Source organism: Echiichthys vipera (assembly GCF_963691815.1).
Source record: "Echiichthys vipera genome assembly, chromosome: 5".
Lineage (NCBI taxonomy): Eukaryota > Metazoa > Chordata > Actinopteri > Perciformes > Trachinidae > Echiichthys > Echiichthys vipera.
The window spans coordinates 20205223-20781938 of record NC_139830.1 but is presented as its reverse complement, the minus strand read 5'-3'; the positions used below and the strand labels follow the sequence as shown (position 1 = coordinate 20781938).

General features: G+C 40.1%; 15 protein-coding genes and 2 long non-coding RNA genes across 24 annotated transcripts in view; 9 read left to right on the top strand and 8 right to left on the bottom strand.

Annotated features, from left to right (window-relative positions):
* Positions 1-93801: 93801 nt before the first annotated feature.
* Positions 93802-109470, bottom strand: hic1 (hypermethylated in cancer 1). 3 transcript variants are annotated; one of them, XM_083913757.1, is made up of 2 exons: positions 109349-109470; positions 93802-102989 (listed from the first exon to the last, which is right to left on the bottom strand). In XM_083913757.1, the coding sequence occupies exon 2, from the start codon at positions 102970-102972 to the stop codon at positions 100762-100764; it is 2211 nt and encodes a 736-aa protein (XP_083769883.1). In that variant the 5' UTR covers positions 102973-102989; positions 109349-109470; the 3' UTR covers positions 93802-100761. The 3 variants fall into 3 exon arrangements, with proteins under 3 accessions (XP_083769883.1, XP_083769881.1, XP_083769882.1); XM_083913755.1 differs by lacking the exon at positions 109349-109470 and adding an exon at positions 107578-107718; XM_083913756.1 differs by lacking the exon at positions 109349-109470 and adding an exon at positions 107578-107624 and having other exon boundaries at positions 93802-103005.
* Positions 109471-120296: 10826 nt separating this feature from the next.
* tsr1 (TSR1 ribosome maturation factor) lies at positions 120297-130119 on the bottom strand (the record flags this gene model as incomplete). Its single annotated transcript, XM_083913376.1, has 15 exons — positions 120297-120765; positions 120861-120935; positions 121042-121182; positions 121332-121448; positions 121614-121746; positions 121885-121995; positions 122078-122237; positions 122373-122608; positions 124326-124513; positions 125828-125972; positions 126431-126882; positions 127024-127158; positions 127504-127732; positions 127822-127925; positions 129993-130119. The coding sequence occupies 15 exons, from the start codon at positions 130117-130119 to the stop codon at positions 120587-120589; spliced, it is 2532 nt and encodes an 843-aa protein (XP_083769502.1). The 3' UTR covers positions 120297-120586.
* A 5826-nt stretch (positions 130120-135945) lies between these two features.
* Positions 135946-148076, top strand: taok1a (TAO kinase 1a). Its single transcript, XM_083913668.1, has 20 exons — positions 135946-136409; positions 139517-139764; positions 140776-140847; positions 140964-141065; positions 141183-141228; positions 141335-141431; positions 141539-141652; positions 141763-141854; positions 142068-142161; positions 142261-142342; positions 142452-142619; positions 142754-142954; positions 143174-143302; positions 143687-143923; positions 144019-144147; positions 144278-144481; positions 144623-144862; positions 145864-146076; positions 146249-146431; positions 146627-148076. Exons 2-20 carry the CDS (start codon positions 139633-139635, stop codon positions 147164-147166), a joined length of 3075 nt encoding a protein of 1024 aa, XP_083769794.1. The 5' UTR covers positions 135946-136409; positions 139517-139632; the 3' UTR covers positions 147167-148076.
* A 3286-nt stretch (positions 148077-151362) lies between these two features.
* LOC310947458 lies at positions 151363-155293 on the top strand. The gene is made up of 4 exons (XR_014593213.1): positions 151363-151468; positions 152750-152884; positions 153796-153840; positions 153941-155293. It is a non-coding gene; the product is annotated as an uncharacterized lncRNA (long non-coding RNA).
* A 448-nt stretch (positions 155294-155741) lies between these two features.
* Positions 155742-160378, top strand: paf1 (PAF1 homolog, Paf1/RNA polymerase II complex component). The gene is made up of 14 exons (XM_083914302.1): positions 155742-155955; positions 156446-156478; positions 156577-156669; positions 156758-156879; positions 156982-157048; positions 157136-157237; positions 157335-157440; positions 157690-157758; positions 158031-158134; positions 158225-158341; positions 158439-158567; positions 158768-158873; positions 159370-159448; positions 159602-160378. Exons 1-14 carry the CDS (start codon positions 155909-155911, stop codon positions 160024-160026), a joined length of 1599 nt encoding a protein of 532 aa, XP_083770428.1. The 5' UTR covers positions 155742-155908; the 3' UTR covers positions 160027-160378.
* Positions 160379-160534: 156 nt separating this feature from the next.
* Positions 160535-162944, bottom strand: gmfg (glia maturation factor, gamma). The gene is made up of 7 exons (XM_083914372.1): positions 162884-162944; positions 162338-162434; positions 162211-162260; positions 162086-162135; positions 161910-161992; positions 161646-161719; positions 160535-161374 (listed from the first exon to the last, which is right to left on the bottom strand). Exons 1-7 carry the CDS (start codon positions 162884-162886, stop codon positions 161303-161305), a joined length of 429 nt encoding a protein of 142 aa, XP_083770498.1. The 5' UTR covers positions 162887-162944; the 3' UTR covers positions 160535-161302.
* Positions 162945-165676: 2732 nt separating this feature from the next.
* samd4b (sterile alpha motif domain containing 4B) lies at positions 165677-181689 on the top strand. The gene is made up of 13 exons (XM_083913537.1): positions 165677-165972; positions 169757-170276; positions 170418-170888; positions 171121-171363; positions 171504-171613; positions 171935-172021; positions 172248-172539; positions 172764-172849; positions 174045-174160; positions 174377-174575; positions 175057-175183; positions 177576-177659; positions 178801-181689. Exons 2-13 carry the CDS (start codon positions 170081-170083, stop codon positions 178827-178829), a joined length of 2040 nt encoding a protein of 679 aa, XP_083769663.1. The 5' UTR covers positions 165677-165972; positions 169757-170080; the 3' UTR covers positions 178830-181689.
* A 186-nt stretch (positions 181690-181875) lies between these two features.
* socs9 (suppressor of cytokine signaling 9) lies at positions 181876-186401 on the top strand. 2 transcript variants are annotated; one of them, XM_083913562.1, is made up of 3 exons: positions 181920-181967; positions 182903-182952; positions 184420-186401. In XM_083913562.1, the coding sequence occupies exon 3, from the start codon at positions 184595-184597 to the stop codon at positions 186233-186235; it is 1641 nt and encodes a 546-aa protein (XP_083769688.1). In that variant the 5' UTR covers positions 181920-181967; positions 182903-182952; positions 184420-184594; the 3' UTR covers positions 186236-186401. The 2 variants fall into 2 exon arrangements, with proteins under 2 accessions (XP_083769689.1, XP_083769688.1); XM_083913563.1 differs by lacking the exon at positions 182903-182952 and having other exon boundaries at positions 181876-181967.
* An 81993-nt stretch (positions 186402-268394) lies between these two features.
* On the top strand, positions 268395-380268 carry lrfn1 (leucine rich repeat and fibronectin type III domain containing 1). Its single transcript, XM_083913588.1, has 5 exons — positions 268395-269188; positions 328906-328958; positions 353949-354064; positions 375526-376921; positions 379065-380268. Exons 4-5 carry the CDS (start codon positions 375546-375548, stop codon positions 379963-379965), a joined length of 2277 nt encoding a protein of 758 aa, XP_083769714.1. The 5' UTR covers positions 268395-269188; positions 328906-328958; positions 353949-354064; positions 375526-375545; the 3' UTR covers positions 379966-380268.
* Positions 380269-386089: 5821 nt separating this feature from the next.
* nkapd1 (NKAP domain containing 1) lies at positions 386090-389193 on the bottom strand. The gene is made up of 6 exons (XM_083914524.1): positions 389121-389193; positions 388802-388878; positions 388045-388133; positions 387751-387891; positions 387481-387534; positions 386090-386942 (listed from the first exon to the last, which is right to left on the bottom strand). The coding sequence occupies exons 2-6, from the start codon at positions 388868-388870 to the stop codon at positions 386492-386494; spliced, it is 804 nt and encodes a 267-aa protein (XP_083770650.1). The 5' UTR covers positions 388871-388878; positions 389121-389193; the 3' UTR covers positions 386090-386491.
* Positions 389194-398857: 9664 nt separating this feature from the next.
* Positions 398858-412476, top strand: dixdc1a (DIX domain containing 1a). The gene is made up of 16 exons (XM_083913444.1): positions 398858-398988; positions 399102-399280; positions 404209-404366; positions 404475-404620; positions 408196-408285; positions 408520-408573; positions 408673-408723; positions 408979-409083; positions 409211-409264; positions 409359-409451; positions 410158-410229; positions 410844-411005; positions 411139-411205; positions 411397-411505; positions 411748-411856; positions 412084-412476. The coding sequence occupies exons 2-16, from the start codon at positions 399258-399260 to the stop codon at positions 412165-412167; spliced, it is 1377 nt and encodes a 458-aa protein (XP_083769570.1). The 5' UTR covers positions 398858-398988; positions 399102-399257; the 3' UTR covers positions 412168-412476.
* Positions 412477-413101: 625 nt separating this feature from the next.
* pih1d2 (PIH1 domain containing 2) lies at positions 413102-415903 on the bottom strand (the record flags this gene model as incomplete). The annotated part of the gene is made up of 5 exons (XM_083914400.1): positions 413102-413236; positions 413381-413655; positions 413776-414006; positions 414101-414227; positions 415721-415903. 5 exons carry the CDS (start codon positions 415901-415903, stop codon positions 413102-413104), a joined length of 951 nt encoding a protein of 316 aa, XP_083770526.1.
* Positions 415904-416420: 517 nt separating this feature from the next.
* tmprss5 (transmembrane serine protease 5) lies at positions 416421-429548 on the bottom strand (the record flags this gene model as incomplete). Its single annotated transcript, XM_083913290.1, has 14 exons — positions 416421-416429; positions 417325-417477; positions 417622-417764; positions 417903-418001; positions 419479-419663; positions 419812-419974; positions 420153-420196; positions 420283-420396; positions 420626-420767; positions 421140-421256; positions 421787-421867; positions 422149-422287; positions 423129-423271; positions 429395-429548. 14 exons carry the CDS (start codon positions 429546-429548, stop codon positions 416421-416423), a joined length of 1686 nt encoding a protein of 561 aa, XP_083769416.1.
* Positions 429549-436112: 6564 nt separating this feature from the next.
* zbtb16b (zinc finger and BTB domain containing 16b) lies at positions 436113-455472 on the bottom strand. Of its 2 annotated transcripts, none has more exons than XM_083914077.1 (7): positions 455420-455472; positions 452998-454271; positions 450329-450426; positions 447947-448033; positions 440690-440860; positions 439437-439604; positions 436113-438626 (listed from the first exon to the last, which is right to left on the bottom strand). In XM_083914077.1, exons 2-7 carry the CDS (start codon positions 454173-454175, stop codon positions 438397-438399), a joined length of 1932 nt encoding a protein of 643 aa, XP_083770203.1. In that variant the 5' UTR covers positions 454176-454271; positions 455420-455472; the 3' UTR covers positions 436113-438396. The 2 variants fall into 2 exon arrangements, with proteins under 2 accessions (XP_083770203.1, XP_083770202.1); XM_083914076.1 differs by having other exon boundaries at positions 455367-455438.
* Positions 455473-458232: 2760 nt separating this feature from the next.
* On the top strand, positions 458233-491789 carry LOC310947760. Its single transcript, XR_014593227.1, has 3 exons — positions 458233-458557; positions 477011-477149; positions 491676-491789. It is a non-coding gene; the product is annotated as an uncharacterized lncRNA (long non-coding RNA).
* ncam1b (neural cell adhesion molecule 1b) lies at positions 460953-543382 on the bottom strand (the record flags this gene model as incomplete). 3 transcript variants are annotated; one of them, XM_083914678.1, is made up of 21 exons in its annotated part: positions 543154-543382; positions 503848-503922; positions 502906-503115; positions 501303-501446; positions 498603-498740; positions 498133-498250; positions 495265-495425; positions 491693-491835; positions 489887-489910; positions 483508-483537; positions 479258-479408; positions 478895-479082; positions 478375-478471; positions 476938-477108; positions 476234-476362; positions 470939-471063; positions 470061-470241; positions 467633-467831; positions 465266-465382; positions 463387-464481; positions 460953-461073 (listed from the first exon to the last, which is right to left on the bottom strand). In XM_083914678.1, the coding sequence occupies exons 1-21, from the start codon at positions 543203-543205 to the stop codon at positions 460953-460955; spliced, it is 3669 nt and encodes a 1222-aa protein (XP_083770804.1). In that variant the 5' UTR covers positions 543206-543382. The 3 variants fall into 3 exon arrangements, with proteins under 3 accessions (XP_083770804.1, XP_083770805.1, XP_083770806.1); XM_083914679.1 differs by lacking the exon at positions 463387-464481; XM_083914680.1 differs by lacking the exons at positions 463387-464481; positions 489887-489910.
* A 25211-nt stretch (positions 543383-568593) lies between these two features.
* The window catches only part of cadm1b (cell adhesion molecule 1b), a 146092-nt gene continuing 137969 nt past the window's right edge, over positions 568594-576716 (top strand). For both annotated transcript variants that reach the window (XM_083913278.1, XM_083913277.1), the window contains exon 1: positions 568594-568677. In XM_083913278.1, coding sequence (XP_083769404.1) covers positions 568602-568677 — 76 coding nt within the window. In that variant the 5' untranslated portion in view covers positions 568594-568601. The remainder of the gene's footprint in view (positions 568678-576716) is intronic.

Genomic DNA, 576716 nt, shown 5'->3' with positions numbered 1-576716 from the left:
GCAATAGCATGGCACTGAACTAAATCAGACCAAGTAAGGAAGCATAAAAGCTGGTAACAACATGCAGAGGGAGAGGTGGGGTGTGCGGAGAGAGAGAGAGAGACACCATTATGCTGCCCTTTGTATAACAATTAAATGTCATCTATTATTGCATTCCATAAACAAATCAAGGTGTTAAGTGCGATGGAAAATGAGCTCTTTGGTGCTCTTTACAATCACCTGGCATATCTCTGAGGTGCATTACACTGTCATAATATATAATCTGATTTGGCTAATGGCTCAGTGCTCACATCATAGCTTTTGCTTCCAGAGGCCTTAGGCTATGTGTGCCCAGACTGGTGGTTACATAGCCCTCTTGTTGTGTTTGTAGTATTGATTTCCATGCCGGTTATCTATGAGTCAGCCACAGGATATGGAAGGACGGGAGGACGGGGTGGATTGGTGGCTTATGCAAGCTCAACTGAATAACCCTGGGACTGGACGTCAACAGTCCAGAAATTTGAGTACTCAGAAGCACTCATCTGATGTTTATATACTGGCTGTTTGACGCTGTGTTAAGTTTCAACGGCAGTGATTTGTGTATTTTCATGTGAATAATGTTTCTTCTAAAGGCATCTAGATAGACGAGGAAGAAAGGGGAAGAGGCAGTGTGAGTGGGCAAATGAAAAAGTTCCCACTAAAGTGTCACTGCATGTTAACACTGACTTGGACTTCCTGTGTCATATCACAGTTATTACAGTACAGTTATCCCAGTATATCGCTGACCCACATGTGAAAATATATGTTGGGAAAAAAACGTAATATATATATATATAAAAGTATATAATTTTGTAATGTGGCAAAGTAACCGGACTCTGTCGCTGTCCATGGTTCTGAAGAACAGCCACTGACCGATCAACGCTGCTGCTACGTGAGCCGTAAACACCTCTAGAGATGCGCCACTCTATTTGTAAGAGACACATGTTCGATAGAGGTCAAAAAGTTTAAGATATTCCTATAAGCGAACTGAAACGAAACTTAGATTGAGGATAAGGTAAACGATCTATAAGGCCATGACAACAAAATTGTCTTTGTCCGAATTAATTCATCTCGGATATTTCACGGACTGTACGAACAAAATCAGCTGGTACAGAAACCTGCATTTCCGTGCAGGTCAGCCCATACTGTAGAACACGTTCAGCACTATGGACAGCGCCACCCAGCTCTAAGACGCCGCTGGTTATTTCGGCTCTTTAAAAGATCTCCATTCCTCATCATTTAATGCCTCATGTTGTTTCATTGCTCTGTACAGTCGTTATAAGCCATCGTGGATATGCCGTGCGCAGCCGGACACTGTGGCTATAAACAATGGCAGAGGAACATTGAACCATGCTCATTGGAATTCTGGTCATACCCCCTCCAGGAGTTACACTGGGGAGATTTCATCAGACCCCCAGGCCTTCCCACCCCCTCACCTCCCTCATCTTGTCCACCGAGTATAGAGACACATCGCAATGCAGGTTGTAGATGCATATAGGCGACGCGCACTGTGTCTTTAAAGCTCTCTCATGGGTGACTGCTACTCGTCTGCATGTGCGCAGGAATGACGCAAAATTGACTTAATCTCAGAAACGCGTCACGATGTCATTTCAACATGAAAAAAAGTCAAAGGAAAAACTACCGAACTATCGAGAGGAGCTCTGCCTGCCAAAGCGAGGATCATATAATAGATCATTTTATTCAAAGTAGCTCTCTCAACCGGGGTAGCATAAGTCGATCTACGAATGGATGTACACCTTACGTGTTTTGGTTTGGGTTAACCTAAAACAAGCAACACATGAGTACATGTTTTGTACTATACCACCCGGTCTACACACATCAATCTTGGATGTGGTAGGTATGAAAAAGTCCAAGAAGCAGCCCGTGTAGGACACGTCCCACTAAGGCATGTCGTGATTCGCTCACTATCTGCGGGGATGCAACCTGGTTAACATGCAGTCGGCGCAGCCTACACCCTCCAAGACATTCCCTCCTTTTTCACAGTTGTCACTGCCCATGTGCGCCAAAGTGACTCACACTGCAGTAACTTCCAGCCGCTGTAATCTACCGTAGATTCACGAAATGGCACGCAGAGGAAAATTCGGCCACAGGAAGAAAAAAAATAGTTTTTTACACCGCTTTAACAAGCTCCTCGTCATTGTTGTATTTTATTGCTACACGTGGATAAAGACAGCTATTGTAATGAAAATGTGTAGAAGACAAAAACGGACACAATGAAAAGGAAAACTTACCTCTTGGTCTTCGGTTCAGTGTAGCTTTCTTCTACTACTTGATCAAAACTATAAAGAAAGCACTCAATTTCCCACCTCGTCAAATAAGCCTATAACTTGATGATAAAGATAATGTTTTCATACTGTATATCATAGGCTTATCCTACCTAACCTCATTGCCAGCACTGGTGCGTAATTTTCAGCAAAAGTAGCCCGATTTGTTTATTTTTTGTTCAATCTGCTCGCTCTTGCACCTCGGTATCTCATGAAATTCAGCGGGCTGTCCCGGCGATCTGCTCTTATAGACATCCCGTAGTACTAGTAATGGAGATGGGAGGGGACACTCATTCATTCAGAAGCATCACCTTCGTGAACGATGTACGTGGACTCTTACGTCATCGAGGAAATTTAGTCAACAGGAGGACGCGCAGGGTTCCGTGAGGGGAGGAAGGAAGAGAGAAGGAAGCGTGACAGGGGTTGGAGGGGGGGGTGTGTGGTGATGGGGACCGGCTTTTCATTGGTAACGCTTCCCCGTGGTCCTGCTTGTATTTGTCAAGCGTTCAGACAAGTGGATCAATCGTCCCCCAGGAAGTTTCTTTATAATAGTACAAGCCTAGTGTGCCAAAGTGAGGCATTAACAAGAAATGTCACAAGAGGAAGGAACAGGAAAAGTTAACTGGAATGTTAGTCTCCTGGACCATTTTGTTGTTGTTGTCTGTCTACTTGATTTTGGCATATAAGCGTGTGTGTGTGTGTGTGTGTGTGTGTGTGTGTGTGTGTGTGTGTGTGTGTGTGTGTGTGTGTGTGTGTGTGTGTGTGTGTGTGTGTGTGTGTGTGTGTGTGTGTGTGTGTGTGTGTGTGTGTGTGTGTGTGTGTGTGTCAAGTATGATCAGCAAAACTTTAAACCTGCCAAGTGCCCTCCTCTCCACAGCAGAGAATCCGATCAAGTTGTCTCTGGGAGGCATCATGGAGCTGTGGGATTCCACTGTATCCGCTCCACCTGGGCTTTAAAGGTCCGGTAACTTAGTACTGCACCTTCAGAAAGTTTGGATGGTTGTGAAAAAAACAGATTTTAAGAATGCAACAGAGGCAACAGCAACAGAGGCTGAGATAACCTGACTTAATAAAATCTTAATTTTTAAGCTTAAATTACATTCAGCTTTGGCAACTTGATAGCTTCTGGATAGCTTATTTCATCAGCCCCTTCTTTTACACCTCACACACCCAATTTGTAACACAAGCTCTGACCTGACTACATGACCGTCATTACTTTCTTAGACTCAGAAACCGCTTTTCACACAAAGGAAATTACAATGCTGTTTCTCTAAGCTGACTACATGACACATGACGATTGAACTAATATCAAAATGCATAATCAATGCAGTGCTCCTGTAAAATTCTAATGTATGTGAGAAGCAGCGGAGAACAAATACAAAATCAAATTTGCGGTGATTTCACCTTAAGGCATACAGTTGACCAGTATCATCTGTCAAAAACTTGTTCTTGCGCTCTTTGGACACATGTTGGTAAAATATTAAGGGGATAGAGAAGAACAAACTTAAAGTCTAGAATGAGTGGAGTAAGTAGGCCTTGAGTGGAAATTGTTAGGTCAACTTATGAATGAACTGTCAAGTTTAACTTTGTAGCCAACGTGGAAGAGAGGTCCCTAAAGTGCTCAGGACAATGAAGAGCAAACTCCACACATTGATGAAGGCCGTGTGATATGGTTGAAAACTCTGCATGAAGCAAGTGGGCCTTGAGTGGAGATTATTTTGTAAGCAGATTTTTCTAAGGTTGTTTGACTCAAGCAGGTGACACACCGTTGGAACAGTTAAGGGTAGGCACAAAAACTATGGTTAGGTTTAGTAAAAGATCGCGGTTTGATTTATAATAAGAAAATGAATACAGGAAGTCATGTGTTGTGTAGTGATGTGTGTGTGTCATTCAGCCTGAGAGACTGCACTTAGACCCTTCTTGTTTCACTTTATATATTTTTTTTATTCTTCTCAATGTAGATATTTATGTTTGTGATAGTAGGAAAGACACAGCTGTAACTGATAAGATTTATGATGGCTCTGTTCTATCTATAACATTATCCAACAACATGGTCAGTTACATCTGTGTTTAAGGAGTCTTTAAGAAAGGTCTGTGGTCTCCTACATAGCCTAAAATGTGTCTCTCTTTTGGATATGGAAGACATTCATTGTTCAGGTAAACTCATAATTAAGTCAGAAGCCAGAAGTCCCAAGAAGCATTGAGTTTAGTAGTTTATGTATTAAAGAACAATATGACCGGCATAAGTTTGTCATGGACTGCCAGAAGCAGAGACTTTGGGATAGTGAGTCAGCAAATCAAAATGCATGAACCAAAACTCTGTGGGAACTCTCTCCCTCACCTCCATCTGTCTGCGGTCACTGTCACCACCTCAAACAAATCAACTTGGCTTTTGGTGCTTCATTCACCTGCAGTTTATTTTGTCTGCCACAAAGTGTGTATTACAGAGAATACAGAAATGTTTTAAATCTCTGTGACCTGTCACTGTTCCATTTTGTTATTCATTTAAATCAGTAGTTCTTGAAAAAAAAGATAAGGGTCACCAGATTACTCTTCCTCCATTACACAAAATAGTATCTTATTCTGATTTTGCCTATTTTCCCTTTCCCCTATGAAGGCCCCTTTAAAATCATTAAAAACAAAACAATCGAAAAAGGTAATTATGTTTGATTGCTTGCAATGATCACCCTGTGGCCATAACCTAAAGGCATCACAAGTAGACATTTAATAACAAAAAAAAGTCTCAAACCAAAAGGAGTAGGAAGCTCTGATTTAAATTATTCACACCATTATATTCCTCTTGAGCTAAATATTTGTTTGAAAATAGTTACAATATTACTAAACAGACATTTAATCACACATAACTTCCTGAAACTTGTTTTACTGTAGATGTATGGAGGATTTGTATGGGAATTAATGACTGCTACAAGGTAAGCATCCATCATACTTAAAATGACTTGTAAGTGAAAAAAAGGTGTGGAGTAAATCATTATATAATGGTCAATGGTAATACATGTTTCTACCTTTGTGATATCTTTTCTTTTTTCTTTTCCTGCTTCTCTCACGTACTTCTCTCCTTCTCATAGGTGGTGTTCTTTCATTGGCTGCTGATGGCTTATTTTCCATGTGTGAGTGTACAAGCAAGAAAGCTGCAGTTAACGGAAGAGGGAAAGAGCTCAGCGATGATCCACTTGTTTAGTGTTAGCCGGAGAGCATCAAGGAGAAGGTAAATATCTACAGGATAAAACAAGAGGAACACAGGATGGGCTGATGAACAAACTATATACACTGGAGATCAAAATTAGAGAACAAGTTTTTAATACTTGATTTATTCTGAAATATTGTGATTTTTTTACTGTTCAAAAACTGATAGAATATCTGCTGTGGCTGTACCACTGCTGTACTAGCATGTTTTTTTTTAAATAACCAAGGCACTTCAACAAAAAACTTTTATTTAGTGAAAAGACAGTGAGCAAAATTAGAGAACGGTTACCATAGTGTCAGAAGAGAAGATTTAAACAATGTTTTCTTCGGGCTATAGGATTCAAAAATGAATAGGAAGTGTAGATGCCTTTGCTTTGAATGACTTCAGCACATCTGCGCCCACAGGACATCCCTAGCTTCTGACACTTCTCTGGTTTGATCTTGGTCCATTCTTCTTCAGTCCCTTCCACAGTTCAGTAACTGTAGTAGGTTTCTTAGCCATTACTTTGTTGCCAAGGATTTTCCAGAAATTTTCTATGGGCTTTAGATCTGGACTCTGGGCTCTTTTCATTGTTCCAATATTTATAACGAAGGAGCTCGTAGTGGATCTGAGGAGGGTGAAAACACCAGTGACCCCTGTCTCCACAGAGCGCAACAGGAAAACATCTTTCCTGTCTGTGGTCATTAAACTATACAACGCATCCCTTGGAGAGTCTGTCACCCCCTCTCTGTAATACAGACTCAACCAACTTTTGAACATGTATATATCCAATTCATCTTGTACATATTCAATATTGTAAATCTGATATTATCATATATATATATATATATATGTATAAAAAAGTCTTAGCCTTAAGGAACTGCTTAACCCGATTTGCAGTGTGACAGGGGGCATTGTCTTGTATGAAAATGGCAGGCTGATTGAGAGACAATAGAAGTGGAGGTATTGCATGTTGCCGAAGTATGTTCACTTAAACATTTGCACTCACCCTGCCATGTAGCTGTACAAGAGGCTGCTACAGAAATCCCCAAACCATGACACTTCCTCCTCAAAATTTAACTGACTTCTTTACACACTTTGGGTTCAGTCTTTCCCCAGTCCTACGCCCAACAAAATGTTTCCCATCAGACACAAATACATTGAATTTGCTCTTATCACTGAAGTGAGCTCAAGACCAGTTCTCCTGTCCACACAACATGCTCCTCAGCAAAGGCAAGTCTCATCTTTTTTATTCTTTCTGTTGATGAGAGGTTTGGTCACTGCAGAGTGGGCTTTCAGTCCAAAAAGGTCTCAAACGGCAAGACACTGTGTGCCGAGATATTTCCATGCCGTGTTCAGTACTGAACTGGCAACCAACAGTTGTGAACCAATTCCCCATTGAGTCTTTGTATAATCCTGTCTTCTCATGCACTTGTTTTACGTGGACGACCGGCCTTTTTGAGGGATTTAAATTGATCGGTGCCCTTATGGTTCAATATTTTGAAATCACAGACTTGGAACGCCCAACCTCTCTTGCAATGTCTGAGGGTCATCCCTTTGACCTTCATCTGGACAACCTGCTGTTGCAGGGTTTCAGTCACCTTAGAGCAGCTTGCCATCTTGCAAAGTAACTAGGAGAGCTGCCAGATAATTAGGACGTGTCCAACAATTAAGTAAATTGTCACTAGATGACAGATAAACACCAATAACTGGGAGGTATCTGAAAGTGTTTTTTTTTTTCATAAAATAAAGGTTTTTGTTGAAGTGCCTTGGTTATTTAAAAAACATTCTAGGACAGCAGTGGTATAGCCACAAGAGATATTATATCAAATTCTGAACAATAAAAGATAACAGTATTTCAGAATAAATAAACTATTAATAACTTGTTCTCTAATTTTGATCTACAGTGTATATACTTATAATAAAGAGGACCATCACATGTGGGGTTGACAAAAAATTGCTGGCCATGGCATACTTCTACTACTAACTTGAGGGGCAGGATTGCTGTGCCATTAAATACAGAGTTAGCAACTCTCCATAACTGACCTTTTCATTTTCTTTATTTTTCTTGCACACAGAATGCCCAACGCTCGTGTTAACAAGATATTAAAAGTACAGTTGCAGTGGTCAAACATTTGATTTCATCAAAAAACGGCAGGTTACTTTACAGCTAAAATCTGCCACAAAAAAAGTTTCACTTTCTGAAGCACGACTCAGGTTTTTCATAGTCCTCCAACCAAAAGAAGTCAACACAATAAAAAAGTACATCCCTTTCGTCTTCATAGATAGGACTGTCAAACCTTAGAGGAAATGTGATCACCAGCCAAAACCGTGACGCTAATATTGTCTTTAGTTTTTAAGTCTGTGTGTATGTGGTCCTGGAGACATCTACTGTAGTGGGAATTACCACAGAGGAGGTTTTGAGTACTTTGCCAGGTGCCAGCCATCTGTCTGTCTGTCTGTCTGCGGTCAGATTTCATCACCGTGACAGCGTCTGAATCACACAAGATAGTCACAAAACGTTACAGGTGTGTAGTTGAGATCAAGGCAGAGTTCAAAATGGGTGTGGTCTGACCAGGGGTGCCAGAGGAGAGAGGGTAAAAAGAAAGGGGACATTACACACACACACACACACACACTCTCTTTACACCCCTGGCCCAATTTGACATTATGTGATCCCATTGCAAGATGGCCTCTAGTTTTTATGACACCGGTAAAGAAACTGTTCTTGATGTTGTTAAGTCACGCCCAATACCCAATTTGCTTAAGCAGGTCAGTAATGGCACTAATACTGATCAATTTACCATCTGAGTTTTTACTCTGAAAGTTGCTAAATCAATTTTCCAGGAATTGCTGTATAACCGTAACATTATGGTTAGCAGTTAACAAAAACTTGCTTCCTCATTTAATGAATGTTGATTGAGGTCCCCACTAATGATTTAATAATATCAATAATTTAGATTGGCTACTACTTCACCTTCAAATCTCCCTCCACAAACTCATTAAACCCTGAGGCACAAATCTCCAGTAGGCCCAGGAATGTATCTCAAGAAGGGAGACCTGACGAAGTGATGAGTTATACAAACTAATGAGCCGAACATTAATAAGTCATACAGAATCAAAGGTAGCGTTGATCAAAATTCTTACTCACACAAATGCCAGAACTAGCCATCAATGCTCTCACAGTGGTGTCATGAATTAAGTATGAAAAAGTAATACGTCACTGGGAGTAAGAAATCTCAGTGCACCTCATGTTCTTATGTTCATTTCACCCCCCTCACGCCCCAACAATTTCACCCTAAGGCTGTATTTCACAACTCCTTGGTTCAGATTCCTCTCTTTTCTTACATTGTACAGGAGTATCATCTGCAGCTCCCCCTCTGCTTTTACTTAAAAACAAATCTGCTCTCCAGTGCAGCAGTTGCATGTGTCAGAGAGAGAAAAAGACAAAGAGACAGATAGCGAGAGATAAAGCAGGAGGGAGGGACTGTGGGGATGCCACTTTGATGTCCAGGGGAATGTCTCTGTACACACTCTCTGATCCCTTGTGTCATTTTTATTCTGCAAGTGATGCTCCCCACTACAACCATCTTTTAATTCTCTTGCTGTCATCCATGCTCTTTCCACTCTTTCTACAGCACCATCTCTTCCCATCCAACCCGAATCTGGTAATTTTTCTGTGTATCGGTTACACAAACATCCTTTTGCAGATGGAAAGAAAGGGAGGGAAAGCCCCCCACAGAGCTCAGCATTCACCTGAAGAGTGTTGCTCCTGCCCAACCCCCCCCCCCCACACACACACACACACACACATACACACACACACACACACACACACACACACACACACACACACACACACACACACACACACACACACACACACACACACACACACACACACACACACACACTCAGTATTCTGCTTTACCACTCTTCCTCTTCCTGCTCATTTTTTCTTCTTCTTTCCTTCCCACTCTGTCACTCGCTCTCCTTCTTTCCTCCTCTCTGTCCCTCATTCCACCACAGCTGCATAGTTTTACATGCACTGAGGTGAAACATTGACAATGATTCAGCCTGGTTTCCAATCCGCAGCTTGTTAGCACTGAGGGCCAAGAGCCATGTCAACAGTGGTGCTACAGTATGCTGTCAAAATAGGGAGTTACCCCTTTCTCAGTGCAACAATAAAGCAAAGGAACAAGGGTGTTCTCCCCATTATCTACTGTTTCACATCCTCATTCCTCTAAATAATGGTATATTTATTTTGATGCATGTATATGTGGTTCTCATGCATATTTATCTGGGAGCTCATTCTGTTAGAGCACCCCTTTCACTAACATTGACATAAACCCCCTATCTTCATTCTAACATCACCACTACTCATGAATCTTTCATCACACTCCCCCTCCGCCTCAGCTCTCCCTCACACCCTACCCATTGGAAAGCCAGTGTCAGTGTTAGTGTTAGTGGGTGAGAATTAATTAAACAGGATAACCCGAAGGCAGTTTGATTCCACAAGACGTGACTTAATTCACCGATACAGGTGTGGGCTCTGTAGAAGAGAGAGAAAAAAAGTCTTTGTAGCTCCAAATGTGTCGTCCTACCAGCCGCTGCATCATAATGTCTTATGTTCCCCCCTTTTCTTTTAAGTCAGATGTAGTGTGTTAAGTTGATGCTGCCCTGCTTTGTGCGCATGTATACAGTATGTTCGTCACCGATCGTTTTAAAGCAGGGGGGCTGTTCGATTGAGCTATAGACCTAGAGTCTCTTTCTGACTCACTGAAGATAAATCGGATAAATTTGGGCAAAGTCGTCAGTCTGACTCAGCTGATCACGACTCTTCCAACAAAACAGTAACTACCAGGGCTTGGAAATAAGTTCAGTACAGCTGCTGTCCTCATACCTGCCAATTATCGGAAACCCTAATCTTTCATTAATGATAATATTACAGCTTGTGTGTATGTTGTGTGAATGAGTGACATACAGTACCATATCGTAGATTAAAAGGATGCACTGGGACGCGAGAAGCTTAGCATTAAGGAAATACAGCAGTCTTTGATGTGAACCTATTCTCTAAGGGCCAGAGAAGGAAGGGGAACTGGAGACTGAGAGGATGAGCTCTGAATGAAAGCCTGTATCAATTAAATACTGCCATAGTACTCAAATTCTCTTTAGCAGCTTGTCTTGAAAGCCAACATCTTAGTACTCTTATCTGGCTGCCTTTTTCTTGTGAAACTTTCTCACAGTCCCCAGACTCTTACTGTTCCTCTTCTGCATTGCTCCCTTTGAGATGTTGCCTTGTATCTGCATATTCAGGGGCCCCCTGCTGGCTATAAACACACACTGCAACCCAGAGCTCATGTGAATGATACTGGACTGTATTCGTCATTCTGTCTCTCAGGAATACATTATAAATGTATTAAAACAAGCATCCAGTAGCAGCAGGATTTACACGTACAGTACGCCGATTTATCCGACGACACATCTGTTTTCTTTAACTGTAGTACGATTCAGTCACATGGAGCACCGTGACACCTTAGCTATTCCACTCTGGCCTCCACACACCCCAGTCTTCCTCTCCCTATCCATCCTTCCCTGAGCTGTCCCCACACACTGCATATGACTCATCCAGATGACTCACAACCCACCCCCCCCTCCCACACGCACAGACACAGACACACACACACACACACACTCACACACTCACACATCTTTATATTATCTCCCCTAGCTAACCTTGACAGAGGAACACAGGTGCTGGTACTGTAAGACACAGCTGGAGATCTGCTGCTTTTTGCCACCTCCGTATTTTACATAAGTGCCCCATAGACCAGGCGCAAAAATATTAGTTGTTTTTTATAAATGAATCGCAAAAATCATCCTCTTAAAAATAGCTAATGTTGTCAAATATACTTTTTTAACCAAGGGCTGACATGATACAGTGTGAATCGTTTCGTTACACCGATATGTTTAGCTCATAAGCGGGTTTTTTTCTCAACTGACGCATGACCAGGCTTCCATTGCAATGTCCCATAGATAAAAAGGGTCAAATGCCAAATGTTCCCCAATTTCAGCAACACTGACCATTCTTTCCTCAGAAATTTAATTTGTTTCTAAGATGTTTCAGACCTTTAATAGCCATGCAGAAACCAGCAATCATTCTAGCGGACTATAACTGTGTGCTATAAAGTGTCATTACCAGCTGTCAAGTGGTCCAAATGGTGACTGTTTCATTCACTGTTTTATTCAAGCTTAGTCTCTTTGAACATTAGTAACCAATATTCCACGTTCAACTAAAGTTAAATTTTAATTTGGCTACTTTTGAACTGCATGTATTTAAAAATGATATATTATATAAAATTAAAATTATATATATTTCCCATGTGGTGAATGTTACCCTGACCCTTGATCTCTTGTCATTTATGATGTCTCTATTATTGCACATATTGTACATGACATATTGTATATTAAATATTCATTTTCATTTTCATTTTCAGAAATCAATAAAACAACAAGTACATTGAGTGACCTCCTTGTATCTCCAGTTTACTGTGAAATGTATACTGAATTCATTAGATGAGGTATTTTCTTGTCATAATGACTTCAACCCAAGTTTATATTTGACTGGATGTTTGCGTGGAGACATTAATGTAACCTCTTTCTTTTTACATGTTTAGAGATCGGGCCACCAATAGATGTCAGTGTTGGTCTGACAAAATTTTACTGACAGCTCCAGTATAATATGTATGTTTTAATACATCCCTGTCAAACAAAATTTCCAAATATGCACAAAGGAAACCCATAAGCCTATTTCAATTAATTATTCAGCTTCAGTCCTCTCCTCAGGAGGCCCAGGCTTCTACTCCATGACTTTGAAAGCTTCAGTCGCTCTTATTAGAGACATAGATTTAATAAATGGAGAGGCTATTGACTTGACCTGCTGTTTCAAACATCCTGGTTTCTGCTGGTTCACATCTATTATTCACTGATACTATGTTCCACTATGAACAACTGAAACATGATGTATGGATGTATCTTGCAAAGCCTCTGTCTCACAGCACCTGCAGTGGAAAGCATGTCACTTTCACGTTGATGTAGTTAATACCACACATTGCAGGTGTATATATTGCTACAGCATTTAATTTTGTCAACTGTTGACTTAGCTCCTATTTAAAGGACCCATATATTGTTATTTTTTAATGTGTGAAAATTTGCTTTTTAAAGTTGCTGAAAACCGAGTAAGTTTCATTGCACATTCCTGTAGTGACTGTGTGGGTTAAGATTGCGGCTCCTAACTGCCATGGGAAGAGCAGATATGGGTGTGATATGAAATGATTTAGAGTTACAATCTAAACCACTGCTGGTTGGCTGCAGCACAAGTCACCACACACTCTGGGTGTGTAATCTATCTCTGGTCAACCTCACACAGGATATGCCAACACACACTCAAAACCCACTGAATGCCTTCCTTTTCAAAATCAGCTTCATACTTTGCAATCTGAGTCAAGGAGGGATTATGGTCAACCCTGTCAAGAACTGTATGTATAGCATTGTTTGAGTACCATGCTGGAGCAGAACATTGAAACCTTCTTTATATTAGGCTGCAGTATATGGCACTTGACTGTGACAGTTAGTTTGACACATCCATCCTTCGTAGATTTGTAGATGAGTTTATGCCAGTAGGGACTTTCAGCTAAAGTTATAGTACGAAGGATTCTCACACGATGACATGACCAACATTTACACCTAATAGCAGGTTGTCCTTTCAAACAGAGAGTAGAGGCCTGGAGCTCAAAGTTTAGCTAGCGACAGAAGGTCAAAGATACAAGAGAAATACAAAGTAAACAACTATTTGGACTGGGTACAGTTTAAAAAATGACCAGTACCCCTAAATTCATACCAATACCAATAGAGTACTTCATTCAATACCTTTTTCTACTTAATTCGATACCCATTATGTGAATGGAAGCTTCTCGGCAGGCTGTAGTGCCAATTCCACCGAATACACTGCGCTCGACTTCACCACACCATAGACTGTATAGATTGTAGCTCCTGCGGTCATGGCCCAAAACATGTCACGATAAATCGGAGAACGCTTGTAGCTGCGAGCAAAACCGAATGGGGTACAGAACGGATCAAATACAGGTATTATCTGGGAGATTTTGATACTACATCGTACTGGGTTATTTCGGTCTGTACCATTAAGGGATCAAGTGCCAATACACATCCCTAACAAGCATTACACTTTAGTTAGATTTTTACTTTAATTTTCCCTGTGGCACACAGATGCATGCATCCTTACTAGTGGTCATAGACTCCACAAAGTAACTCTAACTTGCTATCTAGGAAACTGATGTGGCAGAAGGAAGTCTACAGACTTAGGTGTGTATATGTATTTATACCTGGTCATTTGTTGTGGCTGATCTCAGGTTCAGGTCAACTTTCAGTTTAAAAATGAGTGGCTTTTGTTAAAATGGGGTTTAGGGTAAAGCCTGGGTTAGATTTATGCACTGCCCACAAAGATGCCCCACACAAATAACCAACACTTTGACTATTTTTTATCAACTGATAATTACCATATGATCATAGGAAACCACTTTTTCATGCAGACATAGAACCTATTCAAGAATTAATGTTTTCTAAAGAGGTTATTTCAAATGCAGATCAATCACTATCACTCTGGTTGCAGAGATAGTTCAGACATACAGTAGTCTAGGGGGATTTTACTGTTTTTTCTCACTTTCCCAGAGTCAGAAACTAATAAAAGCTTCAGGACAGACCTTTTTATGTGTTTGGTGTCATCTGAAGTTATATAAAACATATAGGGTAATATTAGGGTATCGTGGCTCAAGTATCTATGGGATCAAATAACCTAACCCTGAACCCATAGGCAGCAGAAACTAAGCAATTAAACTTAGAGGTTGACTGATACTCTGAAAACCTTTGATCTGTAGTGACCATTTTCTCATTTATCTATTAATGGTGCAAAAATGTGTCCGTACTTTCTTTAATTTTAAAAAATTGATTGAAGTAATCAACATTTTGACCATAACTTTCTTGATCAATAGTGAGTCAGATCACAGTCTAGGAAACAAAGTTGCATGTATGGGTTGACTCATAGGCTATGCCCCAAAGGAAAAAAAGAGAGAACAACAACAAATGAGGAGGTGTTGTTCTAATGATTCTGATGCAAATGTATATGATTTAGTACATGATACAAAGTGATGAGGCACAGGATTAGGATTATTCTTGACTTTAGGAACCTGTAGTTAAAAAAATTGTATGATTGTGTTATTTGATATTACCTGTGATAATACCTGAACAAGCTTCCATTGGCTGAAGAAGGCAGCGAGCTACAACTGAAAGCTCCAGAATAAGCTAGTTAGTGAATATTTGAGTTTATAGTACTTTGTCAAATAATACATTGGCTACACAGTTCAAAGAGTTCAAGGGCCTGGTGATTCATCAGTGCTCATTAATTAAACACAAGTTGTGCAGTTGTTTCGTGTGGGAAGTCTGGTGAGTCAACCTTTCTGCCCCAGTCTAAAATGTGCACGTATATATTTGTATGTGTTATGAATGCATGGTGCACGCTCCCTGTGGTCTGGCTGAAGCAGCTGCGTGGCCAGAGTCACGTCCTTCAGTGCAAAGCTTGTGGGAATGTGGTGAGTTTGGTAGAGACCAGCTCATAAAACATTGCACCCTGGCACTATCCTGCTTCCCCTACAGACAGGGAAGCGGCGACGGATGGGGAAGCCACACAGGCGGCCAATGTCAGGAGTTTCTCTCCACTGCCGCTTTTTCTCAGTACCACACATGCTGCAGCTCAGCTGACCCGGGGTCAGGACCTTTAGCTTTTAGCTGTTATGGTATTCTGTCTCTGTGACCAGTTTCACTTCACCTGAGTAGAGTAGAATGGAATTATTATGAAAGCTGCTTTTTCTCATGTCTCTGGAACAAGTCATTTTGAATGATACACAATTATTTTATGATAGTGGGGATTTTAATATGTACTTGTTGCAGCACTAAAGTGTCATTTTAAGTTTGTTTAAAAGGAAACTGAATTTGTTTCAACATGAAAGATATGAAGGCCGCTATCAGTGTCCTAAAGCAGCTACTAAATGAGTAGAAGAGACATGAAAGCATACCATGAAACCTCGGTAGTAAAATATTAATAAATGATGACCCAGTGGGACTCAAATATTCAACCAAAACCTAAAATTGAATTTACTGAAGTTACCAAATGAACCAGAATCACAAGCTGTATTAGCCTACTGTATGAATTCAGGTTGTTTTGTCAATGTGCATGCTACAGCAGCACAAGTAGCACAAATGAATCCGTCAAAAATATGACAAGAGCTTTAGTCAAAGGGAACTGGACTTGACTGAAAGTAGGTTCAGGCCTATATTTGACCTTTTGTTCTAGTAGAGGTAGCAGAAGTGACTTTGTGGTTGGCTGTGTTGTGATGTACAAGTGAGGGTGGAGCTACCTCTGCCCTGTCAGTGCACTCTGTGGGTCGCACTCACACACACACACACACACACACACACACACACACACACACACACACACACACACACACACACACAGACACACACGCACACACTGTATGGGCCAAGCACTAATTAAAAGCAAAAGTAAATCAGTGGTTGTTGGATGTTTTATGCATCATTACAGTCCATGGAACACTGCACCACAAGTGTAACTCATTGCTGACAGGTCTCATTTTCCATGAAGTCAAGAAGCTAAATCGAGACTTCACCGTACCCATCCATATATTCACATTTTAAATGCTGCAATGAGCCTGTGTATGTTTATGTGTGCATGTGTACTATGGTACATACTAGATTCATGTTTATTTCTTAGTTATTTGCTTTTATGCATGTAGAACAATGACTCCATAACTAAGGTTGTGTGTGTCTGTCTGTCTATCTGTCTGTCTGTCTTTTGTGAATGTGTCAGGGCCGAAACCTTAGCCACCACTGGCTCCACATGGCTTCACCAATTCCCAGAGGTCCCAAACCCAGTCCGCGCCAGCGTTGTCCTGGCCTCAGTTACAGTCTCCATCTCTGTGCTTCTGCCATGCCCTCAAACCCTTGGAAGGCCTTCTTCCTGCCATAAATGTCACAATCCTCTCTCACAAGATAAATGAACCTGTAGTCATGAGCCAAATGATATAATCTAAAATCACCAGCAGCAGCATCTTCTCGAACCTTCTATCTCTCTGTGATGTCTTTTTTTTTTTCTTCCACAGGATGTAATCAGGACCTTTGAATCTGTCTTAACATGTTTCAAACATGCCTCTTTCTCTGTGTTTGCACCATGCGTTTTGTAAATGAGGATCTTAAAAAAGGTTTGTTGAGTAAGGAATGATGATTTGCATTGCTAAGAGCAGATTTAAATTTCTGAAAAGATTCATTTCCATCGTATTTTGAGGAATGAGGGTTACAGGACATGTGTCTTGTTTGACACAGGAATGTATTTATATGTATTTTTCAGTTCCCTGGCAAAAATATAAAAATTGAGTACTCTGGTAGACAATCATGATATAATAATGTTGGTATTAAGTAGCTGTTTAACATATCATCCACGGACAAATATATAAATTGCACTCCGCCTACAGTAAGGTCTCCTCGTTTCTCCTACTCCAAGTGTAAGACATTCACACTCGTGGCCATGTGAAAGTTAGTGTATTTGTATATATGACCATCTCAAGTGCCTAATTTTTCTATTTTTTTACCACAATAAATCTATCTATCAAATGAGAGGTGTATAGAATGTGTAATTGCAGAATTAACCTTAACTTAAGTAAAAGTAGAAATACAATGATGTAAAAGTCTTGCATTCAAAATTTGACTAAAATAAATGTAGAAATGTATTATCAGTAAAATATATGTTAAGTATATCAGAAGTTCCCATTAAAATGGGCAAATGGCCCCTTTAAAATTTATCATATCATAGGATTATTGTTATTGATGGATTCAACTGTCAAAATCATTTTAATGTTGACTAGACAGGGCTTATTTGAACTACTTCAGTGATGGGTGGTTCTATCTATAAAACGCATGGAACTTTATTTGTTGATAAAATGTTTTTTTGGAAAAATCTAAACCCTCAAAGTAACTAAAGCTTTCAACATAGTATTATCACGAATGAGACAGTGCTTTCTTAACCACTAAGACAGGAAGTTTTCACAGGAGTTTAAATTAAAACAGACAGAGTTGAGAACATGCAAACCCTGTGTTAATTATTTGTGCACAGACATTTTTGTATTTTAATCAATACCCATTAAAGAGGACATGGTGTGAATTTTGAGTCACAAAGTAAGCAAAGGTGTTCTGTTATCTCTGGGTGTTTCTGAGCAAAGGGAAGCTGCTTTTTGGCATCGCTATCTGGTTCTGCGTTCCCTTATCTCTGCTAGCATTTGGTGACCTGTTTCATCCTCAATGTGGTTTCCTTTTATTTTTTACTGTGCTCACTTCATGGCAGTAGGCGATACACACGTGCTCAGACAGAGACGTATACCCATGATCTAGACTTTCATTGCATTTGTAAATGTATATGTGTATCGCGCCAATAAAAAGTACATTTTCCTCATTCAAAAGTCATTCAACGTCAATGAAACACATATGCTTCAACTAAGGTACATACTTCTCATTCACTCTTCTCTTTCTTCCAGAAACAGTGATTGAATCATGAATGGATGTGATTATGATCTGCTGTCAGTGTCTGGGGCCAGATCAGACAGATGATGAAGGTGTGTGTATGCCAAGCCAGCTGTTGTTGGCCATGAATGGGTCTTGGCTAACCTGAGCGGCTAGCCTTTCAAACAGACCTTATCTTCTCTCCATATCAGATTCCGGAAGCCTCTGGATCACAGTACTGGCTCGTAACAATGTAACCATCTTCCACCTGTTCACCTGTATCACAGAGACACATGGACAGCTGGACTCGAGGAAAAGCCCTGATAAAAAAAAGACAAAAAAGTTCCGGTAAGCAATGAGAGACTTAAAATTGCAAGTATTCATTGATACCTTTGTGTAGTTGTTATATGTGTTAAAGCTCACACATGGATTTATTGCAAGAGGCTGGTTCAGTTGTGATGTTTGAACCAGTGAGTTTGTTTTTTTCCATTGGTATCAACAGCTTCAATATTAAAATCAAGCTTTGACATGGTCTATTTTCATCATATAAGTCAGCCTGCGTGGGAGCGGAAACACAGAGAAACACTTCTAGACACGTACCACCTTTTTTAAAACACATTAAAAGAAGTGATGTCATAGAAGTCGTCTGAGGTCGACTCTTAACTAAACAAAAAACTTTTTGTGCCAGTTCAAATAAACCAAATTGTCTCATATAGGTTTTTGAGAAATCGTGAAAAAAAACAACACAGTCATATTTTATTTGAAACGTTTTTTGCAACAGTTTCATTGATGAGAAAGAGACAACTTCTTGTTAAAAACAGAAACATCAACAACAAAGGCTTAGAGTCACAATTATTGAATCTATAGCACATGTTCACACTCGTGTACAACACAAAACATCCTTGATGCTTTATGGGGGATCAGAGTGAGTTGTTCAACAGGAAGTTGATGAACACCATCATGACTCACTAGAAGAGAGAGAGAGAGAGAGAGAGAGAGAGAGAGAGAGGGATAGAGAGAGGGAGAGAGGGAGAGAGAAAAAAAACAGAGAGAGCGAGAGAGAGCAAGCGATGGGAATCAGTGGGCAGGGAGAAGAGAAAGCAGCACCTTAGCAGCTGTTGCCAGGGTTACCGCCTCTCGTCAGCACTGGCAAACACACACAGCAGCGGTGCACTTACAAAGGCAAGGCCAGCGTGTTTCTTAAAATGTACGGCTGATAAATCTACAGCTGTATGTACATTTTGTGTGTTAGTTTTTATTTTGTTCGCACAGTCGTGTGAAACCTCATTTGAGTTTTACATCTTTGTAATGAAGAGGACATTATAACAAATTGTGGATTACAATTATATAATATTAGGTTTATGGGTTAATGAGTAAGGTCAGGCATGCTTTTGATCTTTTCATGGAAGACAAGAAAACTAAGAATAACCTTGAACCTGTGTTAATCATAATAGACTTTTAAAGTGAATAATGAATTTTGAACAAGTGATTTTGTATGTCTCTACGCGAGTGTGCGTGCCTACATGTGTCGCGTGTGCCTCTCATACTTCTAAGGGTAGCGCTTAGCCTAACAGAGGGATTACCAGCTGACTCTGGGATAAACAACCTTGCCACTTGTGTTAACATTAAAGTGCCAGATCTGCTTGAGGTGGTCTGTATACACACCCACAAGTGAGTGTGTATAATCTATAGAAACACTCTTATGGTGTGTTGATACTGAAGTGGATTTATGGGCGGCTCAACAGAGACTACTGTATAAACTATTGTTTTAATCCTGCCTGCTAAGGGTCAGTACCTTGTTAGTGTCTGTCTTTATGACTCTGCATATTAAAGACAGCCATTAGCTTTTGACTAATGGTCGGTTCTCCGTGCCCGAGGTTCCTAAACAGACTACTGTCCCATGATGCAGCTGTGGCTCAGCAGTTTCTGACACATGAAGGTGCATTATTACTAGCAATGGCTGCCCTGCTTGTTGTTCATTCTGCTGAGAGACTTTCCTCTGAGGGTATTTGACACTTTGTAATGCATTACTTTGCTCAACTAGGAAAGACAAGTACCAAGGTAACCTTCAACTTTTCAAGAAAAACAAGAATATTCAATTTAAGATTATTTTTTCATCGATGACTAACACTTTTAAGGGCATCAGTAAATTAGTATATTCATTCTTGAAATAATTATAATCACAATGCCACATCGGCCCATTCAAAGTGATTATACAGTATATCCATTTCCTGAATTAAACCCCGGTATTTTTCAATGCAATTAATCTACTGTTTCAAACTTTTATATGACAATCATTCAAGTGTCAATGCTGTTACTTGAGTTGTATTTCATGTTTCCATGTGGCATTCTCAGGTTGTTGTCTTACCAAATTGGGTATTTCAACTAAATCCCTTTTTGATTCTGTGGCACTAAATTGTCTTAAAAATACTGTGGGCTGGCTGTCTAGTCTTATCAAACTTTTTGTGAGAGTTTGATATCAGAGATACAAAGTCCTTCCTGTGTTTGCTGCTTCTGCTTACTTCCCTTGTGAGAACAGGCCCTCTTGCCTCACAGTCAACATCAGGCTGCATATACGATTTTAAGTCTCATAAGTGTAGTTAAAAAATGCTGTCAGCAGAGGGCAGACTCTTCCTTTCCCAGAGAGAAAGGCCTCTCTGGTGATGTTTGCCGTGCTGGCTGCCTTGCTGTGACACCGATTGACACATTTGACATTCAGTGTCACGTTCATTTAAACCCACAGCTCATTCATTCTCTCTCTGTCATCTTGTATTTGTGTCAACCTGTCTAACTCTCTCTCTCTCTCTCTCTCTCTCTCTCTCTCTCTCTCTCTCTCTGAGATACGTGTGAGTGTGTATGCTGTGTTTGACTCAGTGACAGTGTCTGTGAGCGGACCAATCACAAAACAAGAGTTTGGTCCAGAGAGGGCTCGGAGGCCATGAGAAAGACTCGCCCCCCTCTCCAAAGCCTGCAACCTCTCCCCCCAACCAGCGCTGCTCTAACCTCTGCCGACGCTCAGACACACACATTTAGCCTGTCACATGCGCTGAACACATACAGAAGCAAACACACACACATACACACTCACATACACACTCACACACACACACACACACACACACACACACACACACACACACACACACACACACACACACACACACACACACACACACACACACACACAACTTTTAAGTGCATCAGACTGGTATAACATCTTTAACCTACAGCAGGAGGCACGTACTCTGCTAGTTTTTTGGGGTAAATTTATTTCCGTAGCCAAAGGTCACAAGTTTACAGATAAGCACCATGGGTTGATTGAGAAATAGTCTGACAGTGTGACCATGCAAATGAGGCATTCTGCTCATTTCCCAGGGTCAAGTTCCTCATCTCAGTATAACTGTATTGTCACCGCAAACACATTTTCTCATATGCTGATTTCCCCTGCAGCAACGTGGGCAAGTCTAAGCACTTTCACCAGCTTTGCTTCCAAGCTTGGAGTCTGACAGATTTGCTCTTTCTTGCCGAATAATGAGCGACATGCAGACACTGGCAAAGTGGCACACTTCTCTGTTGGTCTTTTTATGCGAGTGTCGGTGTGTTTGCCTCCCCACGGTGCCCTGCAGACCTCCTCACCTTCCTCTGTGTTAACTGTGTTTCCTCAACCATACTTTACAGATGAGGCACTTTAGTTGAATACTTGTAAAAATAAATTCAGAGTAGCAGGTACAATATTTGTACCCTACTTGTGTCTACTGTAATTACATTTTGCTACCTTGTATAACCTCTAACTCTATAATCACATTACATGGAGTATTTGTTTGTTTGTGTGTGTGTGTGTGTGTGTGTGTGTGTGTGTGTGTGTGTGTGTGTGTGTGTGTGTGTGTGTGTGTGTGTGTGTGTGTGTGTGTGTGTGTGTGTGTGTGTGTGTGTGTGTGTGTGTGTGTGTGTGTGTGCCCTGACCTACATATGAACCTTAACCTCAGTGCACTGGTGTTTCATGATTGCTGCCACACCAGGCAGAAGTGAAACCTGTGGGTGTGTGGCTTTGTGTTAGCCTGCTGTGTGTGTATTTCTAAACATGTGCCTATACGTGTGTGTCTTTTCATACCCACATTTGTACAGACGGCACTCTGCTGCACCTCTGACGCCTGCCTCTTTTTTTGTTCTCCAATTCTCTCTCATTTTCTTCCTTTGTGGTGGGCATGTTCACTTCAGTGTGGTTACACATACGAAAACTGTCGTTGTCACACTGGGGCTAAAAGTCATATGCACACACTTTCACATACGCACAGTGGCAGGTCGGCACGTACGCAACCTGATTTGCGCACGTATTGTTCTTTGCCCCTTTTGGTCATATACACATACTCATACACAGCCACCTTGTATGGGAAGGCACATGTGTACAGTTTCACATGCTCACAGACATATATCCAGAAGGATCAGCGTGATTTTTCGATTGAAAGATAACAGTTGTCATGCGTCTTTGTGGTGTCCATTGGCCTATCACTATGGGAGCAAAGTCAGTCAGAAGTAGAGGATGCTTGATGCATCTGTTTTGGCAGTTTTTCACACGTCACGTAGGCCGAAAGAGAAAACATTCTCATCACAAAACTGTAATACAAAGGTTATGTAAAATACAATTTGGCAGCTGATTGAAATCTTTTGCATGAATGTTTGTTGTCAGGGTGTCTTAGAAACAACTTGAAATGTGAGATGAGATGTTTTGATATCTAATCATTTGTCAAGTGTCAACCAAAGTTCAATTGATCTAATAACACATTCTGTAGGGCAGTCCGTGCAGACACTCAAAGGTTAAATTGAGACACTCTAAAAATTTAATTTGAAGGCCTTTTTTGACCCTACGCTTTTCTTCCTTTTTGCAGCTAATTGGTCAAATGTAGATGACAGGACATAAGAACCAATTGAGAAAGCAAATTACTGTTTTATTCCAGATCTTTAAACGTTTTAATTCTTGAAAACCAGTGCACGTTTTTTTTCTGAAATTTGTGTTGGGCGATTAGAAGATAAGATAATCCATTGTTATACCCCTTCACACCGAGGGCTCAACCAGGGTTAATTTTGTGTTTGAAAGGGTTAACCGCATTGACTGACTCTGACACTCTACTTTTGGACCCAGTGTGAGAGGTAGGTCAGACAGGGGTTGGACAAGGCTCGGTTTTAATGCGAGTGGTGCACTACCAGGGTCACTACTGAGCAATTATGCATACTGCTCCTGGGTTGTGACCCAGGTCATATCTGAATTGTCATGACCAGGGATTAGCCTGTGTTGATTGTCTCGGTTTGATGAGTCAAAAGAAGGACTGAACGAAGGTCAGATAACCTTGGCCTGACCCTGGTCATTTGTGTGAAAGAGGTATTAGTCCCACAGCTGGGAAATTGGCAGTGCATCGTGCGCGAGGCAGAGTACATCCTGGACAGGACACCAGTCTATCGCGGGGCACATAGAGACAAACAGAGACAGACAACCATCCACACTCACATTCACACTTACGGGCAATTTGAAGTCATCAATTAACCACATGCATGTCTTTGGACTGGGAGGAAGCCGGAGAACCCGGAGAAAACCCACGCAGAAGGGCCCCATTCGAACCAGGAAGCCTCTTGCTGTGAGGCGACAGTGCTAACCACCACATTACCGTGCCGCCCCAACAGAATAAGAGAACTGTAATTTCTACTGCTTTTATTAATTAATAAATGAAACCTTAAAGCGCAAGTATGTAAAGGATTAAAAAATATATTTTTTCGTCACTTTTGTGGGAGGTTGTTAATTCATTATGATATGTTCATAATTATATGTACTCCCATGAGAAGGACAATGCATTTTACCACAAAACACTATAATGCGTTACACATAATAGTCTTTTTAGAATTTACAACGTGAGAGCATCCCAAATGTTTTCATGCCTTAAATGGATCAAAATGATATCAAAATTGGACAGAAAGACAACTACTCAGGGGCTAGGAGTTCATGGCCAGTTTTTTACTTCTTCTCATGCAGCTGAGAGTGATTCAGCCACTGATGGAGTTTCCAGTGATGGTCCTCTCAGTTTTCTGCTGCCCTGCCAATAACCGCCAACCCCTCTCTCTTTCCTGGCTTTAGCCCCTATACCCGGGGGCAACCACAGTTAGGCCCAGGGGGGTGACAAGCGGGTCAGAGGGATCAACAGGAACTGCTGTGTGGGTGGCAGTGCCAAGGGATGGGGGTAGGGAGGGTGAGGAAGAAGAGGAAGGTGGGAGGGCACTCCGGAGGCCTGGGGTGAGAGAGGATTTACCAGCAAATCAAGTGAAACATTGTGTGATTCAGCCCCAGTCTAGGGGGCGGAGTGGCCAAGGGATGGTGAGGGGGAGAAGGTAAGGCCAGGCATGAGCTTTCATAAGGGAGTGAGCAAAAAGAGTAGGGGAGAGTTGGAGGGAGTGAAGGAGCAGGGAGGGGTGGAGGGCTGACAGATGCCACAGTCCAGGCCCACAGCACAGGAAGTCATTCATATTGGGAAGTACTTGTTGCCGACTCCCACTGTCCACTCCAGAGCAGAGTCAAAGTGAGCAGTTACCCAACTTTGGATGATCCTGTGACAAAACAGCCTCCCACTCAATGCATCAAACAGCTAAATGACACATGAATATGAGCTTATGCTATGACATACGTCATTAAATATACTTACTGTATTTCTGATTAGGTCATGTTATAAACATGTAGAGGCTTGAGTGCCTCTTCACACTTTAAATAAGTCATTCTATAGAACATGCAATGGCTTTTGGATTAAGTCTGACCAGAACTTGATTTGATTTTAACACCAATATCAATATTTGAAAGATTAAAAGACTCGATAATAATGTATCAGGCACTATGGATTCTTCAACTTAAACACCGAAAGCAAAAACATTTTTGATTATGAGTGAGATATTTCACTATGGTCTGTTTCTAAAGTGCTTTGGTCACATTGTATTTTAGTCATTTATATGGTACAATTCATCGTTACCTATCGGAAAAAATATATGTGTACACCATGGGTGCATGGTATGTTTTAAAATGGGGGGGTAAACTTTTATAGAGACATTATTGGTGGGGATGTGGAGGTCCTCCCCCAGACAAAAATAAATTGTTTAAAACCAATTTTAAGATTTCTACAACCTCTAGGATTAAGTCAAGAAACAGCCACCTGCACTAGTCAAGATGAAATCCCAAGTCAACAGGGCTAATTCAAAATTAGTAGTTATTAATAGTCATGTTACACAGTACTACCTACTGTAACGTGGCTGGTAAAGTTAGCTAACATTTACTCACAAATCAGTTCAGGCTTTCGGCCTTTACAAAACAGTACAATTTTAGCTCATTTAACATCAACTTGAGGGTGATAGAAAAATGGGTGTTTTTTTTATTACTTGATTTTGTCAGTTGTTGATCACGTGATTGCAATACCTGTAAGATGATATAATACTAAAACTTTGCTCCTCCTTACTGAATATTGAGAGTGCATTTGTTCCACTTGTTTCACTGCCCAGGCAGCTATGGTTGACATTCATTTATCCCCCATAAGCTTAAGCGTGTTTCTCCTTTATTCATTGTGCAGTGGTGTCCTGCCATGAAAGTGTCTAAGGTTAGTTTACATCAGAGCATGTGAGCAGTGGAGCAGAAGGATTTGGGAGGGGGCGTAGAGCAGATTTTTGGACCGTCACCATATATCCCACTCCAATCTCTCTCCAGTACCACTCACATCATGAATTTCAGCCAGATAACAACGGACATTTTGCCAGCGGGTAGGCAAAGAGCCCCATGCACTGGCAACATGGAAGGAGGGCAGACGCTGTTCATCTGATACAACCAAGCCCCAACAACAGCGACTTCCTGGTTGATTCAATACGGCAGTATTGAGGCAGTTTGCAGACTGGCCACTAGGGGCAAGTTTCATAATAAAGCAATTTCTTATTGACCCCCATGTTAAATAGGCCCGTTTTCACAGCATAATTATACCTATTTAAGGCCTGTTACAAAAAAACAGCTACAGCTAGTGACAGCTCACTTTGCCTCGGAGGTAAACATCAGCCAGATGGACTTATCTCCCTCCCCCCAACGTCACATCAATGCCCTTTTTTGGTAAGGGGAAATGAGGCAGAGTGAAAGTCAAGATGGCGACTCCCATGGGCAAGTACGATTGGATCAAGTTGAGAATACGGACCTTGACCTAGAGGCTACGGCCATTTTTTAATCAGTCTATGGATACAACACAGCTTTTTTTCTTTTTTTGGAGCAAGTGTTGAGCGATTTAGGTGTAGCGGGTTGAAATCTGGGCTGTGCGCAGAGCGTTATTGAACAAAGCGGTCAGGAGCGGCTTTGAGTGGGGGAGCTCATAGGCTGTGGTTCGCATGTCTGTTGTGCTGTTTTGCCCTTGTTATTCTCTGTAAAGTTTGCTGGAAGTAATGTACTTTGATGTGTGGTGTGTTTTATGAAAGTGAGCACTGAGCACTTAAATGGGTAAAAAAAAAAAGGTTAAAATACTTTTTTGTATTTTAATGCCTTTACAGAGAGAAATTAAACTGTGGCAAATGGCACATTAATGGGAAACCCTACATTTCAGAACACCCTCACTAAAAAGTCAAGCAACCCTTTAGCATCAGAAAATCTCTGCCGCCGCCACTGGTCGTAACTCCATACCTGCATGTGGATGAGATAGCTGTTGTTACTGTTAGCGGTGAAACATCAGGTCTAATGAGCTAAATGTAAAAGCCATGTGGGTGTGACAAGAGGACCCATCAGTGTGTGTGTGTGTGTGTGTGTGTGTGTGTGTGTGTGTGTGTGTGTGTCAGTCACAGAGTGATGAGGATGGATGGGGATGAACAGGGATTTTGGGGGGGCAGATTGCACTTTGGCAAAGAAACTCTGTTCTGTGCCAGAGAGGGGTCTGCTCATCTCATTGCCCGCTCACACACATACACACAAACATACATACACAGTACACACATGCTAACCCCCTCTCTTAAGCCCATTTCCTTTGCACAGGGCATGGGAACTCCCCTGATCTTTCTCCTCCCACTCTTCTCTCTTCCTCCAAATCATCTCTGTCCTCTTGCTCACCCTCTCTCCTCTTGTTCTCTCTCCATCTCCCTCTCTTCCCCCCTTTTTTACCGCTCTTCATCACACCCTGTCCTGCCCTCTCTCTGTCACTCTCTCTGGTACCCCCTTCTTTCCTCATGGTCCTCCTGTCCTCCCCTTGTACACTTTTCTCCCAGTGTCTTCTCTGCTCTCATTTTTATTTCCTGCCTCCATCTGTGCCCAATTTATCTTGAGCACGGCCTGTGTTTTTTCCCGATAATTTGTTTTTGATTCCCCAGAATTAGAAAAGCATTGTGTGCACTCTCACTAAGGCGAGCATACACACAAACACATGCACACACATGCTCTAGCACACACGTACGCACACATTTTTATTGTATTATTCTATAAAAGTTCCTATAAATCACTGGTTATTAATCGGCCCCAGACGGCCACCCCCTTTTGCTCCCCCTCTCCCTCTCCGCACAAACACAGACCAGATGCATAGGAAATGGGATGGCAAAAAGGGCACCCAAGAGACAGCCTGCACTTTTTTCTTTTTTTCCGATCTCCTCCTTATTCTTCCCCCTCTCCCTGTTTTCTGAGAATGTTCATTTATGTAGCAATGCCCAGACCCCAGACTCACAGAGGAAATAAAGTTTAAATTAAAGTTTAAAAGAAATAAATTAAATATTAAATACAAACGGTGATCTGCTGCCAAACAGCCTGATGTGTGGGATAGAGGTTAAACGTCCATCCTCTGTAGTCGAAGGCAAATTGATTCAATTCCAGCTGTTTGACTCAAGCCCAGTTCATCTCAAATGTGTTCAGTTAACCACGCATTCATCCTGCCTCTCTCTGTATTTCACTCAACTCTTGTCAGGTTACCCTCTTTTTTAGTGGTGGATACGCCACTTCCTAGATTGGACTTGTAACTTGCACCTGTGTAGCCGGACTAATCTGAGAATCAGTTCCTTAGCTGGCTTCGACATCTGTGTGCCCCCAAACTCACACTTGTCTGTGAGACGGTGCCTTCCAGACACACAGTTTCCTCCCTGTTAGCTCAGACACTTTCATATTAGCAGCTTTCCCTCATCAAACTACAGTAACACATACACCCACACACCTGCAATCATCTGGCTTGCTCAGAAAGAGCGAAAAGGGCAAGTAACCACCAGAGAGGGGGATTTGGATAGAGTGAAAGTGAATTATAGAGGGACTTTGGAGACAAAGAAAGAGAGACAGGGAGGATGTGGATGCATTGTAAGTGAGAGGACGTATCTGTCCCACCCTGTCCTGCAGTGCCTGGGAGCCTGGATGATGTGAGGAGGCTGAAGTGAACTGTTCACAGAGAGCAGGCAGAAAATGTGAGAAATGTGCACGTTGGCTGCAGGGACGAGGGGGAGAACGCTGGTTTTTCAGGCACGCAGGGACAGCGTGCAGAGTTCTGCCAAGAGAAACATGGTGCTGTGTTCCTTGCAAGAGCTATGGGGGTGAGAGAGAAGGGAAGGGGCAAATGAGAGAGAGGAAAGAAGGTGTGTGCGTGGAGAAGGGGAGACAAAGAAGAAGAAGACAAGGGCTTCCCTGGGGCACTTCCTGGAGGCGTCGCCAAAAAATGTATAACATATGACAATGCATGACATGACCTTGTGTGTTGATCATGAGGGAAAATCGTTGTTGTTGTAAATTTTGCTAAATTACAACCATTGAGATTACATGTAAATTATGCCCTCCATGGCTTCACAGTATGTTGAAAATAATATATTACTTCTGGTTCTACATATGAAAGTTCAGTCGAAGTTTCTATAAAAGATAAAATCTGATGTCAGATGTCAGATGAGCTGTACAAAGCTGTCAAATGTATCATGTTTCGTCTGTAAGAGATGATGATAATGGTAGATAAGGGTAAGGGAGTGAGCCGCAGCCAAGGCCCGGGCCCAGATGTCCACTTTCAGCTGTCCTGGCTGACCACTGCCTTGCCTGCCAACACTCGGCTGAATATCCCCACATCGCTGCAAATATGTAAATATGTTGACTTGGAAGGATGTCCTCTTCTCTTCTGACCTTGTAGCACTTTTGGAGAGAAGCAAGACAGCGGAGAGGAGAGAAAACAGCTCCACAGCTCCATATAAGGGCCTGCTTTGGGCCAGCTTCTCATCACTTTCTACTCCACTGGGCCATTACACAACCGGGGGAACACATACAGGAACCCTAACCTTCAACACTTAGTACACACACTCATACATAGACACACTACTTGGTGAGATGTGGAGTTCTGGGTGTAATATTCAAATGGACACCTTGGGTAGTGTACACTCTGTTCCACTCTAAAGTGAAATGATGCTTCTGCTGCAGGCGGGGTTCATGCTGCTCTGCTTATTATAAACACATTAAAACAAGAGGCAGAGGTGGAAAGTAACTAACCATGTTTACTCAAGTATAGTACTTAAGTATGATATTTTTCAGGGACTTGTAGTTTATTCTGCTCCACCCCATTTCAAAATCCAGCTACTATTTACTTTGCAGGTAAATATTTCACACATGGCATATATGACAAGCTCATGAAATATGATGAGTTGCGATAAGATCGACTATCCAAATAAGTATACAAAAATTGGACCAGTTTTCCACAAATTTATTTTCAAACTTAGGGTTAAGGCATATCAGTGAGACATTTTAATGCTACGGCCCTACTCTTCAGGGCGATAAGTTACCTGGAGGACAACAGACTAGGGGAGGGGACTAAAAATCATACACCAGAAATGATAGAAGGTTGGGCTGCTACTTGCTACAAAATTACTGTTGATGAAAACTAAAACATACCAAAGCCTTGGAAAGGAAACACCTTTGACAAACCAAAGAGAACAATAATGCACATGCTTGGATGCCATCCAAATACACTTGTACAGTTAAATCATCCGAACGCCTGAATTAATTATTTTCCCTCCCCCTCTAGGCCTCTAAGCTATACATTTTAGAATGATGTACTGTATGTACATAATGTAATACTGTAGTGTAAAACTCATAATGTAATGTGTGAGTGTTTTCTTTAACAATTCACTTTAATTATTAGGGAGGCAATTGTAAACTTTCCATGCAGGCAGTAATGCAACATATTCTCATGAACAGGTTCGTAGGATGTCGGACAAAAAGTTATACACACAAATTTGTAAAACAGTGAATAAAAGTTCGACGAAAGACTGTTACGTGACCGATTTTAGCCAAGGACATTCATTTAAATCCAGGACATGAACGGCACCGGTACATGAGGCCACCACCCGGGAAATGAACCCCACTCAGCTGGGTGAAAGACCTTTGTTTTGGGACCCAACCACCACCCCAACCGGCGATTCGCTGTCTATACTATGTGTCATGCTTTCAAAATGTGGAATACACACACAATACATATGTGAAAAAACAGTCTGCAGCCAATATCCTGGGACATTTAAGTAACCAAAAAAAAGTTAGTTACAAACTTGACAGAGGAAACATAACTGAATTTTTAGCTTCTGAAATAATCAGTTTCTGTTTCTCATGCATAAATGTGCACTGCAACGCAGCAGCTCTGCTTTGTTCTCTGCTATGTTCATATTTTTACCAATGTCATTCATATTTTCCTCATTAATGATGTATTATTTCAGATGACAGTTACTGCACTGTGTGCCACTTTACCCCTGGTGGAAGAGCTTGGTGTGTCTGAATCTTTTGACACCTAGGTGATCTTCCAACATTGCAACATTGAAGGTCAGGGCCATGTATGCAGGAGGAAAAACAGTAGTTATAGTGGAACAGATGAGGAGGAGCAACATTATATGTAGGATTTGGGTTGGGCTATGTTATTCACTCACATGACTTTTCCAACCAAATATATGCAGATGACACACAACGACCTTTCCATGGTCTGAAACCCGGGTAGCAGAACAGATTTCTGCATGTCTGCCTGACATCTCTCAGTGGATGTTGACACACCACCTGAAGCTCAATCTGGACAAGACACTGAGGTGCTCTTTTTCCAGTGAAAGTGTCTCCCATCCACAACCTCTCCATCAGCATTGAGAACTCTGTGGTGTCTGCAGCTCAGATCGCAAGGAATCTGGGGGTCAAACTGAATGACCAGCTCCTGCAGATTCACACTCCACAAAAAGAGGACACAACTGTTTCTTAAGTCAAGTCAGGTTTATTTATGAAACACAATTCATACAAATAGGCATTCAAAGTGCTTTGCAAGTGTGCAGACAAAAAAATCATAGAAAAACAATCAAACATGACAATAAAAGTTTAAGAGGGAAGAGTGTTTTCGATCAGTTAAAAAAATGCATCTGGGAAGTGTTTGTTCCAGAGCTGAGCAACATAGTAGCTACCTCACCCAGAAGGTGACCACTGCAACTCCCTCCAGGCTGGTCTACCTGCATGTGCCATCCGACTTCTGCAGCTCATCCGGATTGAATTCAAGTTTTCCCACACTACAGCTCACTTCTGATTCAAGTCACTGGTATTTGCCTACCGTGCTTTGAATGACTCTGACCTATCCAGGATATGGTCAAACCATCGTTAACTACACTCTGCTACTTCCAAACGGCTTTCTACTCCCTCACTACGAGGGGGCCCAGTTATCGCTCAACAAATCCTGTCTGATTAAAGTTTGCTGTCCTGGCTCCACAATGGTGGAACGACCTCTCCTACTTGTCTGCAGAAACCCTACACATCTTCCATAGCAGACTGAAAACTCACCTGTTCGGACAGCATCTTGGCCCATGAATTTCTCTATTTATCTTCCTCTGTCTTTTAAAAAAAATGTAGCACTCAAAGCAGTTTTGCTTGTTTTTACTTGTCGTAAATATATGTAATGCAATGTAATGTAATGCAATGTAAATTTGCCATTTCTGAATTTATCACTCCCTTGTGCTTGTATCAATAAAAGATGGGGAGTTCACAAGCAATGCACAGTTAACACACCAACTCTCCCCACGGAGAAGACACTGATTAGATGTGGGGACGCTGAGATGAATGAGCTGAAAGCAACACAGACTGTTTCTACTTCTAATGAAGTATTACTTTCAGTAGCATGCACACATGCACCCTCACCCTTGTGCCCTGTAAGATACAGATTTCAGACCAGTCATTATATGTGTTTCCCAGGCTAGGCAGTGTAGTGTAGTAAGGCTGTTGCTCATCTCTGTAGCGGCACCTCCCCTCCTACAAACCTCCTTGTCCCCGTTGAACTCTGTGTGCCCTTTCAGGCCTGGATGATTAAAAATGGGGGAGAAAGGCAGAGGAAGACAGAAACCTCACTCATTCTCATTTTCTAGGACTCTACCTCTTTACTTGGTATGTGTGGTCGGTTGAGTGTGTGTGTGTGTGTGTGTGTGTGTGTGTGTGTGTGTGTGTGTGTGTGTGTGTGTGTGTGTGTGTGTGTGTGTGTGTGTGTGTGTGTGTGTGTGTGTGTGTGTGTGTGTGTGTGTGTGTGTGTGTGTGTGTGTGTGTATTCGTGTGTGTGTGTGTGTGTGTGTGTGTGTGTGTGTGTGTGTGTGTGGCGGTGGGTATATTCATCCAGGCGTCTCTGGCTTGTGGGTATTGGCTTGTGGTTTGGGTCTTGGTGGAGAGCGAGGGTGAGGGTGGCGGAACACCATGGCTGCCACACTGCCACAGACATACTGGCACCACTGAGCCAGTACAAGTTCCCCTTTCCAAAATACGGAACCACCACTGTGTGTGTGTGTGTGTGTGTGTGTGTGTGTGTGTGTGTGTGTGTGTGTGTGTGTGTGTGTGTGTGTGTGTGTGTGTGTGTGTGTGTGTGTGTGTGTTAGCCATCTTGAGATTTCATTGATTGCCTGTGTGGCTTCCAGTATCTCTCCAACTGATGAGCTTTCTCACAGATATTATTTCATGCCTGTAGAATCTCAAGGACGTGCAGGAAAAAAAAAAAAACTCCTCTGTCTTAAGCAGCACATTCTGCATGTCATAGATAATGCGCCATAATTAAAAAGAAATGTTAGTTTCAATCATATTTACAAACACAGGCATGCATCAGTCCCAAGGGGGGTGGGGGGTGGGGTGATGACAGTGAGCTCAAATTTTCAGGTAAACAATAGTAGGTGAAGAGGTTAACTAGATTTAAGTTGCCCTCAAGTCATGTTATTTTACAGATGGTAGCACTCTTGGCAGGCTGCTCCTCCTGCCAACCCTTCTATTTCTCTTTTATTCTTCCTCTCTCTGTTTTTCTGTGTGTGAGTTTGTGTGTCTTCATTCTCCATCCCTCCCTGGGGCTGGCAGCGGTATCTGGGCACTCGTTTCACTGCTGGCCCTGAACCCAGCAGGATGTGGAGATCAGTGCTTAAGCGTGAGTGTGTGTGTGTGTGTGTGTGTGTGTGTGTGTGTGTGTGTGTGTGTGTGTGTGTGTGTGTGTGTGTGTGTGTGTGTGTGTGTGTGTGTGTGTGTGTGTGTGTGTGTGTGTGTATGCATGTGCGCAGGCATGTGCTTCTGTTCTTTTTTTTTATATACCTCCTTTTTCTGATTTTGCGTCTTGGCTGACTTTTTTACCTCTCGAAGAATTTGGAAAGGCTGTGAGATTTTTTCTCCTGCATGACTTTCAGCAGTGCTCTCTCTCTCTCTCCAGCTCTCTCTCTCTCTCTCTCTCCCACTCTCTGTTCCTCTGTTGCTCTCTCACTCCCTCTCACCCTATGTCTGCTGTGGCTCCTCGCTAATAGATTTCATATGTTGCTGCAGTTGACATCAGTCTTAAACTATTTTACATGTGATCTGTGATATTTCCTCAGGAAATCTGTCAGATATTTATTAAAGGCTAATAAAATAAACCTCACTTGTTGTCATTTTACCTTTCTATCTCTTCTCATTTTTTCCTTCCTTTTCTCCTTCTTGCCCCTGTATTGTTACCCATACACTGTTGTCCTGCTCTCAGAAGCTGGCTTGATTCTATTATTATTACTCATGCTTTTTAAATAGGCTTTTTTTTTCAGGAGACAATTTCCTTCCATTCATAAGAAATGCTGAGGGTCAGACAGCACACAGGTTGGGTCTGTGTGGGCTGCTGGGGGCCTTCCCCTTCCTCTGTCTCCTTATCCCGTGGACTTTTCATTCTTTTCTATCTTCCCTTCAACCCTTTTATCTCCAGTTATATCCTTTTCATTTCCCATTAAGTAGATTTAAGGTTGGAAAAATTATACTCCACTCTGTTTGACAGTATCATATATTCTGTAAGTCATTAGAGAAGGTAAGACCTAAAACCTTGTGCATATTTTTTTCAAGTTTTCCACAAATTCATCCTGTAATATTTTGTATCCTTGGAAACTTTTAAATCTCCAACTATAGTTTAACATAAAGTTGTGTGGGTTTGAACAATGTTTGGCTGCACAGCATCAGTTTGCAATCACTGGCCCAACCTGCAGGTCATTGGGTGTACAATGCCTTCACTTTCTTGTTTGTCTTCCTCTTTATCCTTGCTTTTCCCTTATCTCTCTCTCCTTTGCCTTCTTCCTCTCCTATATCCAGCTGCAAAGCTCATGTCTATTCGGCCACATGCTTGTCAGGGACTGACGTCTTCTCTCCCCGTCTCTATGGCTCTACTGTTTCTTCCACCTCTTCCTCCGCCCTCCAATCTGTCCCATACGTTACACCTTACAGGCTAGACAATCCAGCGTGCCTGAAGTTGTCTCTGCACGCAACAGGAGCAACACACTACCTTATAAAGACAGGTATTCACACTTAGCATAAAGCACAACTGCACAGTGTAGAAGTTGACAGACACCATTGAAATGATACAGTAAAAGTCACAGTTTTGAACAGACGCCATGCCTTGAATATGTGCGCTCTAGTCAAGTCACAGTGATGGCTAATGTAACCAACACCACCAGTCTGCTCATGTTCATCCCAGCAGCTGCGTGGTGAGTTTATGTGATGATGAGTCTGCTTTGAAGACACACCCACAGTTACAGGTTTAAACTTACATTGTTTAGATGTATTTATTTCTTGCTGTAAGCAAAACTATTGAACAGTCTTTTATCTGTTTCCACATGTGAAGATTTGATATGAAGAGATAACCGAGTTTAGGCGATAATCAAGACACTTTCATCGTAGAATTATTGCTTTGAGAATAGAGTTGAACGTCTGTATGTAATATATCAGTGTTGCCGTTTGTTTTCTCTCTCTGTCATTGCCCGGAACAGCAGTGATGGAAAACAAACACATCAGCACTTGGCATTCTGAACCCTTAAATTGCCCTCCCTTTATCCCTCCCTCCTTCTTTTTCTCTTTCATCCTTCTCCCAACAGTACACTCATTTGGTTCTTTCTGGGGTCCCCTGGCTGTAGTACCCATAACTCACCCTGAGACACCAACACCCACACCATGCTCTCACTAACCTTTATAGAGCAGCCAAGACACAGCCAGAGAGAGGGAGAGACAGGGCAAATACTTTCGCTGCCGCTCTCTCTGGGCCTCAGGCTGGAAAACAAGAGGAGGAAGATGGACTGGGGGAGTGGGACACAGTCTACCCTGGGCACTGGAGACAGAAATGGAAGACGGATGAGTTGGGGCACAAAGGGGAGAGAGAGAGAGAGAGAAAGAGAGAGAGAGAGAGAGAGAGAGAGAGAGAGAGAGAGAGAGAAAGAGAGAAATGCCAAGGAAGTGAGGATTAAGGTTGCAAGATGGTGTGATAGAGACATAGAAAGAAGGAGGAAAATGCCAGAAAGATAGCAATGGCAGAGGATGCCTGTCTGTCTGTCTCTGCAATGTGTCTGTCTCTGGCGGATTTATGTGTTTGTTTGTGTCTTTATCCCCAACTCACTTCCGTAATGCATACCATATTTTGTGCCATCACCAGCAAGAGTTCACCGGCTTGCTGCTTGTCAATGCACACACAGCCTACTGTAACCTCTAATTCTATTGACTTCTATAGAGATCACATAGTAATTACAGAAGTATGTGATGCTTTAACTGCACACCCAGATCTTTTGGTTTTGGGTTATGACTGCAGTTGAGGCTGTTGGGAGGATTTGGATTAGATATGTGGCCCTGTGTCATATTCAGGTAGAATGTACATTTATGTGGTTTTATTTGTTTTGGTGTAACATGAAGATAACATAATGTAATTGCTGTTGAATAGATGTCAGTAGCCAGTGTGATGGTAGAGGATTGACTTTTGACTAGCCAGGTTAGCAGTTTCTCCCTGTTTTATGCTATGGTAAGTTAATTGTCTCCTGGCTGCAACTTTATATTCAATGGACAGAAATGAGCATGGTATCAACCTTCTTATCTTACTCTCTGCAAGATGTTGGAGGGTCCCAACATCAAATGTTTGCCCTACTTCCCCACGAAAGCCTAGTCCAGCCATGGCTCTACATCAGGAAACACAATGTCAACTAATTTTACTTGTGAGGTCAAGCAGATTTCTTACATTGTGGCTTCAGACACAACATTACAAAATACTCGGAAACTGATCGATGAGAAACTTGTGTGAGTCTTTGTAAGGTCACTCACAGGAGGTACCAGTAATCGTTCTACATTAGGGAGGCTGACTGTGGTTAGAGGCCACTTACTGTAGGTTCCACCTAGGCTGAGTGATCGGTGTATATGGGCATGGCTTAATCAGAATCACTGAGTACTGCTTAACAAAGGGAGTGTTTGGAGAATGGGTATGTGCTGCATTGTTGTAAATGAGTGTGACTGAGAGGTTAGATACCATATGGCAATGAAGTCATCTGGCCAGGCCCTTCCCTGGAAGCCCCACCCGAGCCCCGGCGAGAGACACAGGGCGCTGAAACTGAAGGGAAAACACTTTTTAATCGATTATGATAACCACCATCTAAATCAAATCCCCTCCGCTCTCCAATGCTCCCCTTTTGCACTCCTCCTCCACTCCCTCACCTCTCCCACTCTCATTTATTCCACCTCACCCTAGGGTATTCTGCTTTCTTGGCAGAATACCGGTGCAAGCCACCTGCAAAACCTTCTCCCCCTTAATCACATATTCACACACACACACGGATGCAAAACATACACACACGAAAATGCAACTCCCTCAATCAGTCAGACACACAAGAACAAAACTCTCAGACATTGCGACATGCATTATGTGTGTGTGCACAGTGCGTGCTGTTTCCTCTTGAGATGTGGAGTTGTACACGTGTATAGTTTTTTATCAGCTCATCAGAGCCAGGCTACATGCTCCTTTTTTCCTTTTGCATAATTCCTTCCATTCAAGCAGCTAACCCATCTGACATATGCATTCAGACACACACTAACAAGTGCAACAGCTACCTCTAACACGAGAAATACATCTGAATATGCATTCCAACACATCAGAAAATCAGTCAACCTAGGTGACAAAACGGGATTTTCCATCATAAATTACCTCTTTTCTCTCAGCGACCCGCCTCTCAACATCCCTCTCCTCTCAATCCCATTAACTGTATTATCTTTTACTCTCCTTTACACATTTACTTTCTGCTTTGTCTACCTTTTGCCATTTTCAAAAGCACTGATGGATGCCTGGATATTTAAACTTGACCCTATGCTGTCAAGTATTGTCAGTTTTACCATTTACAGCCTGCAGAGAATGTAACCTGATCATACTAATATCTATGCCTGCAGGTGTCTGATGCGATCTACACAGTGAGAAGATGGCTGTTGATTTGATCCTCAACATCCAATCCAAGTTTTACATTACAAGCATCAAGAGGACTAAGATATGATCCAGAGTTTTGTGTCAGGATTCAATAATAATCCGAACAGTGATAAGCACCATGCCACAGCTGCACTAGCCCCTCTCTACTGTCCCTGTGATGAATGTGCCAAATCCCATATGGCCCAAGTTACGAGAAAAATGAATATTATACTTTCCATGGTTTGAAATGTTTAAATTCCACACTGTCATCTCTTGCAGGACCTGTATCTTTGCCTGATGTACCAGAGGGGCGGTGCTGACAAGAACGTCTGAGACAGCCTCGTAAATGGGTCACGTTGATTTGCCATGGGTCATGAGAATGAATTGACTCAATTTAGCAAAAAGCAAGGCAGAATGTCAGAGCCCAATGGGTCTTTGCTGGGCCGCTAGCTCTGTTTAGTGTGCATAGCACAGTGTCGCAGGGCGCAGGGCTGACACGCCTGTGTTTGATGGATTATAAACCAGCGGTCACTGGGTAGTCTCAATGCTCTCTTTACTGTTCGGGACAGACACATGGGCTGGTGGAGCGGAGTTATAGCTCAACCTGGCTGACTGCCCCGTCTGAATGGGCGCCCAGGTTAGAGAAGCTGTTTACAAAAGATAGAGGTGTACCTTTTATTATGTTTACTCTTGGTTCATCTGAAGTGTGCGTCCATGCGCACAAAGATACAGCAAAAAAAATCATCAAGTGAAATGTTTATAGATGGGTGTTTTGCTGTCAGGTGGTGCGTGTGTGTGTGTGTGTGTGTGTGTGTGTGTGTGTGTGTGTGTGTGTGTGTGTGTGTGTGTGTGTGTGTGTGTGTGTGTGTGTGTGTGTGTGTGTGTGTGTGTGTGTGTGTGTGTGTGTGTGTGTGTGTGTGTGTGTGTGTGTGTGTGTGTGTGTGTATGTGTATGTGTGCAGTAGCATCATTGTTTAGCCTGCCTCAAGAGGGGAGCTTTTCACTTTGTCCCACATTTGATTCTTACTGACTTTGTTTCAGCATATTAAGCCAAAGGGGGAAACAAACCTTGACAGACTACAAGTAATGTTTTTTTTGTCATTATTGATCAGTCAATGGTTTTGGATTCAACTGTAACAGCATTGATATTTGACTCAGTCTCACTTCTCAGCTCCGTCAGCATTGTTTCCAACTGTTTTCAGTGAAAAAGCTCTGAAAAACAAATGTTACAATTCTCTCCCAGCACAGCAGCCAAAAAAAGTTAGCAATCATAAAGATGACCTCTTCAAATTGCATATTTTGTCAGACCAACAGCCCAACATCAAAACATATTAATTTCTCAAATCCTCACACTTCAGAACCTGCAACCAGAAAATCTGAGAGGTTTTCCTTCACACGTGACTTATTGAAATTGTGACTAATCAATTTGTGGACAAATCATTTTAGCACTAGTTGAGAGAAGTTTAAAAATGTAAATTTTAAATTAAAAATTCATCAAAATACACTTTCAATTTCAATTAAAAAAACATGATTGATGATATGCCCATTTTATATCAGTTATTTAAATTTGACCATTTGGCTTTAGTGTGGTAAAAAAAAAATTAATACTATGGGTGTCCCTGACTAAAGATTTTCATAGTCGAATTTGATTCGTCACATTTTGCCTATAGTCGATTAAATGTCAAATCAGTTTTTGTTTTTTTTTGCTCATGAAAAACCCTCTGATCCAGGGTGGCAGCCATAGACATGAAGCAGACAGTGGTGGGTGCACTTGAGTCCATCGCTGCGCGGTCACACATATCAGGCAGAGGGTTACTGAGATTTGCTTTCTGATCGGGGCATCTCATTAAAAGTATTTGTTGTTGTAGTTGACGGTATATTTTGAACTGTAGTTTCACCTTCACTTTCACGGCGCTGTGTCAGATTGAACGTCTATAATGAAAAACAACAAATGGGCAAATATTCAAATGAAATGAGGCTGATGATTTAACAGTAGCAGACTGTTGTATTTCTGGCGCCCAGTTAGATTCAAAGCCCAGCCAAGATGCGCTCAGACAGTGTCGGATCCTGGATAGTACAACGTCGAAGAGAGGGAGGGGGTTAATCCTGAACACTAAGGAAATAGATTAAAAGCGAATGAGTTATTTTCACATTTTTAGCATAGTATTTATTTATAGGCTTATATTTATACCCAAATAGGCTATTTATCATGGTTTATTGAGAAACCAAGCATCTATATGTAAAATTTGACCTTCAGCGCCTCCGCCAGAATGGAATAATCCATTGTTTCACAACCGTAATTTGCGCATTTTGCGCATTTTGCGCATTTTGCGCATTTTGCGATTCGACTATGAGTTTGGTCGAGTCAGGCTACTCGGAGCAAATCGTTGAATAGTCGACTATTCGGGGTCACCCCTAGTCAATACCATGTAACTTTTTAAAGAAAAAAATGTAAAGGACAGTTTTCAGGACATAAAACCTATGATATGTTGATCTTTATGAATCATATGAATTCATGAATCATTCATGAATCAATGGCATAACCACAAGAGCTGAAAAAAAATTTAAGTGACTTTATAATCGAAAGTCTAATGGTATCGTGGATTTGGAGAATTATGATAGTTGAGAGTTCTGCGGAACAAAGCTGTAGCTGTACCTCCACTTCCGATACTGCTTCATTTCTCGATTGAAACATCTAGAAACAATTTCGCCATCTCTATCTGGACTTAAAAACACAGCAGGGAAACTTAAGATCCTGCAGATTTTTTGGATTTCCATTTCTCTTCTGTCTTGAACCACACAGCCAAAGGATTGTTTAATCACTGCCTGCTACAGTAACTGTCTTACCCTGTAGGTCTTGATCCATACACAGTATGGCCAAAGGGCAGGGACCCTGGGGAGAGAACAGGTTTCATCACTCAGTGCGCTCCTTAGGTGTGCATCCCACAGGGCAGGGGGGGAAGGTGATGAAATGGCTGCGACTCATAGCAGTATGGAGGAGCGTCAGAGCACAAGACAGTACCACAGTGACTCCAGCATTCCTACTGAAGCATCTGCTAAGGTCATTCAGACTGGGCCCAAGTCCGAAGTCAAGGCTTCCGAATGACTCTGGGCTTCATTCAAGGAAATCTGGAGGAGATTTCCCAGATGGGAATGCCGGGCCTGGAATCATCTCTCCCAGTTGTTTTTGTTCCGTACCAGAGCTGCTTTTCTAATGTGTTACAGCGAGTGAGTATGTGAGGATGGATCCGTGATCATGAGAGCTGTTTTGGAAGCTTAGTGCTCGCTCTGTGAACTGGAGCAATTGCAACCACAGAAAAACCACATGAGACCAGAAGTAGTGACGTAAGACGCACGCCGGAGCAAAGCCTGGGAAAACTGTGTCACTGAAAGTGCAGCAGTGCATATTACTTCCCCCTCAAGTCTGTTTGTGCATTGTAATGAAATATTTGGATATTTATGTTCCATAGTGTCAGCAAGTTACAGAATGTACATGGTTAGAGAGAGATCCCTGCATTTCAACAGGTCATGTCATCTATTTTTCCTGTAAATTGACCACATAATATGATATGTACATGATATTTTAAATGATTGTGCATTAAATATATATTATAGAAGCATTATAATGCCTGTCTGTAAGTCAGTGGTAATGTGTTTTTACCCTAACTTGACCACAGGATTATGCAATTCTGGATTTTTTATTAAAAGCAGGAGGATGTAACCACAGGAATATTGTAATTTAAGGTAGCTGAAAGATTTGTTAAATGATTCAACTATAAACCCAAGATTGGGAATGTTACTTTACAACTTTTAGAAGACGTTAGCGTGAAGATCTTTAGGGGAAACATTTGATTAAGCTATAAAAGTTCAGTTGATTCGTATGGTTGACCGACATCTATCCACGTTATTGTTAGCCCCCATGATACATCCTGTGGATGCTGATCTACCAATGACTCTATCGGTCAACTAGTTTTTGTTATCGTGTAACTTTGGTGTTTTAAAAAGTTAGGAACTAATCAAACTAACAAACTGAGGCAGCGGTAGATCACCAACTCCCATATTCTGTGAGGATAAATGTTTGTTTTTGTCAATGCAGTCTTGTGGCGCTGGCAAGAGGATAGATAGATATAATGGCTTCAGATCACCATCAGAAAGAGCTGTCTGACAAAAAGGTAAAGCGCTGAAAATATTCTAAATATGGATTATACTTACACGGATACTGATTTATTAGGTTGGCCTTTTTAAGATGGCTCAAATACATTTAATACACTGCTACTGTATTCACCCTATATTGAGTTATATTGAGTAATGAGGGAATATTTTGGTATATGTGATGTGAAAACTGTAAGAAGACATCACAGTTCACAGAGCAGAGCTATGAGGTGTTTTCTTTGGAAGACAAATCCCTGTGAGTCAACATTGACACTGGCAAGGTCTGGAAATACCACAAAATCTGGTTAATTCTGTATTATCATTGTTGTCAAGTATGTGCCAGAAACAGGGAGATTTAGGTGTTTACACAGTTCAGTGGGCACACTACTTCAATTCAGCTTTTTCTGTATAATGTCTGATCTTTCTCGCCTGTAATTCCGTGCATGAAATGTTCTTAGACAGTACGATGCAGATGCAGGGAGGCGTATGATGAGCCTACCTTAATTTGTAACAGGGTGTGTCTGCGTAATGCATTGTCTCTGTGTGTGTTTGTGTGTGTGTGTGTGTGTGTGTGTGTGTGTGTGTGTGTGTGTGTGTGTGTGTGTGTGTGTGTGTGTGTGTGTGTGTGTGTGTGTGTGTGTGTGAGAAATTGTAAGAAATTACGTACGTACGAAGTTTGATGTGGAGATTACATATTGTGCAAACAATGCAAGTCAGCATTAGTTTCATTGACCAAAAGCTGCATTATGCAACACTACCATGACTTGTAAGATGCTTGTCTGTTACCAAAGGGCCCCTTGAAGTAAAATCGCATCCCATTGATTAAGACATTTATAAAGGTTTAAGGGACGAATTTGGGTGCATTTAATTCAAAAATCTTTATGATTTATGACTTATAAGTTAATGTTAGACATGTATCCATCAAGAGTGAAGTGGGGAGAAAAGGTAGAGGGTATCGTAAACCATGCTGTTAATTACTATACAGCTACAGATTAGCTGCTGCTCAGGAGGTGAATGATACACCAGGGTTGAGATTACAGTTGTTGTGATACCAAAACCAGTATCATAAATAGACAGATAAAACCGTTTATTTTTAGAAATTATTTATAATTTAGGCCAGGGAAAAAAAGTACTATAAGGTAGTTTATTTATGTTCTTTTTCCACGGGACTGACATTCCAACTAGATAATAAAAGCAAGTTGTATGCCATTCATTCTCTGTATGTATTACCTGAGCCAGGCCATTAAGCAATCATATCACATCCATTCAGGGTTAATAGTATACAGTATTTTTGACGCACTGGTATAGGATTGGTACTTTGTATCGGCCGACACACAAATTTAGGTAATGAAAGGTTTTTGTCAAGTTATGCTTCAGGCACGGCGACAAATAAAGCTTAGTGTAAGTTCAACCGGGAATACTATGTAAAGTTACTCACTCATTCTCATTCCTCTCTCTCTCTCTCTCCCTATTCTCATGCTTCCTCTCATCAGCTGATTAAAGGTGTTTACTCTTTTCATTAAAACAACCAGATTTAGATTTAGACAATATATTTCATCCAATCACATCTTTGCTGTCAACATTTAAATGTGTTCTCCTCTCTGTGGCTGTCAGCTGTTGTCTCAGTGTGAATCGTTGCGACCATCCTCCACCCCATTCACCCCCAGCTCATTAGGTCCAGCACCCAGATCCGAGCTCACCAGGAACCCGCTCCTCTTTTCATCCACCCAGATCTCAGCATCCTCTTTATTTATCAACATCACCACTACCAGTGTCTAGGGTCCATAAGGGGGTACCCTACACTACTCACGGCTTCTCTAACCCCTTTTAAATATGAGGATGTCACAATGGGGTTTAACCACCAAAGACTTTTCTCAATATCAGCTTAATTATACATGTGTCGAAAAAAAATTGTCTCCCCTAATTGGAATAAAAACTTGGTTAAGATCAGGGATAACTGCAGACCCTGGAGTTATGATGATAGGTCTCTCATGTGATGCCCTCTGACCCAAAAATACTGTTTTCCATTGATTAACACCGTGAAAAAGGATGTTTTTGAAATCTGTGGATACAGTTGTTTTTTTTGTCCCAACCCCCACAATATGACTCAAGTTAATATCAGAATTTGAATCATTCAGTCCCATAACATTTTGAAAGTCCAGAAGAGCTGTACAATTAAGTAATTGAATCCCCATTCAAGTTAACAGGAGCACTTAAATGGAACTAGCTGGCTCATGCAGGGGCAGCACACCGTAGTATGCAGATCATTTAGGTATTTTTAGCACGAAAATTGAACTCATTTGGCTTCATGCGCCACTGAGCATCTATTATAGAAATAAATGGGGCTCCACCTCGAACCTACATCCATGGATAGAAATGGTTAATACTATCACATGACACTCTGGGCCTGCTGGCTAGTCAGTTTTCTGGGCTTGGGGTAACTGTTGAGTTCACAAACTTTACAGTTTGTGAGATGAAGTTTGAAATCTGCTACCCACTCACCTTAGTTTTCTCTTAGTTTTGCACATTCTTCATTTTAAAAACAATTTTGATGAGGTCTGAACATCTGAGTATTTGTGTGATAACACAATCTTTCAGAACAAAAAAAAATCAATTTTAGAATATAAGAGCAGTATTTTTTTCCTTAAATGGAAACAGTATGAAACCCTGTGAGCAACATAAAAGTGCATGTGAGTGTTTTTTGTGTGGTATGTAGATCAGTGTGTGAGGGCATGGCTGTATGTTTGGCTGTGAGAGGCCCAGTGAGTGGGAGAGTCAGGCTCTGCTGGGACTCACAGCTGCTTCGTGGTGCTGTTCCAGGAAGAGCTGCTGGACTTGTTAGTGTTTACTGGCAGCCTGTGTGTGTGTGTGTGTGTGTGTGTGTGTGTGTGTGTGTGTGTGTGTGTGTGTGTGTGTGTGTGTGTGTGTGTGTGTGTGTGTGTGTGTGTGTGTGTGTGTGTGTGTGTGTGTGTGTGTCCTTGCATCAGTGTGTTACGCTGGGTGTTGGTCCACTCTTGTTAAGCCACTCATGCGCTCCTCTTCAGCTGCCCTCACACTCCTCTGGTCTTCCTCTGAAATTTGCAAAACATAAAAGCCACTGACACTAAGCCATGACACACACTAACTGAACAGTCTGCTGATTCTATCTGATGATGTGGCTTAAAATTGGGCAATAATGGTCTCTGGGCAGCAGAGCACACAAGATGATGCATTTTTCATTGTCTTTGCCATTATTTCGGAAATTACACAAGTTTGTAATAATAAACGATATTCGTATAGCACTATTCATAGAAGAAAGATAGCACAAAGTGATTTACAATAAGGGAAAATAGACAGGCAATGAACATAAAAAACAGTGATAGAATGCCATGAAAATAAGATGAAATAAAATATATGGAATGCATAACATAAAATGGAAAATAAAACACCCACAACAGCAGGTAAAAGTGTGCAGAACAGCACACATGAAGCTGAGAGAATGTCTTTCTCAAGGACACGTCAGCACAGTGGATTCTCGTCAGTAAAATATTTGAACTGTTGTCCCACTTAGATGATTGCTCTCGCCACTAAACTAATCTAAAAAAACAGAGAAAATGCCATGAGTCTATATACAATATCTTCAAAGACACACATACACACACACACACACACACACACACACACACACACACACACACACACACACACACACACACACACACACACACACACACACACACTCACACACTGATATCCTATAATTTCATTGTCTCATTTGTTTGAATCCCAGACTTCCTAACTAAAAGGATGACAAATATGATAAACATCAAGTTTGGTTTGATTAAAACTTTAAGTATTTAAGTTTTTGAAAAATTATTTTATTCTGCATGTCTGAAGTGAAGTTATGTGATGTTTACCAACTGAAATGTTTAAACTCTAGTCTCCATGTTTTTTTATGGCTACACCTTACTATCAAATGGAAATATTCTACATGTTCTGTATACCTGTATAATTACCACCCTAAATCCAGCTTAACACACAACAGTTGGTATATCTTGAAACTTTTGAGATCCCTGCAACAATTTGAAATAAAGTTCTGTGGGTTTAAATAGTGTTTGGCTGCAAAGCATGAATGTGCGCTGACTGTGGAAAGTGTGATTGACAAGGTAAAACAGGTCAATGTAGGAGTATAAAGATCTGCTAACAGCAGGTATTATACTGTAGGTGTTAAAATCAAAAACATCATAAATGTGTTCTTTTTCCAAGCCTAATTTTACAGTATATCACAGTGACAGAGATTGAGTAAATATTCCACTGAATATATGTCTACAGGAGAAGAGTTGTGAATCTATCATCACACTGTAAGTCCCCGCGGTTACTCCTCAGCTTCTCATGGGTCTTGTCACACTTTGAAAGGCTAGAAGAACAGACTAAACATGGTGAGACTGGCCTTTATCCTCGCTAAGCTCAGAGGTGTCTGGGCCAGGTGCAGATGGACTCCCTTGAACGGTGCCGTGTGTGTACATGAGCGTGACTGCGTGTGCCTGGTCTCCTCCAGGTGATGTGGAGGGGAATGTGATACCTAACAGGACATGATGTCAGCTGGAAGTCAGAGCGTCCGATGTGACGGAGGGGTTTGCCGTTGTGCTGGTTCTCTTGGAATGTTGAATGTTTCTCTTCACTTACCGTCCGTATTTTCACTGAGTTTCATGTTCAAAGGAATTTCCCCTGAAAACTCTTTGCGTTGCACAAAAACCACAAGACGTGTGTGTGTGTGTGTGTGTGCGCGTGCGTGCGTGCGTGCGTGCGTGCGTGCGTGCGTGCATGAGTGTGTGTGTGTCAAACTGCTAGTGTGTTTAAATGGATATGTTGTCATTCACTCGTGTATATGTGGGAGGGTTTTTTGTATTTCTTACTTAACTTTGGAGGACTGAAAGTCCTCAACCAGGTCGAAAAATAAGAAAGCTCCTTCACAGTAAGGGTATTCTCCCTTCTTTTTATGTTAGTTTATGCAACTGTTGCAATCAGCTACGATAACAATATCCTCACAGATGTAATTGCTGAAATCCGAGCATGCAGAAACATAACTAAAAAGGAGCCTAAAGAGGAAAGAAAAACAATAACAGATTTCAAACAAACCCCAAAGGTTGGCCAAACTTATTTGGAGGAGAAAGAAAGAACAAACATTAAAATTGTCTGTTGTAAACATCCATCACTGTTAACAGACCGATTTCTTGGTTCAACTTAAAGCTACTGTACTCATCCATACTTGAAATTATTATTTCAGGTTAGCTCACTTTTCAAATAAAGGGATTGTAAACTGGCTACACGGATGCATTGTTTATGTTTTTTCAATGTATCAGAGGGGAGAGGAATACTGTATATAATAATAGATGTCATGTCTCCACTTCCTCTTACTGTACAAAAGTGAAGCCAAAATATCCCAGATACGGGCACTGCCATCTTCAAATTTTGCAACCAGAGTAGAGTAGTAATGGGATGGTGGAGCAACAGTATTGAAGGACCGCTGATACACCTGTCAATCACAGCTGTCAATCATGACGTTATCCCCCTTTTGTAGCATCAAATAACTAATTAGAACCAAACTTATGAACAGTTGAACATGTGCCATCAGAACGACCTAAAACGATTGGAACCTTTTGTTTGGAAAAAATATATATTTTATATCTATGCATTTTTTTAGTTTGGGCCATGTTCCATCCGTTAACATGGAGGAGGCTGGATTTATGACCTACACTGCAGCGAGCCACCAGGGGGCGACCAAGATGATTTTGCTTCGATTTTGGGTGGCTATCATACCATCCAACTTTATATACAGTATATGATAGGAGCGATGGCCAAAGCTATAGGCGCACTCACACTGTCCATCCGTACCGTGCCCCGTGCTTTAGGGTACTTGTCCCCCCTCCCCCTCTCCCCCCGCTGGCCAGGCCAGTTTGTACTCACACTGCCTGGGCCTTGCGCATGGTCTGACTTTTTATTTTTTATTTTGGTATGTCCGAACAGGCGCACATCAAATGACGTCAGAGCCGTCGTAGGCCTCGTGCTCGTACACGTGCGCATGCTCGTGCTCGTACATGTGTAAACACACGTACAAAAGCCCACCTCTCCCAAACAGTCCGTGGCCAGCAAGTTGACCGCAGCTAGGCACGGTGCGGTTGCACTCACACTGGTCAAACAAACTAGGCTTTACCCGTGGAAACTGTTTGGGCACGGTACGGATGGACAGTGTGAGTGCACCCTAAGAGAGTATTACCCAAATCCTAATATAATGAAACACTCCTCTAAAGCTACACTGACACTGACATTTTTACCCTGATAATTTTTCTGTGGGTTTTGGTACTACGAGCATTACATAGTCATGTGATATATTGTAAGCATAAAAGTATTGATTAGTGTCACTCTAAAGATTCAGTTTAGGCAGTAAATGTTTGGCATGCAATGAAGGTTAGCTGTTCGAATGTAGCATAATAAAAGACATCACAATGTATGTACTTCTAAATGTGTGCTATAAAAGTGTGTGTGTGTGTGTATATTGGGGGGTATATGAGGTAGAGATTACATGAAGATAAGAACAGCCAAAATGGCCTCAGGAGTCCTGCAGGACCTCTGCAAGGGAAGTTAGAGGAAATGGGTCCAGAGGCCAGACTCAGCTGTGTATATATTCTGCTGGGATCTGAAAGTGGCCGTGTACCCATCCTCCCCTGCCTCCCACAACCCACTCCCTCATTCCCTCCCTCCCTCCTTAACTCTGTTGGCCAGCGTCACTCCGTGCATCTTAGGGCAGATTTCTCCCACAGTTGGGAGTGCTGGGTTGTGTGGCGGCCTGTTTATACTGGAGCGTGGACTTCCTAGTGGCAGCCTGCACCTATCTAAACATCCCCCCGGCCGCTGTTCTGTGTTCCCGGCCTCGCACAGCCTCCCCCCTCCTCCTCCTCCTCCCGCCTCATCTCCACCCGACTCATTCTGCTCTCTCTCACACCCTCTTCCTGCTTTATCACTTCTTCACTGCAGGTCCTCTTGTCAAATACTCGCTGTCCATCTTTCCTTTTTTTCAATTTTACCCTATCTTTTTCTTCCTTATTTCTTCCTTCTCCCCACTTCTATCTTTCTTGTCATGCTTTTTCTTCTATTGTTGCCTTTTCTCATGAATCAGTTTGTCTCACCCTTGACGTTGTCTCTTGCTGTAGAAAATAGAAAAAGCAGGATACAGTGGTTAAGGTGGGATTCTTCAAAACACAATTTCTGTGTTGTTAAAAATTAAAAAAGCCTGCTCTACCTCTGATCCACAGCTGCCCATAGAATAGACTTTGGAGAACAACGGTCAAGGTCATTGTGACCTCACAAACCACGTTTTTGTCAATATGTCAAGAATTCCTCTGATGACATTTAACGTTCAAAAGGTCAAAGATCAATTTAACTGTGACATCATAATGTCCTGCACTTTTCTGGCCCTTATTACACTAATCTTGAAACTGTGCTGAATCTGTGCTGCTGGGTTGAAGCATCCATGTTTGGCTACATATAAGTCTGAACAGTTCTGGGGCCTGTTTCACAAAGCAGGTTTAGTGAAAACTCTGAGTATGTTAACCCTGAAATGATGGAACTCTGAGTTTTCCTTTTCACAAAGGGAGGCAACTCAAACCAGAGAAAGAGGGGTAACTCTAGCCTGTTTCACAGAGAGAGGTAACTTAAACTCTCGGTCAGTTACCATGGTAACATGCTCTCTGAACCTAACCTGGTCGGGACCAGGTTTTTCTCAACAAACCTCGAGTTTCTCTCTGTCTCCGCCCTCTTTCAGCCACACACGGTATTTGATTTCCTCATTCAGACTCGTCAGTCAGCAGGCGAGTTTTGGCGTAGAATAGTTCTGTCGTCTGTTTTTTCAGAAAATCATTGCAAAAATAAGTCAGTAGGTCTACATTAGAAGTTATATTAGGTGGCGACTATTTCACTACCATGGCATGTCCTTTTGATAACGATCCCGTGGATGAAGGTGCAGCAATACTGCACAGAGAATTAAATATTCGTCGGGAGATGATTATCAAACTATTGATTATAGATGTTCTTGCATTTCCAGGCAATTATCTTTTTGAGCGGTACAGTTTTACGTCACAGTCCATAATTTATATACACAACCTCATCCGTCCTTACATTTCCAACATTAACAACCAAAGTCATGCTCTCATATCCCAGCAGATATTGTGTGTTGCGCTGCGTTTTTTTGCAAAAGGGAATTTTTTATACAACTTATAAAACAGCCACTTACGGTAATATTTACTTTACAATGTAAAACATGCTAAAAATTAGGTATCACCATGAGATTGTACTGAGGTTTTACCTGTTTAAACATTTTTTTGTTTCATCTTAAGCTGCTGAGTGCGCTTCTCCCCCACGGGAATGCACCTAAATGAAATAAATGAATAGGCTACCACTCAAGCAGTTTCCCCTGTGATATTATTGTGATTGCAAAGGACTACATTTAAACTTACGCACTGACCCGAGCAGCAATGTTCTCCCGCACCGTCTCCCTCTCTTTTGCTGCTGCAGCGGTGTTACACTTTCGGTGAAAAACATGCTCAAACTCACCGTTTGAGCACATTAATATTTCCAATTCCAGTGGTAGCGTAGCCCTCCTCTTCCCCGTTGCCATGGTGACTCGTCGAATCAGGGCTCCATTGATGCTGTCTTTTTATACTTGTGGTGCACGCGCTTAACTCCAGGTCAAACTACTCCGAGTTGATAAAACTAACGCAAATCAGCTGTTCTGGAACTGAAAACTCAGAGTTTCCTATCTCAGAGTAGATCAACTCAGAGTTCAGGGTTAGACTGAGAGTTTGTTGAACCTGCTTCGTGAAACGGACCTCTGATGTCACTTGACTGGTTGGTGGAGGCATAAACCTGCATGCGGTAATTATAGTTATTCTTCATTGAGTCTTGACTGCTTTTGCCATGCTTCATGCAGGACAAGAAAGCATGAATTGATTGAATTAAACAGACATCCTCAGAGAGTGGTACAGCTGCAGTCAACATATGATGCATCCTAATATGGGAGCACAATGCAGATGTACAGACCGTGCTTACCATCTTAGTAATGGGCTCAGGCTTACTCTCATAAACCAAAGTATTGGACAAATTTAAATGTTGATGATTGCGCTTTATGGAAATGTTAAGGGATCACCAGATTTATCATGATCATCTTCATGGGGTTCCATATGTTATGGAAATCCATCAAATATGTGTTGAGATATATTTGGGATTTTTTCAAAAAGTGAAATCTCTGGTGGGATTGAACTAAACGTCCGGGCATCAACAAAGTCTGTACCCAAAACTGTGTCAATTCATTAAGCGTATGTAGATTTGTTTCCTCGAATTAAGGTATACATTTGACCAGCTGTTGCAGTTGCAAAATTCAAGGGATCTTGGAATGAAATGAAGATTCAGCCTCTGTGGACCATGAATGCCTACAAATAGCCTTTAGCTGTTGCCAATAGCTGTTGAAATATTTCAGTGTAGACCAAAATGGTGGACCAACTGGCCAACAGACTGACTGACATTGCCTTAGAGCCTCGCCACCAGTGTGGATTGAAATACTGCTTTAATTTTCTGAAATCTACCACTGCTCGAAGAAATTCAAGAGAGTTAAACTTCAGGGATATCAATCTACCTATTTAGGAAGCACAAGTGATTATGTATTAATTTCACCTGCTTTGGTGCAAATGAAAGTCACAGCAGGTCTAATGGAGAGAGAAAAGCAAGACAACCCCAAAAAGGGAATGGTTTTACATGTGGTGGCCACAGACAATTACTCTCTCTTCATCCTTCCTCACTGATTGTCTAGTTTTTTGTACTGCTAATGTCATTGTCATGACTGGTAGCATGAGGTGGTACCTGCAACCCAATCAGGTTGCACAGGTAGCCCAGCAACATCCATACGAGTGGTGGCAGCAAGACTTTCTGTGTCTCCCAGCACAGTCTCAAAAGCATGAAGGAGATAGCAGGAGACCAGCAGTTACACAATGAGAGCTGGACAAGGCCGTAGAAGGGCATCTACCAAGCATCAGGACCAGCATCTGCTCTTTTGTGTGAGGAGGCACAGGGGGATCACTGCCAGAGTCCTACAAAATAACCTTCAGTCCGCTACTGGTGTGCATGTTTCTGACCAAACTGTCAGAAACAGACTCCATCATCCCATCACATCCGTGAGAGAACACCAGAATTGGCAGCTCCCCAATTTGTCCCCCATTTGCGCCATGTTCTTTTCACAGATGAGAGCATGATCACACTGAGCATATGTGACAGGCGTGAAAGAGTCTGGAGACTGTACCATCAAGCAACATGACCACTTTGGAAGTCGGTCCATGATGGTCTGGGGAGGCATATAATTGGAGCACCTCGTGCAGCACAATGTCTGGCTTCAGGTGGCCAGAGAGTGTAGGTAGTTTATAGATGGCAGAGACATTAATGCCATTGGCTGGTCCTCTCCTTCCTCTGACCAAAATCCATTTCAGCATTTATGGGATGCTATGTATAGGTGCATCTGACGCCATCAAGTACCGCCACAGACTATCCAGGAGCTCACTGATGCCCTGATCCAGGTCTGAGAGATCCCCCAGGACTCCATCCACCAATTCATCAGGAGCACCACCAGACATTGTTGGGAGTGCATGCAGGCAGATGGGGGCCATACACACTACTGAGTCACATTATGAGTTAATAATATTGATAACACAAGTTCGATCAGTCTGTGATTACTTTCATTTTCAGTGCGATTTTGAACCCAGCTTTCAGTGGGTTATTGATTTTGGTTTCCATTGACCGTTGTTATATGATGTTGTTCTCAACAAATTATACAATGGTTTTCAAGTTGCATAATTCCTTCATTGAGATCTGATGTGTGATTTATGTGTTCCATTCAGTTTAAAAGATTGTGTAATTACACAAAAACTCAGATGTGCAAATGTACTAGACATAAGAAAAAACACAGCGAGAAGAGAAGATGTTCTCGTCATTTTTATCCAATAATCAGGTCATTATCATTGATTTTAGTATCACTGTCTGTTCCACACATACACACGTCTACTCCGACATATAGCACACCTCCTCTTTGTTTGTTTATTTGTATAAGTATCAGCTCCTGTCCAAAAGAGCAGCAGCAGGATATCTGGTGTAACACAATAGCAGGGTCTGGTCCCCAAGGAGCTCTCCGCTTTGTACTGAAAGACCACTGGAGCATCCAAATTAGCATTATCGCTTTTGTCCAGGGAACAGCCTCTGCAACACTTGACTTGAGGCAAGCTCATACTGTATCATGGGGTGTTTATGTGTTCAGACAACTGGTTTCATTCCCACCCTCTCCCCCCTTCTGCACTGGCTAGTCCTTATCTTAGTCATGGTTTTACACTGTTGAAGAATGAGCTCTCTCAAGGGATCCCCTCAGCCTGTTTTGGGCTGTTTGGTTGATGTGAGCGGTGGTGATGGAATTATTTGTTCTGGTGTAGTCAGTCTGAGGTGAAGCATGTTGAACGAGCAATGGCTGTGATGTCTCGGGGGAACACGTGTGCATGTTAATGTTTGCCCTGGTTTAAGAATGCATGTGTAAAGTGTAGGTAAAGTTGAGAGTGTGAAGTATGGAGGTCCGGCGAGAGCAGGGCCAGAGAAAGCTTGAGTGAAAGCGCGCCCTTGCTGACAGATGAATTGCTCTAATTAGAAATCCATAACATCCTGCCACATGGCCGCCTTATCCCCAGCACACTTCCTGCTCTGGGCCAGGCTGACGACAGCCAGCCCCGCTCCTTCCGTCACTTCGAGAGAGGGAACGAATCGACGAACGAGTGTGGGTGTCTCCTCCAGCACCAGCACATGCCCCAGGCGCAAGTCTTATCTGTAAGCCCCCCCACACACACACACACACACACACACACACACACACCCACACACACACACACACACACACCACCACCACCCTTTTTCTCAGACCACAAGTGAACATATGTCAATGTGCATGTGTGTGTGTGTGTGTGTGTGTGTGTGTGTGTGTGTGTGTGTGTGTGTGTGTGTGTGTGTGTGTGTGTGTGTGTGTGTGTGTGTGTGTGTGTGTGTGTGTGTGTGTGTGTGTGTGTGCGCATGTGTGTCATCCCAGCCCTTTGTGTCTGGGGTCTTGCTCAGCTGGCTGGCTCACTGTCTCTATCACTTCCTCTGTTTTTGCCACTCTCTATAACACTGCTGCTTTATTCGTCTGCTTCCCCTGTCACCCCTCCATTCATCCCTCCCTCCTCCTCCTCCTCCTCCTCCTCCCAGGTGTCTGGATGGGGGGCATTTGGTGAGAGAGTCCAGAGACCAGCACAGGGAATAAAGATGATAACAGAAGTTGCAGGCCTGGCTCATGTGCAAGGAGGGTTCTCCCTCTGGCAGGAGCAGCAGTGCCAGCTCGTTGGACACACAGCAGGCCAGGAGACAATAATCTGCTCTGCACATTAAGCAAGACATAACAGAGATCCATGGCCCATCATAAACATTATGCAAAGCTTAATGGCCCCTGCTGAATGCTCTGCACCATCTCTGGCCTATAATGAGATGAATGGCTCTGGAATAGGTTTAATGGTCCTGTAGCTACTAACCTTTTAGCTGATGAGAGGTTTCACAGCAAGTGTTTCTCATAGACGTTCTTAATAAATAAGCTCTTACAACATGAAGTGTCTTAATGTGTCCAACTTCTGCAATCTTCAAAAACAGCTTATTGTCTGTAACACTTTTAAGAGGCATGCATCATTACTGTTCAGATTGTGTTTTATTTACAGTATGTCATCTCAGGTACAAGTCCTGAGTTTTGACACAATGGGAAACATGGTCAACACTGCTGGTGTTACCATTGAGTCTTGAGCTGTTTGTTAATGAGCTGCATTCTCCTTTTGTTGCACAACATAGATATGTTGCAACGAATCGCATCTCACTAGTAGCAGTGTGTGTTCATGTGATTAAATAGTTTGGTTCCCTTAAATGTGGTTCAAATTTTAAGCACATTTATTAAATTAGGGCAGATTAGAACATCATCTTCCTTTAGACACATGTATTTAAGAGGGGGGCACGATTATAATACATCATGGCATTTCATTGTTGCTACTCCACAAATGTGGAATTATACTTTTCATACAAAGGTCAGATCTACAGCCATTACATAGACAAGCCAGTGCACCCACCTCCCAAATGTCAACAATGCATTCTGTCGCCCTGTACAAACAAATGGATTGCTTTTTATACCATCATACCCCTAATCCGTAAAAGTATAACAGTTGCACAAATGTCTACGCCACCTGGAAAAGTTTGCTGCAGACAGAGAAACCTTGTTGTTGTTGTTGTTGGGGGAGGGGGATGCTGTTAGAGTGGAGTGATGTAATAGAGCAACGTATTCTCATCAACAGGTTCATATGATATCTTCCGAAATGTTAAGTTTAAGTTAAGTTTAGGCAACAACGTTGACGGTTAGGGTTATGCAATGACTTGGTTAAGATTTTTTTTTTTAAGTTGTGGTTTGGCTTAGTACTTCCAGGACACAAATACTGCTGCCGGGACATGAACTCCAGTCCTCCAGGTAAAAGTCTTGTGTTTTGGGACACATCCACCACCCCAGCCTTCCTCCTTGTGTTTCATGCTGCATTAGCGGTCTTATACTATGTCCCCTGCTTTTAATACATGGAATACACACAAAATAAATATGTGGAATACATGCAAATTCACTGTGCATTACTTTCCATAGTTATATGTACGAACAGTGAATGAAAACAGCCTGAACAGAGAGAGGCAGTTTGACATGAATGCTTTGCCGACAGTAGAAGAAAGCAGAAACTGCCTCCATTAGGCTTTATTGCATCCTCTTCTATTTACTATGCTATTTCCTGTTGTCAGGTAAATGTAAAAACTGTTTTTGCAATTTTTCAGCATAGTTTTTTATGTTTGTTTGTTTTCTGGGCACTCCATTCAGTGTAACAAACAGTTGCTGGTAACATACTTAAATGCACATTTTAAGTCAGTCATGTTTAGCAGGATTTATATCCTCTTGCTGAGTGGGCCACGGTGTAAGATTTATGTTGTTTTCTGGCTCATCACACTGTTCAGTGACCTCTTGTGCCCTGTGGATACAGACTCTGTCATCTTGGAGAAAAAAGACTAGTAAGAAACTTTCCAAAGGATGGAAGTAATCACTGAGAATGGTATTGTATTTGTTGGCATTTATCATGCCTTCTGAGGGCAGGATTATAGACCAAAACCAGAGCAGGATAATACACCACCTGCTTTCAATATACCTCTTATTCTTCATTCTACACTGGCACTCTATTTTGCAGGGTATACGACAGAGGTAAATGAATAGTGAAATGGCATATCACAAAAACACTGGACATGAGCATATTTTACAGCACCATTACATTTTTGTGTTTAGTGAACTGATGGAATTTCAAAATGCGCGTAAACAGACATTCACAGCACCAGACATTCACATTCACAGAGATACTCAGGCTCTGCGGTCAAACACACACACAATGCCATAGTGTACGATTCGCTGCGGTCTATGCAGACATTGTTTTTATCCCTTTTGTCTTTTCAGTGACCCCGCTTACACACGCTCTTACTCACAAACACATGCCAGCACACTCATGCAAACACACAAGTGTTCACACAGACACAATCCTGGTGTGTGTGCGCCCACACACATGCAAACACAAACATACCAGAATATTTATATATATATTTCTGGCTTCATGTTTAAAGTATGCAGATCTGTGTGTGTGTGTGTGTGTGTGTGTGTGTGTGTGTGTGTGTGTGTGTGTGTGTGTGTGTGTGTGTGTGTGTGTGTGTGTGTGTGTGTGTGTGTGTGTGTGTGTGTGTGTGTGTGTGTGTGTGTGTGTGTGTGTCCAAAAAAGTAAGGGGGAAGGGGAAAACAGGGAATGGAGAAGGGAAAAGTGGGACAAGAGAGAGTCGAAGGGAGAGTTGAGCCACGGAACAACGCTGCTGCAAGCAGCTGTGGCACTCCCAGATTTCCCCCTGATTGCTTTCAGCTGGTACTTGAACCCTGGGCCTTTTGGGTTTTGGAGGCCAGCCCAGACCCCACAATCCCCCCAGCGCCCCATCCAGCTGCCTGACCCCTCCCTGACCCCGTGCCGAGGATAGGAAAATACGAGCCGTGCCAAGCCAGAGAGACTCTTTTATTTTGCCTGCTGGCATGCTGCCGGTGACCAGGGCTTACATAATGGGAAACATAGCAGGACCCAGGAGAAAGCAGCCCCTGCCCCCCTTTCTCTTTTTCCTTACTAATCGATCCTCCCCTTTCTCCCCCATCTCCAAAGTCCTCTTCTTCCCTTCTTTTCCCACTCTGCTCCCCTCTCGCCCCCACTTGCTCCATCCTCTTCCTTCCCCTGTGCACTCTGCCTCCCCTCCTGTTTGTGATATATCTTTTTGGGCCCACTCGCCTGGGCACATTTATTACAGACAGCCTCGACACAATCCTGAAGCTGAGCCACCAGCAACACAACGGCACAGCGCACACTCACGGACACACTCAAACACACAGGCACACACGTGCGGGGGTGTGTTTGCGTACTCTGAAGCATTTACAGCATGTGTTGTGTGGCCTTGTGTCGAGAACCTTAATGGAAGAATGTGCATGTGGTAATTAAATGTTACCTCCACATGAGGACATAAAGAACACATTATAGCATATAATGGTCATTTTATGTTTTTACCGCATGTTTTATGTCTTCAGTATGGTTATGTGATGTCTTGAGGGTTTTGTTTTGTTTTATTTATTTGAGCTCACTTAAGCAAATTCCTATCAACCACGTTGAAATGGCATCAAAGTATTGAAACTTTAATCATGAGTCACCATGCTTTGGTCTGCATCCATGTATTGTTTCTAACTCAAAAATCAACTCGCTTAAGTAAAATAAAGGTATGTCAAATGCAGGGGGTTCATAGTTGAATCTTCCTTTGCTATTATTATAGTTGGTATACTTTGGGATTACAGATCCTGTCTGTTGCCATTTATTGGGTTTAATTTTATGGCCCTCTTTATAAGAAGTCGTTTGGAAAAACTAAATGGTACAAGTAAAAATGAGCTCTTGGTACATTAGTGCTTGGTTTTCTTTTCTGTCTGAACTAAAAATGGAAGAGCAGGGCAGGTTGTCAAACCTCTGAACTGCCAAGTAACCTTTCCACTCATGTCGGCCTCACAATTTGATAAAGTCCACTGGGAGCCAATTTGGAGGTGATCACAAACCAATTAGTTGTACAGTGTTTTTTTAGGATGACATCACCAGACCACAGTGCTCCAGTTTAGTGAGGTCTAGACTGGCTAACCACAGCTGAGGGAGACATGACAGAAATAGGTGGCTTGTGTGAAAAACAAAAAAAACAAAACAGAGTGGAGGGACTATTAGCATACTAGCCTACTAAATCTTTTGTAATCTTAAAATGCTCCTAATAAGCTTATGGCACACTGAAATGTAAATTAAATCCACCAGGTGTTGAAAATCATCAATATTAAATTAATTTTATTCGGTCCGAATACATTTTTTTGCTGCCTGTCATCTGTTGCAGCGACCCTTCTAGTTGCTACTGCAGTCTCCGCCACTCAGTGATAGAGTGGGTCGTCCTACAAGCAAGAGATCAGCGGTTCAATCCCCAGCTCCCCCGGTTCGCATGTCAAAGTGTCTTTGGGCAAGACACTGAACCCCGAAATGCTCCCTGTGCTGCGCAAGGGTGTGTAAATGTGGTGTGAATGGTTAGATTAGATGGTATGTAGATGTCCACTGCTAACTGTGTGAATGTCCGTGTGAATGGGTGAATGTGACAAGTAGTGTGAAAGCACCTGGAGTAGTCAGAAGAGTAGAAAGGTGCTCTATAAGTACAAGTCCATTTACATAAACAAACTTTGAGGAGAACATCAACTTTGCTAGGCAAATTATGAGTACACTTCATATTGGGCAAAAATTGTGCAGCTCTCATTTTTGCTGTAATATGTGTGCTTATGTGTGCACTCGCTGTGGAGTTTATTCTGCTTATACATGTTCATGTTATCTGCTTTGGTGGTGTAGCCTAACACTGCCAGTTGCACCCAATTCTGTGCCCATAGCATTTATATAAATTCTCAGTCATTTTTGTTTAATTGTCTGAAATTCTTCTTTTCTGGTTAGGCGAAACGTAGGAAGGCAGTTGTGTAGTTGATAATCAGCTGCAAAGTGCCGTCTATGCACCTTATTTTGTAGCCTAAATGCATTCTTAAAAATTCATAGATCTACCATCATCTACATATACATTTTTGTCTTCACCCTCTCTCTTCTTTCTTCTGCTCCTCTTCTCTTTCACCTCCTCATCACCCTCCTCTCCATCATCTCCATCTCACTGTTCATCTTTTTCCTCTTCTTATGTCTCTCACCTCTTACAACAAATCCTCATTCCTGGGAAGGTCTCAATAGAGCGGAATAAGATTAAGTCATGGACGGGTGTTGAGGGAAAACGATGACCTCTTCTCCTCCCTCTTGCTCTGTCTTTCATTTTTCAGTCTCTCTTTCTTGGCTCTGTTCTCCCCTCGGCGCTCCTTTATTCTCACTCTCCTGTGTACCCCCCAGCCTTCCAGATTGTAATAATAGTAATAATGATAATAACAGTGATGGGCCTGGTGACGGTGATGTAAAGAAACATAATATTAGAACAACAAACACACTCTCTAACCAGTGGTCATCATTTGACCTCTGTGGATGTGATTGTGTGCGTACATGTGAGTACGCTCTTGAGCTTCTGAACCTCAGATTTTTGTGTGCGAGAGAGAGCTGAAGAAAAAGAAGAGACAGACAAAGACAGTGAGGGAGAGGGAGTTTGCTGGCATGCTGTATATACGGTCACTTCCTCTCCAGTTTAAACAGAGCAGGCTGTGCTGGCAACCTCCGCTCCCCACTCCAAATGGTTTGCATCATGTTTAAACCCCCCTGCCACCACCCCTCCCTCTCTCTTTCTCTCTCTCTCTCTCGCTCTTCCTTTCTCCATAAATCATCAAAATCTCAAACTTTATGTGTTTGAAAAAAAACAACACCCCTTTGCTTTCTCCCTGCAGAAGGGCATAAGAAAAAAGCTATAAAATGGTTCCAGAATCTCTTTCCACTTCAAACACCCCCCTACCCCCTCTTCTTACCCCCCTCCACCCCTCCACCAGCCTCTCGTCACCCCCCTGTCCTGGTCAGGGTGCTCTCATATCTGGCTGGGTAGACTTCCCTCCTCAAGAAACGACGTGGCTCCAGTAAAACACCACATAAGGGGAGCTGGTGGCCTCAGGAGGCAGATTATCTTCAAATATAGTAAACCGTCCTGTTTGTGAATAACACTAGTCCCTGTGGTAACTCGCAAAATGCCTGGAAGGGACATAAATAGCCCAATTTGAAGGTCTGATAAGAATTCACTGATAGCTTAAAAAAATCGAATGGCCATGAACAGTCAACTGAAACATAAGCAGCCCTTTGGAGGCTGAGATCAAAGACTGAGGTCATGAGCTGCATCCTCAAAATAATGCCAAACAACAATGCTAACTGTGACTCAAGTGTCTCTCCTCCACAGTGATGACAGGAGTAAAAAAAAATACAACTTGCAACTGGAGTGGGTGGATTCAGGTGGGGCCCCCTTTGGGAGGTCGGGTCTCCTACTGTCATTGTCACTGCTCTAGTTTAAAGTTTATCAGCCCCCTACTGGCCTGGGACCCAAAGCAGTTGCCTGCCTTGCCTGAGTATGGTAGTTTTTATACCTGACCTTGAGATCCGTATGTGTCACAAGATTATCTCAAATCGGGACATCCTGGTAGCCCAGGTTAAGATGCATACCCTTAAACCACAACATCCTTCCTTCTCTGGGTACCTTTGTTGCATGTTATACCCCTCTATCTTCCCTTGTTTCCCGTCTATGCCACCTATCAACTGTCCAATTAAGGCAAAAAACACAATTTCAACTAAAGGCCCACTTACACTGTATATTTTTCTGAGAATTATGACTGTGAAGTGTTGGCAGAAAAAAAACATAAATTTCTGTGTTTAATGAACCAAAAGATTGGAACTCCTCCACAAAAAGCAACATCCTCACTTTACATTTAAGAGAAACTTTTCAACCTGGAACCGTTTTTTCCATGTTTTTGTACAGGCTGTTCTCATGCATTTTTCGTACATATAACAATGAAAGGTAACGTGCATTAAATTGTGTGTATTCCATGTATTGAAAGCATGAGACGTTCTATAAGACTGCGAATCACCGTGTAAGGAGGATGGTTGGGTGTTGGATGGGTCCCAAAACACAGGACTTTCACCCGGGCGAGTGGGGTTCCTTTCCTGGGTCATGGTTGTTCATGTACTGAACCAAACCACATCTTTTTTTCCTAATCAAACCAAGGAAAACCCTCACCGTAACTGTTTGTGGGCCAAAGTGGAATTTTCTGTGCCTTGTTGTCAACAACCACTTTCCGTCCGTCGCCTTCTAGCGGTCAATTTTCGTTTTGTAAGACATTATACAAATTTGTGCGCAGAACTTTTCGTACGACATCGTATGACTCTGTTCATGAGAATACGTTGTTTTGAATCTAAGTGACTAATGGGGACCAAAAAAATGAAATTGGTCCAGTACTGAGCGAGAGCGCTGCAGCCAGCAGTCACAAAACAGGTTGCAATGTAGTCCTTCAGGCAATTTTCAACATCAATGTACGTCCATTCAAATCTTGTGAAGCTGCCAGCCTCGTTAAAATCACCTTAATATTCAGCCATAACATTGGAAATCTTTTAGGTAACACTTAGCTACACTTTCTGTACTCCCATGCAACAAACTGTACCCAGCACTCCCCTATCCAAATCTCACTCACCTTTCATCTCTTCTATAGCCCAGCAACAAGTCATCTCTCGTGAGAATTCAGAACAAGACTTCATCTTCAGTGAGACTTGGTTAGACACAAGAACAACAGAAAAGATCAAACAAAAAGTAAAGACTTTTTTTTTCTTTCTCTGTAGGGTCCTTCTCATAATGTTGACATTATAATAACAGTCCTGCCTGTCAGTGGCAAAAACAAGTACTTTTAGTGGACGTACATAGACGATGTGATATTGCATCAAAGGATTAGATTATGCAGCCCGTTCATGGCTGCCAACTACAGCGCTCTCTCAATTCAGAGCTAATTAAAAAATTGTTTTCCGCATTACTCACTTAGATACAAAAAACATGGGAAAATAGGGTTCAAGTTAAAAAATTGAAAAGTTTCCCATTAAGTATCAAAGTTAAAAATAGCTTGTAGTACTTTATACAATGTCCATGTTTTGACTGTGCTCACAGTTCAATTCACTATCTCAATCAGTGTAGTTGAATCAGAAAAAAGATAGACATGAAGCGTTAAAAGACACTTCAGGTTTTTAGTTACAGGCATCAGGGTGAGTTCAGACCGACTCTGGGGAAAAAAACACAGCCCACACATTTATTTGAAAGGGGACAGTCCCCGAACAGAGGAGGTTGCCAGCACAAAAAAGTTGAACCATTCGAAACTTTTGCTGCGCATTCATTCTTTGTAGATTACCCTGTAACATGAACAATGTATTTCTAGAGTTTACCTCGCGCTTGACGAAAAAAAGATAAAATAGTTGCACCTGTGATAACTTTCAAGAGTTGTAAAATCCTCTCTGTGAGTATAACAAACCATGTTGCAGTGTTTGGTGTCTTATAAGCCTTTAAATGCATTGAATGTGTTATTTTGAAAGTGATTTTCCCCTAACATTAACCCAGCAGTTTTGGTTGCCTAAACTAAACCAAAAAGAAATTTGATATCAAGATGAGATGTGGCCACACCATGACTACACTTCTGCATAAACTGTTTTGGACGGAAATTGTAAAAGACTTATTTTGTCATTTAGGCATTAAGACTTGTTCTTTCAAAGCCAGATTCATAATTCATCAACTCTTCTCTTGTGATGGACTTGCAATGCTTATGTTCATGCTCACACTGGTCTTCACCTCTCTGTGTGTGCTCTCAGAAATAGAAATTAGACGAGTGAGTAACATAACCACAGTTAAGGCAGCCAAAATTTGCGGTTGACTACGTGTGGTTTTGAGCGCCAAAAGGATCTAATGTTCCTCAGTGAAATAAGTCAGATTTTCCTTATCTATTCATTGTGCATATGTCGCTTTGCTTTTATTTATTTATTTGTGTTTACATTAAGCAGCCACATAGACAGGATTGATCTTTTTTCGTATGTGCTTGATCGTGTGTGTCCACGTAGCACATATACCGCTACACATACCAAATGTGTGTGTGCGCTTGAGTTGGCACCAGCCAAGTCATTAAGCTTGGCTGTCCCTGCACAGACCCCTTGCTGTCTTTAGTCATGAAGGGGATCTCTCCAGAGCCTGGGGAGACACTATAAATTAGCCAAGATATTTTGAGCATCGTCCCGGCCTGCTGGCTGGCACACACATATAAATGCACATTCAGACATATTCACATAGACATAGCGCATCAACACGCAGAGAGTTCACTACATGGGTGGGCACACATTACTGTCAGCTTCAAAGATGGAGCAGATAAAATAGGCCCTCAGTGCTGCAGATGAAGGAAAAGAGATGCATTGCGGGGACAGCCGCCTTTAAACTAATAGACACACACACAAACACACACCCCTTGGGTCTTGGCTCTCTGCTCTGTCTCAGCAGATCATATTTCAACATCTCACCTCTAGATAAGAATGTTTATCAAAGGCTTTAAGTGTTTCTACTGAGCACAGCATACCACTCAAACCTCATTGAAACACACTTTGTGCAGCTGATCCTTAACAGATGGCATCCTTCCACAAAAAAAGGAATAATGTATTCATTTGGAATGGATTCACGCTGATAAATTAGGAGGGGAATTACCATTGTGAGTCCGGGCGGTAGCTAGGAGAGGAAGAAGAAACATTCATTTCCATTTCAAACATGCTGAATTGTCCTGCAGCCATATCTTCATTGACTGAACATGTTCCTAATTTAGTAAATTGGAGTGTATCAAAATAAGCCTTTGATTAACATTATCTAAGTCCCAGGACCTCAGCTACTGAAGGCCAAAGAAACCACAGACCAAAGGTGGGGACCAGGTGTGAAAGGGAAAGGGGAGAAGGTGTGTGTGTTAGTGAGTGTGTGAGCATTCACAAGTGCAACAGTATAGGATGTAGTGGTAAAAGAAAACTACAGTGAGAAAGTGAAAAATGTTACAAATTTAAACACACTGTCACTATTCCTCCTTTCACGTAGTCTAATTGTACTTTTTGTCCAAACCACTGAAAAAAAAGTATTATCTTAGTAAATATCTCAGCCCAGTTGCCAGAGAAAAATGTTGTCATTGGCACACTTAAACGTCTGTATAAGATGCACCAGGCTTGGCTGTGGAAGTCAGGTGACGTGGTGTAACGAACCCCAAACTCGTCGGGATGGATGGTTGTGTGAAAGTGAAAGTTAATCAGATAACAAAGACATACTTACTTTGACCCAAACCACAATCTTTTCCTAAACGTAACCACTTAGTTTTCATGCCTAAACCTAAGCAGAGACTATTTAGAAGTAGGTTAATAGTTTTAGTTTGAATTCCTGACATAACTTACATCTTAAAAACTGTGACCATGGAGCATCAAAAAGTATTGGTATGTGACAAGTAGGGAATGAGAACAGATTGCAGCACTTCAAAAACGTTGAAATTCAGCAAATCTGTGGTTTGCGGAAAAAATGTAAAATGGCAACACTTAATTCTTGTGACTGGGTTGGGTATGTACAGGATGTGTTTGTTTGTGTCTGTTTTTACCAGCTGCAACAGCAATACTACTATTGTTTTCATCTGAGAGTCTGTGTGTTTGTGTCATCATGACAAAATGTGGTCCTGAAAACACCTACTCTAGCAGGAACTACCACAGAGGCAGTTTTCAGGTGTCTGTCTGTCTGTCTGTCTGTCTGTCTGTCTGTCTGTCTGTTAACAGATATTGTCGCTGCGATAGCTTTGCAACCGTGAAAAATACAATCAATTAAACTGCCCCGGTGTGTAGTTGAGATCAAAATGAAGGCCAAGTTCGAAAATTGGGGGAATCCGAGCAAGTGGGCCGAAAGTAGGGAAGGGGGGCCCCCCCTTTACAGCCCTGCCCTGATAACTGTGCAGTTTGGCATCATAGCTCGTGACGAACCTAACAATTGAACCTAGTTATTCTTTTTACTTTATTCAACAATGTTTTTAGTGCCTGTTTTATTGCTTCATTTATGCTTTTCTTCATTCTTGTTTGACATTGGTGGTTAACAGGCTGGTGCAGTGTGGTGTATTTAGATGGGTGACTTTTGGTCACACAAGGACCCCAGTTTACATGTGGGAGTATTTCCAAAAAAAACTGACTTGATCAAGCAGCATGAAAACAACACACAGAACATGCACAAACAACCACACACCTCCATATACTTTGCAGCGAAGTGCCTGTTTTATGTATTGTCTGCGGTACAACTGTGGTGACAGGCTGCTTAAGACAATTATACCCTAACTGCAGTCCAGTCAATCGACAGTCCTGTTTTAATTAGCCAAATTTAATACTGTAGGAGTTTGTACTCACTTTGTTCTTAACTATTTACTGATGATTTGAGGCGATAGGTCCAGAAACCACATGCATACTGCATGGTTGAATAGAAATAATAGTAGCATGTTCCATTGTTTTAAAGTGAGATATTTTAGTCGTTTTTATGGATGTGGATTCTGCAGCAGTGAGAGGGCTGATGGTTTTCTCTTGAGTCACTCAGAGCTAAAGGCCATCAATAGCATCAGTGTTTGTATCCAAACTTGGTGACTCTGCCAGAGATAACAAGCTTTTAGTCCTTACCAAGACGACCCTCTGAGGTAATAGAAAGCAGCTGACCTCAAACCTCAGAGAACTGCAGGTTGCAGCCTTGTGCTCTGACTAATGACCCCTTGTTTTCATAGCAAGCTTAGTGCCTGGGTGTTACATGTGGCCTCAATAGAACATATTTGGATACACATACTCACACACATGGTCAGATGAAAGGAATCTCACCATCCTTTTAACAGCAAGTGCTATGAACTTTGGAGAGTGTTAAATGTGACCTCAGTTGTCCACAGTCATTGTGAGATTATGCACTGTGTACAGTCATTCTTGGGTGCAGCATCCTATTCTCGGGTCAGATGTTAAGGCTTGTGATGCACGTATACTGATGAGGTATCGGTTTATTGATAAGCCTGTTTTCTTCATTGCAAATTCTGCAGCTACCACTTAAGAGGAAGCGTTTCATTTCATCACTTCCTTGCTCTGCTTATCTCTTATATTCCAGTGGGGTGGTTAATGCTGCTGAGCTTATATGATTTTCTAAAATGAATGTATTTATGTTGGCTTGTCCGTTGAACTGAGCATCTTAATTGATTATCTGAGGTCTGATACCTTGAAAGGTTTGCAGAAATGCCAGTATTTTATCCAAGAGTTTACTTTAAGAGTCCCCAGCCAAGCTATCGGCTTTGTGAGAAATATATGGTAAAAAACAAATAAATAAAGTTAAGTAGATAAACCAAAGGGTTAACATTTTGATGTCCACCTGCTTATGGTGCTGGAGAAAAAGTGAGGGCTCACCAAAGCCAGTAGGCTTCATCCTCTGTGGACCATGGATGTCTTTCATGGCAATCCATCCAGTAGCTGTTGTTGAGATATTTTAGTCTGAAAGTGGTGGACTGACAGATTCCATTCATTAGAGCCACGCCGTTAGCTTGATAGTGTGGTTTTATCAAGACTTGTGTGCAGAATTAATTTATAGCTTTAGCTGTCGATCTCTGTGTGTGTGTGTGTGTGTGTGTGTGTGTGTGTGTGTGTGTGTGTGTGTGTGTGTGTGTGTGTGTGTGTGTGTGTGTGTGTGTGTGTGTGTGTGTGTGTGTGTGTGTGTGTGTGTGTGTGTGTGCTCTGCTAGGCTAATGTCGGGTCATAGACAGACTCCTGCAGCCCTTGTCTGGCCTCTCTGTGGCTACAGGTGCTTTACATTACAGCTCGTAAAACTAAGCAAGAGGGAAAAAATACTGCCACAATTTGTTAAAGAGGGAGGGGGACCCATGGGGACGGGGGTGGGGACTGGTGTTGTGCTGTATATGGATACAGTATTGACATACGTGACTGTGTTGTGTCTGCTGAACGCTTCAGCATTCCAATCCTGTGCCAGGAAGGGCCATATTGTTTTTGAATTGAGCTCAAGTCATTTTCTGAGGAATGATTTAGTTTTGTGTGTGTGTTTGTGTTTGGGTGTGTGTGCGTGTCAGTGTCACACACCAGCTGGCACACTCCTTGGCTGATGGTGTGTATGCCATACATACTGAGAGGAAGGTTAAAGGGTCGCAGGGTCACAGGGTCACTGGGAGTGCACTGTGGAGAGAGGAAACAGGCCTAATCTCAGAGAGGCTGGCAGCTTCCTGTTCTGAGTGCAGGGTACACAGAGGACACTGTCTTAGTTCTGGATACCCAGCTTGTGAGTTTACTATGTAATTCAATCAGGATTAGTCCACTCGCTTACGCCCTCTAATAATAGTGAAAGAGACTGAGCTTTAAAACAGTATCTCCTTAACCAGATTTTACATCCAGACATGGTCCTTTTTTGGCCTTTCCATGTGTTGTTCTTCCCATGTAGCCTCTGTAAGCATAACTAGGATGAAATTAACTTTTTCATTACGAAACCTTAAAATACTTTGACAAGTCTTTACTGTGTAAGCAATGCATCCAAACTTGTCAGCAGCACCAAATAATGTGGAACTATGTGCAAACTGAAAATAAGGACAAGAGGCCTTTTTGACTATTTTCAGCAAAAAATACCCTGATTTCTTTTAAGGTAGTAGATTTACATAAACTGAAAATATATATATTTTGATGCAGATTTAATTTGTGTTTCCTGTGTTTCTGATGAGAAGACGCTGCTCTACTGGAGTGTACAGTAAACTAGGTCCTCTTGTGGTGAGCACAGCAAAGAAAAAACTTCCAAGAATAGAAAGTGAAAAAAAAGAAATTCAAATGAGCTGCTGATTATTCTGAACATATATAAACTTGCCAGAAATGAGCAATTATCAGTGAAACAAGTGTTGCGTAACTGTTTGAGTAAGAAGTCAGAATCAACAGGCTAATAACTACAACAACAACAACAATCACTTGATTTGTGTATGTATGTGTGTGTTCAGTCTGTGTGTGTTTGAGGACATGCAGGATATGAACCTCCGTTCAAGGCTAAGGGTCAGGGTTGGGTTGGAGGGAGATAGCTTTTCAATCTGTATCAGGATATGGAGAGAGAGAGACAGACTGCAGTTGTGACTGAACTGGGAGGAGGATGGTTCTGGCATGAAGGAGTCCAGACTGGACAGAGAGATGACTGGACTGTCGCAGGTAAAGAAGAGACAGTCAAACACTAGTAGCCATATGTAATTCTCAGGAGTGTATATTTAAGTCATGTCCTGTAGGTTTGTGGAGTTGTGTCTTTGGTCGCCCTCTAAGTTAAAACCAGTGTTGGATGATGGTTGGGGTACGTGGGAGAAGTTAGAGAGGTGGGGGCTCGACATGACTAGATGGGCTGCAGCACTTTGGATGAACCCCAAGTGTCAAAGAGTGAATGCAACCAGACTAAACATTCATATGGGACAGTTCTGCAAAACCCTGGATTATGTTCAGTGATGACATTTTTAAATGCTCAATGCCAGCGGTTTTTCATTAATAGTTTTTACAATATCCATGCTGTAGTTGCCATGCATGCACGTTAAGGCTAGGCAACTAAAACTACTTGATTAAAGCCAGTATGTGATAAATTCTAGTCATCACAGCCTCTTTCAAAAGATTCTTATGGCACATAGTGCATCATTGCAGGTAGAAAAATAAGACAATCCCAGTATAAATTGCTACAATCTATGAGGTGCTTTAAATCCATTCATCTCAGCGTCACTCAGCCAAATCTGTGAAGGCAAGAATGCAGCTCATTGTTCTGTAATAGGAGAGGAGGTAGGGGTGGACGGATCGTTTCTAAATTATTCGTATTAATAATACTAAGCCTGGTTTTATGTATCAATTCTTGTGTTAAATTACCACAAAGGATGCATCTCAAATAAGATCACATTCTGGTCACATGAATGCTCTTCATGGATATGCATTGTTTGCTTCTTTGCTGCTGTTGTGGGGATGCAGTGATGCAAAGTAACTAAGTACATTTACTCAAGTATTTATTCTTTTGAGATATGTGTACTTTACTGTATTTCCCATTCTCCCCTATACGCCTAACATTTTTAATTTATTTTTAATTTAATTTATTCCACTACATTTTAGCAGTTAATATTGTATTTGTATTTAGCAACACAGCAGATGTTAGTTACTTTTATTTTGCATACAAGACATATTTCAGACTCAAAATATGCTACATTATTATCAATTAAAGGTGCTGCATACCATCCCATTTTTTGAGTTAGCTGATTAGACCCAGTTAGGTTGCTGGTAATGCTTATGTACTTTTACTCAACAATGGTGGTTTAGTGTGGCTGTACAATAACGGAGAGTATTTCTTTACTGAAAGAAGAGTAAAAACGGTACTGAGGCTTTTCTCGATGGAAGAGATGTTTTCACTCTTCTCCCAAGTGCCCATGATCGACAGATGGTTCATCCAATCACCTGCCAGATATTTTTTTGAAAGTGCCTGCCCTTTTCCAAACAGAGTCCAATGATTCTTCTTCTCAGGTGGTTCTGTACAACAAAAGATCTTGCGAGTCAGGTAAGCAATCACCGTGGTAGTTCACAGAATTCATACAATTAAACATTTATTGTTCATCATCAAAAAGTGCATGAGATTAAAAGAAAAATTGTAAAAAATTAATGATTGGTAATTCCATCAGTATTCAGAAGTAGAGTTTTTATGATGCATTCACCCTAAAATCATGACACTTGGCTCTGTCTTACATGATATCACTTTAGCCATCTTTAATAATTAAAGGGAGTTGAATCTGGATCAGATTTAGATTTTTGATTTTGGCCCTGGTATAACTTGGAATTGCATCAAAACCAAATTGTGTTGTATTTCCCAACCCTACTAAAGACTGTGGGTTTTACTTGTTGGTGTTGAAGTACATGGTTTGTTTACTCTACTGTAGTTGCATAATAATGTCAACACAACATACCATATAACCAGATGGGAATGCCTGATTTTGGCTAATCTAATAAATAAAAATTATGTTGATTTTTTTCTGGAAAAAAATACAAAAAGAGCCACAAGAGTATGGCTACCTTGGTAGAAATGAAATTTTCACTGGCTGACAAATTTCTATCCTCTGATGGAATACTGTATCTCCTTATACCATCGAACCCACTGATCACTTCAACTCTGTGGGTATGTTTGTTATCAGTAAGGCGTTCAGAGCGGAAGTGTCACAGCTGCTGCTCTGCTGCACCACTGTCATGCCTCTATCAGCACGCCTATGTCACATGATGAGTGGTATCTCATCTGGATAACCGTTTATCGGATCACATAGTCATAACCTTGTGACAATCATTTTTTCCTCTCGCCATCAAAGTCATATGTGGTTTGCATTTATCTGCAGTTAATCACCCAGTTGCAAAGAAAATAAAGTGGCAGTTTCCAGGACTTTTCTTTGTTGATTTGCTACTCAGAATTTCAGGTCCGTTGCCAAATGATATCATTCAGCACTGAAGTGTGTTATTACTGACCCATGTTTTACAAAAGCCACTCATGCTTTTAAGCAGTGTCTGCAAGAAATGGTAAGTGTCTGTGTTTCCTCCAAACTCACCACTAAAAACAGATCCAAGCTCTGAGGCAAACCGGCAGTCAGATTTTGGAGAAATCTGCTTTTGCAGTGCGGTGCTTGTACCCAATGCATGGCAGAGAAGACTTAATATCTAATAACATATCCTTACTTGTCTTTTTATTGGCCCGGGCAGCTGGTTTTGAGCTTTAGTTGTATAACGTACAGTTCAAGTTCTCTGCAGATGATTACTGGGCCTACATAAAAGCTTGTTGAACGAGGAAATTGGGTACCAAATTACCATTATGTGATCTGGTTGGATTACCGTAGCACTCAGTTCATATAAAACAGAACTAATCTAACATGAGAGCCTCACAGTCATTGTTTGGGTTCACCTCCATGTCTGACTACATCAAATGCAAAAACAGTGACAGAATGGCTCAGCCCCAAGCACAGAAAATACATACTCTAGCATGAAAAGGCCCAGAGGCAAACAACTGGGGGTGAAAAATGCATCCCTTTCATAAATGAGTAACAACTTTCACAGAGCGGTGGGTGTGCGAATGCTGTCACTTACAGTGATAGAAGCACACCACAGCAGGGCAGCACTTTGGGTCATGTAATTACAGTATTACCACATAATGAGAGTAATTTGTACTAATCACAGGGGCCATGCTGACTCTGAGAAGAGATGCTATAGAAGCAGGGAATCCCACTGGAAAAAGCTGGAGAATAGAGACCTGCAGGTGCAACATCAAAGCAGAAGAACAAAAAACTGTTAACTCCAGCATACCTATGACAAAAATTTTCCCTGTCCCACTGACGTCTTGTCTTTCTTCTCTGCCGCTCTTGCGTTAGCCCCTTTTCTCACCTGTTACTCACTAAATGTTTGCATTGCCAGACCTGTTTCCTCAGCACTGTGTCTGAACTAGAGTATGGTCTGGCTGAGGGGGTTTACATCATGGTGTAGGGGGAAAAAAACACTCTGGCTTGTTTTTCTGTCTTTGAGCCAATCACAATCGTCATGGGCGGTGCTAAGATCCAGATGCAGCAACAGCGTCATTGCAAAACAGGTAGCGGGGATAGATTTGAGTGAAATGTCTCAACAACTATCGGATGGATTGCCATTATATTTGGTTCAGACAAGACGATTCATCCTAATTACTTTGGTGATTCTCTGACTTTTTCTTTGGTGCCAGCAGCAGGTCAAAGTTTTCACTTAACTAGACAAATATCTCAACATCTACTAGATGAGTAAATCATGTACTCATGGTTCCCAGATTATGTGACATTTAAAATGAGTAGAAGCAGCAGAAAGATGACAAAAAGGTGACTTTGCAGGCTTGCGATCATTGTTTTCCAAACCTCTGTTTTACCCATCCACACTTAAATTGCATTGTTCAATGTATGCATTCTGAAGAACTCTTTTGAAATTATTTGGTGTTGGGTGTGGCAACACTCCAACCAAAACTGAGAGAGAAATAAGCTTTTCTTGCAGATTTAGATAGCTTAGAGTGGACATACTAAAATTTAGCATCCTCACTCTCCGCACTCTAATGCAATTTTCTCATCCATTTCTTATGCAGTCATCCCACCTCTCCCCTCCTTCTACCCCCAGGCCAGAGCCAGAAGAGTATAGGTTTGAGCTGGTGGGCAGTATCGGGGCTTAAGTGCTTCCTGTTAGGCCTGTGGACAGGAGGAACCGCCACTGGCCCTCAGCCTTCAGGGGTGGAAAGTATGTGATGCAGGCTTTGCTCCCACCTCCCACCTCCCAGCCTGGGAACGGAAGCTGGGAGCCGCCAGGGAAAACAAGCAGACAATCAGGTAGGGCCTGAGCAGGCAGAGAGAAAGAGAGGATAGGAGGGAAGGCGGAGCTGCTGGATAAGTCAGGTCCTGAAAGGCTCAACTGAAGCTCTTGGAAAAGCATACAGATAAAATGGGGTTTGTGATGGAGGTTTTGTTTATGTGTTTGTGTGAGCATTTCCTCATTCATCAAAGAAAGTGAAAGGATGTGTGTGTTTTTAGAAGGAGAGCATGTGCGCGTGTGTATGTATGTCACACACACATGTGCATCACTGAAACATAATCCGATATTAAAGTTCAGAGAGTGTTTGTACAGTGTGTGGGTTAGAGTGGGTGTGAGAGAAAGTCGGGTACAGTTTGCGCGTGTGTGTGTGTGTGTGTGTGTGTGTGTGTGTGTGTGCGTGTGCGTGTGCGTGTGTGTGTGTGTGTGTGTGTGTGTGTGTGTGTGTGTGTGCGTGTGTGTGTGTGTGTGTGTGTGTGTGTGTGTGTGTGTGTGTGTGTGTGAGTGTGTGTGTGTGTGTTTGGTTAATGACAGTGGCCAGCAGGGGACAGGGTCTGTTCAGGGCAGGGAGAGGGGATGACTAAAAGGAGGAAGATTGTGGTGTTCAGTTTCTACAAGGGGGGTCCTGTCAGCCTGCACGTAACAGTGTGTGGGTGGGGGGCATGGACCTCTTCTCTCTTTCTCTCACAACAAGTAAATGAAACAGGGCTGTGCAGTGTTTCTCTGTAAATGCACAGGAAAATGAAAGATGTCCCTATAATCGGATTTTTGAAGGGTTTTTGAAGTGAATGAAAGGCAGGAATGGACAAGACTGAACATGCTCTATTGCTGTGTTCATTAAACACATTCAAGTTATAATACTAAAGGGCCTGATCAATCATTTATAGCATATTAAAAAGGCCAAGAGAAATTATTCAGCCAGCAAATTCCATCATGTCTTTGTTTGACCTACATTCACGTTTAGTTTCACATCATGTGAGAATTTGTTGAATGAGCATCCATCATAAGAGTCATTTAGTCTCATGCTGAGCTTTAAAACAAATGTGAGTAATAAGTGACATTTTCTATATCAGTGATAGTGATCAACCTTATAATAATATTTCAAAGGATTTTTTTTTTCAATAGTTATTTTGTGTAACTTCGCTTAGAAGGTTAATATCCTGTTAAAGACTGAAAGTTTGACTTTTGAAAACAGCTGTTTTGTTGTTGTTTTGATTCATTGTGACAGAATTTCTAATAATATGAGGCAGAACTTTGAAAGATGGGAATTATTTAGGGAATTGTACAGTTCACAGACCTCATAGAACAGATCCTAATAGAACATAACTAAAGTTACTTAACAAATGTACTTATTTAACCCAAACCACAATCTTTTCCTATGAGGACATGTTGATCTTGTGCCACTGCTAAATTAGGAAACGCTAGTGTGGGTGGATTAAAGGGTATGAACAAAACGACCTACGTGGTCGTATGGGTTGAAGGACTTGTCTTGAGACTTGTGAATCAGCGTGCAGTTATCCAATCCAATTGCTTCAAATTGTAATGAAGATGATGAATGGCTCTGAGAGTGCCGTAGCCCCGATCATGTACTTGGCTTCCCGTTCATGGATAATCCAAAATTATGTAAAGTGCATATGCTGATCTTTTTCATTTAGAGGGTGTGTTACATAAGTAAATGTCCACATGTCAAACACCAACTCTGAGCAGTGTCAGCTGCACACTAATGAGTTTTTAAAATCCTGTCGGCTCTCATAACTCTCCAGTGTAGATTACACACTATGGAAATGACACATACTATCAATGTCGGGTTATAACAAACACTACAGTTGCACAGAATATGACAAATGTTGTCATCTCTTTTTCTCTGGAACAGGAATTTGCTGCCATTTTATTAGTTTGAAGTGGCCTAAAGAGGTTGAACATGCTTGAGAGCTCTTTATGGTCACATTTGGCCATAAATCTGTCACTTACTTCCTCCCAGTAGTGATGCTGCTTTTAAGACAATATTGAATGCTGCTCATAATCCAGCTCTTGTTATTTGGCCTGAAATGGGAGTTTTCAACAAACGCTTATAAGTAAATCAGTGATTTATGAGCCAAAATGGAGTCATAAGCGGTGATAACTGATATTGGCAGACTTTTTCTTTCCCACCTAGGTCCACTTGCTGTACACCTGTTATTGTGAGCCATTGTAATCAAATCAGCGGTCATGACTGGTTTGGATTATTTGTCCGCTCTGAGGTGGAGAGTTTTCAGAGCAAAAGTTTGTGAGGTCACTGGATCCGGTGCAATGCCTCGAATCCTGTTACAGCGTTTTGGTAGCTGCTCTCCACGGGATAGTGTTATTTCCTTTTCTTTTCTTTTTTTTTTGCTTATGTATAGTGGAAACAAGTGAATTGCATTACACAATAAACAAATTATACCGTGTCATGGATCACACAGCTGTTTATATTGTTGTATTTATTAACATTTAATTTACTTACTCTGCCTATACAAAATCTAAATGATTTATCTTTGATAGATTTGCGTGTGTGTTGTGAACACGATCGCCGCTGTGTGTTAGTCGAGTGTCTGCATGGTTGCCTTTCTGTCTGTGTTTGGTACGTGCTCCATTGACTGTCCCAGATCACAGTGGGACGCCAGTGATTGAAGCCAAGTTGAGAGAGGGGAGAGAGGGGAGAGGGGGGTGTGGACGTGATATCCCCAGCTGGCCTGTGACATCACTCCAAAGGGGACAGGAAGCAGGGGATTTGGAGGGGTAGGGTACAGTAGGTGACATCAGGGCTGCGTCTGGGTCTCTTGGTCCTCCAGCTGGGTAAACTAGACAGAGGGAGAGCGCCCCCGGATCCCACCCACCCATCCGTCGACCCCTCCATCCCCGCCTTTGTCTGCAGTCCACCACCCTTTCTTTGAGCCTCTTCTGCTTTTATGTGCCTCCTCTGCCTCAAAGTCGTACAATGCCATGTGTTTCCTAATGCAGTCTTCCCTTAATATAACTCTCTCTTTTATTTGTGCGTGTGTGTGTGTGTGTGTATTTATGTTAGTGTGTGTGTCTGTTCCTCATCCGTTCACTCTGACCTTGCATCTCCATTGAATGTGATCAAACAGACCTCCCACTGGCTCACACACAGACACACATACAGCACATGTGCATATATGAGGAGTTTGCCCTCATCTTTCTAGGGACAGTCAATCTCCCGAGCGAACTAAGCACCTGGTCGGATTATAACAAGTAAACTATAGTGAAACAATTCCAAATTCCGGTATTCTAGTAATACGTCCTAGGGGTGCTCTATCAGAATTAAAAACATTAGTTTTGTTTGTGCAATTAGAAATAAAGGTGGGGATGGATGTATTCAATTCTCCTTTGGGCCCCTAAAGGCCCTGCCTAAGCAGATATAGGCTAATACAGGAATTCACAATTTGGTAGCAGCCCAGTAATGGTTTCAAAATAAAAAAATCCAGACTGAAACTTCCGACTGATGAAAAAATGTGTATTTATTTACAGAATTACAAAAGCGTAAAGGAGCGCAAGAAAGGCTGTGATGTGATGCAAAGTGTATATTTTTTACGTGCTTTTGCCATGAATTTTTTCTCTATTTTAACCCTCAATATATTTTTGCATTTGGAGTGTTCAGTAGGTGAACAAACAAATATTTTTAAGCAGAAATCTCAAGCTGAACTGAGTCATCGTTGTCACTGACCTGCAGGAGAGTTATGATATGCAATATGTTCCTTCCTGGTTAAAAGCTACCTAACAGACCCTAAAAGCCAAATTAGCAATCATGATGTTATAACTGGTTGCTCTTTATGATCAGTTTTGAACTGAACCGAACAAAACAATTCAAATCATCAACAGACTGAACTAACGACCGAAGTGAAGATAGTCATTATGTCACAGTGTTATGAACAGTGATGTGATCGCTTAGTGGTGCTCATAGGGATCTGTGTTTGAGTGGTGATGCAATCGGTTAATGTTAAATAAAAATTACAAACCACACAGTCAGCGCACAAGTCTTTGAACTGCACTGAACTGAATAAAACAGTTAGAAACACTTCCACCTAGTTTGCCTCAAAAACATCGACTGGGACTTTTTATTTAAAAGTATGCAAGTTGATCTCATTTTTATCAAGAACTCAAACACTCTCATAAAGCTCAGAAAGTACACACACACACACACACACACACACACACACACACACACACACACACACACACACACACACACACACACACACGCAGACACACACACACACACACAGACACAAACACAGAATAATGTTCTGTAAGTTCACTTCTATCACTGCAGAGAAAGAGTGAGTGTCAAAGAGCCGGCTGCCAGTCACACTGAGTGGTTGGCCGTTGGTTTGCACATCTCCGCTTTGAATGTGAAACACATGTTAATGTGTGGGTGGGAGTCAAGAGAATAGAGGAGAGGGTATCCATGTCTCAATATGAAAACGCCCTGTCTGTCCATCTGTAGGAACATTTAATAAGACTTGCACACCAGCAGACCTTTTTTCAATCCTCTCTCTCTCTCTCGCTCCATCTCTACAGCCTCACGCTCTCATTACCTTTGATCTCCAAGCTCAGATTCTTTTCTATGCAAATTAAGTTTGCTCGGGAAAAAAGCGTGTTTTAGTTCAGTTTTGAATGTTTGCGCCTGTGTAGTGTTTCGCTTTTCACCGTACCTTCTGTGTTTGTTTAGGTGTGTAAATGTTTGCTGTATGAACTCTACTATCTGTCACATGGTATAAGATTTCTCCTGTGTGTGTACTATGTGTATTCCACCACATGTGTTTGTTTGAGATACATGTTTTTGTAAGTGCGTGCAGGGGGGCTGAGTGCGTGGCAGCGCCTGGCTTGCCCCCCTCGGTGCTCTGGTGTGTGTCTCAGGGCTCTGCAGTGGGGTTATGGTGTCTGGCAGAGAGTGTGGAGAGTGCAGATGGCAGGAGTGAGAGAGAAAAGGAGGCGGGAGGGAGGGAGAGGTGTGTGGTTGCATTAATATGGTCTGCAATTCTCGTTAGCACTAATCAGGGGCTTCCTGTACCGAGAGGAGCATGAGTTCACCTTCCCAAGTACCCCAGAACCACACACACACATTTACACACAGAGACATATGCATGCACACTTTCAGAAAACATAATACACAACAGTAGGGTGCTCACATGCACACACAATTACACACTCCCTTTCAATCCTACTGGCTCCTTCCCATCTCTTCCTTCACTCTTGCTGGATACTGTAGGTCCATCACTGGTGTCTCTGTTTCTACCCCCTCACTCTGACCATGTATCCCTCTCTGTTTGTTTGGCTCCTCATACTCTGAAACTGGCCATAAAGTAAGCTGGAAGGAAGTGCAAGCAACTGAAAGTGAAGATTTTTCCACTCTTGGGGTGACTTACCATATGCTCAGCGTCACGTGAGACTACCGCAAAGAGTTCACTCTCCCTCTAAAGGGCCCTTGTCCCAACGTGAACTCTGAGGGGTCATGAACTTCAGCTGGAGCACAGAGGAACTGGCACTCAAGGTGGAGATTGACACATACAGGCAAGTTGGCATAAAGGGAGCGCAGATGGCATGCAGGAATGTGGATCACGATGACGCACTCACATTGACATTGGCATATTGCAGGAAAAAAAAGCACCTAAGCCTGACAGGAATCAAGTCATCTGCATGCGCACAAAGTGTGTAATACCATCTGTGACCGTTTAGCAGCTCGGAGCTTGTGTGGCCATGATGGCATGTGGAATCTTTGGGCAATATGTTGACCACAGAAACAATAGAAACGAGATTCCACAATGAAAATGTCATAAGTGCCCTCGCCCCTTTTCTTCTCCCTCCTCCCATTCCTTCCTCTACTTTCTCCCAAGTTTAAAAGAGCCCCGGGGCAAGATAAATTAATGTATCTAAGATGTGGAAATCAGATATTGAAATCTTTGCCCTCACCATCCTCCCCCTTCTTCCCCTGCTTCTCCCTAAACCCCCAGCCTCCCTCACCCCCCCTTCTCCCTGCACTGCTGCTCTCTTTAATAGAGTTTAATAGTGCACAGGGAGACAGTGTGATAAATAGACTGAGAAAAACTGAAGAGATTTGGTTCAAACATGTTTTTTCAAAGTGCACATTTTGTGTCAAATCTTTTTTTTTCTTTTACCGTGCCCTGGGCTTTGCAATTGATAGCCTCCTCAAAACTTAACCACCACCACCACCACCACCACCCTCCTCCTCCTTCTCCTCTTCTTCCCTCCACACCTTCCCACCCCACTGAACCCTGGCCAGCCACAGCTGCCTGACCAGATGTGAAAGAGAAAGAAAGGGAGGAGAAGGAGAGATGGAGGACAGGGAGAGGCCACCTCCTGCGGGGAATGAGGTTTGAAACAGAGAGCGAAGAGTGGAGAGGGAAGGTATGAAGAAAAGGGGGGAGAGGGAAGGTTGCTCAGAGAAGAGAGAAGATAGAGAGAATGGGAAAGATGGAATAACATAGCTGGCAATCAAATGTAAGAGAGAAAGCATATAGCATAAATTACTCCTCTTTAGACAATACCTGGCCTTGTCATTAAAGACCACCTACTTAGACCACAAGAGGCCTCAGTGTGGCTAAATTAATAATTTCTGTAGCTTCACGCCTCTTTTCACACATTTAATCAGCACTGGAGACCAAAATAAGAACAAAACCCTTCCAAAAAGTGATCAAAACTAACAGTCTGCAACCTTTTGTGGCTCAGTCTGCAGGTTAGCGGGGTCCGTATGTATCCAAGCTTCTCCATGGGCAGAGCTGATTTATGTAGCAGCTCAGCGCTGTAAGCCCTGAGTCCGTACTCACACAGTACTCCTGGGGGCTGTCTGATTAGAGATGGAGGAGAGAAACCATGCACTCACACACCCCACCATTTGGTTCTCATTACGCACATGTATGTGCACACCCAGAATACACACACTTGAGCACTTGAGCACATACACACAAAGATGCAGATGCAGACTTGTGCAATCTCAAAGATGTAGTGCCATTCCTAATTTACGTGTGTATTGTGAAATCGGGCATTGGTAGATGTAGCACTAAATGAAAGGAACAAGAGTAAAGTAAAGTAGAGCAATACTATCAAGAAATAATACAATACTTCTCAAACAACATTTGGAAAGAATATTTAACTAAACTGTGTTCTCATTCTCTTCTAACATCCTGATTTAATTGGTTCTACATGATAAGTAACAAGTTCAAATCCACTTTGATCTTGTCACACTCCCTTTTCTCGGTCTCCTTCTTTTCTCTTTACAGCACTGTGTAGAGTGCTATAAAACTAATAAATAATGTAGGCTGCGGTGGCCTCTCTCCTTTCTACATGCTCTGCCACAGAGGGGCATATAGTTTGGAAGGTGCCATCAAACTGGTGGTGTCCACCCACAACCCAGTTTAGTGTATTTTCCCAAAAAAAGGCCTGGTACAGGATGGTACCCCATGCTGTTTTAACACAAGTGTTAATATGAGAGGCCTGTAAACACTCGCCTGTAATCACAGCATGTGGTCACTCTGACTGCAATAAGATGAGGAGATGCATGTGTTATAGGTAGAAATGTGAGTGCCTGAGGAGCGCAAGGCTAATTTACAGCACAGAATGTTGGTTTTTAACAGCTGATTAATGTATGACAACACAGGCTTGGTGTGTGTAACCCACAGAAGTCTCCGTTGCGTTCTTGATCTTGGGCCATTTGCAGCATGTCATTAAAACTTTGTTAAAAATCTAATAAAAAAAGTTTGTCGAGCACCCCTACCTTTATGCATACACTGTCTCCCTCCAGCATGACCTGTGGATGCACTCTGACGTCTCCTTCTCAGAGCTCTCACCTTGCTGCCAGCTTCTCAGATAGCCCCCACCAGCCACATCCCAGCTTTTCCTGTCCCCACTCTCACCCCCGAGTGACATCAGACCTCACCAATGGGCGGAAACACGTAACACACGTAGCTTCACCGTGTTTTGCCCCTCACCAGGTCAGGGACATGATGCTAGGGCTCTGATGGGTAAACCAGATGCACACATATACAAACACACCCATACATACCAGACGTACATTATCTTCCATACAATAAAGAGAATACGTCACAGCTACAGTCTTGCTGAATATGGTGGCAGAAGAGGGAGGACAGATCAAATAAAGAGCAAATAGGATTGACCCACGCCTTCATCCCCGACGAGCGACCCACGGCCTTCATTCCCGATGAACGACCCTCTCATCATTCCTTCGACCCCTCTCTTCATCCCACCTAAACGCACCCTCATCCCACCTTCTTGCATTCCCCGGCTATTCCAATTAAACTTCTCCAATATCGTACAATGGTGTTGTCTTGTTAGTGAATGGCCAAAAAAACACATTCTGTCTCTTTAAGGCCCCCTCAGGAAAAAGCACCAGTCTGCTCTAATCGGTCAGAATTTCCAAGTGTTCCGCATCTGCACTCTCTGCATCTCTGAACCATCATTGCAGTCGGGGAATGTCTGTAACAACACTGCAGAGGCACTGTCTACCTATTGTATATATAGTATAATACAGTTGTGACATCACAACCATACACAAGTCCTGGCAGCTCTTTTAAAGACACAGTTTCTGAATACAGGCTGTACAGTTTTGATAATACTTTCACGGTATTTATATAGCACCTCAACCTGCTTATAATAAAAAAAGAATTACAATATGGGACCTTTAAGATATAATATTTTGTAAGAATGGAGACATTAGATATAATTTAGATGTATCAGTTGTTATGTTTTTGTATGTTATATGTGTCTATATATGTTTATTTATGTAATTTTCTGATAAAGATGTATTAATTTAATCAACGTATTGTTATCATCGTTATTACTTCTACTTGTGAATATTATTTTACATGTAAAGTTTTCCAGCGCTGTCACACCCTATTTTATTGATATTTTCATTAAAGATAATGTGGAATAATCAAAGTCTCAAGAAGCAGGTCTTTTTATAGTTTTTTAATTAAACACACACACAAAATTATGCAATCACTGTCAGTGGTGCCACTATGACAAAGAATGTGCGTTGTTTATGGAAAGAAGCACCTGTTTAGGAGGCCGCCGTCCTTTCAGACACAGTCCCTAGTGATCCCATGCAAGTGTGAAAAGAACAATGAGGTGGACAGAAGTGGATGAGAGGATTCTGCAGGGGACGTAGTGGAGACAGATCAGGCCCCCTCTCCAAGGGGGTGTCGCTGTCTGACAGGAAGTGTAGGTCAGTGTGTGTGTGCGTTTCTGTCTATCTGTGTGGCCAGGTCCGCACCAGCAGGTCAGGGCTGTATAGCCAGCAGGAAATTATCTAAAACATGCACATGAAGATTTAACCCCATGTGTACCGTGTCATCTTCTCATCTGAGGTTCTTATCTGGACAAGAACTATCATCACTTCTACTGTCAGCAGAGATTCCAATTTAAGTCGGTTTGCCTTTATAAAATCATACAAGTAAGTGTTCAAGTACCTTTTCTGAGGGTAAAGTATGAATTTATTGAAATAAAATTATGTGAATCATCGATAGTCAAATCATTGCGGCATAATGACATAATTCTTGGAAGTGGATGAAGTAACAAAGTGTATACGTGAGCATCTAAATACACGTAAGAATATTTGGAATACTTGAGCGGAGGTGCTCTAAATTTAGCTTCCCCTTGACTTTCCTTCGCCCCCTCCCAACACTTCTGCCTTCCAGTCTGAAACAATGGACCCCCTATGTCCCTCCCCCATCCTCCCCCCACCATACACCCACACACACACACACACACACACACACACACACACACACGCACACACACACACTCCTTGTGCCATTATTGGATGTGCTACGTCTCCCTATTTGTGTATGTGTGCTTGGGAGTCCATCTGGCCTCTGGAGTCTCATAAGGAAGAGCTGAATGTTTCGCGGCTCCTGTGCTCACTTTGCAATGTCGTTTCCGTGGCAATAGGGACACACTGCCTTGGCGGAGAGGAAGTGACTCTTGGGGGCGTAAGAATTCTCAGACGGCGGGCCCTGGCTGACGTTATGGGGGGCAAAAATATGCAATTAGAAATGAGCGTATGACATTTTTGGACAGGATATCTCTGCCTGTTAGCAGACACGTTTACATCAGTCTTGTCCAACTCTCACTGACCCATTAACTCATCAGGTTATGTAAGCAGTGCCGACTATCCTAAAACACTGTGCGTCAGCTTCTTGTGCCTATCTTTGCGTCTTCATCCTGCTGCCACTGTGTAAGGGCACGGTTGTCTACAGTAGCACACAAACAGGAGTTGATGGGTTGATCTAAGGTTCATCCTGTTTTGGTGTGCGGCTGCAACCTTGAAACATGTCATTTTCCTGGAGTGTCTTGGTAAAAACAGATGGTTGTTATCATCAGGGTTTGTAAGGAAGCCTCGCTGGCCGCTCATTAGTTCATCCTCTTTCCTCCTTTCTCCTTTTCCCCTATTTTTCTAGTCTTGATGCTAAGCTAAAGCAACCAGCTGCTGGCCGCATATATGAAGGTTGTATTAATCTTCTCCTCTCAACAAGGAAGTGAATGAGTATAATTCCCATAGTGTCAAATTATTTCTTAATGGTTGTTAAAATCTTCTTGTTCTACACTGTCCAACATCATCACATATATATTCTATTTGGGCTCTTTATGTGTAGTTTTTAACTGAGTGAAATGTGTGCATCTTGTGTATCATTGTATTCTTCCAAAATCTCACCTGATATATTTTGTGTCTTTGGGATCTCCCCTTGAATTTAGAAGTTCTGTGTGTTCGCACAGCCTGAGTTTGTAATGACCGACCCCACGACATACTATTGCTGAAGGATTTTTTTAAGGATGTCCTCAACTCTAACCATCCTTGTTACTCCTTGCTCTCTCATTCCCCCTCACTTCCACTTTCTCCGTGTTCTGCACTGTACAAATGTGTGTATGTTTGTCTAAAGCATGTGTGTCAGTGTCCATCTCTCTGTGGCAGCATTCCAGTAAAACTGAGCCAGTGAGGGGTCTCTGTCTCACATCCCTCTTCAATCAAACACAAACACACACGTCCGGCCAGCCTGGCCCACGCTATCTTTCCCTGCCTCCTAGTGCCAGATGCACACACCCTGTGCTCTCCCTCTTCTCCCTCTCTTCCAACATTCCTCCTCTGCCTCCTCTCTCTCCTCTGCTTGCTTTTCCTCCGTTCCTCCTCCCCTCCGGTTCAGCACCCCTGTGCATCACATTGTCTCCAGGCTCTTCATCTTTCTCCACTTCCTGTGTCCTGCTCCTTGTGCCCCCTACACCCCCTCCTCCTTCCTACTCCGCTTCTCTGGGCTTCTCTCTCTCCTCGCGACGTGACTTTTAGCACAGACAGTGGGGCCGCTGCCAGTAAACTGGGGCAGAACTGGCTGAAGATGTGCACTCAGTCGCTGTGGTGTTCATGAACAAGGCTGACCATGACGTACACAAGAGAGACAGATGTGGTTCACAGGGAGACAGATTTGGTGTCCTTGCTTCTGCCATCCCATGCAAAGACACCATGGGCAACAAATTATTTGGACTAGGTCAACGTTATTCACTTTCTTGCTAGGATACCAACACTACTCATGTGACCTTTAAATATAAAACTGGATAGTCAATTTAGTTTCGAAGAATGGGTGAAAAACAGGGAGCCAGCGAGCTTGGCTCTGTCCGAAGGTGACAAAATCATTATGTCTCATTTGTTTAGCAAAAGTATAAAATTGGAAATTTCCAGCCAGAAAAGGATCTAGCACTCAACTGCCTTTTTTTTTACATGGGTGTCAATGTGGCAAATTTTGTGTTCAGTGTGTATGACTTTACATGAAATCAGAGTTTAACTTTGTGTTTACAGTACATGTAATAAATTGATGCACAAATACATTTACTGTACACAAATGTGCGTGTCCTTTTTGTTTATGTACTACGGTATTGTAAAGAATTGACTTTTCCCACAAAACCTACTGTTGAAATCGGAATCTCAAAAAGGTCAGTGTGATACGCAAAAGCATTCAGCAGACAAAACTGACATTCTTGTATAGTACAGTAAGCAGTCAGTGTCAAAATTAAAATGAAACATTTCCAGGGTTGACTGTCATGAAGAAAAAAATTGTCACATTTTGACCAGCACTGCTCACACGATGAGAAAACAACTTTGCATTTTGGTGACATTGGCCAATTTACCGACGTAATAACTACCTGTAAACACCTAAGCAACGCATTAGCCAGCACACAATATATGAATCTATGCAAGAAATGAAGCTTTTCTGCAGGCTTGTGGTGACCGAAACCTTCTATCAAACACAATATAGTACCTTTCAAACTGTACATAACCCGTACCGACAAAACACTACATTAATTTTGCGTTTCTGCCACAGACAGTAGTCCTAAATGTAGAGGGGGGCGTTACCGGATGGTAGGAATGTAAGAAGCGTATTGTTTTTAGTTTTAATATTTCCTCCTGCATTGCTTGGACTTGAAAAAATGAGCTGAAGAACCTTTTCATTCCTTGCTGCCCATTTCAGCTCTTGTTGTATTTTCTTATAGATAGATAGATAGATAGATAGATAGATAGATAGATAGATAGATAGATAGATAGATAGATAGATAGATAGATAGATAGATAGATAGATAGATAGATAGATAGATAGATAGATAGCCACTGAGCATGCAGTTGCTTTTAGTTTTACTTTCCAACCTTATTTTCTACACTCAACGCCACTACCAATATTTATAGCTGATAGAATTGCGTGACTCAGCTGAGAAAGACTTTTTTGTAATGTGATCATGGGAATGAAAGATGAATCCGATTTGCCTGAAGAGAGCAAGAGGCAGAAAGGAAGACCTAAAGAGGAGGGGAGACAAGCTGCAGCTGGTACAGGAAGTGATGATGAGGATGGCAGTGGAGGGCACGAGAGCAATCCACAGAACGTTCTCACGCCAGAGACACCAGAGCTCAGTCCACACACACACACACACACACACACATCGCGTGGCAAGTCTGGTTATCCAATCATTTTGTTGTGTGTCTGTATGTGTGTAAGTGTGTTTTTGCAAGTGTTATCGGGAGGTCGAAGATGGAGACAGAAGACGTCAGACCGTCCCCCTCTCTGTGTGTTTACACTCAGTCTAAACAGCAGACCAGCCACTGAGGCTAATGGGGCTCTAATCTAGAGCTGGATGACACACACATGTCGCCTTCTGAGCTTCCCAAACAGACCATGCCACATGTGCATTTACAAAATACTTTCACTGTATGTTTTTTACATTTTAATGTATGTAATGCAGTCGGCATAGATGGATATTACACCTTTTTAAGTTATTTTCCAAGCAAACATCACCTACATGGGGAACAATTTGGGGTTTGATCACGGATATTAGCGACATGTGGACAGGAGGACCCACAAATTAAACCATCAACTTGATAATTAAAAGTCAACTCACTCTACCACCAGAGCTGTTCGTTGCTTGTTTTGAGTTTAAAAAAAGAAATTTGGAAGATTTAATGTTTACACATAAATGAACAGATTCACACAGGCACTAACAGAGACCAAGAGATGCACAACATACCGAAACCACACCCTTGCTTTCTTCTCACCTTTAAGGTGCTATCTACACCCATACACATACGCTGTGCAAAAACACACATACACACGCACACACAGACACACACACACACACACACACACACACACACACACACACACACACACACACACACACACACACGCACACGCACACGCACACACACACACAAAGTGAAAGTGATGAAGCACTTGATAATTTATTACCCTTGTCAAACTTTACAGAATACTAATGGACAGCTTTTATGTGTGTAACTCCACGCTAAGAAGGTAATGGACACCATGTTTTTAACAGCTCAGTGACTTTCTCTTTTCTGTGACACAAGGAAATACACACACACACACACACACACAAATACACACACACACACACACACACATATTTGTGCCCAATGCTCAGTCTTTCCCTGAGAATGCGTCATCAAACACAATAGCGTTGATGTTTCAGCACCAGATCCGGCAGTCTCCCCTTCACACTTTTTGTCATACGCAGAACACATCTCACTGCCAATACTTTCACACTCTCAATAAATTAAAGGTCACGCAACTCCTATAGGCCTAACACACAGAGCCTATATGTGTCTCTAACAGTAACACACACCCTACTCTCACCTTATGAACTGCAATTGTGTGCATGCCAGCTCATTAGTTTGTTCAATTTTTTCCCTCCAGGCCTGCAGTATAAAGGCTCTCGCTACCTTCCATCTGATAGATAAAGATCTCATTATTACTCCCTATGTGTGTGTGTTTGTGTGTGTGTGTGTGTGTGTGTGTGTGTGTGTGTGTGTGTGTGTGTGTGTGTGTGTGTGTGTGTGTGTGTGTGTGTGTGCGTGTGTGCGTGTTTGTGTGTGTGAGTGTGTGTCACTAAGCCAGGCTGGCCGTCAGCCTCTTTCCCCCAAGGCCATGTAACTTTGTCCAGGCCTGTCTTGTCGCTGCACTCCTCTGTGCTGGATGTGCAAACTTTACTCTGTAAAAGTCACTGTTCAGTTTACAGTGTGTGCTTCTCCCTGTTGCTCTCTGTTCGGCAACTGTGAATGACAAATTCAGGAACTACCTGTTTCTTTTATCACCATGTGGGTTGGCATGAAACACGCAAGTTTCTGGAAAATTTAGCTCATACTCATAGGTCAGTTTATAGGTGTTTTGGCATCCTGGTGCACTCAAGGCTGTGCTGTTTTTACACTTTTACGTAGGTTTCTTCCATATTTTATTAGCATTTTTTTTTGGCCTGATAAAGTATGTGCTGTGGCAGAACGAGTATATGCATTGTGTGAGCTGAGAGAAACAGGATGGGTGGGTTTGTCAGGGCAGGTGCCCACATGTTAGTCAATATGCAGGCAGGAAATTGCACTGGCATAGACACACAAACACATGCACTGCCCACAATATACACCCAATTTGTCACATGGGCCCTTTCAGCAGCTGTGGCAATACTTCCTCCCCGTACTCTGCTATACTTCTCACACTGTCTTCCTCTCTTGAAATCAGACTTCATCTTTGAGAGAGAGCCAAACCACCCAGCACCATCCTAATCCTCTTAACCACTCACAGCAACACATTAAGTCCCTGTGTTTAGGTTTTGCAGTTGACACCGCTTCGACTAATCTGTCGACTAAACTCAACTGAACTATACTATTCCTCCAAAGTTTTGGCTTCCGGTAGCACTCCCTCCGGTCTGAAGACCTCACATATTACATTCATGTGACATTTACCTTATTTTTTTATCAAGCATGGTAAAGTTGAAGTGTCTACCTTAAAGGGACACTGTGGCCGTGACCAGATGATGACACGTTTAATGCCAATTAATTTCCAAAGATTCTCTTGAGTCACTGGCTTTAAAAACATCATTGTTTGTGATAATGCTAAAACGTTGCATTACATTCCGTAGAACCAAGTCATAAACTCAGCAAACTGAAGTTAGCTAACATTAGCCATGGCTTTAGCAGGATGCATTGCTCATTACTTTAAACTGCATTAATTAACTCAGCATTTCCCCACATTGCTACGGATCATTTTAGCATTTTTCAGCTCATTCTTTTTTGGTTTTCCAGCTTGCTCTCATATATCTCCTTTCCAGCCAAGTTCTTTCAGCAAAAAACAAAACAACTCTAATCAACCCACTGGATGCCATCTGTCTAACACCAAACAGCAGATAGGGTGGTGGCCGAAAACACAGCTCCAAATGAATGCTAATGTTTCTCCATGTCTGCTGGATGTTTAAAAAGACAACTGCTTTCCAACATATTCGCTATAAGGTGATGTTGTTTTGCGGCTTGTTACACTGACCTTAAGGGGGGGGGGGGGGGGGGGGGGCTTTATCGGCTTTAAATTTTTAGTTTGTAAAGGAATTCCTTGTTATTTCACAAAAGTCACACTGTCTCACTTTAACATAGAGACAAGTAATGTAAAAAAACTGTTTTGCAGAAAAGACCTGAACAAAGATGAAATACTGTGTGTGCACAAAAGAACAAATTAGTGTTTTCTATTATTGTGCTTTTGGAATGACATGCTGCCACATGTGTTGCACCTCAACATATCTCTTGAAAAACAAACTGTAAAACACTTTATTCTATGGTGCTGTTTAAACGGACCTTATATAAATGTTTTGTCCGTAAGAAATCCAAGCACAGTTTCATGGCTGTTTTTCTCTTCACATCTACCCCAGCAGGTGAACTAGTTGGTTATGAGGGAAGCGTAATAACTCTGAAACATTTTTTAACTACATGCATACTTGGCCGTAACAGCTCAGCTGCATTATATCTCCACGTTTTTCAACTTGTCAAAAGCAGAACTAGCCATAACACCAGAGTATCACCAGGGAGTAAGGTTGGGAAACAAATTCACAGAAAGTGGGAGAGGGAGAGAGTACCATATGTGGGTGAGAAACATGTTCTCATACAAGCTGTTTTTCTTTTGTTTCAGCTGCACGGCCCCACCTTAAATGAGGACAGGGAGCAAGGGAGCACACTGGACAGAGGAGAGGAGGGGAGAGGTAAATGGGAATTCATTGAAGAATTGGGCATAATGTGCTCTGGGCAGTCCCCGACCCAGCTGTTTTTCATTCGGTGGGAGTCCAAGCAGTGAAATGTAGCAGGGGTGGGATAGACAGGCAGAGAGAAAAGTGGAGAAGAAGAGGAAGAGGGAGACAGTAAAACATGGCGTGAGACACAACATGTAAAGGTCATGGAGATGGCAATTTAAGTGTACTGGTGTGTCATTTTCTTTCTTTCTCTCCTCTTTCTCTCACACTGAAAAATGAGCTCGTCCATTACATCAAAACATACTCCCTTTAAAGGAATGAGAGTTCTTTTTACATCTATTAAATAGTTAACACTGTGTAGGATACATGCCACATTCTCTGTGTGGTTTATCCTGATCCTCTGGCCTATGGCACCCTCTCAACCCAAATAGATAAAATTATTTGAAAAGCACATTAACTGTCAAAGCATACAGTAATTTTAGCAGCTACATGGCCACATTCATCCAAGACTCAAACTGAAACTTTGGTTACAATCAGTAGGTCGAGTTACGATCAATAGTAACTATTTTGCTAATCATATAAACCCACAAAGAACATGTCAAGCTAACCAGCAGCAGTGTGCTCTTAAGAAGCATTAAGCAGGAGGCCATTAACACAAATTTCCACACCATACATTGGTAATGTTCTGATTGTCCACATATTAATGTACATTTTGTGTATGATGGATTGTCACTGTTTTGTCCGTGGCTTACTTATTTCGCTTATTTTCAAATCAAAAACATAATGCAAGACTTTAAAAAATTATAGGAGTTCCCTAAAGAAAGTGCAGATTATTTTCATCTGTAACAACACTGTAATAACATTTAACTATATTTATATGTGATGAGAAATAAACAGTGAGAGTGATACTTTGCTATCAGTTTTTTCTACTTTTTACCCCATTTTGCTTTATTTCAAAGGCAAGATTATTTGCTGGAGCAATGCAGTAAAGCCAATATTAAACATCATGTGCAAAATCCAATTTGACTTGCTTGTTTTATTATATGAAAAAATCAGATGAATTATCTTCTTACTCATCTGAGAAGTGACTGCCAGAGGATGTGTCTGAGCTCAGAAAACACAAGATATCAGTTGGAAATTTAACACAGATATCAGAGAAGCAGAAAATCAAGATGCCTCATCCTATTTAGTTTCGGTTCTCTGTTCATTACTGAATGAGCCAAACTGCACATTAGTATGAAACATGACTGGAACATCTTTTTAAATGTTACTTGTGTGAATGATTGCTTTTTGTTTGGAATTGTGGCATGATATTGAAATTCATAATTTACGCCTCCAGAAATCTTTTTCTATATTTCCTGGAATTGAAGAGAAGTTATGAAGGTCCAAAAATAGGAGCAAAGCTCAATAATGCTAGAATTCCTCTTTAATGACATTGATACATGTGTCATTTCAATCACTGTTTCACACGCAGACAAGGATATGAGCACACACTTCCTAATCTCTTTCCTTAGTGCTGACAGCAGAGTCACTGCAGGGTGTCCGTGTGTGGACATCAGAGTCCCTCAGAGTTGATATGACTCTGTACTCAACACCTTTGCCCTTCTCATGTCCCATCTACTCTCCATCTGAAGCACCAGGTTACACAAACTTCCAGTCCACTGGAAACCCACTGATAACCTCATCTATGCATGTTTTATTATTCCTATTCAGTGGGAAAAGGTCTCTCATACATGGCTTGCATGCTGAAGAGTTCATTGCTCCATCCTTGTACAAACACAGACGGGCATCACGCACGCTTGCATTCATACCTGTGGACATTTTCATCTAACTTATAGCTGGCACCCACCAAACTCGACCTTACCGGGGTACGCAGTGCCCGACACCAGACACCTCAGGCATTTGTCATTTAATATGTGATGTCTCTGAGTGGCAGAGAGGCAAGTGAGCAAGCCAAAGCAGGCCTGCTGCCAAAAGGTCTCCTGGTCTCTCACTATGAGCAGTAGGCACCTATAGGTTTCTGACAAGTGCCCCAGAATTGAAGATATTAAAGGAAAATTCATATTTATGACATCTTGGGTCTTATTTTCTTACTTAAGCCCTCATTTATACGGATTAAAATTATAAAATTGTACTTAGAGCACAGCTACATATCATAGCTACAAATCAAGTCCAACATGGCAAAAATCCTAAGCGATCACACATTCAACAGGTTTTAAAAAAAGAAGAGAGAACAAAAACGAATTGATGATAACATCCATCACCGATTTGTACTCTGGTTCAACTTTGACCTATTGTTCTTACTTACTAATGTGTGCAGTTTTCTTCTTCAGTGAGAAATTATTACCAACTTTTGACTTATCGCTGTGTTCAGACCAATTTTAGCCCTGTGTGAAAAATGTGCCGATTGCATGGCCTCCGGCATGGCCTCCGGCATGGCCGCTTGCAGCTATCTCAAGAACTGCTCATCCAACAACTTCCTTGGTGCCTGGGCAATGCGGCTGCCAAGTAGCACCCCCTAACACTCCTAGAGTATAGGCCTCCTTTGCTGAAAGCTAGCTATTTGGGACCAGGTATTTCCAGGAACAAAGGCGTTTTCAGGAAGTTGAATGATTAAAATGTTTACGTTGCTACAATGTAACATCTCCGGTCTCTCTTTCTTCATCTGTTCTTGAATGTACTGTATATTGGCAGTGTAACAGTTAAAAGGTGTCCGCTCTCAATACACTACACATTGTGTAAATAACTCACTACTAATAAACATGTCCTGTAGATCTCAAGAGATCACACTTAATACTGCACTTCCTTGAGTCCTCAGTAATACACCTGCCAAGTGTGAAGTCAATCAGATGAACGGTTGTAGAGAAAATCAAAGGACAGACAGACTCTTTTCATTTTGAGGTCAGTACATTGATGCAGCAGTGGTGCCAATGAACAGGCCTCTGCCAAAAAAATGCGAGGTCATCTGACAAAAAAGTTTTTTCATAAGACGTCATCCACTGCACTAGACATTCAAATAAATGCTTGCAAACATCCCTGGTAGTGTGCTTTGTAACAGGAAGGCCATATTTCTACTGTTTACCTCACATTGCAGCAAAGAAAAACTAGTTACCGCTGTGATAACTTCCTAGTGTTGTAAAATCCTGTCTGAAATTATAAACAGCTGGGCAGCATTTTGGATTTGGATAAGCCTTTTAACGCATTAAACTTGTTACTTCCTGGCTCATATGTCATGTCACACCAGTACCTGACGCGTCAGTTCAAGGGCAGTGAACGAGTGTGGCCAACCCACCGACGTAGCCCATTGCAATTTTTTAACACAAGGCAATTTTTGCTCTGAACACCCACTTAGCCCCAAATACACATAATGTGGTTTAGGTAATCCGTCCAAACTTTTGGCTTTTTTACAACCCGTCTGATCATTTTGTGTTTCTTGCCCCATTGGACTTCATTGTAGTGATTTCCCCGTGTTCCTAGATCTCTGCAATACATTTAGTGAGCTCAATGTTCTCATACCAATAGAAAATATCATGACAAGTTAATTCCTGACCTTGGAAACACTTAAGCTCTGGAAAAAGCTAGTAAATGGACTTTGAGTTTTGATAATAGACCCAGTATGATGGCCCCAAGTATGAAAATAAAGCCCACATTCTAACAAACTGTAATTTTTCCTTTTATTCAGGGAAAAGTGAGCCTCCGTTCCAGGTTTAGGAAACAAAATGAGCTGAGACATGTGATGAATGTCCTGCTGTTCCTTTTGTTTTCACCTACTGTTCAAACAGCATAAAGCGGACAGTGTCTTTCATTACACCTGGTGAATTTGATCTCTCAGGAAGCACCTCTAGTTCATGAATTTTGATGATTTACAGCACCTGCGAGAAGACATGCTAATTTGTTTAATGTCAAGGCCTAATTTGTGGCAAGTTGGTTGATTCATATCAGACATTTGGAAGGAACTATGATTTCTTATGTGCTGGTGATAATAAGGTGATTTTCACACAGTGGAAAAAGACGTGTGTGTGTGTGTGTGTGTGTGTGTGTGTGTGTGTGTGTGTGTGTGTGTGTGTGTGTGTGTGTGTGTGTGTGTGTGTGTGTGTGTGTGTGTGTGTGTGTGTGTGTGTGTGTGTGTGTGTGTGTGTGTGTGTGTGTGTGTGTGTGTGTGTGTGTGTGTGTGTGTGTGCTTTCCTGGCTGGTTTTGCTCCTGCTGACAGAGTAATGGATCTGTTCATTGTTGCATGTGGACTATGTGTGATGTATGAGATTCATTTGAAATTCTCTGTCTTAAATGAGGCACTCACATGTCTCCATATGGGAGAATATAGACTTGAAGGCGAATATATTATAAGAAAATGAACAGAAGTTGCTTGTTTTCTTCATCGCTGTGAAATGGTCTTGATCGTGGTCTTTTGTCTCATATCCTACTTTGTAAAACCCATATCATGCTCCATAAATGTGTCAAAAACACAAATGGTTGCTGCAGTGGTGTACTTAAGGTTTGATGTGGAAGATTTTGAGGTCAGTATAGGGTAATTAAATTCAAGAAAATATCAATGTAATCCTATCCGAACAATTATTTAGCGGAACGTTTGTCTAAAAGATATTCATATTTATGTATTATGTTTTGTGAATTGGACCTGAAAAAAACACGTCATACTTTAAATAATGACACACTTCCTTATAAATCGTTATGCAATTCACTTTATTGCCAAGTTGATTTTGAGTATAGTAACAAACAAAACAAACATGACATTTTTCACATTGGCTTTTAAAAAAAATAAAAGCCTTATCACCATATATTTATCAAGACATCAAATTAAATGAAATTATTATAAAAACCCACAATTGAAATTTACAGAAAAATTAACTATAAAACATTTTGACATGCAATAAATACATTCATTTCACTAAAGCAAAGTAAGATCAATATTGACAAAGAATTGCAAAAAAATACTGTTTGGTTTAATGTATTGCTTTTTATTGTTTTTTTATGGTATTAAGCTTTGTAAAACCACAAAACGAAACACTGGACATTATTGATGTTTCATGGACGTCTGCTGAAATAAGATCATGTCTTCCACTGACAAATCTCATTTCCATTGTAAATTTGTGATGTATGTATTCTGTCATGTATTTAGTTTTCCATCTATCTGTAGCTGCTACTGTCTGCGTGGCAGTCTGTGTTACTGTTGAACCTTCTTATACGTGAACTACAACCAGCCGGGTAAACCTCCTCGAAATGTCACAGTGATCTTCATAATCCATCATTTCTACACCTTTTTTTTTCCAAAACCAGAAAAGAGTTTTTTGTATGCGTCTCTAAGTATACGTGTGTGTGTGTGTGTGTGTGTGTGTGTGTGTGTGTGTGTGTGTGTGTGTGTGTGTGTGTGTGTGTGTGTGTGTGTGTGTGTGTGTGTGTGTGTGTGTGTGTGTGCGTGTGTGAGTGTGTTGACCCTGAGGCTCTGTAACATTTTGGCACATCTTGCATGTTGGGTAGAAGCCGTCAGTGGACTCACCTTTTCTTTAATAATGGCTTTTTCTACAAGAAGCGACACTCCAAACGGAGCAAGGAACCTAATTAAATCTGACCTAATCTGGAGCAGCGGTCTGCCAACCAGCTGTGTGTGTGTGTGTGTGTGTGTGTGTGTGTGTGTGTGTGTGTGTGTGTGTGTGTGTGTGTGTGTGTGTGTGTGTGTGTGTGTGTGTGTGTCTGTGTCTGTGTGGGATATACAATCAAATCTTCTCCTTGACCAACTTTTAGCTTTTCCAAATTCCTGCTGGTTTCGTCTGCTCTTTGAATTTAACAACTTCTGGAGCACCCAAGTAGTACACTGTAAACGAAAAGATTCAAGCCAAAGTCCACTTAGTCTGTCTTGTATGTTTTCAAGGTAGAGACAGAAACACAGGTCCAAGCTAAACAGATGGAAGACAACACGGGCAGCCAGAACCCCCTTCCCTTATTCAACTGCAAAGACCCTACTGTGGGTCGTGTGCTGATTGGGTGATAATTGTTAGTTCTGAAAAAAGGATGACATTTCTGAGGGCATGATGACATGAACATTAACATTTTTAAAAAATCTTGACAATGACCTGCAGCAATCGACAATGAAAAGGCAAAAAAACTTAATTTCCTCACAAGCTAATTTCTCTAAAGAAAGGAAATGAAATGGAAACTCAGAACTGAGTGGGGGAAAAAGAGTTGGAGAGACTCACAAAGAAACCAGATTTTCTTTGTTACTTACTGAAGGTTATGACTATCAAGCACAAGCTATTTCTCTCTCACTCCTCCTTACTTGTTCTCTCCATCTCAGTGCATGACTTGGCTGGTGCAGCCGAGGCCCGGCTCAATTGTGCAATTTCATACATGTTTACTTTACTGGCATCTTTCTGAACATATTTTCCCCTGAACATTTCCCCTCACATTATTCTGCATTTCCTCTGCAACGATATGCTGTCTTTAATCTCCCTTTGTAAGCCATTTCTTGGCTAGAGGATCAGAATACAAAAACGATGTCAGAATTTTTTTCTTTTTTCTTATTTGGCCCATCTTCTGCTGTATTCTAACACATGCCACAAAGTTCATTTTGGAAATTGATCAGGGCTTAAAGAAAAAGAAAGTAGCTTTTCACATAAACATTTAGACAACTGTCTTCTTCAGCATGAAAAACAGCTGCAAGTAAGTGGATCATGGGGGGGGGGGGGGGGGGGGGCTGTGGGTGCTATGGGTCAGCGGTTTGTGCTGAGGGTAAGAAGAGAGAAGGGACAGAGAGAGGTGAGGAGGGAAACTGTGCTTCGAGGTAACAAGGGCGGTGAACGAGAGTGGCCAAGCTCTGCACTGTAGGGAGGAAGAGGAGGAAAGCGAAGGAGAGCAAAGTGCCAGAGGAAAGGCAATTGTGGGACTTCTAGGGGATCATAAGAGTAATAAAAAATCACAATACAATGATTTTTCCAGAAAAGTGCAGTTCGGGGAAATAAATCTAAAGCAGCTGCTTGTAATAAAGACTCTTGAAAGTGTCAAATCTCTCTGTTGTACTTCACCCTGCTACACTGTGGGAAAGGAGTTCAGACACGTAGATGGACAGGTGCACTATGTGGACACATCAGAACACATACACACACATATACACATACACACACAATCACACACACACACACACACACACAGACATACAGACATACACGAATACAAGTTATTGCAGAATCATCAATGATTGTTATACTGAAGGCACACTGGTTGACTTACAAGTTCGTTTTTGGTTTCAACACCAAAATAAAAAATAAGGCTTGATTATTGATATTATTTGGTTCTAGCTTACATTAAAAAATGAGTCCTCGTAAAAAATAAATATGTACACTTGACAATAGTGGTATGTCTGCACTGCACTCTCAAGGTTAGCCACATAGATAATGGCTTCCATAACAAGGCAAAGTCAAAGTTGGTCAGAAGCTTAGCTCGACAATAAAACCCGTGGGGACTACAAAGATTGTTGCTGAATTTTGTTTTGAACATCTGCAAATGTCTGCTAAGTGCTTCAGTCCTTTTGGCACACATCGTGAAATACAATAAATGTCAAACAGCGATGTGATTGCAGATCAGGACTATTCAGCCTGTTGAGCCACATAGGTGACCTCGGTCCACTGCCACTGCTAGAAAGCTTAAAGGCATTCTTTGCATTTTCTAATATTAAAGTTAAACCCTTTTTTGGTCTACACTGGGTCGCTGGATCTCATCCAGACAGTTTTTACTCCTATATTGTTAGTGTTATAAAAGTTGCAGATGGTTGAGGATGGTTGCCATAAAAACATTAGAAAGGAATGAAGTGGCCTAAAACATAGGATAAAAAGGATGAATCTGCATATCATAGTTGTTTTATCATAAATTGTTTTAAATGCCTCATTTTATTTCTGTCAAAACATCTTCTTTTAAAACCACTTTGGTGGAAATGAGAGATTTTCTGAGTTGGTGTGTCATATAAATAACATTAACAAAGGCATAAAACCCCAAGGGGCGAGTGGCTACACCAGTAAATTGAAACAAGACTGTTGTTATTTCACTAATTGAATCAACCACAGAGCAGTAAAAATACTGCAAGTTTTTTAATTATGATTTACATTACAGTTTCTAGGCCCTTACCCCCATTTTATTTTTAATGTTATCAACATAATATGGACAAAATATTGTAATAAATTCCTGTGACCAAACTGATGCCAAACCATTTTATCCACAACATCTTTAAATTGTAACAAAATGTCTGAATGGCTTGCCGCTGCAGCTGCAGCCCTCTAAAGCCTGTGATATCCTATCACCGTGATACTGAGCAGAGGTCTATTCCCAAAGAGCAAAAGGGGGAAGGAAAAGAGAAGATACAGTCTACTTGTTTTCTGAATGGAGAGTTTTAGAAGTACGAACAGGCTTTCATACGGAGACAATGGCTCCTGTCCACCCTGCTGCGCTCTCCCTGCTCCTCTCCCTCCCCATTCTCTGTCTCTCTATCTGCCTCTGAGCAGAAACACACGGCACATCCTGCTCAACAAAACACACCAGCCAAAAGTTCACTTCCTGCTCCTCAGCTCTTCTCCTTCACACCAACCCTATTCCCAGGACATGCATTAACAGACCTTCATACGCTCGAATGGCATAGGGACATACAAACAGACAAGCAAACGCTTCCCCTTTCAATAGATACACAACCCCACCCCCCATCTGTCATACAAATTAATGCAATCAAGCAAATTTCAAACAGTGAACATCCTACAAAATGTTTAGCCATTATCTTGCTCTTCCCTCCTGCACAGATTTGGAGTGACAGTGGAAACACTGTGTGTTATTTTAACAGTGTAAGGCAGGGGAAAGGAGGAGACAGAATTTCATTTAAACTAGTGAATAAGAAGAAATGAGGGGACTGAAATTCCCACGGCCGACATCCGCCTGTTCCTTCATTTTTAACACTTAGGCACATGCTCGCAAACCAAGTTTTTTTTTTGTTACAAAGCTAAACAAAGAGTCCCAAAATTTGAAGCATCATCCAAAAAAGGAACTTGGCTTTCTGTGCGTTTGTGTGTGTTCATACCCGGGCTGCAAAGCTACTGCTCGTCTGTTTAGGGAATAATCTTGCCTTGTGGACATTTTTTTGTCACCTAGTCTTCTATGTGTGGTTGAAACCAAAGGTCAATGCCATCGTGCTCTCTAATGTGTGGTTCAGAAATTCACAAACAGCCAGTTAAGATACTACCAAAATGACTTTGCCTTATGTAATAACAATGGAACTGGTCAGACCGGCACAGGCCTCTTTGAGGACAACACAAAATAGAAAATGTATACCGCATAGTATAAAAACAAAAAAAACAAGAAAATGTTAATATCACATGTTATCTCTCATTCATAAAACTGTAACAAGAAATGTATAAACACAGAAATAACCACAGGTTTGACACAGGACATATGTCCTGTTGATAAGAAAATAAAAAAATGTGTGTTGACATTGTAATTCGATGGTTTAGTAAAGCTTAGCGTCCCCATGCTGGGTTCAGTCCTGAGGTAAGCACCAGTTTCCCGTGCGCTGCTTTCAGTTCAAATCAAAAAATAGAAAAGTAAGTGACAGAAAACAACATGTTTGATATGATCATATGCTACAGAGAAGAAGCCTTTAAATTATTGTTACATTTTTACAAACAATCCCAAAAGTCAGGCACATTGTCTCTGTTTGTTTTTTAAGCCTTTAAGATTCACTACGTCTATCACAGTGTATTTATGGCTTGTCTTCACATTCACCCACTGAGGTTGGCATTGGCACTAGTGGTCAGACATTTCTAATCTCAATCAAGGACCAGTAAAAGTGAAAAAAAGGCCAGCATGTTCTTTGGAATAAACATTTTAAAGACAAAAATGTGCCGTCAACCCGCAACCTTTAAGTGCTCTTTTGTTTTCAAGCTGGAGGAACTGCTGGTCAGCCAACACAGAAATATGTCATTCTTTGTTTCCGTGTGCGATACCAAGCAAGGGAAGGGAGTAGAGGCCGTGAGACATTTGCTAGGCTCGGATACGATGTTAATAAGTGGATCAGAGGGGTGAGATGGCAGGCATGAAATGGGACATCATGCCGGCGAGCAGTGGGAATTGTCCAGGAGAAAGTGAGATTTCACAGGGATTACTGAGGCACAACAGCTGGCTTCCAGGGAAGACCCACAAACCCCTTCTTATGTTCATATCACAGACAGATTAGCAGCTCGCTTTTTGTGTGTGGCAGGGGGTGAATATGTGTGTGGTGAGTGGAGTGGGGTGGAGTGGAGTTGAGCGCTGCATTTACTTTGGCCTGTCAACAGTAGCATTGCTCCCTGACAACAGACTACAGGGGAGGGAGGTCAAATTAGAGGTCAGACAGTAGAGCAGCGACGCAGCATTTGACTACCGCCGTTACACATTAATCATCAGACTGCTATGAATGGAGAAATTGATTTTGACAGTAAATAGCAGATTTCTATGCCATTAATTCTGACCTGGTCCCGGCCTCTCTGCTCGGCTGCATCCATGATTGTATTATTACACAATGTCAGAGGCAACACCCATGCTTCGTCAACTCCATAAGATGAAGCTACACTCATCGTGAATGGGGCTTAGTGTGTCATCAGCTGGGTATGTGCAATCATGTCCTAGTTATGAGATCACAGGGCTGTGCTTACAGCATCCCAATAAACACTTGGGGATGTTAGTCAAAATGCAAAGGAAGTTTTAGCTCAAGAATACTTACATGCTAAGTGTAAGGCTGATTAAGCTACAATTACTGTCACATAGTATGAGCCTTTATCTGCACAAATATGTGGGGGAGTGGGTCACTTTTAAAAGTGTGGAGAAAATAAAACTGAGGAGACTTTTCCGAAATGCTGAAGCAATTGCTCTTATCGTTCAGGCGTTTTTGTGCGGTTTTGTGAAGCAGGGACATGATTTGGAGAAGCTGGAGAGTGAGATACATAAATTGTCCAGTACCCCAAAAACAGAAAAAACAGAAAGAATATATCCTCCCATTACTTTAAAGTCCAGCAGAGTTGGCTTATTCATTTGGTAAAAGTTCCGCTCAGGTCTGGACCGAAACCTTGAATCTTGTTCTTATGTGCTTTTCATTAGTTTTCTTTTTTTTTTGGTACACAGGTGATACTTGATAGTACACAGGTTTAGGGTCAGATTGCAACATTTCCTTGCAACAGTTTCTCTTTGGATTTCACCATAGTACAAAAATAAATAAAACAATTTCATTTTGGTTTTCAATTTGTCACTTTGGCTCAATGCGTCATTTTTTAAAATGTTTGTTTGTATACACTGTACATAAATACTGTACTTCTTCGAGTGTCTCTTGGTCACAGAATAGCACAGAGCTCCATTATGAAGGAGCACTTTAAGAAACATTAGATGCATAGAAAGGCACTTACAGTCTACACTTTTTTGTGTGCATGAGCAGACCAATTCTGCTTGGCCTGAGTCTGAGTTGCAGTGGAGATATTGAGTTGAGGTGAATGGCTTTAGAATACTGCAAGTTGTATGTGTGTGTGTGTGTGTGTGTGTGTGTGTGTGTGTGCGTGTGTGTGTGTGTGTGTGTGTGTGTGTATGTGTGTGCTCGCACAGACCTATTGGTGACTGCCCCTTAAACAGGTCATGTGGTCTTAGCTGGGTGAGTAGCGGTCAATGGTGCGGGCTTCAGAAAGGGCCAGTGGGGGAGGGGGAAGGGGTTGGACCATGATGTCCATCTTGTCATGGGGGAGGCCCAGGTGCTCTGACGCCAGTTTGGACAGCGGGTAGAGGCTTTCCATGACCTTTGCATCAGCTACTAGTTGCTGCTGGGCTTGAATGAGAAGCTCATTGGCCTTCTCTTGCTTCAGCCCCAGATGCTCTGCTGCATATTTACTCAGAGGATAGATGCCCTCAGCAAAGTCCAGCTTCAGTTTCCCATCTGTGGTCAGGCCTCCTGCGGTCCCTCCGCTGCTGTGCATCTTCATGTGGCTGATGAGGTTGCGCTGCTGAGCGAACTTTCCTCCGCACACTTGACATTCATAGGGCTTCTCACCTGAGTGGATGCGCATGTGCTCGGTGAGGCGGTACTGGCGGGTGAAGCGCATGCCGCAGGAGTCACAGGCAAAAGGTTTAAGGCCCAGGTGGCTACGCATGTGGCGCGTCATTGTGCCCCGCTGCGTGAACTTCTTGCCGCAGATGCTGCAGGGGTAAGGCCGGGTGAGCCAGTGGGTCTTCTCGTGCTGGCGCAAAGTAGCTGGATCTTTGTAGGACTTCTCGCAGGAGGAACAGCGGTAGGGTCGCATCATCTCGCTGATGCCCCCTGAATTCAGCCCCTGGCTGGACTTGGTCTCCAAGTGGGACAGACTGTTCAAACTGTTGCTGCTGTTCAGGCTCCCATAACCGTTTGTGTTACTGCTCATGTTTTTGGTGCTGCTGTTATTGCTATTTCCCATCTCCCCACCGGAGTTGCCGTACAGCTCTTCTTCCGTGTGTGTCTCCACATGTGCATTGAGCTGCTCTGAGCTTGGGAAGCCTTTGTCACAGGGAATGCAGACATACAGATTGTCCCCGAAGCTCTCTGGCTCATACGGCATGTGGAACCTCCCCATTGGTCCAGAAGGGGACGGGCGGCCTTCACTACTGCCCGTCTCCTCTGTGCCTGACCCGCTCTTGTCATCGGCTCCTTCACTCTCCTCCCCGGCCTTGTGGTGGTTATGATGCTGATCTCCATTTTCACCCCCTTCCTCCTCATCCTCATCTTCATCTTCATCTTCAGGTGTGTATGACAGTGGCTCATGTTTCACCCAGCGATAGATGTTGCCTATATCTCTGCCTGCCTCTCCACCTTCCGTAGGGGTGTCAGGGCTGGGGGGGCATGGGTAGCGATCTCTGCCCTGGGATCCTGAGCGATGCAGGTGGGGGAGGTGTGGGCCAAGAGGCTGGTTGAGATGGGGGAATGGTGGAGGAGTGAGGGAGCTTGCCTGATCAGTTGACTCCATTTTTTCTGAGGGGAAGGCCCTTCCATTCGTCCCCTGCATGGGACTGGTGTGTCCGCTCAGAGTCCCGTCTCGCTCTTCATCATTGTGAGTGTTTGCCAGATGGGATTGGGAGGGTGTGTGCTGAGACTGGGAGTTGGGGCTTTTCTTGGAGAGATCAAGGCCATAGTTGGGCGAGCAGTTCCTCTCAGAGTGGGCTGAGCGCCCAAGCTGGGCAGGCAGAGCTGACTGCAGGGACGGGAACACCTGAGAGCCCTGGATGGAGGTGGGAGCATACAGCTCCCCAGCATGAATGGCAAGTCGATGGGGAACTAGCTCCTCTAGTGGTGTTGCACGGGTAGCATGGCTATTCAAAATTCCTCCTGGAGGGCAGGACTGAATGACAGGAGTAGAAATCCTATACCTTCCACCACTCCCTAAACCCATACTATTAGGCCCCATCTTTGGGTAGGGCAGAAATGCAGGACCTGGGCGGGAAGGGTACTTGCCATTTCTTTTCAGCTTCTTTTTGCACAAAGCCACTAGGTCAAGTAGCTGAAGGTAGCTGGCTGCTGCCAAGACAGCCCCTAGATTGGGTTCAGTGGGAGAAGCAGGGTCTCCCTCACTAAGTCGGCCTGTGTAGATGTAGTCCAGAATGACCCTGAAGACCCCTGGACTCACCATCTCGTGGTCGAGGTTGATGAGATTGTCATGGACCACCAAAGATTTCAAGTAGAGGCTGCTGGCAGCCAGAATGTTCTTGTGAGCTCTGAATAGGGCGTTCTGCACCACAATGATAACATCACACAGGAAGCCTTTGGTTCGTTGGCTGTTGAGCTGCAGGAGGAGATCCCTAGCATGACTTGGAACTTCCATGGCATCCAACATCGTCTTCAGTCCGCCACCTGCAACAATAGATATCTGTAAAACGTCATGCGGCAGTCAGTATTTTCTTACAAAAAAAAACACAATTCATGTGTCATGTTCTGTACCACAACAATGGTTATTGATGTATTGTATCAAAATGGATCTATAAAAAACAAAAGACTCCTGCACACTGTCCTTTTCACTTGCAGTCAGAGATATTTAATAACAATATTTTGGTACACTGACCTTCATTAAGTTATTTTTAATAACCAGTGAAAGTGTGAAGGAGTCTTTTGTTCAGTATTTTAGTTATACAAGGTTTGAGTGCCAAAAGCTTTTAAATATGATTTAAGGACAATTTCAGGAGATATTTGGAATAATAAAATAAAATAGCCTATGCATAAACATAACTTTATGATAATTCATATATTATCATTAATTAATTAATTAACAGATTTTCCTTTGACACGTCAATTAAATAAAATGCATTTTTATGCAAATTCATTACACCAGTTACAGTTTACATATTCATGTTGAATCCATATATTTCACTCAATGGAACATGCACAGAGTACAGAAGTATGTGTGGGAAGTGCACATGAAGACCAGTTAGTCGAATTGAACTTTTACTGAAGGTGAGCGGTTGCAATGGTTTTCTCATTATCAGAAATTCAAGTCTACACACTCACTTCCTCTGCAGCGAGCAAAAAGAAAGAAATTCAGAGAACAGCAGAAAAATATTTTATAACGGCTGGCTTCCTGATAAAGTTTTGCAGAAGGGGTGTGCAGAGTTTCAAACAAAGCAAAGGATGAATGTTTCACAAGTATGATGAACAGCAGGTATAAACCTGTGGGGACGGACACGTCCAAAGAAAGATCTTTCGGCTCCGCTTTCTGCTCAGTCATATAAGGAACACTGAGCGCACGGGATGTAAATCAGCATTACACGGTGTCATATTTGACGTTGAGATGAGCTCCAGGAATCTAATGCACACACACTTACGCACACACACACACATTCATACACACTCAAATATCAACACTAATTGTTCCATCAAGCCTAAAATAAACTATATCAGCTGCATGCATGAAACACCATGTATTGTTCAATCAGTGGCATCTGAGGATAGTTTACTTATGAGATTAAACATCTCAAACTGTCCCTAAGGGCTTAGTCTCACTGATGGGAAACAAGCTACTAAATAAATATCATGTCATCCGTCTGATCATGGTCTTCCTGACACCAGCTCATTCACTTCTTGTTTATTTCATTCAGTGTACACAAGAATAGGGAAGTATGAATTTAAGTAAAATAAAGCATGACGTATTAGTTGCTAAGAAATTCTGGAGAACAAAAAGTCATGTAACTATTATCTTCTCTTATAGTGCACCAGTGATGGAACTCCTAAAATTCAAGGTCACTCTTTTTCACAATTTTAGCAGTGTATTTTTAAAAAAAAATGCATGTTCAGCATCAGGCCTATGGCATCAGAAGGAAATGTCAGAACTGAGGAAACGGAAAATGAAAAGTCAGAATAGGTACGATGTCCAGCTGGTGATCATGCAGAGAACAGTCATCAATATGAAAGGAATATTTTAAATACCACCAAGTGTTATCTTTTAAAAAGTGTTAGTTTTTAATTTCAACGGTGCTCTTCTCATACCTACACACATGACTTGTATGCTCACTTATTATCTGGTCATGATATCTAGAAAAAATAAACTAAAAGGTGATTAATCCAAAAGGCGAGCGAGACAGTTTTAGGTGGATTTACGCTCCATCATGTCTCCAGTTGTCATCTAAAGTGTTTCCACTTCTGGTTTCTGTCTGGCTTCGATTACTCAACGCTCATATTTTACTATAAATTTCAACGTCGGTCAGATCAAACGTGTTTAGAAATGAGGGTGATATGAGGAATAGGCCAAGTACTTTCCACAACGTGCTGAACTTTTGTAGTCTCCAGTGCATTAAGAGGTGTTTAGCTTACTGTTACTGGTTACAGTGTGGAGCATAGTGACACTTTGTGTACTCACGCACACAATCAGTGTACATTCCCGTCCGTATGCGGTCTACAGCGGCGTATTATGTGACACAGTTCAATTGCATCACAAAGCATAACCGAAAATGAAGCCTTCTTTGTAGGCTATCCTGATTTATGAAGACAGATTTTTGGTTATTACGGAGCTTATAAGACATTCAAATCCACGTTTTTAATCCTTTACATTTTTTGTTAAATCTTTTGTGATACAAGAAAAAATAAATGTCAACATTTATGTGCACCTGTAACGCGCTGTGCACACAACAAATTATTTTTGGTAACAACAGTAAGGGTGGCTGTGGGTTTCCCATCAAGACAAGAGTCTCAATTCTCTTGTTGTGTTCAGTCTTAAGTAAGAAGTGAGAAGCTACAACTTTCCTTTTTAAATATCTGAGCTCACTGTTTGATGACTGTTATACTGACCACAGAAAAACTCTTGAAGATCACAGCATCCTGTTAGGAAGCCATCTATTGCAATGATACTTAGACTGAGAACACATCTTAGAGCAAGCCTGCTGCATAGAATGTTCTTTTAAACACCCTCAAATGGCGCACTGCAGCTTGTTTTGTTATTCTGTTGTGTTACACAGTGCTAAATGAAATCATGTCTGTGGGTTTTCAGTCCTGAGAGAAGGTCCCAAGTCCCTCTGGGATGCATGGCTGTTTCCATCTGATAGCATTGTATATAATGACCCATCAACATGCTGAGGAAACTGTTGGTAATGACGTTGTTTACGGCATTCAGTTATTTGCATTAGATTAATATTCACTGGTCCTGTGTTTTATCTGGTTTGTCACTTTTGTGGTTTGGGGTGAAGCAGGAGACTAAACTTACATCCAGCCTCAGTCACATAAACACTCAGGCATCTGCTTAAAATGTTGTGTTGACATTTTTTTTTTCATTTAATTTCAATTTGCTGCCCACACTCATCGTTTATTTTAGAACCCATCTGAACATATTCATACACAGCCCATGTTCAATTAATGAGGCAATTCAACAGCAGGGTAAATTTAGCCTACAAGAAGAGGTTTTACAGTACTTTTATGTTATTTTAATCCAACTCGTTTCTTTTTTCTTTCTCTTTTTGTGATTCACAAGAGGCAAATGCATCAAAGAACAGACTGAGTTTGACAGTGGAGTTTGAAAAAGTTCCCCCTGAAGCGCAGATCGAGCGGTGGCACTCGATAGGTGAATAAACTGACTTTTAGTAAGACCAACAAACATGGAGAGTCAGTTTCCTGTTTGATTACTGTAATCTGAAAATCATCACACATTTAAAAAAATAATGTCGGAAGTATGGTAGCGCCTTTAATCACATAGGGCCAGAGTTATTGGTTTATTTAAACCACAGATCGTTTATAATTATATCAATACGATATTATAGCCTATTTTCTTTTTTCTTTATTTTTTTTAATTACACTTATTTAATAGGCCTACCGTGAAGGTTTAGCAGTATATTTCTATTTGTACGTGTATTTAAAAATGGCATTAAATGCGCGGTGTGCGTGTTTTATTTGCCTGTGTCGCGGTTAATCGACGAGCAAGATTTCAAGAGTATCACTTGTGCACTTTACGTCCCGTTCTGCAAGCAAAGCATTGAGTCTTGTGCTGACTGTGTGTCGCCGAGAAGATACGTCCTGTCCTCTCTGTGGCTCCAATCTAATTTACTCTTTACTCTTCACATACTGCAGTAAAACCGAATTGCGAGTGGATGCATCTGTCTGAGCTGCAGCGCCTCACCTTTAAAGCCTTCACCTTGTGTCTCAGTCAAACGAGCCTTCAATCTCCTCCAGAGACAGACTTGTTTTCAGCCCTTTGTAGTCAGTGTGCATCGGACAGCTGTTTCTCCTTCAGGGCTGTCAACAGCAGCTTCTCTTTCATACACGTATATAAAATCTCGGAAACCAGAAATTCACGCAGTAAAAAAATCCCTCCAAATGATTCTCAAAGCAGCCTAATAACCGTTAGTAACACACGCACACAGTGATGGGCCTGTTTTATAATGTCCTTTAGGCATTTATTTATTTTTACCGTTGCTTCCTTAATGTATTACATGATTACTGAAGTTCCCTTTTAACATGTACCCTTTAAATAAATAAACTGGAAGGTGAGACCTTCAAAAAACATCACGTTTAAAAATCTGAGAGCGAAACAGACTTGGCTTGTTTTGTTGGTAACTCGAAACTTATCACGGAGTCTAATTTTGCAGATTTCTTTAATCATACGTGATTTCAATTCACCATTGCGTCACACTGATCCGGGATGATTTTTTTTTACAAATTAACCGACTGTTATAATTAATTACTGAAAGAAAATAAACAACCGATTCAAATTAAATGCAAGAAGAAAGAAAAAAAAGAAGAAGCAGAGCCTTCCTTGTCGATATCAAAATGATAGGCTGTTAGAATAAAAATGACTTAAAATGCTCCATGATATAAAATACGCATTTTTTTGTTTGTTTTGTTTAAAAACAGAATTCCTGTCTGGCTGGACGCATTTCACAACATTATTGAATAAAATCCTAAATGTCCTGCTCCCCCCGTTCTTGTTTGGGTGCCTGCGCGCGTGCAGCATATCAGCTCTTACCTGCATGCCCGATGTCTTCTGCCATCCGATCTAAGTCTCCCTTAATGATCATCTCAGCAGTCTCTAGGACTCATATCTGACGTTTCAGCTTTGAACTGCCAGCCTCCAAAAAACCATGCCAGTTTTCCGAGCGCGTCTGCCAGCTCTTTTTTTATGATTATTAATTGATATGAATTTCTTGTCGCTCCTTAGGTCCGTCCTCCCACCCACTTTCCTCCCTCTCCCTCTTTCTCTGTGTCTCTGCCCCTCCTCTCCCCTCTTTCTCATCCCCTCCTATAAAAAAAAAAAAAAATACGTGCTTAGACCAGCATCAGTTTCCTCCTATTTTTTTTTTTTCTAGTAATTTCCTTAGCTATTTTTGAGTCGGAGCAATAACGCGCACCGGGATGATAATGGAGCCTCTATGCGCCTTAAGTGTTTTAGCGCCCCGTGTGATGTCAGTCTATAATAAAACTAAAAGGTAAAATCGAGGGCAGGAACTTCAAGTGACCCCGACTTGAACTTCTCAACACATCGTCTTAAAGAGACAGGCAGACATTGTATGTGCACGTATGTATGTTGCATATTTAGGATCGGGCAGCCCACTTAAACTGTGGAGAGGAGTTTAACAGTGGATTTAAGTGGTTACATCAACATGTGTTAAAGCTTTTCATGTCAAGGTCCTTCAAGGAATTGGGATTTCCCCCCCCCCAAACACCCCCATATTTATTTGATTTTTTTTCACTGAGGCTAAAATTAATACATTGCTATTTTAATGTGCGCAGTTTAGGAAGTTCATAAGGTATTGGTATTCTTTAATGGTATACTTAATAATCAAGTAAAATCAATGAAACCATAAAATGAAGGTGTCTTCCAAACCATCAGACCTCCCTTGAGAAGATCTGGAGGCGTAATGGCTTCACTTAAACAGCACAATTAGCTAAGTGGAAGCTGAAAGGAGCCCCCCCCCCCCCCCCCCCCTCTCTCTCCCTCTCTCTCTCTCTCTCTCTCTCCCTCTCTCAGGTAAAACACCTGCTGTGACTTCAAAGAGGGGGGGGGGGATAAGGGTTGAAGTGGACAGCATCACTGATGGTGTATGATAAATGGACAAATAAAAGTCCACTGAAAAAGTAGCAACCCAGACATTAGGGTCTATTTTGATGTGTGAATGACGTGCCCACCTCCTTAAAAGCTTGTCAAGTTTTAAGTTTCTCCACAAGAAATTTGATGTCAAGATATTATTGTGATAGATGATTTTTTTTACGCAGCTGTATGCCATAACATATAGAGCCCATATGGACCCTGCTGTCTTTAAAAGAATTGCTTCCCAATTTATTTTTCAGATATTTTCTCTTTTATGCAGTAAACCTATACAGCCATAGCATTCACTATTAAAATTAATTATGAAAACAATTTTATTTGATGTGGGGTTGTTTTTTTTTTATATAAATGATAACGTTTATTTCTTACTCTACGCCTACAGCTCATGCATGTACCTCCTCTCCACAAGACCTCATCATCCAGCGTCTTGGATGATTTAAATATGTCAAGATTAAAAACTGAAAAATAAAAAAATCTAATAAAGCCCAAGTGACTGTATATCAGAACAGCTTTAGGCCGGTCGAGCCCCTATGATCCAGATGTTGAAGCTTTGTCTGTACTAAAGGCTACATCAGGGGCATCGACCCAAAACGAAACGCCATTCTGCATCACATTGGATAAACTCGTTTTAGCAGTCCACTAGTGTCACAAGTCAACATGAATCCCATCTCTGCCGTATACACGAGCTTACCTCGAACTCATGTCTGGTGCTCTGGCCGTATGTCTGCTCTCCTGTTCGGCATTCCCTCATTAGGACCTCCGCTGTTTCCTTCAAGTCCAGTACTCTCTTCAGAACTTCTCTTCCGCGTTACTTTGCAGCCCTTCTGTCTCCCCGGTTTTCCCCCGGCTTTCACTCTCTTCCATACACTGAATATCTCACGTGTTAACAAGACTATCTGACACTTCAGACTGTGTTGGGGTCCGGCCGGACCAAAACCTGCCGGCAGAGACTTTACGCGCACAGCGACACCCAATGGTGCATTCTGCGACAGCGCGTCCCAAGGAGAACATGCTGTGCAGTGATTTTTTCTTTTTCTGTATGGTGGGTGCAATTATGGTCACATTGTGCCCTGGTTTGTGAGCACCATATGGAAATCACGCAGTAACAAATCACTCATATCGATTAGCTTTTCATGCAGGGAATTAGACTAGAATGCATTAAAAGCTCAAGTTTTTGTAAATTGGAGGTAGTGAATTGAGTACAGGTGAGTTATCCTTAAGTGATGACTACTCTCTATAGTCACAATCAATTATTCCGATATTTCACTTGAGTAAAAGTAACGTAAAAGTAAAGTAAAAGTATATATCTACAAAAGCAACAAAATGTACTTTTAAGAACTAAAGGTGCTTTTACTGTTATAATATTATATAATTGAATCCTTATTATTGATGCATTTGCATGTAAGCTGTGTGTTTAATATTGTGTTATATGTAGATGTTAATCACTTTATACATTGCATGATAGTTTAGTCTATAATAATGCATCATATTTTATATGCCTATTCTACATTGTGTGTGTAAAACTGTAATTTGAAAGTAACTGTTGTCAGATAAAATAGTAAATAATAATCAATGTAGTAGAGTAAATATTTCCCAGAGACATGCAGTGGAGAAGATGTATACATTTTTATAAAATATTGAAGTAAATTAGAAAGTACCTCAGAAAGTTGCTCTGTGTGCCAACGTTGTATCCCAATAAAAAGGACTGTCTTTAAATCAATTGCATTCCAACCTGTCATGTAAATGAAAGATGCCTTTTGAAACCATGTATGCCAGTTTTTTGTTGTTGTTTTTGGTTGTAACCATCACTTAAGGCTGGTTTTATTTCAATTTAGAAGACAAAAGATGATTACTATGACTTACCAAAAACCAGTCGGTTCATTCACTTCAGTGTCTCTAAAAAAAGAACATTTTGATTTTTTGATGCATGTAGTTAGCAAGAGTCATTACATTTCTATAAACATTAATTCTAACACATATGTACTTTATTTAGACGGATGTCTATTAACTGTCCCTTCAAGTCTGTCTGTCCATCCTGAGGTGTTTGAAAGGCTGCAGATTGAAATTGATGAGACCACTTATTTCAGCATCACTGAGGTTGTGTGTAGACAGCTGATGTGATCCAGTGAAACACGAACCAGACTGAAACCTATTCGTGTTTGTTTTGATCACAACAGCAGCTGACAATCTCATAAAGCATGCAGGGTCTCTTCCTCTTTAAATTATCCGAGTTCAAGGTGCTGGTGTTTCATTGAAGTGGTCCGAGCCACCCCAAAGAGCCTGTTGTAGTGGAGGACGGTATTGTCTCTCACTTCCATGTTCCCTTGATGAACTGTTGATAACCTCCCAGACAGAGGTAGGCAGAGCTGTGCAGGAGAATAGGTATGTTCTTCTATGAAGGATGTGACAGCATGTTTCGATTCATAGTCCAAAATAGTTTTTTCCACCAAAGGAAAGACACAGTGATATCATGAGCTGCTTGTCAGGTTATGTATTTTACATAGCTTGATTTCTTTCTGTTTTAATTTACACAACTATAAAAAACAGTATTATTATGACTGGTGGGGTTATTCAACCCTCTACAGCCTCATGCCAATAAAAATATGTTTCTATGCTACTTGAATTTATCCAAGTATTAGCTTATTTTTGGTTTCAAATATTATTGTGTGTCATTTTTTCTTTTTAAGACAACCACGGCCATTTGAAAATGAAAAAACATTGGGTGTTAATAATTGCATGTACATATGACATATGCAGACTTGAGATCGCCTATTTGTCACAAAATGCATTTTATCAAGATGATAGCTGAATACTGAACAATAATCCAACAAATAAGTGAAATCTGTGATGTTATGCCTATGTAGCTGGAAGTAATTATCTATGCAGGGTTCCGGCTTTTGCTTTGCTTTGTCCGTCAAAGCCCTTTGTAAACTCTGCTTTTAAAGGTACTTTATAAAGAAATGTATTATTCTTACTTCTATTCCTATTATGATAATTATTATTATTATTATTATTGTTATTATTATTATTATTATTACAATAGCCTCATATATAGAAGTATAGTAAAAGTACAGTATAAAAGTGCAACAACATGCCTTTACTCAGGTTTTCATTGATTTTCACACGGCTTACTGTCTTCATATGGGTCTAGGGCCAAAGACTTTGAATAGTCTACAAAAGCTTCATTATCAATAAATAACAAAGTTTCTGGTCAAATTTTCCTTGGACTTCCATGACAACATGAAAGAAGGACTTTGGGCCAAAAATGGAAGCTCTTTTTGCCCATGAGGACTAGACATATTGAAGTGTTGTCTGATGCACACAGCTGGGATGGATGGTATAGGTTAAAAGCAAATAAAACATTTTTAATATTTCAATAGTGACACATGAAGCATATTTCATATTTATTTATTTATTACATTATTATTATTATATTACTATATTTAAGAGGAGGAAAGAGTGTTTAAGTATATTACTATAGAAACTAATGTTGCTTTATTTCAGTTTCTTTGTGCGTCTTTGGGTACAGCTGTTGTCTTCCCAGACAAACTTTATCTCACTAATCAATCAGCCTCCAGAGGCATACGCTGAACATTAAACTTCAGCCTGTCAAAACATAATTTAACATACCGTAATCTGGAGCGCAGCAAACCTGAAACACTGAACTTTTAATGAACTGAAAAAACCTCCAAATTGTCTGGTTGTAAGCAATGATTGAATAAAAGCTGTGAGGGCTGAGAGTCCCAAACACAACCCAAGGAGCTCCATCCCAAAGACTGTGCATGTCTACTTCCCCAAAGTCCAACACTCAGTGAGGAACCAGAACTGGAGATAAGGCAGGCTGGACAGCTAAATCCCTTTACAGTCTGCTGTCACCCTCTAAATCATACACCTTTCCCACCATTTCTCCAAGTGTGAGCATTGCAGGTTTTACATGTGATATATATCTTGCAGAGGCTTTGTGTGCTGGATATGGAAACACAATGAGGAGGCGAATACTCTGAAAGACTGTAGCCAACTTTTTCAGACATCTGCGAGCAGCTATGCTGCAGGGTCACTATGTCTCTAAGGTCCAAACCACCTCGTTCCAATTTAGGTTTTGAGTGACGAATATTGCAATCACCTGTTATTGCTCCATTTCTGTCTGCCAGTGGAGATAGAGCGAGACTGGACAATAAACAGGACAGGACAGTCTAAAAGTAATCTTAACACCTCGAAACAGACCATCTGAGTGTTATGTCCCACACTTTTCTCAGCTACTCACACAAAGTATTTTGCTCTCTCTTCTTTCTTTGTTTCTTTCTTTCCAGTGGACATGGCCACACATATCTCCAGATGCTTGCTGTGACCGCTCCACCATACCAGACACACGCCCCTCAAGCTTCAGATTCCCTTCACCACCAAAAATTGAATGGTAGGCTCAACATTTACACACAGACCTCTCTTAATTCATTGTAATGAGCAGTTTCGCGACAGCTTTAGAGCAAAGGCGTGCAAGGCATGTCATTTGAATGAGCAGAGCTGTTGTGTGCGTTTGGTTGCTATTCTAGTTCGCCCATCTGCTGTTGATGGACAATTATTGTGCCGTGATTAGAGCCAGATTAGAAATACTTGATTTTTTTGGGGGATTTTTTTACAGAGGGAAACATGGACAAATGCAAATAGTTTCTGGTTTTGAGAGTTCGTTGCCATAGCATGTTCTATTCCCCAAATATTTTTGGCTATATATCTTACCCTCAGCAGGATGGTATATGAGGATGTTTCCCATTCCACTTCATGCAGTCCATAGCTAGCCATGTGAATTTATAAGAGAAATCTAAATTATATTGAATGGAATGAATATGAAGCTACAGCCAACAGGAAATTCGCTTAGCTCAGCATAAATACTGAAACAGGGGGAAACAGCTAGTCTTTATGTTAAGCTAAGCTAATTGCAAACTGGTTTTAGCTTTATAAACATAAAGCTAACCAGCTGATCTTTTCATCTAACTCTCAGCAAGAAAGCAGATAAGTGTATTTTCCTAAATTTCAAACTATTCCTTTAAATGTGTACAACAGGTTAAATCTCCTCCAATGTTTCTATAGTGGTTTGGTTTCCATCAAATAGGGCTGGGGAAAATAGTATAGGGTTGGTAGATTAAATTTGAAACGCTTTTGTCAACATTTGGCCTGGTTTTGAAAATATTACCAAACAAGCCGTCATTTTATGGTCAAAAACACAGATGCAAAATTAACAATGGTTTTAATGGTTCTCCATAATCCTATAGTTTTTAAATAGATCGGATCAAATTTCATGCCAGTTTTTGATACCAGAGGTGAATTTTGCAATATCTGTATTTGGATGGGTTTAAAGTTGCGGCTGGAAGTTCTGTCAGTCTGATCTGGCAACACTGATCTCCTTGCCACCCTGATGAAGGTAAGATACCTGAAAATAGTTGAGCAATACAACATTGTATTTTGAGGTTGTGCAACTTAATTTTGGTGAAATTAAATGTAAACGGTCGTATAAGAGACGTTTGAGGACTCAATCTTTAGGCCATATCAAAAAGATAAAGTAGAAGCAGACCGAACAAAGTTAACAGGTCTAATTAGTGGCAACTCTGGAGCTTTTGATCCTATTACAGAATCTTCCTCAGCTGACGGAGTTTGCCCAGTTGTCAAACACTGTTTTATCATAGCTGAAATTCCCATTGTTCTTAGTACTTAAAAAAGAAAATAAGAGCAAGGAAGATTGTGTGATACAACCGAAAGACCTACAAAAGCTACTAAATAGGCCATGGTCAAGAATGAACTTTAAACTCAGACTATAAACCAACCCCTTATCAATAAATAGCTGTAAACAAAACACTGACATTAGCTTTTAAGCTGACATGGTGAACTGAAGTAAGTCCAATATTCACTCTCTTTCTAGTTGCGATTGAGCGAAATATCTGACTCTTCAGCAGCTCAGTGCTCCATTAAATTCACATGCTAATCATCAACTTTGTCTGTGTACTGTTTGGTGCTCTCTTGCTGAAAAAAATGTATTGCTGTGCCCAAAAATGATGCTGGTGAGTGCAATAGGACTGAACCAAAACAATAAAGTTGCAGCCAGAAAAGCAAAACAATGATATGAAAGAAACTAAAATGCTTCATAAAGCTGATGAACGGGTCGGGTGATAACTTTCTGTTGGTTCATTACTACCAGCGAACATTGGCAACCTTGGAGAACATTTTATTGAATCATAGAAGATCAAGTAATGAACAGGTCAGCATGGCCTTGTTAGCTTAGTCCTGCTGCACTACAGTGTGGGTATATGACTGTTTCAATGACTAACCCACGGTGTGTGTGCAGGCCAGTCCAACAGGCGTCTGTGCAGCACATGGCTGTCCGATGCATGGTCTCTGCTCCCTGGTCTCTCCTCATTAGCCTCACACAGTGCAGCCATTCCCCTCTAGTGCCCTCACCTCCTCCCCCTCGACTCTCTCTTTCTCTACCTTCTACTCGCAGAGCACACAAGGGGAAGAGCGAACCTTTTGTTTTCTGTGTCCGACCTGTGCCCCCTTCCAGCCCTCCTCCTTTTTCTCCCCTTCTCCTCTCCACTAACTAAATCTCTTTTCCGGCTTGATACTGCTGAAAACCATATGGTGTGTGACATCATCAGGGCAGGAAGCAGGGAGAGGGGAATGGTAGAGCAGGGGAGAGATTGGCTTGCCAGGTCTCTGTGCAGTGATGTCAGCAGAAAAGCACTCTGGGAGGCCCGTTGGGGGGTGAGAGCAGAGCAGGTTGGAAATGTTTCTTTTTTTTTTTAGATTTCACTCCCACCTGGATAATCAGGGGGCTAATGTAGGGCAAGTAGAGAGGCAGCGTACACCTTGAAAGAAACCTTGATGTAATTTGTTAACATGTTAGGCCATGAACTTTCCATACTGTTCGTAGTTTACATTTGTGTGCAGGTGCTGTTGCAACACATTTCTCCAAATACGTCTCCATCAGAAGTATTTCCGTAAGTTGCGAATAAGGTTTGGGCCACATTTAGATAATATCATGTGATGTTAAAAAAAACTTCTGTAGCTCATCTGTCTACCTCTTCCGTTTAGTCAATGGCAGTCCCAATCTGCTCACCAGCCTTTATGTGTGTCACCCTCCTTCCCTCCCGCTTTTGTTCTCTGGGTGAACTCTGCAGCTTTTGTGTGAGATCCCGGTCTCCATACCATCACTACCGACCCATCCAGCTCTCTATCAGCACACACAGAGATGCACATAAACACTCAGTTAGCCACTCACACAGTCAGCATCTCTCCTTCACAGAAAATACCCATCCCCACTGATTAATGGCAGAGCTGGGGAGGGTGCCAGGCAAGAAGGGAAGGCATTAGAGGAGGGAAGGAGAGGCTGCTGCTGCAGCTGTGGTTTTGGAGTCAGTCTCTGCACCCCCTTGCTGCCCCCTCTCTCCATCTCCTCTCTGGCTCCTCCAGGGACACACGCCTTGGCCAGGCCCCAGGAACCAGGGAGTCAGGACCAGGCTAAGGGGGAGAAAAAGGGGAACAAGAGAGGGAAGGAAGGATATCACAAAAGAAAGAGAAAAACAGAGCTGACCTAATAAGAAAGTATTGTCAGGCAGCACCTACATAAACAGGAGAGTGCATGGGATGTTCCTCAAAGGTTTTCTATGGCTAAAACAGTACAAGCATTATATTTCCAAAAACACGTAAGTCTGATAATGTTTGTTTAACTATTTGATACTGGTGCTGTCATTTGGTCTTATGTTGCAACCAAATCAGAAGGCTTCTCAGTTTTCTCAGAGTTGAAAAGAAACTACATCTACTCAAAGTACCAAGGGTGCACTTTTAGATAATGTGATTTTTACTGAGTACTTTTATTTTTGCCTTTATTAAAATTTTAGTCACCTGAAGACAATTAGAAGATAGTATCATACTTTTTACATGCAAAGCACCGCATGGTCTAACTTGAAACTCACTGTCAAGCTAATTTGTTCATATACAGTATATAGTAGGCTGCAGATTCTCAGCAGGGGGAGCTTTTGGAGTAGCCTATTACCTCTATGAGTACATGCCAATATGTGCCCCCTATAGGACTGGAAAGTCCTGACAGCAGAAGTGTAGATCCGCAGATGTTAACATGCCACTGTTGCCTCCAAAAGAGAAGAAAAGTAGAAACTGCTACAATTTTAAGACTCACACCACCTGCAAGCAGTGAGTTTTACGTTAACTCAACAGAATCGCTCTTTAACACTCTTTCCGGTCTCCACTGGTGTTGTGATTTAACGGTTACTATGGTCACGCAAACAAAGAAAAGAGTGACGATGAAATCCACAAACACCTGCATTTACCGCTTGCCTCCAAAGAGAATTAAATGGAGATATTTGAGATTGTAACTTTAAAGAGAACTAAGAGAATCATCAAACATGACATGCCATGACACAGACCTGGATTCAAATGGGTAAAGTATCCCTTTGAGTAAACTAAGACTAATTTGAAATTTTCCACGTGTACATGATGTCAAACTGTGGCTCTTATTGACTCCAGATTCTCTGGAGATTATCAGAGAGCAGAGAACCAGAAGTAACATTAGGATTGTTCTGTCACGGCACAAGCATCGTTTGTACAGTACCTTTGTGAGCAGGAGTAACTGGCTCCTATTGCCAAAATGCTCTACTGGAAGGTTCCGAGCGTCTTTTGTTCCTCCAGCAGTTCCTCCACCTATTTAGTGAACAATGTTGTTGCAATGTCCCTTCAGCTATTCGTTCATTGCCTGCATACTGTTTACATGTTGTACATACACTTTTTGTTTTAGGGTCTAACTTGACAATCTTATTTGTGATGCAATGGAATTATGTATATTCCCCACTTTGTCTATATGGTGACAAACCAGTTTCCCCTTGGGATTAATAAAGTTCATCTATATTCTGTACAGTAGGTAACCTAAAGATGCTGGCCATTGCCACTGGTATCTTAAGAAATGTGATTATAAGGAGATGTTTGGCTATTTAAATCTTTTTGTGCACAGATGGTGTGAACAACACTCTCAGTTGTGTCAACAATCAAACACTCACTGCCCTCTGAACAGCTTACTGCAGATTGCTGCAGTGAATTTGTCATCCTCAAGCATTAGAACACTGCAGTTGTACTATTAAATGGGAAAGAAAGTGATTTCCTCGTCCATCTCTGGTAACTCTATTCCACAATCCACTGTTATTTCCACTATGTGGAATGATGAGGAGGGAAAGGGAAATGGCAGAAAGTTGGTGGATGAACCTAAAAGAACAGACACTAGATTAACATTTTTGCTCTACACGTGGCTGACTTGCTTCTCTTCTGTAATCATGTCAAAAGCACTTGTAATAACTCCAGCATTAATGCCTACAGAGGTGAAGAAACAGTGAAGATGGTGCGATAGTTGTGGTTGTGGGAGGTGTCGACAGAGGGCTCATCCTTATTCAGTTTGAGATAAGCTTATCAGCTCTCCGCTTCATGCTAACTCTTATGCTCTACCCTTTATTGGTTGCCTGACTTAACGTATGCAGGGTGTTCGGCTGTGTGTGCTTGAACCCAAAGTGTGATCTGCTCACCCCCATTGCCTTGCAGTCATGGGTTAGTGTGTTTTTGAGGCCTATTCTCTCTCTCCTTTCCCCCACTACGCTCAGTGTTTTATGGGCTGTGTGCTGCGGTGCGGTGACCTCCCTCTCAACCCGGTGCCACCCAGCCGGTGCAGGATTCAGGCGCTCATGGCCCCTGCCAAAACCCCATAGCGCCACATCTGCAATCCATAAACGCCAGCCACTCTCGCTCTCCCACTCCCTCGCCCACACCGCCTTAGTCTCTCACACTGCTCCATTTCACTCTTTCTCTCTCTCTCTCTCTCTCTCTCTCTCACTCGCTCTCACACCCACTAAGTTTTTATTTTAATTTCCAAATTCTATGCATCCCCCTTTTTGCATTCCTTTGAGTGCTTCCTCCCACCACTTCTGGTTTTATTCACACTGAACATAAACTGGCTCTTCCCTTATCTCTCACTCCCTCACTGCCCCTTCTCTCTCCTTCCGTTTCTTTATCCACATCCAACGGAAAAATCTCTCACCCATTATATCTTCAGCGGGAGCCAACTAAGTGTGGTGGCAGTGAACTGGGAACCACAAAACATTCCTGATCCAAGCAAACAGCACTAAGTCACCAGCGTTCATGTCTTCTGACAGTGGCCTGTGCCAAACACACACTTCACTTATGGGCTGCATTCAGCCTTACCACGTCGCAGTTGGTCCCCAAACAGCTGAATGTTTATCTGTTTCAAATTGATAGTGTCAGGGAAAATATAGAATGTAAACTCAGTACAAACTCAGTACAATTTTTGTACATGTGTTACTTTAAGAGTATTCTCCATTAAGGGGGTATTGAATTCCCCCCTCCTCTCTCCGTGAACTGCTGGCCAGCAGAACAGCCCTCCCCTCAGCCTTAACAAGATGTGTTCAACACATCACTGTTACTGTACCCTTGCCTTAATACATGTAAAAAAAAATTGGTAAAGTAGGAAATAAATTGAGTGTTACCATAAAACTGTCCAGAGCTCCCAGCTTGCCCCTCACGGGCAATAGAGACATTCGTCTTTCTCGATTGTATTATCTTTTTTCTTCGACTTTTTGCACACAGTGAACTTTTGCTCCCCTTCGTTTCTTGGATCATGTTCTCCTCTCCATCCCAAAGTCTTCACCTTCTGGTTTCCCAGACATATTGGCATGCCTCTGTGGTGCAGTCCCAACACAGCCCAAGGATGAATCATGTTTCAGCAAGCATGCAATAGCTCAGTTGTATGATAAATACTGCAATTCATAAATCAGTGTTTTCCTAAGCAAGAAAGGATGGAGCAGGGAAGGACACAAAGCATTTCAGATTCAGTTTGAAAGGAACTGAGAAGTCATGATCTAAGTTTGTGTGTGTGCGTGTGCGTGTGTGTGTGTGTGTATTGACTAGAGCTGAAAAGGCGGCTTCAGGTCAGGGAGGGACCACCATGGAGAGAGAGCAGGGTATTAGTAAGCAGAGTATAACAGATTCTTCTATTTTTAGATGTTCGTACAAGTTTAGGCACACAATTTGTAAATTCTATCAATGAATCACAGGGTATTGAAAAGGGCACTGTCACACTGATGTAGCATGGTTGGTGCCATGCAGCAATAGCGTAAAAGAAGTCTTGAATGTTGTGCTCAATGTTGTTTCATACTGAATTAAATTCAGTCCAAGATTGGTGATAAATTAGGTCTTGGTAGAATTTTTTTTGTTATGTCCTATGAGACATGTTTGTGATAAAAACATTATATAAATAAATGAATCTGACAGCTGCGATTTGTCAAAATCTTAAAAGGCCACAAGTCATCAGAGATATTATGGACAAGGATTTTTGCTTAAAAGTACAACTTGGGTGTTCTTTTTCCACAGTTAAATTCCTCAGATATCACAAACATTATCTATATAATGATATTGCCCCAGTTAGTGCATTTTGTGTGGCTGCAGACTTTAAGCCACATCTGCATGGCTTCAAAGAGTTTGACTGACTGATGTGCTGTAAAAACTACTGACCTGCCAGTTGCTCTGGAAACAGCCCTCGTTTAATAAAGTACTCAACACACAGACAACTATTTGTCCAGTGGCAGTCACTCATTTTTTTTTAATCCATTTTAAACAAAGTTGGGAGTTGCTTAACAAAGAAGCTATCTGAATACTTATTCATCACTGCCACCTAGTGGCTGAAACTAACTCAGCAGCATGTTAGAGGCTTCATAGCAAAATGGAACAAGATGGTTCAAATAACAAGGAGATACTTTCAATCAACTTGTTTTTAATACACCTTGTACTTTTTGAAGTGATCACATTGATGTAGATTATTTCTGTTAATACATGTCCTGCGTCTAGCTTGTGTTGTCATGTTGTCCCTTCACTATTCCATATCCAAGTCGTCCATCTCAACAGTGACCTCTCTCTTGACCCAAAGTAAAGACAAAGGCACATAGGGGTCATATGTCCAGCGAGGAAACGCTCTCTTGTACAAGTTCATCAGGACAGTGTCTTGTGAGCGCATCTGATTATCATATACACACTTCATGTGACCATGTGTTCCTGAAAAGATAAAAACAAGGCAGTCAGAATTATACAGACAACAGGCGCTGCTTAAAGAAACTTCTAACAATGAGTTTCCTTTTAAATTTTCTCACCTAAAGCCTCCTTGATGTGGCCTCTTCGTCCCCACTTTGTCCGCAGCTCCACCGGCTTGAACCACAGAATATCATCTGTGACAGAAAGAAAACAAAAAGAACGGTGAACTATGAAGCTTAAAGCTACAGAGAAGTCAAACGTTATCTAATATTCAATAACAATATGTTAACAAACTCTTACCCCTGTTAAAGAACATGTAACGGACAACTGCAGAGCGACGGTTAATTTTGAACGGGTGACCGCTCAGTACAATCCTCTTTAACACAACACGCTGAGGGTCACAACTGAGCAGGCTGCCTGTAGCCACTAGATCCTGGATACCTAGAAAGACAGTGACAAGGACAAGATACAGAATTGTCATGGGTTGATAATTTAATTAAACAGACAACATATTGGAAAGTCAAATGTTTAAAATCAAAGCAGCCAGAGCACAAATTAAATCTGTATGTATGCAGAACTTTTCATCTCACCATCATCCCTTTGTTTAAAGAGCAGGACTCCTGCAGGGGGGAACGTAATGGGAGCGTACACCGATACCACAGTGGGGGCATCTGGCCTAAGGAAGCGCTCCATCTTATGCTTGTCAGCTAGAAAAGAGTAGAGCCGAATTCAACACTCAATAATTCATTTACTGCTGCATATCCACATGCTAAATCTGCTTCAGTTTTCTACAGTCATTCTGCAAATATATTTTTACACAGAAGTAACAGCAAATCCATAATGATAGTTTGCTCGAGTAACAGGTGTTCTACCTGAAGTGTGCTGAGAGAAGATAGGAGATGCCCTGAACCTCCGAAATCCACAATGGAACACCAACTCTTCCTTAGATTTGATCGGCTCTGTATTGCTGGGGTGTCTCCTCACCAAGAGGTGCATCACAGACATCTGTTCAAACAGGAAATAATTATAGAGGACAGAAAACTCAATAACAAACATACGGTACTGTCAGTTTGACTTTGTTTCAAATGAACAGTTATAAATTCAGACAGAAAGATTTTCAGATGTCAAAACCCTGGATCACACCTTCTGTTCGTGGGGTAAAAGAGACACCATCATCAGAGGTCTGCCTGACTGGACACTCTCCATCACAGAAAAAGGCACATCTATGATGTGCAGCGTAACATACCAGCCCACCTGAAAGACAAGAGGCAGCAGAGTCGGTGAAGCTACACATCTAAGATCTATTAAAAAAATTAAAAAAATTTTTTTTTTTTACCATAGCTCCCCCTTCCTCAGCTGCAGCTTCAGCCAGTATGCGGTGGCGAGTGCGCTCAAAGTTCTGGAACTGGAAAATGCGTGAGTAGTTGAGAGGCAAGTTCTCCATGGGGTCCCAAGGCGAGGAGCGGAAACTTTTTAGGCCTCTATAGCGCTGGAACCTAGACAGAGTGAAATGTGGCAATGATTAAACTGCATGAAGAAAATGCTCTGAGAATTTGTTTTCCTTCCAACCTATATTCAAAGCGCTTGCAAATTTTTTTTTTGTCATCATTCATAAAAGAAGCAGAACTCACCTGATTCTAGCTGCCACTTCAAGGGGTGTGTCCACCTCATCAGGAAACATTTCATTAGCTCTAGCCTCGCGGTAGCGTTTCAGGCCTTCTTGCTCTGCAGCCTCATCAATGTGCTCATCATAGCGTTGATCTGCTCCAGTTCGCTCTGTGGAGCACACTTCTTCTTCTTCCTCCTCCTCCTCCTCCTCCTCCTCCTCTTCTTCTTCTTCTTCTGAGGCACAGCCCGAACCTGGCTCCTGAGCAGAGAGAATACAGTACAACAATACTGTTATTGCACTCCTTTATAATAAAGCTATTTTTTTTTTTAAACATACACAACTTTGTGTCTAATTCATCAAGGCAGCGGTTTGTTGTGCCATTTTCTAAAATAGAGCCCCGATATTTTACAAACAATGACCAGACGCACATGTTGGGAACACAAGTGCATTCAAGGAGATTTCAAGTATAGAAATTGTGTTAACATAAACAAGACCGACCAAATCACAATAAGAGTACTGTTTTGAGTTGGTATGTGTGAACTCGATAAGGAGTTGCCAGACTATGGGAACCCTTGGTTTGCGTATATTTAAATTCCATGCTGTTCCCAGTGTATCTACAGTGTTCACAGACATTCATTCCTACAATATCTAGAAGTTCAACTTCCGTGGGCAATATATTTGTATGAGGAAATGATTCATCCAAGGGAACATGTATTAAAGTGCTCCATCAACTGGTAAAATCACAAGCAGAGCCAGACACATGAGGGGAAAGCACTCAGCATGGGGTTGATTCACAACCTTTCCAACATCCCTGCTGCTGCTGCAGTAATAATAATCATTATCATTTGAAGAACCCTTTTCCCTATTGTTACCCTCTCCTTAATATGTATCCCTGTGTGTTAACCTCAACATCAAACACATGCTAATAACAATCACAGATCATAATGAACCCATTGCATGAGGTGTGTTTCCGAGACCTCTTTTCAAACAGAGCTGGAAATAAATAAATGGCCGACCCCTCCCTTCGTCCAGACGGGAAGTTCAGTTCACAGGACAGGAAGACAGGAGGCTTCTCTTGGGACTCGTGCTCCAAACACTATTGTTGTGGTGAGCAGCCTGGCACTACAGGCCCCAGACAGACACTGAGAAAACAAACAGTGCCTTTCAGCTACGAGGTGCACTGACTGTGGGTCACGTATGCACCGCTCCAGCCCCCGAACCACCGACACTCTGACTCATAGCTTCTCAGCACATTACTGTCCTCGTCATCCTCCATTAGAGTACACTGTCTGACTGCAGCCTTGCAGTTGCTATGACAACAAGAAGCAGCTGAACAAACTAACTCTCGTATGCTGAAACTACTGAGTGATAAATTCATTAAGAAAAACTAAATTTCATGAACAACAATTATAATAATTGAGTAATATTGTGTTTTTTTTTAGAAATGAATAAATAATACACAATATAATAGTAAAACGTTATAGACTCCAGCTTCTAAGAGGTGACGGTTTTAGCATTGTTTGTTTGTTTCCTTGAAATTCACCAATTTGCAAATGACAGCTTGGGATCTGCAAACCTGCAATGGATACAGATATTTGTCCTAATTTTTGTCTTTAAATCTATAGACAAAACATGTAACTGATCAGTTTTAAGTTAGTTGACACTCCAGACACCTTTGTTCAAACCTAATTGAGCACTATAGTGTTTCCCATGACACTCTATGCAATCATACTGCCTCTTCAATTATTTAAATTATAGAGATATAGAGTATTTCAAAGAAAATGAACGATAATCGTGACAAAACTTCCTTTTGTTACACGTGTACCTGTGGGGAGCCCCGTGGATTCCAGGTTAAGATTCTGACCATGAACATCACGTCCCTGGTTCAGGTCTGACCGTACACCTGTTGCATCTCTCTCCTTCATTTACTTTCTCCACTGTCTGTGATAAAGTAAAAAAGACTTTGAATGTGTACCTGAGAGTTAATGTCCTCATCATCTCCATCCATGGCCTCGTCCAACATGTCGTCATCATCATCATCCTCATCACTGCTTTCTTCGTCTACCTCTCCGCCATCCTCCTCGTCATCATCAACAATCCACGAGGCCTGGTAGTCTGATGTTCCTTTGGGGACCTTCATCACACGTTTCTTCTTTCTGGCTTCTAAAGACCAGAGAGTAACACCAAAGAAATATTTAAAGACCTGACTTATTGTGTTATGTAAGGTATTTGTCGACAAACTAATTATACAATAAGCTGAAATAACAGCCTTGTATAGGGTTCCACCACATTTTCCATTTCAAAATGGAAATCTCTGAGGATTTTTGAGTCAACAAAGGGCAGCGGTCGCGGGTTCGACTCCGACCTGCTGCAGGAACTACAAAAGAAAACATAAGTCTTTGCTTCATTGGCTTTTAGATGGAGTAAACATACTGTAAATAAATAAAATGATGATAAATAAAAATAAATCATGAATGAAATGTAGACGACGCGTATGAAAAAAATTAAATAAATTACAATCGCAGTCGCACGGGAATGGTAACCATGGTAACCCGACCATTATACAGCCACCTTAATTAGTTTCATATCATCTACAGGTCGGCTATGCTGCGTTAATAAACTTGTTTTGATTATATATTTTCTTTTAGAAAGTAAGAGTCTGGAAACAATACAGACACTTTTCCATACTCTATTCCTTTTTTTCCATACTTATCCAGACCTGGAAATTACTCAAATTAATTTCCATACTGCTTGTACAATTTTTTTTTCTGTAACTCCCTGGTAATGTTCATCTATCAAATGGATTTTGCAAACATCTATCAAACTGACTGTAATATCAAACTGTGATCAAGAAGAAGAATTCCTTTATTAGTCCCGTGAATGGGGAAATTCAATTTTCACTCTATTATTTCTCACACACACACACACACACACACACACACACACACACACACACACACAGGACCTATATACATGCAACTAATGGTTGCACCTCTCCAGCCACCAGTCCACACTCCATTCATGGTCCACACAGGGACTTGAACCAGCAACCCTCTGGTTCCCAGCCCAGTCACCTATGGACTGAGCTACTACCGCCCCGGCAAACCATCATCAAGTTTCCCCAGTAAAATAAGGTCTGGTCAATTGAAGACTTGCCAAGATGACATCTTCACAGTGAGTTTAATGTTTATCCCAGTATAATAAGATTGCTACAAAAAAACAAAACTGGTTACTTTAACACAGAGGTGTCCAGTCCTGCTTTTAGAGAGCTGAGAGAGAATGTTTTAGGTTTCTTCCTGCTCCAATGCACCTGATTCTAATGATTTACTCAGCATCAAGCAGCTGAAGCTTGTCAAAGTAATCATTAGAATCAGGTGTGTTGGAGAAGGGAGAAACCTAAAACATGCAGGGCAGTGGCTCTCGAGGAGCAGGGTTAGACACCCCTGCTTTAACACAAAGTACTATACGTTTCTGTACCTTCAGCTTCCAGAAGCTCGGTCTCTGTTGGCCACGTTTGCTCTCCATCCATGGGGTCCACCTCGGCCTCTGCATGCAGACTCTCCCTGCTGGATGGGTTTGCTTTCATGAGCACCCTCACTGGGGCCTCATCTTCACCTCCATCCTGTGGGAAACACAGATGACTGAGGTAAATAGAAAAGATCAAACGAACTGCAAATAAAGTGATAAAAGACTCCTGTTGAAGTACCATGCCAGGGTTTCTTGCATGTTCTAGAATCACTTGCGTGACATTTAGATTACTTATCATTTTTAAGAACAGTTAGTTTTACATTTGTGAATTGTTTTTGCAAACTTCCAGTCAGCCACTCTTCACTATGAACAACAATATGAAAATATATTTGAATTTGTAAGTATCTTGCTAATGTAAAGTAGCTTGCGTGTTTGGGTGATTTATTATAATTAACACCATTATCACAGCTTTATTTGTTGTCAAAGTAACATGATTGCTGCATAGTAAGAAAGTTAAAAGTGCACTCCAGTAATATGCAACAGAAACATGACTGACAAATTTAGTGACTGACTTAATATATTCACTGTGATTTTTCAAGTCTCTTCACCTACCAACATGTCAACATCTCCCTTGCCAGGCTTTGCCGGTCTGGCTGTTGTTAAGTTGAGGGGAAGAGGGTCTGATGGAGCATCAATCTGACTGAGCTGAAAGTCTCCATGTCCACTGATGTGCACTAGTCTGTCAACTTGTAGAGGACGGCCACGGATGTACCCAGAGACACAGAGGGTGCCCAGGCCAGTGGGTCCGCCACCTGTCCCCTCAGCAGGGCTGTTGGGCGTAAAAGTGACATGCTGAGCCAAAAGATGGGAACGTCTGGAGCGGAAACCAAGCTTTCTCTGTCTCTGACTGCCCAGGTGTCTGAGGAGTAAAGTGGCATCCTGCTCCGTATCCAGAGGGAAGAGGCGGGTATCGGGGAAACGGATCTCTGTGATCTTTGACAGGGCTCTCTTGAATTCAACCCGCTTCTTCACAGGAAGATCAGACACACCCTGACACACCAGTGCTATATGGGACAGAGGGACACGTTCTTAGAAAGGCATTAAAAATCTGAAACAATGCATAAAATCTGCTGCAACAATAGTCTATCCCAGTGTTGACGGAGGAGTCTAAAAGCTCCAACTATTTTGTTCAGGGTCATACCCACCATGACTCGGGAGGCCCTGGGCAAAGAGGCAGGAGAGACAGTATTCCCCATAGCTGTCCCAACCTTCAGTAGAGTCCAGTACAAATACAAGGCTATCTGCAATCTTTGCCACATCCAGCAGGGAGTGCATGTCGGCTGTTCAAAGAAACCATGAGGGAAGCTTCAAAATGGGACAACATGCTCATAACAAAGACAGACAAAATAGTACAGCAAAGGCATATATAACAGGGTAAAGTACAATCTATAAAACTTGAAGATTTTACATTACACCGTTTAATACAGGACTGCATTTTAACGTTTATTTAAATTTTTTCATTTGTGTTGTTTTGTAAAAGTATTGAAAAAAACTAAGGGATACATTGATTACAAACAGCATTACTGTGGTCTGCAACAGTATACATGCAAAAATTTACAGCATTTAACTTAATTTAATTTCACTTGAGTTTTTAGAAGTGACTGTTCCATACGCCAAATACTTACCAGTGCTGTGGCTAAGAAAGGTGAACCTTTGTTTAAAGCGAGGCAGAAACAGCCCAAAACTGTCACTGGCACCACTGACGCACTGCTCCTGATGCACGATACCCCCAGTACCCTCCTGGCGTAGCAGTTTGGTGACCGCACCAGCATCGACTCCAGCATGGAGGGACACCACAGCAACCAAATGAGGAGGACCGTCCCTGCTGCCTAAACGTCGCTTTTCCGTCAGGACCTTAAAAACACAAGAGACATGGAAACTCTGCAGCACCTGTCAGGAATTCAAAGATGACTATTTTTCATGCAAGATGAAAAAAGACATACCATGTCTTTCTTATTCCTGCGTAGCTGGTTGGCTTTGTGCCTTCTGTCCATCCTCTTGTGCTCCTTCCTCTGTTTTTTGGTAAGGGCTGTCACTGACACTCTCCCTAAGAGACAGGTCAACACAGGGATGTATTGCTATGTTGTGCAAGATCAAGTCAAGTGGTATACTGGCATAGATTCAACAAGGTACTGGAAACATTCCTCAGAGAGTTTGGTCAATATTGACATGATAGCATCACGCAGTTGCTGCAGATTTGTCAGCTGCACATCCATGGTTCAAATCTCCTGTTCCACCACTTCCCAAAGGTGCTCTATTGGATTGAGATCTGGTAACTGTGGAGGCCATTTGAGTACAGTGAACTCATTCGTGTTCAAGAAAGCAGTCTGAGATGATTCACGCTTTGACATGGCGCATTATCCTGCTGGAAGAAGCCATCAGAAGGTGGGTACACTGGTCATGAAGGGATGGACATGGTCAGCAACAATGCTAAGGTAGGCTGTGGCGTTGACACGATGCTCAGTTGGTGCTAATGGCCCCAAAGTATGCCAAGAAAATATCCCCTACACCATTATACCATCACCACCAGCCTGGACCGGTGAAACAAGGCAGGATGGATCCATGCTTTCATGTTGTTGACACCAAATTCTGAGACTCATCAGACCAGGCAACGTTTTTCCAATCTTCTATTGTCCAGTTTTGGTGAGCCTGTGCGTATTGTAACCTCAGTTTTCTGTTCTTAGCTGACAGGAGTGGCACCCGGTGTGGTCTTCTGCTGCTGTAGCCCATCCACCTCAAGGTTCGACATGTTTTGCGTTCACAGATGTTCAATGGTTGTTTGAGTTACTGTTGCCTTTCTATCAGCTCAAACCAGTCTGGCCATTCTCCTCTGACCTCTGGAATCAACAAGGCACCCACAGAACTGCCGCTCACTGGATATTTTCTCTTTTTCGGACCATTCTCTGTAAACCCTAGAGATGGTTGTGCATGAAAAACCCAGTAGATCAGTAGTTTCTGAAATACTCAGACCAGCCCTCATGCCACGTTCAAAGTCACTCAAATCACCTTTCTTCCCCATTCTGATGCTCGGTTTGAACTGAAGCAGATCGTCTTCACCATGTCTACATGTGATTGGCTGATTAGAAATCTGCGTTAAGGAGCAGTTGGACAGGTGCACCAAATAAAGTGGCCGGTGAGGGTATATGCAGCAAAGACTTTGAAGGAACTTTATATATTTTAGGTATTCAGTGTATTTTTGATTAAACGCTTAACCCTGATTCAGAATCCGACCAAATGTTTCCCTTCCGTTTCTGAGTGAGCCAGACTATACAACGTATCCATAGGCTGATAAAGCATCTGCAGTAGATATGTGGATATGTGAACAGTGTGCAAACACGAAATTCACATGGCTCTCTGTAGGCTTAGATGTTATGATTGATGTCTACAATATATTTTCTGCTGGATACCAGACAACATATCAAAAACACCTGTTGATCTCATTTCCATGAAAATAAAACAGCACTGCAGCAAAGACAGCTTTGACTTCTCTGAGGCCTTTGATGTTTAGTTTTCTTAAATTCTTAGATAAGTATTGATTGTCTGGATCATTTTTGTGGTCACGTAAATATTGACATGTCTCTCAACTTGTAACAACAAAAACTGAGCATAAGAAGGGATAATTTACCTTTATTTTTTTCTAAATACTTCATAGACATGTGGACATTATTTCAGATTATACCGTATGCACAAACAGATTGAGGTTAACCAACAGGTTGTCTGACAGATTCTTGGTTCACTGGGATTCCTCTGTCCGAGTTCTACTAATCATGTTGGAGTCATTTTAAAATAGCCAGCAAACTGATAACTGCTGGGGTGTGGGAGCCCTGATTGGTTTCCCCTGTTTTAAAAGGCCATTGGTCCACTGGAGAAAGGTGTCCAACAGATGTATACTGTAGTTCCCAACGGCAAGCGCGAAGTGGCACACGGCCGGGCGTTTTTCCTAGATTTCTTACAAATACCTATTTAGAGTTGACTTACGTGTACCATGTTTCCTACAAAACTGATATCCAAATCCAATAGGGAACTCAGCACGTGCATTTGCAGAGACGTGTGCACAGCCACAAGCAACCAGCAGCTCTTATGTCACACTTATGAATAACTGAACACGTCTTACCTTTGGTTTCTCTCTCAATTTCACCTTTCGTCCGGTGCTTGCCATGTTTGTGGCCTTTATTTTTCTGTTTGTATACGCCGGCTCTGTGACCCTGTTGTTTTTCCCCGTTCGCAGCCATTTTTACCATGTGGGGAAAGTCAGGCAACTTACTTCCGTATTCGCACACGCGTCGTCTTGACAGAGGCGTGTCTTCAGGGTTTCCTTCAAAATAAAAGCCTAGGTCATGATCACGTTAACATGTAATTTCCCCCGACAATATATTTCACTGCATACAATTTAAGCTGGAGTCAAGGAAAGTGAGACCCTAACATTTGTAAAGATTGCATTGAGAAGAAAAAAGTATTTTTTCTTTTTATCCACATACAGTAGTAACTTTCCAGTGAATTTATCTTTCATAAGCTTTAGCAGTAGCCTACTTTCAGGATGTTGTAAATCAACTGTGCAGTTGGAATAGTATATATATTTTTTTACCTCTTCTAATGAAATTATTGTAAAAATGGTTGAAGAATGAAGAATGATTTATTCTTGATAAAGTGTATATATTCTCAAAACTTTATTGATAAATATCTTCCAAACATATCACAGTGAAAATTAAACCACATATAAATCCCCCCAAAAAGAAGAATGTGTCTGAACACATAATTATTCCAACTTTATGGGCAACAGTGTATTTATATATACAATATAATATATCTATTGCCATTTATTGTGGTCTCCCATAGAGAATCTCTGTATTATCCTTGGTAACAAAGTAATGTCTAAGAAACTTACTTCATTTACTGAACTGTAGAAGAGACTGCAAGAAGAATGGACCAAGATCAACTAGTGAAACTAGTGATGTCATGTGTATCCACCCTATCTTTCATCATCCTTCTTTCTTACCATTATAATTCACAAGCTTCTCTTTAAACAGAAGACAATAGCAAATTTGACTTGGAAGTAAATTAATGAGGAAAGAGAAGGAGATGTAAAGATGGAGGCAAGAGAAATAAAAATTAGGGGGCGTCTGATGTAATGACCTCAAAATTGATGGTATTGTGCATATCGTCGTTATTGTGAGCAACTCATCATGATAGTATCATATTGTAAGTGACTCTGTGACCCACCCCTACTCTGAAGAGCCAAACTGAGAACAGGCAGGTTATTGTACAGGCTGAGTTGTTGAGAGAGGGTTTGAACTTTAAGCAGAGGCTACAGGCGTTTCTTCTGCACACAGTTGCATCACGCATAAACCAAACAAATGCAGTGAATAAATTAGTAAACAATAGCTGACTTTGATGCTACATGCCTGAAGACAAGGAAAATGCATACTCTTGGTCATCTGATTAAGAATTATTTAAGTATGATGTAAGTTTTCAGGAAGCCAGCATTGATGCTTGCTAACTATTATATACATTTTAGAAATTAAAGACAATTCGATATTTCATTTAAATTTCTTCCCTGTCTTAATATGACCAGTTATGCATATGAGGCAGACATTTATTTTGTGAGAAAAAAAGGGGTGAACATCACACAAAAGGAACAGAAAATCTGAAAAATGTTTATTACTTATAAAAGTTTTCTCTATAAGATCAAAAGTCCTAAGATATCCTATTTTTCAAACAGAGCTTCTTAACCATACACCATAAAACCACACCACATTTTGCTTCCTAAAATAATATTTTAAAGTCACATCACTTTATTAGTATACTTGTATAGAAAGCAAATTGGCACTAATCCATATAAATAGTGGCATTGATCAATATAGAATATAGATTTAAAGAATTATTTGAATATCACTTAAAGCTACGATCTCTGTTTCGTTCTCTTTGGTGACATGGAAATAAACTTTCATCAGCAGGCTATTGCATGCGGCAATAGATAGTGACTTAAAATATTCCATTATTATTTAAAATAGCACTTTTCTCTCACTGTTGTCAAACCTACAGTGCATGGGTTTTAGACATACTGCTGTAAAATGGTTCACTTCTTACCTTACAGGAAGAAGTCAGTCTGTAATAATGAAGGGGTTATATCAGAACCTCAGGATGTTACATGTGGGCAGCAAGGTTCTATTCTGGGGCCTCTTTTATTCATTATGTATATGTTAGTTAGTTAGTTAGTTAATTCTTTATTGTCCACGGTGTGGAGATTCGTCTTTGGTCTCAACAAGCAGGACAACAACAACAACAACAACAACAACAACAACAACAACATTTACACACAGACATCTTCAGGGCAAGAAGCAGGGCAGCAGTGACAGTATACACATCAGCGGGATATGGTGTTCAGTACCCCAATCGCTTTCGGAATGAAGGAATTTTTAAAAATGTTACGATTTGCCCTTGGCACTTTGTAACGTCTACCCGAGGGAAGAAGTTCAAACTCCCTGTGCAGTGGATGGGACGGATCGTTTGCTATTTTGACAGCTTTTTTCCTTAGCTTTTTTCCTTACCTATATAAAATTATATCCCAGCAGCTGTGAAATGCAAGCTCTTGTTGTATGCTGATGATGTTGTGTTACCGGTATGGTAACACTTCCTATGAATACCACAACTATAGTGCATTGTGAGGACAATCATAGTGAATTATAATGCATTCATAATGCTTTATCACACCCATTAACACACAATGCCTTCTGCACATCATATCAACAGTAATAAAACATTATGGCTTATAATGAATTCAAGAGAGAGAGAGATTGACCTGTGGGGCTAATAGCACATTACGACCTATACTTGCCTCAACAATCAACTATAGTATTGACTCATTATATGCTATAACAGTCCATACATCGTACTTTATCATTGTATGTTTTCAGTAAAGTGAAGTACATATTGATGCTATAATAATGTGTTCTTTATCCAAACGTTTCATTGTTGGGGGGAAGTTTAATGCATTTTCTTACATTTAAAAGAGTCTGTGTTGCATCATAAGTGATACTGATGTAAGGCACTAAAATGCAGAGAATAACAAGTAAAATGTGTCTGCTTTAGGAAGATATTCTGTTTAAAACCAAGGTATTGTGCATGAAAATACATTGGGCCTACACTTTACTTACCATCAACAACTAAGCATTATGATAATGCAAGCATTATTATAGATACATCAATATGTACTTCACTTAAAGGTCCCATATTGTAAAAAATAGATTCTTAAGACTTTTCAGCTTATAAAGCAGGTCAAAATTCTGTATAAATACTGTGAAAGTATCAAAAACATCAATCCAAAGAGAAATGCACACAGCCCATATTCAGAAACTGTGCCTTTAAACAAGCCGCCAGGATTCCCTGTACGGTTGTGATGTCACAACTCAGAATAAGAATCAGAAATATTTTAATAATCCCAGGGGGAAAACCAAGTTATGAAATCATTCACTCTTTTGGAAAAACTCTAAACACATTCTTTGTCGCTAAAACACATTTTGCACTGCAATTGCACTGTGTTGCAAAATGGTAAATGCACATGTTTCTAGATATGTGATTAAACCAGTTGACTAGAATATGGTCCATTTCCATGATTTTAAATACTTTCCACCATTTGCATGTCTTAGTAGTTTTGATATGTTATAAATTACATATTTATGAGACAGTTGAAAAAGTTTTTGTTGCAATCTGTGGGGGTCATGTTGTAAAATGCCTGTTGGGGCTAGTGGTTTGAGATGTCTGCAATGTATCTATTTAAATCCTCAGGAAAAAGACAGTGGGAAGCCACTCTTTGGCCTTTTAACAACAAGCCTGCTGATGAGGTTCCCTGTGGCAAGGCACACAACCCACCAGTGAAGCTGCTCCTTAATAGCAAACAGTAGAATGCTTGTGTTTGTACATGTTTACTCCCTGGTGTGGCCCATCTTATTAATGTTTGTATGTGTTTTGTATTGTTATGGGCCAGGGCATGACAACAGCAAAATGTGCTCATGGGCTTTTTTGCTGAGATAGTGTGGACGAAACTAATACCTTCTGCAAAGCTATTACAGCCAGAGTGTATGCATTTTATTCCAACATTTTCATAGTTATAAATGGACTAACATACTAAACTGTAAATACACTTCTTACACAAGCACAATTAGAACAAACAGCATGCATGACAGTAAGAAAACATGTTTAAGAAAATAAAATTATGTACTCCAAATTCTCATAGTTTTTATGTCTGGGGGCCCAAAGATGGTGATCCATCAACAATAAACTTCTGGCCAATCTGACATAACATTTGGCATAAATAGCAGCCTATGCTTGATTCCAATTATTGAAGAGTTTAGTAATTTCCTGGACTTTTTAGTTGTTGACAAAAATGTCTTAAACAATATGAACCAAAATGTTGGACTGTTGCTTAAAGAAAATTTGATATTTATAGTAACCAGACCATAAATGATTATGCCCCCATCAAGCCAAAAGCTTTCCACTTTTACATCAGAAATAATAGCCATAAAAGAATGTAATTTGCAGACTACCATGAAGTATACTGACCACATCCATACACTCCAGAAGCCAGGATACAAAAATTACAATTTTGGACTCGCCATGAACTTTACTCTTGTACCACCAAACACTGGTCTCTAATGATGAATAGGCTACTGAACATCTCATCTCATCTCATCTCATCTTCATCAGCTTCGTCGCGGGGGCAGCAGCTTTAGCAGGGGACCCCAAACTTCCCTTTCCCGGGCCACATTAACCAGCTCTAACTGGGGGATCCCAAGGCGTTCCCAGGCCAGCGTGGAGATATAATCTCTCCACCTAGTCCTGGGTCTTCCCAGAGGCCTCCTCCCAGCTGGACGTGCCTGGAACACCTCCCTAGGGAGGCGCCCAGGGGGCGTCCTTACCAGATGATCCTGAACCACCTCAACTGGCTCCTTTCAACGCAAAGGAGCAGCGGCTCTACTCCGAGTTCCTACCGGATGGCTGAACTTCTCACCCTATCTCTAAGGGAGACTCCAGCCACCCTCCTGAGAAAAACCCATTTCAGCTGCTTGTACCCGCGACCTCGTTCTTTCAGTCATGACCCAGCTTTTATGACCATAGGTGAGGGTAGGACGAAGATTGACCGGTAGATCGAGAGCTTTGCCTTCCGGCTCAGCTCTTTTCGTCACAATGGTGCGGTAGAGCGACTGCAACACCGCCCCCGCTGCTCCGATTCTCCGGCCAAACTCACGCTCAATCGTCCCCTTACTCGTGAACATGATCCCGAGGTACTTGAACTCCTTCACTTAGCTACTAAACAATATGTGATAAGGTAGTAGTCTAAAGTAGTCCGCCTCCACTCAAAAATATGTTTTCTTCTTGATCCTAGTAGGCTACAGCTGATTGATGTTGTATGTGCATAGTTTGATGCAAGAAGGATGTTTTCTGTGCTCTAAGGGGTGGGTCTATGCATGATTTGTGACATCACAACTAGTTTGGGAGTCAATCCTGGTAGGTAGAAACCTAAAGCTGCCAGTGCTCATACACTGAGAATGGACTCGCAATGTAGGACACATATTGTGTCTAGCAGGAATATTTTTAGAAATGAACAAAGTTTGCATATTCATTGATTTTGGGATTTTTGAATGAGGTAGAAGAAAGAGCAGATGCGCTTTTAAGGATGGGTTTTGTGGGGGGCATCAGACACACATTATTGTTCCAAGTAGACTATTAGAATGTTTTAATAGTATACATGTTTGGAGAGGATTTTTAATTCTAAAATCAATCTACTTTTCAGTTATCAGCCTTTTACATTGAAAGGGGGTACATTTGTATATATTATGGTGTAGTCATTTAACTCAGAAATAAATATGAGGAACTACTACAAAATACAAATGTATACAAACTTTTGTAAGACTAGAGTATTTACTCCATTGTTGGCTATATATTGAAGGCCAAGTGTTTTTTTTTTGTTGATATGTCTCCACCTCTGGATGTTTTTGGGTCAGAGAGAGTTTACTGCCACTACAACAGGCAGGGCGGAACTGCTGTTTGCAGTATGTGGAAGGAAGACGGGCAGTCAGGCAGAGTTCCAGCTTCACGAAACACCTAAAGTAACTAGTAAACATGTCAGCGTGCTAAGTTAAATACCCAGATTTCCTAACGACGTCGCGGATACAACTGCAGCTTATTTCTGAGTGTGTTTCGGAGGTGTTTGAACTTCCCTCACATTCTCCACCAACTGTATTTTGACGAAGGGAGGCGGCGGTGGAGCGCTCGGCGGCCATCTTTGGAGCTGCCTGGGAGTGGGACTCGACTCCTCTGGCACCCCAGTTACTTCGAGGGTGGGGATTTTTAACCTACGATAATTCACAAATCGGCATGTTATAATCGACTGACAGCTTTAAGAACCGCGAGGATTTAGCGTGCGAAATCACCGCGCCGGGGATGAAACAGGAAGGATACTTTAATTATCGGAAAGTGTTGTGAATTAACACGACAGTCTCTACAGTGCTGAAGCCTGGCCTGTCAGGAGAGGGTGAGTTCAGCTAACTGGCTAAAGCTAACTTAGCAAACACCACACAGGTTAGCCTGCTAATTTAGCCATTTCTGGTAAACGACTATTAAAGTTGGTTTAATTCCTCGTCATTCGCATAGTTACTCAACTGTTCACGTTGTAAATAGCTCGTGGATGTTGCTAAGATTGTTTCATGATATGACACGTAACTTAGCTTAGCGCACGTTAAGTTTGGTGTGTAGCTAACGTTACAGTCAACGTTGGGTCATTTGGGAGCTCCTGAAATCTCTTGATAGATTTGTCTGCGCACGTTTGAGGGTGTTGTTAAGTCTTCAAACATAAAGACTTTGTTAGTAAGTTTGATTTATCTGTTTGACTGTTGAAGCAGCTGTTGGGGAAAGTGACAACTTTCAGAAAATCCCTCTAAGCTTCTCTCTAATGCCACTTGTATTGCAGCTCCAGTAAAGTATTACCTAGGCTCAGGTAACTTAGGCTGGGCTACGCGATCACCTTTAGATATCATGCTTTTGAATAAACCTAGGTCAATAAATTTGCGGTTTTAATGTTTCAGAGCAATAATACTGTACTCTGTTTATCTCCACAGACAAACTATGATTAATGTACTGTGATGTAGGTCTGCACATGAACATACAGTACATGGGTGGAACAGATAGAGGAAACACTGGTGGTTGACACTGTGTGATTATGTGATTTTTGTGCTACGGACTGGAGTGCCAAAAGGAAATGACTTAGCCAATTGCACACCAGACAGAACCCTGAGACCATCAACTATAGGTATCCTTACTATACAGTACCTAGAATAGATTCTAAATCAGCTCATGGTAGCTTCAGTCATTATGGTCCTGCTCTCTTGAATTCTCTACCACAGGAACTATGGTTGGCTACAACAATATGCACTAAAAACATCCTTTTTTCTCAAGCTTTTAGGTAGGTTTAAAAATGTGGGTTAATGGTTAAGTCTGTACATTTTTTATTCTATTCTTTTTTAAATACTTTATTATTTTATTGCCTTGTTGAAATACCTGTTTTTATGGAATACCCTTTTATTGCTTGTTTCTGTTCTGTATGATCTTTAGATTTTATTTGTGAAGCACAGCCTGTCGTATGAAATGTGCTATATACATGAACTGGACTCGACTTAATCGACCAACATTACTGATAAGTTCAAGATTTCTAAAGTGTGATGGCAGTTGCATTTTGTAAAGATAATTAACTGCATGATGTCAAAGCTTTAAAAGCTGTCTTTCACCGTTGCTTAAAATGAAATGAAAGCATGTGAGCACGCCATTGCTGTTCTGTCAAGAAAGGCAGATAATCACTAGTCAAAATGCTCACCAGGGCCCCTTCCTACCTCCCTATAGCTGTGCGAACAGGAAATGCTGAGAAATGCAGCCCAGTGAGGGCATACATCGGGAATTCCAGCCCTCCAGCTTTGTTGTCCTGTCCTGCTGCATTCTTGTGCATATGTGTGTGCTAGTTGGAAGGCAAGGGTGTTTTATGAAGGTATCAGTAATCATCACTCACTTTTGGGCTCACGTGGCCACTGTTGAAAATGCCGTCATGAGATATGACAACAAAGCTCATTCATGAGCAACAATGTAGTAAAGAACAATGACAATAAAGAGACACAGTCCCACATGGTAATGAGGCTTTATTTCAGGGCTGTAGCTGCATCTGTGTGGAATAGTGAGTTGTTCAGTGTTGTTGTGAGACAAAAGATGTCTGCTGGAACTGGGGGCTGTTTCTCCCAGTCTGGGAAAGCAGTCTTGTGACTCTAGCGTCAGCTCTGCATCTGTTTGCAGCTGATCATCTGAGCCGCATGGACTCAGTAAACTTCCTCAGTGATCTTTTATAGTCTACATCTGTACTACTGTAGTGAAGCTGTATAACAAACTATTTAATAGGCAGCAAATAGTTAAACGCTTAAGCCCATCAGTGGAGTTGTGGATGTATGGTATATTCTGTCCATTTCTGTGATTTTTTTTAAAGGGTGACTTCATCTAAATTAGAAAGCAAACACACATTTTCCCTCATGTCCATAGTGGTTTATACCCATGCGGATACTTTGGGTTTTATATGGTGATCTCTTGAGATCAGGTTAATCCCCACACCATACTGTTGATATTTCCAGTATTTTTTTCACAACTGTTCACAGTGACAACTCTTTTCAGTTTCTTTTAAGGTTGATGAGTATCCAGGATGGCATTTTTGAAAAGGCCCTCTGCTCTTTAGATGTTTCAACTCACAACACCTTAAATAAATTATATATCTGCCAGGGGAAATAAAACCAGAACCAAGAGCATGGTTTGAAGCCACTATAGATAATTGAGAATATAGGTGTTTTGTGATGAACTGATCCTTTAATCACTGGTAGGGAGGTTATATGGACAGTGTTTGGTATGTTTGAGAACATGTGTTTACCAAGTACTTACAGGTTTAACAAGTAATCCTATCACTGGAATGCTTTGTTTCATTTCAGGCATCTGTCTCACAGTGAAGCAGCATGTTGTTACCTCGGTTTCTTTGTTCGAGCTGGAAATTGTCAGCTGTTAGATGGTTCTTTGTATCCTCCTCACATCTCTCTGTCTACATACCAGTCACTGAAGGTGTGAGGGAGTTTGTCATGACACAGCCCACTGGTTTCCTTACTGTGGTTGCTGTTACTATGGAAACAGGAGATGTATCTCTAGCTACCTCAGGATTTCTGACTGGCCATTCTCCACATTTGCACCTGGTAGTTCATGGTTCAGTAGCCTTCTCTCAGTCAGGTTAATAGGCTCTGCTATAACACGTATGGACGGCCAGAGAGCTGTTATGTTTCACAAACTCGTCCTTTTACATTGCCTCTTATTGTAACATATAGCATTGTTAATATTGTAGCATGATAATACTAATTTAAAGGTACTTATAAGTAAGGTAGAGAATATATTTCCTCAAAACACCCAAATTAACTTCTTAAATCACATATTGTACATCTTTGATGGCCATTCAGTATTAATAATCAATCCCTGTAATTTATACTGTGGACACATGGATACATTGAATTATACCACTCTGCTGCTGTGTTTTTTATTCTTCTCATTCTTGTTTTTCCCTTGTGCTATTAGCTCTGAACACATGAGACCACTGTCCTGCAGATGAGCCATCGGTGGGGGCTTTCAAGTCGGTGTCGCAGACCCAGATAGTTGCTGGCGGCAGCGGCACTGGCCCCCAACCCCCCATTATGCCCAACAGCGGTCGGGCGGGGAGCCTGAAGGACCCCGACGTTGCTGAGCTCTTCTTCAAGGAGGACCCAGAAAAGCTCTACTCAGATCTGCGTGAGATTGGACATGGCAGCTTCGGGGCTGTATATTTTGTGAGTATTTCAAAATATAAAGCTATGGTCCAAGCTAAAGAACTGCAACAAAAAACGCAGCCTCGTCATTCATTTTAGTGAGGCCACTGTGTTGGCACATTAGGACACAATAGCTAGCCTAAAAAATAATGGACAGGAAAGTAGTAATGCAGTTATTGAATTGCATACCTTAAGATCATTGTTACGGCTCATATAATGAACGCTGTCGTGAGAACGTGCTTGAAAATTAGGTAAATCCCCTCCTCTCGTAGTACGATAAACTGCTAACAAGGAATTGCAGCATCAGCATTGTTTTTCAGCCTGTGAAGTCGCTACAGAACAAGCTTGAAGATTGGGGCCTTGCAGCCTTGAAAGTTGGATATTGAAAGTTTTGTTTCAATACAATACAGCAATTGGAAAGCATTGTTCTATCAACCACCAGGGCTTTTAGATCCTTTAGAAAAAAAGAATTATTCTAAAAATGTAGGACTGTTTTAACAACACTTAGTCTTTACAGTACTAATCAATGATTGTGTGATTTTGATGGTGTATCTTTAAAAATATGAAATTTCGTCTGTGACTTGGTGCTTTTGAATAGTCTATATAGTCCATGTGATGTGTCTATTATTCCTAGGCAGATAGAAGCATGTATTGCTTATGTCGGTAAGCTTACACCAAGAATTGTATGAACAAGTCCCAATTTGTTGTTATAAAATACCATGTTGCCACAATAGCTACATTGAATTTGAATTTGTTGAGTCATGTAATTGAGTCTGGAATACAGATTGTGTTGTTATGATATTTGAGGCGTAATGTCACAGAGTAATGGTGGATTTCAATAATGAAAAAAAAACAATTTAAGCTTTATAGGCAAATAATGCAGACAAAATAAATGATAATGGGTATCTTAAAATATTTAGAATGATACTTCGACTATAGCCCATGTAGCCTTCATTACTAAGCTAAACCTTAAATTATTGGTTATGTCATGAAGTGACAATGACACCAATATGTAATGTGCTTGTCATTCAGGCACGGGATGTGCGAACAAATGAGGTGGTGGCCATCAAGAAGATGTCTTACAGTGGAAAGCAGTCCACTGAGGTATGACAGCTTTCACTTGTCTATATCATGTTAACAGGCAGTTTTTAATCACATTTACTCACAAGTTCTATTTTTGGTTTGTTGTCTTAGTCTTCTAATGTTTACTATTTTCTCAGAAATGGCAAGACATAATCAAGGAGGTGAAATTCCTGCAGAGAATACAACACCCTAACAGCATAGAGTACAAAGGATGTTACCTGCGAGAGCACACTGCCTGGGTAAGAGTCTATATAGGCTTCAGTGATGATAATTAAAATGTGTTACCCACTGATTGGTAAAGAGGAAAAAAACAAATTCTAAACTATTCACACAAAACACTATTTATTTCATTGCAGCTGGTAATGGAGTATTGTCTAGGCTCTGCTTCAGATTTATTAGAAGGTGAGTTGAAAGCCTTTGGACACCTGATCATTGCATGAGGCTGCTTGTTTATCCTTGTTGCCTTGTTCTTGTTTTACATTGCTGATGGTGAATGTATCCCTTCCAGTTCACAAGAAACCTCTGCAAGAAGTTGAAATAGCTGCCATTACCCATGGTGCTCTTCAAGGGTTGGCTTATCTTCACTCCCACACCATGATTCACCGGTGAGTGTTTCAAGTTTGGGAGCAGGCTGGACACGGCTTATGCCCTCAGACATTCTTGTCTTCTGTGTGGAATTGTAATCGTACAACATTTTCCATGTGTCTGACAGAGATATCAAGGCAGGAAACGTCTTGCTGACAGAGCCAGGGCAGGTAAAACTAGCAGATTTTGGTTCTGCCTCCATTGCCTCTCCTGCCAACTCCTTTGTTGGGACTCCATATTGGTACGCTACAAAACATTAATAATAAAGGTTCCTCTTGGAACACTTTTGCAAATTTCAGCTAAATGGTTCTGTTCATATTTTAATTGAGCGTGACATGTTTGTTTTCTCAGGATGGCCCCAGAAGTAATTTTAGCTATGGATGAGGGTCAGTATGATGGAAAGGTGGACATTTGGTCTTTGGGAATAACCTGCATTGAATTAGGTAAGGTCACTGTCGTATATGACCCAATTTCGATTACATTTACGTTTACATTGCTTGCATCAATATCCATTTTATTTTACAGACATCTCATTGAAAGCATTAAGTTTGCTCACTTAGTCAGTAACTGAAAAATGTTACTCTTTCTTCCTCTCACAATTTCGTTTTTCTCTGCAACATCTGACCTATTAATGGAACCTGCTACTTGGTCTGTAGCTGAGAGGAAGCCTCCACTGTTCAACATGAATGCAATGAGTGCCTTATACCACATAGCACAGAATGAGAGCCCCACGCTGCAGTCTAGTGAATGGTAAGTTTAGAATGAAATGTATAAGACCTGGTGTAATGTTTCTTAAACAAAACGTCCATAAAGTGTCCATAAAATAACCATTTTATCTCTTAACATTAGGACGGATTATTTCCGAAACTTTGTAGATTCTTGCCTTCAGAAATTTCCCCAGGATAGGCCCAACTCTGAGGAGCTCTTAAAGGTAAGAATCAAAAATGGCTGTGACAGATCATGTTTTATGGTTAATACTTATAACCGTTCTAGAAGTCAGCATTTTGGTGCAAAAGGTCTTTTCTGTCTTCTTCCTCCAGCATGCATTTGTCCAGCGTGAGCGACCAGAATCCGTTCTAATAGACTTGATACATCGTACAAAGGATGCTGTGCGGGAGCTTGACAATCTGCAGTATCGTAAGATGAAGAAGATCTTGTTTCAGGAAGCACACAATGGCCCCACAACAGAGGCACAAGATGAAGAGGAGGTTTGTCATATCACTGTTTGAACTTTTTTCATCTCCAGTTTAGCAAGGTTGTATTTTGAAGTATTGTGTCATCCTATGTAATTCAAGGGCTTTGTTTTAACCTTGCTACTGCCTGCTGTGTGTGATATTTTTAGGAGCCAGAACATAGCGTGGGTAGGACGGGTACAGTGAACAGCGTGGGGAGCAACCAATCCATACCCAGTATGTCAATCAGTGCCAGTTCCCAGAGCAGCTCTGTCAACAGTCTAACAGATGCAGGCGATGACAAGAGTGAGGTGGACATTGAGGGAGACCACACAGTCATGTCAAACAGTTCTGTGATACACCTCAAACCGGTAAGATCAGTTGCCAGTCTGATCTGCAGCTGTGAGTCAATCAAATTGATTATAGTAATTAATTATTGTTGTTATTATTATTATTATTATTATTATTAGTATTATTATTACTGGATTCCATTAATTCATTTAAAATACAACATGAGACACAATTTGGATTGCTTTGCAGTATCTTGTACTGCTGTTTACATGTTCTGTTCATTTTTGCGTCCCTTTCAGGATGAAGAGGCGTATAATGAAGAGTCGGAGCCTAACACCAGGGCAACTGAGCCACAGTCCCCACCTGCACACACTCCACGGCCAAAACGGAACCGCGAACACTTTGCTACTATACGCACAGCTTCAGTGGTAATTACACAGTTATTGTATTTGCACATCAAATAAGAAGATGGCTAAAATGACTGCTTGTATATAGCTGTTGGACATTTTCCACATCCATGGGTTGTTCGAAGGGAGAAATCTTTTGACATATTGTCCTCATGATCACTGATGCTTTTGCTTTAAGGCTATAAAGTAATCATTTGTATGTAATCAAAATCATGATCCAGCCTCAAACATTTATGCACTTGGTAGAAAGCAAAAAAAACCCCAAATGATTCTTTTTTCTTTTTTTAAACTAATTTTTACGTGATACATATGTTAGCCTTACATGTGCAGTATATAATGGTCTCAAAAAAGTGTTCTTCCCACCCACAACAATGTAAAGAGGATCTGTGTCTTATGTTTTTCCAGCTCACCCGGCAGATTAAGGAGCATGAGCAGGATTCTGAGTTAAGGGAGCAGATATTAGGCTACAAGCGCATGAGGCGACAGCACCAGAAACAGCTGATGGCTCTGGAAAACAAGCTTAAGGCTGAAATGGATGAGCACAGACTCCGTCTGGACAAGGAGCTCGAGAACCAGAGGAATAGCTTTGCCCAGGAGATGGAGAAACTGATCAAGAAACACCAGGCGTCCATGCAGAAAGATGTATGCTTTCAATTCATTTATGTGTTCACTTAATATTTCAGAACACTGGTTATCATTTAAGGGCAAACTGATTATGATGTACACTTCTCCATTAGGCAAAAACGTTTACAAATGATGAAAAGAAGTTCCAACAACATATTCAGAGTCAGCAGAAGAAAGAGCTCAACAGCTTCCTCGAATCCCAGAAACGGGAGTACAAACTTCGCAAGGAACAACTCAAAGAGGTAGTGGGATCCAGGCCTTCTTGCCTCATACATTAGTCTCCAAAACTTTCAGTTGCCATAAGCAATTGGACATCAATCTGTTCTATAAAGTCTGTTTTTACAAGTGACCTGCAATCTCTCTTCCATTTAGGAGTTGAATGAAAACCAGTCAACACCCAAGAAAGAAAAGCAGGAGTGGTTGTCTAAGCAGAAGGAGAACTTCCAACACTTCCAAGCAGAGGAAGAGGCCAACTTGCAGCGCAGACAGAGGCAGTATCTGGACCTGGAGTCCCGCAGGTTCAAACGGAGGATCCTGATTGCTCGCCACAATATTGAACAGGACTTAGTGCGTGAGGTCAGAACTCTGTCTCCTACATTTTACTGCCGGTTCTCACATGCGCCAAATATGAATGAATTGATTAACAAATTAAAATAGAGTTGTCTTTGTGTGTCACAGTTTTATCCCTTGTTTGTCTCTCCATGTGCACATAATTAGGAGCTAAACAAGCGTCAGACCCAGAAGGACTTGGAACATGCCATGCTTCTCCGGCACCATGAGTCCATGCAGGAACTGGAGTTCCGCCAGCTCAACACTATCCAAAAGACAAGGGCTGAGCTCACCCGTCTGCAGCACCAGACGGAGCTAACCAATCAGCAGGAGTACAACAAGAGAAGGGAGAGGGAACTTCGACGCAAACACGTTATGGAGGTTCGCCAGCAGCCCAAGAGCCTCAAGGTGAGAACTCAGCTTGTGAACATGCATGTCCATTAAATATTCAGTAGATACTCTCATTTCAATAGTAATGAAATTATAGTCTTGGTACTTGTAGGATCTGCAGCAAATTATTGTTGCACCGCTTACAGAGTCCGTGGAGTTTCACTGTAAGGGTGCACTCACACTGTCCTTCCGCACCGGGCCAAAACAGGTTTTTCGGGTCAAGCCTAGTGCGTTTGACCAGTGTGAGTGCAACTGCTCCGTGCATAACTCCGGCCAGCTGGCAGTCCACGGCCCGCCTGAGAGAGGTGGGCTTTTGTAGAGCGCGTTTGCACATGTACGAGCACGAGCGTGTGCATGTGTACGAGCACGAGTCCTACGACGGTTCTGACGTAATTTATGTGCGCCTAGAAGGACGGACCATGCGCCAACATTTAACAACAACAACAATGGCGACGAAAGGTTCACGTTGGTGTGATGCGGAGGTGGAGTGTTTACTGCAGATTTGGTCGGACGAAAATATTCAAAAACAGTCGGACAAGACGCACAAAAACTCTGAGGTCTATGGAAAGATTTGTAAACAAAGCGACGCATCGCGATGACGTCAATCAATGCGTGTGACGTGTTACGCCGTGATGACGTATAGGCAGGCAAGAAGCTTTTGCTCGAGGCCCAGGCAGTGTGAGTACAAACGGGCCTGGGGCGCGGGGGGAGAGGGAGGGGGGGACAAGTACCCTAAAGCCCGGGGCGCGGTGTGGAAGGACAGTCTGAGTGCGCCCTAAAAGGACTGCATTAGAATAATTAGTATGCAGCTTTTTACCCCTTTGGTTGGGCAAACTGTTTTAGAATTAAATTGAGAATAGAAGCTGACCCATGTTCCTTATAATTCCTGGCTTTCTAGTTCTTGCTTGATCTGATTGTGCAGACCTCATGTAGACAATATTGTTCTGTTTCTATGTGGTCTTAATGTTTGCTTTTCAATATAAAAATACATAATTTGATATTTTTTCTCTTGAACACAGTCCAAAGAGCTACAGATCAAGAAACAGTTCCAGGACACATGTAAGATCCAGACCAGGCAGTACAAAGCACTGAGGAACCATCTGTTGGAGACCACACCAAAGTCAGAGCACAAGGCTGTCCTTAAACGGCTGAAGCAGGAGCAGCACCGCAAACTTGCCATCTTGGCAGAGCAGTATGACCACTCCATCAATGAAATGCTTTCCACTCAGGCGGTGAGTCTGGGAATGCCAGGAATGTAGAATCCTTTACTTGTAAAATAAGATCATGAAGGTGCCACCCAAATTTACATTTTGCCACCTTTTTAGAGGATGTGTCTAAACATTTTTGGTTGCGTATATATGTTTATTTGTTGGATCCTGATCCTGATCTTCTCTCTGTCCCTAGCTTCGTCTGGATGAGACTCAGGAGGCTCAGTGCCAAGGCCTACGAATGCAGCTACAGCAGGAGCTGGAGCTTCTCAACGCCTACCAGAGCAAGATCAAGATGCAGACAGATGCGCAGCATGACCGCGAGAGGAAGGACCTGGAGCAGAGGGTGTTACTCAGAAGGGCCCTGCTGGAACAGAAGGTTCTCCTCTATAGATTATTCTCATATTGGGATTTAGATTGGTCTGATTTATTGTATGATTATTGGCAAGATTTGAGTTTAAGAGGTACTTTCGATTCAAATGCCCAGCACACTCACAGTCAGTTTTTCTGGTTTGTTCCGATGAAGCTAGGCGAAGTACACTTATATGAATATTGTAATTTCTTTTTTTTATAGATTGAGGAGGAGATGATGTCCTTGCAGAATGAACGCTTGGAGCGAATCCGGAGCCTGCTGGAACGTCAAGCCCGAGAAGTTGAGGCTTTTGACTCAGAGAGTATGCGCCTGGGCTTCAGCAACATGGTGCTAGCATCCATCTCGCCAGAGGCCCTCAACAATAGCTTTCCCGGGGCCCCAGCAAGTTGGAGTCACCATCAGCAACAGCACTCATCCGGGAGCTCTCCAGGGTCACACTGGGGCAGTGTCAGTTCGGGTGCAGGTTCAAGCCACCATGGCAGCCATCACCACTATCACTCCAGTCCGGGGGGGGCACCTATGCAGCAAGGCTGGGGGCAGGGTCTGCAGGGAGGCGGGGTTCCATCACCGTGGGGCCACCCATCAGCAGGAGCTCTGGTCTCCCGCAGCAGTGGAGGTGTACAGAACAGCCCCCAAGCAATGGGGAGGACACCCTCGGGAGCGCGCAGTGAGCAGAGCATGAGCAGGAGTACCAGTGTCACCTCTCAAATATCTAACGGGTCACACCTCTCCTACACATAGATCCCCTCCCCCCTTTCTCCCGTGTACAGATGTGGATGTGTGATGAAATAAATATTGCTCAGGTCAAAAGGGCTGGAAGAGACGCAGCCCGTCCTCACGGCAGTTTATCGGCACACATACAGATCCTTAAATTTATCTTACATAAGCAATTTGAGTGTCAACACATAATACTAATTTGTTTTTATTTACAGCGCTCTCCTGCGGAATTTTTGAAAAATATGTTTTGTGCTATTCACAGCCATTGCTCTCATTTTGCACATGCAACACTGTTAAAAGGCCTTTGACACGTGTTAACTATGTCCTTAGAAATGTGGTATTCAACAATCACAGTAAAGTGGTTGTATTTAGGACCCCTCCTTCACTCTCACGATTCATATTCAGTAATACACTGGTCGATTCTCTGACGGTGGTTAAAAAAGCAGCAGACCGAGCTTAAGACGCTTTGCTGTTGTGATACCAGCCTGCTGTAATGGTCATTGTGATAAATCGAATGCTTCATTTTATTCAGTTTTATTACCTGGTCATCAGTCAAAATGAGACGTTACAAATTCAGAGCTGAAAGAACTCATTTTAATGGTTTCAGGCTTATGCTACAACACTACTACTTCTACAGTGCCTTTTTAACTTTTGATTACAAAAATCTGTCTCGGATGTTTATAGTTTAATATTGTAAATGTCATCATCAGAGCCAGTGTATACTTTGTTTGATTTTCCAGAGGTCCTAAATACTTTTTTCAGATTACTATATTCACTGTGTATGCAGTAAAGTTGGTTTAAGTCTTTAAAATGTTGACAAATAGAAAAGAACTTGTGTATATCCGTCACTATACTTTTAGGTCTTTAGAGTAGTGGTACTCTAGGGATGAACTTGGAAACCCCCTGCGTTACAGAGAATGTCATTGTACACATTGACAGGAGTAATATGGAGTGGGAGGGGGAGGGTGGGACTCATTTGCCTTCAAAAACAATCCTAGTATTGATCTGTTGATATATTTTTTTTTATTAGTGCCTTTTTTTAAACTGCTGCCTTTTTCAAAGCACTTTATACAGCGGAATATGTGTAAAAATTAATATTTGACTTCTTTTCTCAAAGCACCTGGTGAATGATTGCTTTGTCGGTACGTCTGTAGTAAAGTTGAGGAGTTAAGCAAACCCGTGCTGTGATTATTAATTTCCCAAGTGCAGACAAGACCTAGTGTATTATACAGTATGTAAATAAAAACATTTTCCCAGGTTTCTGCAGCTTTTACTGTTATGAAAGTGTAGCCGTTGTTGGTTATCACCTCTGTGTTTGTGCTGAATTGCGATTTAATAGAGGACGTGAAGATGCTACAGGCTTTTTAGAGATCTTTCGGCTACAATTTCCTTAAAAACAAACTGAACCGAGTTAACTGAAAAGAGTCCCTTATGTGCAGCAGGCAAAAAGCTTAAGGTAATTGTCATGACCATGACAGCAGGCTTGGCACTACTAAGAAAACTATAAAACTATAGAAAATAAAAAACAAAAAACATGTTGGGGCCCAGTTAAGTAACACTAAAAATGTAAAAGGTGCTGAGTTATAAATGTGACACCATCTCATCAGAACCCAAGAACAAGGGTGACTGAATCAAGCACATGCACGCATGATGACATTGTATCATATACATGTAAATGTAGAATTGAGTCAACGCACACTCTGTCAAAATGGCCAAATACAACATAAATGTGGCAAAAAGCACTTAGGTATTCCGTTGATGGCTCTAGCATTTCCTCTAATATCACCTGTCTCTGCTCGCTCCCTTCTCTCTGGTTTGTGGTTGAAATATTATTGGAGGAGTTGGTGCCCTTTAAACCTTTTAACAAGTTCAAGCCTCCCATTTCCATTCAGAGTTTAAAACAGTTTGTTGAAAAGGTCATTAAGGATAATGATCCAGATAAGGATATATGCTCCCTCGAATCACAAAGCTGGAGTTAAATGTTCATATGTGTATATTTTATTAAAGAAAACCTATAAAAACTAAACTCACATTTTAAGAAAATAATTTCTAAAACTAACTTTATTTAACTGACAGACCACACTGATATTAGCAAACGTTTCACTCAAAGCGCTTTTGAGTTGTTTGGACATAGCTCATTGGAAAATATTCTTGGTTTTGAGTGCACAGACAGAATGCCTCGTATGCATGTATTTGCTGTCATCTCCTTTTAAATGCCACTTCTTTTGTCAAGCGGCCATCTCTCAGCATTATCACTGCAGAGTTTGTTCTGCCCCACTGCACACATTTGATCATTTCTCCCCATTCCACTCTGATTAAGAGCCACCTGTTCAGATGTTGGCTCTGTCTGAATGTCATACTGTGATATATTCCTATCACATTTGAGGACACAAAAATGCTGTGGTCTTTTTCTTAAATAGGTGGGATGTTAATTTTCCACATGTATATATACTATCCTTGAAAGTATGCATTGTATCAAGTTATATATGGTTTGGTCCCAAAACTTCTTTTTTTTTTTTTTTTAATGCTGAGTGACTAGTTCCAGCCACTTTAACACAGCAGGTTATATTCATATTTTCTTTTTTGTTTTATTGATATTTGGTAAAGAAAAGGGGGAATGTATTTATCATTATCAGAATCTTACCTTAAGTCAAAAGCAGAGGCCAAGAGTTTGAATGTTAGGCCAATCAAACCTCACATACATGTCAACCGTAAACTTGTATGCACAACTTTTGTTAAATTTTCTGTCAATGTTGTGTGTGAGGGAGTCTGGATATTGTTGTCAATCATTGTCGGTTGTGAGACCTCTCCGCAAACCTGGATTTTTATTTTTTACTTTAACTTTGATGTCAAATTTTTTTGTCCTACTGACTGAAAGCTTATGGGATACAGAATGAGAATCTGCAACAAAAAAAAAATGGCGATTCTATCTATGGTCAAACACTGTGCCATACCTGAGTTGCCAAGCCCAGATACCACTGCATTATCTCGCCTGTATGGGCCATCAGTGGGCTATCGGCATGTAATGTATGAAACAAAAAACAAGTTGGTTCTGGTCTAGTGGTCAAGTAAAAAGGCTTGAAAAGATGACGTGGTGACAGGCAAATTATGAAAAGAGATTGAATTTCTTTGAAGCTGTCAGTATTCTTCTTTGGCACATTACCACTACAACTCATAACCTGTATTAAAATGTATAGATGGTGGAACTTGTTATTGAATGTCAGAGAGATTATGGAGATACAACATAAGTTAAGGTTAAGTACTAAAAGTGGATTTAAATTGTGTAAAAAGATTCATAAAACAGAATAAAAATAGGATCAAATTTACTATTTTGTTTGTATTATATTCACCATTGTGTTGGCAGAGGGATATTGAACAGAAATCAGCTGTAATAAAGTAATTTTAGTATAACTGGCCTTGTCTTTTTATTTATTTATATATATATATATATATATATATATATATATATATATAATTTTATTTTTATATATATATATCATTGTATTTTTAACTTCAAGTCTGCAACTTTAGATTTCTATAGTAGGGCATTGCATAACAGTACTGTGTCATACACGATTTAACATTGATGCAACTTTCGTGGTATTGTAGAAAAAGCTTAACGGGACTTCTGAAGGTCCGAGGACCACGGCTTGGGAACCAGTTAACCAACGATAACACTTGGTCCCAGTACAAGGCTTATGGAAGGAGGCTGAGTCACCAGAAAGAAAATGACTGCGCTGTTGAAGGGTTCCAGTTGATGGCGCTAGATATAAAGTGATAGTTTCCTCTCAAGTTATCTTTGGTTTCACTCATAGACTGTATAATGATTTCACTGTCTGACAGAACCTTCAAATGGATGACTGATTTAAATATATGTAAATTAAACTAAATACATTTTTCAAATGCAGCTTATTCCGACTGAATGCTCTGGAAAATCAATCAATCACCCCCATGTTCTGTGATCGTTTTTTCTTCAAATTTATTTGAAAGGATTCAATAAACTCATTACTTTTATTATTGATGTATGCAGATTCATACACAATGATGGAAGAGTATTTCTCAATGTAGAAATAATAGTAACATAAACTGTGAAATGCACAGAGACAATAAAACTGTCGGCAATTGCAGACGAGATGTTACCACGCATGCGTCATATCCCAAAGCCCAGACTGTTTTGTTTTTTACCTCGGTGTCTCAGCCTCCTTCCATTAGCCTCGTCCCAGTAACGGAAATGCATGCTGCGTAATATGTGACGAGCATTGTAAACACAAGTGGACGATTTGCTCCTCTGTAGAAGGAATGCCGTTACAAGAGTCGTTTACTTGAGTGAGTAGATCGTCTAAAACACGAAGCAATATTTATTCACAGTTAACAATATGGATATGTGACAGAAATGTAACTTAGCTTTAAAACACAGTTGCTCCTGTTTTCCCCTATTGTGTAACTTTGTCGTGTTTAACCCGTAACCGCACACTCCTTGCATTGGAGATGTATCCGCTGCCTTTAAATGTAACCATATCGACACTCAGAATGAAGCTAAACATTAGCTTAACTGGCCACATTAACAATGGGCTTTAAAACAAGTATGCTAGCTAGCGTTAGCTAAGAGTGAGCTTGTCAGTTGACGGGCTAGCCACCGTTATTATTATTGTCATATATAACGCTAGAGTGACGTTACATATAACAGTAAGCTGCAACAAGGGTACTGACCAACTACTTTGTATGAATACAAGTAACGGTTCACAAACGTAAGCAACGCAAGTGTTGACGTCGGTGTGGATGAAATCACGTCAGCTAACAAAGCTAACTTACATATACGTTAATTTGGTCATTTTACTTTTAGAAACAATATAAGAAGAGACGAAATTAGCCACTGCATAGGCAACAAAGCTTTAGTGTGAAAATAATATTATTATACTGATAATAATAACATTATCATAACCTTATTAATTGTTAATATTTCACACAGAAAAACATACACATGCACAAACAGGACCAATATACGTGCAATTATAGAAGAGATGTCAGAGTGATGGGACAGGCGCCCCGAGCAGCTTGGGGTGCGGTAGGGCCAAGGAGGGGAACTGGCATCTCTCCAGCCTCCAGTCCTCACTCCATTCTTGGTCCAGACAGCGACGCGAACATGCATCACTACGGTTCCCAGCCCTGTTCACTTTGAAATGGACTAAGTAGTTACTATGTATCATACCATCTATAGCAGCGTTTTATGACATAGCCTTAATGTATATTTCATTTCCACAACATATTTAGGGGGGAATAGCATAAACCAATTACATCTAAATATAATGATGAATGAAATATGTGCTGTACAAGTGAATAATGTAAGAAAAGATCCCTAATATTCTATGTGGATTTGCACAATGCATACATCATTTAATGTATTTACAATATGCCATATATGCATCTATGAAAGGGTTATCATATAAACAGCATAACGTGTATGGCAAAATTCCTGACAGTAGGCACATAGTAGAAGAATAACATATGACAAAGCCAGGAACAGGTGTATATTTTTTGTAGTCACAGTATATGTAGGATCATGATTTCAGATGGCATCATTCACGTCTACTGTATGTCTCCTCACAGAGCCAGGATGTTGTGTGAAGTCCTGCTGTCATCGCTATGGTTCCTGTTCGTTATTTTCTGGGTCGAGACAATAAGTGTTTGGCTCTTCCTGTCCATGTTCTACCAGGACCGGGGGTTCTACCACTGGGGAGATGGGTATGTGATGTGTTTCTGTGGTTCACCTTTTTATTTGCATCATATATTTATAATAATTTGTTCATCATTAAACAAATAAGCAAAATATACTAAAGACATGTATAGAATATCCTACACTTCACCCTGCTTTATTTAAAAAGACAAAACATTTTTATCAAAAAGTTCAGAGAAGATTGTTTACTTAGAGTTGATTTCTTTTATTTTTGACAAATTTCAATCAGGCTTCATTCATGTTAAAGCACCGACGTCTATAATCAAAGTGACTAAAGTCCCCCAGGGTCAGTGGCTAATTTAGAAAAAACATCTTGGCTCCAGGGACCTTTTGATTTGAAAAGCATGTTGTTGATGTTGTTTATCAGCTGAGGAGCATTAAAAAAAAAAAAATCAGGTATTTTCTCTGTCTATTTTCTCTCAACCTGATCTTGAGATGGTCATCCATGCTTTTATTTTATCTTGGTTGGCTCACTGTGATTTGTTGTATTCAGGATTAGGTAAAAAAAAAAAAGAAACACCTTGCATCTTCAGCTGGTTCAAAATGCTTCCGCACAGCTTTTAACAAACAATAGACGACAAGATCCCGTCAGCCCTGTTTTTAAGCCCCCCGTAAATGTATTCCAGTCAGTTTTAGAATTTTAAGATTTTAATTTTTGCTTTTAAAGCACTTCATGGTTCAGCTCCCAGTTACATTGCTGACTTGCTGTTCCCCTATGAGCCTAAGCACAGCCTCAGATCTACAGGGATGGATCTGCTGGCTGTTACTAAATCACGACTCAAAACCAAAGGTGACTGTGCTTTTGCAGTCAGGTCAGCTCTGCACTTGGAATGTCCTTTACGGAATCAGTGTTGTGCGCACTTGGTTCATAGTTTAGCAAACATTATGTTTTAAAATAATTATTGTTTTGAATTTACAGGGTATTTGCAGATGATCCTGGACAGATGATATACATGTTGAGCAGGTAAGAACTTTATTTTTTATCCTTATTTCATTTATAACTATTTAAAATATGAGCCATGTTTATTCATGTACAAGGTTTAATCTCTTGTCTCTCTCCATAGAGTTGATACCCATATGCAGACAGAGATGCAGACCTGAGGCAGGAAAAGATCATGAACTCCACAGAAAGGACTATCAATAGAGGGGCTGTTATGAACATGTGATGAAAAGCAATAGCTGTTTTTTCTTGGCACTGACTGATTTGCACAGTCCTTGTTAACATAGGAAAATGTAGGCCCACTTTAAATAATACGTGATGAAGAGATGCAGTATGAGGAAAGGAGTAGCTAAGACGTAGATGAATGTCCTCAATGATTGATGTGTATCAAACCTACCAATGTAACATTTCTATTTTCATTTTCAGATTTTGTGGAAGCAGAACGAATGTAGCAGAAAATGCTTGATTCGGTTATTCATTCTTTTAACTCTATTTTTGAGACTTGGCGCTGCAGTGGTGTTTTGAGCATCCTGCCATTCTATGCAACTCCTGTTGGTGGCATCTGTAGCTATATTTGTTTTTTAAATATCAGATTGCATTAAATCTGTTAAAAGTTAGGTATATGAATGTTACATAACAATTGTCAGATGTGTTGGTGTATGCTTGATGCCATAACCTCTAACAAGGAGCTAAGCTAGCTTTGAATATTGGAGGGGGTGGAACCATGTACATGTGTTTAGATATAAGTCTGAACACATTAGATGGATGATTAAGAGTTCATAATTTAATCAAGAGTTTTATATTTTTCACACTCTCGGCTGGGGCCCTTCTGTGTGGAGTTTGCATGTTCTCCCTGTATTTGCGTGGGTTTTCGCCGCGTTCTCCAACATCCTCACAAAGACGTGCACATGTTAGGTTAATTGATGACCCTAAAAAAATGCCTGTAGCTAAAGATGGAGGGATGGATGGATGGATAGAAATACGGAAATTCTTTGTCACTTTCTACTACATCTTGTGGCCTTTGTCTACAGATGGATTTTGCTCTGTTCTCCCGTATTTCTATCCCAATATAAGACCACTTATTTCATATTGAGGTTACATGATAATTGTGCCATCTCCTCATGGCAGCTGCAAAGACTCCATCTGCTGTTGAAGATCACAAGATGGGACCAAAAGCCCTGGAAGTGGACCTTGTGTTAAATCTTTCTTTTCTTTTTTAGAAAGGAGCAACATATAATTTGTGTATGTCCAAAGACAGAAACCTAATAGTGGGGAGAGTTTATACCGTGGTAGGAAAACTCTCTCAAAGCAATATGCCAATGTTATATCCAGCAAAATAAATGAAAATCTAAATTCTACGTTTAAAATATACAACTATTTGCAAGCCTGTGAGATTATGTATGTCAATAGATTTTTGTATATATAATTTTACTCTGTCTGTCAATTAAAGAGTTTGATTTTGGACAAAAACAGCAAATCGTTTTGGGCTCATTTCGTAACCGAGACAAAGAATGGCAATGTTGTTTTGAATCATTACGCTAAATAAATGGGCGTTTCACTACAAACAAGCTAATACGGCAGTAGCTGGCCACAGAGACTTGGCTTGGGAATATAAGGTCCCCGTATGGACCAAGAATGACTGGTGGCCGGAGAGTTGCCATTTCACCGCCTGAGCACTGCCGAGGTGCCGCCAAACAAGGCACCGAAACCCCCAAAATGCAACCTTCGCTCTGACGTTTCTCCATTAATGCATGCAAATGCATATAGGGCCCGTGTGTGTGTGTGTTTAACACGGAAAATAAAAACGGTGAAAAGTGAGTGTCGGCATGCTTTCTTTTCTGTATGTTGCTAACATGCCGGGCAGTAGGGGTCGCTCACAATAAAGCAGGTCCTCCTCCGCTGTATGTCTCGATACACCACCGGGTCACCATCGCATCCCGCCGGGTCGAAATGGTCGAAATAAAAATGCCGTACACAATCTAATTAAAGTTAGATTTAATTGTCGTATGTGTTTTTTTCCGGGCGTTATTTTCGTTGATTATTTGTGCGAACAAATAACTTTATTTTGAGTTTTGAGCAGTTTGTTATAAACATGGCTCCAACGATTCAGACACAGTCTCAACGAGAAGACGGCCACAGGTATACGTTAAAAACAATGCTTTTACAAGGTTGTCTAGCTCGCTGTCTACACTGGACCGTTTGTGTTAACGTTAATGCCATAGAGTTATTACTAAAGCAGCAACGTTAGCTTATTAGGTGTGTCAGTTGTGTATAACATTAGCTAACAATGCTAGTTAGCAGCTAAACTAACAGGCAAGCTTCACGGTAACTTGTGCTAGCTAAGCAAACTAAACCTTATTATTTAGCGTGAATTAACTAAAGTGAATCTTGTCTATACAGTAATTATTATTGGTAATGCGCTTAAGCTGTGTTAATAGCTAAACATTGCTTCAGATAGCCAAGGGTAGCCAGTCCTAATGCTAACAGAAATGGTTTCCAAAGTGATTCTCGGTATAAAACCGTGCAAGCACATTGTAAGAGACTGAGCAGTGAATAACGCAGTAAGACAATATCAATCCAGCATTATCTTATGAGGGAGAGTCTGACAAATGTCTGTTTTGTCTTGCAGTAGGCCATCCTCTCATAGAACTGTTCCAGAGAGGTAAGAAGTATTCACTATTATGTACAGTCATTTCAAGTGTGTCTCTTTTTAAAAGTAGCAATAACTGTGTATGCCCTGTACTTCTGTTCCCATGATAGGTCAGGGGTGGTCTGTCGAGTGAAGTACTGCAACAGCCTGCCTGACATCCCCTTTGACCCCAAATTCATCACATATCCATTTGATCAGCACAGGTAAACACCCAGCCTCTCTCAGTCTATGGAGCACACACCGATGAGCATAGGTAAAACCTGACATTTGTTTTTTTTTCTGTTGTGACAGGTTTGTACAGTACAAAGCGACTTCTCTAGAGAAACAGCACAAGCACGAGCTCCTGACTGAGCCAGACCTCGGGGTCACCATTGATCTCATCAACCCAGACACCTACCGCATAGACCCCAATAGTAAGTCTTAAGTTGTTGCTGTTGTATTTCACAGTTTTCTCTTAATTTGTTTGCGCTTTATCAAATGTCTGCGTAGACTGAACCATTCTTTTAAATTGTCAGTCCTGTTGGATCCCGCTGATGAGAAACTGTTGGAAGAGGACATCCAGGCTCCGTCCAGTTCGAAGAGGTGAGGCTGCTCAATGGGCAGCTTTATGTTGTTCTAGATTCATGTTGAGATTTTTGGTTTAAACATTTTTTTCTTCTTCCCTATAAGGTCACAGCAGCATGCTAAAGTGGTCCCATGGATGAGAAAGACAGAATATATTTCTACAGAGTTTAACAGATATGGAGTATCCAATGAGAAAGTGGAAGTCAAGTAAGTTGGCTAAATGTGGTCACTTTGAAATGACCTAATAGCAGATGATTTTGTGTGTGTGTGTGTGTGTGTATAACCTAGAAATGTTTGTGTTTAGGATTGGAGTATCTGTCAAACAGCAGTTTACAGAAGAAGAAATCTACAAGGACAGAGACAGTCAGATTTCTGCTATTGAGAAAACATTTGAGGATGCACAGAAATCGGTGAGTGAGCGTATAACTAGCCTGCCCAAATTATTGTTGCTTAACAGCCTTTATAGTTCAAGCAACTTAAAGAGTAAAATGGAAAGTAGTTTTCTTCAGCCATTGCTGTCGTGTTGCTGTGCAGCAGAGGACTGTTCGCAACGGTCAGCTGTCAGATGCAAATAAGCACATTAACTCATAATGCAATAGTATTTTGGGCTAATTAAAAAATGTGCTATGGTTTGTAAACATGTTGTCGTTTCTCTTTAGATTGCACAGCACTACAGTAAACCCAGAGTAACTCCTGTGGAGGTTCTACCCGTGTTCCCCGACTTCAAGGTGAGCTATAATTTCACCCAGTTTATTGACTTTAAGATCATCTGTGTATAATTTCAAATTTCATGCCACAGGCACTGCAGGAGAAGTGCAGAGATGGGAAAAGATGAAACAATCAATCAACAAACAATAAAATACAGCAAATGTACATGCAACAGTAAAAACAACTCAATCTGTTGTTGCTCCAGTTGCTTTTGCTTTGTTGGTGTGAGACAGTTTACAGATTTACACGATTAACACAATTGTATTTTGTACATTATTTTCTCTTTCCCCAGATGTGGATCAACCCATGTGCTCAGGTAATCTTTGACTCGGATCCTGCACCTAAAGACCTATCAGGACCAGCAGGAGTGGAAATGATGTCTCAGGCCATGATCAGGTATCTTCAAAATATTTGTTGTGTGGATGTGTGTTTAAACTAACATTTTTGCATAAACACTAAATTACATTCCACGTCTCTTAAATACAGAGGTATGATGGATGAGGAAGGAAATCAGTTTGTGGCCTACTTCCTGCCCAATGAAGAAACAATTCGCAAGCGCAAGAGAGACTGTGATGAGGGGATGGATTATATGCCTGAAGATCTGTGAGTACACATTATAAGTTAAAAAAGAAATCACACTTTAACTTTGCTCTGCTTGTCTATCAGGAGGTAATAATGCATTTAATTTTCTGTATTTCAGGTATGATTACAAGATAGCCAGGGAGTACAACTGGAATGTCAAGAACAAAGCCAGCAAGGGCTATGAAGAGAACTACTTCTTCATCTTCAGAGATGGAGACGGAGTTTACTACAATGAGCTCGAGACAAGGTAGCCCATTGAGCATGGAAGAGACTTGTTTATTGTTGCATCTCAACATGAAGAGAGAGGGATAAGCTTTTTACACAAATAATTCCAGCTGGTGTGTTTAGATGAACCATAAGTGTAGTAGAACCACCATGAGATATGGGGGCTTTTATTTGGGAGACTGCGGGGCCTTGTCCTCTGACAGCCTTTCTTCTCTCCTGCAGAGTGCGTCTGAGCAAGAGGAGAGCCAAGGCTGGAGCACAGTCAACCACAAACGCTGTGCTGGTTTGCAAGCACAGAGACATGAACGAGAAGGAACTTGAAGCCCAGGTGAGTGTACTTTGTTACTTTTCCAGATGTTAGACTGAACACTTTTTACTTTTTTACTAGGCATTTGTACTGCTTGTTGGACATTACTTTGATTGGAAAGAGAACTTTGAATGAAGATTGGTGACCTTTATATTATTTTCATATTTCAGTAATGCTTACTGTTTATTTCAATACCGTCATATTTATTTAAAAACCGCAGAAGTTAGGAAATCACATTTATCATAGAATACAGATGTACTATTGATTACGTTCAGTTTTTTTTTTTTAACATTATCTAAAAATAGTAGTTGCAGTTAGGGAAACCACATTAATATATACTGTAGATTCATTGTCGTAGTTGTCCATGCAGTGTGTTTTTGCCTGCTTTTTGTTTTTAACAATCCACATGACTGCTAATTTAAACTAATGACAGGAAATGTTAAAGCACTATCAATGAGCTTGGATTCTCAGACAGTTTTAGTTTACTGATGAATTATTCTCTTTCATTGATTTTCAGGAAGCTCGTAAAGCTCAGCTTGAGAACCATGAGCCAGAAGATGAAGAGGAGGACATGGATAAGGACTTGCAGGACTCTGGTCAGTTTTCTTGTTATATGCCACAGCATTTCTTATCACTCAGTTGTTACTTATTTGGCTGCCTGCTGCACTGTAGTAGTAGTGGTAGTCCTTGGATGAAAGGGTTTGTTCCATTTCTATTTCTGTCTTTGATATTTGAATTGTTTTCTCCAGGTGATGAGAAAGAGAAGGGCAGCGGCAGTGAGGCAGAGAACTCTGGTAGTGAATCTGAGAGGGAAGATGAGGACCAGGAGCCAAGGGGAGATGAAGACGAGGAGGATGACGACCAAGAGAAGCGGAGGAGGAAGACAAGCGACAGCGGGAGTGAGAGCGGTGAGGATAGGACCAGAGAGATGCGAGACGAGGAGGAGATCTTCGGCAGCGACGACGACAGCGACAACGAGAACAACAAGAACTCAGCCAGCGGGGAGGATGGCAGTGGAAGTGAGGATGAAGGAGGGAACAGAGGAGGCAGCAGGAGTCGCAGTGCCTCTCCAGCACACAGTGACCGCAGCAGTGACCACTCGGAGACTCGTGCTCAGAGCGGAAGTGGAAGTGAGAGAGGCTCAGATTCCAGTGATGCCAGTGACAGCGAATAAGATCTGTGGTCCGGACAGCAAGGTGATGGCCACCTTTCTTACCTGTGTGTTCAGCTCCAAACATGGCTGCGTTGCTCTGTCAGTGACCTTGATATTAGCCAAGTCTGGGGATGTAGTTTCTTATGATTCCAAATATCAAAGGAAATTTGTGTGTAAGACGCTCTTTGGTTTTGGAACAGGGACATCTCTTTTCAGTCCAGTTTTTAATTGTAGATTAAACCCTAGCACCAGTAGCTATTTGTACACCATTCCTCTGTTTTTGTCTGTCAGATATTTAGTACAGGATCGTGTAAAGCGTCTTTGTTCTCTCAGCTTGTCATTGTGTTACGGCTTTGAAACTGATAATAAAATGCCGGGGACATTTTGTAAGAAACAGTGGTGAAAGGTTGTTGTTTTTTCCTCCTTAAAGGCAAAAGTTTACTTTTTTTTTTTTTGCTCATACATGACTGTGTGAGCAGCACAAATCACATGGATTCTGATCTTTTCAATTCACTTTAATATGTGGTTCTACATCAGATACAGGTCTGATTATAATTTATTTTTCTTGCGAAGAGGCGCTGACGGAATAAGTTAAAAGTAGCTCTTGACATCCTGAACCAGATGAAATCTGTTTCAGTGAAGCCATTGAGCCCACCACTCCTGGTCCTACTCTTTATATCTACACAGAAGTAGCAGCCATTGCGCCGCAAAATGCCACAATAAAACATTTGAATATCTTTCCCCTTGTCCTCGTTATCATCTGCTCAGAAATTTGCTAGCTTCCACTGACTGCACATCAACTTAAGTATATGAAACCTTTAACGCTGTCTTCAGTGGCCTCCACCTTTATTTCTGTATGACAGCATGCTGTGTGTGATGTCTTTGTTATTGTTCTTTTACTCATGCAGTTCAGTTCAGGACTGTGAAAAGTTCACATTGGTATCAGATACGGGCAACATTTTTAAAATATTGCGAACAGCCAAACAAGAAAATTAAATCCGAATTGAGCACTAAGACTTTCAGCCTAAGTAATCCAATAAATGCAACAGCTTATTTTACATCAGTCCAAAGTACAGGACTGTCGTCTACGCTATCTATTTGTTTAGTTGATGCTCCGTTAAGGCTTTTATTGGACACAACAGGATTGTTGATAGCTAATAAAATGATTTATTTTCCATGCTAATGAAACATTTCTTTCAAATTTTAAATCATTTGATTGCAATAATATGCACAATTGAAAAAATGTAAATCCACAGCTGTGTTTCTAAAGAAAAAGACAGCGATTGAAGATGCACATTCAGCGAAAAAATGCCAGCTGGTCCTTCAGCCATTCTTCTGTCAAGTCATCAGCATTTCTTGTTTCAAAGACCTCAGAGTAAAACAGAGAATGACATTATTCAAAATGTGTATAATCAACATAACAATTGAAGGAAGTTCAAAGATATTAGCTCATCAATACTCAAGTTGCTAATAAATGGGGTAGAAGAATCAAAACAAATGAAATTTAAAAGTATGAATAATCTACCCAATAAGTTGCCAATCAACTTCAATTAAAAAGGCAAATTGTCCCTTTTTAATGTGCTTATCAGCATACCACTGCAGTAATGATAAACTGCAGTCCATATTTTTGAGATCATTACCTTTGTGAGCTCTGCAGCTTGGACCAGTCGATTCTTGCTGCCCGCATACATCATCTGTTGCTCTGGCTTACACCCTGTTCAAATTAATTTGACATTCATTCTTTAATTTAACAAGTCAAACATTCCTCAGCAAACCCAATAAATGGCACCCATACGGTCTATGATGCCACATTAAATGCAACAAGACAGACAATAGGAGACACGTATTAAGCAGAAGACTTGTTCAAGAAGAAATCTTACTTTTGATTTTAGATCATTTCTTACCCATTGGACTGCAGAATATGAAACACAGTGGGTAAGACACCCTCCCATCAGCATGGACATATTTGTAGCTGTATACAATGAATGTGCACTACTGATAAGGAAATGTTGTCATAGTTATAACACTGATGCTTTGTTTGAATTAAAGAATGATTCATACGATGGGATAAGAAGGATATCGTGGTTGCCGCTCTGGAAGATTATCTCTCAACTCATCCAGTGAGATGTCCTAAAAGTCAAAGTTGAGCCTAAGTAACTTTTTAATGCAGATTGACAAAAAAAAATAAAAATAAATTTGACTTACCTCAAATTCCTCTTCTAGGATAATGAGCTGGTCCTGCATGTTTATTTTCACTAAGAAATAAAAATGTAATTAAAAAAAACTGTGATAGAAATAAAATATGCGATCAACATTAGTGTGTGATACTTACTTAGTATGGCAGCATTGGTGGTCTCTTTTCGAAATCTAAACTTTCTTAATTTCGCTTTCAGACTCTCGTCGACTTCACACACAACCAGAGAGCTTGACTGCAGGATGAAGTACAGCAATATCACTCGACGTGTCAATCTAAGAAATATTAAAACATCTCCGGATGCTCCTGTGCTTATGATAAAATTAGATGTATTGGTCTGTTGGCTAGGCCAGAAAAAGAAGCACAGAATGGGGGTGAGAGACATCTGCTCAGTCTGTTCAGATGTTGAGGTCTATATTCACATTGCATGGATTCATGAAACATTCATAACACTATTCTGACATATTGAGGGCAGGAAATGTGTTTGCTGCAAGAATGCACACTCAAGACTGTAGTTTCCTGTGTGCAAGAGTGTGTGGTGGGGGATGGTTGAGTTGTGTCACAATAGTAATGTTAAAAATAAATATATATATGTACGCAAGCGTATGAATGACAGTTAATAAAATCAAGTGAATATAAACAGAAAAGCAAAATCTTTCAAGCAAATGCATCAGTTTCACCTACCATTCTCAAAAGGATCCTTTTCTGCCTTCCTGCCTTTTGTTGACACCGCCTTGTTGAAACAGACAGACCTGAGACTGACAGCTACTCTCAGACTGTCAAGATGACAAGGGGAGGAGCAGACGCAGCGAGAGCACGCACCAGTCTTGTTTCCTGTTTTCCAAAGCACAAGATGACACCAGTGTGCAAGCACAGCTGAGTTTTACAAGAAACAGTGTGACCATCTTTTAATGCGCATGTAATGCATTAAGGAAAAAGATATTCAGACAGACATGAATCTTGGTCTGACAGAAGAGAATGTTTAATAGGTCAATACTGTTCGAGGTTTGTCGTCTCGCAGGTGCAAGAGTGTGTGGTGGGGGATGGTTGAATTGTGTCACAATAGTAATGTTAAAAATAAATATATATATATGTACGTCTCGCAGGTCTCTGCTGATTGTCGTGGTGCCTGCTGCCGTGGTCCTGCATGACGCTTCCTGCTACTTTTATAACTATTAGTCATATATACTATCACTAGTCTTATAAATTATAGAATTTGTAGCCATAGAGGCACCATCCGTGGTATGTCTCGCTGTGTTGTAGCTGCTATTGCCGCTACTCATCATTGATCAAGTTTACCACCATAATTATTATCATTGTCATATTCTATCACCTTAGCTGTGCTTGTTTCTACTTTTCTGCTGTATTAACTGACATAACATATAAGTCATATTCACATTACTATAGACCCAACCGGTGCAGACTGATGTCCGTCCTCCACAGAGCTGGGTCTGTCCGACGTTCCTGCCTGTTATAGGGAAGGTTTTCGTTGCCAATGGGGGTATTGTTGGGTCTGTGTAAATCATAAATAAGTCATAGAGTGTGGTCTATACCTACTCTGTAAAGTGTCCTGAGATAACTTTTGTCATGATTTGGCACTATAAATAAAATTGAATTGAATTGAATTGAATTGAATTAAGAAGCTCAATTTTACAATTATGTTGTTTATCACAGACATTAATTTGACATCGCTGGCGATAGGAATATGGGGAGAATATGAAACAGAAACTTGCACTCCAAAACTAACGATACCACAATAAAACAATGCTCATGTAATAATATTATAGAAATATATGTAATAAAACATACTGTAGGCTACTTTAACATAAAAATACAACATCACCATAACTCCTGTCGCAGTATCACATTTCTGTTACTGCTCCCTATGGTTAGAACCTTAAGGGAATGTTGCAGCTCTGGACCCGCCCAAATCAGTAACGTCACAGCAGGTCTTTTGCCATTTACCTCTCTGTGTGCTGTGGTGTATCCTGCCACTGACAGCTGAAAGCAAGCACCTGCTGTGACCAGACGACATTATGCTTTTAACCCATTCAGATTAACGCAACAGCAGTTTAACTTAGGGAGGTGTTCCAGGCACGTCCAGCTGGGAGGAGGCCTCGGGGAAGACCCAGGACTAGGTGGAGAGATTATATCTCCACACTGGCCTGGGAACGCCTCGGGATCCCCCAGTTAGAGCTGGTTAATGTGGCCCGGGAAAGGGAAGTTTGGGGTCCCCTGCTAAAGCTGCTGCCCCCGCGACCCGACCCCGGATAAGCGGATGAAGATGAGATGAGATGAGATAGTTGGGGTTGATTAACCCTCAGTCATTTATTGAGATCTTTATCTATAGCTTAAATCCTAAAATCTTCTTTTCAATTTATAATTTCAAACTCTGGTTATGTACGAAATTACTCCCTCATTCACTCATCCACTACCCTACAAAATAAACACTTTTGATTAGCTGCTGTAACAGTCAATTAACAAATTACTGGATCAGCAGAAAATGTTAATCCATTAAGCGTTTATCAAGTGGGTCAACATTAGCTCAAGTGGTTGGCCCGGGAAAGGGAAGTTTTGGGTCCCCTGCTAAAGCTGCTGCCCCCAGGACCCAACCCCGGATAAGCAGGAAGATGAGATGAGATGAGATGAGAGGTTGGCCATTAATTGTAGAGTTCTATCTACTTTGTCAGACGTTCAGTTCCCCAAGCTTCAAAAAGTGAGGATTTGCAGCTTTTCTCAGTGTAAAGTGAATACATTTACGTTCAGAGCTGTTAGTCGGACAAAATATGAAATATACATATTGGTCTGAAAACACTCAATGGAGATTTTTCAGCATTTTCTGACATTATATAGACTAATTGATTAATTTGGACCGTCAAAGTAATGACAATTAGCAAGGTCACTCACCACACAAAACCTGACATGAAACGTTAAATACCAAGACATCCGTTAATATATCTGTTTTGTACATGTTTTGTACTTATTAGGATTACTATTTGATTGTGCATTATTTCAAATAGCCTATATGACAATGACATATGGTTACCTCAGTTTAGTTAGTCAATGAGCTAGACTATAGCTCATGGCTTATGTATCTACCCAATAGTTGTTCTTGAGCCTGGAGGAAAGCTCAGGGCTTGTGCCCTTTTCTAGCCATAAAAAACGTTTTAAGGGAGGAGATGTAGAAGCCCACGGGGAATTGGATGCAGCACAGGACCAGATTTTACCATTTTTTCTGAATTTCCCCATATCTATATATTCTTTTTAATTATAGGCTATTCATAAAAAAAGACGTTTGCGCGCGCGTGTGCATATGCGCGTGTGCATATGTGTGTGTGTGTGTGTGTGTGCGTGTATTTACCTGTCAGGTTGGGAGCCTTTTTATTTACCAGACAGTGGGCGGGACAAAGCATTACGTACCGTCCAGACGTATGACGTTGTACTCACGTCTTGCGTCAACTCAAAATCGAAGTAGATTTCTCCAGGCGTACACTCTATTTTCTGTACTGCAATAAACATTTTGTACATAAATTCTTTAACATGGCCTGTTTGAAACCACGGGAGCTCGCCGATGCAAAGGAGTATCCTTAAGGAATACCTCGTATGGGATCGAAATCTACGCTTCTTCCAGCTAAGCTAACGTTATTGCATCTATTAGCAAAACTTGCTAGCTAAAGAGCTAGCGCTAGCACTTAGCTATCCCTGCCCTATCGTCGAGCTAGCTATGTATTAGCACTTTAGCCTAGCTCGCTCACCAGTGACAACTGACAAAGGTAAACAACCAACCTTTTGAGTCTGTTTCGTGTTTGTCAAAACTGAAATAACTTTGATAAACTAGATACCACCTGCTGTCGATTTAAACTGCGTTTGAACGTCCCTGTTTGCACCGCTAAGACTGAAGTAACATTACGAAACGCAGAATATAGGCAGCAACAACGTTAACGAAACAAACGGTACACATCTTGAATCCCTCATCACCGTCTAGGCCGACCAAGCTGGTGGTGGGGGAAACGAAGCTTTCTTCGTCATAGAGAACTGAATCTCTATAAAGCAATTGTGTTGAAAACGGTTCACCGTTCATTTGATCCAGTTAGAAATGGCGACACCTGCTGGACAAGCCCTTTGTACTGCGTGTGTGGATGGATTAAATCTGTGACCGCATCAGGGTTCCTACGGGTGCTGGACATCCTTGAAAACACTTTTTACATTCTAGTGTGGTGTTTTCAAGGTTTGAAAAGTGTTTAGATTTCGAATAAAGTGCTTTAAATGTATGATTTATGTGATGACATGATATAACAGAAAAGAAGATCACTATAATCGAGAGACTGAGAACAGCATTTTCTGACATTTTTGCACGAAAAGTGACTTAATTCTCAAAATAGTTGGTGATTATATTTCTGTCGAGTTAGTTTACATTTGTCGTCCTTCTGTAGAAAGCTATCATGCTGGTTGTCTATAGGACAGTAACATCTTATTTAATGGGATGAATAAGTGCAACAATGAGTATACTGAATACTGAGTATTGTGCTGTATACAAATAGTAGTTTACCACAGCTGTAATGTGCTGGAAAAGCATGAAAATGCACCTTGAAATGCGTGAAAAGTGCTTGGATTTGACTTTGGAAAAGGTGTAGGAACCCTACATGATGAAACAGTTCATTAGTCAGTGATTTACTGTTTCCATTATTTTTTTAATTTTTATTTAGTAAAGTGTGTTTTACAAAAATGGATCATTTTTTAAACATAAATCTACGATTATTTTACTAAAGCTGGTTGAAAAGAACATCCCATATTGAAAAAGACACCCATCTGACACAAGTGGGACTTCACGTGGCCTCTTTTGGGGTGGTCGCGTGATTTTTGGCGTGGTGAAGCGAACATCTTATGCTAAACTTTAATATTCTGCTTCGAGGTAACATCACTGGACCAAGCTAACCGGCTAACCGCTATCTAATGCTGCACCACCTGGCTCAACTTAATAAACCCTGCATGGATAATCACAACAACCAGCTGACCAATCACTTACAGTCAGTCACTCGGCTTGGTTGGTAAATAAAAGCTCATGATGTTACAGGTTCTACTGTTTGCAGTGTTGGCAGAAAGTTTGGGGATTTAGCATAGCCTTGCTGTTTAGTAATGGGTTTTATTTTCTTCAGTAGGTTATAGGATAACTAGTGGATTATAATTATATGCTGGAAATACACTCACCAGCCATTTAATTAGGGAAACCTGCACAATGTAATGCAATCCAATACAGTAGCTCTTCCAGGGTTTTAACTTTTACAGAGCTTCTCATTTTTCACTTTTTGTTGATACTGTCAGAACGGTATTAATTGTTCTGCTTTATGTAGACTATATTACTGAGCTCATAGTGGTTATGGTGTTGCACTGAGTGTATTATATTGAAAGCTGTTTCTTATCTTCGGCCCCTCTCATGTATGTAAATAGGGTGGCCAAAGTATTAGAAATGCCTTTCAGTATGATGCAGTCCAGTTCAACCCCATTGGAAACTACAACCTTGATAATAAACATCTAGTTAAATTAATACTTCTGACAGTTTCAATCAATAGTGATCATTATAATCCCTGTAAAGACAGAATTGATGGCAGAGCTGTTGTAATGTAATACGTTAAATTGTACAAGTGTGCCTAATGAAGTGGCGGGTGAGCGAACAGCGCACTGATGACAGCCCTGATTCTTTGGAAAGCAGCCTAATTAAGTGATTTGCGTCAAGCATCACTCTCAGTGTTAATGACCTGTACTCATGTCTGGATGTCATGCCTGGATAACATGTTCGGCACACCTTTTGTGAATTACTTGTGTCTTTATCATTATAATGATGATAAGACTCAAGCAGTGTGGGCAAGATTGACAAGAGCCTCTGTGAAGTGATTATTAATTCAAGCTTACCTCAAATAAAACCCTTACAGTCACTGTTATACCTTAGATTTGTTGGATATTTCTCTGTTTTTTTATTCTTTTTTTGGCAGTTTATCAACTTTTGAAGTTTAAAGTTTATTTCAGGTTGACTTTCAACAAGAAAAAAACCCATTAACAAATCACATCACATCAACAACCTGAAACTGGTGTAGGCTGAAGCTCTTGCGTATAATGCCTACCCTTTTTAAGCAAATCATGTATGACAATAATAATAAGAAAATGCATATAATACATATATATATATACACACACACATATGCACACAAACACACATATATATATATATACGTATACACACACACACACAAACACACATATATATATATATACGTATACACACACACACACACACATATATATATATATATATATATATATATATATATATATATATATACGTACGTACATACTGTATATATACATACACACACATACTCTTTTTTTTTTTAAATAACTGCATAATAATAACTAAGACTGCATACGAAGTTGCACAATTACAATCAAAACAAACAGCTTATCCTTTATTTTATTTATTTTTTTACATTATTTTTTCATCACTTACTTTCTGCTCTACCATTTTCATATTGTTTCAGTATATTATTTTTAAACAGTTTTGAAAACTTACTCAGTGTACTACATGTCTTTAATTCTTCAGTGCAGCTGTGCCATATATTTACTCCTTTAACTGATATACAATGATATTTTGCATTGGTCCTCACTAAACATTTATTGAGCATACAATTGTTTCTGAAATCATGTTAGTATTCTCTTATTGTAAACAATTCTTGGATACTTTCTGGTAATTGGTGTTTTTTTGCTTTGTACAGGATTTGTAATGTTTTTAGTTGGACTAGGTCTTTACATTTTAGAGCCTTTAGATCAATAAAAAAACGGGCTTGGTGGTTCCCTGTAGGTGGTTTTATTATACAGGACAGACAGGAAATGCAGCAAAGGGCCGCTTGTCGGAGTCGAACACACGGCCGCTGCCTCGAGGACCTTCAGCCTCTTTACATGGGGCGACTTCACTAACCACTTTTCCACCAGCCATCCCGATATTTCTTTTTTTTTTTTAATTATACGTAAAGAGTCCACTTCTGTATGCAAAAGTTCTCAAACTCCAATTTGATGTAATAATCCTTATCACTGCTATTCTTTGTCTATCATTAACAATAGCCACAGTGTGTGTCTGCCCTATATTGTGTGTGCCATAATCTCTTATTTATACATTATCCCACATACCTTCACTGTTAACTCAGTTTGTCTTTTACTGAAGGTGATGGTCCATCTCCATCATTTAAGAAAAAGAAAAAGACTCTTGTTTGTGAATTTTGGGCAAAAATATATGAGCCCAAACAAGACTGTCTAAGATCACAGAGAGAACACATTCCAGTACTAAATCTGTGGGATGAATAGATGAACTTTACCTGTCAAAGAAGTTTTGTTCGCCTGTTTATATATACAGCCTAAACACATTTAAATGTACATATTGAGTAAATATGGGGCTGGTTAAGATAAAATCAAAATGAAAGTATTACCAATAATAAATAGTAATACATTTAAAAATGGACATTGGGTGAATTGTCATCTAAGATTTTTCTCTTTTGTTATTTTTTATAGGGTACAGATGATGTGATCCTGAACATGCCAGAGTGAAAAACAAAGCTTTTCCTGTTTGTGTCATCACCAGCTACAGTTGACACACACTCCAACCCTTCATAAGACATCTTCCCAATAATTCATACGGCATCCGGGTCTGCAGTTGCTTTTGCAACTGAACCATGTGAGGGCCCCTCGGTCCAGTCTGAGGGGATCCCAGGACTGTTGCAAAGACGACCCCGCTGTGCGGGGTGAGACTGATCCTGTCTGTGTCTAAGAGAGCGAGGCTTCTAGTACCCCCTCCCCATCAACACATTCCTGTTCTCCTTACAAAGGAGACACGCCATGATGTTCCGAGACCAGGTAGGTATCCTCACAGATTGGTTCAAGGGCTGGAATGAGTGTGAACAGACGGTGGCACTGTTGTCCCTCCTGAAGAGGGTGTCCCGCACCCAGGCTCGCTTCTTACACATCTGCCTTGAACACTGGCTGGCAGACTGCACAGAGATCCACATCCTAGAAGCTGAGGCCAACAATGCAGGTAACTGAGAGGTTTTTCAATTTTCTCTGATTATGAAGCGCTATTCTATTCTCTCCTAAAATTGAAGAAGGCTTATATAAAACTAGTAACATAAAATATTGGAAGTGAAAGTTAAATTCTCTGTCTGCCCTTTGTCATTAGCAATTGTCAGCCAATGGCATCAGGAGCCAAAAGAGAAGGTTGTTTCCTTGCTGCTGTCCCATCTGCCTCTGCTGCAGCCACGCAACAGTGAGGCCAAATGTGAGTACATGAAGCTGCTGCAGAAGGTGTTGAGTCACACTATTGAGAGTAGCCTGTTTGTGGAAGAAAGCAGGCAGCTGCTGTCCTACGCACTCATCCACCCTGCCACCACTCTGGATGACCGCACCTCTCTGGCCATGTGGCTAAACCACCTGGAGGAGCACCTATCCAGTGGCTACACACCCCGGCCTCCATCTAGCCCCTACCACCCGCGCCAGGGCTCAGATGAATGGCCCAGCTCCGCTGAGGCTCTGGACCCAGGTCTCGTCTGGCACGACCAGTCCCCCTCATCCAGCACATCTCCAGCAGGCCAGAATGGACACATGCCTTTCCCAGGTGGAATGTCCTCTCCAATCAACAGCAATAACACAGGTAATGTTTGTCCTTCTCCTCTTTTTTCAAATTGGCTTAAATAATAAGGAAATAGCCTGGCAGGAGCATATGAGACCATTGTAGACATCCCTTATATTGTGCAAACAGTGTGCATTTTGTTAAAGACCTTGAAATGTGTTCTTTAATTTCTTTCATAGGACTTCCTAGATGCATGTGTTCCTTTTGTGGTTCCTCTTTTTGTTCCTCATGTATTAATTGTTTCCCATGCCAGGTCTAAGTGGGCAGATGCAGCCCAGCCCCCTGAAGAAGTCCATGTCCATTATTCCTTCCAGTCCTCAGGCTTGTGGCTCTGAGTGGGTCAGCCAGGATGATATAGGGAGCCGGCAGAATTTCATTCTAACAGACCACGCACCCCTCTCACCCCAGAGCAGCGTAGCCTCCTCAGGCAGTGAGCAGACAGAAGAACAGGGCTCTGCTCGCAACACCTTCCAGGAGGATGGCAGTGGCATGAAAGGTCAGAGTTCATTACCTGACTAAGCCAAGGGCGCTCACAGTATTTTTGCTCTGGTAAAAGTCGCACACAGCCAACAGCTGTGGTGATATAAGCCAAAATGTAACTCTACTTTTTGTCCCTTGGGTGTGTATTTTTTCTAGATGTTCCTGCATGGTTGAAGAGTCTCCGTCTTCATAAATATGCATCACTTTTCTCCCAGATGACCTATGAGGAGATGATGATTCTCACAGAGCAGCACCTGGAGTCGCAGGTTTTTAAGCCTCCCTTTTACATATGCTGGGGCCGGGCTTTGATTACTCCACCCCCCTTATCAATTGTGCACATTACTGTCCTCAAACCTGATGATACATCAACTGTCAATGAGGCATGAAATTAAACAACGCACCCTACAGTTATATTGAGCCAGTCACACATAAAACTGGTGCGATTTTGCCTCTGCCCCTCGGCTTTAATGAAACAAATGGTGATTAGGTTTGTTATTTAGTAACTGTATAAAATGCACGGTGTTCTCACAAGAGATGACTCGCCTGCTTCTCACGGCATCTTGTTAATTTCTCTCTCTCCTTTTTAGAACGTCACTAAAGGAGCACGGCATAAGATTGCCTTGAGTATCCAGAAGCTGCGAGAGAGGCAGAGTGTGCTCAAGTCTTTGGAAAAGGTAATTCAAACGGGATGAGGTTATTCTTCTCATACTAAAAGAAATGGGCAACGCTGTTTTGTCTTGATTGTACTTGTTGATGATCATGTTATACTTGATTTAGTTCCATCGAGTAATTTCCATTCTGCACAGAAAGACACAGAGCAGGACTGGTCAGAATCTGCACAAAGCGTACCTCTGAATAGCCTATTCAACATGTGACACTGATGTTGTCATCTTATGGCAGGACATTTTGGAAGGGGGAAACCTGCGTAACGCCCTCCAAGAGATGCAACAGATTGTCATCACTCCCATCAAGGCCTACAGCCCACCCAGTGCAGCACAGACTACCACGGACACAGTCAACGCCCCGGACACAGCCACCTCCCCCTTAGAAGCCACAAAAACAGGAGCAGACAAAGAGCTGGCCTCAGAGGGCTTCCAGTCCCACAACCCACCTCCCTGCGATGGAGACTCCTCAGTCACACCCATCTCAGACGGCGACATTGCTGGACAGTTCACCCGTGTCATGGGTAAAGGTAAGAGCAAGGTGTTTTTCACAGATTTAAATTGATTATACATAGATAGTAGACCACCGAGGTATGTGATTTATTCTCATAGGAATTGATCTAACCCTTAAAACTCCACCCATCTAACCATTCAATAGAAAACACATAGATACATGATTAATTATCCATATCCACCTGCCCAACACTTTCTCAATGGACATGAATATCTAAGCCCCGGCTTCTTTTTGTTTCAGTGTGCACCCAGCTGCTGGTGTCAAGGCCAGATGAGGAGAATATCAGCTGTTACCTTCAGCTCATTGAGAAGTGTCTAACACATGAGGTGAGAATCCGAAGATGAAGTTTTGTCATTTGATGAATGTATTTCAGTCATTTGAATGCATGCGTTTATGCGTTAAATACACATATTGGCTGTCTTACAGCACAATAAATAAAAAAAATTCTCTTAAGTATCACAATTCTTTACGAACAATTTAAAAAAATGTGTAATGCCTTTATTGATTCAATTGATTCATTTTAGTCTTTGTGAAGGTAGGAGGACGTTACTGCCATTATTGTTGTAGTCTATGAGTAACTTGACGTCACATTAATTTCAACAAAAACAAGCCGAAGCGAGCAAAGCAGGATATTGCGGATTCCCCGTGATCTGCGGGGATACAACCTGCATCCTCACATTTTAAATCTGAAGTATGGTAAACATTAGACTACACATACAGTAAAGTATGGGAACACTCTGTGTGTTACACATCTCCAGACACTAAAGCTAAATGCAAACTCATGGACCGGTCTCATATTGTGTTAACGCCACAGCATTGTGGAGGTCTGGCAATGCGGTACTATGGAAAAGGTAATACCGCCAACATGAGTTCCCATCTTGCTTGACTGCTGTCACCTGAACTTCTTTGGTCAAATCAGCTGACTCTGACAACTGTAGTGCATCCATATATATAGTGACGTTTGTGTTAAATGCATTTGAAGTGCCCAGATTGAACAAGCTGACAAAGAGAGAATCGACAGGGAGAGCGGACGATACACATGTGACTAAGTCTGGTTTGAGGTGTGAGAAAAAACAGATATATTGCAAAGAGATTAATCGGGTTACGTTCACCTGTGTCCCTTTTTATGAATTAATAACAAACACTAAGTTGTGAGGGAAATGTCTTAATTTGTTGATTTTTGGATGCAGGAAAAAAAAATTCCTGATAGTGGTTCCCATGGCAAAAATCACAGTAATTTGCAATATTGAATCTCAATATATATTGTCACATAATCGAATCGGAAGAAAATCATATTGCCCCAGCCTCAAATAAATAATACCATATAGACAAATGTACATGAATTGTTAGTAATAGAGAATGTTATATTCATCTATAGTTGATAGTTTGTCTTGAAGTGTATAATATGTCTTGCCTTTTCCTTTATAATCATATATTCAAGAAGCATCTGCTGGAACCCTGTTAATGCTCTATGAAAATCTGATCCCTTTTATTATTCTGCTGTCTCTTTCTGTGTGTCAGGCTTTCACAGAGACTCACAAGAAAAGGCTGGTATCCTGGAAACAGCAAGTCCTCAAACTGCTCCGCCTGTTCCCTCGGAAAGCTATGCTGGACATGCCTGTGTACCGACAGAAAGGGTGAGACTCTGCTGGCCGTCTTTACCTTTGATCTCCCCATTCAGCGGGGGAGATGTCAGACCAGCTGAATGTTACATTCTCCCTGCACTCATCCCTACTTTCTAACTTTTACTTTGATTCACTTTCACTCTCTTTTCCTGAACATACAGTTCTTTTAACACTCAACGATTTCTGATGTATGTTTCTTTTGTTTTTGTTTTGTTTTTTAAATTCCAGCTGGACCTATGGGTCCAACTCCCTCCCCACAGCAGGCTCTGTGAGTGGAGTTGTAGCGCGGCGGGGACAGAGACAGTTCCAGATGACTCCTCGTGGGCTCCCAGCTGGGCGCATTGGTCTTCTGAGTCCCGGCGGGATCGGGGGAGTTTCTCCGCGTCACACACTCACTAGTCCTGCGCTGGCAGGCCAGGGTAGACAAGTCAGTATTCCTTTTAATGGATGAGTTTTTTAACAGCAGATTCTAACATGTGTATCTTGTTTTAAATAGTGGAACAGATCATATTTATCAATCATGTCAGGGAATGAGGAAAACTTTTCCTAACTGCACAGCTTTACGTAGTAAGCTGACTTCATATTGTTACAGCATGAGTTTTTCCTCAATAGGTCCATTTAATACCTTCAGACACTTATCAGTATTGACCTGTGTGATGACATGCCCAAGGGGTCATAAAATGCCTTATTGAATCTTTTGTTCTGAAAGGATAACAAGTGAAAAAACAGGAGGCTTTGGCAGTTTAATCAGTGCATACAAGACAGTACAAGAAGTTAGGGGTCACATTTTGTTATGAATTGATTTGTTATTATAGATTGAAGAGGTTTTGTTTAATGACTTTGCAAGGTCCTCCCAGGATGAGTGGCATTTGCATAATAGGAATTTGTGTGTTTTTTTTTCTCTATAGAACCTGTGGTTCGCCAACCCTGGGGGCAGTAACAGCATGCCAAGTCAGAGTCGCAGTTCTGTGCAGCGGACCCACTCACTCCCTGTCCACACTTCCCCACAAACCATGCTCATGTTCCAGCAGCAAGGTATGCACTCAGGCACAGTCTATCCCTGTCCTTGTTTATGTTTTATTATACTGTATCTTTGCCAAAACCTAACTACAACCGTCAGTCTCGCCACCCTTAATCACCTGTTTACATTTTACCACACTAGTGTTTCCGACATGCTGCCTATTTTGAAGTAAAGTGTATTTTTTCAAGATAAACTGAAAAAGTATAATTGAATAGAAATTATTTGGAAGGGGCAGACTCTGTTAGTGGCATTTTCAACTGTAACTTTTGTAAAAAAGAAAAAGAAAGGCCATTTGGTCAGGTGCCAAACCAGAGAGCTGCTATTCCTCTGTGCCAAGGACAAAATGACAAAACAGCCTTGCGGCATGAAGCAGTAAACATTCTGTCAGCTCGTACAATATACATAACTCTATGGTTGTTGCCTTGTCTTATGCGCAAGATGCTTCCCATTCACTGTCACTGGCATTCCGTGTGAAAGCCAAATATTAATGCCATGCACACCATACAGTATATCTGGGTGTTTGATGTTTCTGTTATCAAGATATTTTTTTTGCCTTTATTGCGTACGGTAGTATACAGTAGAAGCAGACAGGAGCCATGATATGCACCCAGTTCCTTAAACAGAAATTGAACAGGGGTGTCGCAGCAATTTGGCCCAACCACCTGGCCATCAGAACACCCCATGTCTTTTGTTTTACCTGAATTCATTACCATAGTTTGCTTGCACACACACACACACACACACACACACACACACACACACACACACACACACACACACACACACACACACACACACACACACACACACACACACACACACACACACACACACACACACACAAACACGCACTCTTATTAAACCTCATTACAGGAGGATTACAGAACTATGTCACAATTTCAAAGTCACAAATTATAATAAAGCAAGGGATGGGATGTACATGCATATACAGAGAGCACATAAAGATGTGTTCCTCAATAAAGAGAGAAAACAAAAGTGTTACAACGGAGTTAAACAGTGTATTCTTCTGGATACTCCCAAGTCATCCAATTAAAACCCTTTAAGGTCAAGATCAGTCATTCGGACTTTGACCCTCCCTTCTCCCACTAGTATTATATATCATTTTCACTATATGTACATCATTACTTGTGTTTCTCCTGGTTGGATGAAACGGTTTATGCTGTTCATTGGTCAATTTCATGTTTCAGCTGTAGTTAGGCACCATGCAGAGTTCTCTTCAATGCACAGTAAGTGTAACTGGCACTAAGTTTATTTTAGGGAAATGTGTGAAAAGTGCAGTAGCTTGATAGACTTTTTTGATGTAAGGAAAACACAACATGTAATAGATGTGCTGGTGTTGAAAAAAAGTTTGGTTCAGTCTTTCACACATGCAGCTCACAATCTGAGTAGCTGGTAAAATATGCTGGGGGTTGGACATGATGCATATGCGCCGACTGAGACAGGTTCTTGGGGTCACAAACAGACGAGTCTCTTGCCGTTTCTTTGTTTTTGTCTGAGGGTTTTGGTGTCTTTCCTTAACGGCAGAAATTCTTGAATTGGCCGACGCATGATAAAAACACATCCATTCAGTTTGCGACAATACACCAGAGAATGAGCAGCTGTAGTCACACATGAGCCCACTCTGAGGGACTTAAACGGTCTTTGTACTAGGGAGCTGGGAGCGTAAACGTCGTTTGATGCCTGGTCTGACTGAAATGGCCATTTGCCTTCTCACATACATTGGTATGGTTAATGTCTAGTCAATTTCACGATTACAGTGCATGTGTGAAAGCGGCTATAAAAAAATGTTTTATTAAGAATTACATTTGCCCTGTGAGTCCTCCACACACAGTTGTACCAACGTGTGTGCTTTACAACTTGGTTGTAAAGCACACACTTTTTATTAGAGAAAGCAACACAAGTGACCAGATGGGTCTGTCAAACAAATTCCCCCGTCGTCCATTTTATTTCATTCAAAACAAATGTAAACAATATGTCCATTATAATGGTCAACTGCATTCTAAAACTGTGTATGTGCACAATTATTGTCAGTTTGACAGGCCAAAGTTAAATCAGGAATTCATTGCAAACTCTAATAGATATTAACAACAGATAGTTCGGATAATAAAGTAATATACACCAGTGTTTTCACTTCCTGTTACTAGGTTGAAATAACATGGTTATGGCCATATAACTGTGCAAAATATGTACTACTGCTGCCTGTATGAGCATACTCATGTCCTTATAATAGAAGCTGTTCTTTTACACATACAATAGACAAATTATTCCTCTTTGGATATTCTTTATTTAGATAAAAATACACTGTCTTTTGTAAATTTAGAGTGGGAAAGGAATTGACTCTATGGCAATCCTATGGACTGACACTGTTTTTACTCAATCCCTCAGAATGCCAAGTTCCAGGTGCTGACCTGGAGATCAACCCCACGCTGGAGTCACTGTGCCTCAGTATGACGGAGCATGCCTTAGGGGGTAAGTGTCCTCAGCAACCCAGTACTGAAAAGGCCACTGGCCGGCAAACCTCACACCAAACTACCAACTAGACAACTGCACTTTGTCATGTTTTAGCTCAGCCATGAGACAAAGAAGAGAAAGGCTTGAATGAAAAGTATGTGTCCATCAGGGAAAGCAATACATACAAATTTGTTCACACAAAACTTCTTCTATGCAAACAGAGATGAAAACATCTGTTGACTGTTATAATTCATATTTAATTTATTATATGTATGTATTAATATTTAGTAACGTCTAAATGATACAATATCAATATTCAAGTCACAGTTGGGCTCCTTTTGCGGAGAGAAAGACGCAGACATACCACTGCGCGGAGTATGGTGTACTGGAAAGACAGCATTTGCATCACTGTGTCATACAAGTTTAAAGCTCAGTAGCGCACTATTAGTTTACTGTACCGAGTATTCTGTGACCGACGGTAAGGTATCCCCGTTGAATGATTCTGTTTTGTGAGATAGATGGAATTCAGGGCATTTCAACTATTTACCTTCATTTCTATAAGACAGATAAGTCTATCAATATATTTTTGTCTTTGTTTACAGTTTGGAAGTTTTTGAGTTTAGCCTAGTTTGGCTTATTTTCTGGATGTCTAAGATCAAATAGTAGAGACATACACATTGGAATGTATACACAAATTGCTGTTGAAACTAAATGACATGGTATTATTTTAATGTTTCAGCATTAACACTATTCACTTTTTCATTATTAACAAATACATTACATCAAACACCCCTTTGTTTACATACACAGGCACAACAAATGCAAATTTTGAAGACCCTAGCCCCACATTTTGAAGATACTTTCATTCAGCACTGAGGTGTGTGGAAGGAGCTGCTCTTTATCCAGAAACATATTGAATAAATATAAGATTTGCTAGGTTTTATGGCTGACATACCATAAAAACGCATGCAATGGATGCAAAAAAATATGGACACATAAAAAGGTGGAAAACATCAATAACTTTTTTCTGCCCCTCAGAGAAAAGGGAGTATAATTCTCCAACTATGACTTAGCCCTTTACGGGTGAGATGTGAATGGTGCAGTATATTTTATGATTGTAAATGTCTTGAAACATATTAATTTTCAATCTCCTCCTCAGATGGAACAGACCGGACATCAACAATATGAAAAGAAGAGAGGAAAAAAATACACTTCAGTTGAGGCTTGTTCAGTTCCTCATCACCCAGCACAAAGATATACGTATGCTTCAGAAAACCAGGCAAAGCAGTCACTACAAAATGACAAAAAAAACTGTGTATATGTTCTCTAATATTTTTGTACTTTATTATATACAACTAAGTTTATTAAAAATGGAATACAGATGATTATTATATTGCAGGACAGAGAAAAAAAGCAAGCTGCTCCATGTCACCTGCAGGACTGTGACATGATGTGCAGAGGCTCAGTTTGCCGTGGTCTGAGAGAAAAACGGTGGATTGGTGCTGTCTTAAAGGGGTTCTGCCCCATGAGTTAATCTTCTTTTCCTCCTGCCTTGGAGCAAGGCTTCTTTTCAGAACACACTGACAGCCACAGCCCCTGCACCACATAATGGGTAGATTCAGAAAATGTCCAGCCAGAAGTAAGGCTTTTATTAAACGATTGATGATTAAATGATCTCTGATATTTGACACTGAACTGTAATTGGCCCTAGGATACACTCTCAAAGGTTCCACTTGTAGACAGGTATTGATAAACAGATACCAATACACTCTCTAGCCACCATAATTGTTCTATAACCAGTGCTAGTGAAGGGCTTGTGTTGGTTGAAACTTAGACAGCTTTCCTTGGTTCTTTTTATCCTCTCGAGAGGACATGTTTTTGTGGCAAAGGCAGGAAAGGGGAGACCAAAAGGATTAAGGAAAAGCTTTTAACAAACCATAGGCATACCTTTTGTCTTGGTTCTTTTCCCTGAACACACAGTCAAAGCAGAAATCACTGTCCCCCTCAAAATGTCTACAAAGCCAAAGAGAAGGGTTGTGTGATTGTTAATTTGAGAAGGATATTTGTAGTGAAATGCAACAGAATGGTATAATTTCTTTTTTTAAAAGAACAGCAGTCTGAAAAATTTATGCCAGCTGCAATTTGTCTGTTATTTTATGCCCTACTACATAAATGATGATGAATCTCATTTTGTGCCGAGGAATCCCCAGAGGGGTTAATAAGGGCTGGTGAGATTTGTACTGTGCTGATTTGATATTGAATTGATAAAAGCGAGGAGGGTAGAGTGTTTTCAATTTACACTCTAATGCTGGGTGAGAAAACTAAATGAAACCCATCTCAACCCTGTGGCCTCCTTATGATTGGCTCTGGAGAATGATGCTTGATCTTGTAATAAATGCTCCGGAGCGCAGCGCCTCACCCTTGCAGTGCCCTCTTCCTCAAATGGCCAATGTGATGATTTGATGAATCATACTTTTCAAGGTGCTTGACGATGTCCATATTTTCTGTTTGTGTCTCAGTGTGTTTCAGTCTCAGAACCCTAACATTATCATGTGGTATCAGTGTTGAATCAAAAACTTGTCTTATACGGCCTCTGTCTTTGAATGTGGCAGAGCGGAGGTGCATGTATGTGTAAAATGGTCTTAACTTTTCAATCACTTTTGGTTGCATCATAAGGCAGGGATAACCATTCACATGTTATTTCAGCAGAGCCATAGGAGGTCTGTCTAGTAAAGATGGTTATTTACAGATATCTTTTCCAATTGTATTTTTTACTCTCCCTTGATATTGATAACTTATGCTTATTTTCTATAATCGCATGTTTTGCCACACTAATACAGCACTGTTGTAGATAGAGGACATGGAGGCTGATGGTGCCCAGAGTCACCCACAGCTAGAGAGCAGAAATCTTGCAACTAATGTTGTGTTTATACCGCCTAAATGTCACTGTTTACATCTCTCTGGGATAAAGCCCAATCCATGTTATGTGATGTCATGAATACCCCATTGTCTCACTATTTAACACATTAAAGAACTGACGCCTTCTCGCACATGAGCTGGCTGGGTAGAGCCTGAAAACAAGCCTTCTACCCCCTGATCCACACGTATGAGTCTCAGTTAGTTTTTCAAGTGACATCTTTATGAGGCATGTAACGCCTGCTTTTCTGGTCATGCGGTGACAAGTGAGAACTTTTCTGGCCTTGTGATTGAACCGTTAGCCGTCATGTCCTGATGAACTCTTCATGTGGTGCCTGAAATGCACAGCTCCAGCATCCTCAATATGTTGAGTTAATGGTCTCGAGTAGTATTCTAGTCATGGATTTCTTCAGAGCAGGCTCTTGGATAGATCTGACTTACTAAAAGCATCACACTCATGCCCGCAAAGGACTTCAGTGAGCTAACAATGCTGAAAACTTAAAGTCTCAGCTATCTAATTTTTAACTATTCACTATACTGTATATCAATTGTGTTATGTTACAAGTGGCTCAGATTATCCTTTTCATAGCCTCTGTAGCTTTGGACAGCCTACATATTTCTGCAAATAGAGGTACAGTGCAGCAGATTTCTGCAAGTGTCTGTGCGTTATGAAGATGCAGCAGGGGATGACAACGCTTATCTGAGCCACAGATTATGTGATTATGAGTAAACAGAACACTAATAACAGGCCAAGGAATATGTTTACTCCATGTTTACATTCCAGTGATGCATGAAATGAGTTGGGAAATGCACTTCACAAGTTCAGCCTGATGTATTTTCACATACCAAGCATCCACTAGGAGGTACTGAGCCTGTGTCATATGGAGACATCTACCAAGTGGTCCCAAGATCATGTTAATGTCCCTGCCAGGCTTAATTATTGAATTAATGCAGCCAGCTGTAGGCTGCATTGCATATATTTGTCTTGTACAATTTATATTTAATTCTGATGACTCCCCCAGACATTTTTCTAATATTTTATGAACCTTTTTGCATTACATGCTTAATCTACTTTTTTACTGTCACTCATATGTGTGAATGGTCTGAAGTGCAGCATTCGTCGGATCATTGACAGTCCAAAATAAAGAGGTTCAGTTCTTTTGCAACTAAAACTTGTTGTTTCTGTTTATTTGGTTACACATTGGACACGCCGGTCATGTCTCTGTATTGCTCTCATTTGTCATGTTTCATATGTCCCTTGTGTCGTGTGCCGACGTTCCTGAAGAAATTACTCCCAATTACTTTTTACTTCCGGGTTGCGCGGTCTTAGCAGTTTTTTGTTAACGCCATTAGTTTATCGAAGAAGAAACGGGAGCTCTTTCGTCGGGAAAGTTCACAACAACTGCTTAGGTAAGTTCTCAGTGTGTGTTATAGTTGAGAAAGCTAGATATACGTTGCCACATAAATACAACTTAACCTTTTCCTCATATAGCAAAGAGTAGCCAAGTTAGCTGATAGCTGCTAACTTAGCCCACCGAGCAGAAACAGCTGCTTGCTAACGACATTAGCTCAGTGGCTAACGTTAATGTTATGACTGCATACGTTTCATTGAGAAAGGGTGATTTGAGTAGTTTATTCGCTTGAAGAGTTTGACACATCGCACGTATTTATCGATAGCTAACGTTAGCAGAAGTTGTATTGGGGGGGATAAGTTGGAAAAATGTTCATTTTTAATCGACAGTTCACTCGATAATAGAGATTTTTTTAGAGGAGTTAATCTTTAGTCTTTCTTTCAAGCAAAGAAATTACGTTGGGTTGACACAACTGGGTTAAAATGGAAGGAAAAAAACTTCAGCTGTTCAGCACTAGTTATGTCAACTTTTTTGTTTTAACGCAGTGTAAAACCGCTGTCTAACTAACTGCTTTCTGGTAACCTAGATACGAGTTTGTCACCTATGGTAACGGTAGGTTATTGCGGATGAAACGTAAATTGACTTGACCGGACGTTTAACTGGATGAGAAGACGAGACATAAACATGTAACAACTGTAGAAGATACTACTGTGTCAAAAGCAGTGATGGAGTTGTGGTCACATTGCATGAGTGATGGAATGGCAAATCTGTCGATAATGTCCCAGTTAAAAGTGATAAAGTCATAGAATACTGATTAAAGCAAATAGTGTGTTTGCTTTTAAGATTGGATAGATACATTACAGCAGTTGGCATCCATACAAATGTTTATTCACTATCATCTTTTAATGATTTAACCAGTAGTCAAGCACGTCTTTTCTGGTAAACATGATGTCTGTTTACCTGCTTGTGACAGTTAATCATCTGTGACTTTAGGGCAGGATGTGCTCTGTACTAAGGACTTCTGAAAGCTAAAAAGCAAGCAGGTCGGTACAACTTAACTGCAATTTCACACACCATGTGATATGATTAATCTAACTGGAAGTTGGGCCTGTATTTACTTCTTCTACTTCCCTAATGTGTTCCAATATGGGTTGAATTCAAAGTAATTGTGTGCGTATGTGTGTGTGTGTGTGTGCGTGTGAACTCTGTCAAACTCTTGTAAACACTAGGACCAAATCGCAGTATAACAATACTTCAATGACACCACAAGCAGCCTTCAAAATCACAATTAAGCTGGATCAACAAGAGTTGAAAGATAAGTTAATCTGCCCATCTTCAGAAAATTAATCTGCACTATTTTAACAAAAGATTGGTCCTCTAAGTCAGTGATTTGAATAATTCTATGGGGGAAGATTGTGAAGCAGCTCAACTGATAATATATATGGATATTGTGATTTGATTCAAATGTCAGTTGTAACACTTTAACACAGTCATTTAAACTGGTAGCTAAAAGCAATGACTAAAAATTTCAAATAATTAGTGAAAAGCAGTGGGAAAACTATTTAAATAATTAGGTAAAAGTAGCCTAATGGATTGTCATGCAAAATAGTTAGCTAAAAGTAATTTGTAAATGGCTGAAATAGTTATCTTAAACTAGCCATAAGAATAATCCTGCGCAATAGTTAACTAAAAGTAATTGATAAATGGCTGAAGCAGTTAGCTAAAAGTAGCCTGAGGGATAGCTATTGGTTGAGGGGTATGTGTGTTTATCTTACTTAAAACCAAAAAGGTTGTGATCCACTGATCTAAGTCATCTTTCAAAGCAAAAATTAACTCGGCCCAGCTTTTCAAATGTGTATCTGTACTGATATTTTTAAACTGGATATCTTTAAGTTTTGGGTGTCAGCTTGGGCTTTGGGAAATTGTGATGGGTATTTAAAAAAATAAAAAACAGTTTCAGGGACCTAAAGATTAACATAGAAAATACTGAACAAGAGTTTGCAAGTTCTCCCCGTGTCAGCGCAGGTTTTCCCTGGGTTCTCCGGCTTCTTCCCACAGACCAAAGACAACATGTCAAATTAATTTTTCTCCAAATTGGCCATAGGTGTGAATGTGAGCCTGAATTGTTCTTTCTCTGTCAGCCCTGTGATAGCCTGGTGTCTTGTCTAGGGTGTACCCTGACCCTCGCCCAATGTCAGCTGGGATTGGCTCTAGCCCCCCACGACCTTGACTGGGATGAGCAGTTGCAGATAATGGATGGATAAATGATAATGACAATTAACATTGGTTGCAGCTCTAAAATTACCACCTCTCTGAAACCTCTTAAACGAAACTGAACATTTTTAGCTTCATGAAGGTAGAATTTTGAGCAGGGCTGTTGCCAACTCAAGCCCTGCTTGCATCAGTTTTTAGAAAGGCTTATCACTAGTAAAATAACAGTTATTTTATGTTATTGTTATCTCAAAAAGTTTATTGCAAGCTCCAAGTTGAATTTCCGTTTTGTTTTGCAGGTTGTTTTAAATCAAATCATTGTCCATGGCCACAATGTATGGACAATGATAATGACGTCTCAAACAAGGGATGTGGATGGAAAACTACCTGTCAGAAGCTAACTGCAATTTCAAGTCATCCCTTGGGAACTCCCTGGAGTGGCACAACTGCTGCTTTTTCACCACATAGTCTATCATGTCATTGCCAAAGGACTCAGGGACCCGAGGGAAAGATAGAGAGAGGGGGGCCCGTCCCAAGGTAAGACAGAGTCGGTCAGAAGAGAGACGAGATGCAGGCAGTGGACGGAAAGGTGGAAAGGGGAAGAAAAAAGGCATTGCTTCCCATGAACCAGCAGCTGAGAGGCCTGTCAGCGATGGCTTTGAGTATGGTGAGCTGTTGAGTGACCTCGAGACCAGAGACCACTCTTCCTCCTCTTCTCTGAGGGAGAGTTGGCGATGGCAGGGTTTGGAAGCTGCTGCCTCATTACTAGGACAAGAACGAGTAACAGCTCGACTAGCACTGGGAACAGTTAGCTCTGCTACAGAGATACCTGGTGAAAGTGATAGTAGAGGGTCAAGTAGCAGTCGCACTCTCCGGCAAAAAATCCAAGACGCAATGGGGCAGTGTTTCCCAATAAAGACACACAGTGCGGCGGCACCAGCACCATCTCCACAGGCTCTTTCATCATCGACTGCCTGTACATCCTCCAGACGCAAGATCCATCTCAGTGAGTTGATGTTGGATGACTGCCCTTTCCCTGTAGGATCAGAACTGGCACAGAAGTGGTATCTCATTAAGCAACACACGGCCCCCATTACCCAGCCTCCCATGCTTGATTCTGCAGTAGTGTGCAGTGCTCCTACTCCAGCCATGGCTACCGTGGTAGAGGACGTAGATGACAGGTTGCGAGAGCGCAGGCGCATCAGTATTGAACAAGGTGTCGAGCCACCACCCAATGCAGAGATCCACACATTTGAGGTGACAGCCCAAATTAACCCTCTCTACAAGCATGGCCCGAAGCTGGCTCATGGTATGAATGAGTTGGCTGGGGCTGATAGAGCCTCCATTCACCAGCAACAGGAGCTTCTTCTCCAAAGACAGCAGCAGCACCAGCTCCTTCTACAGAGCTGTTTGGACACTCTGGATGAGGTGGTGGCCTCAGCCTCAGCCTCAGCCACTGTCCACACTTGTGATACTATCCCCGACCCTCTGGTTGATCCAGAGGTTACAGCGACCAACGTGCCCTCTAGAGCCGCTACTACAGTACTTCCTTCCACTGAGGATGACAAATCTCACGATGGCTACCGCATTCACACACAGATCGATTACATTCACTGTTTAGTTCCAGACCTGCTGCAGATCACCAACCTCCCGTGTTACTGGGGGGTGATGGACCGCTACGAGGCAGAGACGTTGCTCGAGGGAAAGCCTGAAGGCACCTTCCTCCTGCGGGACTCTGCTCAGGAAGACTACCTCTTCTCCGTTAGCTTCCGCCGCTACAGCCGCTCGCTACATGCACGCATTGAACAGTGGAACCACAATTTTAGCTTTGATGTGCACGACCCAAGTGTCTTCCACGCTCCCACAGTTACGGGATTGCTGGAGCACTATAAGGACCCCAACTCCTGCATGTTTTTTGAACCCCTGCTGTCCAACCCCATCCATCGCACACAGCCCTTCAACCTGCAGCACATGTGTCGAGCGGTCATTAGCAGCTGCACCACCTATGATGGTATTAACGTGCTTCCCATTCCAAATGCACTAAAAAAGCACCTGAAAGAATACCACTATAAACAGAGAGTACGCGTACGGCGAATGGATACCTGGTGGGAATGAACAACATCAACAAAGTGACTAAAAGAAACTACTAAATACATTTCTAATGCTCACTGAACTGAATTAACCTGAATGACTCTTGCTCTTAGCACTATCTGGCTGTGTTAACTACCCTTCAATGTATGTATTTATTTTATTCCTGCTGTACACGATTTAACACTTGTGATGATGAGACAATATGTAATCTCACTGATCTTGCACACTCAAAGTTCTTCATACTCAAATTAAACAAACTTATTTAGATTTGTGGTGTTCTGAGAATTACCCTCACACATCCTCTGTTTTCAAGTGTGACTAAATCAGCTTAATTATCTGACGATGGGGGGAAGTGTCCTAGTGTGAATCGAGATGATTATAATAGAGTTGTTCATCAGTCACGTGCTGAGAAGGTGGAATACATACTGACACGGTTTTCTTCTTGTTACTGAGGTGTGGGAGTGAAGCATGTTTGCAGTATTAATCTTTGTTTCCATTGAGCCCAGGGCTGATAATAAGGGGTGAGCGGTAGGTGCATATGTTACCTGTTAATAAAAAGTAGAAGGCTTGCTCTAGAATAGATATTTGTCAAACATTGAAGGTATGAGTACATACATGCATTAGTTTTCGGTGTTGTGGTTTAAATTCAGGGAAAGATGAAAAAAGTCATGCACAACTGGCAGTAAGTGAATATCTTGTGCTATGATTCTACATCATTCAGCTGCTTTGTTTTCAGCTAACATTATACAACCATCTGCGGTTTCCCCTGTGAGGCAGCGGCTGGTGCCAGCGGTCTTCATTAGTTTTGAAGTAAAGGATCAAATGTGGCCTTCATGAACTTGTCAGCAGCAGGTAAAGCAGCTGTATTATCAGAATACAAATGATGAAGCCCAGGCATTTATGTACCTTATTTTGCTCAAAATCTGACTGTGGTCCAATTCTAAATGTAGCAAGTTTTATTCCAGAGGGGTTGGTCTAGATTTGAAAAAATTGGCATCTAATAGTGGTGTAAAGACCCTTATCCTTTTAAAGGGGGAAACAATCTTGTTGCTAAACTTCCTGTTTTGCATGTTTCAAAAAGGTGGGATGTTGACACACTAATCATTCCAGCATTTCAAGGACAAAATTACCTTTGATTAATTGTAATTGACAAAAATAATGATGGGAGAAATTAGGTTTTTGAGCTTTTTTTTATGTAGCTTGACATGTTGGTTAGAGACAAAACTCTGCAAGCTCTGGAAAGCTCTGCAAGGAGGAATCGGTCTTAAAAAAAAAAACTAAAAGCACTGAGGAGAGGTAAAGCTCAAAATACAGTACATGAAGGGAGTGAATGCTCAAAGTTCAGTCTATGGTTGCACAGGGTATAGTGCATTATATACAGCGTATGGTATATTGCATAATACACCTGTGGTCAGTGCTAAAAGAAATCAAATCAGCAGAATATACTATAATAAATCGACTGAAAATAATCGTGAAGTCTCCCATTTCACTGTCTCACCAATGGACTACAAATTCCTGGGTTCTGTTGAACAAATACAAAGATAAAATATGCATTTGTATGCATATTAAATTACCAAGATGTACACCTCTACAGAATAATGCTCTATGGACATTGCAAATGGCGCAAGACAAGAAACATCTGTGTTTGAATGTACAAATAAATCACAATCCCCATGGCAACACAAAGAAAGTAAAATGCATTGCATGCTAGAGAGACTTTCATTTATCCTATTATCCAGGACTTTATTCAGAGATGAATTGCCAAGTTTACCTATGCGGTGGAGTCATTTACGGCTGTGTGTGAACAGCATATTGTATTCATGAAAACACAAGAGACCACACTGCTAATCGTTGTGTGCACTATGTAATAATCACAAAAGACAACCGTCACAGTGTTAATGGGAAAGCATGGAGAATGGATCCCAGATCCTCCTCTGAACCACTGTGATGCTGTTTTCTCCATAAGATGGGCGATTGATATGCAGGATGCAAATCATCCCTGACAAGCACTCATCCACTAATGAAGCAGCTATAATTTAAACAGCAGTTCCAAGGGAGCATTGAAGTCTGCATTCAAAATGCAAAGTCAGGACCTTTGACCTGTGTACCCCTAATTAAGTCACTATAAAAACCAAACTATAAAATCAGGTTTACTGTGTTGGAAGACATTTGACCTATGCATATACAAGTGTGGGCGACACTGTGGACCCTATACACAAGCAATTCAGACCCTCAACATCTCAAGGCTTTTTGTCTTCTATTTCCCAGCACAATACAATGCTCTGCAATCTGGTATAACTGGCAGATAAGATCCAATAATAATTTCTGTGTCTGGACCCCATGTAAAGAATTTTAACACTTTATTCAACAGCTCCCATCATTTCCTAAACAGGGGCTTATGTGCATCTGTAATTCACTGTGATTTGGCACTAATTAACTATGGTACAATTCCAATCAACAACTGAATTGCCACTTTGACCTTGAGATACTTACAGGTCAGCTGAAAATTAAAAAAAAATGTAAAAATTTGTTTACAGGCAGCTGTTTAAATCCATCTATAAATCCTCTATTTATTATAAACTCTATGAAACTACCTAAACCGTCCAATTGCCCTGCACCTAGTACTAAATTATATCGTTATTTCCAAGGACAGATTTGGGGAAACACAGAAGCGTAAAATAGTGTTACCAATTCACTATACCGTTTTATAGCTGATTAATTATACACATTAGCTTCATACAACAGCACATACAGCTTAATAGTGTTTTGATGCCTTACGATGATTCCAACAAAAATGCTGTTTTACATCAAGCACAGCAGGTGGCTGCAAAGAGCTTCAGTGTGTTTTACACTGGCTGCTGTTAGGCATGTGTGTTCTATGCGTGTGGTGGATTGATGGTGGGATTGAGTGTGTCTGCTGAAGCTGGCAGCACTGTGGCACTCATCATGCAGGTATTACAGGTCCTGGGGGAAAAGGGGGTCTTTTCTTTGCTTGGATCCACAGGCCCAGAGGGACAGCATGCTCAAGCAAAGCAGAAAGCAGATTGGCTACACATACTTAGTGTGTTTGTGCCTGTTTGGACCTCTTTTTCCCCCCTTCCTTTCATTGAAGGAAGAGCTTTTACTCTGAGCCTAATCTCTCGTTGAGCATTGTGGGGGTGGAGAATAAGCTTGAAATGTTCAGAACACCTGAGGACAATTACGTCCCCAAAAAATCTGAAAGTCATAATCAAACCAATGCCATGAAAGGGCACATCGTGGTGTAGACTTGGCTTATCTGAGACTGTAAAGGTGCACAGTGACTGAGCCTTTTTGTAAGTCTATGCTTTTGGCTGCTGTATGTAGAAACATATAGATTGTGAACTAAACATGCAGTGTGTATCTAGGCCATTAATTCAGAGGAGGGTGCATCAAACTGATTTCAGATTCTTGTGAGATGTGTACAGCAAGCCATGCCTTTTCTTATCCACCCAGAGAGCAGGAATACATTTCTGTGCCAGAGGAAGCACTGCACCTGAGATAGAAAGAAAGAGAGTTATTTTTGGTCAGTTAATGAATCTAGCTGAATCTCAACCTTGATCATGAATAGGAACATTCTTGCCTATTTCGAGTCACACCTATTCAAACACAACACTTCTCGACAAAACCAAGTAAGTAATTTCTGAGTTATTAAAGTTTCAGTTCTTAAAAGTCTCACAATTCCCCCCGAGGAGGTACATTGTCACACAGTGACACGCTTACATTTGATGTTTGTTTCCCTGGAAGCAAGCCTTAAACACAATATTTCCTTTCTCTCCTATTTAGAATCCAAATGCACTCTCATTCTCTCACTCATGTAGGAAATCATATGAGGCCTTTTGCTACAGAAAAACATCAGCATTATAATTTGGAGCTGTTTGTGTTCTTCCTGCACAATCTCTTGCTGCCTCTGTTTTTCGTTCTCCTCTGCACTGACAGGTTGTTGATGGAATAATGGGGGTGTTGGGCATGCCACAGCCAAACCATTGGATACTACACAGATTGATGGGATAGCAGCGTAAATTACACACAACCGCCCATATCCAAAGCTTCAGCCCATGAAGCTTTAACTAACAGTCTGTAAATAATGACGAGATCTACTATGGACAGATGATGATATTTGGTTGTATTTGAAGCTTTGCAAATCAACAAAACATCCCGTTTATTTACCTGCGAAATGCAGTTTATCATAATGTGTTTGTACAAACGGAGTGTAATGGAGGTACAGATAACGCGTAATTATAGATGAGCATTGTTTGTTTTTAAGGAGAATGTTTAATAAGCCTTCACGATGACTAAAAAGTCCTGCACATTATTGATAAAAGAAAATGTATAATTGCATGAATGATAAATCGAGTTACATAACTCCTGCTCTCTGTGAGTAATTATGCTGTTGCACAACAGTTGCATTGACCAGTGTGTTACAATGAAAAATACAAATGAGAAAGGAATGTGTAGACCATGCCAGCTATTGAAAGAGCCATTCCTCACTATGGGCACCTATTAAACCCAGGGATATTTCCAAGTATTCATTTTCCATCCCTTTAACGTTTTTTCACAGAGTGGACACGTTTAATTTGCAGGCAAACATGATGATAGAGCTCAGGCAACCTGTTCCCATCATGCACACAATTATTTTTGCTAAATAATTGCCCTTACTTCTAACCCTATTGTGGCATACTATAAAATAATAGGTGTTTGATAACATGTCATCTTACCTCATTAAAGTGGATGCATTTCATTTGGTAAGCTTGTTCAGGGGTGTTTTTCTTGTAAGTCTCATTATTGTAATAATACATTACAAAAATGTTTAATTGTCACAGAAAAATGCTTTTATTCACAATTAAATCAAGTACCTGTTATTTTAGTTTGACTGTTTTATAACAAAATGTCAATTATGACACTGTATGACCTGTAGCTGTAATTGAATTGGATCCGTTTACAATATATATATATATATATATATATATATATATATATATATATATATATTAAAACTTGCACAAAAAAACATTACAATATTTCCCACCATAGTAGGTCTTCATCTTAGGCTCATTCATTTCCTTTAATTAACATAGGCTATTACATCCTTCAATCAATCATTCCATCATACCTTTATGGAGGCAAACCAGTTTAAATTTGGTGGTGGTACATCAGTTAGAAATGGCTCAGCTTTCTGGTGCCTCTGTAGGGCTACACCAGGGGTCTTCAAGGTTTTTTTTAGGCCAAGGACCCATTAACTGAAATAGAGAGAAAGCAGGGACCTCCCTACTACAAATATTGTATAGAATTAGGCCTAAAGCCTATACACACACCTTTTTAAGGTGCATCCAATACTAAAATATTAAAATGATCATAATTAACATTCATATTCATATGTTAAAGTTAAACATATATTTGGAAGGCACATTTAATCCTTCAGCTCAATTGTATCTGTGCATTGCTACCTTAGTGCCTATAAGCCTCTAAGCCTGCCATCGAGGTTGTGTAAATGTATTTATTTTCCACAAATGTATCTTTGCTAATAGTACTTTGCATATTTTCAGACATATATTTCAAACAAACAAACAAACATCGGAAAGATTATCTGTGGAAGACCCCCTGCAGTAACTCTGAGGATCACATATGCATTTGTTTGTTTTTTCTCGGAGAAACACAAGGGCAACTTTAAAAGACCAAGCACATTTAATTTGTTTCTTGACATTTCTAGCTTCCTCAAAGATTTTTTGTGATACATTACATGTCTCAGGATAGTTCGGCTACTTCCCACCGCCATCTTCGTTCGGCAAAACAGGTGAAAACCTTTATTATTCTGTTAATCCCAGGGAATATTGTTGTACCAGCTCGATTTAAGACGCCTTCAAATATCTCCCTAAAAGCCGTAGGCTAGGTGTTTTAAAATGTTCTGCCAAGGTTTCGACTTGTCGGGTTGGGCTTAATGTTGACTATTGAATAGTGTTTATCAATATTTAGGCCTTACTTTAGTTGACATTCCACGCACAAGAGAGCGACACAAACTGCTAAATTAGCTAATGTATTTTTCTGTTTTGTTAAAGGACATGGATCGCAGAAATTAACAAAACACGGGCACAAAACTTGGGACCATAAATACCCTTCCCCTTGTTTGAGTAACAGAGGCAAACTTGGTTCATCTCTGAGATATAATGGACTGAATTGTCAATAAACGCTACACTTTTAAAGCCATGCACTATGGAGAAGACAACGCTAATGCCTCTCAGAAACAAACAAACAGAGAGGTGCTCACAAAGCTACATAATGGCCAATTTACATAAAGGGACACTGAAGAAGTTGTGCTACTGTTAGTGCCACTTTCATCCTCCAGACCCTCATCGGTGAAGAATTCAGAGGACAAAGTAAGTTATTATTTTGAACAAATATACCTTACATTGCTGTGCAACACTAAACTTAGCTTGGCAGTGTGTTGTTTTTATTTTAATGTTTAAGTGTAGGCCTATATGTGTGAGGCATTTGCATCCCCTTGCTTTGGCTTGTTGATCAGAACCGTGTTATTGTGTTGTAGAGCGAGCTCACATTTCTGATTAGGTTCTGTTTGACAGGGATACTGTACATCCATCCATATTTGCACAAAATGTTCTGTTAGACATTAGACATGAGTGATGTGAGTGATGAGTGACACATGTTGGGGAATGAGCTTACAGGGGATTGCAGAGGAGAATTGAGGGGGAAGGTCTAATCATGTAACCATTCTTTGTTTAACCATATTGCAGCCTAATAGCTGACATGTCTAGTAGACTTGGGCGGATGTATTTAGAAGTCTTGAAGATATGATTTTTAATACCATATAAAATATAGCACTGCTCTTTCTATTGCACTGATACAGAAATGCTGTATTAAGGTACAGCGTGTGCTGAAAGTGCTGAAAAACATTGTACACATTTTCTTGAGAATGGGGGGGCTGTATTGGGACTTTTAGATGAACGCACGTTTAGTCGAGAAGAAATATATCAATGTCCCTGTTTGCATAATTCTGAATAGTTTAGTTGCAACAATAAAGTGAGCCAGCCAACACGGGCAAAGCTGTGTGCACTATTTGCCTAAAAGCATCTGAACAACCACACAGGTGTTTTTAGTTATTCTGGCTGATTAGACCTCTGCTTGGGTTGAAGGTAGGCGTAGCTTTGATGGGAATTTATGAGGTGACAAATCTCCATCTACAACTAAGAATGATAAAGGTGTAATTTGTCCTGCCTCAACAGGTGCAACAAAGCTAACAGGAGACTCATGAAGATGTCAGTCAGTCACAGTATACACACCCACACAGTCCTGGGAAGAGGTCTAATCAACCAGATTAGCTGAAAACACCTGTGTGAGTGTTCAGAGGCTTTAAGAAAGTTGCAGCTTGCAGTTGATGATGAGGCAAGGATACTCCAGTACAGAATAAATAGCTTGATCTGTCCGTCTGAAGGTCCGTCTGTCTATGGATCTTCCTCGCTCCCGTTTCAATTAGCCTACTATGGATAGTGGGATAGGGGCGCACCTGCACATCCAGCAAAAATCAGTGAAAGCTTCTTCCCTATTCATTAAGCAATTGGGTCTTAGTATTTACTCTAGAGATGGGCACGAGTAGTTAATTCCAAGGTCGAGGGATGGCATCAGTTCCTTGAGGGCCAATTGAGTACTCGCTTTTCCAAATCTATTTTTAGAACGCAACGCATCTTTCTGCAGGAATAATGATGCACATCAATACAGACTTTCTAACACCTAATGCTTATTCGCTATCAAAACAGTCACAGTTAACCTTTAAGGATGTATTTATTCACAACCACAACTTCAAAACATTGTTTACAAAATGTAATTAAATTTGCGTTCACATTATGTTAATGATCAGTCCCACTGTGGAGTTTAGGCGCGCCGCTGGCACAGAGGTGGCAGATATCAGCAGGTGCATCTTTGCCAGAATGCTCAGTTTTTTGTACTGGTGCCAGTTGGACTTCCACCACTCCAGTGGGTATTGATGACAACAATCCATCACTCACTAAAACAAGCTTCTAACCTGTTGACATCTATATTTTCAAACTAGTCTTCCCCAAAAAGGGTGGCTTGTGCCTCTGTGCTTGAGACATTGCATCCTGAACGTCACTTCTTTCCCCCTCCATATCATCTGGGCCTTGCACAGTAACCCCGTCATGTAGGTCGCACAACTCTTCTCAGGTGGTGAGGCTAAGAGCTGGTTTAAAAAAATCAAAGGTGTTTGTGTCAAGCGCAGAAGCAAGAGGTGCTGCACACACACACACACACACACACACACACACACACACACACACACGCAAAACTCAAGTGCTGTTGTTTACCAATCGAGTCCATTTGAAACAAGGACTACTCGAGGAATGGATCACTCACGCCCATCCCTAATTTAAACCCAGCAATACTTGTATAAGTTGGCTAATTGTATATTAAACACACAGCATTGTAGATATTGTCATACGTATATACTACAGTGACTTCTATCACCAGCAGCTCAGCTTTTGTCCTATTTTCTTTTCTCTTTTTACACAAATACTGTGAAAAAAAATGTATACCTCGGTGTCTTATGTCTAGCATGTCAAGTTATTCTCCTTTCAGTTGACTGATTTTTGCATCATACATGTCGTGACATGGATAGTTTATCACGCCTCTGTGTTGAAGTTACTATATTACTGAAGCTTACTTAATCAAACCTGGAGGAAAAAACAGTACAAGATCCCAGCATGCTGACAGATTTGCTGACTCAACTACTAATTTGACTAAAGTGAAAAAGGCACAGATGCACAGGTACAGTATGGCTCAGTAAAACCTTGTAGATGGAAAGTAGATGGTCCTCTTATAATCGTAACATGGGAATTTAATTATAGTTTTAATTAACTCTTCTTCTACACTTGAACAGCTCAATTGCAAACTATTGCAACACAACAAAATGGATGCTCTCTAAATTTGACCAGAAAGATATGTTGATCACAGTGCTTCCAATTAATTAGATTCACAGGGCATAGCAGGTGTGGAATGGTCTCTAATTATAGCAACAATGAAAAACAGCAGGAATCTGGCATTGTCTCTAAAATCACTTCACTGACTGTTCCCTATGCACCAAATTGTCAGTAGTTTATAGTGAGCAGTAATTTATTTAATCACAGACAGTTGTAATGTTGCATGACTGATTTTTACGTTTATCAAAGATGAAGCTTTGTCTTGTTGGACATGGCATGTAGACAAAAAATAGTCTACATGCCATGGACATTACTTGTTTTCTTCCATTGTTGGAATTTCTGGGGATATTTTGACGTTTGAAGTAAATGGTAAAGGACAAGGATGAAGAATAACTTCACTTGGTAGTTAGGGCCCAAATATTGTGCTACTATGGCAGAATGTCACTGTCTAGTGGATACCATGACAAAAAGAATAGAGATCCACTGAATTAGTTTGTTGGTAGTTTCTCCATTGTAATCTTTGTTTTTTAAAGCCTGTATATGCTGTTTTCTCACTGAAGACGTTTTGACATGGTCAAAAATGGTCATATAGGTCAAAAGTTGCAAAGAAACTCCTGCACACTGTCTATCTTGCAAAAATACTTTTATTGGCAGCGCTTTAGTGATAGACATTCATTTCCTGTCCCTGTCTCACGAAAAATTATTTTTTTGACATGTCACAGTAGGAAAAACAGGTGTCAAATTATTGATGGCTTCCATTAGGCTGCTTTGGTTTTAGCTGCTAATGTACATGCTGTCACACTGTTGGCTTAACTGGAACACTTGAATGTATAACAGAGCCATTGTTAATGTTATTAATAACACCTGAGCTTCCTACGACAAGTGAGAATGTCTGGTGTAAAAACAGTTAGAAAATCTAGCCATTATTATCAAGTAAAGTTGGAGCACCTCATCATTCAAAGGCCCTACATAACCACACAGGTGTTGACAATTACCCTGGCTGATTAGACCTCTAGTCAGGTGGAAGTTGGGAGAAGCTATAATGGGAATTGCATCATGATACCACGCTCTGTGGTCTAATAACAACAATAATTGTCTAAGTATCCCACAACCAAACATTTTCAACAAGCTTAATAGAACCATGAGAGAGATGTCATTTAATCACTCTCTGTGCACACTTTGCTCTTAGTACGATAATTTATATATTTGTGAATATGGTCATGCTATGATTTCTATGTAAGGAGTATTTGCCTTCTGCGCAATATTTAATTCAAGCTGGTGCAGAATCCTCAGGATTCGGTTTATTTACACAATTTGATCGTTTCGAGACAGTCTGTCAGACATGTTTTAACCAAATCGCACACTTTTGATGATTCCATGACACCAGCAAATGAAATCTAAATTAAGTTTAGAGTTGTTGAACTACCTTTTATGTTCTTGAGGTTGCTGTAGAAGTCTTTTTTTCCAATAAAATGTAACATGGTAACATGTGGTTAAGGGTCAGGTCAGAATCCAGGATAACATTTGGACAGAAATGCAGCCATTTAGTTTTAGTGAGAAAAACAATAACAAAAGCCAGAATGTTATACTGATCTGCTTTAAAGAATGCCACTGTAGGTAATATAAATCTTTATGTCTGAACCACATAATTGAGGGCAGGAGAGTTGTGACACCCCAGCATATTTCCCTCATATCCTTTCTTCTCATTAATAGTATGGTCTCGTACAGCTAGTGTTAAGTTTAAGAGCACTGCTTAAAGGACATTTTACAATAACTAAATAGCTTGTTTACTTGTAAATAGAGCACGTTTTATTTCCTCTTCTGCTTTTTATCAGTATCCTTTGCCTCCAATTCAAAGCAATAAGCCAATGCCGCATAGTGGTTTGTTTAAATTCTGTTATAATAGTGACCTTTTAGCGGTTAAAATAACTTTGGTGAATACTGGGCATATGGAGAAGAACACAATATTATTTGTTTTTTTCCGAAATGTAGAACTATGATGTCAAACACACAAATAAGCAAGAATGAATATGGAAAAAAGCTAAACTGGACTCGGGCCGGTTTTTGTTTAGGAAAATGATTTTTTGGCAAGAATAGAATACTCCCAAAAGTAATAGGCTAAATTGAATAATGTGTACAATTTAAGGACATGGCACTTTATCTTTATTATTTAATACCTTTTTCATAACAGGACGAGCTATGCTTTGCACAAAATTGAAAAATAGCCAATGATTTGTTCACGGGGGGTCGTGGCTGCAATGCAGCAATTTATGGTTCTTTGGCAAACAAAACTTTGGGAACTGCACTAGTAGCCCAGGTGGGTGGAGAACAATAAAGTGGTTCTGCAGAGTAGGTGTGGCAAAGCAAAAAAGCGGATCTGATCACATTATAGTTTGGCACGATGGCATGTCTCTGACGCACACAAAGTCCAATCCAGCTCTCAAACATGTTTCTTGTGCCTGGGGTCAGATATGACCAGTGGCAGCAAATGTTCTTGGTACAAAGGATGTATTGTGAACAACTAGTGAACAAAGAAGAGAATTGTACAGTGTGGTTGGAGCAGAACAGTTTTGGGTACTTTTTGAAAAGGACCAAGCACAAAACAGCCTATTTGTCACAGAGATCTACTGTAAATCAACAATGAGAATATTTTCCAAAAAATGATTTTCCTTAGCATCAGGGCATGCTACAATGTGAGTTATGTTTCAGTGTGTGCCTGAGATGGTATGTATTAAAACTGGGTAGAGGCTTTTTTTTTCAAACAAAATATCGTGCATCTATGTGACCAGTACAGGTTTGCAGACTTCTGAGTATAATTGAGCCTCAAGTCAGTCTATCATCTGGCTCATGAGTAAAATAGCTACCCTTAAGCTACCCTACAACATTTGAACACTGCATCTAGACCATTCAAGAACACCAAAAGGATAACACTATCTGCCTGAAAACTCTGGTTTATGTACTTTCACAACTATTTCTCACAGTGCACATATGCTGTAGCCTGTAGCATTAGCCATTCTGTGTCTGCTGAACTAAAATATATACTTCTATAAAATATCTGTAGTGATAACCTCCCTCCGCTGTGCAGAGAGAACTCAGCATTAATTAAGAACTGAAAATGGAACCTAGAAACTTCTAGATGGTATCCAAGTATGAGGAAGTCACTCATGTTCAGTAAATACACACAATTTAACTGCAATATTGCTGAACAAAATTGCTTCCATAAAATCCTCCGTCTTTCTGCCACTAGCTCAGTTATTAGCGAGAAGTGTTCTGTCATAGCCTGACACAATATAGCTGAAGGGTAGGCGATGACTGACTGTCCCATGTCTTATCAGTGGGGTGTAATAACCATCCATGTCCATTTAATGTCTAACGATACGTCACTGAGAGATTTACAAGCAAAACAGAGGGTTATTTTCATTTTCTGAGAACAGATTGCTTTGTTATATTAAATTTCTAATATATTAAATTGACTTATAATAAATTGCTGTTTTGCATGTTCTATTGCCTTTCAAATAAAAGCAATACAAATGCATCAAAGGATTTTTGCTCACGGCAATAAGCTGTACCCAAATGAAGGACAGCACGTTAAGCAGCATTTATTTTGGGGTCAAAGAAGTGAGAATTAACAAATACATTAAAATATAATGAATAATTATAAACTTGGGTTAATGTAAACACAGTTTTGATGGAAATATGGAGGAACAGGGGGGGAGAATGAGGAAGGTTTTGCCTGTGCAGTGGCATCCTGAGAGAAAATGTGCCCATTGTCTACTTATGAAAATCACATTGAAAGATATGATTTCCAACACAAGCTGGTCAGAGAAATCTTTTACCTGCCAAGAGAACTGAAAACTCATTTGCATGTTCTACCTAACTGTGGCGAGACCCTATCCTTAAAGAGCTGCTGCACACAGTATGTGGGGCATCCTGCCCCCAAACTAGAAATTCAAGCCAAGTCAGCACATTGTGTGTCTCACTGGTATCGACATGCAACTGCCAAGAAATTAAGAGCTGAACCTGTTTTTGTCATGTTTGACAAGGAATCCAAAATACCTACATTTGTGTTGTGCACTATCAATTAAGGTGAGAAACAGTATTGATGTATATATATATATATATGTTATACCCCTTTTCAAAACGATACAATATCTACTTTCAATACTATTGAACAGAGGTCAGATTCAAACCCCCCGACTCTGCAATAAGGGCTCTTTTTGTACATGGACAGTTCATTTTATTTTACACCAGAACTGTTTTTAAAAGCTCTACCAGGTAAGCTACCGGAGGTAGTTTAGAATTCTGGTATCGTGACAACCTAAACATCAATGCTACAAGTAAGGAAAGGTGACATGATGGTTTGTGAGTTTCTAGAGTTTAAAATTAAGTGACAGAGTGAGTTCTCACTAGGAATCTTTGATTGTACCAACAGGAGGGGGTCAAAGAGTGCAGTGAATGTGCACAGTTTATCAAACAGGAAACCAAAATCAAATGATGACCATCACATCACAACTATAACAGATGATAAAATAGTGATTGATGAAATGAAATTGCCCAAACAAAGTCATTTCAGTGAAAGTGTATTTTAATGTTGAGTGTTTAAGTTCTGCAGATACAGGGTGTTGATGTGGTGTGAGTGTTGATGGGGACTGTGTGTAAACGTTGTGTATAAATGAGTGTGATGTAGACATCTGAAAGATAATAGGACATAGAGAGAAAAGTTTTTTTTCCGAATGTAACGCATTGCATTCACAGTTAATTGTAATGAACATCGATCACGCATTGTCATTGTTCATCTCGTTGTTTTGAAGCTAAATTATTTCGTGTTGTTTATATTTAATTTCCACATTTTTACCATATCATGGCAAAATATTCTTATTATAATTATGATATACAATCCAGCTGATAGACACCTTCCTCAGTCTTTCAGTTTATCTGACTTTTGGGTGTGTGAGAGAGAGAACAGATGTCTTTGTTCACTTTGGTGTATCAAAGCTGAAAACCAGTTGTAGGGCTGGATTAAACAAGTCATGTGGAATTATGTTGGATATTGTAGCCTGAGTTCATTCTGTGATCTTGATTCATGAGATAAGAATGACAGATAATGTGGTTGTCAATTTCAAAAAGAGTAGCTGAGAGATGCTGAGAGATGCTGGGATAAAGCCTGACCTCACCTGTCAATTCACTGAAAAGGCATTCTCCTCCTCTTACACCATTGCTGCTAAGAATTTTGTAAGAGCACTGTTGCTGCATCCGGAGCTTGGCGCACTCCCAAAATGAATGGGATTGGTTTAAAGAAATACAAACAAACCAGAGCATTTTTTCCCCCTATCCCAGAATGATAAGTGGTATAGCCAGACCAAACTCCAGTGCTGACACAGCGTTGTGGAGATAGGTCTGGCTATGCAAAACTATGATTTACCAGACTTGGGGAGTGAAAAGATTGTTAAAAGCTTCATTGTATCCTTTAATAGCAATCACTGCTGAAACCCACTGACACTTTATCTTTATTATTTAATACCTTTTTCATAACAGGACGAGCTATGCTTTGCACAAAATTGAAAAATAGCCAATGATTTGTTCGCGGGGGGTCGTGGCTGCAATGCAGCAATTTGTGGTTCTTTGGCAAACAAAACTTTGGGAACTGCACTAGTAGCCCAGGTGGGTGGAGAACAATAAAGTGGTTCTGCAGAGTAGGTGTGGCAAAGCAAAAAGGCGGATCTGATCACATTATAGTTTGGCACGATGGCATGTCTCTGACGCACACATAGTCCAATCCAGCTGTCAAACATGTTTCTTGTGCCTGGGGTCAGATATGACCAGTGGCAGCAAATGTTCTTGGTACAAAGGATGTATTGTGAACAACTAGTGAACAAAGAAGAGAATTGTACAGTGCAGCTGGAGCAGAACAGTTTTGGGTACTTTTTGAAAAGGACCAAACACAAAACAGCCTATTTGTCACAGTGATCTACTGTAAATTAACAATGAGAATATTTTCCAATAAATTATTTCCCTCAAAAGCAGCACAGTTTTGGGTACTTTTTGAAAAGGACCAAGCACAAAACAGTCTGTGTGTGTGTGTGTGTGTGTGTGTGTGTGTGTGTGTGTGTGTGTGTGTGTGTGTGTGTGTGTGTGTGTGTGTGTGTGTGTGTGTGTGTGTGTGTGTGTGTGTGTGTGTGTATGTGTGTTGCACACGTGGTAACTGCCTTGGATTTTTGTCTTGCTAAATGTTGGACTGGGCTTCTGTTTTTTCTTTGGCTTTCTGCCATTTTGCACAGGACAGCAATTAGCTTGTCTGAACTCCTGCTGTACTGCATTATATGATATATCATTAATATTAATATTACTTGGCTGAAAATGGCTAAAAGCTGCAAAGCGAGGTATAGGCTACACTCAGCGGCCTCTTTATTAGGTACACCTTTATGATCAAATGCAATCCAATCCAACAGCCCTGCCACATCTATCGTCAGGCAACTCAAAATGTTCCGTTTTTGGCAGCATTGCTGGAAATGCATTCATTCAATTATATGTTCATTTGAGGTTTTTGCTAACACTGGATACTATGCTGTTTATATTTGAGCTCCAACCCCCCGATAATTACAGGGGCAGGGTGTTTTAAGATAAAAGGTAGCCTTTAATGGGATAGTGGCAGTGTGACTCAATATTTAGCTGCCTCGGGGAAAGTGTGGTGCTTATCTCTGACCTCTTTTGTGTGGAATTTGCATGTTGTTGTGTCCCAACAACACTGTTATCTTGTGGATTGTATTTAAAAGGATCCATTGACTTGCCTTTTATCCAGATATCTGATAGATACTAGCTTTTATTATTAAGAGGAAATAATTAAGCTGAAAGGGAAAATGGATGTTAGTTGTAGTTGATATAGAGTTTGGGCTCATTACTTGCATTTCTTTACTGTCTCATACAGGTTTATAATAGTTAAGGGAGGATTTAAATAAAAAATGGAAATGCCACATGGTATGCAGATGCCCACTGCTTACAAACTAATCTAAAACTACATGTCATATTTAATTACATATTAAAAAATCTGTTTTGTGTGCAAGTATGGTGCCACAATAATCTGAAGAGTTACAAACTGATTACATCTACCAAAAAACTTTGTGATGAATGAAGACGACACTCAGTTAACCCGATAAGATTAAATTTCAATGTAGCAATTTAATTTCTGTATCTGCAAGCTTCGGATTTGTATCTGCCTTTGAAATCCATCTTTTAATAACAAGTTTGTGTCATTCATGCCAAGAAAATATATGAAGCTGCTGCTGTGTGGGGTCGCTTTGGTGTGATGCAGTGAAATATATAAAGACATAAAATAGACAAAAGTGAATATTTATCACATCAAGCCAAAAACTGCATTATTTTATAATTGCCACTGGACAGCTGTTGTATTACAATGTTGCGCAAATTAAAGTAAGAAGTAACCAGCAATCGACACCAACAAACCACCAACAAACCAGAAACATTATTTCATTGGCCAATAGTCTTCAAAGATAATGGTATTTAACTAGTTTGCAGTACATCGTTATGCAGGCTGTTAGCCAGGAGGCTGACAGTCTCATTATTAAAATGAAGCTTTAAGTAATGATCTTGTCTGTTTACTACATATGTCATGATGTGCATGGGTGCAGCTCTTGCACATTTACACATTGTCAACATGACAGTACACCCTGATGGCTATCTTTGGTTATGATCTAGAAATCAAAGCAGTGTTTAATTCATCAGGAAGGGTAGGTTAAACTTAGAAGCTGTCATGGAGCCCAATTCCTCCCGCAGAAATATTGAGTGAGTGCCCAAGGGTCTGGTCACTTTCATTATAATAGACAGCAGAGAAGATTTGGTTTCTGCTGCAGTCACCAGGCAGCTGCAATCAGGAGTGTGGCTCTCTCACGCTCTTGCCCAGTAATTAGAAAGTGAGGGAAGAGCTTGCATTTAACCTTCACATCCCCCTTGTTTTATTTGAAGTGAATTTCCACATCCTATTTGTGTAATCCTCCTGCACACCCTATGTCTTGCTTTATGCAATTTCCCTGATGTGGTCAAGGTGCTTCTTACACACATTAAAATGTATTTGGATTTGTGCACTTTCTCATTCCACTTACACTTATCAAAAATACTTTGCAACTGGGGTTCAGGATAATGAGTTGTGAGGTGTTTGCTTCTTATCCACACCAAAACTAATTTTGTATGCCAACTGGGAAGCTTGGCTTGTTGCCCTTCACTGCGTGCACCGAGGGAATCCCAAATTCCTGTCGTAAAAGCACAGGAAGCTGTGACCTCTTTTGAAAGACTATGAATCATCCTGTTATCTCCATCACTTCGACGGGAGGGACCCTCATTCCAACGTATCACTGTCGAGTCAGGGCTTGGTAAATGAAGTGGAAAGGCAGTAGTAATGACATTGCAATGGCATTCACAGAATTGAATTGGGAAATGAAATTTGCATGGTGTCAGATATGCAAACAATATTATGCACCAAGCTCAAGAGAAAGTCATGCAGGATGGAGTTTAAGTCATACAAAAGGTAGCATGATAAAAAGATCTGTTCAGTAATGCTCTTTCACCAGTGAAGTCTCAGGCAGGGATAATGTGCAGAACGTCATTAGCATGCCCTATGTGTGTCTAGTCAAATTACCTCTTGATGCTGCAACTCAAAACAAACAGCCCTTCAAGTCAGATGATTAAATGCAGAAAATCCCTGCGTTGGTTGATTTTCTCTTCATTGTTGTTGAAACCTCAAGCCAAGTTCACACTTTAAATATCATTTGTGTGATTCCCATTGAATTTTCACCACATTTCACCTCACCATGGATTGCATTATTTTAGTCAGTCTTATAGTTAAATGGTAAATTACACAATAAAGAAGGTAAACTTTTTTTTCAGGCGGTGCAACGGCTCACTTAAATTGAGAGTTTAGCATATCCACAATGCAGCCTCATGCAGGAATTGACTGTTTCACTTTGATTGGTTTTATTGTTTTCCGGCATGCACGGTATGCCTGTATCTGTCCCCCACATTCCCAGGGATAGAATATAATTTAGACCACTGCATGTCTCTGAATCAGTCATTGGTAGTTATTTTAGTCGGGAGAAAGGGTTACATAGTTTGCTTGTTTATAGCATTTTATTATAACATTAATCCTGTTGTCCAATTATTCCAGTGAGTGAGACCTCACAAACACGAAGGACATTTGATTGATAAATAGAGGAATTTGTGTTCCCCTTTCTAATCTGTGTGCATGAACAGAATGAGTTTCAAAGGTCATTTCTCGTCCTCAGACAGTCATAATGGATATGTCACTTCTGTCCATGTTGTGACTAAAACAGAAATGTATACATAGTCCTGAATCCTATAGCATGCAATTATATTCCCACCCCTTTAAGTATGGTACTGTAACAATATATGCTTGATAGTTTTAGCGTAGGATAGCTACAGTGGTAATAAGGAAGGTACAGAAATTTATTAGCCAGATATAATGAAATGTGGTATGCCAAAAGTGCAGATTTAGATGAGCAATGAAGCCCACTCATGGTCAGAAGTGTGTCACCATTAAGACATTTGCTGATTTAAATGATTGTATTCATACATGCGCTCAAGGGATGGACACCGTAAATCACAGGCACTGTGTACATGTGGTATAATGTAAAATTGAATTCTTGAAAAAAGATAGGTTTATGCTGGCCTTCTGCCAAAACACTAAGTAAATTGTGCTTATGCCAAATAACAATGTTATCCAAGTTGGATTTGACATTGCTTATGCTGTGTAAAGATGGTTAAAGTGTCCTGAGATAACTTTTGTTATGATTTGACACGATAAATAAAATTGAATTGAATTGAATTGCATTGGCTTTCATAGTCCAATTAGAAAATCCTGGATTAAGAGGGTGTTCAATAATGTACTGTAAAATCTACAATATCACTTCATGTGTTCTAGCCTTTATTTTTTTTACCCCCTGAAGAAGCAAGGGTGGGTTGGATTTTTCGATTGTTGATGACTGACATTTCTAAATGTCTTGTAAAATAGGGCACACTGCCTGTCTTTGAAAGGGGAGATAGGACACCTGGTGGTCCAGAGATGGCCATGGGCCCAAGAGATTGAGAAAAGGCCAACCTTTTAAAATAAATGAGATTAGGTCATTCATCCTTGTCTCAGCGTTTCCATTGTACTGCTTTGTGCGGAGAAGAGATGAAATCACAGCAATCTGTGGATCTCGCACACAAAACCCAAACTCTAAAATAAGGTTTTATGATGCCCATATAGTACACATACATATAGTGTAGCAGAATGTTGGAAATACTTGCATAACAGTTTTTCATGGTGTGGTGCTCTTCCTTGGCGTGGATTTGGTCCAATCATCTTCTACAGTGCAAGGTCAATCCTTATCTCAGTTAGCATTTTGATTCTGGGAAGTCATTGTGTTCAGAAAAAATATCTACAAGGCTTTTTAGACTTTCCTTTAGGTTCTCTATCAGGGGGAGACTTCTATACAGTATTCTGCATTGTATACAATTATCATTATCTTTCTACTGGGGTATTTTCATTCTTGAAGTCCTGTATTAATGGAAATAGTTAAGAATGCTCAAAATGTAGCATTTCTTGAAGTGATAATTATCCAAACAGCAAAAAAATCTACTCCATCTTGTGCAGAACCATTTTAATATATTAATAACTCAATATTTATGTTTCTTTACTTTGATTAGCTTGCTGTCAGTGGTAAATAACCTATGGTGGGGTGCTGCTAATCCCTCAGAATCAGTTTACTGTGATTAGTATTCTCTAGAAGTGATTATTCGTAGTATTTAAATTCATAACTACACTGCTCAAATAAAGCACCTGACACCAGAACAGAGCCAGACTACACTTTAATGATGTTTTAATTTTTTCAGTGCTGGTATGCATTTAATTCTTCCATGTGTCACTTGGTGACTGCTTGAACAAATATCACCTGACTAGATATTCCACAGGCAGAGAAGTCGGTGATAATTGAGATCCACAAAGATGTAAATACGTAACACAGATACTTCTATTCCTGTTCCACTTGGGGCTCTATCTTCTCTAAGTTGCAAAGCAGATGTTTTGAGATTATTTCCAGGGAACTGTCAAGCTTCCATCTTTATGTACAATGTATGGAATGTATGCTGGGGTGGAGAGTTGGTTTATGTAATGGATTGAGTGTACAATAGGGGTACAACGAGATAAGCATGATTCTTCTTCCTATACTTTTCAGACAAGAAATGTTAATTTATATTTTTCACTATTATTACTGTATTTTCACATTTATATTAACATTTTTTGTCTTCATTTGCATTCTATATTTGTTTATCAATTGTTAGTTGCCATTTTGTTTCACCTCATTATTACTTCTTAAAAACGTTTTGACTGCTAAATAATCTGAGAAGTAATTAAGAGTTCGGAAAATTGTGGTATGAGAAGGAACCAAATATAGGAAGGAGTGTATATATTATACATAATTGAAGTGGCTTATTACCAACGGTCAAGCTCGCACACACCACTGTGAGAGGTATACTTTCGGGTAGGATGACCTGCTCTGGCCACACGTAGGCTCTGTCATTAGTATACCTTTATATATAAGGCAATTCTTGGTGTGCCTCCCTCTTATTTATGTTCTCTAATTACGCAAAAAAATGCTAGACAATACTCTCTGCAATTTAAAGGTATTGTTATGCTTTCAGTTCGAAATGTCCGCACAGCACAGGTAAAACGTTTGTTTACTTTGCACCCTCAACATGGAATTTGCTGCAGAATGACTTAAAAGTGCATCTATTCTTTTAAATGGTTTCAAATCAAAAATGAAAGAAATAGAAACAGATTTCTGTCAATATTTTTAAAAGTTCTTGGTGACAAAAGTGTCTCCTTTACTTTTAAATGTAATTAATTTGTAATGTAAATTGCTTTGGTTATTTTTTTTTAATTCTATATATTTTTTTGTCCTTGTGTTTTCTGTTTGTAACTATGTGTTGTAACGCTGCTGCTGCCAGTTCTCCTTTGAAAAAGAGATTTTTAATCTCAATGGGTTTCTCCTGGTTAAATTAAGGTGGTAACAATAATGATAACAATAAACTAAACTAAAGCTTTCTAAAAATGTAAAATTGCAATTTTGCTTTATTTTCTGAGTTGCACTGAAAGGGTATATATATATATATATATATATATATATATATATATATATATATATATATATATATATACAGGAGATGCCACCATCCTGAAATAGAATAAACTGTTTTATCATGCTTCAGTGGTGCTTAGATACTAGAACAACATTTCAGTTAAGGCTCTGTGGTACATCAACTACCTCTTTCTCTTTCTTTCACATTACAGCCTACTGCTAATGCCCACGGCATGTCCCCAGCTGGAATATCAAATGCTGTGCTCTGATTTGGGACCAGTCGAGTCAGCAAGGAAGCTCTAAGAATGTGAAACCCTGTAATGGGATCTTTAGAATCACCACTTTCCTCAGTTTTAGGGGGATGTCATCGCAATAGTTTTGGAAGCTGATTCGGCTCTTGTCAGACGTTTGAATGGGTGTTATCAGTTGCTTATCACTGCCATAGATATGAGGGGGTTTGGCCCTACTGTACCTCCTAGTTGCCCCAGTTGGCTGTTATCCATTGTTTAGGGAAGCTGGATCACCCATCAGTGTTGCTCTCAACTGCTTGACCACAGTGCTGTAAGGAGTAATAAATGACTAGAAATTCTGTGCAAGGAGGAAGGTTAGGGTGGTGAATGGGTCAGACACACACAGGACTTTCACCCAAGTTCATGACCCATGTGAAAAGTCAGCTGATTTTAACTAAGCTTTCTTACATAACATTCTTTAGTATTCAAAATCAAAACCATAATCTTTTCCTCTACCTAACCACAGTTTTGTTGCCTAAACCTAACCATTTAGTATTGTTGCCTAATGGTGACCATTGCCAACACCTCCTTTTGAAATGTTCAATGTACATTTTTATGTAAACTTAAATATATACAGGCACTATTGTTTATACAATATTGGAAAAAGTGTGTGTGTGGTTCTAAGGCCGAGAGGAAACAATGTTAACTAACACACAAACATCTTCATACTGAAATTAACAATGCTAAACATGTACTAAAGACTAATAAAGGCTGCCACTCTACAAATTCGATAGTAAATAACAAAAGCGATAATTCAATAAAAAATAAAACAAACTTAGTATTGGCCTGTGTTCTAGTTTGGAATTGACATGTTTCTTTAAGCTGAGATCTCCGCATATTCACGCTGTCAAACATTCCACACGGCCAGAGGTGGAAATTCTCAATAGTCAAAGAAAATAACCTCATATAAACACCAGTGCCCATTGTAATCTCATTAGCTCTTGCACTCGTTTTGGTGAGCTGGGTTGCTTGTCACCGTGGTTTGGCCTTTTAGTAACTTTTTCCAGGCAGTGGTGACAGGAGCTTCTCACTGTAGTGTCGCTGCATCGTGTTGGTGGATCTGTTTGTGCTGTTCATCACTCTTGTGCAATATTTGCACACTGTTTTTGTCTAGTATGTTGTCTTCTTACCTTCAGACATAGGGAAGCCAAGATGCTACCACACCTCTGATTTAAAACAGGCGGGTGCGTCCTCAGTAGGGCTGCTCCCAACCAAGGATTTTGGTCAACCAGTGGTCGTCATTTAGAGCGATTAGTCAACTAATCGACGCATATATATATATATATATATGCGTCGATTAGTTGCCCTTAGCACTGCCCTGCCTGTCTTTGATAGATAGTAACTTAAAAGACAATTAAATAGATGCAAAGCATACTGAGTAAATCTTTAAGTCACAGTGAACAGTGCAAATTGAATTATGATTTGACATTAACTATCCACACAGTCTAAAGCCCATATGGAAATCCATCTAACGGTGATTTAATTGTTAATTGTTTAATAGTGCATTTTAATCTGAAGGATGTTACTGCATCAGATGCATTTAATAATGACCTCTAATATACACTGTGTGTTGGTAAAATACTGGTTCTAATTGTGGATATTACCATATTTTCAAGTGTGATGTCCATAATCTATATTAATAATGTTTATTCCTTTACAAAACTGCACACAATGCATTATTTAAATCTAGTCCTGCACCTATCTGGAATAATTGAGGGTGGCCTGCCTATGTTTACCTTTCTGATACAGAATGGTGTAGCCTGGACTGTAAAATTAACCTGTCCTGCCAAATTTCTCATTATTACATCACCCTTTAGAGCCTTCTAAGGATATAGAACCAAAGGAAAAATGATAGCCTTTTGCAAGCAGCATCTGCAGAGCCTGATAAGCTAAGTCAAGGTGGTTTTACTGAATCAAGACCCTTGACTATCACCGTAAGCCCTGTTGCAGAGGCCGGTTCCTAGATGTGGGTCCAAATAAGCTCTGGCCTGCACATCATTTACAGCTTTCAGGAAAGGATAACCAGAAGGATAAAGGTAGAAAATCAGTTATGATACATGTACTACAGGTCACCACACCTTGACCACAGACCTTCCCCTTCATTCAGCTACTTTTTATCCTTAAAATGTGGCACACAGTCGGGAGTCTCTCAGCTCTGCAGCTGCAACATGCCCTCTAGCAGGAGTGATGATAGGACAGTGTAAGACAGGATTTTCACAAACCTCAAATGCTAGTTTGTTGACAAAATCACACAGGGTTGTGTAAGGGGGGGACCTAGCACAGTCAACCTTGGGCTTGAATATGAATCACCAGTTTGTGCCTAAAAAAAACTGAAATGTTTTCTTCTGTGGCCATACATTTTTTGAGTCCAGGAAGTGCTATGTTCTTGTACCACACAATTGTTGGAGGGTGGCTGCGGCCAATAGTGTGCATACAATGCAAAGAACTTTAACAAAGGAGATTGTTGTTTTGCTTCCTTCATCCCTCGTGTGGATAGGTTAAAGCTATTAAAACACTTTGATTAAAGTTAGGGAAAGATTGTAGCTTGGTGAAGATTATAGGCCAAGGTTGTGGTTTGGTTAAATATAGAAAAAGTAAACACATCCTGTCAAGAGTTGGAATTCAGTCCATGGAATATGTATTGTGGTTGAATGGCTTTTAAAAATCTACACAAACATCATTAGAGAGGACCAATTAAAAATCTTACCCATTTGAATAGATCTACTAAATATGTCCCTGCTACATGTTTGTGTATATTTTTACTCTCTGCTTTTTCAGGGACTAGCACAGGTGAAAATTTTGCAAGAAGTCGACATTGGCATAGATAATGTTGATCAGCATGCAATGTCCTTGTAAAATTTTCACAACAAACCTAAAATTTTTACTTTGCATGCCACTTTAATCACAAGAACCCATCATTTATTCAAGATGAACCAGTGGAAAAAAATACTCTGTGTGGGAGAAAAATAGCACAGCCACTGAATTCTTATTTTCCCGTGGCCTGCAGCGCATACACCTGACATTTGTAAAGGTTGAGCCGTATATGACACTTCAGAACAAGTTAAGAAGAGACCTGAAATTCAAATACAGGCTTTTCTTCACACTTTAAAAATGAAAAACAGATAAATCTTTCTTATATATTGTTTGTTGTTTCCATCACGCCACACAGATTAAAGTAAGTTTTAACTTTTATCTTCATTGAGATATTGTTTGAGGTAGGTGCAAGATGGAAAAAGTTTTTATCATGAAGAAAACTGAGTTCATGTATGAATCAGTAGAAATTGGAAAACAGAGTAGCTCTGCTCCATATTGCAAGTATATCAGCTGTAACCATATAGGTAAGGTTATCCCTTTACTGTTCATATTGCTGGTACGAATTTGGTTTCCTCTTATATAAACGCATTGTTGTTGTTTTTTGTTAGAAATGAATAAATCATTTTTTCAACAGAGTTGCTACATTTATTATCGGCAAATAGTTGAATTACAATGCTATTACCTTAATGGCCACATTTACAGAAATCAGGAAGAGCACGCTTTGTACCGTGGGTGCAATCTTTCCAACAGAGTAATGCTGAAGAATGGCTGTGTGAGGGTGTTTGTGTGCAGAGGCGTGGGTGAGTGCATATGTGTGCTAATGAGAAGCTAAATCATGTTGTCTTGTCTTCACCTCAGCGTATTGTAGTTTTGGAGCAGCCTTTCAGCTGTCCAATGAGACTCTTTGGCTAACATTATCGGGTGCAATCTCTGCTGCTTTCTATAAGCTCTTCTATTGAGTATCAGGTAAACATTTGGCACATTTGTTTTTTGCTTGTCCGAGATGTGCTTTGTTGACAAACCTACTTAGACCTTCAGCTCTAAAGATGAACAGAGCCTGACTGTCAAAGACTTAACAGCTGTTATGAGTGTTTCATCACAAAGGCATTAATGAATATTCATCTGCATATTTCTGCAGCTATTAATAAATTATAGCAGCAGTCACCATAGACATTACTTTCCGTAATTAGGCTAATGTTAAACATCCTTTTTCTGCATCTTTAATATGTGTTGTTAATGTGAATGTGGATTTAACTGCATGAACCTCTATGAATGTCATAGATGACTTTCTGTTTGTTCCTTGTTTGCATAAAATCATCATATCATGTGCAAAATTAGTGTTCATCTTTTTGTGTTATTTTTAAAGGGTTAACAATAGACCCATCCATTTCAAGTGGATTTTTAATGGGTGCTTCCACTGTAACACACAACTGTGAACTGCTTTCTACCTGATGTCATGGAAATTAGCTACTTGCTGCTTTTACTTTCATTGTATTTCCTTTCTTCAGGTAATCCGGTTTTTCATGGCGAAGCTGTAATGAGCTCCTGTTTAAATGATACAACAAGACTGCTGAACTGAGAGCAGCATTTCACTTCCCATACAGAAAAAACAGGCTTAAAATGATCATAACTTCTATTTCATGTATTAATCAAGCTGACAGGAATGCAGTAGCATATAGATGATATAGAACATTTATGACATTGCTTTGTCCAATACTTGATTCCATGGTCTTTTATTTCTTTATAGCAGACCATTGATATGTAATACGCAGTTCTGATGGACCCAGAGCCTGAGTGAACTACATCCATTTCTATGCAGAAAGAAGTCTGGTAAATTTAATGCCAGCTGTCACAAATAAACAACAAAACATTAGCTTTCTGTTCCTTTTTCTTATATCATTTTTAATGTAGGCTATTTATAGAGGACAGCACTCTGGATTTATGGTTAATGGCTGGACTCTCCGTAATGGGGATATCACGATATGAGTGGCCTCAGTTGTTTCATGATTTTTGTCAGAGGAAATAGTTTTTCACATTTTTTCATGATTATTAATCCGGGAACCTTAGACATTATAGAAGGAAAAAGAAACACAAGCTTTTTTTGGTTCTGTCCTGCACATAGAACATGTACAGTAAAACACTTTATATTTAAAAAAGAGGGATCCTCACATACTTACATGCAGGTACATCTGGCACCAAAATTACAACATCGCAGCATCTGTGTCTTGGATATTTTGCCTTCACTTTTTTATAGTTGAAGATATCAAAGCATAGTCGTGGTGGGGAGGGGTTGCCGTTCAGTGGGCTGGGGATCTCATCACTGCTTTTTGCAGATGCTGTGGTCCTGATGGCATCATCTGCCTGTGACCTTTAGCATGTTGCTCATAAATGAAACATGAAGATTAAAATTAATTTGAAAATGTTTTTTTCCCTTTGTTGATTTGTAATATATTACGTGTTGCCCTTAACTGATATTTAAGGCAAGATTACCTTGTATATAGTTGCACTTGGGTTTAATGTATAAAGTGATGCAACCATTCATACAGCTTAGACACACTTTTCTTTTCTAGTTCTGGAGAGGGAAAAACATGCCAAATTGCATTTTCCTGTTAATACAATCAGGTCCTATCAGGAAAATTTTTAGGAGATTTTATTTTTCATTTTGCCACGCTTGATAAACATGTAAGTATGCAAATTTCTCTAACACCTCTGTTAAACTTAAGATTTCTAGTACACGCTCGGCAGGGATGGATTTTGACTGATGAATCAGGAAGCCTCTGTAAAGAGTTCTTTTGCAGAGTTGATGAAACCAGAGATGGGAGTGAGGGGAGGGGTAGGACTCTTTGATCTCCATCTAGTTGAATGAGCACTGGCATAAATTGCCGCATCCACTATCAGCAGTAAAAATCAAATGAGATCTACAAAGCATGGGCCTTGTTCGGCTGATGTGCTCTAACCATTGGCAGGGTCCAGTGAGATATCATTAACACCGTTGTAGTGGGTAGGTACCGATAAGACTGGCAGATAGGCTGCAGACAAGAGATATCTGTTTATGTCCTTCAAATACTTTGTCCTTTTATTTTTGTCTATTTCAAGTCACTCTGCTTTACATGATGATATTGGAAAATAACAAATAACATTAACATACGGGCATTGTGCTTTGTAGATGATTGAGTTTGGCAGTAAGTTTAACGATATCACTGGCGATCTATCACAATAATACATCACAATACGCTTTAAAGATTGTTGGCTGACACACACTCGCCTGGAGCAAATGTACACAGTCGCAGTTGTATTATTTTCACAGCAAACTGATTTTTCTATGAGAAATCCACAATGTGGGATGCCAATTTTTTATATATTTTTTTTAATAACAGACACAGCACAATCAATCTCAACCATCGCCTTTCTCTGATGATGAGATCACAATCTGCCTTGCTGGAATTTGGTTTAGGATTTTCCGCCTACCCATGTTTATTCTGCACTTCAGTAAGACAATGCTGCAAGTATTTATTCAGAGCAAACTTTAGGAATTTGAGGGAGTAATGCTCTTCTCCCACGGAAAATGTCTCTCTAGATATCTGGAGCATTCAGAATCTCTGGAGGATGAAAATGATGATACATGTTCATTGTTTTTTTGGGGGGGTTATTTGAGCACATGAATGCTAGGATCACAAAATGTAGCTGAAGTTTAGCTTGATTAAGCATTTTTAGAAATCAGTGTTCTTGCCTAGAAAATACCTTTTAATACATCAGGGTTTAGTTGTTATCTTTGGCAAGTGGTTGTGTCTCTGTCTCCAGCCTATCTTGCATACTACTGGTCCCAACACCTTGATACTGATACGGAGGGACGCCAAACACTGTTCATCTTCAAACACTGCCTACACTGCCATGACACAGAGATTTATAATAGCAAAGTATCTCTTTAACTGCTGATAGTGGCCACAAGTAATCAACAACTGCTTCAATTACATAGCAAAAGGCAGCGTACCCTGGTAGCTTACCTGGTGGAGTATGGCCCCATATACAAAGCCTGAGTCTTTAGCACAGCAACCCAGTTTGAATCCAGCCTGCGGTGTGTTATGCAGGCATAGAGCCAAGCATGTATGCATAATCAGAATGTTTAGGTGAGGGATTACAAAAACAATGCTCACTCACGGACAATTGAGTACAATTCACCCATTCTTTGTTTGTTTGGAGAGAGGGAGACACACCTGGCTAAGATCTGCTCTCCAGTGAGTGCACTTGTTCCTTTGGTTGGGGTTGAACATGGTGGAGCTTTTTAATTGCACTTTAACTACTGCTGACCTGTTGGTTTTTAAATATTCAGCATCCTTTTACCTCATCACAACAGCACCGCTAGGATTTTATCAATTTGACCAGGTCCTTGATGTGGCTGAACAACATTCCAGCAACAAATGAGTGACATCTGTGTTCTGCTGGTTATAGAGGCAGTTTCACGGTGGCTGGTCCTGCATTGAAATTCCAGTCCTGTAAAAGACACAAACAAGGGGTGGAAAGATAACAAGCTCACTCCTAATCTCCCTAAATGTGTTTGATGCAGGTGTTTCCTGTAAAATGAGGACAACACAACAAGATCAAAGCATGTTGCTTCATATATTCTGTCATCTCATTCTGCAGTCAGAGCAAAATGACATAAAAGCTATTTGCTGTTTGGATTGGAAGTGTGGAAAAAAAATACAAATACAGATGTGTTTGCAATTCAATGCCGGAATCAGTATTGACACTGACAAGGCCATAGGTTTCATTTTATGTTCAAGGCTGATGGAGTTTCTCTACTAAGCATTTGCTATGAGATGCAGTTAATGGATAATACAGTGTAGAATCCAGAAACATTTAGAGAAAAGTTACTCTCAAGAAGTCATTCTTGCTATAAGAAAGGTCAGCGGTTAAATAAATGTGATGTTAACAGAAGTGACTTTAAATTGTTTTGTATCAGAGGATACAGGGCCACCATGGAAACAAAATTGAGTGTGTTGTTTTCAGTGGGTGACACCTTAATCTGCAGCAACCACAAATCTTCAATTTTGGGGGGAATGGAGGACTCATTTTGCACAGGTTTCCTTCCTCGCTGTTCAGCATGAGGCATTTTGGTGTCTCTCTTGTCTAGACTGGATATAGCATCTTTAATAAAAATGAAAAAAGTGAGAAAAGACACGACTCCAATAATCCTCTGACCCATTTAAATCATGAATTAATCTCACCAAGAATCAAGTCCAGCGGGGAGAATTTCTGAGATCTACAGACTGATAACACTGAAGTATGATAGTAATGTCTTTTTGACCTTCAAGGGTTGAACTGTTGTTGAAACAGAATAATGCAAGGCCTTTAACTCATATTTGTTTGGTCCCATCATTTAACCAAAGAAAAATGGGTTTTTTACCTTGTGTCTTGACCGCAAGCAATCACACCAGAATCGCACAGTCGCGGCAACAGTGTTAGTGCAACACTGGGGCTAGTCTATACCAGATCTGTCTGGTCCAGCAGCAGAGCAGACAACGCAGACAGAGAAATTATCTTGTGAAGTAAATGTATAGTGTAGGTTACAGTTTTCCCATGAATAAACACTGCAGCTCCCCAATACCCAAGGCATTCCTGTGTCTTGCTTCCCAGCTGCTGGGCAAAGTGAAGAGAGAGTCTGTGGGATTAAACCAGAACTTGCTGTACAGAGACGCCGACCAGGCCTGTCTGCTCTGCCCACTTTATAAAATAAATAAATATAAATATATTTATTTAGCTTTTTTATTGGGCATTAACCTTGTGTATACGTTTGTAGTAAAAATAGACTTGAAGCATAAATTAATGCTTCAGGTTAAGTTTACACCTGTGAAACGCAGCTGAGCATGGAGCCGGTATAGACAGCTGCATGAATAAAAATGAGTGTATCTGTTGCACGAGAGTGAAAAACACCCTCTGATACGCCTGTGGTGCAGATGTAGGGTTATGCTGTGCAATGGCATTTTTTCACCGGGACTCCTCTGGAAAAAGAGATCTTGTATCTCAGTGGGACCTTCCTGGCTAAATAAAATCAAAACAGTCCAACAATATCCACTGGATATGTAACATTGTACCTTTCAAACACTGCCTCTGTAATAAGAAATAGATTTGATTTCACACAGCAAAAATTACTCTAGTGTCGAGAGGAAATGCAGAAACAACACGCTGCTTTTCCCCCAACAAACAAAATTAAATCAGTTCCTCTGTGCATTACACAATTGGTATCCTGAAAGCAAACAGTGGTGTTGTATTGTTTTGTGGAGGCAATAGGTGATTGTTTTAAAATTCAAGTCATATCCCAGCATACAACATCTGAAATGGGTGACCATATGATCCTGTCTGCACTGATTACCTGCAGCATTGTTAAGTGATTACTTTGGCTAATATGTTGTGTAAAGAGAAGAGTGTCATATCTGCAGTGGAGTCATCTATATCCCCTCTCCCGATGGAGATTAACACAGCTGTCGGTTTTTACAGCCCTTGTTGCTGGTATCAGTGCTTATGTGCTTCTTGTTTATGAAGCTGTAAACTGATGTGGCAGGAGGCAAAAGGTGTGTGTATATCTGTCTGTTGTCTTTTGGCATGCAGTGTGCAGAATTATGTATGAGTCTTACAGGGACTGGTCATGGGATCACACGATTGAAATACCTGGAGTCTGTTTCTGGAGTCTCTGTCATACATGTTGACTGATGGATATTAGCATATCAAGCAGGCAACAACAAGCAGTAGGTGAATAAAATATTTTATATTATATTTTTCTTAATGAAATACATTTTGACATTGAAGACTAACAGGGTAAAGTAAAAGTCTTAAAATGAATACAATGGTAACCAGGAGGTTATGATTGCTGCAAAGCAATAATAGGAAAAAATGTTTTCATTGATGACTAAAAACATTTGTTATTCAGAGGTGATTTTTTGAAATATTCACGCAATTAGGCTACAGAGACAAATTGCTGGTTGAGTTGCATAAATAGCCCAATCATAGCTGAAAGTCTGTTCAGGTGTTGAATAACTTTCAAATTCATAATCATCTATTAAAAAGGGAACAAAGGCCCAATGGTGCTGAGAAAATGCCACCACATAAATTTGACTATTTGGGGCACTAACACAGTGACAATATATGGCCACTGACAGATAGACATATAAACACCTGGCAAAGTACTCAAAGCTGCCTCAGGGGTAGCCTAGTTCCTGTGTCTCCAAGTCCACATTTTGCCATGATGACACACTGTCACGGTTGAAGCAGGCAGGTGGACCAAAATGAAGAGAGAGAAGACAGGAGACAAGAACTATCGAATAAACAGTTTATTTTCCCCAAAAAACAAGGAATCCAATCTATAAGCTTTGGGAAAAACAGAGGCTCACGAGGATCAAATACAGCTCCAACACATGAAAAATCAACAACAAACTGACCAGACACAAAAGGGAAACAGGTTTATATATAGACAGGACTAATCACAAGAACAAGACACAGCTGGAGTGGGGAGGGAACTTGAGGACAGGCAACACAAGGCACGCTGACAAAGGTAGACACAAGACAGGTGTAAGACATGCTACAGGAACAGATACAGCCTAGAAAACAATGCAAAACTGACATAAAAAAATTTAACACTAACAATAAGCTACTGGAACGCAGGTGTGGAGGAACAAAGACAGGAAGTACAACTAGACATGGCACAAGAGGAAAGGGATTTTCACAATAAAACAAGAAACAAACTAAACCAATCTACGCTAAGACTATGACACACGCGCACACACAAACACACACACACACACACACACACACACACACACACACACACACACACACACACACAGACTCAAGGTGAAAAAAATACCAGCATTATTGTCGAACCTGGTAATAAACCTTTTTTTGATATTTGTGATTGCGTATGAACCAATTTGCTGGGTTAATATTTCTGACATTTTTTATTAAATTAATTTCAAAGACCTGCTCCTAGTAGCACGTTGTATCATGAGAAGATGTGTTACAATATATGAATACATTTCTTACAGGCAATAATATATAAGGTTATCTGGTTTTCAAAATGTGAAAAGCAACCTTGGGTTCAGTATTTTGCTCAAGGAGACATGTAAACAAGAGTCAAGGATTGTACCGCCAACCTTGTGGTTAAAGGATGATCGCTCTAGTTCCTGAGCCACGGCTGTCCAAACTGCTGGGATAAGGAATAAAGCGGGAAGTGGTCTTTGTAGGGATGCAAATGATGGAAAATTCATTAATCGATAGTTGTTTCATCTTATTGATCGATGATCGATTAATTGATAAGCGGCAATTCTTTGGAGAAGCTGAATTCCCCTCTGAATAGGTTAACTGTATAGACCTTTTTAATGGAATTCCATTACTTGGCAACAGCCTTGGTCCTTATCTTCCTGTCAGCTGATGTCGTTGTTTATATTTACAACTTTTAAAAGGTCTATATGTAACATAAAATGCTATCTTCCTTATGATATAAAGAAAGAATGCAAATCATATTCCTTAATCACTCACTTGAGGGCAGGGAATAACATTTTTGTAGCATATCAAACATATTCTGAATAGAAAATATCAAAATATTACGTAGGCTACTTAACATGAAAATAAATTGGGCATTCTCTCATCTGCGACATTGGAAACATAAATAGCAGCAGCATAAAAAAAAAAAATCATTCCTGAATAAAAGAATACAATCAGGGCTCCAGACTAACTTGATTCACTTGGAGCACTGTGGCCCCCAACTGATAATTTTAGGGGGGCAACAAGAAATTTTAGGGGCACACACGGTAAATCGATAATAGATGCAGAAATTACAATGTGCTGTTTCAAATTCAGTGTCACATTTTTATTGTGCTCTTTTGAAGATGCGACATAGAAGGTAAACCGACAGCACCCCCGCTGTCATGACAGTACAATATTAAAAAAATATACCATACATTCAAAGTCCACGAGAACGAGACGCAGCGAGATTTTAACACTAAACTTTGACACTAAAATGTCAGTATTGTCTTTAAAGGGGGCCTGATTTTAGCAGAGAGCTGTGGTGGTGCTGCAGGTGTCTTTGTATAGTACTTGTGTTAGCTGTGGTGTAGCCTACAGTACTCATGGAGGTAAAGTATAACCACCCACCGTCTGTCGACAGCTCGTCACATACAGAGACTTCGAGTTCCTCAGGTGCAACACTGTGATTATAACTTGTAGCCTGATGTTAACGAAACTGCGGGAGCTCACGTGTTAAAGTGGCTCCATACTGCACTCGTTTTGCCCTCTTCATCCTGTCAGTGTACCACTTCTCGTCTTCTTGTCGTCAGAGAACTGCTTAGCTCGTGTTCCCGCGTGTGCGCAAAGTACGTCTGGCGTCAAACGCGCCCTCACATGGATTGGCGGGGAATTACGGGTTCAAAACGAAATTAATTGCAACTAATTTAATTTAATTGAGTAATTTCTTAACGACAATACATTGTTTGCATCCCCAGGTCTTTGATTGACATTTGAGATATATTTAGTCATTTTTGGCCAATGTAGTTATTTTGGGAATAAAATTAACCTACTGTGCTTAAAAAAAAATTAAACTTAATGATGAAATTCTTAAAAACTGTAAACCCCCCATATTATAATATACAACCCAATATTTCTAATAAAGCTCCTCTTATTAATCCTGATCAAACCTATTTTTTTCATCGCCTCATACACAGATGAGCACCTTGGTCCATCAAACAGAATTCTTCCAAAAGCCTTTCAAAAGATGCAGTAAACAAGCAACACATAAAAGTAACTTTGCTGAGTGTGTTGGTTTTTTGTTTAGAATTTTACATCTATCAAAGATGAAAGAGTCTATCTCCATTGAAGTGAAATGAATAGTGTCTGCCCCTCCACTGTGCTCCGTTCCATTATAACACATATATAAACACAGCGGTTGCTTTCAGATGAAATTAACACCAAAGCTTCATTTGATAAATGCTTGTATGCAGCATAAAGCGTTCTGCATCTCCTCATCTATGGAAAATAACCGAAAAGGGTGAACTGAGGTGACAGATTAGCCAACTTGTTTACCAGACAGATGGAAATGCTTTTTTCTATTTATGCCGGGCATGACACACCAACCCCCTGAAGCAACGCAGAGAGTGGGAGCGGAAAGGAGCAGAGGAAGCGCAGTTGTTTCACAGTGATTATTCTGTCTTAAGTAGAGCGGTGCTAGCATTAGAGCAGTTTCACTGTAGCTGTTAGGCCTCTCTCTCTAACAACTATCCTACTATACTACTGTCCTTAGTTATGAGGGGAAGTCTTGACATGCACAGAATCACTTTTGACAAATTGAGGCCGCTGGGAAATAAAATTGCAGTGGTGGGTTCAGAGCTACATACTGTAGTGAACCCAGTGTCTGGACTATTAACTGTTAAAAGTTTTTGTGACCTCACACTAAAGTCAACTCCAGTGTCCATTCAGTGTGCCCCCTTCTCCCTACTTCATCCCTGCCCTGCCTCCTTCAAGGCCACGGATAAGGATAGTTTTGAGTCAAGAAGCTACTCCAGTTCTTTCACAAATGGACATCAGGAGCCTGCCAGGGAGCATGAGGTCTAAGCAGCCAACTTTTAACCGACACATGGCGCTGTGGTAATCGGCCCTGACAATTATTGTGAATTTAGGGAAAACTGGAATTTGAAATCATGCCTGTTTACAGTGATTACAGTCAGTGTGTGACACGTACCTCGTGGGCAGCAGGGTAATACAGGGAGAAGACTGTCCTTCAACTTTAGAAAGCTGTTTAAGACCCTCGTGGTGCTTGTGAGCATCTGCCTTGCTGAAGTCTCCTTGAGCAAGAAAATTCATCATCTAACCCTGCAGCCAGGCCTCACTGTGGAGGAAAAAGCAAAAATAATGTAGCCATGAATAAGTTTTACCCTCTCTGCCTAAATGAAATCTGTTTGTCGAGCACAGCTGCAATACTCAATTAAAAAATATGAGTGGCTAAACACATAAAATGTGTTTGGGATTTTTGGGTAGGCGATAGGTCTATATAATGTACACGTAGTTCCTGTTACTTTCTTTTATTACCTTGTATGAATTAATGGAAGCAGATGACAATAATGTTAAAAAGGGAGGTGTAATAAGCTATGGCTTCAGCATACATCTTTTCGGTCCTGTTTTGTTTCTTGTATAGCTTTTTGTATATATTTTTGTTTTTTAATGCAAGAAATGAATTGGCATAATGCTTATTTATTGTTTATTACAGTTATTATTGAATCTTATAAGCTACAAATGACTGAAATAAACTAAACTAACCTGGCGGGTACAGAAGGAAAATCCAAGAGTATCTGGCTGTGGAAAAAAATTAATACAATGTAAATTATTCAGTGCATCTTGATTTAACGTTCTCTTCTACCAACCCAATTACACAGGATTAACATTTTCAAGGGAAAATTTGACAAGTGTACAGTGTGCGTGGGAGCTCGTTGCATGTCGCTCCTGTGTGAGCTGTAGTGGGAGGACTGGTCCTTCAACTTTAAGTGGAAGGTTATAGTGAGGAAACTGGTGTGCAAATACTTTACAGATCCACTGTGATAGCCTGTGGGGCCTGACAGCCTGGTGTTGTTGTAGTAGAGTGAAAAGTTGTGATGGTTCTGGGGGCTGACGGTTGTGAATACGAACTTTAAAAAAAGAAAAAGAAGGTTGTTGATGAAAAGGAGCAGGGCTGGCAGAACACTTTTGCTTGGGGCAGAATAGACTTGTTTTAGGGGATTTGACACTGTGCACCCATCTGCTTATGCAGTCATCCCCCCTCCAAAAATAATAATACTCAGCTCAATATCAAAGCCTTTGTTGTTTCCCCTTACTGACCATGATATCTACGATAAGAAGATGAGTGAGACTTATTTCATGAAGCATCATGGGGAGAAAGGGGCTACATCACTGAACATGAATCCATGGGCGGTCAGATTGAACACATGATGGTCCTTCCTGTGAAAAGCTCTTATTATTATTATGCAGGAAAATAGTAAATATCAGTGTTTTGTTGGGAAGGGTCTTATTGGTAGAAGTGGTGGTGCTGGTGATCACGTAGTCGCTGTAGGCCAAGATTATTTCCTGTTTTTGTGTCAAATTGTATTTTAGGCCCGTAATATTGATTTTGTGTGGAGCTTAAGAGCACTGGCAGATGATCCCATTCTCATCATTCTCTCTGATACTGAGAAAAAGACAGAGTCAGTGTGCAAATGTCCATTATTTGTAATTTCATACATGGAGAGAAGTTGTTGACATGGTCATAGACCAGAAATGCCAGGCCAAACTTCTCCAATCAAAGAAAGTGACATCATATGTAAACGCAGTCATATGTGAACAATTATAAGATAAGACTCATCCATGTTTTGTGCATAACAAAACAAGCTGCAGGCCAACAGTATGTTCAGGAGATCCTGCTGGCCTGTTACCTACAGTAGAATGTTACTAAACTTTTCATAGGGCTGTGTATGTGTAAGTGCAAGAATCTGGTGATACGATATGTATCATGATAAGAGGTTACGATTTAATATATTGTGCTATATTGTGATACTGTAAGCAATCTCATTTTAGGAAAAATGTCATAGTTTAGAGAACACACAACAATTTTAGCAATGTAGGTCTAATTTGTGCTATCTGTTTTGTTAGATTTATGTTCTTGCACATAATTTAATTCACTTAGTTAGCCTACTGACCACTTACTGTTATTGTGGTAACAGCTGACGTTAGCTCCGTTATCAAATTTTAATTCTGCATTGCTAAATGAAAACAACTATATAACTATAACTAGTTAACTACATGTCAGATACAAAATATAAGAAACGTAAAAAATTAAATAAAAGCTTAGACCCTTGGTAGTTACGTTATCATAACAGACCCACCCTGTATCATGATCGTTATTGACATCTTCTGATCATAAAATTGAACTTGCTACATAAACCCGACAACAGCAATCAATTAACATAGTAAAGTTATGATTATCTGTGCTTTGTGTGACTTTCTAACCGCCAGATGGATTGATTCGCATAATTCGCATTTGCTCTGCATATTCATCTGGGAACTCTCCGTTAGAGATCTTTTGGGAAGGGGTTGAAATACTGGTTGCTGATTGGATAAATCAGCTGTCCATCACTTTGATCAGATCAACGAAGCCTATGACATACTAACAGAGTGTTGAGGCAAAGTAAACAACATGTCAGTAAAGGATATTTTCTGTTTGTGTAACGTGAATTTACGGATAAAGGGCACAGTTTCATGTGCCCGGTCCATATTCCAACAGGAGGATCCAAGAGAAAAAAGCGTTAGCGAGCAGCTTGCTCTATAGCCGCGCTCATCTCATCCACGGAAGCTGCCATGTTATTTACACTGAGAAGTCGCTTCTCGTTGTGTCACACCTGCCTCAAAACCAACCCTATTTGGTTAGGTCGCTTGGAAAACCTCTCCAAATTCTCTCGCCACATCATGGACCCCAGCCTGATCAATGATTTCTTCCAGGCTCATCCTGAACTCCCTGGGCCGTCAGGAGTCAGCCCTAGAGGGAGGGGTAATGTCACGCCGCGGTGAGGTCTGTCCTGTCTTTGGGTTTTCTGTCTTGTGAATTTCATGTTTTATTTTGAAGAGTAACTCTCCTCTCGTTTCAGGTCACTTGCCCTCCCTCTTGTGTCACCGGTCTGACGTCACCCCCTGATCCTTGATTGTTTCCACCTGTGGTCCCCCTCCCTTCATGTGTATATAGTCCGTGTCTTCCCTTGTCTCGTTGCCAGAATATTTTGTCCGTTATGCCGAATGTTTCCAGCTCGTTTCCACAGCCTTGTTGCCTGTCAAGAGATCCTAGTATCCTCGCTCAGGTTTTTGTATTCCCTGTTTTTCCTCCTGGTCGGAGAGACTTTGTTTTTGTGTTTAATTTGTTAACTTTGATTATTGTTTTTCCTCCTGTTCAGAGTGACCTTTTGTTCTGTGGGTTATTGGCTCTGTGCCTCACATTTTGGATTTTAAGAATAAATACCAGTTTGATCTACGTACCTCCGCATCTGAGTCCTCATTCCTTCCCAGGTCTTACAAATTGGTTATGTCCCTTGGAAAACCTCTCCAAATTCTCTCTGCCACAGCTTAGCAGAAGGTTGTTTTTTGCCTGGTGTGGAGATGTGTTAACATTCTGAGTTTTATTTAGTAGCGGCATCCCCAGACACCAAAAACACACAAACTCTTCTACAGAAATACAAAAGTAGGTCAGTTCATTGTAAGGGTCTAATAAATAATCAACACAGTCGACAAAAATTGATGACTAAATTTGATTTGTTCATAACGTCATCAGGCAGCGTAGAGACCTGCAGTGATCCTTCTAACCAGTGCGAGCATGTGAGCTGTCATGAACGGAACTGGGGAAAAACATGGAGAACTGGGACCCAAATGCAGACACGGAAACAAAGTCGGGTTAACGAGTCTTTAATGTAAGACAAACTATATACAACAGTGTACAGTGCGCAAGGGGAAAAGGAGTGAGGTCCAAGTGATGGTGCTCCTCTCCTGAGCGTGTCCAGTGTTGGTGAGGTAGCAAACAACAGCGAGATGATCATGGGAAGAACACAAGCGGGTGGTAGGCAGGCAGACCGGGAGGCAAACAGGTGAACAGGAACACAGGTAACACATTGATAATGTAACGATCTGGCGCCGAATGCGTCTCACATCTGGCATCTTATACTGGCAGGGAGGTGATTAGTGAGATTGGATACACCTCGTCATGAACGGTGCGGGGGGATAACACTGGGGAACTGGACCCAAATGCAGACACAGACAAAGGGTACAAGTACAAACAAAATTTTGTTTAATATAAATGATAATCAAACGTTTATAGAAGAATGGATTTAATTCCACAAACAAAAACAAAAATAACCACAAACTCTCTGTGATCTATCAGCAAGCCGTAGGCTTTGTAAGATATTGGGTTGTCAAGCCATAAAAGTAAAAAACAAAAAACAACATTACTATAGTATCATTATGGGTGTGTTACCTCCTCGGCGAAGTAACCTTGTTTCTGTTAATTACAGGGCACTGTGAGCTGCATTAGACTTTTGATATTGTTTATTTTAGTATGTTGTGAATAAAACCATCAGTCTTGATCCAGAGAAGAAAGCAAAATACACGCTTCTGTTGAAAAGCTGCTTGCCTTTATTATCCTCACTCTCAGACATGATAAACTGTAAATGCACGGTTCCGGCGCTGTGTAAAGCGGCAGCCAGCAACAGTTGCTCCCTCTCCTTTCCGCACTTTTTTGCTATTTTATCTTATTTTACTGTCTTTTATTAAGTACTTTTTCCTGTAAGTCGTAGTGCTAACCTTAGCCAACTATGTTCGTGAAGTTTCTTACGTGTTTTTTGTCCGTTTGTCTCATTCTTGGGACTATTTTTGCCGACCGCGTCTCCGTCTGGACGCAACAATGCGGCGGCTCCATTGTTTACACCCGTGAACAGCTGTTGTCGCTAGCACCAACGACGCTAATGCGGGAGAGGCCTGAAATCCCCAAAGAACTGAGGAGAAAGTACAGGGGATGTAAGGCTGGACGTAAACAACGGGAAAAGAAGAGGAGATATAAACCATCTCTCCCTTCCATCACCATGGGGAACGTGAGGTCGCTGGCTAACAAGATGGACGAGCTGGCGGGCCTGGTGAAGACTCAGTGGAGGTATCGTGTGAGCAGTGTGCTGTGTTTCACGGAGACGTGGCTCTACGAGGACATCCCGGACTCGAACGTAACTGTGGACGGCTTTCAGACTGTTCGGGCGGACAGGAGTCACCGTGAGAGTGGCAAGAGGAAAGGTGGGGGACTTGCTATTCTTATTAACATCAAGTGGTGTCATCCTGGACAGTTACTGTAAAGGAGCGTGTGTGTAGCCCGGACATTGAGCTGCTTGCCGTGAGTCTGCGGCCATATTATCTGCCGAGGGAGTTTTCACACGTGATCGTTCTGGTTGTTTACGTTCCTCCGACTGCAAACGCGGCGCGCGCGAGTGACGTCATCCACACCGTCGTCGCGGGACTTCAGACACGGCACCCAGACGCATTCATTGCAATATCTGGGGACTTCAACCACATCACTCTGGCTGCAACACTGCCCACTTTCAAGCAGTTTGTGGACTGTCCCACCAGGGAAAACAAGACACTGGACCTGCTGTATGCTAATGTTAAGGAGGCTTACAGCTCCACTGCCCTTCCTCCTCTTGGAAGATCAGATCACAACCTCATCCATCTGCAGCCCCTGTATAAGCCCCAAGTCCAGCGGCTTCCTGTGACCACCAGGACTGTGAGGAGATGGTCACAGGAGACTGACGAAGCTTTACAGGGTTGCTTTGAACTCACAGACTGGGATTTGCTCTGTAATTCACATGGGGAGGACCTTGATGATCTCACGGACTGCATAACAGGGTACATCAATTTCTGTGTGGACAGCGTTGTTCCTACAGAGACTGTACTCTGTTTCCCAAATAACAAGCCGTGGGTCACCAGAGACATCAAGGTCCTGCTGAATGCGAAGAAGAGGGCCTTCAGAGAGGGGGACAGAGAGCAGATGAGGCAGGTCCAGAGGGAGCTGAAGGAGAGGATCCAACAGGGCAAAGACACCTACAGGAGGAAGCTGGAGCACAAACTCCAGCAGAACAACTTAAAGGACGTGTGGAGCGGCATGAGGAGCATCACTGGCTACAAACCATCTGGTAGCCAGACGGTAGGAGGTGGTACTGAACGTGCCAATGAGCTAAATCTGTTCTTCAACAGATTTGATGAAAGGGCTCTGGACCACCTCCCCACGGCTCCTCTACAACCACCCACCTCCAAACCTCCAACCCTGCTGACACCTCCCCCTCAATTCCTTCCTGATTTTGCCCTACCTGTCCCCTCCCCCCCGCCATCACCTCTCTCCACCCCCACCAACACACACAGCAGACAGACCTTCACTGCAGAGCAGGTGAGGAAGGAGCTGTGCAGACTCCGCCCAGGCAAGGCAGCGGGTCCCGACGGTGTCAGCCCGAGGGTCCTCAAAACTTGTGCGATCCAGCTGTGTGGAGTCCTGCAGTACATCTACAACCTCAGCTTGAGTCTTGAGAAGGTCCCTGTGCTGTGGAAGACATCCTGCCTGGTACCATTACCAAAGAAGGTGCGTCCCAGCACCTCAGAAGACTACAGACCGGTGGCACTGACGTCGCACCTGATTAAGTCCCTGGAGAGGCTGGTTCTTTCACTTCTTCGGCCCCTGGTCAGCTCATCACTGGACCCTCTACAGTTTGCCTACCAGCCGAGACTAGGAGTGGAGGATGCTATCATCTTCCTGCTCAACCGTGCCTGCGCCCACCTGGACAGAGCGGGGACCACAGTGAGAATCTTGTTCATGGACTTCTCAAGTGCGTTCAACACCATCCGGCCTGCTCTGCTGGGACGGAAGCTGACGGCGATGCAGGTGGACCCTCCCCTGGTTTCCTGGATTACGGATTACTTGACGGGTCGACCACAGTATGTCAGACTACAGGACGGAGTGTCTGACACCGTGGTCTGCAGCACTGGAGCTCCACAGGGTACTGTTCTTTCCCCATTTCTGTTCACCCTGTACACCTCAGACTTTCAGTTCCTCTCTGAGTCCTGCCACCTGCAGAAGTTTGCCGACGATTCTGCAATTGTTGGCTGTGTCAGTGAGGGGAAGGAGGAGGAGTACAGGGGCGTTGTGGACTCCTTTGTCGACTGGTGTGCAGCTAATCACCTGATTCTAAACGCCACCAAGACAAAGGAGCTAGTGGTGGATTTCCGCAGGAGTAAATCTGCCCCCACACCCATCTCCATCAACGGCGTGACTGTGGATGTTGTCCAGGATTACAAATATCTTGGAGTATACCTGGACAACAAACTGGACTTTTCCAAGAACACTGAGGCTGTATACAAGAAGGGCCAGAGTCGTCTCTATTTCCTGAGGAGGCTCCGGTCATTCAATGTTTGTAACACCATGCTGAGGATGTTCTACCAGTCAGTGGTAGCCAGTGCCATCTTCTTTGCTGTTGTGTGCTGGGGCAGCAGACTGAGGGCAGCAGACGCAAAGAGGATCAGTAAGATCATCAGGAAGGCTGGCTCCGTCCTGGGGGTCAAACTGGACTCTTTGGTGGCGGTGTCTGAGAGGAGGATGCTGTCTAAACTGCACAGCATCCTGGACAACAACTCTCACCCTCTCCACCATCTGCTGACCTCCAGCAGAAGCACCTTCAGCCACAGACTCATTCTCCCCCGGTGTAATACTGAACGCCGGAGGAAGTCTTTTATTCCGGCGGCCATCAAACTTTATAATTCATCTCCCCCCAGTCAGGTAAGGAACAGTGGAGACACTGTATCCTGAAAATGTCACTTTGTCACTATATACCATCACTGCATCACTTTATTCAGTTGTACTTTATTCAGTTGTACTGTCACTTACTTCAGTAAGTAATGCTGCTATACTACACTGTCACTTTATATCACCACTACATCACTTTATTTATTTATTAATGGTTTACTGTAACTATCTGCTGATATACTTACTGTGCTTTAGGACATGCTGCTACATTTCACTGTGGTTTACTGTAACTGACTTAAGTACGAAATGCTGCTACACTCCACTGTGCCATACTGTCACTTAGTTCTGTAGGACATGCTGCTACATTTTTAACATTTTTAACACTTATAACTTATCGCTCCTTCTCACTTATTTAGTTTGTACTTATTTTATTTCAATCTGCTGCTAAACTGCACGCTGCGTATTGTTGTATATTGTATATACCTACGCTTAACCACGACGTCTGTTGCACTCTGTCACACTTGGTTCATTGCTTGATTTATCTGACGTTAGCTTTATTTTGATTTGATTTATGTTTATGCTTATTGTTACTCTGATCCTTTTCCGCCTTTGTATCGAAACTGTTGCACAATAATTTCCCTCGGGATAAATAAAGCTTCTTGAATCTTGAATCTTGAATGTCACATCACATTACATTGTTTCTGGTTACAGTTGCATCAAGTTACTGCTTGGGATGGCTAGTGTATGAATTTGCAGCTAAACTATATTCTGGCACAAAATGTAGCTGTTCTTTGCTGCTTCATTTGGCATTTTATCAAGTCAAACTAAGAGCTAGCTTTAGCAGTGACTGACTAGTCATCCCCTGGTGGATGGCTGCAGTATAGGTCATAAACCCTGCCCCCTACATGTTAGCAGATGGGACATGGCCCAAACTAAAAACACAAAGAATCAGAATCAACTTTTATTGCCAGGTATGTAAACAGATTACATATTAGGAATTTGGTCTGGTGATTTTGTGCATAGCGGATACAAATATATAAATATACACATAAAAACACAGAAGGAATACACAGAATTTACCAATCACAACTAAATAATAAGTAGACATTAAAAGGGTATAGATATAGAATATCAAATATAAAATAAAATGTGCATATGTGAAGGTTATGGTGTTAATGTAACCCACCATGAGTTTATGGACACAGTTAGAGGTAGAGTGCGTGTCAATGGGGGACCCGGGCCGTGTTGTTGAAGAGGCCAGTTGCAGAGGGGAAGAAGCTGTTCTTGTGGCGTGAGGTTTTGGTCTTTACAGACCTCAGCCTCTTGCCAGAGGGGAGTGCTTCAAAGAGTCTATGTCCGGTTTGGGAGGGGTCTGCCATGACCCTCTCTGCTCGCCTCTGTGTTCTAGAGGCGTGCAGGTCCTGGAGGGCCGGCAGGTTGCAGCCAATCACCTTTTCGGCGCAGCGGATGATACCCTGCAGTCTGTTTTAGTCCTTCACAGTAGCAGCAGCGTACCAGATGGTAATGGAGAAGGTGAGGAAGGATGGACTCAATGATGGAAGTGCACCATCATTGCCTTTGGCAGGTTGAATTCTTTCAGCTGCCGCAGGAAGTACATCCTCTGCTGTGCTTTCTTGGTGATGCAGCTAATATTCTGCTCCCACTTGAGGTCCTGGCTGATGACTGTTCCCAGGAAGCGAAAGGACTCAACAGTGTCCACTGGGGAGTCACACAGGGTGATGGGGAACGGTGGGGCTGCGTTTCTTCTGAAGTCCACAACCATCTACACTTTCTTTAGAGCACTGAGCTCTAAGTTATTTTGTGCTCTAAGTTAATTTGTCCACACCAAGTCACCAGGTGATCAGACCGATGAGGGTGGTGTCATCCCCAAACTTCAGGAGCTTGCCGGACTGGTGACTGGAGATGCAGCTGTTTGTGTACAGGGAGAAAAAAAGGGGGGTAAGTACGCAGCCTTGAGGGGAACAAGCGCTGACGGTCAGGCAGGTGGAGACGTGCTTCCCCAGCTTCACATGCTGCATCCTGTCAGGCGAAAGTCAGTGATCCACCTGCAGGTGGAGTCAGGGCACGCGCAGCTGGGAGAGCTTGTTAACTCCTCGAGTAGGTTACATTTTTCCCAAATATGGTTTCCGTAATGTAAGTAGTTATTATCACGCTGATGTTTGTTCAAGCCTTTGTTTTTCTTTAACGTGTGGTTTTAATTGTTATTTATTGCTACTGTATAAAAAACATGAAAATGTCATGATTGAAAGTTCTGATCGACTCGGGATTGGTTGGGGGGTCACATCGATGACGTGACTACTGCACAGACTCTTGTTGCAAAATAACGACATGGCGGCGTCCGTATCTGGGATGTTTTGGCTTTTGGCAAAATTACGAGCATTGAATTGTTTCTCCTGTGGTGTGGATGGGGCTTTCTATCTCTACGTCATCAAGCCTCAATCCCAGGCTCTCCCCGTAAAGTCCTAACCCCAAAAATGTGCAAAAACTGTTCAATGCTCCAACTCCAACATAACTACATAATAACATAACTCCATAATTCAGAACATGTGTTTTAAAACAAATGTCTGAATTTACTTTACACAAACTTTAATAATCTTACAACCCCTCTGACTGATTTTGCGACCTCTTGTGGAAACCACAACACTTATGGACCTTATTGGTCTATCCAGTATCAGAAAATAGTCAATCAACAGCCCTTACATTTACTAGAGCCCAAAGGGACAAATTCACATTGCTTGTATTGTCCATTCAAAAGTCCAAAACCAAAATATTTTTAATTTACATAACTATAAAACAGACAAAAGCAGCAAATCCTTTTGTTTCTTTACATTTTTTTTTAGGAAAATGGCAGCGAGGGAAGCAGGACTCTGAGTATGCACAATTCTCCCAGGACATCCTTATCATCTATTCTTTCATTTGTCCAATGCAACTTTTGAGACCCTGAATTTCAGGGGATTAATGTCTGCAGTGATAACAGACAGGATGTGGTGTTGGACTTGAAGCTGCAATCCACAGGACTTCTGAACCATGACGTCCTTGCAGAGCATTTCATTTGTGTTTTTAAAATAACTTAATCAAATGAACGATAAATGGAAGTACAAGGAAGATAATAAAAATAATATTCAGTGGAATTGTATTTGCTGGCTGTGTAGGCAAAGTAAAAACTCAAGCAATAATAACCTCATCCTCTATGCAAAAGCAGAGGCACTTCATTCATTAAATAGGGGGTCAGGCTGCCCTCATCACCAGGTGGGTTTCATTAAGTTGTCATTCTCAGTTGCATTGAGCTGTTTGTGTGTTGGTTGCTATACAGAGTGCAAAAAAATTCTCCTAATTGGCTCACTGTGTATATATTTTATAGTGAATATCTACCCTAGATGTTTTGCAACATTCTCTCTGTTCTCTCTGAAGTTGAATTAGCCACAGCCGTGAGCTTATGGCTACGATTAGTAGAAGGCTATACTATACGTTTTTTCTGATGCACCGGAAGCACCGTAATTTTCAATGCAGTGACTCTTCCTAAATTAACGGGGGCAGTATAGAGTGTTCCAGTCCTACTTGGATTCAGAAGTAGGAGGTCATAAAGAAGTGAAACTTACATGGCATAACAAACCCTATGTAAAAGTGAACTACAGCAATCGCTTTGCCCCAACTCATCGATAAAAAAGGCACCAAGAGAGAAAGTACTTTGCGTGTGAGGTAGATGACCGTGGAGTTATATCAATCCGTTGAAGCCAATATGCAAACCATGCTACTGCAGTCTTTACACCAAGGGAGGCAATACTTCCATTTCAGCGTTTACCGTAACAACAAGCAACGTTCAAAACGCGACCTCAAATAAAACTATAAAGACTCATCAGATAGGTAATGTTACGTTTAACATTGTGATGAAAAACTAAACAAGGAGGCATTCACACACATTTATTCATTAATATATATCAACAACATTACATTTTTTGAGTTGACATTTTTTTTTCATCTCTCATACTGAAATACACGTTACATGATGTTAGGATGTCCGTGGACACATCTATTGCATTAATGCCTTATGTTATGGAGCATACGTGTAGGTTTAATGTTAGCCTGTACCTTGTAGTAATGCAGCCTCGACTAATCAGTTGGTACGCCTCTTTACATTTCAGTCGGTGTTATCAACCTGCCATCACCATGTCTGTAAAAATAACTGCATCTACTGTTAATAATAAGCTGGTGCCAAGGTGTGCATTCTCTGTGTATGAATCTTAATTCTGTTAAATGCTGTATGTCTGTTATAGAAATGGCATTTTATTATTTTTGCAAATTTGTTGATAAAGTTCATGTTTAAGTAAATGGGATCTTAGAAAATCCTCCTTTTTATTTTTTTTACCGTGGAATGGAAGTGGCATTGAGAATCGTGTAATTTCACTGGTATTGGCACAGACTACTGAATTTTTGGTATCGTGACATTTTTAATGCAGTCTAAAGTTTGATTACATTTGTCAGTCTCTCTTTAAGTCTCTGACCGTAGCGTTTCAGAAATAAAGAGAAAATGTTGCTAATAGTTTAGCCTTTTAAACCAAAGGCTCACAGAGCAGTGTGCATGGACGCAGCGTGCATGGACGCAGCGTGAATGGTCGCAGCGTGCATGGACGCAGCGTGCATGGACGCAGCCACTCAGCAGGTCTGATTAACACGTTGCTTATTGTTGATTTTAATGTCAATACGTATATGGCTGTTGGACATTGCTGAAATTTAGGGACTGGTTTCCACGCAATCTTGAAGTAGAGAAGTTGCCCAGCTGGGGTGAGCCTTTAGCCTACCATCTCTTACACTGGTGTCTCCACAGTCGAACAGCAGCAGTGGGTGGTGGCGCTGCTTTGGCCTCTGGTCCTAGCAGCAGGACGATGCTTTCATCTAAACAAGGAGCAGCCGGAGGAAATGTAAACACGGCAGAAGTGCCTGGCTGCTAGGCTAAAAGCTAACCCCAACAGACCCGCTCTCCTGACTGTTTTCACAGCAAATGTCCGCTGCCTGGACAATAAACTTGAATACACAATTTAATTTCTCTACGTAGGCTACTGTACTGCATTGTATATACAAGGATGACAATAAATTAATTGTTTTTCTAATTGTTTAGCCTTGAATAAGCCGCAGCTATGGCCCTTTGCATGGACATCTTCATTTATAGAACAGCAAATAGGAATACCCTCTCTCCCTGAAATAACCTGTGATTGGCCAATGTCTTCAGTTATGGGCTAAATTTTGAGTCTTAAATCACAGCCAAGAGGAGATGCAGAGGTATAAGAAGTTAAGAAATAATCGTAGAGTCGGAAATTCATCCGTCAAAGGGCAAGAGGAACAGCACATTAAGATGGTGGCTTAAGTTTTTGACTAATCTAGAAACTAACATACCTGACCAATCAAAGCAGTCAACAGCACTGGCAGAAAAAAAACCCATAAAAATTCAGATTTATAGTCGGATTGGATTTTTCTGATACACCCAACGATGTCAAAGGTAGAGGTACCACAGTCTCTCAAATGAATACGTGTCTCTAACTTCAAGTTGTTTACAGGTTGTTTCAGTAATGTAGTGCATGGTACTGGAAACCAGTTTTCCCCAGTTCAGAGGTGGTTCAAGGATCTTTGGAGGTTAGTTTATTCTGTGATCTAGTGTCATGCTTGTTCATTGTGAGTTAGGCTTTTAACTTTCTCTACAACTTAGATGAAAGGTCTTATATATGGTAAAATGCAGGTAGGCTGATGCCTTCCAGATGCCAGTGATGAAGATCTGACCTTTTCATATTACTCACAGAGATGAACTTGATTGCTATCTTGAGTGATAAATCAAATGGCACTACGGTAAATGATGTCTAATGGCTTGAGGGTAGAGGCCGCAATTTAAGCACACATGATATCTCCATCCAGTGTTGATAACTGGATTTCCCGCAGTGTTCTATAATGGAGGTGAGCCACCTTGACTGAAACAAAGACAACCTCTAATAACAGCAGAAAAATGAATACCCTTTGATAAAAGAAAACATTAACATCCAGGGAAAAAACACTGCTTCATATAAATGAGATATGGCTATTGTTTAGGATTTCATCTCGTAATTAAACAGATCACTAAACATGCTTTAGAATCTGGGTGACTTACCACCTCGGCTAAAAAATTTCCTGAGAGAAACCCTAGATAGTGTAATGTAGATAGTGTAGTGATGTTATTGCACAACTTTTTTGAAAAGGATGTTTAAGTCCATTCTGCTACTTCCTATATAAAAAGCAGGGAATACTGCACATAGAAAGAAGTCTGCTTTTGTGTCTCAGGGACACTGCTAATGGAAATGGAATGCTGCCATTGGATCCTTAACAGAAGAGGAATGAATTCACGGCCATGGTGTTGTCTTAGAAATGAATGGTGAACTGGTGATTGAAGCAATTACTGCCATTTAATATAATTGTCCACATATTCCTATTGAATTGCCCCACTCATACATATCAATCCATTGGTCTAAGAAAAGGAATTTGAATACAAACCGTGAATGTCACTTGAGCCTTGTATAAATAGATGGTGGTGACATTGCCCTGCATTTTCTACTGTATAATGAGGAATTAACTTTCCAACAAAAAATCAAAGATACCATTGATTGAAAACATACTTACCTTGTATAGACTTAATAGTATGTAGCATTATCTGAATAGAAAATAAGGTATGGGAATTAAATACTTCCACAAATAAACCGTCTAAGACTATGGTCACATATCTTTCACTTTATACACTAAGTTCACACAGAAATCTTTTTTTATGTAGCTCTTGTGAACAGTATTGTCTTTCTTTAAGCAAAAACATGCTTTTCATTTGACTTTCACCATGTCAGGAAAATGCTTTTTTTTTTTTTTAATTACTTTTACATTTGTATCTCTTGTTTGCACAGTGCAAAGTGCAGTCATTAAAAGTGAACCTGTCACATGCAGAGCTTTCATAGTTTTTCATAGTGCATGTGCCTCACTATGCTCCTGACTACACAAGAAATACAGCACAGTTCATGAGGAATCATTTGGCAAGGGGCACTGGCTTATTTCTCAGATCTACCAGGGCTATAAATGTGATAATACCACAGTGACATCGTTTGATAAAATAAACGGCATCATTATAACAGCTCTGTGTGCTGACTTTTTTGTGATCTTCACAACTATACAGAAAAACAATGAAGACAGTGTTGCAGCAAAGCATTGAGGTTTGCCTGTACTAATCACACTGCCAAGACTGTTGATTGCATCTACGATAATCAATGTGACACCTAAGTAAAAAAAAGAAAAAGAAAAATGAAAGCTCACATTGTCTATGAGGGATGTCTACCTATAACAAACTCAACAAATGATCATTTGAGAGATTTTATTTTTGAAGACTTGTAATTAATTTTTTTTAGCAGCACTAAATCAAGTGTGTCCATGTTTGTGTTGTAGCTACCTATTGGAAAAAGATCAGGATGAAATATTGGTATTGCTGCTCTGCTCTGAGGGCTGAGAAGATGCTTGTTTTCAGCATGTTGTGCATGTCACCCTTGCTACCACATCCCCAATCAATGCTGCCTTGACAAATCTCCCCTAGAGTGGGAATCATATTTTCAAGTGCTTGAAGGGCATTTGCTCACCCTGGCCCTCACATTGACCCAGCTCCAGCTCACATTTACAACCTTTTCACACCACATGACACATATAATCCACTCTGTATTCACAGACTGACTTGAGGATGTCATACATCACCACACTGCATTCTGTCACACGTTTTACTAAGCAAAAGTGTGTGTGTGTGTGTGTGTGTGTGTGTGTGTGTGTGTGTATATACAGTGAAGAAAATAAGTATTTGAACACTCTGCTATTTTGCAAGTTCTCCCACTTAGAAATCATGGAGGGGTCTGAAATTTTCATGGTAGGTCCATGTCCACTGTGTGAGAGATAATCTAAAAAGAAAAACCCAGAAATCACAATCTATGATTTTCTAATAATTTATTCGTGTGATACAGCTGAAAATAAGTATTTGAACACCAACGTTAATATTTGGTAGAGTAGCCTTTGTTTGCAATTACAGAGGTCAAACGTTTCCTGTAGTTCTTCACCAGGTTTGTACAGACTGCAGGAGGGATTTTGGCCCACTCCTCCACACAGATCTTCTCTAGATCAGTCAGGTTTCTGGGCTGTCGCTGAGAAACACAGAGTTTCAGCTCCCTCCAAAGATTTTCAATTGGATTTAGGTCTGGAGACTGGCTAGGCCACTCCAGAACCTTGATATGCTTCTTACGAAGCCACTCCTTGGTTTTCCTGGCTGTGTGCTTTGGCTCATTGTCATGTTGGAAGATCCAGCCACGACTCATCTTCAATGATCTGACTGAGGGAAAGAGGTTGTTCCCCAAAATCTCACAATACATGGCTGCAGTCATCCTCTCCTTAATACAGTACAGTCGTCCTGTCCCATGAGCAGAAAAACACCCCCAAAGCATGATGCTACCACCCCCATGCTTCACAGTAGGGATGGTGTTCTTGGGATGGTACGCATCATTCTTCTTTCTCCAAACACGCTTAGTGGAATTATGACCAAAAAGGTCCATTTTGGTCTCATCTGACCACAAAACTTTCTCCCATGACTCCTCTGGATCATCCAAATGGTCATTGGCAAACTTAAGACGGGCCTTAACATGTGCTGGTTTAAGCAGGGGAACCTTCTGTGCCATGCATGATTTCAAACCATGACGTCTTAGTGTATTACCAACAGTGACCATGGAAACGGTGGTCCCAGCTCTTTTCAGGTCATTGACCAAGTCCTGCTGTGTAGTTCTGGGCTGATTCCTCACCTTTCTTAGCATCATTGAGACCCCACAAGGTGATATCTTGCATGGGGCTCCACTCCGATTGAGATTGACCGTCATGTTTAGCTTCTTCCATTTTCTAATGATTGCTCCAACAGTGGACCTTTTTTCACCAAGCTGCTTGGCAATTTCTCCGTAGCCCTTTCCAGCCTTGTGGAGTTGTACAATTTTGTCTCTGGTGTCTTTGGACAGCTCTTTGCTCTTAGCCATGCTGAATGTTTGGGTCTTACTGATTGTATGGGGTGGACAGGTGTCTTTATGCAGCTAACGACCTCACACAGGTGCATCTGATTCAGGATAATACAGTGGAGTGGAGGAGGACTTTTAAAGGCGGACTAACAGGTCTTTGAAGGTCAAAATTCTAGCTGATAGACAGGTGTTCAAATACTTATTTTCAGATGTATAACACAAATAAATTGTTAAAAAATCATAGATTGTGATTTCTGGATTATTTTTTTTTTAGATTATCTCTCACACAGTGGACATGGACCTACCATGGAAATTTCAGACCCCTCCGTGATTTCTAAGTGGGAGAAATTGCAAAATAGCAGAGTGTTCAAATACTTATTTTCTTCACTGTATATATATATATATATATATATATATATATATATATAAACACATATATATATACACTAGGGGTGGAACGGTTCACAAAATCCACTGTTCGGTTCATATCACGGTTTTGGGGTCATAGTTTTCGGTTCGATTTCTTTTAGATTCTAAAAATATCATGTATCAGATATGTAGCCTAATAACTAGATTATTTTTTAACCAGACATTCTTAAGGACATGTCATGCAATCATGCAAAAAACTGAAATAATGAGGCAGCTTGCTTAGTGATAACTGTAACAATCTGCAATGAAAGTGAAGTGAGATTTTGAAACAGTAAGAGACACATTGCTACATTTACGTGTTTATATATTTAGTTGGCAAAAAGGTAAAGTATTGTTTGCCTTCTAGGTAAGAATATAAACACTTTTACATTATCAAATCTTAGAAAAAATGTGCACCTACAGGGAGCGCGTGGAGCAAGTCTCCCAGCGCGCCAGTATTTAACGGGCTGAGATGGATACGAGAAAGGACAGCGGACAAAAAGACTTACGCTAAGTTACACCTCATAAACCGAACAGTAAACATGTGTACTGTTGTGGGAATTTTGGATATTTGTAATTCATAATCATAGTTTTGTCAGGTCAGACACAGTTCAGTGTCTCCTCTGTCTCACATTCTTAATGGATAATGCAAATAACTAACTCATGATGATATATTGGCATATTTGTGCATCTGTACCCTGTGTTAGAGACCTTGTGATGAGAGAGGTTCAGAATGTTCAGAATTGTAATGACTAAGGCATGTTTTTGTTTGGTCTAAAGACGTCACCCAACCAAGGCTATTCGCATCCTGTCCCTCTCCCTAAAAGACTGTGCGAGATTTGACACATGGTTATTCTCTGCTAGACCGTAACTTGTGAGGATGTAGGGATGAACGTATTTTTATCTGCAGAGGAAAATGCTTTGGCAAAATAAACCACAGAGAAAAAGCTGATCCTGTTTGTTGATCTTTAGTGAAGAATCTATTTCCACAACAGTACCGAACCGTGACAAGCGTACCGAAAGGGACGGACTTTTTTAATAAACCATTCCACCCCTAATACACACACACACACACACAGTATAGTATAATTTGAATGTAACAACATTGCTAACATTTAAATGCTCAACACAGTTATCTGTAATAACCCTTAATTTTACTGCTGCATAATTTCCAAATCATTCAAAAGGAAGTGTACTGGAAAGACCTATGTATTGTATGTATGTGTGTTTTAAAGATTTTTTTGGCAGTTTTCCAAGCCTTTTATTTTACAGGAGAGGCAGAAAATGGGGGGAGAGGGGGGGGGGGGGCATGCAGCAAAGGGCCACAGGTCGGAGTCAAACCCGCGGCAATTGTCTTGAGGACCTTCAGCCTCTTAACATGGGGCAGCTGCTCTAACCACTCAGCCGCCGGCCACCCCATATAAGCAAAATCATTGTATAACAATAAGTGTTGACAGTGGATTTAGTAAAAATGGGAGGAAGAACAGAATGAATCAATGAAACTTGTGTTTAAATAATAATAATTTAAGCAAGTGTGTTCCACTGTTATATGTTTATAGCATACTATAGAGAGATTTTTAATATATACATTTTTTAATGTAATCAGGGGTACCTTATGATTTTATGATGACCTTAGGTCGTCTGTTCTTCACTATAAAAAGATATGTCCTATTTTGGTATGTATCCTCACATTTCCTTTACTTTGACAGTTCACTGCTCACTCTGTGCATGAGTGCACTCTAAGTGGCAGCGTATAAGTTAATGTTGTAAAGCCTTTCCCCTATAACGAGCAACATGCAATGTGAGTTAGTCTATATGTTCAAATAATTTCTTCCTGCTGGTCCGCTATAATTTAGACAACCCTTGACATGAAAATACCTTGGATGGAGTATACATGAGGGGCTTTGGGGTTAGAAGTCGAAGTCATCATCATCGTCTTTGTCATCATCGCTAACACACACTGAAGCCCATGTTAGAAATAACATTTTTCATATCCTCAATTATCCAATCTGCCAAAGTGATTGACAGAAATTCACTCACATTCCTGAAATAGAGAGTCATGTCCTCCAGGTTCATACTTCAAACGTCTTTTTTTTTTTTTTTAAATAGATCTACTAAATCTAACTTCATAACACTTCTGATTGACAGAAGCACGTTTTTGTTTCTCTTCTGTTTGTTCTACAGACTCTCTAATTATGTTCAAGAAAAGTCAAATGTTACATACAATTTACCAATTTAAGTTTTATAAAGTCACTTTAAAGCTTTTCAGCAAAACAAATATTAGTCACTTAAAAATAAAACCTAGAAACAGATGCAAACAAATCTTTATGAGAAAATAACTCATATGATTGTCAGATAATCATCTTTCCTTTAGCTACTAATGAAGATGAATGCATTCCTTTCTGGACAGACAATAACCAGCTAATAATACATGCCTGATAGGAGACACAGTGTTCTCCAAAAAATAGAAGTGAAATTAAATATTGCAGGAAACCAATACTGTGCTGGTGAAGTACTGCAAAAGTGAATTTAACATTGTTCCATTTAATTCAGGACTGATGCATGTCAGTGCGAGTTGAGGAGTTAATAGCATAATTTGAATTACATTGTGATCCCCTATCACAATCCCCAAAAGGTCAAAAAGGGGAAAAAAATCACAGAAATCATACACCCAGGCTGCTTGAGAGAGTCTTATCTCAAAGTCAGCTTGGTTCTGTATCTTATAAATGTGAATTAAATTACAGTTACACTATAAAATGTACTTACTGTACGGAGACCTTCTGAAAAAGACCAGATAGCCCTACAGTAAAACCCTGTGTAGAGGCTCTGTAGTGTCGCAGTGATCTATCAGAGAAGGTAAAGAGGAATATATGGAATAATGCCATGACCTGAATGTAGGGCAGCGCAGGAAAGAGATGAAAATAAAAGCTTAAATCTGGCTAACCCTAATTTTCTCCTGAAAATGATGGCGTTGCTGCACGCAAATGAAAACACTAAGGCTGCCAACCACACTCTCAAACTTTCAAGGTGATACCTGATTCTTTGTATCAGCAGGAATCTGTTGCCAAGGGAACAGAATTACTTGACTGTTGATAAAGAATGTCAGGCAATCAAGAGGGAGCTGGAGGCGCTGAAGCACGCACTGATAGGGCGGCACCTCCACCTCTTCTCTGAACAAGGATGTGGGAAACCTGACAATCCATCAGCCACTACATGGATATTGTTCAGATTCAATGTGATCAGCCTCTCTCAACATCACTGTTGTGTAAATGTCTTTATTCAAGCATGACTGCTGCAATGTAAAGCAAAAGGCATTAATAATGACAGTCATTACCTGACTAAGATAGACATTGGAAGGTCACCTGCAAGGAAGAGCCAGTCTTACAGAGAGAGGCAGGCAGCTCACAAATATCAGTGTGCCATTCTCTGAAGACTTCAGCAGGAAAGCCTGTTAAACCAAAGATCTATTGCATGACATTTTTTGTTTCCCTTTCTACAGCGTGTTGGCTGCACAGTTTCAGGGGAGGGCTGTCAAATATGCACACACACACACACCCTCTTGTCTTTATGTAACATACCTAATTTAAGCTTTCAACTACTCATTTCAAGTAGGAATTCAAGCATCCTCCCAGTGGCAAGTGAATGTAATCTGCGTGAGGAAAATCTTATGACACACTCTATGTTTTAGACGCAGTAATATTTTTTATTTACAGCTGGAGGTTGACAGGAAATGGGGGGTTGTTCTAAACACTGCCCTAGACATCTGGGGCCCTGAGCAGGATAAGTTTTGGGGTCCTGAGTCACAGATGTGAAGCATTCAAAGAACCCGCTACCATAATGCAATAACCATATATATATATATATATATATATATATATATATATATATATATATATATATATATATATATATATATATATGGTTTAAGTTCTATTGTACATACCCCGATGTCAGTGAAATCATACTGCACATATTTTAATGATATTTGCAGAGACGTCAGGAAAACTGTCACGTCTTAGGTTTTTCAAAATTTTTAGACTGCATACATTTTTTAAAGTTTTGTCTTTTTGTTTTGAAACTTGAAAACTTTTATTTTATTCAGGAGCTGAAGAGAGAGATCCTCACTGCAGAACTTTAAAAAAAAGTATGATCACAAGAAATATACATTCTCACAGACTGGCTTTTGAAGAGTGAATAAATCAACCAATATGCATACATATGGCATATCATCAATTATTTCGAGTTAAACCTAATGGTGCATTTATTATGTATTTTTACTTGAAGGAGATATCATTTCATGGCCTAAATAGGTTAAAGTTGTTATATTATTCAATATCTGGGATGTTCTTATTCCAGCATTAATTCCAGTAATCAATTTAATACAATAAACTCAAAACGTTTTGGAGTTTTCTGTTCTGTGCTCTGAAGTGATGGAAGCAGAGAGCAGAGTGTGAGAGCTGGCTGCGTACTTCTCTGAATCATGCTCAGTTCACAAAACTGTAGGCTGCAAATTGGAGGTAATTATGCTCCACTTACCACAGAATCACCTCTCTGAAGACTCTTACTAGCTAAAATGTTTGAATAACATCTGAAGACATAACATTTTAGTTCCATATTTGTTTATATAATTAGAATAACTAGCTAAAAATGATAAAGTTATGTTTGATTGAATACACCCTGTTCTTATTCTGCAGTGTTTGGAGAGCTATAGTTAAGGTTATACTAAAAAGAATGGAAAAGAGGCAAGTCTAGAGGTTTTTTGGCTTGTCGCTGCATGAAATTTATTGACAGTGTGATTTGGAGCCATATTTCTAAGATTCTTGGCAGGGCTGATGCAGAAAAATGTGTGTGTTACAAAAGACACTGCCAATTTGCCAACTACTGAGAATCCAAATTAATAACCTTGACTAAATTACAGTTGCTCGGTTCAGATTCACACACAGCTTAATTAGGATCATCCAAATGGGGGTTCATAATTTTAACTACGCAGGTATTAAAGAGACAGTTAGGGGCTTTTTTGAGGTGGGTTTGTATGTCGTTTTATAGGCACTGTATTACCTACAGTAGATTACAGTTAGCACGCGGTTGCTGTGGTCCTGGACAGAGAGCAAAATGTACAATGTAAAATCATGCAAGCAAAAATTAAAGCTTACAACCCCGAAACTTTTCATGGGATGCCATTGTGGTACGATGACAGTACTTTGATAAACCAGTGGCTTATTGTTATGAATCTGGACATTGAGACGCCGATTGAGACGCTTAGGCAGAGGGATTACTGTGTCGACAGCTAGTAGCGGTGCCAGTAGGTAGGTCTTTTAAAAACACCTTCTTAATACACTCTGCGTTCCCATACTACGTTGTTGGTGCGTCGGTTAAAGTGAAGGGACACTTTTCCTGCTACTGCAGAGGTTTGGTGTTATTTGGAGCAGTAGTAGTGGTTAAAAAAGATGTTTAAATGTGTCCAACTCGCTGCCCTGAGCTTATCCAGGTTAGTCACGGTCGGCTATTAGCGACTCTCCAGAAAATCTACGTTAATAGTTCATACAGGAAAAAAATTGCCTCGATGGCTTATTTGATGACCCGATTTGTCTAAAAAGACCCTTGGATAATTTTACACCGGAATTTCTCTTTAAGTCACGCTAAAAAAGGTCCACCAAAAAAAATGTGATCTAAGTGTACGCTATACTAAGAATACTTTTATCGCTTTACCTTTCTGTCAGACAGCCCTTTCCTTTGGCACTACATTTACTCCAAGTATTCCTACGCATACGAGTGCATTCTACTATGCACTGTATTAAGCTGCAGATCAGCTGTTCAGCTCAAACTTTCCACGAGTGTGGCAATAAACGCAGCTATCTATGAACACGACCTTCATCTTAATCTCAACTACACACCTGTAAAGTTTCGTGACTACGTCTATCGGGCGATCATCACAACATACACTGCATGGCCAAAAGCATACGGACAAACCTTTGATTCTCGAACATCTCATTCCAAAACCAAACCATAACAGCCTCCACTTTAATACAAATGTTGGTGCAATATCCACATTAAGCATTTGGATAAGAAGATGTTTTTACCTTTTACATTTGTTTCCATTTCCCTGGCTGTTATTTACTTCCTAAAATTGATTTTGTGTCATTGTGTTTAATTGGATGCGGTCACTTCCAGCTGCCTTGACTCATTTATTTGACAGCTAAAATAAATGTATCTATTTTGCCTCATAACAATTTAGCAGTATTTTTTTCTAGTTTGACAGAAATGTGTTTGAGTGTTTGAGATTAACTATATCATTAAATATGATCTGCCATTTGGTCACAATCTGTCATCTTCTTAAGGACTAGGGAGGAATAAAATAGATGGACAACTTTTACATACAATTTCACATACAATTTCCATCTTTCCAGCTCATATTGATTTAAAATGGGTTGTCAAAGCATCTGTCTAGGGCTATAAGTTCAACCAGGCTCAGCTGCTCAGCACTGTCTGATTCTACTGCAGCAAACCTCAAATTCATTTCAACTGGAAATGTCCATGGTAAAAGAGACATCAGTTTTTGAGATCAAGACACTGCACAGAGGGTTAGAAACTTGAAGGCTGTGATGACGATGTTCTCATTAACATATCCCCTTCAATTAAAACGTTTTCTGTGTGATTACCAGGCTAGTATGGTGCAGAATGGAGGGCTCTCAATGATGCTCTCACTAATAACTTAGAGGAAGAGTTTGACATTTTTGAAAATTATGATTATTTGGTTTCTTGATGATGCATATCACACACACACACACACACACGCACGTGCACACACACACACACACACACACACACACACACACACACACACACACACACACACACACACACACACACACACACACACACACACACACACACACACACACGTGAGTATGAGTCATGCAGGTGATAAAAAAAGATAGGCCTAAACTCAGAGAACTATAAGAGTTTTCATTCAACTAAGGTCTGCATGTATGTATAATTTTTATTCTGTTAAAATGTAATTTCAGCGCAAAGTCATCCCATGGTATTTTTCGGCACTGCTCAAAATAACATCAAACCTCTGAAGTAGCAAATTTCCCTACACACAAAACGAAGCATCAGTGGGCTCCTTCCTTTTGGATTGCACTTGGCAATCAACTTGAATGGACTTTACTATGAGAGGAGCTGGTGCCAGGGCCAGTTGGGAAGTCTTTCAAAACGCTCTTTTAATAAACTCTGGGTTCACTAACTACGTTGTTGGTGCTTCATTTTGGTGTTATTTTGAGCAGCATGAGTGGTTAAAAAAGCCGTTTTAATGCCTTCACCGCACTGCCCCGAGCTAATCAGTGTTAGCCACATCCACCTGTTAGCGACTCTCCGGGATTTCTCCGTCAATAGTTGATACACGAAAAAAATGTCTCGACGGCTTATTTGATGTATGTAAGTGCTGAAAAAGACCATGGGATAATTTTGCGCCAAAATGAGGTGTCATATTTAAAGAATGCGGTGGAAAGATGTTTATTTCTTTGGTTTTTACATTTGGGCCACCAAAAATGTCATTTTGCCACCAAATTTAGGGGATTGGTGGCCTGTGGGGCCAGTGCTTACAAATATTAGCTTCAATCCCAGATGGATGGATGAAATGATGCATTTTGAGAAAAAAAATAAAAACTTGTTAAACTTGAATTTCACACAGGGAATCCACAACAGCGCCGACATTCAGGAAGCAAAACGGACATTGATGTCTATTGTGTGTGAGCTGATCAGCACCGCTCCACAAACTGCCAAAGTTATACATTATAGTAGAAAAACTGTCAGTAGGGAGATGACCGAGACAGACTGCAGCGCCATGCCTAGACGTGTGTGTTTTTGAGAGAGGGAGAGAGAGAGAGAGAGAGAGAAAGAGAGAGGGGAAGAGACGGTGGACTAATGCACGCAATATTTCTGTAGGTTATTTCTTGGGCTACTCTGAATACTGCTTTGTCACTTTTTGACCCGTCTGTGATTCCACTCGGGTACCACTACTGTGTGTCCTTCATCCATGCCGGCTTTCTCATTCACACAGACATCAGCGTTTCCCTGTTGGTAGCTCTGTGACTACCGTACCTATGGTGCTGCAAAAGATCTGTCCCCTGATTCCGTCTCCGTACCTTTCGCACAGACAGCATGGTAAAATAAAGGTGCAACAGCCCATTTAAATGGGGCTTTAAATTTTCTCAACTTCTTGTGTCAAACACTGTAGAATGACTTCTGAATAACATTCTGAATAACTGAAGCACTATGAGTACAGATTTGTCTCTGACTAAATAAGATAGCAATTCAAATCTTTTATTGGATCTGACATTATTTCAATCACACTGCCCATAGCTACTGAATAAATTGAAAAATCACTTAACTCGAGGGGTTGAGAATGATGTGGAGTCTGAATTGTACAAAGACAATTTATACCCTACCTGCCTTTCCAATGACTCCAATCCTGTCTACTCTCCAGCAACTGGTCATAATTACTCACTAACACAGAAACCCTCTGTTCAGACAAGTCTTGGAAACTTGAAACTGGTGCTGAAAATGTCAAATCAGTTAGTGAGATGATGAGTTTGTAATTGTTGCAGAAATATTCGCTTGACTCGGACACCGCATATAAAACTGAACTAAAAACAATTAAGTCACATTGGGTCCTTTGTAGTCATACATCATTGTAATCATTCTTATCTAATAGGTTTGTTCTTGAAACAAGAACAAAAAATTACTACATATAAATTAATAAGCTGCTGTCTATTAGCTTAATTGAAGGCCATGATCACGCAGTATTTTGTACTTAAATGAAGTATCATCACACAGCTTTTTAATCATTAATCATTAATTATCATGTGACAAAAACATTGCAAAGAAAATTTCCAAAAGGGCGCTAAGTTATTGTGTTTGGGCAGAGCTGTTCTCTGACCCTCTGTCACTCACATTCTCACACATACTCAACAGGCGAGTTTGACAGCCTGTATCTTCTGTTTTTTGGGCAGATTTTCCTGTTTCAGCCTACAAGCTTTCTCTTTTTGTTACTTACACTAGGTAAACACCTTTTTTGCCAGCAGTATTCCATCCATGGTAAGAGCTCAGAATGAATCATTAAGTTCGTCAAGATGAGCTGCGGAATTAATGGTCGCACTGCGTGAGCCAGCCCTTGAGCCAGACCTTGAGCCAGTAATTTAGCTGTATGTGAAGCTCTCTGCTTCACCTTGCTTCTGTGGTGTGGGAGTAACATAAAGGGGCTCGTGATACAAGGAGAATAAAGTACTAGTTGTGTGTAGTTGTACTGTGATAGGAAGCTAGTGCTCCTCTGATGAATTTCTCATTAAATAAACCAGCGCTTGATGCAAATTATGCATAAATGTTGGGTAAAAACATTTAAAGCACTGATACAGAAACAGCACTGTGACATGATATTAAATTGCTCAATTCGACGGGTACCACAGTGCTGTGAATAATGTTTAAAATAAACTAGATAATGTTTATACTTCTTAAAACAGACTTTTTTACAAAACAATACATTGTATGTCAATGGCCTCCAGAACGACACAGAAGAACACTTTGTTTACTGGGAAAAACATGCTAAAAAGCAGTCATATATTCCTTTAAAAAAACAGTGTGTAAAGCCATTTAGTAGTGCATAAAGATAGGAAAGACAGTATTGCTTCTGGAACGTAGCCCTTGCTGACATTAGGAAGTAATTTGAACCTTTAGTGCTATCACATCACACAGAGCTTCTATTTTTCATTACAGTGTATTTCTGGACTTAGACAACAGTTGAGCACTGTCAAGGTGTCTAAAGAGATTTCACACTTTCTCAACCATCATTGCGTTGAGATAATTGCTCAAAGGGGTCCCTATGCTTTAAACCACGGCAGGAATAAACAACAGTTGATCTTCCCCCTCATGCTTTACACTGACATCCTTTACCAGTGAATACATACACCTGAAGGTACTAACAAGCATGAGCCTTTACTGCTATTCACGCTGTATTTTATAGAGATGCAGACTTTGGCTAGTATTTCTTCCAAACGCAGCCCAAAAAGACAAACTCTCAGGTGCTGGGTTTCCTTTTCTGATAATAAGCGTTTTTTGACCAGCAAAATCTGTGGATGTCCAATATGTTTAAATATTTCTGGTCATATTGTTCGGTGAAATTAATTCCCTCTAAGCACAATCTAAATTGTATTAAAATAGGCTAAATTTCAATTTCCAAATATCCTTCTATTTTAAGAAATGGTCTTTTTGTTCCATTGTTACTTCACTCTGAAAAAGTGCACACACAAATTCCCCTGGCGAAGTGCAACATTACAAATGGATCAGAAAACATGCTTTGTTCACATTGCAAGCAATGAACAACAGCTAACGCAACAGCAAACTGTCCAACAGGAAGCTTTACTCTTAGCTAGGGATGTCATGATATTAGATTTGATATCAAGATTATTGTCAGAGGGAATATCCCTGCTTCACAGTTTTCACGATTTTTAATCAGGGGATTTATTATTCGACACTATGGAAAGGAAAAAGACACACAAGCATTCTTTTTTTCTCTTCCTGCAAATAAAAAATGTAGGTAGGGTGTACACTATAGAGAGTACATTGGTAGGAATTTGCGCTACGGTATGGATTTTGGCAGAGTAGCTCTGATGCAACCACGCAATGTATGCAGATCTGGACCGCAAGGTAATATTAACTGGCCTTTTGAGTAGAAGCCTATGTGAAAATGTAATTCATGGTCGTAGTGGCTGATGTTGACTGCTGTCCTCCCTCGAATCTCAGCGCAACTGTCTCAGCGAGTCAAATGCTCATGTGCTTCCTGTCAATCAGTCAGTCAATCTACAGATGCAATTTATAGGCCTGCTGCATGTTACTAGTGTAACTCGCATTACCCGCGTTACCCGCATTTACCCGCGGCGCGATAAACGCAAGAATCGATCAATATTCGCGTCCAACGGGTCAAACGCCTCCAACGAGCGAGTTGAAAATATTGAATTTTTCAGCTGAATCGCTGAAAACCAGCGGATCACCCCATTGTTGCAGTTTTTGACTACATCAAGGAAACCAGACTGTTCCTATGGATAAGGTAGCAAGGTAGGCAGCTAGCCGCCGACTGCTACCTTACTGCACTGACGCTCCAAATCTGATCCAAATATGATCAAGCAGCGCGTTACTCACGTTTCTTGCGATTTCATCTCATCTATTGCAATGCGGTGTGATTGCAGCTTAAGAGCTTGCTTCGTGCCTGTTGTTGTTCTTGCAAATGTTTCAGTTTGGTTAAATCCATGGTTAAATCACGACCACATTTCTACTTTGAAAAAACAAAAGGTTGACACAGAAAACCAACAATTCAACAGCGAATGGCCAAAATCTAGTATAAAGTAGCATGAAAAGAAAATACTCAAGTAAAAAACAAAAGCTCCAACCTCTAATTTAAGATAAATATACTGGGATATAATTCCACTAGAGGGCGACACGGTGATGTGGTGGTTAGCAATGTCGCCTCATAGCAAGAGGGTTACTGGTTCGAATCCCGGCTGGGGCCCTTCTTTGTGGAGTTTGCATGTTTTCCCCGGGTTCTCTGGTTTCCTCCCACAGTCCAAAGACATCTAGTTTTAGGTTAATGGATGACTCTAAATTGCCCGTAGGTGTGAATGGTTGTCTGTCTCTGTTCGTCTCTATGTGCCTTGTGATAGACTGGTGTCCTGTCCAGGGTGTACCCCGCCTCACGCCCAATGTCAGCTGGGATTGGCTCCAGCTCCCCCGCGACCCCGACAGGGACAAGCGGTTGAAGATGAATGAATGAATGAATGAATAACACCACTAACGTTGATGCTTCAAATTATACTGTGATATAAATTTTAGACCATATCGTACAGCCCAACACGTAAACCCTATCCATTAAAAATAAAGGGTTCTGCACATAATCTGAAACTAAAACTGGGATTACTATTACTACACCTCACCTCCTTAGATTTAGAAAGTAACCTGTTGTGTGCTATTTCCGTCCGATTTTAAACTGTTCTGGTCCAGCTTTTTAGCGTCACCTTGATTTGAGTATAAAGGGGTGGATGATTATCTTGAAGATATTGGAACATATTCAAAATGTTGGATCCTTTGCAGTCACTTTTTGACGGTACGCTTTGCAAGCTGGATGTCTATCTTCTTCAACAACTCCATGGTCATTTTGTATACATCAGAAATGCTCCCACACTGCCAATTTACGGCCTTTTTTTGGCAGATAGGAGCCTGTAATGTCAATTCCCTCTGACATTTGACAGCTTCTCTCGAACAACAACTCTCTCACACATTAAACAAACCAGGGCACAAATACTTGTGACATCATTAAAAGGAGACTTCACAGAGAAACAATCCAAGAATCTGGACACCATAGATATTGTAGCTTCTACAATTCTTACATTCATGAAACTGTGATGTAATGATTTAGTTTTGTCCATTGATGACACGAAAAAGGCAACGGAAGTCATGATGAAGCAGCTTGATGAAAATGTAAAGTTCAGGGACTTTATTTGAACCATAATTGTGAGATGGTAAATATCACTGTGGACAATAAGGAGAAAATATATGTAAAGCTGGAAATAAAAGTCGAGACGTGTCTGCAAAATTGTCTGGGACCGCTCAGTGTATATATGACAAGGTGGTTGAGGTTCTCCACTGGATAGATGCAGAGCTTTCTAGTTTCATTGCCGTGGGCTCAAATGGGCCAGTGTGATGACACTCTTGTGCCCATTGAGCTGCGCTGGTCGCGCTGCAAAAACTGTGGACCAGGTAGGAGCCTTAAAGCACACAATTGGCTCTGTGTACTCCTTTTACACACACTCAGCCAGCAGAACCAGTCGTCTGCGTCAACTGACAGCAGGGCACAGTGATGAAGACATGGCAAGCATAAAGCAGCCCTGCACTGTCCCCTAGTTAATCTTGCACAGAGCAGTGGAATGTATCAAATGTAACTGGCCTGCTCTGGTGATGGAACTAAATGAAGAAGCTATGAGAGGAAATTGCAGGCTTGACCCATACACAGGTTCAGGTGATGGCCAAACTGAATTTGGTTTCTCGAGAAAGACAATGTAAATCTGGCCAAAATCCGACCTGTGGTTCACACATCAATCGTGGCACTTACGGAGTTACAAGATGCCCCAGGTGCAAAATAAGAGCAGTTCCTGGAGGATTGCCAAGGAAGCATGTACAAGGGTGTGAAAGAGGCAAATGCAGCTGACCAGTTTGTTCAGACTTTCAAAAGTGCATGTTACATTCAACATCTCATAGATACTTTACACGATGCCCTGAAGATTTCCTGGATCTTCCTAACTACTTTGATGTCGTTCGGAACCCTCCTGATACCCACAGCAAGGTGGTAAGTTTCTTGTAAAAAGAAAAGCATCATTGTTTGAATGCAGAGGGGGTGATGCTCTTTATAAAATTTAATGAAAGGCTAAGTAACAAGACAACATAAGGCTGTTTCAAAATCAAAAGGAATATTTATTAACCAGAGCGCTCACGTAAGAAGGTATTACTAGCAGAGGTTGTTTACAACTATGAAAAGCAAGCAGGCTAAGAAACTGAACTGACGTGTTCTTTCTGTTTATCTGTGTCTATCGAGCTCAGCTCTGCTTCAGTACTATGGACAGTCACACAAACACATACACACAAACGCCCACAACAGTACAACAATAGTTACATATCATATCATCATCAGTTATTTTGTTTGTATATATAACTACAGGAAGACAACATATATAGTGTAAATACAACTGAGGACACTAAGCCCGGCTTTATTTAAACCTCTTAGTTTTCAGTTGCGTCAATGCCATTTTGTCATATTGGTTGTTTAAGGTTATTTCATTTATTTGCTTTTGCTTTTCATAAAAAAGTATCTCTGCTTCATTATCACTCCCATACCTCAGCGCTTGAGGTATATGTTGAACCAACCATCTGAACCATAATTGGTCATTATGGGCAAGAAATTAACAGTGACCATGAGTCAGCACCAGCCACAGGCCTGCAAAGTTCTCATCAGGGATTTCAGCAAAATCCATCCCAAGCGGGCCAAGCTGGCCAAGGTAGCCTTCTTGCTCCCTACCTCTATGTGCCCGCAGAAAAAAGGTTCTCTCTGCAGAACCGAAAAAAAATGCAGCAATATCCCTTATTGCAAGAGACACGGCTGAGACGAGCCTGCACGCTGCCGCCGGTGCAGACAGCTGCAGAGATTAAAATGAGAGTGTATGTGTTGGAATTCATATAGAAAATGTCATCTGCTGCAAGGCCAGTTGTTAAATCACACAAATATCCCAACGTATGTGTGTTTTGAATTTATTAACTGTATCTACATTAACTGATCAGCTCCCAGCTCTTAAGCACAACTTGAGTTTTTATCCGACCTTAAAGAGATATTTTATCAATCCCAAATACTGGAAAAATATTGTCCAGACTATTCTCCAGAATAACCTCTAAGGTACTGCATGCTAAAAATTTTTTAAAAATGCTGTAATGATATATTGACGTGAATGTAGCATTACTGTACATAATAGTAATAGTGACACTACCACAATTTAGTGTAAATATCCAGGGGAGGAGGGCTCTCTTGGCCATTAAGTGGTATTTGAGACGCGACATATTGCAGGGATAACTCAATACACAGTTAATGCAGATAACTTTGTTCTTGTTTCGGTAACCATCTAGCAGGGCTTTGAAGCTGAACTTGCTTTTAAAAAGAACGTCTATTCATTTCTGCTCAAGGAGGTTTGTTTCTGTTTACCATCCACAATGTTACTTCTGCTTCGCTTCCTGATTTCCCAATCTATCGGGGGGTAGAGGGTCATAATCACAGAACGTATGTGCGGAAATCGTGCATTTAAAAAATAAGTGGCATTAAGAGGAATTTGCGTTAACTCGTTTTTATAGCGATGCGGTGATCCTGTTATCGTCACAGCCCTAGTTGCAGATCGAGCCAACTGAAAATTATCCAGTGTGCCATTCTTTTAGGAGAACTATGGTGGCTGACGAGGAAATGTGAATAGCTTTTTCTAGAGTCCATTTACTGTAGGGCTACTGTGGAAACATAGCAGTGGCACATGTTTCCTTAGAAGAGGAGCCCTTCGTATATATTCTTTTTTTTCAGGGGACTATGCACAAGAAAACATATTCATTCATATTATATTCCATTTCTGCCAATATATCCCCCTAAATCCTATTCAACTGACTTTCTAAGAAGTGAAAAATAAATTCTGTCTGCCTGTCTCCTGTGGCATAAGGAACGTTTTGAAAGAACATTTAGTACATCATAAAAATGTCTCATTGCTAAACATGCATAGAGAAATATTGGCCCATTAAAATGTGTCACATCCTGTCTGTATTTTACCCAGTAATGCAGTCCCATCTTTTCTATGTATACTAATGTAGAACAAACATATTTTGTATGTAACACCCTCATGCTACAGCTATAAACTGACAACTGGAAGAAAAATAAGGTTATTTTTCATATCTCGGTCTGATCTTGTGATCTCCTCACAGAGATTGTTTTGAGCTCTGATGATATTGGTCAGGGAGAGCAGTCTCAGTTGCTTGATCCACAGTTGGCGCTGCATAACAGTAGCTATTGAATATTGAATGATCAGCCCCCGGGGAAATTAATGGGGTATCACAGCAAACGGGCTCTATCACAAGTCTGGTTAAAATGACAGTGACAGGAAAGAGAACAAAAAGGGGCTGTGGGCCAAAACGCTGAGCATACTTAGTGTTATCTATTGAAGTTGCAGAGCTGCAGGTGCTCAAGGCTCCATCTCTCTCTCTCTCTCTTTCTCTCTCTCTCTCTCTCTCTCTCTCTCTCTCTCTCTCTCTCTCTCTCTCTCTCTCTCTCTCTCTCCGTTTCTCTCTCTTTCTCTCTCTCTCGCTCTCTCTCTTTTCCGTGTGAAAAGCGCAGCAACAGCTGTTTAACCTGAAGCACTATTGTCCAACTAAGGGATTAATGGATAAAGGACCGTCAATGTAGAGAGTGTAGTTGCAGACTGCAGCCTGTGAATACACCACATTCTCTCTTCCAATATAAAATGATGAGGATGGAGTCTGGACAGCTGCTGTCAAAGTTACATTTTGCATAACTTGCAAGATTCTGAGCATAAGCATGCCCTGTGAGAAAGAGGAGTGAAACCAATAATATTAAACACGGTTTCCTGGGTTTAATGGAGGATACAGTACACAGAGAAGCCTGAACAGGCTGCCTCCCAGTTGGACAGCTGTACTAATGGAGTCCTGCACAGTCTCAATTATAGCCAAGTCCCAGATCCACTGAGTGCCAGGTGGAAACGAGACATTGTGTATTTACAATTTTATTTCTCTAATGAGACCTAACAAGAAAACACAGAAGGATAAATGAGTGTGGAGCCTAAAGGCAGACAGTGTGCCATAGGAGAATATATCATTAGAAAACAACATAAGAATGAAGCCAAATATTTGTGGAATTTTCAGGTTGTGTTCAGGACTTTCAAGAACAAAGTTCGCTAACAAATTTGTACAGCTTGGAGCATTTGGCAACATGGATTCATAAAGCTTACACCACCCGTCTCATTAAAACATCAGCAACCATTTTTTTAAGGGTGAAGAACCACTGAAAGCGGTGCAACACCAGAGTGCCCCTCTTCATTTTCTTTGAATGAACTGCTTCTAAAAACATTGTGGGATAGTGGGAGACACAAGACTGACCAGCAGTACAAAAAAAGGTGGGGTAGAAAGTTGATTTTTATTAAAAAAAAAAAAAAAACCTTATTGCAAATAAGAGTGACATCAACCTTGAAAGCTCCATAACAATTTGATAAAAAATAAGTTATGCGCCACAAAATACTTTTACCTGCTGTGGATTACTGTATGTGAAGGAGACAATTAAAATGGACGCTTTTGGGCTCTGTTTTGTGTGTCACCATTGTGTCAAAGATTACAGATCATTAACCAAGTGCAGGCTGGAACAGGGTGGCATAAAATGGTGGAGATCAACCTTTTTTTTATTATCAGGGACTACAAACAATGTCACATATAGAAACAATGCAACAGATGCATCGTACAGTGTAGAGGGCTTCAAGCTTAAGCTAATTTGCAGCTCCCATAATTAGTTGGGCTCATTTACTCAATGTTTGCTAACAGGGAAGCTACTAGTCTGCAAGTATTGACCACGATAATGTGCAAGAGAAGTGACAGAGATGATTTTTTTTTGCAATTTTGTCTGCCTCCAGTGGGTCTGCGGTTACTTTAAGTCCAAGTTTTTTTGGCCTACAATATCAAGCGTGTTCAGTGTTTGCTACGGCCATAACTGATTTGCGATGCACTTCAATCCCCAAATGAAAAAATCATCAAGCATGAAAAACGAGGCCTCAGCTAGAACAACTTTAACCATATCCACAACGTAAAAGCGTACGGTCACGCAGTGATCTCTTTAGATTGCATATTGCTCAACAGTGAACTGCTTAGTTGAATATGGTGCTGCACCATTGAACACAAGGTATACATAAATCAGCCCCTGCCCTGGGGGTTGACTTACCCTCTGCCCCAGAGCGTTTTCCTGTGATTCGGGCGGCTTTGACATTCACCTGCCTGCCCTCATGGGCAAAGTAACAGACCAGCAGCTCTAACCTTTACTCAACTAGTGATTTAGCCTGCCTGTCTACACTGATAACACACTATGTCAGAGTCAGCCTGAGAGAGGAGATCAGGGTTGCTCCGTGGTGCTGCTGTGCTCAGGTAGGGCCTCCACTTCCATCCATCCACTGTGTATTAGTGGGCTTCCTTCTTTTATTTTAGCCTTGTAGCCTCTATTCCATCCACCCACTGAACCCTAACACTCATCTGTTCTACAGTACAAAACCATGCCGTGGAGCCTTGAAAATCACCTACATGAATTCACACAATAGCTGCCTCGAGATCCATTTAGTCAGATGTCCTTTCACTGACTCTTAAGCTAAATTCACTTCATCTGCGGGGGGACTGCGATTGCTGTCATTTTGATGAGATTACTTCATGATTTACAGAGGAAAGACTTATATACACTAGATTTTATATTCACAGAAGCTATAACTCGCTGCATGACAGCTGTTTTTAGCTATTGCTTTTTACAATTGAGCACAATTATAGGAGACATTTCTTTAATACAGGCTTTATTGTACTCTGCTTGATATGTGGTGGCCCACTTGTTAGCAGCAATTACAGTGCTTTAAAGTTCAAATTAATCATACATTATTAGGTTTTAGGATAATATTCATATCTCTAAAATGACTAATGGCTAACAAATGTTAGCTGGACATTCTTATTAAAAGAGAAAACAACAGAGACATTTCTGAATTGATTGAAATGATTTGCCTTGTCTTATTATTAATTTACAACTTCTTTTGATGTTTATTGTTTCTCATTTTATTATTATTTTTCTTTGTTATTGGAATTGATATAAATTTGAAAATTAACAAAATATTGATGCTAATCATCAATAATAAACACAGTTGAACCAGGTCATTTGGTAGAGGCAATATGATAAAATGATTTTCAAACACCAATGGTGGTGCAAGGTAAACAAGAACCTACACTGGAAAGGTGCTGCAAAAAACAGTAAAGACGGTATTATTCCCCTATTTTATTAGTGCAGGTTATTTTATTTTTAGTACAGGTCATTTCGTATGAGTTGTGCCGTCGATGTGCAACAGTGGGACAGTGCTCTTCTTCCACTTCCTGCAGGCGTAGTGACCCTGCTAACAGTTTCTTTTTAAAAAAATCAAATAGTCCTTTGACATGCTGAATTTGTTAGTTTTAGCTAGCTGCAGGCATTTTGTTAGCATTTCAGCCCCCGGTTCTGGCATCGATTGTTTGTCCCTCTGATCGGGTGGTACAACGCATTGCAGCATGTCTCTCAAAGAGACACACTGCAGCTTCTATGGGGAACAAAAAGAGAGGCATGGCTGCCGACTGTCCTGCTTGGCAATTAAAAATTATCAATTTGTATTCAATCAGAACTGATGATAGTAATCATGGCATGTACATTTAGTTCAATAATTATATCTAGCAAATACAGTCAGTAGGGTGCAGACCTCTGCCAAAGCAGAATTTAGTCTTATTGTTTAAGAGGTGATAAGCTATCTGGTTGCAAATATAAAGTTAACTTTATAGGAAGTCACCTGAACTCAAGTATAGGGGACATCTGTTTACCATGTAAAAGCCTAAATAACACCTCCATCTAATTATTTACAATAATCAAATTATAAATGTACCAATTCATTGCCAAAAACACACCTACATGTATGAAACACTTTACAGCACAACATACTTTTTTATTGAGCATGGAAATAATAAACATAAATAGCATTAACTGTAAGTCTGGCACTTCATGGTGATGAAGCTCAATCCATGGATTATTAGCCCGCACACAACAGTAGTGCACTAAAGTAGACGCTCAATACACCTCCTTGGCAAAGGTCTGCGCTGTTGAATTATTATTAGAAATATAGTGTACTCAGTTCAGCCGCTCTCTCGCTCTCAGTCCACTGCTAAAATACAACTAATTACTTGTTGAATTAAGAAAACTGAAAGGAAATTACTTCCAACATTATTTTATTGAACAAATTGAACAATAACACTAAAAAACAAATCATATTTACATTTGAAAGTGCATTCAACTAACTCAAAAAAATCCAATAAAAGTGTCTTTCAAATTTTTTTGCAGTCTTACACAATGTTTTTACTGTGCAAGATAATATTGTGAGGTCAAGATAACCTAATAAATTTGGCATTGTGACTGACAAAAGCTAATTAGCAGTCAAAATTTATGTGACATAAGTTTTTCTTTTTCATGTAAAACATCAGATATAAATATTCATTCAGCCCATACAGCATCAATTATTCCTTTTGAGTTTTATGCTTTGCAAATGAACATTGGCCACTCTGGGCTTTCTGTCATCGTTCTTGATGATGGCAACTTTTACAGAACAATCATCACCTGATTATGTGCTTCTGAGAGTTATGTATTTAGCATTCAAAAAGGTGTTTAAATGAATGTGTGTGCCGTATTTTTTCAGCTTTTTGCCCACTGACAGATGCTCTCTGAATCTGTGTTGTGAGTGATTATGTTTGTCAGAATGGTGGTGTGTTTGCCGAGCACTGGAGAGTGAGATTGGGAAGTGAGAATAGCCACCCGAGATAGACAGCTGCAGCGCTTTGTTGATTGCCACTTCCTCTTGTGTGATTTGAAATTGAGTTTCTCAGGGTAAAAAAAAATCTGCCCACTGCATGTCTGGTGCTCATCCTGCTGTACTGCCAATCAAAGCTGCATCACTATACCATCGCTTTAGTTGTTAAACTAGCCTTGTTGAGCAACAACCTAGCCTAAGCCTTTCATCTCCACACCAGGATGCCACAAAGAATCTCACTCATACTCTGAGCGAAAGGCTGGGATTGGACAGAAAAGAACAGTGTTTTTTGCATAGTGGTCATAAAGAAGACAACCCAATGCTTATGTGCGCGTGTGTGCATGTGTGTGTGTGTGTGTGTGTGTGTGTGTGTGTGTGTGTGTGTGTGCATGCGTGCATGTGTGTGCAATCAGACGGTGTTGCTCTGGCAATTGGAGTAACAAATTGTCTCCCTTGTAATCAGCTTCTCTTTGCCTGCTGTTCTCATCAAAATTCTTTTGAATACTCTGTTGCCATGGTACCTTGAAAAATCTGCTGCTGAGATTTATTTTCATCCTTACATAGCAATTTTCATATTTCTGTCTACTTTCCTCACAGACAAAAACAGTTTGGATCAATTTGAGACAAAATTAGTACATAATGTAAAAAGAGATTATTTAGAGGGGGGAAAATACTCAGAGAATAATAGAAGTAATGTTCTGCAGTCGACCTTCTGCTGGATTTTTTAAAAATTAAATCTGTTTGAATGCATACACAAACACTCAGAAATATAGGGGCTTTGAAATTGCTCTCGGCAGGACTGCGGAGATTCCCATCAGTGGCAGGCAGTGGTTGAAATCACGGTCGCCTCACCCCCAGTGTGCACACAGATCTTAGGGTGTAATATCTATATACAGAACAAACATTATAGGATTTAAATCGAAATACTCATCCGAACTTTCTAATCGTTTTCTTAAAATACTCTCCTCAGAAGTGCAGGCAGAATCAGATATACTGCCTGACTTCCCAAATACCTGTCTTATCCAACAAGAGTTCAGTGAATCCACAGTTCGCAATTTTTTACCTGATATCAAAAAAGTATTTTAAGCTGCTCTTACTAATATTTCTGTGTTCACAAATGGTAAATGATTGTAATGATTGAAATGATGTGTAATGTGGAAGGTGCTGCATGTAGTGAAACAACTCACAGGAAATTTTCCCTCAGCTCTATGATTGTTTTAGTGTCTTACAACTCATTGGTAAGGTTTTATGGTCTTTAGGCCTGCTTCACCAAATGGCACACAGACAAAGTTAGCAACTAGCCTGTAGGCATATTGGAGTATTGAGCCAGCTAAAGAGTCAGATATTTCCCTCAAGTGTTTTTGGAGATCAAAAGAGCTAAAAAGGAGAACTTACTATATGGCCATGATGAATTCTAATGTGTCAGCTGGATGTGTAAATAGGCAACTGTTTGCTAACACATCTGCCATAACAACTTTATAGGATGATAATATGTTTATGTTTTTAGTTTATTTTGTGATCTAAAAGATCAATGACTGCTTTAAATTATATAAAATAATGTTGTGATGCTCTGCATTGGGATTATCATTGGACATGTATACAGTGGAGATCAACATTAGAGAATAAAGTAATACATCTTGATATTATCTGAAATGATGTTACTTTTTATTGTTCAGAAATGTATAGAATATCAGCTCTGGCTATACCACTGCTGTATTAGCATGTTTTTTTTTAAAGAACCAAGGCACTGCAAGCAAAATTATAGAACACTTCCAGATACCTCCCAGTTATTGGTGTTAATCTGGCACCTTGCGAATATTTACTTAATTGTTGGACACACCCTATTTATCCTGCAGCTCTCCTGGTTACTTTGCAAGATGGCAAGCTCTAAGGTGACTGAAACCCTGCGACAGCAGGTTGTCCAGATGAAGGCCAAAGGGACGACTCTCTCAGCCATTGCAAGAGAGGTTGGGTGTTCCAAGTCTGTGATTTTAAGAATATTGAAACTTTACAAAGGCACAGATCAATTCAAGTCCCTCAAAAAGACCGGTCGTCCACGTAAAACAAGTGCACAAGAGGACAGGCTCTCAATAGGGAATAGGGTTTAACACTGCAGCTGAAGTTCAGTGGTGAACAAGGCAAGGATCTGTCTCGGCACACAGTGTCTCATCATTTAAGAATTTTTGAACCGACAGCCCACTCTGCAGTGACCAAACCTCTCATCAGCAAAAATAATAAAAAGGCTAGACTTGCCTTTGCCGAGGAGCATGTTGTGTGGATAGAGGAGAACTGCTCCAGAGTTCACTTCAGTGATAAGAGTACGTTCAATTTTCTTGGGTCTGATGGGAAACATTATGTTGGGCGTAGGACTGGGGAAAGACTGAACCCAAAGTGTGAAAAGACGTCAGTTAAATTTGGAGGAGATGAAAATGTTGCCCATTTTAAAGTTAAATGCATCAATGTGGTGCATTTTAAGAGCAATATTAGGAGGATATGCTCACACACATTAGCTTTGCATTATTTGCGTCATTCGCACCATTCAGTCGCACCATTCAGTCTGGATACAAGAAGGACACGGCATTCGTACTTCCCGCCGTTAGTTTGCATCTCATCGCATCTTTATATTATCTTTGTTTGTAAGCACACCGCCCAATTCGTTATTCGTTCACGCAGCCTGCCACAAGTTTGTGTCTGTTTGCCTGGAATCAGCAACATGAAAAATTGGACACAAGCCAGGCACATCAGGCTGTCCTCAGCAGGTGCATTCATGTTATCTTCTGATGATCATAGCAGAGATGGAAAAAAAAGACAGTTAGTAGCATCATGCCAAGGTCTACTTACTTCACTGGATGAATCATAAGCCTTCTTTCTACCTGTAAAGCCTGTACGCAAACTCTTATACAAAGAGCCTGTGTTGCCATACCTCATTATTTGTCTAGGCTTTATAATTAATTTCTACAAAAAGAAATAATAATTGTCCACCTTTCGCCATAAAAATCTTAAAGGTGTTAGCTAGACTCAAACTTGCTGAAATGTTCACTCATCCTCAACCGTTTATCCGCAATCAGGTCGCGGGGGCAGCAGCTCTAGCAGGGGACCCCAAACTTCCCTTTTCTGGGCCACATTAACCAGCTCTAACTGCGGGATCCCGAAGCATTCCCAGACCAGTGTGGAGATATAATCTCTCCAGCTAATCCTGAGTCTTCCCCGAGGCCTCCTTCCAGCTGGACGTGCTTGGAACACCTCCCTACGGAGGCGCCCAGGAAGCATATTTACCAGATGCCCGAACCACCTCAACAGGCTCCTTTCAACACAAAGGAGCAGCGGCTCTACCTCGAGTTCCTCACGGATGGCCGAACTTCTCACACTAAGGCAGACTCTAGCCACCCTCTGAGAAAACCCATTTCAGCCGCTTGTACCTGCGGCCTCGTTCTTTCGGTCATGACCCAGCTTTCATGACCATAGGTTAGGATAGGAACGAAGATTGACTGGTAGATCGAGAGCTTGCCTTCTGGCTCAGCTCTCTTTTCGTCACAACGGGGTGGTAAAGCGACTGCAATACCGTGAACCCCTCACCTCGTACTCCCGCAGCACCTCCTACAGTATCTCCCGGGGGACCCGGTCATATGCCTTCTCCAGATCCACACACACCTACTGCTCCAGATCCACACACACCTACTGCTTTGCCTCTGAAATGGCAGCTGCAGCCCTTCCGGCCCTTCGGTACCCGGCAACTGCCTCCAGAGTCTTCCGGGATAACGTATCCCTGAAGGACTCCTTCTTCAGTCGGAAGTCTAATAACGGACAACCGCTTGGATTTAGATCAGGGAGGCCGTTCCTCCCAATCACGCCTCTCCAGGTGTCTCTATCGTTGCCCACATGGGCGTTGAAGTCTCTCAGCAGAACTATGCAGTACCCTACTGGAGCCCCATGCAGGACTCAATTCAGGATCTCCAAGAAGGCCAAATACTCCAAACTGCTGTTTGGTGCATATGCACAAACAACAGTCAGAGCCCCCCCACCACCACCAGCACCAACCGCAGGCGTAAGGAGGCAACCCTCTCGTCCACTGGAGTAAACTCCAGCTGAGGGTTTGTGAGTACCCCACGCCTGCCCGGAGCCTCGCACCCTGGGCAACTCCAGAGAAGAATAGGGTCCACCCCCCTCTCCTCTCTCTCCCGCTGCAACCCCATGTCTTCATTGATGAGCTGAAGCAGCGCATCCTCTTTCTGTTTCTCTTATGTGGCCCTGGCTGGCTTTCCTCCTCCTCCTGGTTACCCACTACTGTACCTGGCCCTGGTGTGTCCTCAGGGAGAGTGGCAATTAGGACTGGGGTCTGGTGGAACACCTCTGTCCCAACCACTCATCTATGAGGATTATCCACAAAGCCAACCAAGAAGCGGGTTTTCCACTCACACCGTCTCCTGCTCCTGGACACTTGCAAGCCTAAAGGCATGGTCACACATATACATGTTGTATATTTGAACTGCACAAAATATCACCTTGGTAGGCGACACTCAGTCGCCTTTGTGTATGTGTGACTGTTCCTTATGGCAGTAATGGCAGTTAAAGGGATACTTCAGCTTTTTTGAAGTGAGGTTGTATTAAGTACTTATCCATAGTTAGTGTGTTACCTTCTGTAGGTGACAGCATGCTGCCAGTCTGGAGGAGCAGACAGAGCGATCACATAATCACATAATAATTTTTTGAGCTGCATGTACTGCAAGTTTCCCCCGCCAGTGTGGGATCTCCACTCATTCAGACATTTCATACAGTAGACATTATATTACGCTGACCTGCTGCTGCCAATGAGCTGTGTGTGGCAGAGCAGAGCATTAGGGAGATGGTATGTGAAGTGACAGTGGTTACTTATTTGTTAAACACATACATTTTTCTTTTTAGTTTTTCAGGAGCAAATTTTATGCTTGTTCAACACATTCTGTGCATATTTAACGGATACAGTGTAAACAGAGAGCGCTAATGCAACGTGATTGTTGAATGCTTGCTTGCTGTTAGGATGTGGATGCTTTCTAAAAATAGATTTCCCTCCATGAGGAATCGATCACCCCTGAAGTAATTTATGCAATCACTAAACATTACATGCAAACCATTACTCGTGCACATCCCTATCAGGGAGCCACCTTCTCTGGGGATACTGAGGTCCAGGGTTCAAATTTCAATGTTGCTGAGTCCTTCTTCCCAAAAATGGGACAATTCATGCATGTGGTATGTGCCTGTTGAGTCCAGACTGCTTGGACCCTGATCATTGCTGCTTGCATCTATATTTATAAATGTAGCTACTCCAAGGCACAATGAGACATAATAATTATTATGCGGGACTTCATTTTGGAAGTTCTCCAAATTGATACGGTAGAAATGTTTGATTTGGGGTCTGTATTTAGTCAGAAATGTCCTGAACTAAAATATACCATTCATTGTCAGGCATTATGGAACAGTGTGTTTTCACAATACTTCAAATATTTAGAAATTTAGCGCTTCTTAAATGCACAAAAGTGGAACTTTATTTATGGAAATTCTCCAAATTGATACAGTGAAAATGCTTGATTTTGTCTTTATTTTCCCTAATTTAGTGGGGTGGCCTAATTTAAAAGGGTTACAGGTAATATATGTAATATTTAGAGAGATTTTATGTTATTAAGAGAAGTGTAAAAATATGTCTGGTCATTATCACACTGTGGCAGGACAAATTAGACGCTGGTGGGCACTACAGTCTAGGTGATAAATGGGAAACACTGTGCCTTATCCAAGAAGTCTATAGTCTTAATTCACTGTATACAAGAAAAACAGAAACTTTTTCCAGGACTAAAGGCATGCAAAGATTCATTAACTGTAAAACAACAGATGTGATGGATGATTTTATGCCTCTGTGTAAAGTGAAACAGAGTGCTCTTTGAAATACTGAATTACTTAGTGCAGGAGCTCCATTAAGAGAGAGGGTGTCAAAAATTGTGTAAAAAGCCACGGCTAGACATCCCATGTCTGCTTCTTCTTTTATTGCCATTGAGAATGTGTCTCTTGGTCCACGAGGAGGTCATTTAAATTTCATTAAAAAATAAAGACAGAGACCTTTTAAAAGGTATTAACCCAAGACGAATAAATGGGGGGCATTATTTTTACACCTATCCGTTAGCTGTTTTAAGCTAATATTTGGTTCTTAGTTAAACTTGGTGATATCTTTGTGAATGTTTTTAAAATCCCGGCATCTAAGTGGCTGTTTTAGATGACCCTGATAATTAACTATACATGTTAACTTATAACACTTATGAAAGCTTTTGCAGCTAAAACATGTTGGTCTTTACTCTAAATGGTTTGTCCGCTGTCCCTGAAGATTAGCAGTATTCTTTTGGAACCTGAGGCATAAAGACAAATTCAGAGGATTGCTTGTGAGTGAGCTGCACCTCACACTTCCCCAGATGTCTATCTTTAAGATTTTTTTTACAAGGACACATTGAACCCTGAAAAACTAAGCAGCACAGGTTTTATCTTGTTTATCATGCGTCAAGCTCAGGATACTGAGACACAGTATGAAACATGAAAGCATGGCTGTACCCACTGTGAGTGGAATATTGTGTAACATTTGTATGACAAAGGTGTCGCGAGAGTGAGCCATTATCCATGCCATCCACATAAGATTCCTTTGATTTGCTGTACAGGTTCTATGTAGTTAAGATGTTATTTTATTGTTTGCCTACTGGGAGAACAATGTTCTCTATGACAAAAACTCTTGAAAAAATCAATGACTGACAGCTCCACATACATACTGTATGTACCCCAACCTCACACAGACTGAGCTCTGTTGAAACAGCTTCCTTCACATGCTTGTTATTTCACCATGTTAAAAAAGCCAATTAAAGACCCTTATAGTGAAAATCACATACGGTGTTTCTGCATTTGACGGTAAGCTGGAGAGTTTAAATCACATTAAGAGGAACTTTTGCACTGTGTGAGAGAGAGTGCTAATGCGAAGGGTGATTCGACTGTATAAACAAAATTGCTGTAATCCACTATAGAGCACTGTATACACCGTAATGATGTGGCTGTTCCTGAAGACAGCATTTTATTCTGTTTTCTTTTCAGTCTCTGTCACGCCACTAATTCGACAGTAATCCCAATCTGAAGTACTGGTACACACAAAAACGAGGCCGTTCACTGACACATTGAACTGATGGGGCATCACATCATAGGTGCTTTGGGCTCAGCCAGGGAGAAGAAACTGTGCATTTGACCGTTCTTAATGGAAATTGATCCGAACAATTTGTTAAAACAGCGACAAGGGCAAATGCATTGTGTCAAAAATGGCATTTTGAGGCCGACACATACAAAGGTTACGTACACCTGAACCTAAATTGAGCAACCTCAGTATGTTATATGTTCCAGGTCATTAAGCACACCCTCTGAGGGTATTAGTGGCTGGGTGGTGTGTACTGGATCTGAGTGCAGACGCCCCTCTTATGTTTTGCACTTTAGAGAATGGCAAGTTTCCTTATTACAGAGGATGGATCACACTGACCCAATCTGCTGCTATGCTTTTAAAGACTACAGTGCAGTAATTTCATCACTTTGCAGAGAAGACGGACAATCTCTCAATATCACGGTAATCAATCACTTTTACAGGGCATTAATGTGAGATGGAGCTCTGCCCCATGGAGTGCAGTCTGATATAAATAGCAGATTGGCGCGTTCTCAATTTCCATCAGTATTCGCTGCATGCGTTCTATGCGCTCACTCACCTCAGGAACACACATGCTCATTCAGATCAGGCTCAGAGCAATCACATAATGGAACATAAACTCTATAGCACGTTGTGCAGCACAATGATATTTTGGAGGATCGACATGAATTCAAAAGGCACAAAACCAGTTTGAGAGTGTGCTTAAATCTAAATTTGTTTGGTTTCATCCATTTAAAGATAACTAGGCTATATGGTGAATATTTGTTCACTCACTGTTAAGTGGGTAGGTTCTGCCAGAAAGCCTGCTTTGCAAGTGCACAAGTCTCCTAAAATGAGTTTGTGTCACATCTCACTGATCCATTTAAATTTAAATGCCCTGGAGGTGCCCCACCCATTATGAACTGCCCTTTAATTACAACAGGCTGCTGCTCTTGCACAAAGAGCTGCATGTTAGATAATTGTGACACTTGCCATGTTGCAGCAGTAAAATTAATATGATGTGAAACTTACAGCCACAGTAGTAAGATGATATATTTAATCACTCACACTCACTCATCCTCAACCGCTTGTCCCTATCGGGGTCACGGGGGCTGGAGCCGATCCCAGCTGACATCGGGCGTGAGGTGGGGTACACCCTGGACAGGACGCCAGTCTATCACAGAGCATATAGAGACAAACAACCAGTCACACCTACAGGCAATTTAGAGTCACCATTTATTGTGACACGTGCATGACTTTGGACTGTAGGAGGAAGCCTGAAAACCCACGCAGACACGGGGAGACTTCACACAGAAGCTGAAACCCTCTTGCTGTGAGGCGACAGTACTAACCACCACCGTGCTGCCGATATATTTAATGTGAAACAATAACAATATTAAATGAAATATTCCTTTTAAGATTTAATATAATTTTCCTGTTGAAGACATGCAGTAAAGTGTGCCTGTGCCATGAGAAACCTTATTATTTATGGTAGCCTGTTTTTATTTCATAGCATTCCAACATTATTATAGTCTTTGGGACCTGTTATGGGTGTTTTTTTTATTGCATCTTAAATTGTCTTAAACGATCAGGTACTTTTTTCAGCAAATGTATCCAGCGCAGAGCAGACATTTAAATCAACGATTCGTTAAAGGTGAAGTTAAACCCTTCTCTCCTGACTGCAGGTCTCTAACATCCACAGTGTCCTATACAATACAGTGCAAGTCTGCAATATGTGTGATGCTCCTGCAGTCAAATCAGTTGGATTTGTCAGGATTTGTCAAGTCCACCAGAATGATTTCTTATTTATGTTCTGTGGCCTTCATACAGGCAGACAATACACTTGGGGATAAATATGCTCACCAAAAACATGCATTATCCTCTTCTTAGAGGCATATTGCAGATGTGCACATTATGACAAAGGATGGGTCTATGACATTTCTTCTGCATCTCTCAGAGGATTACCTATTGTTTTTTTGTATGGTGGGAGGATATTCATGTTGATTTTTCTATAAACTGATATGTTCCTTGATCTGGGCCAAGATCTGTGCTTGTCCCAAAACAAAGTGGAGGTGGAGTTATTTGTGCTTCTGCTTATCACGATGGGCATTCAAGATTGAGAAGGATGAGGACATGACAGGGTATTCATTACAGCCTGAACACAAAGCAGTAAACTCGCCTATAGGGGGGTGACTGTGATTTCCTTTTTAAGTGCAGCAATGACCCAACACCCTACCTCCCCCTCCCGCTGCCTCCCTCCCTCCCAACCCTTGCAGTATCTTGTTGTGCTGGACCATGAGCTACCAGCCCATCCCGGAGTATCGCAAACAACCCCGCAGCGCCTCCTCCACATATTAACATGTGAAAACATTTTCTTCTCATCTTCAGCACAGGAAAATAAACCCCCAGTTTATCTTATGGGGCTTTATGCTTTCAAAAAATGCAGCCAAATGACATCACTTTGCTGCAGTGCTGCACTGTCCGTGAAAGGTGTCAGTCGTTTCCTCTGATACCAAGAATCTGCCCACTGGCCACTTGGCTCTGCTCTGCTCCAGACATCATGGCGTGACAACATGTTTTCATTTATATCGGGCTCTTATTACGCAGGTGGACGCCTGCATGAGGAGTAGAGGCGCATTTTGAAAGGCTGCCTGTTCTCTAGGACACAGCGAGATCCTCTGCCACCTCCCGCCTGGAGGAATCGACCGCATCGCTCTGTTGAAGGAGCGGACAGACCAAGTCATGTACGAAAACTAATTGCTCGCATGGGTACGCATAGTACTGGAGAAAAAAAGAGGAGAAAAGGCAGGGTATCAGTGTATGGGTGGGATTTCTTCATTGCGCTTCAGACAGGGAGAAGTTGACAACAAATGGCTACAGTAATGGCAAACAGCTGCCAGTAAAACAGGCGTGATAACGGCGCTGTACTGCTGTAATTACTAGAACATCGGTGAGAGTTTTCGACCTTCGGGATTTTTGACGGACTTGAGACCAGAATTTGAAGCCAACCTTCAAACGTCAGAGGCTTTTTTCATTTTTTGGAAGAGCGCAACCCATCGCTTCTAACCGAGCAGTTTTCTGTCCTGGCTCCATCTGTGCTGCAATTCATAACACGCGTGAGATTTATTGGAATTTAAATCCACAGTATTCCTGCGTTACAAACCCTCACGCGGGGGGAGGGGAGGGGGACTTGATGCGACCACGTCCTGACGCTTTAACCCCTTTTGAACACGGCTTGGACGCAAGCCTCGGACTCTCCTGAGCTTTTGGATTTTTGGGATTTCGGCTTTACGTCTTCTGCCTTTACACCTCAAACGGATCATAACGGATTTAAGGTGGGGTTTTTATCGCGATGCAGGTGACTGGGAGATACCCCACTGTCTCTTGTTGATGACACTTCAGCGGCACATTGTCGCTCATCACGTCCGTTGGATTTTTTTCAGCACAAGTCCTCGCCAGCCTCATGAGAAGGTTTTTACGCGTCAATTTGGAATAAATGAACTCCGTTACCATCTGAGAGTCGTTGCGAATGTATCCAGTGAGACAAGTGTTTGGACGGCGGAAATCATGTGCAATGGGGTCGACCCTTCGGCGTCTGCTTTATTAGTGCCACTTTTGGTAAGTCACTTAGTAGCCTTGGTGAGAAAGGTGCGATGGACTTTGCACTCCAGATACATGTGTGGATGAATTTGTGCCTGGAGAGCTGAACACTGTGCAAATCTGTGGTGTGCCGCATTGATTGTGTAAACAACTAAGTGTAGAATAATAGCCCTGCAATATTATCTATCTATCTATCTATCTATCTATCTATCTATCTATCTATCTATCTATCTATCTATCTATCTATCTATCTATCTATCTATCTATCTATTTATCTAAGCAATATATCTGTTTAGGCAATATGCCTTTGCTCTACTTTAAAGACATTCACAGTAGTCTGCTGGATATTATGATGTCTTGCTGAGATGTGTTCATCCTACTTGAGATAGTCCTCACGTGGTCGAGGAGTTACCGATGGTATTATGCAGTCTGTTAGATAGGCCCCAAACAGTCCTATCATACCATAGCTGTGCTGTGGCTCCAAACTGTGCCATGAACACGGTTTATCAGTGGCACATGAGTTGAATTCCCAGTGACTGAGTGCATGTGGCAATGGCCCGGGCGTGTCTGCATCAGCACAATGCTGAGAGGAAGACTTTTCATAAACTAGCAGCACCATCGAAATCCTCTCCAGCAGGGCAGTTGCACTGATTGCTGAGAGATTGGACTGTTTTACTGTGGAGCCACAGAGCTTGAATGAGGAGGAAAACTTGCAAATGTCCCTTTGAGTTGGGTTAAAATATAGAGAGATGATTTATTTTATTTTATGGTGAGTGGAGTCCTCGGAAGGACATGTGCATCTGCACTTCACTTTTGTTTTTGACAGTCAGATAAGCAGGTTTAGAGATGATAAAGATTTACAGAAGCACTGATGCAGCATGATGATAATCTCAGGGCACTGTGAGTGAATGCTGGCAATTATGGTAGTTGGAATTTTTTAGCCCGTCTCATCATTTTTGCAGTTACTCAATAAATTCAGCCTCCTTAGATTCAACTCAGCATTTGTGGGAAGTTTGTTACACTCTGGCAATTCTAATTTTGGCACGCAGTGCTGGAGAGGGCAGTGAAATATCTTTTTATCAGTCGGAGGACACTAGCAACAACAGATGGGAGAAGTTCAGGTCCGGGACTCCTGCGTGGAAGTAGTGAGGTTGTAAATCTATTAGATTGAGGAGGGATTAGATGTCAAAAAGCTTACACTAAAGTCAAGTGAACATCCCTCATATAGCTCTGCTTTATCCGCATAATACTTTTCCAAGACATCCCCTGGGGAAGATGTAGGCATTGGCCAGCCGTGTTGCTACATCAGGGTAAGCAGTGAGTGTACTGCAGCCTGCAGTGCTATTGTAGAACAGTGACTACCAGCTGCATCTACTGTATACACCCTCATTTACCCTTATTGAGCTTTAGGACTGTATGTATGTTCCTACATTGCAGAGTACCACCTCTTCACAGCTGTCAGCTGACATTACGCAGTAAGATGAAAAATGAGAGTTGTCACAAGGTCTTGGTATTGTTCCATATTCTGACAAATGTCTAAGAGTAATAAAAGCATACTGTATATGTCTTATAAGGCTTTTATGGTAAAAAGAAAAACAACTAACAAAAGCATAAGCAGCTAGCTCAGGGGCTTGGCTCACTCTTATTGTGAATTGCATCAGTAAAGGCTGAACCCTGCGTTTCTGGCTGGTTAAGTGAATAGATACAATTGAAATGACGTTTAAAGCTGTGCACCATACAGTTTTCAACATAAGGGGCTTGAAAAGACTCCTAAAACAGGTTAATGAGGTTTCTTCTTAAGAGGGTTGATACCATTGAGCCTTATTGGATTTTGTAATTTGAATTAGCAGTGCATGCAGCAAGGCTCTTATGTATTTCGAAGTAAGTGGTGATGATCATGTCTTTGGCTTGTCAATGTGTTGCAGGATGTTACAGCAGAAGCTCAGAGCACTTGGTGTCATGTGTTTGCCCAATGAAATCAGGCAGGATGGTCATGATAATGCATTATTGCAAGCACTTGCATGTTTAGCAATGCTAGTACAGACTGCTGAACAATTTCATATCTCAGCAGGTAATGCATAAAAAGAAAAGTGCCATTGCCATGTGTGCATGGGTTTCTGCTTTCTAGGTTGCTGTACAGACCATGGGGTGAGATTAATGGAGTCTCTCTGCCTTGCCATTCTGTTGCATTGTGTTACAGCAGCTGTTCATGGTGCCAGTGTCATGTGTTAGCATTATGAAATCAGGACCAGTAGAGGGTTATTAACCACTGGGGAAATGAGAGAATAACAGTAAGCACACACTATTGATCTGTATTTGGAGCATAAAAGATTTTTTAACAGATTCTATAAACCTGTTTTTGTTCTCTGTACAAAGCATATTAAAATAGACATTTACAGTGAGTCACGCTTGCACACAGAGAATTGCGAAATGTACACATCTGCTCATATTTTTCTGCTCAAAAGCGATAATTCTGTGATGTGCAGTATCACAGTGCCACACAGAAATGTGTGCTGGTTTGAAGGTGCAGCGATAAGAGTCTGATCCCAGTATTAAGGCAAAGTAGTTTGTTGATGATGAGAAGGGTCAATGGTCTTGTTATGAGAGAAGGAAACTTAATTTTGACTTTTATGTCTCAGGCTGCCTTTGCATTCATACATTGTCTAGAAATAAACAAAGGATCAAAGGATCTCATGATGCAAACAGTGACAGACTTAAAAGAAGTGATGTGACTTTGACTTTCCCTAGTTAATGTTTTGAATTTTGGACTGCATGAAGAACACAGCGGAGAAAAAGAATGGAGAAAATAAGTACCAATTAAGTTGTTATCAGTCGACAGAAAGAGAGACGTTTCTCCCAAGGCAAGTAAAGTTATTTAATGCTTGAGCAGCATATAAAACGTTGAAAAGAAATGGCGTAATTACAACTAGCCCAAAAGATCAAAGGAGTAGCCACAAACTAAAGCTATCTATGTATTTCTTAGGTTAATGGATAACGAAGTGACAATAAAAATCAGTGGTGCACTGAAAACTTGAGGAAAACATGTAAATAACATACAGGACTCAAGAGACATAAAACCCATCACACTTGTCAACTTTGCTGCATCTGAAATTTCAATAAGAGCAAATGTTAAGGGCACTAAAATATTACACTGAGAGGTTACTGCAGTTATGTTATGTATTTGATACAATATTTATAGATAACCCTGCTTCTTCTTACACATCTGGACACAAAAATCAATATTTTTTGTGCAGCATCTTGGACATGATGCCTCACAGCAAGAGTGTTCTGGGTTTCAATGCAGTAATTAGCTCAGACTGTTTGTGTGCGTGTGTGAGGGTAAACCAGAGTAAAATAAACCCATGGACAGTCCAAAGGTATGCTCTATGTTAGAATTGTGACCTGTCCAGAGTGTGCCTTGCCTTTCGCCCATTCCATTATGAGATAGGCTGCCGTCCCCTGCAACATTTTCAACATTGTTCGAGCAGTGTTGAAAATGGAACTACACTCACTACAAATTGGTTATAGTCAGTTAAAGCTATTGGCAAACACTAGTTTGCAAATGATCAACAAACTGTCCTCAACTGCAGAAAATACAAAGCAGCAAAAACCCTCCAAAACCTTCCAGAAATATAATATGAAATTGCATATACTGGACTTGATAGACTTCATATTATTTGCACTTCGTCATGGCTTTTAAGTCTTGAGAACATTGATATTCTGGCTTGGTAACCTTTGGAAATCATGATTGCTGCAGGGCTCCTTTTATCTTGAAGACGTTTAGCCCCTCATATCTGAGCAGCACATCTGAATAAGAAAAACTGTAATTTATTGTCACAGAGCATGAACTGTGCGTGGAACATACCAGTTAACCATGGCTACGTAAGTCGCTGTTGTTTGCTTAACAACGCTTAAACATTGACCTGCTTGATGCCACAGCCTGAGTGTTACATGTAAAGTAGAGCAATAAGATGTGATCAGAATGTACATTGGGGCTAGGTGGCTATTTAAGGAAGCAGAGTCATTTTTAGAGCCCAGTGGGTGTTTTTCCACCACACGGTACAGCTGTTCTCTGGTTTTCTATTAGCAAAAGTTGCAGATGATACCTACTAGTTTAATTAGTACTATGTCATTCGAGGTTCAACTGGAGCTGAGCTAATACTAAGGTGGAGTCAAGTGTGGTAAGTGGTAAACTTCCGGAAACCTTCCATTGGAAATTAAGCCAGGGAATTTTGGAAATATTCAGAAAGTTTATGTAGTCCACTGGCTCAAATATGTAGCTTCAATAGTCATGTTTTCTGGGCTCAGAAATGTTGCCTCAGTAGTCCAGGGTTGTAGAAATCATCTGTGTATGTGATAGAGGAATGCAAAGTGCATGTAGGGGCGGCCTCAATACCCCTGCAGTAAGCAGTGTGCTTTGTGCATGTGAGTGAGGAATAGTATAGATATTCTCAAGTGCACTTGCATTAAATCTGGTTGTTTTAGTCAAGATTATGCTAAAATGATTTCCCCAACTATATTTAAAATCCCTGTTTAGGGCCAACCTTTAGTTTTGTTTTTCTTATGGGAAGTTTCCAACTTTAATCTGTAGTCACTGCAGATATCGATACCGCCACCGCCCAGTCTAGGGCTCTGTGAAAATCAACAGTTTTCAAAATTCTTGAGGGCACCTCTTCAAAATACAGGAGAGTGCACGGTGATATCCCCTGAGAATTCTCAGATATTAACCCCATTTATGCCTGAAGCGTCAAAACCTCAGAAAATTAGGGACTTATGAGATTTCATGTGCTGAAGCCGATCCCAGCTGACATCGGACGTATGACGCCAGTCTATCACAGGGCACATAGAGACAAACAGAGGAAGACAACCATTCACACCTACGGGCAATTTAGAGTCAGCAATCAACCTAACACATGCATGTCTTTGGATCGTTGGAGGAAGCTGGAAACTCTGAGAAAACCCACGCAGACACGGGGAGAACATGCAAACTCCACACAGAAGGGCCCCAGCCAGGATTCGAACCAGGAGCCCTCTTGCTGTGAGGCGACAGTGCTAACCACCACAACACGGTGCCGCTCCTTTCAAAATACTAATAATTTACAAAAAAAAAAATGTAAATGGCCAAAAGACACAGAGCTACCATGAGCCTGCTATGCCACTGAAGACACACCTTCAAGCTGTTGCAATGGAAATGCAAACCCCTGGTCTGATGCGCTGAGCAGAGCCAAGCCAAGCCGAGCCAGGCCGTGTCTATGGAACCAAGGCACAGATGTGTGAAGTGATGGATACAGACTCACATAAGGGAAACGAAATGAAGGTTAGAGTGCTAATTCTTTCAAGAATGCTGTGCAGGAAGTGCTATGATATTGAACACTCAGCTGAACCTAGTGGTAAGCAGCTGCCATGATCCAAACAGCTAGAGTCCTGTCACAGATATTCAATTGCGAAAAACATGACACCTACTGTATAGCATATGGCATTTTAACTGCAGAGGAGCATCACATTTTATACCCATGAGATGTGCTGCATGGTACCAGCCAGTCGCCCTCAGATAAAAACAATTATTATTGGCATCTGTCTCCCTCAAGACCACTGTGTGCAGTCATTCTGCCACTGTGGCAGCCTTTAACTGTTGCTCCTGACACTGTGTGTTGCAGCCTTTATGTGGTGTTTGTGATATGATATCGTTATGTAAATGAGAAACGATGGCTGAGGGTAGCATAGTAGCAAACATGCAGTGATGCCTACAACTGCAGCTTCTAGTCTTGTGCTTTTTACCTGAAGGTGACACTGATTTAGACCATGCTTTCAGTAGCTGCAACTGGCCATATTGATCAATATCTTCTGCCAGAACAGCATTTCCCTTTGGCTCTCTTGAGAAAGCCAATTAAGAGAGCTACATGCGCTCATACAGAATTTGAAATGCACACAAACACTATCTTCCCCACAGTCCCATTAAATAATGCATAAGAACAATATATTATTGTGCAAAGCTTATTACTGCAGGTCTTACTAGTCCTATTAAGACTTTCTTCTCTGAAGCAAGAAGCATTGGACAAAATATAGGGCGTTTAATTCATTCTTGACTGAGACATTAGGAAAAAGATAATGCCTCCATGAATTACCGCTACTGAACTGCCATTGTGATGAGAGATCATTCTGTCTTTACATATTTATTTGTCTGACAGAAAGCCGTGCGGCATGCTCCTCATCAGACTGCACCAGTCTTGTTGATGTCTGACTGTGCTGCCTATTAAAGGCTGTAAGACTGCAGAAGCATTAACTCTTTCCAACAAGTGAATGGTGAAGAACCTCAACCTTCACATTCTCATCTCATCTCATCTCATCTTCATCCGCTTATCCGGGTTCGGGTCGCGGGGACCTTCACATTCTGTTTTGTCTATTTGGTTGAATGTCTGGTTTTAATGGAGTGAAAGACACATGCATAATCAAACACCTCAGCGCAAAAACAAAAAGTCTGTGAATAATATCTTGTCGCCGGCCGTATTTTTTATCCGGTTGTCTTTTCAAAGTATCTGCGCTTGTTGTTCCAGGAAAGTTGTGGGAACTAGATATTTCAGTTTATGCTGTTTGATGTCGTGCAACCACAATATTTCTTTCACATATTGGGAAAGATGAATCAGAGAATATGATACAAGCATTTTAATAGTTAATCAAAGAGCATGTTTAATTCTGATGGATTCACAATCAGGCATCTTGAGTTCTTGCTGTTGCAGCTGACAAACAATAGTTGAGAAATTCAGCTCCCCTTGATTAAATCTCTCCCTTTAGTCTACGTGTGTGAGGAGAATTTCATTGGTGCCTTACAGAGGACCACTGCCGCACTGATAACCGTCTAACTAAGCTGGACCATCACAAAAAAAAGGCACAGCTCAAAGAGGATGGAAATTGTATTACCTCAAAGAAACAGCAGCAGCAGAATAGCCATGCATTTGGCCCGAAACCATGAAATGAGTTCTACTTGGGTGCACACTTTGGTGCATGTGTTATTTGATATTTATGTAATATGCACACAAGATTCAAAAACTGATAATTGACTGCCTTTGGCTTTTTTTGAAACAATAATAACCTATCAGGCTTATATCAAGGTGTGTTGCACTTTTATTAGTGTAGAGCTACGGATTAACTCCGTGTAAATCTTTGACACCTTTGAGAGCTTTATACCTCTGAAATACTGAGTTCATTCGCCTCAAAATAGATTTAAGGTACAGCCGAGAATGGTTTCTGAAGAAATACAATTAATTATTGATCAATGATTTTAAGTAATGGATGCAGAATCATGTCCATTGCAGATACAATTTGTGTACTATAAACAGTGTCTGATTTTATGGGTTGATTTTATTTTGGGGTTTAATGACAACCTACTAAATGAAGAGTTTGTGCAGTGTGGGCTCTTTATTTGGCTGCACTTTTCTTAAGTAAGCAGTATAAGTCATCGATCAGCACATTATTAGACAAACATGAGCAAGGACACTTAAGCAGGGCGGATTTCTTGCTGACACCGAGCTTGAAGCCTGGCTCAGAAAAATCCATCCCTAAGATCAACATCTATTGGATGTTTCTATCCAACTTAGTAGTCCACTGAAGTTGAGCTATTAATTACAAGAGCTGTTGCTGATGTACTGTGTCCAGCAGTGAGTTAATTTCAGTAATTTTTGTACCCCTGGAATGTGTCCAGTGACTCCCGTGTGTCCACAGACCGTCTTGCTGTTTAGTAGACCGCATAAATCCTACAGAGCATGAAATTTTCATGTGTTGCATGCATTCACTGGGTGATCATGCTGAGTAGAGCATATATTAACATAATATAATTTACATGATATAGCTGTAACTTTATTCAGGATGAGTCAGAACCTCAGTCCATTCAATGAATCAGTGTTGAGTCCATCTATTCCTCCATCCACCTAATGTACTCTATGTATACATTCTTTCCATCCAGTCATCCATCCAAGTCAACCCGAGGTGATTAGTTTCATACTTTATACCAATTGTTTACAGTGAATACTATATACAAATCTTTTTGCACTTAGTACACAAGAAAACAACATCACCTTTTTTATATTGACAGGAAATGATGAAAGACGTGCATCATCAGACATCAATCACACAGTGTCTTTAAAGTTCCAAGGCCAAGACTTTAAACTTTCAAAAAGAGAGAGCAATTTAAAAAAAAAAATCTTTAATCGCTGGAGCTGTGGCTGGAGGCATTATGTTTTTGGGTTGTCCATCTGTCAGTCCGTTCACTCGACTTCGACCTGCGGCCCTTTGCTGCACGTCTTTCCCTCTCTCTCTCTCCCCAATTTCCTGTCAATGCACCAAACAATAAAGCCATGGAAAGGACATAGAATAACTTGAAAAAAAGAATTCCTTTGGTAACTATGGCAACATTTCACACCGATGTCTATATGATAAAACCATAAAGTGATAACATTTTATGGCATACAACCCCAAGCCAGTAATTCTAGTTTTCCAAAGATATTTTTCGAGCTGTTTCACCTATCACAATTTTTTTTACTTTGTTGGTTTTTTTAATTTGTTTTTATTGTGCCTAATAACTGTCTAAATGCCTAAAAGTGTGTACTAGGGCTGCACAATACATTGTTTTTTAAAATCATCATCACAATATCAACCGTCATTTTTTTAATGGTGTCTTCTGTGTTCAGTGCAATGCTCAATTTTTCTATTAAATAATGTTGGAAAATATTTCCTTTAATTTTTTAACCCAACAAGCAATTTGTTGCATTTTAATAGTGTACTGAAAGCCGCGGAAAGGCAGAACTGAGTACACTCTAATATCTATTTTATTTATTAGAAGTAACATTGTTATCACAGTATTTAACATTGTTATCGTATGTTGCATATTTTCCTCACATCGTGCAGCCCTAGTCTGTCCCTGGTGTCACTGCCTCTTAGACCTTATCTTTGCGGCTAAGCTTATTTTCTGGGCTTCTCTGGCTAATTTGTACATATTAACAGAGCCTGCTTTAGCCAGTGATAGGATAAGTCAAGGAGAAACTTGACATAAAAAGATCTATAAAAATGTTAAATGGCAATACATTTGGTTCATAATTGTGTTCACTACAATGTGCTATGATTAAAACTCAGTCATTACACCATTTTCCAGACAGTGACCATTGACATTGTTGAAAAGAGAATTTCTATCAAAACCTCCTTGATGATGCTTCTGTCCTTTAGTGGGGCAGTGGCAATATCCAAAAACTCTTTTTGTCCTCATGTCAAGCGCACACCATGCTTTGTGCAGCTACAAGTCACAATGCAGCTTCAGCCAAATGTAGCCTGTGATAGACTATAATGATGCCATCTCTGTACCTTGTGCTTAAAGCTTTCGCAATGCCTTTTTATTTAAAGGACACAATGCAACAGAAACCATTCACTTTAAAGAAATTGCCATGCTGACAATGTAAAAGCTTTGTCCATCATTTTCTACAATAAAGAGAGTATCCTATATTGCAGTAAGTGAATTGGACTGCATATTGTGTCCTACAGTGGAAATCTGTTCAAGCGAACGAGTTGAAGCGTGTTAGTTCAGCACACCAGTTTACTCTCTGATGGTCACTTATGGTCAGCAGAACGCTGGGATGATCATGTCGCTGCCAAATGTCTTCAGTTGATCCGATGCTGTTGTTGTAATTATGAATACTAAGCAGTAAGTCGCTCTGGATAAGCCTTTCTGCCAAATGCTATAAATGTAAATGCAAATATGAAAGTTGTGATTTAAAAAAAAAAAAGAAGAAATTAGGATTATCCACCAATAAACCTGTGCAATTACTGGCTATTGCAAAGGTAATTCTCTACTCAACAGACTGCCATCTTAAAAATGGAAATCTCTCTCTGGAGCCCAATTAAATCACAGTGCTCTTTTTTTTTTCTCCAGACTGCCCAATTTCTAAACTGGCATGCTACAACAAATCAGCCAAAGGGTTTTTCTTGATTTAATCGTTTACGATGTAGGGAATCATCTGTAAGGGTCTGCACTGAGGGCAGGTGGGTAATGTTGACTAACATATGAGATATGAACTGGCAAAAAGAAAAGCTACACCAACTCAAAAGTCCACTGTTGAAAGAAAAACAGCAGTGGCATCACAGTCTCAGCCCTCAGCGCACCTGTCTGTCAAGACTCATTGAGACATGCCAACCAAACTCGAGTCAGAGAAAACAGTGCCCAATAGAAGGTCAGCGGTATATCAAGCTCTCATGAGCAGCGAGACGTGAAATAATATGAAAGCTTTATGGTTTGATACCGACATCAATAATACTATGTAGAAAACTAGCAAACAGACCAGCCCGACAATGTAAAGTGCTAATCTCATTAAAAAATGATTATCTTCCCAACAGACAAGAGCTGCATGCTTTTGGCCTTTCTGAGCTGTCCATGCTTACAGTTACTGATGATGCACTTTGAGGGGCTTCAGCAAGATCAGTTCATTAGCTCGGTCTGACAAACTACTTTCTCTATAGAAAGACTTGATAGATGATGACTGGATGTAGTTGTTGGCTGTCTATTGACTAAAAGGGCCTCATTTATGGTGGCCAAGATTAGTGATGTAGGACATTCATAAAACATGTCAGCCTCCTCCTGGATGTTTGGATGGATGACGGTTGAAGACTCCAGGGCTTTGTTTATCATTTAAAGTGTCAATCTTGAAGATTTTCATTTAAATAAATGTCTGTTAAGTCACTTTTCTATTTCCGAATGAGATAACACAATCGCGATTGAGCCTATGCTATGTGAGCTTGACACTGGCCGCTATCGTTCATCAAAAATGCAACTGCAAAACAGGACAATGGTCGTTTTCGGCCTTATTTGACAGTGGATCAGTTTGATGTATTGCAGGGAGTAAAGGAACAAGAAGGAGCAGCCGCAGTGAGCTGTTAGATGAAGCACTGCAGGTAACAGGCTGCACACCTCCAACTTTGTAACCAACTCCTTTCTGTTTCTCTGTTCGAAGACTCATGCTGTGTGCAGCATTATATCAGATCACGGTTGCTCACAGAAGGATGGAAAAATGCCATTTATTGCTTGGCTTCTTTATTATAATGAAAAAAGTTTGTTTTGCTACCCCCAATATTTTGGGACCTGTAGTATTAAACCACATTTGCTGTTTTTACGGCTAACTTTCAAGGTTTGTAGTTGATCTCAGGTTTACTATTCTGTATGTAAACTTGACTACATTTCAAAGGTAGTACTAAAGTATTTGCTGAGCTGCATTCTGGTTCGAATCCCAGCTGGAGCCCTTCTATGTGATGTTTGCATGTTCTGACTGATCTTCTTGACTAATCATATAGTCAATTGTGTGTTTCATCTCTGTACTTAAATATCAACTCAGTTGAACAGAGCAAAATATTACATGAACAATTCAAATAGGCATAAAGATACCACTGCCACATTCATGTCTTCAATTAGTCCTGTGTGTCATACTTCACAAAATAGAAAATGTTACTTCAAAGATTAGTACACTGTCTCTCTAGCTTTCATAGCTTTAGTAAAATCTAATTCATGTACACGGATCTCGCTGAAAGTGCCCAAGATCATACTGCAGAGATGATGATATGTTAATTTTGGGAGCATTTAGCTGTCAGTGTCTCTAATTATTAAGCCTCCTAACCAAAGTCAACTTAGATCTGTCAGGATTTACATGCCTGAGTTCATCACTGAGGCAAGATTAATATCTCAACAACAACAATTATTGACTCACCTGGGCATCTGTCACCTTACATTTTCCAATAAAGCATTCAGAAATTACACAAATACCTGATCTAATTGGTAAATTGTTGCATGTTAATATGACAGACTGTGAAATATAAAACAATTGCCCTTACATTTTCTTTTCTTTTTTGATGATTGGGTTGTATGTTATGAGTGCGTGTCTCAGAGGATATAAAGCTTCAATTCAGGATGAAAAGAAGATAACGTCTGAGAACTCCTCTAAATGAAAGAGAGCATGGCATTTGCTCAGTAATAGCAGATGGATACCCCTTTGATCCAAGGCTGGGGAGGAGAAGTCAATTGAGTGACTATGATAAGACTTAAGCAGTTCCATTGTATCTTCCCTTGATTGTATTTAGACTACACAGGCATTTTAATAACACTATCATTTAAACAGGATGGAAATAAAATTACAATATATTTCTGTACTATCATTGCAACCATCCTGACAGTATTTTAAATTGTGTAGAAGTGCTTTGAAGTCTCTATTAAATGTACTATCATCAGAATCAGGATCAGAATCAGAAATACTTTAATAAACCCAGGGGGAAATCATTAACAAGAAGACACTGGAGAAACACATCTAAAATATGGAGTCCATTACAACCTTGTGTGTCAAAGGAAATCATTATATTACCTTTATTAGTGGTGTAACACATACGTGTATTTGACTCAAACTGCTCAGTACAGGATGTTTGGTGGAGTGTGTGACCTCCGGTTTGGTACTCCCAAAAAATTACAGTCAAAATAGTAAATGTCACTGTACTTGCACATGCACCTACTGTGTGCAAGTGCAAGTTACATATGGAAAGATTTGGCAGTGCAGTAATTGTTGTCTTAGTTATAGCATGCTAGTCTGCGTAGCCCAGTTAGCCAGGTTAGCCAAGCTTGTGTTGAGTCGCTGCTTTCTCAGTAGCAAGCAATGAGAGACCAGAGCTGATGATCTTTTCAAGATTCAATGTATGAGAGCCTTACGGTGTAGTTACAGCGTAAATGGACGAAAAATAGTGGATCGGATGAAAAATTGTTTTCCGACATTGTTCAACTGAATTCCGGTATTTCTGTGGAAACACTTCGAACATGCCAAGTCATGACCACATCACCCGAATGCGTCGATTAGCAGAACGAGACAAAATCAGACTTGAAGGCAATTCCTTCTCCCCACAGCATTCATGCAGCCTCTCACTGCAGATCTTGACAAAGCAGTAATTAATGCCAATGTTCCCACCCACTGGCTTTCCAGTTATGACATGATGGAACGTTAACTTGGAACAGCATGCTAATGTTTACTCAGCATCGACAGAGAAAGCACTCAAGAACAAAGACATTGTTCATTTGTCCGACCAGGATGTGAGAGTGGCAGAGGATGTGATGGAGTTCCTCAAACCACTGAAAACTCCCTCAACAATAATGAGCTCAGAAATTACACCATCTAGCTTCTATATCTGAAACCATGATCCTGAAATCCATGGAAACGATGGAGACAGTTGCACCATGAGAAAACTTAAGGATACTGTCAGAGAAGAACCTCAACTTCAAGACTTACAAAACAAATGCAGGGCACATAATCCGAGGATGGATAGTGCGCGCTGTAGAGCAGGTTCTCTTTATATAATTCATTATATATCAAGTTTATTATTTTTTAAACTACTAGAAGGCTCTGTTAAAACACATAGGATACATATTACTGCTACAATAGCAACTGTTCTAATTTCTCTTATTTTATAACACAACATGGAGCCGCAGAGAACATAGAGGCCACCTCTACTGCAGGGATAGCAGACTGACAGTCCTCTACAGAAGTCAGTCATGGCTGAACTGTTTGGCACACGCTTCAAGGAGAGCACGCTGCCTCTGTCCCCCGCAAGTTGTTTTTTCAACGGCTAGTGACATTGTTTGGGCCAACCGATCTGTCCTCTCTCCAGACAATGTGGATAAACCAATTTTTCTAAAAAGAATCCTGAAAAAAGATAAGCAAAACTCATAAAACTCAAAATAGAACTTGAAATTAATGTTAAAAGCTGAAAGTACACCGCTGGCTTTAATGGTTAATTTAAGTTCATTATAAATATGCTAAACTTGTCTTTATAGACCATTTTATTTGATTTATTATGATTTTTCTTATTGACAGTATGCCAGCATTTGAGTACCTTAACTGTACAGTAAAAATATAGCCAATGAACCAAAAAATGAATGACTTTAGTATTACTTTTGCTTTTCTTTTGTTTTCTCCGCTGTACCGAAACGTAACAAGGTACACGCCAAACTGTGTATTTTGTGTACCGTTACACTCCTAGTCTTTATAGCCTTGAAAGTCTTGAATTTCGACTTGTCAGTAATTTTTAGATTAGACAAATGAGCAAGCAAGAGACTTGGCAGATGGCTGTCAGTGGAGTAGCTTTGGGGAAGAGACTTCATCGTATTAGACAGTGAAATCCGTTGTGCATTTTACGGTCTTCAATTATGCCCCCTGTGATCATTACACATAGCTGCAAGAAAATTAAATTCCAAATCATACATTTGAAGAAATGATTAGGATTAAAATGCTAATGTTAACATGTGTCTGCTTAAGCTTTGTGAAATTCAGAGGTGAAATTCACTGACAACATTAAGGGAAAAGAAATACAGATATTTTGCCTTAATACTGTTTCACTTTGATGCAAAAAAATGAAATGCTGCTTTAGTGTAATAATGTGGATTGTTAGAGCTTTGAGTATATTTCTTTCCTGAGACTCTCAGATCACTTTTGAGTCTGTAGAAAATGGACTTTGAGCTGGCTCAAGCTCTTTGGTTCGATATCCTTTGTAGGCTTACTTACTTAGAAAGACACATCAGTGTTATTTGCTCTGTTTCCATGGCAGCAAACATCCTTCAAACGTGTTAGGTATTTGTTGTTTCCTGGTGGCTCAGCTGGATAAAGGGTGTGCCATGTAATCGTGGTATGCTGTGTTTAAATCCATCAGATGTTGTCACATATTACATATTTTTTTCCACTGTATTTCAAAACCAAAGCCTTTAAAACTGTTAGAAAGTAAAACTAAATATGGAAGGAAAGGTATTTTGAGCAATAGGCTCTGATTTGATATGCTCCATCGAAACCTGTGACAGAAAATCATGAATGTTTAATAATATGTTAATGCGGAGCAATTTAAAAAGTCACTGTACTTCCGGTCCAAACTTTAAATTTTTCCTTTTCAATTAGATATGCAGTAAAGAGAATAGAAGATGTAAAACAAGCCTCATCCAAAACAGATGCCCTTCCGTGTTTGATTTGCGGGGTAGCATTTCTTTAGGCATGTCTCCAGTTTTAATCCGTGGCCTAACATATGGCTGATGAGCCTAAAGCCCTGTCATTCTGGTCCAGGCTCACTTAATAGACTTCAAATGTTTTGGCTCTAGGTGAAATACTTTTGTGTGGCCTATGGCCATGTACTTCACCTGATACAAACATGAACAGAACAGTGCAGTAGCTAGCATAATGATGTCCTCAGAATTGCCTAGAATCTTATACAGTATGTACAGTGCAAAATTAAAAATTGAATGGCCTACCGAACATCTTTGAGAAGAAGTGCTCTTCATCTTTCTGAAAAAAACAATAACTTAACTTTAATTATTCCAGGAGTTAGTGAACATTTAGTGCATGCTGTTCATTGAGGTAATTTGGTATTTAATACAAAGGTTGTTTCAGCCTTGTAACAATAAAGAAAACATCTTCTGAGACTGAAATGGGAAATTTAAGGATGTGAATACTTAAATGAGGGCTTAGCGATACTGGATTATTTATTTTTTTGCAATATAAATTTGGGCACAACATTATAATTTTTTCCCTCTTCACCCTTTTTAAAGTTGGAACTGAGGGCGGGCATGTGTGCAAAACCAGTAAGCTAAATGACACAAAAACTAAGAGTGAACAGTCATGTTAGCCCCTCTTTGAAGCTGCACTCAGCAAATTCACGCTGATGTGAAGCAGATTTCCCACTGTCACCAAAGTTATTAGAAACCATCCTCAAACCAGATGTTGTCATGGTATTTCACTAAAAAACAAGAAAACAGTGGCACTAAAATAAAGATAGGGGATCACCAAAGTCATTGGGATTTAACATCAGGGAACTATAAATGTCTGCACCAAATGCTGTGCCAGTGCCAGAGCTATTTCACAAGACAAGTGAAAACCTTGACCTGCTGGTGGTGCTAAATGAGAAGTCTAAAGATCACCAAAGTCGTTAGTGTCTGTACAAAATGTCATAGCATGAATCCATATAATGGTTGCTGATATTTCAAAGTGTACCAAAGTAGCGGGCTGACGAATTGGCCGACTGCTAGTGCGGCTAAAATATTAGAGAAATATATCAGACAGAGTAGATCTAGTCTTTCTGAAGTCATGAAAAGTGAACACTAATTTTCATTTTGCATCGAGCAGTAAAATGGTTTCCAAATGCTCCATAGCCTAATTCAAAGTACAAAGCATCCTCTGTGATGATCCACAACACATGCGCATCCTTATGTTGAAACTATGTATAAGATGTGAAATATGTAAAGTTTTCAGTACTGTGTTTGAAAGTATTTCTTTATTGGGGGTGTCATGCATCATCACAAACATTTCCTACATCATTACATCCAGTTGCTTCCAGGAGTTGACTGTAGCTTTTCACATTATGTATGTCCTTTTATGATACACAGACATGCTGCATAGAAAGGTGATTTTTCAGTATTTTGCATATCATTTCCATTTAATTGGCTGATAGCATCGTAATTTAGCATTACATCTACTCTAAAAAAAAAACAGGCACCTTGCTTCTTAATTTAGTTATTGCTTATGCAAATTAGCTACAGTAATGCACCATTTTTCCACCATGCGAGTTCATTATGGTTCCGATACAAAAGCAAGTCCGACTTTTATTTAAATAGGAAATTGATTTCACAGTAATGTATTATGAACTTGACTAGGAGTTTTTCATTGTTAGAAACTCCCTGTTAATCATGTTGAAAACTCAAATTACTGTGGAATGTTACTTTGACAATTAAGTTTATTTTGCACAGGTGATCCCAGTTGATCCAATTATCTGTCATGAATTTGTTTTTAGGGAATATGCTGATAACCAGAATGAAGTTATAAAGTTGTCAATGCGGTGATGAAGTGCCTCAGGAAGCAATTTACATACATGAGAAGATCAATGTAGACTTGCCAGAAAAGAAAAAAGAAAAAGGATTAAGCAGGATTTAGAATGTAAATGTAATGATGTAACTCTGCTAATAGTATGCAATTTAAGTACGTCTGGTATTTTGGGATCTGAGATGCAGCTGTAAATTGATTTCAGCAGATGAACAAAATTTTGATTTATTTTTGTGAGAATATAAACATGAAATGCAAATATGAGGGGAAATGAGGGGAGTGACATGTTTTGCATTAAATATATTCAGACATATACTGTACGGTGATCTTTTTAGTGCACTACTGAGAATCAAGGGTGATTTGCAGTGGACTACTAATTTAATAGTGTATAGTCAGGAAATGGGTGACTAGCTTTAAATCTTGACAAGCTGTAGTTTGATATTTCCCCCCCATTTCTGATGACAGTGAGCATTATAAAAAGCACCATGAAAGAGACTTTTGACTTTGAAGTAGTCACATTAAAATGACAAAGGCACATGGGAAAACCATATTAAAATGAATAACAATTAACAGTATGAGTCAGCTTTTAAATCTTTTGGGATAAAAGCTTGCCTTGAATTAGAACACGAGAGAAATTACAGCCCCAGCTGACTTACAGTTTTAATTTAAAACATCAAGATATAGCTTTGACACAGTTGAAGCTTACCAAGCCAAGCCAGAAGCAACGTATTGCAGATGACAAAAGCCTGATGTAAGACTACCTTTCAGAATAAATAAGCATAGAAGACAGCGGGGTTACTTTTAAAGTGTGCAAAGCAAGTATAGATGTCCCTGTGTGGTTTTTGAAATAGGTAATTAAACAGTTTTCATGTGTTACAGTACAAAATTCATGATTTTCCCTGGCTGTGTTCCCTGAGACGGAGGCTGTCCATGAATAATTAGCTCAGTTTGAGCTTACTCGTTAAGAAGCTTAGAAGTGCTATGAGCTATAATATAAGCCGGCTTAGCGAGGTAAGTCTTGTACACCAACCATTGACCACATGTTCTCATGGTGCACAGATATATTTTCTGCACCTTTTTAATAGGTGGTTTGCTGGAGACTGATCGCATATCGGATTAAGTTGTTTTTAAACCTGAAGTCACAAAGACGTACAGGTGGAAATGTCATAGAACATCAAGCACTCAGCTGTCACCACCTGCCACTTTAAACACTTTCAATTCCACGTCCTGTAAACTGCTTGAAATGATTATGATAGGAGCGATGGTTGGAATTGACATTGAATCAATCTGCCATGTGCAGGTTACATACTTCTACCATCGTTAAAAGAAGTCTTTATGATAGCTTTCCTTTCGTTTGGGCCGTGCCACTTATGAAAAAGTAACAAGCTAGTGACCCTCAATGTCAGCCTGCCTGGGCTGTGATGGCAATGTCACCGGGATAAGAAATTTATAATGGCCTTGTAGTCCCTGTTGCCTTTTAAAGACATTCAGATTTTCCAAGTCATTACCTTTGAGAGATGAGCACCAGTAAAAAGCAAAATATCCTGTTTTGAAGTGACTCACACCAAAGGGGACCTTGTTTTTGTCAGTAAATCAACATGGCCTGTGAGTCTTGTGGCTGTACACAAGGGGGAATCATTGGCAGGTCCCATCCTTCAGGTTCCTTTGTCCTCCGCATCCTAGACTGTTTCCAATGGTTACCAGGGCTGTCATCGTCCTGGAAGGTGCTGCAATCAAGACCCACTTTCTGTCTATAATACACCTGCAACAGCATGCCACATTTTGAATTTGTAGCACGATCACAAAAAATCTAATTTGGCTACAATTTCTATTAAACGTGACAAGAATAGTAAACATTTCTATTTCCAGAAGATAGAGAGTGAGGACTTTACAACCATTAGAGCAAATGGTGCATATCACTACAGCGTACCGCATATAGTAACCGGCTAAGTGCCAATAAATGTACCCTTTTGCAATTCAGGCGGAGGTTTCTTCATCCACCATTTCCCCTTGAGATCTTTTTTTAGGATTACAATAAAGCTCCATCTGTCCATCCATTTTGAAAGCAGTTCACACAATACAAACAACTCTCGAGTCTACTTTTAATAACAAAAGCGGATGAGCTTTGAGGAAAAGTGCAAAAGGGACATCTTTTGCGCTTTGGACACCTCACAAAAGCAGATAGTGTACAGAAGAGGATCTCTGGGTCATTTCACAAAGGACTGAACTCAAAGAAGGCACTGGACCACTCATATTCATTTAACACACTAAGTTTGTTAAGCAGCTAACAATTTAATGTACGTGTCTCCATTACCACCAAAACGTACAAGAGTATTCTAGTGTCTTCTTTGGCCCAGAATCAGTATCTTCTCAGCTTTATTTAAGAAAATGTTTTAATTTAGTTTAATTATGGATACTTAAGTTGTTTGCTGTCTGATTTAACTTTGTTAAGAGATGTAGAAATGGCCCCAAGTAAGTGAGTCTACAGCTGGCTCATGTATTTGTTCCACATGTGGTGTGCACGATATGCAATATTTACATGCTAAATAACGCTGGTCTGCAGGCGCTGCTGCTCTCAGATCACAGTCAGGCTAAAATGAAATGACGCCAGTCGACAGAGAAGATGTATCTAAAGAAGGAATGATGCTGTCTACAGACTTTTTTCCTGGATGTATCTAAGTTGGGAGCAGGGCCATGTAATAACAGTAAAGATTAACATGCACTTCAGATATTTCGCAGAGAAAGCAGGGGTTTGGACTAAAATGTATCATCTTAGATACTAATTTGACAGCCGTTATATTTCATATATTTTATTACAAAAGGATGACAATAACATGAACATTCCTTTGTGATGAGCTTTGGCACTCTCAAAATCTGGTGGTGTTAATCTGCTGTATTCTTGCTGAACATTTGCCAGCATAATATCCCAAACAATCAGGAGCACGTCTTTCAGTCATAGAGAATACTTTTCATGTATTTTCATTAACATCTTGTGGATGTCATGCATGTTATTTAGGCAGAGAGACGTTTCAGAAAAGCTGCAGGCAGCTGTGATGCCGTTGTGTAGCCACAGCATAGGCCAGGCTCTAACTACATGATCAGATTTCACTGATTTCCTGCATCCCTGCAAAACCACAAGAGAGGATCAATTTAACGTTTCAAAAGTTAACTCTTAATTGTCTCTGTTGATTTGAACACCACATTTGAGATGTGGAGATGGAAGGAGGCATGTTTTCAAACCCAGTTGCAATTCTGTGCTCTATAGCTCACCCCAGCTATTGGCATATAGTCACACTGTATCCATTATTAATCACATGGTTCTCAAGGACAACTTCTTCAAATTAATATGCAGAGAGTGCGAAGATCACTTACCAGCAGTGACTTGGAAATCAAGTATTAAAAACAGAATTCTGGCCTTTCTTTCTGTATGCCGGGGTCATATCTTACTGCTGCACAAAATGGCCATGGGGATTTAGCTGGAAGTCTTCAGACTTTGCAGTGTTTGCGGTGAAATACTCTGTGCATGACAGATAAAGATATTGCTGTAAAGTTAATATTTTCACCTTCATCTTCTTATCATGTTGTCTGAAATCGGGGAGTTTCACTGAATGCCTTGCTGAACTACTATTAAATATGTGAGCAGTTGTGTTTTTATCACTGCTACAGAGCGAATTAGTATTTTAGACATACAGTCAGTTGGAAACAGAAGTTGACAAAAAAATCTCACCTCTAGATCCATTTATTAGCTGTTCTGGATCCGTCAATCATGTCACTTGATCTTTGTCAGCAGATAAAGTTTGCTTAGCTGTCATGGAATTGAGATCCTTAATTTTTTTTATTATTTTATATCAACCATGAACTGCTGCCTAGCTAACTGACAGATGTAATGTTAACTTGTAAATATGTTTTAGATTAAATAATAAAAGAGGGTAACCTGACCTGACACTTAATCAAAGTAGTGATATTTGTAACATTTGGAATATTGTTATATATAATAAAAATAACACAGCATACTAGTGTCCTCATGGTACTGGAATTTCTAACTCTGACACATTACCTTGAGTATAATCCTCTCATTTTAAACTGCCGCAATACTGCTACTGTAACTGCCAAATCTTAGACACAATTTTTTTCCTGAATGCACAGTATATATCAATAAAACAAAGTAATTTACAAAGAATTATCTGTTAAGTAAGCAATCTATTGTTTGGTCCCTTAATAGTATTTTTTTTAAAGTTATTTTACAGCTTGTGATGCGGGGAGTGTTTAGCTTTTTATTTTATTTATTACATTTTTATTTTTCTGCATTCATCTGCAGAGCAACATCTGGTCATTGACGTTGTCTTCTAACTCCAACCCCATTCTCATGTGTCAAGTTGCTTATCAGACTTAAAATAATCACCTGCACACAGTAGTCTACACCAAAACCCCTAAAATATTGGCCGCAGCCGCCAGAGGCTACATTGTCATCCGTCTAATTACCAATAGGTTACAAGTTTGTGAAGAAATATAATGTATGGCCTAACTTGGATGGGAAAAAAATCCCATATAGGTGCTGAGGGAACATAGTTACTGTGACTTTCTGTTTACATAGTTGATTGCATTTGATGGGATGGGGCTACAAAAGATTCCAGCAACATTTTTACTCATTACTTAAGTCTAAACTAACTAAAAGGGACTTTAGACATATACAATGGATTTACTAATAGCTGGTGTAACCCAATCAAGATGATATGATTGAAAGCTTCAGAACAGCAACTAAATGGACCATGACGTTACACTGTCATCAGATTAAAGGAATTTTGGTTGTTGCATTACATTTTCTGCACACAAAAAATGTAACTTGTATGTCTGTGAACTTCTGGATCAGCTAATATAAGACGGTGCCTGTTCATAAACCCATATTCACTCATATTCATAGTGGAAAATGAAAGCTTCTATCACATAAAAAAAATCACTTTATAGAGGGCAAAGGTTCACAGATGAAGTTTCAGTGAAAATCTCTTATTAAAATACAGAAAGCTATTATGGTACATTATTGAATTGTGAGGATGACTTAAGTCTACCGAAAGGTCTTCTTTCATGTAGTGAACTCGTTGAAAGGCAAGGGCTTGTCGGTGCACACTAAGTGGCTGACATTCAGCTAATGAATCGTCAGGCTGTAATATATTCATCCTCCTGCTGTTTCTAAGAACAGGTTGGATATGGATACGGAGGGATTCGTCACTCTCCTGCAGTCTGCATACTTTTAGTGCAGCAGTGGGTGAACAACCCTAGCGAGCTCGAACATGTGACTGTTCAGATGCACCGGGCTTTGAACGGTGCCACTTTTCCATCAACAGCAGCGTGACATGGCTGCTTCTCAGGGTGAAAACGAGGAGTCAATTGACTGTCAGGTTGAAAGGGATTTGGGGAGTTCAAAGAAGTGAAAGTAGTAGTCTAAAGTCCCTTTTCTAGTGGAACTTCACCCCCCTCAAACTATCTGGTCACTTAAAGGTAGCAATGGACCCTCGAGGACTGGCATAGGAACAACAGCATCTAATGGGGAAAGCATCCCTTTCACTGCCTGGAATTACTCTACCAATCCTTTACTGTGCCTTCACAGACTGGAAAGGGACGGAGCAACATTGTGACCTCTCACCCCGTAAATTCAGTGCACTCTGCGGAGTGGTCTAAAGATTACTTAGAAACTTATATAGCAAATAGGACAGTTAGGTTTTTTTTGGCATTCCTGCAGGTTAGGAAGAGAAAAGGAAAAAATATAGGCAAGCTCATTACACATCATTAGTCTGAAGATAATATAACAAACACTGTGTGGTAGCTTGAGGAAACAGCCATCTGTTACCTGATCTGTGTGTTAGATGCCTCAAAGAGTTTTGAATATGAATGTGCAATGCAAAGAGAAATCCCCAGTGCTAGCTCACAGTCACCCACTGACTGAGATGTCTTGAAGTAAAGATTCAAAACATATTGTCTTTTATGTTGCTTGGGTTGGGGCTGTCGCCTCATTTCCACCACGGCAGCCCTTCTAGAGCTTTCCTCCAACATGTTATCTTAATGTGAGATGGGTGTGATTCAATCCAGGAGGAATCATCACAACTTCCCTTTGTTGTGACACCCCCGTCCCCAGTGATGTTTGCTCGCATCCTCATTGTTTCTCACGCTCGGGCGCATAACCACAAACAAAAGCTACCTAATACGTACTGTATGAGGTGTCAACAACACCAAAGCAGGAACCTGCTGCTCTGATTTTGGAGATAACATGATTTGCCGTGCTTGATCCCAAGAGGAGGATTGTATCGTTAGGCCCTCAAGTGCAAGACACTTAACCTGGCCAGTTAATCACCCATGCTAATGATGTCTGCTGCGAGTCCATATGCTGTACATCAGCAGCCAACAGTGAACAGCTTTCATCTAAGTCACAGATTTATGTGTAATCACGGTATGTGTTCACATACTCCATTGTTACTTGATTAGCTTAATACAGAAAGTAATAACATTCTTAAAAAACCTGAATATCATATTATAAGAGCAGCTATTATTTTGTCAAATGCTATTTCTAAAGTAAAGAAGGAACTTTTGAACTAAATTATCCTGGATTAGGGCGTAGAATAGTTTTAGTTGTAATGTTTCCTAAGATATTGTTTCATACTGTATTTCTTAAATAGGAAAAACACTTCTGTTTGTAATTCCTTTCAGAGAAAGATAAAATATTACAGGTCAATTTCAGCAATATTGTATTGCACCTCCAGTAAGTTAGAAGGAAAAAAGAATACTGGTCAAAATATAAAATATTTACTTAGATCAGGTACTGAAAAGTTTCTAATATTTATTCTTACATTTGAAAAACACTGTTACATACTCACCTTTTTTGCCGAAACGCCAACGCACTTACAGATTGTTCTTGATTCCAGTTTATGAAGCTTTTCTCTCATAACGCTAAGGACATTCTGACTTTCTACCTTGCTTTCTCTTGGATTTCTGCAAAGTCGTTTCAGAGGGATTCAACATCTCTATAAAGTATAAAAACGCTGCATTGTTCACCATGCCCATTTGAGCCTACACACAAGGTCTCTTTTGAATTTCTTTTAACCATCTGATTGAGTCATACAGTTACCATTAATTATCTCTCAAGGCCTGCCATTTCAGGGGTTATATCTTCCCTAATTTAATTTTCTTCTTGTCGACTTTTATTCTGTAATCATTGAAGGATTTTCACTGAATCAAGACTTGAAATGAGAGTCATAAGACATTATGTCTAACTTTAATGCATATGTATGTTTCCTAATAATTAAAAAAATATTTTTACATATGTATTAGGTAAGCTAAGCAACAGGCAGGATGACATGATGCCGTGTGTCACATGATGCTGCGTGTCACAAGCTGCGTGATGGCCTTGATGTGCTACAAATCAAAGTTTGGCTGTTATGAGCTTTTGTCGGTGGGTTGTCTTTTCACTCTATGGTGTATTTTTTCCTTAAATGAATACGACAAATACGCATATACAGTATACCATGTACACATTATTCCCTCCACTTCAACACATTGGTAGTATTACTGTACATTCTCCTTGTTGAAACATTTTAGGGTGTGCTCTGTGGCATTTGTGTGACAGGTGGTGATTTTTTATAAATGGCTTGTGTCAATTCAATCAAAGTGTAAATACACTTGTAACATATAATTAACTTTTTAAAGCAGTTTCCACGCTGTGAAACACCTTGTGATGCCTTTAAACCATAGAAACGTCTCTATGACTCGTAGCAGTTCCTGTTAGCAGTGCTCACAAAAAACACTTAGAAAGACCGCAGTTGTCTCGGGTCATACTGCTCACAGTTAATAGAAGATTTCCAGCAGTGTAATATGATGCCGCCAGGCCCTTACTGCGGAGGACTGGCTGAGCCTTATCTAGCAGTGTAGGCTTATATGCCTGTGCCATTCGAATTACCATTAAAGACAAAAACAAGAGTGTGCAGCCCTGTGCTTAAGTTACCCGATGTCAGACAGTCATTATGGAGCACTGCAGCTCAATTCAAAAAAATATAATCAGAAAATGAGTCCAATTTGCCACTGCATTTGTTCAACCATTAGCTTGTTTTGCCTGCCTGTAAATGCTGCTGAATGCCTGATTGGCTGTTACAATAACACAAGAGTACATTTGGAAGGTTTTATAAGAGAAATAGACTAGAAGCTCAACAACATATGAGCTATGCTGTTATATATATATATATATATATATATATATATATATATATATATACATATAATTGGATAATAGTCGTTTCCTTTTTCAGCTGCAGGCTAATGCGATGGTGGTAAGCTAAAGGTTAAAGCACCAGAGATTCAAATCCCCACACTCTCTGTGAACATGTGGGTGAATGAGGAGACTTTTCCTCTCCCTCAGCTGCTACTGAATGAGCAAGAACGGCAGCCAGGCGGCACAGTGCAAAGAAAACCACTGACACTGAATATGTATAAGCTACAAAGGTGCTTTTATAGCCATCTTTTGTTCTGCCCTTCCCAAAGAGAGAAAATAGAATATCTTCGTAGAGCTGTGTAGAGACAAACAGTTAAATCAATTGATGTTTAATATCATGCAGCAACTATTTTGATGACTGATTAAAGCGCACCTCCAGGCACGAGTTACATTAATTTAACTATTTTTTTTAAAACTTTTAATTTGGGAAAATAAATGTTAAACAACATATTCAACTATGCCAACCATGTCTGTGCATTTCAGGGGACGTGCAAAGACATCTCCTCCAAAAGAAGAATGTGAAAACACCTCTCTAGTGACAAAGTTTGTACGGATACACTTCAGTACAGTCAAGGTCAGACATTTTAGGGGAAATAAGCATGAAAACAAATATTTTAATGGAGGGGGAGTAAATTCATGCGAACAAATCTTCGTGCCAACCACAGCGTAGTTACAGAGGATTTGCTGTTTTTCTTTGTCTTAAAGTTTGTGATAGTGAACTGATTATCTTTGGGTTTTGACCTGGTTGGATGGTATAATAAATTAAAAAACGTCACCTTTTTTTAAGAAACGATTAATCACATAATCGATACAAAAATGAATTGGAAACAAATTAATAGATGAATTAATAGATAGTGGTAAAACATTGTGTGACGCATTTGAACGGATAATAGCATTTTATCTTATCACAGTTGCCGCTTTAAAGTTATTAGCATTTGTAACATTCGTAAGATGTTTTCACATATAAACTCCAGGAGAATCAGGTCCAGACATTGTCCGCACTTGCACACATTTAGCACACAACCGTAGATTGTCTGTTTCAGATGCGTTCTGGCCTACTGCAAATACTCCATTTCGTTTGGGCAAAATGCGGCGCCTGTCAAGCGTACAGGATGCAAGATGTTGGTGTGGATTACACCGGGGTGATGTAGCTGGTTTGTAATTTGATCATAAACATTTTATCTCGGTTTATCTTCATACCAACATTTTTTAGACATTTTCATTGTGTAAATTACTCTACTTCTTCACCCTCGGATGTTTGTTTTCATCTGGTTTCGTACATGCCGTATGATAGAAATGCCATCAACACATCAGCTCACTGTAAAATCTCCAGACAATAAGATGCTTAATTTACATGTGAGCTCAATCTGAGATTACACATACTTAGTTCTAGGAAGCTGGCAGGGTAAAGTCTGTTTAATGTCTGGTCCAACTAATTTCGACATTTGCGCTCTCACATATAGCTCCGCCGGGTAATGTCTAGAAGTTCAGGGTTGCAATGCATGTGTGTAAGGGGTGTAATGACTCACAACTACCTCAATAAGTATTTTTAGATTGTTTTTTAATTAATGAGCTTATTATTTCTGCTTATATTTTCACAAATATTTGCAAAAGCAATTTATATGTTTGGAAGCAATCCTCATTTATTATTAATTTTACTAATTTCATTCACGTCATTCCCTTCACTTTGTTTTCTTTTGTGCTGCTGTAGCTTGCAAAAATTCCCCCCAAAAAGGTCTGATCTTATCAGAGTATGCCATGTGTTGATATTGTGGGTGAATTTAATTCACGATCAATTAATATTATATATTTGGAACATGGCATTGTAGAAAAAGACTATGTCCTGCAAACAAGAAAACAATACAATACTGTACAATGTAGCCATTGTTCTCAGTAAAACCCAACATTTGTCACTTTTAAAGATTTATCAGAGAATATATATTTAGCTGTCCATCATTTGTTTTCTCTGCTTTATAAAACTGTTTGTATTATATCTGCTGACTGCAAAAGTGATTTTTGTAGAGCAAGCTGTTATTGATATATTTTTTCTGTAAACACATAATACAGTCCAACTGCAAGCCACAAAATTAGATTGTAGTAGCAGTTCCTGTGAAATGCGAGGACTTTAGAGATCAGCTGTGACTAGTTCACTTGATAGATGTGGGTGCCTGTGCATGTTAAGGGTGCCTACAACCCCAATGTAGCTTTCGTTCAGTGTATGATATAGTTGCATCATGTGTTGCAACTGTTTCATGAAAACCTCACATACTCTAGGTTTTATGATGTTACATCTTTTCAGTGCTCAGTGCCATTGTAATGTTATTCAGCACAAATGAATGTGTGAAATCATGTATGTTTGGTGAATTTTCACATAAAAAACTGCTGTGGGAATAACCCAGTAAAAAGGTGGTAATGATGTGGAGGCTTTATCATGTTCAGTATATTAAAGCCTGGCTGCAGTATAATGCACAGCTTCTGACCTATTTTGACACTATAATGATGTCCCAGTGGAACTGAGAGTACAGTATAAAAGGATTTAAAACAGGGAAATGGCTGGACATTATGGGGGCCTATAGAATGAGAACATATCATAGAAAGCTTGTAATAAAAACTAAGCTTTCTTATAATTGACTTGTGGCTCCTGAGTCTTGACATATCAGGTTGTTCTTCCTTAATATGTCATAATTTAGTAGGCAGCTGGATGATCACATTGAATTAAATGTATGTCTCTGAATTTTTCAGTAGAGGTGGCCAGTGCCATATTTAAAACAAAGCTTTTTGATGCAGTGCACCCTTGCATTATATAACTTTAATAACAACATTGTTACACTACCATGAAGAAAACAAACAGTGATGCATCGTCCTTTATCTTGGGAACAGTGTCAGCACAAGTAGCACTTGATATATTTCAAAAGTAATCATGTGCTGTCCTGTCCAGCTTAGCTATAGCCAGCCTTACAGCGACACTCGATTTTGTTGTCACTGTAAATTCACTCTGCCTGATGCGCCCTTGGCTTCATCACTTGTGTGCACATTTTTACCTCTTTTTCACACCCCTGCATCTTCTCTGTCTCCTTCAAAAGCACCGGGTGTTTGCATATTCCTCATTCACGGTGTATCTCTTTGTGCCTGCCTGTTATATCACCTATACTCTGAAAAGTTTAACTGGGAAGAAACTAAACGTCAACCTCCCAGTGTTTTTCTGGGTCAAGTGCAAAATACAGTAGGACTAGTCAGGGATGTACCAGTGCTGGTTTCTATGGTAACTACAGGGCTGTATTTAGTGCAGTTGTTTCACTGCGACTGGCTCGCCGTTTTCAACCGCGCAAGGAGAAAAGAGTGAGGACTGTTCCCTAGGGGGCTAAGCAGAAAGTGGGGCAACATCTCCCATCCCTGTCGACAGCTTGAGAAGGGATCATGTCATGAATTCCTTACCTTGTTTCAGAAAGCACATTCAATCAACAGTCACTGTCAAAACAACAGACATCCGTTGTCTGTTGACACAAACTTCTGTCCTTTCAAGGAAACGGCTTTTCTTCTGTGTACGTACGGACTCTTTAACTAAATAAATACAGAACATTAAAGGTGCACGCAATTCATCAATTTGATAAATTATTATTACGACAAAGAGAATCACAAATGTTTTAATGATGATCTTATATTTTTAAAGTTAATCTTACCCTAATTTGTATCATGTTTATGTATTGTTCGATATTAATTGGATTGTCTGAGATATACTTATATCTTGACCTCAAATGTAACTTGATCTGTTTTTGTGTTGTTGTTTTAATCTAAAATCTATTATTGAACAAAAATGTTGATCCCAACATTAAAGTTAAATAACGTGGCCAAACGTGTTTCAACATAACCTTAAACCCTGAAAAGTAAACTCAAATCAAATAAGATTAGTTGTATCCAATTTGTAATTATTTACAAAAATAGAAAGTCAAACTACTGTTAGAAGAAATGGGTCTTTAAGTTTTGTAGGATGTGTTTTGTCCAATGCATATAAGAGAAAATCTACTATTGCCTTAGAGATACAGTACATAATCACAGTACATATAGATGTATTCTGTAGTGTGTGTTTGTTTTCAAGTTGTTCTCAAGTTACGGACAGATAATTATCAGAAACTTGATTCAATATAGTATGATTACACTTTAATTAAGTCTGGCTTTGTTTGATGCATATTTATAAGGAAATAAATGAAAGCATTTACTGTGAACATGATTTCCTAATTGAAGAACCTCATCCAGGTTATTAAAGACAAGAACAAAAGAGATTTTTCACTTGCAAAGTGCATTTTCAGGGTCACTGATCCAGGACCTATCATTGCATTAAGACCAAAGAAATGGATAGTTTGGCAAGAGGACTGCCCCTGTGCGATACCATCAATGCAACCTCCAACTAATCCTGTCAGGGTGCAACACTGCGCTGACCCTGGGGCGCTACAGATGGCAGCATGAGCAGGTCCTGAGGAAGCTGACTAAAATAACTGAAGCTTGCAGGCACATCACAAACATGAAGCCTGGACCAGAGGCAGCAGTTTGCAAGGCCAATCAAAACTCCTTTCTCTACTCGGTATACAGCTGCGGTTACCTTCAGAGATCTGGGCAGCTGCTGCCAAGACCGGTCTTCTCATCAAGCCCACAATCTCTCTGGAGGAGGGAGTACAGGTAATGTAGGCTGCCCACGAGCTTAGTTGATGAAATATTCAGAGCTGGCAGCTGAGTGCAGGGAGGAAGGCTTGACCACCGTCCTCTGCCCAGTGGAAGTAGGCTTCATCCGGGCTTCATCTGGGCTTCATCAGCACATCAACACTGCGGTTACTTCAGGACATAGATGAAACTGGGGCGCACCTCTGCAGAGTAACCGAAGAAGGAGAGAAGGGCAACTTTTGGCTACTCACGGCTCCATCAAACAACCTGCAGCTGCACGGAGTGATACAGAGACTTCCAGCCCACTGCTCTGCCACCAGGAGATGTAAACATCATGAACGCTGGTCATGGTCCCCGGCTGATGCCTCACAACTGACCCCATGGCATGGATGGAGGCGAAACAGGCAATAATTTCCAGCAGGTAGTTAAACTCACCTGCACAGTCCAACCTAGGCAAGAAATTAGGTCAACCTCTTTCAAAGTCCTAAATGAATGCATAATGTAGCCAGATGTTTTCCAAGCCTAAACCACAGGCACACACACAACATTTCCCACTTAATATTGTATAGACCTGCTGCTCATGAGAAACATGAATTGGAACAAAATTCATGTGTTTCAAAACACAGAGACGTATTTCAGTACCAGGTGACAGCAAGATATGAGAAAACAAGTAGAGAAAGTTCAAAGCAGGAGCTCTCTGGGATGTAGTATTTAAATTAGGTTAAAGTGAAAGTACGGCTAGGGAAGTCTACAGCTGTTTAAAGTGTGACAGTGTTTCACTGCGTACACACTGCTTCTAGCAATTCATTTCAGGTTCAAGAGGACCACTACAGGCTAGAGATGAAACTGTATAAACATTTCATACCAGGATTATAGTGACCAAAATGATCTTGGTTATCAGTATTATCTAGTATTATGTATTATTAAATAGTTATTATTGTTAAAAAAGTGCTTATACAAACCAAGTTTTGTATATTAAAAACCACAAATAAAATGAACAGCACAATGCGCTTTTTGTTTGCATAAACATTAAAGTAATAACAAAGCCTTTTCACAGATTGTTTTTTATTTCTGCACGTTCTGCAGACAGGGGGACCATCTTCTATCAAGTTTCCCCTCAGCACTTTTATAAAAACAAAAATACGACTTAGTCCTCTTGAAGGCTGAAAATTATCCGGTTGGGGGGGGGGGGGGGGGGGGGGCTTTCACTGCCTTCTGCCATGTTTAGTTTATCAATGAACCTTTATTTGTGAAATATTGTACTTTTGTGGTTTACCAGTTTTCCTTTATGTCCTCACACTGCACTGCAGTCCTAAAATGTTTTTTTTTGTTTTGTTTTTTTACCTGCAATCTTAGCAGCAAATTAATTCTGTGAATTATTTGTTGAATTAAGGTTTCTGCTGGCACCATAGTCACAACATGTTAAAATATTCTATGAACAATGCCAAATGGGGGTTTGAGAAGGGAAATGAGCCAAAAAGAGAACTCTAATGTACGGACAGATGGAACAAAGTGTTAATGGAGAGGAAACGGGATAGACACACTTGTTTTGCTTTGGGAAAAACAACCATTCACAGTGCTTAAATTCCTGTGCTTCACAGTCAACATCACCGGAAAGTTTTGGGAGAAAGGAAAACTGTCGGTGCCTCTGAGAGCAACGCTAAAGATGGGGCCGTGAGCGCAGTGTGGGTTGTGTATAAAAATATAATTGCCCTGACTTTTTGTTCTTTATTTTGTGCTTCACTTGGGATTTTTCTGTCAGAGATCAACATCAAGTGACATTTTTATTAAATGAAAAATGGAAAATGTTGAATCCTGTAAAACATTGCACACAATGTACATGCTAATATCCCAGTAAATTGTATAGAATTATGTTTTCCTTTCAAAATGTTGTTGTTTGCTGGTTGTTTCCTGATGGTGACGTTAATGTAGTTTTGTTCTGTTTCTTCTGTTTGCCACAAGTCATTCTGTCACACAAATGGTATTGTCAGTGGCATCGTTTCCTGTTTTCTGTTCTCTTCGCTTGCTGCAGTGAGGTAATGTTCATTCATAAAGCTGTCGTTGATACCAGCTTAACATTTCCTGCATGTGTATCACAATACATGTGTCAGAAGGCAGTGGGAGGCCTTTATTGGGAAGCCACCCCAGAACAATGCCAGTGAGGTACACTGCTGTTAAATTGAGACAATTACATCTCAGACAAAGCAGATTGGATCAGAGAAAACCGGGAGTGTTATCTTAAGAGCAATGATGAGGTTTTAGCAGCTAAAATAATAATAATAAAAAACTCCATCCAGTAGTTTTGGTCCTTGAGCAAAAAGAAGAATAAAACAGAGTTATGCACAAGTAAAGGGGCTCAATGAAACACTGCAGAAGCTTTTCACAAATCTCAACATGTAATACACACCTGTCCCGTGGACGTACAGGGGGCTGTGTATCGGCTCTGTGCACTGCTGCTCAGTGCTGTTTGTAGATCTATATCCACATATAATACCAAAAATCCTGCATGAGCTGCGTCTGTTACATTTTAACATTTAACTGAAGTTTAAAGTGAAGATCCCCAGCAGGTGTTTATAGTCAGTGGTTTCTGTTCACATGCTTTGCAGATGGGATGTCTGCTTCACAGTAACTGTTAAATTAAACAGATTTGTTTTTGTTTTGTTTCAAATTAAAATCCATTGTTACACAAAATACATTCACTCCTGATAAGATTTACTTGTGAATGGTCTATGACCACGTTCTGCACAATGTTTGTGTACATTCTGCAAAATAAGAGCACATTTTTCAGTGAAAGACGAAACAGTTTTATAGGGAATTTTGTTCTAACTACAGCCAAAGGATAGTGTGAGAAACAATAACAAATGAAAAAATCTTTGCCAACATTGGTGTTGTTAGAACACTTGAACCAAGAGTATGAATACATTCATGAATAGTTTATTCATTTTCTTTTCTTTTACTGCATCACAGTCAAATTCCAGCCTGTTCATTGCAAATCTAATCACAAACACTGGCATCAACATGGACAGCTGCAAAACAAATGATCGTGACACAAATGTCATGTAATAGCGATGTATAGCTTGGAGATTGGTCATTTAATGGTCTTTGCGATCTCAGCATTCATATGAGATTAATATTACAACAGTTCCAAGATTAAATATGTGCCCTGTCGTCCAACACTCTGTCACAGCAGCCTTTTCCATCTCGTGCAATTTATTGTCTCTAGATGTGCATGTCATTTCAGGGTGTATGATAGACTACTCTTCTCATTTTGGCTTTTTTTTTTTTAAGAGATTGATGGCTGCTCTATTCTTTACATTCTACTTCCTCTGTTATGTTTGTGATTCTCATCCCATCACTATGAATCTATGTTTGTGTTGTTTATACAATGTGTGGTGCAGTGGTGGAATGCAACAGTGCACATTTGCATGAATGTACTTTTACTTTAGATGAATAGTTACTTTTTATTCTATTATCTATAATATTCTACTTTTGCTTCGCTACATTAATTTGACAGTTGCTACTTACTTAGTAGAAGAATAATGATTAATCATTATAGAGTAAACTAGTCAACGTTTATTCATTGTTAAAATGACTAAATTACAACATAAATACAACATAAAAAATGCCTACATTTTAATGCATAGGCGTAATTAAATGAATTCATATAATACATGATAATATAACTTTGAAAGGGGATATTATTTTTACATTGTGGTATTGAAAAGTGAAAGATACTGCTTCCACCACTAAATAAACTCATTAATCAGGTTTGTCTTTCATACAGTTTAACATATTCCTTACCAAATCGTTTCTATGTTTGTTTTAGATAAAGCAAAGATATTCGTGGAGATAATGTCTTCTCATTTATAATGAGTGAATCTGTAGAGGAGTAATCTACTTTGGAGCCTCTCTGAGCCGCGGGGAGAGGCTGCCTGACTGCGAATAAAACCACCTCCAGACTACAGAGCTGCCATTAATCAGACCCTCGGTTGGCAGTCCAATGCCTGCTGCTACATTCTCTTCAGACCCTGTTGTAGGATATTTATGTTGATTGTCTGTAGTCGCTCTTCCCACATCCTCTCTTATCCACTTCCTCCCCGTCATTAATTAAAAGCATGTAGCAAATTTCAACTCACAGCTCTCTTTGAAATATGCAGAAACATTTTCCCAACAGGCTCTTTTTGCTGTTGTCTTTTTTTGTTCAGGAAACTTTCTTTCTCTGTCAGCGACGAGGGCCCACATGTCACAACATACTCCAGCCCTTTCAGTTAGACCGCGGAGAACATGACTACTTTTGCAGAATAAAACAACAGATCTATTTAGTTATGATTAAGGAACTTAATTCCCTTGTTGTGGTTTAAGGTGTATTCAACACACATAGTCATCACTGGGGTTGTAGCCACTAAGCTTATGGGAAGTGTGAAGTTACTGTGTCAAAATGAGCAGTATCTGTCTGTGACAGTGTGTGGTGTAAGACAGGGGATGGTTAGGTGTCATTTTCAAATTAACTATGTCGCACAGAAACCGGTTAAGTGGTGACTGCTGAAGTATGTAGATTACTCCTACATTTCAAATTTAATTTTGAAAATGGTGCACAGGAGAGACACGTTGTACTGTATGTGAGCAAGCTTGACACACACTGGAGCAAAATGTTTCTGCAAACACTGTATTCACCTCTGCCGCAGATGCAGGTTGCTTTCATAAGACATCTGAAAAGAGCTGCGTGTCAGAGAGGTGCTCCATTAGCGCTACGCCCACACTCCTCTTTTCTCAGACATATGAGGTTTATCATTTATGGATCCAGCCATTGTTCGCATATGCAGCAGCTCTTCTTGAATATGTAGCAGAAACGGTCAAAGATGGTGATCGTTTAATTCTTTGTCTTCCAGTTGGCGCAGTGCTTGATTCCATGGCAGACGGATGCCAAGTTGCATCCCTTTTTGTTTCCTTCGGATAGGCAGTACATTGGCTGAGAGCATACATTCAAAGTGAGCATGAATATCAGTCTCATAGGGATTTGAACCAATCCACATATGTAACTTTATCAACTCTATGGGTTTATCTAAGGATTTTCTTAAACTTAATGAGGCTTCACTTGTAATTTCATTAAAAAAAATAGCTGTCTGGGTTTTTGCTTGAGTGTTTTTTAAATTGATTATTAATAAGTCAATGGATTTCTTATATTTTAAGCTACATTTCACACAGAAGCTGTGTTGAGATGATCGAGCATTGAAATCCTCGGACAAAACATACAAGATTCTCAAAGCTGGCTTTTCTCCAGAAGTCTTGAGGGTATTGTGTGAAAAGATGTTTATGGTCGGGTGAAGCCACTCTGATTTCCAGGGAATGGTTAAGATTTATTAAGTATTGAGTCCATTCAAACTACACAGTCATTTATCAGGCATGAAAACTTACAGCAGAAGCAGCAGCTATGGAGTGAATAAAACCCCAAATCTCACTCGGTATGCTGTTCAGGTCGTCTCGCAGGTCGGACAACAGTACATTTTCAGAGCTTTGCATTTTTCACACATTTCATTTTACTTTACTTATCTTAACCAGTATTAGTTTAATGTGAAACATGTTTTTTAATTTCTCTGGGTGAACTCTCTGACTGACATACTCTAGAGATAGATAGAGAAAGAGATTCAATGATGTTCTCAACAGGCTGCTGTCATAATTTATAAATTTAACTCAAATGAGGAGACCTTTTTTGAAATTACGTCTGCTTTTTTCCCCTTGAGACGACTGAGCTGAGCTGTAATCACCACTCAAGCTGACATGGATAAAGTCTTAATTTTAAGTTTCAATGAAGTGAAATGAACTAAATTATATCTTAGGAAGACCAATACCATGCAAAATAGTATTCTATAATATCCTAGATATTAAACACTGGTGACTCAATTATTATTATTATACCAATAGCCAATATACTGTAAAAGTAAATGTTTCTAACTAGATATTATTTGTTATAGTGGATTCAGCCTTCTCAGCACAGACTGCTGCATGTCTTAATTTGAAGATGAAAAATGTTGCTGTCAGTGTGTTTTTACAGTGACAGTTATTTAATTTGTTTTGACATTTCTCTGGCCTTCTTGTTTGTATTGCAGGTTACTGATGGCTTGATTTGATTATAAGTAATCTGACACAAGCATATCAATAACCCAAAGCTGGCTTGAGTCCAGGCTTATTTAAAGTGTATCTCATCAATAAACTCATTGTCAGACATGTCACTGATCGCTGTGATGCTGTAATGATAGAAAAGGAGCATTGAGATATTGCAATGAAGATTACAGTCAATCAATTTTAAATCTTTGGTTGTATTTCCATTGCTTTTATATCCCTGAGATAATTCCTCCTCATGTACAACAATGATCTTTTGAGCATGAAACACCACTTGTAGATCTGTAGAAGCTGTTTTTTTTTTGTAGTTTGCCTCTTCATAGAAACCTCAGGCTGTGGTTTGCCTGGATTGAAAGTGGATTCCACTCCCAAGTTTCAAATTTGAAAAACGTTACAACATGTCTAAGGAAATGTGCTGCGGCATAATCCATGTACCTCCACCTTATATCACCAACATACGTTATTGTTAAAATGCACAGGTTCTGTGTTAATTCTCACACATGATCATGTTTGTAAGTGGGCACTTTCATTTGTTTATAAGTGCTAACCTCCTGCTCCCCACCACTCTTTCATATTATGATCAGATGCCATGTGACAATTATGTGGTTTATATAATCCATCTTCCATCTAGCAAAGTGAGGATACACACTCATTTGAGCGGGTGAACATGTTGACTGAGGAATGGAGCCCTGACCCTCATTTTCTCTTTACATTATTGTGAGTCTAGAGAATATCTATAGCAATGTACTGTATGATTACTCTGAACCTTGATTCATATGACTCATTTTACTGCCGCTTACTGTAAGGCACACTGTCGGTGACACAATCATAAAACAACCTTAATGGCTGCCACATCTGGGTTTGAGGATACATTAGTAATGTGAGTAAATCCAACTTGTGCACTCTAGTCTGAAGTCTCATTGTGGTATTCTTGCACAGCTACAGTAAATGGGACAACTGTAGTAAACATAGGCATTTTTAAACCTAATTTGCTACTTTTTCAAGTAGCCCAGCATGCAGTAAGGGCCCATTGTTACCTGAACATGTATGAACTTTTTCATGCTGAGCAGTATGTATGTTAGGATACTGTAGGATTTTCCAAGCTATTGCTGAGCTGCACATGTTCATGTTGGCTGTAGATTGTATGCTTCAAGGCTCAGCTGACGTCTCTGTTAATTATTTTAACTCTCATGTGCAGGTCAGGCAGCCTAAGGCCTTCTCAGACATCTCCTGCTGGCCTGCACATACTGTAGAAGCAGTTGACTAATTGAGCATTTACAAGGCCACAGTGGTGTTTCTGCACATTTTAATCCATTTACTATAACTCACATTTACTCTGTATCACTGCCAACCGTTAGTTTTTCCCACATTTCCAGTTGCAATTACATTTTATTTCTTTCCAAAAAAAAAAAAGTAGAATCAATTCACCGATACTATTTTGTTACATATAATTTTTTTAGTATCATTGCGTGGTTAGGCTAATACGTATGAAAGAATAGGCTGATTTTGGAAAATGTGCTTGTGCTATGTATTCATGTGCTTTTAGAAAACTGCGACTTGAGAGTTGGCGGCTAATCATCCTTTAAATTCAAATAATTCTCTTCCCCTCAAATTATTTACTCCTGCTTGTTGTTATAGCTTCTGATCTTCTGATCAAAAAGAAACAGTGTCAGTGTATAAAGTCTCAGATATGGTACCAATGAGTTGAGAAGTCCTTGAAATTAAGAAATATTCCTCACAGCTCAAATAAGTTTTGAGAAAAAATTATAAATTCAACCCACAGGTGAAATGTTCTGTTGCCTGAAAGTCATGATAAACCGCATTGTCAATCAAAGTGCAATATTCAAGCATATTAAAACATCTATTTTCACCAAAGCTTATTTACAGCTATCCAAGATTCACCTTTCCTTGTTTTTAGTGATGAATCTGATGATATAAAGGTTTTACCTGTCTATTCCCATGAGCATTGTGCAGACAGAGCACTGTTTGACTGGACTGAAAGCAGTGATGCATTCTTTTACTTGACTATAAGTGTGCAGTGTCTCTGGAGAAGTAAGTCGGTGACGAGAGGACTCTGCTCTTTCTCCTTCATTGGGAGTGAAAAAGCTGAGGACACTAACCTGAACAATGACATTCACAAAATACAAAGATAACTTGAAAGTTGAATATCGTGTGTAGTTTTTCACAAACTTTTCCAGTTAATGGTTGTGACAAAATTATATCTTGCAGCTCGCAAGCTTGTGATCAAAACTAAAGTACTATACCTTGATCACATTTTAAATAAAGATAACTTGGATGTTTGTGGAATGTATTGTGGATATTAGAATGATGCGAAATGGAGAAATGGACCTTCATGAAAAAGAAAACAGATTTATTCTCCCTACACCTACACCCTACCGTCTGCTTAGATGGAGGAAATTGACAGATTAGATAAGGCTCTCGCTCACTAATTAGCATCACTGGTTATGGTAGGATGATCATTTTTAGCACTACAACCCAACTCATCCAAAACAAAGTCCATCTGTTTAGAGTTTGCTGTATTTTACCTCATGAATGCTTAATTGAAAGTGGAAATAAGGTATAGTCACTTCAACTCGATAGGGAGTGCTAACTGCAACCTTGATGTGCTTGTTTGTGCAGATAGTGGTAGCCAAAGTCAGGGAGCAGCAGCTGCTGCAGAGCTCACAAACTAAACACTATGTTAGTGCAGTACATTTGAATTTAAAGGAAGATCAGTTGTAACCCTATGGGTTAACAGGTTGGTTTTCAATTAACAAAGGAATTCGAATTTCACACTCACATTCACAGATGTTATTAGTTAAACACTCAACCTGCAGTGTCTATGCCTAATCTTAGCTGTAGGCCTTCAATCTGCTTTTTAAAAAACCTCCCATACGCCGTTATGATATTCCAGTGTGCATTTAAAAGGATATGTATCGAGGGTTTTGTCCCAAATAATTAGGCCTAGTAACAGGGGTAGTGGTAAAATCCTCCTGCCTTGGTTATCGGTCTCTGACAGCCCAATACTCTCTGATGTCTGCTGCCGTCACAGGAGCATGCATCACACACTTGTCAAAGCGCCTCTCCTCCAACCACCCCCTTTCCGCTGAAAGTCAACACCACAGTCTCACCACACATATTTACGTGCTCACAGACACCCTCACAAGACGTGCATACACACAAGCACATGCGCAAGTATGCAGTACACATACAGACACCGTTCCCATTATGGTGACAAATCCTGCCTGAGCTGGCTCCCATCTGTGAGTCATGTAGTGGTGTGGTGTACGAGTCAAACTCCCCCGTCATCTGCCTTTCACAGATGGATCTGTGGAGCGTACAGGGTCTTGTCTGGTAGCCACCATTGCTACCACCATCGCGGTGCAGTTTGGATTCAAACCTCCCATGATCTGGATTGAGGACAGACACCTATCTCCCGAGCTTTGAGGTGTAAAACTCGGAAACTCAAGGCGGTCAGGTTCATCATCACAGCTTGACTAGGTTTAATCCATTAAACCATGAGTTCACTGCTACATAGCTTGGTTGGCTAAATCTCTGCACTGATCCTATTTTCTCTGTATACATATCCGTTCTTTCACCCTGGCTCCTGTTTGCCCCTATAATGGGATTAACTCCAGTGACACCAATCTGAAATCTAGCTTTAAACTCTGCGGGGTAATTCTTATTCACTGGTTATTCCCATAAAGGATAAAACATGGCTTGGGTTAGGCTACATAATTAGATTCCTCTCCCCAACGTTAATGTAAATTATGACAAATTAATGATAAATAGTCCAGTGTATGCCCTTCTTGTTTTCAGCTGGCCCGGCCAAGATGCCTCAGGTAACAAAAAAAAACAACAACTGACAAACCATGGTAATTAATGTGTCTGTTAGAATATTTAGAGGACGCTGTCATAAATAATGGATGCTGTCAGATTCATGAAACCTAACACTGCCTCAGCTACTTTGGGTCTGTGCTGCAAACAATGTCCAATGCCATGTCCAGCCATAACTTATTTGGGTAATACAGGTAAAACACATTTTAGGTTTGCAACACTTCCTCAGTTATTTTTGTTGCACCCACCGATAACTTTGGAAATACAGCTATTAAGCAAGCTTATTATCAAGCTCTTTTCCACTTAATAATAAAATCAACGCGGAACAATTGACCTTGGCGGAACTAAAACCCCTTCACTCCTCTCTGCTACATTCTCAGGGTGCAACTAGACATTAGAAAGCGGTTTCATGGCTCTGGCTCTCATTGTTCCCAGAGCCATTAACAATCAACAATCATTTTCTTTCTCTCTTGTTCTCTGTGGTCAAAGGCAGCATAATACAAGGCCATCTAGTCTAGATTTATATAACTAAAATGTGCAGAAAAGCATACGCTTGTTAAGGATTAATGTGGAGATGCAACTGTTACTAACAACATTTGACCTAATTTTTATGAATGTGCTATAAGGTTTTGCATGAGGCTTAAAGATGTTTGTGCATATGGATGTGGAAAAAAATCTCTATCTTTGCTTGATACTTTAAAACGTCTTAGCACATCTTTTGCTGGCTGTAGATTGCAAAAAAAATTTAGATTTTACTTTTGTTTGGTTAAAAAATACAAACAAACTATATGACATTTATTTTAATTGCCATTCCCTTATGCTTATATAAAATGTGCATGAAAATTAAATGATGCAAGAACCAGAACTGAAGATGTTACCAGCTAAAGTGAGAGACATTGCAAGGTTACATCAGTCTTGACACACATTGTGACAATGGTATACAGTGGAAATTGTATGAGGGCTATTCAAAAGGCAGGGCCCAATATATGGACAGTACAGTATATGTTAATGCTACATATGCATTTAACATGGAGACAGAAGCTGCTTTGATAAGGGTTCAAAGCATAGCACTCTTATAGAAAGACATTAAGATGCCATCATTTTAAAGGAAGGTAAGAGTGTTCAGTTCTGACTTTCCATTAGTCCTCCGTCACAGGCAAATATGGAAAATATTATCTAGATGGAATGCAGTCAGGGATTCACTTCTAAAGGGGAAGATATTTAGAAATCAAACCAAGTTTAAAAGTTATACTACATTAGATTTGTATCTAGTTAATTGCCTTTTAAGTCACTATCTGTCAAAAGAGTGAGTTAAATCAAAGAGTGAGTTAAATCAATAGTGATTGATCATATGACCCACTAATGAAAGCCTTTTTGCAGAGTATTTCATCCGTGTCAGTGGCGACATTGTAAATACGCCGCCATGTTAGAGACGCTCCATGTTTACTGCTTCTATGACGGAAGCTGTAAACCTGTTTTACAGTCTGTTTATTGTCCGTAACTGCAATTAGCTCTCAGATACCTGGCTACCGTTAGCATCTCTATTGCTTCTTCTTCTCCCCCGGTAAAACACAACGCATTGCATTGTGGTATACGAAGTACTATGTAGTATTGTATGTGCACTCATATCACTTGAGCATTGTGGGTATTTTATAGTGGACTAAATAGTGAATGAAATTGACCACAGAGAATTTGAACACCACTACATAATGGCGTACACACTATATAGTGCACTACTTCTGTGATAGGTAACAATTTCGAACACAGTTATAGTGACTGTGAACGTGACAAGATGGAGGGCTCTGAAAGATCAGACTCGCCTTCAATTGCATCGTACTGCCAAAGAGGCCGCTAGAAACAAGATATCTCAATTCAGTAGTAGGAAAGTACAACTTTAACATCCTTTTAATCCTTGTTTTATGTGTGTTCACGTTAAAGAAACGAAATATATATAATCTATATTTAGTATTTCAATTCTAATTATTTTTGTACTTGTTTCTTTGCACTTGCGTTTACTAGTTTACTGCTCTTACTGTGATAAGCCTAAAATGTATTTTAATGAAATGAACTCACCTAAAAACACGGACCACCTTTCTATTCTACAGTTTTGAATGTCAATGAATAGTTATAGGAATAAAGGAATTATGACTACCTGTTAGCCAATGTATGCTGATCTATAAAGCAGTAAATGATTCATTATCTGTTAATAAACCCATTAATTGTCACGTCATAAAGTGGCACCGATATACTGCATATATTTAAGACCATCTCTTCTAGTTAGCTCTCTGTGCAGGCGGGCAGAGTCCACCTGCACTCTGGGCGTAACATTTTGATTGACATTTTTTATCAATTTCTCTGCAAATTGTCTGTTTGACTGCAGTCCCATTTCATCGTGGCCTCTCTCCCTTTCACTGCCCCTCCTCAGAATCTGGTGGATGCTGTTGAGAGCATTGAGCCAGTAATGTCATTTGCTCATGCAGACACATGCTCATGTTTCTTTTCCTCTCCTTCGGCAGCCTTTTTTATCAGGCACAGATGTTCTGAACTGGACCCTGCTTTACATTTTACGAAGGGCTTAAAATATAACATAGGTAATATGTTTTCTTTTTGGTCTTCTACAAAATCCTAATGTAACATGGAATTATTTTCAAAAGTCTGAAATCTGAGAGAAAAAGAGAGCTCAACGTAAATATGTGACAGGAGTCTGTTTATACACATAGTGCCAAAGAAAGGATTACTGTCAAAAAACAAATGGGCTATTGTCTTTTCACAAATCCCTGCAGTAAACAGTGAGCTTTCGTGGCCTTTCTATCAGCGCCTTTTCCAATTTATCTTAATGGAAATCTGCAGTTTTTTTGTGGTGAAAACCAAGAGGGGCTTGAGCTGCATCTGTATTGAAGCCAACATGAATGAATTGATGAATAGCAAATAAATTAGAGTGTATAGCACATCCATACGGTAGACTGGAGAGAATTTAAGATGCTCTAACAACAACAAATGGCCTTGTATGCCGAGGCACATTCACTAGCACATTCCTTATCAGTGATTTGAGCCTTTTTTTATCCCAATCACTTTGAACCTGATTCATGTTCATGGCACATCTTCAGTGACGTGTGGAAAAGGTCTACGGTGAGGTACAAAATGGATTGGGCATCTATGGTGGCTAATTGTAATTCATGGAATTGAGAGAGCTGCGTTAAGGATGTTAGGCATTAAAGAGTTGTCTTTTTCATGGGATTATCTGCGAAGGAGCAAGTCAGTATTCAGACAGAGCTGACTGGCACAGCAAGATCAGCTTCCATCCAAGTAGAACACTTCTTCAGGCATGCTAAACATGCAGACTTAAGTCACATAATCCCTTTCAATATTAGCGAGGATGTCAATACGCTGACATAAATGGATAGGATACAACAGTTTTTCAGGCTTACTGTTGTTTCCAATCGCAGTGTTTGCTGTGGTAGCTTGCGGGTTGCTATTATTAGCCACTGCAGTAATATAAAATGTTACTGTAGAGCCACTGACACTATGATGATAAAACAAATTTAAACTGCTGGTGAAATGCTGTCCTAATAAAATATCAAGAGAATTTCAGACTGAGTTTTACTCTGTGTCCCAACGTTGTGGCATTTATGGGGCCTCAAGATATTGAAGTAAATAACTGGACACACAAAGCTAACGCTCAAGCACATCTCTGGGGCTAAATATACAATGATGCTCTCACTCTGCTCATTCAGAGTTCAAATGAGACTGTAACTGTGGATCATAGAAGGGCTTTCCTGGTATTTTGTGGAAACGCTGCTTTGTCAGTGTAAGCAGACTAAGCAAGGCTGTCCAAGTCCAGCTAACCATGACTGTCTAAGAGAGCCATGAAAACAGTCACTATTCAAAGCAAGTGTCTTCAGGCACTATGCTAACGTTATACATTCAGATGTTGCTAATTGCTGAAAATGGCATTGTCTTCCCTTCTTTCTCGCACTGCCAAGCTTTTGAAATCTTGCGGTTAACATATTGGAAATGGCATTCAATGTTGAACACAACATACTGTATTTCACAATGTTCTCATTATAAGACATGTCAATATTTGCTGCAGCAGCATCACAGTTTCTTCATGGAACTCATTAAAGTTTCATAGTATCTCATGTAACCTTATCATGCACTAGAATACGGACATTTATAAAGATTTCAATAATCAGTTGAAGGTTGAAAATTATTTAATGTAATCAATGTAAAACATGAAACATTTTAATGTATGTTTATCCACCCATTATGTACGCTTATTGATTAATATTAGTTCTATACCAATATATCTAGGATGAAAACTTGTCAGTTAGAATTGTGCTCAACTCAAAAGATACAAATTCCAGTAAAATGATCCTGCAATCCAACTTTTTTGGTCCCAATACCAAAACCTGGGCTTTGGGTATTGGTTGATATTGAATACTGATCTGATACCAGTGTGTAATTAATGAGCTGAATGTCTCACTGTGTGGAAAAGTTGGGATCATTATTTTATATGTGAGGCCACATCAGGCTTGACTTAAACATCGCATGCCTAACTCTTTAAAAAAAATTGTAGCAAATACAGCAAGAAATGGGTCAAAACTTATACAGAAATCATGATCCCGGCCCATGTAAAGAGGCTAAAGGTCCTCAAGGCAGCGGCCGCAGGTCGGAGTCGAACCTGCGGCCCTTTGCTGCATGTCTCCCACTCTCTCTCTCCCCCCATTTCCTGTCTGTCCTATATAATAAAAGGCTTGAAAAATTATCTTTAAAAATTCCAAAATTCCAGTATATAATGTATATAGTATAGAAACAGAATTTAATTGAATAGGTTGTCCAAATTGTTCCCGATACTTAGTCCAGCAATTTGAGTCCCGACATCCAATATCATTTTTGGTGCACCCCTACCAGTGAACAAACACAGTGATTATAATTTGAATTAAAGGACATAATGTAGATTTAAGCAAAATGCCCTATGATTTTATGGCCTAAAAATAAAATTTGTTTTATGGACTGTAATATGCTCTACTGTGTTGCTACAAATTGACAATTACAGCATAGAGAAGAAAGTAAAATCAAGTTATATTGCAGGGAAACTGCTTTGCGTGCCCTTATGCTTTAATATGAAGGGAATGAAATGATAATTTGCTATTTCAACAAGGTTTGCTGTGTTTGGGATGTTTTGAAAATTGCTCTTTATCATCATTTACATCATTAGGTAGGTGGTAATAAGCTCTGGGCCCATAAATGACACATTTAGGTGTAAAATGATCCTCAGATGCCTTTAACTTGGCATCTACGGCATACTTAAAAGTAATCTTTTCACTTTCTATGTCCAACCCTGACAGTGTTAGCTATCTCTAATCAGACTTGTGTTGTCTTTTTTTTACACTCACTGGCCCTCATTTATCAAACGAACGTACGGCAGAAAAAAGTGCGTACGACCATTTCCAAGCAAACTTCGGCATTCATCAATTTGGACGTGAGCGGGAGCTACGATCAAATCTCACGTCTGGTCTGAGATCGTGTATGCAAATTTGCGGTGCAGCACAGCAAAATCTGGCTGAAAATAATGAACAAACCTCAGCTGTCATTAAGCATAAGCAGTCACATATTAAGAACAGATCAAAACGGATTCTTAAAACGAATAAAAAAAATAAAATTGTGGTTGGAGCAATTGATTGTACTCATGTGCGTCTGAAGGCACCATCCATGAATGATTACGCATTCATCAATCGCCAAAACTACCACTCGATAAATGTACAGGTGATTTGTGACGCCAAGCTGTCGCTTTTAAACGTGGTGGCCAGGTGGCCGGGGGACACACACACGATTCTTTTATATTTCAAAACAGCTCGGCTCCAGCCCCCCGCGATCCCGACAGGGACAAGCGGTTGAACATGAATGAATGAATGAATGAATGTGTTGGTGCGCGGCTGCAGGAAAGCGCACTGCAGAGCCAAAGTCATCTCCTCGGTAAGTAGCTACCCTCGATAAATTGCATTAAATCAAACAAGGTATCAGATGGTGACAAAGGTTATCCTCTAACGGAATACCTAATAACCCCGCTGGCAAACCTCGCTACAGAGCAGGAGCACAGGTTCAACAGTGCGCACACATGCACACGGGTCACAGTGGAGCGCTGCTTCGGGTTGACTGCCTCCGTTATTCTTTTCCATACAGCATTTTAATGGGCCCCTTTTAATCCACTATTAAGACTGCCAAAAAGCACATCTTTATTTTGCTCCATCTCGGATGTCAGGATGCCGATCTCGGTTTTCGGAAAAGTTTCTTTTCTTACTAGTGTTTCATGTTTGACCTCAGTGGGCGAGGCCTCTGAACCAGGAATATTTAAGGGCGTAACATGTTAATGACGATCAAATTCAGCCGCCGCATTTATCGAGGCCCGCTCATTCATACGCTGAGATTGGTCAGATACAAATGTTTCATAAATCACACGTGTCCTGTCGTAGGATCAATTCTGCGCTCAGATCTGCGCCCGTTTTCACACAAGATTGATAAATGAGGGCCAATGGGTAAATATAGCATTACAGGATTAGTTTGATCAGTGCAATGACTGCCTGTACTGTATGTAGCAAGATTTGAAACAGTTTTTTATCGCATCTCCTTGGCAGGAGGCCATAGCCTTGGATTCCCTTTTGCCTCTTTACAGTGCGCTTTAAAACCTTGTCAATAACAAAAAACATGCTGCTTTATTTCAATTCCAGCATGAATGCAAGCAGTGCAGTGCTAGTTCATGTTTCTGCATGTGCCTTTTGAGGTACTTTTGTGGCACAGATCAAGCTTGACTGCACCAAGGTAGATGAAGCACAATGATTTCCCCAAACAGCTGTTTTGACCCGTTGGTGCCAAGGATGCATAATGAAAAACAACTCTTTTAAAAGGTGCTTCATGAAGGCCGACGTTGTGTTTATGCAGTTCATGGCTTGCAGCATTTGGGTAACTATTTCGACAGACCACTTCTAAATTTAAAAGCAAGCACTAGTAGAATGTTTCATGGCTTCAGTTGAATATTAACGTTCCCCGTTTGCATTTTTCATCTAGTACATTTAAAGTAACAACTAATCCTCATTTAAGATGTTAAACCAAAGTTTAATGTAATTATATTAAATATTAGATACTTTTAAAGAATGGCTGATCTTTGCCTTTAATGTCATGCAAAACTGAAGGTAAAATGTATGAGTTTCTTTTTCAGTTGACTGAATATATGTAGTTATCAGCAGAAATGTGTTTTAGCTTTGGTCACTAATTTAGAGGATGTGCTGCATGTTTTCAAAGTGAAATAACACAATAGTTTAAATCGGTGTGGGTCTTAATCACCAGATATTGGCAACATGGTTCTACCAAGGAGTACACAAACCTCTTTGCTTTTCTGAACACCAGGTTTCACAAAACTTAATAATTTAGATTTATTAAACAGAACCAGGCGGAAGGAAGGAAGGAAGATTTTTTAAATGACATTGATATGCACGCGTTAACATAGTCATGGTGCTGTATGAAGAACTGAATGTAGTATTGAATCTGGTAATAGACTAAAAACAATGAACACATTTCATTGTCATGCTTGTTACTGTATTTATACATCTCTTAAATAACTACATGCATATTCATGGAAAGGATGCTGAATTTGGGCTCCTAAAACAAAAATTGCATTTAAACAGGGACATGACGTACCCTTGGAAGACGTATTTAGATTGCTGTTTATTTGCGCTTTGGGTCTTGGCACTTCCTGCACAAGAAAAGTTGGAGAAGGAGAAGCCCCACTGGATTCTCCTCACAGCCCATTAGGAAACAGTCTGCTGCTTTTAAAGGGGATGGACATAGTTGACAGGATCTGCCATACAGAAGCGTATCCCATTCCCAACCCTGCCTGCTGATGATACTGCATATTTTTTCATCCATTTTTTTGAAACGAGTGCAAAAATGTGCATAAAACATAAAGTAGGGTAGGAATTATGCAATATTCGGACCAGACACTCAATCTAATCTTGGTGCAAGACTCTCTGCGAAAATAGGCTGTAAACCAGAATTGGGCATTCCACTTGAGAGGCCAAAATTGCAAAAAAAATTGTTTGCACTAATGCTCAAATCTCTACCCATTTTCACATAAATAAAACTTCATAGTATGTAATTTTCACTGTAATGAACAAGTATCAATTCAACTGATACAGAGTCCGGTTTGAGTGTCAATACAAGTGTCAATAGGATCTACACAAAAAAAGAAAAAAAGAGATTGCACTCTGAACACATAAAGACTATTATTAGCATGCTGTGTTTGCTTATCCACTGCTTTTACAGCTACTGCTGTTGCTGTTGTGTGCATGCATGCACTGTATGCATGTATCACCTTGTTAGTTCAGAATATTCACACAATTTTTTCACATTTTTTTCACATACTATTAAAAGCCTGCTAATAGTAAAACTAAATGTACAAATCATCAATCAAGTAGCCTATTAATGATGTAATCACCTCATCAGTCAAAACAAGTGTGACGATAAAGATGGAGTTAGAACTGTGACATTGAGAATGTGGTACGTTGCTCTGTGAAAGTAGGAAGCTTTAAAGTTGCAAGCCCATCCTTGCCCTCTATCTTTTGTACGTACTGATTATTTATGTGATACTGGTAAATGTGCTGAGCACGGCTGAGAGTATTAATAGCAGTACGGACATCATCAGAGGCTTCAGCTCACAAGGGGGAAAGGGGAGGGGAAAGAGCTTACTACCAGAGCATCAGATCATGAGCAACAGAGACGATCCTCCCTGACTCATCAAGAAGAGAGGGAAACTCTGATCCCTTGCATACTCGTAGTCTGCATGTTGAAGGCTCATGGGTAACCCTACTGACCTGTGTGGCCACTGGTGCACAACTTTTTGTTGTTCTTATTGCATAATTATTCATATAAAATGACGTGAAGTGCATTATTCAATTACCGTGTTCCCCTCGGTTCACTGATTTATATATGTGGGACAAAGTTTGTGATAACACAGACTTGCAAATGTTACTGTTTTTTTATATTAAAAATAGCCGCATAACCAGAGCAATTATTAGAGCGTATATTATTTGATGTGATTCTCTCAGGCAACTTGTATTATTGCTCACTGTGGTCACCTCGATGAGATTTCCTTCCTCATAAGTCACAACAACCTAGTCATGGTAAATATTATAGTAAAACATCAGCGTAATTTTCTCCTCATCGCTTTACACCGCCATTATCTCTGTGTACTCATGTGTTCCAGCTCTCTGCAGTGCAGCCCACAGTACAGGCCTCCACTTTGCCTTGGGTTGTTGCCTTTGTCTGGGCCTCTCTCATCTCTGGAGGTCACAATGGCCGCCCTGGAGGTACTGGTAATGGTCAGTGTGCCAAATGTGTGGGCGGCCTAAGAGAACCATATGCTGTCTGTTAAGTCACACTCAGCAGAGGCAGCTGTGTATCATGGTTGTTTTGTATCTGATGAAAAGCTTTAAAAGCCATCAGTTAAGCATGCAGTGTATTAGAGAAGGTATTTCGAGTATCCTTTTCCTTTCTCAACATGTCACTTCTTGTTTGTAATTCACAGGGATGGCTTCAAGAGAGGGAGATTAAAGCAAAATAACCAGGCCCATGTTTATTCATCTGGTTAAGTTTAGCATTGCCCGACATCAAATATATGTTTCTTTATTTGCTTTTTATTGGAGGTTTTATAATAGCAGTGTGGGTCCTGGCCTTAAAATGTTCATTTCAGCCTTGTGGCAAGTCAGGCAGAGTGAAGTGGATGTGCGATGTGCCTAGCATTTTCACACATGGTTTATACACTGCAATAGAAAGGCCCTGTAGCAGGTTCTTTTTCACTCTTCATTAGCAATTCTAGAGGGTGTTTCGACTGAGAGGCGATAATGTTTCTATGGACACCGCTAGCCTCTAGTCACACACCAAAGACTAACAGGTACTGCAAAATACACAGAACAGCATGTTTCAGTGTTCAGTATGAAGCTGTGTTCTTTTATGTTGAATGCTAATCCGCTAAAGCAGTGCAATCTGAAACATCCATTTTGTCACTATGTGGAGACAAATTCCAAGTTTACAGTTCTCTTTCATAGCATTCGTTTCGTGTCTCACTATGGGAACGCCTCCTGCGTGACCTCATCAGAAGCACAATAACACTACGCCAGCCCCCTATTGGCTGGCATTGATGACGCCTATGTCAGGGGGAGCAGGGACCCTCCCCCTATATAATAGGCTGACATAGCGAGAGTCGTCATTCAAAAACCTCTTCTCGCTTCTCACAGAAGCCTGTAGACGACTGTATATTGGTTGCTAGGCTAAACTGTCCACAGACTAGAGTGCACAACTCAGGTCACGGGCGCCTCGTTGCCAGCTGTACGGTTATCTACTAACGTGAAAAATAGCAATATTTTTCCGAACAAAAGGTAGCAATACCCCTTTTTCAAACAGGTAGCGATACCTTACTCAAACAGGTAGCAATACCTTCCCAACAGGTAGCAATACCCTTCCAACAGGTAGCAATACCTCCAGAAGTAGAAATACTTTCTGCTCCTCCGCTAGCAGAGAAAAAGAAATAGCAATATTTTCCTCCCTCCCGCCTGGTGGCTGCATAAGCCGTTAGATAAACCGGCAAGCGGTAATAGCACGCTAGCTAGCCATGGCTACTGCTATCAGCCCCGGTGAAGCGGAGAAAAGCCTGAAACTATGCCCCTGCGGTAATAGAATTTCTGGCTGGGACACTCACCCGATGTGTGCGGCATGTCTGGGCTTACCCCACGCTCAGGCTGCCTTAAGCTCCAGCGATGAGTGTATCCACTGCGCTGCTTTCCCACGCAAACTGCTCCGCCGCCGACTAGCCCGCCTTGCTAATTTGTCGGGGGAAGACCCGGTAATGTGTGAAGCAGCCGTGCCGCATGTGGACGCGGACATGTCCGAGAGCTTGACCGCTACACCCGGTCCGAGCTGGGCAGACGCAGATCCCCAGCTGCTGGACACCATTTTCCCGACTCAGGAGATAGACGGGGGATGCGTGGGCTACGCTGCCGCTCGCACAATCCTTGGAGGAGATGCGGAGGATGACGGGGATGAGTCGGCCGACTCTGAGCCCCTGTTATCTGACGACGAAGAGGAGGAGGGATCCACCTTCCTTTCTAGCGACCGCGGAGCTGCAAAGCTCTCCGTCGCGGAGGCGGGCGCCCAGCCCTCGCAGTCGTCACCCATTGACCTCGACATGCAGGACATGTGCAAGCGAGCCGCTAACCGGCTCAGCATCCCGTGGCCCGTCACTCAAGCGGAGGTTGTAAAATCTCGGTTTGACGGCAAGAAATTGCCTAAAGCTAAGAAGTCAGGGAAGCAAGTGTTGCCTATTTTCCCGGAGCTACTCGACGAGATAGCTGTGACCTGGAAAGAGAGGCCATACAGCGAGAGACACCCCATCGGGGGCAGCTCCCTGCTGGACTGTGAGGGGATGGAGACCCACGGTGTCCGCCAGATGCCACCCATAGAGCCGCTGGTAGCGACCCACCTCCACCCAAAAGCCTCCATGTCCTCCTCGGCTCCCTCTCTCCCCGCCAAGACGGACCGCTTCCAGTCTAGCCTCACTGACAAGTGCTACAAGGCTGCGGCTCTGTCAGCGAGAGCCCTTAATGCCTCTTCCATGCTAATGGCTTACCAGGCTGAGCTAGAAGAGGACATGACTGCCAAACCAGATACCTCCTTGTGGGAAGAAATCTGCGTTATAACGGACCACGCCTTGCGTCTCCATAAAGTGGCCATACAAGCTACGGGGAGAGCCATGGGCTTAATGGTTCTCCAGGAGAGGGCACGCTGGCTCGGGCTCACGAACCTGACGACCAAGGAGAAGGAGGAACTCCTCGACACTCCGATCGTCCCTCAAGGTCTCTTCGGTGCAGCCGTCACCTCCATGCAGAAGAGATGTGAGGACAAAAAGAGGGAGGATGAGGCGCTGAAGCTTTGCCTGCCAAGGAGGGCTCATCCCGCTGTCCCTCCGTCGCCGCGCCAGACGTACGCGCAGGCTGCCTCTCACCCGGCCCCCGCTTTCAGGATCCCCAAAGTACCTAAAGCGCCGGCAGCCTCCCAGGCCCCCAGAGGTCCCAAGAACCCGTGGTCCAGGAAGCAATCTCCTCAGGCCAGACCTCACACGGCACCGCCACCTCCTCCAGCTACCGCGGCTGGCAGGAAGAAGAAGCGGCCGGCCTGATGGCCTCCCCTCCGGAGGAGAGCGAGCCCAGTTCCCCCCCCTTCACGGGCCGCTCCACCTCCTCCCGGCCTCGTTCCAGGGCAAGTTCAACGGGATGTGTTCCAGACAGAGTGCCAAATCGGGCGGACTTTCATGCTCCGGTGCCCGCGCAAGTGACACGAAAACAGTGTTTTCAGCGTTGTCACATAAGCACTTTCATGCACACTGTAATAAAAATGTCCCCACACGCGCATCCAGGCAGATTGCCGAGGGCGCTGTCAAATGTGAAAAAAATATATACAAAAAAGTATATTTTAACAAACAAGTCGAACTTGTCTGCCATAACACAGCTCGTGGGGCCCGACATCCCCACGGCCGTGACAACGCAGGCGGTCCATGCGCCTCCAAGCCACAGCTTGGAGGCGTCGGAGCGCATGGACGGTGTGTGGTGCGCACCGCAGCCGCACGAGGGCGCCAACACACCAAAGTGGCCGGTCAGCCCCCTCTCTTTACACAGGGAGAGCTGGGCTGCCTGCACTCAGTCGAGATGGGTGTTGAGAACGATAGAGAAGGGCTACAGGCTTCAGTTCAATATCGCTCCACCACAATTCAGGGAAATAAACTACTCTCACGCTCGAGGCGAGTCTGCCCAAATTCTCACGGAAGAAATTTCCAATCTGACAGAGAAAAAAGCTATCAGAGTGGTCCCCTCCAACGAAGCTCAAAGCGGCTTTTACTCAAGGTATTTCCTAGTCCCAAAGAAAAGGGGGAGGGGCATGAGAGCCATTCTGGACCTCCGTGCCCTAAACCGTTATCTAAGAAAATACAAATTCAGGATGTTGACACATGCTTCTCTGCTGCATTTCGTGCATGCAGGCGACTGGTTTACGTCAATCGACCTGAGGGATGCCTATTTCCACATTCCCATATATCCCCCACACAGAAAATATCTGCGTTTTGCTTTTCAGGGGATAGCCTACGAGTTTATGGTTCTGCCATTCGGTCTGTCACTGAGCCCAAGGGTGTTTGTAAAATGCACAGAGGCAGCAGTAGCCCCGCTCAGGGAGGGGGGCATCCGAGTGGCGACTTACATAGACGATTGGCTAGTGGCAGCTCCCTCCCGCTGGGAGGTGGCGTGCCATACAGAGGCTGTCATACGGCACCTGGTAGGCCTGAGTTTCCAGATAAATGCAGAAAAGAGCATGATGACGCCCAGTCAACGCATCACCTTCATAGGGCTCAACCTGGACTCTGTCCTGGCCAAGGCGGTTATATCCCGGGAGAGAGTGGATATTATGCAGAGAACTCTGTCACTGTTTCGAAGGGGCAACATGGTTACCCTCAAACAATGCCAGAGGCTGCTGGGCATGATGGCCTCCTCTGTGGTGGCCATACCACTGGGGCGCCTATATATGAGGGGTCTTCAGCGCTGGGTAGCCTCTCTAGGTCTGGACCCACACCGCGATGGGCGTCGCCTGATAAGGGTTTCCCCAGACTGTTCACTAGCGCTGCGCCAGTGGAGGAGTCCGGGTTTTCTGACTCAGGGGGTCACTATAGGACCCATCCTAGCCAGAAAAGTGATCACCACCGATGCTTCTCTGACAGGCTGGGGTGCCACCCACGAGGGCAGAACAGTGAATGGGAGGTGGGAGCCTCACATGCGCTCCACCCACATAAACTGTCTGGAGCTGTTGGCCGTTCACCTGGCGCTAAGACACTTTCTCCCTCGGCTGAGTGGTCATCACGTTCTGGTGAGGACGGACAACACCACCGTAGTGGCTTATGTCAACAGACAGGGGGGGCTACGGTCCCCCCAGTTACACACGCTGGCACACAGACTGATGGTCTGGAGCAGTGTGCACCTGCTGTCACTCAGAGCGACTCATGTACCAGGCGTTCTGAATTGGGGGGTGGATCTGTTATCCAGGGGCGATCCACTTTATGCAGACTGGAGACTTCACCCCGACGTGGTGAAGCGGATCTGGTCACAGTTTGGGCAGGCAACAGTGGACGTTTATGCGTCGGCAGAGAATGCGCAGTGCCCCCTGTTCTTCTCTCTACGCGATCAGGGGGCCCCCCTGGGGGTGGATGCACTGTCACAGGAGTGGCCGAGAACCCTCCTGTATGCTTTTCCCCCAGTGGCTCTCATTTCTCCCACTCTGGCCAGAGTGAGGGGGGGAGGTCTCTCCATGATCCTGGTAGCCCCACGTTGGCCAGGGAAGCACTGGCTGGCAGAAATCTTTCAGCTCCTGTCGGGTCCACCATGGCCGCTGCCACTTCGCAGGGACCTGTTATCTCAGGCACGGGGGGAGATATTCCATCCCCACCCAGAGCGGCTAGCTCTATGGGCCTGGCCCGTGAGTGGTTCAACCTGAATACAGCAGGGCTTCCTTCTAATGTTATTGACACTATTCAGTGTGCCAGAGCCTCATCAACTAGGACATTGTATGAGCACAAGTGGCGTATGTTTGAGAGCTGGTGTCTGAAATCACAAGCTATTCCTTTTCAGTGTCCTGTGGCAGTGATTCTGTCATTCTTACAGGACCTTATTGAGAAGGGTAAGGCTTTCTCTACTGTCAAGGTGTACCTGGCAGCCATTTCAGCCTGCCATATCGGTTTTGACAGAAAGACAGTGGGTCAACACCCTCTAGTGTGTCAATTCATGAAGGGAGCGCGCCGTAAACTGCCTACGTTTAGGCCACTGGCTCCATCGTGGGACCTTCCCACAGTGCTTGGCGCTCTCTCCTGCCCCCCTTTTGAACCTATGGAGCAGGTGGAATTGAAAATGTTGTCCCTGAAGACAGCATTATTGCTTACTTTGGCCTCGGCCAAGCGGATAGGCGAAATTCATGCCCTCTCTGTGCATGAGGCATGTATACATTTTTCACCTGGGAATACTGGGGTCAGCATGCAGCCTAACCCAGCCTTTATCCCAAAGGTCTTGGGCCCGTGCTCCCCAATAGAATTAGCTGCTTTCTATCCCCCGCCTTTCTCCTCTGAGGAGCATCGGCGTTTGCATAACCTGTGTCCGGTTCGTGCACTGCGAACCTACATTGACAGGACCCAGAGTTTTAGACAGGGCAACCAGTTGTTTGTGTCCTGGGCGAAACCACATGTTGGGAAGCCTGTATCCAAACAGCGTCTTTCTCACTGGATTGTAGGGGCTATTGCCCTTGCTTATACTAGCAAGGGTCTCCAGTCCCCCGCTGGCTTACGTGCACATTCCACCAGGGGTCTAGCGACCTCTTGGGCTCTTTTTAAGGGAGTTCCCATTCAAGAGGTGTGTGCAGCAGCGTGCTGGGCCTCGCCCCACACATTTGCAAGGTTCTATAAGTTGGATGTCACAGCACCAACTCTAGCGCATACGGTCCTGAGCGCAGGCTCTTCTTAGAGCATAGATCCTACCAAGTGAGGTCCCACTGGGGACAGTTGTCTTCTTTACAGGCATGTCTGGCAATTCGGGAGTCAGTATTTTTCCCATAGTGAGACACGAAACGAATGCTATGAAAGAGAACTTAAGGTTATGGATATAACCCCGGTTCTCTGATTAGCATGAGTGAGTGTCTCACCAGACCACCCTCCTTGCTAGAGAAGCGAGGAAGAGGTGAGCTTGTTTTGAATGACGACTCTCGCTATGTCAGCCTATTATATAGGGGGAGGGTCCCTGCTCCCCCTGACATAGGCGTCATCAATGCCAGCCAATAGGGGGCTGGCGTAGTGTTATTGTGCTTCTGATGAGGTCACGCAGGAGGCGTTCCCATAGTGAGACACTCACTCATGCTAATCAGAGAACCGGGGTTATATCCATAACCTTAAGTTATCCAAACGCCTTCCTCACCCTGTGTGCTGAAGCTCTGAGATACTGAAACACTGAACAAATAACTGTTTGTCCTTGAGGATGGCTGCAAACGAGAAGGCTTGGTTGCTACGCTGGGTTTAGAAAAGCAAGGAAAAACAAACCACTACCCTGATAGCTGTCGTTTCAGTATCTGATAAATATATCATGTATAAATCACCAGTTTTATATGTATTGTCTAGTAATTCCTTAGACTACATGCACATAAATATGGGAATCTGTGTGCTACAGCTTTACAGCTGAAAATATTAGCTGTTAAACTGATTATTAATTTGACAGACAAATAATTAGCAAGTATTTTCAAAATCTTTTAAAGTCGGTTTTCCAAGAAAAATATCCAGTCATTTTCTGGTTGATGTTTAAAATGTGAAGATTTGATGCTTGTCTTTGCCATGTATGATAGTAAACTAAATATCTTTGGATTTTGGACTGATGGTCTGATAAAACAAATAATCTGAACATTTCACCTTGGGCTCTTTAAGATTAGATTGGACACTTTTTGGTCTTAAGTTTGAGGAAGAGCCTGGTGCTTGAAACGTTACACAGCATTAAAATCCAATCCGTTGAAACAGAAGAAACTTGGGGTTGATCTATTTGCTTTAATGATGCTTTACAGCCAAAACAATTTATAAATCAAGAAAAAAAACAGGCAGATTCATTGATAACTTAAACAATACATAGTCCTATATGTTTCTAATTCTACAGTTGTGTTTTAATAGTCCTGTAGCATTAGCACAAAAGCAGACATGGCTGGAGGCTGAATATGAGCCTAATGACATTTGATCATTGAAGGATGTTTTGGAGCAAAAATGATTTTTGTTTTTGAGTATGCAACCTTTCCCTTCTCTGCTGCAAATCACACATCCCACTGCCAGTGTTTTCAATTAGAGAACAACATTAACTAAAATGTATAAAAAGGACATTTTCGCACAAACCCAATCGCTGTGTCACTCAGTTGAAGTCTATGTGCTTGCAGTTTATGTGGTTGACGTGTCTGCGTGGGAGTTTGATGAATAGATGGATGGGCATTTAGCATGCAGTCACAATATGTAAGATTACAGCTAAAGCCACAGGAATAGCTCTGGTGATATTTGCAGTGTGTGTCTAGCTTGTTTTAATCAATTCCTTGGCGTTTGATGCTTCAGGGAACATGAACATAAGATGGACGTCTCAGTGAAGTGCAACATGCGTGAAATTGTACTTCTCACATCATTGTCTTACAGTAGGTCAGTTGGAAAGCTGGCCGTTGAACGTTACATAATGGCATTTTGAAAGTAAAGGATTTAAGTTGTATTAATATGTGACAAATAACCCACTATATGATGCTTCCCTGATTCCTTAATAGTACTAGAATAACCTCAGGCATCCAGCTGGCATACTTACGGGGGTATAATATTTATCGTCTATGATAGTATCTTAATTATTATTTTAAAAATGTGGGAAATTACAATATCGAGTATGGCTCTCATTTTGCAAAAACAAATCAAAACACGCCTTTTTGAGAAGCCACGCAGTCACTGCATGAGTAAGCCTAGTTGCTAGATTGGACTCTTTTCAGCCAAAATAGTTTGGCAGTTTTGTCAGGGTTTGTGTGTCGGGCTTGGAAACGTAATCTCAATTTGTGTGCGCATTCAATGCATTCCATGTACATGCTTCACAACGGCAACAAACCAAGCTTACTTAGCTGCGTGTATGGCCAAAATGGTTGTGTGGCAGTTACAAATAAAAACACATACATAAATAAATAAAACCCACAATACTAAAAATAAATAAATAATAAATAACAACTTTCAAACATAGCATTATCCCTTATCTGATGGAGGCGGGGGATCTTTTGCTATGATTTAAAATACCTTCTGTAAGTGTGCAGCAGACCTGCAGGTTGCTGGGAGCCTGCTCATAAAAAGTCAATGCTGCTTCTCAATGTTTAGTTTTTAGTCCTGAGAGGTCTGGATTGTTAATAATGTAGCAGGAGATCAGACATGTATTATTTGGCTCTAAATCATTCAGTACTTTATAAACCAACAGTAGAATTTCAGATAAGATGTTTCTAAGACTGATTTTCAGAAATCAGCAAGGCAAGGTCTTGACCAGAACGTATGAAGACGAGAGATAGAGGCACGTATGCATTTGTCAGCATTTGCTAGTTTTGAAAATATGCTGTATTGTGCTACTGTGAACTGTATAAGTGCATGGCACTAAAGAAGATGTGTGTCTCCTTTAGATGTGATGGCTAACTGAGCAACCTTTGAAGGTTGATCTCAATGTCAGGGTCTGTTGTGAGGGCCCACCCTGTTTACACTTGGTAGAAGTGAGAGTTGGGGTTGGTAAATATGTCTTGCTTGGACAAACACCCTGTACTGCTTTGGCTGGGGCTGATAAAATGAGATCCTAATCAAGATTGTTGCTTTGGCAATTAATTTTGACAGCAGTGAATTGGAGCTATTTCTCTGTTGTCATTATTCCTCAAAGAATGTGGAAAGTGGTCCCTTTTTCTTCTTCTACAAGGGCTTCAATTATCTGTGATAGCTCCATGTGCTCCTGTAGTTAAGAGAAAACCGTGTGGCTCCCTTGAATTGTTTTAGACTATATACAGTACTGCAGCGGTGCAACTGATGCTCATATTCATGTAAAGTATTTATGTGCTCTCAACTGTTAAAATCCCCATAAAAGATGGGTGAAGTCTATACATTGATTGACTTGATTTTCTGTGGTCAGTCACTGGAATACACTTATGTGAAAAAATAAACATAGAAACAAGAGTCCTCTGTTGTCTACCTTTGTTTGAAATCAAGGACGCCTTGTTTAAAGAAATTCCTAATAATTTTGAGTGGTAAGTGGTAAAAATGAACTCATTATCGCTGTAAGCTAAATTACATTTAAAGGGTTAAATTTCTGGTTTATGCCCCTAAATGTTGGATCATCATCAAAAAAATGTTTTTGGATTCTTTTAACCTTTATTTGGTATTATGTCATGCGATAGCACACAAATTGGTGTAGGGACACAGGATAAGAACGTGGAGCATGCCTGTGATTGCAAATTAGGTGTCATCCAACTTCAAGTCATCCACTTGGAAAAACCTGTTGATCACCTTGACATTTTAAGGTGTTAACCCGCACATGTATCAGCAGTGCTAGACATTGCTCCATAAGTTTGACAAAGAGCTGCAGCTGTCACTAAATTAACGAATGTATCATTATGTAGTGGCGTTTTTGTGTACCACCCATATAAACTTCAACTCTATGGTCAGTGTCGAGCTTGTTGTAGTATTGGACTGCATTTAACTGGAATATATACATATAGTATTATTTTTATAGTACTGTACTATTTCTCTGTCACTCTATTACATTGGTTTTATTCACTTGGTATAGTAAACGCAAAGAATTTATTCTGGGTGATAATCTAATATAACACGATATAATGGCACAACAATATAGTCAAGGACCCATTAAAAACAGCACAAAGAAAGTAAAAAAAAACCTACAGATGGCACATGCTATATATTCAGGATACATTTACTTCATTGACTGTATTTAATAGGTATGATGAAAAAAATACACACACATGAAAGAAAAAAAACTAACCACAAGGTAATGGAAGTGCCCTAGCATAGCATCCAAGGTTAATTATTTTACAGGCTAAAGACAAATATTAGCTATGCTTATAAAGCAGGAAATCATCTTTAAAGAAGCAGGGAAGTGAAATCCTACCCTTCAATTTCTCCTCTTTTAAATTCCCTCTGGCAGAGAGGCTCTGGGCAGAAAATGATTGTTCCACTGCTTCAGAAATATCAAATCATTTGTATTGAGTCTGGGATGAAATCAAAGATTGAACTATAAATTGAACCTTTTTATGATTCTGACACTATTACTACTGATGCCGTATGGCTCCCAATGTTATTTGTGCTTGCACATTAAGATGTGACCGTTTATTTCTCTCTGCAGACTGCTTTGAAGTGAACCCTCGTGAGGAGCATCCAAAACAACACAATATTCTGGTGAGTTCCCAAATTGAAATTAAAACCCTCTTCACATTTGCATAATATACTACCACATATAACCTATCCTGACAGTGAGCAGAGAGTTGTGGGGCAAAGGGATAGAAGAGAGGGGCTTTGAGTCTATTGATCACTCCACAGGATCAGTATGTTTGACTCACCATGCATACATATTCTCACTACATTAAACACAAAAGGCCAACCCCACAGTTATACCCATTACCTCCCCTTTTCTTCCCACATATTCAGTGCCTAGTTCTTTTCCTCCCCTTTTTGTCACATGTAGATTTAACCATGCTTCGCATGTTCACATGCGAAGCAGAGAGAGAGTGAAAGAGGGAGAAAGAGAGAGAGAGAGAGAGAGGGAGAGTGACACTCTTAGCTATCCTCTCACATAAGCAGGGTTGGGCTGGCGCCACGGCTGTTTGCCTCATAGCCTGCGCAATGGGAGTCAGCTTCATTATCAGAGCTACTGCTTCGCCACCCTGCAGCAAACCCAGCATCCTCGGCTCCTGCAGATTTAATTTCTTATCTCAATAGGGAAAACAGCCCCTCTGATGAACAGCAGAAACCACCCTGGGCTGCTGTGAACACGGATTGAGAATGCATACAATAGATTGCTTGATGAACTTATGAACAGGCATAGCATCGATATTCCTCACAGGAATTTGTGGTTGGTCATAGCTATTCAAGGGAATTTGATTCATACTGTAAATAATTATTCAGGGAAGAGACGCTCTCTGCACCAATAATCCAGCGGTGAAGCAATTATTTATGGAGCCGCAATCAAGGACATATCAAGCATTGAATGTTTATAATGTGCTGCTGTATTGTATGCTTCACATTCTAGGTCTATATGTTTGCTGCACTCTGACATGACATAAAGTCAGCATGAACCGGTGCCACATATTTGCCCCTTCAGTTAAAAGTCTTGCGAGAGCGCAAGGGAAAAGAGCATGTAGATATTATAAATGATGTGATTTCATAAATGCCTTCGTGCAAAAGAAAAGCTTCCTACTGTGGTGTTTTTTCTCTCTCTGTTGTTTTCTGATTTGCTTAATTTTTGACAACCTGCAAAAGTTACTTCTTGTTCCTACCATTAATAAGTCCAAAATGATGGAAGCAACATATGTGACTTTGCTGTTGCTTTTTCCAACCCTTTGCTAACAGCTTCATCAATGTCATGAAAAACCACTGCAGTGGTAATTGCGTGTCAACTTTCCCAGACTCTTAAAAAAAAGTTATTATGTGAGCACAATAAGTTATGTGAGCTGATACAGCCTGGCTAAATTAGTTTTGTGGTGTTTTACAGTATGACCAGGTAGGGCTGCGCTGTCTGATAGTATCTTTTCTGTGGTCTAAGGCGTCAAAAGTAATTTAATACAATCATTAAAGTTTAAAAAAATCTTCTCTGCTTTACAGTTTCTTTAAGATGTATTCAACATAATTTTCTGTAAAACACTTTAAGTTCAAACATTTGCTATTGTAATTACAATAAATGCACACTGTTAAGTAGTAAAATAATAGGTGTGTGATGCACCATTACATGTATGTGTGCTTGTGCAGAAGTAGACAGTACAAGAAAATCACTAGACTGCACAGACACCATATCAAAGTATGTATGAGAGACATCACCACACGCCGGGCATCGCCGCTAAACATTGCAGATATTGATTCTGACCGTTCTCAGATGGCTGCAGTTTACGTAATGTGGCACCGTAAGAGGGCATTGATTTTTCTTGCTTTGAACTGGCAGTCCTGCAGGATGCTTTTCTGCACAAGGGGAGTCTTTAGCTTGTGGAAGAAGACATCAGCTATACATGGATAGAAAATAATTTAGTAACACCAATAACAAAACTTTATTTTTTCACCTTGAAATATATGAAAGAATTCAGAGCTAGAACAGTGACAGTAAATGCTGGTATTTAAGATAAAGTGTGGTGTTAAAAATAAACATTGGCACTGAAAAAGGTTCCACTGAAAAATAAAATATAGGCATTAAAAATAATTGTATTTTATTTTGATCATTTCTGCATTGTGGTTTTTCTCATTTTTCTCTTTTCAATTTTCTTTCCTCCTTTTTTTTTCAGCTCACTCAGAAGCCTCAAATCAGCATCACCACGCAGCTAGCATTCAATTCATGGTGTTTTTTTTATTAACTGATGATATGTAGAGTCATAATGTTTTAGGAAAGTTCATTATATGCACTGGCAGAGTATTAATACTTGATTCATTTTGAAATATTTTTTACTGCTCCGCATGATTTTTAAATAACCAAGGCACTTTCACAGGAACCTTTATTTTGTGGAAAAAGCGAGCAAAATAAGAGAACAGTAAACATCGTGTAGAAAAAGAAAATATTGAACAATGTTTTCTTAGGACTGTAGGATTCAAAAATGAACAGGAAGTGTAGTGGCCATTGCTTTGAATGACTTCAGCACATCTGCGCCCACAGGACATCACTAGTTTCTGACACTGCTCTGGTTTGATCTGGGTCCATTCTTCTTCAGTCTCTTCCACAGTTCAGTAACTATAGTGATTTTCTTAGCCATTACTTTGTTGCCAAGGATTTTCCAGAGATTCTCTATGGGGTTTAGATCTGGACTCTGCTGACACTTCCTCCTCCAAATTTAACCAACTCTTTTAGACACTTTGGGTTCAGTCGTTCCCAGTCCAACACTAAACGTAATGTTTCCCATCAGACCCAAATAAATTGAACTTGAAGTTCCATTTCATGGTTTGAGGGATGTTTTCTGCAGCAGGAGTTGGGCCTCTTGTACAGCTGTATGGCAGGGTAAATGCAAATGTTTATGTGAACCTCCCTCAGCAACATGCAATACCTTCACTGCAACTGTCTCCCAAACAGCTGCAATTTTCATACAAGACAATGCCCCCTGTCACACTGCAAAACGGGTTAAACAGATCCTTGAAGCTAAGAATATTGGAACAATGAAATGGCCCATAGAGAATATCTGGAAAATCCCCGGCAATTAAGTAATGGCTAAGAAACCCACTACAGTAACGAACTATGGAAGAGACTGAAGAAGAATGAACCAAGATCAAACCAGAGCAGTGTGATAAACTAGTGATGTCCTGTGGGCACAGATGTGCAGATTGTTCAAATCTTCTCTTCTGACACAATGGTTACTGTTCTCTAATTTTGCTGACAACTGCCTTGGTTTAAAAAAAAAAAAAAAACATGCTAGGGCAGCAGTGGTATAGCCACAGCGGAAATTCTATCAAATCCTGGTCGATAAAAAATGTACAATATTTCAGAATAAATCAAGTATTAGTACTTTGTTCTCTAATTTGATCTCCAGTGCGCATTTTCCAAATGTCCTTTGATGTGACTTTCTTGTAACTAGTCCTGTACAGTAAACTACTTTATATGGTCACAGGAACAGTAAGAAAAAAGGGCTTCATCAAAATGGGACTTATTTGGTGAAGCCTCATTTAATAAATGATGTGTAATATATATATATTTATATATATATATATTTGGTATGTTATATGTGACAAGTGACTGCTGAAATGTGTGTCCCCTCAAACCACAAGTTAGTCTGTTTCTTTCTGCTGTTTGTCTCATAAAGCCTAACGTAAGCTAGCTGACAGGTATTAGCTAACATTAGCGCTCGTTCCAGCGGATCTCTGCCAGACCGGTATAAATGTTAAAAGTTAACTTTAATAATCTAATATACTTGATAATGTTTTATAGTCATGTTTAATAATACCAAAGTGTCAAATATCGGTCGGTTTGCAGCAAAATAAGATGACCAATCACAGCAGAGCAGACCAGCCGACCAATCAGAGCACACTGGGCTTTTCGGGGGGGGGGGGGGTAAAAGCTTAGATAGAGTCTGCCACACAGAGGTGCTGCAGCAATGGACAATATGAGAAATATAATGTGTTTTATAAAGATCGAAGCATCTAAACCTATTGTAGTTGACCCAAAAATAAAAATATTACCCCAAAAACTAGCATAATAGGGCCTCTACAACCAGCCCATTTTTATTTGAAGAAACATCATCGGAGAGAAACAAACTGAAAATACGATGTGTGTTGATGTATGTCGCGCTTCTGAGCAGGATCTGCATCCAGAAGAGTGGCATTCTCTCCTTAAAATGCAAATTATATGTAAATAATAGTGTTCTTGCCACCTCCCCTCACACCAAAGCAATGACAGAACTTTGAAAAGACATTTTTTTGAAAACCTGACAAAGAAAAAAGAGTGACATGATGAAAAAAGTTGTCAGAAAAGAACAACAGGATGCAAACAAAATATATATATATATATATATATATTAATATATAAAAAAAAATGATTAGTTTTATTTAGGATGTAACTTTTTTTTACTAACAATGTTTCCTTTTTCAATGCCAACTTTTATTTTCAATGTCAAAACTTACTGTCACTGTTCTAGCTCCATAAAAGATGATGTAAACCTTTTTATTTCCTAATGAAATGGGCAGATCACAACAGCGAAGAAGGCTTGGGTTTAATATCTAGTTCTTATGATTCATTGAAACAGATTTAATTAGATATTTTAATTATTTGATTAAGCTTCCAGCACATTAGCTGCCCAGTGGATTTTAGTGTGTGATGTTACATTAAACACACGTTGATGATGTGGTCATGAGATTATTAAGTATCCTGATATTCTTTGAGAAGGTGATTGTGGCTTATTTTGATTGGGAACGGAGTGCAGGAAATTAGTCTGACAGCGTATTACACGTGAGGTCCAGGTGAAAATACTTTCAGTAGATTTCCCTCTAAAAAGCTGTTTAATGTAAAAACAGACTGCACAGAGCTGAGTGTGACACAGGGCTAATACATAAAACAATTCATAACTCTCTGTGGTCTGGTTCATGCATTTGTTATTGTCTTTATGTCCTTGTTAGTGTAAATATGCCTGCTTTATGGATGTGTTTTTAATGAGAAAAAACATTTGCAAACATAATAACCACTGAGTTACACAACAGGTGTTTGAATATTGTATGAGAGAGTTTAAAAATGACTCCGCAATAGTGCAAATAGACCTAAGGAGGAGAGTGTGAGAATGCTATAAGAAATTTGAAAGACAAATTGTAATCTTTCTGCTGTTTAATTTATTTATTTATTTTTTAAAGTGCAAGGGAAGAATAGAGTGAGTGAGTCTTCAAAGATGGACTGGAAATCATGTTGACAAGCATTTTGAATAGATTTTTTTTCCTGCTCAAACTACAAAGATGTAGAGCGAACACATTTCTTATGTCTTTTTTTTACAGAACCAAAGAGTTGTCAATTCAGTAGTCGAAACAAATTAGGTTTATCAGGCTTATCCTAATCACAGGCGCTGTCTCAAAATTGTGTGCTGACAGCCCCAGTGTGAACGCAGGAAAACAAACCAAAAGTTGAAATACCTTTGATGAAAACGTAAGATAGCTGCAGAATAAATCAATACATAAACAAATAAATATCATGTTATTTAATTAGTGCTGATACATCTGGATGCTGTCAAGATGCTTATTTAACAGTCCTCCTTCCCTACAGTTTGGCTTCATAAAGCATCACATCAGGTTATAAAAGTACCCAGTGTTTTCTATTTAGAATCAGATCAATACCAATATGTTGAATAATGATTAACCAGCCCAAATGTATGAAAATGATACATTTTTAGCACCAATGCACATGATACGTTTTTTTGTTTTTCGGTGTAAAATAGAGAGTCTCACTTTAACACGTATTATTCTTTATTAAACTGTGGGAGATTTCAGTCCCTGCACTCAATAAATTATTTTTTCTCTTGTTATCATACAGCAGAAAAAAGGCAAAACCAATTGACACAAGTCTAATATCTTGTGAAATTGCAGAGCTCTTGGGTTAATCATTTCCTCCATGAGAAAACATTCAGCAAGCCGAAAATATCAGCACAGCAAAGTATAGATCTTTGGCTAATTTTGAAATGAGACTCTCTTCATGCAAATAGCTGTTTTGATGTCTTTTGTTGGCATCTGCTGCTTTTCTCAGGGCTCTATAATTAAACAGGAGGAGGCCGCAACCCTTCTTTATTCTGTGTCAGTTTGAGAAATGGCTGTTGCAACGCACTGTGTCAAAGCAACACAAGTTGAACAACAGCTAGATTGCACACACAATGGAATCCCTTTTTAGGAGTGTCTATCTGAGGGTTTGTGAGTTAATCTACATTACTAAAGCGGCATAGATGCACCAAAAAAAAGGAACATTTGCTCAAAAGTATTGCACCACATTATGTATTTATCACAGACAAGTATCATACAACTCCGTGAGACTCAGAACTTATGCGGACACTACTTACGGCTGAAAAACATATTAAACTGCTTTGATCTTGGTGGTCTGCTGTTTGTGGTTTAAGTGGTGATACCCCCCCCCCCCCCCTTTATAGATAAACACATTAAAATGGGTGCTAATAGTCAACATTAAGTACAAGTTAACTCCGTAAAAAGCACCTTGAGTGTCTTTCAATTGTTTCCTGACACTTTTAGAGTAGTGCTCTATCACAAAATAAATAATCTTTTCACATCACGGAAAAAATATGATATTTTTGATCTACTCTCCACGTGTCACTACCCACGTTTACGCCCACAGCACATCCCCTGATCTGACAACATCCTCAGGATAACTCTCATATATCATCATTAAAGAGCACGGGTTGAGGCACTTTGTTAGAGTTTGCAGTCCAGTGAAAAGGCACAAAAGGGGCAGAAAATAGATCCCTTTGATGAACAACAGATTATGATGGAGAGGTGAGCAAACTTTCCTCTCATTCGATGCCCACACATGCAGTGCAGCAAGACTAGCCATCTCACACGGCAGAAAATTACTGTCCTGACACCAAAGACAAGCTGCACTTCGGATGTAATCCTCTTGGATCTTTGTTAAAAGCTTCAGTGAAATGCAAATCTTTCCTCTCCATTTTAAATAACTACACAAAGGGAAAATTGTGTACCCATAAAAGATAAAAAAAACAATAAATAAATATGCTAATGTCTCATCACTTTGTTATATTTCCATATATGAACTGTTTGTATCATTATATAAAGTATTTATGGGCTATACAAATACATCTACATTCCAAAGGTATCAGTATTATCAGAGGATCAGCAGCCTCTTTCAGCCTGACTCCTTTTGTTGTAACGTGACATGTGAGAGTCTGAAATTAAAATTCCCACTGAGTTCTGTGACATGAGAGCTCACCCCAACTGAGTCTGCTTCAACTGAAGCCTGCATTTCCCCAGTTTTAGTTGGCCTGCCTCTGAGGAAGGAGACGCTAAAATTAGAAACCTCACTGACAACCTGTTAGCTCTCAAGTGAGATGACATGCAGAATAAAAAAGGCATTGATTGAATAGAATATACCTGACATATTCCTTCCTTGATGACGTGTTCTTAAACAACAGAATTGTTCACACCTGTATTCTTATTGTGATGAATGCCATTGTTCCCATTGTTTAAATTAAAATGTGTTTCAGTTGATCGTTATTAGCATATAGTCCACCGGCAATCCACATAAAAGAACATGAGACTGCAGGAATAGGAAAGACTGGTTAAGAGAAATTAAAGGAATTAAATAAAAAAACGTCATTACCTCATTTAATGGTGTCTCACTCTATGCAATAGATCTACATGATGCTGGAAGATGTGTTCCTTCCTCAAGCCGCCTTGGGCCTATAAATAGAGTTATCAATTAAAGTATGTTGTTGAGGGTGGGGGACAGGCGATGTTCAGGGGTAGATAGCAGCTCAACAGTAGATGCCACATAGAAGTGTTGAACATCATCTGAAAACTGGGAACCTGAAGATTTATTTGGGAAGCAACTCAAAAGTTTTCTAGTCAAACATCATAAATTCAATTGTTAAAGTGTATTAGGGCTTAGTACATTAAGATTTAAATATATGAAAGCCATTCCTAGCACACTAATAACTCATTAGTTGTTGCTTATATCCCACATTTAGACACTCAGTCCTTGAGGAAAACCATGGAAAGATTAATACTGTCAAATGCCAGAAAACTTTTGACATTTTGAGATTTTTTTGCAAGAATTGCAATTTTCCGGCGATTGGATTGAGAGCACTGCTATTCTGGAAACCATCCAGAAACCCCTTTATTGTCAGTATAACTAGGAAAGCCATCCATCTTCTGAATGTCCTAGGTCTCTAGTTTGTGGTTGTAAAGTTTCATGAGGCTGTGATTATCTTAGAGGTCACAACAGCAAGTATGTTTCAAAAAATGGCCTCACTGCTTTGGGGACAAACATCTTCACACATGAATACAACCAGGCTACTTGAATCCACAAGAGTCTCAGCTTGCCAGTCAGAACCAATTTATGCAATTCCAAGACTTTAGGGAACCCAGCATGCAGAAATGTTCAAATGTACCATTTTAGAATAGGCGAAAAATAGCACATTTGAAGGATTTTCAGATGTATCCAGTCTTTTACTAAAACAAAAAAATGTAAATCTTTTGAAAAAATGACAGTCTATATTATCTTATCGCAAGAATTTGCTTCTACTTTCTCTCTGATACCGATGTATCTTCAATAAAGTAAGATTGCCTTAAGTAATACAGTATATCAGCCTGGCTGATTAATCAGTCTAGCTCTGGTTGTGAACTCCTTTTCAGTTTGAATATGAATAATGTATACATTTTCAGTTACATTTCCATTATTCAGTAGTTATTTAGCTTATATTCACTACAATCAATATATTAAAATGGCCATTTCATGTTTTACAAAGGATCACTTTTAATCATTGCAGACAATAATGGAACAAGATGATTACCAACCAGGCTGTGATCAACAACTTGTGCTGTGTGCATCATGCAATCAAATTGCAGTTTCTTACGGCATTATTGAAAAAGTCAAATTATTGACTGACTTCTTTATTAAAACAATGAGAGTTTCATTGGCTGCACTGTGCACCAGTTGCTCTTCTGCTGTACTGTGCTCTAATATTAAACTGCCCTTGCTGTTTCTACTAAGAATGCGGTCACATAAATGGCATGTAATTAGCAGGGTAATTATGGGGATGTTCATTATTTATACTGACCTTAACATGCTTCAGCTGTTGTGGAAATCTTTTCACATTTGTCACATACTGTACACTAAAGATAGTAAAATACAGAATTAGAATCACATTCAGTATTTGGCATGAGAGGGGTCATATTTGGTAGTGCATTCTGGGTATTGTAGGAGACAGTTGGAGGCAAGAATAAGTTGTTTTTCGTAGCTGTATGCATTTTAAAAGACATGTGGATTTACTATTTTATTTATCAGGGAAAACACTGTTTGTCTCAATGCTGTCGATTATTTCAGTCGTTTTCTTTAGTGGCCAACAAAGCCAACTCAAAGAGTAATTTGAACATGCAGCTGTTCAAATGAGATCTTAGGTACAAAACAAAACACAGAGAACTATAATATTTCGCAGTACACGGAGGGGGTATGACAACAGGGAAAAAGTGTCAGCTTACATACTGGCCCTCATTTATCAATCTTGCGTGAAAACGGGCGCAGATCTGAGCGTAGAATTGGTCGTATGACAGGACCCACGTGTGATTTATGAAACATTTGTATCTGACCAATCTCAGCGTATGAATGAGCGGGCCTTGATAAATGCGGCGGCTGAATTCGATCGTCATTAACATGTTACGCCCTTAAATATTCCTGGTTCGGAGGCCTCGCCCACTGAGGTCAAACATGGAGACAAGGAACACAGGTTAGAAAAGAAACTTTTCCGACACACTGATCGGCATCCTGACATCCGAGATGGAGCAAAATAAAGATGTGCTTTTTGTCAGTCTTATGAGTGGAATAAAAGGGGCCCATAAAAACGCTGTATGGAAAAGAAAAACGGAGGCAGTCAACCCGAAGCAGCGCTCCACTGTGACCCGTGTGCATGTGTGCGCACTGTTGAACCTGCGCCCCTGCTCTGTAGCGGGGTTTGCCAGCGGGGTTATTAGGTATTCCATTAGAGGATAACCTTTGTCACCTAGAAAAACCATACTAAAATGTTAATCATCTGATACCTTGTTTGATTTAATTCAATTTATCGAGGGTAGCCACTTACCGAGGAGATGACTTTGGCTCTGCAGTGCGCATTCCTGCAGCCGCACGCCAACACATTCATTCATTCTTTCATTCATCTTTAACCGCTTGTCCCTGTCCTGGTCGCGGGGGGCTGGAGCCGAGCTGTTTTGAAATATAAAAGAATCGTGTGTCCCCCCCCGGCCACCTGGTAGTTTTTGCGATTGATGAATGCGTAATCATTCATGGATAGTGCCTTCAGACGCACATGAGTACAATCAATTGCTCAAACCACTATTTTTATTTTTTTTATTCATTTTAAAAATCCGTTTTGACCTGTTCTTAATATGTGACTGCTTATGCTTAATGACAGCTGAGGTTTGTTCATTATTTTCAGACAGATTTTGCTGTGCTGCACCGCAAATACACAGGCTCAAATTTGCGTACACGATCTCAGACATGACGTGAGATTTGATCGTAGCTCCCGCTCACGTCCAAATTGATAAATGCCGAAGTTTGCTTGGAAATGGGCGTACGTACGTTTTTCTGCCGTACGTTCGTTTGATAAATGAGGGCCACTGTGTTTAGCATTTTCATTTTTTTTCCTTTACTTGTATACTACAAATTGTCTATTTTGGTAGCATATCGGAGCCACTGCAGAAAGATAATAAATGTGTTGCTGGAGTTTCGATAAGAAAAGGCAAACAGCCTTTCAGTATGATGTCCCTCAAAAGTGCCATGTTTACAGTTCATGCTGTGAGTTCCTCAGAAGAATTGTGTCAGTGAGACCTGGCATCGCTAGAGACAGACGTAGTGGGACATCCCAGGATGCGGCAGGAAGATGAGAGTTGCCAGATTAAGTGCTCGCTGAAATGCAGATTTCTGTTCTTGTCCACCAACAAAAATATTTTTTATTTAGTAAACGGCACAGGAAGCACGTACAGCTGCATCAGTTACAACTGCATGTTAGCGGTTGGATAGATAAAAAACAAACAAATTTAAAACGGATGAAATTGTGAAATGCAAACATGGCAGGGTGAGAAAAGCATAGCAGAAACTCATAACAGACATAATGTTCCCTTTGTTTGAAATAAACCTCCTCTGATTGTGCAGCACAACAAGAAGAAGCATAAATTATTCAGATGCTCCCCGATGGCCGCCCATTTACAGCCGCTCACTCGCATCTGACTGGACGTATTCTCCTGCCGTATTCCTCAGTGATCTGCCTGTTTTAAAATGGCAGCAAACTACATGTGACCTCTGAGTAGGACTCTGCCTTCACTCCAATGCTTAATTTATTCATTACACTCCGCCTGTATTGGGTATGCGCAAAGCCTGTTATCGTAAATACTGTAGAATATCAAAATGAATGTGAAGAGAAAGAGCAGAAAGGATTATCATAGCTATATGTAAATAACAAGGTGAAATATGGTTCCTTCCTCGTCACAGTGCAAGCGTAACAAAGAAAGAGGCGAGAGAGGAACAGCAGAATGCAGTTGTCATAGATAATAACACCATTTGCTGTATTGTAGCCCATGAAGGACGTCTCTCTCCAGACAGCACAGCATGTCATTTTTCTACACTGCAGTTCCTTTATTAATGGTGAGGTGGGGTTTGCTGTAGTGACCGTCCAGGAAAGGGGAAGATGGTCGAATGCCCTCTCTATGAAGCATGTCTCAGTTGTTTTAATTCTCACATTTCCGAGACTAGCTGTTAATACTGTTTGAGGGCCAATTTTTGCAGATGTATTGTCATGGAAAACAGCAGGAATGTAATAAATAGAAATAGAAGCAGCTTGCAGGATATCAGGTTTTCTCTGCAGACTCTGACACTCCATGCTGGTTTTAACACGGTAAATTTCAAGCTATAATCCTTGAGTCAAATCCTGTTTTGATACTTTTTATGGTGAGGATTTATTATTTTTTCAGAAATAGCCGTTCATTGTATTTATATTTAGTAATTACCTCTCTTTGTAGTAGTTTTTATTATAAGTGGCGGACACTGCCATTCATATGCTGGAAATTTTCTTTACATACACAAATGATTCACTGGAAAACAATATGCATGGATGATGTAATCCAGCCTGACTCTAAAAAGAATGACACCTTCAGTCATTTTAAAAACATCTGTTTTTACATTAAAGTGACAAAGCTGTGGTAATTATAGCGAGAGTCAGGTTCTTGTAGGGACACGTTCGGGAATAGGGGCATGGCAAGACAGCTGTTCATTTCCAGTTGCCAACAGTCAACATGTTTGTTTTGTAAAGCATGACCATGATTGTTCCCGAACCTTGATCAAATGTTGTGTCATTTTAACCTTAAATCCCCCTGCTGCTATAAACCCAATGTGTCGCCGTGAAAGTCACATTTAGTCATTCGCATATTCTGCACTTGACAGTTACAGCCGTTAAGTGTATATACTGCTCAGAGGCAGACTGCAAGCTGGGGAATAGTTTTTTGTAATGCCGGTTGTCTATTTAAGCGTTCTCTCACAACATGCAGTTATCAAGGGACTTATAGACACAAATTGAGGTCAAATACACTCACTTTTAAGAAAGATGCTGCCTGAATAAATGGATCAATAACTCCTCTAATCACTTTCCAACTTTGATTCTGTCTAACTGTGAAATTCTTCCTCCTGGAGCCAAAGTGAGATATCACCACTTCTTATGCATTTTTTTTGATAAACGCCTATCTGTGTAAAGATTTGAGTAGCATAATCAGCAAATACAGTTTTATAGTTAACATTGACACATTGAAGTAGTGCATACTGAAATTGAAATGACATCCCTAACTAAATATTTGTCTTAAAAAAAAACTTGTCACTATGTTATGATTGGAGTTCCTTTGTCAGTCATTGAACATTTGTCACGCACCGTTGCCCGTATTCAAATGTGCATGCTATCGGCCGGCTGCTTAAAGAGCAGAACCAGGTTTCAGCACCAGGCTGGCACTCTGAATAAATTCCCAGCCTGCATTTGTTCCCCTGTGTCCTCTCCTTTTGGCAAATAAATTGGAGCAAGCTGACCTTTCAACAGATATGCACAGCAAACTTGAGTGTTTAAGCTTCAAGAACCAGACATGTTAACTTCAATTAATCAAGTGAATACCATTACAGCAGGTGACACGTACGAGACGGTTCACTGCATCATCCACATATTTTACTCATCATCACTCCGAGGCATTACTTTCTGACTTTTTCCCAGAGGACAGGTTTGATAACTGGGCTCCGTCTCACAGTCACTCACTGTCTGCCATCCTCAGGTCTGCTTCTCTGCAAGTCTGGCATTACATATTAGCTTCAAGAAGGGGTACGGTTTTTCAAGCGTTTTTAAACGGTAAATGAACGAGTGAGATTTTAATAGTCATAGAGTCTTCAGCCATACAACGATGCCCAGCCAGTATTACACAAGATACCACATATCTATATTAACCAGATCCTGAATGCTGTGTAGAGTATACATTTTCAAACAATAGCAGCAAAGTCCAAGAATAAAGAAACTCAAATGATTTCTGGAATCAGATTTTCAAACTTTCATGTTCTCCATCACTGACAAAAACAGTTCAGGCTTTTGAGACTAAGTTAAGTTCTTTGATCATCGGAATATTTAAGGGTTTGATCGAGCCATATCATGAAAAAAAAATGTGACTCACTTTACTTCCCCTCAAATCACATAGCTCACACCCTTTGTTCTCCTCCGGAATAGTTTTGAATCTGCCCTTTGCCTACAGGACTTCCTACTCCCCTTCTTTAGGTGCCCTTGTTAGGATCACATCCAGCTTTCGAACTCTGCTTTCATGTTTTAGCTCAACTACACACCTGGAAAGGTTATTGACTGCATCTTGCACGGCTGTGACGCTATTGTAGTGTCAAAATCAGACAATATGTGGTAGTTCCCAAAACAGTAATTGTCTCCAGTACCATTTTGCCATGATGACACACAAACACAAACACACACACACACAAACACACACACACACACACACACACACACACACACACACACACACACACACACACACATCCACACACACACACACACACACAAGGTGAAAATATGCGTCACTGTCATGACTGGTTATCACCAAATAAGGGGTAAAACTATCTTAACTGGCCTGACTTCAGATATCTAACTGGTGTAAAGAGTCATGGTGATGAAACTGAGATGAAATAAAAGCATTGATAACTTTCTCAAGGTTAGAGATCAAGACCATATAAACCATATTTATCATTATATATCAGTACGTTTACTGGAGGAAGCACAAAAGACATGTCTAACATATTGACCTTAGAAAAAGATCTGAGTAACAAAACCCACTATATTCTGATGCACAGAGCATGAACAGAAATTTCCAGAAAGGCTGCAGATATTTATTTTTTGTCAAATCAGATTAGTAGTGTGGATTTAATTAATAAAACCAGATTCCTTATCATTGCAGTAACGTGCAGAAAGTTTGGAGATACGACTTCATATTTGTAAGCCAATCACTGAGGTGAATTTACTGGTATTTGACAGATAACTCAGACCTAATCATTTCATTACAGCCTGGATATGAACATAATTTTTAAACATGCTATCAATGATTTTTCGAGGCTGGAACCAGTGGGTGTTCACTGGGTAAATAGATATTCTGTTTGTAAATGCGTTGACCACCTTCACATCCAACCATCCAATATTATTACCATGCAGAGATACGTGAGCTCAAGAATGTAGATTTAAATACACTGGAAGTGATTGTGGCCTAAAAAATAGAAGACATATTCATGAGTTGGAGGCAGTTCACTTTCATTCATCATTCAGTAAATTAAAATTTGATATAGGATTTCATTGTGTTCAAAGAACATCTCTTCTAAATAGTTAAATTGCAGTCAGAACTTTATTGCAAGCGTTTTTTTTAACATTGATAAAAAGCTCTGCTGATAAAGACTCATTTAACCGAGGAAGGAGCTGAGATCAATCCATAGTAAACACCTCACATGAAATACAGTCGAGATGATGCGCAACCTCCAGCAGCAGGAAAACGATCATCAGCAAGTTATGGTCTGAACCGTGTTAAAGGCAGTAACCGTGACAAACCCTTTTTCGAGCCTTTCAAGCAGGTTGACCTGGTACGCAATTTCAACTGCCTCCCCGAGATCAAAAAGGGTTCAAACAGAGAAATCACAACCACAAACAGCAACAAGGGAAGCTCAAGGGAAATGTCTGAAAACCAACTTCTCAGCACGTTATTATTCATGGAGGGAACAGTTTAGGGAAACTGCTATTTCAAAATACACAGCTTGTGTGCAATATGTTGTATTGTAATGAATGGCACGTGCACCTCTTGAAGTTATGAAGATATTTTACTCCAGGTTATTAAATACGGATTGACTGCAGCACACCAAGATGGAGAAGAGCTCCAAATTTAGGAAAGGCATATTTTCTCATTGCTATCTACAATCTCTGAATGCCTGACAGAGAGCGATTGACATTTTCATACTCTAAGCGCTAGATATTATTCATGGAAATGCTGAGCATATTTGAACAGGCCTATTTTAACATTTTATAGAGCCCCAGTATCTCACCAGAGGTGACTTGTTCCACCTCACACATCTCCATATCCATTATAGATGGCTGGCTTAGGCGAACCAGCAGTATACATATGTTTACAACTGTCAAATGCACCTAGAGGAGTCCTGAAAAAACAACTATCCATCTGAGCTGGATGGATCCCGGAGATCTTGTTGTAACATTATCTACAAAGTATATCAATAATACATGCACAGATAAATGCGCCTGAGTGCATGGATTCCAAAAACATGGCAGCCAATCAGGAATATGCAGTATGTTTAATGGGCTGGTGGAAATTCACTTCCAACTCAGTCAATTCCAAATATGGGCACTTGATTTAAATTGTATGTTGAAGCATATTGAGCTTTATTTATCGATTGACAACACATTGATTCACAGTAATTAATCACTGTTTGACTATGTAAAAAAAAAAAAATTGGATTTGCAATTGATGAAAAACCCCATCCTGATTTCACTGGATTAGCAATGGGTTAACAGTAACATGAGGGCAGAGGTGATAAGTCTGCCGTTCATTTGCTATTGAAGGACAGGGAATACTCAGCTCCTGCTCAAAAGGTTGAATAAAGACTTTAATGTCATTTTCAGGAATAAATACTGTTGATGCATGGGGTGAAACAGAATTTAAGATTACTGTGAAGTACATGAAAGCTGTCCCCCAGTTAAACTCTGTTTCAGTGTGAAAGCACCCTTTGATTCTGTAGTTCAAGACCATGCAGGGCAGTGAGGTGTTATGGGTATTTTACTTTTAAGTATATAGCTTCAAATAAGATTAATAGTTGATGTCTTGAGGCTGGTGGTTCTCAGTATTTGTTTTAAGGGGTAGGGAGGTATTTCTCACTTCTAAGACATTCAGTGAGACTTTGTAGAAACCTCCAAGAAGTTTTTCATCTAAATTTCTATTTCACTTATTGAACAGTTCAGACTATGTTTCCTTCTGTTTGTGACGGTCCAAGTAGACCCAGGAGACAAGAGAGTAATTGAATTTATATAACTACATTTCAACTATGACAAAAAGACTCAATTGATACTACGGTATATAGACGCAATTTCTAGGAGACAAAGGTCGTGCAAAGGAGCCAAAAGAAAAAACATTTCTATCTATCAGGAAACAGAAAGGAGCACAGGGGAGCATACATTACATTAAACCAAAGGGAAGAGATAACATTGACATTAGCTGTAATGGTGTCTCGGTTTAATCCACAATATTACTTTGCTCTGTATCATTTAACGAGATGAAGAGTCTACAGCCATGCAAGCAGCTCTGAGGCTTTATTTAGGCACAGTGATGCTTTGAGCTGACCGCCTAACATGCTCACAGCCACAACTCTAACATACTGATGAAGAACAGATATATTGTTCACCATGTTCACAGTCTTAGTTTATCTTGGTGACACCATTTTGTAATTGGCACTAAACTCAAAGTGGACCAAAGTGGTGGACACATGAAGTTATCTCCCTTATAAATCCAGATGAGTATAGTCTAATGTAGTATAATGATAAAATGTTATTGCCTATCTGTGCTGCAGAAATTTCACGTCAATAAAGTGACAAACAAGACAGAAATAGTAAATGTAGTCAATATGGCATACAACAACATATCACTGTTAAACTTAGACTACTGTGAACCTGATGCCAAAAACTGGTAAAATGAAATGGTTTTCAAAAAAACAACTCAACACCTGCACCTAATGTGATTGAACCTTCACAGTTTTCTTTTAGTGCTGCTTAGTAGATTTAATTTATGTCATAGGAAGGCCAATAAGACATTTTTTTGTGATTCAAGCCCAGTTAAATGAAAGCCAGCTGAGGAAATAAGATAAGCTCCCTGTATTACTCCTTTGATATATTGGAAATGATCTTATCAAACCTCTCCTCTCCTGTTTGGTCTTTTCATCCTATCTCTTGTCTTGACGGACAAATCCTGTCACAGTTGGCAATAAATTCATGAACAAAATACAAATTACAGAAGCATGAACACTTACCAGCCTGGAGAGAATTGGGATGTTTTCATAAGGGGAAGGAAAAGGAAGAGCAGTTGTTTTTTTAACCTGTTTTGTTGGTGACTGCTGCACCACCACCTCCACAACCTGTCAAAGTGACAGCTCTGGCAGCACTTGGGAACAACTCTGACATTATTTGCAGACGGTAAATAAGGAAAAAATAACTGGCCAGCCAGCATGATTCATAGTTAGTCCCAGCTCTTGTTTACAGAGAAGTTGTCACATTCATTTAGCAAATTACGCTCGTGCTTTGGGCTCTGTAAAATGTTTTTTCCCTCCCACTTTATTTGGGGAGAGGGGTTTGTAAAAACACTAAAAGCTGTTTTCTCTCCTCAGCCTTCAAATCTGTTGACTCCCTCAGTCATTGATCTCTAGAAGGGATTATACAGAAAAGGCTCAAATATTTTGTTGTGTAGACATATATACGTATATATATATATATATATACAGAGAGAGAGAGAGAGTTATATTTATTTATCAGTATTCAATTAATTGTAAGAAAAAAAAAATTCAACCAGCTAAAGGCAGCTCGGTTACTCTCTCATAACCCTGCTTACATGCTTCTATGTAACGGGATATGCTAATACTTGTCGTACTAAGCCCTTGTAATCTTCATGCTTGAATTTGTGAACAGAAGCCCATGTCTTTTCCACACGCTGTAAATAGTGATGGCATAATATAGCAGTATGGAAAAGGTTGCTTGAGTCCCCCCGTGTTCTCAAACTGTGACGCTGCAGCATCGATGTAAAGTTCACTAAATATGACTGAATGATTACAAACGAAAAGTAACAGAACAAAGGTAGGATCCATAAAGCCATGGTCACTTTGTGTACATGACACTGAAGTAAAGAAAACCAATCTATCAATCATATACCCCTTCTCTATTATACATTTCCATGGAGACAGCAGCAGACCATATGCTTGTGTAACAGTCAGTGAACCATGAAATCACTTGGTTTCATGAAGCTGATTTGCATTCTCAGGTTTAAGTTCAATGGGGCAGGGGAGGTAGCTGTAAAACCACCATTTAGTATATCAGATCTGTCTTTTCTTTTTATAGCTGCACAAAATGATCAAAGTGTCAGTCAAAGTTACTGAAATGACCCCTCATGTTAATGACAACAGACATGCAGACAGCAATACCACTTCACGCTGTTTTTAAACAATCATAAGGTGATCTTTATTTGTATCATTCTTCTTAATGAGCTGTTGGCAGCATTTTGCTGAGGTAATGAAGTTAGATACAAATATTCACCCAAGCAAGTCCAGAACACAGCACAGTGAAAATGATCGTAAAATGAATTATTGTTTTAGGCTTTAATAAGAGCTGCTTGAGCAGTGGGAGTCCTATACCATTCATATTAATCTAATTCCCTTATGCGCTCTCACAGCCACATGTAGACTCTTCTGCTGTCTACTGCTACTATTCACTATCTAAGCCCGCCTGTCCTGATGTCCTGATGATGTGACATGAACATTTCCAGAAAATGCACCATGCAGTCTGGTGATGGTGCCAAAACCTGTCCACAGTGTGCTAACATTTGCCGACCTGCCTGTGGAAGGATTACACATGTAATTGTTGGAACCACACTGTAAGATGTTTAGTTGGGAATTAGAGAAATGTGAAATCTAATCCTAGTGAACAATTTGTTCTTAAAGGCAAATAAAGCACGGTTATTTTATTAAAAACACTGTCAACACAGGAAGGGGAAGATATAAAAGTATTCCTTGGTATAATACATTATAGAGTATAACAAAACAATCCTAATTCAAGGTCCACTTACTCACTGTTTCAGGAGTTTTCAGCTGTCTGCTCAGTTGTCATGACTCATGAAAGACTTGTTTCCCCAAAGAAACCATATTAGTGCAGCAGAAGTAGAGACTTTGTCATTTTTATCCCACATATTCTACTTCTTTGTCAAAATCTACATTACCCTTGGTGCAACTTGACCACCTACAATTGGGTCAGATATTTGAATGTTGTTTTTGTTTGATTAACTTCATGTTTTATTTTAAAATGTGTCTCCCAAAGAGGAATAAAATATACTTATTATTGCACTTTATACTCTTGATGATGCCTTTTTATTTTGTAGTATAATTATGTCAACACACTCAAAAGCAAATTTTTCTTTATTATTTATATCGGCTGCAATCTTAGATTAAATGATTCATCTCTTGCCAGTTGATTTGGATTAATACCATATTAAGATGTTTGATGTTTAGTAAGCTATGACCTACTACGAGGTTTTACAAGATTTTGGCTGATCATATCTCTAAAACATGTCTAGTCCTTGTCCAAAGTTTTCTAATGTAACTGGAGCAAAAAAAGGCATTTCACAGAGCAATGTGTGCAAAACAACAACACAGCAAAGAGAACTCTTCACTCTATGTGGCCTAAATAACATTATTTTATATGTAATGTGGTTGTAGCTTTTATCATGGATAGAAAAGCTTTTTTTACTATTTCCCTCTGATTTCCCACTAATTTGATAGTCCTTTAACCGCCATGTTAGCGCCAAGGCTCCAGTGATGGCATAAATAAATATAAATATAAATATGTTCCTCTATTTTCTGAAAATATATAGACAACTGGCAGAATAACCAATAATGAGAATAACTGTTAGTGGCAGCCCTAGTTTCATTGTGGTTGAACTGCATTTAAGAGTCACAGTACGCAGAGGCCGCCTCCATATCTGGATTTGATAGTAACTTGAGCAAAATCTGATTGCTTGTTCAGACCTGTAACTTCACCTATGTTGACGTGATTGGATGAAGTCTCATTGCAAAGCTTGTGTGCCTTCACTTAATGCATTACAGAGGACCTGAGCATATGATCCAGCAGCCTTAAGTCTAACCATAAAACAACCAACCTTAGTTATCACTGACAATGGCTTTTTGTGATCCTAACCAGCTCCTTTAGTTCCAGGCCATCTATTGGTGACCTGGGCCTCTGGCAGCACCAGATTCATGAGTATTGATTGGCTTGGGAACACACACACACACACACACACACACACACACACACACACACATACACACACCACTGATTTTTTCTTGACCTCTAATGTCAAAGGTTTAAGAAGCTAATAAAAAGCTAATTATTCAATCAAACTGCTCCTACAAGCAATTTTCCTTGAAACTGTTCTTGTCTCATTTCAAGTAAAGCGCACAGCTCAGTTGGAGTAAGGCGAGTGCGGTGGGAACATGCATTAAAGTCTGAGGGAGTTTTAGATTAGTGGAAGCAGCTCAGACAAAAACAGCTGCTCGTCCTTAATAATCACCCAACGTTTGTGGTTTTGTCCCGAGATTAATTTTTAACCCAGTGATTAAAGTGAATATATTCAATGCATTTAAACACATTTCAGGTCTACACTTAGTGACATATTTTCAATATGTTCACAGTTTCGGGGCCTTGCTGTTCATACACCCCTAGTAGGTAGATGTAATTAGACCTTGACTGTGGCAACAGCTGCTGAAAATCCATGAATACGTACAGCACTATGATTGATACATTCCTATGTAGCGTATATGATCCTGTGTGTAAAGCATCTCATTAATCAAAGTGCTGACATGAGGAGAAAATTGACTGTAAAGGCAGGGGAAAAGAATGTCTGATAGAGTTCAGTTTCGTGGATCTGCTGAGGATGAGTTTGACCTCACAGTTATGACAGCTCTCAGGCTACTCTACACCTCAGAACTGCATCGGTGCTTCCTGAATGAGTGGCTCTGTCAGTCCACTGCTGAGTCATGGTGACATTGAGAATGTTCTTTAATAAGTGTGTTTCAGCTGCGGCTGCTTTATTGCTCATGTTCATCTCAGGCTCTGATCTCTGCTGTTAGGTAAAGGAGGTTCTCAATGAAAAATTTAATTTGAACCAAAACCTTAACTTCAGTCAGGCGATTTTAAAATAATTAAAGTCTGTAATAAATACTAAAAAACCTTCTCACATGGCTCTGGTGGAATTTATCTCCCATACTGCTGCCACCTATTAAATGATGTGGGTCCTTGTTTTCTTTGCCAGTAAGCTCTGGAATCGCCATCACTTCGGTCGATATCTAGGGAATGGAGCACAAAGAAAGGCGACTACCTCCAATATGAATGCATCCACTCAAATCCATAATTGATTGAAGCTTGAGGGCTTGTTTTTGTCTCCTTTGTTGGTCAGCAGGATCTGATGTAATGAGAAGCCTGGAGGTTTGTGCAGAGGTTTCTTTTGCTGCTTTTGCTGAGCTGATATCTTAAAAGGAAAAAATGCCCCCTCTCTTGAAGCCATTAGAAAGATAATTCTAACATTGTCTTATAAAATTCTAATTTGTAATCTTGCGTACAAAAAGTATGAAATGGCAATTCTATTTTATTCCAGTCTTTAAATAAATCTATATAGCTCTGATCCAGATACTTGCTTTAGGCAGAGCTTTCCAAGGAAATCCCCAAGCAAATCATGATATAGAAGAAAGCTTGCTTCAGATTTCACTTCAGATGTCACTTTCACAGTCTTATAAAATAATAACCCCCTGCCTCTGCTATTCCCACAGTGAGCTAATTGTTAGATATGGATATATCATTCTTTCACTGCAGGTACATTTGTGACAATGTAATTTAAGCCCATAAAATGCATGTTGATGATCATGTTGCTCATTTTTCAAGACAATGTGTTGATTGCGAAGTTGACTTTTGTTTGTTGCTATGTCACAGACATAAATTTTTCTCTGTGTGGATCTACTGACAGTATGTAACCACAGGGAGATAAAAAGGGAAGTCTCTGCCACCCCTGTTGTCAAGTATTTTAAGTAACAAAGATGGCAACATAGGTGGTTGACTGTCTCTTTAACAACTGCCTTTGTCTTGGCCAGATAGGAAGGAATCACCCTGATGGATAATGATTTGACGGAGTATGTCCTTTGGCCAAAGTTGCCTGGCACTGAGGATTTTTTCCTCTGTCTTTTCACTTCATAAAAGGGCTTTGAGAGAAAGGGAAAGAGAAATAGAAGGGTAAAATCTTCAGTGAAGCCCTGGAAGCCATGATGGAGATTGAGGGCAGAAACATGGACCATGCAAATATGCAGACACTATGCTGGATCAATTTTACCCTGTGTCACCTGAAATGCATAACACAAGTGCGAGCTGCAGTCGTCGCGTTGCCACTACGGCCGCTATAACATGAAACAACAAGACGCCTTCTGTTTGTGTTCACTTACGCTTGCAGCATCCATGGGTGACCAGTTTGATGAAGCTCTAAGTGAACATGTCTGTGTGAGTTGGTATTTTGACACACGATGAGATGTGTCTCTGAATGAAGAGGTGACAAACCTCTTCATTCAGACACACATCTCATCGTGTTATGTTTTATTTTTTATGCCTCCGTGCCGCTGCAGCTGAGGCCGAAGGCATTATGTTTTCGAGGTGTCCGGCTGTCCGTCCCATTCTTGGGAAGGCGATATCTCAGGATCCCCTGAAGGGAATCTCTTTAAATTTGGCATAAATATCCAATGTCAGAATTCCTATGCTAATTATGACTGCATTTCACACAAATGTCTAATAGGATAAATGATGAAGTGAGGACTCTTTATATCTAAAAGGTCAACTTCACTGTGACATCATGTACAAAAAACCTTTATGTCCATTATTCACCGCTATAACTCAGGAACAGAGGGGGAGACATTTGGTCAGACACTGAATTGGTGACAGTAACCTTGAAACTGTGGTGATTGTATAGATCTTCTGTACTGCTGCTGGTCGAACATGTGTGTGAAGCATCCACAAAAAATACACTTAATACACTTAATTATTTAAGTCTTCACAATGTAAACTGCAACTTGACTATTTGACGGAGACATACAACAACAAGCAAGGTGATTATTCTAGTTTCTTCTACTATGCAGTAGTACAGAAGTACACTTTCCTCCTACTATTGTGGTCAAGGCAACACTCTGATTATCATTATGTTGCTACCCTGAAGACTGATGTCTGATGTGGATTTTGATGATTGTTACCTCCACCAGTGCATAAGAGCATAAGAGTATGTTCACTGGGTATTGGTGTTTGTGCCAGTTGCATTTCATGATTTGATGCTTGGAAAGGAAGATAGAACCGAGAAATAATTTGTCCAACCATTGTGACCAGGTAAAGAACTTTGTGTCCGATACTAATGTACCTCTTTACGCACCACCCAGTGGTCGCTCTGTGTTACATTGCAATCACACCACTCTCGGTCACATTGGATGAGGTGTGCCATGGCACCACCATACGCATGTGTAGGACCTGTTAATATGCATGGCATAATAGACTGTGAAATGATAGACTGTGAAATCCCTGATGGCTAAACTCTTACTTTATTTCTTTCCTTCATTTCTTAAACTCTGACATAACAGCACAGACTTCAGCCTGAGATGAACAGTATTGGAGTGACGTGTCAAAAAGCAAAAGCTTGCGTCATAAATACTTCATTGGCTGGATGAATAGCTGAAGGTGACAGGCCTAAAGCCCCCCTCTGAATACAAATTGATATACAGTGGAGCTGGAAGAAGTGAGTTGTTTTTTTTAATGCATCAAGGCTCTCTCCAGACAAATGTGAGCGATATGGTTGTCTCTCCTGGGTATCGCTCTTGGGTTGCGTGCTGCTCTACTGCAGGCAGAGCTGTGACATGTCATGTAGTTGTTTTGAATTTCAGGGACAAGCGAGAAACTGAAGGCCTGTGACCTTGGCACTTCCCTCCTGCTTGAGAAAAAAAGCAAAAATGAAACAAAACTTTCGCAGTATAAATAGTCTTTAGAGTGAATTACAAAACCTTGTCCTCATCCATCTTCATCAGATATGCGCAAGGCAACGACCTCATGTTAAGCATGCAGTAATTATTTGGACCCATTAATCACCATATTTTCTCAGTAACAAAATCCCATCACGAGCGGAAGATTTGCCCGTTCTTTGTTTTGCACAGATAAATTCCAAAGCTGTGTCAAAATATGATGAATTTTTCATTTCGCTCCCCTTTACATTTAGTTCTCCTTTAGCTTCAATGATGCAGTGAAATATTAATGACAGGACACACATTCATAGTCATGGTATCTCTAACTCTGTTTTCCTGATGCCTCTCCTGCTGCTTATGCTTCTTTCCTGTTGTTTCATAATCAGATCAGTGTTCATATCGCACCCAAAGCTGCCAAGTGGAAAAAGGAGCAGGTTCAGTCAATGAGATTATAAATGTATGACTGCTTCTCTTGTGTGTTGAGGAATGTCGCCTCCTTCACTAGAATACTGTAGAAAAATAGATAACAAACATCCCAAAATGTGTTAAAACAACCGCATGTCTGGTGGGGTTTTGTAGTGCAATTAGCTAACCGAGCTCTAACAAAAAGGCTGAACATGTTTCTTGTCCTCTAGGTGGTGTTTCCCTGTGACGCCAGTGGGAGTCGCCTGCCTCAGCTCTGAATCTCTGACCATCAGCTGATTGGGATGCTGGTATGAAACCTGCGATGGAGACCGGGGCTTGATATCTGGTGAGTTTATCGTATTTTCCAAGTCACTGAATATTGAGTGTGAGCAGTTGCAGCTCTGCCTTTCGCTAGGGTAGCTCTAACTATGCTGAAAATGATACGTCAGCTGTAGTGCATAAGCAGATTGAAGATGCAGCTCTTTGGGAATCACCGGTGGGAATTTGTTACAGAAAACACAGAAAAGACGGTGAAACTACAGGTGTCTAGCAGAACTGGGTCACATTTGCAAATGTTTTGTTTTTTTCGTTTTTTCTTTTTCTTTGCTTTACACAGTTTAAACAGCCATATGGTATGGTTTTGTCATACCAGAACCACCCTTATTGGCTAGGTACACTTTAGATTTGTGCATCTAAACAGAGACTAAAATATACCTATACACATGGACAACAACAAACAATGTCTTCAGGAGTATGTGGAAGTGTGCTGGATAAATACCAATGTGTAGTTAGTCGAGCTATTGCACTTGGATTGTTTCAAGCACACATCTGATTTTAGTGGTCACAAGACATTAGAAGTGCAGGGAGACAATGAAGTAAGTGGTTTTTCAGCAAAAGAAAAAAAAATCATATTTTGTATCAGTTAAACAAATTATTTGAAACAGGTTAAAAAAAAAGATAGAACACTATTAATCCATGAATGGGGAAAGTCTATTTTTACACTATGTCGTTAAATTTTGTTCTTGGGGGGTTCAGTGCTTTGCTCAAGGGCATATCGACAGTGCCTGGGAGGCAAACCAGCACTTCTCCAGCTACAATGTACTTTGGTTGGTGCAAATATCTGCATTGTTAACCCTGTTTCTGTTAAAACATGATTTTTAAAGACTGATGCTCAATTGTAGGAAGATATTTTTTATACATGGCGCCAGTGGCGCAGTGGTTAGAGCAGTCACCCCATGCAAAGAGGCTGAAGGTCCTGGAGGCAGCTGCAGCGGGTTCGACTCTGACCTGTGGCGTCTCTTTCTAATATATATATTATATATCTTTTGGTAGATTAGTCAACTAATCTGTCATTTGGGCTTTAGACAGTTAGTGTTTTTTTCTTAAAACTGGAAAATCATAAAATCACAGAAATACTCTACTCTGAATAATTATTTGCCTTCCTAAACATATACTTAAAGGCAAACCCCACCCATCCAGCCCCTCTAGACTTTACTAACTTCGCCAGGTATTTCAAAATGATTGACCAAAGTGTGGTACAAAAACGTTTTCGAAGTGTAGTGTAATTGACTGCATCTCTAACTTACCTGAGATGGGCCATAAAACTCTTCAAAATTCTGCTGCACTAAATGAACGCAGTTTCATGTTTCAGTCGTACATTATATAGCATGAAACTATTAGTTAAAACCAGGTACACGAGAGGATAGAGTTAATGATCTGTGCTGCGTCTTCAGAGAGCAGTCAGCTGAGAATAATTGTTTGCATCTGAAGTGCAGTAGGTATCCCCCTTAACATCTGTCTGATGTTCTTGGAGTAGGTTTTCATCCTGAAAATGTCATTGCACTACATCTAGGCACTATATCTGATACAGCATGCCTCCAGGAGCTGTTTTTTGCTGAGGGCGTAGTTATAGGGAAAGGTCTGGGTAATTCCCTTGGGGCAGTTCGGTAGGAAGGGGGGTTGGGAGGTGAGGTTATTTTACCTACCTCTGACACTAGTGGTCACACCACTGTGGTTTGCTTCGGTCATGGGGGAATCACATAGTGCTGAGAACAAAGAAATATGATGGCTCCCACTTGTCCTCCACTGGTTCAAAGGGAATGGCAGGGCAATGCTAATTAGCCAGCTTGTGTTACTGAATTGAACATAACTGCTGTTCCCCCTCCCTCTCGTAGTACACCGTAGTACACCTAACAAGCAGTGTCTACAGCAGTCATGCACCCTGCATAACTCTGCATATTTAGTGCACCGTGAGCCATTCTGTTCTGTTTCTGTCCAAAAAAAGAAATTAATTTTCCGCAGTTAGATTTATCCTCTTTAGGATAATTGAATTCACCCTTTCCTGTTAAATAAAAGCAATTTGTTTTGTGAAAGTGCAGCAGTTGTGGCCCATATGTATTCTTTTGACATCTTTGCTCAGCTGTTCTTTGGAGTGTAGTTTAATCCTGGCTGTCAAGTTTGAGGGCGATAAGAGGCGTAACAACAGGATTCCCCACCAGTTCATCTCTGCTCGTTTGGAAATTATGGTACTACAACTGAGAAAATGGTGCTCTGTAAGTAGGTAGTGAATTCATGTTTTTAATCAGGGATGGAGGGGAGAGTGAGGAGGAGGTCAAGTTATTATCCTCGCATATTCAAAATTCCAGTGGCGACACTGTGCATATACGCCTCCCCTCCCCTGTCTTGTGTTCGGTGGCCTGCTCCTCTTGTCAAAGTAATCTGAGTCTCCCAGTCAGTGTTTCCTGGAATACCAAGTATTGAAGGCAGTGACAGGCGGTGTCAAGTAGCAGCTCAGAGTATTCTTGAGGTTCACAGCCATCTTGAGATATCATCTCCACGCCCAATTCTTGTTTCTGCAGCAGCTCTTATCATCCACAGAAATTAAGCCATACGCGCCATGTCATCCACGTCCCAGAATAACAAGAGCTTCGTGAATTTGGAACTGTGCAGCAGAAGCTACAATGATAGTAGAGGAAAATATGGTGAAGTCAAACACACCTGCGTGCGTGCGAGTCAGATACAATAGATGCGTAGCTCCAGGGGAGTTGTGCTCAGCGTCTTGCTGCTCTCTCTCTTTCTCTCTCTCAGTCAAATATTTTTTTGTTAGAGCAGATGCACTCAGGGTTGGCATACACGTTGAAGGCTGAGTCACTTAAACAGCCTCATCTTGACACACAACTGACTCACAGTCTATTGATTTCTTCATACATCATATTCTTTTGTACTGTTTGTTGTTATGTAGCCTATGTATACGGGAAGGGAGGGAGGGCGTTGTTTGATCTCCTGAGGCACATTTGTCTCGGAGCTACATCACATAATTACAAATTCAGGGCCATGTTTAATGACACATAGACGTGCAAGCATATTGCATAATCCTCATTAGTTACTAAGAGCACAACTGAGTTTAAGAATCCATTAATAGCCAAGAATAGCACAATCAGTGTTTGTGAGCATAAACAAGCCCCTCTCCCAGAGCAGCAAAACAGGGAACCTCTCATCTGTGTTGTCATTCAGGTGTAAAGCCTGGAGCTCATTCATTCAAAAATAAAAGGTGCATTACATTTTTGATGGAACCTTTTCTGCAGTTCTTGAGGTAAACTGTTGACCTAAAAAGGGATCCCTAATAACCGAACATTTTACTGCTCACAGTTCACCTTTTTAAATGTATAATTTCATTACGTGTTGTGAAACTCAGCAGAGCGTCACAAAGTACAGAGCAGGACAAACTCTTGTCTCTTTCCTGTTCGGAGACAGAAGTTACTGAACTTAGGGATAAAAGTTCAGTGATACAGACAGACTAATTAGTTTGGTTCCTGAGGCAACCCAGACACACAACATATCTCAACTAGGCTCTCAAGTTAATTACGAATTGTAGTGTGAATTGTGTGAATATTGTATGGCTGATGTATGTTTAGACACATATGTACAGTGTTGGAAGGAGTGGTGTACTCACTGGAACTTTTTTATATATGAGAATCAAAGCGTGTCCACTGAATTCCGATATAATCTTCATGCAAATAGAAAAGGATGTTTATTAAAGGGATATTTTTAGATATCTACCAGAGCTCAAAGGAAAGGCCTCTACCACATGCTGTGCGGAAACACATAGAAAAATACACCTACTGCGCTCCCTTTACTCCTCTTTGATCACAAAAATGAATGTCTAAACATCTTTCCTCAAGACTGTCTCAAGATATAAAGTGGCCAGCATCAATGTCCATCTGTGCATTGGTCTAAACAAGGCCATGACAGGACCCCCCTTCCTTTCATACCATTTACCAAATATAGCTTATGGGAGTAGACCACATGATAGTGGCAGACGAGTAGCTGGTTATGTGCCACAGCTCCTCCATTGTCTAGCATGCTGGAGAAAGAGTGGGAGCCCCTAAAGAGGCCTGGCAGAGTCTCTGCTTCCATCTGCATGCTTCACCATGGAGCCCAGCTCACACCACTTCAGATTATACTCACGTCCAAGCTGTTACTGTAATTTGCATTGGCTCATAGGCAGAGGAGAGTGAGGAGGAGGAGCTGCACATGAGGCAGGGATGTTATAAGTGGTCCTGGCAGCACAATGAGCTTTCCTGGGTGTAGTATAATGCACAAGTGGTATGGGCAGAGCTATATTAAGGTGTAGTAATGGTGCTGAACAGGTTGACCTGCTGTCCAAGATTATTGTCTTTGTTAGTGCATGAAGTAAATTATAAAAATGCCTGGTTTGAAACCACCCCAGTCACTTTTAGTGTTGGGGTTATGTGCTTCATAGCTGCATTATTCTCAGTTTATTCTCAGAACTGCTCTATAGCAGCATATGAAAACTATCAGTCAGAATACATGAAATAAATAAAACCTCTGTGGTTCTGAAAGACATATCCCTTTGGTATGTATTCCGCTAATTAGCAACAGATATTTTCATTTCCTTGTAATTACGTTAAATGAAAGGTCACACACCTGGAGGAAGCCCACGCAAACACTGTGAAAGAGGGCCATGGCTGCGGATCAAAACAAAGACAAAAACACACAAGGTACTGAGCTGCCCTCTCCATTATAGATCCTACATCAAACATGGGAAGCGATCATAAAATTGTATTTCAAATCCAAGGCAGCGGCTTTATTTACAAACCATTTACTGAACTGAATGCGTCTGCATTGAGTATGGCAGAAGCACTCATTTGGGAGGCATTGAATAAGTAGAAACTGCTTGATGAATGATTTGTGAATTAAATTCACGTTTTCCCTTCATAAAAGGGAACAAAACCGAAAAAGCTTAATCCCACTGAGTGTTCTCTGATGTCCTCATTTTTCAAACTTAATTTGTTCCTAACTTGATAGCTTTTGGACTGTAATTTGGTGCAGTGGCTAATTTATCAAATTTACTAATTAACTAGAGAAGGAAAATAAAGTGCAATTTCTGATAATGCCACCTTCCTCAAATATGTTGTGAAGAAATGATTCACGGTACAGCCACAAGCAAAGTGACCCATGATGAACTTACTGTAGCTGGTGGTAAAGTCACTGTGTGCAGTATTTAATGTTTCCTGGACATTAACATTCGGCCAATGCAAATATTTCAGTCAATAGACCTTAACCTTATACAGTAAACAACTATACAATTTAAATTGAAAGTTAGGCAGTAGCTTATGCATTTGGACAGGGATGGAGGTTCAAATGTCAGACCAGTTTTAATCCATTTTATTTTCTTTGACAAGTTTGAAAGACGTCAACAGCTGTACACAGCAGTTAATCTTTTTTTTTTTATAACACAGACTTTCCATTATAGAGATATTGACTGTTTCACAAGGATTCAGCTATATTAAATATGTGGCTGATAAGAGAGAGCTAAACATGCCTTTCAGTCTCACATAACAGACCTGACAGGTTTGTGACTAGGGACTCAAGTGTGGGATGAGCTTGTCTGCAGTCATTTTGACATGATTACTATATGTCATGGATTTAATGCATTGACCTGATTTTCATTAGAAAACAACTGTAATTGGAGGCAGAAATAGAATATAAGGATCTCATTTACTCAGAGAATTATGCACACCAGACTATTTAAATTTGACTTGTGTTTGAACCTGGCATTCATTGCCTGTTGGTTAAAATACTTTTTTACATATTGTAAACAATTGCCTGTTATATTGCATGTTATCTGGAGCCATTGGTTTAGTTCAGATCATTATTGGAATTTTTGATGATACTTAACAGAAAGGTTAAGTCTTAGCTATATATAAATATGTTTTAATGTACGCAAATGTTTTCTAAAATTAGGTGATTTGGGATCAAAACTACGTTGCGCATTTGTGCCAACCAGTCCCATCCATAGATTGTATAAAACGTAGCCTTGCCGTCGAAGTACATTCTCTCAACTTGATCCAATCGCACTCACCTACAGTAGTGGCCATCTTGTCAGACTTTGACTCTGCCGGATTTCCTCTTACTAAAAAAGGGCATTGATGTGACATAGGGGGAGGAAGATATGCACATGCGGGAGCTAGGCCAACAGTACGCGTTACTAAATAAACGGGAATGGGAGTCAATATTGAGATTTTTTTCTGGGACCGGGAGGGAACGGGAGTCTTTTTTTTTTTTCTTCCCGTGTCTCTAGCTGAGATTACACCGGCTCCGCAATCGAGTACATGCACTCTTGTGTCAGTCTAGTGGAAAACACACCGGCTCTGAGAGTCAAGTGCAGGCAGCCAGCATTTATGATTTAAACTGATATTCCACACAGTACCAATGCCATAGACTGTAAAACACCGACCCTCGCCGCCCGATTCCTCCCGCTGTTCCAGATTAGCATCTAGTGTATGTGCCATCGATAATAGGCTACATTGCAAGTCACGGTGCAAGTAAGGCTATTTAATTAGCATAACAGAGCTAACATGTTGTGTTCCTAAACCATCAGTTTGTACAGTTGATCGAAAAGCAAAAAACTCCACTGGTTAACTTTATCTTGTTGTTTTGTCTGACTATGCCCTCACTATCTCCGTTACAGAGATTTGAGGAAATAAAGACTTGCACAAACAATATCTATTGGGGCAAGTTCTGCAAGACAACTTTCCAAAGAAACATGATTCTGCATTAATTATTTTATTTCAAACCCTTAATTAAAAACAAAAAGTAGACACCCTGAACCGCCACTGTGGCTGGGGATCTACATCCAGACCAACTTGCACATTGGTTTGTTTACATGAGTGAGGTTATGGGGTCACTGTCCACTTAGCGTGTGTTCGTGCTAGAGAAGTAGTAGCAAACGAAATAACATTGTGCAGTTTAGATCAACTCTACCGCTGGCCTTTACAGATTCCACTAATTCCACTGCAAATTGATCAAAATGTTCCAGTTTCTCTCATCTACCATTGTAATATCGTATCTTAGTAGCCAGGTCCAGGAAAATGTAGAACAAAGTTAGCAAGACCCATAGAGCCACAATAGCCTGATTTTTGGGAGATATGCCAGGTTGAAATAAAGCAGAATTATCCTTTAAGGATTACATTTAAAGGTACAAACCGCTCTGTGAAACTGTTCCCCAACTCTTTTTACAATTTGGGGACTGCCCCTCTGCATCTGATACAGATACATTAACGTAGATGCGTGATCGGACTGGCTATCGAAATATAAACAGAGATTAAAACACACAGAGGGAGAGTGACTTCATTCTTTGCTCAGGATGACATTACTCCATTATATATCTTTACATAGAAAATATGTGTTTGCTGATATATTAATGATCTAAATATTGAGAACAGCGCTTTTAAAGAATACATGACATCACTTCTTCATGGTGCCCGCCAAACAAAAATAAAACAAGAATACAATGGAGTAGAAGCACTGCTGGGTCTTTGAAGTTGTAACAGAGAAGCTCTTTGGATACTGCAGGTGTACTGTGCTTATTCCATCTTGTTAAGGGATCATTGCATGAGAGGAACACAGTCTCAGAAAATCTAAAATGCAAGTCTTCTTCAAAAACAATCCAAGGCACAGGGTTTGTTTTATGGCAATATCTATCTAAAATATCTGTTACCAACGTGTTGCAAATGACGTAGCTCTCCATCATTTTACCACTCCATTTATTTTTTTAGACCAAAAACCACACATTCAGCAAGCCCTTTGCAAGATGAAAACTTTAACAAGATCAGGATGATAGAAAAAACACAAAGTACAAATACCCATACGAAAATGCTTTTACAAAGGAAACACTTTTTCAAAAGCAATGTTCAGAGAATAAAGGTTGTTTCTTTTTTAGTAGAGTCACGGTAAACAAATAAAGGGACTGCTCCATAATGACTGGTTCTTGGTGATAAAATGATGTTGATGGAAGCAGGTAGTGCCCACTTTAATTCACTTCATTCTCTCTTGTACTGTATGTGTATTTACTGCCACACTGCCACTGTGCATGTAAAGTATTGACATTACAAGGTGCTTCATTTGCCACAGAGATGAGATAAGTGAAGCCCAGATGCCCTGTAGTGTATATATAATTATAATACCCACACTATACTCAACAAAAGTTCTACCTAAACCTGCTTTACACAAGCTTTCCTAGTGTGTCAAATTGAAGCTATGCGGCCCATTATTTTTGTGCACTGAGTGAATCACATGCAGTAATAGCTGCCTCGCTCTGAGGTTGTAACACACACTCATAAGCACTGCAGCCTTGAGTGAATTTGGACCACTGTCTTCTATATCAATTAGGGCTGTAAGAGTTTTTCATTATTGAGTCCAGTTCTTACTGTCCCATTGGTAATAAATCTCAATTGTTTTTGTTAATTAAATTATATTGTCATCATAAAGGCGAAGGTACACACTTGGTATTTACTCTGTATTTGACTTAAGAAACAAAATGATGAATGGGGTCATCTACATTAAGTAGGTGGTTGGAAAGCAAAACAATGCACTGGTTTAAAAATATTAAGAGTCTGCAGGCAAGCCAGCCACTCTGTGAAGCTGCACTCACAGCAGTGCTATGATCTAAAAGTGCTGAAATCAGCAAGCTAATATGCTCACAGTGATAATGTTAACCTGTTTACATTCTTTTGGTTTATTGTTCACCATGTTCACCATCTCAGTTCAGGATGTTAGCATACAGTTCAGGCTGGTGCCAATGTCATGCATTTTGCAGGTGCTGGGCCATAAATCAAAATAACCTGATGATGGTGCTAGATGAAAAGTCGAAAGAACACCAACAATAACACAACTCATCCTTTACAGATGTAGGCGTTGGTAAATTTCATGACCTTCCTTCTGATAGTTTTGACTCAAAAAACCACAACTGTCAGGATTCCTCATCTGGGGATTAGGAATGTTTGAAAAAAATTTAACTGCAATCCATCTAACAGATATTTCAGTCTGGAGCAACGTGGTTTACTGACAGGCTGACTTTGCCATTCCTAGAGCTGTGTCATTATCGTGACTAAGGGCGCGCTCACACTGTCCGTCCGTACCGTGCTTTAGGGTACTTGTCCCCCCCTCCCTCTCCCCCCGCGCCCCAGGCCCGTTTGTACTCACACTACCTGGGCCTCGCGCAAATGCTTCTTGCCTGCCCATACGTCATCACGCCGTAACACGTCACACGCATTGATTGACGTCATCGCGATGCGTCGCTTTGTTTACAAATCTTTCCATAGACCTCAGAGTTTTTGTGCGTCTTGTCCAACTATTATTGAATATTTTCATCCGACCAAATCTGCAGTAACACTCCACCTCTGCATCACACCAACGTGAACCTTTCGCCGCCATTGTTTTAAATGTCCGTGCATTGTCCGTCTTTTTTTTATTTTTCTATGTCCGAACAGTCGCACATAAAATGATGTCAGAACCGCTGTAGGCCTCGTGCTCGTGCTGGTGCTCGTACACGTGTGCACACTCATGCTCGTACATGTTCAAACGTGTTTTAAGAAAGCCCACCTCTCCCAAACGGGCCGTGGACGGCAAGCGTACCGCACCTAGGCGCGGTACGGTTGCACTCACACTGGTCAAACGAACTAGACTTTAGCCGTGAAACGTGTTTGGGCACGGTACAGATGGACAGTGTGAGTGCGCCAAGGCTAGATCTAGGCTACTGTAAATTTCGGTACCTTTATCCTTGATGACAAAAACACAATTACAATCTGTGATAAGTATATATGTGTTTTTGTGTTTGAATAATCTTTGCCATATTACCTCCACCAAGGAGGTCAGGTTTTCAGCATGATTACGGAAAAACTACTGCCCACTTTGGTAATGTGGTGGAAAGAAGGAGCATTTGGAAACAGATCTGAATCACAGGCAGATTCAAATAGTTTTTCACTTTCCTTACTATTGCAAGGGCTTTTGTGCTGCATTTGTGTGGTGTTTGGATAATCCGAAAAAATTTAATTCACACTGCATTAACATTGTGAGATAGGGCAAGCCTTGGCTGAGGTCTGCACTACTCTTCTACATGTAACTGTTACAGTTGATTTGAAGGAATTAATATTATTTTGATTCTATTGTGTGATTCACATATGTCTACTGTGAGAGATATTGTTCCTTTAGTATAGAACAAGCTGGTCAGTAATGCAGTTTCAATTCATGAAACAGCTTATATTAATGAATGCTCAGTGCATGGCTTCTTGTTGTAAAAAGAATACAGTGTATTTCTACCAGTAAAGGTTTTAAGTTCAGCCATTTGATACTTTTTCTCTCTTCTGTAAATCGGCTTTTTGCTCAAGTCTGCTGTGGCAGTCAAGCACATAACAGGCATGCATAATGCTTTGCAAGGGTACATACAGAGCAGGATCAATGCTGTATAGGAGCCTTGGGAGGAGGATTTGAAACCAAGTGTGGATTTCTTCAGCATCACTGTAGCACAAAGTGGCACCACAAGACACCAATTCAAGGGTCTATTCAGCTCGTCTGCACAGAGAGGGGAGTGCATTGAGCCGCTATGCTAAGGAACAAGAAGACAAGAATAACATGAAACAGCAAGCCAAGACAGTGGATAAAATGAAAGATGAGGACAACCAATGAGGAAAAAACATCACCACGTGGGTACACATGCAGAATCTACATAAAAAAGAGACTATCATGTTGTATCATATCAGATAACTAAGCCTGGAAATAGAAATCCCATTAGATATATGTCATTCAAAATCTTCGTCTGTCCTTGCATTGTTTGCCAGCTGCTGCTGCTTTTTGGCTGTTTTTTTGTCTGTGTTTTGTCTGTCTTTATTTTGACAAATATGTCAACTGTAGTTCAGCAATCTGTTGCAAGGTGTTAGTGAAACTGCTACAGAAAGAAAAGGGCAACAGCACTGTTTATTGTCAAGATATACGTTGATGTTAGGGCGTTCTACCTCCTAAAAATTACTCCCGCCCTCACGACCACTGATTGTTTGCTTTGGTTTCAAGATACAGATTCAGTTTAGGAGTCAGTAAAGAAAATATGTACTGGACTTCATTAGCAGGTCATTCATATCATTCAGTGGTAGAATGCGTGTTTACTCAAGTACTTCTTAAAAGGGACATGTACTTTTTTTCAGATTCATACTTGTATTTTGGGTTTCTTATGTTAAGTTTCTCATACTGTCTGTCTGAATATACCTGTATTCAGCTTCTATCTGTAACACTCTGTTTTAGTGCCTGTCTCTTTCAGAACCCCTCCTAAAAAGGCCCAGTCTGCTCTGATGGTCAGTGTTTCCGGGTCTCTCTGTGACTCTGCACCGCCATTATTCCTGGGGAAGGTCTTTAACGGCACTGTACTAGTGCTCTCTACCTATATATAATATATTTGTGACATCACAACCGCACAGGAAGTCCTGAGCGTTTTGATAGTTTCACAATATTTATATAGCACCTCCACCTGCTTTATAATAAAAAAACACCAATCTTGAGTTACCTGTACTTTTTTTTCATTTTATCTTACTTTACACTAATACTCTTCTACAGTTCAGAGGGAAATATTTTACCTTTACTTACATACACTTATTGTACAGCTGTATCTTCTAGTCACTTTGCAGATGAATATGTTAATAACCTATAATGAGCATATAAATGTAACACTGACAAAGCTACTTTATTTTTATACTTTAAAGGGAAAGGTCAACTCTTTCTCCATAGTCACTGTATTACCTACAGTAAATGACTGTTGGCACGCTGTCAGTTTGGAGAAGCAGACACCGACTCAAACGTTGGGGTAGCACACTAAAAGTATTAAGACACTTAAAAAAAGGCCATTTAAAAAAAATCCATTTCAGTGTAGGTATATGCTTCATTTATAATATTTTCACTGCTTCACCTTGCTGTCAGACAGCCCGTTCATTTCCACAGAAGTTTCCACTAACGCTCTTCTAGCTGTTCAGTCTCCCTCTGCAAAAATTGTTCTGTAAACTCCAGCTCATAAAGGGATCCTCTTGTCTCCACAGAACAGCATTTTGTCATCGCCTGTTATAATCACCCATTTTATTTTCTGTAATGCCAAAAGAAAGGGCTGTTTCAAGGTAAAGTGGTGAGAATATTCTAAATATGGCATATGCTTAAACTGATATAGATTTCTTTTTAGGTGGGCTTTTTTTTTGGTGTCTAAAATACATTTTGCTGCAGTGTCCTCAATCCATAGTGTGAACTTCAAAAAGGGCAGCTTCCTCTCTGAGTCTGAAGCTCTGGGAAACCTCTCACAGTAAATCTAAAATTGACGAATGACCGTTGTAAACTCGAGGGCAGTGTCTTGTGTATTCTATTAATTGTAACAGCTAACAGATGGACTGCAGTTGGGGATTTTTTTTTTTTGGGATCAGTTGTGTAGGCAATTTGTGCATAGAGTGATTGGAACAGCACCATCTCTAATAATTGTATAATGCATCATATGGTGTTTGTGATTAGTGAGATTATTTCAGTTAAGAATTCAGGGATGTGCAGTTATCAGTAGTGTATGGGTCTTAAAGAGCAGGAATCAATCACTTCACATGACAAAGCGCTAATGGCACTAATGTAAATGAAGATAAAGTTGATTATTTGAGTGGTCTGATATATTTAGGGAGCATTGTATTATAGCATGATTATTTGTAGAGATTGTCTGATGAAAAGACATTGTTATACATTAATGGCTGTCAGTCTGCTCATTCTCTTTGGTCTTGTACAAAGTTGTCGTCTTACTGGACTTCCACTGCTTTTCTAAAGCCTTTAAGAAGAAATGGAAACCTATTGGTTGCCATCTTGGGAGGGACAGTGGGTCTACTTTTGGATGATACGTATGAAGCTCAAGCTGTTTATTTAGGTATGGTTGTTGTGAAAAAGATGACTTACCCCTAATGCTGTACACCTCTGTAGATTCTAAATGTTTTCTTTTGGATATATATATATATATATATATTATTTTTTTTTATAAACACTCTGTATTGAACTACACTACTGTACATTCATGAACGGACAACTGTTGTTAATATGTGCTATGTTCAGTCCGTAATGAAGAATAATAATGAATGGCTGTCAGTCGTTTGAATCACTAAATAGTCAGTGGTTTAACCTTCTCAAATATGAACATTTTCAGATTTTCTTTGTTGTCTGTGATAATAAATGGGATATTTCAGGGGTTTCGAATGCTTAGACAAAAGAAACGCTACAGATTTGTCAATTTGAGGCTTTGAGAAATTAATATGGCCATTTTTTTCGGTATTTTATGATTTTTAGACTGAACAATTGATTTATTAATCACAAAATTAATTTCCACATTAATTGCAGTAAATTTGCCCAGATTTCTGAGATTTATGTCTCTACAGCTGTGTGCAAAGTAGATATTAAATGAAGCTAACATTAATCAAAGGTATGTCTTCTAATCCCTCCCATGTTATTTCCTTTTTATGTTTGAATACTTGTAACTCATCATTTAGCAGGTAATATTCAAGGGGACACTTTTAAGAAGCAGTCTTAAATGCTTAGCTGATTTTTTTTGTTATTTTAATAGTAAAAGCTATTAAAGCAACAACATATTAATTATTTTGTAACTATAGCAACAGATATTGACGTATGTCTGTGAGGGGACGTATTTATAAAAATAAAGGGTAACATGCAATCAACTCAGTGCTCAATCAACAAGTGACGTGCAGTGCCAGTTTAATCTTAATGTTCTCCATCTTGTGTAGGGAACCTCTTACAATTAAAGTTTATGGAGCTGCAATAGTTGGTGCTTCTCAATTCTTCCTCATTGAAAGTTTTAAATGGGATGTAATTGAGAAGATTGTCTTAGCATGCAGGCATAATTATAATATGCAAATGCTCCTCCTGTTTACGATGATATCCCCTTTAATAAGATACGACCAGAAATCCCCGGGGCTGTGGCGTCTCGGTTTAGGTGTCCACTGGTGGAGACGGATCCGACTCCAATGAACTCAAGCTGTCAATAATTATCCCTGCATCCTGTGACACGAGGGCAGCTAGCAGTTCACTGCCTGCGCAGCCTAATTGGCATTTACGGTCTCCCAACAAGTCATGCCCAGAAAAAATTCTTACAATGCACTGGCTCTGGGCAGATGTTTTTCCGAGGTAAGGACACACTCTGTCATTGTTTTTATCCGAGCACTGTTTTCAATGTCACATTCAGCTTCCACTAACTTTTACTGTAATTTTAATCCAGGGCTGCCACCAACAACCGTCAATTACACTGCTGACTATTGCACAAAGACTATATTTAGTATGACAAGGAAAAATGCCACAACATTTGTTCTAATTGGTCTATAGTATTGGCGGCTCAGTGGTGTGGTGGTTAGCACTGTCTCCTCAAAGTGAGTTACACTTGAGTTTCTGGTTCAAATCCAGGCTGTGGAGTTTGCATGTTCTCCCCGTGTCTGCATGGTTTCTCTCCGGGTTCTCCAGCTTCCTCCCACAGTCCAAAGTCATGCATGTGTTAGGTTAATTGATGACTTTAAATTGCTGGTAGGTGTGAATGTGAGTGTGAATGGTTGTCTGTCTCTGTTTCTCCCAATGTGCCCTGTAATAGACAGGCGTCCTGTCCAGGGTGTACCCCGCCTCATGCCCGATGTCAGCTTGGATCAGTTCCAGCGACCCCGATAGGGACAAATGGTTGAAGATGATGGATGATGGTCTAAAGTCTCGAAATTTTATTAAAAGTCAGAATTTGTCTTTTAAATGAGATAGTTATGAGTTCATAGATCTGAAATACTTGATTGTGCTCCTTGTAGTTTCTGAGATACAGATGTTTCCTTACCATTGAATTAAACACCAAAAAGTCAATGAAAGCTACTTAAAAGAAAAGAATCACTCGATGAATAACTTGGCATATAAAAAATATAAACAATGGGGAAAATGTTAAGTTCCCTAAACCCAAATTGCTTTAGATTGCTTATTTTGTCTGAGGAACTGTATAAAAAGGTCTTCAGTTTACTATTAGATAAAAAGACACAGTTTAGTTAGGTTATACTGTACATTTACACTAAAAGGGTGATTACCATTGTCAAAATAATTGCTTACTACTTTACTTTTGATCGACTAATAATTTCAGCTGTACTGTAAACTCGTATGAATTAAGATTTTAATGGCCAGTGGAGAGAAAGCTGCCCTCCAACACAAAGCTACTGCACCACGCTGTGATGTCAAGAATACACCAAGTGGGCCATATTTCATTTAGAGTGAATATAAGATGGAGGCTAATTGCACATTCCTGTACAATTTAATGATGGCAGTTAACACTCACATACATTATTCTCAGACTCTATTTGATTGGCGTATTAAATAATTTTGAAACTAAGGTGATTGTTCTGTGATTTATGAGATATTCTGAGTTGTCTTGTATAATTGTTGAATTTATAAAAGCTCTTGCTTCTATCTGGTTGATTGAATTAACCTGGTGAATTCATGCGTGCCCTTGTGTCCAACAGTGTCTTGTTGGAGTTGTGGGTGTAAGAGAGCAGGTGAATTCTTTTTTTTCTGGTTTATTAAAGATGGACTGCTGTTTTCATGTATTTCAGTTGCTGCGGAGATGAATTACCATCCTTGTGTTAAAAATGCAGCAGCAGGAAGGTGTTTCACAGGCAGAAATAGGACGAACTCTTTGAGATGGCATCTTTCAACTTTCATTTGATTCCTACTGCATTGTTTATGAGGCCCTGTAAGCTCTGACTTTTAGTCATGCTTATGTGAGCAGTTGATTATTTCAGAAATTGCACCATCTCCTCTTTTAACAGAGCTCTATTGTGAACATGTGAACCATAAGAGCATTCTTAAGAAGCAGCCGAGTTGATATTGTGTTTGTGCTTTCTGTCAGCACTGACACACACACTAACACTTACTCTTCTGAGACAGAAAACTAACTTAATGTATTGTTTTCTTTGTTTTATCCTCTTGGGCACTTTCTGTTTTCTCGCTTTGTTCAGTGTGTTTGTCTGTGTGTTACTGTATAAATGTGCATGCATATGTATTCTCTAATGTTTGTGTGTGGGCAGCTATGTGTTGTGCTTGTGTACATTCTTTGTGCAGAATTGTTTCTTACATATAAATATGATATGAGTCCCTTATGTCTTTATATCTGAAGATATTTAATAATAGTATGTTCAGGATCAGAAAGATCCAAAAATTTAAATGATCAGCTAGCTACTTCTCAGAAGAGAAGTTATGTTATGTAGATATGTTTTCATATTCATTGTAAAAGTGAATCCTACATACCTCATTAAGATGAGCTTTGATCACATTGCTCCCTAAATCTGGTTAAAACTTGTAATAAATGTGAAACCTAAGGCCGAAGTCTACTAAATGTGGATTTGAAGATACTTTGTAAAATTCTGCCTCGACAGCTGGAAAGAATATTGCCAGAAGTAATTGACAGTGACCAAAATGGATTTATGGGCAAACATGGATTCCACCGTGTCAGACGGGTGTTGAATATTCTTCATATCCTTTATTCAGACACTGCTTAACTGTTCCTTGGTGCTGAGTGGCCCCGTTTATTTGAAATATTGAAATGCTTTGGTTGTGAAGATAAATTCAGTAGGTGGGTTAAACTTTTATATAATGAACCGTATGCAGACATTTTAACAAATGGAACTACAGTGCATCTTAACCATCTAAATTGTATAAAAACACTGTATAAAAAGAAACCTGTATATCTATAAGTCAACAGGAACACTAACATGCTTTATTTTCAGATGATATCATTGTTCAAAATTGGAAAAGTCTATCCCAGCCGTGACTGCGCTGATAATTGCTTTTGGACAGATATCTGGATAGTCAACAAAGATAAATCTTCATTAATGTTGCTTAAAGAGGACAGTGAAATAACTCTGAAAATGTTTCTCAATTCAAGATAGCAGACTGTTTCACATACCTGGGTATAAAAATAGTGTCATGTATTAGGGACATTGTTATGGTTAATCATACCCCAGTGGTTGATTACATGACTGCCTCCATACCCTGCCTTTATCACTTAACTGAAGACTTATTATTCTTGAATCCAACATAATGCCCAAATCCCTGTATTTGTTTCAAAACATTCCACTGCCACCTCCAACTAACCTATTCTCAGACCTAAAGAAGGTCTTTAAAAGTTTTTTTTGATCAAATAATCGACACTGATGTTTGTTTCTCCTGTAGCTCCCTTATGATAGAGGCGGACTTAAGTGCTCCAATCCAGTTTGATATTATGGGGTAGTCTAACTGAGGAAAATAATGTTCTATTTTTCAGATAAATCCTCTCCTTTTTGGAAGAACATTGAAAAATGTTCAGTCACATTGTCTTTCTCTCAGTATTTATCCTTTAAAAGTAAAAATCTTGTGAATTTAAATCATAAAATAATCATATAAAATCATATAGTTTGTAATATGATTACATTGGGGTACCAGGTTAGAAAAAACAAACAAGCGAACCCTCTTTCTCTCCAGCTTTAGCCCATTTTTTCCCACCATGCAGGCAGATTAAATTCAGATCTTATGAAGTGGAGTGAAAAAAGGTTCAAAGAAAATAGGGGACTTGATGATAATGATTATGGAACCTGATGTCATTTGAAAAAATTATTTACCATGATATAAGCATTTGTTCAAATATTTACAAGTGAAAAACTTTATTAGATTATCTCAAAATCAGCCTTTGTCTATTCCCCTGTTATCTACTTTGGAAACAGAAATGCAAAAAAAAAAAAATTTGATATGGAAAGGACCTTATCTCCAAATTATAGTCTTTATTCTTGCAGTTGAGGTATCCTCTGAGTCTTATCTACTTAAATTGAATGCCTGGAGAAATGACGTACAAGAGGATTTTCTTTCGGAGGACTGGGAAGCAACATGTGCTTAAGCACACAAACAAACTGTTAAAATGATATAGTCAAATAGTATAATTGATGAGGACATATGTGACACCAAACCAAACATGTTTATAAGTGCTTCCCCAGATCGGTGTATTAGTTGTGTGGGAGAAAGGAAACTTGTTTCATTGTGTTTGGTTGTTATAACAACATGGGAACCTTTTTTAAAGAAAAGACAATTTCTTTCTTTTTTAAATTTTTCATTATTTTCTCCATTATTGATTTACAACTTACTATGATGATTTATTATTGTGGTTCACATTTAGTTTTCTCTTTCTTATTGGAAGTAATTTTAAAAGCGTTAATAAAGATGTTCATCTTTTTTTAAAGTAAATAAATTAGGGAATTAAAAAAAAACTCTTTTCGCAGCCATCCAATACTTGAACTTGACTAGATAAATAATAAATTAATAATTTGAGAAAAACAGGGCAATTTTATCATTACTCACTGGCTGAGATGATGCTGCTCAGCTCTCATATTCAGGTTGTTTCTAAAGGTCTGCAGTGCTTTTTCCCCCACTTGTAGTAATTCAACCTTTTGTAGCCAATGGCAACAGATGCCAAAGGAAACTCGATGGATTTCAGGGTGTTGGATGGATCCAGATTTAGAAAACTTGAGCATAGTGTTGAATGTCAGGGTTTGCTCTTGGGTGGCAATTTTAATTAGAGTTCATAAAAAGTTCAAATATAACTATATTATAAAACCAGTTCCTAAACTGAAGAAGTATGCAAATGTTTCACAGCACCATATGTTCATATGCGTATATAAATACAGTATTTACATATTCATATCTGTATGCATATAGGATGTGTATCATGGGTATTACTGTATGCATGGATGTATTGTTAATGTGTGATTTTTGTTATTTTCTATTTCTGTTGATTTTTTTTCTGAATTTGTCAAAATGTGAATAAAAGCTGTAATCCATCAGAGGACCCCACTCTGAAAAGTTGTGCTTCTGCATGACTAGACACAAAAACAAACTCCAGTTAACACCATGTTATTGATTCAGTGGCCTCCGCTAATGCAAACCAGTTAAACGGACATAGAAAAGTGAGGCCAAGCTGCTCTTTTCTTTAATTTACTTACTTTAATTCACCACTCACACATCTGTTTTTGTTCCTTCATACCTTCTCAGCACCCATTAAGAAGATTGAGTCCTTGAGTCTGGGGCAGCTCAACATCATCTTAATGCAATTCAAAGACCTACATTCTACATCAGAGTTGCCGTGGCAACATAGTCCCCCTCCACATCCCCTCCTCCGTGAGATACTGAAAGATCAATAGAGTATCCTCGACAGTGTGGCAGGAAATGCTTTGGCACAGATTGTCCTCTGAGAAACCATGAGCTTTGTGTCCTAGTTACCATCTGAAAACTATCTCTATGATATCGAAATTATTATTAAACTTGGGCAACGATATTAGATTAAATCTGAACTAGAGATCTTAACACTGTTGAAATGATCTCACCCAAGAAATCATCAAGTATGATATGCATTGATGTAGCCTACTTTATTGTTTGAGCTTTCCCAGCATCTGTAAAGAAATTACATTTGGGGAATTCATTTAGACAAGAGAGGCACACTGTGCTGCCAACAATAAGAGACCATAGATAAATAAATCCTCCCAGGGGGGGTTGAAATTTTCTGCACATTGAAATGGTTTAACTTTGTGTGCACGTTGTATTTATATCAACCTTATCTATTCTGTTATGAATAAATTGCGCAGGACAAGTGGTTGTTTTTTTTTTCAATCTCAAACAGTTAAGGTGGTTGTATTTCAGAGATGAAGGTCCAGTGTCTTATGGGCTGCTGAGACGCAGTGTAATGTAGAAATAATACGACAGTCAGTGTTTAGTAAATTCCATCAACAAGCTCTAAGAAACTCTCTCTAGCTTGAACTTGTGCTTCAAGCTGTCCTACTTCTCTCAGAAAATGGCATCATACAGACCCAGATTTTAATGAGAGCTCTGATTGGACAGCGGCATTTCATAGTTAACAAGGTGCCCTGTTGTCTGTCAGACAGTAGCCAGACAGCCAGCAGAGTGAGAGTGAGACTGTGTCTGTGCGAAAGAGTGAGAAGGAAAAACATTGGAGAAATTGAATCGCTGGCTGGCAAATGCAACGCAGGTTGACAGAAATGCACCGGCAGTTTCTCACTTCTCTCACTTCTCTCACTTCTCTCACATGTATGACAACTCTCATCAGACCAAGTTTGTTTGGTAGAGTCTTGTGCAAAGATTATGAATAAGGCAAAGCTTGAGAGATGGAGAAAGAAAGCTTGGCTTGGGCTTTATTTCTGCTATGACATTTGACATGCGGTATTCAAAATATTCCCCTAATCTCACTGCAGGCATTTAAAAAAAATGTATTTCTAGTTATCATAACTGTGAGAATAAGTTGTTTTTGCTTTGGGCACAATGGGGGACAAATTCAACTGAGGACGTCATCACCACCTCAATATGGTGGAATGTAGATAAAGAGTCTCTAAAATTAGTCATGACAAATTGGATGAAGCATCAAAAATGGTGAACAGACCCTATCCATTAAAAAATAATTATGCTGGACCCCTTAAAAGGGGGGATCAGTTGTGTCAGCCCGTGGGGTTAGGTGGGTGGTGGGCTGTAGCAACCCAAATGTCATTCTCTAAACCTAAAAAGGAAAAGACAGTTGTCATCCCTTTACTTTATCAGCGTTTACAGACTCTCTCATCAACTGGGAGGCTTAAAGCATCAGCGACCAAGATGGATGCCAAAGAAGATAAAACCACTGACTATGTGTTATGAGCACATCACCGTTTGTGTTCCACTGGGTTCTCTTATGGTTATTACAGTCAAGGATCACTTTTTACTCCTGTCACCACAGGCGTGTTCTCTCCAAGACTGAAATCAATACCTTTAAATGGGAATCAGGGAATCAGAACATCCTTTTAATGCCTCCATAGAACAGACTCCAAAACAAGCTGTATTTACACCATTTTCTCCTTTGCTGTGATTTACATGACAGGTTTCTGTCTAATTTTGCCGTACATCTCAGAAGCACAGGAATAGCAGAGAGCATGAAAAGGTCATGAAAATCCTTGAGCGCTACTCACAAATGCCCTTTTCTACCTTTAATTCTCCATCCTGATGTAGAATTCAGAGCAAGAAAAACACATACTTACGCCCTGTTATATGATGAAAATGTACATGGCAGTTTCCTAATTTAGAAAACGTGTATCCTGTTTTCGTTCAAGAAATGAATGTCTCAGTGGTAATGCAGCCTGGTGGTGCAAAAAAAGAAATCTGTTATTTCCATTAAAAGGCTACAGAGACATGGGCTTCTGACAGTGCTGGTGCAGCCTTTCATCATTCCAGGTGCCATTATTTCAGAAAAGCTCTATTTCATTTTATGATTGATACCTTGCTGGCAGTCTCTGCTATCTTGGTTGGACATTTGATTTTTGCAGCAGGCTCTCTTAAAGGCTTTAATACTATTTATTAATTCAAAGATGTCTATTTTTGACTCAATGTCTTTTTTGTGTGTGTCTGTCTCACACACAGGACCTGGAAACTGATCAACAATGGACCGGCTGGTTCTGTGCGTGCTGCTGTGTGCAGCTCTGGTGAAGGGTTACAGCTGCCCCGGACGCTGCATCTGTCAGCACCTCTCCCCCACTCTGACTCTGCTCTGTGCTAAGACTGGTCTGTTGTTTGTACCCCCCACTATCGATCGCAAGACCGTGGAGCTGCGGCTCACAGACAACTTCATCACTATCATCCGCAGAAAAGACTTTTTCAACATGACTAGTTTGGTCCACCTCACCTTGTCCCGTAACACCATCAGCCAGATTACCCCCCATGCCTTTGCTGGCCTGCGATCCTTACGGGCCCTCCACATGGATGGAAACCGCCTCAGTGTGATAAAGACAGACTACTTTAAAGGCCTCATCAATCTGCGGCACCTCATCCTAGGAAACAACCAGATCCACCAAGTGGCCCTCACCTCCTTTGATGAGTTTGTTACCACCATAGAGGACTTGGATCTCTCCAATAACAACCTGCGCAGCCTTCCATGGGAAGCTATAGCCAAAATGACCAACATTAACACACTCACACTGGACCACAACCTGATTGACCACATTGGAGCGGGGACTTTTACGCTGCTCACCAAGCTGGTCCGCCTGGACATGACCTCTAATAGGCTGCAAAAGCTGCCGCCAGACAGCCTTTTCCAGCACGCACAGGTCCTGTCTGACTACAAGGGCTCCAGCTCCAACACTCTGGCTGTGAGCTTCGGTGGAAACCCTCTTCACTGCAACTGTGAGCTGCTGTGGCTCCGCAGGCTGACAAGAGAGGATGATCTAGAGACCTGTGCCTCACCAGACCACCTATTGGACAAATATTTCTGGTCCATCCAAGAGGAGGAGTTTATCTGTGAGCCTCCGCTCATCACCAAACATCTTTCCACTAAGCCCTATGTGATGGAAGGGCAGGGTGTGACCCTTAAATGCAAAGCGGTGGGTGATCCAGACCCAGAAATTCACTGGCGGTCACCAGACGGCAAGCTGGTGCATAATAACTCCCGCACCATCCTGTATGATAATGGCACCCTTGATATTCTCATCACCACGCTAAAGGACAGCGGGGCGTTTAATTGTGTGGCGTCCAATGCTGCAGGCATCGCCACAGCTGCTGTTGAGATCAACATGATTCCCTTGCCCTTGTTTGTTAACAACACAGGCCACATGCGTGAAGGCCCCGGCCTCCTAGACATCACCACCTCCTCCAAATCTGGCAATGACACCAAGGGCTACGACAAGCAGGACAGGAGGGTGATGGTCAACGAGCTGACCTCCTCCTCCGCTGTGATCCGTTGGCCATCTGAGCGCCATATCCCCGGCATCAGGATGTACCAGATTCAGTATAACAGCACGGCAGATGATACTTTGGTGTATAGGTAAGCTGTGGTGGTGGTGGTGGAACGGGTGGATGGATGATGAGAGGGGAGGGTGGTAGAGCAGGGACATGAGGAAAGGTGAGACATCTGGAGTCACCATCTGCTGAGTGACACAACGGTTCATCATGACAGATTGACAGATCCCAAAGATGCAAAGTGATTAAGTATGTCCAAAAATAAGCAGAACCCCTACTGTATAGTGTAGTCTGGGTGATAAACTTAGAAGGGACATTTTTCCATAAATGAAAATGCATTGATGTAATAATAATGATATGCATGAAATGTGCAGTTTACTGAAGATATTTACAGATCCAGTAAACATGGTCAATCTCTAATATTTTTGTGGGTTGTTGCAATCAGCTGAAGAGATTGTGCCCAGCACTCCAAAGGACTAAGGGGCCCTTTCATCATCATTAAAACATAATATGACTATAAACAATAACATGAGGCCCAACTATTTCACTGCATGTTACTGTTTGTATCATTAGCAAGTGCCTGCATTAATTGGTTGAAACACAGAGTGTGATTAGTTGTGGTTGTCTGATGATAGGCTTGGTTTCAGTGGTGAAAGAAATATTTTGATTGTTTACTTTGCAAAGTACTAAAGCATACAACAAATACTCAAATTACAAGTAAAAAAGATTACTGCGTTAAAAAAATACAAGCACTGTTGCACCTTTCTATTGGATAATTTGACCCATGTTTGGGTGTGAACCATTTGAGAAGTTTAGAGTGGAAATCACTTGTTGTTGGAACTGCTAACAACATCTTAAATGTAAACTAGACACTGATTTTATGCAACCGTTTCAAGAGCAAAAGAGGATGGAAACCATGGACTTTATACTTACTACTTAAATACATTCCACAGGGAAAGTTGAACTATAAGGTGCATAGATGTAAAGTCTTCCACCACACAGCAGCAAAATGTAACATATTAACTATAGTGTCTTATTATCCAAAAAGACCCTTTTAAGAGTATTTTAATATTATATTGTATGATCAATAGTGAAGATTTACCATGATAGCAGTATTTTTAATGTTGTAGTTAAGCAGAAGCTATCCTATTTTATAAGCTGATGTGTTGTATATGAAATATTCATCTACAAACTAACTAGTAAGTATAGTTTTGAAATGAATGCACAGTAGAGGATTATAAATACATCAAAAGTATACTTAAGTACAGTCATTTATTCTCTTTCTACCACTGTAATCAACAGAGGAATACTGTAAATATACTGTAAGCAACATTCTTTAGAGTTAAAAAAAACTGTATAAGTTAAGTTGCAATATGTAAAATATAAAGTGCACATATTGAAAAATACTGTGTATATCTGAAAATGTTTGTTTCTTATGAAATATGTGATGCACATGAAATGAACTTGCTATACGGAGAAGTACTTCAGGATTTATGTATTCATGGAGCGAGTTAATAATAGTCTTCGACTTTCTTTCTCCTTTTTTTTTTAATTATTTTTTTAGTCTTTATCAGATATAATGAGACACTCTCCTGTATAATTTTCCCATCCAGTTTAGGCATGAAGCTGAGTGTTGTTTTGTCTTTAGGAGGTACATTATTACCTACAAATGATAACCATCAAAGTCCCCCTTTAGGGAAAAGGAACACGCTTCTAATTATATTAATGCCAATGTTGACCTGAAGACAAAGCCTTTCTCCATCGCATTTAGAGTCGTGTAATCTTGCAATCGACGACAAAATGTGACCTTAGGTATTCACCCATCAAAACTTCCTTCACATCATGCGTCACTTATGCTGCGACCTGCCGCTGTTGTGGCATATTCCTTAGACAGCGAGCCTCCTCCGCTTTGTTTATCACCTTGTGGTTTACCCTTGATGTAATTTTGTACACAAACCCAATAGAACAACTTCTCCCTGTTATTTAATGATATAACATATCCCCACATAAGTCAACTTTAATGAAGTGTTGTGCTTTTTATGTTTGCGTACCAGAATGAGTGATATATAATGCTGGAGCTGCAATGGCCTTGTTGTCTTTCTGTTTTGTGGAACTGGCACCTTTGTGTGATTTAATACACCTTATGCAAATCAGTAAATGTGGGCGTTGCAATTCCCATGGTTAATCATCTACATATTTACCACCGCACTGTGTTTTTTTCTCCGCAGAATGATCCCATCCACCAGCAAGAACTTCTTAATCAATGATCTGGCTGCAGGGCGGGAGTATGACCTTTGTGTGCTGGCGGTTTACGATGACGGCATTACATCATTAACGGCCACACGTGTGGTTGGCTGCGTGCAGTTCCACACGGCCAGTGAGGTCAGCCAGTGCCGCTTCATGCACAGCCAGTTCCTGGGAGGCACTATGATCATCATTATTGGTGGTATAATTGTTGCTTCAGTGCTGGTGTTCATTATCATCCTAATGATTCGCTACAAGGCCTACAGCGGCCCAGAGGACAGCAAGACCAAGGTCAGCTCCACCATGCACTCGCAGACCAATGGCAGCCAGCAGCGACTCCAGCGCTCCGCCTCCAAGCAACCGTCTGATGAGGGCCAGCGTGAAGCTGACACGCCCAAAGAGTGCAAGGCGCTGGTGCTGAGGGTGGACAATGAGAAGAAGGAGGATCCAGCAGCTGCCACAGCCATCCTGGAGGTGGAGCTGCCTTCCCTGAGTGGGGACAAGATGAAAAGAAGAACCAGCCTGGATGCACAGCGCTCTGGCCCCCCGTCTGAGGACACGCAGACAGACAGCAGCCTGACAGGCTCCACCATGTCCCTGTGTCTCATAGGCCCCAATGCTGGCACCAAGGAGGCCCCCAGGCTCAAGGACAAGAAAAGTGCCCTGGCCAACATGGGATTGCTCCCTAATGAGCTGGCACGAACTAGGCACAGATTCTCCTTTGACGGAGGGGATTACTCCATTTTTCAGAGTCATAGTTACCCACGCAGAGCGAGGACAAGGTGGCACAAGTCCACCAACCAGCTCAACATGGAGTCATCACCGCTCGCCAACAGGAGAGTTACGTTCAGCAGCACCGAGTGGATGCTGGAGAGCACAGTCTGAGGAAAGCAGCGTAGCCAGAAGAGCCACACAGACACATGTAAAAACATAAATATGTCTACATGCCATATAACATACATTTCCTGCACACAGAAAACGATGGAACACAAGCACATTTATACACGCGCAAACTTTCTGAGAGTTGCTGGAGAAGAACACAGTCTCCGTTCATCCTGCCTCCCCATCATACTCCCAGAGAGGTTTGTTGGCCATGCCCTTTCTTTATGCAGCAGTGCCTTATTCTAAAAATGTACGAATGGAGGATGCTGCTCACTCTAGTCATAAACCGTCCTCTCTATCATTGCCTCCCACCCTGATGATGGGAAGCATTTCTTTGGATTTTTAATTTTCTCCTTTTTTTTCTGTAACATGCCAGTGGGGTGTGGCATTTGGATGTGACTGTTTAATTGTTTAAAAAGAAAAAAAAATCATCATAACTGTAAAGTGAACAGCCAGGTATCCTGTTATGTCAATCATGTTTTGGGTTCTTTCAACGACAAAAAAAAAACAAAAAAACTTTTGCACAGAAGACACGAGATACAAGGACAAGTATCACCACCAGTCTATACAATAAAAATAATTAAAAGAGAACAGGATTTTACACGTGCCGATTGCTAATGTTAGCATAGAGAGGATGGACCTGGAAACCAACCGTGGATTCATCTTTGACGGTCGGACTGTAAGATGTTAAATAGGTATTGTTCCAGATGTTACTGTATATTAATCGGCACTGTATCTGGCTGGTCTAGATAAAAAGACAACAAACAAAAAAGACATATATAAGTATATTAAAACATTGGTGTATGTGTACTAACTATGTAAGTAAGCAAGTCATATGTCACATGACTTTTTACAAAGCATTTGGGTGTTGGCTGCAAGTTTTTACATTAAAAACCTGTGTCATCACACCTCTCCCTATTTAGTATGTCAAAGTTTGGACCATTTATCCCCTCACGAAGGGTATTAAATTTTTTGTGTGGGTTAACTGTATCAGTGGCGTTTTCTTCTTGTGCTTCAGGAGCAGCAATGTGTGTCGGCTGCAGGGAGGAACACACAAATTGAGATGATAAATATTTGATTCCCTGAGTACTATTCATAAGGCTTCTGTGAAAGCTTCACAACAACCACAGAATTAGAGTGGGGTGTGGGACGTCGAGGGACATGATAACTGAAGGTGATGCTGAATTCAAATGCAGCTAGTTGTTATTAACAAGGGTGTAAGATGTGTTACGTCCCACTAGGGGGAGACAAGGCTATGTAAGGTTCCCATTAACTTGCAGACTGCAGGGAAGATGCTGTAATTACCGTTATTAGCAACAACAACAAAAAAGAGGGTGTAGCGTCCTACTTTTAGAAATCAGTTTTCCTAAAATGCTAATTCTGGACCAAGCTTAACCCTTGAAAAGAAGGGAACACTTTACTACAACCCCACCTTTTTACCACAAAGTAATTCTTAATGTAAACAGTCAATAAATGGCTTATAACACACTATAATGTAGTTATAAGCCTTTAAGCTTTTACTAGCATCTCATGGCCTTCAGGGTGTTTGTCACAGAGTGAATAGGACAATTCATTGATAAATAATAATCAATATAAGAAGATGTTTTTGTATGATTATATCTGCTTTATATTATATTGTTAATCATTCATCAACTGTTTATACACCAGCCACACACATGCTTCATAAAAGGAATCATAGTTATTGACAAATCAACTTATAAACACTTAAAAGTTGTTGATATACTACATATAATACGGGGGTGAAATAAAGTGTTACATAAAGAGGCATGACAGTGGGCAAAGATATGATCAAGACGGATGAGGGATATTTGTTTGCTGCCAGCGTCTCCCTCTGATTACAGCTACTTAGCACAGGCTGAGATGAAACTGAGCTGCGTGGACAGCAAAGAGATAAAACATGGAGCAGAGAGATAAGTCACACTGGAGGTTTTCAATCCTCCTCAATCTCCTATTTGCATCCTCAGTGACTGAGAGGACTCACACTAAGAACAGGTCATCCCCTCTTTTTTCCATCATCATTCTAAACCAATTTTTGTCAAAACACATTCACATTTTAGCCTGAAATATTGTTTTTTTTCCCCAGCGAGAATAAAACTTAACTTTTAGATGTTTAGGCTCAGCTGTTAATTTGTGGTGCATGCATTTTACATCTCCTGTCAATCCCCTCATTATCTACCTCTGGTTTCCACTGTGGAGATGTGCTGCTGACCATTTCTCACAGCAGGAGAAGTGCTCCTATGTGCAGCCATTATTCAACACAAAATCTGCTTAGGCAGGAGGAGGCTGAGACTTCTCCCAGCCTTCAAAATTGGCCAGAGCAGCCAAACTGGCGAACGCTCGGGGTACAGCAAAGCTCGTTGTGTCTCATCAGCAGTTCTGAGCGACTGCAAAGGAAATGTGCCTCGACTTGGTGAGGGTGGTTCTTTTCACTGAAGATCCCACTTTATGTTTAATGCATAGTAATGCGGTTTGAAAAGTCCAATCTGAACATGGTTTAGTGGATATAACATGCAAAGTCTTATCTGTGCTAACCACGCTGTGTGCTCCACAATACCACTACTTTTTTTTCAACAAACCATATTCCAAGTGTGCTGAAACTCAGACATGAATGACAACCTTTGTATCATTATTTTCTGAGTTTGGTTCGTTGTTATCTTACTTAAACATGATATCTGCGGAAAAACAACACCTGCAAACTGCAATGTTACGATTCCAATAAGATCCTTTAGTTGCTGGTTTTCCAGAAGCCTTGCACCTACGTACATTTGATGTTTGTATGACTGCTTTTCTGAAGTTCAAGGCACTGTACTCGATATTCAGAACATCAAGCAGCAAACAACTATTTGCTATGTGGAGATATAGTATAGTGGAAGGAAGTCACTCTCCCTCTGTGTGTGTTGTAATCAGAGTTTCTCCGTTTGTTTGTTATGATACATGCAACCCAATATGATAAAACCTACGTCTTGAGCTGAGAGCCATGTGGAGACAATTTTTCAGAGCACCTTTAACATACTTCCCATTTAATCTTTTCTTATCAGCACATATTGTTTGTCTCCTGAAAATGGAATAGATTCAAACACTTTATAGAAAAGATGGAATCTAAACCATAAATTAAGATAAAAACAGACATTTTCCTAAAGCTGCTGCTGAGCCCTTCAGTAATAGGCATCGACTTACACCCTGTATGGAGAAACGGCTACAGTATGAGTTGCAAAATGATTTGATTATTTAGTTTGTAGCATGATGCAACTTTTATTTGCATTCATTTCTAAACATGACTGATGTGTCTGCCGCCATATTAGGGATTTTGTGACGCTGTAGTGCTTTGAGCTACGTGAGCCCACTAACATACTCAGAATTAGGTTTTTTTCCTAGTAGGGGACCAGGCCAGGAGCTACTCAGCACACACTAGTTTTTTAGTCACAAACCACAGTAACAGCCTGTCGCCTGCAGCCATTTTCAGCTCACTGTAGATGTTATTCTTTGTACTATTTCTCCCTGCAATGTTTCAAACTGATCTGCTGAGCAAATAGTGCAGAATCACAATGAAAGTATCCCGCCAGTTCGCCGATGGAAAGCTTTTAATGTGAAATAGCAAGAGCAGGAGAGATGTGGTTTGCATGAGCAATAACTTATCACAGCTCCTATGTCTAAAAGCAGTAGGTAAGGCTGGCTGAGTGAAATAAACCACATATCAGATACCAAGTACCAAGAGCTGAACACAGAGAGACTTTGTAAGTCAGAGATGTTCTCTCCATAGTCTGCAGCAGAGGAACACAAGTTTAGCTGTTACGTTTAGCTTGTTTGTATGCTAACATTAGCACGAAGGGCAGAGGATCTCCAACCCATGTTACAACTCATGTTGATAGCGACATGAATGTCTGTACATTTTATTTTTTTCATGGCAATCTATCCAATAGTCGTTTAAACATTTCACGTCAAACCATATATGGTTGTTAAGGATATCCTCTGGGAACCATGAATGTCTTTACAGTGGCAATCCATCAGCTAATGTTGAGATACTCTGCCTTGACCAAAGTGGCGTTTTTTCTATGGCGCTATAACATTGCTAAAAACTGTAAATAAGAATTTTGTTAATTATGGAACACCATTACTGCTGCCCTCTAAACCATTTGTGGAATGCTATAGTATGAAGTGAACATATTTTTGTCATAATGTAGCAAAGCCCTAAATAGTTTTTTTCCTAGATAATTAATATATGTATAAGTTGTCCTAACTAGATACATGCAGCCATGAAATGCGCTCAATTTGGGATTTGGCCCTCTAGCCAAATGCTTATTAACCTTGACAGTGTGTTTTAAAAACCTCAGTCAAAACTGATTTGACCAGCCCGATTTCATTTCCTTTTTTCCTTTTCCAAGATTCGGGCAGTTGCAGCCAAGCTCAACACAGCCCACACTCTGCTGCTCAGAGAGAACACTTAGCCTATTGACACTTACTCAGTAAAGTGCTTCAGGCTTCTCTTCTACACACACACTTTCAAAATGGTTTACCAACACTTCCTTCAGCATCAGATTATCTAAAAATACACAGATGGCACAGGTCTTCTACTTGTTACCGGATTTATTAATTTATTTATTTTAAAGAAAAATGAGGAATACAAATGTAGTCTGACAAGTGTGTAGGGAGAAACTGACCAGAGGCAATACATGATGATGATATATTTTGAATAGTGTTGTTTATTAGTGTTGTGTTAAATTTTTATGTTCAGGGCATTTTTTTTTTGGTGTTTTGAATCTTTTTCTCAGGCATTAAATTCACCCAAAGTACTACATTCAAGATTCAAGATGCTTTATTTATCCCAAGGGAAATTATTGCAAAGCAACCTTTCTGCTCTTCAACAGAAAAGTTGATCACTAAATTGATTCACTTTGATCATGAGTAGCAGCCTATTAAGGTATATATTCTGCATCATAAAAGGTCTGCATGTTCAAACTGGTACAGGACTGCAGTCTTTGATCCATGATGGCCTACGGAGGGGAAGCCACCCTGTGTATTTCTGCACAAACAGCCCGACAAATCAAAAGAACCATGACGCCTTAATTCGGAATTTTTTTTTTTTCTCATGCCAGAGGTTATTTCCAGGTGTTAAAATATAAATGATTAACTCACTTATCTAGATTTAAACTTCCACCTCATTGCATTTCTGTATTTGGCTCCATACGCATGCAGAAGTTAGATGTTGGGTAGAAGCTGTGGTTCAAACATTTATGCTACAGTAAGTTTAGGAATCAATGTGAGGTCTGTGACACTTAGTTCAACATGTATTACCATTCCCGTTAAAGGACAAGGCTGGCTTCTATTTGTGTTTACATTTTAAAAATACAAACACGTGAAAAAAATACTTACTTAAACTTTACTATGTTAATGGAACCTCTAATGTACACATTAAAGAGGACCTATGATGCTTTTCCGTCTTTTCTGACCTATGAATGTAGTTATAGTGTTTTATAGTCACGTGTAATAATACCAAAGTGTCAAATAATGAAGTATTTGCATATAGACGTGAGCTCTGCTGTGCTCAGCTCTGATCGCAAGGGTGTCGGTCGCTATTAAAGATTTCTCAGAATTTCCGGGATTTGTCTACGTAGAAGAATCCTGACTTCCCTATTGGTCATGATGGTACACACAGGCTTAAACTGGAAGCTGTGAGTTTGGCCCCTTTTATGCTGTTTATTTTGGAAGTTAACCTGTTAGCCAGCATGTTGCACAGCTAACGTGGCTAGCTTCCATATAGACGTTTACTGCTGCTGATGGGGGGGGGGCATTTTCCCCATACCCCATATTTCTAAGTGACTACACAGAATTAAATGCAGTCAGTAAGAAATATGAAGCTACACAGACAATACTTTTTAGTCAAATTAATTCATTGTTGGTTTTGGTCTTTCGATGGGATTTGTTAAAAATGAGAGAGAAAAAGGAATATTACTTGACTTGTTAAAAAAAAAGTATATACCATCTTTTTTAAATAACCCAAAAAATATTTAAAACTGCAAAATAGATATTTATTTTTCAGCTATGACAATGTGCTTAATACAAATATTAAAATTTACAAAAACTAAAACAACACAATAAAAGCAAATGCATATTCTATCATAATTGATAAGGAAAGTTGCATAATTTGTCTTGTTTCTTGAATAAAGTGTGCTGTAAAGAAAACCTGGTCAACCGAGGACAGGTCTCCATGTGAGGCAGACAGTCTGAGGTGGGAGTCAATGATGAATCAATGAGCCTGCAGCTGACCGAATTGTTAATGAGGCAGGTGGTGGATATCCCACCTTCCCTCTTCATGCTGCCAGCACTGCCGTACAGTGTGCTTCAAGCCACTGCATAGGTGGATGAGGTTTGTTGATGTCTAATAAAGTACAATATTGAATGGCCCTACAGAGGAAAGCCCTCCTCTGTGAAGTTAAGGTGAGGAAAAAGGAATCTGCAGAGGTCTTGTTGGTCGTTACCTGAACTGTGTGTCTGTCCATGTCTTTGAACCTCAGTCTCCAGAACTATCTGAGCTCTTCTCACCTGCTGCTCTCCAGTTCTTCCTGCTCTTTTTTGAGTTTGGCCCCGAATCCGAGTCTTTGTGGGAGTCCTGCTTTCGTTTTTTGCGCCTTTTAGTCCGCCTCTCCCTGTCTCCTTCATTATTACTGTCGCCTGAGCTGCTGTCCAGGTTTTTCCCTCTGCTTTTTGACATTTTCTTGTTTTTGTGTTGACTTTTAGTCCTTTTCCTCCGCTGCTTGTCTTTGGTATCGCTGCTGTCATCGCTGCTGCTGCTGCTTGAGCACTCTGCTTTCTTGTGCTTTTCCTCCTCATCTTTCTTCTTCTTCTTCTTTTTCTTCTTTCGAAAGGATTTTTTCGATCGTTTTGATAAGCTTGCTTCTGTGGTAGACTTGGACTTTTTCATTTTGTGGCGTCCAATCTTCTTTGAGCCACTGTTTTTTTCACTAAAGAAAAGACAAATAGAACAAAATAAATGTAGGCTAGACAGGTATAGCAGGTATGATATAATGGTGTAGAGGGGCAATCCACTGAATTTTACACATAAAGTTTGGTGAGTACTCCTCCGCTAGTACTCTTCTGGGGCTCTGGAGGAGCTTTCTAAAGTCTGAAAAAATAAGCCTTTGTGATGTCATCAGGGTCATTTTAGCTTTGACCTCAAACAGACAGCCTGCTTTAAAGAAAAGATTGCATGGCGTCACCAAGCAAGGAGGATCTAATGCCATATTTGTTTTATTAAAATGTGCATGATCACTGAGGTGGTTGTGTGAGGACTGAAACACTACTGATAATATAATACTGTATTCATTAAATTGGGTTGAATTATATTTAATGAAGGTTGTTGGCTGATATGAGACAGTGACAATATATTTTTTTGATATTCCTCCCACATGAACCTCAACTTTATGGAGGTACATTGCCAAATATCTGGCTAGCTCATTTCTTATCCCGTGCTTATTTGATGCTGTGTTGAATTTTGCTTACCTGTCGCTTTCAAACTCCTCCGGATAAAGCTCCTTGAAGCCACTATGTCCCCACCTGTGATGTGAACACATAAAATTTATATTTGTCAATCTTTCTAACTCCCCTACATTTACAATATAGTGTGCACTGCGTACAATACTATTAGGGGGGAAAAACATCTACTTTTGTCTGGTCACATTTCAGAAATTAGCCATTTTGAGATTTTCTAAAGTTATTTCCCATGAAGTGCAAAAAAAATAAAACATATTTAGCTGTAATAATGTACTGTACCTGTCAGAATCATTGGCCTCAAAGTCATACAGTTTTCGACTCCAGTATCGGGCCTCTCTGTTTTCATACTCTGAGACTCGCTCTCTGCTTCGACTCAGGTCTCTAGGCTGATCTGGCACTCGATCACAGTGCATTTGGCCCCTTTAAAACAACCATCACCAATAAATCAAATGACAACATACAGTAACAGCTCTCCAAATTGAGAGCTGAATAATGAAACATACTCCCAAATGAGCTTTGGTGTCACTTAGGTTGAGGTAGCTCAAATTAAACTGAGACATTCACTGTTCCTACCTCACGCTCTTTGTATCTGGCAAATATTTGTGGTGGGACGTGTTGACCTCCCAGCCTCGCATTTTCCACATCTCCATCTCCTCCTGGATCTGCAGTGGGTCAAGAAAAGTAAGTACATTAAAAACTACCAAGGCAACTTACACTAACACTCTCACACACACACCCTGTGAAAACTTTATTTGGATTCGCAAAAGCATACAGGATTAATTTACTTAAAGGGGTTGTATACATTTCTCAAAAACACCTGCAAATTCAGTTTGTGAAGCTGCAAAGGCTGCCAAACATCCGTTATCTAAAGTCATATCTTCAATAGTAACCAGAGTGCATCAGAAATAGCTTCAGGTGACAAACCTAACGCATCTGCTGCACAGAAAACTGCCAGCTACATTAATCGTGTAAGTGTTTTGTTTTCCTCAATTGCCAAATTACATAGGTCCAGCTGCTCTGAACAGTGCAGACAAGCTGCATTTCTGCTTCTTATACAATAATCAATCTGAGTCTACATCTTAGGCTTTAAAAGATGGTGTCCAGCCTTATATCAATGAGGGTAGCCAAAATAGAGAAACATCAGTTTAACGCAATACAATCCAACAGCACCTCAGACTACAGCCTCCAAAATGATCATTCAATTGAAAAAGCAGCTTACCACAAAAATAAACACAGGTTTTGTCAGGGCTGTTGTTCTGTTAACATGTCTCAGTTTTAGCACGGTGGAATAAACCCACTTTCTCACACTAGCACATGGACTCAAACGCACCTTGTTGTGGGCATCTGTGTGGCGGATCACATTCCTCAATAATGTCTTCCCCAGCGGCTGCTTCGACATGATGATACCTGGCATGAGACAAATGTAAGTCATCGACAAACTAACACGTTATCTGAAAGTAAGTTAAAGGTGTCTTCTCAATACACCTCAATACTCTAGCCTAGCGTTAGCTCGCTGGCTAACACTGTTGTGCATCAAAACAATGTTTCGAATATAAACCAAGAACCTGTTTAATATCTGCAACTGCTACTACTTTATACTACTACACTTTCACAATCATTTGTTAACGTTTAATGTGTAGAGCCTGTACCTTTCCAGAGCGAGGAGCATTCAACAAGCACAAAACAAGGTACAGCCTCTGCCGGTACGTCCTACAGACTGTAGGGTACAGCCGCCTTAGTGACGTTGACGCATTACCGTACGTCACTGAACGTGAAACGTGAGCTGTGATTGGTCCAATCAAAAGTCCGTCAATCGTCGTGGTAGAAGACGTGAACAGTTCCAGCAGTTGTTGTTTTTATTTTTTCAATTAACATCTTTTTTTTAAATGTACATTCACTTCAAATTGTCAAAATGTTCGCACAAGAAACAACAGGATTCACAAACAAGAAAAAGAAGAAACAAATAAAAGTAGAGGACATTTGTACAATAATACAAAACCATAACATAAGATAAAGTCTACATACATTTCAACACAATCATGAACAGACATAAGGATTTACCTAATTTGTTATGGAATTATAACATCTGCATAGATCAATTGTTTTTTGTTTTTTGTTTTTTTTAAGTAGTTGATACCATTTCAAAATGTGAATTTAGATCTGATTTTCTGAAAGATATAGGAGGGCGATTTCTTGAAATAGGACTATTTCATTTTATAAATATAAAATTTAGCTATGATAATCAGCAAATTAATAAATACTGTTCGTTCTTAGATTTATTTTGGATGTTTGAATATTAGTAACAGGTCAGTTTCTCTAAATGTAATATTTTTGCGAACATTTTTAGATATGTGATATTCAACATTGTTTTTGACTGAAATTGCTTTGAGGATAACGATGACCTGGACGAATGAGAACATTCACAGGCCAACATTGGAAATGTTTTAACCGTAAAATATGCTTTACTTAGGACCTACTGGTTACTTGCTTTTTGAAATAGCATCCACTAAAACGAAATATAATTCTTAATGACTCCAGCTTAGCACCATTTGAACAAAGAGCACTTTGTAGCAAAATAAAATTAAACCAAACTTTTTCACTTTTCAAACATACACCTAAAATAATCCAAAATTGTATTTAAGTAAATTTATATATAAAAATGTACCCACTGAGAGTTAGCACTCCTGCACAACTCCAACTCCACATATTAAAGAGTGAGTGATGATGAAAAAAAATCAGATATTTAACAAGCAAAATATGGCCCAGGTACTTTCGCTTCTCTTACTGTTGGCAGACCAAAGTGTGGCAAAGAAGAACAAGAGCAGGGAGACTGCTGCTCATTCCTGCTAGATGTGTAACTACGTACCCAACTGTTTGCTAACAAATGTATCCTAATGTTATCTAAGTGTATTTGGATTTTTTCTGCTTACTACGGGAATGTATAATGACGCAATATTAGCTGGTGGGCAGTGGTTGAACTAAACCACTGCTCCCCACTAACTAATATTGCGTCATTATACATTTATACAGTCCTCTGAAATGGAAATACTTTTTACTGCTCTACATTTATGCGGTAACCTTAGTCACTAGCTACTTTATAGATTAAGATTATTAATACACACTTTTATCAACAAACCAAATACTATATATTGTTATTGCCCCACCTTTATCAGCTACAACATTAAAGTTATATTTAGATTCATTTATCAATTAGGATAATCTGATAATATAATATTCTAAAATGTGCCATTTGCTATTTTACTTTTGTACTTTAAGTACATTTTGACGCTAATGCTTTTGTACTTTTACTAAGTTACATTTTGAATGCAGAACTTCTACTTGTAACAGAGTATTTCTACAGTGTGGTATTACTTAAGTTAAAGCTCTGAGTACTTCTTCCACCACTGTTGATTTATCTTTTGGTAACTACAAGTGCAAATCTGACTAACTCAGTAAAAACTAGAGAGGGCATGTCAGCTACTCATCTTGAAATAATGCAACTCGAGCATGGGGAGCATACAATAAGTATTTACTGTTACAGTTTGTAAATTTTAAGCTAATGTGGAAGTAACCTGGGTGCAAATGCATTCAAGAATCAACCTGGTTTTGATTAGAATGTGCAAAGCTGGCAACTTCATCTTCAAGACATGTATCTGAGACTCCATAGTCAGGGATGGATTCTGAACTACTCAGATCTTTGTTCAAAGGTATTAGCCTCAAAAGTAAAAGTGCTAATTTCACAGAATTGTTGATTTCAGAATAATGTTAATATTATATTAGTGGATTATGAGTATTGGTACATTAATGTGTACATTACTTTAATATTGCAGCTGGTAAATGTAAGGCTAGTTTCAATTTATTCATAAATATTGAATATATTACTTTAGAAAACTGCTGGGTAACTTGTGAATTTTCCACCTGGGGATCAATGAACTGTTATTGATATCATCATTTATATGTTGATTATATTTTGTATTTTTAATCTATAATTGTAACATCAAATCAAATAAAATCAACCTTTATTTAAATGGCGCTTTTCATACAGAAAAGTTTTGCAAAGTGCCTTACAGAGATGTACAGAAAAAGAGAAACATCAAATAAAATCAGGAGAAGAAAGTTAAAAGAACCCAACCCTCCGAAATGTTCTTTTTGGGAAAGCCAGAGAGCAGGGCATTACAGTAGTCTAAACGACAAGAGATAAAAGCATGCATCTGCACCTCCATGCTGGCCTGAGAAAGAAACAGACGAACTCTGGCAATGTTCTTAAGATGGTTAAAACCTATTTTCGTTATATTTTTGATGTGTGGAATAAAACTGAGCTCAGAGTCAAAAATCACACCCAGATTTTTTACAGTTTGTGATAGTTTAAAATTCTTTAACTTTGGTAAAAGTTTCTCTTTCTGGCCCTCAGGACCAATGAGTAAAATCTCTGTTTTGTCCTGGTTGAGCTGTAGGAAATTCCCTGCCATCCATGTCTTAAAATGCAGTTAAAAAAGGACATCAGTAGGCCCTGTGTCATCAGGAGACACGGCAATATACAGTTGCATATCGTCAGCATAACTATGAAAGCTGATGCCGTGCCTCCTGATGACGTCCCCAAGGGGAAGCATTTAAAGATTAAAAAGAGTTTGACCTTAAATTGACCCTTGGGGAACACCACACTTTATTTTGTGGGTTTCTGAGGAACATGTACATCCATACTTACTTACAAGTGTCGATCTGTGAGGTAAGAAATTAACCAGTTAAGAACAGTTCCAGAGAGGCCGACCAGGTTCTTCAGTCTATCTAATAAAATGTGATGGTCTACTGTATTGAAAACAAGTTTTTCCAAAATTTTACTTAAACACGGTAAGTTGGATACAGGCCGATAATTATTAAATGTGTTGGGATCTAAGTTGCTCTTCTTTAGAAGGGGCTTCACCACCGCCGTTTTAAAGGAGGCCGGGAAGACCCCCAGCCTGAAGAGAGCAATTCATCATGTATAACAGCTGATCCTCAAAGTATCCACAAAGTGTTTTAAAAAACGGTGTGGGAATTGGATCTAATAGGCAGGTTGTGGACTTTACTTGGGAGAGGCCTGGACCAAGTGTCCCCGCATCAACCAGGGCAAAACTCTCCAGTGTTTCCTCGGGTAAAATCAATGATCCAGGTGTGTCAACATTGGAAATCTGTTGGGGTAAAAGACTCGATCTGATGTCATTGATTGGATTTCTGAAGTGGTCTGCGAAGTCCTCACAAAGGGCGTCAGTTGGTGTTTTGGAGGATCTATTAAAACTTTTGTTTGTTAAAAGGTCAATTGTGTCAGTTTTATTTTCTCCATCTCCTCTCAGCACTCCTGCAGTTTCTCTTTAGTTTTTTAGTTTCTGCATTTCTCCATGGGGGTGTCTGTCTTGTAATACTTTTTTATATTGAGAGTGGAGCCACCAAGTCCAGCGTTGATTTTATTTTATGGTTAAAATTGTCAACAATAAAACACATGGTGCTGGTAAAATTTCTGCAGTGCTCTGTAAAATCTGGATGAAATTTGCAGCCACTTCAGAAGTTAGATAGCGTTTCCTCACTGTTCTCACTGGGGCCTCCTGCTGCTTAAAACTGGTGATTGTAAAAAACACACAAAAATGGTCAGACACAGCCAGGTCCACAACAGAGGGCGCACCAACGGACAGGCCATAGGTTATGACCAGGTCCAAGGTGCGCCCCCTGCTGTGGGTCGGCTGCGTGACATGTTGATTAAAATCAAGGCAATAAAGAAGGTTTAAAAATTCTCTTGACATAGGATCTGAGGAATTATCTATGTGTGAATTAGAATCACCGGTTATTAGTATTCTGTTATAAGTGCTATGTGTTATTGACAGTAGCTCTGAGAATTCACTGTTAAAGAGGCGGAATAGCGGGGTGGTCTGTAGACTGTCATGCAGAGGATGGGGGGGGGGGGGGGGGGGCTGCTAAAAACAATGGCATGATACTCAAGTTATAAATATTTGTTAAAAAGACTTCATTTGACAACATGGTGTCTTTGGTGATTGACGCAGTTCCGCCTCCTTTTTGTCCCTCTCTAATAGAAAATAAAAGTTAAAATTTGGTGGGGAAGCCTCAGTGAGAACAACAGGTGCATCAGTGCCAAGCCATGTCTCTGTAAGGAGAATGCTGTCTAGGTTGTTATCTAAAATTACATCGTTAATGATAAAGGATTTGTTTAAAAGAGAGCGCACGTTCAGCACAGCTATTTTAATGTCTGTGTTGAACATGCGCTCATTATGTCTTTCTAAAGGAATGTTGAAAACACAGTGTGGTCTAAAAACAGTCCTGGGTGTAATTTGTTTGTGTGAAATTCTGGTTTTGATGGTGTGGATGTTGTTCTGTGCCTCAGGGGCGACTGAACAGGGGGCGTGTGTAGTGTAGGAGGGGGAGGGTGAAGGTGAGTTAGGGGCAGAGGGTCCGTGTGCACGTGTATCAGTAGTGAGTCAGTGGGTCGTTTGTGCAGATAACATAAATAACTAAAGTTATTAGGCAAATGTTGTGTAGTAGAATTTTTTTTTTTTCAAATAAAGTACCTCAAAATTGTCCTTAAGTGCCGTACTTGAGTAATTGTACTTACTTACTACTACTCCACCACTGGATATTTCATTTTTAATTTCTGTGTCATTTATACAAGATTTATGGAAGTGTAAATACACGTACATTATACAGTTCTTGACTTGACTTATGCTAAATACTTATATCTGTTCTTTAATTGAAAATAAATATAAATAGAGTTGATTGTTTAATTTTAAGCCATATGATAAACAATTCCCTGCTTATGCTTTTGTACTAAGGGAGGCTGGACATGTCCTGGGCGTAAGTTCCAGTAATGTAAAGTCCTCAAAGGGGCACACAGGATGCTATATACAGCCGGCCCTAGCTGCAAGAACAACTCTGGTAATATATGCACATAGGTATATGGAAGGATGGATCACTTTGTAATAAATAATTGGGCTTCAGCCTATTTAGAATACCTAATATTTTAAAGACACAATATGATAATGAGTAATTGGTGCTCAATTAAGTGCCCGCCTAATTAGAGGATGTAATAAGCAGTCTACTTGGTTTTGTGTATCAAGCTGCTCCACATTACCACTCACGGAGAAGATGATTGCATGCTCCAAATATTCTCCCCCGATGGGAGTCAAAGTTTCATCTTATTTCATCTTTGTATATCAGACCTCATTTTAGATGACTTCCTGCCAGCTTTATGCCACAGTTATAGTGGATATAGAATATTTTTAATAGACAGAGTCGACTTTGAAGCTGCTGCTGCTCCACCGCACAAGTAGGCGACAGTTATTGCTTCTTTGAGCCCAAATATCCCGCTGACAGAAACAGCTGTGTTTTTTAACTGAAAAGCTAGATCTTATTGGATTTTATTTATTTCTCCTCAGCCATGTATTATTTTTTTTGTTCCAATCTAATTTGTTTATGATTTGTTATTTAGCAGTTGATGAAGTATTTGTGTTTAGAACTGAACTGAATCCAAGTGGATCTAGGATTTATCCAGAATCGAATATATTTTCTCATGAACTATTTTAAAATGCGATAATGTAAGATAAGATACACCTTTATTGAACCTCATCGGGGAAATGTGTTTGTTGCAGAAGAAAACAATAGAAACAACAGAAATGAATAAAGTATAGAAAGTATCAGAGATAAAATAGCAGATCTACATAAACTAAAATAGAATAAAATCAAATCACACATACATACAAATACAAGAGTATGAAAGAAAAAATTGTGAAGTGAATGATGCTGATAAAGTGGTGTGAGTAAAAGCAGTAGAGCCATTAGGTCTATGTAGTGTACAGGCTAATATATGATATAAGTGACGGAACTCAGTGTTTGTCTATATTAATGTTATAGAATAAAGAGCAAGAGTCATGTTAACAAAATACAGTAAAATATGGTACATTATGATAAAGCGGCAAAGGGAAATGAGAGAGTGTAAGATGCAGTAGTGTAGTAATATAATATAATAGTATTAAGTAATATAAAGTAGTATAGAGTATAGTGCAGCATTATAATATATAGTATAATATAACTTGTAGTACAGAAATGTAACATAAAATAGAATATCAATGTAATATGGTATCATATAACATATGCTATAATATAATACAGTACATAACTAGAATATATCAACAGCAGGGTTTATAATAATTAGTCCAGCAGTGAGACAACTGAGTTAATTTGACAAAAAGTGTTATTCATATAAAGATGAACCTTTAACAAATATTTTCCATTATTTATAGATAACAAAGGTAAGAGGTTGTGCAGCCTTCGCAGAGGCACAAGTGCTTATAATTTCAGATAATTTCAGAGTAAAACAGTTAATTTTCCCCATGGCAGCTATTTAATGTGCAATAATTTTTGGACAATAGCTGATTAATGACAGAGACTGGCTTTCGACCTTCTTTCACTCCAGTGTTATTTCCTGAACAACAAACAGCCACAGACTTCTTTTCTGAATTATATCTGACAAAACAAATTGATGGGATTCTCAGGGACAAATCAGACCACGGTGCTTCGAGCATATCTGTTTGAAGGTCACTGAAATCAAAAAGGTGGCTAAATATTTTCTATGGCAGGCCCAATCATTTACAATCAGAATCCATGTTGACCATGAAAACAATCTGTCTTATTTTTGTGACTAATTTGATTTACAAATTGGTCGACTGCATGCTGTCCCTGTGGAAAACCGGCTCAGTTCTCACCTCCTCGCTCCCCGTCCACCATCTGCTTGTCCTGTACCCGAGTTTGTCCTTGCCTTTTTTCAATTTTTGGAGCATTCAAACATTCAACAAATAGGAATGAGTGCAAAAGGAAATAGTTGAAGCTTTATGATGACTGTTTTGAAAAGTTTCAAGGAGCTTCTGGATTAGCCACACTCTACCAACAACTCTTCTACTTTGGAAACAATACTTAGACGGATTGTTTTTCTCTAGTGTTGGATAGAGCCACTTTGAATTGAGCTGTTTAATCCCTCCATACGCAGATGTGCATATCACTTGCCTTTCACAGGATAGCATAGCTAAATTTTGTCTTCCTTTTTGCTTCTTTTTAAACTCCTACCCAAATTTCATACAAAACCAGATTACTAAACAGCCATAACATATTTCAACAGGAGCACAAGAGTAGCAGTAGGCTATAACTTACAAAAACTCCCTGTGAGCATAGGGTCCCCACTGTACATTTATGTGACGCTTATAAAGCCTTAAAGCACTGATTAATGTTGTGGTAACATAAAAACATAACTGGATTTTGTAATCAACACACAACAAAATCTTATTATTGCTTTAATTTAAAACTGTAATAATAGTATATAATAGTGGTTTAATTGTATTCTAGGTAATACATACTGGAACTTGGTATTATGTTTGAGTGACTGAAGCACCAAAATGTTGTTTTCAATTATATTCCCTTACTTAGAATAAGATTTCTGAAGTTTTGTGTTTTAACATGCAAATCTCATGAAATCTGTGCTAATTTGCATACATTTCCAAACACAAATATGAACATTGGATAACACCAGGCTCAAAATATATAACATATTACAGTTATTTATATTACAGTACAGTACAGAGCACAGCTTGGAATGAAAGTGGAACGTTTGGTGTATGAAAGCTTTCAGCAGATGAGAAAAAAAACGAATTTTGAGAAAACAGCCCTGACAGATGTGCATCGTTAGATTCCAGAACACTGCAGGTTAATAGGGTACAAATTTAAACTAATAGATATCTCAATGAAACTTCCTCAGTTGTTTACTTACATTTTACTAACTTAGTAAAGTTATTTATTTTTTCTTGATTACAAGATTTTTACGATTTATGCTTAATTATGCAAAAGACGCATTTACTAATGCTAATATTTGGTAAATTTAGTAGAAATCTAAAGATGCAGATAGGCAATGTGTAGTAGCGTGAAAACCTTGTTATGTATTTTGGTTGTTTTCTTTCCAATAGTCTGACAGTAGACAAGTGTAGGAGGCAACTAGCCCAATAGCCTGTAGTGTCTCCCCATAAAAGTGTTTGCAGCTACATTACTGGCAGTCTTACTACATGAGTGAACTGACAGAACAGAGTTGAAATATGACCCTCGTGGATGGACCTCACATTTCTTTTCTTTTTGTTATTATTAATATTAATCCTGTGGGATTTTTTTGGTAACCCTAACCGTTATGGTTTAACTTAACCCAATAATATTTATTCAGAAATAGCAGCTTAATGTGGTTTTAAACTATTTGTGTCCTTTTAATTATTGCGTAAAACTAGTGATCCTAGTGTAAGGAGTTTTATTTGATCCACATACAGTATAAATCTAACGCTGCATTAGTCTGGTATCACTCGACAGTGAAGTAGCTCATTAAAGCACGTGTTGGTGGTGCTCATACAGAATTCAAGACACTGTCATTTTGTTCTGGGCAGAACTGCAAGCTGCCGCAGAAACCTATTTCACAATCTTACTGATGACACCAGCAACATTTCTCACCACCTAATGACAGCGTGCTCAGCCAAAAACGCCTTTCAAAAAGAGTAGTTAACACTCATGTCATAGAAAACCTTTAGCTTCTTTTGTCTGCTGATGAAACCATAAATGTGAAACTTCTTACATTTTGGTTTAATCTAATGGCTGTAATGTTTCAGGGCATTCTCTAAACAATTCATGTTCTTTAAGGCATTTTGCCACAATTGCAGTACAAAACGCTGTTCACCATACACAGTACACCATAATGAATAGTGTGAAAATAGCTGTGTTCCTTCTACAAATACCATTTTCTGTTTGTTTATTTCCATGTACCTCAATACTTCTTCTGAGTGTGTGTGTGTGTGTGTGTGTGTGTGTGTGTGTGTGTGTGTGTGTGTGTGTGTGTGTGTGTGTGTGTGTGTGTGTGTGTGTGTGTGTGTGTGCGTGGGTGTGTGGGTGTGTGGGGCATGTTGCTGGTATGCAGACCTGTTATTTTGTCAACAGACCACATAGATTTGCTTCTTATTTTAGCTGCAGTGACATACAGTACAGAAAAAGCATAGGGAAATGAGAGGGAAGGAGAAAACCTCCCTCCTCCTCCTTGTGAAAGGAGAGAGCGGTGAAGAAAGGAGGGAGGAGGAATGAGGGAGAGGAGGGGGAGGGTAAACACACCCAGACAGAGCCATGTCTGACATCCACGCTCACTGAAAGAAGGAAGGACCGATACAAAAAGCCAGTGCGTCGGAGCAGAAGAGAAAGAGGGGAAGGAGGGAGGGAGGGCAGAGGGAATAAATGCAAAAAAGACAAGAGAAAAAAGGGTGAAAAAGATGCACAAGGGCTGCATCAGTTCTCGTCCGCAAAGAACAAAAAAACATTGTGTTCCTGAATGGGAGCTGGTGAGCTCAAGCACAAGGCGAGTGCAATGAGAAACCAGGCAGACTTTAGTCGCTGGTGTTGCTGAGCACCAATCCTCTCTCCCTCCATCTCTGTCACTCACTCTCTGCCAGCTAGGACTGAGCTTTGGTATGATTTAGGGGAAGGGCTCATGGCTTTTGATTAGGATTTGGAGCTTTATGTTTTAGGAAATATGCTGCTGTAGAGGATTTGAACGTGCTGTTTTTTCTGATTGAACACAGTGTGTGACGTGGAGACGCCTCTGCCTGCTGTTTTCAGGGCTGCTACCCTGCCTGCTGTCTCTGGCTGTGTTTGGGCTATGGTCCTGACTGAGAAGCAGAGCATCACCCAGGTGCTGGGCTGCGACTCAATGGGAGGTTAAGCTTTTAAACACCAGCATGGGAGCCAAACAGATGAAATGGTAAGAGCTGTTTTTCTCATTATTATTTTTAACAATATGTCTATCCAGGCTACTGCTTTTTGTCTGGGTGCATCAAAAACAGAGACATAAATACATCAGACCTAAATTCAGGAGGCCATTCATTTTCCTGATCATCTTGGTCTCAGTGTTAGTAATGCATTTCACCATGACAATATGACTTGGATACCCTAACTGTGCAGGTTATTGTTCTCAGTGTTTACGGTGCAGTAGGTGTGGGTGTGTCCCTGTCTGTGTGAGCTCAGCTGCTATTGCCTAGCAACCACTGTCTAACGTCCATTACCGGCTCTTCCATTTCGTGATTTGGATAAAGATCATACATTTTAAATGTCAGAAAATGTCAGAAAAACAACTACAAGATGTTTTTTTTTCCTATAGTAAGGAACACTATATATACTGTACATATACTGTAAATAGGTCCTTTTGAATAAGCATTTATAGAAAATTTATAGAGTCTATAGGTAATAAGGGCCTTGCATAAGTCATTATAAGATGCTTATCAACATTATGTTTTAATAAGACTATACAAGTGTTAATAATAACATCATAATCATGTTTATTCTTAGATTTATAAGAACTTATAAGAAATATATTACTATGCATTTATTGGAAGTTAACTTTGCACTATGCTTATGCAGAGAACAATGTCGTGTTTGGATTAATAAACCCTTCATTATGCACTTAATAACAAATATTAAATATTTGTAAAGAGAGAGGTGAGCAGCAAAGGACCCTGTTAAACTCTTAATAAGTGCACAAGGAGCCCCGGAAGCTCACTTGGTAGAGTGTGTGCGTCGTCATTTCCCGGTGTATTCCAGCCTTTGCTGCAGGCCTCTCTCCTTAAATGTCTTTCAAAAACTTTAACAAGTGCTTAATGAAGAATTATTCATCTTAACAAGGCATTGTTGTTGCTTTAGATCTGTAGCTGCAAAACTAAGTTTAAAGCATAGCTAAGTGCTAATAAACGTATGATGATTTATTTCCTATAAGTGCTTATTCATGTCTTTTTATCTAATAAAAAACATGTTTATGATGCTATTATTAGACGTATATAGTCTTATTAACTCATAATGTTAATAAGGATCTTATAAGGGTTTTAGGCCCTTATTGCCTACTAACACTTATTACAAGGACCTTAAAATAAAGCATAATCGTACTGGCACTCTTTTGGATTGTGAACATATTTATTTTATTTTTATTAAAAGGCCACCATCTTTGCCCAGATTTAATGCAATATTAACCAGACAAGCCAACTATGGGCAAATGCATTCAACTAATCCTTTTATATGTTTCATGCTGAACACTGTTGGTAGAAGAAGTACATAGACCATAATATAAGAAATACTCCATTACAAGTAAACGGCCTGCATTTAGAATCCTTCTCAAGCAAAGGTATTTACTGCAAATGTACTTAATGTATCAAAAGTAAAGCTCCCTTCGACTGATTTTATTTCATGTAATATCACAAGTTTGTTGATAAAGTTGTTTCAATTTATTACCGTTATTATAGTTTACAGTTGTAGTCATATAGTTGTAGCTGGTCCAGGGGAAGCTATTTTCGATCACTTTATATGCACTTCAGTATCTTAGTTGAGTGGTTGGGCTCCTTAAAAGGGTCACAAGATAAATCTGAGGGGCCGTGAGATGATTAATGGGAGAAAAAAAAGAAGGAAAAAACAAGTTTCTGCTACAGAGATGTATGTGTATTAAGTCTTAGGACTTTCTCTATCTTTGTTTTGTTATTTGAAATATTGGATAATTATAAGATAAGATGAAACTTTATTTATCTAAAGGGAAATTGCTGTGCAGCAGTTGCAATTCAAAGTGGGAAGAGTGCAAATATAAATAGTGCAAATATAAAAGTCTAAGATAGTAATAACAAAAAGGTCCAAATACGGCACAAATCCAAAATATATACAATATATACAATACCAAAATCGTGTGAACACGGAACATAAAAATATAAACAGGTCAATAGGGATCAGTCAAGGTGGGGTTGCATATAGATATGTATGTACAGTATCAGATCTGAAGTACAAGTACATGGTTAATACAGATTTTCATGATTATGTCCATGATATTTAACTTAATGTCACACTAGTCAAATGTAAGGAGTTGAGTTGTAATGATGAAAAAGCCATGTTGTCCGCAAGAGACACTAATCCAGAGAAATACCTACTAATATACCTTTGTGAGACTCAAAAAGTTATCGAAATGAAACCATCTGAGAAGTTTAGAAGTTAAATCTCTCTTTGATGGAACTGCTAACAATTTAAAGACATCTGAACCATGACAAGAGGCCCCAAGCAGACATTGCTTTTTAGATAAGGAGTCACTGTAAGCACTGCTTTAATCTTTAACAGTGCATCATATTTGAGGATTTATATATATTTATGTATATATATACATATATATATTTATATCATATCATATGTCTTTTTAAGGTAAAATCTTGATCTGAGAAGTAACCAATAACTACACCTGTCAGTTAAATTAAGTGGAGTAAAATGTACAATATTGAACCCTCTGAAATGTTGTGAAGCAAAATTATAATGCAGCATAAAATAGAAATACTAAAGTAAAGTACCTCAAACTTGCACCTAAATACATTACTGGAGTAAATGTAACTTTCCACCACTGCTGATGTTAATCTGTTGCACTGAAGCTCATCTTTTGCAAATCCAAGTGCTTAATCTTTGGCTTAACCCATATGTTCCAGATCAGTATGTATGTGTTCTTTTGTTGCATCAGACAGCAGCGAGCATCGAAAATGAATGTGTTAGTTTATTGAACTGCTGCACGCTGAGACAATGATAGAGGGTATCTTGATAATGTCATCGTCTGAAATGACAAGATTAGTTGAAGGCAGCAGCTTTGATCCCCTTTCCAGAAACACTTTGGGATAATCACGGCTGCATCTGATAAGACGCTCGGTTCATGTTTTTTATGTGAGTGGTTGCAATTACTCGTTTGAAGCCGGAGGGAACTCTCAGTGTGTTGAACGTTCCATGTGACCAAACTCTCCTGAATTAAAAGTTTAAATTAAATCTTTTTACTTTTTTTTAAGCCATGCTAGCAAGTGGATAGCAATGTCAGTCTGCCAGTCACTTAGTTCCAGACTGAACTATCTCAACAACTATTGGCTACATTGCGAGGACGTAAAAAAAGGAACACTGGTTTGTTACGTAGAACCATCTGAGAAGGCCTCATTACAAACTGATTGGAAAAAGGCAGGTGCTTTAAAAACATACCTGGCAGGTGATTGGATGAACCATCTGTCTATCAAACTATTGTCAGGTCAGCCAGGAGAAGAGAGAAAACATATTTTCCATTGAGAAAAGCCTCCCATGCCATTCTCTTCTTTTAATGAAGAAATTAAGAGAACTCTATTCATCTCCACTAACCTCTTTACATGCGGTCGCCACTTGTGTCGTCGTCACCCCCTCAACTGCCAGTAGCTCTTCACAAGAAGGTCAATAAAAACTACCTAAAATGACTGAAACCATCTGTGGGAAAACATTTTTTGGGGTGTACTTTGAATGACCCTCTCTACCTCTGAGCCAGAGCCATCCCTGTTCCCCTCAGGATGAAAATAACTTTGGTGATCCCTTAACTTTTCACCTAATGTCATCATCAGGTCAAATTTGTTTATAGTCCAATACTTTGATTCATGACCAAATACCTGCAAAACATTCCTATAAGCCTCAGTTGTACTTTGTATTTAGTATTAAGCATGCTAACAGGATAAGCTAAGATGGTGAACATGGTGAGCATTATACCTGCTCAACATCAGCATGTTGACATTGTCAGTTTAAGCATTTAGCATGCTGACAATAGCTTTTAACTCAAAGCTGGACCTAAGTACAGCCTCACAAAGCTGCTACAGTAGCATGACTGCAGATTCTTAGACTTGATTCTTAGACTTGTTTCCAGTTTGTTTAGTGGCTGAGAGACAGAACTTAGGTGCACATTATAGTAAGCAGTCAGAGGAACGTGCAATTATTCCATGATTGAACTGAATGCAGATAATACAAGTGTTACAGTTTAATGCCTGTTGTGGTATTAGCTTGTGCATCGTAATGCTATTAGATAAGCAAAAAATCTCATCGGCTACAATCTAATTCTCCCTGCATCTGTATGGGAAGAACATGTTTAACTGTGCATATAATCCCTTGGGACATTCTTTGATTTCTAAACAGTTTTATCCCACAGTTAAGTCCACAGTCATTTTTTTCCCCTCAGATTTTTGACCTCAGGAGCAGGGTGATGAATTGTAGTGCTTCTCTATCCCTTCTCAAGCAAAGAGTTTGGATCTGTTTCTGCAGAAGCAGGCATGTGTTCCCATGCAGACACAGAGGGGAAGGAGAAGGAATCCTGCGTTAAAGGACCATGCATAATGCCATGGGTCACAGGTCACAGTAGCTCTATCCCATTTCTACAAACACAGCAGAGTGAAGATGACAGCCGGTCTGTACCCCAAGCAGCTGGAGCTCTCAGAAAACACTAAACACAGAATCATACAAGCTACAAGAAAACCAGCCACTCACAAACCATACAAGTTTTATGTTTTGTAAATGATGACGGGGGGGGAATCACACAGTTTTGTACATGCCTGCTCGTACTGTGTATGTTCTGCGTAGATTTCAGTTGTGTTCGGTCATGTCTTTTCATTCATTTTATTATTTGTAAATAGTCAGTGATACACTGTTTCTGATGAGCATTGCATATTAAAAGCAGATATGGTTTGCAATATGTAGTCCAGGTCTGTTTAATTCATAGTTTTGCACTCTTTGGGGAGTTATTAAAGCGTATATCTCCATTTTATGTTGCTAGGTTCATTTATTTCGATTCATTTGGCAGAGATTCAAACACACACACCAATTCCTGCCTGTGCCCACCATCTGTTTCAGCCTCAGCTCAACCAGCCCTGCTCACTCCCCCAAAGAGGAGTATGTCATCACCCAGTCTGCTGACACCCCTAAAGAAGAAACACTCCATGATAAGTCTGAGGACCAAGGGGAACCTCAGGATGACAAATCTGAGCTAACGGAGAAGAAATCTGTCACAGGTTGGATGGTTGCACATCAACTCTTGTAGAGCGAGATTAGATGCAATGCAAAGAAAGGAAAAAAAAAGCTCCCTTGCCTAATCTCCCCTTTACCTCTCTTCCGTTCAGAGGATGTGTCTCTGTGTGGATTGTGTCCCTCCCTTGGGCACAATGTGCAGGAGGAAGAGAGGTCCTGGGAGGAGCAGCTGGATGCCCACCAGGAGCAGCTGGAGAAGGAGATGCAGGAGGCAAGGAGGATGGTGTACCGCCTACAGGTAAGTCCTGGTGATGACACACTTATAAAACAAACGACTGAATCTTTAATATGAACTCATTGACAGAAGGCACACAGACTACAGATGCACCAGAGGGAGGTAACAGCTCAAATATAGCCTTGTTCCAGACTTCTGATATTCTGCTCACACTTGGTGTTTTTTAGCATTTCAAACTGGATCAATACATTTAGACATAGACTTAGACTTCTCTTTATTGATCCTTTGGGATGAACTCCCGCAAGGAAATTAAGTTTCCAGCAGCTTTCAAAAACACAAGGGAGCTATAAAAAAATACAGTATAGGATAACCAACAAACTCTTAGCTAAATAAATACAGAAACTATAAAAAAAACAATAAACAGTAAGTAATAAACTCTTAGTCAAATACGTATACCGTAATTTCCGGACTATAAGCCGCTACTTTTTTCCCTCGTTCTGGTCCCTGAGGCTTATACGACGGTGCGGCTTTTCTACGGCTTATGGTAACCAGTGGCGCGCACTACCGAGGATGCGCGAGACCGAGGCAGACATCTGGCGCCAGGTAACGAGAGCAAAACAAAGAGTAGGAGAGCTTCAGCGACAGTTTGCGCGAAGGAAGTGTTCATGCAAACACCCTCAACATGGAAAACAAACGGAGAAGTGCATATGATGCTGCTTTTAAGTTAAAGGCAATCGATCTGGCTGTCAAAGAAGGAAATAGAGCTGCTGCACGTACCCTTGACATCAATGAATGGCTGGTTATTTTGATAACGTAAACGGCCGCGGGACTGCACTTTTACTGCCGGGTTACAGGCGAGCACTTTGTATTACTTTGCACCGTTGTATTATTTGTACTCTGCACGAATGCTGTTCGCCATGTCAAAGATGTGAAAGTTTGATTGAATGATTGAAAGATTTATTGTAAACAAACAGTCATCTCTGTCCCGACAATCCCCTCCGTGGTAGCAGGAACCCCTATATACTACGGTAATTACACATCAAAACGCCTGCGGCTTATATGTGGAGCAATCTGTATTTTCCCCTAAATTTAGCTGGTGCGGCTTATAGTCAGGTGCGCTTTATAGTCCGGAAATTACGGTATATGAGGTAGATGTAAGAATACAGGCAAAAAAGAGTTCACAGAAAGTTAAATAAGATAAGTTACATGTAGAGACATTTGATAAAATATGAATAAAATTATAAAGATTTAGATAATGGAGAAACAAATCAACACCTGAATTGCTCCCGACCTTTGTATCGTTGGAAAATTTAGCTGAGAGGGGATAGATCACTAGACCTCTATTTGTCCATTTTAATTGGACATGATTTATAATTTCCTCAACTGCGGGTCAGGCTGATAATCTTATCTCTATTCTTTCACAGAAAATAATGTGTGTATGCAAATTAACTTCTGTGATGATTGAACCAGTGGCCTCGAATGTTTGATATCTGAAATTTTGCTAAATATTGCAAATCTGTGCTTTTATTGTAAAAAAAGAATGACCTTGTGCCTTTATCATTACTGTATGTCTTCCATATTTGCATCATACAGTTAACATACATACATACAAAATAATAGGTGATATACATTATGTTTTGTAATAATGATGTTAGCATGCATTGAGTAGTTCTTTGTATTTAACTATATCTTAACATGTTGTTGGTGCAGCTAAGTCAACACATTGTGTGCAGTACTTACAAATTCATCAGGTGACTTTACACAAATAACGTCATACGGATATATGTAATTATACATTTAAGAAATCAAAAGTAACAGAAAGTAAGTGTGCAGTAATGCTTGTTGCCCAATAAGTGATATCAAACTCTGAAACTATAAATACAATCAAATAATAAGATAATAATTGCAAGAAATGTTAATGTATGTATAATGAGTTAGTAAATCATATCGATATATTTAAAAGAGGCCGTTGCTTTTTTAATAACTTTAGTCCTTCAAGACTTTTAAAATATATTCACTCTGATTATCAAGGCACAGTTTTTTAGAGTAGTAGAGTTCTACTTTGAATAGGTTTGTGTATGTAGCTGTGTACTGTGTATGCGGGTTAGAAAAAGTATGTGTCTACACCTTCAGGCTTTTCAATAATATTTCAATTTGATACAGTTCAATCCAATTTAATTTACTGGCTTTATTAGCTGAAATGGGAACCTTGTTGTGCAGCCAAGTATACAAATGCCAAACTGCTTTATTTACAAATACAAATACAGAAATAAATCAGGCTTATCTGCCATGTCTATTTAATTATGACTGCTTACAGGCCTTCACTCTGTGTGTCGATGTATATGTGCATGTGTTGCTTTTTTTCAGCCATATTTTTGATTGGCCCTCATTTTAATTTCAACTTCACACCTGTAAAATCGTCGTGATTGCATCTTGCACCATTTTCAAGCCAGGAGCATAAAGAGGGGGGCCAAACCCCCCTCACAATTTTCTATCCCCTACATCTGGCGCTCGAAACACACACATTTTGCCATGATGACACACTATCTCCCTCTCTCTCTCTCTCTCTCTCTCTCTCTCTCTCTCTCTCTCTCTCTCTCTCTCTCTCTCTCTCTCTCTCTCTCTCTCTCTCTCTCTCTCTCTCCCTCTCTCTTTCTCTCTCTCTCTCTCTCTCTCTCTCTCTCACACATACACACACACACACACACAAACACACACAAAGGTTGGTAATAAATATAAATAATTTTTTCAGTCATGAACCCAAGTGTACTTTTTGAAAGAGAAAGAGTTAAAAAAAAAAGGAAAAGAAAGTTCTTCCATTGTAAAGTAATATTTTGCTTGTAAGATGTGCGTTTTTCCAAATTTCCTAAAAAAGTAAATTTATGGCTCACTGCATTTCACACTTGTCAGGAAAAGTATTGCATTGTATTTGTTTAAAGGTGATGGCAGGTGTGGTAAATGCACATGTGCAAGGGCCCCGGATTGGCCTGTGAATCAGCTGTCCCAATGGGCACATTCATAAGGTCAATTTGATTTTCAATACCTTACTGCTACTGGATTGCATAGCGGCAAAAACTGAAATATGTAAATATGATAGTGCAAACACAGTGGAAAGAACAACAAGATCTACTAAGAAAATAATTACATTGACAGCAAGACATGGTGTTCTTTGCTGCTGCAGATGTTGAAGCTTCTGATTTAGAAAACTAAAAGTTGTTACCAGCTTGCAGATGCAGTGTGAATGCCTTTGTCAGCAGTATTGCTGTTTGGCTGAAGGCTCTCAACTCTAAGTGTGTCGGTGTGGGCCATGTAATATTCCTTGCACACAAGCATGATCTGCTTCTGGTTACTGGGGTTATCCACTTGTACTGTCTATTCACTATTTGGGTTTAAGCCTTTTGCATTCCTCCATCAGGTCATTCACATGCATCTCCTCCTTTAGATCATGTATCCATACTTCTCATCTGAGGAGTCTGAGGAATCTTTTGACCCTGACATCAGTGTACCATACATATATGAAGTTAAACCTCTTATATAACAATATTTAAGCACTTCTGTTTCTATAATAGATTGGGAAGGAAATGTCCAGAGAGTTATTTGGAAATATAAAAAGTGAAACAAAGTGTTTTTGTCCACAGGCGTTGCTGCTCCATGGCTCCCTCCCCGAGGAGGACCAGGATGGATCTGTGAGCTTTGGAGATAACCGGGCTAACGCTGAACAGCAGCTGGTACGGTGCCCTTTCTCTGCTATCTCGAGAAAGCAACACTGTGTGAAGTGTCAGTGTCAGCCCTTCTGTTGTGATGATGTTTGCAGCCATCACTCCCTCGAGAGTGGCTACTGTAGAGCACAATTGAATCTCTGTGATCTGCTAGCCTGCAGTCATGCAGGCCCATTGACTCCTCATACGTTCTGACATTTTTCCATTCTCTAATTATGCTGCTCATACGATCTCCCTTTGAAGGTTCTAATCCGCAGTCGTCTGGACCAAAGCACGGAGGAAGCCCTTGATCTCAAGGTACAGTTAGTAAATGTAATTAGCTTTAATATAGATGAGCTGCCTTACAAGAAAATAATCACTTTTTCTAATGCGGCTGTTCATTTATGTGGGTCTTAGAGGGAACTTCTGAGAAACAAACAGGAGGTGCGCCACCTTCAGGCCATCAAGGTAAACCTCTTACTCAAACCATGTCCTTTGTGTGTGAATTAAAACGGATTTAAGGATATAAATCAATCCCTTCCACTCTTGTGCTGTCCCAAACTTCTGCAGTTTCTATCGCACACCATATAGATATTTTCATTTCTTTACAAATATAATCAAGTTTAAAGGATGGTGTAGGCTGTCAATGAGACAGGTGAATGTAGCATATCTGTATTCAGGTCTTTTCTGGAATTTCTTTGATCTCCCCCTCTTTCTCATTAGGATGCTCTGCAGCAGCGCCTGGCAGTGCAGGAGGATGCTGTGCTGCAGCTAAAGCAGGAACTACTGAGGTGCAACATGGCCAAAGATCAGCTGGAAGGGGAAAATGTGAGACAAGTGATGAATTCCGTTTGACACAATAAAATATTTGACTTGCGTGACCTGTGGATCCAGCTGTACGTGCGAGCAATATAGCACTCATTTATCCGTATTTACTGTATCTCTCTGTTTGTAGTCAGAGCTCAAACACAAGTTGAGTGAACGGACCAAATTGCTGACTGAATACGAGGTTACATTTTTTATTTTATTTACATTTCAGTGCATTTTTTGGATGCATACATTAATATGCAGACTTATGCCGTCCATTTTCTTTGACACAATAGCAGCAGCTCGGGAGGAAAGACAGAATACTGCAGCAACAGCAGCAGAAACTCGACGAAGCTCAACATAAAGCCCATGAAGTCAGCCTTGGACGGGTAGGGATGGGAATACGTTTCAAGTGTTTCAACAATGTATGTTTGGATGTAAATGACATATATAATAATAGTATTTATTTACACAATTTATTTTTCAAAATCAAGGTAACAAATTAATTCACACTGCAGCAAATTAAAATCAACCAATTCTAAAAATCAAAAACAAATTTTAATCAGTTACCAAAAGATATTAACTGGATCGGAATAAAACAAAGAAACCCCTCCCGTAATATGAGATTAAATAAATAAGGAAGAGGCAGTTTAAGTAAAAAATAAAATGTAATAAAAGTACATTTTAATAAGAGTTGATTTAGTGGATAAGGCTGGCTGTATTCCTTTTCACATTTATATTTAGAACGTGTCCGTAATGTCCTATAACAGCTGGGCATTGTAGTTTTTTGTTTTATTCAAACAAGAGTATATTATGCATTTGTTGAGGACTATTTTCAGCTGTAGATTAATACACAATTGGTGGGTATTTACAGCAATGAAGAAACATGTCACTCAGTGCGACAGTAGCTCATTGATGTGTTTTAAATAGTTGTTTTGGACATCAATGGGGGCTTAAAGCACAGAGGAATAAGCTATATCAGTCTTTGGCAACACGTGTCTTATTTTCATGGTATTTGTTAAACTTAATTATAGAATGTCTCCAGCCTCAACTGTCTTATTTACATATTTACATGTATTATTTACCATTTTGCAGACATTCAGGAGTGAAAGCGGTGGTTACAGTAACTCTTCAACATCTCCTGCAGTATTTCAACACATAGCACCAGTACGTACGCTTATTTTATTTCAGTCCTTAATCACTTCTGTCTATTGCTGTTTATTGTGTTGATTTTGATGGCTTATCCTTTGGAAACTCACTTTAAAAAGGAAAAAAAACATTGATGAAAACTGATGAATGTCAAAAATAACTAACGGTGTGTTAGAATAATGAGATATTAGGTGACACAGTGGTTAGAGCAGTCGCCACATGTAAAGAGGCTGAAGGTCCTCAAGGCAGCGGCTGCGGGTTTCAAGTCTCCCCCTCTCTCTCTCATCCCATTTCCCTTCTGTCCTATATAATAAAGGCTTGAAAAACTGCCAAAAAAGAATCTTTAAAAAAAAAATATATATATGGGGGGGCTTATAGTGAAACCTCACCAGTAAGTTGAGTTCAAAATGAATGCCAAATTCTAAGATGGTGTGGTCCTGGACATAGAGGAGTAGAAAGATGGTCAACTGGAACTTAAATTCTAACTTTGAATTAGCAAGTCAAAATTTTATCATCATAAATATACCATGAGTATTTGTATCATGGCTTTTATCCTTTTTTTTTTCTTGGTGGAAATAAGCTTTCATTCTTCTTGCCTTAACTGTTTGATTGTAAGAAGCTGTTTGTCACAGGGTGAAGAGCTGCAGCTCGTCAGGGAGGCACTACGTAGTTTGAGGGACAACTTTTCTGGCCATGACCCCCAACATCACACCCTGGACACCTTGGAGCAGGGCGTGGCCAGCCTCATGGACCGATTGCACACTTTGGACAGCCAGCGCAGACAGGACAGAGGGGTACACACTTTCACACATGCACCATTCCAGAGTCAATCTTTAAAATTCTCAACACATGTCACCTGATGAGGGAGCCAGCAACAGATGACATTTAACCGTTAATCACGAGTACTATAATTGGTTCTTCTTCTAGGAGGAATTTAAATCACCAGGACGCAGAGCCAACTCGACAGACCGTGACTCCTGGCCGCAGAGCTCAAGTGAGACAAAGAAAATCCTTGTTGGGTGTTTAGGATTTGTCATCCTCTGCAACATCTCAACTTTGCCTGCTAAATCAGATTGTGCAGTTTAATTACAGTGCTATGTATTGAGAGAGCATTATTGGCTGTGAGCCATTTCAGACTTGGGTAGTGAAGAACCGTATTTTTTGATTTTATGTGATTATTTCCAGAAATGGCACACTCACACAGCAGCCCGGGACTGGACAGCACCGTCTCCACCAAAGTGCTCTACTTCACTGATCGGTCTCTCACTCCGTTTCTGATAAACATCCCAAAAAGGTGAAAAAACAAACACTTTATAGAACATTGTATGATCCCTCTTTGTAGTGTGCATCAATTTTAAGCAAATTGCTGTTTTAGTCAGAGCTGCACGCTGAAGACACATGGCTTAATTCAGGCATGACCTGAGCTCCATTTAGATGCTTCAGTATCACTGCTGAATAAATGTTTATTCTAGAAAAGCTTAATGCGTGTGTGGGTGCATGTGTGCATAGCTCATGACTGACAGTGTTCTCTTACAGGCTGGGTGAGGTGACACTCCGAGACTTTAAGGCTGCTGTGGACAGACATGGCAGTTTCAGATACCACTTTAAGGCACTCGACCCGGAGTTTGGCACAGTGAAAGAGGAGGTAGGCGTAAGAGTGAAATTATAGCCCCTACTTCTTTTCACATCAACTTCAGCAGGCAAATATAAAATGGCAGTTATGTAGTAAGATATGCTAATAATAGCCGTGGCTGTGCTATACTTCAAAACACTGCAGGACTGAGTAGTCATTTTCACTTTATCTCCAGACATTTGTATGTCATAGATGTGAGTGGCTCTTAGATATGTAAATCCTGGATGTCGGCTGTTCAGGTATTCCAGGATGGAGCAGTCGTGCCTGGCTGGGAAGGAAAGATTGTAGCGTGGGTGGAGGAGGACCACGGAGAGAGGAGGTAGAGCCCGAAGACCACAGATCACCACTACAAACCTCAGTTATTCCCACTGGACCAGGATTTCACTGAAAATACTTGTGATGCCATAACAGAGAAAAGTTATAAAACATTTAACTGGGACCAACGGACATAACAGCATTTCGATAGAAAACCACGTTTTAAAAGTGAATGTTTCATTTGAAGAATTTGGGTACCACTTTTTTTTTTTAAGGAATAGATATCAGACATTGTTTGCAGCTCATAAATGGATATGTGAGACTACCAATTAATGGTCAGTAATGTGATACCTGAAACTGTAATACGAAATGAAGTGAATGCGATTTACAATAAATAACATGTTACAAGCTGTGCCTTAAAACAGCTGTAATCAGTGCATAGTATGCAAATGTTAAAATGAAAGTGTTTGTTGACATTTTTCACATGTTCCAGGTTGCCAAATAGTGATATTGTTGTTCTGCATCAATTTTGATGTTTTAATAAACATGAATTATTGCATGGATCATTTTGTTGTCAATTATTCCCTGTGTGTACAGTAATGACACTGCACACCAGCTCTTAGTCGTTACACACCTCCACTCATACACCCACACATTAATAAACAAGACCCACAGATTGTTATTAAAGTACTTTTTTTTTTGTGGTTAGGAATTACATTTGCTGTTGCAGATCAACCCACACAGCACAAAGGGACATATGACATATTTGTTTCAAGGAAAACTGTTTGGTAGCTGGATTTTGAGGCAGGGCATGAGTCTCTCTGTAGTAATGTGTTCACAAGGTTTTTCAGATGGCAAAGCAGGAAGTTAATTTATTTTGGTTACTTTCTTTGTGGTTTTATCTGTACTAGAATTTACATCAGCTTCACAGTTTATTAAGCATATTCCCATCACAACTGATCATTTGTGTGTGTGCATTTGTTTCTCCTTTGAGGCAAATGTTTAGAAAACATCCACTCTCAAAATTAGCCTTCGTTTCTTTTTGTTAAAGATGGCGGACGCAGTGTCTTCAATCACAGTTTTGGGGAATTCTAAAAGCAAATGGTAGACATCCTCCACTTCTAGTAAGACGTCGTCCTGTGGAGAAAAATACATTGAGCACACTGTTTGACTCACAAATGTAGAAATATGTATGTTTTGTGATATCCAACTTCGCACTGACACACATTGGATTCTAAAGTGGTTCATTATAACTGTTCAAGCTTGTGTGTAACCGCTTACCTTGGAGATTCTCAGCTGGCACTCTGACATGGAGCACACCTTTGGCAGCTCCACTGTCAGCTCCATGCTGTGAGCAATTCCTTCAGCGTCAGTCTTCACCTCAAGTTGGTACTCTGGCTTCTGAGGCTGCACAAATGTAGTAGAGATGACCTGGATCAAATCCTTCTTCTTGTGCTCCGCAGTTCTGCAGATAATTTTGGCAGCCGGTTCCTCATGTTGTTCCTCTGAGCTTAGAGAGGAGATTTGCTGCAGAAGGTCAGCTGGGGTCTGACAAGCTGTAAAAAGGAACTCTATGGATTATTAGAAACTGGTAGAAGGTGAAAAATGATAGACCTGCAGCAGCAAAGCGAAATAGCTCTGACATAAAGGTCTTGTAGCAAGACTTATTGCTTTACCTGTGTCTGGTTGTCTGAAGGTGCTAGGCCACTGCTGAAACCCAAGCCTGCGGTGCAAGTCATCTACGCTACTTTTTGGGCTACGGCTAACAACAGTGTACTGCTGAGATAACCTCATCCCATGATGCTGCTGGGCAAAGCTCAGGGCCAACATATACACTTCTGTTTTGTCTTTCTTACTTTCCTGTAGCACTGCAGGGTTTAATGCCACTTCCAACACAGTGTACCAACCTGCAAAGAAAAACAACAACAATTTATGTTTTTCTCTTGTTTGAATAATGTATCAGTTCTGTAGCTTGTGATGCAGCACAGCTTTGTCTTTTACCTTGACCTTCATCTGTGTCTGTTTCCATTTTTCCAGCACACACAGGTAATGGCCTGCTGGGATCCTGAGGTGCAGGCACACGTTTCCAGCTGCATATGTTGATGTACAGTGACCCTTCTTTGGGCTCCTGTTGAGGACACAGACGTACCGTCTGTCAAAACACACCTAATCCCCTAATAATTAAGAGGTAGAAAGTAGAGCTGAAGGGATTTGTTAATGAAATGATCAGTCCATCAACACTTTTGAGCACAAATGGCAAAGAATTAGTGATTATAGAAGTGATTTTGTTTTCTCACTCTTCTGTGACAGTAAACTGAATATTTATGGGTGCTATACTATTACCTCACCATCATCTGTTCATTTGATTTTTATTATTCATTTGTTTGTTCAGAGCGTCCTATCGTTCATCTTGCTTTGTTGATGTGTATATATGTATATGTGTATGGATTTGTATGTGATTTTGCCTTGGCTTTGTCTGTCAAAGCACTTTGTAAACTTTTGTTTTAGGGGCTCTATATAAATACACTTATTATATTATTATATTAACTGGACCGGATAAGACATTTGAAGATGTTACAGTGCACTTTAGGAGCTTGTGATGGACAGTTTTGCTATTACAAAATATGTACATTAATCAACAGTTAGTAAAAAAATCCTTAGTTGAAGCTCTAGTAGACAGGTAGTTAAATCAACTTTTGTCACAATGGTCATATTAACTTAATAATATTTTTTTATAAAGAGGTGTAAACAATATCATTCATAATGGCTGCATTTAATTTGTTTTTATATCTAGCCAGCCGGAACGTAGCCATATTGACGAGACCCGTGCTTTCCCTGCTTTGATGTAAGTCATTAGACATAACAGACGTAACTTACCTTTATTTCGTTTCTATTGTAAAGGCTATTCCCACAGGTATGATTGAGTTGAGTTTTCAAAATGTTAAGGTTCAGACACATTCCCTAAAGCTTGATAGGATTGGCATAATGGATAGAAAATGTACAAAGAGAAGTATTACAGTAACAGACACATAATAAAATCTCACCACAAGGAAAGTTTCTTTTAATTTGCTGGCTGGCATAAATTGGTGCAAAGCCTTGTTATGCCGCTTTCAATTCTGTATTTCAAACAAAATCAGAGGTTCACTTTAAAATTGTGCATTGTGTTTACCCTTGTAACAAATTAATTTCTAGTTTTTTTGTGGAGATATATTTCAAAATGTAAACATGACGACAAAAAAGGTTGCTTCATAATAAACCTCGTGATTCCACATCCACGAGAAGACATTTTCCAAGTCCCTTCCTAACTTTAATGTCTCCATAGAAGAGTTTAATGTTCATATAAAAACCTTGTCACTGATGCTAAACAAGAAAAGTGAAGGCACACTATTATACTTGAACTTATTTTCACTTACCCCAGAATAAGAAGTGCTTTATCTATATATTTACTTTATTTTATTGATATATATTTTTATATACTTTATTCCTTAATGCCGTCCCTTTATCTGTCGGTGTCTGTGTCTATGAACATCTGGATTGTTTGAACACTCTGATTGACTGACTGTAATTTTGTGTGAAATAAAGATTTTCATTGAAAAAACAGCAACAACAAAAAAAACTTACCTTTATTTCAGTGCGCAAGCAAGAGTCGAGCTCAGGCGGAGCACTGAACTCAGCCCCCTCCTTCATCTGTTTCTCTATGAACTTGCGGTAAGCTGCGGGGTCATCTTGAGAAAGATCATCCAGCATGGACCAAAACTGGTTGACCTGCTGTAAAGCATCCCCTGTGTTGGCGGTGGAGGACATCTTCAGCCACAGTTAGCTAGTAAATGCTAACTACCTGTCTAATAACAAAACAACGCGTTTAACGCAACGTTAACTAACTTACGCTGAAGATACAAAACCAAGTTGTCTACAGTATTACAGATTAATGTGAGTGAATGACTGAAAGTGGCTCTAAATTTCAAACGCAAATGTAGAAAAATAGTTAATTTCTGTCAAAGTTACAACTAACAAGTAACGCTAGCTTAGCTGGTGTTGTCAGTTGCTATGGAAACTAGATGAGAGGAAACGTTCCACTGTCGCTACCTGGCGCTAAAGATGCAGAACTGCAGCTCAATAATCACATCACACAGAGTTACAAGAGCCATAATTTATATTCAATACATGTAAAATACAACGTAAAATGCATTTTGATGTCTCCAGTCTGTCTCTGTGTGTACGTTATAACCGACATTGAAAAGTAAAAATATCAACTATGATTTCCAAATGTCTCCAACAGTAATATCAGTAGCATCCTCTGCTTGTGCTTCAGGACTCCTCCTCAGTAATTCTGCAAAGAAAAAGCAGTCATTATTGGCAAGCAGTGTAACAACTGTGCTTATATCCGACTGTACAGCTTCCATTTCCTCCTTGTTGCTGATAATATTGGCTGTGTATGAAATTCTGATATTTTTGCAGTGGTGTAAGATAGTCATATTTACATAGCAATCGGCAAAATGTAGTTTCACATTTAAAGTACTCATAAGGCAGAAGAAGGGCCCCTGCTAGTATCGTTGTTATTGATGTATTAATTTCTGTTTGAGCATTTTAATTAGCATTTTTAATTTAGCATTTAAATAGGTCAAGGTTAAGCTGATATGACCTATTTTGTGTGCTCTAGCTGTAATGATTAGTCAATTAATTGATGAGTTGATCGAAAGTATAAAAGCTGATTAATTGTAACTATTTCTAGATCAAGTATTTATTTCAATCATTATTCAAACAAAAATGTCAAACATTTGCTAATTTCAACTTCTAAAAATGAAAGGATTTCCTGTTATTTGCAGTTATTCTTTGTTTTATATGATAGTAAACTGAATATATTTGGATTGTGAAATGCTGGTGGGTCAAAATAAGCATCTTGAGGATATTACCTTTGGGTCTGGGAAATTTTGAGGGGCTTTTTTTCACCATTTTCTTGACTAACTAACTCATCTCAAAAATATTTTTATCTTGACTCAGTCCTTTCCATAATGCATCATATTTGATAAGATGATCATATGTTTTGTATGTAATACCTTAATCTATAATGGGTGAATATAGTGAAGTAAAAAGTGCAATATTTTGTTTGAAACGTTGTAGAGTAGAAGTATAAAGTAGCATCAAATGGAATAATTCAAATAAAGTACTGTACCTCTTACTGTACAAATACTTCCTACCACAGAATTTCTAAAAAGTCTGTTTACCTCAATCATGTCATAGATCCAGCCCAAGAATTCAGCCACTTTAGTGTAAACTCCAGGATGGTTGGGCTCAGCACAGCCTGTCCCCCAGCTGACAACACCTACCAGCCTCCACACATTTTCATCCTGGCAAACCAGAGGCCCCCCGCTGTCCCCCTGGAGAGGTAGACACAAACACTGTTCATTGCAGACTCTCACGGCCTTCATTATGCCAGCATTTCCCCGTAGACAAATCACATAACAGAGAGGATAAATCTTTAAGACGCCTCTGCAAGGTAGTGTTCAAAACTGGCATCTGACCTGACATGCATCCACTTTCCCTTCTGTGTATCCGGCACAAAGCATCCGCGGTGTTATCTCTCCGTTGTACATGCAGGAGCTGTTACATTTCTTCGTGCTAATTATGGGGACTGGAGCTTCTTTCAGGGTGTCGGGTGAGTGCACTGGGCAAGAAGACACATTTAATACCGCTCTGTCAATACACTTTGCACACTGTCATCATGTGTGAGTAATAATAATAATTTACATCTACTGCAGGAGTAGATGTAAATTTGTTTTAGAGCAGTGCTGTAGCATCTTACCACCATCAGGCTGTGTGTATCCCCATCCAGAGATCCAGCACTGTGTACCTCCAGGAAGATCATAGTCGTACTGAGGCAAGCACACAGGCCTAATTGTATCTAGTTAAAGGGAACATTAACATCATAATTCTGACAAGTTGGAACATAATAATTATAACATGATTGCTTAAAAGTAGGAGTTTTCAATCAGATCCTTTTTATAGTTATTAATGATAGTCTGCCACGCTGTTAGAGAGATGTACACATACTAAATGATTCCCCCTGTTGTGGTTTTGTCTTGTAACAGGCTCCCACACGTTTACCTTGTGCTGTTAATATGTATGGATTCAGAAGTCATCGTTAATTAGGTCCCTTAAGTCTCCCTTCCCTCCAAATGTGTCTGTTGCTTGACTGTTGTGCAGAATGATGAATGTGCAGAGTTTGACACTAAAAGGCTGCTTGCACATTAATCTGCTGAATGGAGAAATTGCTCAGGGCTCACCTTAAATCTCAGCTTAAAACATGCACCAACAATCAGGATTTTATGAAAGGGAAAATGTGGTCCAATAAGTAACTCACAGAAATGTGATGTGAAAACTTGAAACCTCTTGTGCACATAAAGGAGCCTTTTGGGGTATTCTGGATTTTTCAATAGAGGGGGATAAGGAGTAGATGCAATATGCTATGTATTTTTTTCAAAACCTAATTTAATTTTTTTTGTGAAGAGAACATATCAGACGTAAATGAGTACTATATTTATATTGTTTAATATGTCTTAAAACATGTCTGGAGCGAATCTTTATTGGTTCTTTAAGATGTTGTGGTGGCAGAGAGGAATTTAGTATTATAGTGTTAGCACCGTCGCCTCACAGCAAGAGGGTTCCTGGTTTGAATCCCAGCTGTGTGGAGTTTGCGTGTTCTCCCCGTGTCTGCGTGGGTTTTCTCCGGGTTCTCCGGTTTCCTCCCACAGTCCAAAGACATGCACGTGTGAGGTTAATTGATGACTGAATTGCCCGTAGGTGTGAATGAGAGTGTGAATGAGAGTGTGAGTGGTTGCCTGTCTCTGTTTGTCTGACCAGGGTGTACCCCGCCTCACGTCCAATGTCAGCTGAGATCGGCTCCAGCCCCCCCGCGACCCCAATAGGTCTGTCTAAGCTAGACTGGATATTTGTTGTAGATATCTGTAATTCAATTCTTCCTTTTCAAAAAGAATATTTCAGATATCCATGCAATTCTTCCTTGGGAAAAATTACGTCACTATTACCATTCATGTGTATAAGGCTTTCAATTTCAGATATACACAATTTCATTTTTGATATTCATAATGACCATTCTGGATATCTGCTATATCATTCTTACTAGGAAATACTCCCATTCCAGATATCTACAATCCTATTGTTACTGGCTGTTGATATCTTAAATGTTCTTTTTGACTAGGAAAATATTTTTCTGTCTGATGGAGGCCTGTTTGCTGGAATGTGATAACTTGAGAATATAAAACAGTAATCTAAGGCCATAGTATTGGCATTTTTATGTGTATTTGAAGTGCTACTATCTCTTTAATGTGACAAGTTTGCAAGGAGCCTCCCAGACTGACCTGAGAAATTCAGCGGAGTCCGCAGTTTCATCAGAGCTATGTCACTGTCATGGCTTCTGTGGTTATAGTTCTTGTTGTAAATGATCTTCTCCACAGCATATCCGGTGTGCTGAGCCATTTTAGCAGAGCTGCGGGTGACAATACCAGCATAGACCACCCAGCTGGATACCTGCGGTAGCCTGTAGCTGACATTTGAGAAAATAAATAAGGAGGCAGATACTGATAAAACAGAATAGCTATTTGTCCAGTTTGGTACAGCTGTTAATGATTGATTATTCTCCCTCGAGTCTGTTGCCCCAGACCTTTTAGTGCTGTTAAGGTCAGCTGTCTTACTTGTGCACACAATGGGCAGCTGTGACTACCCATTGACTGGTGATGATGGAGCCTCCGCAGGTGTGACGGTTGCTGTAGTACAGGCTGACCTGCCAAGGCCACCTGCCCAGTGTGGCCTCGACTCCCCCAATTATCCTGGGCAGCTTCGCTCGTGTCCCACACTCTACACAGAGATCCATTCATCAAAAAGGAGTTGGATTGGTGAGAAAGTGCTGCAGCAAGTGGCATCATTCACTCTGTCTGCTGCTAATATGAAGCTTTTTTGAGAAGGCTTAGTATGGAACTACTGGGCTTGGTGTTAAATGCAAAGTCAATAAAAAAGTAAAGTTTAATTTGCTCACCAAAACATTGCAAAGCGATAACCTTCCCTGTGATACAGTTCCCCCTAAATGAAAATAAATTGAGTAACTAATGATGCATGATAAATGTGTTAGTAGTCGGAGTATGATGTCCACAGACAAATTGCCTTACCTGAATTGCCACATATTTTCCAGATTACTCTTGTGTTCTGAGGTAATTTGTATAAAGCCATCAGTATAGTTTGGCCCAATATCTGTTAGATTCACTCCTTTTTGCTTGGTCAGTCTGGTAAGAGAACATATGCAAAATGGATTGGTATGAATGATAAGAAAATTCAAACTCATAAAGTGTGAAGCAAGATTGCAAATGAGGTATTAGCAAATCAAAAAATAAGCTATGCTTTCAACTTTGGTAACGCAGGCTAAGATTAAACTATAAGTTAGTGAGTTGGACATGCCGGTCTCAATCAGTGTTAAGGGCTGAGGTGGTGTGTGATCCTGTCAGGAGTGCAAACCTCAGATAACCAAGCTGTCTGCAGACCAGCGTTCCCAGTGAAGAGTTCCACCTCTCGTAGCACACTGGCAGCCAGGTGGGCAGCTTCCCCAGCTGGATCTCCAGCAGGGAGTTCTCCGGGCTGATTCTGTAAAACACTGAACCTGATTGATTGAAAATCCCTCCAGAGACAAACTCTCAGTCAACAGTAATGAACGAGCCTCTTCTATGAGTGGGAAATGATTAGGAAATCTGCAAGTATCTATGCTAATGTAGTCAATACAAACAGATCATTATGTGTGATGTTTTTATGTCAGTCAATGGGCGTCCTTCAAGAGTGAACAAAAGGCAACAAGGAGCAGCTGTTGAATGCTAAATTGGCTCCTGTTCAACTCAAAATCACTTCAAAGGTAATCCACGACCCAGTATGATGAATCTCATAACAATATGCAACCCTGCACTGTTTGTTTATGCATGAGTCATTAAAATGAATGCCTGCCTACCAACAAACACAGAAGCGAGGAGGAAACACAGACCTTTCCTGGGGTCAGAGATAGAAATATCCTCTGTCACATTGCAGAAGGGCGTCTCCTTTGTGTCCCCGAGTCCCACTGGACTTTGAGAGTAGGAAGTAGGCCTCAGCAGAAGTTTGACTATATGTAGATAAAGATGGAGTTAAGCAGTCTTTAAATTAGCCAGTGATACTGCTAAATGTTGATCTAAATTAGTACCCAGAACAAACAACCCCTGTCTGGTAGCGCAAGTGAATTTTGCTCTGCAGGAAAGGGTGTGATAAAAATATTTAGGAGTTCCGCTGATTAGGACAAAAACTCATTAAAACAACACATCAAACAATAATAGGATCATTTGTTGCTTACCCTTGTTTTAATATATTAAATATCGTTAATGGTGTTTTGGAGTTGGCCGGATACACCTAACACTTATTGCCAAGCAGTGTAAAGTGTTATATCATATATCATATACCATATATCAATTTTCTTTTAACCTTTCAAATATTGTACTGAAGAAAATCCAGTATCAGTCAGACTCTGCTGTGACCTGAATGTGTACAGAAGCTTGAGTGGCTGTAACAAGACATTTTGTGCTTTCGTCTCAACAGTCGTTTGTACAGCACAGTACAGTTAAGCTAATTTACTGATTGTATCTCAACACAGTGACTCACCTAGAAACCAGACACCTACAGCTAAGCCTCCCAGGAGTCCAACTGCACACACTGCTGCCAGCAGCCTCACCAGCCTGTGAGCTAAAGCAACAATTTAGACTGAAATGAATGCCTCCTGATGCCAGATAAGAGCTGAGAAGAATAATCAAATGTCAACGGTTACATATATAGTACATTGATACCCAGCACTGAGGCTGAGGCAGAAATTAACAAGCAATATTTATTAGGCTTTACTTCACTGCACTGCAGATGGGTTTAGTCTTAATTAGGCTTCTTCTTTATACTTAGGGTAGCATATTTTCTTTTGCTCTGGTGATTGCTGTTATAATCTGCCCATCGGGTGGTGCACCACTGGAGCTTACCGTGAGTCGTAGAGTGAATCCCTTTTAACCAGCCCTGCAGTCCCTTGGTCCTTGGGACTCCTGCTGTTTTCTCTGAATGAAAAGGATGGCTGACAGCCGCCGGGTTCTCAATCACTGTTAATGTGTCTCCATCAAGACTCTATGAGAAGTACAGTTAGCATGTCAGGTCTAATTTACAGCATGTTCCTATTTGCTAGAATTTTGGCAAGTTTTCTTACTTGCGACAAATTCTTTGCTCCTTAACAACAGTACACCTGTCAGGCTCTGTCAGATTTAAGTAGGAGCAATGTAATCCTGGATATTAACCTTCTCTAACCAATCCAGGTGTATGTGGTCAGAGCTGTAGGTGTGCACAGGTGTGTGTGTGGGAGTCATGTATCGCCTCAGTTTGTGAGACTGAATGAGCAAATTGAAGCCTTGGTTTTGCATTTTGTGCAACACATTTTAATTTGAGGTATATTTATTTTCTTTTCCAGAAATCTTGCATCACTCTGAAGTGTGTGTTTGTTTCTATAAGCAACATATTGAGAGTATTACAGTAATTATATTAAAGCTCTCCACTGATGCGAGATGCAGACTTGATATTATACGATTACAGTACAAAATCCATCTAAATAAATGCCACACCATCTGCACCCTTGTATTACTTTAGCACTTGAGTGTAGATAAACATTTAATTTTGGATGTGGAATTATCCGGAGTTGCATATAGTGCAAGAGCACTTTAGAAATTTAGTACAGCTGCGCACCATGGGTCATAAGATGCACATAAATTATACATTTGATATATATAGTATATAAAAACATATGTACATGTGACAGTAACAAGTGTGATACAAGTTTGATGTGAACGCTACATTTGACAACAGCAGCTGTTACTGTAAATCGTGACAGTGCAGGTGAGAGAGGTGTTGTTGTCAGGATCTCACACATCAGACAGATGGAGCAAAGTGTAGTGAATATTGAATCTCCCCTTCTTACCATGTTTTCCTTGCGTACAGTCCTGAGGAAAAAGCAGCGGTGTCCGTGCTCATCTGTAGGCCTGTGCTGGAGGCAGAGAGGTCCGTCCCGCTCGCAGTTGATGCACCATTTGCCATTTAACAGAATGCAACTCTGGATTTTCCCTTCACAAAGAGACAATGAGGTCAGCAGTGGTGCAGAGAATGAGGCTGTTGTTTGTCCAGGGGGTCACGGGGCCTGTTGAAGCAAGCTGAACCAGGTCTTTGTAGGGGGGAGCATCTCCAGAGATACCTCCAAGCTGACTATTGATAGGACACCGGGTGTTGCTAGGTAACACTTTTTACCTGAGCCAAAAGATTATCCATTTTCACCTGAAACATGTTATTAACTGACAGTTTGTAGGTTCGGAGAAAAGGTCATTATTGCAGATTGTTGAAAAGTCTCATATCATGTCAATCCCCGTCATTTGGAAACCAAAGCTATCGTCTCTCAACACTCAAGAACAAAATGAAGTCTGTTCTGTCTGCCCGCTGACAGATGAGGCTTTCTCCTCTCTCCTCACCTTTTTCACTAGCTCACAGTCAGACAGTTTATATCAATATTCTTTTTCTGTATTTCAAATCTCGTCTTTGTTTTTTTAAACACAGTAGAAAATGTTACTTGATTGGCTTAAAAGATAAAACATTCAATCTAAGAATAGTAAGAATAATTAAAAATGGAGATGTGCTCTTTGAAAATGGTGAGAAGATTATTTCGGGGTGGATCAAAGCTTGTCTTCACTTCACAAATGATTGTTTTTTCTTAATTGAAAAGAAATTAATAAATTGATTCTTGTAGGTATAATAATATTTGATGTGTCTTCCATATATGTGCCGTGGGATTAGTCAGAGTCCAGGTGAAGGGAACAAGTGCCAGGAAGAAAATTCCTCCTCGTCCAGCTGTCAAGACAGAATCCAAGAAATGGCTCAGATCTATTTGGCCCATCTAACAGGTGTCATATGGAATTATTTGGAAATCAAACACGGACTAATGAGCATTGCAGGAGCGGCATAAATCGCGTGTGATGGAGCAACAGCTAAAATTCATATCACTAGGGTTGTGAGGTTAATAATGTTTGATAATATAAGCATTGCCATTCTTCAGATGGAAAAAGAGGAGCATGGAGAACTGGTAACATAGCTGCTGTTTTGTAATCTTCACAGGGATTTGTTGTCTCCCTCTTCTGGTGAAATTTGTTTTCTCAGACGGCGGATTCAACAGTGATTTACAGAGCTGCCATTCACTTTATTAGAAATCATTGGATGATAAATAAAGCCATTTTCATGCGGGGATATGCAGGCACCTGATCAGTTCTTCCATGAAATGGCGATTGATCCTACATGTATAATTTTTTACAGATTTATATGTAGTCCTTGCTATGAAAAATGTGCCTTGGCCGAGTATTTTATATCAGTTTTACATCAATTTTATGTTGTGTTTTCTTCCTTTTGTAGCCATTCTTCAGCACTTCTTCATCGTTTTAAAGGCAAACTCCAATCATATAGTCTTCCCTTGAAACGTGGTGCTTATAACTTGTATAGGTTTTTTCATTGTACATTACATTATTTGTAATTTTACAGTTCCATTGCATCATTTTACACTTATGTTTTTGTTGAAACCTTTGAAGCTGCATGGTTTATGGTTCTGTTTAATTATTTTGAGTTATAGCCTTTGTAGTGCCGAAATGATTAGTTGATTTATCAATTAATTGAGGGACAGAAAACAACTACTAACAACTGACAACTGAGTCTTCATTAAAACACATTTAGCAAATTCTCTTTTTTGTATCACTGTTACTTAAATATGTTAATTAAATTAAATATCGATATGCAGTTGATAAGAAAGAAAGACACAATAAGCAATATGAAGAATGTACAGTGTTTTTTCATTATTTTATGACATCTTATAAATGGCACAGACCTCTGCTGAGGCGTGCCGTATCTCTCAATGTTAATGTAGTGTGAATTTTCTCAGTTGGGAAGTCATTTTTTCGATTATTCTGACACCACATGAATGCAGCACAAATTCGTATCAAGCCATATCTTGTAATGTTAGCAAAATTAAAAAAAAAAAACAATTTGTGTTTCTGCACCCTACTACAGTTCCACTCCAAAAGATGGGTTCTTCCTCTGTCTACCAAGTTTCATGAAAATTGGGCCAGCAGTTTTTCCTTAATCCTGCTAACAGACAAATAAACAGACAAGCAAACCAAATAACCAAGTCAAAAACGGGTCATGTTAATTGATAATGTAGTTGCAGCCCCAGTTACACTTAAACAATTCTAAAGTGTTATTAACCCTCCGATATAAATGGGTTGGACAAACTACTGGAAGCACACATCTTTCAGTATAGGATAGTGCAATTCCACAACACCACAAACTGCAGCCTCCTAAATGATCATAAAGTTCAGTGAACAGCTCTTTTAAAACTAGTAGTGACATATTGCACTTGTTGTTATATGGCCAAAACTATCTAGACCATTAAATATTAATTAAGAATAGTATAAAGTATTTCAAGTATATGACACAAAACTAGACACTGACACAAAAGATGATCAGATCAGAAGATCAGAAATTTGAATTTCATGATTAAATCCCTCCAACAACAACAATAACAGTCTGCCACCTTGGCATCACAGGCACCCCAGTGTGCACTACATTCATTCATTTATTCATGTCCCACGGTCCACTGTGAAGAGGCTGGCTGCAGCCCAGTTTGGAGTTGCATCTATCTTTCTCTGCTCATTCGGGCAAGCACTCTCCCTGTTTGGTGTAGTGAGATTTGATCAGCTCCACGCTTATATCAGCCATTAGTACGTTCAAAATTTGAACATCAGACATGGACTCTCAGTTACCGTTCTCACAATAGGTTCTAACTGAGCAGAAAAGAGCTTTGGACGACATTTGCCTCATGAGCTTTTTGCCAATCCAAACCACCAAGGCATTTAAAACGGAGTCATTGATGTGTGGGCTGTCAGGAGAGTTGTGCCATTGATGCTGTCGACCGTGACCTTTCAGCAAAGGCGGCCATTAAGGGTTGGTGTGCCCACAGTTGCAGGGCAGAGTTGAGCACAATCCAAATGCAATTTTGTCGTCATAGAACCACAGTCCTATCACACAAGCTTGATAGCTTGACCCTGCTGTCATGTTACAAATGGATGGATTGTTTTTTTTACTAAAAACTCTTTAAAGAAATAGTTTTACATTTTGGGAAATACATTTCACTTTCTCGCTGAGTGGTAATTGAAAAGACTGATAAAACTCATATATTTGCCTGTTAAATATGCTTTGTTTAATAGCTTGCCTGGTTCTGTCCATGCATAACAAAATCCACCTACCAATACCTCTAAAGCTCACTTATTAAGATCCTATATCTTGTTTGTTTAGTCTGTACAAAAACAGAAGTGGAAACAACACATTTGTGGATTTATGGTGGTGTTTATAGGTGAAATGTTTTACCTTTTGACAGAGCCAATCTAGCTGTTTCCCCCGTTTCCACTCTTAATACTAAGCTAAGATAACTGAATTCTTATTCAATGCACATATTAACGATCTACAATAAAGGAAATAAGCTCATTTCCCACCTGGCTGAACTTTGAATAAATAAAAGGAAATATTGTTCCGGTTAATGTAAGCAAAGATTTGCCCAACATCTAGATTTAAAGAAAAAAGCTGCCCTGTGTCATTACACAATTCTTTACATATGTAAATATAGATGATTGACAAAATGATGCTGTTAAATATATTATCTGTAAGATTCTCATCTAGTTAATGTCTGTTATGTGACTATCTATCAAAGAGTGAGTTAAAACAGTGGTGATCATATTACCCACTAATGAAAGCACTTCTACTTGTGCCTCTTTGCAGGGAAATACCATCTGATTGTCTGTGTAGATGTGCCGCAAGGTTAGTGACGCGTTTCACGTCAGTCAACAGCGTTTTGTCTGCCCAGGTGGAGCTTCCAACCTCTGACAAGTAAAAGTGCAATCTAACAAAACGTTCAAGTCTGATTTTAGAGTCAGGCTTGGTGTTATGCGTCATTAACATTTCTTTCCTGCTGATTTACAATGGAGGATCAACAGACATATGGAGCATATGAAGGCATCACGCCACATTTTGCAGGTGAGAGCTGCCAATCTGCTGACGTCATACAGTCTACACGGTTAGGTTTCCAAAGGAACTCTGGGGGATGAGGTCCCAGAGGCTCGCCTGCAGTTACATCTGACCGCCAAAGCAGCCACTAGAAACATCGTATCTCAATTCTTATGGATTACAACTTTAAAGGTTTGAATGCATCAGTAAGAATTGTAAACATAGCAAAACAAGTTTTGATTTTCACAGAAAAGCGTAACAGTTTATACTTTCACTCAAAGAATGATAGAAAACTTTGATGTTTTTACATAAACATGTGCTCCACATGATGCTTTTTGGCATGGCATTTTGGCAAATTAGCACCATTAAGTGTATGCTGAATTAGCTATTTGTAGCTCCTGTTTGTAATGTATCCATGATGTAAAGATAACGATCACTGATCACTTTGACACTGAAGAAAAGGGGCTGTACTCAACCTTCAGAGCATTAATATAGCAGCAAACAAATGCAATGTACAGATATAGTGGAGTAATGGCATCCTCAGCAGGTAAAGAACTCCCTGTGTGTGTTGTAATCTGAGCCTCTGTTGTTTGTTATCGTGGCCTGGCCCTACGTACATGTGGCTGTTTGTATTTCACTTATTCAAGAACATATTGGGTAATGGTCTGTGAGAGCCGTGTGGAGGCAATCACAGTCCAATCCGGAGTTATTAGCTTTTTTTCAAGGATTTAAGAACGGATTTATGGGTGTTAATTGCCGAAGAACATCATTATTTAAGGCATACGAACGGGATAATGATGTGATATGAATCTTAAATGATGAGTATCATATCTTTATGTGTTCAGCTTCAACCCCTTAGCAGTCACTCCCTTTTTTAAGAGTGTGAGGGACCGGCGATGTTCAGGAGGATATAGCAGGTCAACAGTAGACACTTCAAAGAAGATATATACATCATTTGAAAGATGGGAACCTGAAGATCAATTTGAGATATATGTTGTATAATTCTATAAAGTGAATGAGGGCTTATAACATTATGATGGAAGTATATAATTCTTCCTATGCTCTATTTTGTCTCAAAAGATGTTGCAGCAGTCTTTGGGTTGATACCATTTGTTACACAGATTTGGTTCCAAATTACGGCTTTATAATTGATTAAAAAAAAATATTGTCAAAAATCCCTCCAAAATACCACATTAAGAACACCATTGAAAAATCCATACTGTGATTCGGTATCAAAAACGTTTTACATATAAAGATTTCACCAAGAATTCCATTTTTCAGCAATTGGATGGCGTGAACTTCTGTTTTAAAACCTGCTCAGAAACCCCCTTACTGTCTACATACCTAGGGAAGTCACATATATTCTGATGCTGAAGGCTCCAGGTCTCTAGTTTGTGTTTGTAAAGTTTCAAGAGGCTGTGATTATCCTAGAGGTCACAGCAGCTCATTTTATACAGTGAGCTCAAGTTTTTTTTTTAAAAATGGTGTCATTCCAATACAATTGGCTACGATTGGAACTAACATACAATTGGGCTCACTTAATCCACAAGAGTCTCAGCTTTCCAGTCAGACACAATTAATGCAATTCCAAGACTGTCTAGGGACGCTAGTATGTAGAAATGTTCAAATGCACTAATTTAGAATAGGCCAAAAGCTAGCGTGTTATGGTTGATACTACTTAGATTGTCTAGTTTCATATGATTTTCACTATGGCTTAAGAACAGTCCACTACGGCCTCTGGAAAAAAACGTCAGCCTGTCGACAGGCTGTCCAACTGTGGGTTAAATGCTAATCTCAAAGCTAAACTCCTCTATTATGTGGATATACTGTTAGCTCAAATTTATAAGGTCAAAAATGACAGAACGGACCTTTAACTTGACTAGCATGGCTGAGATTGTTGGCTCTCCATGTGTGCAGTCAGTGTCATCACACAATCATTTGTAGAAGAAGTGAGGCTCACAGTAAGCTACCAGGTCATGATGCAGCACAGGGTGAGGATGGAGACCACTCATCTATGCCCCCTCTTTCGCAAAACACACACACACACACACACACACACACACACACACACACACACACACACACACACACACACACACACACACACACACACACACACACACACACACACACACACACACACTGCCAGACTCTCACCGTGCTTAAACAATTGTTTGCTCTGCTTGCTGCCAGTGAGCTCAGCCTTCTCTGGAGCAGTAAAGCCTCTGTGCTTGAGCCCTGCCTGCAGTCTTGGATGGATGCTAGCTGTGGTAGCATACTGCCCTCTTGTGGTAGATGTAAAGACTTCCATGTATGCTAAGATTAACTACGCAGTGAAGTCAGAGTTAAAGCTGGAAATTATTTTTGTGTTAATATAAAGCAAAACCATGTTCATCAAATGATGACTTGCTCATATAAACTTTTTCCTTCTTTGATATGTCAAAGGTCACTGTTGGAGGTCACAGTTGATGCAGAAATGTCTAAGAAAAACCCGTGTTGGACAGATTGTGGCTCTTATAGTCTTTGACAACTACTTTAATTTGAATGCTTCACTGTGCAGCACATTGTAATGACACAACAATACATCTCCGACAGGTCTTAGCATGAGTATGGCCTCATCAGTGTGGCTAAATGATATGCAGTTGTGTCTGTATTGAAAGTGGCAGGATGAATAAATAGCTGTCATGTTTGTGTTTTTGTCTTGTCTTCTAGAGGCTAATGACAGTGAGGGTGGTTATAAGAGAAGAGTTGCTCCGCACCAGATGGTGGGTAATGTGGTTTGGTTTAACTGCCCACCACGCTCACTCTAATTAAACAGGAGATTACATTAACATGGGCTCCCACTCAATCTGCTCCTCCACTCAGTGTGGCCTTGCAACGAAGACAGGCTGGGGATCAGAGGTGGAGGGGTTACAGAGATGATTGTTGCTTATAAAGTCAAAATTACATATTTGCTTCAAATTAATTTCTCATTACGGAAATTAACACTAGAAAAAGTTATAGAGAATTCTTCAGCCCAGGCCATTTGACCGACTAGAGAAACTCTAAAAGCTTTCCCCCACTTTTTACAACTCCTGTTAACTCTTAACACTAAACTCCCATCTGTTTAAGAGTCCAATGGTCATCAACATGACATTGGATTTACTGTAGAGCTCTTAAATTATGACACCCCTGTAAAATCTTACAAATAGTCATAAAGCAATTCATTAGTTGAACACTAAAGCAAATCATAAATGGGGATTTAATTGGACAATAAAAGATTATATTATTGAGAATTTAGAAATGAATCCGTATGTCATTCAACATTTCAGTTAAATCAGTAAATGAATGAATAAAAAATGCTAGCAGTAACAACTAAATAGATAATAGATGGTGTACATATATGTAAACCTTTATTTTAATAGGGAGGGCCATTGATAGAGCTGTCTTTTTCAAGGACGCCCAGATTACAGTAGGTATAAAACAGCACACAAAAGTTACCGTACATTACCAAGGACATCAGCATAAAGGGCAAATTTACACTGCTGTACGTCAGAAGGGGTTTAAATTGATTTAACAGGGACATGCTTATCTAACTTTACACCAATCTGCAGATTGTTCCACCTCTGTGAAACAAGAGCTACTTTCCCAGTCTCAGTGTTTACTTGATGATTGTCAAGGACCAGAGAGTCTTGGGACTTGGTGCAGTGTGAAAATGATCTATAGTTATGAAGACGTGTAAGATACCCAGGTAGTTTTCCAAAAAGTGATTTGTAAATAAATAGAATACATTGCTGGTGTCTTCTCACTGCCAACGGCTTCCCCCCAACGTTCTCATGAAGTGAACAATGATGTGTTATAAAGCAGTCCCCAGTTATAAACCTAAGAGCAGAATTATAGACTGCATCAAGTTGTTTAAGGGTAGAGGTGAGAGAGTGCATACAGACAACATCACCATAATCCAGGAAGTATACAACAGATAAAAAGGTTGACTGCACAAATTGTTTCTTGTAGTTCTAGGTAATGCATGCTTTATTACTATAGAAACAGGCCAGTTTTGCGTTTGCTTCGTTTTTTTGAAGCACAGCTTGTCATCCAGACAGAAATACTTTTGTACTTTTTCAAATGGTGCCCCATTAAGAGTAGCAACATATTCACTTAAGTGGAACAATCAGTTGGTTTTCTAGAGAACAGCTTGCATTTTGTTTTATCTGAGTTAAAGAGTAATTTAAGATAGATTCAAATTTGTTGTACGGCACAGAAATCAAAAGACAAGGTTTGAGCTGTAATTTAAGCTGTGTAAATTAATTTGCCGATACATAAACAAGGGTTGTCTCTGAAATTGCAGATTGATATACTAATTTATTCATTTTCTTTTTACCTGCTCTCTTATCAACATTGTAGCACTTGTGTTGTCATAGAGAAGAAGTCTCATCGGCAGCTGAACTTGCATGTGATGCATGTAGCTGTAACTTGAAAATGGTTGAAGTGAATCATGTCTGCAAACAAGTTCAGAAGATTGCTTTCAGTGGTTACCAAACTTTTTGGCTTGTGGCTTTTAAAACAAATCAACTTGCGACACCTTGTCAACAGTTTCATTTGTCTATAACTTGTGAGCTCTGCAAGAAGAGATTGATTTTTTTCCTTGTCAGGTTGGTTCCTTTAATCATTTTAGAGACCCAAAAAGGTAAAATGAGTAAATATTGAATCAGAAAGACAGTAAACAACGTATACATAATTTTATGTAATTCCTTGGGCCCTAAACCCAAAAGTTGGATATCAGTGCCTTTAATGCTGCAGAATAAACAAGAAAGTGTAAAAACCAGGGCCCGTATTCCTAAAACATTTTATCTTACCACTAGGAGGAGTACTAACTAGCAGTAAAAGTGCCTAATTAAGAGATTGTCACAATGCTACTGAAACCAATCTTTTGTTCCTATGGATGATGTCATGTTAAATGAAAAGTGATTGGCAGTCTTGGGACTTGGGCTGTTTTGGTCTCTGTCAGTGGATTCTTGATAGAGTACATATGCAAATATGGCAATGTTAAAATAAAATGTAGACTAAGTGTCACTGATTTAACATGAAACAGAGAGTAATATAGGCACCTGACTCGTCAAGTATAAGTGAAGCTAATTTCTAAAATCTAAAGCTAAAATTTTCATCTAGTTAATTGTCAGTTAAGTTCCTATCTATCTTAGAGTGAGTTAAAACAATGGTGGTTGATCATATGACTCACTAATGAAACACGTCTACTTGCCTCTTTGTTGAGTATTACAATCTGTGTGTCTGTGGTGACATTCCATCGCTATATTCAAATGCGCTGCCATTTTAGTAATGCTTTTTACTCCGTCAGCAGCAGTTGGTCTACCCAGGTGGAACTCGTCACTAATGGTTATGCTGTGTTTCATTGTAACCAGAAATCGTGAACTTCAAACTTCTGAGTCAGGCTTGTAGTGAGGGCAGAAGTGTAATAGGAACATGTGCGTGTGTATGGATTTAAGAGGGAAACATACGCATAGTAACTGTGAACGTGACGAGATGGAAAGAAAGAACAGGCTCGCCTGCAACTACATATTACCGACAAAGAGACTGCTAGAAACTATGTATCTCAATTCTTACGGATTATAGCTTTAACAACAATTATCAGGTATCCATAAGAAGCCTCGTAATTAGCAAACTACAATAGCTATGACTGAAGTGAGGTAAAAATGAAAACCAAACCAAACTAGAAGCAAGAACATCTTTTACTTTTTGCCCAACATGTGCACAAGAGGGAGGACATTATTAAAGGAAAATTCTAAAAGTCAGTCTGGATAACTGAAAGAAGTTGATAAAGCAGCGTGAGAAAATATATGCCTCGAAATAAATGCAGCTTTCTCATTGAAGGTTTTCATTTCACTTGGCCTACCAGAGAAGAGCACCATTTTTGATGCAGTGTTTATAAATGTGTTGCTATTAGCCACTAAACAGTAGCTGATGTTAATCACTGAACAACAACAAAAAAAGTATGTAAACTAGGACAAAACATTATGTTTGATGATATTACAACCTTAATTCTGCCTACGTTGGAGTTATTGTAGTCCAATATGCAATTGGGCATCAGCAATGTTAAAGATTTTCTTCTAATAACACTCACTGGTCACTTCATTAGGTTAAATCTAATGTGATCAGATACCACACCTCTGCCATAAATTCTGCCTTTACACAAATGATCATGATCAGTTTTGATTGACCCATTATGGCCTTAATAATACCTTTCTGAAAGGGTCAACATAAACTGAAACTGATAAGCTTCATAAAAAAGTAAAAATCGATTGTATTACATACAGTACAACAGTGTACTTAATGAAGTGTTTGGTCAGTGTATATTGACAATGTTGATGCTGTCTTTCAGTGAAAGGAAGTGAATGGAGTCTGATACGGTAGTTAACATTAAACTGAAATTATCCCCTTGGGTGGCAAGACTGAGTGAGCTGAAACAATACAGAGCACTAGAAAATAAGAGAGCATGATCTTTGTAGAGTGAAACTGTAAACACTGCAGGCTGGAATTTAACAGACATGGTTGAGGTAACATAGCTAGAAAACAGATAACACAATAAAACATGCACAGCTTTATGGTAAAATAAAGGGCGAAAGAAAACTAAAGGGACACATTGCACCAGTGCGCTGACCTGTTAAATCCGAAAGCAATTTGAAGAATATAAAAACCCAACATCAAAAAAATGTACAGTAAATGTTGCCGGTGCTTGAAAATAATAAGAGCTCTCACTTTCACTGTGCTGTGCAGGGAGCAGTAGCAATTCTGATGTACTGCTTCTTAGCGCCTTTCACATCTGGGATAAAACACAGGCCAGCTGTGGCTCCGGCAGAGTGCCATCCGAGGTCACCACAGAGCCTGGAGTGACTCCAGCTGTTTGCAAGTCCAAGCCCAGATGACACATAAACTCTATAAACAGCTTGAGACTGTGAAGGTTTGTGGCAGGAGCTAATAAAGCGATAAGAGGGATCAACAGCATTGTCTTTGTCCATGATGGGCACGGCTATAACTGTGGTGTAAAATGAAATGCTCTGGTTGAATTAGCACCACCGAGGCTGTGGAAAGAGGAGTAAGACCAGTGATTGCCAAAGGGATACGTGTAGGGGCCTATCCACTAGAGTACTTCTTTTGCTGCCATTCTATATGTGGAAAGACTGAAGCTTAACTTATTTGAAAAACATAGAAAATAGAATAAATACACTGAATCAGCTATAACACCGGAACACCACATGTTGCAATTGATATTGCATAAATTGTGAGCGAGCAGGAAAGCCTGAACGGTGAACCAAAAATAATGGATAAATGGTTGAAATACATAGTTAATACTAAGAGTAATGGATAAACAGTTGATAGTTGTACTCTGTAAGATTTTCATCTATTTAATCATCTTTTAAGTTACTATCTATCAAAGAGTGAGTTATAACAATGGTGATTGATCATATGAGCGACTGATGAAAGCACTTGCCTTTTCGCTGATTATTCCAATATCCGTGTCTTTGGCGACATTCACAGGCTAGATGTAAATAAGCCCCCATGGTAGTGACGCTGCTGACAGCGGTTGGTCTGCTGGCCCAACTCGTCACTAACATTATGCTGTGTTCACTTGTAATCGAAAATCAGGAACCTGGGGGAGGAGTTGCAGATTTATGAGATTAAACAGTAGCAAATCTACGAGAAAAAAGTTGCAGATTTATGAGCTTCAAAGTCTTAAAAATAGTCTTTTGAATTACACCTCCAGTGCTTTGTTTTACACTACCCGTTGAAGTACAGTGCTTCGGCATCAACACAGACACTGCTGCATGCCGTCCAGGCTACCATGTCTGCAGCAAACTCTGAAAAAGACTGTGTTTTGAAGATTAGAAGGAATGAAGGATGAGGTCTGATGACATCATGTAAAATACGGCAGTGGATGAGAGACTGCATTGTGGCACTTCTAACATTATATGTACAGTGAAACTTTAACTGCAATATTATTTTTGATCCACAGTTAATGCTGATTGTGAAGTAAGCCTCAACACACACTGCGTGTAGACAGAGTAGATTGAAATATCACTTTCTTATATACGTGTATGCCTGCTGAAAAGAGTAGTAGCTGAATAAAGTATTGGCTTTTTATTCACAAAGGATTTATTTCACTTACATCTGTACCAGGGACCATTGCTAAGCATGCGTTGATAAACATGCGTTGCTAAGCATTTAATACCTTATCAATACACCTGTTCAACAGGCATAAGTTAAACATATCACGTTATAACCGAGCCTTCTGGTGTGCACTGCAGCTGTCACTATCAGCATGAATAACGCATCAAATATAATAGTGCTGTCAAAGCTTTATTGTACTTACAACATTATAAGCGCCACAATGCAGTCTCTCATCCACTGCCGCTATACACAAACATTGTCTCATCTCATCTCTCATCTCATCTTCAACCGCTTATCTGGGGTCGGGTCGCGGGGGCAGCAGCTCTACCAGGGAACCCCAAACTTCCCTTTCCTGGGACACATTAACCAGCTAGAATGCTTGTCCAGACCAATCTCATCATTTACAGTTCAATTGTATAAAAACATTATCATGTTTCAACTTGTATATAATATTATATAATTCATAATAAATAAATAACTCTGCTGAACAACGTCCAGTTTAAAATCAATTCATAGAACACATTAGGAACATGACAGGTGTTGTTCATCCGGGTAAGTTCATTTGTAAAAAGGTTTCACTACTGAGTGTAGACAACAGAAACAGCAGGCAAATGAGACAAGATGCATAAAATAGTAAATTGTTTTATTCTTTTTTTAACCATGCCACCGAACACTGACGCATACAGAGTTGTGCCTGAATCCACACTGAGAAAACACTTTCACACACTGTGTTACAAAGCTGTAATGAAGAGGGATTTTACTGCACACATGGCAAGAAGAACAACCCTGATTGGATACCAGGTCGAGCTTTGATCTGGCCCTGAGGTAGACAGACATTGACATAATCTAAACAATGCTAATCACATCCTTCTAGGACACATCAAATAAAAGGACATCTGCATTATCACAACATAGAAAGATCAAAGAAAAAACCCTTTTCAAACAAAAGTGCTCGGTTTCTTTTGGTCCACCAAGGAAATCCATTTATAGTGCATGTTCATGTAGAATAGATACAGTGAATGTGTGTTTTCATGGCACTGAGTGTTGTTGGCTACTTAAGAAGGCATCGGTAATGCCCACAGACGCCAAGATTTGCTGTACACACTGTTTTCATCCAAAGATCTCAGTCCATTGTCACTTTGAAGGGAACTATTTGATGTAAGTTCCAAGCAATTGTGATGTAAAAAGTACACGCTTGTCTCCGAGTATCAGCCACTATCACAGTATGTTGCTTCCAGTTGCAATGTTCAGACAAAGTGGATCTACATGGCAGTCTATCTTTAATTAAGTAACAATAAACAAACACCCAGAAACAACTACCAATAGCACAGACCCATGTACTCAAGCACATCGATGCTCTACTTATAAAAGAGGCACAAGGGAGGGATCTTAAATCAGAGACTTATAAAACACACACATTAAGATGTTTCTCAAATCATACCAAATGTAAACATATAGCAAATTACTGTAATACAAAAATACAACATGTTCAAATCTATAAGGCCTGTGTTAGGCTCACATAAGGGAATAACATACCATGACAGTTTGTACATTACAGCTACACTACAATTAACAATAACCTGCTCATAGTGATTCAATTTCAGAATTTTCTTTTCAGGTTTTGTAAAAAAACAAACAAACAGCAACTTCTTTTCATTTTTTCTTCAATTTTCGGCTAGAAAATTCTGATTCTGTGATTTTGTAAGACATGTATATATAGTTAATGATAAAAAACTACACATAAAAGCCATGTTGAGACTGTTTTTTATATACTGCTCGCCCATTTAAATTTGATGCATTTGTTAAAAAAATTAAAACTACTGATGACTGAATAGTTTGCAGTAGGTCTAAAAGTGAGGAGAGGTAGAGCTCGCTCTACTAGAAATCATCCCAAGAGACACCGACTGTGTGATGAAAACCCGCACATATTTGGTAACAAATAAACAACATATAAATAGCAAAAACTATTACCTTGCAGGAGAAACTCAAATTGTAAGCCAGCTACCTGAAAACAATAACACCCACTGCAAGAAAGACAAGGCGATTAAAGAGATCAAGCTTATGAGGTCAGAACGAGGCAGCCGTTCAAGTAAAACATGCAGAAAATAAACAACTGCAAAATTAAAAAAACAAACAACAACTGAAAACAAAACAGAGAAGTCACAGGAATTAAGGAGAGAAAATGTTGCAAAGTTCAGTCAGTCCAGCCTTTGTGGAATTATTTTCAACATCTACTGCACAATCATAGAAGATGGCTTTGGTTGCCTGATGGTTTAGCAATCAATCAATCAATCAATAAGCTCCTGCTACACATACGGGTCAGCAGTCGCAGCCATTGTGGCTTTGATTTGAACCAAAGTGGATTCCTTAGAAATACAGTTTTAAAGTTTTTTATTTTTTTTTACAGTTTTACGGTTTAAAACTGTGTGTGAGGGAGGGAGATTGTGTGTCTGTGTATATTTGTGTGCACTAGGGCTGAAACAATAAGTCGCCAGGAAACTCACTGTCAACAATTTTAAGTTTTTAAGCCATTTTTTCAGAGGAAAATGCTAAATAATCACGGTTTCCTGCTTTTCTCTGTTTTATATCACTGTAAACTGAATCTCTTTAGACTGGACTGTTAGTTACAAGTTATTCTAAGATGTCACCCTGTCACCAAAATGTGACTACTTTTCTGACATTTTTCAGACTAAATGATTGATCACTTAGTAGTAAAAATAATCTAATTGATAATGAAACTAATCATTAGTTGCAGCCCTAGTGTGTACACACATTTGTATTCATGCTTGCATGTCTCTGTTCTCAGGTAAAAACCTTGTATCTCCTAAAATGACAACTTCCACAATGCATTTTTCAGTTTATCCAAAAAGAGTGAATTTCTTTTTTAAAACCCATAGAGAGACATGTAATTTTCCAGCATGAAAAAACAGCAACACTAGAGTTACGAGGTTTTCACCCAACAGTGACAGTGTGTGTGCGTGGGGTCCAAGTCCTGCTCAGACATAACAGACATACAGGTAAGTCTTTTCTATTCTCCAGTCCGCTGGCACATCCTCAGGTTTGTGGCCCTTCATGTGCTTCTGCATCGCGGCCAGACTCGGGCAGAAGTCCTGGCAGATGGTGCACTGGTACGGAGATGCTCCGTTGTGAGTGCGCAGGTGCTTGATCATAGCCGAGTAGTCTCTGGACCGTTGGTGACACAGCTTACACTCGAATGGCTTCTCACCTGAAAAATTCAACAATACAGCATTAACCTTGTAGACCTGGAGCCAGAGAGGCCTGCCAGGTGAAACGGGACTCACCTCTATTTCAGTCCACTGTACTTGTTGCAGTATTGTGTTTGCGTGTGTGTGTGTGTGTTAGTGCTCTAGGATTAGACCTAGAAATTGGCCAGTCAGCGTCATCCACCGCAAATACGACATAGGTCACTTACCTCAGCAAGGAATCAGGTAGCATTCAGAAAAAGCGACCTGAAATAAAATTTAGACCTGTCTGACCTAGACTCAGTGTAGCTGTGGAAATAGTTTTTAAAAACTGGCATTTTTTCTCTTCTTATTGTCAACATCCCCATGAAAAGACCAAAACCATAAATGCATTAGTCTGACCTCATATTTTCTGACTTCCCTATCCTGAGTATGGCACTCGGCCCAAAGCCAATTTGTCCCCTGAGAAGATGGAAAGCTTTAAACTGGTCACAAACACATAGTTGCAATGAAAATTTAAAAGGGCTAAGCAATTTTCTTAAAAAGCTGGGCACTGTAGTTTTTACAAACATTACTCAAACACCAGTAAAAGTACATGTTCAGCTGCGCATTATTACACATCAAGGTCAAAATAAACTATAGTGGCATGTAGTGTTCATCAACATGCCACCCATTGAAACAGGGTGGCTTATTTATGTGTTTTGGAGAATAAGATACACAAACAATACTTGTCACTAAGATCAATTAGATGATTGAAACAACAACAATATCACTGGCCTTTTAAATGTAAAGATATTGAACAACGGTACAGAATCACGTCTCTGAACTCTCACCTGTATGTACACGGTAGTGTGTTTCTAGCTGGTGTTTGAGACTGAACCTCTTCCCACAGCCGTTGCACTCATAAGGCTTCTCCCCTGTGTGGATGCGCTTATGGCCCCTCAGTGTGCCGTCGTCTCTGAAACAGCTCCCGCAGAATTCACACTCAAACGGGTGATCGCCTGAAAACACAGTCGTGTCACAAACAGTAGCCACAACACCAACACAGGCCATTATCGTGAGAAGCATTAAAGGCTAACTTCATCCTTGGCACGACATGGTATGGGTGCATATGCAGCTGCGTAGGTCAAATAGTCACATGCATACCAAGCAGGGAAATAAATGTGCTTTCAGACGTTGCTAATGTTATGACATGAGGACACTCCTCTTGGCTGTCTGCTAATAGCTAATAAAAGTCCTCTGGGCATGTACTGCTCTGTTCTCTATACTGTAGTTAATCTATTTCTCTCCTCGGCTGAGGGTTTGACTCATCTCCAATGACCTATGTGCCTCATTATCTCAGTGTCCACAGCAACAGCCAAGTCAGAGGATACATTGCTCTCCTCATTACAGGCCGATCTTCCCCAATCCCCCACCCCACTGTGGAGCAGATGACATTTACAAAATGTTACTTCCAAGCAGAATGGCATACAAACAAGATACGCTGCCATGGCCAAAACTCCCTTCACTTCTGTCGCTTCACATCAATTATGTATTTCTCCTGTCTAGACATCAAGCCATACTGACAGCTGGGAGTGTTATTTAAGGTAAAAGAAGAAAGGGGGACATCTTTTCAGTAAATATCTCTCCTTCTCCTGCGGCACTAAGACTCACCCTCGGTAGAACACACAGACAAGTCGTTTCCATTTGCTTTTCCTTCAATATTTATTTGGGTTCCCTCTATCATTTTGGGTGAACTACACCAGAACTGACAGCCGTGAACTGCAGAAGCCCAAAGGCTGTCTAAGAACCCAAAATATAAACAGGATGAAATTGCCCAAAATATGCACCGGCCATAACGGTACAGTGCTGTCATCAGAGAGGTGAGTCATCTTAAAGAGAAGTGAAAAAGGAGGGTGGGAGAGGATGCATGCAAATTGACTAAACCTTAAAGCCAGTTACCGAAGGAAATTAACCCATATACAAAAATAAACCCAGCCTTCTATGTCTCTTTTTCAACATAGGCATGACAGCAAATGCCTATGTTTTATGAAGGGAGATATAACACTGTCGAGAGCAATGATGGTGCAAATGAGCAGTCCCTTACCTGTGTGTGAGCGCAAGTGTCTTTTGAGGGTAGTGTGGCTGGGGAAGGGGCGCTCACAGTGGCTACAGATGTAGCTGTGCATGCCTGCATGGACCTCCATGTGCTGCTGCAGGGCCTTCTGGGTCTGGAAGCGCTTTGCACACAGAAGACAGAACACCGCCATGTCAGTCCCTGGAGAACGCACAAGACACAGACACGCAGTTATTTCAGTACCATACACAGACAGGGCCTTAAGTGGGGAAACTGGGTCACTTCAACTTTGTGTGAGTCCTCAGAGGGAAAAGCTTCTTTCAAAGAGCAAGTGCCTCTACCTAAACTAACTCCCCTAAAAGCCCAGAGGCACTTTCAACTGCAAGTCTTTATACGTTCTATTTTAAACCATGAAAGTCATTGTTTTCTTTAAGAATTTCCCACACAATGCACAGCATGCCAATCATACAATCAATGGCTCCTTCCTGGTGTGTTAGATGTGTAATTATTCTCTTCATTCCCCATCAGGAGTCAGCTCCAGCCTGTGAAGTCCTCTGTCTCTGTGCTCAAAGAGCGGCTGATAGTAGCTCCACCCTAAATGATGCCTACACTATGCGCTCTGTGCAGAATGTTAAGTAGTGATATCAAGCCATTAAAGGCAGGACTGCAGGAAAAAACACAATCCAGTTTAATCCTGTGTGTGACCTGGCATCTCTTTGGGGCTGCTTTCCTGTTGCACAGAGTGTGGAGAGGAATACAGATAGGGAGTCGCTGGCAGGGTAGCTCAAGTCAAAATGGCTATGGAAGAAGAAGATCCATTGGCTGTCATACAGTCAACACTTGATCTACAGGGTGTGTACGCCAGCCTTAAATCCATTCTGGCATTCACACTGATGCAAATTCATATATGCGGTTAGACTGAGGGACTGGTTAATCAGCTGCATTGGACATAATGTGCATGTCCTGGAGACTGAGGCTTTAATGTGAGATTATGAGGTCCTTATTTCTCTGTCTGCTCAGGTTGCAGATCATTTACAATGCTAGCAGGTCCCATTGCTCCTGACTCAGATTCAATCAGACATCTCCAGCGGAGGATCATTAGTAAACAGAGGACTGTGCCAGCACTTCATTGGAATTCAAGTGGGGTTGCTGTGTCGCATTTAAAATGCAGTCTGATGAGGTCCACTAAATCAAATCATTTGTTACTGTTATTGAAGTGCCTTGAGGCAACTGGCAATTAAATTGGAATTAACGCAGGGAAAGGGATACAGCACACTCATACTAAGAGGGAAGAGTGTCAGACACTCGCTTTAGGTTCAATCAAGTTAACAGGCAAGCCTGTTCAAAGTAGAAAGAAAAGGAAACAAATCAAGCAAATTCACATTTTCAGGGATAAATCAGAAACATTCACTGTGTATTGTTTACTAATCCACATATCACAATTTTCGCAAACAAAGCAAGATGCTTTTTTAGACTTCACATTTCACGAATCAGTATAATTTGGCATAAAAGGACAAACCCTCGTCTTTGAAATTGTGGGGCTTCTTTTCGAACCTAGTTTTGAAATTTTGCCCCCCAAAATGCCACTAATAGAACTGATCAATTGTAATCATTAACAGAAAGAAGACAGGATGAAAGACATTCCCTGGTCTTAACAATCCTGCAGGGAAGCGATCCGGTGGAAAGAACTGCACCTGTTCAGAGGCTTTAGCCTGTGGACTTTTGTACAAAGAGCACACAATGAGGTCCAGGCCCTCATTGACCAAGCCTATTAGTCATAGGCTCCTTACGTTCTCCTACAATCCCTGTCTTTATGCTGTCGCCTAATGACCACTGCCCTTTCTCACCCACAGATCACAATATTTTTGTCGAAGACAAAAGACCCTCCATTCTCAACGCCTCTGCGCCCTCCCCACTCTCCTTATCCGCTGACCATACAGGAAATCCTTTCACTGTCTCACCAGCTTCACTTTCTGCTTGAGTCATACCTAACTAATGCCAGATCACTATGCATTGTGCAGCAGTGGAGTCTGGATAATGATGTATCTAAAATGGCTAAAGGCATTTAAAAAGCACAAAATGCAGTCTCTGCATGACCTGTGATGTGGAAGCCTTGATCTACTTTACTCAGTTTGTTTTTATAACATTTGATGCAGCCAGCAGGGGGAGTGCTTTCTGTTCCAAAGTGTCCAGGATACTTAAGCTGCAGGCAGAGCAGAGCTGAGCCCTCAACCAGCTGAATAACACATTAACCACCTTGTAGATACTTCAAAGCTACTTTATCATTCTCTCGCCACTCTCTCTTTATTAACTATCATACATTGTAAATGCGTGTTTTAATGCAGCCTGCGTACTTTATTCTGTCTGCTCTGAAAGTTTAACATTCCTGTTTCTTTGTGGAGGTTAAACCGTTCCTCCCTGACACACTCGCAGGCTCTCACAGATGTATATCCAGATACTTCTGTCACCAACAATACTGAAAGTTGAGTAAAGAAATATGACAGATAATCTGTCACAAGAATCTCTCTCTTGATCTCAGGTTGACACTCGGTGACAACAGCTCAGCAGTCGTTTTCAGTTTGATTCGAAACCGACGCCGAAAATAAAAATAACAAATAATATCTTGAAGTGTAAACAAAAAAAGCTTTCGGAGGCAGGGAAGTGTTTGTATGTGTTAGTGGTGGCATTTCGCCTCGCTGCGCTCTGTTAACTTTTCAAAGCAAAAGGATTTGCAGTTGTAGAGTTTTCCAGTAAGCTTTGGTAATAAGTGCAGAGGAGCTTCTTTATGAGAGAATAAGCCCTAAAGTTGGCTGTCATTGCCCCCTGCTTTCTCACCCTTAACCAGACAATGGGCTTGGGATTTGGGTTTTAAGGCACAGGATGACCCCTGACCCTTGGCCCTCAATGGGGTAAATACCATGTAATCAATGGTATTCCTCAAAGGCTGGAGAGTTGACTGTGCATTGTGTTCAGTGGGAGGGAGCCTTAACAGTGGGAATAATGATTTACTTTCCAGCAAATCTGCTTTGAGGCAGGAAATATAAACATTTACTGTGTGTATTATATTACCGTGGTGCTTATCTAATGCACATTAGAGTAGTCATTTTTGGACGGTTTGAGGTTGCTATGCAATTTTAGCATATCTCTACTAAGACCATGTGTATGCTCATGTGATTTAACATGGTCTGTCTTCATACATTTGCCACTTATTCAGTCCAACCGAGGTGGGAGCCAGCCACGCTCTCACGCTGCCTAAGAAACAAAACCATGTGTCTAGGCAACCAGATAGGATCATGGTCCTTGTTGGGGTGAAGTGTTCAAGCTAATCCCTTCATTCACAAATAAGCGCAGCCTGTTTCTTTTCAAGCGGCAAACAAAAGTTTTCCCACCCTGAGAATCTGGGAGTAAACCCACTGCAAATTGAACAAGAGATTGTATTCAGTGAGGGCCGCAAATCTGTATAATTTCTTCTGTGTTGATCTTAACTTCAGTGTCCGGAGCACACAAATTAAAATGATAGATTTGTGAATAATTGGTCACATTTCATTTAAACTGCATTATTTTAATAAACACTTGGAGAATTTGATTTAGTAGGGTTACTTGTTTCGGTAAATTGTGAATGACAGCCCAGTCAAAGCTAAACGTATCTTCTGCTGCCATCAAAAGGGAAAAGAGTTCAATACAGATTTCACAATTTACAATATTACATCATGGCTGATCATGTCCACTTGCAAGAGTATGCGATGTGAAGACAAAAACTGTGTCCTTAGGGCGCTGCTCAGTGTATATACAGTGTCCTCACTGTCTGCTGGCTCACTGATATCACCCAGTTAAACATACAGTCATGCAGGCTACATTATGTGCTAGACCTCACATGACACTCAATTGTATGTGTTCATGCGGACAGCTCCCTGTGGTTGTGGAAGCTCGAGAAGTACATACACAAACGCTACGGTACCTTAAATGACCCCGGGCGCTCATCAGCAGACTGCTAATCTACCCAAGTGAGGAACAACTGACTCAATAATTAATGCAACAAGAGATACGTTGCTCGTGTTTAACCACCATTCCATGGATCGGTTCATTGAGGTCACGTGGTTTCATTCGCCTCGATTCCTGGAACGTTTACAATATTTTCTCTTCCATATTTCACTAACTGGGAAATGACAAGGCATCCTGAGGCTTTGTGTATATTGGGGGGCACAAACAGAGCGCAGTTCATTTCAGTTTAAGGCTTGTATGAATTACAACTAGGTATTAACAGGAGGGTGCAGTGTGATGACAGACACACAATTAGGCCAGCTAAGAGGTCTGCATTATAAAGCCCTGGCTGTATCTGATGAACTACAGGACTGTTTAATTAGGGCTCGGACAGAAGGTAATATTATTCACTTGATGAAGCAGCCTGTATATGTGTGGAAACAGTGCAGCTGCTGTGAGTACACAAAGGAGCATTCTTATGGCCTTTGCCTTGAAGGCAAGGTGGCAAAATGGCCAGCCAGCATGACTTGAAGCATATACACTCAATTTCGGTGAATGCTTTAGATAAGCTACGGTCTCAGGTTTTCCAAAATTGAGAGCTCGTTGCCCCAGAGCCTTTGACGTTCTCAGATGAAACAAACCCCTTTGTTCTGAGAGCAATTCGGAGACGGATCTATTCTTTTATTTTGGGCACTGACAAGTAGGTCAGAGGAGACTATGACAGTGCTGTGGTGAGGAGTAAACAGCAGCACATGATGTTGTTTTCCCCTCAGTTCTGGCATCAGACACCAGCAGCAATCCTCTTGCCCTCAGGAAGTCCTCACATACCCCCTGCCCCCTTCCCTTCCCACAGTCCACTCCACCCCCAGCCCCCAACCACACACACACACACACACACACACACACACACACAACCCTCCCCCTCTTTGATCTCTAACTTAAGCAACCCACGGCCATTCACCTCTGACATATCAAAATAGCTAGAGACTGTCACTGTAGCCAGTGTTGCCAAAGTGCTTCAGAGTAAGGCCTCCCAAAAACAAGTATTATTTCCCTTCAGAGGAGGTGGACAGCAGTGTTGCAGCTGCTGAGGTCTGATGTTAATTAAAGTGTTAATCTGCTGAGAGGACATTCATTTGGCTCACTGGTTATGCCACATGGCGAATTAAAGCAGAGGCGGCATGATCGCCACCGAAACAATATGTGTTTTCAGGAGGAGTACATTTTCATGTAGTTGGAGCGTATCTTCGGAACAGCTGATTAAATCACCTGTAGCTCATGTAGGTATGGGCTGTGAGAGCTACAGTAAAAAAGGGTCATGCGTCACACCAGACGACTGGAGATCACGACAAAAATAAGAGAGTCATGCCCTCCTGTACCCTGTTCTTGATACACTGCCAAGCTGAAACTGAGCTCTGGATGTTTACAACTTGGGGAGATGTGGGTAGAAACTTCTGGGCATCGTTAACACCCCTCCATGTCCACATCCATTAAGTATTCATACTGTGTGTGCCACCTGGAGTTACAGTTACATGCCAATGCTCCTGAGAGGGTTATCACCTTTCTCTGACAGTAGCAGAAAAGGTGTGTATTCAGACACTGTCAGGCATATGTATCAGCTGACAATAAAACAGGTTGTTGGGTTTTTTTGTTTGTTTTTTTACAGTTTTACTTACAGTGTCATTTTAAAGTTTAAAGTCTTTCGTATTTCATGCTAATGGGATAATATTCAAGAGTAAAGTGCCGCTTCACTACAAAGCATACTTGTAAAGGCTAGGTTGCTTAAGAAGTTGCCAGGTTGTGGCTTCATATTATCATGTTAGTTTGTCCATCCATCTAGTTTCAACCGCTTCTACCTATTGGGGTCGCGGGAGCTGGAGCCGATCCCAGCTGACATTGGGCATGAGGCTGGGTACACCCTGGACAGGACGGCAGTCTATTGCAGGGTACATAGAGACAGACAGAGACAGACAACCATTCACACTCCCATTCACAATTTAGAGTCATCAATTAACCTAACATGTCAAAGGACTGTGGGAGGAAGCCGGAAAAAACCCACGCAGACACGGGGAGAACATGCAAACTCCACACAGAAGGGCCCCAGCCAGGATTTGAACCAGGAACCCTCTTGCTGTGAGGCGACAGTGCTAACCACGACACCACCTTAAGTAATACATGATATTTTAAGTCATTAAAGGTTTTATTTGATCAGATTTGTTAAAGCTTCCTTTAACCAACCACAAAATGTAGGCACACAATCTGGCAACTTATACATTTTGTTTTATGTTAGCTTGTGTGGTGAGATTTAGCATTTATATTATTAGGTTTTATGTTTCAACTGGGGAATAAAGATACAGTTGAAGTTGATAAAGTACTGTATATTAATTGATACTGATTAACAATTAGGGTTGTTACTCTAATCTTCTTCCCCGTCAGAGGTTTGTTTTCTTCTGGTATTCACTCGGAGATTATACACTCTTTGTACAGAGAGTTTGATGTCCGGTCCAGGTAATTTTTGGACATTTGCATTCTCACATACAGCCCTGCCGGGTAATGTCTACATAATTTCAGGTTTGCAGTGCATGTGTGAAAGCGGCTCTAATTTCCATTTTCTTCTATCTATAATTCACTTTATAACCACTTGCTTGCTACTAATAATACAGCAGTCTGTTAGTGTGGGTTTTAAGAATTGATTTAAAAGGTGAAAGTGACTTCAGCTCCTCAGGCAGGTTGTTCCAAACTCTAAAGAGTCCAGATTATAAATCACAAGACACCATCCAGGTTTGTGCAGCCACACAAACAACTTTTAAGAAGAACATTGAATGAATCCTGATGTCAGCTGTTACAGAATGCCACAAATTCACTCGACAAGTATGTCGTGCCAACCTTTTCTTCATTTGAGATGACTTAAAAACGGAATTTTGTTGTTCGTTGTTTTGTCATTTTGTTGTTGAGTGTTAGTTTAAGGTAAATAATTCCACAGGCACTGTTAGGCCAGAGGTATTGGTAGTATGTCTGTAATGCTGGAGCTGTAAAGCGAAAAGTGGCATGCAGTGGGTTTGGATGCCAAGAGATATTAGTGGGGGATATGTGAGAGGGCCTCCCACCTCCATGTTGATAAATTATGGAGCATCATGACAGGAACAGTTTAACCCAGCCAACATGACAGGCAAGTTTAGACCCACAATCACAAGTCCCGTAGTCATGGCTTACTCGAAAGCTCAATGCATACTGTCCAGGTTAGATATAATGTGTGCGTGTGCGTGTGTGTGTGTGTAAGTGCATGCACACATGTTTATGAAGTACCTGTGTGTGTTTGCCTGTGGGCTTCCAGAGCATCCTCTGAGGAGAATGTTGCTCCACACTGATCACACACCAGCGCCTCTGCAGGAGCTGTAGATAAAATCACATGTATAATAAGGTATCTTGATCAGACAGTTAACACAAATATGCGTTGGTAATTATAGAGTAAGTCAGTTGATTTGGCTTTTAAAGAGAACTGTGGGAAATGCAACAAAATGGGAACAAAGACGCCCTATTTCAAAAGTCACCAAAGAGCATTGCTTGTCACACATTTGTGCTTTTCAGGTGTTAACACAAGGAAGCAAATGCACAGAGTACAATGGAGCAGAGGAGCGCCATAAAAACACAACTCAGGACAAACAAAAGCACCAGACAGGGTGCAACGGCCCTTCTTCTGGACAAAAAAGAGCCCAGCTGAAGAGTTTTATTTACCATGCCCTGTTATCAGTCTCTGAACAGTGAGCAGACTGTCTGCCTGAGAGGCCACAGAAGGACTGGGTGTTCTCTCTACAGCAGACGCTTCCCGCCTGCGGCACATCCCTTTATCAAAAAAAACACTTCAGAGTCAACACCCCAAATCCCATCGCATGCACTGTAACTACAGTTCCCAGTTCACCTTTGGAATGCCCTTGTCTATTCTGATGAAGAAATGAAAGACACAAGAATGCATACTGCTGGCAGAAATGTTCAAGCCTTGTTCTGCACTCACCTCACACCTGCACAGACAGACACATAGGACAGATACGCACACACATTCTCACTCTTACACACACACACACACACATACATACACAGCTGTTTGGATGTGGGTTGGCTCTCACAGAGATGTAAATCGGTTGCAGATCCATACTGGCCCAGGGCTCATTCACTGATCTATTTTCTGCTCAGCTGGCTTTAAATGAAGTTAAAATGACTCATTAAAACACCCACAAGCTTTGGGAACTCTGAGCGCTACAGCCTAAATGTGGTCCTCTTTCAACTCTTACGATGCCTCTATACACAGACACTGTGCCACTGTTCCCAGTGCTGCACACAAATAGCAAAAAAAAAAAAGCCCCAAATCTGTTCATATCTAAAAACAACAATTTTTGAAAACAAACTGGTTACTGTTTGGGAATGGTGCGTTTTGTTACACAGAGCAAAAAATAAAACTTGGTGGAGAGAGAAGTCTTATATAGGGGTAACACTAGAACAGTGTTGTAGATGCTGATGTTGTGTGACGCTGTCCAGTGTGGTGGGTTGTGTTGTGTTGTGTGAGATTGTGTGATAAGGGAAGAAGAGAACATAGTGCATTGTCTTGTGCAGTCAAAGGCACGGAGTGTGCTCTCATCCATAAACCATCAAACTGTCTCCAGACGCGGCTGCAATCGTCCTCCATCAAAACACTTTGTCTGGCATACCAAAATAAGAGCCAGCATCGAGCTGAATACCAAATCAGCCCATTAGAGCAGTGGAGCACTCGCTCCTTAGCAACCAGCAGGATCTAAGGCTGCTATACCGAAATACACAGTGACAAAGAAATGAGATCCACATCTCTTTTTTTTTTTGTTGTATTATGGGTTGACACATTGGGATGGGGAGAGTTTATGCAAAAATTCAAATTAGGTTAAAGGTGCTGCTGTTGTGGATGTCACTGCGCATTGAAAATCAAAGCGTGTTGTCGAAAGGTCTGCGAGTAATGCAAGACAATGTGCGTGTTTAGGGTTATGCAGAGGGTACAAAGGGAGGACTCAGGTGAAGTTTAAAGAAGCAGATTCTCTCTCATCTGTCAGCAGTATGTCATTCCAGAACAATCCTCAGAGAGAGCAGGCGGAGAGGACAGGGACCTCGCCTTGTCTATACACATATTCCAACTGAGGTTTCTGTTTCTGTTTTAGTTTCATTTTTAGTCTCTGATCCCCCCTCTTCCTCGCCCTAACACCCCCCCTCCCTCTGCTCCTCTTTCTCTATTTTGGATAAAGTAGCTGGGAGAGCAGTCAGGTCTGATTAAGTCTGCATTTGGGTACAGTGTGTTCCTGGACACACATCTGCGAGCGAGCCATCACACACGCTTCGGAACACTGGCAGAACACCCAGGCCTGCCGGCAGCTGATGATGTCATCACTCAGAAGGGGCAGAGCTGGCGAGCTGCCAGAGTCTCCAAAAAAACACAGAAACGATTCAAACGGAGAGAGAGACTAGAAAGCGAGGGAGAGGGGAGGGAGAGTGAGAGAGGTACATAGACCTAAGCATGGAAAATAAAGCATGATCCAAGTATTCGGAGCAGCACTAACTGGTGTGGGTGGGGGGGTGTAGTATGAACAGGTGCATTTGAAAGGCCGCACTATCAAGAGGCTTCATAAGCAATGAATACTCTGAGATGAGAGTGTAAGAGTTACTAAGTACCTGTGTGAGACAGCATGTGCATCCTTAACCGCATGCTGTCCTGAAAGTGTTTGCCACAGTATTCGCAGCCGTGGCCTTTCTCCTCGTTATGCAGCCTCCTGTGGAAAGACAAACACAAATGCGAGCGTGTTAACAGAGACGAGAACGCACTCGTGATAATAAAAAGTATCTCGCTTCTGCGCCTTTTTTTTCCTGTAAGGTCTCCCAAACCCAGAAGCATCATTGTCCTCGTAACAAGAGGAGCATGTTTTAATTCCGGAAAGAATCCCTCGCTGAATGCAACATCATTAGTGTGAGAGGCCCTTGGAGTTGTGAATCACAACGCATGAATGCTAAAAGAACACAGACAATAGGATATCTGGCTAATTTCAGAGTGCAGACATACGCGTGCCTCCACCCGCCAGCACTGCAAGACACTGGGCTCGCACACAAGGGCGCACACTCCAAGTACATGCACATCAACTCACACCGCAGCATAATATGCACATGCACATACATGCACGCACTTCTCCTGTAACTGCAATGAAAATGAGAAGACGATGATTCGCTGAAGCTCTGCCGGCAGCAAAACCTATCATATCATATCACACACATCCAAGCATGCAAGGCATCTGTACTGTTATCCTTATATCACCCTGCTAACAGTCTAAAAAGACTCCACCATTAAACACACTCTGTGGTCAAAATAAATGAGTCCAGAGATGTAACTCAGCATGCATGAAATCAACACGAACAATACTTTTGGATCTACATTCTCATGGGCACAGACAGCTTTTGGGATTTTTTCTGTAAGTTTGAAGATTTGAGTGAAAGATGATGTGAAGTGAGAACCTTTATTTTGGGTATCCGGATGTCTGATGTGTCAACTATGTAACCGCGATGTACATATTCCCTTATTTCTCTCCACAATTATTTACTATAAGGCAAAAATATGGAGCATCCTGGTGGCCAAGAGGTTTAAGGTACTGGTCATGTGATCACAATGAGTCCAGCTCGACATGTTTGTTGTATTCATTCCTCATCTCCCCCTATAATAAAAAAAAATTAAAACGGCCCATTCATTTTTAAAAATTAAAAATACTGTAAAAATAATATGGTATTGTTTTAATTCCTAAAAAGGCTGCAATGGTAATAATTATTCTCAAATGTATTAAGAATACTGAAAACACGAGCTGTGTTCACACATGCAGAATAATTATTTTCAATCAGATGTTTCAGTAACCTTGAAAAACGACTTGAACCTCTGTAGTTTTCATTTTGTTATGAAGACATTATCTTTAAATGTATTTTTTTTTTTTTTGCAGATTTCTAATTTTGGAACGTTTCTCTATTTTGTTTCCTAGGACTGCTAGAAATCACCACCAGATCTGCTTATTTTCTGTAGTTTTTAGCACTGAAACTGTCCCAGGAGAAACTTCTTTTACAACAAACTACAAAATGTCAATCTGCAGAGCAGGTGTATGCTCAGTGACCTGGTTACAGACCTACAGAAACTTCATTACATCCTTAAGCTGTGGCGGCGATGCAACTTCTTCAACCTGCGGACATCCGCCTGTCTCCGTGAGTAAGCAACGCGCATCACTAAATATCCCACAGGATGCTCTGCTTCACCGGGAGGTTTCAACAAAACTCTGGAGCAGCACCAGGCTGAAATGTCAGCTGCGGGCGCGGACAGGAAGAGGCTGTGATCCTAATCATGAGCTAACTGCATATTAGGACTTTTGGCTCACAGATGGTCTTGTTTCTAATGATTAGTGATGAGTCAAACGCTGCCAAGCACGCACGATTATAAACATCTGCAATCAAGTTAATGAGAGTTGTCATTGAGCTAGTTGGTAACTTTTTGTGTACGGTGACAATATCTAAACTGACAAGCTGGTGAATAAAGGACGAATGAATAAAGAAAACAGCAAAGCAGGTCATGAAGCAGAAGTTATCCATCATCTAGCTGAAGCGTCCAGCCTGGTCCCTGCTGAGAGGCTCCTCTCTACTGATGCAAAGGAATGCATATCAAATAGCCGGGGAGACAGCCTGTTGTGTGAGGCACGCTTCTGCACAAACAATAAAACAGAATTTAGAAAATAAGGCTTTGTAAATAACAGCGGCAACAAGGCCTCTTTAGATCAAATCGCTCACAGGATTCAAAACTTCCCGAGACGTCTCACTGTTAAGACATGAGTGGTGTCCCTGAGAATAAATGAACAATTTGCTTTTGCTCCTTACAGCTTTTAACTCTCATACTATTTTAACCTGATTGGGGAGGGGTAGGGGGGGGGGGTCCTTCCGACTAAGAAATAGTTTGATTCAAGTGACACGCGTCCAGTACTTTTCCTGACAGCATAATCAACTATTTAGCTCACATTCATCATACGGCACAAGCACACATGATGCACCTGCACATCCCTTTCATCTTTTGTTAGATGCGACACACGTTTGTCATTAAAAATGTTGAGCAGTGAGTGTAATGAAAAATGGCACTGAGACTAAAACTATGCCCTCTTTCTTTTGGATTTAACAAGTGATTATTAGATTGTATGTACCCCAACTGGATACAAATGTTCTCATTGTTTCATTTTCCATTACTTCAGATACTAAAATATATTGAAAATATAGTGATATGCTGCAGGAATGTGCGAAAACTGTGTTGATGGATGTTTTGTGCATGCTACCTGTGCTGCTCCATGGCCTGCCTGCTGTGGAGCTGAAGCCCACACTCGCCACAACACTGCTGGCCTTGAGCCTGGCCCTCGTGCCTCATCCCTGCTGCAAACTGGCCCAGCCTGCTGAGGAGCTCTCTGTGCAGCAAGCCTTGCTGCAGCAGGCCGCTGTAGGCTCTCGGATCCAGCGGCACGCCCAGGGACGGGGCCACTGAAACTGACACTGGCAGCATCCCCTCCCCTGTGTGGTTGGAGGGAAGAGAGTATATGGAGGCCAGATGTTTCTCAGAGATCCCGGGGAAACAGTCGAGAGAGTTCCCCACCGATTGTCCCCCGTCTTCAGGGCCTGTGTGCAGCTCTCGGGCGCTGGTGATCACGCTGCCTCTCAGGGGCGTCCCCGGGCCCTCATCTCTGGGATGGTCTGACATGCAGCTTCCCTCCCCAGTGCTGGAGGACCTGCCCTCGCAGCCGTTGGCATCATCCACCTGCATGCTCTCCGACTTTATACTTCTGCCAGGATCCAGGAATGAGGCCTGGGATAGCTCTGCACTGCGGCGGTGAGGCTGCTGGGAACTCTCCATGTCGACCTCTGTGTCCAGCTTAGGGCTCAGTTCAGGAGCCGACTCGGGCTCTCGGCCAGGAGAGCTCCCCTCCGCCATGTGGTAGAGCGCCAGGTGGTGAAGAGCGGTGGGAGTGATGCGGTTGGGTCCATCCTGTATGGAATGCTTCTTGGACATCAACATGTGCCTCCAGTGCCTGGCCCGGCTGTGGTCACTCTGGTCTCCGGAGCTGTGAGTCCTCACCGCCACCTCCTCGGTCTCCTCTGCCTGGATGGTCTCCAGCACCTTCAGGCACTGTTCCTCCAGGTACTCTATCTCAAGGATCTCAGCGGCGTACAGCAGGTCATCCAGGTCCTCGGCCGTGGCCTGGAGCGAGGCGGTGTAGGCGTACTCCAGGATCTGCTGGAAGGTCTTAGGGGACAGGAAGTCCAGGGCGTAGCGTAAGCTGCTGCGGTGGAACAAGATCTCGAACATTTTGCTGGTGCAGGCCAGGACGGTGCGGTGTGCCGGGAACTCCTGGCCGTCCACCGTGATGATGACATCACACAAGGTGCCGGTCAGGCGCATCTGATTGGCGCGCTGCAGAAGCGTGCTGGGGTGAGTGGGATTGTGGAGCTGGAGCACACCCATGTTTGTCAGACCAGTATCCACTCGGACCTTTGCCGAGCCCACGCATGAGGTGTGGCTGTCCTGCCTGCTTCACTTGCCTTCAGCTGGTTTGTGGGTCTGTGAGGTGGCGGAGGGTAGAGGGCCATTAGTGCCTGTCTGACTAACAATGTGACGCAAAAAGCAGTTCATTATACTTTACACTTTCATTTGTGATATAATAATAACAATAACACATAAAATAAGAAAAATATCAAATGAAATACAATCAAGTGAAATGTAACCCACCCCCACCCCCACTTGATCTCTTGCACCATGCAGCCTACATGTTTATTTATTTTAATTAACAACCAAAAGCAGACAACAGGTCGATAAGCACAAAGCAACAGTTTCCATTGCGGTGATTAGTCTGAGGTCTCGTTGAGAGCGGTCACGTCTCTGTAATAACGTCTGCATACTGAGAGGTGACGGTTCAATTTATCAAGCTCCTCACACACACACACGCACGCACACACACACGCACCCGTGCCCTCAACAGGTAGGCCCGCTATTAACACACGCCTCGCAGGGCTGATGAGTTAATTAAGGCTGCGCACGTTCGTGATTGGACGTGTTAAGACAATTAAGCAGCTCTGTTAAAAATCACTAAATAAGTTATAAAAGTATCAAATTGATGAAGGCGTGAAAATGAAGCGCAAAGCTGACAGGGGCGCACGTGTATCCTCGCCACCTCTAAAGCCCCTAAACGACGGTCTGGGCTGGTGATTAGACTGTGTGTGATGATTGCTGCCGGACCACTCAGCGGCGCCTCGAGTGATGCTGACAGGCTGCATCCTCAACTAACCGCAACATCAGAGCGCATCAGGTGCACACGCACAAATCCACCTTTATTATCCCAACACATTGCGACAAATTAACCCTGTCCACGCGCCTTATTTACTGTCCGCGCGGTGTTTGGGGGAAGCGCGTGCTGTCCGAAAAATACAATTTATCCAATTTATCAAAAAAAGAAAAGAAATAGTCCAGTATGTCGAAGCAGTCTGGGCTTAAGTTCGTAAAGATCTGAATGTGGCTGCGGCAAAACTTAGGGTTGATTTCCACATGTCTGCTGTAAAAACGATATTATACCAAGACAACACACAACTGACATTATTTCAGATATGAAGTGTCCAGATGAGTGTGAGGCTGTAAAGTAGTTGGTCGGAGCGGACTGACCTGAAATGCTCGGCAGGAACGCTAAAAGTGTCGGCTGTCACAGTTGCTCTTACCTCTGTCTCCTAACGTCCTCCGCTCATTACCCACGCAACATCATGGTTACACATTTCACAGTACCCGCTCCAAACTCAGTGCTGCTCCAAGTATGCAAATCATCACCGAGCCACGAGAGTCAAACCCGCGGCGGAAAGACAACACTTCCGAGCGGAACTTTCAAAATAAAACCCGTCTCGAGCACCACGTGTTGAAACATATGATCACAACATGTTGCGTTACCGTTAAATATAGTTAACCGATGACATGCGGAGTTGATAAAAACAATTATATTGCTGCCAAGTTTAAGAATTTGGGTTATTTAATACAGTGATTTGTTTTTTTTCGAGAGCATTGACGTTAAATTCATGTTAAGACTATCAAATTAAAATGATGATAGACTTTGGAGTCAAATTGGTAAGCACATAATGGTTATTGTTACACCGTGATGTCATGTAGCTCCACTTGTTTAAAGCGTTAGAAATAACAAGGGAATAAGCAAAACTTCTGGTGTAAAATGGGATTTTGGTAGAATATAAGGTGTTCATGCACAAAATGGATTAGTGGATCCAACAGATTCGTTTTGTATTCTTTAATGGGTTCATTTGCAAAACCAGAACTGTTTATTTTCCTACATTATGTTTTTTTCTTTATGCAATCCAGGGACGGATCTATGAAACGGGTCAAACTGGTGATGGCTTATTCACTATGATCTTTAACTGTTTTTGCAAATGAAACCTTTTCTTTACAATTTCACCAATTTTCAGGTAACAATCTGTTAAAATAAGTGCAATTTAATTTATCTTTTTTTTTTTTTTAAAGCATTTCTAGCAACCATCTCTGAGTAGAAAATCTTAAAGGCTGCATGATATGTGTGATATCAGAACTAGAGGAACTTTTCTTTTCTGGTGGAGGTTTTCTGCTTCAACACAAAGGTTTCCTGTCATGTTTTTAGCTCAGACCTCCTAAATATGTTGCATTCCTTATTTTCATCTGGATACAAGGTTCGACTGATGAAAGACAATGCAGTTTGACTAATTCATTTCTTCTGTCAGGATTTTCACAAATCTAGTCAGAAAATACAGGGAATGAAAATGTTTAGAGACACATTTGGAGAACACACTTTTTGTCTTTTGAAGTCAACCCAAAAATGTGGGAGTGGTTTTCTGGTGTGCAAGCAATTCTGTGGACGTGGGGGGAGGGGAGAATAAGTGACACAACTCAATCTTATGTCTGACTGGAGAATATTGAGATGTTGCAAGTAAACCTGCAATGTGTAATTGTTTTAATTATCATTGAATAATCGTTTCAACATGGTTTCTGGATGAAAACTGTAGACAACATTTTAGAAATACTAAGGCTAAGGCATCCTGCTGACCTCGTGCTTTAAGCTGCTGACCCATGTGGTCAACTGAGGTCAAGAATGTCACTCCACAATAATACAACCCTCCCCCTTCAGTCTCTAGCCTCAAGTGTTTGTTAACAGTTTCTGTGTTTTATTTTCTCAACATGAGGGTCTGAATGTTATTTCAGGAATCAAATCCTCGAGGGTAAAACGCTGAAGGATTTCTTTCTTTTTATTTCTTCAATGCTGACTCAAAATGAGTTCAAAGTATTGAGACTAAAACTACTGGAATAATCATTTCAAACACCCTTCATGTGTAAGTTTTAAACTATAGAATGCATTGGCAAAATGTAAGTACATTTACTCAATTTTGAGATGCTTAACCTGGCGACCAATATTTCATGGTACTTTACACTTTTATTCCACTGTGTTTATTAAACAGCTATAGTTACTAATTACTTTGCAGGTTCATTTTTTACATGCAAAACATATATTTTATTGATATAAAATACAATTCCTTACATAAATAAAACTGCAGTGCAATATATGAAATAGTTCAAATGAGCTCCACCTGGTCCATCTTCAACATTTAAATGTTCTTGACATGATACTATGTCAGTAATAATAATCCAATAATATAATAATATCATATCAAATATACTCAGTTTTTTTTCTGCATAAGGACTACTCCATTATTGATACTTGTACTTTTACTTAAAGGAATAGCTCGACCTCAGAAAAAATGGTTTATTTATAGCCTACTCACCCTGTGTTACCTTGAATTCCTGAAGAAAAATGTGTTTGTCTTGCACGCCCTCACAGTGAACAAGGGATTTTTTGCCTTTGGAGTCTTCATTCCCCGTGGGGGCATGCAAGAGAAACAAAATGCTCTTCAGGAATTCAAGGCAACACAGGGGGAGTATACAAACACTTATTCGGAGGGTGAAGTTATTCCTTTTATTCATATATTAAATGCGTGTAGTGTGGTATTTCTTTATTGTTGTAGGCTAAATATTTTATTGTCATTTGTACGATTACTCAGGGTATTGCTGCACTTAAGGCCCACTTGGTCTTAGTATATACATGTATGTATAGAAACTTTTGACTGGTTCTATATGCATACCCCGTGCATCACCCCCAAATCTACGTATGTGTATATATGTAAGACATTAAGGTGACCCCATGGGCCTTAAGTGCAACACCCTGAGTAATAATAATACATTTCCTACTGTCATACTTTTAACTGTGTATTACTGGTGCCTTTATCACGTTCTTTATATTGTTCCTTACATGTATGACATGTTCTGGCATGAGAATGTAATATCCTTCCTGCTTTTGTTTGTGTGAATGACCTAAATACTTCCACTGCTTGAAGAATACCTCAGATTCCAAGTAAACTATAAAAGAAATGACCTTCTATGGCTACAGCTTTTGTTTTGAACACATTGCGTGACGTTTTAATACAGCTCCTGTTGCACCACAATCCCGTCACTCCTCTCTTTACGGACGACGTACACCCTTTTACTTTGAAGGCCACGTCACTCGACTTCCTGTTTCATCACGGCTGCGTGCTGCCGACCTGACTGGCTTCACACCGTCACCGGGGCGACGTCACGGCTCTGAACGCTCGCCCTCTGCTCCTCGTCTCTCCATCAAGGCTGCAATCAGAGACATGTCCAGGGCATCTGAATTACTGACAGGTCAGGACCAGCGTGGTGTCCTGGAAGAAGAAGCAGAACCCGGTTAATGCAGAGTGGATTTAGAGATCAGACCAGTTGGTATTTCCCAGGACAGCGGGGGAAAATGACTTTAGGTAAGAGCGGACAGTCTGTGAGTGTGGAGGGTGGAACAGGACGCCCTGCCGGGTCAGTGCAGGCCGCTGTGGCCGTTGACACAGCTCCGTCTGTTTCGGGCTCATGTCTCATTAGAGGTACCGAGGGGAGGGGAGGGGGGGGGTGCCACAGCTGAAAATATCAAGCCCTCACTGCTGCATAGTATTTAGACATCCTAGCCTGGAAGTATTAACTTTACTCCCGCACAAACATGCATTATGTAACATGTGTTTATTTGCTCCCTCATCTATGTGAACAAATAGCCCGGGGTTTTTCCAGACCCAACATAACCTGTTTGCACTGTAACCTTTCTGTAAATAGTCCTGTGTCCATGACATGGCGAAAACAACAGAGCCAACAAAAAGGGATTTACTGCCATCTAGTGTTCAAAACAGGTAACTGAAACTAATGAGAAGATAGGCCAGGACAAAGTTAGATTCAGAAATCATTTTTTATTTTGTAAAGACTGTACAGAACAGATATTTTCTGAGTTTGACCCATTAAAACCAAAAAGGAGCGTCCAGTGACGAGGGAGCAAGGTGGTCAGGTAACAAGGTGAGTAAAGCTCGTCTTCTTCTTCTTTCTGTATTTCAGATCTGTGTTCACTTCTCTGTATATCTATTATCTAAAGCTTTTCTTCCTTAAAAAAAAACTAAACTAAACAGTTTGATCTCCTGTTTCAGCCGGGACCACCCTGCTTCCTGCCAGTGTTCATCCTGAACTCGTCAAACAGTCGCTCTGGAGTGAGTGGTTTTTGTACAAAAAGACACAAACTTAAAAAAAGAAAAGAAAATTCAAAGACCACATTACAGAACACTTGAATAACAACTGGGGGGAGAGAAATAAAAAACAATGTGTGGTAATGCCAGAACAAGTCCCAAAGGTAACACTCATTAAAATCAATATGAGAACTATTTCACCCAAACAAACAGGGGCACGTCTATCTGCCTTGTAGTTATACATTATAAAGTACTGACTGAATTCATGCCAAGGCTCAGAACACCTCCCTTCACTATAGCTGGCGATATATAGTGCTGTGACCAGAGACGGACAGTTTCATACACTACACGTGTTATAATGACCACATTAGTCCATTTATCATACTTTTCTTCTAGTAATACAATATATTAAATCAAAAGAATAGGCTAAATCTCTCACGACAAAGCTATGCAGATTATCATAGAAACTGATGACAAGACAATCTACTGACACACAGGCACAGTGCACAAGCTTGCAGGCAGGAAATGGAAAATAAATCTTTGTAGTTTTTAAATAGTAAAAAAATGCATACTATTTATTTTCTTTTTGCTTCAAAAGCACAGCTCAAAGTACGAAGCCAGACCTTTGATCTGCTTTAATGTGAGGAAGAAGCGCTTGCTATCGTAGTCGCCCCCAAAAAACAAATACATGGCCTAAATTTAGCTCAAGATCTTCAACCCTTGGCTGAGAATCAGCAGTTTGGCTGGCTGTTTGTGTTCAATGAGGTTGTTTTTTTTAATCAAATATTTTAACCAACACTGTGGCAAGGCAGTGATAGACTGAATTTATAACCACAACAAATATGGTTATAATCCGAACATTTAAGTCAGGCCTTTGTTGAATCAATGCCAGCGTATCTGTGAGAGATGAAACATCCCTGTTACAGAGTGTAACGGTACACCTTGTAAACAAAATTTTACAACCACTTGCAGGTCAGACATGCAGAACAAGCTATTTAATGAGACGAGCTCACAAATTAAGAGTCTGAGCTAAAAATAAAAATGCAACAGTTTTACATTTGAACATTAGAGGATGAAATTAAGAAAAATATGTTCTATATATAGTCAGTTTTTTTTTTTTTTTAACATTTTGTCATAATAATCCAATACTTGTTCGCAACTGCATTCAAACTAAAAGCACAGAACATAGAGTCTAATTTGATATATTAACCCAGCGATCACTGTAATAAGAGATTGTCCTTCATCGTTCTGACCGGTTAAATAAAATAACAATAAAAAAATAAAATAAATCTCTTATGATAAACTCCATGGGTGTATGAATGAAACCAGAAATGAAAACACAGTCAAAGTGCGCTCTAACCAATTGACAAGTGTGTGTGTGTGTGTGTGTGTGTGTGTGTGTGTGTGTGTGTGTGTGTGTGTGTGTGTGTGTGTGTGTGTGTGTGTGTGTGTGTGTGTGTGTGTGTGTGTGTGTGTGTGTGTGTGTGTGTGTGTGTGTGTGTGTGTGTGTGTGTGTGTGTGTGTGTGTGTGTGTGTGTGTGTTTGTTTGTGTTGAATATGCAGATAAGGGCACTGGAAATCAAAACTCCTGCAGTGTTTCTCGCTCGTTGCTGCTGCAAAATGTTTTGGACCGGGCTGGGATTTCCCCCCCGGCCCATCATGCTTTGCTCTCGGTGGTATTTGTGTGTATGACACTGTTGTGTTCTGCAGTGATCTCCGTCAGGTCGTTCGATAAGTCTGCCTCCTCCGGTTTCCCTTTCTCCTCAGAAAAAATCTTCCTGCAATGGAGAAAAGGGAGGAAGTGCAAAATAAAAACATCTGGTCATCTCTGGGTAGAAAACAACAACAACATGTCAGCAAACAGACACTTTAGTTGAACACAATTTTAACCATTTATTCTTAATGACACCTTCACCCAAATATGTAAGAAGACACTGTTTGCATTGAGAGGTCTTCTTACATATTTCTTCACCACCTTGACAACAGTCAGATAAAATTACAAAAACAGATAATGACATAACCGTATAATTTATCTGGTATCAACTAGCCTTCCTCATCTAACACAGTGTTTAGCAAATATTGTCTGTTTTACTTCAAAGAGAATATGATGGCAGAGTAAATAAGCCCTGGGCATCTTAAAGCATTACAGCCTTATATCTGGATCCTGCCTGCAGCTCCTCTCCTCTCATCTGAGCAGGAAAACACCGTCTAGCCTCGGTTTTCTTTTGTAGAGTTGGTGAGGATTTAGGCAACACTCAGAGGCATACACTTGTTTCTGAGACACAACAGTCATTGAAGTAAAGCCCCTTTCAGATATGGCATGTGTGACATTTCTGGCTTCATCTATCTATCTATGTTTAATGATACTGTTCAATCATACAGACATACACAGGAGTTTGTTACGGCTTAATTCAGACAGGACGGCACCGTTATGGAAGAGGCCACAGTGCTTGTGCGATGTTGCCATCTGGTGCACGAGAGGGAGTAGTGGCACCGCTGAGTTGGAAGGAAGGAATTGAGTGTCTATTGTTCACAGGCTGCATCAGTGATGGACACATTTTCTTATAAGAGACTTAATTAATGTTCGTTGTGAAAAGAAGGATGGCCCAGTAAATGTTCTCAATTTCATCATTTATTAGAGAATTCTCCTGTATATTTTCCAGTGTCCAACATGCCTGATCATTTTTGTTCTTAGAAAGTTTTAAAACATCTACTTTGCCACAAAATCCCATTTTTTAGAGATTGAGGTGACGAATCTCTAGCTTTGTGAGACCATTGTAATCTTGTGAGCTCCATTGTATTTTATTCGCAGATCAGTCTGGTATCGTGTGACGGAGAAAATTTGGAGCCGTCCAATCAGCGTTGGTTTTGAGGCGGATTTAAGTGTGATGGAACGAGAAGTGACTGTTCAGAGCAAACAACATGGCAGCTTCCACGGATGGGATGAGCGCAGCTATCGAGAAAGCCGTTCGCTAACGTTTTTTTCCTCTTGGATCCTTCTGTTGGAATATGGATCGGGCACCTTGTGTCTCTAAATTCGCATTACACAAACGGCAAATATCCTTTACCGACATGTTGTTTACTTTCTAAGCATTACCCTGGTGCTGCTAGCAAGCCTGTATGTCGGTGATAGACAGATGGTTTATCCAATCAACAACCAGTATTTTCGCCCCTTCCCAAAAGATCTCCAAACGAGAGTTCCCAGATGGATATGCTGAAAAAATGAGAATCATGTGAATCAATCCATCTATTAAACTAATATTTTGTATATAAGGGAGGGTAATTAATTGATACACTTGTCAATTTTACAAAAATGGATCGAGACGTGCATTTCATTTAACTGTGTATTTAACTGTGCTGCTGCAGCCGCTATGTCAAGGCCGGGTCACACTCAAAGGTGGAGTGAAAAGCTGGCCGTCAGAGAGGGGAGCGAGACGGGATAATCGTATAAATTTGTGGATAACAGTGCACTCTTTCAGAATGTCTCTGCTGGAATGTATTTATAGCGATGCAGGTGTTTGTAAAGATAAAAGGTGACGGATATATTTGTGTAAAAAATGAAAGAGCCCTTGAGAGAGAAAAGTTCAAACTGCTTACTTTCTCCACTCCGCCCGTCAGGTTGTCAGCTTTCATTAATTCGCAGAAAAAATCAGGGGGTTTCCGAAGCCGTTCATCAGAGGTGGCTGTCAGATTGTTGAATCTTTAATCTGACAGCCTTTAATTCAGACATTTTACAGAAATGTTATCGGGCTAGTTACACTGTCACTGTGACATTTACATGAGTCCGACATGTAAAATAATAAGGTGCATGTCTGAAAGGGGCTTAACTATTCTTGTGGTAAATGTTGCAAAATTGGAGAGCCCACAGTGGAGAACTGTACACACACAAGCGTAAAGAACAGAACCATCATATCACTCGTCTATCACAATCCACATGACCTTAATTAACCCAATGTCATTACCACAGTTTACCATTACAATATTTCATATTGTGTGGTCAATGGCAAGATGCGGTGGTGAATGAATGGGCATACAAATTACACGCACACACTCACACAAACACATAGATAAACCTCTAGAGGGAGCCGTACTCATCGTTGACAGGAGGAGCAGTCTTGGCCAGAGTCTCTGAAGCCTCCAGAACTGGGCCTGAGTGGGGGACGTCTGCTCCTTCTCCATTGGGCAGAGAGGGGGCAGAGGGCGGGCTCTCTAAGCTAATAAGGTCTGCGGGCGGCTGGAAAGGTCTTTCTGTCCCGTTTGTCAGCTCTAACTCTAAGCTCGCACCTTTGGGCCCCACGTTAGAGGTTACCAAGTCGTACGTGTCTGACGGCGATGTGAGGAGATCATTTGAAACCAGCGCCTCGACACTGGGGGGGGCAGGAGTTGAAGAGATGAGAGTAACAGGTAAAGGAGAGAGGACGTCTGTAACTAGAGGAGCAGGTTCTTCAGCATCCAGTTCTTTAAGAGCACCGTGGATCACTAAAGGAGTGCTAGTTGCAGCATCTTTGTCAGTGTTACGGTCATCAGGTTTATTGTTAGTGTTGAAGGCATTAAAGCTAAACCCACTAGGGTCTTGGGCAGTTGTATTTGGATCAAGTTCTGGCTTTGGATGGGCAGCAGTTGCTACGGTGGCGGCAGTTTGAGCAGGCATCTCGGTGTCTAAGGCTACGGTGTGTGGCTGTATGGGAATCTTTTTGACTGGTGGCCTCGGAGCAGGTTTCTTGGTTTCGAAAGTGGGAGAAGACGCAGCCAGTGGAGATACGGGCGGGCTACCTTTAGTGTTCAGGGCAGCAAGTTTAGGAGAGTGTCTACGTTTTGGTGGTATTGGTGTCCCAGCTTTTTGAGCTTTAGTCTGTGTAGGGGTAGAAGGAGGAGTGGTTATTTTCTCCTGTCCTTCTGGGGTGTTACTTCCTCTTTGTTCTACTAGCGGGGCCATTTTAGCTTCGACAGCGGAGGTGCAGATGAGGGGGGTGGACGGGGCCGTGTTCGACTCTGGAGTCGGGGCCGGGGCTAGGACAGGGGTGGGTGAGGGGTCGTTGGGCAGGGTGGACAGGCTACAAGTGAGGGTAGTGGTCTCGCTAGAGGGGCTGTCCTGAGCGGGGTCAATTGTTGCAGTGGCTGTGTCAGAGTTGGTGGCTACGGAGGAGAGGGTGTCCAGTGCCAGAGCAGCAGTGTTAGCCGCCAGCCTGAGAGAGCAGGGAGAGAACAGAGACACACAGACTAGACACCAGGGTGACTGTGACAGAGGAAGGGTGGCTCGGACGAGAGCATGCAGAGGGATTAGTTGGCTTTAGAAATTCACACAAACATAGACAAAGCAACTTAAAAACAGCAACTATTAAGCCTAGTGAGAAAATGCAACAAAGAAAACGAAGGCGTCATGCTGTGAGTGGACATCAAAGGATACATCCCATACACACACCAACATGGAGTACACTGACTAGGAAAACTAATGTACTAAAAAAAGCACCAGTTGTCCTGCTGAAAACTACAGTACCACGCAGAACCACCTATAAGGGTTAAACAGTACCAGTGACCATCTCATACTGAATCATCTCATTTTTCCAGACTGCTGATAATGAGGGATGGCTTGCTGAGGCTGTCAAATGGCTTCATGTGAGTTGACCACACTCGAGAGGACAAAAAAGCCTTTCCGTGTCTTTAACTGGTATTGCTTCAACCTTGATACAATGACACAGAAAATCTCCAAAGGCTGGAGAAGAAACACAAAGTGCAGTAATCCCTCTGAAAGGGAATTAAAAACTGAAAAGCAACACAGTTCAGTGGACTCCACCCAAGAATGACTTGAACTTTTGGTTTTTGGTTTTTAAAAAAAAGGTTCAAATTGTGTCCTCTTGAATAAGATGCTTATTATTCTTTGAAGTGGAGTGCAATGTACAACAGCTAAAAAGACTTGAGCGGTAAAAAAAAAAAGAAAAGCTGTGTGCTGTACATCCAGCTTTTACTCACTCTGGCTCTGTGAGAGGTGTGGTTTCATTGGGTTCTGTCGGTCCTGCTGCGTTATGATTGGCCGTGCACTCGTCCTCTGTTCTGACCTCCACTATTGGCTCTTTGGACTCATCTTTCCTGCAGGAGAGAGACAAATATCTTGTTAAAATAGCAACAGTTATCATGTCTGCCACAGTGAGAAAGGGTGATACAAGAGCAGTAGACAGCAGAGATGTGGTGTTGAGTCATTGTGATTTGGACTCTTTATTTAATATTAGATATTACATATAAAATACTGAAAATGTTTGACAGTCTGTGTAACATTACCTGGTGTCTGTGAGGGCTGGTGTTCGCTATCATAAGAATAAAATGTTGGCATTTTGATTGAGAAGAAATTAAGGGATACAGTAAATAAGCTTTTATAAAGTAATTTTTGTGTTTTGTTTGCTTACATGTATTTCACTGAATATCAATAATCTTAACATAAATTAAATGCATTATCATACTTTATTAAACGGGTAACATACATTTCATCATTAAATAGATACTAATACCATGTCCTTTCTTGACTTTTAGCCAGGGTGGGCAGTTTATTCCTCATGATGTTGGGAAAAAATAACCCACAACAATCTCTCATCATATTGTAATTCAAGTGTTCTGAGAGAAAACTGGACTTCTGCACCTCCTCCTGGTTCTGTTTTCAAGCTTGAGAAAATCTAGCCCGTAACAGGAAACTTTGGATAATCACAGGTCATTTCAGAGAGATTTCCTATTGACTCAGGGCAGAGAGGAGAGGGAGAGCTGCAGGAAAAGAACTCACTCTGCTGCAAATTCTGGTGTTTTTTTTTGTCTTTTACCCACTGCAGCTTTAGCTGAGGACTCGACTTGGCTTGTCTGAGAAAAAATGACTTGGGACTTGCTTGAGGCTTGCGCAAAAGTACTTTAGTCACGTGTAGTAGACAGTAATTATATGAACACAGACTGTAAGTGGATTATCTTTTCAACTCAGTCACAGTCTGAATATCACAGTCGGCTAACCCTTGTGGCTGTATGTAGTTCAAATCGAAGCAACTTTCCAGTGAAATTGATTTAAAAACGGCCCTAATGTGCACGTGAGAGTATTTGTTCAATGCTTCACTTAAACCAAGCACCCCTGATATTTTCACTGAAGGAGGAATCCACTCTAAAAACTTCATCTCATTTATGGGCATGTTTTATTGATTTGTGTATTTTTCTGATGGATACTGAGCGAGCAGACCATAATGTACTGCAGTCACAGGGTGCTGATTTTGCTCAAGAGGCACAACAGTTTTTCTTTAATGGAAAGCCCTTTCGCAGTTGTCTCTTTCTTTATCAGCCTAAACATAAAACCTCGAGCTAAGATTCTTAATCATGTTCGATGTCAGCCCTTAAAGGCCTTCTTGAGAACGTAGGAAGTCACTGATTAAAGAAGTAAAGTTGATGAGGTGGACAAAATGTAAACAACAAAAAGATAAAGAACAACTTGACCAAAAAAAAAACTAAATAAAATGCCTGGAATACATTTAACATCACAGATGGATCACATAAAATGGTTCAAAGAGCATCACACAGGCTTTTGTTTTCTTTTTAATGTCAATTGATTTTGTCTTTCAAAAGCTTCTTTGTTTATTTATTCTTGAAATGGACATATTTTGGCCACTTGGAGGCAAAGCAACAAGCTGTAAACACAACACTGACATATTGTTATGGCTAATTTAATTGCATCCCATTAAAATGTTGCTGCTGATAACATTATCTTCTGTTCACAAGTTATTCTGTGTGCATTTACACCTTGCATCAGGAGAGCCAGATCACATGTTAATGTCAGGTGTAGTCTGGCTTGTCGGATGTACAGTGCACGGACCTGACATCCAGCGTGTGATGTCAGTCATTCTCCTCCCCTTCCACTATCATCCAGAGAGCTACTGATGACGCTTGTGATCAGTTTAAATACATAAACTGATCCCATTATATACCAGAATGTTCATTTGTGCACAAAGACCATACTGCCAGGTGTAAACAGAGTACAATATATGTATATAATATACATATAGCGCTCAGTGTGTTTATCAGAGCTTGTTTGCTGAAAACAGATGCCTGTTACGACTGGAAACGATGCTGATGTAAGCAGTAAGACTGAAACAAAACCGCAAAGTTACCGGCCGTATAAACAAAACAGTCATTAGAAAGATGCTTAAGAGGCTCTGTAGAGGGGAACTGCAGAGTCGGGTAATATTTCTGTTTGTATATGTGGTATGTATGTGAAAAAAACATTGGGTCCCTCAGTGTAACTGAACCTAAATGTCTATTAGGGTAACGCTGCCTGCTTAACAGATTGCGGCTGTTGTTGTTGTCACTGGTACTCACATGAAGGCTGCCTTGCCCTCCTCCAAGTTGTGCCCTTTGGTCCCTGTGCCTGATTTACCACAGAGGCACATGATGAGCCCACATTTGTTGACAAAGTAACAGGTGACATCCACAGCTAGCAGCAGGAGTACAAATGCAACAACAAGAATCCCTGCCCAGAGCATGATTCCCATGGAGAGCGCCGCCTCATCACCCAAATCTGCCAGACAAGAGACAAGAGAGGGAGAGAGCTGAACAACTGTAGCATGACACAGTTTTAAAGAAACAGCCAGGAACAACTGAATGAAAGTGCAACTATGCTACTGTAACCACAAACAAGAAACAACTCACCTGCTATGAGCACTGATACGTTCTAGTTGTCTTGGCATGAGTTTAGATGCAGTGTGATGTTTGTGTAGACTGTGCATCCTGGCGCGTGTTCAATTATTGATATAAAACTTGCAGTGTGTTGAGAAATTTAAATGCAAACTTCTGTCGTTTAAAACACATCAAATATAAATATATATTTAACCCATTTATTTGGTATTAGAAAGAAGAACAGTTAACCAGAAATGCAGCATATTTTATGGACAAAATGAAAGTGAGGCATCTCCAAATACCACAAAAAGGCTATGATGCATCTTGTCTTTGTTTAAAGTCAACTCTCTAAAATATCCTCTTTTTATAGATTAATTTAACTATTTAGATACCAATTATTAATGAAGATGCAGCTGAGTAAAGCACCCTCCAATATAAATGTATAAAAACAGGTATTTTTGAATTATACTTGATATGCATTACATGAACGATGAATATCTGGACATTTGTCTTAGTAAACAGCACAAAAATAACAGTTTTCTTGTGATAATTCTGTATACAGCTTGTCAAAAAGTTTCAATAGTATTATTACAATAGTTTTCAATTAGGTGTTTCTGCCTTGATGTAAACATTAATATTACAAACCTTTATAGTACAATTGTGTGAGCAATTAAAGAATATAGTACAGTGTTTATGTAAACAGACAGGCCCAGCACTCAACCTTCATTCTGTTCTTAGTGCTATCTATTAAAATAATAACCTAATTTCAATTCTACTATTGTTCATGACTGTAAACTGGCAGTCCTCTCTGTTGTCTAGTGCTGTAGACTAGTAGTGCTAATGATGAGCAGAGGGCATCTGTGGGAGGCGGAGGATGTCCACTGCCTTTGGTTCAGCACATCTGTCTGGTCTGTTCTGAAGCTACACAGCACCCTTTTCTCACCCATAACAGAGACACGTCTGTCATGAAAGAAAGTCTGTTTTAAGGAGTGAAAGCGCCCAGAGAGACAGCCAGGCCAGAGAAAGGCGAGCTCTCCTCGACATTTATGGAGTGAATTCCCCACGAAAACTATGAGAGCAGGTGTACAGTGATGAGGGACAAGATGAGTGATGCCAAAGTGCATGTCACAGATGAACAGCCCTGATTGGCTGAGGAGGGGGCGGCAGAACCCCAACCACACCAAAATGCACACAGGGCGAGACGAAAATGTTCACGTGGTCCACCACACCAATGTCCAGAACCAGGCAAGAGAGCAGGAACATTGAGAGGGGATAAAAGACAGAAAGGGAAAGAGAATAAAGGAGAGGCAGGAGGAGGAGGGGGAGGGATATGAAGGGAAACAAAGAGGAAAAAAGAGAAGGGTGGGGAAAACAGGAAGAGAGAACGTGAAAATGAGTCCAAACCAAAAGTGAAAAAAAGAAACTGATTTCTCGTATCGTGGGAAGGAAAAAATACAGCAAACCCATCAAAGCAAAAGCACAGCACAAAGGGGGAAACTACACCGTGTGGACTAGATGGTGACTCAGTGGGAAATGCTTTAGATTGGAAAATGAATTAGAAAAGAAGTGAGAGGAAGACATAATGGTCTGTGGCGATGTTTCAGTAAAGCACTCTGCTGTGTCTAGCACTTAAAGTAAATCTGACAAGCGCTGTGTTTTTTTTTGCATGGTTGGTAAAAAACCTTCAGCTGCAGTTAAGACCTAAAGGTACAAGTTAATCAGTGGTTATCAGGGGTCAGTTTAAAGGCATCTTCCACACAGGGATAAACTATCCACCCTTGCTGCTATTTTAGGAGTAAACAAAGGTAAAGGAAAACTACAATACTTCAGAGGAAATCGTTTCATCCTCTGTGGAAAGAGCCTGTCCCAGTTCTGAGAGTGCAAACTCAAGCTCATTTAGCAAGGGCTGTCAAAACTTTAAAGTGAACAAATTCAACCGTAAAATCATTTCTGGCTCACCGCCGTCCAGGAAATATATTTTTTTCTGTAGATTTATTTAGTTGTCATTTACCTTTCAGAGCTAGAGAGATAAAAATGAAGCTTGACACCCTGGTTTTGAGCTTTGAGTTTGGCTCCACAGTTTTCTGGTTGTTTAGTTCCAGTTTAGTGTGAGGGACCTGAGGGAGGGTACCTGTGATGGCCTCTGGCTCTGTGGTCGTCCTGAAGGAAATGGTAGCTGGCTGGGACTTGCCCTTCTGATTCTCTGCCACCACACAGACATTGTACTCAGTGTCCCACTCCAGCCCGCTGAGAACCACGTAGTCGCTGCTGCTGGGCAGTCGGATTTCTGGTTTCCACTCGGACACCTGGATCTAAAAAGTGTACGATTTAAGAGCTGCAACTTACAACTATTTAGGTTTTCAATGAATTTACAGTTCACCTTCTTGACAAATTCATTAATCATTTGGTCTGAATATAAGACATGTCCAACATTTGTGACGTTTCCAAATTCACAGAATTGCTGTTATTTTCCAGTTTACTATGATCTGTATTCTCACATTCTCACAACAAAATGTTAGCCATTTTTGCTTGAAAACTATTTTGATTAATGGATTATTGTTATAGTTTCAGATTCGTTTTCTGTCAGTCCACTAACTGATTAATGATAAACTTAATCCTTTCAGCTTTACATGCATTACAATGAAGGCTTATACAAGGCAAGAACAATTTGTACCTTTTAAATAATGTTTCTTTAGGATATTAGAACTATGGAGGTTCATAAAAATTCATTAGGGCTGCAATTTACGTCTCGCTTTTCATTGATGATTAATCTGCCATTAATCTCAACCTCTTTTTTCAACCGATAAAAAAAAAGTGAAAGTTTCCCAGAAAACCCAAACATATTCATTTTACTATCATAAAAGACTAACGAAAAGCAAATATTCATATATTAGAGGCTAAAACCAAAGAATTGTTGGCATTTAAAAAAAAATGCTTAAATTATAATTTGATTATCAGAGTAGTTGCTTCAGTAGACAGACTGATCTTAGGTGTAATCGTCATACTTACTGGTTTATAGCGAACAAGATAATGAAATATGGGCAAGCCACCGTCGTCCTGCTTGATCCAGCTGACTTTAAGGGAGTTGCCTTTGGGTTGAAGTGCCCCTTCGACTTTAGGAGGATCGGGATTCCCTACAGGCACACAGTAGCAAGATAGAGGTTACTTAAAGGTTTAGAGAACTTCGGGGTTATTTTATCCGGAGAAGATTCTGTCAATCCACCAGTACCTTTGAAAGTGTGGAGCAAAGAAAACGAAAACCTTGATTAGAAATGAAAGTCAAAATGTTGAAACTGGCCCCTTTGTTGTTGTCCTTTTAAATCACTTGCCCTTCCTTCATTGCTCGCCTCAGGATGGTTATGTCTCAAATCAGACTAATTACCAAATGACACACAGCCTCATGCTTATCTGATTCAGTCCCAGTTGCTGACTGACATTCAGCCAGTGTCATACAAGGCTTCAGGAGAAAGGGTTATTAATGAAATGCTTATGTAACATTTGCATGTCTGATTATAATAAATGGGTTTTACCTGTAAAGATGTTTTTGCTTAACATGTAACCACAGCAATTAAGTCAAATAGAAATGTATCAGATGACAACTGATTCATTTATCTAATTGCTAGTTCATCTTATCCATCACAGACAAAGTGACTGTGCTTCTTTGGGCTGTGGAGTTCCTCAGGGCCATCCCATCCTGGGACCGCTCTTATTCTCCCTTTAGGACACACTATCGTTATTGTTGTTAGTGTTTGTCTCTTATCATTGCTACATTGATGATGTCCATCTTTACGTATCAGTGAGACCTGGGACGCTTTCTTGTTTTAATATTTCGCTACTCTTGTTTGAATGAGATCCTGGATGTCTCCTAGTTATCTGCAGTTAAATTAATTAAAAGTTAGTTTCCTACGGAATCCCTGAAAAAGCAAGGTGAAATAAAAAATAATCAGGGCATTGTTGACCAAAACCAAAGTTTATGAGATAAACTTTGAGGCTTAATTAGGCTGTTTTGGGGGCGAGAATGCCGTGCTGAGCATGGCTGTTTCACATTAGGTCTTTGTTTTTTAACTGTAGCAGACTGCCATTGTTTTCAGGTGATTTAGGAAGAGTAACACAAGATCTACAGAACCAGTCGAAAGTTTGGACACACGTTTTGCATTCACTTTCGACTGGTATGTCTGCGAACATAAAATTATGCATTGAGCTGGGAAATGGCTGTGAGCAGCTCACTTAATTGTTAAGGTTAAATTGCACTTATAGGCAATACTGTAACATTAGTTGTCAAGTCAGATGTCTTTGTGTGTGGCGCGGATATGCCTTCATGATGTGTGATCGCATATACAGTTTACTGATCACACATCATGGACGATGTCCGCACTACACGCACACACGCGCGCGCAAACACACAAACACACACAAACGCACACACACACACACACACACACACACACATACACACACACACACACACACACACACACACACACACACACAATCACACTCACACTGTGTGTAATTTCCCAGCTTGGGATCAATAAAGTATATCTATCTATCTATCTGCAGTGAAACTAAACCTTAACAATTATCGCGGGTAGGGAAGTGAGGCCTCAAAGCCAGTTCCCAGCTCTGTGTGTAATATCATGCGCGCAGACATACATGGATCTCCTGTTTATCTTTTTAAATCACCGGAAAACTACAGCTGTCTGCTTTTGATATTGAAAATATGGTGCATTTAGCTGAACTTTGACTTCCCTTTGTATTGTGTGTCAGGCACTTCATTAAGGTTGGCTTTTTTTGCCCTCAAAACAGCCTAATTAAGCCTCAAAGATTATCTTGTACGTACGAGTTACTATTTCCTACATAGGAGATACAATTTTTTTCACCTTGCCTTTCAGGGCTTCCATAGTATCCATAAACTTAGAGGTTATTTTTAAACTTCTCATGTGAAAACTGAGAAACATCTTTATTCAGGTATTCGGTCCTGTTATATTTTAATTAAGAAACGCTGCAAAGTAAGCAAACTCCTCTTTCCAACAGCTTGGAGACATCATTTACTGTTTGGTCTCCTCGCATCTTGACTATTGTAATGCACCTTATTCTTGTTTAGCCAAGAAGCTGTAGCACGTCCACCATTAGTTTCTATTTATGCTGCATTATTCCTAAATACCGGAGGAAACCAGTGCTGAAATCAAAATTATTCCAATTACTTGCAAAGTGTTTCACAAAGTGGCTCCCTTTGGCTCAGATCAGCATACTTTGAGTGTTTCCATACCTATTTAGTCTTAAAAGCATTTGATACTTCCTTGTCCTGATTTCGACAATTTATTGTACACACATAACTTGTTGTGCAATACCATTCTATTAGTTATTATGCTGTTTCTATCTTCTTATCTTGTTCTATATTGCTGCTGGTCACTGGAAGTTACCAAATGTAATTTTGTTGTAAGCTAGTACACACTTTTATGTCTTATTTGTTCTTATGCTTTAGCAATCTTTGGTTGTCTTCTCTGTTGTTTTTTTTGTAACTGTAAAGAACCTTGTAACCTTGGTGTAGAAAGTGCTGCATAAATAAACTATAGTCACTTAGAGACAACAGGAAAGGGGTGTATAATGGTTAGTGTTCATACTCATCACTCATAACATTGTTTACTTCAAAACTTGGTTAAATCGGCAAGATAGTAGATTTAATGCAAGCTAAGGTTAAACATGATTAACAATATGGAGAGTACACCGCACAGGGTAGCTATTGCTCTCAGCATGAATACGACAAACTCTTGATTGAGAACCAGAGTAAACTGCTGGTAGGAGCAGTTTTTTGCAGGCACATTGACGATGATTCTCTTGTGATTAGAGGAAACTGTGTTTATTACACACTTGATTTATAGGGACACATTCTAAAATAGGAGCAGTAACATCCCTTAAGGTTGGGCTATCAATACATCCAAGTGATGCTGATACTAAACACTCTTGACTGTTATATATTACCATGAATATCACTCCGGCTCTCTCTCATTTATTCTGCTGAGGCAAATGTCTACACGACTGATTAATGGGATGGATATAGACGTGTATTACATGATTGCATAGAAGCAAGTAATGTGTTGTTTAACTGTGGGTTTCTTCATGTAAAGATATCTTCTTTCAAAAAAAATCTGCAACAGTGAGTTTACCTTCTGCAGAGTGGAGGGGATCATCAGAACCATGCAAGCCAAATAACAGTCACAGTCACATGAAATGAAACGTGAGTGGTTAAAAGAGAAAGGACATTAAAGACAGAACACAGGTACAGGACATAATACATGTAAATGACCTGAAGACAAAAAAAAACATTAAGACGTGGGATCACAACAAAGCTTTTCTTACAAATAAACACAACTGAGCACAGAAATTCCTGTTTGGGTTCTCAATGTAAAAAGTGCAATAGACATGTAACAGACTTGACTTAGGAGACTTTTACAATTTGACTTATTAATCATTGATGAAAGGCCCAATCCAAATGGAAACATTCCCACGTTACACCAAGATATGGAGCCAAATATTTGCTCTTAATTTATAATATTGTCACTTCACCAATTAAATTCACAAGCTGCAAATCAAAATTATATTAATATTCATATTTGGATAACTCAGTTGTCCACTCAAATAATGTGGGGAAGATAAAATCTACAGGTAACAGACACAGAGGAGTTTGCATTTATAATCAGGCCATACAAGGTTACAGTTGCTAGAAGAATATACACATTTTGCTATGCTCTAATGTTATTATAAATGCAACTAATCAGTAGGGGTGAGCGGGTTATCCTGTAAACTAATCATCTATTGTCCTCTCTACAGAACAAACCTGTCTCTCCAGGGGAAAAATGAAAAATGCCATCTAGGGACATAAAAGAGAAGATATCAGGCAATCAGAATCAGTTGTCTGCACAAATGACTGCCTGAATCTCAATAATAACACTTCACTGGAGAGTTTAGCAAGACTCATTTCTGTCAGATTGCAGCAGAGAAGCATGAGGAAGAAAAACATTTTATTTAATGGATACCACATTCAGAGGTGGCACACATGAAACCAAAAGGATGTTTTCAGACATAGCTTTGAAAGCCGTAGAAACATGTTTTTCAAATTTCTATTTCAAGGAAAATAGTCCATCGTATTGACTGCAGTTTTTCTAATTCATTTTGAATTACTAAATCAAGGGACATCCAACAATGTTTTTCCAAGTTATAAATAACTATTAAAAAACACAACATAATGGATCTGGCCGGCTGTGTTAGCCCCGTATTAGCAATTATTGAAACATCAACCATAAAGTCAATAAATAATGCAGTGAAGTCAAAACAAGATAATGCTCTAAAAGTATACTAATAAAATGATATGAATTATAAAAATGTCTATCTTGATGTTAGTGAGGTTACATTAATAACAGAGATTTGATATTTATGAACAGCATTTCAAACCACCTAATACACAAAGTCAGTGAAAATGAAACTAAGAGCTGAGCAAAATTAAATGAAACACTTACTTTTGTAAGTATGGCCTGATGGATACAACAGACAGATGAGCAAATGGATAAATAATAGATTATTAAAATGAGAAAAATGAACATATGAGGAGATGATCATCGCATAGACAACATTGAATTATGTCATGCCTCTCCAACCAACAGAGGGGGCTAAAAACTAAATAATGGGCTCAGGATTCACTACAAGGCTGCTACTGAAAGGAATAATGAATAACTTTCTGTATCATATTCTAATTCACGGTTTGCGAGCACAGAATGGGCCTAATAAAATACTATAAGATTGTGGATTTGAAATGATTGTGGGGCTGGATCCAAGTGTGACCTGTGTGGGGAAATCAGAGTGCAATATAAAGTGTGAAACAGCAAGATGGTGTTAAATTAGCTGGACTAAATGACAAAAATGTTTCCTGAACCTTTAGATTTTGAGGTCACTTTATGAAATTACTAAAGAAAGAAAACAAGGAAGTCAGTGAGTTACTTCCTGCTGTCATTGTAATCCTGAAAAAAAAAGAAAAAAACTTGGAAGAGGACAAACGTTGGCTGAAAAGACACTGTTGGAAGCTTTTGTGACACTGTCCAAACAGTCACAGTGGCGACTTGTGTGTTGCTGTCCAGCAGCTGACTACACTTCAAAGAGTTTTTACAAATCAGTAATGGGATGGACAAGCACTTCTTACTCTCAGACATAGAAGAGAGGACTTTGTGTAATGTGATTGTGGACACGGGTCAAAAATGTGTGATAAAAGCTCTACAGTGTGCTGTAAACTATGCAACATTTGACACTTACGGACTGGCTTCGTCTTGAAGAACTCGGCAGGGCTGCTTTCACCTTCACCCTTGCCGTTGATGGCTGACACCTTCACTTCGTAGCCGGTCTCTGGCCTCAGGCCTGTGATCACTGCCTCACTAGAGTAGCCTGTGACAACATATCAGAGGCGGAACAATCCCTGTTGAGAACACCTTGATAATTTTGATTAGCAGTGAAACAAACACACTACTCCAGTTCAAACAACACATGCATAATTAATTACATCACGAGTAAACACTGATTAGCTCGATTCTCGTTCCATCCCAACAAAGTTTAAACAGATTAAACTATTTAGAAATGGTCTAAAAGGTCGAAAACCCAGATTTACACAGAAAGAGAAATAATGTATAGATTACTTTTGGGATTAGGATTACTTTCTATAAAGCCTATTTTACTGTTGTAAACATAAACATTTTGAATGTCTCCCAGTTTATTTTACTGTTGCAGTGAATATGAATGACATCAGCTGACAGGAAGCTAACAAGGACCCATGCTGTTGCCTAGCAATGGAATTCCATTTAAAAGGTCTATCATTAATAGTGCCTATTTCATCTTAAAATAATATTTCCAAATGTCTTATTCCATGGTTTACATTATTTTTTAAATCTTTTATGTAACCCTATATAATAAATGTTCTATGTGAAAAGTCCCACCATCATATTTGTTTTGATCTGTGGTCTTACCATCTTGGACCTCATAGACCCGGTGCACCCATCTGCCCCTGTCTTGAGTCCTCCACTGCGCTCTGTATCTCAGGACAGGAACACCTCCGGTTGATTCTGGCTCCTCAAACTGAATCTGTGCCGTGGTGGAGAAGGGTCTCACCTCACTGATGGATGGAGCTGATGGCACCTCTGGTCAAGGGAGGAAATGCAGTGCGATTGCAACAAAAACGGTAAGATTGCAGCACGCCAACGCTGTCAGACTCCACTGTTCCATTACGCTAACAGATTTTTAGGAGCTTGCAGCTCAAAATGCATCTAAAATCTGCTTCAGCTTTGCAAGAAATGACACTGAATGCTGAAAACTCCTGACATTACTTCAGAAAATGAAAAGGTAGGAAAAGCATTTAGATTCTCCTATGATGAACTGATGCACAAACAAGCTGATCCCAAGGCAGCCTAAAATGGATGATAACATAGCATAAAGAAAAGGAAAGAAAACTGTGAGCACCAATGAGACACCTTGTAGTTAGCACAACTAATGTTTGAATGTATGTAAATATCCTCATTTAAAAGGCATAGGCCATAGGTTCCTAAATTTTGGATTTCAGGAGAATAAATCTGACCTGTAAAGCACACAACTAACTGATATTGCTCTTAGTTAAGTTTGGTGATCAAAACAACCAAATATTAGCTCACCCACCAGTGCACTCTCCATTTGAGAGAAAATGACAATATTTAAACTATTTAAAACAGTGAAATTGTATCAGAGGACTGGTGGCTGTTCTGAATTCGCACTGTGCTGTGAGCACAGTTCTGTGATGAATCACTTTGATCTTCAAAATGAAAAGGCACACCGTGATTACTGTGGTTGCCCATGTTCGGTTTAAAGAGAAAAATGTGGTGTTTTCAATTCATTTACTTCAGATTGTGGTTTAAGAGTGCCATTATCTCTCTGCTTTCTGATCCATTTGCCTAATGTGTTGGTGAATATACAGTCTTTGGGATCAGCTGGTTCTGAGTTCCGAGTTCATGTTACAATGTAATGTTGCACACTATACCCTTCGATGAGCACAATAATACATTCTGTTTTTTATTCCTCTTAACACTAAGTGAAATCTCAGAGATGCTGCAGTTTCCAAACAACCAGAGGGTAGAAATGCAAATGTTTCATCTAAATCTATCATACACCTAAACAAACACTGCTCTGTGCAGTCTCACCTTGTGGTAGATGCTGTGGTTTAATCGGTTTTCAATATGGGTGAAAAATCTGTTCCTGAAGCCTGAAGCCTGGAAAAGCCTTGTAATTTAATTTATGTGCTACAATGAAATGTACCTCCACTTTGGATTGTCCTAAGCATTCTCATACAGTGAACACCTTACATATAATCGATGATACTTCAAATAACACACAAAAATAACAAAAGCTCTACAGTATGATTCAGAGTCACTACTCACCGGCCTGAATGAGCAGGAACTCTTTGGACTCTGTGCCCATCTCATTTGAAGCAGTGCAGTTATAGCTCCCAAAGTCATTTTCAGAGTCGGGGGTTATCTGGAGGAAGAAAACAACAAACAAATATATGAAGGGCATTGTACCAGAACAGATGAACAGACTTGTGTGTCAAACACTCTGAAGGTGACCTTTTTGTTTGTCCATTAGAGTAGCCTATTTTTATTTGTTGCTGTGAGCTTTCCTGCTGCTGAATTATTCATGAGATTTTTTTTTCCACAATGGAGCTGAAAGAAAACCCCCCTTCACTTCCGAGCTTCTATGCTCATGAAATCTTGATGACACAAGGGGTATGTGTGTGTATGCGTGTGCACATGGAAGGACGATGTATAGGTGCACAGTTATTTTATGAAGTGTAACTCGTGGTTTGACACATGTGTGTGTGTGTGTGTGTGTGTGTGTGTGTGTGTGTGTGTGTGTGTGTGTGTGTGTGTGTGTGTGTGTGTGTGTGTGTGTGTACTGTACCTGCAGATAGCTGGCTGATGGACTTCTGAATATCTTAATGTTGGTGGTGTTTGAGTTAGGGAGCTGCAGTCCATCTCTCAGCCACTCAATTGATACATCGCTGGGATGAGCCTTGACTTCACAGCTGATATTAACAGCATTTCCCTCCCAGGTATACACAGCCACTGCACCGTGGATTTTAGGGGCATCTAGTAGAAGAAATGCATGTCATACAAACTTTTCTTCTGTTTGATGGGCTGTTTATATAATCAGGAAATGCTTATTTTGTTCAGTCAAATAAAAGTGTAAGCCACTTTTACTACACTGTAATTATTTAGTAGGCTGGAGCACTTACTGTATATTGAGAGAGAAGAAAATACTTACAGCGGACCTCCAGATATGCAAGCTTATCATCCTCTCCAATGGCACTGCGTGCTGTGCAGAGGTACTGACCCGCGTCTGTATACTTGACATACTTGAGAGTAAGGGAGGACACACGAGCATCACTCCTCACCACTACATTTCCATCCAGACTCTAAATGGGAGCAGAAAATAGCTTGATTTAGGAAAAAAAAATAACATTGGCATCAGTTATTTTCCATTGCCATATTGCACATTTATATCTACAGGGCCCATTTCTGCAAAACGATGTGTGACCTGAAAAAAAAACTTAAAAAACTTAAGAAAGCCTGCCTTCCAAGAGCAAAAGAGACATTAGGGTAATGAAAAGGGCAGTCTGCTCTGTGAAGATGTGGAAACATAAGGACACGGTTGACGGAACAGGGGAGCTTATCAATAATAGATGACAGAAGGCACAAGAAGCTATCTAGAGCTTTTCACATGGAGGGCTTACCAAATATGCTGATGCATGATGCTAAACAGCAGAGCGTTACTTTACATGCCACACTAGCACTTTTATGTCGAAAAAACTTAGTGGCACTGCACATGCCAGATTTACTTTTAGTAAAATAACATTTTAGGTAAATCACTGATGGTGTTTTTTTGGTGTTGTATGTTGCGATTCTCTCTGAACACACATCCAGCACATTCCCCAGTTTAGTGATGGAGGGCACATGCAATCACATAGTATGTGAAACCAGGAGAATACCAACAGATGAGATGTTCAAATGGTCTTCCTGCTCTACAGACACCTGGTTTCATTCACTGGATATGCAGATTAACAAATCCAAACGTAATCCTGACCTAAAGGGTCAACAGCTCTTTGTTGTTGTGGTTGCTGCTGTCATGTGAGACTAAACTGAGCGTATACAGTTTCAGACAGACTGAATTCCTTCTTTTGAGGAAACATTCTCCTGAATCGGATATTACTAATTAAAACATGATAACTGAACCATATGAGGAGAGTATCTGATTGCGATTATTTTGACTCGCAATTTGACTTGCAATTGAGACATGATTTGTGATATTGGAGGGAATGATCATTTTGCATCGTGATTCTCATTTTCATTGAAAAATATATCAAAGTAGTGTGACTCTGTACCAAGCAAAAAAAATGTTCTTAAGTCCAGAGAATATAACCAGAGAATATAACTTGTAGTACAATTTCTGCAGCACCACAATACTTAATTCTGAAGGGTATTTTGACACATATTTCACCTTTAACAAATATTGCGCCCCCATGCGATTTGGACATGTCCTAATTCATATTGTGATATCAATAAAACTGTAATTAATTCAGAACATTAATACAGCAGCAAACAACTGTTTTTAAGTAAAGACATAGTGAAGTAATGTTGTCCTGAGCTTCTTCTTTAACTGTTTATTAATGCTGCTGACAGCATAGCAAACGTTCAATCTCAACATGTCTCAGGTTTATTGGATGGATTTGGGACATGCAAGGCTTTACACAGTACTATTTTATACAGTAAGCTTTGGTGTTTTTATGAATTGATCCTTTTACAAGGTGCTGCAGAACTGAATATTTAAGCCTTTCTATTGGTCGCTTTCATGGCTTTGATCCAAGCTTCAGGCAAAACAATGGGACGGATGCTTTTACACATATTGAATTAGGACCCAGTCCGGGCAGCCATGTAAGAGAAGCCCTCGTTAGTTTGTATTCAAATTCAATAGACAAAGCATGTCTGGGGCATTCATTATGTATAGCGGGTAGCAGGACCAGGGAGACACTTACATAACACACTACCCTTTTATTCTGACCCCTGTGCAGAAAGCATTCTCACTCGACCCCTGTGGCACTGCTTCTGACTTTGGCATCTGTGCCACATGCAACACTATGCACCACCACCAAGTCCTGTTAGCCAGTAAGCTCCAGTATTGAATCTTCTTTGTTTGCTCCTACAACGCAGCATCAACATGTCATCAAAGCCAGAACAACATATGGACAATTTCTCTACAGCCTCTTATTCCCCATATGATGCCCATTACAAATACCATCTACCAGAGGAAAATGATGTCTTCATTGTAGTTTAATGTTGTGATTCATCCATTTCTTATAACAATGGATTTTCAGTTCAAATGCAGAGTGGTTGTCTATAGGAAACATTTTTACTAAACATCTATCATTTGCTGACTTTAGTGTCTTTAAGATAGAGATACAAACCACTTTACATGTCTCTCTGAAAACCTTCTATAAAACAGATGGGGGGAGGAAAATAAAGACTTTCAGACCAAAGCCTTCTAATAAATCAGACCAAACTGACAGCACAGCTGTACAACAGCCAGCAGAGAAGAGAGACACTGCTGGAACATCAGACCATAAAATTGATAATACACTGAGGACATGTTAAACTCATGTCTCACCAAATCTTAACTGGTCCTGCATACAAATGCACCTTTCCCTGAATGTACCTTCTCTTCTGTGGGTTGTAAAATCAACACTCTGCGGCCTACGCACTCACAACATATACACTCAGCATGCTTCTACTGCCTCATACTGCCTCATACTCATACTCCGCCCCTGTGCGGTGTAGAATGGTATCCAGCAGACAAACTGATCAATTCTGAGTGCAGGTGGACTTAACCCCTTATCATTATATCAGAAAGTGAAAATCATTATTTTCTGATACATAACATAAACCAAAGCACCTGGAATCACAAATGTGCTGCAAATATGCTGCTAAAATATATTTGTGACCAACAGTTAACTAAAGTAATGATCATAAAATAAAACCGAGTAGAAAAAAATCTGTTTTTAAGCTGTCTGTTCTTGTTTTAGGAAATGTGGCGCTTGTTCTGGATCATCTTTATCTTTCCTGGAAAACTGAGAAGTTTAGGTTACTAGGATATACTTTTTAGGCACAGTTTTTTGTACAGCTGATCACAAATAGAAATGTTATAATTGAAGCATTTATTTCGATTATTACTTCCTTCTAGCTAAAAGTGTTACTTCCGATGCACAAATGTAACTGCAACCATGTGTAAATCACAGCTTTACACAACCTAGTCATTTCTGTCAGCATGTGTTTGATGAAAAATGTTCTCAGTCACCTCCTGCAGTGAGTAGTGTGATAGAGTTTTTCATTCTAAACATTTTGTAATAATAGAGGTTATTAATGAATGCATGTCAAAAATACTAATACTAAGAGATTGTTGGAAACAGCATATGTAAAAAAAAAATCCATTTGCAAAACTATTACAGAGAAAGCAGTAAGGAGTGAGGCGAAGACCAATTTACTTGATGTGCTCCCTGCACTTTGAAAATAAAATAGCCAGGCTATTTAAGGAACCAAATGGTCTAAAAATATGCATTAATTTCCCTGTCAAACGGTACAAAAGTATAAATAACAATGGCAAGCCTACTAATTGACCCTGCCACGGAAATGAGCTGATCATCGACGACAAGCTTCGTGAGAGCACAAATTTCTATTCACTTGAAAGCCAAAACGATAACATCTGCACTGTCCTCTTGTACAGTGCACTCATCATTAATGTTAGAAATTATAAAGTGTTTTTTCTCACCAATGTAAAACACATATTCTATAGTGCAGTAAGAAACAAATCTTAAGTAGGCAGCTTTCTCTTTCACCTTCTTCAGTTCCTGGCTCTGACACTCTGGGCTTCTTCACAAAGACATCTTTCATTTTCTCTTGCATATGAATTCATTCATCTTTGGTCCAACAAATTAGGACTATAAAAATGTACATTTTCTGATGTCAAAAATACATTTTGAAGTTGTAATCAAGAATTGGCAAAAGACAAGTGAGAGCTGGAGATGTGGGTGGGAGGACAGAGTAGTTTAGTTTTACCTAAACAAAATCCGCTTTTGAGACACAACCGTTACATATTGCATGTAAAAGAACTTGCATCTATAAATGATCAACAAAAAGTAATTATGGAAATCATATTTGAGCAGGCAAATGTCTTGTACTGACTTATGTTGTAGCAAATAGGTTAAAGGTCTGAAAGAAGAAAAACAAACATGGCTGAAGTAGAACACTCACATGCTAAGTTTATATAGAAACCAAACAAGTAAAACAAAGACATACAGAAAGCTTTCACTGGTCTTTTTGGCTTCTGCATCTTTCTCAGGGTTTCTACTCTCCCTAACCCTCATTTGATCAAGAACTTTGATCTGCGTCCATCCAGAATTGAATTAGACTCCCCTGACATGAAAGATGGATGGGTGTAGGAAAGAAGTCATGCATTTAGAATACCTTGTGTTGCTCGGGCCGAGTCCATGATGCCTGTAGACGACAGAGACACAACAGCAAACAAAAGGCAAAGCAATTCTTAGAAAGGAATCCTCATCCAGGCAAAGCTAGGTCGCTGCAGTCTGCATCCAAGTATTAAGTGCCCGGTTTATTTTCTGTACGTCCCCAGTCCCCTGAGCTTAATGTATGATCTTGCTGAAAGTCTACAGAACCAATAGGAAGTATGTTTTGGATTTCCCTGCAGGAGAAGCCTATTATGTGACTACAGGAGTTTTTCTTCTAAAAAAGGTGTATTTTTAGGTTGTGTTATTGTCTGTACTGCTCGCTGGAACAAGGCTGCTTCTAACCCCCAAAGAATTAAGTCTATTGGCATCATGATAAGGATAATGCTTACAGATAAGAAGGTTATTAGTTTATCAGCAAAGGGGTGAAACCATTATGCTGCAACAACAGAGTTATGTCGTCCTGTTTGGTCAAAGTAATACAGCATTTATTGACTCACAATCCATTTTTGAGCTTTATACAATGATGAGAATGTAAAACCCAATAAAACTGAATTTGTTCTCACACTGTTGTCCATTTGTGTAGGCTGCCCTATATTAAGAAACAACAGTAAATAATAGTGGGGTAGTGAGGGGTTTAAAAGAAGCAATTCTGTTGCAGCTCTACCTATATCCCATGCGGCACCTGGAAATAAATCTTTTCTTCCAGATGGCCTGTGTCAGATGTTCTGCTCTGAATGGTAATGGTACTTGTGCTATAGTCTGAAGAGTTATTTGTCTGCTTGGATTGTATTCCATGGCTAAAACAAGTCAAAAATGTGATTTGAATAACTTAAATTTCATTCTTTTAAAAAAAAACATGATGGCACGTCTCTCTGTCAGTGGATTTTTATAAATATATCTTTATGTCCTATAGGAATGTAGATTCACTTACTCACCAAAACTATATAATTTAAATAATAAATAGGGCAAAGTTATCGTGGAATGCTATCATTAAATGCCTTATCATCATGTAGTGAAAAAATCTCATATTAAAGCGTCACAGTTCAGTTCTCATGTCTTATTAATGAAGTTATATTTCAAATAATTGGATACCCTACATATTTTATATGTTACAAGCAATACGCTTTAAGTTACTGAGCAAACAAAGTCACATAAATCAAGATAAATATCATGTTGGTCATATCTTCCACTCTAATGAATACAGAATGACTTCATATCATTACAGATCAACGCAAACATCTGGACAGACAAATATTTTAAACTGTTCTAGTCAACATGCCATGTCAAGTTAAATCACAATGACAATGAAAAGCCCAACACCACAGGACGAAAAGCTTTTTAAAAAGCATGCTCTATGGATTTCATGACGCGGAAGAGAAAACATTAAGCATGACAATGAGATGTGATGACCCACATAGCAAAAAGGTGTTGAAGTATAACAAGAAAAATGATGAACAGCTATTCCATCAGGTGCAGCTGCAAGAAAATGTCAAATAAACGAAAGCAATCTGCTGGAATAATTGTAGGGCCATTCAAAATGGAATCAAACTAATTAACTCACATGGAAAAATCACCCTGTCATAATCAATGCTAGTGGCTTATACATACCACAGAGAACATATGGTGTGTGTGAATTAAATGACTTTATATCACTGACAAACCTAATTCACCTTCTACGATGAAAACCAGCTAAATTAAGGAGTTAAAAAGAGGAGATGTTACAGTACTTATTGGACAAACTGTGTACAGAGCTCCTTGTGAGAGTGTAATTTCACTGTGCTCTTAGGAGCATTGGAAGTCCTCTACTGTCACAGTAAAACATACTGTACGCCGTACATCATTATAAACAGTAGTTGGCTGCATATCACCACTGTGCTGAGATAGAGCCAATTAAAACAGGCAACCTAATAGTCCGGAACATCACCACCTCATCCGCGCACACACTCAACTGCAGCGCCGCTCCTGCAGTAAGTGAGCTGACAAGCATCGGTGTCATATCAGTGACAGGTGTTTGTTTAAGACAAAAGGACAATGAACAGCAGCAGATGCGAGCGTGCAAAACGGAAGACACCAAAACAAAATCACTCCTCCGAGCAAACGCTCAGAACAATGTATTGACGGCTCCCTTGGGAATAATTTTCCAGCCCATTGTTAGTCCCTTCCAAAGACAATTATCCTCGCTCTTTGTCCTGACGTGAATTGTAATGTCAGCTCGAAGAGGGCAATGCAGTGAAAGAGGAGACATACTAACAGAAAATATACTAAACATAAAATAAATGTACAGAACCCTGGTGGTGTTTCATTCACGCGGTGATGCCTGACTGAACCCGATGACTATGCATACTGTCATCGTCCTGTGTCATTAACTGCTGAGCCTCAGAGCCTGTGTCAGCACATGACAGAAAACTGACCTAAGTGAAGGAACCTTTACATCACCCCAAAACTGAGCTGGCAGACGTGCTGTTGTAAATGAGTAGCCTTTTGTGTTTGGAGAAAACAATGCTCTCTATGCAGTGGCACACAACGCTTAAAACATTATCTGTCTCAGATGCCCTGCCGTAACTGCACCCACACCACGTTAATTACTAATTTTAATACAGGAATTTATTTTCTCAGGTCCTTAATTTATAATTGACAATTTGTGTGTTAGGCCTTAAAAACACATTTGTATTTTGAAACTTTGTTTCTTTTAAGGAAACACAAAGACTACGGACATAAAGTGCCATCATCACCAATCAACTACAAACTTTAATGTACTTTTAAGTTTTATAATTAGTCCTTTTTCCACTACAACCTCCCTCTGTATAGTTAGACATTTTTTCAAGATGATTGCAGCTTGAAAACATTGTGCATCAAGCAGGATGTTTAATATGCATTCAAATAAGCCAGACATTCATTATGTAGATAATGTACAAAGCACGGATAAATACTTAATTTACATTTCAGTTATTAGACAGACACACTTATCTAGAGCGACTCGCAGCGAATGTATTCAAAGGAGTGAAGCAACCAAATACCGAGCATAAAACTTGATGAAAGTTTTAAAATAAATAAATAAACACTTGACTTTAATAGACACATAAACAAAAACAAAACTATCCCCAGATAAGTGCCAATTTGAATTTGAAACATAACTACGCAGGCATGCACCCACGAGTAAACAACATTTTTTGAAGTTACTCCTTTAATCCGGTCTTCTTTTTTTTATGTACAGTACCGCCGCTTTTCTATTGTGTGATACAGTAATCTCCCTCAATCCGCACATTGCAAAGCCCGTTTACTCAATAATTGCACAATGCTTTCGTCTGCCGACACTGAACATTTTGTGTGGGAGGTAATTCAGAATGAATTTTTTTCTTCCCGTGTTAAACTTTAAAACCTGAGACTGCGGTAAAAAGGAAAGTCAAAAGAAACCAGACAAGATTTCAAGCCAACAATGAATGGCATATCTGGCTGACTGTTTAGCTTTATTATATGATTGAAACAGTATCATTAATCCTGATCCTTTTGTTCAAACTTCTTACAGAAATTCAATATCCTGAGCTACAGAGACTGCCTCCTCCATCTGCTGCATTATACATTTACATGAAAGGTGAAGATAAAATAATTAAAACCTTAACCCATGGCTCTCTATTGTTGTTACTTTTGCATGTAGCTCTAGTGAAAGAGTCCATTATAAAGTAACTGACAGCTTGGAAAGGTTATAGAAGGTAGAAATGGTATGTTAAAGGTACCCTGTGGAGCTTTTGACCACTATTAGCACTATGGAACATGGTTTTACATTTAGGTCCACATTTTATTTGGGTTAATGTGCCATGGCATCTGGGTGATGCAGTACACACTCCTGCCAATGGTTTTACAAAAAAACTGCAACAAATGCAGGGAAGAAGAACAAGAGGAAGACCGCTAGCAAGTAAACATGGATGTAAACAACGCAGGTTTCAAACGTTTAAAGAAAAAGAAAAAAATAACTCCAGTGTGTTAGAGCTCAAAGATAAAAACAATGTGTTTTAGTGAGTAACATTGAGTGTAAACATAAACTTTATTTGGTTACAAAATACGCCACAGTGCACCTTTAAATAACCCTAAATATATTTCTTTTTAAGGTTGCTAAAGGCTTTATTCTAGCTTCAAAAAAATGGAAGAAACAACATGTAAAAAGTCTTTCTGATATTTAGTTTCTGAGGCTTTTTTTTTCAAAGTTGTCATAATTATTATATTTGGACTGAGTACTGAACAATGTAAAAAAAACAACAGTCCCTCCCAAAAGTAAAATGTTAACTGATCCACTGTATAAAGCAGATCAGTCCACAGTGCCCTGTGCAGTCAGGGAAATAAACGTATTATTAGTGTCAGTTTCCACATGTTCAATGTCTGTTCCTCATTAGGCAGTATCCAATTATTACACTGAAAGAAGTTGAATTTTTGTAAAACCTACCTATTACACACTAGTGGAGATTTTTTTCACATAACTCGAGAAATCTCTTATTTTATGCCACTGCATTTCCAGTCTAACAATGAGCATAGGAATTAATCTTTTTTAAGAGCATAGAGTTTCGAGCAAAAAAGTCCAAGTCCCAGAAACACAGGACTATTCAAAGAAAGAAAGCGCTGACCAACTAAGAAGTGAAAACACAAATTAACAAATTAAATGAACAGCAATTAATTCTGAGGATTCATCGCCACCACACATCCAAAATGGCACAATACAGATCAGTCTGGTTTTCTGACACAACAGGAAGATCTCCCATCATTATATTGAGAAAATTCTGCCCTTAACATCCTTTAAAGTTTACTCTAAAATTGAACAGCTGCAAATTTTTTCAATTCAACATGTCCACCCCAAACGAATGTTGTTTCAATAACCACATCATCCTAGATGAAATACAGCTGTTATGATGATTACAGATAGCATGACAGATGGATATCAGATGAACAAACAGAACAAGACAATTAAACAATTAGCAGCCATTTTCCCCATGCATTTATTAGAGACCCACCATGAACATCCTTTCCCTTACTGATACTTTAAAGGAACATATGATATCTGCATCTATTCTTTCTATACGCTACAGTCAGTAAGGCTGCTAATCATTTCTTTGACGACAGCTGTAAAGAGATGCCACAGATCACGAAACATACCGCAGACTAAATTGCAAAACACACTGCCACCAAAACACAGCTGTTCGTCACATGTGATTTCATGGTACATGTCATGGTGCAGAAAATGGATAGGTAATGCACACTGTAGTTGCCTGTTCCTGTGCTAGTAACAGAAAGCCTCTGTGTTATTTATTTCTTCAGCATTGTAGTCAGTTTTCACAGCTACGTTATAGCTTGCCAGGCAATGTCTTTTAATACATGTAATGGTGAGATGCAGAGCACTGAGAGTCTCTCCTCATCCATTTCAACAGCTTCAAGACCACCAAAGAAGACAACTTGAAGACAGAAGAGGAAATTGAGGTACAGCAGCAGGTGTGTTATAAAAAAAATGCTGCTCTTAGTGGAACATCTACACCCAATAATATGGCAGAGGTGTAAACTATTATTGTGTGCTGCGTCTGTCCAATGTGTGGCAGTGTGCCTCACCAATGTGGGTGTGTGTGTTTACAAAGAAAAAAAATTGGCCTGTCGTGACGTGCGTCATATGGTGACAGCGTGTTTTGCACTCAAAGGGATGCTTCACTCAGAACCTATTTTGAATATCAAACAGCCCTGGAGGCTCGACAGGTGGCACAGTGGCTGCAGTCTACTTGAAATCATGTCAATTACTGTGGATTCCAATTTTCACAGTTGGGAAAACGCCCATTAAACCTCTTCTTATAGCATCATCCACGTCTCCACTGGCCACCTTCATGATCGGTAAAAAAAACATCACATTCTCATTTTTGTCTGCAGGGTGTGTTTGATACTCAAAGGACATTAGGTGGAGCACTTTTACTCCCAATTTCCAAATGATATTGACATAAATGTTAGACAATCTACAGTACTGTGGAGATGACAGACAGACTGAGCTGGGCTTGAATCCGGTCAACCTCATGCTGTGATGTAAAGTTTGAAATGATCAGGCAACAGCGACACAGAAATGGTATTTCTGTTTTATTACATTAATAACCGTCATCTGATCTCATGAGATAGGCACCACACACTTTCTATCATGGGATCAGTGACGTTCTCAAGCTACATTTGGGGAGCATGCAGCAGTCAAATCAATTTCATGAACTCTGATGAGATCATTCCTTGGGGTTTTCAATAAACAGCTTGGAAATTTTCAATGAAAAAGCGGTAATTTGATTTCACTGAGGGGTTTCGTTAAATCTGGGGGCATACTTTCCAACACTACTCTAGTACATTTCTGTGCCACGTGGATTTCATACCTGATAGATCCTGTTTAGATGTGCCTGTAGGGAGAAAATGTAGTGCATGTAATGGACTGGCTCCAGAATTTCTCCATGAAGTACAGTATACTGTGTGTCTGAAGCTTTTCTCCCTCATTACCTCTCAACTGTAGCAAGACACCAAGGCCTCAAAGAAGCAGGCCATGTGGGTATTAGATGTACGAGAATACCAATCAGGTATTCATTGTTTTTGATGGACGTGGAATATTGTAGAAGACATTACCAAAGGACACAGAATAAAGGATGTAATGGTTGGTAAAAAAAAAAAAAAAAGCTAGCTCAAAACACATTTAAAAGATGGCAGCAGAATATCCAAAGATAATCACACTAAATTAAACTTTTCAATCCCCAGCATGAGCAGAATAATGATAATGGAGATTGAAAATGCTATACAAACACTTGATCATTCAAGTGCTCATTCTTGCAAATGCTGCACAAAAAGAAGCAGACAAAGTTTAATTAGTGCTTCCAATTGCATGCTTATTTTGGGAATGTTATAAATGGGTTTCTGATGCAGATTATCTTGACATTTGGGAAAACTCAAGTCAAATATGACTGTACTCCACTCAGAGTATCCCTGAGCTAATTACATGAGATCCCCTGGGTCATCTAGAAGGAGCTGCTAATTTATGGGGAAATAATCAGCAGCACATAAACCTTGAGGAGGGAACTGTAGAGGTCCTCCACCTGTGTATGATCAACATACCCCTTGAATTTGGGTTAAAGGTATTCGATTCCTCTCCTTGAGACACGGGTGTACTGCAGGTTTGTGTTCCGCCCTGAGTGTTACTGGTCAGAGTGTCCCAATTCCACATCATATGCTTATTCATCAGAAAAATATACTATAAGGAAGTTAGTGTACAAGACATTTACTTTTTCATTTTGAACATAAAGAAGGTGATGCACGAGATTAATAGATTTCAGTAAACCTGAAAATTCATATATAGATCACCATTTTCCTAATCTGGAACCAGACTCATGTTTCGTTTGTCCCCCTCATGTGGAGTGAGGCTTAAGATGATGATTGACAGCATCACCATCCAGTCTGGAGGTCCATTCAGTTTAGTTTCAGATCAAACTGTCAAACTAGGTAGCGCTGATCAAATATGACTCAATATTCTGTTACTGTGTTCTCTATTTCTTTCAGAAACACATTTTAGTTTGCTCCTTACTTGTAATTTGAGAAAGTTTGTGACCCGGCCGCCATTGTTTTCCACTAAGCAATCACCGCTGTTTCGTTGCTGTGATTGGTTGTAGGTCATGTTTCATGGCTCTGATTGGTTCCAAGTCTATCCACTTGCGTGCAGAAGCATTTTGCTTTGCACCATTGATAAACCCCTTCGTTTTTTGAAAATGAACTGAGAGGACCCAGACTAATACGCATGTGCGATTAGTTTTGAAAATTGCACATTCAAACTAATGTTAATAAACTTTGCCAAGGAGGTTATGTTTTCAGCTCAAATAATCTTCGTTAACAACGAAGAGAAGTATTGAAAGACCATAGACCACTACCATCATTTTTCTTTTTGAGCATGCACCAATTGGTTTTACAGTATCTAATTTCCCCAGTGTATACTAGTTACTTAAAAACTTAGAGGTAAGAATCCATGTACAGTATGCAACTGGGGAACATATAATATCAATCTACTTTGCAGCAGGTGTGGTTCATTAACTCCAGGAGGAAAAATTGCTTGCAGGACATTGGCCCTCAAGGACAAGAACTGAGTACCTAACATTTTAAATACTGTGCTTCAACTATCATCCGCAGAGCCTTTATTATTTTACCTGCTCTCCTTCCTTGAAGACGTCCTCACCGGAGCTCCAGCTGATGGTGGGAGTTGGATCTCCTGATGCCTCGCAAGTCAGAGTAACCTGCTCCTCCATTTCAGAAATGCTCTGGTTCACGATGTATGTGATCTTAGGTTTGACTGTAAACATAAACACAAAGTCATCCCTACAGCACTAGTATAACAAGATAAGCCAGGTGGTTTTGGCAGCACGTGTACAATAAGTAAACAAGCATCTCTGTGGAAGAGTTCAAAGCGAGGAGGAGGATCAGTAGCTTGACAGGTGATGGGGGATTTTTATGGCAGCAAAGCTAAATTTAAGCTCTTTCAGTTCCAGGAGCAGAGAAGTTGTGATAACCCTGTTTGGACCCAAACTTAATTTGTTTAACCTATCTCAAAGGAGCCGGTCTTCATTTTTGTTTACATTTGAGAGAACTGTCGCGTTAAAGTACACCCGAGCTTACCTGAAAAGCACAGCAGGGTACTACAACCTGGACATGAGCAGAGCAAAGCAAATTAAAGTGCTACTTCTAAAGTTGGAGGTTGATCATTACTCCGCGCTTTCATATTTTTCCCTCCACTAGGCATAAAATGAATGCATGGATTAAGCAATTGATTTGTCAATTTTCCATGTAAGCCTATACAATATAATGAATAATGTTTATTTTGTGATTTTTTGCACAATAAAATAAATTAAACTTATTAAAATGTTTTTATCTTAATTATTTAATAAGCAACAGAAACAGCTGTGAACTCATTTTCTTATTTATAAAAAAAATATTTGAACAAACAAACCTTTGTACTCTCAGAAAGAGAGTTTTTTTTTTTTTAAATGGATGGTAGCAGTTATGTTTGTGTTTTGCATGTTTTGCAATTTCTGATACTTTGTTTCTCATTAAAACGCTGGAAACATTTTCTAGGACAGAATTGGGAGCTGACGGGACCATGGGACAGCAGAGAAGAGTGGTCAGCTGTATTTTGATGTGTGTCAAAGTGAAGTGAGCAGAGCTGTTTCGAGTATTTCGCAGGTGTTTTAAAAAGCTTCTGCTTGAACCTTGCTGCCACTGCAGCTCCAGGCTGGCACTCAAACACCCTTATGTTTTTTAAAAGATATTAATGCAGAACCTATTTTTTGTGTTCAGGTTTATCAATTCTCAAACAATTTAAAATGAAAAATATTTTCTAAGTCAGATTCTTACTTTGAGGTCGTACATGAACACAAAGATAGAACAGTATAGATTATTTCACATGAGAGATGCATTTGTCTGTGCTCTTCTCTACTTAGCAATTTAAATCTAAATCAGTTGTGAGGTTGTTCGCGCATGTTGCCAGCACTGTCAATCAAACTAATCTAACACGCCCACGGAATCATGATGAAGCAGGCATTTGAGTGTTAAACTCATGGTAAATAACATTCAGACTGGATTAATGTTACAGGGGGAGAAGGGGAATTAAATATTCACAATGCTCCTCAGTAATTTAACTCACCGTTCCAGTCGGCATTTTAACCATCAGGAAATTACAGGGTATGGTCTGAAATAGACATAGACGTTCAGCAGCATAAAGCCCAGAGCTACACCAGTGGGGTACGGAAGAGGTGAAGGGGAGTCGAGGAGGGACAGATGTGAAGCAACGACACTGCACAAGGCGAATTTTAGTTAAAAATTGTACTCAGACTCAAAACTCAAATCTACAGATTCTCAAATACACAGACTTGAAATCTATGTATTGCTATATTTCAGTGTGACCGGCCCCTTCCGAGGATATCCTTATCTGCGATATCTATTGGGAATAAGCATCCATAGATCCACTTAGAAATGATAGAAAAAAGACCAATTATCACAATTTTACATTCTTTTCAGCATCAAAATAAGCCAGTGATATCTGTCTGTACATCCATTGCAAACATGAACTAATAACAGCGAATTGTGCATACTTTATAGTGTGCCCTGTGCAGCTGTATGTTAGAAAAAATTAATATCTGATGAGTCTTGGTATTGACAGGTACTTACATAATATTCAAGAACTCTTACCAGGATCAAGGGGAGCAAAACACATTCATACAACTCATATTGTGGGAGCTAGTCGTCATAATCGATATTTTGAGCCAAGGCCTCATTTTTTACTTTTTTCGACAACACTTCAATCCATTCCTGTCAGTGTTACTCTTGTAATCATTCTGCAGCGGCGATGAGCACCGTTGTTGAATTTTCACACAATCATTAATATCCTCTGCTCTCGTGTTTTAACAAGTGGCGAAATACATGGACACGGACAATGGCACAGACGTCTGCTGCTGCATGCGCGCTACAGATCAGCAGAGCACGTCAATCATAATCAACAGCTGATGTACGAATCGCAGAAGCTGCAGTGCTTCATTGTGCTGCACATGGTTAACAGGCTCGTTGCTGACAGATTGTTTGATTGGTTGATTGTTTTCAGAAGTTAAGTTAAAAAGTTAAAAACAAAAAGAAATAGGCGAACCATCTCAGGTATTTTGTTTTTAAATAAGTGCAGTGGATTTAATTCATGCTGATGTGAAGAGTGGTTCATGTGGATTTTGAAAAGTAACTGATAAATGACTTAAACTCCACCTTCAGACACGTCTTAAAGTATTTAAAAACAACGGTGCTATGATTAATATATTGTTTAACATGAATTTGTCACATAGAAAGTTAAAAAAAGAACTTGGATAGAGCTGGAAGCACATCTACTGTAACTCCTTCATATTGCTTTTTGACCGACAGGGAACAGGTTACTTCTGGTTTGCACCCCAGATTTTAAACCATTTCGACCAAAACCAGAACCAGATTTATTTTTTTTGTGCAAACTGGTTCAACTGTTACGAAATCAGTGGTTTACACTGTGCAATGCCTTCAGCTGCTGAAGCATCCTCGATTACAATGGTTCTGCGCAAAACTGGTGAAAACATGGGCTGGTTTGCTAGGTGGCACCAAGGTTCAAATCATTCTAAATGATTCAAGGTTCAAGAACTCCTGTCCCTGTTGGTGAAAGGGCGCACTTACACTGTCCATTCGTACCCTGCAAAAGCAAGCTTCACGGCTAAAGTCTAGTTTGTTTGACCAGTGTGAGTGCAACCGTACCGCGCCCAGGCACTGCATGCTTGGCAGTCACGGCCCGTTTGGGAGAGGTGGGCTTATGTAAAGCACGTTTGCACATGTACGGGCACGAGCATGCACACAGGTACGAGCACAAGGCTGACGGCGATCCTGATGTCTGCTTATATGCGTCTGTTCACCGCTACGGACATTTAAAAAGATGCAGCCGCCTTGTTTGATACGGTGAAAATTTTGCATCTGCTCGCGCTTGCATTCCCGCGCCTACAGGGAGTAGCTTGACACTCTACAGAACTACTTTCTAGCTTCTATCAATAGGTCCGAGGTTTGAATAGAAGCGCTCGAATGGTACATCAAGATGATTAAACACATCGGAGAGAACCCACCGTAGACCTACATGTTTGAGCTGGCGGGGCAGCAGATCGGACACCTGGAACATTTTATAATGGCACTTTAGTTCATGTATGCATGTATATAAAACGTTCTGCCTTACCAAACACTCTCAGACTGAGTTCCTGTTCACTTTCTCCAGCCTTGTTCTTGGCAATGCAGGTGTAGTCTCCTTCATCCAGCTTAGTAACGTCCATTAAAGTAATTTCTGAGCCATCGTCATTAAAGCTGTACTTTTCTCCTGCCTCGAGAACCACTTCATTCCTGTGGAAATCATAAGTGTTTGAACATCAAATCCATCTATCCACTCAATTTCAAACATCATTTTTGAACTGCGCCATTTGAAAAGCATTTTAACTGTTTCACTAATCACGACCCTTAGGTCTTTAGAAAGAAATCAGTAGTTTCTAGATCCTTGAATGACAAAAAGATCAAGTGCAGCGATGAAAAAATATGGTAATGGTAAATGGATTTGAACTTATATAGCGCTTTTCTAGTCTTCTGACTACTTAAAGTGCTTTTACATTGCTTTTCACATTCACACAGATGGCTACCTGCCCATCATCTAATGCAATCGAATCATTCAAACCACATTCACACACCCATGCGCAGCACAGGAAGCCATTTGTAAAAGGTTAAAATCTCAGAGCAGGAGATGGGGCGATATGTTTTTCTTCTGCAAGCCTTGTGATGTTTGGTGTTAAGTAATTAAGGAAATTTTGACAAAAATGCTCATGTATTTTCAATTTGTCAAGCTGGAATATAAATGGCTAGTCATATGAGAGGATGTTTTCTGGCCTTGAGCCTTCCATGATCACTTTTTTTTTTGGTTTTAATACAGCTTTCAACAAGTTTCAGGTGCTTTCCACCGTTTAACAAAGCAGGAAGCTATCAATGGCTGTATAGAGATACACAGAATAATCTGGCTATTGATGACACTCCAGTCTTCAGGTTTCACTGTTTGCATGCACCTTTGATACCCTGTGATTAAGTGTCCCATTGCAATGAATAAATCAGTTAGTATAATATCCCTTATATCCTGATGTGTTATTGTATTATTATTTCACTGGCAGTGTCTAAAATAGTCTATTGCAAGTGTAGCTTATATATTCTGTTTCTGTAAAAACATTATATTCATATCATTATGTAATAACAGATAATATATAATGATTTAAATACAAGGATTTGTGCAAAATAACTTAATTTATTAATCACAGAAAAAAAAACACTTCTATGGAGGGCTCCAAAATTTGAGTGTGCGACTGAATTTGACATCTGGTCCCGCATGTGCAACCAGATGTCTTGCCATATCAGTATATAAGAGGCTAAACAGCAACAGAGGGACAGATAAGACAGAAACAATATGTAAGCAGTGTAAGAAGATAGTGCCGACAGCACCATAACACAAACACCCAACATGTGAGCTCCCGCAGCTAGTAACAGTGTCAGGACCTGATGGACCCGAAGCCTCCATACGTAACAGTTCCCGAGCAGAGTGACAGCAGAAATTTACTAAACCAAAATAGTTTTCATGTAGGCTCTATGGGAAGAAATCAAAAGTGTTTGACTGATTCATTGACTTTATTTCTCCGCCCAGCGCAGCGAGTGAGGCAGCCAGCAGCAGGTGAAACACAGGCTGATCTGATCAGTCAATGTAGATACGGTTCATATGTTTTAAACACATATACAGCGTGAGAAAACTTGGGTGTGAGTCGATCCACTTAATAAAATGAAAACATATCTGTTCTTTGAGATGCGGGGGGCCACTGCGACATCACCACAGCTCTCAGCTGAAATCAACCCCCCTGTAAAGACAATTCTTAAATTTAAAAAAAGTGTTAAAATATCGTCGCGTCTTGTTTTCGTGGATTCAATATCGTCTCGTCACACCCCTTATTCTGAATGTATGATATATTTTTTTAATGTTGTACTGTCATGACAGCAGTGGTGCTATCGTCTTCAAAAGAGCACAATAAAAATGTGACACTGAATTTGAAGCAGCACATTGTATTTTCTGCATCTATTATCGATTTACCGTGTGTGCCCCTAAAATTTCTGGTTGCGGCCCTAAAATTTTCAGTTGGGGGACACAGTGCTCCAAGTGAATCAAGTTAGTCTGGAGCCCTGCTTCTATGACATCCCTTAACTACATAAGTCACTGAATACAAACTGTCCACAGTAGCTTTGTAAGCATGATGGAAGAAGATGACACAAAGTTGCTTGGCCCAGTGAATAAAGCAGCATAGTCTGGCATCGCCTGAACCATTTCCACAGTGCTGTGTCAGCTAGGAGAAGCCGCATGACTCGGGAGGTGCCCACACCAAAGCGCAGTGGCCTTATGCACTACATTCACTGTTAACCGTCATTAAATCACCTGAAAATGACACAAGGCTGCTACAGTATAACTGTACAGACCTCTGGACACATCAGACTGCTCAGTTATAACTTATAAACAGAGCAGCTAATTGGTAGTGAGAGCAACAAGTTAGCGGACTGCTGCGTGCTACATGTGTGATTAGAGATCAAAAGAGAAGACTCACACTGAGCTGAAATGGAGTCTCATATTGGGGCCCAACCCTAATTATGTCTATTCGGTGATTAACTCATTTGCCAAATAAACTAAATGCCTCTCACAGCGAATATTAATATATACGATTAATTTAGATTAATTAATCACAAAGCATGTAATAAATTAGATAAAATGTTTTTATCGTTTGACAGCCCTAACAATAATAATGCAAATGAATGCAGAGTTAGCTATTTAGGCTATCGTTTACTGATGGTGAGTAAATTCACACTTTTCATGCAGTGCTGTCAGCAACAACCAACAAAACAGAACACAGAAACCTTATACTACAGGTTAATTTTACATTAATACCGATACATTGTTTACATTATTAGGGCAATGTACCAGCAACTGAAAAGTGCTGCTGCAAAGCATTTTTCTCTCCAGTTGGTAGCAGAGTTTTACCTTGTCCATGTCACCATGGGTTCAGGATAGCCATCAACAGCACAAGTCAACATGGCAGGCTGCCCGACATCTGCTGTGGCATTCACCTCTGACTGCCATACCCTGATGGTCGGGAGCACTGAGACACACATAAATAACGAAAAGGAGAGAAAGAAAATTAAACTGGTAGATAGATACATACATAGATATTCACATAGATAAAGAGCAGAGTGGGAAATACAGAGACAGAAGCTGTGACAAATTCATAGCATTTATTTTGGGCACATTCATTTTCTAGGCTCAGAAGTTGAAGGAAACAGACTTCATTAGCATGAAAATCTTTGATACACGGTTGCTGTGGGCAACTGTTTCCATATGACGGTGAGTCTGGTAGCCTCTCAGGAACTACAGCTTATTTAAGCATCATGGGACACCTGCCACACAAAACATGCACACAGGAACAAAAATGAAGAGGAAATAATGCTGCTAACCGTTCACAACGACCTTGATGACCCGCAGATCAATCTCGCCGCGGGCCATGAGGCGTCCCTCACAGGTATACAAGCCCTCATCTGTCTTCTTTATGCCACGGATTTGAAGGTGATTGTTGCTCAGTACTTTAAAGCGAACTGAAAGGAAGCAAAAGATAAAATGCATTGTCAGGCTTGTTATATATTTAGAAAGTTTAAATTAAGTACAAGTCAGTATTTGAGGATAAATAGGCTGCTGTTGTACTACCAAGAGGGTAACATGGTGATTTAGTGAGTAATATCTCTGCATTATTATTACACATTTAGTTTTGAATTCATGCATTTTCATCAGGCTCTATTAGTCTAAGGAATATGCAATATTATGTATTATTTTATATGTCTGGGGGATATTGTTACATAAAAAAACAACTATTTAGGAATTTCCGCTTCATCAAATTCATATCTGTGAGCATGCCAACACTCCTTCCACCAGCTCCAGAAAAGGAGAAATAAGGCCCACAAGAGCTCTCTCACTTGGAGATGAAATGTGAACCGAGCACATTTAATCATGTAGTAATTCAAAATACTAGCACATCCCACACATGAGCTTGTGTTATTATTATATTCCAGTGAGCGATACCAAACATATTATGATATTGCGGAGTGTCAGAGGAGAATAACAGAGAATCAGTTGTATTTTTTTTAATTCAAAATCAAATTAATTTTTCCTATCTAAGAGCAAGAAAAACCCCGGAGGAGAATGATAACAAAGACAGGCATGAACAATGTCAGGTCTCTGACGCTAACGCTAATATGTATATCCATTATAGCTTGTTGTTCTTGCTCTGGTTGTATTTTGACTATTTAGTCTTGTAGTATGAACTGTAGTAGTGCATGTAAATCATGGCTACAAGAAATCTGATCACATTATTCAGTTTTAGGACAGACTTTGGTTTTAAGAGTATATCCTCAAATCTTGTTGATATTACTCATGTTCCGGCCATATTACATTGTTAATATTGCTCTGGTCCTACATCAGGGCTATTGTACTTGAACTTTGTACTTTTTTGAAGTCTTGTACTTGTCTGGGTCTCATGCCTTGCTGCTCATTCTGGATCCCTTTGACTTTTTGTCTTTTGGAGGCTTTAGTTTAAGAGCTAGAGTGAAGATATTATTAAGACAGAGTTGAGATATTGGTGTCAAAACTACAAAAGATCTAAGGAATCCATTGGTACCAACCATGCTAGCATGTCGTGGAGGGGGGTAAATAACACTTCGAAGTTCAAGGCGAGGGGAAAACTTGCATGGACATTTTTTAATGGGTCTCTTGACCTCTGACCTCAAGATATCTGAATGAAAATGAGTCTCTTTATTATAATTATTTATTATTTTATTATAATCTATGTAATAGAAAAAAGTTTGGGGCAAAATGCAGTACAAATTCCTATTCTAAAATGGTGTATTTTTAATTTTTGCATACTAAGGGCCCTAAATTATCTTGGAATTGTTTAAATTAGGCCTGATTGGAAAGCTGAGACTCTCGTGGAGTCAATGAGTTGAATAGTATTCATGTGTGATGATGTCAGTCCCTATAGTAGCCAATTCATTGTAGTGAGAGCCTTTTTTTTTTAAATCTTGAGCTCACTGTAAAAAATGAGCTGTTGTGATCTCTAGGATAATCATAGCCTCATGAAACCTTAAAACCACAAACTGGAAACCTGGAACATTCAGAGGATGGATGGCTTTCCTATGTAATAGGGGCTCTCTGAGCAGTTTCCAGAACAGAAGTGCTCAACATCCAATCGCCGAAAAAAACAAACGTAATTCTTGCTGAAATCTCCAAATGTCAAATGCTTTTGATAACAAATCACAGTATGGATTTTTCAATGGTGTTCTTCAAGGACTGGGTGATTTTTCACCATTTTTATCAAGTCTAAATTGTGCACCAAATCTGTGTAAGAAATGGTATCAACAGAGAAACATAAGTGATCATGAGAAGGGCTTTGATATAATTCAATCTCAATGTACAAAGCGTATAAACTTTTAATGTATTTAATTAACTAATTAATTACTTTTTATTTCTGATTTCTGATTAGAAAATCTTAACACATGGTGCTGAGCTAAATCACAAATAAATCTTCTGGTTTCCAGCTTCCAGATGATGTCTCCCCCTGAACATCTCCTGTCCCCCACCCTCAACACTAAAAAAGGTATTAGCATTGGAAAGAAACTGTTGCCTATTATGGTACTGAACAGAACTCAGAATTCAGACTTGGTCTTGACTCAGACTCAACTGGACCTGGTCTTGGACTTGACTTGGACTCGATTCAGTTGGTATTGACTACAGCCTTGTCATACATTAAACTGTATGACTGCCAATTTTTAGTTGTGAAAGCAACACAACAAGAAACAAAAATATTGAGTAATGACAGATTTTTTATCATTTTGATCACTTTGATCACTATCACTTTTGACACAATATGATGGACCTTAAAAAGATTTTATGAAAGCCATTATGCAAACTGGATCGTGCAAACTGAATATCAAACAATAGTTCAAACTATTCACATGTATTAGTTAATGTTTTACAAGTAGTTAGAGTTGAACAAAATCCTAAGAACTCAGGTATATCAAGAATGTGCAGAGTAAAAACAACCAAAGCTTAACACCAAATCAAGTGAAACAGAAATGTGATCCCCATGCTGATCAGAGACTTCTTACCATCTTTTTCCATCTGTATTCTTGCTCCTTTATATTTCCAGAAGACGGTCGGGGGAGGTGAGCTCATGACGTCACAAACAATGTTGGCATTGTCTCCTTCGTTAAACTCTTGGGGTGAGGGTGCGTTTGTGAAGGTGATTTTTTCTGGAATATAACATGCAAAATTATGTTTTACTTGTTGATAATTTATGTTTGATTCTTGTCAAAACTCCATCTTCTTTACTTAGTTAACTGCTGGTAATGGATTCATTCTTATTCACGTTCACAGATCTAAGAATTTGTTAAGCATGTATTGGAAAAACATAAATCGGGATATCTTCAAAAAAATTGTATCTTTTTTTTTTCTATTTCCTGCAATCTCCTTGTACTATACTGTCCCATTATAAGAGTGCTTCTCCGCACTTTTCTACATGCAAAAAAAACAAATTATGAACCATTTTACCAATTTTACCTTTCCCTCTAACTTACATTATCAGGCAGGGATTTGTGCTACTCCTAAGTTATTATCACAGCAAGCTTCCCTTGCTCCCTATTTTTAAGTTACTAGAATTAAAGCATTTCTAATTTACAGTCATTTCTGAAACTCACCAATTGGTTAGTGATGAGCTCTCAGTGGCATGGGATACAATATCACCTTATAAACTTGATTCAGCAAAAGTGACAACTATAGCAACATTTCCCAGCTATAAAGTCAGGTAAAGTGGAGTGGATTTTATTAAAAAGTGTCTCAGTGTCTCATCATTTTTTAGCTATATTTTGTTTGTTCCTGGCTAAATGTTTGAATGTAAAACCTTAAACACACACACACACACACACACACAAAGAAAACAATGGATATACAAAAATAGAAGTGCTGAAACACTCGTTGTCTGCAGGGGGCACAAGTGAAGAAGTCGCAGCAGCTCTTATTTTCTTTGACTGCACAGGGTGACATTGCATTGAATCTATGACCTGCAGTCATACTTTCCTATAGGTGACAGAACTTGCTGTGTATTACTGACAGAAGCTTGCTTAATGACAGAAGCTTGCTTAATGTGAAAGTGTGAGTTTGTGAGCTGACTACAAGCCAGTTCCATGAATTGCTTCACATCTAAAGTCTTTCTCATAACCACAATTTTTCCAATTTTCTTAACATTAACTGAGCCAAAACAAATGCAAATTGCAAACAGAAAAATTAAACTGCAATCTAATTTTTTTTTATAGACTGTATATTGATTTTAATATGCGGTATCCACATGGGTGACCACTTCTAATAACAATTTAAAATGGGAAATGAAATAACACAGAAAGTTTTATTTGGGAAATGATTTCATATCTGATGGACATTTGCTGATGCTTGGCATTCATGGAAAATAAAAGCCATTACTCACAAGAACTGCACAACAGACAGGGTCATTAAGCAGCCCTCTAATGGTCTTCCGACCGTTTATCGAACTGATGAAAAATCCATCCTCACTTGAAAAGAAAAAGAGTAATGTGTTGCCCTTGAGCAGTCAATAAAATACTATGAGTTCAATAAAGAGGATTTTTTTCTTTTTTCTTTTTCTGTGTTCATACCACTCAATAATCTGGTGAGTGTGTGAGGGGAGGGGGGGTTACTCACGGAAGATTTTCACTTTGACAGTCGACTCCCCTTGCTGGTCTCCATTTGTAGCGACACACTTGTATGTCCCTGCATTTTCAGTCCCAGCTTTATACAGTGTGAGGGTGGACGATGACTCATCGTTATGGGTTACTGTTATGTCTGGTCTATTTGGTTCTATTCTGTCCCCACTTGGTCCAAACCAGTCTATGAGCTTGGCAACGCCTACAACTGAGAGCACATAGAAGAGCAAAAGCAGTTATCTAAAACATATTCAAGATCAGGGAAGATCACCAGTGCCCACAGACTAACATTGTAGGTTTTTTATTCACTGCACGGACTGAAGCCTGTGGTTTGTGCATTTTTAGCTCCTTATAAACAACCAAAATGGCATAAATTCATCCATTAATTGACTCAAACAATTGACGACATTGTTGCCATGAACAGATGGTGATGGAAAGAGGAAACATGGGACATTAAAGGGGTTATCATCTACTAAGTTCAAAAATTGAATAGATTGAGAGAAAGGACATTTCAGCCACATGGACACATGAACACATCCCGGACCCCTAAATTATCAAGATGTCACAAAGTTCGTTTAAATTATGGCTTTGCAAAGCAATTTAATTTTACAATATAATCCTGCTAGAAAGGATGAGTGGTTGGTAATGTGAAGTACTTTTATTATCTGTACTTCATATGAGTACCACTCATCTATGAGATCAAGAAAAGTACCAATTGTTTGTTTTAATTTGATTTGATATGCAAAAGAATATTACTTTTATGTTAATGAGTGTATGAACACACAACAGACTCCTTTATCCTGCTATTTTCCTTGACTTCATGCTATATCTTTAGAATAATGCAAATATGGAGGTAAAAAATGAAGTCTGAAAGTTCGAATACAGATACGAAAGGTAAAAATCGGGGCACTTGACATTCAAGACAGTTTGGTAAACTTACCTTCACACATGAAGAATTTAGACTCTCCAAGACTTATCTCCCCGTGACTTGGTGTGATCTGCACTTCCAGCGAAACTAAAAGAAAACATACACAATACAAAATCATAAACTTGGCAACAAGACGAATGAAGCACAAAATGTAGGCTTATCAGTTTGTGCCATCTAAAGCCAGAAGTAGTCACCTGCAGGCAACCAGTGCTACATGTAAAGATTTTCGCTGTGCTTATTACTGGGTATTGAACTCACACCTTGAGTTTCGACATGTGATTATTATTATTTTTTTTTTTTTTAATTTCTTTGGCGCTTATTACTGGGTATTGAACTCACACCTTGAGTTTCGACATGTGATTAATATTTTTATTTTTTTCTTGAATTTCTTTGGCATTTCATGCCTTTATTTTGACAGTACAGTTGGAGATGGACAGAAAATGGGGGGGGGGTCTTATATCCTCTGGATATGGGGCAACTGCTCTAACTGAGCCACAAGGCAGCCCTTCTATGTGATTATTTTACACCAACTGGAGGTTGCTGTGTGACAAATTATGTTAATTTTGTATCAATTATTTTATTTCAGTAAACCCCTTCCATGGACATTGCTTTTTTTAAGAGTGTTGAGGGTGGAGGACAAGGGGGTGTTCAGGGGGAGACAGCGACCCAACAGGAGATGCCAGAACCAATAAACAAATAATTAATTAAGGTGTATGGGGGCTTAGTACATTAAGATTTAACCCATTCTCATGCTCCCTCGTCTGAGCAGTTTTTGGTTTGATACAGTTATGACACCCTTTTGTCAGTATACTTGGGACAGCTATCCATCTTCTGGTTGCCCTAGGTTTTTAGTTTGTGGTTGTAAAGTTTCACAAGGCTCCTAGAGGTCACAACAGCTAATTTTATGCAGTGAGCTCAAGTTGCAAAAAAAATGCTCTCACTACAACGAAATGGCTACCCAGAGGACTTACATCATCACACATGAATACAGTTGGGTTCTTTGACTCCACAAGAGTCTCAGCTTTCCAATCAGTCCCAAATTTTGCAATTACATGACTTTAGGAACCCTTGAGAATAGAGAAAGAAATAACACATTTGTACTGCATGAGAAAATATGTCCCAAACGGTTAGGGATTATCACAAAGTAGGTATTTCTATAAAGGGAAGACTTGTGGATATCCATAGAACCCATTCTCATTCAGAAATCTTCAGGTAAGAGGTCAAACAATCCCTTTGAAAATGGCTATGCCAGTTTTCCCTCGCCAAAATTTAGCCTACCTATGGAACGTTATTTAGCCCCCTTTCTTAAAGCTAACATGTTATGGTTGTTAGCCTGCTACAGCTTCCAAAATAAAAAAAAGTTGGCAGGGCCCGCTGGCGGGCCGGTGCAGTACAAGGGGTTAACAGCTAGTACACGTATTGAATGTCAAACTATAATCAGACAATTAAAGACTGCAGCAGTTTAAACAATTAGAAAAAACTTGAGCTGTGACTCATTTCCTGCAGTTGGCCCAAACACAGCAGCTACTATGTTCCTTGCCTGTAGGTGCTGACACACACATCAATAGGTTTACTCTGTTTGAAAAGGCAGTTAGGTACAAGAAACCTGTAGAAAGCAATGCAAATGCACATCAAGAACTTGACTATGCCAGTTCTGGCTCCAGTTTCCAGTTCCTCTTTTGCCTGAAGTCTTCCTGTCCTTTCAAGAGAGATATCATCCAGCCAGCACTGCAACTATTCAGTTAACACTCAGCAGTTGGCAAGAACCAATGATGTGCTGCCAAAGTACCTTGAGAGAAATTACATTTAAGATGCAGATGGAAATTCATAGAAATCATGCTGTCTGTCTAACAAGATAAATGCAGCATGTCTCTCAGTGAAAGACAGCGCTTAATCAAAGACCAGATGAAAAAGACAGATTTCTGGTATTTGACATCGACAGCAGTATGGCCGGAAACACTTCTGTGCTTAATTAGAACAAAGCTTCACTGTTTTTTGGCAAAATCTCCCATTCAAGTTACTGTGGTCTGACAGTGTGACTAAATGGGCCAAAAACACATAAAAATGAAAGTACCAGAGTGACCACTTCTAGGTATTAGAACTGCACAATAATCGTCATCGCAATATCAAGATGTGAAATAAATATTTTTGAAATCAGTAGAAATGAAAGTAGAAAATGGCACTTCAAAATGTAACTACCTTTCTTTTTTTTGCAGGCTCAGAAAATAACTGTCATTTGCATTCTCTCTGCTGTCAGATTATCCTGATTCTAGTCAATTTAATCCAAACTTCTATTATTGATAGCTTGCTTGACAGTTATTCCAATGTCTTAAGTTTTTATTTATGAGCGAAATTGTTTAATTTAGTCGGCAGGATTTGATGTTCAAAGGGAAGGAACATGAAAACCAGGCATCAAATACCCCAGTCCTATTATTTTCATATGAACTGCTAACTAAAGCAATGTTATGGTAATTTTATGGATATGGATTTAGTTTTAATTGGGCTGAGGAAATAAGTACAGTTGGTATTCATTTAGTCAAACAAGCACCTCATTTGCAGAGAAGGCATGATGATGATGATTCAAGTCAAGTGAAGTATATTTGTAAAGCCCATTATCATTTCCAATATCTGAAAGTGCTTTACATCAGTAATGGTTCCCAACCCAGCTCTATCTAAGCAGGCTGGGAAAAGATCTTTAAAACATGCAATGCACATTTAAAAACATGGCTGAACCTAGAACGTAAAGTTGTAACACATGCAACAATTAGAGCATGATTCAATAGTAATAAAATAACAGCTTCAATACTAATGTGACACTAATCATAAGAACCCCAATGAAGAAAAAGGGTTGAATGAAATAAGTTCCATCAGATTCAACAGACGCAGCATTAGTTCTCCTTATTTTGCAGTTCCAGGGGGCCAGGTAGGTGGAGTGGCAATTGGGGAGAAGGGGCAGGTGATGCATGAGTTTCAAGTGTTATCTTATTCCTTTTGATGTTTTTTCCAAAAATGCAGAGGTTGCAGGATCATGCAGAAAGAGCCTACACCAAAGGTTTACCCTAGCATAGCTTAGCAAGTTATACTATACACTCCAGTACAGTATAGTAGTATACACGCCAGTTTATTAGGTAGACCTAACTAAAACCAATGTAGTCAAATAAAGAGGCCCTGTGATAAATATTAGCTACCAACCAATTTCTACCAATTAATATTAAAAACAGCGTTCAATATAACTCAAAAGCAACAGAAACTACAGCCTTTAAAATTACCATAACGTTGAATCAGCACTTTTCTAAAATAATTTTCAACATAACTGAACTTCATGGCTTTGATGTTGGATTTATCTCAGGACTGTTTTTAACTGGGTGATGCACCTAATAAACATGCAACTTAGTTTAAAGTATATCACCCACAGTTGGCTAATTAATTGAGGAACTGGTAAAAAAAGAACAGTTAAATTGCCACCATGAGAATTTGTTTTTTAAGTGTTAAGGCATCACAAACTTTCATCTAACTGGATCAGCTGTGTGCATTGAATTAATGTCATGAAGTCAGAAAGCAAAGCAGCGAGTCATATTATAAAACCTGTCAGTGAAATTCCCAGCACTGCAATTCCTATATTAAAACCAACTATGCAAAACCATTCTCATATCCTGCTAGCAAGCTGACATTCAAAAGGATGAAAGTCCCACAAGGAATTTCCATCACATGATCCCAAATCCTCTTCTCTGTCTCTCACTCTACGTTTTCCTCCAAATTATGGAGAATATTACAAGACCCACCTGCACAGTCTGGCAGTTTCCTAAATTAAACTATTCTGTAGCCAGAGCAATAATTTGTCCTCTCGGATCAAGAGGAACTGTGGCTCATTGCAGATAGTTATGAACAAGACAGGGTAATTGCTCTCCAACCAACATCTTACTTTTCATTTATTTAGCTGGCTAACAAGCTTCTGCAGCTCAAGTCCAGTTAGCAGGGCACAAGCTCTTTCATAGCAGGGGGTGGACAAATTTATAAGTAGCAACTTTATCCCTCTCCCTCAAGAGGCTTAGCTTTTTGCCAGGCTGCCGCTGCAAATAAGAAAGTATTCTTAATGACTGGCCTGGTTAAAAAAAGGTTAAATAGATAAAATCAATCAAAAAATGTGTGTCCTAAAAAATATTGCATGTAAAACCCCAGTGATAATTTGGCTGAGAGGATGAATAGAGATCTCTACATAATAGAAGAAAAAAAGAGCATGCACTGCAGATAGTAGACGAGTAAGTGGATAATCTATACATTCCTATAAGTCTTTTCCAAAGAAAAAATAGATTTTTGCATGTTGTCTTGCTGCTTAAAAATTTATTAAAAAAAATAATTCCCATACGTCAATCAATATCAAAGGTCTGTCAGTATCTCTGTTCAGCCAGAGTTCTATCATAAATCACTGTTTTATGTCTTCTTTGATACTACCATGTGGCCAAAATCTAAACTTCAATCAAACTTTCTAGACATAACGGCTTTTAAAAGGAAACATGCAGCGTAACACAAAGCATGAATTAATCAATCCCAAAACCTCTTTAACCAAAGGAACAATACACTTGTTTTGAATTTTCACAACATATTTTAGTGCTGCATAAAAGGTAAAGAATTAAATGTGAAGTATGTTCTGACATTTGTTCTTTCTTGTCACACTGAAAACTCAGCCATTTCAACTGCAGTTACTTCTGCAAACTGCTACTGATTGAGCATAAACCCGACAACCTACTGTAAACTTACTGCACACCTCGAGTTGGAAAAGAGGATTCAAAGCAAACGGTTTATCAAAACTGGAACAAGGACTTAAAAATTAGTAGACAGAAGATGGCCCCGGGAGCATCAGAAGGTACTAGTACCACTAATTGGAAAACCTAACCTAAGGCTTATAAAACTTGCACACAAACTGGTGTAACATGCCCAGACATGTGCTAAGTGTCCTAGTTGTTAACAACACTAGACTGATTGAGAGGACCACGGAGAAATTAACAATTTGAGCAGATAAGAGTGACCTAGTTATGGGAAAACATGCAATCCACCTGCAGGTTAACTTGACTTTTCATATTAAAATGCCTCTTCAGACTACTTCAATCAGGACCCCATCACAATCAACCTCAATCTAGCTCCTATAATATAATAAATGAAACCAGGAATGTGAAGTTAGATGCAGAGACAACAGACGTAGACAAAGACCAAGAGGAATTTACCATCGACAAACTGGCATCAAGAACATAACCACAAACATTAAAAGTCGAGGTATGGCTCTACCTCTGAGTAAAGCCTTAGATTCCGTTTCACATCAATAATTTAATTCTTAAGAATGACAAGGAACGACATACTGATAAAACCCAAGGAGGGTAATTAGATTTAATAATCTCTGCCTTCAAGACATTGCCATTTATGGATGCACAATATGGTTGAAACCCCAAACATAAGCTGCCAACAAATGGATGAAGAATGCCGGTTTGTCCCAAAATCTGAGCAGTAAATTAAGTCTTAATTACAGTCGCACCATGTGATCCACTTGACGGATGAAATATGACCAGAGAAAGATGGTATGCCTGAATTTTACCACAGAACCGTGACAAATACCAAGAAAACACCAGTAATAGATCTAGTTGTTGTTCTATTTCCCTGCATGTACAGGAAAGCACAAGGCACTTTTGACTGAAATGCAGGAGCTGTGGCTCTGACATTAGCAGTTCATTTGTGATGTAATGTTTACTGGAGCTGTAGGCAATGTCATATTTGGATGCTGGCTGATTGTGACTTAAGCAGACAGCTTGCAGTGTCAATAATTCATGTCTCTATAGGTCATCAACAGAACCTTAGCGTTTGTAGTCTTAGAACCATTTCATTAACTATACACCAACATGGAGTAAAAAGACTATATCATTAGTGGTGGCATATAATCAGACACAGAGTTTATTCCTTTGCTGCTGCTTAATTCAGGTCACAGCACGATGCAGCAAAATGCATAATATTTGAGTGTAAGAGTCGTTTAGGACCTGAAATTACTGCATCCTTCCAAATTAAAACTATTTCTATTAAAGGTTCATCTTCATAATTGCTTCAGTACAGCCAAGAGGCATTGTACCACTTAATACCTCTGCATACACATGTGCCTGCACGTGTATGGGTGTGTTTGTGTCTGTCTGTGTAGTGATGGTGGGGGATGGAGGTTATTTCATGAATGAAAATCATGTATACTGATGTCCGTAGGCTACAGTAATCAGTGGTTGCAGTTGGAGATCCTTAAATAGTCTCATGTAGCCTGAATCCATCCTTTCTAGCTTGGGTTGTATCTTAGATTCAAGTTCCCCCGTGGGTATACACTGGCTTTACCATGGATAAGTTGGAAGTGACTGATAAACTATGAAGAGCAAGGACACCCTATAGATGAGAAATATAGCAGAGTTTGGCCTCTTTCCTCTGGCCCCTGTAGTTATCTTAGAACAACACCTCGGGTGCTACAGCCTGTGCTCCTGGGTGTTGTTGTAGTAAGCCTCGACCCAAGGCCTGAGTCGCTTCACTTGCTGTGTGGGATTATGTTCATTATCTATTCTGCTAGCGTAAAACACACAGCGACTTAAACTTGCCACATTGACAGTCACAGTTAAACCTTAGCTTAACCATCTGTAATCTAAAATAAACACAATGATCTGATCTGTCCTTTAAATGAAAGGTACGCTAACTGAAAAATAAAACTATAATACTATATAATACTATACACAGAGAGAGAGAGAAAGGGAGAGAGAGAGAGAGAGGGAGAGAGAGAGAGAGAAAGAGAGAGAGACATTGCCTATCAGCATTTGTTGGGGTGGCCTGTTAGAAACTCTTGACATATCGCCCAGCCTCAGCAGAGATATAAAAGTATGTGTGAAAATGAATGTAGACAAAGCCTTTTAAACTCACTGATGGCTCCTTTATACAGTAACCTTAAAGCAAACCATTTTTTATTTTTTTTATAGCTGCTTCTTCAATTTAAAAAGTGTTCATCTGGCAAACCACAGGATGATTTTCACTGCAAGGAAACCACAGAAAATGCTGCTGTCTTTGGACAAACAGTCCCCTGGACTGAAATCCTAAACAATATCTGAAAGGTGCTCAGTGAAGTTTTCTTTGTAAACAAACAAAAGTTATGTTTACATACAGTGTTACTCACCAAAAGGCATTTTGTGTATCCTTGAGGTTTAACAAATACATTGTGACGTATTTCCTTCCTCGTAAATCATTTGCAAAGTAAATTCTCTACGTATTTTATATACTGTATTGTTTACATTAATGTTTAGTATCTTTGCTGGAGCATTGCTGTGTTTCAGGGACATTACTGCCACCTAAAGATCAGTAGGATGGTGTGAGGATAGGTGTGAAACTATTGGCAAGACAAACAAAAGCCACTTTTAAAAAAGAAACCTCTATAGTGTTAGTAGAGGTCAAAAGGTATCAAGTGGTTCAACTACTCATCTCGTTTCAGTAATGTACAGTAATGCTTCAGTAACTGTTTCACCATTGACGCCTGAGGAACTTCCAGGTATCACCTAAAATAATGCGGATTTTGTACTCCTGCATCATTAAGAGCTTCCTGTCAGAGAACATCACTGCACAGAAAGAGTAGTTAATTCGGTTGAATAAACAGTAGGCTGTGCCCTACCCTACATCAAGGATATTTACCAGACACAACAAGAATTAGGCTTAGAAAATCATTAAATATCAACCCAACAACCCTGGTAACAGCCGTTTCGCCATGTTGAGGTTGGGAAGAACTTACCGGATACACAAGGCCACTAAGAACCTAAATGAGGACACTGCCCAAGGTTACAATCTGGAGAATGCATTATATCAAAGAGGCTACGCACAAGTATTGAAGCAGAATGTAACGTATGTTAGAAGTTGCCACACTACCTCATTGTTATGGACAACACAGCTCTCTCTCTTTCAGCCGCAAAGATAAAGGTGAGGGCTGACATTCAAGTCAGGTAATATCTCATTTACTTTTTGTCACTACAAGGTGCCTGCTCGCACACACACACACACACACACACACACACACACACACACACACACACACACACACACACACACACACACACACACACACAGAGTTATTCCACGCACACTCGTTAGAAGTTGTATCGGTACAGCTGGAGATAACGCTCTCAGCAGAATCAAACACATCTGCTTCCATGGGGCACGATGGACAGATGCCCAACACTTCATCCAACCTGTCACGAAATGGGGAAGTTGGAGAGCACTGGAAGTTGGCATGTTCCAAAACAACTACCAGATCATGCATTGATGATGTTTTGTCCTGTTATATCCTTGTCAGGAGCAATACGACTTGGTGGTTGTTTAAACTTGGATTTAGCGCTGTCCACTTATGATCCAATCGCACAAGACATTTTAAAACTTATTGTAAACAGGGTTATTCATAAATATCAATGTGCCCATGTCAAACAGCCTTTAACTAGTAGCATCTGAACTGGTAAGCAAATAATTCAATTCAATTGTCTATTTCTGTATGTACTGTGTAACTTGGTCCTTTAAAAAAAGAAGCCATTCAGGTGCTTTGGTACACACAAGGGCATGAAATAAGCACACACGCCAAATGTGGGTAACTTTTGTGACTGGTGGGTGAAACTGTCAATCTACCTGCCACGTTGTTGTTGACCAATCAGGTAGCCTACTGTTGCTAAGCAAGCCACACCGAAGAAGAATAAAAATTAAAAATGTGGCGGCACATTGCTGGTGTGGAGAGGCAGCTGGCTGCAGCAGAACAAAAAGAGGATGAGGACGGTTTTAAAAAATAATAAAAAAGACGTTTTTAATACAAAGTGGAAACTGGAAAGGGATGGCAAGGTTCGTGACTGGCTTGTGTATGACGCCAAAACAGAGGAGATGCACTGTCGGGATTGCCGTGTGTATGGAGAGTGGAGGAAGCAGAGGGGAGTGACTGCTCCTCCTCCTCTTTTGAGAACTCAAAGCCCTCAATCTATGGTCTATGCTCTGCGAAAGGGTTTTTCAATCATTGTCTGACCTTGACATTACAGTGTAATGTAGTTTGGTTTCTGTTAATGACTATGATTGTTATTGTTGTTGTTTATCTAAATGTTATTCAGTCAAATGGTCAAAATACTGTATGTCTTATCTTGAAAAGCAACATAAACTTATAAGTCATTTGTTATAAATGTAATATTTATTGTTAATCTAAAATTTAAAAATAATGATGAACCTGGCTATCTAATGACACTACAGTGACAAAGAAACAGTGACTAATGGATTGCAGCTGGGTGTCAACTAAATAAATGAGATCGGTGAGATGATTGGCTGTTTTTATTTCTGTTATTTTCTATTCTAAACGCCTGCCACACCAGGTCAGACACAGTTGTAAGTCATTCTAGTCATTAATGAGATTTAGTTGGTTAATTACTCAACAGCACTTTAATGTGTATTCTGTACAAGTTCAAGAACCATTCTTGTGCATTTTCTGAGTCGTTCACCTTTATTTTAGGCACAAAAAAAAATTTGGCTGGTAAAAAAAAACACTGTGGTTAGTGGATAAAAAAGTTAATTTCAGGCCCTGCACACAACCCTTAAAAATTCTGATTCTCCATGAAAGATAAAACAGATTTAAGTGCACATTACTACAAAACTCGGAAGCATTTAATTTAGAACAAACACAGCACTGATACCACAGTCTTAAAAGGGACAATACATACCCAAAGAGGTTGTATTCAAGACACTACTTGCTTGCTGCTCATGCCTCTCAACCACAGTTAAACTCACTTCTACCAGTTGCTATGGAAACGCATTTCCCAGCCCCCCTCTCCCCATATTTCAACATCACTGCTCTCCCGCTCTCCCTCCCTCTCCCTCTCCCTCTCTCGTATGGCTGTCTGATTGGACGCAGCAGTGCAGCCTCCAAGGAGTGACACACAGCGCACAACCTCAGATGATCACCATGATTACTTCAGTGGCTCGGCCATTGGTGATATGATGCTCTGACGCCAGCACCAGTTGTCAACGTATTGTATATATGTAAAAGCTATGAATTCAACCCTGTCTACGATATTATGCAATGAAAACATGTGATGTTGAAACAGCAAATTTTAACAGTTAATTTGAGGCTCAGCTGTTGCTTCCCTTATTACAGCCCCAGGCTGAGGCATCCATATCTGCCATGCTTGGGACACTTAGGACATTTCATTTGTGGATGACTTTTTTAAATATAATAAAACTGCACAACAGATGGCTGGAAGCTCACAGTAAATCTTTGTGCATTAGGTTTCAAGGAAATGGTTATGTGCCAGCCCAGAAGGAACCACTAGTGCAGAGAAACTGCGTGGTTCTTAATATCAATTTCAAGGCTTTCAGTCCAAATTACCCTTGTACAACCTAAATCTTAATCCTAAATCTTCTTTCCATGGCATCTACAGCCCTTAAGGAGGCTATTGATGTAATTCATATGTACTTTTTTGCTTTATGTTATTAATTATATAAAAAAATGAATGTATTCTGCAATTACAGTCAGCAGGTAAAATGATTGGTTTTGTGGCAGCAGAATGTTACATGTTCAAAAGGGTGTAAAATATCACTTGAAACACTGACGTAATGGTCATATTTATAGGTTACATAATAGGGCAGCACACATTAGAATAAGAGGCCGAGGCAGCAGAAGCTGGGCTGCCACAGTGGAGATGATTCAGACTCCTATCTGCTGTTGAAGAGTGGCCATTTGAAAGGTCTTTGGCTGTTATACTGAAGTATCATAAAACAAGTGATATTTTGTGCCATCATTTTAATCCCTTTGTAATAAGCCAAAATTATTATTTTAGTGCTGTGTATTATAGCTTGATGTGCATCATTATAAGAAAGGCTTTAACTGAAAAAATGTTCCTAGTTTAAAAATTCATTCCCTGCAAAATTAAGAGGTTTACTGGAAAAAATGGCTGTTCAGTTAAATTAGCAACCAGCACAAAACTTGATTTTGATAGATTTACACCCAAAGTTGATGTAACACACGCAACACTTCAATGTGCGGTCTTGGTTCTGAGCATACTTTATTGCTATTGTCAACAAGGACAGGTGTTAAGCAGCCTGGAAACCAGATAAATCTGCATGCTCGTGTTTCATTAGCCCTGGCAGAGACGTCTTGCCTCCCTCCCGTTCAGATAGATTTCCAGTCCCTCGGTGGACCGAGAGAGCCACCTGATACTGGTATGTGTCGCACAGCACAACGACATTTCATTGCTCGGATTAGTTGTAGGTCCTGACTTGAGTTGAAACAATTAGTCGATTAATCCATTAGTCAATAGACAGAAAATTAGTTTGCAACTACTTTGTTGTACATGATGACACACTTAATATCTTTGGGTCTTTGACTGCTGGTCGTACATAGCAAGCAACTTCAATATGTCATCTTTGACGTTGGGAAATTGTGGAGGGTTTATTCTAATCATAACACATAATGTCGATCTACATTTCTTAAAAGCAGAGGCCACAAAAAAATCCAACCACACTAACTTTGCAACTGGCTGTAATAGATAGAGCAAGTTGCCCTTACATCATCACCTCGCGGTCCGATCTGCCACCATCGTGGCTCGTGTATGAATGTGTCAGTGAATAAGAGGCAAATTGTAAAGCACTTTGTCTGGTAAGGTTGGAAGGTGTTATATAAATGAAGTCAATTTACCATTAGTTTGTGCTTTTGTTCAAAAGATTAAAAAACTAGACAATAATTTTATCGATAGTTTAAGGGAATACAGTTAGTTGTTTTCTATTGGAGATTCTTCAGATCCTGATATAGTGACAGACAGATGCCTGTGCTCTCTGCTTTTAAGGTCAATGAAGAAATGTCAGCAGACACGTTTGCAGGCAGCTCTGTCAGTGTGGCTGCTGTAGAACTAAGTTAGCGCTCTCCTTGTGACAATTTGGTGGTTTTATATACATATGTCAGTATCTCGGTATCTAGCCTTCAACCAGCTAAACGAGCTGACAGGGCTTTTAAAACTATTGTACAGGCCTCCACTCCTACTCCTGACGGGTAAAACATTTAGGAGATTTGTCATTTAAGATGATTGTGGGAAGGTAAGCAAGTATAACTATGAAACCTTTTAGGGGCCTTCACCATTACAATGGAATGCTTTGAAAGATTTTCATTTGCATTTCCAAAACTATGCTGCTTATAGCCTACAGCTAAACAGACTAGAAAGACACAATGCAGACAATAAAAATAATAAATAAATGTTCATTTACGTTCAACTCGTTTGCTATAATGATTAAATTGTTGTATTTTATCAGCCGCAATGCTCTCTAAGTATTGTCATCGGCCATTGAAAAACCTATATAAGTCAACCACTATCCTCATCGTTTAAATGGATGCTGTATTCCATGCATCACTTGAGTCTGTTGCAAAATGAAATTATATTCACAAGCTAAATTCAGATTAGGGAAGATATTTTCCAGTCTATGCAGTTGCACATGAATGCACCATTCTCCCAAACTTGGCACTGCATATCTAATGACTACTGACAAGAATAAATCATAAACACACAAGACGTACAATTTTGGTCTGTGGTAAATGTATTCGGTTGAGTCTCTCACATATATTCTGTATATGGGAAACACTGCCAGGGACCCATAATATCTATTTAGTAGCAACCTGACTCAAACTGAAGCCTGAGCTCCAGCCTACCTGATCGACATTCATCTTTCTCTCTTTGCTGAAGATGCTGTGGCTCAGTGAACTGGGGTGCACTCCACTTCAGTAGCCAACAAAATTCACCCTCATTCAGGCAATTTAATGTGAGTGCCCCTCTCTGCATCTGTCTCAGCTGTGCGACACACAACAAAAGCCCAGGGATTTAGAGAGCTGAGCGTCTGTGTTCCATCAAGCCATGTTGTGTACCACTGTAATGAGTCAGTATTTAGAGGGCTGAAAAAAGGCCACAATAAAATACAGACATTGTGCTGGAACTCCTGGCAGGGTAAATTCAAATAAAGAGAGATAAAGCCTCTGGGAAAATAACTGGAAAATAGATGAATTTTGGCTTAAATAATTCCGAAAATGATGTGAACACTAACTGCTTCAATGCAGGATAAACATGGTATGTGTTTACATGGACAAGGAAAATCTAAGCCTCTTACCAGAATATAATAACCAGAAATCAAGTTATTCTTATTCCTTATACTACTGCCACGATTAGTCATGCCCTTTTAAAGATTTTAAACGACATCAGGTGCAACTTGGATAACAATGAACTCACAGTCTTGGTACTACTGGATCTAACCGCCACCTTCGATACAGTAGACCATCACATTTTATTAGATAGACTGAAGAACCTGGTTGGCCTCTCTGGAACTGTTCTTAACTGGTTCATTTCTTACCTCACAGATCGACACTTCTTTGTAAGTATGGATACATGTTCCTCAGAAACCCACAAAATAAAGTGTGGTGTTCCCCAAGGGTCAATTTTAGGTCCAACTCTTTTTAATCTTTAAATGCTTCCCCTTGGGGACGTCATCAGGAGGCACAGCATCAGCTTTCATAGTTATGCTGACGATACGCAACTGTATATTGCCGTGTCTCCTGATGACACAGGGCCTATTGATGTCCTTTTTAACTGCATTTTAGATATCAAGACATGGATGGCAGGGAATTTCCTACAGCTCAACCAGGACAAAACAGAGATTTTACTCATTGGTCCTGAGGGCCAGAAAGAGAAACTTTTACCAAAGTTAAAGAATTTTAAACTATCACAATCCGTAAAAAAATCTGGGTGTGATTTTTGACTCTGAGCTCAGTTTTATTCCACACATCAAAAATATAACGAAAATAGGTTTTTACCATCTTAAGAACATAGCCAGAGTCTGCCCGTTTTTTCTCCAAGGCCAGCTAGTGACAGCTAGTGTTTGTGTAGGTGTGAGTGCGTGGCTGTGTGTGTACGTGTGAATGTGTGTATGAACGTATACATATTTGTGTATGTCTCTGTGCATGACTGTGGGGGTGGGAGGGTTGGGATCTTTCAACTTTCAATCACTATTTGATTGAGAAACATCAAATAAAATCATAGCCTGATTTTATTTGATGTTTCTCTTTTTCTGTACATCTCTGTAAGGCACTTTTCGATACTTTTCTGTATGAAAAGCGCCATATAAATAAAGGTTGATTTGATTTGCTTTGATTAAAAGCAATGACGTTGACACCAAAATGCGTCAAAATCAATTTTTTGAATGAGCTCATCAATTTTTACTTTTTCTAAAACACTTTTACAAAACTCTCAACAAACTCTTGTATTCATTCTGCAATGGCGGTGCTGATGAATTCCACGCACTCAATAATATTCTCTGCTCTCGTGTTTTACAGTCAGTGAGTTGCGAAATATACACATGGTCGGTACATCAGCTGTTGATTACAATGGACGAGCTCGGCTGCTCTGCAGCGGGCACGCAGCGGCAACCGCCTGTGCCTTGGTGCATGCCCCCTACTGAGCAGCAGAGCTTGTCCATTATAACCAACAGCTGATGTACCGACCACTGAAGCCACGGTGCTGGTGGTCATCGCACTGCGCACACAGAGAGCAGAGCAGATGAGAGACAAATGAAGTGAATCACATAAGTACTGACGGATTGTTTTGGAAGAAGTTAATAAGGAGAGTAACAGCTTTAAAGCTTTAAAAGTCACTTATATTCTTTTTTTTTTAAAGTGTGTTGGATCTAATTAATGCCAATGTCAGGAGTGGTTTATATGGATGTTAAAAAGTAACTGATAAATGACTAAAATATTTAAAGAAATTCAAATTGTTACATTTGAGAAGAGACTATGGTGTGGCGGTAGAATGAGTTAGGTTTGTTTTACCAAAATTTTCGACCTACAATTTGCATTTTAATATGTAAACATTTGTTTACATGTTGCTTTGTGCTGCATTATACAATGACATACAGTTTGTCAAATTGAAAATGAACGTAAATGAAACAGTTCATTTTTGGAGAAAAATGTGTTTGGATTAATTGACTAATCAATAAAATAGTATACTGTATAGATTAATTGATGGAAAACAGTTGTTAGTGGAAGCCCTACCTCATATGTTGTTCATCCACGTCTCTTTCAGCCAGCACACATACACACACACACACACACACACACACACACACACACACACACATACACACACACACACACACACACACACACACACACACACACACACACACACACACACACACACACACACACACACACACACACACACACACACTGAGCTATACCGGAAAAGGAGTTACACTACACTGCTCTTATGGCGTCCTTCACACAGATGCCAGCCTGTCACTGTTACTGTCACTACCACTATGTAGGACAGGAAGCAGTGGCTGAAGATATGCAGCCTCTTTCATGAGCCAAAGACACACCTCTACTTTTATCGTTCCAGAGGTGAGACGCTGTTGCTGCCGCCCCTGTTCGTGTTTACATCACTTGGCTGAAGGCGCGCCTGGAAGACAGTCGGGAACGCTGAATAACCAGGTTAAGGTGTATACATGCAGCAGTATCCCGCTGTCTGATATTCGGGTTTCTAATATAACGAAATAAACGAAAAAAGGGGGATTACATGTTGAACACATGAACAGGACACTCCAAAACCCTGATCATAAACAGGTTATTCATGTTAAACGCACCAATGTTTTGTAACGTATAAGAAACAGACATCTGCTGCTGTGAAATAATAATTATGCCAAAAATATCCATCTTATTTACGTCCAGCTTAGGACTCCAGTAGAGCTGTATGACCTGTGCAAGCACTGAGAGAGAGCATTCTGTCACTGTGTCTAAAACAGAAATGCATATCCAGTGAGATGGAAAAATTCTTGGAGGCTGAATTCTGGGCACAGTGCAAAGATTGTTGCTTTTATTTTATTTTTTTGCGATTTGAATCCTGTGCGATGACTACATACAAGAATAGGGAGTCTGTGTGGCATGAACAATGACTGAAACGGAACATCTCTTCGAACACAATGAATCACCACAGACTGTCGCAAAAATAACACTCATAACAGTAGTTCTCCAGTGGCTTCCCTGTTAGTGCTAGTCACGACACACTCCCATGAAAAAACCCACAAAGCAGCCGCCTTCTTGCTTGTGAAAAACCTATTAAGGTTTAGCAGAATATAATACACTAATGCTGTGCTAACAGGGCAGAATTTCATGCATTCCTAATAATGCCTGTAACAACAAAAGGGGCAAAAAAAAAAGGGGGACAGGGAGGGCAGGAGGGAGGGAGCCACAATGACCACTCAGCCACAAGCTGCCTGAGACTACACAGAGCCCCGAAGCCTGGCACATGCACACAGCTCTCTCAGTGGGTCCATTCAGAAGGCAGACAAGCCGGGACGAGCCGGATAAGCCTGCCTGTGACTCCACCAGGAAGACGATCAATAAGAGGGAATGCACCATTTCAGATACAGCCAGACAGAGCCAGGGGCAGGGCAGAGAGGCAGAGCAGCACTTGAGTACTCATTATGTTGTATAGGATGAAACAGCGTGTGTAGCCACTTCTTGAGACGTCTATGAATCGAGGAGGACGATGCAGACCCATCAGAGATCACAGCATACCGCACAGTAATTGGATTAAAGCCCTAATGAAAATAAAAACTGGCATAAGTGTGCCTCCATCAAGGTTACAGAGCTGAGAAACTGTGTTTGATAGCAAACTTACACGTTGATAGCAGGAGGAGAAAACAGGAGCACAAACCTATCTATCCTATGTTGAACAACGAAATGTTGAACAATGTTTGCCACGGACATAACCCTCCCTCGCTTGCTGGCATGGAAACATTTGGCTGCATCTGAGCATGTGGATCATTTCGACATCACCCACAAGCAGTCAATCACATACTGATGTCCTGCCTCCCATACTAAAAGAGTCTGATATTAACACCTGCCAAGTATCAAATGCCAGAAAAATTAGTCTTTGCCAGTAAATAAACAAGGGTCACCCACTGCCGTAGCCAAGATGATGATGCCTCAGCTGGTCTTTTCCTGTCCGCATATTATGTCCCAGCTGACCACTTAACACTTTTGCCAACCGTAAACCAATCAAATCAAAGAAAAGCAGTGGCGGTGCATCAAACAGGCTTCTGATTAGCTGCCTCTACAAAAAGCTGCTAAACTTTTTTGACCAAATAGGTTTGCCGCTCAAACACCAGTTTAAGAATAACCACATACAACACAGCCAGCATGGTTAAAATGGTCAGAACAGACCAAGACAGCGAAAAAGATCCATGCTAGAACTGTGTGACTGAGTTTGAAATCAAAGTCTCTCTGCCCATCTCTTTACTGAATTTTTCACAACTTTCCTGATTTAATACAGAACATGAAACAGCACTTAAAACAAGTTGGTTGGTGTTACAGCTCGGAGCCCCATCAAGCAGACATGGTCATGAAACAAAAGCAACACTGTTACCTGCAATGAGAGAGGTACTGTAGAAAGGGATTTCCTTTGCATAACAAATTAAACTCATCAAACATGAGACCTTACATTTATCTAATGGTGGTAAACATTTAAACGTCCACAGGTGCTCATCAGTAAGACTAAATCATATATAAATTATAAATATGAAGGTTTTCTGATAGCACTGTTAACTGTGACTGTTATAGAGTCTCCAGCTCCCTGCAAGAAACACCTACTTACCTATATGGCTGCACAATTAAGCAAATGTTTATCACAAGTTGGATATCCTGCAATTCCTGCAAAGTTAATGAACATTATCGACTGCGATATTGACGTTTAAAATGTGCTCCGCTCATCGAAAACTCATATCAAATCAAGGGCTTCCTAAACTAAAAGCCAACCACCAGGGGGCAATCGAGTTGTTTCGGCTTCACTTTTGGGGGAGCTGTTATGCTGCCGCGCGCACACCCTGCAGCATTCGTGCGACAGTCTGTGAAAAACTGAATGTTGTCGCTGCAGTTCAGAGGAGAAGAGTAATATGTACAGAGACAGACAGGCAAAACAAAAATCTAATGTCTGGTAGTCCCTTTTGCATACAATTTTGATGCAAAGATTAGCGCAACATGAAAATAAAGCAGTGCTCTGTTGATTTAAATATGAAAGAGCAATACAAATATTTTGTCCCTTAAATGAATGATGAATCATGATACATAATTGTGATCTAAATATTTATCAAAATAATCCTGATAATCATTTCTGCCATAATCATGCAGCTCTACTAACCTCCTAATTTTACCTCATAGACTGAAGATTGTGATGTGTTTTGCTACATGTTTCCTCCTCATAGATAATCTATATGCATAGGATCTCTTGCTATCTTACTAACCAGACAACTGCCACTGAAGTGTTATTCATCTTTCTGATGTGTGTATGCGTGCATCTCCCTGATGGAAAATGTCCCCTGCTAACCATAGCTGAATAAAACCCTTTGATCGTGACATAAGAGTCATCTTTGCTCCACTAAGAAGCTCATTTGTTTTATCCTATTTAAAATTAGTTATACACTATCAGTCCCCATGGGGGAAATTTTCCTCGGATTGTGACACATCCGAATAATTTAGGAGCACTGGGTAATGACAACACAGTGTCTGGGAAACACCTGCAGTTGTGAGGTCATCACCATCATCTGGTCAGGGGTAATATCAGAGTATCCTAATGACACTAATGTGCATGCCTCTTGGGTTGGAAGCCAGAGCACCCAGAGGAAATCTTTTCAAACACAGGAGCAACATGAAACCTGTGAAAAACTGTTTATAGTGAGGCAACAATGCCAAGGTTTTCCCTGCCATTACATGGCTTAGGTGCACTGCCTAAGCCTTTTTGCATGTGGCCTAAGTAGTAACGCTGAAACATTATGGAAAGCATCTAGAGTGCGCGTTGTGTTCTGCACACAAGTGCAGCATGATGGTTGTCACAGAAAGCTTTGATAACGGCATAGTGGCTCAATTCATTCCCTATGAAAACAGCTGTATGAGCTGAGTCCACTGATAGCTGTAATAGTGAGGTGGAGAGAGAGAGAGAAAGAGAAAAAAATAGAGCGAGATGTGTTGGTGAGTAGCACCAAGTTAGCTCTAACATTAGCTGTGAGTGCACTGTGTGTACAGTTTATGACCAAGTTACCATGTCTTGCTTGCTATCTGCAGATTAAAGTGAATGGCGTTAGCCCCGCAGCTAGCAACAGTTCGCTAACTTAAGGTAGACTGTTAAAGTGGACCGGTTATTCTCATTTTAGTTTTGTCAGGCCGCTCCTCAAAGTTTTGCTTTAGATGACAACCACTAAGCTTTATAGAAATTGTTGCGTGATGACGTTACCAATCTGCAAATGAGCATATAATATAATTTGCGTTCTAAACACCCAGGGAGACCCCTGAGTGCTAATCACATCCATGTAGAGATTTAGTTGATTATGAGTATGTAGTTGATTGTAGAAAATTGTATGATTAGCATTGCTACATTCATCACTTTAGCAGCATATTTTTTAAAATATTTGTTCTTAGGGCCATGCTCTAAATTCTAATCTGTTTTTACTAGAAACTTTCAAATAAGAATGTCAGATTTCTTTGATGGTCGGGAAAGGCTTTTCTTGCCCTTCTGACAAGGGCATCTTGGGTACTCCGGCAGCATGGACAAGTTATTCAAGGCCATCCCTCATTAATCCATGCCACATCTAATTGTGCTAAGCCATAACAGCGGGCCATGTGCATTCTTAAGCAACAACCATGCTCTTCCTGACTACTTAGAGGTGCCTCTGACAAGCGAGATGAGGCTGGGCAAAACACTAGTTGAGCTTTTTTATCAAACTTGTGCTGCTTTAGTTGTAGCCTGTGGAGCCATAATGTTGCCCTTTTTGGATGACACTTGTGGAGTACATTTGTGAGTAGCAGCCACATTTAAAGTGTGACAAGTATTGTTGTGTGCAGAATACCACACTTTGGCTAAATGTTGTCATCACTCCCCTTTTTCCAAGTGGCAATACAGTATAAGATACTAAGAATTTCCCAACAAGCATTGGCAAAAGGCTAGAGAAACAACTTACCGTAATTTCCGGACTATAAGCCGCTACATTTTTCCCTCATTCTGGTCCCTGAGGCTTATACAACGGTGCGGCTTTTCTACGGCTTACGGTAACCAGGGGCGCGCACTACCGAGGATGCGCGAGACCGAGGCAGACATCTGGCGCCAGGTAACGAGAGCAAAACAAAGAGTAGGAGAGCTTCAGCGACAGTTTGCGCGAAGGAAGTGTTCATGCAAACACCCTCAACATGGAAAACAAACGGAGAAGTGCATATGATGCTGCTTTTAAGTTAAAGGCAATCGATCTGGCTGTCAAAGAAGGAAATAGAGCTGCTGCACGTACCCTTGACATCAATGAATGGCTGGTTATTTTGATAACGTAAACGGCCGCGGGACTGCACTTTTACTGCCGTGTTACAGGCGAGCACTTTGTATTACTTTGCACCGTTGTATTATTTTTACTCTGCACGAATGCTGTTCGCCATGTCAAAGATGTGAAAGTTTCATTGAATGATTGAAAGATGTATTGTTAATAAATGGGACGCTTTGCATTCCCAAACAGTCATCTCTGTCCCGACAATCCCCTCCGTGGTAGCAGGAACCCCTATATACTACGGTAATTACACATCAAAACGCCGGCGGTTTATAGTGGGGTGCGGCTTATATATGGAGCAATCTGTATTTTCCCCTAAATTTAGCTGGTGCGCTTTATAGTCCGGAAATTACGGTAGATAGGTGTGAGTCTATCAAGGGACTAGCAAACAAACATAATTAGGGAGATGTAGATGTGATTTAGATCTCCAAATTTAAATTAGCTTTCCAAATTAGATTGCTGTATGTGGGGCTCAAGGAGGATTAGGCAAATGGTCAGTTAAGGTCAGAAATGTACACTGAACCTTTAAAAGTATGTTGTTTTGTGTTATCTTTCAGTCAACCAAGTCTGTTACACAAACAAATGTGATTCAATCATTTTGCACTTTTGGCGACACATCAAATTTTATTCTGATAAGACAAACAATGACTCATGGGCAACCTGTTTCTACACCTGCTCAGCAAATCTGTTCATGTTTACTGTTAGCAAGCAATATCAAATCCAAATCCAATGCATATTCAAGAAATATTTACCATGAGATTCAATGTACTTGATCATATCACATACTGTACTCGTATCCGCTTGAAAAAGCAACATAAGCAAAAGGTGTCATTGTTTCTTTGGTTTGGTTTCATTAAAAGCACTAATTGGGGAGCTGGATAATGGATTCCCCTCATGTTGCTGATATATCTGTCAATACAAAAGAGATACTGTAGGAAAGCCCAAGGTTGTGTTTTGCATTCGACTGACTAGGCGTGGTCTGTCTTCACAACGGCTCCACTGAGAGCGACAGATGGCACAGAGGCACCTTCTGATACAACATGAGCCTCCACACACACACACACACACACACACACACACACACACACACACACACACACACACACACACACACACACACACACACACACACACACACACACACACACGAACACCTTGTTGGCCAATCAGATGCTGGACTGTAAAAATAGATACAGGGACAGGGCTAACCTCCAGAGAGTTGACTACTCTATTCCTCAGGGCTAGAATCTCCTGAGACAGAGAGGGAAGACTATCACCATTAATCTAGGCACTTAAAACAGGGTTGTGATGAATTAGAGCGGGGTAATGCCTTTTTCTGATTTAATGCCTGCTCGTTATACTTGTAATAGGATTCTCAATACGTGACAGTTTCAGCTAAGTGGCCTGGACTAATTTCATTACCAGTGGACATACATGGATTTGAGGGTCATATAACTATCTTCAATAGCTTTCTGGTGTTAAACCTTGAGAGCAGAAAATAAAGTTTACACTGAGTAAGGTTCATATGCTGATGATATCCATTTGCACAAAATTATTGGAAGTGCTATTTCTTGTTATAGATGGTTATTGAATGATGGACCTCATTTTTTGACCTTTAGATCATAACAACCAGTCAAAACAGTTGATTACTACAGTTTCACTTCCTTGAAATTAAGTAAATTAATAATTCAATTAAGTCTGAGGTTTAACCAAGGCACTATACCCTGCAGGTTTGAGCTGCAGCTCATCTGATGTTCTGTTACAAATTCTGTAAGCTGCTGTAATACTGGAAAGTAATTTGTCAAGAGCAGCAAGACCTTGGAAATCCAGTTCATGTAATCTGAGAAAGTTGATTTTAGTATTTGATTTTTTTTTTTTTAGAAATTCCAGTCATTCTTTATTTAAACAGGTAGAATGAACTCAGTAAGGGAATACATTTAGTAATTTTTTCATGCATCATCAAAAACACAAATTTAAAAAGACCAACAAAAACATCAGGATAGTACAATAGTTATAATATTAAAAAATGAATTAAATACATACTGAATGTGTGGCTACTCATTTCTAGTTTTTCATTTCAATTTTATTATGCCATTTTTGCAAGCAAGTAAAAATTCAGAACTTTTATCAGACACAGTTCCCACTTGTATTTATTATTTATGTAAGGGACAGGAGAATTTCTACCAAAAACCAAGACAGAATGTCAGAGAAAAGTAGGATCTTCATGAAAAATCAATGGTTTGACCTTGAGATGGTGGACTGTAAAAAAAAAATCCCTTCTAAAAATAGTATCGGATTAGATGCTAACTGCCGTCAACAATGCAGCCTCTGCCTCCTCCAGTTGACGCGCAATGTCACCCAGCATTTGCAAACAAAACAAGACATAAGCTATAGCTCGTCTTTCTGAGCACATGATCGCTGGTTCATCGCGTCAACAACACTGAGATGACTGAACACAGCTAGCATTGCTGCTGTAGGACCTTCAGTACCAGTTTCTGTAGAAAATGAACAAAGCAAAAGTGCTGTCTGGAAATATTGAGCATACAAGGCTAACAACCAGGGAAAGGCTCCGGATGTAAACAAGCTGCTATCATCTAATAATAAACAGTAACGTTAACAGCATAGCTAAGAAGCTAACTTCATAAGTCCTCCCTGTTTAACGTTAAAAAAACATTAATTTAACAGGTTAACACAATTACGTGTCTGAAAAGTCAACCAGCAACGTGACAGAAACAGTGGCAGCTGCTATGCCAACTCTTTTTAATCAGCAACGATAATATGGTGCCATGTCGCCAGAAACACAGAAGATAAACAGGACTGTCGATGAATACATTATCATGACCAGATCCTTGTTTAAACTGTGGAGAAACCTGACTAACAACAATTATTTACCAACTGAATCCAAGGTTTAACCTCCCTTAGTATGAGTAGGCCCTAAGGTGGGTCAGCTCATTTTAGTGTCAAGCTACTCCTCTAGTTTGCTTAGCACCTTTTACCTTAGACTGGTAGCTAGCTAGCGAAGACAGCACAGTGGGAATTTGTAGGTAAATCAACTTTAGACTAATATGTGTAACCGCTCAAAAGTATTTTCTCTAACTCTTCGCACCCCTAGTCATAAATGCAATCTCTTTGAGACATTCTGTGAAAACACTGATAATTTCATTTCTCTAGCTTTAGTACTACAACTCAGGGGAACGAAGCATGTCTACCACTCTTTACACCGACGATACTCTGCAGGTATTTGTCTACTGATGACACAGCTAGAGACACAGTCACAGACTTTCAAAGGTGCACATAAATAGATTCACTTGAAAAGACCTTAGCCCAATTATTAGTATCAACTTCTCTGGTTATTTGAACAAGATCTCTTTGAGACGCAAACTAACCACAGTTGCCTCAGCACACAGCATGCGAGCAATGGGGGAAAACATGCCAAACCATCAGTGAATAAGTATCTCCAGTCATGGTGTGATGTCTCAACCTGGAAAATAATTTCATCATTACATTCCTCCCAGCTAATTTTCTAATTTAGTATTAGGAGAAAAAAAGCTGGAAAACAAGGATGTATATTGGCACATCATAATGCCATGATTTGGACGGATCCTACGGATCCTGCAGTCCGTATTTTGCACAACCAGATCTGCAATGTTGAATAAGTGATCATATTTTGTGAAAACAAATCAATACCAAAACAGTAATTTGCATCTTGAGCTAAGGCACTCCCTTAGGTGTTAGATAGGGATAACATACTGAACTTTTACATAGAGCCAATCACAGCATTTATTTTAAACAGCCAGTGGTTTCCCATGACAATAAATTAGAGACAAAATCAATAATAATACAAATGGATAACATGACAAGCCATTGAATTACTTGCTTTCCAACTTATTAAAACTGGCAAGGAACCACAGTACATGTATACAGTCAGTAACAGTAAGAAGGACACATTCCCATATATGTACAGACGTGTCTAGAACACCAACAATGTAAGCAAATATAGAGAAAAGGAGTATGGTAGACAGGAATACAATAAACAATCCTGGATAGTTTAAAGTATTGCAATATGACACTCAAAGTCAAGTCTACGAAAGGCAATGACAATGGCAGATGCTTAGAATCTGACCTTCCCATGATATCAACCCTCCAGAAACCCCTGTGTAAACACATTTACAGTATGTTACAGTAAGACTGACGAGTTATATGCATGCCGCATAGCTGACGTCAAACATCCTTGCATCTTACATTACAGTGTTATATCCACTAGTGAAACAGCGCCCTGACCCTGTTCAGTCAAAATGCGTTTTAGCTGCGCATTATTGTAGCCACTCAGGCAGAGAAACCAGCCATGTGCTGCCATAAGGCAGAGAGCAACTCTTCACAGGCATATCCCCTATCCCCGCTAATGGTGGTTGTTGTGAAGGAATCTCCAGTGGGAGTGATATACAAATTTAACAGTATACCATTCAGTATACATGCAGCACAGTCACTGATTTCTTTTAGATCAAAATGCACCATGTTTCTATTCATGGTTTATTAATAAAATAGTATTAAAGCCCTTGCCCTTGAACTATACTGGGGGTTTATTGGTTGTTAATGCCAAATCGCAATATAGAAAGTCTTATTTCCTCTTAAATTGTGGTTTACAGTACATATTTGATTTTCATTTTCCGTATTCGGATAGTAAATTTTTTAAAAATGTATAATTTTTTTTCTACTGAATGTAGCATATCATTAAAGTTGAACTGCAAAATATGTTTCCTCAGTACATTCTGGGACTGTTTGTTATTTTTAATTGCATTGTTAAGGTGTGGAAATAATAAACCCACTCATTTATCTCATGACACAGACAGCAGCAGGTGCATGTGAGTCCAGTGGATTACCGAGGGATGTGATTTCTGATTTCTTATACGGGCATCTTATTAAAAGTATTGTTGTTAAAACATAAATGTGTTTTTTTCGTTTGACAATAGCTGACAGTATATTTAGAACTGTAGTTTCAGTCTCACGGCACTGTCACACTGTCTGATTGAACATCTATAATGAGCATTGCAGTGGATGCAATATTCGTCAGGATGACCGTAGTAGTGCTGTTGATTACATCATGTTCTGAGCAGATATTCGCTGTTGGTAATTACCGAATATCCAAAGCAAATTATTCTAAAAAAATGTAAAATTATATTCAGCACAGCCGTAATTAGCCGCTAATTTATTAATTCCACTGAAATACTGCATAATGTCGGAGACACGGAGTCACGTTAGGAGCGCCTTGTTGTGCGTCTGGTGTGTGTAGACTGGTCTGTGTGTGTGTTCACAGTTGCTTTTTAGTGATTTAATAAAGAGAGAAACAGTCTACGGCCACACTAATAACACAGTCTTTGACCACACTAATCACGGAGTGACTCAGATTCAGACTTCGACTCACTTCATCTTCACACACCCCCTCAGCCTGTAAAATGCATAATTCATGACACCACAAGATAAACGATAGAGCAAATTGTGAAACGATAGACGTTTTTCTATAGTCATACGATACATATCGTCATATCGCACAGCCCCAACTGGAACAATTTTCTGCCGATTTGTTTCAAGTATGACTCATAACAGTAATGCATACATATTATACAACTAAAAGGAAATTTTGGACATCGGATCCTGCAATCCTGTGAACGTTATCAGTTATCCCTCGCCGAGACAATGGCTGTTACCAATCCAGCCCGATGATTGGAAGTGCTAACAGGCTGGGTTTAGACTGTAAGATGTATGAGGAAGAGAGTGGGGCTAAGGGCTAGGCTAAAGCTAACACCTCATCAGCTATACTCAGCATTTTCCTCGCCAATGTAAAGTCTCTGGCAAACAAAATGGGTGAACTATAGCTGCAGATCAAAACTCAAATGGATTACTGTCTAGAATGTCCCGATCCGCGTCATTGAGCATTAAGGACGCTGTGTTCTCTAGGTGGTTAGATCAGCTGACTCCGATAAAAGGTGGTTAGATCAGCTGACTCCGATACAAGGTGGGGTACTGTGCTTTTAAGTGAATAAGGATGTACAGGCGCTAGTGAACTTGTTATATGAACTTATGAACTTGCTTTGGCGCTATTTCACTCTCAAAAGTCTTTCCCTGCTGCCCTCCAGATACAAACACACACCTCGTGTCACACTCACCCAGGAGAGCGATCTGGATAGGTGGGTGAGTGTGTACGCTGGTCAGCGGAGAAAAAATAAATAAATAAAAATTACCTATATTATTATATACTCAATGTTTTAGATATAAGTCATTTACTACATTCCGCATATAACGAGATATATAAAGTTTATTCATTATATCACCAACCCCTAATTAAATGTATTTTTCAGTCTCAAGATTAGTATCCCAAATTTAATATCCGACCAAACGTCTCCACTCTTGTTACCGAGTTATGATGTTGAATAATGGACAGTAAAGCATTTTTGCAGAACATTATGATGCCACAGTGAAGTTGGCCTTTGACCTTTTGAATAAAAAATGTCATCACTTCATCATTTTATCCTATTTATCCTCCATTGCTGCAATGCAACAGGATAAAAACTGGGAATCTTGAAAAAATCTATTAGATATTTGTGTTCTCACATTCACAAAAATGGGACCGATAGGCAGACGGGCAACCTGAAAACATAAAGCCTTCGCCCACAGTTGTTGCCGGTGCTGAGGCATAAAAATGCAAGACGTGCTTTACAAAATGTGTTTAGTTTTTCATAAAACCTCCCTATGCTTTGAAATGGCTTTAGATTGAAAAACACTAGATACCACAAATAAGCTGGTGTAAGCAGCATAAAAGCCTACCCGAGGTTGGTAAGGGAATTTTAAATATTACCTTACTGCATTGTAAGCACTTTGACCGCAACCATGAACAGGAATCTACTTCCATAGCAGCTTTGGAATGATAAGTAAATACTTTCTGACAATACCAGAACAATGAGAGGGAATGTTTTAAGATGGCATTAGTTCTCACGTGGGTTCTTCCAGAAGTTGGGCTAGCGTTTATGTACAAGTGGCCTGACCACTTTGACTGGTGATGTGACATAGTTTCATTTTCTACGGATGGCCTGTCATGTTTCATTGCACTCTATAACATCCATGGTAAAGATGCACAGTGGGGTTCATGACAGATCAGGCTTCTGTTGGCAAAGAGAGTAAGACAGCTTTCAAGCAGTGGAAGTCAATGAGTCCTACTGAGAGGAGATCCTTCAGGGAAGAGCGTGAGCAACATGGTAAAAAAGACCAAGACAGACAAGATGCTAAACCTACAGCAAAGAAAAGTTTACTTCAAAAAGCAGGCACTGTATTAATTACCACTGTACTTTGGATATTGCATTTTCAGTCCGCTCCTTTTTAGAAAAAAATGTAAAGTGTTGAGTAGTAAGTTGAGTCAAAATACAACCTCAATATATTCATAATGTGTGATCAAGTCAATAATCTTGCATGTATTCTTCTGTCCTTCATCCCTTTTGATCTTCTCACTCTCCATTGCACACTATCTTAACTACTTGTTACAATTTTTGCAGTTAATATTTAGAGGTATTATCATCACTGCTTTTAAAATACTGAAATCAAAAGAACTGATTTAAAGAAAATGAAATAATTTTGTTGTCTGTAAGTTTAATTTATTCAATCTAAGATTTAAGGCTTTTCAATTAAATACAGGATTTACTGTATATCAGTTGTCTATGAGGCGCTGCCTTGTTAAAATATTACCTTGATGTGAATGAAACAGTGATATTGATGTACATGCAAAACCCACTTGTCCACTTGAGTTAGTCAAATTTCAAGAGAATTGCATAACATTAATTACCAGACTGTTCATGAGCGCCACATCATTTTAAGATCCTAAATACTGCAGTAAAAAGCCAGTGTCTGAATATGAAACAATAAACAATAATCCTAATTTCATTCTGATAAGAATCTCTTTCATCCACAGCATCTAAAAATAAATGTATCATAAAATAAATGAGTGAAACATAAAACGGGTAGCACAAATTATGCCTAGCAGTGTTTCATATCAAAGAAAGTAGTGGCTAGCTACTGTTTAAGTGAAAATATCGAGGCCATAAGACAACACTTGATCATTTAAGAGTTATCTGTTCAGTCTGTCAAGGTGCATAAAGGTTTGTAACCTGACTCTGCCAGATGGATTGATTCGCATAATTCGCATTTGCTCTGCATATCCATCTGGGAACTCTCGCGGAAATACTGGTTGCTGATTGGATAAATTATGGAGATAGGTCAAATCAACCAATCAGATTGACAAAGCATATGAAGTAACAGAGCATCAAGGCAAAGTAAACAACATGTCGGTAAAGGATATTTACTGTTTGTGTAATGTAAAATTTTCGGATAAAAAGCACAATTCAAGAGAAAAAAGAGTTAGCGAGCAGCTTGCTTGATAGCTGCGCTCCTCTCATCCACGGAAGCCACCGTCGTTTAAACTGAACAGTCACTTCTCGTTGTGTCACAGCTGGAGTCTCGTTGAACATATGGGACTGAAATCTGAAGAATTCCACCTGTGTTGTGATATAAATATTTGTAACATTCAAAAAACACAAGACATTTGATGTTTTTCTTCCAAATTTGGAATCTTAATACTAACCCTGATGTTTGCCTTTGGAGAGGCCTCCAAAGCCTTCTCCACCTTACAGCCACACCAACTAACCAGCAATAGTTGCTGCTTGTGCAGTGAAATGGACAAAAATCCCCTCAGCTTTCAACCTGCAAACATGCTAACTGTGTTTTGTTGAAATGCACAACAAGCTGGATGTACACCTGCTGGCAATCAAAATCAGGTTTTGCACATCTTTCTGAAATTGGGCCTTAGGGACATTTGTAGGCTGTTTGAGTTTATACTTCACTATCTCATCTGTTAGTTACTATTGACACATTTGTCAATAGTGTAACTGAGGTGTATTAATGATGCAGTGTGGAAGCTTGGGATATCTGTCAATCAAAGCCAAGACCCCCTCATAAATCACACAGAGAGAGACAGTAAACCTGCAGAAAACCTTCATCTTTAGGTCAACGCTTGCAACCAAAGGTGACGGCTAACCAGCAAACTATGGAGTTCAGTTAAGCCAAAATGACATCATACCTGCAAAATCGAACGCTGTGCCTTGTTGTTCTAGCCATAAATATCATACACAGTAAAGGTGACAAGTAAACCCTTCTCAGAGTCCAATGCCAACACCGACTGTGCTTGAATTTATGCCAAGAATGCAAACAGAGCTCGAGGTTACAGGGAATGAATGACTTGCAACACCGGCCCCCTGCACCCTGTAACACAGGAACTACTGCAATAAACCTTTCCAGACACTGGAATAGTAAATCCTCATGGCCCCTCAATCTGTCACCGGGTTAAAACATGGCCGACTGTTCCACGCAATGGTGAACCTGAGGACCAAAAATAGGCTTAAGCACCTTGGAATATAAATAAGGTTCCAAGAGGTAAACAGTGTAATTACACAGTAGTTGGAAAACACCCCAGTAATGGGGACACAGTGTTGCACCTTGGCCAAGCGTGCTGTGACCCAGCCAAACAAACAGCCTTCAGAATGAATCTGATCGACCGCCAGCCCCACTACCACTAAGGTGTTAACTGTAGTACTCAAGTAACTAGGGATTGGTTTGAGTAATCTAGTACTCAAGGGGTTAAATGCAGAGCTGTGCAGCGATACACAGGTCGTTTTGACTTTTATCAAGAGTTACAGGCCTTCTCATTTCCCTTCAAAAAGGTCATGGGGGGCTGGAGCTGATCCCAGCTGACATTGGGCGTGAGGCGGGGTACACCCTGGACAGGACACCAGTCTATCGCAGGGTACATAGAGACAAACAGAGACAGACAACCATTCACATTCACATTCACACCTATGGGCAATTTAGAGTCATCAATTAACCTAACACATGCATGTCTTTGGACTGTGGGAGGAAGCCGGAGAGAACCTGGAGAGAACCCACGCAGACACGGGGAGAACATGCAAACTCCGAACCATTCGAACTAAGAACCGGCGACAGTGATAACTACCACACCACCTTGCCGTTAACTACATGTATTGTTTGAGCTAAACAGTGCAAACAAGGTAAGAGGTATCTCAGAGGTAATGCATGTGTGGCTCTCTGCGTCTAGTTGCGTGTCTGTTCGCGTGTGTGTAGAGTGCAGCTTTTGGGGAGACAACATGTGAAGTGACAGGCTGGCTGCAGTTAGATAAACACATTGGGAGTCAGCTAGAGCACAGGAAATGCAGCTGTGTTTTTCAGGAGTATATTTAACAGCATGTTCCAAACATTCAGTACATATTTAACAGATTCAGTGCGGAAAGAAAGCGTTGATGCTGCATGATAGTCAGGCACTCACTCGCTGGCAGGAGGACCATAGATGGGACATGGAAAATGCACTCTAAAAATAGACTTAACTTATCGAGTACACAATCCCTCCTTGAGTAATTGATGCGATTATTTGTTCTGGAAAAACATCATGTACCCATCCTTACCAGTAATATCTGACTCAATTAAGGACTCCAATTCCCTCCAATCTTCCAGTTGCATTTACTTTCTGTTGGGTTCAGGAATTTTGCTAACGGTGAAAAAAGACCAAGCAGCGGATTGTCCCTAGCTGTAATAATTACATTTTTCTAGATGTGTGTTTGTGTGTTTCAAGCCAGAATAAATTCTTTGTAAATATATACATCTGTTACTGATTGGCTGTGGGTATTATCTGGCCGCACTTTGCCGCAAAAAGTTAAACTATCCCCAACTTTTAGTTTGGCCGGACTACCGCAGGTTTTCATGGATATTGCATGGCAGCTCGCCAACACCGGCTGCTTGGTGTGTTGTCGGTGTAAGTGTTCCTTTCAGCTCAAGATTATTTTGCCTGTTAATGTAAGCAATTCACTGCCCTCAATGAAAAAATCTTAAATCACCTTTTATAGCCTCTCAAAATTCCTTCCTCACCCAAGCTTTAGTGGTTATATCTGATTGATGGGAACTGGCTATAAAAATATTCTAAAGAAATCTGTTCTGTTACAAGACAGTTTAAAGCAACAATGTTAAAAGCAGCATGGCAAAGGTTAGTAAGAGATAGTTTAACCTACTTCACAGTACTTTTTATTGGGATCAATCACCACAGGCCTTAATATGCAGAGACAAAAAAAGGTCAAGATGGCTGTTAAGATCTCACATTAATGAGCAGTTTAATGTTCAAATTTGAATAGGATCAATCTTTAAAAAGAAATAAATGTAGATTATTATTTTATTTTTTTAGAACAGTAGTGTACAAAACTATACGGTAGGAATTAAAAAATGAACTCAATTGTTCACTGTGTGACTAGCTTACTAAAGCAATAACGATCAATTATATTGATACGATGAACAGCTTTGAAAATGTAAAAAAAAAATTGTGTAAACAGTTCATCGTGGTCCATGCATTTGTCTTTAAAGAAGCTCCACAGTTCTGCTACAAAATTAAAATTAGGCGCCATGTTGCTATGTAGGTTTCCTTCTATCTTTGGACGTATCTGTTACATAATTTTAGATCACTCTGCATGAATTAGGATTAAATGAGGTTAATTCCCTTCCCCAATGATATCACTTTCTAAATTGTTCTTTTCCTTGCAGTCCCCTAAAAATGCCAACACTGAAACATGTACCCATACAATATGATTGGTTTGGGAATAATGTGCTGGCTGCAAAATAAGATAAATGTAAAAAAAAAAAAAAAAAGGTGATTATTTTTATACATCATCTCTTCATGAGTGGGAAAATTTCTATGAATAAAGTGTAAGCAGAATGCAAATGAGTGTGAGGGTCATCTATTCAAGATTTCTTATAAAGTACTTATAATGTACTGCTTTCCACTGCAATGCATTAAGTCAGACAAAACTTTTCACATGTAAAACTGTTAAATCTCATCTCATCTCATCTCATATTCAACCGCTTACTCAGGGTCGGGTCACGGGGGCAGCAGCTCTAGCAGGGGACACCAAACTTCCATTTCCCGGGCCACAAAACTGTTAAATGGGTTAAAATATATGTGAGTGACTGTGATCTGCAGGCTCCCCAAGTATACAGTAGCCTATCTGTGGGAATCACTGGTATCCTTTCAAAGTGGATCCCACACTTAAGAAACAGTTATAGCTGCTATTGCTCCTCAGGAGATACTGCCTTCTTAGTGTGATCTAATTAGAGATTAAAAAGAACTGTTTTTTTACGGAATGAGTGTCACTTCACAGCTTTAATGATTGATTTTTAATATTAATGCATGTCATGACTTTGTGAAACAGGTATCTCTGAGGGTTGCCAGGCAATGACTAAGCTGGTAGAGGAGTATAACTTTCGAGGAGAAGGTGACATACTACGGTGACTGCATAAGGAGAAAGCCTGGGGCATACTGTATCAATCTGAAATTTTCCCTGCTCTGTGCATGGTGATGCATCCTACAGTGTTTCAATAATGAATGCACCATGATGTGCATGGACGCATGAGAAGACACACACACTGCTTCCCTTCACACTCCATAATAGAAGTTGAGGGCTAAATCCTAGCCAAGAGCGTTTCTCTTTATTATGGTAAGATGAGACATGCACTCATTTTCTTAAAATCAGACATTCTGTAGTTTGTGCGGAGAAGTGTGTATAGCCTTGTGAGAAAAGATGATACATTTTGCCAGGTGTATAACATAACTGAAGGTGACCAAAATCTGATTAAGATTGTTTATGATTAATCGATTCATTATTGTTAAGAATTCAACAAATTCGAAATGAACCAACGATGTATGTTACGTGCAACATGTCTCTGGAGCACACTAATGTTGATTTTTATACAACAAGAGGGCGTACTAAAAAAAAATATAAACTTCTGGCGTACAAAAGGAGGAAGTGGTCAGTGGGAAATGGGAAGGCAAAATGAAAAGGGCAAATGTATTCCAGCAAGGGAGCATTAGACTGTAAAAGAGGGCAGAGCTCAATGTTAATATTGCAACACCGTCTTAAAATACAGTACAATGTAAATGTTGTACTGAAAAGTCAGCACTCAGCAGTAACAGTGCAAGTAGAAAGTGGAACACCGTCCTCACAACAATCTATCATGTTGGTGTTAGCTAAAGAGGCTGTAGTGATGTGCATGCAAAGTAAATAAGTCATAGGCTTTACTTCATGGTGACATATTTTTGATTTTCTTTTGATACAGCACTTTATGTTTATTTTTATTTTGATTGGGTGTGGTTTTGTTTCTGCGTCTAGAAATGGAAGTAATTGCCACTGCCATTTGACATTTTTTGTTTGACAGCACCATTTGTTGAATACGAAAAGGCAGACAAAAGCAGCCATTTGGAGCGAGAACCCTATTGTTTTATTACTTTGTTCCATTTAATTGCTTTTGTTTCATGAATTAATATTTCACATAACTAATGTGCTTCAAATGAGAAAAGGACGTGCTTGGATCTTATTAATTATTAATGGTTCATTGATTTTATTGTTAACATTTTCAACTATCTGTTAAGATGCACAATATTTGCAACCTTAAGTCGAGAGGAGATTGGATTCTGAACAGACAACTACAGTATACCTAGCAGATAAATGATACTTTACAAAAACTTTGACAGAGTCTGAAACACCCTGTCACAGGTTCCTTTTATTCCACAGAGCAAGTTCTCCAAAGTGAAGAGAGGCTATATAATGCCCAAAGGTTTGCCAATCTAGAGTTACGTGTCCGCAGGGGATCCTGTGTTCACAGTACTGGCCCCTTTTTTTTATTTGATGAATGACAAGGACACGCTGTTCTAATTTCCTGGTAGCTCCGAGATCTCAAGATGTGTTCAGTTTTGAGAGAAGCAGACACATTGTGGTATGAAGTTAATAGCTAAAAAGTGATGTGTTTGAGGCAGTTTTCATACACAAGTACAGCAGTAACAAGATATAGAACATGCTCGTCTGCCAGGCCTCAGTCAGTGCTGTGTTTAACCCATTTCAAACTCGTAAATTAAACTTGATTAATAATATAATGACTCAAACCTCACAGGAATGACATGAGGATGCTACCACCACAGAAGCTAATCACTGAAAAAACAACCACTAAGCCCCACAGCCGGCGCCTTCTCTGGAAGCAAACCCTCAGGAAAGGATGTTTATGACTCTGCGGTGCTTCACGGGGTCACGTGCATATGTAATGTCATCGTTTTAGCATCCTTAGGCAATTCAGCTCCTCTCAACTCTCTCAGACCTGGATCTGTCTGATCCACTCCCCATCACTAGTAGAGTCAAGTAGATCTGGCTGAAACAAACAGCCAGCTTCTCTCTCTTGCTTCTCCTCACTAATACTGGATACAGACCTAAGCATCCATGATATTTTTGTGTGCAAGATATATTGGAGCTTTACTAACTACAGTATACAGTCTGATTTTTAGGGAATGGGTATATCATTGATTGTTTTGAGGTTAATATTAGAGCTGGGATATAATTCAATATAAGTTATCATCTTTCAATGGAATCGATATCATTAAAAAAATCATACTGAGACTTTGTGATACATAATTACATTTTCTGAATTGACAATAACATGCATATTAACTCAAACTTCTCTGAAAACGTAATCTGAAATACCTGAGGGAATATCATTTGAAAAAGCATAACGGCCCAAAATATGTGCTGGTAAAACCATTCATTCATTCATTCATTCAGCAGCTTTCATATAGTAATATGCTTGTGTCTTTACAGTGAAAATTCTGATAAATGAACAAGAAAACAACTAGGAAACAATAATTAAATACTGTACCTCAAATTTCCATGCAAAAGATGTTGAAAATATAAAAATAGCTTTGTCTGGGATCAAAAACATTAGCTGCCATGGTTGAGTTGCTCGATTAGCATCATTGCCAGGTTAGCAGATGCCTGAAAGGGTATAACCAATCAGAGGCAGAGTAGAGGCAGGTCTACCTTGGTAAGCACATCCAGCGAGTCAGGTTAAGTCTCTACCAGGCCCCCAGGAAGCTTTGAAAGCAATTTAACACCGTGATCAAACGGTGGAATTGCAAATACCGGGTCCAGCCATGATACCCTCTGGCCCAAAAATACTTTTACCCATTGACTCACATGGTGAAAAAGCCGTCTGAAAAATCTGTGGATACAATTTAGAAAGTCTCAAAGAGCTGCATGATTAAAATTTTTAATCGCCATTTGAGTTAGCCAGAGCGCTAAACCAGAAGTAGCCGACTCGGCTGGCGGAAGCCTCTAGTGTGGGCCAGACAATGCGGAAGCAGTGGCAATCATCCAGATATTTTTAGGTGAACATTTTTTGTCCCCAAGCACCACTGAGCAGCTCTCATAGGAATTAATCGGGCTCCGCCTCTAACGCTGTACCCAGTTCCCTTTATATGTCCATGTTCTCTCCCACTGAAGAAGGCAATAGAAGAAGGAAGGTTTTTTCTTCAAAACTAAATTACACACAGGGTAGAAGATGTTGCCCATGTTGCCCAGCCCTTAAGGTAACATATGAATTTGGTGAAAGGACTACTCTGAAAAGATAAAATACCCGAAGTATGCAGTTCTTTTTTCTTTAATTGCAATTGTCTCTCAATCCAATAGTTGTGTTTTTCCATCATCACTTCCGTTCTGAAACATATTTCAGTTATATGATCATGCTCTAAAGATTAGCACCGGCCTGTCAGTAGACAGGTTCAGTTATTTGATAAGATAAAATGAAAACCACAGAAAATGGAGGTAAAAAGATACACTTGGCCTCCCACTTCACCTGCTTTGATGGGATTTCCCAGATGAACCTTTCTCCAAACGTCTGTCTGACTTTAATAATATTTTGCAGAGTACTACTTGACACTTTAAGTCATAGCCATGTTAAGCAATGTCTGCAAATGCACATGACAGTACAATCACTCCTGCTGCTTTGATTCATAAGCAATTACTACTGGATCCATCAACACACTATGATGAAACACTGAAAGGGCTCAGGCAAAGCTTCTGCCCTCAGGCCACTAGGATCCTAAATGAGGTCATTGTCTAAGACTGCTGCCCCTCTGCTTAGTTTCAGCATCTCAAATGTGAGTATTTGACACACACACACACACACACACACACCCATGTTTTATATAACTGTAAATGTAATACATTTGGGTTATGCTGCTAGTTGACAAAATAAGAACTGAAGAAATCAACAAGATAAAATGCATTTTTACACGATTTCTGTTCATTTAAAAGACTGTATGATCAATCAACATCAGACATTACTTGCCAATAAAAATGAACATTAGTAGCTGCAATCAATAAAGTAGAATAGTGTAAACTGATTGCTGTGGTCATTCAGGCAAATTAAGAGAAATAAAGAAGTATCTTTGGGGGGAAGGGAAATTTATTTTAGTGGAACTCCTAAATAAATTCTTAATATGGGAAACACTGCTGGTAGCACACAATTTGCACACACTATTCTGAATTAATAACTTCATCAAGCTGGAGCTGTTGGATCAGCAGCCATTTCTTTTGGCAGGGTTGATTTCCATCTTCATGAAGCTAAGTCAGACTTAAAGCAGTCTGGAGCTTTAGTCGGCCATGCTTCCATCTTGCTTTGTAAATGGAGCAGTGTGGAGCTACGTCACATCATTCCACCATGACCTGACTGATGATGTAACACAGGCTAAGTGTAACAATCCTACTGTATACTAGAGAGCCACATTTGCTGTTGAGGAGGGAGCCATATGGCGAGATGAAGTCTGCAATTCATTCATATCCCACAGGTTGCAGACATTAGGAACTCATCTCCTATCTTGTTTGGCTTCACTTCTCTCACTGTGATTTCCGGTGGCTATATTTCATTCTCTATCAGAAATGCAGTCTTGAAATTCTTCCATATTCCAGTCATCAGTTTGAAGAGGATCAATTAATAATTATGTCAAGAGGCTCAACAGGCCCATTGAGCATGCAGCCAACGGAGAGGAAAGGGAAGAGAAAGACAGTTAATCCCTCCCAAATCTCAGTCTAGTCATGAATACTGCAACTGCAATCATCTATTTAAACAGTACAACTTCCTTTGATTTGCATTAGACTCCAAAAGTGACATTTATAAAAGCATTATTGCTGACATGTGTGCAGCTGCAAACATTACAAAAGTCGATCCGATTAAGGAAAAATACAAAACAACCATTTTTCAATTTTAGCTTCAGTGATGGCACATGAGTAATAAGAAAAAAGTGATCAATCTATTAAAATCACGCAGTCCTATCTCTGTCATATCTATATTACTACTACTACTACGACTACTACTATAACTGTATCGTCATGTTAGCTCTACATCGTCCACTTTCTATTGTACATAATTGTATATTTTAATCTTACCCCAGATTCCCTTTCCTAATTAAGTGATACAATAGAGTTCAACTGATTGGTTGGCGGGGCTGATATCTCCACAAAAGTAGCTTATTGCAGATAAGGCTGGTAAGTAACAAGAAACTGTAGCACAGAAATGCCAAAGATATGTTTTAGCCATTTAGAAACTGTGTCACCATTACTTTGTTTTGATTGTCCAAGTTTATTTTCATATTACAAAATCTAGTGGTAGATGCATAATAAAATAATGTGTTCTAATACATCAAAAAATGAAATGGAACCCCATCATTAGGGTCTTGGAAATTTAAATTTCTATATAAAATGCTCTGATAAACCCAAGAGAAATTGCATTATCATTACAATGCAGTGAGGGATCCACTCCCTGTGCTGTTTCCTCTCCTGCCTGAGGAACACCCCTACACATATCGGATTGTACATAAAGGATTAAAAGGCTATCCCACGAAAACCCTGAGCCTGAGTGTAGCTGAGAGTCCTACTCCAACCATAATCGCCTCGCATTTCCAATTACTGATTTTAATCTACAAAAAAACGGGAATGCAAAGGCTATTAAAAATGTAATTTGTCACAAAACTCACTCAATTAGACTTACATAACTACACAATTTTATCAACTTACTAATTTCAAAGCCTTTTATCGTGGCATCAGATTACATAACAGAGGATTCAGAGTTAGAAGTTGTGCTTGCTATGCATCAGTGTACAAGAGAGACCAAATAAACACAATGCAACTTAAAGACAATGTATATACGTTATACAAGCAAGCATACATTGTCAATAACCCCTCCTTTAATGCCATCACACCTGTACACATAGCCAGGTGCACTTTTAAAATGTTTTATTTTGAAAGCTACATTTAACTAAGAGAGGGTGACTCAACCCAGAAGGGAGTATGTCTGTGTGTGTGTGTGTGTGTGTGCGTGTGTGTGTGTGTGTGTGTGTGTGTGTGTGTGTGTGTGTGTGTGTGTGTGTGTGTGTGCTACATATACAAGGAGCTCAGCATCACTCCCATCAACAACAAACGTCCCATCCAAGCTGACATCAACGGACAACACGATCACGAAGAAGAGGGGGGAGGGAAATGAAATCTATATGCCAACATTTCCACTCACATCATAACGCCTGAATTCATGCTAACACACTTTAACACCCTGTCCTTCTTGAGCATCATGTTTTATTTAATGCACGGTATAACGCTAAGTCAGCGTACGGGGCTGGTCACGCAAAGAGTATGTAGCCCGCTGAGAGTGTATCCAGAGGTGGGGGGTGGGGGGTGGGTGGTACCCTAACACATAAACAGCGAGCGGTCTTGACTTAAAAAAACACACCATCCTTCTCGGCAGTAAGCTAATTAGCAGCAGTCGCAGTATTACCGTTGCACCAGCTAAACAGGGTGCCTGAGGGCGGCGGAGGGAGGGAGGAGGAGGAGGAGGACCAGGAGGCGAGTGGACGCCTGCCGCCCTGACCACTGTTATATTTGCGGTGATATTCAGAGAAAAACATAAACATTTCTATCTCAAGTGCTGAATGGGAGATTGTCCTACCTGTACAGCCCACAAGAAGCAAGGCTAGAAAAATATCCCTTAACTGGACCATCGCAACTCCCGAGTAAACGTTAAACGGCGCAGCTAACGTTGAATCTCCTGCTCGGTCCCCTCGGTGTCGTCCTCGGGGTTTTTCCTGCCTTTTTGTCTCAGCAACTGTTCATCCTAATCTATATTTCTAAAGCTGGTCGGTGATAGCTGTCAGTAGCAGCAGCGTCGTTGACGACAAGCAGCGGTCCGGAGATTAGCAGTGATGATGAGCGCCAGTTCTCTGTTCAAAGTCTGACTGACAAGCAGAGACTTCTCACACACGTGGATTCATCCGCGGAATAAAGGACCTCTTGTTAAATAGTGCGCGGGGCTCGATGGAAACCAGTGTCATGGGGGAAACCCCTGCAATACTTATAATGCAAAAAGTACAGTTCGCATAATGCTGGGTAATATATTGATTTTAAGCTGTTTTCTGGTATGAAAATTTACTTTTCACATGCTATAATACCACAGGTACCACCCAGGTCAATACCACATAATGGAAAATGAAATGTCTTCAGAGTCTAAATGCAATTTATTTGTTTTCCCAAGAATATACACTGCAAGTACACATATGTTAAAAAAGAGTGCCGTAAAGGGTATGTGAGTTGTAATTAATGGCTTTATTAATCTATTTATATTTATTAAAGCTTTATAGATCAGTTATAATAAAGTTTTTAATCACTTAAGAATCACTTTAGGTTGCCATTAGCGGAAACAAATAGTCAATTAATAGATTAGTTGACCAACAATTAATTATTAATTTAGTTAAGAAAAATGTCAATTTTTCTCCAGTTCCATCTTCTGTTTTGTGAGGATTGTAGATAGATAGTAAATTGAATATAGCATTGTTCTTATTAACAGTTTATACTGCTCTATAAAGTTTTAGTACACAAGTAACTATTATATACCAATTGTTTGTAAGTGGTACCTTTTATTTAATGTTATCATCAGTGACAATCAGGGCCATAGCGAGGATTTTGAAAATGCTGTCATGAGTACTTATTCTGCCATGCAAACCACCAAACATTCAAACTTTTTGCTACTATGCATCAAAAGAAGTCAGTAAAATAGAATAAAATTTAAAAAAAAACACTAATTTCATTGTTTATCTCACTGATCAGTTGTGTTTACCCTCCAGGATGGTGGTTCAAAGGCAGTTTCAAAGCTTTCATCAACCGGAATATAATTGCTGTGGAGAAATAATAAATGAAATCCATCTATTTTCTTTTAATTGAATGATTTAATCTTTTTTCTTCCCAATGGAGAGTGAAAGCTGAGTGTGAAAAATATTAGAATCAGCCATCAAAACCCATGACTATTTCCTCAATGGCATGAACTCTTCATAAAGAATGTTCACTATAAATATAATTTTGCAATCTAACGGATTCAGGTTACAGATAAAAGACCAACTGTGATACAGTTTGATTTGAAATTCACAACAAAATACTTCATCTCTGTGGTTCTGCAAGAAAACAATGTTGTGCTTTCATCAAAATACCATCAATGAGTCTGAAATACAACAACTTTAAAAAAAATACATAACATAAACCATAGACTTTGCTTCTACCTAATTAAGAGACTGCTGTGAGTCAAATTCTCCACTGACCCCCCCTCAAATGACCAAAGAGACCCTTATGCAACACACTTGTATTGAGATTTTAAAGTGAATGGTACCTGAGAGAAAGAGATGCAAAGGGAAGAGATAGTTGTTTGCTCGCACAGCAGGGAGAAACTGTGGCATTTGGCATCCTGAGAGGGCAGTTTGCCTTTGATTTGCACTGTTGGTCAGCAGCGAGGTCGCAAATGATTTGATGGACCAAAAATTTAATAAACCCAAATCAATCTGGCGTGTCTGAAATTGTATTGTTGTTAAATCATCCGTATTTGCTGCAGTCCATCCTTCTAGCGATTCCCTCCACACATACCTGCTCAGGGACTGGGGCCCCAATAATGTTCACAGACTTTCCTCCCTTCCTCTCTTTACCAAGAAGTAACTAGCGAGCGCGGGGGGGGGGGGGGGGGGGTAGATAGATGGGTTTAGGGCACTGTGGGTGGGGGAGAGGAGGGAGCTGCTTCGGTATGATAGATAGGAGCAGTATGACTCAGCTGATGATGAGTCATGCATAAAAATGCCCTCCGAAATATACTGTAGTGCTCTATTCAATGTGCACTGAAGTTAAAAAGCTGATGTAGCCTGTTCATTTTTTATTTTTTTATCTTTTTTAAGTGTAACCTCACACTCAACATTTTTCAAGCAATTTCTTTTCAAAAGATAAAGATAAGGATACATGTATAAATCTTCTGCTAATCATATATGGTGATGAAGGTCCCATCATCCAAATTAAGTTGAGTTAATTTGGATGTTGGGACAACATAGATGGGACAACATAGATGATATCATTTTCAACTAGTTGAAACTGATACCATCTATGTTGTGTTATTAACTTTGTGAATCAGTATTTATATTACTCTCACATATTTTGTGGCAGTATAATATCAATATTAATTTATTTCATATAGCACTTTTCAAAAACAAGTGACAAGGTGCTTTACAAAATGTAGTAACAATTTTACCAAAAGTAGAATTGATACAGTAATAATGATAAGTGAGGTATGAATTATTAAAACAATGAAAACAAGTAAGGTAAAATGGAAAGAAAAATTAAAAGGAAGATACTGAACTAGCCTGCCTGGTCTAAGAATAACTTGGACTGCCTCATGTCTTAATCTTCTTTATTAAAAAAAAAAAAAAAAAAAAGGCTTCCCTATTAACTCAATTTCTGTTTAACCAAATATGCTGTCCATTTTATGATAAAGCACACATAAGATGTTCTTTCATCTACTCAAATCACCCAGAATCCCTTTTTTAAAATAGCAGTAGTAGACTGTACATGTTGGTAAATTTAGTCTCTGTCTCTTTACATTTACAGTGAAGCCATTTTAAAAACATGTACATGTACAACACTCTGTAAATACTTTTCGTAACACATCGACGGTCTGAAATTATTTCGTGCTCTCTGTTGCCCCTCCTTCTCCTGCCTCCTCTCATTGTCTTTCACCCATTAGAGCCATGACCGCACATGCATACTCTCTTAAGCTCACGCCTACACGCACATACACACGTGCAGTTGCATTGATAATTACTACTAACTGTATATTTTGTCTTTCTATACATTTTCAAGTCAAATTATCAAGCCAAACTCCATCTCCCGATCTATCTGTCCATCTATCTATACTGGCCATACCGTCAGTATTTTTCCTGGAGAGGATACATGTGAACATCCTCCACCGTAGGAGGTTTTAAAATAGCTTCTGTTACCTCCTCCACTGCTGTAACAGAAGGCATATACAGTGCTGGTATGAACATTGGTTTCCGGGTCATGGGAGAAAACCAGAGGTCAGTTAGGCAGGGAGGGGTACGCATGCATAATTATGATCAGTGGCTCACAGTGTGACTAACTTGAAAACAGGGGAGCTATAATGACTGCCATTGTTTGAGGGCACCCTCTCCCTCTTACTGACTCTTGCAGTGTATATTACATAATCAATTACTGTTCAAATCAGGCGAAAGAAAATCAACTAGAAACAGACTGTGCTGCTGTGTTTGTGCATCAGTAGAGTAGTAGAAATGCAGCATCAAGGCCAGGCAAGACAGTAGATTTGAATTAAGCTCTATTGTATCACCATCTTCTTATTTTTTTATTTGACCTTTTGGTGCATTATTCTCTGTATTTCTTTAAAAAAATATAGTAGAACATTTTCATATAATTTCAAACGTAAAGCCTACCAAAAATCCAAGTCACAAGTAGTGCCTATGCATAAGTGTCAAAGCTAATGGATCCTCTAAGTCAATGTTCTGCAGTCTAGATGAATGACTAGGCAACAAACTCTTAGAAAGCTTGGAGCATGGCTCCGTCATTCAATTATCACCTTTAGTGCAGAAAGACTGAGCTCCCTATAATCTCAGGACTAAGGGGTGCATATCAGTTAGCTTGAGAGGGCGATGGTGTTGTCAGACAGTGGATTCATTGTCCTGAGAGTCTGTCCTGCAAGGCACACAGGGCTCCTTTGTGGACTGCAGATATTAATCTGCGTAGGCAGAGATCTGGAGGAGTCTGACTAAGCTCACATACAACCCCACACATCAGCACACACAGAGACACACAGACTCAACCATATGCATATTCATTATGTAACAGCACAGAGAGGATGCAGTGTCCCATCCCATACAGCTTCCTGCATCATAAAGATTGCATTCTTTTGAGATGATTTACACATTACATTCAGGCTTTTCGTCACCACTGTCAATATAAGGTGTCATTGTCAGATGTCATTGTAATGCTCCAACCATTTTACATTATCACTAAGCACAAAGAAGGCCTAGTGCCACTGATGGTTCAGTGTTTGACTGCTAGACCAGTGACAACACTTCAACTCTGCCTCATTCGCATAACCCAGAATGCAAGAAAAAGATTCTGTGACCGCATAATCACTTTGAGTCAAGGAAAACACTATAAACGGTTCAAACAATAAGTCCCAGAGTGTAAACTGTTGAAGATGGCCTTCTGGTGGAGTCAAACCACAAAGTGCACCAAACAGAATTTAGGGAGTAAACTTTAATTGTTGATGAAATAGTCCAGTACAAGACCACTGCAAACTGCAACAACACCTCTCTCTGATACTGTCTCAACATAATCAAACGATGTATGTTTCTTCAGTCCATGTATGCTACATATTGCATGTGTTATTTTCTGCATCTACTGCAATATGTCCTAAGACAAACATAAATTAATTTGTTAGATCTGATAACTTTGATATTTCAAAGCTCTGTTTCAGTTTTAAATGAAATTAAGAGATTAATGGTATTGAGTGAGCATAATCATGGTGGAGAAAAACTGAATCTAACAAAACCAGCTGAAAAGATGTCACTGTAAAGATATCTTGGATATCGGCTACCACCTAGTGATATAAAAGCATTACAGCATGGAAAAGGAGGTTTGAATAAGATGACAACACATCCTCAAGCAGCACTATACATGTGATGTGGTCTCTCCGTCACCTGGTGGCAGCATAGCTCTACTTTAACAGATTTTCTTCTAGCTGTATAATTTATGCTTGGACAGTGTACAAATGCAATTAAGAATTAATGAGGACTAATGTTGATCACTTTTCTACTGTAAAAGTGGTGTAATTTGGAAAATAGAGGATAATAGATTTTCATCATGAGTCTATGGTATCTGGCCCCAAAACCGGATTGTTTGACTCAGACCCAAGACTCCAGTCGAATAGGAGGTTTAGCACACAGGCCAATGCAACAGCAGTGGCGTTTAATATTATTTTAAAGATTGCTGTTTGATTTTTGTTCTGTCTCTAATATTGCTTTTGGGCAAAATATTCCTGACTATTATTTTACTTTAACTCTCCTGCACCATTTTCCACACATCATTTATGATTCCAAGGTTTCTCACTATGCACACGCATTTAACTTAATCTTAATAGACAGCAATGGTACATGAGGGTGTTTACATTCATATTTCCAATATTTTTTATTATCACTAACATCCATATCTTACATTATACTTAATTACTGTTTCTGAATTCAATCCAAATTGGCAAAAAAAAAAACAATATAAAAAAACATCACACTCAATTGTTTTGTTTTTATGCTCAATGTAACAATATCACAGTAAATAAAAAGTCACCCTATTTTAGTACCTGACAAGTAAGTGATATGCTGTAAAAAAAAACAACAACACAAAAACAAAACAAACAGCCCTCATTCTCATCACCTTCAACACACACTGGGACTATGCCTAATTTACACGCCACAATAGCAGGCATAATATTGTAATAGATACCTACATAACAATCTGATGACACAAACACAGATTTGAAATCTGAGCAGGTGGCTAGTGCTATAAATCAATCAAGAAAACAAGCAAGCAGCCTCCTCTCCAAAGGCACTTGGCATTATTTATAAAGTGTATGAACAATAAGAGAAACAGACTTATTTTAAGACTTTCACTGCAGTCTACTCAAACATCCTTTAAACCGAGCTTAGCATGCACCAGCTTCTGTAATGTGCAGTGACAGTGCGCATCAGATTCTCTGTCTTTCAAGAAGCCTGTCATTTTGGATTTCACTCAAGATGTATGACAAGCCTCAAACATACTCAAAACCCCATTTCAAAGCCCATGCAGAACACTGCTCTCAGTCATCAAACTGCCTTCAAGAAGATCTCTGCAATACTAAAACACCAAAGATGTAAGTAAAGATGAGAAGAAGTAGAAAGATGAGAGATGCATGAAATGTATAATTGATCAAAAGGATAAACTTTGAGATCAACAAAATGGATACACTAACTATGGCATACACCGAGTATACATCAACAGGTTACAGGAAATATAGTAGGTGTCTATAATTTGAACTGAAATGGGATAGGTAATTGCTTTGCTTCTATGTGCACCCTGCATTTAAGTGCTATACCTTTAAAAGCAATGTGTTATTTTTTTACTGTTTGCATTAGTACCTACTTTGGGACTGCTGGTGTTATCAGGTGCTCAGTCGGAGCCCAACGAATAAGAGCTGGGCTCAGTGTGTTTATTCATTCACTCTTACCTTAACAGGTTTTTCAATGTGCAGTGTTTATGGGAATAATGTTATGGCCTCAACAAACCTCTCGAGTCCAACAGGGCTGTTATCCTGCAAGCCAACCTGGAAGTTCACTCTGCCATGGATGGCTGGTTGCAGCCCCCACTATAACTTCAGTGGGGGTTTGAATGTGCCTTTAGATTGATGCTGAAAATAAGGTGTGTTTAACAAATGCAGACACCAGTGGAAATATAACTGAGGTGGCATTTGTGTCAGCACCAGCACACCACTACCAGAACCTAGCAATAGCATTATGCTTAATCTCATAAAACATTGTTAGAAAATACAAATGGAGGTAGCATGAAGAGATTAAATTGAGGGAAATTGGAGGCAATAGCTAGCTTGGCTGTCCAACAGTACCAAAATCCACTTACAAGTAAAATTAGTCATTTTTCGAGGTGTTATGTACGTGATTATTGCTTAGCTCTGAGCCACTGCTCCCAGCGAAGAAATAGCTCAGCATATAACCTCCGTAAAATGGTGATGAGATGTTTTTCCATTAAACAAACAAGATAGGGAGTGTTAATTAAAGGTGTTGGTAGATATTGTTATTGAGAGAGCCAGGCTAGCTGTTTCCAGTCTGTTTCCAGTGTTTGTGCTAAGCTAATTGTCTTCTGGCTGTAACCTAATATTTAACACACAGATATGAGAGTGGAATCAATATTCTCCACTAACTCTCAACTGGCATTTGCTAAAAATATATATCTTATTTAAGACATCTCAACTAAATTCTATTCATATCATATTGTATTTTCATCAGAGTGAAATCATGGCTCAAGAATACTAAAGACTTAACGATTTTAAGACCCAAAAGTGGACAGCTCATTAGCTTGGAGGCTTTTTACTATTATCTGAAAAGAAAAAGTTGACTGAGACACAAGTTTAATACTGTGTTCAGTGATTTACAAACTCTTGCCACCCACCCTTCCACCAAGGCAGCTATAAATTGCATACGTAACACAAGTATTTCAGCAGGACTTACATGTGTGTAAAGCGACAAATACTGCCGTAACTTACTGCACAATTGTTATCTATAAATAAACTATTCTAAGTAACTTTTTGGAAAAATACGTTTTTGTCATATTTGCTGAAACTGTCACTATATCCTCCACCCGGTGCTGCTAATGGCATCTGCAAGATTCCACTGCGACTGACCTAAAACAAGCAATCAGAGCAGTGGAGTCTCTGACGCCATTAAACTGTCAAAGTACGCTGGGCTGATAGAATGCATGCTGATGTTTATGAAAACAATTAATGCGAGAAAAAGGCAATATAGTAACAGAATCTTGATTCACATTTGATCAGCACTGCCTAGTTTGACTGTTTAATACAAGTTAATAAGCATCCACTGACACTGTGTCACAGACTTCTCTGCTCTGATAGGTTGTTCTAGGTTGGGCTCGGTGAAACCAACATTAGCAGTACAAGGTGGAGGCAGGGAACATCATTTTTTCACAGATTATCCGTCTCAGGATTAAGTGACAATTTCCGAAAATATGACAAAATGTATTTTTATGAAAGTTACCTACTTCAGATTGAATATGTCAAAAGCAAATTCCATCATGCAACATTGCATTACTCTAACTCCATGTCGAACAGGAACAAAGAGCTGAGTGCTACCTCTTACTCTAATTTTGAAGTACAATATGGACTTCAAACAGAATAATATGAACTTTGAGAGGCTGGTGTTCATTGTTTCCCTTTTTCACTTCTGTTGTATGTGTGAGAAAGATAAGAACAAAGACATTTTGCCTGTTGCTCATTTCCTTTGACCCCACTTGCAATCCACACAGCCTTTCCGTAATGCCCCATCTTTGCTTTTCATCTAAAAGTAAGAACCTGAACAACTTTTCTACCACACCTTAATTTGAGGTCAGGTATGTCAATATGCCTACCACAATTGTAGCATTTTAACTACACCCTCATCACTATGTTATTGGATTTCTTGTAAGAATTCCCACACTGGACATTTTTAGCACTACGCAGAACTGCAACAACCATCAAACAGTATAGGGACTCTGATGGAACAAAAAGAGTGGACCCAATGAAGGAGACTTGACTTGAGGTTGATATATAGCAATACCATCAATTTCCAACCTATCAACGAAACATTTGATATCATGAAAACATACGCTATCTTTTCAGTGCTTCATACAGTACATTCTCCATGCCATCCTTCATTACACCCTCAATCATGCGGTGACAGGGAGGTGTATGCCTAGCAAAAGTCTTTACAGTATTATTTCTTTTGCACTTTGAAGTGATCATGTAATATTTTTCCTCCAGTATGTGACTGAAAGACAAAATTAGAAACATCATTTGATTACTATATGAATTCTTCTGTCTGTTTAATGGCTGTATATGCAATTTAGTAAATTATTTGTTATACATTTAGTTTAGTTCTGTGGGTTTATTTTTTTTCCAGACAACTACCTTCAATTCAGATTTCAAATAAATATAAAACACAGAAAAAAATGAAAGAGGTAATTTCCACCTGAAAAAGAATCAGGCATAGCTAAAAGACTTACAAAAGCTACTAACAATCCTATCATTTTATTTGGTATTACAGGTGTGAAGGTAGATGGTGTGACAGGAACTGGGATAATCTGAATGATTGTACTGAATACTTCCAACCAAATATTGTGAAAAGAGGAGCTAATCCAAAACATATGAGTAAGAAGATTGACGACATCAATCTCAGACAGGATAAAATGTCTTCATATATTCCCGTCGACAGCCTGACGTTAAGTGATAGCAAAGAGTAATCTTGCATTGTATCAACTCGTGCCTATAGCAGAGATGGAAAAGGAGTGAACCCGATGCAGGCACTTGACTAGATCTAATCCTTTGGGATATAAATCATCCTTCCATAGTGTTTCAATATTGTTTGAAGAGGTAAAGGGTTTTAAGATACACAAAACAGAAATTATGCCCTACAAAAGTGGCCAGTGGGGTCAAAAACTTTGCAATACTGGCTGCTGCCGGTGTATTAGGGAAATTATAGCTAACTGGCAAAATTACAAACCTTTAAGCATTGTTTGGGAAGAGTAAAGTTCTTCGCCAAGAGAAAAATATTCCACCTATTGTACTTATTCATTCTGTTACAAAAAGTTAGATAAGAAGTTTGATACCTCTCTCATGTTTGTATGCCAATTATAAAGTTACAGTCAGCAGCTGGCTAACAAAGACTGGAAACAGGGGGAAACAGCTAGCTTGGTTTTGCAAAAAAAAAAAAGATCAGCCTACCAGCTCCTCTTAAGCTCACTAACATGTTATCCAGCACACATTGGGGCGAATCACCATCCTTAGTCTGATATCATAGTTTAGACAAGTTTCCCCACAGGGAACAATAAAAGAGTACCAGTCAAGATGAACGGCACGTACCGGTGATATTCTGTAATCTTTGTACCCATTTCGCATAGTGAAAAATGTCCTTGAGTCACGGTTTTGCTCATTATTGACAGAAAAGAAACAGGAATGCAAATGCTGTGCGCTAATTAATTACACTGTGTGATAGTCCGTACGTATCCACCTGGCCCATTAACTTTCAATTCAGGGGGAAGAATTTTCCACAACGTTTTTACAATTAAGAACATCAGGACATATACTTCTCAATTCATTCTGCTGACAATTCTTAGAATTGATTGAACTCATTAGGCTATTAAATTGCCCTTTTTTTTAAAATCCAAAAACCTTAATGACCCCTGCAATAGTTAGTCAATAAAGAGCTCTTTTACTTAGCTTGTTTGATGATGCTGTGAGTTTAAATTAGTCAATATCAATTCAGTTTGTGCCCCTTACTTCTGTCTGAGCCCAGACAGCGTTCATATGCATGTCGCTTCTGCCTAATTCAATTAATCACAAGTGGAAAAGACAAAACTATCACATTGGTTGGTTTCTGCCAAATGCTTAAAATTGAGTCGTGGTTAATCAGAACAAAGAGTGAAATATGTCAAGTAGGAAAATAGCCCAACTGACGGGCCCATCACTCACACCAGTATCTCCTTCTTCATGAATGAAAGGCCAACCTCATTGTCCAGGCAACATTTGCAAGGTTACATGAGCTGTGTATTAAGGGTCTGATCCAGAATAGTCAGAACACAGTCCACACAAAATGTCTACTTAAACAACTTTCTTTTAATGCATTCAACCTACAGTAGCTGTGTGGTCACACTGGTCTCTGTTATAAATAGTAAGAAAGCTAAAACAACTGACCTGATTGTTCCCCTCACTCTAGGCAAATGCAGGTCATTTACTAGCCCCGGTTTTCATTTGAGACATCTGCTTTTATGTTTATTTCTGCCCGAAAAAAGTGGAACAAAGTATGTCTAGGTGTCTAACTCGAGCTAAAAACAACTCAGTATGTCACAGCATTGCGGTTGCTGTTTGCACAACCACTTTGCACAATGCAAGCAAGGAGACATTCCTATGTGACTTAGGCTGACATCTTTGTTGAAGATGATCTACTGGAAATACTGAGAAAAATAAATAACTAATGCACTAACATGCACGTGTGGCAGGACTGTCTATCACAGCAAACAACAGAGACAGCGCACACAGAGGGAGAGTGACTTCCTTCCCTGTTCAGGGTGCCATTACACCACTTTATCTTTACATAGTAAATAGTTGTTTGCTGCTAGCCGATATCATTATTCTGAATTCTGGATACAATTCCCTTAAGAACAATGGTGCCTTGAGAAATAAGTGAAAGATATTCCTTATTGTGAAACATACAGAATTCTTAATATTTTTTAACTCCAATAAGATAGACTTTGGGGAACCTGGACCTACATCCATCCATTAGCATTTGTTTACATTTTGGTAAATTGGAATCGTAAACACTATGCCGTATTAGTTATTAGCAGTTCCTGTTTGCAATGTACAGGTATATGAATGTACAGACAACTATGGCTGGATAACTTTAATTCTGACGAAAACTTAAAAACGTGATGATTCTCGGGCAGGTTTAGTAGTTGCAAGGAGCGTCTTGTTTCTATGATTTCTAAATGGATTTTTGGAAGATGGACATCAGAGATAATGGCATCTCCGGAAAGTGTAAGTCATATTGGATCTAAAAATGTGTTTTTACCTTAATTGCGTCCACTTGTTGATCAGCGGGTCAAACTACAGTAACTAGCTTCCTGTTTTTAGAACAACAGCATGCACCTGCCCATTAGAGGGACCTCTTAATCCTCCTTTTTGTGATTAACACTTAACATTTATAAGCATACTGGCATTTGATATATTTCAATTTGCCCTCATCTGTGGCAGTCATGCTTATTGTGTGGCTTTGTAATCAGCTGCTATAGACTATGCACAACTTCCTTATTTTAGAACACAAGCATGCACCTGTCCATTAGAGGGACATCCGGGTATCACCTTTATTGATTTACAGCAGGTAAATTAGGTCATTGCTTCAGTACAGTAGAAACAACATGAATAAATAGCCAACAGATGAGTATAGATAATAACAGACATAAATGATAAGATATACATTAATTCAAATAGAATAGAATAAATGACATGTTTAAAGTGAGTGATGCTGAAAAAAGCAACATTGGTCTGATTATCAGATTAACAGAGTCAGCAGGTCTATATAAACAGTGTACACCAGGCTATGTAATGGAACACAATGTTTTTTCTGTATTAATAGAATAGAATATAATACAAGAGTCAAAGTTACTTATTAACATAATATATTATCATATGATACATGATATAGATGGGGATATTATTTAAACTAGTATAACAATAATGACAACTTGTATTTTTAAATGGTAATGTGAACATCATAATGTGAATTATGTGACTCAGCGAGCTGATTGCATGGCTTTGTTGTATGAATGTTTTCTTTTCTATTCTTACTTACATGGCCATTTCCGAATATACAGGAAAGAAATCCCCAAATTTTGGAGCTCTTGATCACATGGCTGTGTAGAGGTAGCTGGATCTTTTGTACAATATTCAAGTTCCTGTACCTTTCACTAAGTGTGGTGAAGCTTTATAAGGAAAAACAAACGTGATGCAGCATCTCATTTCCTGCAAGTTTTGCCATCAGCCCCAAGACTTGCTTTGAAGTGCTATGAGTCATATTAGGTATTTATTGCTTAGAATAAAAGACCACAATAAGTAGACCATAAACACACACTTCAAGCCTTAATTGTCTTTGTTATGCTTGTGCATGAGTAGTTATGGTTCCAGAGCCAGACAACATGACTGGCAGCACTGTGCAAGCATAGACTTCTTGTTCATAAATTTTATGATTAATACAGACGTAATCTGTTGTAATCTGGAAAAGCATCCTGGCATGAAGGATGAGGATTATATATTTTTCATCTCAGAAACTAATTGAAAAGGCCCATGATAGTGCTGTTATCGCTCATGTCCCCAGCTGAGTTGGCCAGGGTGAGATATGACTGACAGAAAAATGGGAGACTTAATGAACAGCATGTGACTGTTAAATAGGCAGGTGCTGGACTGCGGACCTGGACATGTTTTAATAAAGATATCTTATATGAGTCAGTATTCAGCCATTCAGATTAAGTGATAATGCCTGCAATGTGTTGCAGCGCCTTTGTAATGGATGAATAAACAGGCAAAGACATCCTTTTGCTATAATACATGGAATACAACTCCAGATCAGTTACGTGTGCAGCACAAGGAAGTTTTATTCTGATTCATTTATGTATTCATGTTGGAAAAAAACATTAATTATACATCTTAATATAGAAAAGCAAGATATAGCAGCTTAAGTGTAATTATTTGGTTTGTATGACATTCCTTGAATATATGTTAATAATATGCTATAGCAGTAAATGCACATGTGTTGTCACCAGATTCCCTCTTGTAATTACTACCCATTCTGTCAAGGGAATAGTTTGATATTTTCGCAAATACTTGCTTTCTTGCTGAGAGTTATATATATATATATATATATATATATATATATATATATATATATATATGGTATATATGACCCAATAGCAGTTAACATATACAGCTTAGCATAAATATGTGTAAAAACATAACGTTGTGTTGATGTTTTTTTTACACTCTTTGGTTTTTGTAGGAATAATCAAACAAGATATTAAGTGTTTCTTAATGAGATTCTTTTCATCACTTGACAGAGGGTGAGCTGTTTCCCCATTTCCAGTCTTTGTGCTAAGCTAAGCTAAATGGCTGGCTGTAGCTTCATATTTACCGCAGACATTGGGGTGGAGTCAATTTCCTCAACCAACTCTTGCCAAGGAAGCAAATAAACTCAAAATTGCTTTGCAATGATAAAGCCTATCACCACAGGTTAGGCCTTATTGATAAAAGAGAGTATTATCTAGTACTGCAGAAGAAATTAGCATCAATTTGTGTGGCAAATAATAATCTTCTCTTCTCTTATTGTTACACCTTAGTTTTCCTTAGAGACCCAACCATCAGTTTGGGAAACACGTAACATAACTTTCCTGCTCTGGTTACATTGTTGAATGAATCAGTGTAAACATATCCCATTTAACGTCAGCCTGAGCTGTAAATTCATTTGAAGTATCTTTGAGTGGAGTTTAATTCTAGTCTAGCATTTTAGATACTCTGTGAAGCTGATTGTACATCAACCCACTCAGGCCTGAATCATGGACTTGCTGTTGAGCTCATTTATACTTACAGATAGCTACAGTGACTTATACACAGAGGTATTTAAAAGTAAGGTTTGAGTCAGACGTTAAGTAATTGGTATATCAATCATCTATGAACCAACACAGATGAGGAAATGTTTCAGCAGAGAATAACGTGTTGGTTTCCTCATTACTTCTCACAGTGACCTGTTATCTCACAGGGAGGAACTATAAAGCAGAATGCATCCCCAGCTGAAGATTCATTGATGGCATATGATGGGTTTTATTAAGTTCCACTGAAGAGGGAAGAGCATATTTAATTCAATTCCATCGTCTCACTTAATGTGTAGTAGGTTAGCTCATTTACTCCTTGTCAGATACAGAAGCATAAGCCTTACAGGCCAATTGTTTGTTAATAAGAGCAGAACAGAAACGTCTGCCGACAAACATATAGATATTAGGACATTAGAACAATTACAGTACAACAATTTTTTGATCCGGGAGGCTGAGTTTGGTTTTTGATAATACACCTTAAAAACTACCGCGACTTGCTCACTTACCTCAGCTGTGCTTTGCGTTTAGCGCTACAAATGTTACCATGCTAACATTCCTAACTAAGTTGCAGAACGGGAGCGCACCTATGTTCCCCAGGTCCTATGTTCCCCGCTTTGTATGTTCCCTGCTTTTCACAGAAAAGGTCCTATGTTAACCGGTCTGTTATTATTTACTTTTTATTCTCTTTCAAATAGGCTTTTGTAGACCCTAACCCTACCCCCTAACCCTGACCCTAAACATAACCCTTAACCCTAACAAATTGCTGAATTAAATCAGCGGCGGCATTGGCTTATGGGGAAAAGGGTCCTTTGTTCACCTAGGGTACATAGGACGAGTGGGGAACAAAGGACCCCGGGGATGACCCCTGCCGAATATAGAACACATGGTAAACATAACAAATAAAACATCAGTATAATGTTACATATTTCTCGTATCATGCTAATACTGAGTGGTATATTCATACCAATGAAATGCTTTTGTTCATTGAAGCAAATAAAGCATATTGTACATCATACACGTTTTCCTATAATTCAACAAGTTTTTTTTTTTGCTGGTTTTGTCAATGAGAAATTAAGTAAAGTATGTGTTTTATCTGCTCACACTGAAGGGCCTACTGTATGTCTATTAGCCACCAAGATAAAGCGGTACTTTTCTTTTTGAATACAGCAGCAGTCTTCATACATATTGGTGGACTTGAGATAGTGACTTACCTTGAGCTTTACCAAAACAGCATGGTGGAGAAGTGCATCTTTGCACTTCATCAGTATGAATCTACTGAAGCATTTCTTCAAACCTAGCCATATGTACTATTGAATGGAATAATTGTACAAAGCTCCATCATAGCATTGCAAGTATAGAGCTTAAGAAGACCTAGTTTTCACAGTTAAAGTAAATTCATATCAACCAGCAGCATCGACAACTTTATCTCACCTTTAAAGCCTGCCACTTGACATCCACCAGCTGGAAGACATCAAACCAAAGGTCAGAATAAGTAAGGGTGAGTACGGCAAAATCTGGAGGCCAGTCAGAGGATGAGAGAAAGCAGCAGAGAGAAATATCCGTTGGACATTAAAGATGTTATTATTCATGTCATCGTTATAGCAACGTGTCTGGATGCCAGGGAGATTCTGACCGAACTGCAGAGGGAATACTGAAAATATCTGTGTGTGCTCAGTCAAACACTGGAGCATTATACATGGTGTTATTCTGATGGGCCTCACAAGTGTTTGCTTTGCCGACATGACAAACATGATGAGGCCAACATACCAGGACAGCGCATGTTGCTAATGAAGTATTTTGATAATTAGGGTCACTGTATAAACACAAGCATTCATTCTCTGCTTGGGATTTGAATAATTTAGCGTGCAAATTAGCTAATGAAACCAATTGCATCGTCATTTCAAATGTGGCCTCTTTTAATTTACAGTGATTTCCTGTCTGGTTATTTTCACTGTGAGGGATCATTAGAAGGCACAGAACTTTTTGCAATTAGTAACTCGTTGTGCATCATCATGATCCAGTATGTCTTTACAGAGGCACGACTAAACTCAATATGCACAGGGAATATTTGCTTATACATACACAGCAGTGAAAGAAGTACTCAGATCCTTTATTTAAGCAAAATTAGAAATATCACAGTCTAAAATTAATGTTACATGTAGAATCCCGATGTTGACTACTCTTTAAATTAATGACCATAAACAAACAAACAATTATTATTAGACACATCTTTTTTCTCATATGCTTGCACCAGCTCACCTTTTTGCACATACGTTTTTGAAACACTAATGTTAAACAAATATTATATATACATATACGATATACGATATACAATAATGTCACTGACCTGTTGTTTGAGCTGTAATAAAATCCTGCTCTTCAGTGATTTTAGTCATTATTGATGCATTAATAATCCCTCGGTATGGCTTCACTTACGCTCATTTACAGGTATGGGATATCTCAGTATGACAGTGGGACAAACTTCAATCAATCAACCAACAAACTAAAAATTAAAATGTATTGTAATATGTTATCAATGTATTAAAGATTTATGGTTATTCAGATGGCTGCTTTGTACTGTAACACTGATGATTAGTGACTTGTTGTTAACATTAAAACTTTATGTCTCAGCATGGGAATAGCAACAACAATCAGTTATGAATATAACTATGATATCAATTTTATGTTTCAAACATCTGTTCTGATAATTGGTCCATTACAGCAGCTCTACTGTAGATAGAGAGGAAAGAAAAAGACAGATACATATTTTCGACAGTTTTTGGTATATTTGAAACTGCAAGAAGAAAAACTATTAATTTCATCTAACTCAGGGAAACCTGCTTAATATACCCTTTACCCTAACAGAATGAAAGTGAGAGAGAAAGAAACATAAATATATGAGACCCAATTAAACCTGGCTAAAACATTGCTTTTCACACCTGATGAAATCCTGTCTATTTTCATCAAGAGGCCCACATTGCAGTTCCCTTTTGCTTTTTAAATAAGAGACTTTTTAAACACAGGGGAGGAAAAGTAATCTGTAATGCTAAGACTGTTGCTTGATGAGCTGTGTCCTCCTCACACAGCAACTGATTTAAACAGTGCGTAACAGTAGCCTTATAGGATGGGATGTATTATTGAAACTGGATTGCATATTGCCTTTTGTTAGTCATTTAACAAGCAGAAAAGGGTGGATATACAGGAAAGTAAATGCAAAAGTTTTAATGTATATAGTACTGTATAAAGTATAGCTAATTTTTTTGCCTTGGTAAGGTTTTGAAATTGAGTAAATAGACTGTGTAGACTTGTGGAAAAGTATGTGGGTTTATATGTTGTACATGACTTATATATGCATTGTTATGGATATATCACAATCATCAATGTGCTGTCTGTTTTTAAAGAGCATAATAAATAGTCATATTTAGGGCTGCCCCCAAATAGTCGACCAAGCACTGGTCGACCAAAATTTCATTGGAGCCTTGTCATGTCAAAATTAAGTGAAAATATACGTATGTGACTGAAGGCGAGTACCTAAAAGGCTGGAGGGCTTTTAATTTGAAGGGTCAGATACAGGAAGTCTGAATTGTCAGTGTTTCTTTTTTAACATGGCAGGGCCCTTGGTTGTATATCACGGTGAGACAATTAACAGTTAATAGCCAATCATGTCGGGGAAAAATGTCTAAAATATGAAAACACTTTCATACACAGAACAAGGATGACCCTAAAACGGTCACATGCAAACTTTGCAAGAAAAACTTTGTCTATCACTCCTCCACGACGAACATAAACTTCCACCTTCTTAAACATATAAGTAACGTCGCCTAGCTACCTGACTATGGCGCCCGTTCTGACAGTCTCCTTGCTGACTTTTGCTGAGGCTATACTTTGGGGGGGGAGTCCTTGGTCAGGGGCAGCCTGAGTCATATTCAAGTTCAATGAAATTAAAGTGTAGAAACCAAATTCTATAACAATACAGGATGTATACTAATTTCAACAAAATATCAAGTACAATGGAGGATGTAATTCTGGTTCCCTTAAGGCCTGCTCAGCATAACAGGCACAGCACAAGACATTGTATCATAGCAATGAAAATTTACATACAAATTAGGAAACTATAAAGCCAACTTGGCAGTTTACAGGCCACTAACTATCTAATTAAACCATCAAATTAAAACTAAAATGATAACTCCAATACTCCTGCTTCTACAAGGCCTACTCAGTAAAATGTAGGGGAAAAAAACGATAGAAGAAAGCAACAAGGTTTTGTCTTTAATTAGAATTAGATAAAGAGATCGGTGATTATCAGACATGTTGACTTCAGTTTATGGTCCTTGAGTGCATATGCTCAATCACCCTGGTCTTTAATATAGACAGAGAGACCTTCCAGAGGGCTTTCTGGATCTGAGAGTTCAATTAAATCTCTGATGTAATCTGGGGTCAAACAGCTTCAAAAGCAGTCAATGAAATCTATACAAAATCAACCACAGTGGACAAGATAAAATGATAGGATCTCTCTTGTTAATACAGTTGAAAGCCTATTGTTTCTTTACACAGGAAAACAAAACTGTTAGTATGCTCTCTTAGTTGAAAAAAGGATGTTTCTTATGAATGTGTTTGAAATAACTTATTTGAATAATTGACTCACCAGGAGGTGTGAATCTGCTCAGAACATATGTTGTCCAGTAAACCTATTCTCTAACACAGGTTGAAAGACATTAACCTTTCACTGTTTTTCAAAGGTTAGGGTTTGAGAAAATATTAAAAGGTTATTGGATGTTCCAAAGCCATATTATTGTCTCTTTGATTTCAGTAATTGAAAAATGAAATTGTTTTGATGTGTGAAAGCATAGTCTTAGAGACTAATTTGTGTATCCAATAGGATTACAGATGATTGCTACATGCACTGTCAAGGTTAAAGCATTTTATTGGATTTTCCTGAGGTTTGATTTTTGCTCAGTTGGTCTTTGGTGTGTATTCGGCAGTGTAATGGAAATGCACAGCACAGACCTGGGGAAAATAGCTTAGTTTGTTTTGAATGATGGAAAACAGCACATAATGAAGTCATAATGATTTTTGCTTTATTGTGAAATGTAAGTGTCTTAGAAGAGGAATGAATGCCCACACAAGCAGATCAAGAGTCGTAATCCTGATCTTAAACTCAGGGCAGCTTTAGTTCCTGAACAGCACCTCTGGGACTTTGGGCTTTACCTCTGAGTGGCTGCTGCTGACATGGCCTTACACCTACATGTAATGTAGTCTTGAGAATGAAGTGGCCTCTGTAAGACAAGCCAATTTGTTATGGATGTCAAATAATTGGTCTGGATTTTGACAGATACATACATGGTATTTTATGGGATCTTTCTGCCTAATTTATATGCCAATGTCTTAATCCATGTAAGCTTTAAAATGAATATATGCTTTCATTTCAACCACATAGGCTATTTCCGTGCACCTTTTTAATAAAAAATCAATTGAAAGGCTTTGACTTAACCAGAACGCTGGTGCTAGACTGCTAACAAAAACAAATAAGACAGAACTCGTCACTCCTGTCTACGTTGCAATGTCTCCTTGTGTCCTCTATAGTGATTTTAAAGTCTGTATTTGTATACAAAGCTCTCAATTGCTTAGGATAGATTTACTGTCGTCTTTTGTTCCTTCACGAGCTCTTAGATCCTCTACTGCTGGTTTCCTTGATACTTATGCCCCACCAAAAAGAATTTTGGAGATGCCCCTTTTGTCATCTGTGCTCCATAACTGGGGAACAGTCAAAGATATTAGAGAGGCAGGCTCTGTTGTTATTTTTAAACGTTATCTAAAACATATCTCTTTAGGGTGTTTTACATGGAGTATGCTGTTTATGCCCACAGTATAAATGTCTTTTTTATTAGTTGATCTTTTAAACGTCTTTCTTAAATGTTATAATATTTGTACTAACATTATTTAATGCAATTTGAAGGAAGTGCATCCATGTCTCCAAATTGTCTTAATCTGGTACAATATTCATATCTATTGGAGTGCTTTGGAGCACCATGCAGTTGTTTAACAAAATCATACCCCTCGTTCCTTGGTTTTGCTGCAGGCTTTGTGCTGGTTGCACATGCTTTTATGTGATGTCAGTTGGCCTTTATTATATATACGTGTGATGATATAATGCTATTACTTTGATATCATTAACTTCACTCTGAAACTAATGTGAAAACTATAGGCATGGTGTTCTTCATTAACAGCAGGTAGCCACCAGCCGTTTGGCTCTCAGCAGAAATAGTCATGGACTGTTGATGCTAATGACCCTGACCCATTATGCTGTTCAGTCTACTGTATGTAGGCATCTTCAGCCAGACATTCCAGCTGTGCTCATAATTACAGTAGAGCTTACCTAGCTATACATCTGCTAGTTGCTATATAAACCTGATTGTTATCATTTCAATCTCATAATCTCTGTCAAAATGTTTTTTCATTGTGATTATGTGCATTTCTTCCATTCCTATTTATTTGATCGTATTCATTTTGTCGCCTTTAATTAATCTGTGCTCATGTATTTTGGCCTTATTCTCATTTTGTCTGCTTTGTTTGGTCTTACGGCCTTTTGTAAAGCACTTTGCAACGTTGTTTAAACAAAGTGCTTTATAAATGTAATTTATTATTAATATTACTTCTCATAATCATGGTAAAACTGTGTTGATATAATGGGGTGAAAAACCAATTTAAAGGTCAGTAATCCATACTACCGTGAAACACCTTTAAACAAAGATTGTATTTGTATTTGTATTTGTATTGTATTATAAAATTTCAATGCAATTTTGGACCAATGTGTATCTGTATATGATTTGTATATATCTGCAGTTATCAGGGGATTTGTGGAAAGATTTCCCTCAATTATTATGAATAAAAAATATATATATATATCAATTTGATCAAAAATATCCATATTAAGTAAGCTGTAACACCCGCACGGAGTGCAAAGGAGGGAATCAGGTATCATAAACAAATACAAATGAAGACAGGATAACCTAGGAGACCGTGGTTCATGTCCTGTGTTTTTTTGTTGGTGCGTCACTGGTGTAACTACATCATGGACTTATGTCCGTAACAAACAAACTCATTTTAAACAATGATCTGTTCCTAAACCTTTTGTTGCCTAATAGGCTTAAGAAGTTTGTTTCACAACATTAATCATATGTTTTAAACTGCAGCCATCATACGCCATTAAGTAGAACGGTCATTATGTGGTTTTGGGAGTCATTAGCAAACAACCAAGTCTGTCGTTTAGGTGTAAGGACCTGTTGGAACAGGTTGAATCAGCTGCAACTGAAATTGTGGGAAAACTAGCGAGGAAGCAAGCAGCTAAGTAAAAACAGTGGGCTTAAAGAAACAAACACACAGTTCAACTACTGTAGTTCGGTAAAAATGGTTGAAATGACCAGCGTCTGCTAACTGGTAGTATAATGCAAACCTGACCAAACCACTGATATAAAAAAATATGCTAACAATATTAGATTAATTCTAACAATCACATAAAGAACACAACTGGTGTCACTGGAGGTATGTTGGATTAGATAGGCCACTTGAAGCAGATAAAAAGGGGGAAGTGGGTCAGTACCATCTCTTTAAGCTGCAGAAAGAGGAGAAAAGAGTGCGAGGGTCTTTCAGAGTTCAGACTAATATAAATGGGAGGACCGAAACAATATTTCTCTTCCACACATATAGAGACAAGAAAGGCACACTTGGGCCAATCCGGCCAACTTGACATCCACTATACCCTGACAAATTTATTACCATTAAGCCTCTGTAAGGCACCATGTGACTCATGATTTATTGCAGTCACCTGCTGTATGTCTGTGGGTTTGGTGGGATGCAAAACAGCCTCTGCGTGCATTGGCTGATAAAATGTGAAGCATGTGTCTAACAATTAAGCATTTACATGTTGTGTGTTGGGGAAAGACAGGAATGATGGATGTAATTAATGTATGCCATATACATGGACACACACAGAGTACAGCATGTGCATTATGTACTTCCGCAGGTCTGTTTGCTTTTACTGTGACTTACTTATTAATATATCAAAAAATAGGAGAACCAAGATACAATTAACTTATTTACTTGTAGCAAAAAAAAAAAACATACACAAATTTGTAAGTGGGTCCTACATGTATGTAAATGTGCAAAAAAGAGGCAGTAAAGCAACAGAGTGCACATGTTTCATCTCTCGAAGGCATAAAGAATTGATGACCTGTGAGAGATACATTTGGAATATCATTTCCTGTAATCATTTTCTATGGGAAAATCATTTTCTATACCCTACTATTCTATATATTATAAATGCAATTGTGACTTTGGGTGAATATATGGAGAGCAAACACACATTTCTACATACATGTAAATTGTTACAATCCACTATTCTGCCTGTGGTTTTATCCTGCTACTATACTGTATATCGTGGCTGTCTGGCAGAAACCTTGTATCTCTATAAAATAATTTTCCCCCAGGATTATGAAAGTATTTCTGATTCTAAATCTATAATTTTTGATATTTTTTATGTTTTCTTCAAAATCAGTGCTATTGGTCACTCTTTACGTCTGTGTGTGGGTTTTTCTAAAGTTTTAACCAATTAAAGTATTAAAAAGAGCTTGTGACTAAATCCTGTAACACCACTGGCTGTCAAACTGTCAGCGAAACCTCACAAGCCTTAAAAAATGACAGTTTTGGACATACAAGGTTTCCACCCTACAACAACAATATGTTACATATCATACACATGTGAATCTATGCACATATTATGCATGGCAAATTTAATTTTACATACCACTGCCTGTTCAGTTATGTGATCTAAGCATGAGAAAATCTACATTTAATTTCAATAAACCGTGTTCTTGCTCAGCCATTGGGGGTCACTTACAAGGGTCTGATTCAATTATTCTTCCGTTCACAACAGGAGGAAAACATTTTCATGGTGAATGGTTTGCCTAAATAGATTACCATCTCAAATAATTCAATTTCCGTTAATTTGATTGATTTCATACCAAGGGGGGAAAGAAATCTTAATTTAAAACCATTGCATTTCTAATCAAACATTAACTGAGAAAGAGGCCTGGGTGAAAATGTGTTATTAGCACTTTCCTTACTAATTTAAATAGAAGATGCTGACGGCTGCCCTACTAAAAGGCACCACCAGTATTCAGTGTGCAACTAGCTCATATGCAAAATCTCCAAAATAAACGTAACCGTGTGCAAGTTGCACGACCATTCCTTGTATGATACACAGCTTGAGCACTAACATACACAGATATACAGAGAATCTATGCCTGGCCATTAGAGGATCCAAATGAAGCAGATCAGTCATCTGATCCATTCCCATCCATTATTCATCCTGCTCTGGGAGACAGGGACGCTGGGCTTCTCTTCTCAGAGAGACCCAGGAACCCCATCTATTCTCATGAGCAAAGGAAATGCCAGGCAGAAGTGGAGTGAATCACCGGAGAGTGCAAACAAAAGTTGGGAGTACTGTGGGGAATCTTGAGTGCACAACAACTGAGATGAACCATCAAGCATACTGTAAATGAAATTATTATTTAAAAAAAAAATACAAAATGTGGAAATATAACTTACTGAGCACATCAGCAGGTGCCCACCAATGCTGTTTGAAAATAAAACAGCCCGGCCGGAGCTGTGAGGGGAGAACACCTTGTGGAGACATTGTGTGAGTGGCAGGCAGAACTGGCAAGCTGCCACAGATAATAACATCTGAAATAAATTTGATGTGTGGAATTCAATCTGTAGTGATAGGGAAGGCTGCAGCATTAGAGTGAAGCTCTAAATGCTATCTACTCATCCATGGAATGAGGACTGACACGCAGTCTCAGAGAATAGATTGTGCAATTAGCAGCCTTTGTGCTGTTTTGACACAATGAAAAGGGGAAATGAGATTCAACGTTGTCATGCACGATTCTCTGGAGCCCTTTGATTCCCATAAGATATTCCAAATGTAGTGTTTCAGGTGAAAATAAGTTGGGGAGGGTTGAAACACGACAAAATATAATAAAGCACAAACACAAAGAAGAGGAGAGTGTTGAATTGGTCACACTTTTTATTAATGATCTACAGTATTTCATTTCCATTCAAGCCGTATGAGTGTAAAAGGTGAAATTCTCATGTGATTTGTCCTCCACAATTTGGCAGGCCACCTCTTCAGCACAATCAGCTCTTAATGTAATGCACCCTTTAAAGAAAGGGGGCGCTCTTTGACATTGAACAAAAAAATGGCTTGAGAACCAGAGTTTCATCAAACTTTACTATTTATTCTATTAATTAAGAAGTTTGTATATGGTCACCACCAACATTGCTGTCTTTATTAGCACGCACATATGTGACTATTTTGGAACAAAAACTTTTTGTAATTTAAGCCTCAATGAATACATTTTTAACTGAACATGTTACACTTTTTTTTACACTATGTTGATAAAAAGCAGCATAAATGTGTTTTTCCACTAAAAGGTTGAAATAAACACATCCTTTCTTTTACTGCAGCAATTAAAATGTCCTAAAACAGACTAGAATACACACTCTGTTTAACAAACAGCAGCGTACACCGCTATTGACCTGAACCCTGTATAATAAACATAAACTAAATGCTGTTTTACTTCATTTGTGCTTCAGCTATAAAACCGAAGCGCAGCCAGATGAGTATAGGTTGGAGTCACCCACATGAACTAACAGACTATAACCATAAAAGAAAATTACTATAATATTCCTATAAAGTGTCTGTGGTTCTCGGTGGTGAGTTTATGGTTACCTCACTGCGCTCCATTGTATTTTACACTTCCCATGGCATCACTGTAATATCCCATCCATATTCCTATTGGGAATTACAGTGTAACTTTTGCGTTCAGTGGTAATCTATACGGACAGTATCCGTTTTGACATTTTTTAAGGTATCCCTGTAATATTCCTATTATTTTATGGGCCGCGGTGTCATTGCAACATAATGCAGCCCAATATGATAACAGGCTCCCTACTTGAGCCCTCCCTCCGCCTCTCATGTGTCTACATTTCCATCCCATGGCCGTCTCTAGGTGATTTAGCGCCGCCAGTCTCAAGCAGGTGTCCAACATGGCGATCACGGGGAGCGGATCTCTCGCTATTTCTCTTTCTGTTTTCGTGATTTCAGCGGCGTTTCTTCCGAAAGGTGAGTTTTTTTTTTTACGTCTCCCGTGTGTGTGTGTGTGCGTGAATGTGTCTGAGATGCAGAATTACCAGCCTCACACAGCTAAAGCCAGAGGAGTAGCTACCGGGGAGAAGTTGTGGTGCGTTTGCGCGCTAGATGCGCACAAGCGTCCCCTTAAATCTCAGCATCACTTTCTATTGCCCCGATACCGCTGTCGACTCTCGAAATATTCCCGTGACTGTTGGGTTACTTAAATCGTAATTTAAGCGCTGATTAAAAGGGTGTTGTCCCGAGTTGTACCGACTGCAATAGGCTACTACAGCGGAGCGCTATAAAAAGTAGTGTTAGTGCTGCACAATTTGACAGGCGGAGATAAAGTAAAAGCAGAGAAAATCGAGTGAAATGTTCGTACAGTATTTAGACCTACGGGACAAGTTGAAGGCAATGCGTGCACAGAAACGTGGCTCTTTCGTATGAAATGAGACTGATTCTCCGGTCATGACAAACGCGTACGGCTCAAACGCACTTGTATCCTCTAAGTCATATCGCGTAAACCTTCACAGTCCCAACTAATCACACTGTCTACACATCTCTTAAGTCTGCGCTTCAGGTGCGCTTTGGAGGAAAAACACGCATTGCAGCTCTAGTCTCGCACAGTGTCATCTGGCCGTACAACTGCAGCCTCCGATGGCAGTGTGTGTGTGAGTGAGTGTGTGTGTGTGTGTGTGTGTGTGTGTGTGTGTGTTTTCAGTCCGCAGTCTTCACTTCTCTCCTCCTGTAAGTGAGGTTGGAGATGTAAATCTGCCATGTCGCTGTTGGGGCTTTTTTCTTTCTTTTCTTTTTTTCTGTTGAACCAGGGGCGCCTAAATGTGCACCGCCATCCGGTCGCCCCCCCCCCCCCCCCCCCCAATTCCACAGGGGTTGCATCAGAATTGCATACGTCAGTGCCCCCCCCCCCCGAAAACGTATCTGCTGACAATACTGACGCATGTTAAGCGGTTAAAATGTCAGCTTGCAGCCGCTATAAAGCCCTCCCTGCAGTAGGATGGACATGTTGTGTTGTCAATCCCCAGGTTGTTAAAATGGTAAACAACAGTTGCAATGGCAGGTTTACACTACAAGTGTACAGAAGAAGGGCACTGGAGCGACTTCTTATTGCCATTGCCATTGAATATTGCCAGTGGGTACATACTGTGTATACTGGTAACTGCATCACCCTTCAACAGGTCCACAGAAACTCCTCAAAGCCATTTGTGTATGTTTGTGTTTGTGTTTGTGTTTGTGTTTGTGTGTGAGTGTGGTGGGATTGCCAACCTGCTCCCAAATTGAGGTTAGGTCTACAAGTTTTTTGACAATGGGACCTGAACCCCCCCCCCCCCCCCCCACACACACACACACACACACCCACACCCACATATGCTTCCATTTCCCAGTTGTTATTTATTAGGACCTGTGATGAATAGCAGTCGAATGACATTTACAGCATTGTCTAGCGTCTCTTTGTCTCATTAAGTTAATTAACCTCTCAGATAAAATAATGCATCATGAATTTGCAATAACCTCCAGCTCAATACGATGAGGGATGCAGCACCAGGGAACTGAGGTACTATTAGATTTGTATATGAGAACTGCGGCCTCTCGGTTCAGGTAAAATCTCCAAGCCGCAGAAGGTCTGATCTAACCTTAGATTTGTCATTTGTTTGATTGTCTTTGTGCCAGCTGCTGGGAGTAAAATAAAAAGGCTTTGTGAAGTGCTGACAGTCTGCTTTTTGACAGCTTCCAATTTCTCTTTTCTTTCTCTTTGTAAATAATCCAGAATCTGTGGATTTGAACTTTGCCTCTATAACTGGTGAGAGGAAAACAGGCCCACTAACTGGATGCCACTTGTCACAATAGGAGTTTGTTTTAAAGATACAAAGGGAAGAGAGCTGATTAAAGAAAGACAGCTGATCCTGGGCATCATAAGAGAAAGCTGTTCTCACAGTATACACAGGGACTGACGAAGCTAAAGAGCTGCAACGGCTGAGCGTCCTGTTATGAAATAATAACACTTTGCATTTGAAAAAAAGAATCTCTATAGCAGTATTTCCTCTTCTTGTGTCTCCTGGGGCTCGGACTGTTGTAGCATATCAGATGGCCGAATTTCAGAAGGTTGCCTAATCGCACTTATTGCCAGCTTAAAGTCATTTGTCAAGTCTGAGTGATGGTGAAGTGGATCAATACGAGCTGTCATGAAGCCTCAAGGCACCGCTGAAAGATGGAAGAAACAAAAGGAAACATACAGTTGTTATGGTGCTCTTGGTTGCCAGTTGGCACGTGACATTGAGAGTAATTGAAGATGTCCGTCTCTTGCTGCTTATGGTGGGGTTTGTCTTTGAAACAGATACCGCTGAAATCTGCTAGTGTTCAGTGCGCCGCTCTACACTCAATTTGTGTTTACTTACAGTGTGTGTGTGTTCTGGTGGTTTGTAGTCTTTTATTTCCTAAGTTATAATTTTCTTTATAAATTTGATCTCCCTGTTTTTTATTCCGCTTGTACTCTGTCAGTGCATATTGTGGCCTACAGGAAGCACATGCATACCTGTATATTCATACTTCTGTTGAGTGCTAATAATAATAATGCCATCTAGGGCTAGTGGTAGTAGAAGTATTTAGATCCTTAACGCAAGTATAATTCGAAATACAACAGTATAAAAATGCTTCATTAAAAGTCCTGCATTCAAAATTGTACTTGATAAAAAAGTAACTATTAAACAGTAAAATATACTCAAAGTATCAAGAGTTACATAACTCAGTATACAAAACAAGTTACTCTCTGAGTGTGTTATCATTATTATTATTATAATAATAACACAGTATTCTATTTTACTGGTATAGTTTTACTGATACATTAAGCAGCATTTTAATATAGTTGGTCATGTTTGGGCTAAATGTTACCTCTTTATATAGTGCTGATAATAAAATGCATCATCTTGTTTTCAACCCATCAGTGGTTTTGTGCGTAAAATATTATTCTGCAAAGTAACTGCAGCTGTCAAGAACTGCCTGGCAGAAGAGATCTTGTATTTCAAGGGGACCTTCCTTAACTTGCACTGCAGCTGGATTCTCACAATATCACAAGATCATATGGAAATCCGTCCTGTCAGGCTTCAAGTCGGGATAATTCTTATAAGTCTCTCTAAATAAGTATTTTAATGGAATCCTATTGTTATGAAACCATATATCCAGATAACATGATACAGTTATGTGATCTCAATTGATTATAACGAGCACATACTAAAATTTCTCAAAAAATCTCATGGAAAATGTTTTTAGGGAATATCATTTGAAGATTGTTTGTTTTTTTAACACTAATATTTATTTTTTCTCTATAATTTAACTTGAAACCGTTGAGTTTATTTTGAACTAAAGTTCATAATTAAATGAGAAAATATTCAGTACTTTTCATTTGTTAACATTAACTTAACACTGAAAATGCCATTGACGGGCTAGCTCGATTAGCATTGTCATATTAAACCACGTTTTAATTAAGTATCATCAGTCGAAATGTTCCATATACAAATCTAATAGTGGCTGGTTACTTATAGACATGCGTTCCTTAAGGTACAGCTGAGAAAAATAATAGCAAAAGGAAAAGCCGCAGCTTTGTCTAAACAGCGAAACAAGTACGGCAAGTCTGAGTGGACAAACAGCTTGTTACAATGTTATCAGGTTTAGCTGCTATATTTTATACCCCTGTTTGCACTAAATTGTCATAAAAATATTACAAATAGGTTTCATTGCTGTTGTTATTTTTGGTACCTATTTCTCAGGTTCAGCTATTACATTTTATTTTAATTTCAGAAGAAGTTTAAGCTGGTGCTCAATTATATTTATGTGTTCATTTGTTACATTTTGTTTTACAAAGTTAGAGGTTAGCATATGTTGCAATATCATCAGTCATATAAGAACAGGAGAGACAACCAAAGAACGGAGCTGAACAGGCTTCTCTCGATGGAAAAGGTGCTTTCCTTGTATGTCATATGCTTTGTTGATCTAATTGGTTGAAGTAAGCCTGTGATAGACTGTGATAAAGTGATAGACAGATGGTTCATCCAATCACCTACCAGGTTTGTTTTGAAAGTGCCTGCCTTTTTCGAAACAGTTTCCAAACAAACCATCTGGCACGTCAGGTTAGGAGCTTCCTGGCTAAATAACTGATAAATAAAAACTGAAGATAAACATTGTGGAGTCAAAAGGTTTTACTTAAATTTGACTCAAGTACAGCACATGATTAAAATGACTTAGTTACAGTACATTCCACCATTGACCAAGACCAGAACTAACGATTTTCCTCATTAAAAATGTATCTGCACAAGACTCTTGATTCATTGATCTGATCTATAGAATGTCAAAAATAATGAAAAAGCAGAGGTGAGGCCTTCAAATTGCTTGAATCGTCTGATCAACAGTCAAACTTAATCAGTTAAATTATCACATTAGACAAAAAAAAACGCTTGATTGGCAAACTAAAAACCACATAATATTTGTCATTTTTCTGTCGACTGACTAATTCCTTATATTTGTAACACCTGCTACCTACTACAAATATCTACTCAGAACCACATGCAGTACATCAGTGCTTTCTCTGTAGAAAACTGAAGTGGCCTTCTCTCCACTATCTGTATGAAATAGCACTTAGAGAACAGTACCATGTTTCAGGATAAATTTAATACCACACTTAATGGCCCATTTATGTGTCCGCTTGTAAAGTATTTCATTGCAGTATGTTGGAGATCACCATACAGTACATCATTTGTAACAATAATAAACTCTTCTATTTAAAGAAATTGAATTTATTGCTCATTAAATTTACATTAAACTCTGCTTAATAAGCCTCACTCTAATTGCTAGATAATGCATAGCACTACTTTATGCCGTGGCAGCTAATCTTACTGTTGGAAAGGGAGAGGCTGGCTGAGAATTGGCAGCTTATGCATGGATGGAATTTGGCCACTGGTGTCAGGTCCAACAAATGAAGTTGTGTTGGCTAAAGTACACCTCACCTCCACACTGTTTTTTCTGCTGTATATGCTTCGAATTTTGCTGCTGTGTATGTGTGAAGTCCTCATCTGTAAAACGTTTTTTAAACCATTACTACCTTGCCTGAGCCTGGTAAGTGTGTGAATGTGGTGAACGTCCCAATCGAACTTCACCCTCGCTTTTGAGATCACTTTTTTAAATGGATCCAAGCGCAGAAGGTCCTTGCAGCTCCAAGTGAATAGATTTCACTTCAATATTTGTCCTTCCAAGTCAGAGGTTGGAGCCGATTTACACAGAAAGATGTTAGTTATGGAGGTCCGTTGGAAAAAAAAAAAAACCCCTCTCTTTCTATCCTTATTTCTTTTCAGTTCCTGAAAGAGAATCTCTACGTAGAAATATCACCTTGAGTGCTGGGTACAAGTTTTTTTTTTCCACTTGCTTAAGAGTGGGACCTTCAAGTGCTGCTGTAGACATGCTATCACTTTGAGTCATGTAGTAAGTAGAACTAGGGACATTTGGATGTACAGGTTTTGTACAGCGGTGTCAAACTGAGTGACAAACTGAGGATGATGAAAAATGTCTGTCTGTCTGTCTGTCTGTGTTAAAATGTAGTAAACAGTCAATTAGCAGAAACAGACAGATGACAGGTCCTTTCATGATTGTGGGGACAGAAGCTTCCATTCATGGCTGTGTGGTAATGAGGAGGAGAGCTGATGTCTCTGCTTATGAATATGACATTGTTCTCTCTGTTCCCTGGATCTGAGACCTCACTCTATTGGCTGAGATGCTCAGACGGTGACAATCAGGTCCACAATAGAGGAAAAAAAGGAAATGCAATGTTTTTGTTTTGAAAGGGGCATGGAGTGCACATTAGTATGGGTGATGGAGCAATTACAAGCTACCATTAAGGCTGTGAAGCAGTCAAAGCACATTACTTTCTTCGGGCAGATCTCCTCCCTAAACCTGCAACGTAATTCAAACAACAACACCCCCCCCCCCCCAGAATCCAGTGCAGAAATATGAAGATACTTAAAAATTGGTAAAAGGTATCCGGCCATTCATCTGTCTCCCACACATAACAACACAGATGCCATTGATTGTGCTTTTACGAAGTCTGGACGAGATTCAAACTTTGAGACCTTCAAACCATCCCCTAATTTTACTACAGTGTGATGTATTGCCAAAATTTTTGGAAATAAAGTTGTTCAGGGACTGCAGGAAGAATCCATCTGCTGTTAAACGTCTAATTCTCCTAATACTGTTACTGTTAGATTGTCTCCTGCAACATTATGATTTCACAGAGCCGCTTCATAAAAGTGCAATAAGGATAAACCTTCATGACTTTGATTATTCTTTTACATTGACATTTAAAAAAAATATATACATATATTTAGACTTTATTGAAATTTCTCGGCCGCTTTCGGATAGGTTGCAATATAATTTGTGACAAATGTTCATGTAGTGCCATCATCGGGTCAAAAATACTTTGGTTCATACTAAATCATATCAATAAAAAAAAAAATCACATTCCCATCAACCTCAGCTGCACTTTGTGTTAAGGGTTACTCAGACAACTAAGGTGGTAAACATAGTAAACAAATTTTAAGTTTTCATGCTGATTCTAGCATTTAGCTCAAAGAACAGACTCAGAGCTGCTAGCATGTCTGCAGACTCTTAGTCTTGTTTAATTCTCACCCCGAGTTTTTCCAAAGCACTTTTGTCTATAAGAACATAAAGGCATTTCAAGTATGTCCATACTATTTTCATGCAAAGCAAGATTAGGAGGCTCTAACTAGTTATATGGTACAAACTAAATTCTTTCTGGGTTATTTGATGGTAACAAGAAAAACACCTTTCTTTTTTGATATAACTTATTTTTGTATATTGCTTACCAACAGTGTGTCATTAATCTAACCTTTTCAGAACAGGCTGTTCTCATTCACTCCTCACACATATAACTATGAAAAGTAATGCACAGTCCATGAGTCCATGTCCGGGGCATGGTGTTTAAATCCAGGAAGTACTAAGCCAAAGTTGACCTTTTTTCTAATTCTAACCAAGTCATTTTGATGCCTAACCCTCATCGTCACCTTTTGTTTCCTGAAATGTAATCGTCGCTGTCTACTTCTGGACGCCGTTTCTTGACATTAAATATCATCACATTCCATAAGACATCATATTCATTTTTGTGCATGACTTTGCGTGAGGTATAATACTAACCTTTTGATGAGCATACGTTGTTGAGAATTATGCTGATTCACATAAGAGAAGCAGGAGATTAAACTCATTGCTCCATTATGACATTTTTAAGATTGTGGGCTGAGCAACATTTGCTCTCTTGTTGGATTTTTTCAGAAGTTAGGGATCAGTTCTACAAAGTTGGTTCAGTCATCCATGTGCCATATGCAATATCTGAGACACCAATGATCTGGTTCTCACAAATGTTATTTCATCAGAGCATTACAGCATTCAAAATTACATTTGCGCCTAAAGGGGGAACCACAAAAATAGTCTAAGCATCTTTCTTACTGATGATGGAGACAGGGATTGTATCTTTTACTTACTGCCTTGTTTCTTTAACATCTTATGGGCCATTATTTTTAAGAAACCATCCTGTGTTTAGATCAGTCACAGCTAAGGGGAATTCAACAAAAGGAGAACCTCTACACTGATTGAGTCTCAGACCAGAAGTCACAACATTAAGACTAAATAACTGCTGATCAATATGGAGGAGAAAGGACTCTTTCTGAGAGCGTAGACGCAATCTCTAATCAATAAATTCAGTTATCAAGCTCCCACTAATCCACTGCTTGAATTGGAATGAAAAAGGTTCTGGTACTTTAATCAGCAGCTGCACTGCCTTTGGCTTCCAGGAGATGTTTTTGTCTGGTTCACTAAGAAAAATGAGTCGGCTTATACATAGTTTCCCATTTTAGTGGGAGATTTAGAGATATTTAATTTGGGAGTTGCCCAGCCCACGCCCCTGTCTGCACCAGTCTGATCTACAATGTCCACTGTGGTTTCTATCGAATCCTGAA

Coding starts and splice junctions, on each gene's coding strand:
- hic1 (XM_083913755.1), bottom strand. CDS start 107,629: ATGATCATTAAGGGAGACTTAGATCGGATGGCAGAAGACATCGGGCAT. Junction 102,990..107,577: donor AGAAGACATCGGGCATGCAG/GTAAGAGCTGAT, acceptor CTATTGTTGCAG/GTGGCGGACTGAAGACGATG.
- taok1a (XM_083913668.1), top strand. CDS start 139,633: ATGCCCAACAGCGGTCGGGCGGGGAGCCTGAAGGACCCCGACGTTGCT. Junction 142,343..142,451: donor ACTCTGAGGAGCTCTTAAAG/GTAAGAATCAAA, acceptor TTCTTCCTCCAG/CATGCATTTGTCCAGCGTGA. Junction 143,303..143,686: donor CTATACGCACAGCTTCAGTG/GTAATTACACAG, acceptor ATGTTTTTCCAG/CTCACCCGGCAGATTAAGGA.
- paf1 (XM_083914302.1), top strand. CDS start 155,909: ATGGCTCCAACGATTCAGACACAGTCTCAACGAGAAGACGGCCACAG. Junction 156,479..156,576: donor CATAGAACTGTTCCAGAGAG/GTAAGAAGTATT, acceptor TTCCCATGATAG/GTCAGGGGTGGTCTGTCGAG. Junction 156,670..156,757: donor TATCCATTTGATCAGCACAG/GTAAACACCCAG, acceptor CTGTTGTGACAG/GTTTGTACAGTACAAAGCGA.
- gmfg (XM_083914372.1), bottom strand. Junction 162,261..162,337: donor CACCAATGCTGCCATACTAA/GTAAGTATCACA, acceptor TTTATTTCTTAG/TGAAAATAAACATGCAGGAC. Junction 161,375..161,645: donor AAGCTGCAGAGCTCACAAAG/GTAATGATCTCA, acceptor TTTTACTCTGAG/GTCTTTGAAACAAGAAATGC.
- samd4b (XM_083913537.1), top strand. CDS start 170,081: ATGATGTTCCGAGACCAGGTAGGTATCCTCACAGATTGGTTCAAGGGC. Junction 171,364..171,503: donor GGATGGCAGTGGCATGAAAG/GTCAGAGTTCAT, acceptor TATTTTTTCTAG/ATGTTCCTGCATGGTTGAAG. Junction 174,576..175,056: donor TGGCAGGCCAGGGTAGACAA/GTCAGTATTCCT, acceptor TTTTCTCTATAG/AACCTGTGGTTCGCCAACCC.
- socs9 (XM_083913563.1), top strand. CDS start 184,595: ATGTCATTGCCAAAGGACTCAGGGACCCGAGGGAAAGATAGAGAGAGG.
- lrfn1 (XM_083913588.1), top strand. CDS start 375,546: ATGGACCGGCTGGTTCTGTGCGTGCTGCTGTGTGCAGCTCTGGTGAAG. Junction 376,922..379,064: donor GATGATACTTTGGTGTATAG/GTAAGCTGTGGT, acceptor TTTTCTCCGCAG/AATGATCCCATCCACCAGCA.
- nkapd1 (XM_083914524.1), bottom strand. CDS start 388,870: ATGTCGAAGCAGCCGCTGGGGAAGACATTATTGAGGAATGTGATCCGC. Junction 387,535..387,750: donor GAGGCCAATGATTCTGACAG/GTACAGTACATT, acceptor TTCACATCACAG/GTGGGGACATAGTGGCTTCA. Junction 386,943..387,480: donor GAGGAGTTTGAAAGCGACAG/GTAAGCAAAATT, acceptor TCTTTTCTTTAG/TGAAAAAAACAGTGGCTCAA.
- dixdc1a (XM_083913444.1), top strand. CDS start 399,258: ATGGGAGCCAAACAGATGAAATG. Junction 410,230..410,843: donor TATTTCAACACATAGCACCA/GTACGTACGCTT, acceptor TGTTTGTCACAG/GGTGAAGAGCTGCAGCTCGT. Junction 411,206..411,396: donor CTCCTGGCCGCAGAGCTCAA/GTGAGACAAAGA, acceptor GATTATTTCCAG/AAATGGCACACTCACACAGC.
- zbtb16b (XM_083914077.1), bottom strand. CDS start 454,175: ATGGGTGTGCTCCAGCTCCACAATCCCACTCACCCCAGCACGCTTCTG. Junction 450,427..452,997: donor CAGGCCATGGAGCAGCACAG/GTAGCATGCACA, acceptor GTCTTTCCACAG/GAGGCTGCATAACGAGGAGA. Junction 448,034..450,328: donor GCACATGCTGTCTCACACAG/GTACTTAGTAAC, acceptor TTTTATCTACAG/CTCCTGCAGAGGCGCTGGTG.